We start from the raw sequence: 533,268 nt of genomic DNA, 5'->3' as shown, positions 1-533,268 counted from the left end.
GATCTGCCATACTGGGTCAGACCAAGGGTCCATCAAGCCCGGCATCCTGTCTCTAACAGTGGCCAATCCAGGCCATAAGAACCTGACAAATACCCAAACATTAAATAGATCCCATGCTACTTTTCAGATACAATCTGCTCTGACCTCATCACATAATATGCTATGTCATCAGTACCGTTATTATTTGACTTTAAATTCACTGCCTTTTGGGACCAACATTTACATCAACTCACACTGGAAGTTTGTGAACCTGTCACTGCTCCAGACAGGAGCCACTTTACAAAATTAAGTTTTCCTTATTGAATATTTTCCCTCTATGCAAGACTTCCAAACATTTAGCTAATGTTGGGGTTATTTTTCTTTTGTTTTATATGCATAAGAAAATAAATAAACAAGAAAATGTTTAGTGTATTTAAAAGCATTTATTACCCACCTCTCCAAGGATCGAGGCAAGTTCCAATAATATAAACATACATACAGGCTGATGCAGTAAAGTGCGCTCAGGCTGAACACACTGTTAGCCCCCATTTGGCCACGCGTTTGACGTGCTATTTTTACCCCTTATACAGTAAGGGGTAATAGCGCGTGGAAAGTACGCTGCCAACCCCCCCCCCCCCCCCCCCAAACTAATAGGCCCATCAACATGCAAATGCATGTTGATGGGCCTATTAGTTTTTCCCACACGATACAGAAAGTAAAATATGAAGCGAAGCCGCACATTTTAATTTCAGCCGGCACTAGGAAAGTACACCCTCCGACTTAATATCATAGCAATATTAAGTTGGAGGCCCCAAAAATAAAAAAAAATTAAATATCTGCCCGCAGCCCACAGCCCACAGGTTGGAAGACAGATGCTCAATTTTGCCGGCGTCCATTTTCTGAACCTGTGGCTGTCAGCGGGTTCGAGAACAGACGCCAGTAAAATTGAGCATCGTTTGGCAAACCCGCTGACAGCCGCTGCTTGCCTCCTTTTCCCGCGGGCCCTAATTTGCATATGTTTCTTTACTGAATCGTGCGCCCAGGAGAGTGGGTGCTTGCTGGCTCTCCTGCACGTCGTATCAGCCCGATAGTGAGTTGGGACATACATAAACATAAAATAAAATCACAATGATAACATAACAGGCAGTCGTTTCCTGCTTTCTATATACGCTGCATTTGCTACCAATATTTAAATCTTGGGCATCCTTCATTCATTTCAGAGGCCATAAATGAAAGAAAATTGTTCTCATTTGTTGCATTTTACACATTTGTTTCAAACTAATGCACATCCCTGTAGTCCCCTGCGAGATGGACCAATGTCCAGGGCAGGCACAATATGTGTGTGCAGCTGATGGCTTAGCAAGGATGTGTTAGGGATTAGACAGGCGAGGAGCAGGGAGATTTGATGAGATGAGGAGGGAATTTAGGGAAGGGGTAAAGAAAAAGGTGGGTGACATAGGGATATAGGGGAGTGGGGGTTAAGGGGAGAGCTGCTATTGGACAGCCCAAAGATTTAAAAAAAAAAAACACCAGAGCAAAGAAAATCCTCTCTTTGCAGCAGTGGGCAACCTTGCAGCAGTTAGCAGCAGTTTGGGCATTTTTGACTGGTAGGCAATTGTACTTACTTTTCTCTTCCCTGCTGGTGGCCCTTCCTTCCCGCTGTCCTCCTCATACTTTTGCCTGCATGATGTGCCTACTGGTGAGGCTCGCGTTTTACTTTCTTATGCTGGGCAGGACAATTTTTGTGGCCCCGGGGTTGGAGCGAGGTTCAACAGTGCTACCCACAGCCGGGTGGCAAGGATTGTCCTGTTTCGGCACATCCGGCCCAGGCACAGAGGTATGGCCCCGACAGTATTGGGGTCAGAAGGTGGTGATGCACCACAGGTAGGCCAAGGTGGTTGCAGGCATGCCTTTCCCCCCATGCAACGGTTCAGCTTTTCCAATCTCAAGATGGCCACCGTCATGTGCTCAGCCACCATTTTCTTGAAGGTTCAGCTTCTTCCATTGAGCCCCTCCGGCTGTGCATTCCAGCTGCCTTCACCGGCTCACTGTCCAAACTCACTACCAGACCAATAAAAGACTGCCAAGGCTGTACTGTGGAGCCATCTATCTCCCATCGAGCCGATCAATGCCTCGACCGCCCCACACTCTGGATCACCACTAAACTGATGGTCCAAGTGGATAAAATTACCAGAGGATTCACATCAGGTTATCCCATCCCATGCTCGAAAGACCCCCTGTTATCACACTACAACATTCGCAATGCCTCATCCTTAAAACAACATGAGGAGGTTGCCTGGGAAAAGATATAACAAGAACTAGCACTAGGCAGGATAGGCAGCCCATTTAGGGACCCCTCTTCAATAGCATTGCCTCAAGCCCAAAGCCCCCTCCCACATACCTCCTACCCTATACCTAATCTTTCTGCCACCTCCCTCCTGTCAAATTCAACTTACATTTCTCTTTGATCTCGCGGTCTTCCCCCCTCTCTTCACCCCACCCCCAGCCAATCTTATATTTCACGGTTCTAGTTTGTCCACACACAGTTGCCATGCATAGTCTAGCCGCACCCAGTTGTCATGTGTAATTCCCTTTTTCTTCCAAGTTGCCCTGCACCCTGTTAAACAACCCTCTGTAAACTGTCTTAAGCTTTGAATGTATTCTGTTCCTAAGTTATGTTTCCAATATGCAAGCTACCAACTTTCCTTGGCACACGTATTATAATTAGTTCCTCGTTAACTGTTCAAAGTTACACTGTAAAGATAAGCAGCCCATGTCTTATTTACTGTTCAGTTCTATGTGATCCGATGTGATATCTCGATTGAATGTCGGTATACAAAAACAAACAAATAAATAAATAAATACACTTAGTTATATCCCCCTTGTGTGTGATACCAAAAAATGAACCCTGAAAATTCAGCTTAATCTATGTGCAGTCAGATATGCCTCATTAGATCAGGCCATAAAGATCCTTCAAGGTCTCGACAGTCAGGCATTCCTTGCGAAGGCAGATATTGAATCCACCTTCAGATTGCTGCTGGTTCATCCTGCAGCATTTCACTTTCTTGGTTTCAAATTCAGGGGTGAATACTATTTTGACAAATGTATCCTGATGAGCTGTTTGGTATCCTATACCTACTTCAAAAATTTCAGCTCCTTCATGCCCTGGGTGGTAGAGCAGGCATCGGGATCCAAATGCCTAGTCCACTACCTAGACAATTTCCTGTTTATAGGCAGGGAACAGCAAGAATGCAGATCTCAATAATTATTTACATGAAATCCATGGTATGTTTTGTCATGTTTTATGTTCCTTAATCATTTTATATATGTGTTCATTGTACATTGCCTTGACCATTTGGGAAAGCTGATTAATACATTTTAATAAAATGAAAAATGAAATGAAATCTCTACTGGCAACTTTGCAAAGGATAGCCGAGGATTTCGGTATTGCCCTAGCCCAGGGCAAAACGGAAGGCCCAGCTCAGAAAATAGTTTTCCTAGGTATTGAACAGGATACTAAAGTGAGGGTAATCCAGGCTCCCAATGGAAAGAATAATCAGATTAAAAGGACTCACTGTTGCACATGGCACACGCAAAGAAAGCCTCGTTACAGCAATTCTAGTCCCTAGCTGGCCTCCTAAATTTCGCCTGCAGAGTTATACCCATGGGTAGAGCATTTTCACAGAGACTAGCATTGACAACTTCAGGAGTTACACAAAAATTCCACCAAATGAGAGTCACCCAAGCCATTAGACAAGACCTGAAGGTATGGTTAGAGCTTGTGCAAAATTACAATGGAGTGTGGATCTGGCCAGACCCCTCAAGGTTCAATAGTGACCTAGAATTTATTTTTAAGGATACTTCCGGTGTGGGGGGGGGGGGGGGGGAGGCTTCGGTATTTTCTTCAGGGGGGCCTGGTGTATAGAAAAATGGCCTCCTGAATGGCATGAGCATGGGGTTACCAGAGACATTACATTCCTAAAGCTCTTCCTCATTGTAGTTGCCTTACATATTTGGGGCACCCAGTTACCCAACTCAAGTGTGATATTCAGATGCGACAACATGTCAGTAGTGGAAGCCATTAACAGGTTTTCAGCTAGTTCATCTGGAGGAATAGCGCTGCTGAGGAACCTCGTGCCAAGATGCCTGTAATACAACACAACTTTTCACGCAGTGCAAATTCCAGGAACTGAAAATTGCATCGCTGACTCTCTTTCCCACCTGAAATGGGCATATTTCAGATCACTGCACCAGAGACAGAGCAGAGTGGCACCCCAGCACCTGCAGAAGTATGGAGACTTGGCTCCCCAAAGTTTGGAGGAAGATTCTGCACTCCTTGTCGGACAACACAAGAAAAAACATCACCACTGCCATGTCAGGTTTTCAAAACTTCCTGGCAAAGAAGAGGATATTGACTTGACCTATCAGGGTTAATACTCTTGTGCAGTACATTATGCAACGCAAGGGTGAAGGTCTAGCGTGGTAGACAGCAGCTTCTCGCTTAATCAGCATCACCTTCTTTTCAAAGGCCCTAGGCCATGGAAACCCGGCGGCCCAATTTGCAATACAGAGAATTATGCAAGGCTGGGCAAAGGCAATAGGTAGGTCATGAAAAAAAAAGAACTTTGAATGGGTGAAGAAGATCCTACAAGCAGTCCATCACATGTGCTACAACCACTATGAGGCAAATTTATTTAGCTGCACCTTTTCCTTGGCTTTCTTCTCTGCCCTAAAGATCAGCGAACTAGTTGATGGGTCAGATAAAAAAGCAGGCGGCAGGGTTCTTCAAATCAATGACATGTGGATGGCTAACAACAATGTGAGCCTCATTATCCATTGCTCAAAAACAGATCAAACCAGAAAAGGAGCCAAGGCTGAGTTGCGTCAGCTTAGAGACAGCATATGCCCAGTTGGGAACCTAAGATGGTTCTTGGTGTTCCGCCCAAATCTGGCAGGGCCACTACTGCTCCACAAAAATGGATTCCCTCTCATGCAGTTCCAATTTACATGCGTGCTACACCAGGCTCTGGCGGCAGCAGGTATTGAATTTGTGGGTTATACCTCCCACTCATTTAGAATTGGGCTGCAACCACAGCCTCATCTTGGGGTTTAACTAAGGATGCCATAATGGGGAATGGGAGACAGAAATCAAAATGATACCTGACTTACATAAGGCCAGATGAATACTGTTTGATTTGCCTTAAACTTACCATTGTCTCCATTTCAGGCACAAAGCATCAATTATAGCACATTTATCATCATCAGCCACTCTTTCGTCAGTTGGGCTCTGGGACGGGCGAAATCAAGGCCACCGGGTGTCCACTTGGGTATGGCAGTCCATAGGTTGGCTTTGATATGGAATGGATGCCCAGGAATGATGTGGGACCAACTGATGCCAGCAATCCTACAGATGAGGAATACTCAAACCCCCCCCAGCATTAATATTATACTTGAGAGGGAATGATCTTATGTCCACATGCAGCGTAGAGCTGATACAAAGGATATAAAGAGACTTCATAGCCATTTCCAAACTAATGCCTAAAACATACATCATATGGTCCTGCATCATCCCCAGGTGACCTGGAAGGGAGAAAGTTTACACCAAGCCATAGAAAAGACAAGAAGAAAGATAAACAAATGGATGACTCGCTTTATGCCGGTCATTGGAGGATTCAGCATACCACACGACATGATCGATGAACAATTCCCAGGATTCTTTAGGCCAGATAGGGTTCATTTTTGTGACATAGGCCTTGATATCTTTAACTCCGGTGTTTAGGACACACTCAAAGCTATACTAGACAGGGATGGCCGCAGCACCAAGCCTGCGGGGGGGGGGGGGGGGGGGGGGGGGGGCTTTCCAGCAATAAAAGCTTCATTGCCGAGAGAATATGGCGGGGTGACCAGATCATAAGAAGGGGTGAAGCAAGAGGAGCCCACAACATGAAAGGTGGAAAGAAGGCAAAACGATTACCAGCATGGTTAAAAGGGGTTAAAAGGGGAGGTGAAAGAAGCTATTTTAGCCAAAAGATCTTCATTCAAAAATTGGAAGAAGGATCCAACAGAAGAAAATAGGTTAATGCATAAACGTTGGAAAGTTAAATGTAAGACATTGATAAGACAGGCTAAGAGAGAATCTGAAAAGAAGTTTGCCATAGAGGCAAAAACTCATAGTAAAAACTTTTAAAAATATATCTGAAGCAGAAAGCCTGTGAGGGAGTCAGTTCGACCGTTAGATGAGCGAGGGGTTAAAGGGGCACTTAGAGAAGATAAGGCAATCGCGGAAAAATTAAATGATTTATTTTCTTCAGTGTTTACTGAAGAGGATGTTGGGGAGGTACCCGTACTGGAGAAGGTTTTCATGGGTAATGATTCAGATGGACTGAACCAAATCACGGTGAACCTAGAAGATGTGGTAGACCTGATTGACAAACTGAAGAGTAGTAAATCACCTCGACCAGATGGTATACACCCCAGAGTTCTGAAGGAACTAAAAAAATGAAATTTCAGACCTATTACTAAAAATTTGTAACCTGTCATTAAAATCATCCATTGTACCTGAAGACTGGAGGATAGCTAATGTAACCCCCATGTTTAAAAAGGGCTCCAGGGGCGATCCGGCAAACTACAGACCGGTTAGCCTGACTTCAGTGCCAGGAATAATAGTGGAAAGTATTCTAAACATCAAAATCACAGAACATATAGAAAGACATGGTTTAATGGAACAAAGTCAGCATGGCTTTACCCAAGGCAAGTCACCATTCCCTTTCTAATAATCCCTAACATTCTGTTTGCTTTTTTGAATGCCGCAGCACACTGAACCGATGATTTCAATGTGTTATCCACTATGACGCCTAGATCTCTTTCTTGGGTAGTAGGACCTAATATAGACCCTAACATTGTGTAACTATAGCATGGGTTATTTTTGCCTATATGCATCACCTTGCACTTGTCCACATTAAATTTCATCTGCCATTTAGATGCCCAATTTTCCAGCCTTACAAGGTCTTCCTGCAATTTATCACAATCTGCTTGTGATTTAACTACTCTGAACAATTTTGTATCATCTGCAAATTTGATTATCTCACTCGTCGTATTTCTTTCCAGATCATTTATAAATATATTGAAAAGTAAGGGTCCCAGTACAGATCCCTGAGGCACTCCACTGACCACTCCCTTCCACTGAGAAAATTTTCCAATTAATCCTACTCTCTGTTTCCTGTCTTTTAGCCAGTTTGTAATCCACGAAAGGACATCGCCACCTATCCCATGACTTTTTACTTTTCCTAGAAGCCTCTCATGAGGAACTTTGTCAAATGCCTTCTGAAAATCCAAGTACACTACATGTACCAGTTCGCCTTTATCCACATGTTTATTAACTCCTTCAAAAAAGTGAAGCAGATTTGTGAGGCAAGACTTGCCTTGGGTAAAGCCATGTTGACTTTGTTCCATTAAACCATGTCTTTCTATATGTTCTGTGATTTTGATGTTTAGAACACTTTCCACTATTTTTCCTGGCACCTAAGTCAGGCTAACCGGTCTGTAATTTCCCGGATCTCCCCTGGAGCCCTTTTTAAATATGGGGGTTACATTAGCTATCCTCCAGTCTTGAGGTACATTGGATGATTTTAATAATAGGTTACACATTTTTACTAATAGGTCTGAAATTTCACTTTTTAGTTCCTTCAGAACTCTGGTGTGTATACCATCCGGTCCAGGTGATTTACTACTCTTCAGTTTATCAATCAGGTCTACCAAATCTTCTAGGTTCACCGTGATTTGGTTCAGTCCATCTGAATCATTACCCATGAAAACCTTCTCCAGTACGGGTACCTCCCCAACATCCTCTTCAGTAAACATCGAAGAAAAGAAATAGTTTAATCTTTCTGCAATGGCCTTATCTTCTCTAAGTGCCCCTTTAACCCCTCGATCATCTAACGGTCCAACTGACTCCCTCACAGGCTTTCTGATTTGGATATATTTTAAAAAGTTTTTACTATGAGTTTTTGCCTCTACGGCCAACTTCTTTTCAAATTCTCTCTTAGCCTGTCTTATCAATGTCTTACATTTAACTTGCCAATGTTTATGCATTATCCTATTTTCTTCTGTTGGATCCTTCTTCCAAGTTTTGAATGAAGATCTTTTGGCTAAAATAGCTTCTTTCACCTCCCCTTTTAACCATGCTGGTAATCATTTTGCCTGCTTTCCACCTTTCTTAATGTGTGGAATACATCTGGATTGTGCTTCTAGGATGGTATTTTTTTTAACAATGACCACGCCTCTTGCACACATTTTACTTTTGTAGCTGCTTCTTTCAGTATTTTTCTAACAATTTTTCTCATTTTCTCAAAGTTTCCCTTTTGAAAGTTTAGCACGAGAGCCGTGGATTTGCTTACTGTCCCCCTTCCAGTCATTAATTCAAATTTGATCATATTGTGATCACTATTGCCAAGCGGCCCCACCACCGTTACCTCTCTCACCAAATCCTGTGGTCCACTGAGAATTAGGTGTAAAATTGCTCCCTCTCTTGTCGGTTCCTGAACCAACTGTTCCATAAAGCTATTGTTTATTCCATCCAGGAACTTTATCTCTGTAGCGTGTCCCGATGATACATTTACCCAGTCAATAATGGGGTAATTGAAGTATCCCATTATTACTGCACTACCAATTTGGTTAGCTTCCCTAATTTCTCTTAGCATTTCACTGTCAGTCTCACCATCTTGACCAGGTGGACAGTAGTATACTCCTATCACTATAGTCTTCCCCGACACACAAAGGATTTCTACCCATAAAGATTCAATTGTGCATTTAATCTCATGCAGGATGTTTATCCTGTTGGACTCTATGCCATCCCGGACATAAAGCGCCACACCGCCTCCCGGCTGCTCCTCTCTATCATTGCGATATAATTTGTACCCCGGTATAGCACTGTCCCATTGGTTGTCCTCCTTCCACCATGTCTCTGAGATGCCAATTAAGTCTATGTCATCATTCACTGCTATACATTCTAATTCTCCCATCTTACTTCTTAGACTTCTGGTATTAGCATACAAACATTTCAAAGTTTGATTTTTGTTTGTATTTTCATTCTGCTTTTTAATTGATAGGGATAAGTTGGAATTTTTTAGCTCAGGTGAGTTTTTAGTTACAGGCACTTGGACTACTTTTCTTATTATTGTAACCTCACTGTAGGGATGCCCTAATTCTAGTGCATCATTAGTATCCTTTGAAGATACCTCTCTCCGAACCATGCGCTGCTGAGTGACTGTCGGCTTTCCCCTTTGCTCTAGTTTAAAAGCTGCTCTATCTCCTTTTTAAAGTTAGCGCCAGCAGTCTGGTTCCACCCTGGTTAAGGTGGAGCCGATCCCTCCGGAAGAGACTCCCTCTTCCCCAAAAGGTTCCCCAGTTCCTAACAAAACTGAATCCCTCTTCCTTGCACCATTGTCTCATCCACGCATTGAGACTCCGGAGCTCTGCCTGCCTCTGGTGACCTGCGCGTGGAACAGGGAGCATTTCAGAGAATGCTACCCTGGAGGTTCTGGATTTAAGTTTTCTACCTAAGAGTCTAAATTTGGCTTCCAGAACCTTCCTCCCAGATTTTCCTATCTCGTTGGTGCCCACATGTACCACGACAGCCGGCTCCTCCCCAGCACTGTCTAAAATCCTATCTAGGTGACGCATGAGGTCCGCCACCTTTGCACCAGGTAGGCATGTTACCAGGCGATCCTCATGCCCACCAGCCACCCAGCTGTCTACACTCCTAATAATCGAATCATCAACTATGACGGCTGACCTAACCCTTCCCTCCTGGGCAGTAGACTTTGGGGAGATATCCTCGGTACAAAAGGATAGTGCATCACCTGGAGAGCAGGTCCTTGCTACAGGATCCTTTCCTGCTATACCAGGTTGATGCTCTCCAATCATGAGACCTTCTTCCTCCAAGGCAGCACCAGGGCTGCCAGTCTGAAGTTGGGACTTGGCTACTATGTCCCTGAAGGTCTCATCTATATACCTCTCTGTCTGCCTCAGCTCCTCCAGGTCTGCCATTCTAGCCTCCAGAGATCGGACTCATTCTCTGAGAGCCAGGAGCTCTTTGCATCGCATGCACATGTACAACTTCTCACCGGTGGGTAAAAATTCATACATGTGACACTCGATGCAAAAGACTGGGAAGCCCCCCTCTTGCTGCTGGACTGCTGCCTTCATCTTAATTTTAATCAGTTCCTAGTTAAGTTTTAGGTTGCTATGGGAGTAGGAATGTGTCTAATTAACGACCTTCAAATGTATTAGTGAATTCACTATATGTCTGGTAGTGGCCTTCAGCGGTCTGATCAAATTCTCAATAACGTTTTTGTTGTTGTTGTTGTTGGGTTTATTTTATGAAAGTGGCACCTGCCTATAAATTAAAGGATGAGCTTGGGGTGGGGTGGGCGAGGGGCGGGAGGGTTGGGAAATACAAACAATCTAACTTCAGTTAGTCAGCCAGAGTGACTCACTGCTCTCTTGATTAACAAATGTTAGTACCTATTCAAACCAAGTCACACTACCTCAACACCTTTCAAAGGTGAGTAACTGGACTGAACTTTTCAACCTTTTTACTTGGTACACACTGCTCCTGGCTACTTTTGTTTTTTTTTGTTTTAAATACAAACACTCAGTTCTACTTACTAGCTGCCTTACAGACTTTTAAAAATAAACACACTACCTACTGCTTTCTAGCTGCCTTATTGACTGACTATTTAAAAATACAAACAGTCTAACTTGTTGATTGTTGTGTTGTCTCACAAAGATGAAGATACCTGTTTGGAGAAAGATTTATCATATTGTTTCTTAGTCTCTTTGGCCCAGACACTTTGTGGCTAATTCTACAGTCCTGCTTAATTTTTTGAATTTTTTAAATAGCCTTTTAGCAATATGTATATTTGGTTTGGTATCTTTTCTTTTTTTTTTTCTCTTGCTGTTGATTTATTTATTCTGTTGCTCATATTTAATGTTTGATTATTGTATTTTTGTTAATTTATATTAAGTATTTAATAATTTACTGTTTTTTGTATATTTATTGATGTATTTTGTTATCCCTATATGTTAAAGCAGGTGCCGAGTGCTGTTTTACCAGCAGAATGGCATGATATATAAACAAACTGAAATTATGTTTTCTATCTTGGTCCCTAGTATTATCTGTGAAGCCCTAGAGAGACTAGAGGTATTAGTTTGGTTATTTGCTGCTATTCTTGCTTCTCTCTCATGTGATATATGCCTTGCTTGTAATATAGTAATGACAGCAGAAAAGGATGAGATGGCCCATCGAACCTGCCCAGCAAGCTCTCTACTCTCCCACTCTGTAAACCCCCTGTTCATTGTAACTTTATCTTCATAGTTAATTGGTTACCCCTTGTTTCAATGTAAACCGGTACGATAAGACACTAGTCTTGAGTATCGGTATATCAAAAGTATTTAAATAAATAAATAAATAAATATGGTAGTATCTGCTGCTCTGTGCAGGATACCCCCATGTTTCTCTCAAGGGTAGTAACTGCAGCTCTGTCAAGATAATTTATTATGCTTTATGAATGATTTTATAAAAACTGTAGTATTTCAGCAATTTTTGCAGGAACAACTCAATGCAGTCCTGAAAGAGAATATTTGCATGTGAAGCTTCCTGATAGTTAGGAGGAGTTGCTAATTATACATGAGGTGCTGATGCATAACAGTACTAGATAAAGTGTGAGTTTTAATTAAAAATGACAAGCACAACTGAACTATCATCTCTTTAAAAGAAAAATCTAATTTACATTTCTAGGTATAGTTGGAATTTACATGTCATCATGGATGATCCACAGTATCCTGTTTAATTAGTCAGTAGATCAGTGAGCTTAGCCTTGCTAGAAACCAGAGGATCTGATTCTGAGAAACTAGTTTTATGCCAAAAATATGACTGAGGCAAGTGTGCTAGAGTGTTACCGTACAATCCGTTACCTAACAACCTAAGAAGTACCATGCTGGGTCACACCAAAGGTTCATCGAGCCCAGCATGGCACTTCAATCAAGCATAGCCAATCAAAAAAGTAGATTCAATTTCTCATTTCTCCCTCCCAGGAATAAGTGGTGGGTTTTCAGGAGTCACATGGTTAATGAATGTTTATGGACTCTTCCTCCAGGAACATGTCCAAACTCTTTTTAAACCCAACTATGCTAGTTGCCACAATTACATTTTTAGGGATCTTCCTTTTCAGTTCTTATTATATTTCACCTGGGATTTCCAATGTTATAAACACAAAGGGGTAGATTTTCAAAGGGGTACGTGCGTACCCCCCGAAAACCTACCCCAAACCCCCCTGCGCGCGCCGAGCCTAATTTTACATAGGCTCGGCGGCGTGTGCAAGCCCCGGGGCTTGCAAAAAGGGGCAGTTGGGGGCGTGGCCAGGGGCACGGTTAGGGATCGGGGGCGTGTGGGCGGTCCGGGGGCGTGGCCGAGTGCCCCGACACAGCGGCCTGTGTTGGGGCCTGCCGCGCTGGCGCGCGTAAGTTACTACTGTCCGGAGGCAGTAGTAACTTTTCCGATAAAGGTAGGGGGGGTGGGTTAGGGAAGGGAAGGTGCAGGGGAGTAGAAAGAAAGTTCCCTCGGAGGGAACGGGCAGCGTGCGCAGGGCTCAGCGCACGCAAGTTGCACAAATGTGTACCCACTTGCGTGCGCCGACCCCGGATTTTATAAGATACGCGCGTATCTTATAAAATCCAGCGTACTTTTAAAATGTACCCCAAAGTCAGTGGAAAAATTACTTTGATATAACACACGAGAAAAAAAAAAAATCAGTGGAAAAGTTAATTTTCCCACTCATTTCTTTTTGTTCTAACATTAAAATTCCCAGGTAAAACAAAATAAAATCTGAAAACGAAAATCCCTGTACAGCTTCTGACAACAAATTCCACACTTGATTGTGCATTCGGTGCAAAAATATTTGTTCCAATTTATTTTAAATGTACTAACTGTAAGTTTCAAGAAGTATTCCTTAGTTCTAGTACTATTTGAAAGGGTAAATAACTTTCCTATTTACCTATTCTGCCCACTCATGATGCCTGGAATTGCTATGCAGACAACCATTTAAAAAAAAAGTGTTATTTCAAAAGTCCTTATGACAAAACACTAATTCTTAGTGCTTTTTTCCCTAGGGCTGTTACTGGGGGAAAAGGGAACCATTCTATAGGACCCTAGCCACTAAGGTAGCCTGCCCCCTGCAATGAGTTGTAGAGCCTAGGAAAAGGCAGCATTACAAATATTACACTGGACCCTAGAACACCAGCACTCTTCTTATTGGGAAAACGGAACAAGCCAGATTGCTATAGATCCTCTCACTGAAACTACTTACAGGAACGGTAACTCAAACTGATGCGAGGGCACCCATGCGTGTCAGCCTGCACCCAGGGACGCGGCCATTTTATAACATATGTGTGCATGTTATATAAATAGTCTGGCTGTACGCTCGTGTGCCAAATTTTAAGTGGACATGTGCATGTGCGTGCAAATCCCGCTTCTATTACATAAGCTGGGGGATTATAAAAGTGGCACGTGCTGATGCCATTGCCAGTTAAACCAATTGGTCCCCAGTTCACCAGTTAAGGGTGTAGGCCCTCCAACCCCCCCTAGTTTAATAGCCTTCACTCCCCCAGTTAGTCCCAACCCTTAAAACCCTGCAGCTCTGCCTATTATTCTTTATTTTATAACTTACACCTCCTTCATAGTAGAAGTAAATTTGCGCAGCAGGGGATCTGGGCATGTGCCCAGGCACATAAGTATTTACACGCACACAGGGGCGGGTTAGCCTATTGGGGATTAGGCATCTCCTGGTGGGCTGATGCAGGTGTCACATGATATTTGGCACCAGTATTTTCTCTGCTATGCAATGTCCCCACGCTCTGGTGTGCAGAAAGAAGAGCCCAAAGGAGATGGTACTGCAGGCTGCCGGTGGAGCCCAGGCTAGCGGCAGCGGCTGAAGCATGGAGAGATTGTACGAGCTACCACCACCAGAGCTCAGGCTAATGGTGGCTGGAGAGATGCTGTGGGCCATTGCTGGAGGCGGCTGAAGAATGAATAGATGCTGTGGGTGGCCGCCACCGGAGACCAGGCCTTCAGCAGATGAAGAATGCAGATATGCTGCGGGTTGCCGCCAAAGAGTGCTGAGAAGCTGCGGGCCACTGCTGGAGGCCAGGCCAGCAGTGGCTGAAGAGGGAGGAAACTGCAGAGTGCCACTGGGCCAATGAATGAAAAGAGTTTCCACATGAGAGAGACAGCTTCTGTGGGTGCGTGTGTGTGTGTGTGAGACAGAGAAGCGGGATATGGGTGTGAGGGAGAAGCTGGGTGTGTGTGAGAGAGAAGCTGGATGTGTGTGTGTGTGAGAGAGAAGCTGGATGTGGGTGTGTGTGAGAGAGAAGCTGGATGTGAGTGTGGGTGTGTGTGTGTGAGAGAGAGAGAAGTTGGATGTGCGTGTGTGTGTGTGTGTGAAAGAGAGAAGCTGGATGTGGCTGTGGGTGGGTGGGCGAAGCTGGATGTGGATGTGAGAAGCTGGATGTGGGGGTGGGTGTGTGAAGCTGGATGTGGGGGTGTGTGGGGGTGAGAAGCTGGTTGTGTGTGAGAAGCTGGATGTCAGTGTGTGTGAGAAGCTGAATGTGGGTGGGTGTGTAGCTGGATGTGTGTGGGTGTGTGTGAGAAGCTGGAAGTAGTTGTGGGTGTGTGTAGCTGGATGTGTGTGTGTGGGTGTGAGTGTGTGTAGCTGGATGTGTGTGTGTATGTGGGAGGCAAATTGTGCCTGTGTTTGTGTGAGGTAGGCAGCTTGTGCGTGGGTACGTGTGTATGTGAGAGGGAGCTTGTGCCTATGTGAGAGGCAGCTTATATGTATCTGTGTTTGCACTATTTTTCCCTTGCTAATCTCAGGATGACTGAAAATCAAAAGTTCCCAGGTATGAAAAGCAGGATCTTTTTTTTCTGATAAAAAAAAATTATTGGGTGTTAATTGATGTATCTACTCTTTTGAAATATTTTATTGGTGTTTGGGAATTTTTTTAAATTAATGTTTTGAAATATTTATTCTTTTTATTAGTGTTTATTGATTTGGTTTAACTATTATGTTTTATATTTCTTAGTTTTTATTTGATATTTTATAAGCAGTAGTAATGGAGAGATTACTTACCTGATAATCTCGTGCTTCATGCTAATTATCCATTCAGCTGTTGGATAAACTAGTAGAGAACACCTTCGTAACACCATTGTGAAAGATCCACAATTTCACTGGGTAAAGAAGGGTGAATTTTATCTCCTTGATGTGCAACACTGAACACGTTGGCACCATTTCCTTTCTCATCATCACCACATGTCAAAAAATCATTAAAAAGTAAGAGCTTTTGGCTATTATATTCCAGCACCTCTGATTTTTGGAATGCTTGAATAATTTTGACCTTATAATCCCAATTTAAAATGCAAGTAATGTCTGGTTGAGATCTGCTTTTTGCACCTTGTCACTGCCACACTTGATGTGCGCCCTTACAGATTATCGGCAGATCATTAACATCAAGGCCCAAATCACATGGGAGCCAGTTCTCAATTACACTATATTCTTCCACAGATTGTGGAAGCTCTACAATCCATAAATTGTTCCAACAATTACAGTTTTCTTGACCATCAAGTTGGTTCACTAACTGTGCAATAGAGGTTTGTAACTCACTTATTTTCTCAGCATGTATCACACTATCCTCCTGATCCGATATTCTCTGCTCCACAGCATCGATGCACCTATTATGGGATTATAAACTCCCCTTGATATCATCCATTGCTGACTGCAATTTTAAAAAGATGATCATCAAATGCATCAGAGACTGGCCTATGTGATCTGCTGGAGCATTTCCGCAGACATTACCATCACCGATTTTTCAATACTTGCACCTATCACTGATAGAGTCTCTCCCACTCTTACTTTCTCGTGAGTATTCCTGGATGGGTTAGCGCTCATAACACACTCCATAGAGCTTAAAGACTGACTTTTGTCACCACGGCATGACTCCACAAAGAATTAAGCCACTGCTGCTCTACTATCAATATTCAAGGCTATAGTCAGCCCGGGTCCATGTATTCATGAGGAACCTGTCAGGAGCTCCTTCCCCCTGTATCTGATTAGCAGGCAGCCATAACCAGCAGTCAAATATGAAATCTAACTTCATATTTTACACTGGCCTGAGTTTCTGCAAAAAATACCAAAGACAAACTTTGATCAGAATAACAATATGTACTGAAGTTATCTGATCTGCCTGTTTAACTTAAGGGCTATAGCTTCTCTCCACAAACAATGAGCTAAGTAGCCCAGGTGTATGTGTCAGGGACAGGTCTCAGACTGAAAAACAACCCAAATCTGCCTGGAGACGAAAAACACTTATCCAAAAAGTGAGTTTATCAGACAGACTCACAAAAGAGTACTGACACAGTAGGAGCAGTGATTCCCCCTCCAATGGAAAAGGGGGGGGGGGGGGGAGCAGCAATATAAATTGAAGAAGAAACTTTTTTTCATGCTCCTGTGTAACTATGCATGAGTTTTTTTAAAATATGCATGGCTTGCCTGTTAAAAAGGGGCAGGAAAGAGGGCTCAGGGAAGCATCCAGCAAAAGAAAAACCATTAAATTATGAAGATGACACTTGAGCCATCACTCCTGCCACTCCCTGCGATGAAGGAGATGAGCTCCTGTGTCCTGGAAGGCTGCATGTAAGAAAGCTCTTCTGTTACCTAGATGTTTGGGTCAAACCTGTCTTTTCTTCTCCAGGGCTCAGACAAGCCTCCTTAGCCCAAAAAGTGAGATGCCAAGAATGCATGCTCCCTACAGCAGAGACTGTCTCCAAGACCTCAAACTACAGAGATTGATCCAGAGTGAAACAGAAGGTAATCTCCTAAAGTTAAAGGGGTAGTTAGCTAGCTGCATTTATTAACATATCCTAAGCAAGAGATGGAGTGTGGTAGTTCCATCCTTGGTGTCTTCTGGTCAGACTGGTTTTATTAAGGGAGGGTATGACATCAATAATATTTGGAAGGTTTTGGCTACACTTTGCAGTAAGCAAATAAGAAGAGAAGAGTGCCTGATTTTAAGTTTAGATGCCAAGAAATCATTTAATAAGGTTATCTGGCAATATATGTTTTAGTTATGTGAAGCTATGGGCATAAGAGATCAAACAGCAGAATGGATAGGTTTGTTGTATAGGTCACCTAGAGCAAGGCTCTTTGTTAACAAAACAATTTCTGATACTTTTGCTTTGAATTGTGTTTTGAGACAAGGATGCCCTTTTCCCCTTTGTCATATTAACATTGGAGCCTTTAGCTATTAAGTTGAGGGCTATTAATTCCAGGGAATATGCATAGGTAAAAAGGAAATGAAGATTTGCATGTTTGCAGATTATATTCTACTATCGCTAGATGATGCTGAGCAGGCTATAGGGGATGATATTCATGTGTTCTTTCATTATGAATCTTTTGCAGGGTTAAAAATTATTTTTGGAAAGTCAGATGTCATGCCTGCTCACCCTCAAGGGGTAGATAGATTCCAAGCTGCTTATCCCAAGAATAAGCAGTGGATTTCTGCAACTCTCCCTTGTTAATGGACTTTTCCTCCAGGAACTTGTCCAAACCTTTTTTTTTTTTAAACGCAGCCTATACTTAATATCTTTCACCATATCCTCTGGCAACGAATCCAGAGCTTAAATTATGCGTTGGATAAAATATTTTCTCTTATTAGTTTTAAATATATTACCCAGTATCTTCTTTGTGTATCTCCTCGTCTTTGTACTTTTTGAAAGAGTAAACAGCTGTTTAATGTTTCCTCATGCCATTCCACTCATTTTATAGACCTCCATCATATCACCTCTCAGCCATCTTCTCCAAGCTGAAGAGTCTTAACTGCTTTAGCCTTTCTTCATAGGGGAATTTTTCCATCCCTTTATTATCTTGGCCACCCTTCTCTGTAATTTTTCTAACTTTGCTATATCTTTCTTGAGATGTGGTGACCAGCACTGAACACAACACTCAAGATGAGGTCGCACCATGGAGTGATACAGAAGCATTATGATATTCTCTGTTTTATTTTCCATTCCTTTCCTAATAATCCCTAGCATTCTATTTGCTTTCTTGGCTTCTGCTGCACACTTAGCAGAAAAGTTCAACATATTTTCAACAAGGACACCTATATCCTTTTCCTGACTGGTGACTCCTAATGAGGAACATGGCATTTTGTAGCTATAATTTGGGTTTCTCTTCTCTAAATGCATCACTTTGCACTTATCTACATTTGTGCCCAGTCTCCCAGTTTTGCAATGTCCTCTTGCAATTTCTCACAATCCTCTTGTGATTTGACAACTTAGAATAATTTTGTGTCATCAGCAAATTTGATCACCTCACTTGTTGTTCCCCTTTCCAGGTCATTTATAAATATATTGAAAAGCATCAGTCCCAGAACAGATCCCTGCGGCACTCCACTATTCACTTTTTTCATTGGGAAAATTTACCATTTAGCCCTGCTCTGTTTTCTATCTATTAACCAGTTCCCTGTCCACAATAGGACACTGCCTCTTATCCCATGACTTTTTAATTTCCTAAGAAGTCTCTCATGAGGGATTTTGTCAAATGCTTTCTGGAAATCCAGATATAATATATCAATTGGCTCACCTTTATCCATGTTTGTTTACGCCCTCAAAAAATGTAGCAAATTGGTGAGGCAAAACTTCCCTTGGCTAAATCCATGTTGGCTTTGTCCCATTAAACTATGCTTACCTATTTGTTCAGCAGTTTTGTTCTTTATGATAGTCTCTACCATTTTGCCTGGCACAGACGGCAGACTCACTGGTCTAATTTCCTGGATCACCCCTTGATCCCTTTTTAAAAATTGGCATTACACTGGCAATCTTCCAGTCTTTGGGTACCACAGGTGATGTTATCGATAGTTTACAAAATTTCCAATAGCAGGTTCACAATTTAATTTTTCAGTTCCTTCAGCACTCTAGGATGTATATCATCTGGCCCAGGTGATTTGCTACTCTATTTTGTCAATTTGCCCTAGTACATCTTCCAGATTCATTGAGAATTGTTTCAGTTCCTCTAAATAATCATCTTTGAATATCATTTCTGGCATGGGTATATCTCCTACAGCTTCCTTGGTGAATACTGAAACAAAGAATTCATTAGTCTCCTTGATATGGATTTGTCATCCCCTAAGTGCTCTTTTAGCCCCTTGATCATCTAATGGTCAAACCTTGAATGTACCTGAAAAAAAGTTTTATTATGAGTTTTTGCTTCCACAGCAAGTTTCATTTCAAAGCCTCTTTGCCTTCCTTATTTGCAACTGACATACTAGTGCTTATGCTGTTTCCTGTTTTCTTCATTCGGATCCATTTTCCATTTCTTGAAAGATGGTTTTTTTTTTTTTTTTTTTTTTTTAAATATTATAGCCTCTCTTGCCTCACCTTTCAATCATGCTGATAGTCATTTAGCCTTCTTTCCATCTTTTCTAATGCATGGAATACATCTGTTCTGGGCTTTGAAGATTCTATTTTTAAACATCCATGCCTGAGCAAAACTCTTAGGCCCGGATTTTAAATGCCATGCGCGCGTAAATCTGGCCAGATTTACGCGCGCAGGGCCCTCGCGCGCCGGGGCACCTATTTTGCATAGGCCGCTGGCACACGCAGAGCCCTGGGATGCGCGCAAGTCCTGGGACTTTGTAAAAGGGGCGTGTCGGGGGCGTGTCCTAAATGACGCGGCATTTTGGGGGCATGACGCGGCATTGCTGGGGTGGGCCTGGGGGCGTGGTCGAGGCCTCCGGACACTGTTACTTCTCACACCAAATCCTGTGTTCCACTAAGGACTACGTCTAAAATAGTTTCCCCTTTTGTTGGTTCTTGCACCAGCTGCTCCATGAAGCAGTCATATCTTTCATCCAGGAACTTTACTTCTCTAGAATGTGCTGACGTAACATTCACCCAGTCAATCCTGTGGAAACTGAAATCTCCCATTATTACTGTGCTGCTGATTTATTTTTTTAGCTTCCCTACTATCTTTTAGCATTTCATTGTCTTTTAGTTCATTCTGGCCAGGTGAATGGCAGTACACCCCCCATTACTATTTTTTCCCTTTTTCACCTGGAATTTCTATCCATAAAAATTCAACATTGCATTTTCTTGAAGTGCATCACCCATCAATCTAAAATCTAAAACAAATTCTACAGATATAATCTTCTTTTGCAGTCCTTTGGCCATGCTTCTCTCTTTCTAGTCACTAATACAATCATTCTTAGCATCTTTAAAATGAAGCACCAATGCTTCATAGTCCTGCCATATGGCAGAAACCAGTTGAAAACTAGATGCTACCCAAGAAGTGCTTAAAATTCAACCAATTTCCAAAAGTTGAATTTCCCGTGCATTTGCACAACTATTATTTTCTGGTAGATATATAGCTTATCAATGAGTGATCTGAACCTGCTGAGTCCTAAAATAGCTTTTACAGCATCATGAATTTATAATTCTGATTAGTGCAGTGCCATACAATAACTCATAGAAATTTGTCTTTTAGTAATTTAACTCCACCATGAGCCTCAACAGAGCTGCTCCAGCACAAGCAACAGAAACTAAGTAATCCTTCAAGTATTCTTCTGTCTTACTGTTAGAATCAAGTTAATGAGGCTAAGAGCTGAAAATCCCTTTCATCGATATATCTTCTAATTCAATCAAATCAATAAATAAGTTTATTGTTGAAGGCATTCCACAATTTTAAATAAATACTTGGACATGCAAAATCAATATAGATTTTTGACTGAGGGTTGTTGCTTCATCAATTATTGATATTTTACTTTTAGAATTTACAATTTTCTGAAACAAGCTATTTCTCATTTTCTTACTAATGTGATTAACAATGTTGATGCAAGTATTTGTAGAGTGAAGTATGCAACTCATGTCAACACCATCAAGTTCATATATGAGTGGCATGGGAGTGAGCCGTTTATGCTGTGGCATATTTGACACAGCTTCATAGGTGAACATACAAGGCCTTCAATGACAGCTGGCAAAAGCGCCCTGTAGTGAAACAGACTAGAGTTTCACCTATACCAGGTGCCTCCCCCGCAGACTGATCCCTTGGGTTCTGGTGGCCGGCAGGCGAGTCCCTAAGTCGGTGAAGTGAGCATGCCAGGTCAGGACAGGCAAGGAGGGGAGGGGTTAACGGAGCAGATGAGGGGTTGGGGCAGGTGGCGAGTCAGTGTAGTCCAGGGCAAGACAAGAGGTCAGGGCCAGGCAGCAGGCAATCGTGGTCAGGTCTAAGCAAGAGATCAGTAACAGGATATCAAGCCAAGGATGGATGAAGACATACACGGATGACTGGACGAGGTGGCTGGATGAGGCAGGCTGGGCACAGGAACAATCAGAAACGCAGGAGCAAAACGCTGCTTCGAGGCAGGAGACCCATTGCTGAGGCAGTGACAGGGAGCACAGGCCGTGCTTAAGTAGAAAAATCATGCTTATAATAATCGAATGCCACAGGACTTTTCCCGCCACTGGCTCTTTAAGAGTTGCTGTGAGACACGCATTCGCAGCTATAGGACCTTCTGGGAGGACCAGGATGATGGCAGTGTGCTGGTGGCATCACCACCGCACCAGAGGCTAGGTTCTGCAGGACACAGTGGTGTTCCGGCACTGGGGGTGAACTCAAGAAAGCATCTGGTTGTGGGCCTACCCCGCAGCTAGCCAAATGCAACACTGTACATCTTTTATAACTTCAAAATGCTTAAATATTGGTAGCTCTTCACCATTTTGTAAGCTGTGCAATGAGAATCTGATGTCATACATACATTCTCCAGAGTCTCTTTGCTCCCTCCTCCTTCTGTGGGGTGGAGCACCTCCAGCATACTCTCCTCGCTGTCCCTCGGTGCTGGTAGATATAGCCAGGTAGGTTGCTCTTTCTCCTCTATGTAGAGGAAAACTCCTGGAGGGCAGGGAGTCCTAATTATTGCAAAAAAACCCCAAAAAACAAAAAACAAACTACTACGCAAAACAGATTCATGGTGCAATATTTAATTCCAAATTACTCTTCAAAACAGTTAACTTAATTAAGGACCCATTTTCCTCCATCTCAAATAACTATGACTTTTCAAAGAACTCCTGCAATGAATATGCCACTTCTCTGTTAAATAAAATCAATATGTTAAAAACACAATTCTTCACCTGCTTACCAACAAAGAGCCTGAAGAAAAACGTGGGCAAGCAAAATGGAACACATTCGACTGAGTATCTAAACTTGAAATAAACCAAATTATTACAAAACCCAAGCCTGCTATCCACCCACTGGTCCCAATTCCTGCAAGTGCCCTGAAAACAGTACATAGCATAATCACTCCGACAATCACAACCATAATAAGCCACTCGCTAGCAAGGATGGGTCCCCGCTAGGGCAAAACAAGCTGTGATACAACCTATCCTAAAAAATGAAACTGGCACAATTGAGGATTGGGACAATTATTGACCAATATCCAACTTGCCTTTCATTGCTAAAGTCCTAGAAAAAGCAGTGTAATCACAATTAGAGAACCACCTAGAAGACAATAATATACTATATCCAAACCAATTCGGATTCAGCAAAAATCACTCAACAGAAACTCTACTCATTTCCTTAACCAACCCTATACTGCGGGGGTTTGACAACAGTGAATCCTATACCTTGGCTAATTGATCTAACAGCAGCCTTTGACACAGCTAAGAAAAATTGGAAAAGATGGAAATTTTAACAAATGGTTCTCTTCCTTCCTAGAAGACAGGACATTCCAAGTCAAACTGGGCAATCAAATTTCTGACACCTTCCCAATCGATACAGGTGTCCCTCGGGAGTTCAGCACTCTCGACTACATTATTCAACATTTATTTGCTGCCTCTATGCACATTACTAGCAAATCTAGGAATCAATTTCTGCCTATATGCAGACGACATACAATTCTACATATCTTTCGACATTTGAAAAAACTGCATCAACTCTGTCAACATACATGAAGGCAATATAATAAAAACTTTCTCAACTGAAACTAACATTAAACCCACAAAATCCTGAAATTGTGTGGTCACGGAGAAATCACACAATAATCAAACTGCCAACACTAGACCTTGGAAACTTTTTATTTTTTTATTTTTTTAACATTACTCCCTTAGATCAAGTACAGAACCTAGGAATACAGATCGATGAGAACTTCACAATGAAAAAGCATATAAGCAAATTAATTAAAACAGGATAATCCAAGCTGAGAATATTACATTGGCTGAAACCATTACTAACAATTCAGGACTTTCACACTGTTTTAAGAACACTAATATTTTCAAACTTAGATTACTGCAACTCCCTATTAGTAGGCCTACCCACAGGAATATTAAAACCACTACAGTTACTACAAAATGCCTCTGCTAGACCCTTTCTAGGGATAAGGAAATTTGACCACATCACCTCCTTGCTGATAGCACTGAAATGGCTTATTGTACAATCCAGAATTCATTATAAAGTATTAACTCTAATTTTTAATATCATCAATAACCCATGCTTAATAGGAGTGACACTTCAACCATGCACACCGAGAGAGCCCTAAGATCGCAAAACAAAGGACTTCTAAAGATACTTACAACACGAAACACACACCTAACACAAATAAGAGCTGAACATGTTCCATAGTGAGCCCCAATTTGTGGAACTCTCTTCCAGAGTCATTACATCTGATAACAGAAAGAAAGAGTTTCAAACATCAACTGAAAACATGGCTTTTTAGAAATGCATATGATTTAACGTAATACACCAATATGCCGATAACTTCACTATCAGTACAGGAGATAATAATAGAGTGAGCAATAAACACAGAACGATGTAAAGTATAATGATAGTAGAAATAGAATTTGTATTTACTGTTGTGTTGACCTATAAAATGTATGAGTATGACCTAGAATATGTATTTGCTGTTGTATTGACCTAAAATATGAATGCTGATTTTGTAAACCATTGTGATCTTCTTTTGGAATGATAGTATATAAAATGCCTAAAATAAATAAAGTCCGGGACTGCTGGACCAAAGAAGAGCTATGATGCAACTTCTACATCCCAACCTTTGAACTCAAATAAGCTGTTATATGCAATCAAAAAATTACTCCAAAAAAAGTTTCATATTTTGCCAAATGATTAAATATAACACAATGAAGGTCTGAAGACTGGTATTGTCTAGTATGATGGCATAATAGAATTTATGTAATGTGTAGGGTTCATGGGAAAGTTATTTTCTTGGATTATTTCTAGAATTTCCCTCTTTGATTCACAAAGTTTGATTATGAAACACATGTTTACACATCAGAGCATTTTCATATAATAGTATGGATAAGATACATAGATCTGTTTTTCATATGGGGGTGCTTCCATCTGAGAACTTCACAGGTTCCATGAATGGCTGAACTCATTGGATCCCTGGTTAAAATTTACTATTTCTTATGACCAACATAAACTGGCATTCTTGGACATTCTGATCACAAAAATTGATAAGATTCCTACTACAATTTGAAAGTCCACAGACAGGAATCACCTACTCTAATATCAGTTACCATCCAAGGAGTTTTAAGTGGGCCTTCCTGTTATCCAATTTTCAGGATACATTGAATATGTTCCACTATGACTGAATTTAAGGCCCAAGAGTACATCTTAGCCTTTTGTCTTTGGTGAAAAATGCTTACCAAAGTGCACTATATTCCAAACAAACAGGATTTTTACAATATTGCAAGAAACCACAGAAAACATCTACTGTTGTGTTGTGCCTTTTTCAAACAAAACATCTTGATTTGCAGATAGCATAAAATGGCATTGGCACATTTTATCATTGCATTGAATTTTTCAAGAACCATCGCTAATTTCATATACTCAATGTTTGATTAAAGATCATGCAGTCAGGGCAGCTGTCCCAGAGATTTCTAGCAATTCAATGAATTCCAATAAGGGGAAGGGGAGCAAAATATCTACAGAATAGCATTACATGCTATGTCCCTAACTGGAATTTACATTCCAAGATTGAAGCCTTATGCCAAACTCCTTCAAGGCAGGAGATATGAAGTTGTGTATTGGAAAAGGATATTTGCAGTAATAGGGCCAGAGTTATGGAATGCAGTTCCACATGAAATGAAATTAGAATCAAACTATTTGCATTTCAGAAAGAGTAAAAGCTTGGCTCTTTGCATTATAGTTGGTGAGGTTGTGTACATCTTTATAGGAGTGTCTGGGATTATGTTGTTGCTATTGGTTGTACTTGACTATGTTAACTGTTCTGCTGGGATTTTGTCCTATTTTATTTTTAGTTTTTTTAGTTTTTTTTGTTTAATGATGTACACAGCTTTAACCAGGTCTGGTACCTGATTTAGTGGCTTATAGGAATCCAGAAATAAATAATCTGAATCAGTGCCATTCCCCATGTGGTGATTGTGATCTTTGTGATTATCCTTTCAAGGAACCTCATGGACACATCTAATATCTCAAGTTAAAATTCAACTCAAAATTTTTTTTTTTTTTACCACGTGAGTCCAGTAATGTGATTTAAGTCATCAAATGCACTTGTCCTTTAGTCTGTATTGGTAACTTCTACTTTGAACTACAAAGAACAGCGCTGGATTTTCCAATTAAATAGTGTTATGTCATGGTATGAATGATGAGATACAATGGCGATCTTTGATATAATTCTCTCTTCTTTCACCAGTCAACTTCAGAGGATCGACTCTGGGATGATCCTTTTTATTCATACTTTGTTGACAAACTTTTTTATTCAGTTCTCCTTGAACAGGTATTGATGTTTCAGTTATGGAATTATTTTTTAATTAACAATGCTGACATTCTGGCATCACATGATCCGGGTGACTCAGATAACTATTTAAAAATGACATCAACATGTGGCATCTATCAAAGAAAGCGGGATAGTGATCGAGTTGAAAGTCACAGAAATCATAGGTAACACATTTGTGTTAGGATTGCTGGGACTTGCTATTGTCTTAGCTTTTGAGAACCACAAGCATTTAAGGTATGGACTTAGCCCCTGATGAAGATATCGAAATGCAAAAGAACAGTGTGGATCTCTGTGCAAGTTTCAGATAAGATAAGTTCCCCACATTCATATGCAATACATGGTTATGTATGCTCATTTTACTTGCAACTCTAAAACATATTTACCAAAAAATTATAGGAGACCAATGATTAGAGAAAATATATCATAGTATAAAAGCGGTGAGTGACCATTAAGCAAAATTACAATGCTTCAACGTTCCATTCTGCTATGTTCATATGAAGGCCTCTCTACCTAAGTCTTGTAACTGGTGGTTCTTTGTTATTGTCAATATTGAAATACCTCCATTTCTGGGTTCCCTTTTATTTAAGTGACCATTAGTTTCATAACATAGCCCATATTATAAATCTGACAAACCCTATGCTGAATGCTGTTTTTATGACTACTTCATTAGGCTACATAAGCAGATTCTTTAAACAATGACATAAGCACTTTTGAAAATACATTTTCAAAGTAAAATGAATAATAAAATTTTATGGCATATAGGCTAAACCACTACTCATACTTGGCACCACTCAAATATAAGAGAAGTCATGAAATCACACTTTAATTATATAGATCACATTGCATGTATGATACAGTAATACAGTAGTTTAGTATTATACAATATAAAGCATTAAAAACTTTACAATTCATTACAAGTCTCTTTGGATTTTTGCTCTCATTAAGTACAATAATCAACATACAATATCTTCATAAATACAAATCCTTGCATTTAGGCAGATACATACACACAGACCCACCACATTTACAAAAATCAACACATGAAACAAAACAAAAATCCAAATGAAGTTCCCAGAACATGTTAAATGTTAACCATTAGTGTTTACAAAATCCAAAAGAAGTTAGGGACATTTAACCAAAATTATCAACATTTATGTGGAAAATATACAAGATGATTTCTTATTTGTAGATTTAAATTAAGTACTGTCAGCTGGATAAAAGAACATTCCCAAAGCATAGTCACATGAAAGGAAACACTTAGGCCAATGTGTGCTCGGTGTACATGCTTATTAGCGCACGCTTGTGTGCATACAACTTTACTCCCCATTTAACAAGTTTAGTGCACCAAAACTGTGTGCAAATTAGGCTCCTCCATGCAAATTCCATGCTAATCATTAAAGGATTTGGCTATTACTCCTTAATGCTGAGAGATGCATAGGCTTAACTCAGGTTTTCTTAACGCTAGAAATTTAACTCAGAGGTGGACTAAAGTTTCATGCACACTAAGCTTATTTGTGCGTATTTTCAGGTTAGCATACTTTTATTTTTCACTTCCGATGCTTTAGTATACCATTAACTTAGTGCATCAGGCGTTAACTTTTATTTCTTGCAAGATTAAAGAAAATGTGAGCTGAAGTTCTGTGCAAATTTTTTTTTTTAATTCACGTCTCATTGCATCAGCCTCCACTATCTGCAACTATGCCACAAATGAAAATCTCAGCAGACAGCTTGTGGAAGCTGCCATTTCTTCTTCCTCCGCCAGGGCTTTTGTGAGCATCCTGTGCTGTTAATTCATTATTTTGCCCACCTATGCGGTAAAGGTGTAAATAGGTTGGCCCAGTGGTGGAACTACACGCTACCAAGGCGAGAAGCTTCTGCTCCTCAGGCTGGTCAGGGCCCAGTAGTGCTCGCCCCATATTTGGGGACAGTCTCTGCCATTGTACAGTGGCAACACCTTGTGCCAGATTTAGGATGCATGCAAGCTCGGTTTATGACAGAGCAGTGGTTTGTGGCCCCTGGGTCAGGGCAGTTGGTGGAATGAGTGGGCTGGATTTCAGGAGGTTACAAAAGATGAAATAAAAACCCAGGCTAGTTGCAAATGAAGTTGCTTGCGGCTGCAGCCCAACAGAGATTGGCTCCTTCTTAGCTGAAAGCCCAAAGCGGCAAATTAATATGACCAAACCAAACAAGAGAAACCGAGTCCAGCAGAAAGAGCGTTGGATCAACTACTCAATAGGTACAGCCATAAAATGAATTGGAGTTTCACCTTCTTGCCCTCAATAAGCTCCCAGCCAAGATTTTCAATGGCTGTGATTACAAATAGCATTTAAGTCCTGCGATATTTCTGATACTAGTAAGCCTTGTACTGAAGGTCAGATTTTACTTTATTTTTGTTTCAAAAATTCATAAACTCATTAAAGTCTGAAAATACCTGAGCATCTGTAGACATCGGATTATAGTTAAAAGGGGCAGTATCCACAAATTCATGAGGGCTTATGGGAAACCAAAATTTATATTTAAAAAAAAAAATAAATAAAACAAAGTAACCAAGATGTGCAAGAGAAATTAGGGAAATTAAGATTGCTACTTGTACAACTCCAATTCTTCTACAACTACTACATGCGTTGTGAATCTGCAACAGTTACTTAATTACTGTGCTGAACAGGAAAAGACCAGGACATTAAGGAGTATAAAATCATGTTTGTCTTCTGGACGCCTCCAAAGCATAGCCCAGGAAATAAGGCACTTTTGAAATTTTAGTGCAAAGCAATGACACAGTTCAGTGCCACTGTAAAAGCAAAGTAAGGTTCTCTTTCCCCTTGCCCCCAATAAAGGATCCTTCCATTCTGCTGCTGTGAAAAAAAAACCAAAAAACTACCAAAATGCAGGATGGCAGGAGAAATATGAAGCATGAAATTCCTTTACTTAACCAGGATACACAAAGAGGAATCTAGCAAACTTAAGCACCCGACTGCACCAGTGACTAAGCAGCAGCAGCAGCAGCTACAGGCATGGCACAGTACCTTGAGCTATGCAGAAAGTTTCATGGGACCCACATATTAAAAAAGAGTGATTTCTTCGTCAACACTGAATTTATTGCAAAGGAACAATCATAGGCGCTTTCTGAATTGCAAGAAGAAAATACATCAAATTTTGTTTTGTTTCAGAATTATTGGGCCTGTTTTCAGGTAGCATATGAAATATAAAAAAAAAAAAGGCATTTATTTTTCTTGGTTATTGCCCATGGCTTCTATACATTCATTATTTTGTTCTATGCTGATACTACTGCTTAGTTAAACCTACAATGGTTTCTTTCCCTAAGCAGTCCCTTTAGAATGTGGCCTATAAGTGATCTTACAGACACTTTTAAACACAATCCAGGAAGGAAGCTAAGTGGTGCAGACATCAAAACTAGCAGCATGAAATCATTCAGTGGTATAAGAGATATCATGTGGAACCCCACCATATATAGATTCTATGCGTGTGCGTGTAAACAGAATAAGTTACAAAATTAGGCTAGATTCATTAAAACCTTGGATGAATACCATTTTTTTCTCCCCCAGGTTTAATTGTGATGTTAGTTTCTTCTAGGCATAAAAGAGTCCAATATTCAGCTGCTATCCAGCTGTCTACATTAAGGCCCGGGTTTTAAAATGCCCAGCCACGCAAGTAAGTCCCGGGGGCTTTGGAAAAGGAGCGTGGAAGGGGCAGGGCGGAGTCAGAGGCCTCCGGCACAGCGACCATTTGCCGCTGTGCCGGGTGATCGTGTGCTGGCACTGGTGCGCACATATTATAAAATCGCGTGTAGGTCTGAAAATCTACCCCTAACTGAATAAAATTATCCAGCTAGCTTGGTTGAAATAATCAGTGGTGCAGTCACTCCAATGAATATACTTTGATATCTTAAAATTATCTGGATAGGTTTATCTGGCTAACTTTAGGTCAGTGAAATAGCAGTCCTAAACTAAGCTAGACAAGAGGATCCTACCCCTCATTTTGGGGGGAATGTTTTTAAGGATTCACATGCATAAATATTAACTACTATTGTAGAAATTTTCAAAAGCCATTTACCCACATAAATTGCACTTACGTGGATAAATCCTATGGACAATTCAATGGCAAATACCATAGCAATTTTCAAAAGCCCACTTACTCGGGTAAAGTGCATTTACACATGTAAAACCCAATTTTAAGCATGTAAATGCTTTTTCTGAAAATCAGGTCCTTAGCCAGCTAACTTTTCAGCTGATAAAAGTTAGGTGGCTGTGGCAGCCACTCACTGTGGTATGATTTTTAAATCCTGCCATTTAGCCGGCCAAGTCCAAATGGCACTGAATATCAGGCCCAAAATTCTCATGTGCAAGATGAAGATGATTCTCTCATTCACTAGTGCCATCCTTATGACCTATGCGACAGAAAAATAGGCCTTCCTTTTCCCCATTATACAGTAAGACCTGCTAGAGCTCTCACTTAAGAGGCAAAAGAACATCATGAAAATGAAGTTTCAAACGCCCCTCCAAATCCCTCAACATCTTCAAAAGAACATCTTCTACAAGAAATTACACACTAACATTCATTTAAGAGCAAGAGAAATCCAATTTTGAAAACAAAAATAATCTGTGCAGGTAATCAGTCCATGACAGGCAACAAAACATTGGTTCTCTAATTTTTGGACTCTGAGGTTTCCCCTTGTTCCTATGGGCCTCCAGCTCAATCAGAACAAGAGCTGAGATCCTGACACAATGAGCCTTCATTTGCAACCACATGAGAGATTATTCCTCCTGCTCCTCCAATTCACCTACTCTGGTCATTGCAGTGTCGGCCCTGGGCCAGGGTCAATGCACCAGGACTCTTCTCGAACCCTGCAATGATAGGCTCTGAATCTGGCCTCTACATGTCTCCCTTGACTGATGATCATGACTCCCTCCCCAGTTCAGGAGCCGACCTGGGTATCTTCCACACAGCTGTGAACTGCCAGATGGGTTAGCCAAATCAATGGTTGTCCAATAGAACCCATGATCTGGGGAAAGTATCGGAATATCATAACATTTTGCTTGTATTAAAATGTTTTGACATTTTCTTTTGAAAATTGCCTACAGTGTATGCAAGCATAAAAGTGCCAGCATACTTTCCACCTGCTGCATTTGTGAGCAGGGGAACTGGAGAAAACACTGTGCATGCATCTCAAAATCCAAATGTCCCTGCATTGTTCACTCCTCTGATCTAAACACATTCCTTAGAATACCTGCTTTTTAATCCACTTAAAAGTACATGTAAAAATCAGCATACAATTTTGTTTGCTATAAGAGGGAACATTTTTCAACCAGGATAATTAGCTACCCAGCTAGCTCCCCCTTTGAAACTTGTTCTCATAACATGCTCAAAAATGTCTAGCATCTATCATCCAAACAATTGGTCCAGTTCTCTTAAAGAAAAAAGTATTAAGGATACTGAATATATGTGTAGCTGGCAATTATTATTAAGAATAATACCCCTTTAAATAAAGTGCATCAAAACTCTGGAAAAACATTAATTGGAACTTTACCTACTAATTGGTCTCGTCCATTTTTTTTAGAAGACAGAGAGCGTGATTAGTGGCCTTGTCTCTTCAATTTCCATTTATAACTCTTCCCACTGGTATTTTCCAGTGCTTTTCCTCCCATGCTCCTAAAATATTTTCTATATGGAAACCCACGAGATCTATACTTGGTAATGCTACTAGTTGGAGAGTCCTTGCAATCAAGGCATAATACCAGTGTCCTAAAGCTGGGAATCTAAAAGACAAATGCACAAAAGAGGCTGGGAAAGCTTTGCTTAAAAAAATGGGATAAACAGTACAGAGAGGAACTGGAAAGTGCAGACCCTATGAAACAGCAGAATACTCCGAGGATACCAAATAACTGGCATCTTAACATTATAATAGATTTCGCAAATCATTTCTACCCTTTCTAGCTTAGTTTATTTCAATTTCTTGACCACATCCTCACTAAACAAAGTGCTCAAAATAGTTTACAGATATAGCGGAGCCATAGTGTCTTTTCAACCTTGTCCCACCCATGGCTTTAACTTTTTCTTATTTTTTTATGTACCACCTCTCTCTCTTTGGTCGAAATCCTGAAACTTGAATTGGGAATTTAAACGTCTGTTATTTGGAGAACTGGGGGACAAACTGAATTGCTATGCTGTTGTATAATATATGTTTGCTGATTTTTGTATCTGGTCAACCAACGGTTAAAACTAAAATTAAAACGCACGGATATTTCAGTGAAGTAAACAGATGAGATCATCCCTAATTGTATCTGACAAAAATACACATTTGTACATGTGCAATATGCCAGAAGAACCCTCTGAAGCATCTTTAAATAAGGCTTCCCATTTTTAGCATTGCCCTGTTGGCGTTTTAAGTAGTATATTCACAAATGTGAGTTAGTGCAGAATGGTTACGAATTTTTTAAGTTGTTCTTTGCTGCGTGCACACTGCTCCCACTTGTTGTCTTTTAAATGTGAGGAGATCAAGAAGCGAAGATGGATACTGCAACAAAACAGATTCTTCTTCAAGAGATGGAAACTGCTGCATTTTAAGCATAATATACTTATGAAAAATAAAGATTCTGCTTTAGGTTAGGAATGTATATATACATTACAATATACTAAATTGAAATGCCTCAGCCAAATTTTAGCTACTGTATAATTATACATAATTATAGGTCCCATGAATGTACAGTAGATAATTCCCTGGGCTGGTGTATACTTAAAACAGGACAATGGTCTCTATAAATGTAGAATACAATTCCTGCACTGCATGGTTAGCAGAACAATGGATTCAATAAATATACATCATACAAGCCTCTGGAACATCAGACCTATGCCACATTACTAATTTCTTCTCTTACTTCCCAGTTCATACAGTGAAACTAAGCATGTAGACCTTCAAACAGCTGCTTCCTGACTAGTTCATGGCTTGGCAGTAGCATTGCCAGAACAGGGGTTCTGAATTCCAGTCTCTTGAAATATAAATACATATAGATTGATTTATTTCACATACAGAATATCTTAAATTAAATATACGCAGGTGTTTTTCCCATCTGCTATAGTTTTCCAAGGATGTATATAGTTTAAAAAAAAAAATAAAATATATATATATATATATATATATATATATATATATATATATATATATACGCATACCCCTTCCATGACACCAGGAAAAATAAGTACATACTATAAGTCAGGCTCAATTCATTGTCCACCTGTCTACTCCACACCTCCCAAACATTTATATACACATTTTAATTACACACATTAGACTTTGAGATTCTGGCACTCCATGATGATATCTATTAGGGGCACTGCAGAAGGATTTGAAGGAAAAAGAGGTGTATGTGCAGATGATGCAAAAATCAGCAACAGGGAAGACAGAGTGGGGGTGGGGTGGGGAGGTAAACAAAGCAACATGAGAGAAAATGATCAAGGATTTGGAAGCTGTGTTTCAATTCCAAATTGTGAACTCGCAAAAAGCCGTGTGCTAGGTATCTACCAGAAGTATAGGAACTGGCAGCTGTGAAACTGAAAATCATCTCAGGTGACGTGAATGTTGCCAGTCCATGTAATAACGCAACGGGGAATGTTAATAATATGCAGGCTGATACAGAACGGTGCGCTTAGTTGAGCACACCGTTTAGCCCCAGTTTGGCTGCGCATTTTTGACGCGCTATTATTACCCCTTATACTGTAAGGGGTAATAGCGCGTGTACAGAAAAAACTGCTTTTCTGTACACCCTGCGACTTAATATCATAGCAATATTAAGTCGGAGGCCCCAAAAATTAAAAAAAAAAAAAAAAAAAATCTGCCCACGGCCCATGGGTTGGAAAACGGACGCTCAACTTTGCCGGCATCCATTTTCTGAACCTTTGGCTGTCAGCAGGTTTGACAACCAATGCCGGTAAAATTAAGCGTCGGCTGTCAGACCCGCTGACAGCCGCCGCTTCCGCCAATAAGGAGGTGCAAGGGACGCGCTAGTGTCCCTAGCGCCTCTTTATTAGCGCGGGCCCTAATTTAAATACAGATTCGTGTGCCCAGGAGAGGTGCCTGGGCGTGCGTCGGGAGAGCGGGCGCTCGCCTCGGAGCACCGGCTCTCCTGCGGACTTTACTGAATGGGCCTGATGGTTAGGTAGAGGCAATCATTAGCAGGAAAAAGAACATAGACTCTGTGTAATTACTAGTGAGACTCCACCTTCAGCACTATGTTCAATTCTGCTGGCTGTTTAAGAATTTTGAGAGAATGGAAGCAGTTCATAAGACTAGCAAAATTGAAATGGGGCCTGCACTTCAAACCATACAAAACTCTGAGGAATGAAGGCCAAGGAGGAATATAGTAGAAACATTCAAATATTTTGCAGTCGTCAAAGTACAGAAAGTTGCACTTTTCAATAGAAAAAGAAATTCAAGGACAAAGAATCATAATTTGAAGTTCAAGGGAGAAAGGCTCAAAGAAAATACTTCTTTATTGAGATGGTAGTAGATGCCTGGAATAATCTACTAGCAGAGGAAAAGGATTCCAAACAGTGATAGAATTTAAGCAATCCTTTGGACACATACAGAGGCAGTGTTAACATGTATGGGGATAGCTGGATGGAGGGCCTGGGTATTGTTTTGGTATGGAAACCTCTATGCTCATCCAGAACACCAAAGAGCCGAACAGGGAGACAAAACCGAATTGAATACGCAACAATATCTTACGAACATAAGATGTGTCACGCTGGGTCAGACTACAGGGCTATTAGGCCTGTCATCTTGCGACAGTGACCAATCCAGGTCATTAGGAAGTACTTGGCAGATATAAAACAATAAATTAATTTCTTACTGCTCACTACCAGGGACAAGCAGTTGCTGTCCCAAGTTTGCCTGGGATATATGTGCTTTTCCTCTAGCAACTTGACTAAACCCATTTTAAACCTGGCTATACTAGGTAGCTTGACCACATCTCTTGGCAACAAATTCTGCATCTTGCAGGTGGTCAAACATGTTAGCAGCTGTAACATATCCTTAGCATAGCAAGGAATGGTAAGGATAAGGAAAAGTACTGTCCAAAACTAGAGTAGTATAGGCAATCTAGCTTTTATTGCTAACATTCAGAAGATAATCTTAGGTAAAGCCATGTAGTCAAGGACAATCAATCTGACTGGATGGGACAATTAGTTCTTATCTGTCATGAAGTAAAACACCTCAGTGTATTGTATTCCACACATAGGTGTATATATATATCATTCTATACGCACATACTTTTGACTGTTTTGCACAGCCATCATTTTTGTTTAAATGAAAGTGTTTTTAAGTTGGTTTTTTTTTTTTTTTTTTAATGGTGGACAGGATTAGCTTTGTAAACAGAAAATTACTGTAAGTGGCTAATGTGGAAATGTCAATAAATAGCAGTATATTCCAATATGTTACCACAAGTTGCCTTTGGACACTGTGTTCCTTTCTATACATCACTGTCAAGCATCTGAAATGCAGAGCATACAAATCTAGTCACAGCTTCGCTCGCTTTAGCACTCCCCCCACCCATTTTACATAAAGCAGCAGTACTAGCAAATTAAAAAAAGAATTCAGTTGTCCGTTAAAACAAAGGGAAGTCATTAAGATTACCTCTTTTGGTCAGTTTTATTTCATGTCGGAGAAGGCATTAGTATTTAATGCACATCAAGGCTCCTATTTAGTAACTCCCACAATTATTTACTGAATTAGAGTTAGGGTGCTGCTTTGTGGACTAAGCAGAATCCCAGGCAGGTCTTACACTGATGCAAGAAACCTGAAGAGTAGACTAGACTGAGGAGGAGATTTTTTAAAAGTGTGGGGTGTAATCATAATAATAAAACTTGGTAAAAATGGAAGAAACAACACAATACAATGAAATCCAAAAGGTAACTAAGAATACAAGCCAAAAAGGTAGCAATAGAATCAAGAAACAGGTAAGTTGATATTTAGAAAAGTCTAGCAGGCACTGTTGCTTTAAACTGAATATGTTTGCCAGATCGGATGCCTATATTAAAGTAGGAAAAAACTTGCGTTCCTAAAAATCGCATAGTTTGAATACATTTATTGGACCGTGGCATGGATTTGTTGTGATATTACAGTATATTTTTTTATAAACTCAAGGACTGGAAGAAAAAAAGGCAGGTTTGAACAAAAAAATGCTAGTGATTTGAAGTGCAGGTTTGTGGCAGTATTGGTAAAGGAAGAATCACTCTGATGCCCTGACAAAGGGCACGCCGAGCAGTTGTATATTTGGTCCAATGACTAAGTTACCAAATGTCTTCAGAGTCAACTAGGAATCACCTGTAGCACTGTTAGGAGAGCAAAAAAATGTGTACATATTAAAAGCTCTATTATCCGGCATCCATGGGGAATACAGGCTTAATCAAATATACAGGTCACCCAAGAACCCTCCTGCTTCAGACCCTCCAGGCAGCAGGGAACAGGAGGGGAGACGGGCAAGGCTAGAGTGGATAGATCACAGAGCAGATTAGAGGAAAACTATTCTGCTTCCCAATCCAACCCCTCCTTCTCCTGTCATTCTCCCCCCCCACCCCCCAGGTGCTGCTTGGGTAAGATAACAGAAAACAGAGCATTCTGGAAAAGCTCTCAGAGTTCAGAAAAATCTTCTCAGATTCTCCGAGCATGCACAGGCCTTCCCTTGCAGCTGGCCGCACCACCAATCTCCTCAGCCCTTATAGCAAGCTAATCTTCAACTCTAAGGGCCTTATTTTCTAAGGCTATGGCAGGCTTGCGCTAACAGCACAAGCCTGCCATAGCTAGCGAAGGTAGCGCATGCCTGCGCTACCTACATCGGGGCGGAGTCGGCCCCGGAAGAGGAGGAGTCGGGGGCGTCACCGGGGCCGACCCTGCGAGGATAGCGCGGACAGCGAAAAGGTAAGGAGCCTTTTCGCTGCTTATTTCGCGCACCCCCCCCTGCCCCCCTGTGACCACCGGATTTTCTAAGTTCTGCAAACTTAGAAAATCCAGCCCTAAAAGGGGAAGTGGGAAGGACCTCTTACAGATGAGCAATTTAGCTGTCTCCATGGACAAGAAGGATAAAGTAAGCCACAAGAGTGGGAACTCGCAAACTGAGGGCTGCATATGATTAGTTTACTATTTGAGAATTTTAGTTACGTGCAACCCATGTTTACTGCATGAGGCTGGAGGGCAGAGTTGAAGGAATTAGTTAAACTTTGGAGAATTACCAAGGGCCTCATTTACTAAGCATTTTTCCCCATAGACACAGAATGGAAGAAAAGCCTTAGTAAATCAGGCCCCAAATTTGCTGTCTTGGTGGGAAGCATTTTCTAGGCGGTAATGACCAGTAAAGGTATGGATAGAAGACCAAGTAGCAGCTTTGCAGATATCTTTTATGGAAGTACACCAAAGATGTGCTAAGGAAGCTGCTTTAGCCCTAACTTGAGGGCTTTTACTTTGCAAATGCAGACCTGACTGTAGAAATAGGTAATGCAATCAGATATCCAAGTAGAAAGAGTCCTCTTTGTAACAAACTCCTTCCTTAACAGGCTTGAAATAAACAAAATATTTGTGAGAACAAAATCCTACAGAAATTCCTATCTAAATAGAACAGTAAAGCTCTTCTATAATCCAATGTATGAAGAGCCTGCTCGCTCTTATGGGAACATGGTCTTGGAAAAAATGTTGGCAATATAATGGACTGATTTACTGTAAGTGAATAAAGTTATTTCCATCTCTCATCACATAGAACAAGAATCTCCTGAGTACCAACCTTCAGCCTTTGGCTCTGACTGCTTAGATGAAAATAGTCAACTAGTATCCTCCATGTAATTGCCTATAGAGGTGAAGAGAGTTCTAGTTTCCACGAAATATTCTACCAGAAGATCGTTCAGCTTTAAAAGGAAAAGATTTACAACCTTGTACTCATGTTTTAGTCAGAACCTTTTTCAATGTCCTGTCTCTTTGTTACGTCAACATTTACTAAGCATTTCTAAATCTGGGCTGAAAATAACTTGGTTAGAGTTCACCTCAGTGTTTAAAGCAGCATATCATAACAACTGGGATAGTGCTTCCATTTCCCATCAACCTACAATCACCAAATTCATGAAAAGCCTCATAACTGAAGCCTCCAATAAAAGATCCTCCTTGTCCTTGGGAACTAAACATAGTTCTTGCTCAACTCATTTAAATCTCAATTAAAACCATTAGCAACTGGAGAGGAGTCAAAATGGCCGCAGCTTGAGGACGCTGAATCGTCCTGCTCCGCCAACCGCTTGTTTTTTTTGCCCGATTTCTTACGTGCCCAAATTAAAAATTTTCCTCAAAATGCCTCACAAGCGGAAGGGTAAGGTGAGGGTCTATCCTCCGGACCTACCCAGCCCGGCGGGACAGAGGTACATCACCGATTTTGCGACTGTCTCTCCAATTGTGGGAACTCTGAGCGCCGCTGCGGGGGAGCCGAGAGAAGCGGCTATCTCGCCTGGCGAAGTCACCTTGAGCCCACCAGAACCTCGAGGTCCGCTGAGTAGCTCTCCCCTCTGCTCTAACAATGGAGCTGGACTCACTGACGCTAAGCGAGTTGGGAGAGAACAGCGTGGAGGATCAGTTGTTCAGACTGGAGCAGGGCTTTCCCTTTCCCCCCGGTTGGAGGCTCAAGAATTTCCTGTGAGAAGTTTGGAGAATGCGGGAAATGAATCTCTGGAAACAACAAGAGAGAGGCCACATGGGGAGGTAAGGAGAAAACATCGTGGGTCCCCTGGAGTTTGAAAAACCAGCGGTAATAACTTTGGAAGCCATTTGGGATCTTATGGCTGCAATGGCCCGTACCCTGAAGATACAATCTCAACAGCTGGGTAAATATGAAAATAAATTGGACTCTGTGGACAAAGAATATTCGCAGAAAATTCTAGACCACTCTAACAGTATACAGGATTTGATTACAAAGGTAAACCAGACACAGTCACTTAATTCTTCTATTATGAAGGATTGTATTACATCCCAGAGAAGGCTGGAATCAGTTGAGAATTATCTCCGTTGTTTGAATGTTAGACTGGTCAATTTTCCTAAAGTATTGGGAGAGCCAGTTCTTGTGACTTTTAAACATTTTGCAATAGAATCCCTAAAGATTGAAGCTGAAAAAGTGCCGTCTGTGAAGAAACTTTCTTTCTTACATCAAGAAGAAATAGTTTACAGATTACCTCTGGAGGAGAGAGGGATGATTTAAATAACTTAACACAATATCTTGAAAACTCTGAAATGGAAGTCACAGAAAGGGCAACCCTCTTTGTTCAATTTTTCATTGAAGTAGAAAAAGGACAGCTGATGAAAGCGTTTTTTCAAAATATGAATAATGTGTTTATGGGAGATGTAGTGAGGGTCTATCCAGACCTCTCGCGTCCTACTCAACAGCGTAGAAAATTGTTTATAGCTATGCGCTCCGAGGTTTTGGCTAAGGGTGCTAGCTTCCTCCTCCGATTTCCTTGTAGATGTATTGTGAAATCAGCTGGTAATGTATATATCTTCTTTATGCCAGAACAGTTGAGACAGTTTCTGGACGGGAGGGCATAAGTTGATTTAATTGGGGGCAATAATGAAGGAGAGTCACAAGCTATTCTTTAGTAAACATATCTTATTGAGTACTTCTCTGTTTTTCCTTGTTCTCCTCCCCCTCTAATTTCCAATGATAAAACAGTTGATTATGTGATTGCAAGCCATTTTATATATATATATTTTGGGATTGTATTTAAATTTCCTGACATTTTTCTTTTCTGTAATTTCCGTCAAGGTATGTTCCTTGTATATATTTTGAAAAACTCACAAATAAAGAATAAAAAAAACCAACAAAAAAAAAAACCCCATTAGCAACTATGGATCTGAAGTACTTAGAAAGTTCTTAGTTTCTTGGAAAGTTTTATTTTTATAGCAATTACATCTGCTCAAAGTGTAAGCAAATTGCAAACTCTAGCTTCATGTTCTCCTTATACCCATCCTAAGTTTCTACCAAAAGTGTTATCTCAATATCTTTTTGGTTGTTGACAGGTAGGCATTGTTGCCATGAAAACCAAAATTGATGGGGATAGAAAGGGGCTATCAAAATCATTTAACCCTCTTCTCTTTATTTTTGGATTGTTCTGGATATCAGTGGCAGTGGAGGAAACACAAAGAAGTCTCAGACTCCTTGCCATGCTGCTCCTTGCTGGTCTCTTGGAGCAGTATCTGAGAATCTTGTTGAAGGATGTTGCAAAGGATTTGTGGAGTGTGCCACAACTGAAAAAGTTCCTGCACTATTTGATCATGTGGCAACCACTAGCACACTTGAAGGCAGTGGGTAATATGTCTGCTTGATTCTGGTCTCCAAGATGGAAAATATCTAGGAGAAACATACCCTGGGAAATTGTCCATTTCCAAAATTTGGCTGCCTCCAAATAAAGTTTGTAAGAATCTGTTCCTTCTTGTTTGTCTGGATTAACACCATCTTGTTCTTAAACCATAGACTGAACACTATCAGAGCATTGAAGGCTGCTCTGAATTCTAGGTGGTTTATATGAAGCAATTTCTCTTCTCATGACCAGGTTCCTGGAAATAGGTTTCTCACATGAGTTACCTAACCTTAAAAGGAAGCATCTATCAGAGTTCTCTGAAACTGTGGTTGGTAAAAAAATAAATAAATAAATAAAAATTTGCCCTTTTAATAGATTTTATTGGTCTAATCATGTCAGAGATTGGATGAGTGTTGGACATCTGTACTTTGTGTTTAATGGTTGAAGATGCAGAGTCCATTGAAATTTCAGTTGCCACTGAGCTTGTCTCATATGAGGATGTACAAAAGGGATGCCAAATTGCTATTGCCATGCAACCTAGCATTATCATAAAGTGGTGGGCAGAGATCTGACTTTGGTCTATGATCTTTAGTATTAACTTGTCTGTCCTCTGCTGAGGCAGAAACTTCCCCCTGCATTGTATCCAAGGTGAACCACTGTGAAATCTATTATATGAGAAGGATTCATATTGGATTTTGGAAAACTGTTGAGACCTCCTAGGGATCGAAGAATAATCATTGTATGTCGGGTGGAGAAATTGATTTTCTAAGGGAATGGCCTATTGAGAGCTACTTGTCCAAGTAAGAAAAAGCAAACACACTGTTTACTCTTAGGTGAGCAGCAATCACAGGAAGGCATTGTGTGAAGATTCTGGATGTTGCTGAAAAGTCAAATGGGAGAATATGATATTGGTATTGAGATTTTGCTATGACATGTAAACATTTTCTGGGGCATCATGAACTAAAATGTGCATGTAAGCATCTTTGAGTTCATCCTGAATTTTTCTTATTTTAAGAACTTGCTGAGATTCCTAAGGTTCAAGATGGGTAAGAGATCACATAGTTTTTTTTTTGGAATTAGAAAGAGTTGGAATATAATCCAGAGTTTCTTTCTGGTAGTGAGACTGGTTCTACTGTCTTGGTCATCAGAAGGGACAAAAGCTCTTGTCTGAGTAGTCAGAGTTGTTTGGCATCCAGAGACCACCTCACTAGAGATTGTTTAGGAGAGTAGATTTGAAGTTTAGATGGTATTCTTGATTTATGATCCTTAGTATCAACTGGTCTCTTACCGAAGACTATGCTGGTTTGAAATATTGCAAGCTTCCCCCTCATTGGAAGACTATGTTTAATAGGTAGGGAAAGATCCCTGCCATTGTAGTAAAAAAATTTAGATTAGCTTTGGCTTCTACTTATTGCAGAGACCTATGATGTTGTTCTCTCTCTGAGACAAGGATTGGTCTGCTGTTGTTGTTGCTGCTGAAGACAAAGGTGCTGTAAAGAATATTTACAATAAATTCTTCTGGAATTATATATTGTCTTCTGCAGGGCTAATACTGAGCTCTCTTGGAAGTAGAGGGCTGTTCAGCTGTAGTTGCTGGGTGGGTTAGAAGAGTAGCACAGTGGTTCTTGATGATATCTACTGCTTATTTTATTTTTAATTTGAAGAGACTGTCACCTGTGCAGGCAGCAATTGCAAGATTGCTGTGGACATTCTGCAGCTAAATTAGACAGTGGCTTGAAGGTGAGGGACCACATATATCCCCTTTAATGAGATCTCTACATTGGCTTCCTATTGAGTCACATGTGAAGTTCAAAATAATTTGTGCTTGTGTTTAAAGCACTGAATGAGCAGGAACCATCCTATTTGCAGGCCAAATTAATAAGCTACATACTCGTTTTGCAGCTACAATCAGGGCTGAGGGAGCTTTTGACAGTGCCAGAGATAAGCAAGGCAAGGTTAGAAAACACTCAGCGAAGGGCTCTCTCTGTAATTGCTCCCCAGTTGTGGAACTGCCTTCTTGATATACTTCAATTATAGAAAAACCTATCTGCAGTTCAAAAAGCATATAAAGCAAGGCTTTTCCAATAGGCCTACCCAGAAAGTGGCTGAGAGATGAGTGATTACAAAGAGGTCATGGGGGCATGGATAGTTTGGGAGGGGGGTCAATATATTAAGTGTACTTTGATAATAAAGTAGGTTCAACTAGTTTGGAGGGGAAGGGGGTAGAAGGTGATAGGGACTGATAGGGGGGAAAATCTAGCAGGGACTTAGAGATTAATAACATTAATTTTAACTGTGTTTATTGGTTGAATCAAGATTAACATCTGAATTTTTAAATCTATTTTATTATTCCTGTGTGTTTGATTTGTCCGTTTTTTAAAAATATTTTGATCTATAAATCTCAAGTTGATTATAGATACAATGATTCATAAATTTTCATATATAAGATTCTCACAGAAACCTGAAGTACAGCACTAAGCAAATCTTTTAGCTTCAATAGCTACTGCCAAAGTTCTTGAAGAGGCATCATAGGCTGACCAGAAGATGTTTACCTTCTTTTATTATTGAGATAAAATTGTTCACTTTGTTTACTAGAAGCTCTTTTGCTAAGGACTGCTGTCTCTAAAGGGAAGATGCACATATTGAACATATGAAGCTGGCTCTAGATTTTAACATGGCTGCTTGAAACACTTTCTCTCTACGTTGTCCAGCATTCTAACATCCGCACTAAGATGAGTGTTGGAATGTGCCTTACAGCATTTTGCCTTGAGTTTTTTGTTTTTTTTAAAATGCTGACTACTAACTATTACTGATCAATGTGGAAGCTGGACTTTGAGGTGTTCTGGAGCTAATTGCACTCTGTATCCAAAATCTAACTTCCTTGATACAGATAGTATAGATAGAGGCGCCTGCAACATCCTTGCTTGAAGCTCTTGAAGGATTCTGGGCACTAGACTGCTACTTGTTTTGGAGCTTGAATGTACTTTAGTAAGCCAAACATCTTCAATGGGTTCTGCCTCCTCTTGAAGACTGAAGGGGATTTCTTTTGCTATTCTTTGTACAAAGGATGGGTATATGTCCTCATAAGGGGGATGTATGTCTGGGGTGTTGAGGCAAAGAGTCTGAAGGAAGAACTATAGGTCCCTCCTCGCCAAATGGAATAAGTAAGTGGTACAAGATGATCTGAACCCTCCAAAAAATCAGATAATACCAGGATCCTCCTGTGTTATCCAATCTTGGAAGAAAATGACACATGAAAATACTCGTTTCTACAGCCAGCACAGAAGAGTCACTGTCCAGCCTAGAGGCCGAAGTATCCAAATAGGAGACATTTCTTTTAATTGAGGTGGCAAGTGTGGCATATTTAAAAAAATACTCTTTACAAATTCCAGCCACATTAGTTCAACACAGGGATATTGATCCTTTGTTGTTGGGAGGAATCACTGGAGAAGAACCACCAGATTCCAGGATAAGAAATGTCATAGCTAAATGAATGTTTTATTTTGCATGCAGAATCATATAAGTTTGCTTGCTTCAGCTTTTCTGCACCAAGAAATTCACCTCAGCATCGAGATGATTTCGGCATCGACAAGGCTCTAGCGTCTTTGTAGGTGGTTGGTGCCTACAAAATCTCTCTACTGAAGAGACTCAGCTGATGGCGTTGTTCTCTATGTTAAACTCTTTCCTGTATCCTGCACCATATAGGATTTAGTTTTCTCTGATGATGGTGCTTGGTGGCACAGCACATCATGAGTGTCACTTGGCATCAAAGAGTGCAGCTTACTTCTCTCTTTACTAAGGGGGAGTAGTGTCTGTGTCAAGAGTGCACCGAATCATGGTGTTGAGCATGAGAAGACTGCCATTTTTGATTTAGGCAAAGATCCCTTAGCTAATGATAATTTCTTATTTTTTTCCACTGTTTATATTTGAGGAGATTGCAGGAATTCCTAAAGTGTCTGGGGCTTGAATTTTCTGGTCCAGGGGGACATCCAAGTGCACGCAGCACAATTTGACATATCATGAGCCGGGCCTAGACATCTTAGGCATCTGACATGGTGATCTGTGAGGGACATCTTCACCTCACTGAGAGGACAACTCTTGAGGCCTGGCATGACAAAGATGATAGAGGGCAAGTCAAACAATTTTGTACTAAACATGGAAGACAGTCTATTTGAGGATATATTTTTGGTATGTAATACTTTTGTGAATATTTTATTTTTTTCTTGTGGATTCAGGCAGCAGCATATATCTTTTAAATAAATAAATAAAATAAGACAGCTAATCTTAAAGTTTTTGTTGAGACTTGCGAAACTGAGGAAAACAAAATATAAACAGAGAAGAATAAGGAAACTGCATATGAAAAAAAACATTTGATGAGTGGCTGTGAGAGAACACCACACATCCATTGGCACGAGTGGATGAAAAGAACTGAGACTCACGTGGCTGGCTGCTGAGCAGGCAGACCCGCCTTTGTGGTTTTCCTGAGCTCAGAAAGATTTTCCATCTTGGTGTTGGTTGGATGATGTCATCCACTTGTGTGGCTGACTTTATCCTGCTTTATCACAAAGAAAATGCTGGGTAATGGAGCTTTTACTATATATATATGGGGGTGGATTATAACAAAGGCACACAGGTAAATAAAAATGACATAATTAGGCAGTATATCTCGGTAAAGTACCACAAACTTGATTGATAAGAAATAGTATAAACTACTTTCTAAGATAAGAAATTTGTGACAAAAGAGTCATTGTTTTATAAAAGATTTTTCCAGGTTCAGTCTGCAGACTTGCCTTATAGGCACTTGCATTGCACATTACAGACAGAGAAAGGATATAAGGTGGCAGCTCCTGGTATTCACACTCATGAGACCATAAATATATCATGGATGTGTTGAAATGTATATTTTATTTAATATATTTGGTTGTGAGTTACGTAATTCAGTTTCACCTTGCAGCGTCCATTCATAAGTGGAGCAGCTAAGTCCATGTAACTGGGGTAACAAAAGCACTAAACGGACAGCAGATAAAAATGACCTTCAGTTGACCTCATGCATTAGAAGCTCAAAAGTTAAATTGTAACAACTGGATGCTGCAAGCCACAGTACAAAGGCCTTTGTGTATGGAACAGAAATAAATTAGAGTGATCAGGATCAAAATGTCTGCAATACTGAAAATGTCTACAAAGAACGGAAATGCGCATATATCAGGTATGCTGCATACAAGTGGAAATGACTGCATTAAAATAAATTAATACAACAACTAAATGGCATTCACCAAACCACTTTCAGATTATCAACATAAGCGTAGAATTAATGAGACCATCATAACACCCAGCAGCCAAGACCTATATTTGCCTAACAGCTTATGTGGGTCATGTATAATCATCCAGCTCAGGGCAAGGCAGTTCAGGAATTGTTTTATAATAATTTTTTATGCATATAAAATATGAGCCAAAGAGAAAGTGAATTACTTCCCTCAAATGGTAATTATCTTCCTCTTTCTCTTCATTATCCAAAGAAAAGGAGTAAACAAGTTTCAACGGCTGCGTGCTAACTGCTGTGCTGACATAACGCTATGTTTCGAATGACTTCTGCATCGGGGTAATTCACACGCTCGGTGGTTTCCAAACTACTCCGGCTCAATGAATGGCAACAGTTTCTTATTTAGCTGAAGCCGGGAAATAAATTAATAAATTAAGCCTGGATTTACCAGTTTAATGAACATTAAAATTTAATGTAATATTTTCAAGTACTTGGAAAAATGGAAAGCAAAATAAAGATGCAAATTTCAAAATCCAAAGATTACAACTAAGGATGATTATTTTTTTTTTTTTTTTTACTGTGTTGTACATCCAGAATACTGACTTCAAACATTAAAACGGATTCAATACGAACAAAAGATATGTCTGCCTGTTGGCACGTTATGTTTGATGTTTTATATTTATTAAGTTCTTCTTTGTAGTTTTTGTACAAGTGTTTCAATGATTTTTTTTTTTTTTAATGTTTTATTGTAACTCGCTGGAGCTAGCGCTGGAATAGCGAGAAAGAAATCCAAATAAATAAAAATAAAAATAATGCAATTTTCATTGAATCCCTTATAAAATTCAAATAGAACTATTCTGTATAAAATGTTGCACCAGGCATCATATACAGTAATCTCTACCCTTTTAAAAATCAGCCTTGCTCTGATGCTGGGACCTACAGTTTTAAGGCACCAGAATATATTATATTGTATTATCTGTGTGAAACTGATAAAGGCCATCACAGTACAACTTCGCTATCATCAACCAGTCCTACGCCGAGAATGTTTACAAGTTCTGCGGCATGAAAGAGCCCGAGAGGGTTAGTGTAAACTGGGCTTAAAAAGGCAAGAAGGTTTTAGCTGTTGTAACTGAGCATCTCAGTATCCTTTTATGCTCATACATAAGACACAGTTTTGAGACTTGCACCCCCTTATAGTTTTTAAAGAAGTACATAAAGGAACTCAGTACATGATAAACTTCATTAAAAAAAACTACCAAAGAAAACTAAGGTCCCTATATCCTAAACATTTTTGCAGAGACAAAATGGGAGAAAACCTTTAGAAAATAGACTTCTGAGTTAGGCCCCAGTGGAGGTGATCCACACCGTAAAACAAAGAGCTAAAAATATACTAGAATGTAATTTAACAAGTTTAAATGGATGAATGTATTAATGTATTATTAAATGAATGTCAAAAGCTGTGCTTATGGGCTGGAGAAGACCGTAGCCCGGCTGGAACATACACAGCACTGCAGGCAGTGGGATGATTGTAAATCGCACACATTACATATTTGAACGAATAAATTAAATAAATACAATGTAATTGTTCCACATACCGAAACAATACAAGAGAAAACTGCACCTCTCCCATCCAAATAAAAAAAAAAAAAATAGACAGAATTGGTTTCTAACTAAAAGCACAAGTAAGTGAGCACTTCCGGCTCTCAACTGCCGCACACACTGCTCGCAAATTAACAGCAAGATGCTGAAGTGATTGCTTGAAACAGGTGACTGAGGACTATAGGAGACCCCGGTGCAAAGATCTCGTGTTGAACTGTTTCTGTAAATAGCACCTTAAAGACGGGGGCATTTCTCCTCCCTCTCCCCAACACAAAGGTCCAAAATGGAGTCACAACCTATCAGGAAAGAATAATCTCCTCCCTAACATATTATTCTGCATTTCCCGACTAGAAAAGCTTGTCCATATAATGTAAAAATAGCAATCAAAAGCATCAGTAATAGCCAACAGTCCTGACAAGATCCACATGCCAGAACCTAAGACACTTAGGACATGGGTATTTTATTTGTGGGACATTATTCAGGGTAGAGTGAAATGGTTCTCAGCTCTAGGTTCAATTCTGGAGACATTTCTACTTGCGTTGCATGGCTTCTCCTTTATCAAAGGAATTTAACAACTTCTGTATTACCAATTCTCAGAACATGTTGGACCAAATCGTTCCTCTTCAGAGTCTGCCTCTTGTTTGTAGGATTGTGATTTTATATTAGCACAAAAAAAACCCCAAAAAGCATTAAGGAAAGGGGCAGTATTTGAAAAAGAAGGGCGTGAGGAGTGGGGGCTACAGCAGCTGGCCAGTCTGTGGTCAGCAGGAGTTCGACCCTTTAGACATGACTGTAAAGCAGCCCAATTTACCCACAAACCAAGATTTACTTTTAAGAGGAAAAACAACAAAATATCATGGTTTAGTTGCCATAAGCCCCAAGCAGAGATGGTAACACAGACAGAGAGAAGTATAATATGACAGCCATCCATGGAGAAATAGCAGCTGCTAACCTCAGAAGTAACATGGCCATCGGGCTTGGCTTCAGTTCAGAATCCATACTAACTCATGGCCACTTGGCTGTTTCAGCCACAGCACATAATCCAACATATTTGCTTTCTCTCAGTTAGCCCAGGATTTCCTGTTCTCTGGCTTCCGCTGGCTCTTCTCCTCAGGTTGGAAAGCTGATGCTCCCTCTGGTTTGCCAATGGCCGTCAGTGATGGCAAATTGGAAGCTGAACTTGACAAGTTGGTGCTCTTTCGGCTCTCGGCTGACGTCCCTGCTTGCAAGCGAATCCCTGCGCTACGTCTCCTAGCCGACCCTGTGGCTTTCTTCACACGGTTGGGCCTCACGAGAACACCATAGCCTGGGTTACACCGGAAGTACTGCCTGCCGCCAACGGAGCCATCATTCTTGCCTTTGAAAACAAACAAAAAGCAGATATAAGAAACAGAAAATGCTGCTGAGTCACTTGTGTTCATTTGCTGCCCCTCATTTCAAGAAGTAAATAGGATCATCTGTTTTTTGTAATTACAATAATCAGATGCAATTAGGTAAATTATCCTGCAGTGCAGAAGCATTGCAAACAAACTGCAGTGGCGCTGGCTCGCACACAAACCAATGCTACACAGAATAGGTAGACAGGAATGTCGCTTGGCAATTATCCTTGGTGGGACAGGTTTATTATTCCTTTGATATAGTGTCTATCATTAGGCTGAATGAGGCCAGAAGCATTTTGCTATTCAACACCTGCTGTGAAAACAGAATTCATTCAATTGCTCCAGCAGATTTTCCTTCTTCATGACAGACACAGGAATTTAACTGAATTCAACAAGTAGCCTCTCTGCAGACAGATTAAGAACTGAACGAATACCGCAGAAAGGAACCGGTGAAAACGTATTTGGCCATACTGATTTTATTTACTTCATCCCTTACTGAGAGCACATATTCCCCTCTTTGAACCTTTTCCTCTAGATTTGTCAGGATAAATAACGAGCGACTTCCAACATTCCTGGATGCCTCCACCTCCTCACACACACACATATATTTGATTTATACTCTCTATACAAAGCAATGCAGGACCAACTTGGGTGTCAGAGATATAGAGTCTAGCCTCTCAAGAGCACCTTGCAGTGCTTCTGTTTGGATTGCCATCATAACAGGATTTTACTGCCTAGCCCCCTTCAGATCAAAGAAACTGGAATCTGGTCAAAACCACCAGGTTGACTTTTTAGTTTCCCTTACTGTACAACTTCAAATGGAAGCTGTTAATTTTTTTTTTCAGTCAATACTTCCCCCAGAATATTAGCTTTAGAGACATCTAAGCTGTCTCCTATATATAGGTGTGCCAACACAGAGTTTTACCTGCGGGTAAATCCAGCTCCACGCCAATCCAAGTTCCCTCTTGAAAATCTGTAGCTCCAACGTATCTAACAGTGCCCGACTTATTTGCACCCACAGTGACATATTCACCCTCCTTCAGCCAGTCTGGAATTTCTTGTGCTTCCTCAGAATCAGAGGTCACATCCAATCTGTCCTCAATTCCCTCCAAATCCTCCTCAGGTCCTGGATTTTCAGTTCTCTGCTTGTCTCTTGCTCTTCTCACGGACTCTTCTGCACTTGAGGGGCATCCAGCATCTTCACCCAACATATTTGTGAAAGATTTCAGCTCAGACGTTCTCACTTTCTGAATTCTGAATGGAGAGACGCTGGCTTTGGGCTGTAACAAGAGCTCAGGTTTAAATTGTGGTTTGGATGTTCCAGATGCCTCAGCTAGTTTGGAGGAGTCCGTTTTACTTGTAACTGGTTCAGAAATGACCACATGTTCTGACCGCAGTTCTTTGTCTGGCGCGATGGCAGAACAATGGGATTTTGTGCCAGTTTGTCTGCAGGAGTCTTTCTGTACTCCATTTCGATCTGCAGGAGCTAGGGCGGCTATGTCAGTTTTCAAGATCGAGACAGGATTTGCTAAAGCTTTGTCACTATTTCCGGGTTGCACCCGGGCAATTTGTGCTTGAGCCTGAGGTTCCACAGGAGCTGGATTGTGCATTTTAATAGCTGGCAGGATGTCAGACGGTATCAGAACGTCAGGATCTGTTGCGGATAGTGTGGCATCATTGGTTGGAGGTGCTGGACTCCCTGTCGGGATCACAGGGATGTCACTCCCGGACATGAGAGCTTCAGAAAGTGTCGCTGTTGAAACGCTGTGGGAAAAGTAGCCACTGGACGCCTCACTCAGTGGGCTCGGGGGCCCATCCTGGGAGTCCTGCATTAAATTGTCTGCTGGTTGTTGCTGACAAGGCACTTTGTGGTTCTTTTCATTATTCTTCTTGACCTCAGGAGACAGCACAGTCATCTCAGATTGCTCGCTGCCCACTTCTTGGGTGACCTGAATCAGAAGAAGGAAGGATTAGTATTAGGTTTTAGAAGCCAGAAAGTTAAAGCTTATGCATTTATTGGACATGTTACATGCCACTTTCAAAGGTGGTACATTCTTTTTTTTTTTTTTATCATCATTTGGAAGCTGTAAATCTAGAGTCCTACAGAAGTAGCCTTAGGTGTCCTTCAGAGTCCCCACATGCCACAGATTTCTTACCAGTATCTTATTCCAAAACTAGATGGCAGAGGAAGAGAGATTTCAACTTAGGAATGTACTCAAGCTATCAAAGAATCATCATATCCACTGGAAAAACAATTGCTTCTAATCAACAGCCAACCTCGAAACTGCTTGTCATAACTTTACCACTGAGAAAAGGGTTTTAGAATGTTAAAATACTTTACATCTTCTCTTGCTTTGTAATTTTGATTTTCCTGTTTCAGTGATCATAATTAGACTGTACCGCACTACTTGGCCGCAAGTCTTCCAAGAGCCACTAATGGCATCCAAGACCCAAGGTGCTAGAGATTGCACTATTGCTTTCTCAGAAGCAAGGAAAAAACCTCCAAATAATATCAAGATTCAAAGTCTTTGTCCAGCTAACATATGAGTTGCGAAAATTTACCTGCATAAAAAGAAGTGGTGCTGGGGGTATTTCAAGAACACTAAACTTTAGCTAGTGAGCATACATATCGAGCACTGTCCAGGTAAAGTTATGTGCATAAATCTGGTTGGAAAAACATCTGTCCTAAAATTATCTGGGTAAAGTTATGCATGTAACTATCAGATATATGGCAGACTTAGCCAGGTAAGTCCTACTGAATATCACGATAAAGTTACATGCACAGCTTTACCAGCCGGATAACTTACCTGCTCGCCGGCTCTCTGAATACTGACCCTCAATGGTAACAAAGTACATAGGCTTGGCATTAAAGGACCAATAATACAAAATATATATATATATATATATATATATATATATTTTTTTTTTACAAAATCATGAACATTTTGTCTTATGATTTTAAATTTCATTCTATAAGAGAAATATACATATTTAAATATTTGGAAAATTCTTCCTTCTTGTCCACTTCCACTAATCGAGTTGTAAATAAATCTATGCTATTATCACAGTCAGAATCCATGCAGGTAGGTAGTGCTGTGCAGCAACTAGGAAAACAATACAAACAAATGCAGAGCAGCCTCAGGGACTTAAAAGGGTAAAAAGATGCAAATCTCTAGAAGCAATTGTTACCTGGTGAAATGGATGCAGTATGGAATATACCCCGCTGTTACTATTCCACACTGCTAGCATCTAATAGTGAAGGACCTTCATACTGGGCATGCCAAGTTGATTTGATTTTCAAAACCTGCAAATTAACCCTAAAGTACATATTATAATTGGTCCTGCATTTGCTTTTTAACAGTCTTAGCATTTTACCTTGCAAACAAAACAAATGTCCAAAATGAACTTACCTTCTGCATGGTCTCTCTATATCCCCCACACGGTCCCATGTTTTGAATAGGTATTTCTGTTTTGGGGGCTGCTGCAAAGTTTTCAGTTTCAACCCATTATATGAAAGTTCTTCATTGTTAGAAGGTAGCAGTATAGAGCATTAACAGTAGGGTATATTTTGAACTCTTATTTTATGAAGGTGTGGACATTTTATGGCAGTCATTCTGCATGAGTGGAAGGTTACCAAGAACATTTTTCTAAATTCCTGGGTCATCACCTTAAAACAGGCTTTCATTATGCATCAGTTCACCAAGCAAGCTAACAATATCTGAATTTTCTTGGGAAAGCAAAGTTGCTTAACTGTGACAGGCATCCTCTGAAAAAAGCAGTTCACCATTCACACAAGTGGATCATGTGACTGTATTCTATGCCAAACAGACATCTGTTCACTTTTTTTGAAGGAGTTAATAAACATATGGATAAAGGTGCACCAGCAGATGTAGTGTACTTGGATTTTCAGAAGGCGTTTGACAAAGTTCCTCATGAGAGGCTTCTAGGAAAAGTAAAAAGTCACGGTATAGGTGGCAATGTCCTTTCATGGATTACAAACTGGCTAAAAGACAGGAAACCTAGAGTAGGATTAAATGGACAATTTTCTCAGTGGAAGGGAGTGGGCAGTGGAGTGCCTCAGGGATCTGTATTGGCCCCTTACTTTTCAATATATTTATAAATGATCTGGAAAGAAATACGACGAGAGAGGTAATCAAATTTGCAGATGATACAAAATTGTTCAGAGTAGTTAAATCACAAGCAGATTGTGATAAATTGCAGGAAGACCTTGTGAGACTGGAAAGCTGGGCATCCAAATGGCAGATGAAATTTAATGTGGATAAGTGCAAGGTGATGCATATAGGGAAAAAATAACCCATGCTATAGTTACACAATGTTAGTTTCCATATTAGGTGCTACCACTCAAGAAAGAGATCTAGGCGTCATAGTGGATAACACATTTAAATCGTCGGTTCAGTGTGCTGCAGCAGCCAAAAAAGCAAACAGAATGTTGGGAAATATTAGGAAGGGAATGGTGAATAAAACGGAAAATGTCATAATGCCTCTGTATCGCTCCATGGTGAGACCCCACCTTGAATACTGTGTACAATTCTGGTCGCCGCATCTCAAAAAAGATATAATTGCGATGGAGAAGGTACAGAGAAGGGCAACCAAAATGATAAGGGGAATGGAACAGCTCCCCTATTTTTATTTATTTATTTATTTAACATTTTTTTTATATACCGAGGTTCTGGTAACAATGTTACCAATCACTTCGGTTTACATATAACTTTGGGATGACATAACACAGGTGTCTTACATAGAACAAGGAAATGAAGAACTGGGTGAATAAATAATATAAATTAAAATTAAATTCAATTAAAATTGCATAAAATATAAACATAGACAACATTTTAAATTACTGTAATCTAACATACTAATGATTCGGGTCCGTCAAAAACCAAGTAGTCCGTCTTTGGCAGGAGGAGATTGTATTAGTTTCTGGGATTGTTAGGTAGTGGGATTGATAAATATTGGGACACTTGTTGTATAGATCCAGATGGGGGAGTGTTAGTGAAGTCGAAATCAGGCGTATGCTTGGGTGAAGAGCCAAGTCTTGAGTCTTTTTTTGAAGTTTATTGGGCATTGTTCAAGCCTAAGGTCTGAAGGTAGAGCGTTCCATTGTTTAGGGCCCGCTGTAGAGAAGGCTCTATTGTTTGAGGATATTTTGATTGAAGGAGCTTTTAGCGAACCTTTTTGTGCCAATCTCAATGGACGGGATGAAGAATGTAACTGCAGTGGGATCCTGAGATCGAGGTGTGAGGTTGTGTAGATAGATGTGTGTATGGTTGCAAGAGATTTGTAGAGTATTCTCTGTTTTATAGGAAGCCAATGGAGATTCTTTAAGATTGGAGTGATGTGGTCCCTTTTTTTTTGCTTTAGTTAGGATCCTAGCAGTAGCATTTTGTAGCATTTATAGAGGTCTTAGTGAGATAGCTGGGAGACCAAGTAAAAGAGAATTGCAGTAATCAATTTTTGAGAATATGATTGCTTGCAAAACTGATCTGAAATCCTGGTGGTGGAGGAAGGGTCTCAGTCTTTTTAGGACTTGAAGCTTGAAGAAGCATTCTTTCACTGTGTTGCTAATAAAGCTTTTGAGGTTTAATTGTTTGTCCATGATAACTCCTAGATTTCTAACCAGGGGAGATAGAGAGGGGTTTGCCACTGAATGAGGGTTAGAGAGCTGGTAGTTGCCATCTTGGGTGATGAGGAGGTATTCGGTTTTGTTGGCATTGAGAATTAGGCAGAGGTCCGCAAGAAGATTGGATATAGAAAGGAAGCAAGAGTTCCAAAAATGGAGGGTTTCTTGTAGTGATCTGGTTATTGGAATAAGGATTTGGACATCGTCCGCATATATGTAGTGGGTTAGATTCAAATTAGATAGTAGGTGACAGAGAGGGAGCAAGTAAATGTTGAATAAGGTCGGGGATAAGGAGGAACCTTGAGGGACACCTAACGTTGAGCTGATAGGCTGGGACACTTTGTGGTTGATCTTGACTTTATAAAACCTGTCTCGAAGGAAGGATTTAAACCAGTTGAAAGCGGTGTTTTTGACTCCGATCTCTTCTAGTCGGTTAAGGAGGATCTCATGGTTTACAGTGTCGAATGCCGCTGATAGATCGAGGAGTATGAGAAGACACGGTTGTTTTTTCTCTAGGTTGAAAAGAATGTTGTCTGTCAGTGAAATTAAAAGGGATTCGGTGCTTCTAGCTTTACGGAAGCCAAATTGCGTTGTGGCTAGAATGTTGTTGTCGTCTAAGAATTCGGAGAGTTGATGATTTACAATTCTTTCAAGAATCTTAGCTATGAAAGGGAGATTTGCTATTGGTCGAAAGTTAGCTAGGTTATCCGGAGAGAGATTTGGCTTTTTTAGAAGTGGTTTCAGGATGGCGAGTTTGAGTGAGTTTGGTACTAGACCCTGGATAAGTGAGGCATTGATGATTTGGGCGATTGGCTTAGCAATAACTTTGGCACTTGCTATGAGAAGATTCGCAGGAATTGAATCAAGAGGGTTGGAAGCAGGTTTAAGTTTCTTTAGAATGTTTTCAATCGCTAAGGAGGATACTGGTTCGAAGGTTTCCAGGCTTGAAGCATGTGATGGCATTGTTATTGGTAGAAGGTGTTGGGGGGAAGGATTTTTATGATTCTGAAGGGGGGTCAGGAGGTTGGCTATTTTTTCTTTGAAGAAGATGGAAAGTTCCTCGGCTTTGTTTGCGGCTTTTTCATCCGGAATGACGATTGTGGGCGGTTTTGTGAGGGATGCGACCAGGGAGAAAAGGGCTTTTGGGTCATAAATGAAGTGGTGGATTTCCCCTATGAGGAAAGACTAAAGAGTTTAGGACTTTTCAGCTTGGAGAAAAGATGGCTGAGGGGGGATATGATAGAGGTGTTTAAAATCATGAGAGGTCTAGAACGGGTAGATGTAAATCAGTTATTTAGTCTTTCAGATAATAGAAAGACTAGGGGCACTCCATGAAGTTAGCATGTGGCGCATTTAAAACTAATCGGAGAAAGTTCTTCTTCACTCAACACACAATTAAACTCTGGAATTTGTTGCCAGAGGATGTGGATAAGTTCTTGGAGGAGAAGTCCATTACCTGCTATTAAGTTGATTTAGAAAATAGCCACTGCTATTACTAGCAACGGTAACATGAAATAGACTTAGTTTTTGGGTACTTGCCAGGTTCTTATGGCCTGGATTGGCCACTGTTGGGAACAGGATGCTGGGCTTGATGGACCCTTGGTCTGACCCAGTATGGCATTTTCTTAGAGTTTTCTGGAAAAGCCTAAAGGCTTTTCCAGAAAGATACCCTCACAACGTTTAACACAACTTTGACTGGAGGGAAACAACTCTAAGAAGAAAAGCAAGAGGATTCATATAATTGGTGACCTGCTATCTTCAAAGAACTACAAAGTAAGAAACTTTGCTTTCTCTAAAGACATGTAGGTTATAATCGCACAAGTGGGCTTCACTAATTGAGTTGTCTTCAACAAAAAAAAAAAAAGTAAAAAAGATTGCCCTGAGATTGTCATGGATTAGCTGGAAGGGGGGATGGGAGGAGGGATTGTGCACCTCATATATATACAGACACCCACATTCACATTCTCAAATATGCTCTCACACACATGCACACCCCTCCTCTCTCAATCACAAATACACTCACATTGACACCCATGCTCACACTCCCTCTCATTTCCTTCACATGCATGTGCTCTCTCTCATTCACAGACATGTTTCTCACACATACACACACGCTCTCTCTCACTCACTTACTCCCCCCTCTGGAAGCACAGGTGGCAACAGCAGCCCCCTTCTAGCTCCAGCAGCTGATGGGATTCATCCCTTTTCTTTGGGCCGTAGGGTCTCCATCTTCTACTTATTCTCCTTCCATCTTCTGTGCAGGCCGACGCTACTCCATTTCCTCCTCCTTTCGGCAGTGCGGCTAACGCTATTCCACTTCCTCTTCCTTTGGCCGCATGGCCCATTGCTGTGCCAGCCTCTGCTCCCTCCTGCTTGTGCAGGCCGATGCTGAAGCCTGCTCTTTCTGATCATGGCGACATGTCCTTTCTGCTCTCATGGGCCTAGGTAACACTACTTCCCTTTCTGGGCCCATGGAGATTGGAAGAATGGGATGCCATTGCCTTGCTACCCCCCAAAACTGGCTCTCTAAACGGCTTCCTAGTCCACCTAGTGCTCCCACCAGCCCTGTAGATAGCGGCCATTTTCTCTCTCTGGTTCTCATGACCCATACCTTACCTAAATTTTGGACTGTAAAGTAGCAGTTTTATGAAAATGTTAGATTATTCACCTAGCCCTCTCTTACCATGAGTAGAAAAAAAAAAGTTTCAGCCAGCTAAATAAATGCATTTCCTAATATTAACTGAAAGGTTATTTATGCCTCAGGAATGATCTTCTACTGTTAAGAATGGCAGGATTTATTTGCACTGGGATGCTGCTGTGATCTATACATCTCTTTCAGTTATTTGGCTTGATTTTCAATTTGATAAATTATACATTTCTAAGCCAGTTGCCATTTCTCTATCTTCTGTTTCCAAATTCCCTTCCCCCACTTCCTATGTCTACTTTCAGTATATGAAATTAACTGCACCTCCAGAGATTAATAGTCCATTTCAATGAGTTGTGTCTCTACTGCAAAGTTTACAAAATCTGAAAGATCAAAATCACTTCCCAGTCTACATAATCTAAAAGATTAGGGTGCATTTAAAACAATTTTATATTAGTTGCAAACATATGTGTAATATATATATGTTTTTTTTAATCAATCCATCAATGATATATAAAGATAACTTTAGATGTCTGATCATGAGACTTTGAAGGCAGGAAACACGTTTTCCAATAGAAAGATTTAGTTTTTAAATTTAGTATAGTAAAGCACCAGTCAATATCAGTGTTTCTCTACTGCTAAAAGGCACATTGTATAAAGAGATGCTCAGGCTCCATACATGCCTCTGTTCTGTAACTACAAATATATTATCTACATTTTCTACTTGGGATCATTTTTACCCTCATTTGATCCCCTAACGGCTGTTTAGTGCAGACTATGCGAAACGCAGACTGTGTTCAATGATCAGTCAATGGTCTGATATTGTCATGAGTAAAAGAATATTACGTGAGCTTCCTAATCCATTTTCATTGTGCAGTAACTGTGAGAGGGCAAACATTTTAAAATCTGGTTGGAAAGCTGAGCAGCTACTACAGACTTCAAACTGTTGGCATAATAATGATTGGTGCATTTGCATCTGTAGCCTGATTATAACAATGCCCTAAGGCAAACAATGCAATATCATGTACAGCAATAACAATATATCAGAAAAATGTGAAGAAATTGAACACACAGTATTCTACATTCTGGCCTGGAATGATAATGTAGAGACATGCATGGAATTCCAACCCCTCACTTCTACAAAGTGACCTGAAAAAATGCAGACACACTTTAAGACAAATGAATCACTCAGCTGGCTCAATATTTCAACAGTCAGACCTAGCAAGCTCAATTGGTTTCTTCAGATGTCTGGTATGCATAACACCTAACTGATAAATCAATCTATGATCTTATTAGCTTTTTGCTCTCCCCTTCCTGTCCCAAGGGCCAGGCATCACAAGAACGTCCTCTAGCTGACAGTAGATGATAGCTACCTTTGAAGCCTGCAGATATCTGTATGGGTGAAAGACTTTCATCTTTTAAAGCAGTTATCAGACAGGGCACTGCACACTGAATGCTCTGTCAATGTGCTTCACACCTGGGTGGGAGCCACCACCACAGGGAAAAGAAGCTACTCCTACTTCCTTGAACATTCAATCTTTTGCATCTCTGTTGAAACCATGTTTTCTTCTTCTCCTCGTCCTGTTTTTTTCCCTCTCTTCTCTTGCCCCTTCTCTCTTCCTATCTGCTCCCTCTTCTCCCCACCCTGGTTTTTTGTAATTTCCTCCTTCAGTTATTTTGCAAACCGGCATGATGTACCCACGAATTTCGATATATAAAAGCTAATAAATAACATAAAATAAAATAATGGTGTGGTTTGATATGGTTACATCAATTTTAAACTAAATTAAAAAAGACATTTATTCTGGTTTCACTTTCTGAAGGGCTTAGATGCTATAAGCAGTCAACATTAACCAAACACTCCACACTTCTACAGTATTTTCCAATTGCAGATCTCAGGTTCTAAGAATGCCACCTTCTGGTCCCAAACCAGGGACGCTAATATTTTTGGGACACTAATATTGATTAAAGGTATAATTCCCCTACTTGAGTTCAGAGAAGCTGGCAGATGGGAGTAATGTCTCTGGAATGTTGCCCCCGACACTCATAAGAAGTCGGTGGAGAAAATGTCAAAAGAAATCAACTCAAAAAACCCATGGCAAACACCAAAAGCCAAGAAGGAGCAGCTGAAAATCTATAATGACAAATGCTCCTAGTCTGGGCAATAAAGTTTCAAATCTGCAGGCCCTAATGGTGGAGACGGACTAGTATATTGTTGCTTTTACAGGACATGATTCAATAAGTCTTCTAAATGAAATATGGCCATACCAGGCAATAGTCTGGTGAGGAAGGATAGAGAGGACAAAAAAGAAGGCAGAGTAGTTCTTTATGTTAAAAATAAAATCCAAGCAACTGAAATGCAGGGGGCATGGGGAAAGAGGAAACACCATGAGCGGTCTTAAAAAGAGATGATGGCACTTTCATGCACACTGGTGTGGCCAACTCAGACAGAAGAACTGGGTAGTGAACTGGCTGAAGACATCCAAAAGATGGAGAAGAAGGGAGAGTTGCTGCTGGTTGGATATTTTAATCTGCTGGATGTGGTTTAGAGTACCCTTTCTGTAGAATCTGAAAAAAGTACAGCGATTGTGGATGTCCTTCAAGAGGCTCTGCTCAAACAAATGGTGATGGAATCCATAAGGTGAAAGGTGATATTAGATGAAGAAATTACAAATGGAGACAGTATCTTTGATGTCTGGGCAGGTGCCTCATCTAAGCACCAGTGATCATCAGATGGTACGGTCTGATATAACAGCCAAAGCAGAAACAAGTCACACAAAGCTTAAAGTCCTGGATTTCAAAAAATACCAATTTTAGTAAAAGGGGAAGTATCTTGAGGAGGAGCTGGCAAGTTGGGAGAAGACAGGTGAAGGGGATCAATAGTAGGCCAAACTAAGAGATTAGCAAAATATCTATGAAAGAAAAGTAAACAGAAATAAGAGGTAACTGAAAAGAAAGGCAAAAAGATCAGCAAAACATACAAAGGCTCTCAGAAAGAAGAACAGGAAAGAATATCTGATGAAGCTGAAAGAGACCAGGAGAGAAATCAGGAAGGCAAAAGCTCAAGTGGAAGAAAGGATTGTTCAAGAGTAAAACAAGGCCCTGGCATGGGATAAACACAGAGGATTATCAGTGAAGAGAGGAAGGTATTAAGAAACAAGGTAAATTGTGGTGATAAACCCTAGTGGCTATAGCATCCTGATGGTGCTCTGCATGAACTTGTACTTCTGTTATGCGATATGGAGTATGTGGTACTAGAGTTAGTTTCCCCACTAAAAACCTGATACACTTCCTGTGATTGAGCCATATCTCCATGTGGCTCTATGATTGGAGTCGGAGCAGCTGATGGCCTCATCGATATGGTTCAGACACCAGCAGTCTGTGCAGCTCCATGGGTCTGAGTCGAGTTTTTGATGCCCACATTGAGAATTTTGCATTTTACCAAGCAAGGAAAGCTTGACTTTGATCCTTTTGAGTCTAAACTCCTATGGCTTACATCTTGGCACAGATATCACAGATGGAATCATCATGGCCTTGTCCAAACATCTGTAGCAAACTTGGACTGTTTTGAACATCTTCTGTTTGTACTTGGGATAGAATTTGATGCTGCTGGCCCGCTTCTAGGATAGGGTGAGAAAAACCCAAGAGGCAAAATCAACAAAATACATTTTCTTTTTGATAGGAGATGGTCCAAAGAAAAATTAATCTGGGCAGCCTGCTCGTGCAGCCGTGCTGAAAACAAACTGGGGGCCTGCTCAGCAAAATCATTGAAGAAAATAAAACATAGTAAAACGTCAAAATGTTTTGACATTTTGTCAGAAAAGTCAGAGAAAAGACTATTGTATTCTCTAACTCTGTGGGGATAGAGGGAGAAGGGAACACGTCCAACAGTCTCAGTGAAGAAATGAGAGCTGAGAAGAGCCATGGGGTTGCTCCAGCATGGGAACTATTATGTATAACCAGTGAAAGACTTTTGTCTTTTACAGAAAGCTCTAGAAGAAACCATTTGTTTGGTACTGAGTGAAGTCACATGAACCACTTGGATGAAAGGGTGAAGCTGCTTGTCTTTAGAGAATAGTTATTGAAGGATACTGGGGATGATTATCCTGAGTTTAGCAAGGGATACTTTCATCTAAGAGAAACATGTAATTATACTTTCAGAAATGGCACATTTACAATGAACAGGATTTCATAATGAACAGAAGGTCTGCACAGCCAGTTGGTATGCAGCAAAATGTAATCACATTTTATCAGTGAGTTGGCTCCATTATGAAAGGAGTTTTCAAATTACTAGTATTAGTTATATAATTTTAAGCATCGTTGATGCTGGAAGCTATTCTGTGTGGAGCTTTATCCTGTTCTTTTGTCCACATGAGATAGAAACAGAAATGTATGATAGAACTTAAAACAAACCCTCTCAAAACGTCTATGGTTGCTTCAACTCCCCAACATTAACATCTTCGTCGATTTAAGTAGTACTTGTTTTGAGTCTTCAAAATACTACGTTGTCTATTTATTGGTGCAATTGCTTCCCATTTTGGTCTTATATTCTTTTTAAGCTCTAATAAGTTACTAGTTGCATTTTCACACTCATGGAATAAAAGGAGTGATGCTGTTTTAAAAACGCTCCTTCCCCCAGTGTACTTTTCATAGCTATTTGTGATATGTTTATATGAATCACTGTGATGACTATATGAGATTCTGAGAAGGATCAGCAATGCTGTTTCTCAATTTACTTTGACTTGTAATTATGAGAGTCAATAAATGACAAGAACATTCAAAAACTTTAAGCATCAGTATCTCAGGATGAAATAAAATTTGGAAATTGCATATAGCAAGCTTGAAGGGAGAGAAGGGCCAAGGGGAAAGAGACTAGAATTTTCTGCAAGATGATGTTTGGCTGCTATTCACAGCAATGACAATGTTAAGAAAGTTCTACTACTGTTGGAGATAAGCACATAGGAGTTACACCAAAGAATATGCTACCTTATTACATAACAGAACATGGCAAATAGGATGAATTCTTTGCAGATGATGGGTATTTTCCAGATCATTATATAGTTAACTCTACTGAAATTGCCAACAAAAATCTGAATCACAAAAAGAATTAAAGGAAAATTGAAAGGAAAAAGGGGGATGAATTGCTTTAAAAAATGCCAGTACTTAAACTTACAGGTTTTAGTGGCACCGGTAGAAGGTTCAGGCTTTAACCAGCTTATGCCTCTAGCAGAAACTAGTATGGAAACACTTTAGAGAATAATGTTCCAGATAAGCACTAGGGGAAGAGGGGGACCGGGGGGGGGGGGGGAATTTAGGGAGAAGTCCAACCCCAAGGCCCCCTGGTCCTAGCCTGCTCCACAGAGGGAGGAGTACAAGGCGTTCACCTCCAGAGCTTTATTTTTTTAAATCAATTATCCCAGGCTCCTGCTCAACCAAGGGGGTGAGCACTTGGCTTTCACCTCTGAAGCTATTCCGATCTTTCTTTTTCACTCTACCAGGCTACAATCCACAGCACAGGATGCATGTCCACCATCTTCTGGAAACAGAGAATACTGGCAGGCTGGTGTCAGCACGGATGCATATAAGGAGTGATGTCAGCAAGCCTGTTGATCTCTGTCTCCATCTGCTGGTTGGCATGCATAACTCACTGGTCTAGTCTGGTCTGATGAATGAAGATGAAGAAATTGTTTTCTATAATACTCTTGGCCTTGTGGTTATTTTTTCTATTTCTTTTTGTGAATATGACAGCACCATTCAGCCATGTGGGCTGAATGCCCAGAACCAGAACAGAAATACATGGCACAGAAGAAGAGACAGCCCCTGGGACAGGGGAAAAAGAGTGAAGAACTACAATTCTCATCACTTATGGTGAAGACCAGTACCAATGGGAGCCTGGGGTAGGGATCATTGGGAGCCAGAAGGGTAAAATCTCCCACAACCCTGATCACACAGGTACAAACACTCAGCAAGGTGTGGTAGCTAGGGTACAAAACCTAGAGCCAGGAGAGAGAGAGTGGCAGATATGGTAAGTCGAGGAGGACATGAAGGTTGTGATGGACTGGCCATTCCCTGGAGAAGACACCATCAAAGTGGATGCTGGGAAAGACTGAGAAGGGGTTCTTTAGCCAGCAGCCTAGCAATAGGGCTCTCTCTCCCTGGCAATCCTATGTAATATCTGTGATGTGGGATGCTTTTTTTTAATAATCTTCACCAGCTAGGCTCCATCAAATGAAAATCACTCATCTGTGCAGACTAGTACAGTCTGCTTGCCTTCAGAGAAAGAAATCTCAGGAAGAATGAGGAGGGGGGAGAGTGAGTGCAAGGAGGTGAGAATGTAGGAGGAAGACAGACTGAGAAAGCACAGGTTTAAAGGGAGAGGGTATAAGATTTATATTTTAGAATTTAATTACTTGCCTTTTCAAAAACTTGTGCTCAAGGCAAGAACAATTCAGGTATAGTAGGTCTTTGCCTGAGAGGGCTTACAATCTTAGTTGGTACCTGAGGCAATAGAGGGTGAAGTGACTTCCCCAAGGTTACATGGATCATAAGTGGCATTTGAACCTTTGCTTCCCGATTCTCAGACTGCTGCTCTAACCAGTAGGCCCTCTCCTATTACAAAGAGAGAATTGGGAAGAGGTAGAGAAGTAGACAGAGAAAAAGGAAGAGAATACAGTTGGAAGAGGAGAGAAAGTGTATAAGATAGAGATAGAGAGGAAAGAGGAGTGAGAAGAGCACAGGAATGTGGAGAAAGGATAGAAAAAAGGGAAGGGAGAAAAGTAATACATTGCTGAAGGGAAGAGAGACAATGCAACATATAACATATCCTGAGAATTGCCATACTGGGTCAGATCGAAGGTCCATCAAGCCCAGTGCCCTGTTTCCAACAGTGGACAATCCAGATCACATGCTGTTATCTCACAGGGATAGGTAGTGGATATTAAGTCTACTTAGTAACAGTTTATGGACTTCTCCTCCAGGAACTTGTCCAAACCTTTTTTAAACCCAACTACACTAATTGCCTCAACCACATCCTCAGGCAATGAATACCAGAATTTAACTGTAAAATTGTAAAAAAGTATTTTCTTCAATTTGTTTTGAATGGGATACTTAACTTTAAGGAGTATCCCCTAGTCTTTGTATTTTTTGAAAAAGTAAATAGCCGATATACATTTACCTATTCCTTTCCACTCATGATTTTGTAGACCTCTAGTCATATCTCCCTTGGCCATCTCTTTTCTAAGCTGAATAGCTCTAACCTCTTTAGCCTTTCGATCCCCTTTATCATTTAGGTCACCTTTCTCCGTACCTTTTCCAATGCAACTATATCTTTTCCAATACATTGAATAAAACATATGTATATACTTCCTTCTTTCAAAAGAGAATTCAGAGCAGGTCACAATATCAAAATACAATAAAACATATCAAAATATTACAAAATATCAACAAATTAAAAAATCCCAGATGCATACTTCAACTCTGATCCCCTCACACTCTAATGGCAGAGGTAAGCAACTATAATCAATTCCCTTCTCAAAGAAAACAAAAAAAGCTAGAAATCTGAAACAGAAAAGATAAAGGAAGGAGGACACTAAAGGGAGAAAGACGTGACCAGAGAATGAAAAAAAAAAAAGACATGCTGAGACAACAAAGGTCAGAAACTATTTTATTGCTTGAAAGAGAATATAAATGAACTAATCAAAGTAAAACATCCTGAGAACCAGGTCAAAGAATCATAACCTGCATGTATCTTCCACACAGAGAGAATTTACAAGTAGGAAACTGTGAATTTAATTGGTTGATTTGACTTTATCTGACATACAGTTAATTCCCTTATATTCTGTGGCAACAAAATATGCTTGTAGGTATCAAGAAACTGCCTTTTTTACTACAGATTTTTCCCTGGTCGACCTATAAACTGTTACCACTTTAAATTACTATTATTATATATTTTATTGCATTTACCTTTTCTTTGGAGGGAGGGGGTATGTGTCTGTAGGCCTAAGTCCCAAATCTTAAGAACTTAGCAATGCCTCTGATCTCAAGTAAAAATGTTAAATTCTGAGACAGGCTACAAACTGTTCCTTCTAGAGTCAGCATTTACTTTTGCTTGATTGAATACTATGCTACCCACTCTTTTTTTGTAGGCCTTATGCACACAGCTAAACTAGTTTTGAATTCTCAAGATCAGTCTGGTTAAACCACTTCAGTTATGCAGCAAATTGAAAAGACTAGTTATTCAAAGTCTTTTTAGTATTTTTTTTAATTGTTTTAACATCATCATATGAATTTAACTAAAATAACTCAGGGCAAAGTCACAGATCACATGACCACTGTGACAAAGACTAATATCTAATTATAGGAATCATCTATAAGTGACCTGGCAAAAGAACAGATTTGGTCTGAAATGAATTCTAATGCTTTGCTCCTCACATAGTGCTAAGCACATAGATATATCTCACAGGACAGACAGACAGTATTGAATTCAGCATACAGTACACAGTAATAGCTGTGGACTTACCTGCTTAATCTTTAAAGCACGCTCATCTATGATGCCAGGCTGCACCATGATTCGGGGAACAGGCTGCAAATATATACAGAAACAGCATGATTCCAGCACAGATATAATTTAAAAGTTAAACTTAAAAATACAGGGAATAACCAAATCTCTGGGCCACGTGTCAATAGCAAGTTTAACTGTTTTCATTAATTCTGCGGATATAATCAGTAACCTTTGTGTGAAAAGATGCATACAAGACAACATAGTCATCAATTTCCTCAGGCATCCTATTCTAGTATGCAGACTAGTTCTTCCAAGAGTACAAAGCATTCAGACAAACTGTTCTGCATTTTAGTACAAACATTTCATGTTATCCTGTAGGGTTTCTTTCTAATCAAAATTTTCACCCAAGCTCCTTGTCCCCAACATCTTTGGCCCAATGTCTGCAAGAAGTTACATGATGCATGTCTGAAATTTCTCAGCTGACAAAATGACTTGACAAGAAGGATGAATTCTCTTCATAAAATGGAGATATTATTGTATTTTGCCCAGAAGCGTGTTCTGCTCCATTGGGTTTCCAGTTCAAATTGGAAATAGTCCTGCACTAGGTCTGTTATGCTTTGATTAGCAACCACTGGGCTTTTCTCTCATTCTAAATTCTCTCCCATCTAGTCTAGTTAATGCAATTCTTACCCAGCAGTCACAGTCCACACCCAGTGCACATGCAGCTTGAGTCCGATCAATAGGTGTCGCAGCCGAGGGATTACTAGAACATTTTCTCCCCTGGTGCTGTGAACACTGCCTCCATAGTACACCCAGCCATGGCCAGTTTGAAGCAGAAGCCAAGCTCAGGATTGATTTTAATCAAAAACAGATTCTATATAACCTAAAAGTCAATGGAGCAGGGACATACATGGAATCCAAGTATTGCATTTTCATAAAGTGACTTCAAGTTTCTAGGGATACTCAAAAGTAAAACAGATCCCCTATGACACATAGATAAAAGGATAACCACAACACTCAAACTTGGCTGATTACAGAAAAGAAAAATGAACCTTGAGCTTTGGAGGATGTTACTGGACAGAAAGTATGCAGACCAAAAATCTAAAACAGAGAGCAAATCACAAACAAACCTATATACCAACTGTCAGAGCAGTGGTTTTTAAACATTTTTGGGTTAAAGAACCATATCATAACATATTATGAAATTCTGAGGAACCCCAAAACTTTTTCTCTGCTCTTCTCAAACTGTAAAACTGTGTGGAAGACTTTAGAGATGCTCAAGGCACCTTAGTTGAAAACACTTACAGTCATGTTGCTTTAAGCCATAATGAATTGTTGACATTTTGGTTTCAAACAAGAGGAAGATTCCTGCTCAGAATGCTAATATTAGCTTTCATTTATGGTTTAAGACATCTAAACAAGTCACACAGACTCAGGAGCCTCCACTGAGGCATAATGCTTGGACATTTCACATTTATAACCCTATGGTCCCAAATTTCATTGCCTTCTGTATTGATAAGTATGTTAATCCTAATGAGCTGTATTTTTATTTGTTTTTTATTGGGTGACATGTTATTTGATGTGCCTATGATCATTCACTATTGTAATTTGCACCGATCAACTGTAATTTGAGGTAGTGGACTATAAGTACATTAATTAAATAATAAACTCCCGGAATCCCATCTCCAATGTCGTACAAGTTGAAACATTTCCGGTTTCCAAACTCATGAGGAAGATGGGTCTCCTGTACAGTACAATGTCATCAGGCCATTCCCACTGATTTTTTTTTTGTAATGGAAAACCTGGGCCTTTTTTTCTAAGAATATTCCTGGTTATTGTACTAACCAACTGTATTCCTCCAAAAACGATGGGAGGAATGCTGATGGTACACTTTGAATGCATGAAAGCCCATGCAAACAAAGCAAACAAAAAAAAAGATTAAAACATCCCAAAGACCATGTCATGATCAACAGGACTATGGGACAGTTTTATTTTTTAGTTGTGTCTCTGGCAGCTCCCTAGAAGTGATCTAAGTAAAGGCAAAATGAAACATCAAAAAGTAGCAACCTCTTCAATAATCACCTAAATCTGAACACAAATGAGACAAAGACTTTCCCTTTCTTTTAAAGACCACTTGCATCGGTTTATATGCTACCATAAAGAATGTGGTAAAACACCATCCTGAGCTGCAAAAGATTCAAGGGATGCGCCCTAATCTGAATTAAGATTATTCTTCTTTGCATTACTAAAGTGAATGATGAAAGGCAGGTCTACATTTGGGAACAGTATTATTTGAGATTTATATAGTGCCTTTATCTAAAAAGGATGCCACTAATCTCTTTGAAATATTCTTTTTTTGTCCTATAGTTTCCTTCTGTTTCTTTAGGCTTCCAGCTGAAATCGTGACTGGTCTCTGAGCCTTTATTCACAATTATCCAGGGTTTCCCCCTTCCTACCCTGTTTTTACACTCTCTTCCCAACTCAGCCTCAGCCAGGGGTCACAAACTGCAGCTCGCGCAGGAGCCCAAGTCTGGCCACTGAGAAATGGCTGAGACTTCCTCCCTTCAGGGACTGTGAAAGACAATTTTCTTAGTTAAAATCATACGTGGCCACTTCAGAGATGGCTATCACAACAGATGTTTCTTTGCAAGAATACTGCGAGGACAGAGAGAACATTACTGTTAGGCAGTTACAGCTGAAGATATGGACGTTTCAGGAAGTAACAGGGAGGTGGCAGGGAAAAAGAAACCAGGAGACAATAAGTAGAAGAGATGAAAAGAACGTAAATGTGCTCAGAGGTAACCCATCACTTAACTGGGACTTTCTGGAAAACAAAACAGGAATTTGCGTGGCTGCTTAAACCATGACAAAAATGTTATGGCTACAATGAACTCCTGCTTTAACGAAATAATGTTGCAATACAGTCAGTAAATACTTCAATTTCTGACTTCATTTACTGAAGATAGACTTTAAAACAGGAAAGTCTTCAGATCTAGACAAGAGATTTTAGAAATGTAAACAAAGGAAGGACTATTCAAACCTGATTGCTCAGCTAAGGTCAAAACCTCTCTTTTCATTGTCAGAAAATGCTACAAGATAGACAAGCCAAGCATAGCCAAAATATTAGTGCAGAAATATGTCAACCCTACAGCATCCAATCTAACAATATGAATTTAATATGAAGAAATGAGCGTCTTGCTCTACTCTAAATGTATTGGTTTTGGAGGTGGTGTTAGGAATGAAGAATAGAAAATGGAAAACTACATACTGGGAGCCAGAAAAGAGATGATGTAAATATCAAAAGAAAGAAAAAGCAATTAAAAATATAAAAGTAGACACAAAGGGAAGCAATAACACACAAAGAGAAGTGAGAACATGGAATTTACTGCGTGTCTTTTCGTTTGAAAGGCGATTCACTGGGCATCTTTCGCTACCTTAATTATAGCAACTTGTAAATGATCATACTTATGTTAAACATTTTGTTACTGTAATAACTATTATAATGGTTTTAATGGATAGTTATCTTAATGCAGAATGGCTACTTTGTGAGGTTCCCAAGCAGCATGTAAATGATCTTATAATAGGTTTTTACCTATGCAAATAATTGATCCAGCCAGCTCCTCCATGGGATCACCTCCTACCTTCCTTCCACTGCAGCCAAGGCCCCCTTTAGGGACAGAAGAGACTATGGCCTGCCCAGAATCAGCAGCATCGTGACCCGGAGCACCAAGAGGTGAGGAGGGGAGACCCCACCAGTGCTCCCCTCCCCCTCTTCCCACCACAATCACTGAGAAGCAGGTCTGATCCAGCCAGCTTCTCCCTAGGACCGCCTCCTACTTTACCAGGACTGAGGACAAGGATCTAAGAGGCTGCCTTAGACGGGTAGTGCTAAAGGGTGTGCCCATTTGCACACCCCTTTGTGTGCAACTTTGGGAGCATCAGGAAAATCTATCTTCCTTCAGTCACCCTACAAATACTCTAACCAAACAGTGAGTAACCACTGATCCCTAAACTTGTTAGCCATTCTACTATGGGGATACTCTGGCCTGCTATACCTAATAAGAGACTCCTCAGCCAGAAGCTCCACCCACTTGCCTACCCTGCCTCCCCCATATGATTAGCTTAATCTTCACTCAATCCAAAGTGGAACACACCCCTTTACCTATTAAAGATAAGAAGAAATTGTATGTCCATACATATATTAAAAAAATAAATAAAAATTAAACATATACTTGTTCTCAGAATTCTTTCCTTTAATATCTCCACACACCACTAAAACAAGATCTCCCTACTGATTCAAGTGACTTGGGTAGCTGAACTCCCATGCCAGCTAAACAAACTCGCACAAGATTTCTCCGACCACTCAATTTACAACACTATAGCTACACCAAGGACACAAAGCTCTCATACTTCACTACGGCTAGGGCTCCTAAATGCCCACTCAACAAATAGCAAATCTCAGCACATCCCCAACTTCATTGAAGATTTTAATCTCCACATCCTCTGCCTGACACCTGGACCTGAAGAGGGTGACAATGACTCACTAGCTCAACTCTGCCTACCTGGCTATATTATATATATCACACACCCCATCCCATTGGCCATGGAGGTGGTGTCACTATTATATTCAGTCACTCCCTGACTCTTGATCTAATCACTTCCCAACAAATAAGCAAACTGGACTGCCTGGTCATAAAATTTCAAGGAAGCGAAAGAACCAAACTCGATTTGATCTACAACTCAAACACCTACCCAGACTTCTTTCTCAAGCTTTGTGTTCCTCTGTGCCATGGCATCAAATCCCCACAAGCTCATAATTCTAGGAGATTTCAACTACCAAGCAGAGAAGGCCCCCTAGTGGCATTGCTGCTACTTTTCGACTCAATATGGAGAGATCTTGGACTCACTCAACTAATCAAGGTTCCCACTCACAAACACAGTCATTCCCTTGATCTAATCTTTCATTCTAAAAACTTTAATCTGGACCTCAGTATGAAAACAATGGAACCGATTTCATGGTCACATCACTACCTGGTCTGAGCCACTATTCCTATCCAACAGCAAATCCACATTGTCCTCCCACCTAAACCACTATCTGGGAATCTATATTCCATTACAACTGAGAGTATAAAGCAGATTCTCAACATACCACAAATTCTAACATCCTCAAACCCACCAGAAGACCTCATTCAGCAATGGAACAATGAATTCATGTCTGTAATCAACTCTTAAGTCCTTTAAAAACCAGGCAGTCATGATGCTTGCCACTGCCATTAGCAATGGTTACATGGAATAGACTTAGTTTTTGGCTATTTGCCAGGTTCTTATGGCCTGGATTGGCCACTGTTGGAAACAGGATGCTGGGCTTGATGGACCCTTGGTCTGACCCAGTATGGCATTTTCTTATGTTCTTATGTTCTTATGCTCTAGAAATTCTCCTTGATTCCACGAGGGTCTTCTCTAACTGAAACAATCCTGTCAACTGGAACACACTTGGAAGAAATATAAAACTGACTCCAACCTTCATATCTGCAAGCAACATGCGACAATACAGAAACCACTTGTCAGGCTAAAAAGAATCACATTGCAAAACAAGTAGAATTCTCTATGAACCATCAAAAAAAATGTTCAACTTAGTATGAAAGCTCTCCAAAACCTGCCTCTCAAACCACTGTTCCCAATACAGGCGGCCACATAGTTGAGGACTCTACCACATTCTTCATGGCTAAGATCCTAGTGATATGTTCTTCCTTCGACAACTCTCCCTCCTGCTTGCCTCACACAATATCTTTATCCTCTCTTCCTACAGGAACACTTCCACTCTCCCCAGATGATTCCACAATGTCTGACTTCAGGAATCAACACACCTCTAGAGGTGGAAATATCCTACAGAGAATTAGCCAGTCCCTCATCAGCCCACTAGATTCAATTCTTCCAAGATCCATTAGCAACCTAAACAAGAGCTAGCCCCTTGACTTTCCAACATAATTAATAGCATCTTATTCCAGGGCTCCATACCAGACACTCTTAAAATGGTAATCAAATTTATCCCGAAGAAACCAGGCTCTGACCTCAAAATAAATAACTACTGCCAGTATCCAGTCTGTCCTGCCTAGCCAAACTAGTTGAAAAGGTGGTCTACCTCCAGCTCATCGAAGAGAGAAACATCTTGCACCCCTACCAGTTTGTCTTCAGGAAAACCCACAGTATCGAATCTGTCCTATTTAATATCACCAATGGTATTCATCTAAATGAAGATCAAGTGAGTGATCTCTCTTAATCTTACTAGATGTCTTTGCTGCCATTAAACACCATTAACCATATTCTCCTGATCCAGTGACTAGGGAATATTAGCATCAAAAGTAATACCCTTAGTTGGTTTGAATCTTTCCTAAATAATAGAAGTCAATGTCATGCGGACCAAATAATTCACTCTTAAAAACCTCATATGTGGAGTACCCCAGGCCCCTGTTCTTTCCCCAAATCTTATATAAGATCTATATCCATCTTATCTGCGACCTGATTCTATCTTTAAATATAGAATGCCATCTGTTTGTAGACGACATCCAACTTTGCTTCAAACCTGGATCTGACCAAGCAGCTCCCATTACCAATCTCAATAATTGTCTGACGGCAATAGCCCAGTGGCCTAGTAACCATAAACTCAACCTCAACTCCTCCAAATCAGAATTCTTCTGGTTAAGCTACCAAGGGCACCCCGTATGGTCCTTACCCTCTCTAGAAGGAACACCCCCTCCAGCCCAATTCATTATGAAGCGTAGGAGTTCAATTTAATCCTAATCTTATGATGGAATCCCACATCTGTAAGGTAGCAAGAGCCTTTTTTTATGTATCTCTGCCAGATTTGGCAATTACACAACTCCTCAATCAACATAACCTTGCATCAGTCATCCATACATTAATCACAAGTTGCTTAGATTTCAGTAACGCTCTATTGAATGGCATCTCCCAGACATGATTACGACTTGTGCAAAACACAACAGCCAGAATCCTGGTAGATGCTAAATCATCAGACCACATAAGCCCATCCTTTACAGATTGCATTGGCTACCAGCTGAAACCAGGATTAAATTTAAGACCTCCTCCTTCATCTTCAAATGTGTGAGCAAACATGCCACAGAGTATCTAACTCAACTCCTTGTCTCTTATACCTCAGATAGAGAATGCCGATCCTCACAAAAGGCCTTTCTCTCTATCCCCCCCGACCTCCTCTAGCCTTAACTATACAAGATCGGAGGCTTTCGGCTGCTATGCCCCCAAGATCTGGAACAAGGTTCCACTATCCATCTGCCTGAAACTCTATCATCTCACTTTCCAAAAAAAAGCAAAATCATGGTTGTTCAGCCAGGCCTTCTCACAATCAGCTCAGCAGAAGTTCAAATTTCCTATCCCTGGACTTCATGTAAATATAATGGCAAGACTGCCAACTAACATCTCTCAAAACACTTATTAACCTAAATATTGATTGTAGTCTACTTTGAGTCTACTTTGGCAAAAAAGCAAAATTTCAAATGTTTGTAATAAACAGGCAACTCAGAGAGGGAAAAAGAACAACCATTGGAACCCGGTGATACAAGGGTACACCTTGAAGAAAAAACATTTCACACTGTCAACAATACAGCTTTAGGAAAGGCTATGGAATGGAATTTGTTCTACTAGCCATCATAAATAGTTACTTGCATGCTGATCAAGGTGGCAATTCCCTCCTTGTCTTCCTAGATATCCCTGCCACCATATCTCTCTGTGAGTATATACACATACAGTATACAAGGAGAGAGAAAGAGATCTCTCTCTCTTTCTCTCTCTATATATATATCCTGGATTACTGGTATAGTGTTAACGTCTCTTGCCAACTAATCAGCTCTTGAACCAGTTACCAAATAATGAGACAACTACACTGACAGCCATTGTCTGAAAGACCCAAACGAACAAATACACTTTATGTCAGAGAGAACATGTGTGGGTATTTCTCTCTAACACAAAGACACACACGCTCTCTCGCTCTAAATGTGTGGGTGTGTCTTTGTATCAGAGTGTGAGACAGAGAGAGAGATAGTGTGTGTATCTCAGAGAAAGACACCCAGTGTGGGTATCTTTCTCTTTGACCAAAGACACACCCACTCTCTCAGACATATACATTTTGCTTTTGTGCTGCTCCTCAAGTGCTCACAGTGAGTGTTGCTGTTCTATCATAATGTAAAAGTTCTTGCTTGCTGCCGCCTTTTTCCAGCCTGCAGCAGCCCTCTCCCATTCCCACCCCTTTTTGACACCCCTACTCTCCAGGAGACTCATTGGCTTCACAGCCAGCTGCCCCTCTGAGGTTAGCCCAGCCATCTCAGACAGAGGCCTCATCAACACTGCACAGGCACTTCCTCCTGCCTTACTCCTTACCTTCCTATGACTTTGGCTTACTTCCACTTCTCCATGCCACCCACTCCCACCTCACACTATCCCACCACTCCAGCACATTCCCATTGACTATGTACTATATAGAGTCTGCTACTTTTATGGTTCCCCAAATTGTTCTACCTGTCTATTACAGGTGGACCAGAAGTGATCCATGCAGTTCTCGACAAAGCTTAAAAAAAGAAAAATTAAGCCATAGTCAAGACTGAGAACCACTTACCAAAAGTAACATAGCTCCAGATGAAATCTTGCTTTCACATGTGGAACTAGTGCAGGCAGGGCTGGTGCAAGAGTATAAGGTTCCTAGGTGAACCTTATAGCCTCGTACCTTCCCATTCCCTGCCTTCCCTACACAAAATAAAAAATATGCATTTAGAATAACATATTTACATTTAAAAAAAAATCTTCTGAGGTAAAAATATCACTTGCAACATGTATATTATTATTTACATGCATTGCTGTGGTGCCAACCACAAAACCCTTCAAAAAAATAGACATTTGGACCCAAGTGGTATTAGGTCTATTATAACATAGTGAATGACGGCAGATAAAGACCATGCATTGGATATAGGCTTTGCCCTCAGAAAACCTCGAGTAAACTGAACTACAATTGCAATATGGTAACTTTCCCTTACTAAAACAGCATTAACTGCCAGCACTCAAACAGTAACAACCCTAACCAATGAAAATGCAACACTGCAAATATTATACCAGGCCTGAAAACACCAATACACCTCCTATTTGGAAAACAAAACGAGCTAAGTGGCTATAGATCCCTAAACAGAAGCTATACATTAGCAGAATACCTCACCTCAATCATACATGCAATATACAGACTGACCCTCAAATACAAAATAAAAAAAATACAAAGTTTAAATAGAAACATGCAGACAAAAACTAAATTGGAAACCACAACAAGCCAGATTCCATGCAACAATGGAAAAACAATCACTACCATTCCTCAGAAAACATCAAATAAAATAAAGAAATATAAAACATAACAGTAAAACTACTCTAATAAAAATAGTATTTCAAAATAGCTGAGAAACAGAACACCCAATCATTAAAAATTCATATATATATTTTTTAAATTTCTGAACACCAACAAAATGTTAGAGTCTTGCAACTTATCCAACACTCTGCAGCTCATTTACTTATGGGTAGAGAGCACATAATCCTAGTAATGCGGGCTCTCCATTGATTACGGATTCAAAGAGGATACAGTTTAAGGTACTGGTCCTGGTGCATAAACTGTTGTATGGAAAACTCCCTTGTTCCTTAGCTGGGAAATTACAGAGATATAATCTGTAGCATTTGCTCCACTCCTCTGGAACACATATGTTAGCCCTACCCTCAATAAGAGATTGTAGATTCCAAGTAACTCGCGCACATGCCTTTTCTTACAGTGCTCCTGTGCTTTGGAACCCACTGCCTTTGACTTTGTGTAATGAGAGGGATATCACAGCTTCTAGAAAACAGGTTAAAGCACTATTTTATCTGGAAGTTTATGGGGCCAGTTAATTGGGCTATATTTGTTTATTATAAGATTGTCTGTATTTTGCTTTATAAGATTTAATTATGCATGTTTTTATTCCTTAATCTGCACTGAAAACGTATAGGAAGCTGTGGAATATAAAATCCTTTAAATAAAAGATTAAAAAAACCCCCAAAACCTAAATCACCATTCAATAATTAAAATAAGGATAAAATATATCCCCTGCTGTCCATACTGACTCACTGATACGCACACACTCAGGTTCCCTGACTCACATGCTGTCTTCTCACACACAGGCTCCCTGATTCGCATGCGCTCTCTTTTGCTCTACCACATGCTTCCTGACTAGAATGCTCTCGCTCATACTTACACACATGCTCCCTAACACACATACATTGTCTCACTCACACAGTTTTCCTGACTCCCATTCTCTCTCTCTCTCTCACTCTTTTCCCCTCCAAATAAGTAAAGAAAAACATGTTTTTCTTACAGTGATAGTCAGGGGTGATCCATAACATTAGGGTTGGCTGCTCACCCAAGCATGAGGGGATCAGCGGTTGAGAGCAGTGCTAGGGTCGAGCAGACTATAGCACAGTGGTGGAAGATCTACTGGCTGCCTCTTGCCAGCAGAGGCAGCAGCAGGGTGGTTGTGAATATTTCCCACTGCCACGGTGACAGCTGGTGAGGGGAGGGGATACCGCCTCAGGACAGTAGCAGGGGCAGGCTCATAGCGCCACTACTACTGCTGCAATAAAAATGAAGTGAGCAGGGAGGCTCCTGCTTTATAGAGAAGTGTTCCCGAGGGGCCTGGGGGTGATGGTTTTAGTGGCTCTGTAGGCATGGGGGCTGCTGTGACCAACATCATCCCACATGATTGGCCTGACCAGCCCACTGGGGCATGCCCAAAGCCCTGATAGGCCAATTTGCCACTGGTCTTAGGACCAGTGCTGTTCAACTTATTCATTAATGATCTAGATAGGGGTGCAATGAGTGAATGTAAACCGGCATGATGTCCGGACGAATGTCGGTAAAGAAAAGCCATAAATAAATAAATAAAGTGATCAAATTTGCAGATGACACAAAAAATATTCAGGATAGTTAAAACATATTTAGATTGTGAGAAGGATTGTGCGAGACCGCAGAACTGGGCATATAAATGGCAGAAGAAATTTAATGTGGACAAGTGCAAAATGATGCATATAGGGAAAAATAACCCTAATTTTAGATAGACAATACATTCTGCATTAAGAGTAACCACCCAGGAAAAAGAAATTGGGATCATTGTGGATAGTACATTGAAATCCTCAGCTCAGTATATGGCAACAGCCAAAAAAAAAAAAGAAGCAAATACTACTAGGAATTATTTGGAAAGGAATGGAGAATGAAAAGGAGATCATTCTAATGTCTTTGAACAGATCAATGGTGCGGCCACATCTTGAATACTGTGCAATTCTGGTCACCCCATCTCAAAAAGGATATAGCAGAATTAGAAAAGGTACAGAGAAAGGAAACAACAATGGTTAAGGGGTTAGAACAATTCCCTTATGAAGAAAGGCTATAGGGGATATGATAGAGGTATATGAAATCATGAGTGGGATGGAACAAGTAAACAGAGAATGGCTATTTACCCTTTCAGATAGCTTCAAGGAATGTCCTCTAGTTCTTGTGTTAACAGGCAGCAGATTTAAATAAAACTCCAAAAAGTAATTTTTCATTCAATGCATAATCAAGAGGTAAATTTGTCAGATGTGGTCAGGGCAACTAGTATAGCTGGGTTTTAAAAAGGTTTGGACAAATTCCTGGAAAAAAGTCCATAAATAGTTATTAACCAGGTAAATCAGGGAAACCCAGCATTTGTCATAGGGTGAGAGCAGCAAGAAACTGGATCTACTTTTTGGGATTTGCCACTATCTGAAACAGGATGTCAGGCTCCAAGGACCTTTACTGTGACCCAGCATGGCACTTCTTATGCTCTTATATTTAAAATGTATTCAGTAGGGTCTAAGTACTAAAAAATATATATATGCAATAAACTTTGTGCACATTTCTTAGCATACATATTAAAAAAAAAAAGGTTTACTACTGATGAATAACTTAATGATATGCGTAGTGTACATGTGTTATGAAAAGTGTCTTAACAAGGAACACCTGTATATGCTTTGAATATACAGGCCCAGGTGCCCCATGCTGAAAGACTCAAAGTCAAAGGGCAATTAAGTCCAGTAAAACACCCTTTCACCTCTTCAGATTTCTGCCATTGGCAATCCCCTTCTCTTCTCCATAGAGAGGCCCCAGCCCTCCAACTCAAAACACGAGCCTGCAGAAGGAGAGTTTATCTCCTACAGGCTTGGCTTCCAATGACAATGTGTACTACTCAGTGGTACCGTAAACTCTGACTGCAGCATTTTTTCAAGGGATTAAGGAGAACCAGGAGAACAAAGTCTTAGGGATCAGCATTCTCCCCCCAATTTATAAACTGCTGCTGTGCTGAAGGGGCATTCTAGCAGTTTACTACAGCATCAGACAAGAGCTAAATTTTATATACTACACATTAAAATTTTGCTTCTAATATTTGGACTTAATATGCTAAGTATTAATAAGGTCATGAGCATGCTATATAACTGCTTTGCATATACAGTTACAATAACATATAATACATTCATAAACATGCTAAACAGTGCATTTTGCCCCACACAATGGGATTAAAACATAATAGCAATTAACCTGCACATTGATTTTAATGCACTTTTAGTACACAGGTCCCAGTGTGCAGCACTACTGAATTTCCAATAATCAAGCCATCACACCTGATTAGTCATGGAGATTGACTGCCATTGGCCAATTTATAAATTTACGAGCACAGAAATAAAGAGATTTAGTAAGCCTAGCAGCCTCTGTTTAATGTTGTAATTACTTTCACAAAAACACATTTGATTGAAGTTCTTTTCAGTAGCATTTTCTGTTTCTATTCAACAGTACTTCTTTGCAAAGCAATTATCGGGGGAATTACGGAGGTGCAGCAAAATAAAGTCATCGAGCACTTACAGTGAAACTCTTTCGGATCAGCTAAAAAAAAAAAAGCCCATCTCTGTGTGCATGTGGTCTAGGTCTGAAAAATTCCCCTAGGACTTACTCAAGGAGGACAAAACGCACTCATTACGTATTCCTGCCGCCACTTCCTCCTCTCCTTCCAATTAATGTGCTTTGTAGGAGGGCGCACATGTTGACTGCATTTCATCTCTGATGAGTGCATAGGCCCCATTCCCCTCTCCTCCTCACCCAGATTCAGTCCTGTCTTTTCCTCCACTTCCTCTCAATCTGTCTCTGCTTCAAGTCCGTAGTACCTCTCCCCACCACCTACTTCAGCTTTCTCAGTCTTCCCAGGCCCTGATCCGTGTCAAAGACTCGGCCTGTTCCTCCTGGGCTCAAGATGCCTCCGATACCTTGCCTGCAGGAAAAACACAACTCGCCCGAGGTGAGTGGCTTTTTCAAACTCTGTGTATAGTGCTAGTAGGCAGCCCTATTCCATTTATTTACAAAAATATAAAACCTGACATTTCTGCTTCAGTTCTGCAGAGGGAAAACATATTTCTCGGAGATGCCAGTCCTGTGTATGATTACCAGGTTATTCTGCACAAGTTTCCTTTTATATTTTGAAAACTTTTTTTCTATTTAACATTTTCCTCCCCTCCCCTTTTATTCCTTACCAAATAAATACAAAATGTGTAATTTTTAATAATGATGCTTTACATTTTATCAAGCAAGCTAGCATGTAATTTCCCCCTCCCAAGTTATTTCTTATAGAAACACAGAAGCTATAGGCAGAAGAGGACTATCTGGTTCACCCAGTAAGCCCAGCTGTATAGTACCTTACCTTTAAATCTATGTAGTCATCATTTATTCAACCAACCAAGCATATATTCACTTGGTCATCTCCCTCGTTCCTTGCATCTTTTCAACCATTTCCCATGCATTAAGCACCTTCTACTCCTTAAGCACTCCATTTGTTGGAGTTCCCATCTCCATGCTGAGCCATATGCCTGGAGTAGACTCCCCGTGTTGGTGCCTCATGCTCCCTCTCGGGCCACATTCAAATCCAGTCTAAAAACTCACCTTTCTGAAGCTGCTTTTAACACCTAAGCACTTCTCTACAAGAAATACACTTCCTATTGACTCTGGTTTACCATGTATATGTTAGTCTTAACTAGACTGTAAGCTCTATGGACCAGGGACTATGTCTTGAATGTATATGTACAACATTATGTATGTCTAGTTGTGCTTTAAAATAACGTAGGAGGAGGAGGAGAAGGTACATTTTTGGTGTAATAAATGGAGAAATAGACCAGCAGTATGACAGATTCTCAAAGCATTGTGATGAGATTTTACCTCTCAGTACAAAACTGTTGGTGAAAGTTGTATGTTCTCCATTGACAACCTGCACATGTAACCTCTTTATCTAGTTGTCATTTTAAGCTTCTGATTCTATTCTGAAGACCTGCATCTATTGCAAATGTGTTAAGTTTAAAAATTATGTCCAGTAAAATCAGTCTGTAGCTGCGCAGAACATTTAAAACAATTTGCCTGTCTCAGATAACTAGAATTACTAACTTTTGTTAGCTGCTCTCATATTGCGGCGGATTTGTAAAGGAGCGCGCGCGGGGTACATTTGTGCACGCTACCCGGCGCGCACAAATGTACACCCGATTTTATAACATGGGCGCTGCTGCACGCATGTTATAAAATCCGGGGTCGGCGCGCACAAGGGGGTGCACACTTGTGCATGCCGAGCCCTAGCCATGTTATAAAATCAGGTGTACATTTGTGCGTGCCGGGTAGCGTGCACAAATGTACCCCGCAAGCGCTCCTTTAAAAATCTGCCCCAATATGAGAGCAACTAACAAAAGTTAGAAATTCTAGTTATCTGATACAGGCAAATTGTTTTAAATGTTCTGCGCAGCTACAGACTGATTTTACTGGACATAATTTTTAAACTTAACACATTTGCAATATATGCAGGTCTTCAGACTAGAATCAGAAGCGGTCTTGGAGGGAACTTTTCTTTCGCTCCCTCCGCACCTTCCCCTCCCCCCTTCCCCTATCTAACCCACCCCCCAGCCCTACCTAAATCCCCCCCCTATCTTATTTTATTTTTTACGCCGGCCTCTTGCAGATGTATCTTGCGCGCACCGGCCAGCTGCCGGCGCACCATCCTCCGGCACAGCCACTTCCGGAGGCCTCGGTCCCGTCCACGGATCGGCGCCATGCCCACGACCCCGCCCCCTTCCCACCCCTTTTTCAAAGCCCCGGGACATACGCGCGTCCCAGGGCTTGCGCGCACCGCCGAGCCTATGCAAAATAGGCTTGGCACGTGCAGGTTTTCAGGGTTACGTGCGTAACCCTTTGAAAATCTACCCCATTGTGTTCTTTCAATCTTGTCAAATTTTAGGGTGGAATTTCATGTTTTTATTTTTGTAATTTTAACATAGCACTGAAATGTATCATCTCCAATGCAGGAGGTAGCACCCTGTCTTCATAGGGTGCTTTTACTTCCTACCCTCACCTATCTATTCCAAGTGCTGCTTTTCTTTTATAGACAGGGACCTGATTTCTGAAGCATTAACAATTAGATAAGTAATCTATAAACCCACCCTTTGAGACTGCACACCTAACTACCTGTAGCCTACCTGATTTAGTTCTTCGTCCATAAAATAGTGAATGACCCCAACATCATGTTTGAGAATCCTCAATTTCATCTACTTTAATCCTTCTCAGTCATATCCTTGCTGCCTTAGATCAAAGCCTCTTATTTGTTTCTGGTTTTATGTCTTGTTTCTTGACTAGATTGTAAGCTTGAAGAAGTAGGAACTGTCTATTATGTATCTATACAACACCGCATATGTCTGGTATGTGCTAAACAAATTATACTACTGCTGCTACTACTACAACTACTACTACAACAACTACTACTACTACTATGCAAGGGTAGTCCTGGGGGATGGTTACTGGCTTCTCTACAGGTCTATATATAATATATATAATATATATACAGGTCTATATGTAATATATATATAATATATATACAGGTCTATATGTAATATATATATACATTAGACATTCTATAAGAAGAGAAACTAGGATTCTCATGAAGTTCTGTTCTCCATAACTTTGAATTTAGTTTTGTATACCTGGCTGAGCTTGGATGTTTGCTGGGCCCATCAAACAGCTATCCCAGAGCAGTGGAACTCCTGGGTGAGTTTTAATTTTTAACTTTTAAGTGGCGTATACTGAAGTGGGATTTGAAAGATATATATTTTTTAAATCTGACATACCTCCCCCCCCCCAAATCAGAGTCCCCTGAAGACAACTGAAGAGTAAACTCTGGGAAAGAGAGTTAAAGGAATGGGATGAGCTCATAAAATTAGGACATAAAAAGAGATTTTGCTATAAGACAAAAAGAAGCAGTGAAACGATGAAGAAGTTGCCATTGTGACATCTTAAGAATCTATTGCTGCTTTAGTCAGATTGATGCGAAATTTAGAGAAGTGGCATTCTGAATAGGGTGCCTTAGAGGGATATGTCATGCAAAAAATTGTGGTTTTATTAGAGTTAGCTGAAAAGCAAGAAAACTGCATACAGCACCATTGGTCTCTTTCATCCTTTGTTTCTTTTCAGTATTCCACTAGTTACCAGCTAGGTACTTCTGAAACAGTGCCCAATTAGTAGCAGAGGTACGACAGAGAGGAGAAGACAAGGTCCTTTATATGGTCAAAGTAATTAAATTAAAACTGGGCTGCTCCCTAAAGTACAATTTTTTGTCTTTGCTTTACTAAAGCTTGCACCACTCACAGCAAAAAGTTAAATTTTGTTAAAAGGTGGAGACTGCTTGAATGTCCCGAGGCATGAACTACATTTAACATACAATAAAAGAGCCAGGTTGTAAATAAAGATGGACACCATAAACATGTATTTATACAAAAGATTAGACATATGCCACCTATCCATTATTTAAGATTAAATTAATTGGCTGTAAACATTTTTTTTCATCAGAAAACAAAAAAAAAATAATTAAGTGAATAAAATGATAAAATTCTAAAAATGCAAAACAAATTAAGTCTGATTGGTGAAAAAAGCCTTTGACATCACTTTAGGTTTTGAATTGAGAAATCTTGTTTTTAAAGTGTTTATCAGTGTGGATTTCATTAATTGTGGTTCATTATTTAGCAGCTTTGTTACTGAACCTGCATCAGAAGGTCAAAGACAACAATTTTTTCAGTTGCCCTCTCCTGTGTAATATCTCTGCAGTTCTGGAACACAACCAGAGAGTAATAAATTATAAATGTTAGAATACAGAAAGTCACAGAAGACGAGATCTTTCTAAAAGGTGACATGAAGACAGCAAAATGTGTTTATCATTTAGGCAAGACACCCTGACATTTGCCTAGAATAAGTAATTAGTGTCTATTCAGAAGCAATTGTGCAGGCCTAAAAACAAATGCTCAACAGAAAATTCGGGCAGGTTTTCAGGTTGACATGATTATCCACTAGAGCTGCAGACCCTCCCTCTTTTTGCCTAAAAACTTTACCTGTTCTCTACTGTCTCTCTCCTTCAACTCTAGTACTCTAGTGCAGTGGTTCTCAACCTTTTCCCCCATCGTGACACACCTGACAGACCACACTCACATGTGTGACACACTGCTCATTACAATTCATGGCTGAAATAAAAAATAAAAGTTCCAGCAATATTTTTATCATTAAGAATAACACAAGGGAAATATAAGTACTCTGTCTGAACAGAAATTGCATAAATAGTAAACATCCCATATCAAAACAGCACCAATTTCCAGCACTCAAACAGTAACCACCTTATCTAGGAAAAGGCAATACTGAAAATATCGGCCCAGGCCTTAAGACACCAATACACCTCCTGTTAGGAAAACGGACCAAGCCAGGCTACTATAGAGCCCTACACGGAAACTATACGCCAGCAGAAAACCTCACCTAAAAGAGAATAGAGAGACCATAAAGCATAAATAGAAACATGCAGACAAAAACTGAACTGGAAAACACAACAAGCCAGAGACCATATACAGTATAACACAGGAAAGAGAGAAACTTCACCAGTTCTCATAAAACAAATCAAGAAATATAAAATCAACAACATTAAAACCACAATAATAAAAAGATCAGATTATTTTGAAACAGCTGATGAATGGAATATCCAATAATTTAAAACTCATATTAAAAATGTCTAGATACCAACAAAATATTTTGAAATAGCAGACACAAAGACCCAATAATGAAAAATAAGGATTAAAAAATGCTTTGCTCTGCATACCTGGGAATGTTTGATATCCAAGTTCCCTGAGATTGTATTGAATTTGCAGGAGGAGGGATGGTTTGCTTGCAACTTTCTCCTCTTTCTGTCACACACAAGCTCTCTCTCTCTCACACTGGCTCTCAATCACACACATATCCACATGCTCTCTCTCACTTACATAAGCTCTCAATCACGCATATATACACATGCTTTTCTCTCTCACTTATATAGGCTCTTAATCACACATTTACACTCATGCTGTCTTTTCACACTTACACACACACACAGGCTTTCAATCACATACTTATACACATGCTCTCTTTTTTTCTCACTTACACAGGTTCTCAATCACACAGACACACATGCGTTCTTACTTATATGCACAGGCTCTTAATCATACATACACATGATCTCTCTCACTTACATATAGAGGTTCTCAATCATACACTTACATTCATGCTCTCTCTCTCACACACTCAGGCTCACACACACACAAGCTCTCAATCACACACACATACTCTCACACAAAAGGTTTTCAATCACACACACATACAGGCTCTCAATCACTCACGTACATGCTGCCTGACATACAGGATCTCAAATACATATGCTTTCTCATTCACCCACTCTCTCTCTCTCCACTGAACTAGGGATAGCAGCAGCCTCCTCCACTTCCAGCCCTTGCGGCCTCGAGACAGGACTCCCATCTGTTGCGGGGGACCGACGTTGCTTCGCTTTTCCTCAACGCCACGCTTCACTTCTTCAGGCCGCACCTCTCTTCCTTGGGCTGATGCTGCACACACTAGCATGGTCTCTTCTTCCCGCTGCACATGACTCCTTCTTCCGGGCCACAGGAGGTGGGAAGAAGAGACCCTGCTGGTGCCGCTGACTCCAGCTCTCCTGCCGTGTTCCGCCCGGGCTATCAGCATTTTAAGCCTTGGCAGAGGATGAATTCCTATTTTGCTGGGGCAGGGGGAGCAGCTGGGTCAGCAGGGGGATGGGTGGGGCGGGGGGGGGGGGGGGGGGGGGAACAAGACGGGACTGGAAAGTGTGGCAACACACCAGTTGAGAACCACTGCTCTAGTGGACAAAGCAAATCACTTTAAGGAATACCAGATGCCCATTTTGTGAGTTGCGAATGTTCATTAAGTATATAAATTTGTAATAGAAACTAGGCTATAGGTCTTCCAGTTGTGTACAGTCTAATAATCTTCAGCTATGATGAGTAATTTGGCAATACTGAAAAATATATTGGATTTTTTTTAAATTTATTAATATTTCATTCGACATAGGGCGATTTACAGCAACAAAATAAAACATAGAAAATATAGGACAAACACAAAAATGACATTAGCAGCAGTTAAAAACCATGTACACCAACAAATATGTTTATAAATTAAAGGTTGTGACTGCTGGATTGCTCTGCTTTCCTACATGTATGTCTGGCTTTTTCATGACTCAAAGTTAATTACATTGCTTTCTACAAGAATATTCACAGTCTTTTCTAAAAATCAGAAGCAAATTTCAATCTTTGCTAAAAACTAAGGACACTTCAATTACTGTAATGGCAAAGAGAAAGCAAACTTGCTTACTTGTAACCGCTGTTCTCTGCAGACCGCAAGACAAATCAGCCACACAATCCAAGTGATTTCTATTTCTGTGCCACTGAATGACAAGTTCTCTGAGCTCAGAAATGCCAAGAAGATATTCAGACAAACATGGGTGTTCCTGTGCAGCCATAACCGTGCGAGTCTCCGTAGCAAGCTAACCTATCTTAGGGGAAGAAGATAGGACCGTGTGGCTGATTTGTCCTGCTAAGAACACCACCTGTTACAGGAAAGCAGCTTTCTCTTCTCCGTGGACAAGCAGTACAGTAATCAGCTACACAAGTTGCTTCTCCCAAGCTGAACGCTGCATGAAAATGTGTGCTATGCTGTTTTATCAGTAGAGAAAAACATGCAACCCAAATGATGAAGAGATTGAAGGCACAGCTGAAAGAGTTAAATAAGCTTTTGAGAACTGCTTGTCCAAAACTGCTGTTTTGATGTGAAGCATTATCTAGATAGTAAGGAGCAGCGAAGATGTGGAAAGAAGACCAGGTGGGTAGGTTTGCAAATATTTATTTATTTATTTTATTTATTTGGCATTTTTATATACCGACAACTGTTTGCACATCGTAAATATATATATTAATAAATATATTCTATGGAAACTATTTGTTTTTTAAATCTAGTTGCTTGTGAGAGATGTGTTTGAAAAGTAAGATGGGGGATTATCCAGCCTTTTGCACAAAGTGCCACACGTATGATTATTGAGAAATGACTGCTTACCTAATAGTTTCCTTTTCCTTAATCCAGACAGATGAATTCAGGACCAGTGGGTTATGCATCTCTACCAGCAGATGGAGCAAACTGACATCATAGTATACATACTCCTGCAGTGACATCAGCCTGCCAGTATTCTCTTCAAAAGCTAATTGTGGACAGACTAGCAAAAACTTGATTAATAACAGATAACCATTTCAAACTCAACCAACGGGAAACACTGAACTCGGGCAAAAAAATGTGTGTACAATAATCTATGGACTGGATGAACACTTACTAGTAACCCCTGGAACACGTAGCCACACAGGAGGACCATAACACAATCATTTGGCAGCCAAGGGCAGCAAACTGAATCCATCTGTCTGGATTAAGAAAAAGGAAATTATCAGGTAAATAGTAATTTCTCATTTCCTAGCACCCTGACAGATAGATGTACCCAAACGTCTCCCGAATAGGGTGGGAGGCTGCATGCAGTTCAGTCAAAACCACACATGCAAAGCCTTCGTCCTCCTGGGCCTTTACATCCAGACGATAATACCTGGAAAAGGTGTGTAAGGAGGATCACGTTGCAACTTGGCAAATGTTGATGGGAGACAACAAGCTAACCTCCGCCCATTACACTGCCTTGAGTCCTAGTGGAATGAGCTCTAACCTGAGTAGGCAACGGCTTCTCAGCAGCCACATAAGCAGCCATGACTACCTCCTTAATGCAGCAAGCTATTGTAGCCCGTGAAGCCGGCTTGCCCTGTTTACCTCCATCATGAAGGACAAACAGACGTTCTGTCTTATGGAAAAGTTTAGAAATCTCCAGATACCTCACAACACGTTTCTTGACAACCAAGGGACGCAATTGGCAATATTCCTCTGTATCTCTTTCCCTAAGCAGAGACACCAGGGAAATGGACTGATTCAAGTGAAAACCTGAGACTACTTTAGGTATAAAAGAAGGAACTGTACTCAGCTGTATTGCCCCTGGAGTCACCGGAAGGAACAGCTCCCAGCAAGACAGGCCTGCAGCTCGGAAATTCGAAATGCAGAACATATCGCCACCAGAAACACAGTTTTCAAGGTCAGTAAACACAATGAAAGGCTACATAATGGTTGAAACGAAGGGCCTGGCAAGAAATCCAAAACCAGATTAAGATACCACAAGAGTACTGGTAACCACAAGGGAGGATGAAGATATTTCACTCCCCTTAAGAAACAGGCCACATCTGGATGAGTCTATAAGGATTCACCCCTGAAACAGGAAAGAGCCGCTACCTGTACCTTTCAAGGAATTAAGGGCCAACCCTTTATTCAATCCATTCTGCAAAAATTCCAAAATGAGCAGGATCTTACTGAATGAGGAAGCACTCCTCGATCTTCACACCAAGCCTCAAACAATCACCAAATACACACATAGGCTAAGGAAGTGGAGAACTTTTGTGCTCATAGCAAGTTGGCAATCACCACAGTAGAATATACACGCTTCAGCAAGTGAGCCCTCTTAAGGGCTATACAGTAAGACAAAACAGAGTCGGATCTTGGTGAAGAACAGGTCCCTGCTGCAACAGATTCCTGTGTGCTCGAAGGCAGAGGGGGGAGTCTACCAGGAGCCTTCGCAGATACGCATATCATGGTCTCCTGGGCCAATCTGCTGCCACCAAAAGCACCAACCCCTGTGACCTTCGACCCTCCGAACTATTCTGCTCAACACAGGCCACGGGGGAAAGGCGTACAGCAGCTTGTCCTCCTGCCAGACCTGCACGACAGCATCAATATCCAAGGACTTTGGATCTCTCCTGCAACTGAAGAATCGAGGAATCTTCGCATTGCGAGAAGTCACCAGCAGGTCTAGAAACGGAAGGTCCCAGCAATACATTATAAGCTGAAATGTCTCTTCCAATAATACCCATTCTCCTGGGTCCAAACTCTTCCTGCTAAGAAAGTCTGCTCTTACATTGTCTTTTCCTATAACGTGCGAGGCTGAGATCTCCTGAAAATGCACTTCCGCCCAATCCATAAGTTGGTCTATCTCCTGCAACACTTGCTGGCTCTCGGTTCTTCCCTGCCAATTGATGTAAACCACTGTTGTTGCATTGTCCAACATTACCCAGACCACTGGACCCTGCAGCCTGCCAATGAACTGCAAGCATGCCAATTGGACCACCCAGGCTTCCAGCGATTCACGTTCCAGAAAGACTTCCATATTCCAGCGCTCTTGCGCTGTTAATTCCTGATAGTGAGCTTCCCAACCCTGGAGGCTCGCATCTGTCATGATTACTAACCAGTCCAGCGATGTCAGGGAAACTCCCTTCCTCAGATGATTTGCTTGCAAGCACCACTGGAGGTGAGAGCAGACTTTCATCAGCAGGTGGAGCCAAATTGAATAGTCCTGAGACTATGGGTTCCAACGAGATAGCAGGGAGCGCTGCAAAGGACGCATATGCGTTCTCGCCCATGGCACCACTATCAGGGTTGCTGCCATCAAACCATGTATCTACAGATAGGACCACACTGTTGGTCGTATAGTATTCATCAAGAGATGCACCTGTGTTATCTACTTCTGAATACGAGCTTCTGGCAGGAAAGCTTTGCTCTGCTTCATGTCAAACCGAATATCCAGATAATCCAACGACGGCTGAAGACTGCTCTTAGCTACATTCACCACCCAGCTAAGCTCCTGCAATAGAGAGATTACCTTGTGGATCACCAGGTGGCTCTCTTCCAGAGACTTGGCCTGTATTAGCCAGTCGTCCAAATACGGGTGTACCAGGATCCCATCCTCTCTCAACTCTGCTGCCACCCACCACCATAACCTTGAAAAATGTTCTGGGAGCAGTGGCCAGACCAAAAGGCAGCACCCAAAACTGATGATGATACCCCAACACCACGAAATGCAGAAAACATTGGTTCTCCAATCAGATGGGAATATGGAGGTATGCCTTGGACAGATCCAAGGAGGTCAAATTCCCCCTACTGCATGGCCATTATCACCAAGCGCAATGTTTCCATATGAAAATGAGTAACCCACAAATAACTGTTGACCCCTTTGAGATCCAGGATGGGATGAAAGGAGCCCTCCTTCTTGGCACAACGAAATAAATAGAATATCGACCCATATTTTCTTGAGACGTGGGTACTAGAACCATGGCCCTCAGACTGAGGAGCCTTGACAGTGTACACGCCACTGCCTGCTTCTTCTGTGGGGAGTGACAGGGAGATACCATGAACATGTCCCAAGGAACACTGCAAAACTCCAGCACATATCCCTCTCGTATCACCTCCAGGATCCACTGATCCGATGTGATTTCGACCCACCTCTGATAAAAGAGAGAGAGACGTCTCCCTGTCTCCTGTTCCTGAGGGTGGGTTGGCAAATCTTCATTGGGAAGCTTGGGAGGTTCCACTAGGTGAGCCTGCACCTTGCCTGGGCTGTCTGGGTCAAAAGGACTGAGACCTACCGAAAGGCCGAGTCCTTTGAAAGGTCGCCCCTCTGTAGGGACGAAAATGCTTGGAACCCCTGAGATGACCCCTCATATCATAGGGGCATGGCGACTGCTTCTTATCCTCTGGCAATCAAGGAATTGGGGATCTGCCCCACTTACTGACCAATTTTTCCAACCCACTCTCAAACAAAAGCGAGCCTTTAAAAGGCAATTTTCTAAGATTAGCTTTTGAGGTCGCATTGGCAGACCAATTTCTCAGCCATAACTCACGCCTGGCTGTTATTACCAAAGCCACTCCTCTAGCCGAAGTGCAGACCAAATCGCAGACCGCATCTGCTAAAAAGGTGGTGGAAGATTCCATAACTGCCCTGGAATTCACTCCAGAGTCATCAAACTCCTGAGAGAAGCAAACAAGAGCAAGCCACCAGGGAAAACAAGAAGCTATCTGCAAGGTCATTGCCACTACTTTAAGTGCTTGCTTAAGCACTTAAAGCAAGCATGGTTAAGGATGGTTTCAATCCTCCTATCATGCACATCCTTCAAGGCTGCTCCTCTCTCCACGGAGAGAGTCGTCTGTTTAGAGACGGCACAGACAAGGGCATCCACTTTCGGAAAACGCAGATGCTCTTTCACCACTGGATCCAGGGGGTACAAGGTCTGACCCCCCTTTAAAATCTGCCTTTGGGATATCCCACTCAAGATCAATCAATTCTTGAGTAGCCTCCATAACAGGGGAAAAACAAGAGTCTTCACACAAAGAAACCAAAATGGAGAAATTACTTACCTGATAATTTCGTTTTCCTTAGTGTAGACAGATGGACTCAGGACCAATGGGTATAGTGTACTCCTGATAGCAGTTGGAGACGGATCAGATTTCAATCTGATGTCAGCCCTAGTACATATATCCCAGCAGGAAGTGCAGCTCTTCAGTATTTTCTGTCTCCATAGCAGTTAGGGACTCTATGCACGCTCGCACAGCGTTAGAGTAATTTTACCAAAGAAAACCAAAATAAGAAGAAATCTTACCTCTACAGACGAGCCCCGCTCTCCTGCGGTGACACCCATTGGGTCCCTCTCCCAGTTGAGAATTCCCGAGGTGATTTCTGCGATCCCTCTGAGGTAAGCCTCGGTCCGTCGGCCGACCCTCGGTGGGGACCTAGCCCCCGACATCGGGTGAGGCTGAGAGGCAGCGGGTGCAACTTCGAGCACGGTGAAGGTATTTTCCTTCTCCCCCCGCAGCCAAAGACCGCCCGGAACGAGACCGGGAAGCGCCGAGACAAGGTAAGGTAGAAATCTATTTAAAAGTCTCTGGTCTCTGAAGCTCGAGGAGTTGCACAGGTCGCCAGCCAAGACCAGTGCCACCGGGTTGATCTGCCCTAGCAGGGCTAGACCCCGGTTAGATCTGAGGGTCCTCCCACTTGGAGACCATCCGAGGTGGTCGCCATATTGTCCGTGTGGTTGCCGTCACCATTTTGATCTGTTCGCCGCCCTGGCCGCCGTCCCAATCTGTGCGCACAGAGGTGAGCTATGTGCACAAATACCTTGTGCGCACAACGTCACGCGCCCAAGTACCGTGCACATAGGTGACACGCATAGCCACGCGCTTACTGTGCCGGGCGCAAAACTTCAATCTGGGCGCATAACAGCGCGCACATCTCCCTGAGCGTGCACCAAACCTACGCGCACAACTCCCATTTTTCTTTGGCTCAGACATGGAATCTGCCCCAGGTACTCCCAGCATCTTCAACATCTGGGAAATCAGGGCTGGCATGTCATCTCTATGAAAGAACCACAACGTAGTCCTATATAGTTCCAGCCCTTGAGGAAATTCCACATCATACAGAGTCAGGAGCCGCCTCATCATCAGTATTATCCGGATTCCTATCAGGAGTACCTGCAGTCAATTGAGGTGTACTTTGGCGCTTAATACTGGAAGAGGGAGAGGCCACCACCTGAGAATCTGACCTGATAGGATTGCAATCTTTGAAAAAATTCTACCCAAGAAAAAGCAGAAGGATCCATGTCAAAACCAGAAGGGACTTGTGCGGCTCCCACTGAGCTGCCATCCCCTGTTGAGGAACCAGTCAAGAGAGTTCCAAGGCCAGGCATCCCTCCTATGTCCTTAACAAGGCCATCATCAGGCTGGGAAGTACCAGGCTTAGTAAAAATCAGATGAAGATAATTATCTCTGAGCCTCCAAGCAGTGCAGGCACAAGTTAGAGGGCACTCCAGGCTGAGATGCCTGAATATACCAGGCAGCCAGAGGGAAAGGCGCTTAGATGTCTTTCAAAGTTGCTTAGATTTCTTAGCCATAGGTGCCATTATAGTCAGTCAGTACACTTAATCTGCGATTGAAGATGTGCATCCAGCCAAATTTGCGCTAAAAAATTTAGGTGTACAATATTTAGGGGTCCCAAGTTTATGTGTTGCAAAACTAAGTGCACTGTCACCACGCTAATCCTGGATTCCCAACCAGCTACCAGACCAAGGCACTCAATCTGAGGGACTACAGAAATCACCTTAGGAATTCTCAACTGGGGAAAGGACCATTAGGTATCACCGCAGGAGAGTGGGGCAACTCAAAACTCCTATTAATTCTCCTCTAAATTTTGAAGTAATCCCCAGTAGGGAAATGCAAGCCCACCATCTACTGGAGACGGAGAATACTGTCAGGCTGTCACTGCAGGAGTATATATATACTGTAACGTCAGTTTGCTCAGTCTCCATCTGCTGGTAGAGGTGCATAACCCACTGGTCCTGAATCCATCTGTCTGGGTGCTAGGAAATCAATGAAAAAGAGGCTCTGGTCATGGGACGAGGGTGAAAGGGGCAAACTGAGGAGTAATCTAGGAAGTATTTCTTTACAGAAATAGTGGTAGATGCCTGGAACAGCCTCTCACTAGAGATGAAGGTGACAATAACAGTATCTGAATTGAAGAAAGCTGGTACAAGCACAGGGGATCTCTGAGGGAATGGTAGACACTGTAGAGCTGAACAGTTGGTGAGGATGGGCAGACTAGACAGGTCATATGGTCTTTTTCTGCCATCACGTTTCTCTGTTAACTGCTGAGATTTGTATACCTGCAGTACATTAATTTGCAGTAACTGTATAGTATCCTTGCCTTCTAACCATTTTCTATTTCAGCAGAATCAATGACATACTTAGCCTTTGGAACCCCCCCCCCCTCAAGCATATGAATGCATAATTCAAACATATTGAAAATATATCAAGTATTTATTATTTATACAGTATATACTCATTTGAGTATATAAATTCTATAGCATAGGACTTTCAAACTGTTCAGACACTTTAGACATTCTAACTAATGTACACAAATAGCTTATCTGAAAATGGTTTTCTAGATACATTAAAGAACTATTATGCCAAATTAATCCAATCTAATTAAAAAAGGAAGAAGTTCTTTCATTTATTTTATGTGCTGTCTGAGAATCACACTTGAATACTAGTGTGGATCTCATCAATTGTTGCTCATTATTTTTCAGGCTGGTTCCTAAACTTGCATCAGAAGGTCAAAGACAACAATTTTGTCGGCTGCTGTCTCCTTCTGTGTAATCTCTCTGCATTTTTGAAATGTGCCAGACAGCTATAAATTATAACATTTGAATGTGGAAAACAGGAAAATTGATCTTTGCAGGTAGTACGAACATACTGAACCATGCCATTTCTTTTAGGTAATATTCTCTCTAACAGAAGGCATTTGCGTTAGACAGAACATTAGTGTTCAGCAAACAGCAATATAATAATTTGGATTTACATAGTGTCTTTCATGCTAATAAGATCCGACTGCCCTTCAGCATGCAGTCATCTCTAATACAGACACTGCGACAGCACATTTTTGGCACCAAGATTTCCAGACTTCTACTAAAGAAGAGGAGCAACCATGTCACTGTTACCTAAATAAACACGGGTAAACTGAAGCACAAGGAAATGTGACCTGGCCAAGGTCAGGCAAAGGGATAAGCCAACAACTATGTCTGCGATGGGCTTTTAAAAACAAATATCAGGTAAGTTAAATATGAATAATATTACAAATCATCTGAATGCATTTGCCTTGTCATATATTATAGTGCCACTTGGGATACACTCTACATTCAGACTTTTGTTACAATAAACTCAAGTACATATTTTGCTGCAAACTTATAGAAGACAACAGAAATAAAACATTGTTAGCTCCCTCTGATTATGCTTCTTGTGTTCCATTACAATGGATACATTTTTAACTGTTAATTTTCTTTCCATTAATCCTGCTATACCAGTCTAGGTCAGTCCCAACAAGTGGGTTTTGTCCCTTACCACAGATGGAGGCAGAGCACACTGATTTCTCCCATGACATCACCACCATACACAGAGGAGAATGCAGTATATTCCCTTGACAAAGCACTGACACAAACTACATAACTCATATTAAGAAAATTAAACTTTAATCAGTAAGAGAGAAAAACGTCTCAAAACATTCACCTGTCTCAAAAACTGAGAAGAAATAGAAGAATAACAAAGACAGGAGAGAACACTATAGAAGAAAAAAGATCTGTATCCTCGTAAATATATACATCTACCAGACAAACTTAGTGCAGAGAAATTTCTGCTAATGCAGAAGGTCCAACTTCCTGGTTGGTTGATTCTGGATTGATATAGCATGATTCATGGAAAGAAAATTAACAGGTAAAAATTTCTCCTTCCATTTCATCCTGCTATACCAGTCCAGGACAGTCCCAACAGGTACCTAAGCCCAACTACTTAGGGTGAGAGGACGTAAGGGCCGCCTTAAGAACTTCAGCTCCATAAGTTATGTCCCTCTAACAAAAACATCTGATCTGTAGTGCTTCACAAATGAATGTAAGGACGACCAAGTAGTCACTTTGTAAATGTCCTCTGACGCAATAGCATTAGCTTTTGCCCAGGAAGAAGACAGCACCTGGATAAAGTGAGCACGAATCAACTCAGGGGTCCACTGGCCCTTGAGTAAATAAAGAGGCTGTCTCCTTAATCCATCTAGCTATGGTAGCCTTGGTAGCTGCTTCACCATTATGGGGTCCTCCAAAAAACAAGAACCATTTGATCTACGGAAAGAGTTAGACACCTCTAAGTACCAGATAAGTACCCATACTCATGTCCAAAAATCTGTTTATCACCTTGACATTCCTCCTTTGAGAACGCTGGCAGAGTAATGGACTGATTAATATGGAACACCGATGTATAATTAGGTAAAAATAAATAAATAAATAAAGGCAGTGGGTGAAGAGTCCGGGAATAGGAGAATATTACCAAAAAAGGATTCCTGCAAGACAAATCCTGAATCTCCAAAATAACAGCTCGCTGAACAAATTGCTACCAGAAAAATTGCCTTTAGAGTAAGAACCTTCAACAAACATGTTACGAGGGCTTAAAAAGAGGCAAGGTCAGAACATTCAAAACTAGATTCAGGTTCCATTGAAGACCAGAGGCCTGAAGGGTGGACGCAACTCTTAACACCTCAAAGAAACTGAGACATCTGAATGAGAGGCAACTGACAGTCTGTGAATTCTACCCCTGTAACAGGTGATAGGGAATTCAAGGCCCAACATTTTTCCAAACCCCTTAGTAAAAAGGCTAAAGTACATGAAATCTCTGAAAGCCAAGGGGAAGGTGATCGGTCTTTGCAGAAGAGCCATCACACTCAAATACAGTATAAGCTAAGAAAGTGGAAGTCTTGCAAGCTTCCAGCAACATAAAAATTATGGAAGGAGAATATCCTTTCTTCCTGAATGTGACTTCTCAAAAGCCAGGCCATATGATAAAATGGAAAAGGATTTTCCATAATTATAGGACCCTGGATAAACAATCCTTGATTCCACTGCAGCAGCAGAGGAAGGCTGATCTGAAGCCTTGTGAGATCTGCATACCAAGACTTCCAAAGCCAATCTGGAGATGTCAGAATCACCAGACTCTTCTCAATCTCGATTAACGCAGAGTCCTGCCAATCAGTGGGTGTGGGTGGGGTGGGGGGAAACACAGCAGCTCTTCTTCCATCCAGGGCTGAACAGCAGCATCTATGCCTTTGGATTCAAACTACCTGTGATGACTGAACAACCAGGCCTTGGTGTTCTTGCAAGTTGCCATTAGATTCATGTGGGGCATTACATACTGGAGAATTATGCAACAAAAAATCCTCTTGGCTGAGATCCCCCTCACTCAGATCCAGAAGGTGGCTGCTCATAAAATCTGCTTGCATATTCTCTTGTCCCTCAATATGAGCCATCGACAATAGCCGCAGATTTTCTTCTGCCCAAAGAAAGAGATTTGTCTTCTCTGATAGTCCCAGACTCCTTGTGCCACTCTGTCTGTTTAGATAGGCCACTGCTCTAGCATTGTCAGATAGCACCCTGATCGACTTTCTCTTGTGTAGAAAGAGGAACAGAGTTAGCCTAACTGCCCTGGTTTCCAGTTAATTTATGATCCATGTGACCACCTTCTGTGACCAGTGACTCTGGGCCACCTGGTTCAGAGAATGAGCTCTCCAAACAGATAAGCTGGCATCTCTCATGACCAAAACCCAGGATGGAACTGACAGACTGACTCCCTGCAAGAGGTTCTGAGGAACTGTCCATCCCTGAAGGTTGTGTCTCATTGATACTGGCAAAGGGAGAAGGGAATCTTAATCCTGGAACTGAGGCAACCAATGAGATAGAAGAGAATGTTGATGAAGATATCCATGAGCCCTTGCCCATGGAATTAAGTCCAAAGTGGCTACCATGGGCCCAAACAGTTGGAGGTAATCCCAAGCCCTTGGGACCCTCAAAATGATAAGCATCCGAACCCAATGAATCAATTTGTTCATGCTCTCTGTGAAATACACTCTATTAATCTTCATATGAAAGTGCATCCCCAGATGCTTCATGACCTGAGAATGGATAAGTTTTGCTCTTTGCAAAATTGCAACTCAAGCTTTCTAAAACTCGGACATCTTCTTGATAAGACTTGGCTCTGATCAAGCAATTATCGAGGTAATGGTGAACCAACCGCTTTGAGCAGATGTATTCTGGTGGGGTGGAATATAAGAAATAAATGAAATAAAAAAATAATGCCTTCTTACCTCAAAAAGACTGCTCACTACTACCACAACCTTAACGAATGTTCATGAAGCTGTTGCTAAACCAAAGAGGAGTGCACTTGTAACTGCAAATGTTTTTTTGAGAACATAAATTTGGAGATATTTCTGATCTTCCTGCCTGATAGGAATATGAAAGTAAACTCCTGACAGGTCTAGAGGGGACAGAAACTTGCCCTGCCTAATCGCCATTAGCTTCAAGTGAATACTCTCCATTCTGAAATGAGAGATTTGGATACTGCTGTTCATATCTTTCAAGTCTAGAATTGGTCTGGAAGTCCTGTCCTTCTTGGGAACCACAAAATAAACAGAATACTGGTTGTAGCCTCTCTCTAAATGGGGAACTAGAACTACAGCCTGCAAAAGCTGAAGCCTCTCTAAAGTATTGAGAATCACTTTTTTTCTTAGTGGCTGCCAAACAAGAAGAAACCATAAAAGCATTACATTCCAAAGCATAACTGTGGGCCTATAACTTGTAAGGCAGATACCCATGCCAGAAGTGATATTTAAAGATGGTGATTCAGAGAAACTGAAGTAAATCTCAGTGAACCTGGAAGATTTACTAGGACAAATTGACAAACTAAATGTTAGCAAATCACCTGGACTAGATGGTATATATATATCCCAGAGTGCTGAAAGAACTGAAAAAATGAATTTGCAGACCTAAATAATTATAGATTTGATATGGTAGGTGAAAAGGGAACAGATTCCTGCGGCCTTATTTTCAATTGATGCAGAAAAGGCCTTCGATCTGGTCCACTGGCCTTTCCTGTTCCACACCTTAGAGCAAATTAATTTTGGCTACAATATCAACCAATGCCCTATAGTATTCTCCCGAGAAGCCATCTAGGCCTGGGGATTTACCATTCTTTAAGGATTTTATAACTGTCTGTACTTCCTCAATCATGATAGGCCTATCAAGAAACTGTTGTTGCTCTGCTGATAATTTGGTAAGTGCAACCTCATGGAGATATGAAATAATGGTGGCTTGTGGTATGTTCTTCTCAGAGTTATATAGTGAAGCATAAAACTCAGTAAAGGATTTCCTAATCTCCTTGGGATCTGTTACTAGATTTCCCTGCCCAGTTTTTATTTTAGAAATCACTCCTTGTGATATCCGTGCTTTAAAGTTGGTGAGCTAAAAGCTTGCCTGCCTTGTTGCTCCCTTCGAAGTAAGTTTGCTTTGTCAGCTCTAAGTGATGTACTATTGTACCATCATCTATATGCTTTAGTCTGTTTTTTAAATCAGTTAATTGTGCCCACAGCGGTGCTGTTGGAGTTCACATGTGGACTCTGGAAGGCTCTGCAATTTCTTTAATGATTTTAGATCTGAGTGCATCTCGCTCTTTCTTAATGGCTGTGGATTTCGCAATACAATGACCCCGAATTACCGCCTTAGAGCATTCCCATACTGCACTGACCATAGCGGCGGGTTTATTGTTAAAGTGAAAATATTCCTTTAGTTTCTCTCTGATAGTGGTAATGAAGTCCTCTTCCCTCAATAAGGTTGTATTTAATCTCTAATATCTGTGTCCTCCCTGACCCCCTCTTAACGCTATATCCACCCACACAGGTCCAACCACGTTATAGGTTTGATATCTGATTCTTGTATTCGGGACAAAAGGTGTTTATCCACTAGCACGTAATCAATAGGTGAATAGGTATTATGAGGTCTAGAGTAAAAGGAATAGACATAAGATGTGGGGTGTAAGAGTCTCCAGATGTCCACTAGCCCCCACTCACTCATTATAGATTGCATTATATTGTATGCCTTAGACCAGAGAGGCTGTTTAGCCATAGTACTAGTAGAGGATTTATCCAAGTCTGGGCACAAGGTCATATTTAAGTCTCCCCCTAAAATCAGAATACCTTCCCCATGTTTATCCAGCAAGTTTCCAATTTGCTGATAAAATGTGGGTTGATCCCCTAGCAAAGTTATGATATCATTTCCCAGTTTAATTTTGAATAGTATACATCTACCGTGTTCATGGGAATGAAGAGCAGTACATCAAATATTAAACTAGCAGATATTAATATCCCAGTTCCTGCATATCTAGCATTCTTCTCTGCAGCGGATAGAAAATCATTGGGAAATTCTTTAATGGTTAACCACCATTCATGGCGCTTTCTGATATGTGTTTTTTGCAGAAAAGCAATGGTAGTTTTCAAAGAGATTAATTCTTTTCTGAGCATTAATCTTTTCCTCTGAGAATTGAGCCCTTTCACATTAATTGTAACTACACGAATCATTTACAGTTCTAGGTGAAATATCTTACCAATTAAGAGAATACAGCCATGGATGTCTTAATTACCTCTCTCCCTTAGGAAATTCTGGCTTTTGGTAACCCCTAGACATGCATGCCATAGACTGTCAAAAATATTACCTCAACACTTCTGCAGCTTCCCACCCCCGAGTATAAATCTTTTCCCCTTCCTGATCCGTTGACAACCCCACACGGATCCTAACTTGGGGATTGTCTCCATGTCAGGCACGTGGACTGCCAGCTCCTCATTGTCCCCCCCCCCCCCTCCCAGTTTGTATATCCCAGCTAAAGTTGCCCTACAACATTATAACCTAACTGTACTAGGAAAAAATATGAATTATGAAACCAATTGAGACCCTAGTTAACTACAGCGAAAATGATTTCAGCCATGTTAAGTCTGACCAGCATCTGTCCTGTACTGTAACTTCAGCCTTTGGCTGCCATTTCGCATTTATCTTCTGCTGCTGGTGTCTGTGCACGACGTTTCGGCTTCCTGGCTCAGTGCCATTTTGTGCACTGCTCTGATTTTCCCGCTTCAGCAGTCTGGGCCGTCACTGGGAAATTCATTTCGATCCCCGCTTGGCGCAGTGCAGAAGTTGCCTCTTTTTTCGTTTTCACCCGGTAAGAGATACCTTTGATCTGAAATAGCGAAAAGAGGAATGTCCACTTGTAGCGAATCTCCTCCCGTTGCAAAGCCTGTGTGGCCACCCGAAGATCGTAACTTTTTTTTTTTTTTTTAAAGTACTGGGAACCAGATCCTGATACATTGAAAATTCCACATTGTTCCATTTCCAAACTGGTTGTTTCCAGGTTATCTTCAAAACTTCCTCCTTCTGTGAATAACTCAGAAAATTAATTATAATGTCCAGTGCTCGGCTCTCTCTACGCAAGCCTAAAGCCCTGTGTGCCCATTCAATCTGCACCATAAGATTTCTGCTTTCCTCACTCGGGGGGGTTTGCATCAGATGCCTGCTTCAATAAATGCTCACATATCGCCTTCGCAGTTACCATGCAGTCTTTAAATTCCTCGTTTTCCGGTATGCCTCTTATCCGCAGATTCTGATGGCAGGAACGGTTCTCCAGATCTTCTAGTTTTTCAGAGATGTCTGAAAGCTCTGTAGTTGTAGATTTTTGGTGAGTGAAATCTTATTGATGTTAATTTCTTGCTCATCCAGCCTGGTATCTATTTCATCCACTCTCCGCCCAAGAGACACAAGATCCTCTCTAAGATCCGCTTATGAGGCTAAAATCTCTTCTTTCTGCTGCTTAATTTCTGCTCTCAGTGCCATAAACCATTCCCACATTACAGCAGTTGTGGGAATGTCTGATAAAGAATGCTGGCTTGCGCCAGATTTGTGAGGTGACAATATCGGGGCTTCTGAGTCAGAGCCATCCGTGTCTCCCATTTCAGCAGCCATGCTTACTAGGTCCCACTTGCCTGATTGCCGCTGCTGTTTTAGTAAAGGAGAATTTTTGCAGATCTGGATTTCGCTTTCGTGTAGTCATTGGGTCAGCTTAGGAATGTTTGTTGCTGGTCCCAGATTGCAAACTAACACTCGCTGCTTGCACAAATAAAGCAATTATACTGGGGGTGGTCAGGAGCTTCAGGTACCAGCGTCCATCTCGCCTCATGGCGAACAGTGCCCCCCCAAATCACTGAACTTTTTAATAGGAGTTGAATTGAGAGGATCCTCTTCATGAACCAAACTCAAGGGTTCCTGAAAATCAAGTGCTGGGCCTGGCCATGGCTAACTGCAGACCCCTATGGGAATTTCTGACAAAATGGCAGCTAATTCCACCAAATCCGAAGAGCTGGAGGCCTCAGCCTGTTCTAGCTCTAAATGGCAGCCCACCAGAGGAGCAGATTCTGATGGCAAGGGAACAGCAATAGCTCTACAAGAAGCTGTAGAACACTCACCTAGGAACTCTAGAGACTGGACAGATGTGGAGCACATCTCTTACATTCGCAGGCTTCACAGCAACGACTGGGCATCTCCATAAATTTCCAGAGTGCCTCTCAGTGCAGCTCAGAAGCAAAAAAAAAATTCGCCAGAGACCCTAAACAGCCCCCCTCCCCCCATGAGCACAAGTCAGCTTTCAGACTGTAGTGTCTCCAGACTAAAACTAGGCCATCTGTGATAGCACAGCTTTTTTTTTTATTCTCAGATACAAGCTATCAAGCAGATGGCAATTGCTGGGGGTGGGGTTGGGGGGGGGGGGGGGAAGAGACGATGACAGGGGAAAATCGCTCCCCTGAGGTTAACTCTCCTGAAGCCAAGAGCAAAGGACTCATTTTTTTCAATCAAATCAAGGAAACAACCACACTACCCCCTCCCCGGTTCCATTAAGTCCACCTTTGGGATTCGGAAACCCTTCACACTGGACTTGCTCTTCTGGTAAAACCAGAGGCCTGGCCCAGCAACTTGAGTGCCAGTCAAAAGATCCTGCTGAAGGCAGAGTATACTGGGTTCTCCTCTGTACTGCACCACCTATGTATGGTTATGATGATGTCATGGGAGAAATTAGCATGCTCTGCTAATTTCTGGGGGGGGGGGGGGGGACAAAACCACCTATTGGGACTGACCTACAGACATGGACTGGTGTTGCAGGATGAAATGGAAGTCATTAATACTCAGTGCAATCTATTTTTAAATCAGTCATTTTCTATAAGACTTTTTTTTTCTCTCTCACATGAGGTCATTTTTCCATTTCCAGGTGGGAGGATATTAATGTAATGTCAGTGTCACAACATAGTAAGCACATGTAGCAAAAAAGAAGCTGAGGGTCTTGAGACAACAATAAGTCAGAAAGCAGCTATTGGTGTACCCTTTCCCATGTCTTGGTTTAGCAAGACTGGGCAAAAATACTAAAGTCTTTGTTGTAACCATATCTCCCAGTTTTCCATTGCTGCAGTTACTGACCCATAATTTGCATCTTGTGACAAAAGAAAAAAAGGTATGAAGCTAAGGGGAAAAAAAATGAATGAGAGAAAGGAAAGTAATAACAAAAGAACAAATGAAACTTTCCAGATATGAATAACACAGGTTAAAAAAATCTTATTCTATTGTACCAAAGGAAGATAAGGAAAATGGGACAGATTTTAATGGGCAGAAATACTCCATAATTGCTGCAGAATCTTGAAAAGAGCACTGCAGAAATGTGTAACCCTTGCTGGAAGGACCTACCCATGTGCTGCCACAGGAAACCGGGAGCTTTGATTTACAAGCCCAGGAGATAAGCTATGGTTTTGTAAAATGTTGAAGGACTACAATTACAGTAACTCTTAGACAGTGAGATCTAAATATATGTATTCAACACATACTTCTATAGAGTATTACAAAAGCACATACTATAGCACAAGCTGAAGATTTTAATTGCTTTATCATAAAGGGAACATTTTTCAAATCTTTCTTGTATTCAGGCTCATTCATTTTCATTCTACTTTCTCTCTCTGTATTGCTACATCTTCTTCATATGCCATTTTTTTTTTCAGTTTCATGTCTTATTGCTTTTCCATCCCACCTTCCAATTTTTTTAAAAACATTTATATAAGCAAACCTTGGACAGAGGTACAAACGGCCTTCCTCACTGATTCAGCCTCACACAAGCGGAGACCCCATCACATAACCTCACACATATGGACATAACCTCACGAGAAAGGCTCGCATCCCTGCTCTCCTCCCACTATGCACACCACCACTAGAACATGCCCCACAACTTAAATGAACAAAGATAAACATCTATTTACAGTTTCTCTCACAACTCCCCCCCCATCACTATCCACCCACAGGTGCAGCTTCTCTCCTTCACAGACAAGCCACCCTTTTTTTGCACATGCCTACACAAAGATGCAAACATCCTGTACCCAGGTTACTTACTGTTGTTCCTTCCTTCTCTCTTGTCCTTCACCTCCCACGTCCCCAACATTTTGGTTTTTTTGGCCTGGTACTTTCCTTCCTGTTCCTTTGGGCTTCCAGCTCAGCTGGAACCAGGCCTGGGATCTGATGCCTTGAGCCTTCATTCCCATCTACGTATGGATTTTGTTCCCCTTTTATAAATCCACCCAACGGACCTACCCCTGGTCATTGCAGCAACAGTCTTTGGCCAGGAACCATGCGCAAGGCCTCCTTCCAAACCCCTGCAATCATAGGCCCCAGATCAAGCCACTGGGTATCACCCTTAAAAGATGACCATGACTGCCTCGCCCTTCGTGCCCGCCTCCCCAGCCCTAGCAGACCTGGGGAATGAAGCCCTGATTCGGGAGATTGTGCCGGGGTCCTGGCATGCTTTGTAAAGCTTGGCACCAGTGGCTCCTGCAGGGGCAGCCAATGCTGCAGAACTCGCAAGAATGTTTTAACAGAGCGGTACAGCAGAGATCCACTGTGTCATTGCCTAAAGAATTTCTCTGCTTTTTGAAAAGCCACATTCTTGTACCTGTTGTGCAAGAGGAGACGGTTGTCGCTCTTTTTTCTCATCTCTGAGAGGGAAGAGAGCCTTAATCAGCTTTGGCATTTGAGGCACAAAAGATTTCACTGGATTCAGGTAGGTGGCTGCTAGGCTGCTAAGTCCTGCAATAATATTTAATTTAAAACAAAAGTGAGATAAAGGATTAATAAAACACTGGATTTTCATATGAAGTTTGCTTTATTATGTTTAGATGTGCACGTACATAACCAACAAAATGATGTTTAGGCAAGTGGCAACAGCATTGCTACTTTGGAGAGGGGTGTCTTCAGTGCCAAGAAATTGGGGGGAAAAAATGACCATTATAGTACGCTTTCGTACTGAGGGACACTGGAGTGTAGGAGGGCAATGACACCCTTCAGGGCCACCAAGTACTACTAACGGCAGAGAAGTCTGAAGGTGGAATGGCTTAGCAGTTAGTGCAATGCTCCTGGAACCAGGCAAACCGGGATTCAAATCCCATCTCTTCCTCTGACATTCCTTGGCCTTGGGGAAATCACTATCCCCCATGGCTTCAGGCACCCACTTAGATTGTAAGTTCCATGGGGCAGGGACTTCTTGTACTTGAATTTATTTTAGCAAATTTGCTACCTGCTAATCCGCAAAACAGCCCACAATGGGATAGAGAGTACCAGAAATACAACACACATAGCACAAAACAAACCAACAAACCAACAAACTTAAAACAGAGCGTATGAACGCTTGATAAACCTACCTATTTACAGACAAAAAAAGAAGCCAATACCACCCACTACTTATCAGCTATGATCAAAGGCCTGTTTAAAATAAGAGTTCCCACCTTTGATTGAAAGGCCAAAATATCAGACTGCTCGTGGGCTACTAAAGGTAACCCGCCTTGAGCTAAAATTGGAAAGGCAATCATTCAGCCTTGGCGCTCTGGCCACAATGGAGAAATTACTTACCTGATAATTTCGTTTTCCTTAGTGTAGACAGATGGACTCAGGACCAATGGGTATAGTGTACTCCTGATAGCAGTTGGAGACGGATCAGATTTCAATCTGATGTCAGCCCTAGTACATATACCCCTGCAGGAAGTGCAGCTCTTCGAAAAGCAATTGTGGATGTATGTATGACTGAATAATTTGAATAACTTGATTAACTTTATAACTTGGTTAACTTAATTAATTTGAACTGGTTGAATTGGTTATAGCTGGAGACCGCCAGTGCCCTCAACCAAGAAACGTTTACACCCGGTAGGATGGGTGTTCTAGTTGGAGAAAAGCATGCCTCTCAGCCTCACCCGATGTTGGGGGCTAGGTCCCCGTGAGGGTCGGCCGCCGGACCGAGGCTTACCTCCGAGGGATAGCGGAAATCACCTCCGGAATTCTCAACTGGGGGAGGGAACCATTGGGTGTCACCGCAGGAGAGTGGGGCTCGTCTGTAGAGGTAAGATTTCTTCTTGTTTTGGGTTTTTCTTTGTAAATTTACTCTAACGCTGTGCTAGTGTGCAAAGAGTCCCGAATTGCTATGGAGACGGAAAATACTGAAGAGCTGCACTTCCTGCAGGGGTATATGTACTAGGGCTGATGTCAGACTGAAATCTGATCCGTCTCCAACTGCTATTAGGAGTACACTATACCCATTGGTCCTGAGACCATCTGCTACACGTTAGGAAATGGTATGTTTATTGATATTTGAACCTGTGTTTTATTAAAGCACATGTAAACATGAAAAGCACTGTTTCCCCATTTACTCTCTTCTCTCATAGCCCATCTCACCCCCCTAGACTGTTCTCTCTCTCTTTCATATCCTTTCTATAACCACTGCAGTCTCTCTCTCTTGTTCCCATTCCTATCTCCCTGTAATGCCTTCTCTCTCTCTCTCTCTCTCATATAGCCCTTCAGGAAACAGCAGCAGCAAACAAGGAAGGCAAAACAGATACAAAGCCCTCCTTCCCCCAGTCACAAAATTGGAAGGGGGCAACCTTCTCCCCCAGTCCATCACCTACCCATGCCCTCCCCTCTCTCCTACCGGTCGGTTTGCATCAGGTACATTTTTTTCTAATGTGACTTGACACAGAAATGAATTTGACACCCTTGGGACAGAAAGACAAGCAGCTGACCATGCAGCAGCCGGGTTTGGATAATAAACATCTATTGGACTGTCCGGAACAACTGACATTTATAGAATAAGCACATTAAATTCTGACTTCAACCCAACAATCTGTTGCTGTTCCAGCAAGACTGGTACACCCCAGCGACTCAGGGGGTGCAATTTCATTTGTATGCACGTGCTACAAGAATCATGAAGGTCTAGGATGAGGCAGCAGACCCAGCTCCCTCTCTTGTACCCATCTGCAGGCGCTATCCAGTCCACAGCATGATTTTAACATTAAAGTATTTGAACTATTTATTTATAAAATATTTATTATCTGCCTATAACAGACAAACTGTGCTAGGCAAATAACAAATCTACCCATTTTCCTGTATTTGAATTTGCCCGTTACTAGGTTTTTGAAATTCTGCTTTTCAGAGTGCTCTGCGATTCTGAATGGGAGACTTGTTCTTTAAGAGGAGGGGAGCTGAAGGTCTTACTGGTACCAGTGGTTGCAAGCTGACCACAGGACATAGTACTTACCTGGCTCAGGAACTTGGTTCTGCGGGCTAAAGCCTGCCAGGGAGCTGCGAGTTGGGACCACCCCCTTGTTGGAATTGGCTGAACTTTGCGACACATCTTGTTGGCTTTCCCATCGGCCCTGGAGGGGGAAAGATCAAACATTAAATATTGTTGTGTGGGATGGAGAGACAATCCTTTAAAAAAAAAAAAAGAGCCCTGTTCCCTTGTACTCCCGGCTGGGAGTACAAGGGAACAGGGCTCTTTTTATCAGAGTCTGTGCTCTGTTCTTTAGTTCTTAATTGTGGAGGCCAGGAAGCAGGAGGTGGTGAGGGAGGGAAGAAGGAAACCTAGGCAGTAGCTAGGGATCCAGGGAGCAAAGACCCAGTAAGCCGGGAACAGCAGAGGGGCTTTCTGCTTTTCTTCATCATTTTTGCCCCCCTGGACGTTGTCTTATGTGTGCTTTCATTTAACCGTCTCCTTGCAACTAATTGATTATCTGGAGAGTGTTGAATGGGACTTCTGAACTTTGCGTGAGACAAACAGCAAACAGCACTATGAAACATTCTCTCTGTTGTAACCCACCGTGAGTGCTTTCTAGGCTGTGACTGTTTCCTGAGAATATTTTAACAAGGGACTCCCGAAAACCTTCTCCAGCACACCACTTCAAGAAACCTGAGAACAACTTACATACAGTCAGTTTTTTCCAAATCTTGTGAATTCATGCTTTTAGTTGCATGGGAGCAAACCAATAAAATTCTTTAACCAACAATGTAGCACCAAATGCCCACAAAAGTTTATAGATTGTAAGGCCGGACCAGGATACAAAAGCCTCAGAAATGGGGTATTCTAGGATAATGATGACTTGGGAGAGTCATGGGGCTATGCTTAACCACAACAGCTCAAGAGACTCCAGCTCAAGTTTCCTCTCCAACTGGAACAGCACTGGCTTGATCACATTGCGGTAGTGCCGCATTTGAGTGAGTGAGGGAGGGAAGGAAGACAGCTCCTCCTACTACTACAGCAACAACTTGCTCTCCAGTCCTGGGGCAATAAGGGATCTTGTATAATCTGGACATGGCTTAAGGCAGGATTTCGCAAACCTGTCCCTGGGACCCCACAGCCAGCTGGGTTTTCAGAATATCCACAATGAACATGCATGAGATAAATTTGCATACCAGCATATGCAAATTCCTCATGCATATTCATTGTGGATACCCTGAAAACACGATTGGCTGTGAGCTCCGCGGGACAGGTTTGGGAAGCCCTGGCTTAAGGGGAGGGAGGTTTAAAAGTGGGAAAAGATTGAAAAGGGGGATGCCCTGTTGACACATACACTATAAGTATAATTTTCAAACAAACGTGTGTGGTGGCATACATGCGTGTATATGGCCGTGAGCAGATCTATGCTAGTATTTTATAACTCCCACGTATAATATATGTGCGTTTTATAAAATATGTATACCTCTACTCCACAACATGTGCACATATGTAGGCTTATGCGGAATACATGCAATGCATTGACAGAATGTGTATCAATCCATTGAATGTTCGTACTTTTCCTTTTTAGATGTGAAAATAAAGTAGAATTTATGGGCTGGATTTTTGGAGGATTTATGTGCGTAACCGGTGACGCGTGTAAGTCCCAGAGCTTTACTAAAGGGGCGGTGTGTGGCGGTCCAGGGGCGGGGTCAGAGGCTCCAGGCACAGCGGCCATTTGCCACTGTGCCCGGGATCGCGCACCGGAAGTTGGCCGGTGCACGCAACTTACTTCAGCCCCAGGGCTGAAGTGCATAAGTATCTTTTAAAATAGCAACTTATGTGCATAAATATTAACCCCATCCTGGAATACCTCTAAACCTCCCTTTTTTTTACACGTGTATGTGTGAGTGTGTGAAAATGAAAAGGCGTGCATATTTTTTACTTTTATAAAATACGGAATACGCGAATAGAGGCTACTTAAATGCGTATATGCTCATTTTTATGCATGTAATGTTTTGAAAATTCACCCCACTGCATGGCATGACTACATTTCTCCCATGCTGACCACACAGTTCAAACCTGGCCATGGCAGAAATCATAAGGAACACATCCACTTTGTAATAAAAGAAGCTATAAAACGAGGATCCAGGAACTATGGTGCTTATTGATAGCTATATTCCTGCTTCTTGTAATAGATGGAAAAGCAATCTTACATGTATTAATTTACTTTAATAGTCTTCTTAACCTTGGAGAAAATTCAGTACTTTACATATTCTCAGCAAAGTCCCATCACATGCTGTACATAATAATCAGAGATCTGCTTCTCCTGAGGTGACACTACAATTTACTCTTCCAAAAAGTTAACAGTAGTTGAAACTCTACTTAAAAGATACTGGTTTTGCATCATTTTTGAAAGGTCTGCAAAGTCTCCTGCCCTAATAATACAGCATATTCTTTAAATAAGATTCTCACTGGGGGACAGATAAAAAATGTCTTATAAATAAATGAGGTCAATATTCAGTGGCAGACTGATACAGAAACGCAGGAGAGCGGGTGAGTGCCCGCTCTCCCTGCGCGCACAGGCCAGTGTTCTGTGATACAGTAAATAAAAATATGCTAATTAGGGCCCGCGGTAAAGGAGGCGCTAGGGACACTAGCACGTCCTTAGCGCCTCCTTTTTGACAGGAGCGGCGGCTGTCAGCGGGTTTGACAGCCAACGCTCAATTTTGCCGGCGTCGGTTCTCGGAACCGCTGACAGCCACGGGTTCATAAACCAGATGCTGGCAAAATTGAGTGTCCGGTTTTCAACCCGCGAGCCGCGGGCTGATTTTACATTTTTTTTTATTTTTAATTATTTTTTACTTTTGGGACCTCAGACTTAATATTGCCATGATATTACGTCGGAGGGTGTACAGAAAAGCAGTTTTTAGTGCTTTTCTGTACATTTTCCCATTGCCAAGAGAAATTAACGCCTACCTTTGGGTAGGCGCTAACTTCTGAAAGTAAAATGTGCGGCTTGGCGGCACATTTTACTTTCTGAATCGCGCAGGAATAACTAATAGGGCCATCAACATGCATTTGCATGTTGCGGGCGCTATTAGTTTCGGGGGGACTGGACGCGCGTTTGACGCGCTATTACCCCTTACTGAATAAGGGGTAAAGCTAGCGCGTCAAACGCGCGTCCAACCGCGGGTTAACAGTGCACTCCACCGGAGCGCACTGTACTGTATCGGTCTGTGGGAAAGTTATTCAGATAAAATTACCCAACTGCATTACCCACACATTCCACATGACATACCTGGATAACTGTAGGACGAGTATTTTTCCAACCAGACTTAGCTGGCTAACTTCAACTGGGTATCAGTGAATATCAGCACTAAACTTAGCAAGGGAACAGGGAAATGTTCTTATTTTGGGGGGGGGGGGGGGGGGTGTCTGGGTACCTAAAAAGTTACCCAGACAAAGCCTTTGGATATCAACCTCAATGTTCTCACAGGAATGACTTCAAGAAGAGAAGGCTTTGAAAACAAACTCTTGTAAGCAGAAGTCCTAGAAATATCATTACTGTAGATTTTTAATGGCCTTTTTTTTTTTTCACTTTCAGGGCCTATCCTGCACATAGAATAAACAATGGCACTCCCCTTGGAGTCTGGCCCTTTGGGTGATTTGAAATGCTGCAGAGGGTGGAAGCAGGGGTCAGAGTTCCCAGAGGAATGGCAGATCAGTGATAACATTTCTAGCTGGCAACCTTGCCACACTCCCAGGAACTCTACCACCTGCCGCCCACATTTCCCTAGCATTTGCCCCCTGAAGAAGTGGGAGAATGGTGAATGGTGAGGGTCTGTGTGTGGCAAACTTTCTCCAGGTTGGTGCAAGGGTATTAGACCCCTAGGCAAACTTTACCTTGCACAACCTCCCTCCCAGCCCTCCCCACACACAATTACAAGCTGTGCATTTATAATAACAGATTTTACATGAAAAAGGACATTTATAGTCTTCTGAGGTAAACATATCAAAACATGATCTATATTGTTTTTACATACACTACTGTGATGCCAACCAGATAACCCTGCAAATACAACACTTTGAACCCATATGATATTAAGCCTATTGTAAAGTGAATCAGATGTGTGCTTGGCCATGAGTAAACTACATTACAATATAATAAACCTCCCATACCAAAACAGAACTGAGTGCTAGCACTCGAACAGTAGCAATCCTACCTATGAAAAGGCAACACTAAAAAAGTTACATCAGGCCCTAAAACATCAATACACCTCCTATAAGAAAAACAGAACAAGCCAGGCTGCTATAGATCCCTACACAGAAACACAGAATCTCTTCTTTTATCACTGTCGGATAACATCCTCATGAACCTTGGAAAAAAAACAGCCCTGCCTGCTCATCCTTCTGGACTTAACTGCCGCATTCGATACAGTTAACCACGAAAGTCTCATTGACAGACCAGCTGAGATTGGCATCAAAAACACAGCCTTAAACTGGTTCAAGTCCTTCCTCCAGAACAGGTACTACAGAGTCAAGATCAACAGCAAAGAATCTTCTCCTTTCAGTTCCACCCTCGGAGTCCCTCAAGGCTCTTCGTTATCACCAACATTATTTAACATCTATCTACTCCCGCTTTGTAAACTCCTCTCTGAGCTTAAGTTAACACATTACGTATATGCAGACGACGTCCAAATCCTCATACCGGTAAACGACTCTCTGGACAACACAGTACGGCATTGGAATATCTGCCTACGCTCCATCAATAACCTCCTTTCTAATCTCAACCTGATACTCAACACAGACAAGACAGAGTTCCTACTAATCACTCAAGATGGTAATTTTCTTCTAAGCAGCTCGCTCCTTACAGCGCTCCCAACCATCTCTCCTAAAGTCAGAAACCTCGGGGTAGTCATGGACAATCAACTGAACTACTCAGGTTTCATCAATAATACGGTGAAGGAGTGCTACTTCAAACTCCAAGTTTTAAAAAGACTTCATTTTCAGGATTTCAGGTCAGTCTTGCAAGCGATTATCTTTTCAAAAATCGATTATTGCAATGCTCTTCTTCACGGCCTCCCAGACAACTCCATTAAGCCTCTCCAGCTGCTTCAAAATGCAACTGCAAGGATTCTTACCAAGACAAACAAAAGGGACCATATAACACCAATCCTAAAGAAGCTCCATTGGCTCCCAGTCAAACTCAGAATCCTCTACAAGCTTTTATCAATCACCTACAAAGCTATTCTTAACATCTCACCGCTGGACCTTTCTACCCCCCTGCAACTTCATACCTCAGCCCGTCCTCTTAGATTAGCGCAGAGAGACACTCTTCAAGTACCTACAATCAAGACCTCCCTAAGTAAAAGAGCTCTCTCCTCCGCAGGTCCCAAACAGTGGAATTTGCTCCCTCCCGACCTCAGGCTGGAACAATGCCCAATCACTTTCAAAAAGAGACTTAAGACTCTACTGTTTAGACAAGCTTTCCCATAACCACTCGCCGTTCACTACTACCTCCACGGAACTTCTCATCCCAAGCTTAGGTTCCTAAGTTCATTTTCTTCACCGCCTTAGCTTTCTATTTTTTGTATCTGATCCCCATTAAAACTGTAATAACTCTTCTTCCCTCCACCCCCCCTCCTCCTGCCAATCCTCTCTCTCCCTGTTTGCCTATTATCCCTAAAAATTTTCCAGTTCTTTCAGTTGACACTTTACATTTCCCCTTGCTTAAGTTGCACCCAAGTTATTTCCTCCCTTGTTCTATGTAAGACAACTTTTGTTACTGTCTGTTTTGGTTGTAATGTAAACCGGATTGATAATTAACTCTGTTATTTGAACTTCGGCATAGAAAAAGTTATAAATAAATAAATAAATAAATTATATGCCAGCAGAATACCTCACCTCAGTCACACATGCAGAACACAGATGGACCCTCACCAAATACAGAATAAAGACATCAAAGAATAAATAGAAACATACATACAAAAACTGAACTGGAAACTGCAAGAGGCCAGACTGTCTATGCAGTGCAACAAAGTAAAAACAAACATTACTCTTCATAAAATAATAACACATCATAATAGTTAAACTATACAAATATAAAGAATAAATATTTCTAAACAGCTGAGGAACAGATCATTCAATAAACTCAAAAATGTTTAAAAGTTCTCATAAACTAATAAAATATTTCAAAACAAACAAACACCTAACAATTGAAACTAATAATAATAATAAAAAAAATCTCCGCCCTTCATGCCTGGGATTTTTTTGATATCCAGTCACCTTGAAACTGTCATGGATTGGGTGAGGGAACTGCACAAACTTTCTCTATCATATACATATTTTACTCCCTCTCTTACACACACACCCATGCTCTCACACACGCACACACACTGGCTCTCACACTCACACAACAGGCTCTCATTCCATCTTACACACACACACTCACTAAGGGCCTCCCCTTTCTTTCTTGTGCTGTGGCAGGATGGGGTTCGCCATGGCCGGGCCTCTCTTTGGGCTGCAGCAGGATAGGTTCCACAGTGGCTCTGTAGCGGGATAGGGTCTGCCATTTCACCTAGGTGCAAACTTCTGAAGTCAGACTGGAATGATCTTGTACATCCATTTACAGATTCATGTATCATAACCAACAAAGTATCTATCAATTTTGACAAGCAGAAGATATGCAAGGATTACGATTAGCCAAAACCACAGACTTCATGAGAATGGGGTAAAGAGTGCCACACCTGACTTGAAACTGAGGAACAGAATTAACAGAAAAAAATGAATCATAAGAAATGTCATATTGGATCAGACAATCAAGCCCAACATCCTGTCTCTGACTGTAGCCAATGCAGTTTGCTTAAAAGACATTCAATAGATACCAATGGGGAGTGCCATTCTGTCACCCTCTCTCAACTCATGTTCAAGTAAATCATCAGAGCAATGGGACAGCCTGGATAGATTACTTTGAAAGATAAGTCTATCTTTTCTTTACCCTCTCTTCAATGGCTCTGGGAAGAGAGGATAGACCAATCAGGAACAGAGGTGGTATTCTCCTCCATCCTCCCAATCAAGGATAAAGGCGCAGGCAAGGAAGATCACATTCTGGAGATAAATGAATGGCTGCATAGATGGTGTCGACAAGAGCGTTTTGGCTTCCTAGATCATGGGATGATGTTTCAAGGATTGCTGAGCAGATATGGGGGGTCCACCTGTTGAAGAAGGGGTGCAGTGTCTTTCAATACAGAATGGCAAACTTAGTGAGGAGGGTTTTAAACTAGAATCATCAGGGACTGGTGAACAAAACCTTAAGGTAAGTAAAACAAATACTTGTATAGAAATGGGAATAAAGCGCAATATTTGGAAAGCCATGTATTCTAATCCTCATAGTATGGGAAAAAGTCCCAAATCTAGAAGCAGTCACGGAAGAAGTAGATTTAAATATAATAGCTGTTGCAGAGATCTGGTACATGTAAAACCAATTACTGGCTATAACCCCTCAACTCATGAGGTAAATACTTCACAAAAGTTTTATTTATTTATTTTTTATTTAGATTTAGGGAATTAGTATCAGATACTAAGGTGCTCTCTCTTATGCAATCTCCAGGCTCTTGCCCTCAATGGGCTTCAACCTGTATCATCAATGAGCACAATTTTTCACGTCATTTACTATTTCCCACTGAATTTTTTCACATAATAAATTGCAATTTCAACACCAATCTTTTCTCCATTGAATTATTTTACGTGATCAATTTCCAAAGCTAAAGTACCTATGCCACATTCAAAAAGGAAAGCAAGGATTAGAGAGCTTGGGGCTGGAACATATCCTTCAACCTACAATTGAGGGGTTCATGCTTCCAGTAGTGGGTACTATGACTCCGTGGCAGTCCTTGGCTTTTAATCCAGAAGAGCGGGTGGAACGATCGCCAGACATACAAGTCAGCTTAAGTCCCGGAGCTCCGTCTACACCCCCGTTTCCCTCAGAAGTTTTGTTAACTATTGAAGGTCAAATAGGTGACAGAGTGTTTTCTCTTGTCACAAATGAGTCTATCCCGGAACCCGGAGCAGTGGGGTTCACAGAGGGCTTAGCTCAGGGGGAAGAAGTATCAATTCCCTCAGTGGTAAAAGCCTCTACTCCTACAGGGAACAAAGAAATATCGGGGGAATTAAATCTTTTGTAAAACCAGGGATCTGAGTTTAATTTACTATGCCCAGCTATTCCTAAGCCTACTGAAGTCACTATGGACTCTATATGGACTGCAATAATGGTATTAGAAAAATCTGTATCCTCTCTGGTGGATGTTACTTCTAGTTTGGTGGGGAAAATTCAGCCTATGGAATCTAATATTTCTTTGAATAGGAAAAATATTGCTGATTTGGATTTAAAAGTTACTACTTTGCAAAAGAGAGCACATCATCCCCATACTAAAGGATCTGCACTGGCTACCCATCGCTTTCCGCATCCAGTATAAAACCCTCACCATCCTCCACAACGTGCTTCATAAAAACAACTCCTGGCTCAAGGAAATTCCTCATTTCTGCTCAACTAATCATCCAGCCAGATCCTCCCTTGCAGGCACCCTGCACACCCCATCCCTCAAAATCACTCACCTTACCACTACCAGAGAAAGGGCCTTCACAATCGCGGGCCCTACCCTCTGGAATTCACTTCCCACTCGTCTCAGTCTTGAACCGTGCTTGCACACCTTCAAAAAAGGCATCAAAACCTCGCTTTTCAGACGAGCCTACCCTGACGTTAACCAAACCTAGACACCCCCAATGCCACCCAGAAATATGCTGTAGAACTTGGAGCCTTATCTTCCCAACTATCCCCCTAAGCTGATGTAATTTAATGAAACGTTGTAAATAAGTGCCTTCTGTGGTTATGATTTTTTGTTTCAAATTTTCTCGTTCTTTCTGCCCTTTTTCTCCCTCTTCTCTTCTTTCTCTCCCGAGCCCTTTTCCCCTTCTCATCTGCTCCAGACTCCTATTCCCTGTTCATTGTAATTTCCTCCTTCACTGAGTTAATTGTAAACCGGCGTGATGTGTCCTACGAACGTTGGTATATTAAAAAGCTATTAAATAAATACATGAAATAAATGAAATAATCAAGTGCAATTGATTAAGTCAGATATGAGTCAACAAAGGAAATTAGAAAACATAGAAAATTCTATTAGATATTTAAATCTCCGTATACTTAATTTTCCTTTACTTGAAAAGGTATCTCCATTAGAAATGTTTAAAAAGTATTATTGGAAGTGTTAAAAATTCCTAAAGAGTTGACGCCTACTCTGGCTAAAGTGTATATGACTAAGATAGTTTCAACAGTAAGAAATCGACCTATACCCGAACCAGAGTTCGGCATAAGACAACTCTTGGAAACATCTATGGAAATAAAAATTAGTAAGAGAGGAACTTTGTTTATACAATGTGTATTTGCACAAGATAGAGAAATGATACTTAAAGCTTTTTCCTGTAATAGGAAATCACCTTTTCTAGGCCAATCTGTATGGGTCTTTCCAGATATTACACGTTCTACTCAGGAACGAAGGTAAAGGTTTCTAGTAATGCGAGATGAAGTAGTAGGTATGGGAGCTAAGTTTAGTCTTAGGTTCCCATGCCAATGTGTAGTGAATAAGAAGGGTGTTAAAAATGTTTATTTTGAACCTGATCAATTACGTAACTTTTTAGACTCAAGATCCCTGGTAAATCCAAGTTAAGAGTTATCTTGATTACGGTATAACTAAGTGATAAGTAACACTAAATCCTCTAGTTCTATTATTCTCTATTATGGATATGTTTCCTAATTTCTTTAAATCGCTCAAGTTAGGAGTTGTCTCATTTCATTAATATTACATGTGGAAGATGTTGCCATTTAGTTTAGTTTAATTTGCAAATAGAACCTGTTCCTTGTGCCAGTTAAGTATGGTATAATGTGAAAATGTAAAAAACTAATTTCCACTTGTATTTTTCTTTAAATGTACCTGTACTGATGGTTTAAAATCTTATAAATAAAAATTAAAAAAAAAAAATTGTATGTATCACAGTCTGTATTGGATGGATAGTCACAGTTTATTTTATTCCAAAACCCGGAGTGGAATTGAGTCAGTATTACTTTAGAACAGTGTGCACTTAGTTCAGCTCGCAGGGTGTGGCAGATTGCTTTAGGAGGTGTTTGTGAGTACTCTACCTGCAGCCTAATTAGCTAACACTTGTTTCTCTCCAGTGCAGCATGCAAACAGGAAACCCCCACTAAAAAATAAAATCCTAGTTTTGTCACAGCACTAATGAAAACGTAACTGAATGTTTTTTTTTAAACTAATCCAGACCAGGGCTAGCTCCCTTTAAGTCTGAAAACAAAACAAAAGATTGTAGTTTACAAAAAGGCAGAAAACGTCTAAATGCTTTTTTCTTTTCTGCTTTTGTCCTCTGACTAGTTTGCTGCAAAAATTGGAGCAGAGTAGTTGTTCCTAGCATGCTGTCAGGACTGACGGCCTCTGCAGCACACAGACACAGGATCTGGGTTCCAAGGGGTTTATTTAAAGATGGTCTTCTGATGTGTGCTTTTGTTCTGTCCAGTCCTGTATTTGGAATTCATTTGTGGCCTTTTGGTTTTATCTTGTCTGTGGCTGTCTTGTTTATGGGCACTCTTTAGTTCTTGTCTCAGCTCCAACTCACTCCTGTCTGCCTTAGGATTATCTTTTAGTTCTCAAGTGTGTCCACCTTCTAAGTTCTGCCGTCTATTAGAACCTGATGGCACAACCCAAGGGGGAGGTGGCCAGTCCAGGCAGAAGATTCTGGTACTAAGCCAGTCCAGTCCTGCAAAAGCCCACTCTATTAGGTTCCAGCCCTGCTCCTGTTCTGGGCGTTAGCAAACACCAGCACCACTGCCGTCACAGGAAGCTTTAAACTAGGCTTCCTGTCTCCTGGAACAGGGCAGTCCCATATTAACTGGACTATCTTATGATTCTTCTCACAAACATATGATGAGAGACATTGGGTTCATACAGAAGAAATGGCACTACAGCAACAAAATCAGGGAATGGGATCAACGATTAACTATGCAGCGTGGTTCTGCAAACAGATAAAAATCACTGTCTGGAATCAGCCTGCACAATGGCATAAATTTCATGTGGGGTTGATGGAAAATATCAAAGATGAGCTAGCAAGAGTAAATTCCATGAAAGAATTCCTGAGTTCATTGACCTGTGCATAAAAATCAGTGATGCTGAAAGAAAAAAGATCAACACAGTCATGCTAATTGTAAGGCAATGAGTAACCTCGCCTTGGGGCCAATGCAAGTGGATATCTTTTGGCCTTGATTCTCCATAGAAGAGAAAGAATGATGTAGGTGCTTGGATATGTGCCTTTATTGTGGAGGCAGGGTCCACAATGCTCAAACCTGGCCCCAGAACAACCAGGATGAAATTTGTTGGTTTGCGTTCCAAAGGGAAAGGTGGTAGGAAAGAGTCCCTAAGTGAGAAGACACTGAACTATAGCAGTGATCCTCCAACCATGATCATTAGGTGCTTATTCTGGCCAAAAATGACACTCCAATTATTGGTCCAAGGAGATGTTCATCTCCCAGCTGCCCAAAAGAGCTTACCTGGCCCAGTGGGAAACAACAGACTTGGGAAAGCACAAACTTCATGGACATCTCAGTGGCACAAACAGCAAGCATGCTTACAGTAAATGGGATTCTCTGTAGCTAGCAGGATGAATTAGCCATGACACAAAGGTGACATTATCAGATAGTGAAGGGACCCAAATCTCTAGCTTAGAAAAATTTTACTACTGAGCACTTATGAGAGTTGCTTTGCATGTGCTGGCTCATGAGCCCCTCAGTTCTCTGTAAAACTTAGCTTTATCTAGGTAGTTAACTCTCCAAAGAAGTGGCATGGCTAAATTCATCCTTCTGTTTAGAAGAGCCTCGTTGATGTTAAGCAAACTTTATCTCACCATTAACAAGCAGGGCTGATTTAGCCATGATGTGTAGGGAGTCAAAAGCTGAAGGTTGCGTAGCAGAGCCCTTGATAGGTAAAGCAAGTGGATAGGCTGTACAAAACTGTTGCTCGAAGCTAAAGTCAGTTTTTGAGAGATTGTCCAGACAGTATTAAAATGTAAAGATGTGCACAGAAGACCAAGTCATAGCTTTGCAGATGTCTTCAACAGAGACAGCTCTTAGATGAACTCAAGTCGCTATGGCTCTCACTTGATGAGCCTTGATAGAGTCTTTAATCTGAAAACAGGCCAAAGCTTAAAACAATGCACCATACAGTCCCTGGCTAGATGGACAAACTGTTTTGCGACTGTCATGCCCATTCTGTTGGGATCACAGGATACAACCAGTTGAAATGCCTAATGATGTTGCATTCTTTTCAGGTAATTGGATAAGGTTCATTTACAGTCCAGCGAATGAAGGTCTTTCTCCCTTTTACGCACATGCAGTTTTGGAAATAATATATTTATTTATTTATTTATAAGTTTTATAGATCATTCGGAATATACCATCATAACGGTTTACATAAATATTTAAAAAGTTAAATGAAATAAAACAAAATACAATCTTAACCAATAAAACAGAGAGCTCCCATGGCACCAAGAGGCAAAACATTCATTTAGCTTATTCTTAACCTCCTTGGATAGTGCCAGCAAGGAAACTACCAAGTACTCAATAACCATGCTGTCTAGTTGAGGGAGGGAAGGTTTGGGTGACACAGATGACCCTCCTTCTGCATTATCAAGACTGGATTAGTTCCTAGTAGAAACAGCAGGTAGACTGAATCTGATGAGATAGGAGAACCACACCTGTCTGTGCCAAGCCAAGGCAATGAGGATAAGATGTGTCCGGTCCTAGGGCATCTTCTGCACTGGCCTTGCCACCAGAAGAGTGGAAATGCATACAGATCTGCATCCTACCATAGCAGAAAAGTTTCTGGAGTGAAACTGGATTTGCTTTGAAGAATGTAACAAGTTTTCCACCTTCCTGTTGTTTTTTGATGTGAACAAGTCGATTGATGTTTGCCCCTAGAGATCGAACAACCTGTATGCCATTCCTTGATCCAGAGACCACTTGTGTAGATGGAAGACTCTGCTCAGATGAGCCGTCAATGTGTTGGAGACTACAGGAAGATAGGTTTACTGAAGGGAGGCCTGTGACTGAGAGCACATTCCCAAATTTTTTAAGATTCCTGACAGACGGCCAAAGATCCTGTGTCCTCTTATTGTCAGTTTGAATAAAAAGTATCTTCTGAGTTGACACTCTCAATAAATGTTGAATAGCTCACAGCTCTAAGAGGTTGATCTGAAACAGATGTTCCTTTGGCAACCATGTTTCCTGTGTTAAGAAGGAACCTGTATATGACCCACACCTTCTGATTGATGCATCCATTACTAGTGTCACTTTTGAGGTAAGACGAAGAGGAAACCATTTTCAAGATCACTGGGTCCAGCTACCAATGAACAGATGCTTTATCTCCAGGGTTACCATTATGAAGTATGACAGCTGAGGACGGAGGCTCACTGAAGACTTCTCATGCTCAGGCAAGTCATAGGGACCACATACACCACCACCACCATATGACAGAGGACAACCAGAATTGCTTGGGCCAGGGCTTGAACTAGTTGCAGCAAATTCTTTACTTGGCATTACTGGCACTTTAGTTCTGAATGGGGATTAGTTTTTTCACTGACAGTGAATGGACCAATCAGCAGTCTCTGAAGTGAATAAATGAATATTACGTGCTGGTAAAACTCTCAGCTGTATCGAAATTTGCTATTCAAACCACCTGGAGAAGAAAGAAGCCTTTCCTCTTCCCACTTGCTTAAGTAGAGGCTTTTGGAGGTTCAGGGGTTGTGGTTACAGGGGAAAAGGGCCAGCATGGCATGCTGCCTTTTTTCATATCTTGACATCAATTGAGGAGAGGGAAGGTGCTTTTGGCATGTTACCATATATTTTACATGTTTGTTTTTTTATAATTACATTTTTATTGAAGTTTAACTCGTTTACATAGAAACATGACAGAAAATGTCTGTATGTCCCATCTAGTCTGCTCACCTGTCCAATTAATTTAACATTAAAATTTGCATCATTTTCTTAGAGATCTCCTGTATTTATCCCATGCTTTCTTGAATTAAGATACTGTTTTTCTCTCCACTACTGGGAGCATGTTCCACACATCGACTAAAAAAATATTTCATAACATTACTCCCGAGTCTACCCCTTGCAACATCAGTTCATGACCCCTCGTTCTGGAGCCTCCTTTCTATTGAAAAAGGCTCACCTTCTGTACAAGGAAATCTTTGAGATATTTAAATGTCTCTATCATATCTCCACTATCTCGCCTTTCCTCTAGGGTATACATGTTTAGATCTATCCCCATATGCTTTAGTATGAAAACCACTGACCATTTTAATAGCCACTCTCTGGACCAACTCCGTCCTGTTTATATCCTTTTGAAGGTGTGTTCTCCAGAATTGTATACAGTATTCCAAGTGAGGTCTCACCACAGTCTTATACAGGGACAATATCACCTCCCTTTTTCTGCTGACCATTCCTTTTCCCTATGCAGTCAAGCATCTTTCTGGCTTTTACTGTCTCTTTATCCACTTGTTTGGCCACCTTTAGATCATTAGACACAATTGCCCCCGGATTCCACTCTTCCTCTGTACTTAGAAGAATTTCACTTACAATATTGTAGCTTTCCCTTGAGTTTTTGCATCCTAAATGCTTTACTCTGTATTTTTTTAGCATATCTTAGCTTCCAGATCTTAGAACATTCTTTGATCTTCGCTAGATCCCTCTCTATGTTTTCCACTCCTTCCTGGCTGTCCACCCTGTTACAGATATTGGTATCATCGGCAAAACAGACAAACCTTTCCCAACAATCCTTCCATTATGTCACTCACAAAAATGTTGAAAAGAACCAGTCTGAGGACTGATCCCTGAGGCCCACCACTAGTAACAACCCCCTCCTTCAGAGAAAACTCCACTTACCATTACCCTTTTTCGCCTCCCACTCAGCCAGTTTCTAACCTAGTCAGTCACTCTAGGATCCATACCAAGGGCACACAATTTATTTATAAGTCTTCTGTGCGGAACTTACATTGATCAAAAATATTTTTTTACATCTTGAGATTAGGAGGGAGGGATGCTCTCATCACACCAACATTTTCTCTTTATTTGGAGCAGGAAGAGGAAGTCAGCCCAATACTATTTTTATATATTGCGATCAAAGCTTTGGGGTGGACCTTTGCCCTCTACTATTTTTATCTATTGTGTTTGGGGCAGTGGGGAACTTGGCCAGCTATTCTGACTTTATTGGGTGTGATGGGATGGGCCATCAGCTCCTTACTTTTTTTGGTTGAAGATTTTTTTCCCCATTATTCAGTTCTTTTTAGTTTTGGTTTCCTCCTGACCATATGCCCTGCCCCTTTTTTTATCTGATTGAGTTATAGTTGTGTACTAACTTACATAGCTAAAACTTGGCCATTCAACAGGAATGGAAATTAAGAATGTGGAGTTTGTCTGGCTAAGTACTGAACTTAGACGGACAAAACCCTTCGAATATTTACCTATATGTATCAAGGGTTTAGCTTTTGTTAACTACCCTGAGGAGTACGGGAAAGTAAATAAACAGTCAAATTCTTACCTCCAGGGCATCCTGAGCATGTGGTCTGCCTCACCTTTTTCTTTAAGTGGAGATGTGGCCATTATTTATCCCCAGATTTTGCAGATACCGGTAAGTGTTAGACATAGTACACAGATCTTACATTGATGCCATGATTCTGAGGATAGGAGCCAAGCAGGCGTTAAATTTATTTATTTAAACATTTTTATATACCGGCATTAGTTGTAGACATCATGTCGGTTTACAGTAAACAGGTTAACTTTGGGAAATTACATTTTAACAGGGAAGTCAAAACTGGGAGAGGGGGTAACAAAAGGCAGCTGAGAAAAGACAGGATAACAAAATGAGGTTCCTCGAAGTGAGGAGAGGGAGTATAACAAAACATAGCTCCTCAATATGAGGAAAAGGAGTAGACGTAATGTGGTCTACTTTGGCAGGGATTGATGGATTTTTATTCTGGGTAAGCTTGGTTGAACAACCATGTTTTCAATTTCTTTTTGAAGTTGTTCATACATGGTTCGAGGCGTATGTCAGGCGGTAGTGTGTTCCAGTGAGTGGGACCGGCAATCGAGAGAGCACGGTTGCGTGTGGAGGAGAGATGGGCTGTTTTCAAATTTAATTCTGATTTACTTATCCTTCACTGTCAGAAGCTATTGGTCAATTAGGGAATACTCAGTAAGATCTGCTCACTCATCATTACTCCATTCATTTGATTTGTTTCGGCAGTACGCGCAGATCTGACGAATGGATAGTGTGCGCGCAGAAATAAATGGTCTGCATTTTTGTAATTGCCGAGTGTGTATGCGCACACCATTCGTTTCTGCGCACATGCTATCTATTTGTCAGATAAGCACGTACCACCTCAACAAATCAAATGAATGAAGCAACGAATGCACATGCCTACTAGACACTAGGGACTACTTTTACTGTTGGGGGGAAGGAGTTGGAACCTTGGCAGAGGGGCTATGTATTTAAAAAGGAAGGATTTCGGTAGGGGGGCAGAGCGCTGCCACACAGAATTAAAAGTATTTATTTTTATTTTGTTTTTAAATGTGGGCTGTCTCAACAGGCAGCAGGGGTGGACGAGAGAAAGACAGATTTGTATGTCTCCCTTTAAACTTTTGGAAATGCCATCATGATCTCAGACTATTCCATTAAACATGACAGACTACATGGATGTACACATCTCACTCACATGCACACACACATATAAATTTGAAAATTAGTGTAAAGATTATGGGTAAAAAGTACCCACAAACTGCCCCCATATCATCACAATCTGGCACAGCCTGATCAAGAAAGCAAACTAATTCGCATATTCCTTTTATGCATTTTTTTTTTTTTTTTAAATCTCAAAACCCTTTGTTATATGCTTCAATATCCAAGAGCCCCAGCTGAGGTAACTAACACATTAGAACCATCTAATCTATGCAATAAAATTACAAAGACCTTTGGGATATTGGATATCTTATGAGCATCTGCTTTTTTTTTTTTCCAATTTTTCTTCTTAGATGTTACCAATATATCTATAGCTAGCTATGTCTATATCTGTCTCTAACTAAAGATATATATAGATAGAATATAGATTGACTGATACATCTATAGCTTGCTACCTCTGTAATGCTAACTTTTAAGTACAAAAATTAAAGAAAAAAAGCAGATATCCCAAAGGTCTTTCTAATCTTATTGCATAGATTAGATGGGTCTAATGTGTTGGTTACCTCAGCTGGGGCTCTTGGACACTGAAGCATATAACAAAGGGTTTTGAGATTCAAAGAAGAACACCAAACAAACAGAATATGACAATGAGTTTGCTTTTTTGATCAGGCAGCCAGAGTGGGATGATATTGGCATAATCTGCAGCCAGAATAAAGTCAGGGGACTTTATACCCACAAACTTTACACTTATTTTCAAAGTGAAATTGGGTGCATACTTTCACTTTGGAAAATATCCTGGAAATACAACCTGCATAAATTTATACCTGCTAATGCATATGGGGTTATTTCCCTGGTGGAATTTACATGCATACTAAATACAATTAAAAAGTATGCACAGACATCCAATCCCACCCAGACTCCGCTCCTCTCCCCTCCCCCCCAAAAGCCTTTCATACAAGGTGTACACATGTATTTTTCTGTGTATATCAGGCAGGCAATTTTGCAAGACAGCACTGTATGCAGGTAAAGCACCATTTGTCCACATAAATGCCTTTTAAAATTGCCCTTCCTTTGTCCAATAACTGCTTCATCCTGTTGATATTAACTCTGTACTTATTACTTCATTTCAGTGATTATCTCAGAGCTATCTAAATTCTCAGCAGGTTATCTCACCTTTTAAAAGAAACAAACAAACAAACAAACAAAAAGGATGATGTAGTACTTGAATTCTTGAGACCACCACAGGTCCTTCAGATGTGGTCTCAAAAGCTCATGTATTAAAACTGTTTTTTATTGCTTCTTTAAAAGGTATCACAGCCTACTAAAACTCCAGTTTTCTCTAGGACCAAAATGGCAACTAGAACTGCACTACAGAGCTATCTACACAATGATATTACATAACCTTTGTTTTTAAATAAATAAATGGCTAAGATCAAATTGTAAGGTCTGAATCATGAATTGAGGACGGTTGCAAGAACTTGTATGATATATATAGGAGGGTGTTTAATAATGCCCTGCCCCCTGATCCTAATGGGAACACAAACATTTGAACCTGGCCAACCTGGGAAACTTAAACCTCCCACTAAAAAAAATAAATTAAAATTTCTCTCCGTTAAGTAATTCAATCTAGTTTTATATTATAAGAAGAAACTGATCAGATCGGTACCTCATTGTGTCAAGCCTCTAGTATTTCATATCATTGATAGTACCTTAATATTACAGAATCAGATCGTAGTGTTATTATCTATATACAATATTATCTCCACAAGTTTTGATCAGTCATCACATATATGTACAATTCTTTGTGCAATCGCCCACTGCAGCAGCACAGCATTTAGCTTCCTAAATCTTTTCATTCTGGGGGTTTGAGCGAGAGCTGCATGTGCATTTTGTAGCTCAGCAGTATATATCTTTCTGTACCTGGCATGCTTACACAACTGATACATGTGGGGTTTTTCCAATTACAGTTAAGAGACAAAACCGAGAAAAGGAGGAGAGTAAAAATGGATAAAAACTTCTTGGTGGATAGAAAATAGATTTTGATACAGAACCAAACCATATGTTACCATGCTTGATACTACAATATATTAAATTTAGTGAAAAGTTGGAGTATTTTCAAGGACATCTAATCCAATAGAGTAAAAGTCAGATTCCTGCAGTATCTGCTCTGTGCAACTGAGGGACTCTTGTGATAAACTTGCCCACCTGCTGACATCATGAGCCAGCTTCTTGATTTAAATTGTAGCCCAACTCCAGAGCTGGCTTCTTGAAAGGTTGAGTCAAAGGGGTATACCCCCCATCATGCCTACCCTTTGGACCTATTTTTTATTTCCTGGACTCTAGCTAGATTGTAACTGGTCTTGCTCAATTAATCCTTACTGGCATCTGGTTTTCATTCTTCATAGAGATGTGCTATAGACCACTATAATGTTTCTTAATTCTCCCTTGTCCTCCATCTCAGGAATTTCGGATCAGAGATGGCATAAAAGATGCAATCCTTGTCTTGCTCAAGATGCTCACAATTTTACCACAACCTGTGGCTACTGTGTAAAAGATGAGACTGAAGGGGTCTGTGCATGGATGCATAGCAGTAGGGCATGCTCAGTTTCTAGAAACTTTGAGGACAATATTCAGAGGTATTTAGCTGGATAGTTGGATTTACCCAAGGGAAGTCTTGCCTAACAAATCTGCTTCATTTTTTTGAAGGGGTTAATAAACATGTGGATAAAGGTGAACCGTAGATGTAGTGTATTTGGATTTTCAGAAGGCGTTTGACAAAGTCCCTCATGAGAGGCTTCTACGAAAACTAAAAAGTCATGGGATAGGAGGTGATGTCCTTTTGTGGATTACAAACTGGTTAAAAGACAGGAAACAGAGAGTAGGATTAAATGGTCAATTTTCTCAGTGGAAAAGGGTAAACAGTGGACTGCCTCAGGGATCTGTACTTGGACTGGTGCTTTTCAATATATACATAAATGATCTGGAAAGGAATATGATGAGTGAAGTTATCAACTTTGCGGATGATACAAAATTATTCAAAGTAGTTAAATCACAAGCGGACTGTGATACATTACAGGAGGACCTTGCAAGACTGGAAGATTGGGCATCCAAATGGCAGATGAAATTTAATGTGGACAAGTGCAAGGCATTGCATATAGGGAAAAATAACCCTTGCTGTAGTTACATGATGTTAGGTTCCATATTAGGAGCTCCCACCCAGGAAAAGGATCTAGGCATCATAGTGGATAATACTTTAAAACGTCAGCTCAGTGTGCTGCAGCAGTCAAAAAAGCAAACAGAATGTTAGGAATTATTAGGAAGGGAATGGTGAATAAAACAGAAAATGTCATAATGCCTCTATATTGCTCCATGGTGAGACCGCACCTTGAATACTGTGTACAATTCTGGTTCCCGCATCTCAAAAATGATATAGTTGCGATGGAGAAGGTACAGAGAAGGGCAACCAAATTGATAAAGGGGATGGGAACAGCTCCCCTATGAGGAAAGGCTGAAGAGGTTAGGGCTGTTCAGCTTGGAGAAGAGACGGCTGAGGGGGGGATATGATAGAGGTCTTTAAGATCATGAGAGGTCTTGAATGAGTAGATGTGACTTGGTTATTTAAACTTTGGAATAATAGAAGGACTAGGGGGCATTCCATGAAGTTAGCAAGTAGCACATTTAAGACTAATCGGAGAAAATTCTTTTTCACTCAACACACAATAAAGCTCTGGAATTTGTTGCCAGAGGATGTGGTTAGTGAAGTTAGTGTAGCTGGGTTCAAAAAATGTTTGGATAAGTTCTTGGAGGAGAAGTCCATTAATGGCTATTAATCAAATTTACTTAGGGAATAGCCACTGCTATTAATTGCATCAGTGGCATGGGATCTTCTTAGTGTTTAGGTAACTGCCAGGTTCTTGTGGCCTGGACTGGCCACTGTTGGAAACAGGATGCTGGGCTTGATGGACCCTTGGTCTGACCCAGCATGGCAATTTCTTATGTTCTTAACTCAAAGTAATCTGGCTAAACAACAACTTCTGAATATTTTGGGCACTAATCTAGTTAAATTAATATGGATAAATTGTTATCCATCTGAAATTTAGCCAGATAATATAGGGGCACTCCAGGGCAGAGTTAAATTACCAAGATAAGTTGTCTGGCTAACTCTGGTCATGCCAAAGAGTAGTCCTAAAGTTAGCCTGATCAAGTTATGCGGCTGTCTTTAATTCAATAGCACAGCTGCACCACTGTGTATCCCTCCAAAGTTAGCCAGGTAAGTATATCTGGCTAACTTTGCCTTCTGGCCAGTGACCTTTGATATCAAATTTCCATGTAGGGCTCCATCTGATGATGTCACTCATGTGTGAGGACTGCCATCCTACTTGTCCTCCATGGATCACTGTCTCCCTTTCACCATTTCCTTAAAATGCGGTCCCCTCACTGTACAACCTGTGAGAAATAAATGTTCATTAATCTATGGCCTAATTGTCAAATATATGCTGTGAATCCTTTGGATTATGGAGTCATGGTTAAGTTAGGCAGAATCTGTTTACAGCAGCCTGCCCTCTAGGTTTTTATTTATTTATTTATTTAAAATTAGTAAACTATTTTTTTTCTTTTTAAATAGGTGAAGTTGCAATTACCTATTGTATAGTTTTAAAAACCAGTGAGTAGGATATAAAACATTTATATTTTGCTGACTCTTTTGCTACAATTTGATGTAAACCCTAACTTGTGTGTTTTACTTATTTATCACCCTTCTGTCTCTGATCACTGTTCTCTGGATGAAATAACTAACTGCGGCATCCTCTGCACAGTATAAAAACATGTTGGTCCCTGGAGACTTCAATGTTCATACAGATGATCGAACAAAAGCTGGGGACAAGAAGTTTCTGTCATTAATGAATGATCTGGCTTCTTTTTACAACATGTAATGTTCCCACACAGATGGCAGATAATTCATCAAACCTAATATTTTCTCTAGGCTTTAACAGTCTTTTAGATAATATGACATCTATTACTCCTTTGTTCTGCTCATACCACTTAGTTACCTTTAACATAAATAATGCTTCAGGTTGTGTTATCAAGGTAAAGTGCTGTCTCCAGGAACCTCCTAAATATGAACATGGAGGCTTCAGCAACTGATCTACAGTGTTTCCCTTTAAATTTTAATAACTCCTAGACTTGCAAGCTGACACATAGAATGGTATCTTAATATGTGCACTAGATAAAGCCTCCCTTCTTAAGAGTTATCTTGTCAATTCATCTCATAACCACCTGTGGTGTCATCACGGGCTGCACCTTCTAAAAGGAGAAGTTCAACACACAAAGAAGCTGGTCAAAAAAATAAAACTATTCTAACGTTAAACTGTGCAGCAACTACATTTTTAGATACAAGGTTGCAAAAAAAAAAAAAAAAAAAGTACTACTCAGACTTACTGAGACTGTCAGAGAACTGTCTTAGCCAACTTTTAAAATTAAGTTCTAATCATGGAAAAAGGAAGATTATATTCCTATGCCAATCTCATGGTAAAAATGTTTGCTTCCCCATTTGATGATAAAATCTCAGAAATCCAAATAGAAATTGTTAGCCTCCCCACCCAATGATATGTTAGTCTCTGGTGGTCCTCATGACAGTACTTCCCCAATTTCAATGAGTACATTTTCTGTATTTAATAAAATATCAGTAGCAGGGCTTGACAGTCTTCTTCAATTGAGTTCATTTTTGTCTCCTATGGGATCCTTTGCTGTCTAAAAGGGAAAAATATCAAGAACTGCCATTAAAGACAAATGTTTATATTTGTAGTTCAGCAAGGGAGACATTCATAAAAAGGAAGACTTTTTCTTAAAGGAGATATGTATAAAATGTAAAAGAAACAAGGATAACTAGGACACATGCCATACAGTACACAAATTGGAAAACAAGTTCTATAACTATCTTATGGTGAATGTTACAGATCAGTATTTACCACTGATCTTGAGGAAACAGGGAGGAGGAATAGAGCAGTGGTTAGAGCAGTGGACTATGAACCAGGAGACCAGGGTTCAAGTCCTGCTGTCGCTCCTTGTGACCTTGGGCAAGTCACTTTACCCTCCATTGCCTCAGGTACAAAAATAGAGAAATACCTACAGTACCTGCATGTAAACCGGTGTGATATCTCAATTGAGATCGAATGTCGGTATATAAAAATAATAAATAAATAAATGGTTAAAGAAAGAGGGATTAGACTACAGACTGTCTTGAACTTGCAAAAGTAATAATAAGCATTTAATCTTTTCAAGGCATAACTACCTTGAAAAGATTAAATGCTTTCTAACCCCAACAGTCTGAATTTCAACTGGGACACAAGCACTGAGTTAGCCCTACTTGCTATGTTACATGGAATCTTGACTCATCTGTCCTTTAAAATATGTCCTTTAAAAAAACAAAACAAAACAAAAATTAGGTTCTACTGTGTACAATTCTCAAAAAAGATATAGTTGCGATGGAGAAGGGGCTGTTCAGCTGAGGGGGGATATGATAGAGGTCTTTAAAATAATGAGATGTCTCGAACGAGTAGATGTGAATTGGTTATTTACACTTTCAGATAATAGAAGGACTAATCGAAGAAAATTCTTTTTCACTCAATGCACAATTGAACTCTGGAATTTGTTGCCAGAGGATATGGTTAGTGCAGTTAGTGTAGCTGGGTTTAAAAAAGGTTTCGATAAGTTCTTGGAGGTTTTTGTGGCCTGGTTTGGCCTCTGTTGGAAACAGGATGCTGGGCTTGATGGACCCTTGGTCTGACCCAGCATGGCAATTTCTTATGTAGTTTTGGATCGGATTATTTCTTTTCTATTTGGCAGTACTTTTCATGCGGACTAAAATTCCACCTTCTCTACTGTTCATCCTCTTTAGTATGGTGTTTTCCAAGGCTCAATTCTGGCTCCTACCTTATTCAATCTTTACTTGGCACCACTGGCTTCTGAATAGGGATAAGTTTTTTCACTCACCGTTGACAGTGAATGGACCAATCAGCAGCCACTGAAATGAATAAATTAATTTTACACACTGGTAAAATTCTCAGCTGTACTGAAACTTGCTATTCATATCATCTGGAGAAGAAAGAAGCCCCTCTTCTTCCCGCTGGCTTACGTACAGGCTTTTGGAGACTGCAGTTTCAAGGGAAGGGGGGGGGGGGGGGGGAGTGCCAGATTGGCATGCTACCTGTTTTCATATCTTGACATCGATGGGGGAGGGAGGGTGCCCGTGGCATGCAACCATGTTTTTTATAATTAATTTTTTATTGAAGCTTAAGTCATTTATAAAGAAACATGATGGCAGAAAAAGACAGTATGGCCCTCCAGCCTGCCCATTCATCCAATTAATTTAGCAGCACTATCTTATAGATCCCCTGTATTTAACCCATGCTTTCTTGAATTCAGATATTGTTTTTGTCTCCACTTCCACTAGGAGGTTGTTCCACACATCTACCACCCTCTCTGTAAAGACATATTTCCTAAGATTAGTCCTGAGTTTACCTCCTTTCAACCTCAGTTCATGACCTCTTGTTCTAGATCCTCCTTTCCATTGAAAAAGGTTCACCTCCTGTGCATGGAAACCTTTCAGATATTTGAATGTCTCTATCATATCTCCCCTATTTCACCTTTCCTCTAGTGTATACGTGTTTAGATCTTTAAGACAATCCCCATATGTTTTAGAACGAATACCACTGGCCACTTTAGTATCCACCCTCTGGTTTGACTCCATCCTGTTTATATCCTTTTGAAGGTGGAGTCTCCAGAATTGTACACAGTATTCCAAGTGAGGTCTCACCAAGGACCTACTCAGGGACGATATTACCTCCCTTTTTCTGCTGACTATTCCTCTTCCTATACAGCCAAGCATCCTTCTGGCTTTTACCGTCAATGTATCCATCTGTTTGGCCATCTTTAAGATCATCAGATACAATTACCCTAGATCCCACTCTTACTTTGTACTTAGAAGAATTTCATTTCCAAAACTGTTTTGGTTTTTGCAGCCTAAATGCATGACTCTGCATTTTTTAATTTTTTTTTAGCATTAAATCTTAGCTGCCACAACTTGAGCTTTGCTAAATCTCCCCTCATGTTTTCCACCCCTTCCTGGCTGTCCACTCTGTTACAGGTTTTGGTATCATCGGCAAAAAGCCAGACCTTTCCCAACAACCCCTTCTGTTATGTCACTCACAACAATGTTGAAAAGAACCAGTATGAGGAATAAAACCCGAGGCACACTGCTAGTAACAACCCCCTCCTCATTTACCACTATCCTTTGCAGCCAGTTTCTAACCCAGTTAGTGCACAACATTTACTTATAAGTCTTCTGTGTGCAGAGCTTACATTAGAACATAAGAACATAAGAAATTGCCATACTGGGTCAGACCAAGGGTCCATCAAGCCCAGCATCCTGTTTCCAACAGAGGCCAAACCAGGCCACAAAAACCTGGCAATTACTCAAACACTAAGAAGATCCCATGCTACTGATGCAATTAATAGCAGTGGCTATTCCCTAAGTAAACGTGATTAGTAGCCGTTAATGATCAAATATAATATATATATTTCATCTTGAGATCAGGAGGGGGGGGGGTGTCAGCCCTTTACTATTTTTACTTATTGTGATTGTGGCGGTTTAGGCTTAGCCCTCTACTAGTTTTACCTATTGGGTTTGGAGGCAGTGGGCACTTGGCCAGCTACTACTTTGAATTTATTGGGGGATGGAGAGATGGGCCATCAGCTACTAGTCAGCAGCTTACTTCCCCCCCCCCCCCACCCCCTGTCCCGTCCTCCAGTTATCCAGCTAATTTTAGGATTGTTTTCCTCCTGCCCAGTTGCCCCGCCCCTTTTTTTAATCTATGAGTTTTAGTCACCTAATGACTTTCATACCTAAAACTTGGCTGTTCAGCAGGAATGGAAATTCAGAACTCAGGGTTTGTCTGGCTAAGTACTGAACTTAGTTGGACAAAATCCTTTGAATATTGACCTGTATGTATCAAGGGTTTTTTTTGTTAAGTATCCTGATGAGTAAGGGAAAGGGGCATATCGAGTAAATAAACAGTCAAATTCTTACCTCCAGAGCATCCTGAGCATGTGGTCTGCCTCACCTTTTACTTTAGGTGGAGATGTGAATGGGAGGCAGAATGTTGGGAATTATTAGGAAGGGAATGGTGAATAAAACAGAAAATGTCATAATGCCTCTATATTGCTCCATAAGAACATAAGAAATTGCCATGCTGGGTCAGACCAAGGGTCCTTCAAGCCCAACATCCTGTTTCCAACAGAGGCCAAACCAGGCCACAAGAACCTGGCAATTACCTATATCTATCAAGTGAAATTACCCATGGTCAGACCCCACCTTGAATACTGTGCACAATTCTAGTCGCAGCATCTCAAAAAAGATATAATTGCGATGGAGAAGGTACAGAGAAGGGTGACCAAAATGATAAGGGGAATGGAACAGCTCCCCTATGAGGAAAGACTAAAGAGGTTAGGACTTTTCAGCTTGGAGAAGAGATGGCTGAGGGGGAATATGATAGAGGTGTTTAAAATGATGAGAGGTCTAGAACGGGTAGATGTGAATCGGTTATTTAGTCTTTCCGATAATAGAAAGACTAGAGGGCACTCCATGAAGTTAGCATGTGGCACATTTAAAACTAATCGGAGAAAGTTCTTTTTCACTCAACGCACAATTAAACTCTGGAATTTGTTGCCAGAGGATGAGGTTAGTGCAGTTAGAATAGCTGTGTTTAAAAAAGGATTGGATAAGTTCTTGGAGGAGAAGTCCATTACCTGCTATTAATTAAGTTGACTTAGAAAATAGCCACTGCTATTACTAGCAATGGTAACATGAAATAGACTTAGTTTTTGGGTACTTGCCAGATTCTTATGGCCTGGATTGGCCACTGTTGGAAACAGGATGCTGGGCTTGATGGACCCTTGGTCTGACCCAGTATGGCATGTTCTTATGTTCTTCTTTATCTCCAGACTTTGCAGATAAAAGTATTAGACATAGTAAACAGAACTTACAGGACAGGAGTCAATCAGGCTTTAAATTTAATTTTGATTTATAACTTGCCTGATATTGCCTATCCTTCACTGTCAGAAGCTATCGAAGTTACTTAGGGAATACTCAGTAAGATCTGCTCACTATCAGGCCGATTCAGTAAAAACGCGGGAGAGTGGACGAGTGCCTGTTCTCCCGGCGCGAGCACCGGCCACTCGCTGGTGCGCGCAATACAGTATTCAAATGAGGTGGTGCGGTAGAATCGGGCAAAAGGAGGCGCTAGGGACACTAGCGCATCCATAGCGCCTCCTTTTAGCCCAGCACGGTGGCTGTCAGCGGGTTTGACAGCCGACGCTCAATTTTGCTGGCGTCGGTTCTCGAGCCCGCTGACAGCCACGGGCTCAGAAACCGGACGCCGGCAAAATTGAGCGTCCAGTTTTCGGCCCGACAGCTGCGGGCCAAATTCAATTTTTTTTTTTAAACTTTTTTTTTACTCTTTGGACCTCAGACTTAATATCGCCATGATATTAAGTTGGAGGGTGCACAGAAAAGCAGTTTTTACTGTTTTTCTGTGCACTTTCCTGGTGCCGGAAGAAATTAGCATCTACCTTTGGGTCGGCGCTAATTACTTAGAGTAAAATGTGCGGCTTGGCTGCACATTTTACTTTCTGTATCCTGCGCGCATATCTAATAGGGCCATCAACATGCATTTGCATGTTGAGGGCGCTATTAGGTGCTGCGGGTTGGACGCGCGTTTTCCTCCCCTTACTGAATAAGGGGTAAGGGAAAACGCGTGTCCAAGAGCAGGCTAACAGTGCGCTCCGGAGCGCATTGTACTGTATCGACCTGTATGTATTTACTTTTTATTTAGACATTTTATATACCATTGTTCCATGTACAGATCACAATGGTTTACAAAGTGACATTCATAGTTATAACTCAACAAACAAAGATTGGTTACAGAGGTGTTATTCATAGGAAGGCATTAATATCTATCAAGAGAAATTTTCTAGTACATATTAAAATTGATCTAGTACATAAGGCAAAGAGTATGGATAATTAAAAACGAGATTTAGACATTAGGCATATGCATTCATTGCTCCTTTTATTTGATTCGTTTTGGCAGTACGCCAAGCACATACACGCACACCATTTGCTTCTCTGCGCAAGCTATCCATTCCTCAGATGTGCGCAGACCACTGAAATGAATCAAACGAATGCACATGCCTACCAGACACCAGGGACTACTTCTAATGTTGGGAGGGAAGGGGTTGTAATCCTAGAGGGGGGGGCTAATTATTTAAAGGGGAAGGGTTTGAGTAGGGGGACAGAGTGCCACAGGGTTGGATGAAAGTCTTCCAAGATCCCCCGTGGCAGAAGGCCAGGTTAGTGCTGATGTTGGCCCTTTTAGAAGGGGGCCATCATCACACTTTTTCACACTTTCCCTGCGGAATTTTTTCTCACAGAATTTTTCCATGAGAAAAAAATATTGCGGGGATCCTACAGCAATATTTTCTCATGGGAGGGGCAAAATATTATAGGAACAGCCCCTTGCGATATTTTGCCCCTCCCATGATAAAATATCATGGTTTAGTAAATGACCCCCTAAATTTGTGAAAAATATGGAGTTGGGATTAACACTAGTTTATCTCAAAGTTATGTTTCTCGCTCTGTGAAAGTGGCTAGGGTATGACCATTATTAAAAAGGGAGTCCGTAGACTTGGCTGGTATCAATAACTGTCACCCAGTCTCAAATCCTCCTTTAATTTCAAAGAGTCTGGAAAAAGCTTTCACAGTTCAACTTCAAAATTTTTCAGATAAAACAAATGCTTTGAACCCCCAAAAACTCAGGTTTTAAGACAGACCACAATATTGAATCTGCATTAATGGCCTTTCTAAATGAAGTGAGATTAAAGCCTTTGATCAGGGCAAAGAAGTGCTTTTACAATGACATTTCCAAGGAGTTACATGTGTAAAATTAGCAAACATGCATGTAAGCAGCTTGTATTTGCGTACATGCTATTTTATAAACATCAGTTTCGGTTTTATGCGCATATTTAGCTACACAAAAAAGGGAAGTTTAGGAGCTTTCCGAGGTAGGGCCAAGAGAAACTTGAGTAAACTGCTATTTTATAAGATATTTAGATGAATATATTAGCCAACTTACTTGCGCAATTTTACACCTGCTAATTATCTAGCATAATTGATATATCAAACTCAGCCATTGTCTGTTACTGTTGGGTGGGAGGTCTGGGTGAACTGGGGGGAGTTCAAGGTGAAGAATTAGGAGGGTCTCGATTACCTGGAGAAGGCCTGGGTGACTGGTGGAGGTGTTGACAAATGGGCAATTTCAATTACTTGTGCACGTTTTAAAATATACCTACCTCCGTGTATAAATCTGGGTTTCATGCGAGAAAGCTATATTTTCTTCATGCATAAAATATACATGCATGTGTTTATAAAATAGGTAGAAAAAGCATGTTTTCAATGCATTATAGATATTCATGTGTAACCAGACGTACGTGTATTTTATAATCTACATGAACCAGAAAAGCAAAGGTTATAAATTGCTATAGTCGATCTCCGCACAGCCAAACATGTGCATTTATAGGGCTGCCTGAAATTGTTTGAAAGTTATCCTCTTAGTATGTAAGGACATGGGTGCAGCTTTTGACTCCAGAAATCATCATTTATTCTTACATTGTGGTACGGAGTTAGGACTGGATAGACTGGCATTTAAATAGTTCAAGTCTTTTTTGACTGACCGATTTTATCAGGTGATGTTGGATTCGGAAGTTTCTGAACCTACAGCTCTTATATGCAGGATCCCAAAAGTCTCCATGTTGGGTCCTTTACTTTTCAATATTTAGCAGCTCTCATACAGGAAGCAAGATTCAGTGAAGTTTGGTATGCAGCTAATATCTAAGTTGTTGCTTTTACTGATCATTCTAACCCTGATGAAATAATTCTGTGCTTAGAGAATATCGCCTTACGGTTGACCATGCATAAGTAGAGGGTAAACTCAAAGAAGTTAGAGGCCATATAGATAAGCCAAAGAAAGTCTACCCCAATTGTTACTCCTACAATGATAAGTTCTTCTGTTCCTCTTAAAGACGTGGTCTCTACATTGTATGTTATAGTTGATTTTAATCTCATTATGAATAATCAGTTTTAGTTTGAACATGTTTTACTATTTATTTATTTAATGCTTTTTTTATACCGACATTCATGACAAGGTCATATCATATCGGTTTACAGGAAACATAGTATCATAACATTAACAATAACATGAAGGAGCAAAAAAGTTACAAAAAACAGGGATGTGGAACTGGGAAGATGGAAATACAGAGGGGGAAAATTAACTCATAACTTAAATACAACTAAGATGTTTTTGAATAAATCTGATTTTATAAAGTTTGACATATGCTATTGTTCTTAGTTGATTTCCTACTTGTGTCTTCCTTAATTTTGCTTATAAATATTCAAATCTTACAGAATACTGTAAAAAACATTATTTATGGTCTAAAGAAATGTAATCATGTAACCTGAATTTTAATTTAACTCCACTAGCTTCCAATCCTCTGTAAGAGTAAATTTTGAATTCTTAGCTGGTATTCAAGGCTATTCACAAAGAAGAGCCACAGTATCTTTTTAATATGTTAATCCTTTATGGTACTGGAAGATCTTAAGAGTTCAGTCTCTGGAGAGTAGACTTGAAATTATGTAACATCTAGCTTTTATCTATCAGACTCCTAGTCTATGGAATCTGATCCCTGTTGAGTTATGGTCAAAGTTAAATTATGCTAAACTTACAAAGGGAGGAAAATGCTTTATTTTAAATTTATTTAAAGTGATGCAGTTGAAGTTGTTGGTCCATCGTAGAATTAACTGTTGATTGATTGTAGGCTTTTAGTTATTGATATTCTATGTGTTCAGCATATTAATATATGACAGAATGGCAGCTGATGTTATAGCTTTTCCTTATTTCCTCCACTATTCTACTCAAAACTGGTTAGGGCATCAGGATGGATATAATAAAAACACTATTCTACTCAAAACTGGTTATGGCATCAGGATGGATATAATAAAAACAGCATTCCAACACTGTTGGAATGCTGTTTTTATTATATTGTGGTTATGTGGTATACTTTATAGTTTTTGATATGTTGCTGAAGATATACTATGTATTATGTATTTTTATAGAAACATAGAAACATAGAAATGACGGCAGAAGAAGACCAAATGGCCCATCCAGTCTGCCCAGCAAGCTTCACACACTTTTTTCTCTCATACTTATCTGTTTCTCTTAGCTCTTGGTTCTATTTCCCTTCCACCCCCACCATTAATGTAGAAAGCAGTGATGGAGCTGCATCCAAGTGAATATCTAGCTGATAAGTTAGGGGTAGTAGGGGTAGTAACCGCCGCAATAAGCAAGCTACACCCATGCTTATTTGTTTTACTCAGACTATGTTATACAGCCCTTATTGGTTGTTTTTCTTCTCCCCTGCCGTTGAAGCAGGGAGCTATGCTGGATATGCATCGAAAGTGAAGTATCAGGCACATTTGGTTTGGGGTAGTAACCGCCGTAACAAGCCAGCTACTCCCCGCTTTGTGAGTGGGAACCCTTTTTTCTTCTCCCCTGCCGTTGAAGCAGAGAGCTCTGCTGTATTTGCATAGAAATTGAAGTAACAGGCTTATTTGGTTTGGGGTAGTAACCGCCGTAACAAGCCAGCTACTCCCCCTTTGTGAGTGCAGATCCTTTATTCCACATTTCCTCTTGCTGTTGAAGCTAGAATGATGTTGGAGTCACAGTAAGCATGTGTACGTTTATTGAATAAGGGTATTGTCTCCAGGCAGTAGCCATCATTCTGGCGAGTCACCCACTCTTCATTGGCGGCCTCTTGACATTCTGGCGAGTCACCCACTCTTCATTGGCGGCCTCTTGACTTTATGGATCCACAGTGTTTATCCCACGCCCCTTTGAAGTCCTTCACAGTTCTGGTCTTCACCACATCCTCCGGAAGGGCATTCCAGGCATCCACCACCCTCTCCGTGAAGAAATACTTCCTAACATTGGTTCTGAATCTTTCTCCCTGGAGCTTCAAATCGTGACCCCTGGTTCTACTGATATTTTTCCTACGGAAAAGGTTTGTCGTTGTCTTTGGATCATTAAAACCTTGCAAGTATCTGAAGGTCTGTATCATATCACCTCTGCTCCTCCTTTCCTTTCCTTTATGTTTTATGTATTCCTTTATTGTACATCACCTTCATTGTATATTGAAAGGCAGTATATCAAATTAACTAACTGACCAACCAGGCAACAATCCTGATGCCCTAACCAGTTTTGAGTAGAATAGTGGAGGAAATAAGGAAAAGCTATAATATCAGCTGCCATTCTGTCAGACTGAAGCATCAGCCTGCAAAACCCCATCAGCCAGCTATTCAGATAAATTCCTGCTAATATGATGGTGTGCTGTAATTTACATTCATTTTGTGGTTATTGATAGCAGAAGACTGAAGTTCATTTTTACCTAGCTACCAGTTGTAATTAACAATTGTTTTGCTGATTCTGTAATCTAAATGACTCCTGCCACTAACTCTCACATTGCAGGAAGGTGAGTCTTTGGGCTACTGTTGAGTTGACACAGCCTAGTTTGTGTTAAGTATGGACTAGGTTCCAGATAGGCAATTGTTGATGTCTACAGCATGCTACAGTCAGCACAGGAAGAGATGAGAGGCAGGCAAGCGTCAGGGCTGGCAGAGTTCACACAGATACAAGAGGCAGGCAGAGCTCAAGCTTAGCAGAGTTCATGCAGAGACAAGGAGACAAGCCAAGATCAGGGCAGGCAGCAAGTGAAGCAATGTCTAGGGCCAGACTGGGTCAGCAACAAGAGGTCAGTCCGAAGGACAGGAGATGCAGGTCCAAGCAGAAACCAGGACAGGTGAGGAGTCAGTGGCGAAGCAAGGTGGGAAACAGGCAAGGACTGGGGCAAAAGCAGGAGCTATACCTGCTTTTGCCCCACAGTCCTTGCCTGTTTCCCACAACTTGGCAGAGGTATCCCAAGAAGGACTTGGTGCTGAGGTGCTGGTTAGTTGCACTGAGCTTCCTTATATATTCAGGCAGTGAATCAGCCAGCACCACAGGAAGTCCTGGATGCAGGGCCTATATAAAGCTCAGGAGCTGCAGTCTCCTAGTTAGGATCACTGAATGTAGCATGGTGCTGGGTGTTATGTCGGAGGGGCCTGTGACCAGATGGTGCTGCTGAGAAGGTAAGGGTGTTACACTAGCATAGACTAACAAGTCTCCAATACCTGATGATAACTGTCTCTACAAGCCAAACATGAGTTAGAGCAGGCAATGTGTAGTATCTCCACAAACTACATGCCACCAAAGCTTAGCAGTTATACCTCAAAGGTATAGCTCCATGCTCATAATGTCTATGAATACTTGCCTTGTGACTGCTGAGGTTATACTGCTGATTTAAGTCCTGCCGGCTTCCAGACAACTGAAATAATATTTTTGAAGTTAATAAAACTCAATCTAGGAGACTCGGGCCATAACGCTGCATGAAAACAAGACTTCCCTGTACTGCACACATACATGCCATTCCAATGAAGAGACCATATAAAACAAAAATACTCCAAAACTTAATTGAAGACCTGGCGAGAAGGTAAAAGAACAGAATTAACTGGTTCAAAGTAAAGGGTTATACAAAGGGATCAGTAACAAAACAAATTCTTCCATTTTTCTTCTACATCCTCCCCCCAGATCTTCAAAAAGTATATGCACATACCTAAAAATGCAAACATTTAGAATTATATGATTTAAATTATAATGCTCATTTATCCCACCTTTCCTCTTGACAGCAATCATGCAGAGCACACTAAGGGAAAATGAATTTTTGCATGATAAACAATTAGGCTTTGAACTGATGATACAATACATGAGGGTAACAGCAGATTCATTTTGCCATTTAGCAGCAGTTATGTGGTATTAACAGGTCACTACTCCGATTCTGTGCTTTTAAAAAATACACGTGCATACAACTGAAATCAAATACTAACTGTACTGGGTTATATATGAAACAAAAATGTAAGCACGCAAAGATGGCTTGTTCAAAGCAGTGGTTTCTATAGATCAGGGGTGGGCAATTCCAGTCCTCGAAGGCCACAAACCAGTCTGGTTTTCAGGATATCCCTAATGAATATGCATGAGAGAGATTTGCATGCACTCTGCCTCAGTTGTATGCAAATCTATGTCATGCATATTCATTAGGATATCCTAAAACCTCGACAAGTTTGTGGCCCTTGAGGACTGGAATTGCCCACCCCTGCTATAGATAGTCCCATTCAAAATCATCCATCCCCGGTCTTTCTGAATATCCACAACTGCATGCAAAATGTACATAGAAGAGGAATTATTTCCCATATGCACACATTCTTGGCTGATATCAATAACTATGTCCCAATCTCAAATCTTCCATACTGAATTCTCCTGCCCTCCTCCTTTTTTCCATATGATACAATCAAAGTGGTGCACACTCACCCGATTTACATTGGGTGAGCTGAGGCTCCTTCTGTTCAGTTTTCCTTTCCCTGTTAACTGTTCTTTGACTGCTACCTCCTGCAAACCAGACAGCGCTATAAGTTAAAATCTTTGGGAATTGCCTGCCCCAGGATTACAGGATTGTTCAGAAGAGATGACCATTTTCATGCATCACTACAGCAATTCCAAGGTCAGAATGCTTAAGAAGCAACCTCATTTTCAGAAGCAAGGCATTCTTTGCAGGTCATGATACCTTTTACTGGCTCAGCATAACAATTATCCAAAGGCGGCACCTGCATGGTCTTGAAAACTTTGCACATCATTACCTCTAGCCAATTCTTATTTTGGGTCAATCAGAGGAAGCACACTGTGTAAACAATCCAGTTTTCTCCTAGGCAGATATAGCTACTGGAACACTGCATTTTTAGAGATGCTGAAATGGTACAGAAGTAATTCTGCAGGTAAATGTGACTCACACTCAACTGTCCATACTAGGGTCTTTAAATCTGCTTTAATCAAAGATTTTTTTCCTCTTTCTCAAAATATGTGGCAAATCTAATGATTATCTTGTTGGATTTCTGAATACTAACATCTAATTTGAGCTAAGGGAACTGGACAGGAAAGATGAGCTTGTGCTCCAACAATGCTGGTCATTTAGTTAGAAGAAGTGGTACCATACTTATCCAAATTTCAAATAAATGATCAATGTTAAGGTTTCTCAGGCTACTTTCTGAGTACATCTGCACCGCCCCAGGGATGCAAGCTAATATGAAAACAGTTTTTAAAAGTTGTAATCTGAGCAGGGTATAAAATGACATTGGAACCAATGCAAGAAAACTGGAAAAAGAGAGAGTGAAAGAACAAACCATGACAGCTCACCATAAACAGAATTTGTTAAATAATCCAGCAAAGCATCTGGATAGAAATGATCTCTTTAGAAGGCCAATGTATATTTAAAGATGCCTGCTCTTGGCTCTACTCTGGTAACATCCTCTGGCACCCTGGAGGGGGAACTGGAAGGCAGAAGCGACTCGGTACAGGTTTACAGAGCCTTTCATCTCCAGGTCACCAGTGCAAATGCAGATCAGATAGGCAGGATAAAACATTATTACTTTCTGAAAACTATTTGAGCACCTATGTGAAATTAATTGGTTTCAACCCAATCTAGTCTCTCCCACAGAAATCAACAGTGTTTGGCGCTCATTGACATCAATATTGGTAGTCTCAGTGGAGAAGTCAAAGATGGCACAGGAAGAGAGACTGAACCTGAGATGATCCCTGCAAAGCAGGGCTGAAACACATTGGGCAAAGGCAATGCAGGGGTTTGTATTGTTGCCGCCCAAGTTCTCAATAAATGAAGGGCTTTGGTGTCCCCCTGCTGTCAATCTGGCATCATTCAAGAACTCTAAATTCACCAGGACAATAAATAAAAAGAAAAGCATGTTCCCCGCCTGTATACTTTACTGCAGCATTTACTGCACTAACAAACCTGGCGCAGGCGGTCCAAAGTGAGAATATTCTCTACTGCCAGAACACTCCGCAGATACTTCTCAATATATGCTGCAGAGTCAGCCGATTCTGCATTCTCCACATTTGCTGCCATTCTTGCCAGTGCTTCTCTATCTTCTACTCCCTGAGCATCCTGCAAGCAAAAAAGAGAAACAGGTTTGTAATTATTTTATGGAAACTACAGAATTGGTTCATCTACGTGCCTCTTAACTTTGCCTGTTTCTTTAGGTAAGTCCTTAACTTGGCCCCAAATACTGTTCACTCAATCAAGCAGTTGAGCCACATACAGGGCAGTGATATTGAGTGAATGATGGATTCAGCACCTCCAGAAGACATCCCTGAATTATTCATTTCCTGTCTTTAGTCTTTTTCCATTCACCCCTTTCATACAGACTGAATGACATGAGAACTTTCCATGAATGAGGAAGAGAACAAACTGCTGCTGTTTCACAAACCGTGAACCCTTACAAGCTACTTAGCTAAGAGTCATTACTGGAACATCAAACTATCTCCAGCAGTCACAGATAATCTAAAGAGCATCAACTCAAGCCAATATTCAAACCTGGTTCTCCTTCCAATAGCACATAATTGTACTACTGGGCCAGTCTCTGGTTATAACATGCCAAATAAGAATCTCTGTTTATTTTATATGGTCAGAGCTATCTAATAATCTAGCTTTAATCATACTGGAAGGCAATAATACAACTTCTTGCAATTATTTTTCATGCTGTGTCTCTATAAAGTGTATTAAGTAAAACAGAGGGTTAAAGTTATTCTGTGTGTGTTAAGAGCTTGCAAGTGTCAATTTTTGGGGGCAGTCTCCCCAAATGGGTTTATTTTGCATTTACCTCGAAAAGAATATAGTTCAACCGTAGGCCAAGGTTACGTTGGGAATGATCTCATATTTACTGATAATGCCCTTCTTAATACTTGCATTGTGCCAAAGAGAGCCTCCTTTTGAGTAAATAGGGTATAACATATCAAGAAGTCCTTGGAAATTCTTCATAATCAGACCTGTGGCACCCAATACAATTGGAACTATTTCTGTATCTTTCAGCCACATTTTCTTGGTCTCTGATTGCATTTCTTGGTACTTAGATCCACAGAATAGTCATTGGGTACTGACACCTCCATCAGTAATGCCATTCTTGTGGTTTTTTCCTTTATCACAATGTACGGTTTTCTAACGTGAATCTTCCTATCTGTTGGAATAGGAATGTCCTGGATGATCACAACTTCTTTGTTCTTAATTCTGTTAGGGTTGTGATCTCACTATTTTTCTGGTACAGTGAGATCCAATGGATGATGCCTTTCTGTGTACAGGCCTTCTGACATCATTACATCACATCCAGCGAAGAGATAGGGAACTGAAAATGGTTACACTTTATAGAATCTGCATTTGCCCATTTTACCATTTCTTTTCTATCCTATGAACCATCTTGTCCATAGCCCATTATCCTGTGCTGCAATTATCAATCTCTCATTGTTAGGCTTGAGTTCACATCTTCTTAGTCACCTCTGTGTCAAACCTTGATCTACATGGGGTTTCTGACATAACTCTCTGTGCTTCCCACTGTATTTGTGTTTCTACCAGTTATCTTTTCTTGTTTGCTGGTCTGATTCTTTAAAACATTTTCTTCTAGTTTTGCTAAATTCAATAGCTTGCACTTTTCCATGCCCTGGATAGTGGATATTTTCCTGCCTGGTGCAAGTTACTCCTGTATAGATAGAGTGAAGAAAGACTGTAAAGCAAAACAAATGTTATGGTGCTGAAGATTAATCTGTTGTGCCATATCTCATCAGTATTTAACAGTATAACTATTTTTTGGACACTAAACAAATGGCTCGAGTGGTTTTTTGGCACTTACAGCACACACTGAGGACATGTACCTTTCTCCATGGGGACACAGAGACAGAGAATTGAAACCGCTCTCCCAGGTTCAATCAAAGGAAAGTCACCCTTATCACTCGGGGCCCTGAAAGTTAACTCTCCCCCCCACCCCCCACAAAATGAATCCACATCCTGGGGAGACTGTAGGAACAGCTAGCCAGGGTTCCAGCTCCCAAAGAGACTAATAAGTTTATGGCTCCCATCGGAGTATAGTCTGCTTCCCAGGATGGGGTTACATTCATAAGAAATATGGTCTGCCATATTTTCATAGTGAACTTGTACTCAGTCAGGGCGCAGTTTGTACATTTCAAGACAATTTATTATCCAAGACTATGCGATGCTATCAATGATTTTCTTATAGCCAATCCATGCTATACCAAAGTTTTGACTATTTATACAGCTTGTCATAATACCTTTGTTCAGCATAAAATAATCTTTGGTTCCAAATGCACTTCTTTGGTTATCCTTCTGTTCTGTTGCCAGAAATCTTGTTTAAATATTATTAGAGTCAATGTAATCATATGTTCTATCTGCATCTTTCCCAGTGAACAGTTTATAGATCGTAAATTAGCAAGTTTTTGATCAATAATAATTTTGGGGGCATTATTTGGATATCCATTTGGAGGAAGGATTGTTGTTCTTGTTATTTGCCATTGTGGAGAGAATTTTGGCAGCCTGATCAATTAGCCAGGCCTTGACAGAGAGAGGTTAAATATTTGAGCCAAAAGTTGAGCACTCAGAGACAGAGCACTTCCAATTTGGGGCTCTTTTTAACCTGGTTTCCAGCTTAATTGTTGCCACGTCAGACTATTCCGTAGATCTGAAGTTTGCCTTTTCTATATTCTCCTGCATGCTGGTATCCATTCTGCTTCAGTGTTAAGCTCTACAGCAGCGGTTCTCAACCGGTGTGTCACTACACACCAGTGTGTCACCACACTTCCCGGTTCCCCGCTGGCTCAGCTGCTCCCCCTGCCCCAACAAAATGCAAACTCTTCCTCCGTCCGGGACTGAAATGCTGGTAGCCCGGGCGAAATGCAGGAGGGCTGGAATCAGCAGCACTAGCAGCATGCTCTCTTCTTCCCGTCCCCGTGGCCTGGAAGAGAAAGTGGTGTGCAGCGGCCACACGCGCGAAGAAGATGAGACAATGCTAAGGTACAAGTGCGTGCAGCATGGGCCCAAAGGAGAAGAGCAGCGAGGCCCGGGACAACGTCAATGGGACTTTCTCAAGGTCGTGAGGGTTGTAAGAAAAGGAGGCTACTACTAGTTGCTCTTTGGTGGGGGGAAAGAGAGAGAGAAAGAGCATGAATGTTTGTGTGAGAGTCCACAGTAAGTGTGTGATTGAGAGCCTGTGTCTATGAGAGAGCGTGCATGTGTGTGAGTGATTGAGAGCCTATTTGTGTGAAAGAGCATGTGACAGAGCATTGTTTGATTGAGATCTTTTGTGTGAGAGAGGCAGTAAGTGTGTAATTGAGAACCTGTGTGTGTATGTGATTGAGAGCCTGTGTGTATAAGTGAGAGAGATTAGAGTGCATGTGTGTCTGTGAGAGTCTGTGTGTAAGTGAGAGAAAGCATCTGCATATGCATGTGACTGAGAGCCTATGTAAGTGATAGAGAGAGACCTTGTGTGTGACAGAGAGAGGAGAAAGTTGCAAGTATCCCCTCCCCCCCCTGCTAATTCACAACAACCCCAGGGCACCTGCAAATCCAATGTTCCCAGGTATGGAGAGTAGAACATTTTTTTATCCTTACTATTTTTAATTATTGGGTCTTTGTGTCTGTTATTTTGAAATATTTTATTGGTGTCTATAAATGTTTTATATATGTTTTTAATTATTGAGTATTCTGTTCATCAGCTGTTTTGAAATAATCTGTACTTTTATTATGGTTTATGAGGACTGGTGATGTTTCTTTTTTTCCTTTGTTGCACTGCATACAGAGTCTCTGGCTTGTTGTGTTTTCCAATTCAGTTTGTGTCTTCAAGTTTCTGTTTATGCTTTATGGTCTCTTTATTCTTTGTTACGTGAGGGTCTGCACATGTTACTGAGGTGAGGTATTTTGCTGGCATGTAGTTTCTGTATATGGCTTTATAGGAGCCTGGCTTGTTCCATTTTCCTAATAGGAGGTGTATTGGTGTTTTAAGGCCTGGTGTAATATTTTCAGTGTTGCTTTTTCTTAGGTAAGGTGGTTAATCTTTGAGTGCTGTTCTGGTATGGGAGGTTTACTATTTATGTAATTTCTGTTCAGAGATAGTATTCTTATCTTTCCCTTCTGTCATTCTTAACAATAAAAGTAGTATAGGGCCTTTTTCTTTTTTTTATTTCCACCATGGATTGTATCAAGCAGTGTGTCACACATGTGAGCATTGTCCGTCAAGTGTGTCACTATGGGAAAAAAGGTTAAAAACTACTTGCTCTACAGGATTTTCAAATGAATTTTTCCAAAAATGTTCTGATTCTTCTTTCATTGGTGGTGTTTTAAACAGCACTTATGTTTTTCCCCAGGTCCCTGTAGAACTGCTTTGGGTTCTTTCTAAATATTTTATTTTGCTGCCTCTTCTATTTTCGCTTCTACTGTTATTTTCAATTTATTATTAAAGGATATGAATTTAAAGTCTTCTTCTGTTAGTATACCATATCTTAGCTTTATACTTTGGATATTTTGATGTCCTTGATCCTTTGAGGTATGCATCTACCAAGGACACCGCTGCATGCAGTAATTTAATTTTCTCTTTTATATGTTTTCTTTAAGGAGGAATTATTTTTCTCCTCCTCTTCTGGTCTTGTTGGTAAAATTTTCTCAGTAATTATATTTGCTGAACAATATGATATCCACTTTATGCCTGTTGACTCCTTAATACTGATTATGGTCTTGTTCATCTCACTTATGTTTTTATCATCTTTCAATGTGAGAAGGTGTGAGAGCTGTCGCCTGGGAAAGTAAATCAGCAGTGTTTGATTTTCCCATCTATCCTTCCCATATTTTACAAGTAGCCTATTATGCAAACAAAAAAAATTAAGAAAATATTTTACCTAATAAGAGTCAATTAGAAATTTACATCAACAAGTGAGTAATTAACTCTGATTTTAGCAACTGATTAACTGTAGATCTACTGCAGATCATTGACAAACAGATTAAAATAGAACCCTTAAATATATTAGGGTATTTTATATTGGATTAAGCATCCTTACTCCTTACATAACTTTAAACAATAACTCAACAAAAGTAAGATGCAGCCAGCAGTCCTGCAGCAGGATGGGGGCTATCCACTCTGGTGCATAGAGTGCCACATGTATGATTATCAATTTGTTGGCAAGAGGTTGTACGTGTACACCCACTACAGAGAGCTCCTGGCTCTCAAAAAACCGAGTCTGATCTATGGAAATGAGAATGGCACACAGAGTGATATATAGAAGAGTCCTTCAGAGACCTAGTATAAGATAGCCCCTGTGCTGCTTTGGAGCAGCAAGGTCACCTGGAAGGGAAGCATCACCTTGGTATGGCAGGAATAATCCCTGTGGTTAGGACCTGCCCTCCAGGAAATGCATTATCCTTTCACACCAAAGGATGCCTCTCCAGTGGCGTGTGCCCAGGAGAGATTAGGACTGCCACTGCAGCTGGCCAGCTGGCAATTAGATCATTAGGAATGTAGATAGCTGGCTGGCTGGTGGGCATGAAGATTGCTTGGTAAGTTGCTTGGTGTGAAGGTAGTGGGCTTCCCAAGTCACCTAGATAGGATTTTAAAGAATAATTGGCTGTTGTGGTAAATGAGGGTACAAACAACGTAAGAAGGTGCAGGGGAGAGGTTCTGGAAGCCAGATTTAGGCATTTAGGTAGAAATTTTAAATCCAGAATGTTTTCAGAAATGCTCCTCAGTCCATGCACAGAACCTCAAAGGCAGGCTGAGCTCTGGAGTCTTAAGGTGTGAATGACATGATGGGGCAGGGAAGAGGGCTTTAGATTTGTTAGGAACTGGGGAAAATTGTGGAGAGAGGAGCCCATTCCAATTGGTTGAATCCGCATCCTAGCATCAACATTTAAAAAAGGAGAGAAAACAACTTGTAAACTAAATCATGGGGAAGAGCCAACGGGAACGCATGGTTCAGAGAGGGGTATCTAAGGATACTGGCATAACAGGGAAGTTGGAATAGGTTGTGGTAAAGGCAAAAAACTTTTTCAAGTACATTTGAAGCAGGAAGACTGAGGAAGTCAGTTGGACCGCAAAATAACCAAGGGGTAAAAAGAGCACTCAGAAACGACAAGGCTATAGCAGTAAAACCTAAAAAACTTGTTTGCTTCAGTATTTACTGAGCATGATTTACTTATTTAAAATATTTATATTCTGTCAAAGCAACATGTTCTAGGTGGAGCACAATAAAAAGTAACATTTTACAGATTAAACACTACAGAGAAGTTATAAAATGGATGACAACAAATTAAAACATCATACAAAATAATCATACTGTGCATTAAAAAAAATCTAAACTTCTGTTTACGTGAATAACCTTGTATGATCACATAGATGCCACATGGATTACTCAATTACATCATAACATAAGCTAAAGAAAACAAAACATTTTTACTTTTTTCTGGATGGCTTACAAATCATCCTTTATTTAATAGCCTGTGGAAGTGCATTCCACAACACTGAACCGATCACTGAGAATGCTCTGTTACGCTTGCTTTGAAGCCAACAGACTTTGTAAGAGGGGATCCGATCACAAGAAGCATGTTGGAGGATAAATCTGAAGAAGATCCTTCAAATAAGAAGGGCGATTATCTCTCTGATTTTGAAATTTCAATAAGACAAGACACTGGGAGCCTACATTGCTTCCTTAGCCACGGAGTAATATGTTCATCCCAGCGACAACCATCCAAGCGGCCAAATTCTAAAGCATTTCTAATGTTCATACGTGGCCAACTGGAAGTCCAATATAAAGAGAGTTACAATAGTCTAATGTGCCTAGGATTTGTGCTTGCACTATGGTGTGAAAGTCAGTGGCAGTAAGCAGGCAAACCTGCTACCACAAGCATGAGAGGGAACGGGAGAGACAGACTATTAAGAAACTAATGCACAGGGCAGCAGGCCCTACTGGAGACAGTGAAAGCACATTGCTTACAGCAAGATTGGGGAAATGGTGGGGTTGAAAGGCTGGATATGAGGACTAGACACTGGGGAAAATAAACAGGAGTGCTGGGGATGACGGGGGGGGGGGGGGAGGGGGAGAGGAGAAGAGCAGGGAGGAAGGGAATGGAAGGTTGGGAAATGGGGGAGCCAGAGGAAATACTGGGCTGTGTGTCTGAGTGGTGGGGGAGGTTGGGAGCTAGAGAAAAGGAGATGGGGGTACTAGGAGGTGGGGCGAGTCAGACGGGATCTGGAGAGTTGGAAGGTGTGGGCATAAGAATCAAAGAGAGCAAGAGATGGGAAGAGCTAAGAGCCAGCTAAAAAGAGGAGGGCTTAGATGGGTCAGTGGGAAAAGAGGCAGGGAAACAAAGATAAAGAGTGAGAGATGGAAAGCAGAGAAGAGAGACAAAGCATTGGTAAAAAAAAAAAAACAGTTGGAGAAAAAAAAGAGGACGAGAAATGATTAAAGAAATATCAGAAAAACACGAGGTAGAGAAGGATGAAGAAAGGAGGACAGAAGAAAAGAGAAAATGAAAAGGAGAAATGAAAAAGTTAGAAGAGAAATAAGATGAAAGCAGAGAAGAGATGGGGAGGACCTTAAACAGCCAAGATAGGAAAGAAAATCCATATTTTGGGGGCAATTTTCACCAGATTACGTAGCTGCAAGGTCTATGGGTACTTTTTGCCGTGGACCTTGTAACCAGGTATGTGAGTCAAATGTACCCACACAGACTGAATCTGTAATTTGTACTGGCAAAAATCACTGCAAATCCACATGCATTTTTTCCCTAATCTGCTCTCTCTGCACCTCTGGAAATGCTTCTCCTGGATTGGTTAAAACCACGTGGTGCTGCGGAAGCCTGTGTGTGATTTTGGTCGGTATTATCTAGGTAATTGGCTTTGAAAATTGTCTTTTTTATATGCAATTTAGAATTTGGAATATGACTGTGAAATACTACATTATTTTATATTCCCTATATAATTTCCTTCTATTCATTTTATTATGTGTGTAATGCATGGTTGTATTCATGGTTTCGCATGTTACACTGGTTCTCTGGGCTAGGGTTCAGCCTGCTGTTCAGTCTTTCATCCACCAGGAGTCATCGATGAACCTTGTTATAGCCTTGCCAAGGACCTCCTCACTGGTCACAGCATGCCCAAGCCCCATTTAACCCTGCATGGCCATTACCTAGTTGCTTCTTCATCGAGTCACCATGGCTCCTTGACCTGGACACCTTGCTCTTTCATTCCTATCTTACCTTGTGCCCTACCCAGGCCTCCTGACTTACCTTGCAGGTTACCCAAGCTTTCTACCTTGCTAGTGACCTCTCTGCCTCCTGCTTCACTCTCTGGTCTCCTCACCTTGCTCTCTGGCCCCCCAGGCCTCCTTGCCTTGCTCTCAGGACCCTGGGGCTTCTCTCCTTACCTTATGGCCTCCGGGCCTGTTAGGTTCTCATACCCAGCCTTGTGCACTGTTGAACTTCCCTGTTCATTGTTGCCTGTTTAGTCCAGTCTTTGCTCTGTCTTGTGCCACCCTGTCGAGTTCCTTGTTTGTTTCCCAGTCCTTGCTCTTGTCCCTGATTTAGCTTGTACACTATGTCCAATCCCCAGCCTGAGCCTGCTCCCAATCCCCAGCCTGTGTGTGCATTCAGTCGTAGTCCCTGCTCAGTCTCCTGCCCAGCCTGTGTCAGTAATCTAGTCACAATCCCTGCTCTGTCTCCTACTCAGCTGAGATCTGAATTCAGGTCCAATCCCCGCTCAGTATCCTGCCCAGCTTGCATCTGTATCCAGTACTAGCCCATGTCCAGTCTTCAGTTCTAGCCTGTGTCTGTTCAGCCTCATCCAGCCTGCTTCAGTATTCAGTCCTTAGCTTCCAGCCTGTCTCTGTCACAATGTCCAGCCTGTGCCTGCCCTACCTCATCCAGCCTGTCTTACCTTCAACCATGATGTTCTGCCAAAGAAGCCAACTCCTGCAGGCCCCCGGAACCCAAGGACTCAACCTGCAGGGGAGAAGGCCGTCTAGGCAGAAGATAAAGCCAAGCCTTGCCCTGTAGTACTCCTGCGGAGGTGCACCCTCGTGACACAGTACACTTGCTAGTTCTATATTCCGCATGAAATATAAATCCCTTAAATACATCGTAGAATATTTTTGACAATTTTTTTTTTATGTGGAAAGAAGTGAGGTGGATAGGGCACTTGGAATATTCGCTCTGCCAGCTCCCTTACATAGGCAATGTAAACTTGGGCCATCTAACATTCCCTCCCACTGCTGCAGCTCCCTCCCTGAGCTTTAACCTGGTGCCAATTTGTCAGAAAGACAAATTTTGGTTAGTGCAGTTAGTATAGCTGTGTTTAAAAAAGGATTGGATAAGTTCTTGGAGGAGAAGTCCATTACCTGCTATTAAGTTCACTTGGAGAATAGCCACTGCCATTAGCAATGGTTACATGGAATAGACTTAGTGTTTGGGTAATTGCCAGGTTCTTATGGCCTGGATTGGCCACTGTTGGAAACAGGATGCTGGGCTTGATGGACCCTTGCATTTTCTTATGTTCTTAAGTACTGTAAGAAATGTGCCGTCCAGTTACCTTAATACAGCCAGCATCACAGCACCAATGTTCCTGTTAAACTGCTTTGAATTCAGCAGTGGTGGGGCATAGTATGCTTGTGTTTATCATTTGTTAATAATCTCCACTCAAGGGGTTAGCCCACTTTACACTACAATGTTCCCTTTCAACCCCCCTCCACATTTATCATTGAATATATCTCTACGGGATACAAGTTTTTTATTTAGTCTTTTTTTTTAATTTTATTTACTTAACCAATATCTATTCTTATTTTTTTCAAAAACATTTTTAAAGATGGAAGTGGAAGTCTCATTCAACGACCCTTTCAATCACCTTCAAATCCATTGAGTTAATGTTGATCTACTATTTGTATGTTTAATCATTGACATTCCACCACACCATCCTTTTTTTTTTTTTTATTCAAAACCAAAAATGTATCCCACCCGTTTATTTTATTATTTATTTCAATATTGAAAACGCAATTTCCTAATTATTTAAAAAGTTTTCCGTCATTTACTTAACTTGTTGTTGTTGTCTTGAAACTCTGTTAACTGTCTCCCGTAGAGATATATTCAATGATAATTATGGAAGGGGGTTGAATGTGTTTATTATTTGGCAGTTAAATGCCAACTGAAAAACAGGCCCAAATATCATACTGAAATGTAAATATAGTATTTGATGTGAATTTTTGCTACTCTGGGGGTTAAAAAAAAAGCCAAAAAAAACCCCAGCTCAAACTCTTGAAAGGGGCACAATAAACATGAATGATTGCAAACTACTGAAATATGCCACCTCATATAATACTGATCAATTACTTAGGTATTTTAGTGCAGTTCTTCACCTCAGGGATATTGGAGACTATTTCAACTGTAACTCCACACCCAACAATAGTGCTCCGGTGGGACATTCGTCTAAGGATACTCTGAGCAAATCCCTAAAGGAAACAGAAAGAAAAAAAAAATCACAGCATGAAAATAATATTAAGCAATAGTTTTATTTACAGTACATAACCAACAAGGCAATAATCAAAGAACTCAAAAAATAAATAAATAAAATCCCTACCCATTTGTGCTATCCAAGCTCTTTTGAAGATCTCAATGAATTTTAAAATATTTATATTTATTTTGATTCAGCTCACACATTTTCATTGGTAGCTCAAGGCAAGTTACATTCAGGTACAGTAGGTATTTCCCTGTCCAGAGAGGGCTCATAATCTAAAGGGCTGATTTATTAAGGCTTTTCTCCCATTCTGTGTTTACAGGAAAAATGCTTGGTAAATAGGCCCCTCAGTTTGTACCTGAGACAGTGGGGGGTGAAGTGCCAGGCTCAAAGTCCCAAGGAGCGGCAGAGGGATCTGAACCCTAGATTCCCCAGTTCTTAGCCTGATGCTCTAACCACTAGAAGAGTATGGGACTGTGAGAGAACTTAAGAGGAGCACAGTGGCAGACTAAGGTTGACAGATGAGGAGGGACATAGCCATGGACACACCCGCAGGTACCAAATGAAAAAAACCCAACATACTGACACAGCAGCTAGCACTCAACTATGGCTTTAGCACTTGATTGGCAATGCAACCTTGTGGTTAAGCATGGAATAAGGAAAGTATGATTCCTACCGCCAACCATCACTGTTTGACACTTTTTTATGCTAGGACAGTACTACACATCACTGGGTAAAAAAAAAAGTGAGGTGTGTGTGTGTGTTGGTGGGGGGGAAGATTAATTGACTTGTTAAGGTCCCAGAGTTACAGTACATGGTACTAATAAGATTCAAACCAGTCTCCCAAAAGGTGCATGCAATGTAAGGCTTCTGTTACAGAAAAAAAATTAGAAGGGTTTTTCTTCTTGCAATAGAAAAATTTCAGGCAAGAAAGTCCCTCCTAGTGCCTTTACTAACCTAGTTCCCTTCTTTTCATAATTTACTTTTGCCAAATTAATAGATGTTCATATAGTTAAAATTAGTACAATTCTAGACAGTGGAATTTGCTGTTTACATTTCATATCAATTTCACAATCTTTTTTTGTTTTGATGGATCAAAAATACAACAAATCCTAATTATCCTTTCTTGTAGCCCTATTTTTTTTAAATGAGAAAACAGCATTACAAACCTAAGAAAGATTTAGAGACTGGAATGAGTATCCAGTGCCACACAAACACATCCTACTGAACCTAGCATCAGCTGGCCATCCTCCGTGACACCATCGCCTTTGGATCGAAGGCTGCATAATACCTGTCTGCCGTGGATGTTGACGCAGATGCGCTTGCGCAGAACAAGCTGCATTTCTGCTGGCTGGCTGAGCTGCACCGTCACTCTCACAATCAAGTAAACCCGCTCGTCGGCCGCTGAGCCCTTGCTAAGCTGAGTGCAGTTGTGGACAGTGGAGTCCCAAGAGGCTTCTGCTTTAACCTGCACAGAAAGAAAAGTGCCACGGTTTCATACATATTTTACATGTAATTCCCATTTCATCTCATTACTAGCAGGAAATGCGTAAAATGATCTCCTGCAGTAAAAAGAGAGCTGAAACTTCTCATTGGTTTGAACGCTGCCGCATCTCCCCTGCTCCCTATTGTGTGTGTAGGGGGTTGGCACCTCCTCCACTACTGCTGTCATTGCCACCACGTGCCAGTTGGGAGGAGTCAATCCATTGTCCAGAAGCCTGCTCTTCTGCCCCTCCTCTGAAGACCCTGTGGTATTATAAATTTTCAGGTGTAGCACTTTCTCCATGCACAGAGAAACTGCTGCCCTCATGGGCTTTTAATATCGCGAAGCCTACACGGATGACAAGACAGGCTTAGTTTTCCCAGCAGCGCAGATGTGCACCTTCTGCATTGCCTGGTAAACTGAAGAGACAGGTCTCCTCTTCTCTTTGCCGCCAGTGGGATGGGATTCACCAGCAGCCTCATGGATCTCTTCTCTTTGCCACTGGAGGGATGGGTTCACCAACCACCTCACAGGCCTCTTCTCTTTGCTACCAGTGGGATGGGGTCCACCAGCGGCCTTCATGGGCATCCTCTTCTCTTTGTTGGTGGTGGAAAAAGGTCCACCGGTGGCCACACAGGCATCTCTATGTCGGATGTCAGCACACAGCTGTTTCCAACTGGGCAATGCTCCTCTTCCTGCCCAGCTGCTCCTCTTTCAATAGGCGGATGCTGGTGCCATGCTACTTTCCCTATGCTGCCTCTGAAGGGGATGTCACTTCTGGCCACTAGTATCCATGCCGAAGTCATCAATGAAGGCCTGTGACGTCAGGCCACTGTTGATGACATAGTTGAGGAGAGTGGCAGCTGGAAAAATATGTCATTGGGCCAGGTTTGGCCCGCAGGCTGTAGTTTGCTGACCCCAGCTCTATTCAAAGGGTCTTACAATAAGCAGTGATAACATACCTAGAGTAGCAAAGTATCAAATGCAGAACAAGTTAAGGAAAACAGAGAGATTAAGATAAGCCATTTTAAAGAGAGAGATGTTTAGAATGTAGATCAAAAGATTGCCAGGGAAGTGGCCTCTAACATGTGATTCAACATTTGCAAGGAGACTGCACAAAAGAGAGACAATGCTGGTTTAGTACAGGGAGTTCAGAACAGAGTATGGGACTGTGAGAGAAAAGAGCTTAGAGAAGCAGAGTGGCCAAGAGTCATGGACACATTTGGAAGTGAGAATCAACAGTCTGATAGAATGGAATTTAAGAGGAAGCCAGAGAAATAACAAGGAGTGTCTGCTTCGTGGAGAGATTTATTTATTTATTTATTTAAGGTTTTTTTATACCGGCATTCATGAACTCGTTCACATCATGTCGGTTTACAGATAACAGGGGTGCGAATAATACAACCAAACATAAATAACGTGATGAAGAGAAGCAGTTACAATTAACAAGGGCTAATGAACTGGGAATGTAAGAAATAGAAAGAGATAGAGGAGGTTAATTATATACAAAAGTACAATATAAATATGGCGTCTCATATATACAGTCTCTGAGTAGAGAATTTATTTGTGGTGCATATTAGGTAGCGATCTAACAGAAGAGTCAGACGGAGCTACAATGAAGCTATTACAGCAGCCAAGAATGGAGAAGACAACATTAAGATGATAATGGCAAGAGTCAAAAGCGAGGAGAAAATTTTGCAGACACTGGGACTAGCAGTGAAGAAGAGAGCACATTTTGGAAATGTGAGACTGGGCTCAGATGTCATTTTATGGCAATGATAATAAAGAGGGTTGCTGAATAACACAATTTAGCAATGAATCAAGTCCCAAAAAGGTATATTCAGCTTTTTTTTTTTTTTTTTTTTTTTTTAAAGAAGGCTGTGCCACTCTGTGTCCTGTTCAAAGTACACAAGATTCATAGTATTAGAAAGTAGAGTTTTGGGGCCAGTCCAGCATAGGAATCCATGTTTAGACCTTGCCTTGATGGGACTGGTCAGCATGTGTGTGCACTTAGGCTTGAGGGAAGAAGGAAGAGCAATGCTGCTTCTGTGATGGACACTGTCAGCCAGCAAGCAGCCCTTCCAGCTGCATAGTGATGTAAAAAAATAGGAATAGTCATGGGCATATGACGCTGAGGAAAAATAGTGCCATACTACTCTACATTATTCTCATATTTCTATCATAGTTTAAGAAACATACATACTAGCGTTAGGAAATGAGCTCTCATTTTTAAAATAAAAATCTTTAGAAATACAAATAAGAGTCATTTCATTTAAGAGATTCCAGCAATCTCAATGAAGGCTTCCAAGTTGTAGAGCTGCGCAGATGACCAACTACTCGTTTCAGTGCACACGCTGACTTAAGCTCCACCTTACCTCACTGTCATAACGTTTTACTATTTGCAGTTCAAAGAATTCGTCTTCGTCCTCCCCAGGGAGAGTAGCATCCCATCCACCAGCTTCAGGCTCATCAAGGTTATCCTGGGAGCTAAAGTCATCAGCTAAACGCAAAAAAGAGAACCGTGCATCAGGAAAGAAAGCATTCTGTTGAGGGACTGCTCACCAAAAACTCTAACGCATCTGCCCCAGAGACACTGCCCAGCAATCAAACAGCTAGTGCTGAAAACACAAAACAAATCTTTTTTGGTTTTCTGGTAGGGATGGACTAAAACCACAACAAACAACATGCTGGAAGAATTTGCTTCTACAAGCTCTATGTCTCCCAAGAATGGGCAAGAAATCTACACAGGGATGTGCACTACAGGCTCTGGAGAGTTAATTTAGCCAAAACTTCTACTGAGTTGCTTTTGCAAGCCCAACCAGTAGCTCACATTAAATGGGGAACAAGGTAGAATCCTTGACTCAAAAAGCAGGCTTTTTCCGCAAACACTAACAAAACCCATTAAATCGGCTGACAGTTTTTAACCAGGAACCTGTGTGGCTTAAGAACTGCCTCTGAAATGGGCCATTAGTAAATTCTGGGGAGCAAGATAATTATACTGTTGGATGAGAGCTGTTGGTAAAATATGCCTTATTGATCCATGATTTTTTATGTTCTCTACATTCCTCTCCTCAGCATGCAATTATTTTGTTTGGAATTCTCAAATTTATCAACTTTTTTTGTATGCAGTGTCTTCTTATACCATTTTGTTTATTCCTTGCTGCCATTTTGTTTATTCTTCTCACAACAAATCAAGTTAAAAGCAATTTTTTCTAGGTGCATATACAGAAATTTGAGGCAGATTCTAAATGCTGTACATGTTAAAGGTATCTGATAAACACACACTAACATCAAAGCATTTAACTTTCTTGAACAGTTTATTAATACCAGAGGTAAAGACACAGAAGGCATATTATGCAGTCCAGACATGGCTAACTGGCTTCTTGAATACTAAGCTTTTCTATTCCTTTTGTTCATTTACTTTTGTAAAAGAAAAAAAGTTACTTTAAATTATTATGAGCTTCACTCTTTTTTTCTTTCCAACAAAATTGACTTTTGTTTCACAAAAATGTTTCTAAACGACAAAAGGTAGACACTGATGAACACTGCTTTGAGCAAGGACATATGTTGCCAATGTCCTGTCTTTTAAATGGAAAATCAACTGTGCAGGAGATTTCACTACATTCACGCAAAAATCACTCTTTTGTTATTCTAGGTTGGGCAAGGATTCAATCATACAGCATTACACATATCCACTGAGATACAAAACTTTAGACAATTTCAGCTCAGTGATTTTGAGGACACCCTCCTCTTTGTGCACTCCTAAGCTGGCCTTATCGGTGATTAGCCCATCCTGGGCAAACAGAGAAAGTTCAGGGAGTGGGTAAAAGTCTGATGTGCTGCTTTGAGAGTGAAAAGTATTGGATCTCAGGAGATGAAGAATGATGAACTTCATTATCTGTTTTTTTCCACAAAAACTGCCTGTCACCGGAACATCTCCATACATTAGCAAATGCACTGCTTCAGAGGGTTAAGTCTTACTTATACTGTTTCAGACTATGTACAAGTTCAAATGAAATCTTGGAGTTAACCTTGTTAAGCTATAAGTACTGTCAATATTGCCAGTGAGTACTTTCTGTTTTATGTTTGTATACTAGCAAAGAATGTACTGTGCTCACTACTTAAACCATGACAAAAACACAAACAATCACAGTAACGTGGGAAAATACAGAACAAAAATGTAGGTTGTGCAACCACATTGACACTTTGTGGAGTCCTATGGACACAAAGCTTACCATTGAGATCCAAGAATGTAACAGGGATGTGAGTTTCCATGCCAGGCATTGGAGTCCTACAAAACAAGAAATGCAATTCAGTCATATGCGCATAATTGTTGGAAACATTGAGTGCAACAGTCATAGCAACTCAACCAGCGAATGGGATTTCTACTAATGAACATTATTCTAATCAGAAAATGGTCTCACTAAATTGGTATTTGACTCAATGGCTTCACTTGAGTCTCTTCCATTAAAAAATAATCACTATATTTATAAAATATTTATCAGCAGTTTAATAATTTGGTTCCATTAACCATTATCCTGAGTTTTACTGTCATGTCCTCCCCTGTTTGCCTGAAACTGTACAGAATGTCTCCCTGTTTACCAGTACTGTGATCTCATTGTTAAATTCAATGCCCCACTAAGTGCTAAGCCCATCTGCAACACAGTACTGCTTTCATGGACTGATTAGCTAGAATAAGCAAATATATCCTGATTATCAGGCTCTGGCAAGTTCCAGGGTGGTGGCCTGGGGTGGAGGTATGGGCACATCCTTGTTGATTTATTTATTTATTTGTAGAGTTTTATATACCGTTATTCGGTAGAGCCATCATAACGGTTTACAAAATATGCAATTTGCAAATTGCATATGCATATGCAAATTGCAATATGCAATTTCAACCATGGTTGAAATGCATCACCCATGCAAGACAGAATGCATGTTGGCCCACTCTAGTCCAGTTGCTAATCTACCATGCCCGAGCATCAGTTTTTAAAAATGTGTGTTATTTGTTAGAACACTTAAATCCCCCAAAATGGTAGCTTTAGGTGATTTTAATGTGTACATGCTGCTGTGCCCTTCGGGAACAACAGATGACTTTTTAATTGCCATACAAGATTGGGGTTTCTTACAATTGGCACAGATACCAATGCATGCAGCAGGAAATATTTCAGTTTTGATTTTTGTGCTTCTGAGTTCTTCACAGATGATCACCTATACAAGCTACCCATACCCTCGTCAGGTCACTACATCTTGCTTTTGTTACAAGTTGCCCATTTTACCATAATGAGGGAGCCTCTGAAATTCCAACACATCAGTAAGTTTGATATGGAACAGTCTGCTGAGGGTCCAAAAAAGCCTAGTTAGTATTACTAGAGCTCTTTTCTTGGATGACTAAGTATCTAGGTAGAACATAGAAGTGGGTGTGCTCTTAAAAAAAAATAAATAAAAAATTAAGCAATAAGTTTTAGTCTGTATATCTATTTTACATACTTCATGCATATTCTCTTTTAGAAATTGTGAAAATGCAACAAATACACTTTTAGTGTAACAGAGGACTAACATCCAAATATTGGTGGCATCTCATATCATGATAGGACTGAGATGCTGGACTCCTCATCCCATGATATGAGATAAGTATGTATGTAAGATAGGTACAGAGACTCAAAAATATTTATTGCTTAAAAAAAACAACCCACTTCATTTTTTTTTTAAACTTTTTATTTATGCTATCAAGGATAACTAATTACAAAAAGAAGTAAACAGAGATCATAACTAATACAGAACAAATTCCTGTTAATTGAGATGATCATGGAGCTGTGGGAGCAACAGAACTATCAATATTATTTAAATTATTATTATTTGAAGTTTTTTCTAGACCGACATTTGTTGGGAACATCACATCGGTTTACAAGGAACATGAAAGCAGCGAAAAAGGCTTTACAAAGAACTGATTTCAAACAAAACAATAACATAAGGCGGGCAGATTAAGTGGCAGTCATGGAGCTATGCAAAAATATGCAAACTTTTATCACTAAGGAAATTAGTCAGTTGAGAAAGCTGAAAGAAAATATATGATACATCTTTATATTTTGTGTGACATTTACATGGATATTTTAGAAAAAAAGATGCTCCTAACTGCAAAACTCTGGGCCTCATAATAAGAAACTGCTTCCTTTTCCTTTGCATTTGTCTAGACACATCAGGAAAAACTTACACTGCAACCCAAGAAAAAAAAAAAATTCAGATTGATGTCGAAAAAACATCTTTAAAATTCAATCTGTCAGGTTCAAGAACAAAAGAAACCGCCAAAGTTGCAGAAGTTACGAGTTTGCTATCCAATATCTCAAGAAGAGTAGAAATATTCAAATTACTTGGGACAAAAAGGCAATGTTAGGAATTATTAGGAAAGGAATAACAAATAAAACTGTGGATGTCATAATGCCTCTATCGCTCCATGCTGTGACTGCACCTTGAACACTATGTGCAATTATGGTCGCCACATCTCAAAAAAGATATAGTTGAACTGGAGAAAGTGAAGAGAAGGGCAACCAAAATGATAAGGGGCATGGAATGGCTCCCCTATGAGGAAAGGATAAAGAGGTTAGGGCAGTTCAGTTTGGAGAAGAGACAACTGAGGGGGGATATGATAGAGGTCTACAAAATCATGAAAGGACTTGATCAGGTTAAGGTAAATCTGTTATTTACTTTCTTAGATAAGAGAAGGACTAGGGAGCACTCCATGAAGTTAGCAAGTATCTCAATTAAAACAAATCAAAGCTCTGGAATTCATTAACAGAGGATGTGGTTATGGCAGTGGATTTAAAAAAAGGTTTGGATAAGTTCCTAGAGGAAAAATCCATAAACTGCAATTAATCAACAAGGAATAGTAAGTTGAGATCTATTTAATGTTTGGGTACTTGCCAGGTACTTGTGACTTGGATTGGCCACTGTTGGAAACAGGATGCTGGGCTTGATGGACCCTAGTCTGACCCAGTATGGCATATATTATGTTCTGTTGATATCAAAACTTGTGGTCTGATATTCAAGGTATTTCCTCTCAAACTGAGGCAAGTCATAAACCCTAGAAACTGGAGGGACAGCTTGTTCAGGTATCTTCAGTACCTTTCTTCAGTATCTTTTAAATAGATCCTTAGGAAGTGTTAAAGGTAACTTAGAGAAATTAATAAACCTGAGATTATTCTCTCTCACAATATTCTCTAGGTTTTCAAGTTTATTAGACAAAAGCAAATTATCCATTATTAGAGAGTCTTGTAGAGGCTTGACATAAAGAATATCTGCATGTGTCTGTGTGGATCTTCGTCTGTCTGGGTAGGAGATCTCTGTTTCCATCTGTCTGTCTGTCTAGGTGTGGGTGTTGTCTGCTCTATGTCCATGTTTGAATGTGATGGTTTCTTTTGGCAACCTGAAGAGAAACAAAATAGGGCCTTTGAGCCAATAGTTAGCAGTTTGGCTCCCCAATGGCTTGCAACTGCTTCAAGAGCGGATTGGTTGGCAAGAGAATTTCACCCCAAGCCAGGAATCCAGGACACCTTTCATATGTGTGCGTACATGTAGGAAAAGGGAGAATTATTGCGCTAAAATGCCCACATATGCATGTATGCAGGCTGCGCTTGAGCAACGTGGATTTTAAAAGCCGTGATTTACATGAGTATATGCGCATGCAAAAAATAAGGGGGCAGAAAAGGGGCGTGGCATGGGTGTGCTGAGGCAGGGCCAAACGTTATGTGTGTAACTCTGGATTTTAAAACCAGAGGCTGCTGTGCATGGCGGCTTGTAAGCCATGTAAACTTTACTGCTGCCCCTGCTAAGGTGACCGGTGAGTCCATTTTGAACGTGAACAGTGTTAATTTCATTTTCAAGCTCCAATTAACTAACCCCCTAAGGAAGCGCTTGTTTGTGAAACCACAGTCGTTGTCAGGTTTGGGGTGTTTTACTAACTCCTTTTGTGATAAAATGAAAAACCAAGGTTTAGATAATTTGCTTCAAAAATGTATCAAAAATTTTTTCTTCCACTGTCCTAGCTTTTTCAGGGTGAATGATTGATAAGACTGGATGGCCCATATATTATTAGGGTACACTGCCAGGCTTGCTGACACCCTTTGTTATTCAATATTATTTGCAAAAACCTTTCATTTATTGTTCTAGTCATCCCTGTTTTTGTTTCAGCTAATTTAATCCCCAGGAATGTTAGTCCTTCAATTTTATCCTGCGGCAATGGGATGCCTAGGTTGTTGTTGCTGTCTAAAAGCTTCCACGCAGGCACTGGAATGCATCCTTGGTTTCAGAGGTGACAAAAAGAAAATGGTCTAAGATTTGGTCACGTCTGCTGAGACTCAATGCAGAAAAGAACAGAATTTTTCAAACAGTCCAACCCATAGGCACACACTTATTGAAATAAAATTGTCCTTTAAAATTAAAACCCCAAAATGGGAAGCTTTCAGGGTGCTTCACTTTTTTGAAGGAGTTAATAAACATGTGGATAAAGGTGAACCAGTAGATGTAGTATACTTGGATTTTCAGAAGGCGTTTGACAAAGTTCCTCATGAGAGGCTTCTAGGAAAAGTAAAAAGTCATGGGATAGGTGGCGATGTCCTTTCGTGGATTGCAAACTGGCTAAAAGACAGGAAACAGAGAGTAGGATTAATTGGACAATTTTCTCAGTGGACGGGAGTGGGTAGTGGAGTGCCTCAGGGATCTGTATTGGGACCCTTACTTTTCAATATTTATAAATGATCTGGAAAGAAATACGACGAGTGAGATAATCAAATTTGCAGATGACACAAAATTGTTCAGAGTAGTTAAATCACAAGCAGATTGTGATAAATTGCAGGAAGACCTTGTGAGACTGGAAAATTGGGCATCCAAATGGCAGATGAAATTTAATGTGGATAAGTGCAAGGTAATGCATATAGGGAAAAATAAGCCATGCTATAATTACAAAATGTTGGGTTCCATATTAGGTGCTACAACCCAAGAAAGAGATCTAGGCGTCATAGTGGATAACACATTGAAATTGTCGGTTCAGTGTGCTGCGGCAGTCAAAAAAGCAAACAGAATGTTGGGAATTATTAGAAAGGGAATGGTGAATAAAACGGAAAATGTCATAATGCCTCTGTATCGCTCCATGGTGAGACCGCACCTTGAATACTGTGTACAATTCTGGTCGCCGCTTCTCAAAAAAGATATAATTGCGATGGAGAAGGTACAGAGAAGGGCTACCAAAATGATAAAGGGAATGGAACAGCTCCCCTATGAGGAAAGACTAAAGAGGTTAGGGCTGTTCAGCTTAGAGAAGAGACAGCTGAGGGAGGGATATGATAGAGGTGTTTAAAATCATGAGAGGTCTAGAACGGGTAGATGTGAATCGGTTATTTACTCTTTCGGATAGTAGAAAGACTAGGGGCATCCATTTAAAACTAATCGGAGAAAGTTCTTTTTTACTCAACGCACAATTAAACTCTGGAATTTGTTGCCAGAGGATGTGGTTAGTGCAGTTAGTATAGCTGTGTTTAAAAAAGGATTGGATAAGTTCTTGGAGGAGAAGTCCATTACCTGCTATTAAGTTCACTTAGAGAATAGCCACTGCCATTAGCAATGGTAACATGGAATAGACTTAGTTTTTGGGTACTTGCCAGGTTCTTATGGCCTGGATTGGCCACTGTTGGAAACAGGATGCTGGGCTTGATGGACCCTTGGTCTGACCCAGTATGGCATTTTCTTATGTTCTTAAGTGAAATGCTGATTCAGTATCTGCTTTGACCATGAATGCACCACGCCCGCAGTCTCTTATTAAAGAAACTGCCTGATTGATGCAGATTGTACTGAGTGCTCCTCTGGGAGCAAAAAATCATTTACTAATGCATCCTCAGAATAGGGCAAGCTCTGGACAACTCAAGACTTGCCCAACTCCTTTTTGAGAATGACGACTAAGGAAGATTAAATCATTTTAAGGACGTGTGGGCCATATACCCTAACTGGAGGTCAGCTTCGAATTTAGTGACAGACGGTATTTTGGAAATGGGAAAAGTGTGCATTTTAAAAAATTTTTGCCTTACCTATCATACCTTGGTAGGGAATGTGAAAGATGTATGAAAAATTGTGAAAGAGAGTTTGGGCATCATGCTGGTTCAGATCCTGCTCAAGGCAGGCTTGCATGTTAGTTATATTATGAAGTCTGGGATGGAGAATAAAGGGACCTTACTTGTGGTTTTGCAGTGGCTCTGTCTGTAAATTTTTTGGGACATCTAGAGATTGGATGGCTTGTGATGCCACACACAAGTGTGACTGAAGTTTCTGAGGCACACTATGTGGCCCGGTTATAAATGCCAGCATATGCTCTCATCAAGGCTACTCTTTGCAGAGTTATTAGATGTAGAAGCTCTCTGAAAAAGCTTATTAAGCCTTCCCATGTCATCAGTTATATTTGTAATGTGTTCAACCACAAATATCATCCTATGTGCCCCCAGACAACAGGATTCTCCTCCATTTTGCCCCTAAAATGCTTATTGTAGTTGAACCAGTCCCACTCTTTGTATTCTCAGTAAGCTTCCAGTGTGGTATCTGCCTATATTACCATAGAGCTGAACTGGAATGGGTTCTCTCACTCAATACTTACATGTAAAAATGCCTTCATCAAATTATCAATATTACATGGTATAGCAGTATCTTTTCCCTGTGTTCTTTTTTAGTTTTCTTTCTTTCTATGCTTATCTTCCAAGAGTAAGAAAATATCTACATATCAACACTTGATAACATTTTACCTGCGAGACATGGGCACCCTTTCCCATAGTTGGATGACCCCTAATTGGTTCTGACCTGGGACCAGAAGGGTATTTAGGGACAACTGATTCAGAGGAGCTGATGGAGTTCGAGGATGAGCTGCAGAATTGGAGCCTGACTTTTTAAAACTCTTCCCCTTGCAATTAGCTTTAAAGAAAACTCCAGAATTGACAATCCTGCAATAGTCCAATCCCGCAATAGCCCAAACACTCATACTTTTATGTAATCCATCATGGACAGATAATAAAAGATCACCAGATAATATACTTGTGACAAGGCTCGACTCAACCTTCACCTCTGGAAGGACACCCAGAGTATATGTGACTGATTAGGGCGTAATGTCCTTGGGCACTGAAGTAATCAATAGCAACCATTACTGAAGCTCTACCATTATGGTCGAGCTGTGTCAGTGTCTGGTTGGTTAGCTTGTCCCAATCCAGATGGGGTCCACCAGGAGGCTACTGCTGTGGGGGGAGTGTATGGGTAAGGGAAGGGGTCTCCAAATTTGGTCCACAAGGGCTACAAAGCTCAATCTGGTTTTCAAGATTTCCATAATGAATATGCATGAGGGATATCTGTATACAGTAGAAGCAGTGCATGCAACAGATCTCATGCATATTCATTGTGGAAATCCTGAAAAACCAGACTCGTGTGAAGCCCTTGAGGACCGGTTTTGAAGACCCCTGGGATAGGGTATACCTCTCTGGTCCCATTGGCTACTGAATTGTAACAACTGAAACCTGGTATCAGGTATGGGAGAAAAGGACCATATCTTGACTTTACCTCCATGAGGCCTGCACTAGAAATACCTGCAGCACCTGGATGGATAGAAAGACATGGAAACGGTGGGCAGGTCTGCTAGCATCCATGCTCCCAAGACAATGCAAGAGGCGCCAGCAATGTGTAAATTCCTGGCCCATTTGGAGATCCAAATTACTAGGCTGCCTGCATTGCAACAAAACAAACCTCAGGGAGAGCTATTTCTGAAGCCATATTGATCATTGGCTCTGGATGGAATGAAGGGAGCTCAGTAGGCATGTAAAAGTCATCACCAGTGGCCTGAAGAGACAAAGGGTTGCAGCAGCCGGTACTATGAATGAAGGTATGCTTCAGCACTGCTTCTTTTTCCTTCCCTTTCTTACCAATCCAATCTTAGCCCTGCTTCGTATGGCGGACAAAACTGATCCACACTCCCTCTCATTGCCATCTGCCTGTGGAATCAGGCAATCTTACAAGGCTGAGAGTACTTGTTCCATTCTCTGGGGTTGTTAACTCTTCTGTGCAGACTTAAAAAGAATTGCTGCTCACCCGTCAGTTCTGTGGCAATTCAAGGACGATGGTTGGAGGCATATGGTTTGATCAGCTCAGACCACAGGGGGGATGAGGAAGAGGCAGTGCTTCTAAAGTATATGTATGCACGTGCACAGCAAGAAGCTGGAGCAAAAGCCCGTACTGCCTTTTATGGGGTTTTCCTGGCCCCAACCCTCACACTTCCCATAATCTTGTACGGCTCAGCAAATTTTAGTGGGAAATTTCCTGCTGCAAGGAAGGGGGGAGTCATCAGGCACAGACACCACATTATGGTTTTGCTCAAATATACGGAGGTCTGGGCCTGTCGAATTCTTGTGTTTACCCAAGAATTGCAAGTGTCTAATGTAATGGTTTATTACCTCTAAAATATGTGCATTACTCAACCTCCTCTTTCCCTTCATATATAATTAATACATAGATTTTAATCGTTTGATTTTCTTTCCTTTTTTAATGTTTAGAAAATTATATGAAACACTTACTGACTAAACAGACCTTGTGCTTAAAACCAGAAGTGTAACAGGAAAGCATCAGCAGAAGCAATTTTATGACTTTGCATCCTTTTAAGTAAATGAGTAGTCAGTTAACATATTGGTTATTTTTTTTTCCAATGCCTATGCTGCAGTCTTCTTTAATATTGATTTAGGCTCTGCAGAAGGTCAGGATTACTTTTGTCAATAATGACTTGAAGAGTGTGTTTTTATGTTAGACTCTCTTGAGCTCCGAATCTCACTTACATGCTTCTAAAGTATCTCATAACATGCAGATTAAATGCCTTCTGAGCTGGAACACTGGATGCTAATAATTCATAAAGTCTCTATATATTCTACACTGTGTATCATAACCAGAATTTCAGGAAGTCAAAAAAATTTCATCCAAATCTAAAACTATCCTAATATTTTGACAATCAATTTAACACTACTATCCCCCAATTTTAATCACCAAGAACATATTCTGGAAATCTGTAAACTTTTATATTACTTTGGCAGGTTTTTGGGAAGTAAAATATACTTCAAATTTAGATTAAATGAAACCTGTGTAAGGATTCTGATACTGGAGCTAATGAACCTTTTACCATCTTTACGTTAATTGGTTTTCCCCTTGTTCTAATGTAAACCGGTACGATAAGACCTGGTCTTGAGTGTCGGTATAGTAAAAGAAGTTAAATAAATAAATAAATAAATCTTCCATTGACTAGTCAAAAGTAACCAAAGTAACTAAGCTGAGTTATGTTGAAAGGAATGTCACCTTCTGAGATGAATAGATGCAGATTAAACAGAGTTGCTTAACTGTAACAGGTGTTCTCCGAGGACAGCTGGATATCAGTCCTCACACATGGGTGATATCAGATGAAGCCCAGCATGGAAAACATGACAAAGTTTCTAGAACTTTGACTGAGCCTCTCTGAGAATGCTCAGCATTCATTATACCACACATCCACGTGGGGTCTCCTCAGTCTTATATAACTGAGGAACAAAAAATGAAAATAAAACCCATGAAGTAGAAACCCAACTCCACAGGGTAGCGAACAGGTTTTATGAGAACATCCTGCTGTCCTCGGAGAACATTTGTCACAGGTAAGCATCTCTGCTTTCTCAGAGGACAAGCAGGATGACAGTCCTTCACATAGGTGAATCCCTAGCTACAGGTTGCTCCCCAACAAAAAAGGGGACCAACAAAACATCAAAACAAGTGCCAACAGTCACAACAACAAGTTTTGTTGGTAACAAGGAGAGGGTAGCCTGAACATAAAGAATGGACCTTAGGCGAGAACAGAGTTGAATTGTACACCTCAAATAAGTTCTGAAGTACAGACTAGTCAAACCTATCACCACATCAGCCATCCCTATCCAAACAGTAATTTGATGTGAATGAGTGGATTGAACTTCAAATCGCAGCCCTGCAAATCTCCTTGATGGGAACTGCTTGGAAGTGGGCCACCAACACTGCTGTGGCTGAATAGAGTGAGCCTTGACATGGCCCCCCAAGATGCAATACCGCCTGTGTATAATAGAAGCTTCAGTCTGCTAGCCAATTGGAAAGCGTCTGCTTGGCAATGGCAATCTCCATCTTGGTCTGATCAAAAGAAACAAAAAATTGGGTGGACTGTCTGTGGGCGTCTGTCCACTCCAGATGGAATAATAAGGCTCATTTGCAGTCCAAACTGCAGGGCTTGTTTGCCATTGTGCGAATGGGGCCTGGGAACAAATGTTGGCAGGACAATGGATTGGTTAAGATGGAAGTCCGACACTACTTTGGGCAGGAACTTAGAATGCATGTACAAAACTACCCCATCGTGAAAACACTTAGTGTAATAAGTCACTGACCCTGCAAGCTGACGTGACTACTACCAAAAATATGACCTTCGAGGTCAGGTACTTTAGATCACAGGAGCACAGAGGCTCAAAAAGAGCTTTCATCAGCTGAGCTAACATCACATTGCGGTCCCACACAGCTGGAGGCCTTAGGGGAGGCTTCAACTGAAGCAGACCTCACATGAACCATACAACTATAGGCTGTACAGAGATGGGCCCACCTTCTATACCATGGTGATACGCGCCAATCACACACATATGAACCCTAACAGAGTTAGTCTTCAGACCAGTCTCTAAAAAGTGTAGAAGATAGCCAAGCAGATTTTGTGTTCAGCAGAAGGGATTTAAGGCCTTTTGCTCACAGAAAACCTTCTCCACTTCAGTATATAGGATTTTCTAGTGGAAGGCTTTCTGGAAGCTACTAGGACCCGAGACACAACTTCCAAGAGGTTGAGTGATTGTAGGATCAGCCTCTCAACATCCTGGTTGTGAGCGACAGGGCATGGAGGTTGGGATGCCACAATTTGCCTCAATCTTGCGTGATAAGATCTGGGGAAGTCCCAAGCCTGGTCGGTTTCCTGATGGACATCTCCCGGAGGAGTAGAAACCAGACTTGTCTTGGCCAATGAGGGGCTATGAGGATCATAGTCCCTTTGTCCTCTCGAAACTTCAAAATCTTTGTCACCAGTGGAGTTGGAGGATATGCATACAGGTGGTCTTCACCTCAATGGTGAGTGAAGCTGTCTGAGGCTAGTTTGTTGCATGATCTACACAGGGATCAGAACTAAGGAATCTACCTGTTCCAATGTGCAGCAAACACATCCACCTCTGGGCTTCCCCACAGGTGGAAGATCTGATTCGCTACCCCTTGGTCCAGAGACCATTCATGGGGTTGAAAGGAACAACTCAGCCTGACCGCTACTGCATTCTCTGTTCCAGACAGATACATGGCTCTGAGCACCATCCCTTGTGAAAAGGGCCCTTGACCAAATCTGAACTGCTTCCTGACATAGGCGGTACGAGCTTGTACCACCCTGCTTGTTGACATACCATATTGCCACCTAGTTATCAGTTTGTATCAACACAATTTTGTGGACAGCCAATCTCTAAAAGCCCACAGAGTATGCCCGATTGCCCTGAGCTCTAGATGTTGATATGACAACTGTTCCTGGGCAGATCGGAGACCTTGGGAGCTGAGCCTATCTACAAGAGCTCCCCAGCCTAGGGTGTGAATGCATCTGTTAGTACAATTTGGACCCGTGGACTTTGGAAGGAGACACCTTCTGCCTCCCCCCCCGGTTCCAGATTGGAATCTTCCTGCTATTAGGATAAAGAGTACCAGAGGGACGGAGTAACTTGGATGTAGTCTCGAATACCTTGAGTGGTCTGATGCCAGTGGGACTGTATCATCTATTGTGCTCTCTGCATATGTAATCGTGCCCAGGGAGTGACAGATACTGTTGAGGCCATGTGGCCCAACAGCCTCAACATGTGCCATGCTGAGACCTGCTGGCTCACTTGAATCTCTGCTATGACTGTCAAAGAGATGGCCCTCTGGTACAGCAGGAAGGCCTTGGCCTGAGCCATGTCTAGCAGGGCTCCATTGAAATTCATTTGGGGTTACAGGCTGAGATGGAACTTGGACTAACTGATGACGAACACTAGTGACTCCAGCACCTGGATGGTAGAACACATGGTCTCTTCGGCTCCTACCCGAGAGGTGCTCTTGACTAGCCAATTGTCTAGATAAGGGAAAACATGGGCTCCCAGTTTGCGAAGATGTGTTGCCACCCATGACCTGGCATTTTGTGAAGACACATGGGACTGATGCTAGCCCAAATGGCAAAATGCAGTACCGGAAGTGATGATGTCCCATCACAAATCTGAGATACTTCCAATGACTGTGGAAGAACTCTATGTTCTTCAGATCTAGGGAGCATAGATAGACCCCTTTTTGCAACAAGGAGATCAAGGTACCCAGGGAAAACATCTTGAACTTTTCTCTTCTGAGAAATTTGTTAAAGGCCCTTAGGTATAAGATGGGAAGGAGTCCTTCTGTTTTCTTTAGAATCAGGAAATTCCAGGCGTAAAGCCCCCACTCTCTTTGCCCTGGTGGAATGGGCTCGACCATCCTGACCTTTAAGAGAGAGAAGAGCTCCACTAAGAGTATTTTCTGATGTGTTACCATTCTCAAGGTGGACCTAAAGGGCAATTTGGTGGGGTATTCAAAAGATTTAATTTGTATCCTTCGCAGAAGATGGACAAGATCCACTGGTCGAAGGTTAAATTGGGCCACCAACTCATGAAGAACTGCAGCCTCCCTCCAACCATGAGGATCCATCATCTCGGATATGGAAGACTTGGCTATGTTCCTAATGATCCAATCAAAACCCCAACCCGGGAGTTGACTGGGATGCCGGCTGGGGGCTTCTGGGCCCTCTGCTACCTAGGGCTGCGGTCAAGGAAGATGAGGATAGTATTTCCTTGAACGGAAGAAAGTCTTCCTCTGGCCAGACCTCAAAGATCTCCTGGCTGAGGAGGAAGGGTCCTGGATGCCAGTGGAGAGATATTGTAGTGTTGCTTGGTGCTCTCGCATTGAGCCACTGTGTTCTTCACCTTATCTCCAAAGACATTCTCTCTAGTACACAGTACATCAGCAAGTTGCTCCTGCACTTCCTGACAGAGATCAGATGCCTGCAGCCAGGCAAGTCTGCGAGCACCAGTGACCCTCTATGCTGTCTTGAGAATATCGTAGGTCGACCTGATACCACCCCCCCCCTCAAGGGTCCTTATGCACCAGTGACAGGAGAGTGTCCTGCTGCTGCTCGGCCACATCTTGCACCTGCTTCAGAATGTCTTGCATATATTGGCTCGTGTAGAGCTGTTAGGCCGATATGTGGGCAAAAAGCATAGTGCCCTGAAAAAAACTTCCTCCCAAGAGCATCCATGGCCTTCTCAGGAGTGCTGAGGAATGGGTCTGAGTGCACTTGGCCTTTTGGAGAGCGGAAGTGACCAAAGACTGGTGTGGCAGCTGAAGCTTGTCGAATCTGAGAGCCTTCTGGATGAAATAAATTGCATCCACCTTCCAGGGAGAAACAGAGGGGTTGTTCCCGCATTCTCATCAGTAATTCTACCAGGATCTCATGCACTGGGACTGCCATAATCTCCTTGGTAAGCTCCATGTACTGGAAGATATTCAGCATCTTGTGCGGGTATCCTCCTCAGTCTAACTGAAATGGAATGCCTTTCGCCATCTCCCAGACAAAACGTGCAAAGAGGTCTTCTGGAACAGACTTTCTTCTGTTGTCAGGAAGAGACAGTTCCAAGGGGAGACCATCCAACACATCTTCAGAAACATCGGAGGAGGCATCCCTCCAGGGTCATATGTGCTTTTGTTCTCATTACCCGAAGGAGGGGACAGGGCCCTAGGCATTTGGCCTCCGGCCTACATTATAGGCACAGATTCAACTGATGTGGGGGCTCGGGCCCTGTTGTCACTCCAGCCCTCAGCTGAGTTTCCTCCTCCAAGGAACTGTGGACCAGTATAGAATCGGCCGGTGACGCTGCTGATGCCCCACCGGCTGTCAATGCCACCCCAGAAACTGACACAGGCTGAGTCTGTAACACTCAAGTGAGCACGTGCAAGGATTCCAATAGCAGCTTGAGGAGGGATGGTGCTGGTCCTGGTGCTGTTGGTGCCCTGATGCTGAGGCTCTGCACCACTTTCTCCACAGTCAGCTGCACACGCCTCTTCAGCTCCTCCTCAAAGAGCGCCAATGCCAAGATCAAGTGAGGCACATGAGTTGTAATCACATTCTCTTCAGAACTGAGAAGTGGATCAGTGGCTTGCATCAAAACCGGTGGAGACTATCGCATATCCTGGGTACTGATGGAGAACTGGCTCTCCTCACCACACAGACGCTTTGGGGCCATCACAGCAGAAGCTGGTGCGTGCCTGGCACCATGCATCAATGGGGACTGATGCAGTTGTTTCTTTGGCTTCTCTCGATGCTGGGATCAGTCCTTCCCAAGTGCAGAGGCCAAAGACCATGAACCAGATGTCTTCAATCGGTAGGAGGCGGATGATGGCCTGTCTGCGGAGTCCCTAGCAGCCACTGATGCCGATGGAACAGACAGTCCTTCTGATGTCGATGGCTTAGTGCTCACTGCTGCTGCTCCATGGCTCCTTGATGCCAATGCTTCAGATGCTGATGGACTGGTGTTTTCCAGCTGGAAAAGTCACTCCATCTTGTCAAGCCGTATCTTAGCCCTTTAGAGATCATCTGGGTGCACTTGCCTCAACTATGGACATTGTGCGATGCCCCTAGGCAAAAGATACATTGATCATGGAGGGTCCGTGATTGACATAGTCCTCGAACACCAGGGGCACAACTTAAACCCAGACATGGACATGTTGCCTTGAAATAAATGGGACACATAATTGAACTCTATGGTGGCAATCTACAATGACCAGCAGGCACAAAGGTACCATCACCTGGGGGGAAAGACTGCAAAAGAAAACCTATTTGAAATGCAGAAAAACCTGGCTAAGATAAGGGGAGAGCTGGAAGGGACCCTGTTATCTTAATCACAAAAAAACCCCCCCAAAAAGATATTCCTAAGAAGTTATAAAAAGGAGAGAGAGAGAGAGAGAGAGAGAGAGACATACACACACACAATATTGATGCAACACAAGTGCTCTGCAGAAAAAATGTTTGAGGGGACCCCACATGGATGCGTGGTATAATGCATGCAGAGCATGTTCAGAGAGGCTCAGTAAAAGTTCTAGAAACTTTGACATAAGAACATAAGAAATTGCCATGCCTGGTCAGACCAAGGGTCCATCAAGCGCAGCATCCTGTTTCCAACAGAGGCCAAACCAGGCCACAAGAACCTGGCAATTACCCAAACACTAAGAAGATCCCATGCTACTGATGCAATTAATAGCAGTGGCTATTCTCTAAGTAAACTTGATTAATAGCCATTAATGGACTTCTCCTCCAAGAACTTATCCAAACCTTTTTTGAACCCAGCTACACTAACTGCACCAACCACATTCTCTGGCAACAAATTCCAGAGCTTTATTATGCGTTGAGTGAAAAAGAATTTTCTCCGATTACTCTTAAATGTGCTACTTGCTAACTTCATGGAATGCCCCCTAGTCCTTCTATTATTCGAAAGTGTAAATAATCGAGTCACATCTACTCGTTCAAGACCTCTCATGATCTTAAAGACATCTATCATATCCCTCCTCAGCCGTCTCTTCTCCAAGCTGAACAGCCCTAAGCTCTTCAGCCTTTCCTCATGGGGGAGCTGTTAGAACATAAGAAATTGCCATGCTGGGTCAGAGCAAGGGTCCATCAAGCCCAGCATCCTGTTTCCAACAGAGGCCAAACCAGGCCACAAGAACCTGGCAATTACCCAAACACTAAGAAGATCCCATGCTACTGATGCAATTAATAGCAGTGGCTATTCCCTAAGTAAACTTGGTTAATAGCCATTAATGGACTTCTCCAAGAACTTATCCAAACCTTTTTTGAACCCAGCCTGTTCCATCCCCTTTATCATTTTGGTTGCCCTTCTCTGTACCTTCTCCATCACAACTATATCTTTTTTCAGCTGGGCTGCATCTGATAATGTCACCCATGTGTGAGGACTGCCATCCTCAGAGAAGAAAGTGATTCACAAAGTGCAAGACAAAGGAAAATTTAGGAGCTGAACTGCATCCAAGCTGTACATCCTCCGAGATAGAGAAAATGATGACATCCTGTATTTCAATGTAAATGCTGTTTTTGTCCCTCAGCAAACCTACAGTATTTTAAGAAGCTTAGATATAATAATGAAGGATACAGCTCCGATTTCCTTTGGAAGTAGAGAAAAAAGTGACCCAAGGTTAGATGACCCTAGAAACCAAATTTAAACTTTCTGATGTACAGGTTTCCCAGAATGCTTTCCTACCATTCTGCTGGGGCTCCAGGAATGCCACTCCCAGCTGAGGGAACCATGACTGCATTTCGTTCCTCAGTCAGAGTCAACCTCATCTCCAACAGCTGTGCCTCTCGATCTGCATCATCTTCAGTTTTATCTGAAATAATTTTATTTATTTTAAAAAATGTTTATACCGGTATTTGGTGGAGACCGTCATATCAGTTTACATTACAGTGAAGTAAACAGAAAAAAAGTACAACTTTACATGTATCTTTACCATTTGTCCTCCATCCATGTGTCCCCGCTCCTTACTTTTTCCTCTAGCTGTTACCAGGGGGTCAATTTGCATGATTTTCTGCATCTTTCCTAGGTTTTCCCCAGAGTAAAGTACTGTAGAGACCGTGTGCGCCAAAACAGCAGGAACCAGTCCATTAGGTGATCACTAACAGATCGAAATTGAGTGACTTAGTACCATAGGCCATAGCTGAGAACACTCTCGAGTTAAGAAGCCTCGCTTGAGGCAGAAATGAAACCCAGGTTTCTTGCTTAGCAGCACAGAGCACGGACCACTAAATCAGAGACCCATCAGGCCAGGGGTCCCCAAACTTCTTAAACGAAGGGCCACATGCAACATTTCAAATTAACAGACGCGCACTATCAAGTGGTAGAATCTGTTGTCAGAGAATGGGATCAAGGCGACCAGCATAGCGGAGTTTAAAAAAAAAAAAAAAAGGTTTGGACAAGTTCCTGGAAGAAGAGTCCATAATACACTAGCCAGGCAGACTGGGAGTGAGTAACAGGAATTAGATCTACTTTATGGGATCTGCCAGGTACTTGCAACCTGAATTGGAGACAGAGATGCTGGGCTTGATGGACCTTGGTCTGACCCATAATGACATTTCTTATGTTCTTAAGAAGGCTGGGGTAGGGAGTGAGTACCTCCTCAGTTTTGATGAGCAGGGCAGGGCTCTCCAACACCCACCCCCCTTCCCCAGTAATTTGATATATTGTGAAAGGGTGGAGGCAGGGGGCAGGGGGCAGGATTCCCAGAGAGGTATGGCAGATAGTGTGTCAGTAAAAATATTCTTAGAAAGTTGGCAACTCTGCCACTACCCTGGAAACCCTATCATCTGCCGTCTCCCTTCCTCAGCATCTTCATCTGTTGCTTGGGGGGAGTGGAGGAGGGGATGAATGTGAGGGTGATATGTTTGTAGCACATTGTCCGCCACTCATATCCCTCCAAGCACTCTTCCTTCTCCTTTCTCATCCCTCTCCTCTCATGTTTCTCCTACCTTTCACACCCCCACCTCACTCACACTGAAACAGACTTGGGCAGGATTTTTCTGCTAGCAAGGGTTGGGGATCTCACCAGCACTGGTCATTTCTCACAATGCTCTCCCAAGATTTCATTTCCTGCTGGCAAGGCCGAGCACCCCACCAGCAAGGATCACTTCATAGTGCTGCACGAGATTCTCTCTTACTGGTATAGGATGGGAATCCCACCAGCTCTGGCTGCTGCTCCTGCCACCGTATGCAAGACTCTCTCTTGCTGGGAGACGGAAGCCAGCACTGGCCATGGCCCATGCTGTGCGCAAGACTATCTTGCTGGCAGGAGCTGGAGACCCTACCAGCACTGGCTATTGCTCCTACTGCCCCGTGAAACTCCCTCTGTCTTGTTGGTTGGAGTTAGGGACTTGGACAGCAATGGTCACTGCTCCTGCAAAACTTTCTCTCTTGCTAGAAGGGGTTTGGGCAGCCTTTCAGCATTTGCCATTTTTTTCCACCAATGAAGGAGGTTAAAAAATAAAGTAAACATTGCTCCAAGGGCAAGAAAGGGCTTGGCAGAACAGATGAAAAGGCTCCGGGGCCGGATGTGTCCCACAGGATGTAGAGTTTGGGGACCTCTGCATTAGGCCAATACTCCAGGGTTTCATATAAGACACCAAGTAACATGTCATGAAATCCTTGAACTATGGCAGTCATAAAACCATTTATGGTGCAATGCTGTCTCCAAATCATGCGACTAGACAAAAATGGACATTTATACATAAAATCCTGAAAACAAACACACAATGCAACTATCACCTACCTCTCTGCCAGTAAACACATAAGTGGTTACGTAATATTTCTCCACAAACCAGAAGAGTTTTAATTACATGTCTGGGTCATACTCCTTTTTAAGAGAAAACTCTTTGCTTCGTTCACAGTCCAATATTATAAAACAGTGGTTCTCAACCTTTTCCCATCGTGACACACCTGACAGACCTCACCCAATGTGTGACACACTGCTCATTACAAATCACGGCGGAAATGAAAAATAAAGGCCCAGTATTATTTTTATTGTTAAGAATGGCACAAAGGAAAGATATGTATTCTGTCTGAACAGAAACTGCATGTATAGTAAACATCCCACACCTAAATAGCACCAATTTCCAGTACTCAAACAGTAAACACCTTATCTAAGAAAAGGCAACACTGTAAATATTACACCAGGCCTTAAGACATCAGTATACCTCCTATTAGAAAAACAGTTCAAGCCGCTAAAATTGAGCTCTACACGGAAACTACACGCCAGCAGAAAACCTCACCTGAATCACATGTGCTGACCCTCACCTAACAAAGAATAAAGAGACCAAAATGCATAACTAGAAGCATGCAGACAAAAATTGGAAACTGCAAAAAGCCAGAGTCTCTGTATGCAGGGTAACACAGGAAAAAGAGAAACATCACCAGTCCTTAAAAATCAAATCAAGAAATATTAAATCAATAGCACCAAACCATACTAACGAAAAGAACAGATTATTTCAAAACCGCTGATGAATGGAATATCCAATAATTAAAAACTCATATCAAAAATTTCTAGATACCAATAAAATATTTCAAAATAGCAGACACAAAGGCCCAATAATGAAAAATAAAAAGGATACAAAAATGTTTTGCTCTGCATACCTGGGAACGTTTGATATCCAGGTGTCCTGAGATTGTTTTGAATTAGCAGGAGGAGGGATGGTTTGCTTGCAACTTTCTCCTCTCTCTCTCTCTCTCACACTGGTTCTCAATCGCTCACATATACACATGCTTTTTCTCTCTCACTTACATAGGCTCTTTTTTTTGTGTATATAATCTTTATTAATAGCAGTAATACATCGAACCGTGCCCACATTCAGGCAGAAAAGGGAAAAACAATATTCAGAAACCAATCCAATAGCATACATTGTATAGCATACACTGTATTCACCCCCCCAACAGAGGGTCCGTGGACAACTATAGACTCCAAACAGATGGAACTGAATTCTATGGATGCAAACTAGACATACAAAATGAGAGAACATAAACACATGTTTGCACCACCTTACGAGATAATGCCAGAATGGGTGTAACCACCAGTACATACTGCACATTTTTCCCCGGCAGGGAAACCCCATCAGGCGTATATTATATCTCTAGAATTCAAGCATGCAAGCAGGTTTTTCCGCCCGGCAAGGAGAATCCCCCCCCTAATTTTTGTCCCCTCCCCCCCCCATCCCCCCCCACCCCCCCCAACTGGTATTGCAAAATAATAGGAATAACAATGTTTAGCAGGTCTGACATCCCAATGAGTGTAAAACAAAAGACAGGACTGTTCTGGCCTGTACTCATAGGAGCATGACAATTCAATTAAACCAGGTAGGCTGCCTAATAACAGATCACAAGCAGAGGTCCCGTAAACCAGTAGTCAGGCATCCTTAGGCTTGCTGGGAAGAAGGTTGGTGGCGTCTGCTGGAAGTAGGGCAATATAGTCCATCCATAAAGTCCAAGTACCAGCATATTGCTTGACAGACTTTTGTTTTGCCGTCAATAATTCCATGTGCAAGAGCCCGAGGATTTTGGTTTTCCAAATGTGTACAAATTGCGGTGTCTGCTCTGTCCATTGAGCTAAGATAGTAGCTTTAGCCATAAGAGAGAATTTGTCGAGTAGATGAAGTTGACGAATGGTGAGATCAGCTCTTGCCGAGCCCATCACACCCAAAAGCCACAGTGCAGGGGCTAAGGGGATTGTCCGGCCCCACATCTTCTTCGCCAAACCCTGTAGAGACTTCCACAACCCCTGTACCACAGGACATGACCAGACCCCATGGTAGAAATCGGGGGTATGGTAGCTGCAACGCATGCATTGGCGGTCAGAAGTAATTCCCATATGGAAGACCTGAAGCTGGGAATAGTACGCCTGATGTAAAATCTTATACTGCTTCTCCCGCAAGGGTACGTTTTCGACTAGAGCAGGAATTTTCTGAAAGCAGCTTTTTATGTCCCTTGCCGTTACCTCCGTGGGAAGCAAGCGGTTCCACTTGCACGCTACACCTTGCAGGACTGAGAGACCAGCTGATTGCCGCAAAGCCAAATAATATTGGAAACACTTCTGCCTTTTGCCGTCCTCTCCCGAAAGGAAGACACCCAGTTTCTGACAGAGAGCAAAGGAGGGATTGGCCTGAAGTTCCTCCATTAGAAAATGTCTCAGTTGTAGGTAACCATAGAAACCAACCGTTGGGAGGTGATATCTATCTTGCAGTTCCTGAAAGCTAAGAAGCTGAGGTGGGCTAGTGTTCTCCTGAATAAGTTGGATCATATATTTCACACCTTTGTCAGCCCATACTTTAAACAGTGGTTGCGTCATTCCGGGGGAGAATTTTGAGTATCCTCGGATAGGCAGGTATGCGGTAGATGACATTTGCAAAGAGAATATGCGACAAAGGAGACGCCACATCTGGCGAAATGGACGAATGACCACACTACTAGCAATGTAAGTAGGCAGAGAGCAATCGTCAAGATGTAGTACTGCCCCTGGCGCAAACGGTGCCAACCAGTGATGGTATAAATCCATAGGAAAGTGAAACGCTGTACCCAGGGTCCAATCCCGTACGTGTTGAAGGAGGCTGGCTTGGTTATATCGTTCCAGATCAGGACAGTTAAGTCCGCCTTCCAGTTTAGACAGCATTAAAGTCTTTAAGGGGATTCGAGCTCGTTTGCCACTCCACAAGAATCGGCTAATCCCCTTGTTGATTTCCAAAATATCCGCTTTTTTGAGCCATACAGGAAGCATGTGAAACAAGTACAACCACCTAGAAATCTCCATCATTTGTAACAACAGGATTTTCCCAGAAACAGATAGCGGTAAAGCCTTCCACAAGTCCAGACGTTGGAGCATTTTCCGCTTGAGAGGAGTGATATTTAAGTCATAAAGGTGACAAGGCTTAGCCGGTACATAAACCCCTAAGTATTTAAGAGCTGATTGGACCCACCGCAACGGAAAGCCACCAGGCCAACTTAACTGCAGGGTACCAAGGACATCAAGAGCCTCAGACTTATCAACGTTGATTTTAAGCCCTGCAAACCGCCCAAACTCATTTTGGATTTTTAATACTAATGGCAAGGAGATCACAGGGTTTGTCAGAAAGACAAGCATGTCGTCTGCAAAAGCTGCAATCTTAAATTGGCCTTGCTTGTACATAAACCCTTGAATAGACGGAGATTCTACTAGCCTCCGCAACAGTGGGTCCAAAGCCAAAATATACAGAACTGGGGATAGGGGGCAGCCCTGACGGACTCCCCTCCGAATAGGAACTGCCTGGGAGAGCATATCATTGGCCCTGATATAGGAGACTGGATTTAAATACAATATAGAAATAGCCTGAATAAAGGTGGGGGGGAACCCAAAACGGTGCATAACGGAGAACATATATTCCCACGACACTCGGTCAAAGGCTTTTTCCGAGTCAAAGCCTACTACCAGAGATTCAGTATGGGAGCTATGAGCTGCTTCAATCGCAGAAATTAACCTAATAACATGAGCCCCAGCGTTCCTGCCGCTAACAAACCCTGCCTGATTGCTGGATATTATCTGGGGTAGGATGGTATTCATGCGCAGAGCAAGTATTCTTGCATAGAGCTTAAGGTCGCAGTTTAGTAAGGATATGGGGCGGAAGGAAGCAGCTTGTAAGGGGTCTTTCCCAGGTTTGGGTAACACCACTATGTGGGCATCAGTGAAATGAGGAGGAAATTGGCGCTGCTCCCAAGCACAGTTAAAGAAAGCAGTCAGAGGGCCTAAGAGACAGGGACCCAAAATCTTATAATATTCCGTCGTTAAACCATCGGGCCCTGGGGATTTACGAGTTTTACTGGTTTTTATAACGCCGTTAAGCTCCCCCGCCGTAATAGGGCGACTGAGAAGGGAACGTTGTTCTGCGGAAACCTGTGGTAAATGAAGGTTCTGAAAAAACTCCTCTTCCTCCGCCAGCCCTCCCAGTCTGTCTTCTTTATACAAAGTTTCGTAAAATTGGCGTAAGACTTCACAGATATCCGGACTTTTGGTAACCAACTGACCCCCTGATGTTTTAAGGCCACCAATAAAGGTTTTTTTCCTGCGGATAGCGACTAATCGAGCCAACAGTTTCCCAGATTTTCCCCCATATCTGAAAAAATGATGCTCAGAAAATTTTAGAGATCTCTGTGCTCTTAAATGCAAATGGCTATTCACGGCCGCCAAGCATGCCCTGTAAGATTCTCTGTGCTGAGGGGAGGGAGAGTCCGCCAACGCCTTCTTCGCCAGAGAAAGCCGAGCTTCAAGTCTGAGAATATCTGCATTTAATCGTTTCCTCTGAGCTATGGAATAGGCTATGATGTCCCCTCTGAGAACTACTTTACTGGTCTCCCAGAATAGTACTGGGTCCTCCCTATGGGGGTGATTATTTTCCACATACTCTTCCCACTTTTCCCGTAAATACTGATGGAAGAATTTATCTTCATTCAGATTCCCAGGAAACCGCCAAATTCTCGGCGGCCTACCAAGGTCCGAGAGCCAAAACTCCACCCATATGGGCGCGTGGTCTGCCACTACAATTTCCCCAATCTCTGCTCCTTCCACCCTGGCAAACAGGGATTCTGAAAGGAGAATGTAGTCAATCCGAGACAGAGTGCCGTGGGCCTTAGATACGTGAGTATACTCCCTCATATCAGGGTGCAGTACACGCCATATATCCAAAAGGCCTAATTGCTTGCAAAAGGTGGGTACCCTTACGTCAGAAGCAAAATTATAACTGGGGGGCAGACGTGATTTATCTAACTCAGGGTCAGAAATACCATTAAAATCCCCAGCAAGAAACAATTCCCCTTGTATATTAGTGAAAAGCAGATTAAGGATACAAGTAACAAAAGAAGGGTCTGGATGGTTTGGGGCATATATATTACAAATAGTAATAGGTTGCCCAGCCAAATAGCCAGTAAGAATGAGGTATCGACCCGCATCGTCCTTAAATTCGCTAGTAAAGGTGAAGGGTGTATTCTTATGTATTAAAACCGCTACGCCCCCCTTCTTCCCCTGGGCAGCAGAGTAGTAACAAGCTGAGGCCCATTCCCTACATAGCTTCGCGCTTTCTACTGCGTTCTGATGGGTTTCCTGAATGCAGGCTATATTGACTTTCAGGCGCTGTAAGTGTTGGAATACCTTTTTCCTCTTGATTGGGGACCCCAACCCATTTACATTCCAAGAAATTAGACGGTATTTATTCCCCATCTAGCTGTGAGGCAGTGAACATTGCCAAGTCAAGGGGTCACAGAAAAGAAAAGGGAGAGCAGGCCCCCAGCCTAGCCCACTCTCAAGCTTACACACCCGCACCCTGAGCAAAAAAAACATCCCAGCAATCTCACCCTCTAAGTACATACCAGACACATACATCAGACATATAAAGGCAGCAATACCAGCATTATCCCTCCCTCCCCCTCCCCCCCACCCCCCAAAACAGCAAACCAAACCCCAACAAACCCAGACTCAGCGAGTCATATAAGGAGATCATTCAAATGTGAACAGAGGGCTCAGAGCTCTCACCCACCACCATTATAATTGACATGAAAAGAAGGACTTCCAATCCTGCCTAAGATCTTATTTAAGAAGGAAGTCTAGGGCCCCCTTCGCCGCTTCTGCCGACTCATAAGTAGTCCATTTCCCTCCATGATTTATACGAAGTTTCGCTGGAAATTGTACGGTGAAGCGAATATCCTTTTCAATAAGCTGACTACAAATAGGGCTATAGGCTCTCCGCATGGCCGCCACCTTTACTGAATAATCTGGCGCCAAACGAATTTCCTTCCCTTGAAAAAGCAGTGCCCCCTGCTTCCGGGCTGCCTGCAGAATAAGGTGCTTGTGGTGAAAATTAAGAACCTTGGCAATCACGGTGCGCGGGCGGTTTTGGTCCTGTCCTTTAGCACCAATTCTATGAACTCTCTCAAATTCCAGTGTATCCGTTAGAACAGGGAGGCCTAGGACGTCCGGCAGCCATTTTAACAGTGTGGGCCGCAAAAGCTGATCTTCCACCGTTTCCGGGAGCCCTATAAACCGGATATTTGATCTTCTTGCCCGGTTTTCCAGATCTTCCATCTTCTCTTCGTGGTCCTGTAAGGCTTTTTCCATGCTAGACACCTTCCCCTGCAAAGCGGTTACCTCATCTTCGAGAGTCGAGGTCCGCTCCTCCACCTGGGAGAGTCGAGGTGCGTAATCTGTAAAGGCTTCCTGCAACGAAGTAAGTTGCGCCGAGATCCCAGCCAATTTTGCATCCAACACGGCACCGACGACCTCTTTTATTTCGGCCGTGGTCGGAGGGAGTGAAGGGGCAGCCTGCTGTCTTAAATGCGCCGTTGCCTCTGGGGACGCGGCCGCCATTTTGGGCTCCGGCCCTCTTGATTTTTCTTTGTCCCGTTTCGCCACTTTCGGAGGCATCACAGATGGCGATTTGGACATAAAATTTGTAATCGACATATGCTCCGCACTCATATAGGAGAAAACAGCGATTCAGCAGGATTTTTGCAGGCAAATGGAGGTGGGTAAGAGATGCGCCGCCCGGAGCGAGGGAGTCTGCGACCGACCTCACTCACCACATCACGTGATCCATCTACATAGGCTCTTAATTACACATTTACACACATGCTGTCTGTCTTTTCACGCTTACACACACAGGCTTTCAACCATACACATACATGCTGTCTTTTTCTCTCACACACAGACTCATTCACATGCTTACACACATGCGCTCTCTCACTTTCACACATGCTCTCAGTCACATAATCACATGCTCCCTCACCTAAACCAGCTCTCAAGCACACACAGAAACACACGCTCTCTCTCTTACTTATACACACGGGCTCTTAATCACACATACACATGATCTCTCTCACATACAAAGGATCTCAATCACACAAACAGGTTTTCAATCACAAACTTACACATACAGGTTCTCAATCATACACTTAAATTCATGCTCTCTCTCACACACAGGCTCTCAATCACACACATACTCTCTTTCACATATACAGGCTCTCAATCATTCACATACATGCTGTCTCACTCACACACACACACACACACACACACACACAGGATCTCAAACACATACACTTGCTCATTCACTCACTTTCTCCACCCCCCCCCTCCCCTACTAGCGGCAGCAGCAGCCTCCTCCACTTTCAGCCCTCGCGGAGAAAGGAGTCCCATCATCCTTGGGGTTTGATGTTGTTCCTTGCTTCACTCCGAGCTGCACTGCTCATTCTTCAGGCCGCGCCTCTCTTCTCTTCTTCGGGCCAATGCTGCCCGCACTAGCATGGTCTTTTCTTCCCGCGCACGGACCTGCTGCTCAACACGTCCCCTTCCGGGCCGCAGGCCGTTGGTGGGGGGGGGGGGGGGGGGAAGAAGAAGAGAGCATGCCGGTGCCACTGATTCCAGCTGTCCTGCCACGTTCCGCCTGGGCTATCAGCATTTTAAGCCCGGGCGGAGGACCTATTTCGCTTGGGTAGGGGGAGCAGCTGGGTCAGCGGGGGACCAGGAAGTGTGGCGACACACCGGTTGAGAACCGTTGCTATAAAAGTAAATGCAGCACATACTAATACCAAACATGCATTAGCTATATATTCATTTTTTTTGCTTTTGAATTCCTCAAGCAACACTCCTGCAATTCTCAACAACCATGTTCAGAACTGGGCCACAAGTTCTCTTAAATGAAATGGGATTAGATTGTTTATGTTGTCATTTCAGACAGCATAACCCTTACGAACCAATCAGATCCAGTGAACATGAAGCAATGTGTGATTCTTGTCAACATGGCTGTCTCTAGAACCTCATTGTTAGAAGAAAGAACAGTTTATAGAATGTAAACGAGACTCCGCAGTAAGGTTTTTGAGTAACTTGGGGTGATCATCATTGCTTGCTGTATTTCTGAAGACACTGCACAGGACTCACAGGGTAGGGCTTTCTTTTACCATTTTATGACATACAGAAATTTTCAGGATACAGTCTCTCAATTTTTACTTTCCCTCCCTCTCATTTCTAAATGACCAAAATGTCCCTTCTTATGACATTCGGATTCGGCAATAACAGTCTGCCTACCAGGTTTGCTGACGAGTTTTTGTAGCTGCTGATCTAGATATTCCTGACGTTTTGTCAATGCATTCAGCCATTTCCTTCTCAGTCTCTCTAAATCCCTGTCCTGCAAAGAAAGCAAAACATGAATTAGCATTTCCAGAGGCAGAGACAAGCCTCTGATGAGACAACAAACTTGGCAAGGATTCTGCCTACTATTTTAGTTCTGAAAATTTGACAACTATGAAAAACAGACTGAAAAACAAGGCTGATAATCTGACAGGCAGGGACAGGTAAAGGAAACTTCCCCATAAATGCCTTGCAAACAGGCCTCAACCTTGTTCTGGAGATAAATCGAAGAGCAGTTGACATTCCATGACCATCTATCAGGGCTAGTAAGTCTTGTGCCCAGTTCTAGCAGCCAATATTTATGCTAATGTACATACAACCTGAGCAGGGAATAAGGGGCCCATGACAGACCTGGAATTAAAAGAACTGAGGCAGACAGTCAAAATGACTGTCCAGTATATCTAGATGTGATGGTCAAATATCCAATTGTTAACAAAACTGACAGCGGATCCTGAAATTAGATGAAACAAATTGCCCTTCTGGACCCTAAACAAAAACCTCTGGGAGGACAGTGTTATGGATTACTTTGTTTGATCATGTATTGCATGCAGGCAGCAATATTTTCATTTTTGCTACAACTGCTTTATTTATGACCAGTGCAGCTCAGTGTAGAGAACCTGGTTTCCCGAGGCAGTTTTCAATTTGTACACAGAGCCATATTTCTCCGAACGATGGATGAGGAGTACTCTCTGTTGTATGACAGGATTTCATAATCTGAGATATTTTACCGCAACCAGACCCACTGTAAATCAAAGCATTAAATCTGGGTAGAGAGAAAACACAAGCCTGGCTCCAAAGAGCACAGCACACTGTGTTTATTTACTTATTTAAACCTTTAGAATCTAAACACTAATTAACCACACTCTCCACCCCATCCTCATTACCCATATGTACAACAATCTGCTGCCTTGTCTGTCACAACTGTTGAGACATCCTAAAACAAAAAAAAAAACCCTTTTCTTCTTGGAGAATATAATATCCACATATACAAAAGATGCTGCACAATCTACAAAGTTTCCCAGTTTTACCACTTTTAAACTATCACTTCCAATTTTCAGATGAGCTCCTATTAACAATGCCCACTAAATTCTGACACATCACATAATGCCACGTCATTGGGGCCAATGTAATAAGCTATGCAAAACCAGCCACGGGTTTTTGCGTAATTACTCCTTTTCCGTGCTAATCTTATGCACGTATGTAATCATGTGTTTAGCGTGGAAAAAGCATGCCCACATACCCGCGCAATAAACAGCGGCAGGTTTGTGCGAGTGCATGCAAATGGGAATGCAAAGGAGTAATTATCTATTCACAGGCTATGCAGGGAGCTGTGCTACAGGAGATTGGTTAGTGCGGGGTTTTCAGCGTCTGGGTCAGGACAGGAATTAAGTGAAAGCACTGCAGCTCCAGGCGATGTCGGCGCTTGTCTGTAGCCCTCACAGATCACCGGTCTGTCTGTCCTGGCTCCTGCTCTCTCCTGGCAGAACTGATCCATGCTGAGTGGCCCCAGGAGTCTGGCGAGAAAAAGGCTGCATGAACGCACAACCACACTAATGCTAGAGATAGAGTAAAAGGGCCAGTAGGAGCTGAAACAATTTATTTTTGAATAATGTAGAGCCTATGTATCTGCAACATTTTTTCAATTGCGCCTATTTTGGTACACGTTTTTCCTGTGACTATCTGCATCAGGGCTTTTATGCGGGTATTGGCAAGTGTATTTAGTCTTGCGTGCATTTTTTTGCATATATCTAATTTGCATGCTGTCCCCTTATTACGTCCCGCAGAGGTGCCTGCCTTTTGCCACGCGTGCTAAAAATACGTGCAGAAAATTTGTGCTGATTTCAGAGCAGGTCTTATTACGTCAGCCCCACTATCAGGCCGATTCAGTAAAAGTCGCGGGAGAGTGGGCAAGTGCCCGCTCTCCTGTGCACGAGATTCAGTATTTAAATGAGGGACCGCGGTAAAAAGTTTTTACTGCTTTTCTGTACACTTTCTCGGTGCCAGCAGAAATTAATGCCTACCTTTGGGTGGGGGCTAATTTCTGAAAGTAAAATATGCGGCTTCGCTGCACATTTTACTTAGTGAATTGCGCGGGAATAACTAATAGGGCCATCAACATACATTTGCATGTTGTGGGTGTTATTAGTTTCGGGGAGGTTGGACGTGCATTTTTGATGCGTTATTACCCCTTACTGAATAAGGGGTAAAGCTAGCGCGTCGAAAATGTGCGTCCAAACGCGGGTTAACAGTGCGCACCTGATCAGGAAGATGTTAGGGACACTGCATTGGCAAAAGGAAAATATTGTGAGGATAAAAATAAGTGACAAGAGAATCCTTACCTGATAGCTGTCCATATCATCATCGCCCTCCTAAATTACAAAAACTTTAATTATTAAAATTTTACTCAACACAGTTAAATATTAAAGGCAGTGCCAGTGATATAAAGGAGAACTCCAGTGCTAAATATCACATTTGAAAACATTAGATAACTCAGTAAAGTGAGATCAGTTTATGGGTTACAAGCTTTTTTTTTTTTAAACTACTCCACACCTGTCCTGTGAAAAAGCAGGTCATTTAAATCTTCATTGCCTCAGGTACAAACTTAGAGGCCTATTGACTAAAGGTTTTCTCCCATTTGGTCTCTATGGGAAAAATACTTGGCAAATATTGCCCTTAGATTATAAACCCTCAAGATCAGGGAATTATTCATTTATTTCAATACCATCATCCTGGTCTTTTCATACTATCAGAGAAACCCAGTGAAAGAAATAAGAATGTAAAAGCTTTCAGAGAGAGAAGAAAAATCCCTGAAACAGATGTTTGTACTCTAGTATCAAACTTCAAATTTATGCTCCGTTACAAGGTCACTCACTTTATGTAACATGACTGATATAGACATTACCTGTATTTGGAAGCATTACTATACAAAGTTTTTCTGTGTATATAATGTCCCTGGAAGTCAAACTATCAAGAATGGTAATAGTACAGAGTAATGACAAAAGGGGTAGCATAAGCATGTTTGCTTATCGTAAATTGTTTTCTTCGTAGACAGCAGGATGATTTAGCCATGCTATGTGGCTGATGTCAGACAGTGCCAAACGGACCCTTCTCTCTCGCTCAGTAGAGCTATTAGACTATACTGAGCATGTATGGGAGTTCCCACGTGAGCATGGTGTGATGAGCCTCCTCAGTTTGTTTGTAGATTAGCTTCAGGCAGGTGGGAACCCATTTACAGTAAGCAAATATGCTTTTCTCTTCTGACAAGCAGGTCTGAGTTAGTCAAAATAACATGTGTAGAGTCCCAAGCTGAGGGCTGCACTGCAGTGCACTTACTGAAATAAGCAATCCCCCGCCCATCTCCCTCCCTCCCCCCCCCCATGGAGAGTGGATTACTCTGTGAACAGGTTACTCAGAACTAATTGCCCAAAGTTACTGTCAACTCTTGAAAGATTGGAAGGTATGCACAGATGACCAGATCACAGCTTTTCGGAGGTCTTCAATAGAAAACACTCTCAGATGAGCAATGAAGTGGCCATGGCTAACTTGATGAGCCATGATGGAGTCTGTGATCTGAAGGCCAGCTAGTGCATAACAGTGTGCGATACAGTTCGCCAGCCAGTTGGAAATGGTAAGCTTAGCAACAGTTACACCCCATTGATTAGGATCTCGAGAGGCTTGACAGTGAAGCTGTATCTTCTTTGGGTAGTAGGCCAAGGCCCTTTTGCAGTCCAGGGTGTGAAGGGCCGTTTCCTCCCTATGTGTCTGAGGCCTTGGAAAGAATGTGAGCAAGATGATTGGTTGATATGAAAAGCAAACTATTTTAAGGAGAAAGTTAGGGTGGGTGTGGAGCACCATTCTGTTGTGGAAAAACTGAAGGTATGGAGGATAAGAAACCAAGGCCTGAAGTTTCCTCGACATGTCTAGCCGATGTAACACAGTAAATGACGGTAGATAAAGATAAAATGGTCCATTCAATCTAACCAGCAAGTTGCTACCAGAAACACTCCTTTCCATGTAAGGAACTTCAAAGACGATGACTTCACTGGCTCAAACAGAGGCTTCAAGAGTTGCATTAGGACTACATTAAGATCCCATGAAATGGTGGCTTAGTATGTAATAAGCCTTTCACAAAATTAGAAACCAATGAATGAACAGAGATGAGTTTGTGTTCTCTATATGTGGTAGGCTGCAATAGCACTGAGATGGACTCTCATGGATGAGATACTGAGACCTGAAGAAGACAAATGCATCAAGTATGTGAGCCAATCTTTGAGCTTGCAAGACAGCAGTACAGGGAACTAATTTTGCACCACAAGAGGAAACACATGCCCTTCTGGTGGAGAGCTTTCTGGCTGAGATTATCACATCATCTATCTTTGTGGAATGTGCCAGTAAGGATATTGTGGAGCACTTAACGTATATGCCATCAGGTTAAGGGCTATTAAGCCCTACTGCACCAATAGGTCTACTTCCAGGCAAATCAGTGGTTGAACTGATATCTTGATGAGATAAGAAAACTATAGATGTCTAAGCTAGGCTAGAGCAATAAGGATGAGAAGGGTTCTTCTGTACTGTTCTTGCCACCAATGGAAGGGATGGGAAGGTGTAAAGGAGCTCTGTGTCCCAAGGAATCAAGAAGATGTCCGAAGCAATTTAAAGGCTGCTTTGGTGGATGGAACAAAACCTTGTGACATTCCCATTTCTTTCCGGGATGAATTGGTCAACCACGGGATTGCCCCAGAGGTTGAAAAGACCATCCACCACTGACTGGTTCAGCGACTACTCAAGGGGTAGGAAGACCCACTGAAGCAATCTGCAAGTGTATTCATATTCCCGGGAGGTAAGCCACTTGTAATGTGGCTCCGTAGTTGATTGCCCATTCCCAAATAGATAGGATATCTTGCCAAAGGGATCAAGATCTCATGCCTCCTTGCTTGTTGATATAGAACATGACCACTTGATTGTCTGTTTTGGATCAGAATTCTCATCCTTTGAAAAGGTCTGGAGAAAACTCTTGAAAGCATTCTGAATGGCTCTCAATTTAATAAGCTGATATGAAGCCAATGCTCTGCATCACTCCCCGGCCTTCAGTCGACATGTCAGTGCTTACTGTCACCTGGTGTGACAAAGACCTTGGCAGGAATCCCACCTCCAGAACCTCTGGGTTCATCCACCATCGGAGGAATAACTTCATCACTCAGGTTATGATGATTGGCCCTGAGAAGGGCTGAGTCAACTGATTCCACTGCAGGTAGAGGCACCCTTGCAGAGACCTCATGTGGAGAATGCAAGATATATCACGTGAACTACTGCAGCCATGTGTCCCAGAATCACTAGGACAGCATGGGCCATGGCTTGCGAGTGTAGTGACAATTCAGAGGATGGGGTTTATAGTCAGAGCTCACTTGGCCGGCAGTCACGCTCTGTCCACCAAAGAATCTATCCAAGCTCCAATGAATTTGATCCATTAGGTTGGAACACAATTGAACTTGAGGTAGTTGACGAGAAATACCAAGGACTGGAGGAGTTTGATGTATCTGTCTTGGGTGTCAAGTACTATCTTTTGAGATGAGCCCTGTATAAGTCAATTGTCCAGGTATGAAAAGACGCAAATACCTTGGTGACTGAGAAATGCCATTGCCACCAACACTACTAAGTACTTGGAAGACTCTTGGGACTTCTGACAGGCTGAATGGGTGGACTTTGTACCGATAGTGGGACTCATCCACCACGAAATGAAGATATTTCCAGCGGGTCTGATGGATTGGGATGTCTGCGAAAGGGTCTTTTGCATCCAGGGTGCACATCCAATCCCCTTTTGGATGAAGGGGAGGATAGGTATTCATCTTGAATTTCTCCTGCAGAATGTTCTCATTCAGTTTTCGTAAATCCAGGATTGGTCTCAAACCTCCCAAATTCTTGGATATAAAAAAAAAATCAGGAGCAGAATCTCTGGCCACACTCCTGCAGTGGGACTGGTTCTATTGCTTGCTAGTGAAGTTTATTTAAAAATTTGTATTCCACACATATCTGTGTGTTCAAGGCAGATAAACAATACATTCATAAAAGGTTCATTAAATCAAAAAATAGACATCATACAATGAATGAAGTGGTGACTCCATTTCCAGACATAGCTAAGCTGCATGAAATGGATTTGGACTGAAGACTGGATGGCACAAGAAATGCAAGCAGTAACACACCCACCACAATTTTGAGGGCCCAGTGGTCCTTGGTGATGGTCTTCCATTTGGTCATGAACAGTTGGATCCTACCTCCTGGGCGATTTATGACTTATGATGCGGGATCATCAAAAACTAGGGCCTGGCTTCAGTGGGGCCTATGACTGTTGCTTCAGCTGTCACTGTTCTCTTTGATGTACTCTCACAGGACATTGTTATGGAAGCAAAGTGGGCAGGGCTTCATACATCTGAAAAGGGGTGTCGCTGATTGAAGAGTCATTTATAAGAGAAGTGACACCTCGCTTTCGATGATTATTCTGTCACCCCTGACAAAGATTGAATTGCCTCAAGCTATTCTTTAATTTGTGCAGCTATGTCTATGAACTTACTACGAAAAGGCTGTTACTAGCACATGGAACATCAGCAAGCTTTTCGTGGTTTCCTCTCAGAGGCTGCTAGCCCAAAGCCAAGCCATGCAACAGGTTGCGATAGCAACAGCTAATGATCAAGCTGCAATGCTGAAGGATTCATACAAAGAACGAATGAGATGATGTTGACATTCCTCCGAGTGCAGAAAAAACTGGTGGCAAGACTTATGCTCTCCTTCAAGAAAGCATATCAGAGGCATCAATTTTCTCCACACAGTCATGCAACAAGTATTGTGTGAGCCACAATTTGAGCACTGAGCATTGTTTTAGTTTAGTTTATATATTTTAAGTTGTTTTAAATTTGCACATCACTTTGGATGATTTCTTGAAATCTATAAAGTAATTAAATATTTTAAATAAAGAAATAAACTGAACAAGCTGTGGAATACCTTCTTTCTGAAGCTGTTCAACAATCTTGGGTCCTTATCCAGAGGGAAGTTAAAAAAAAGATGAGTTTTCTTAGCTCATTTCAAAACAGATTTGATCTCCACCGATTGGTGGGGAAGTTGCATTACCCCAAACCCCAAGGACTGTTGAACTCTGTGCAGCCAAAAGGCACAATAATGGGGTTTTCCCCACATCTTGACTTGTAGGTCCCACAGGATTTTATTAATGGGGATTGCTGCGAGCTCCACTGGAGCCTCCTGGATCTTCAGGATACCAAAGACCTCTGTGTTGTGTTGGCATCCTGCTGTATGTTGACTCCCAGGGCTTTTCCCATTCTGATTAGAAACTTGGTGTAAGTGAGATCCTCCAGCGGGGAGGAGTGTTCCGGGGGAGGGGGGTCAGGAGGTGGGTCAGACAAGATTCTAGTAGATTCCTCTGAGGGGGAGTGTATAATAAACTCCCTCAGAACAAATTAAAGGACCAACCATAGTCGGTCCTTCAATTAAGAACTCACCCAGCAAGGGATTCTGGGGCAAGGAGGTTCCCTTCAGCTGGGGATAAGACAGCAGGGCCCAGAAGGGTTACGGGAGCCCCAAGGAGAAGGCAGGAAGCCAGCCTATGCAAGAACTGCAAATACTTGATTGTTGTGAGACTGCTGAGGTAAGCAGTCTCTATGCTGTATTTTGGTTTTTGCTCATAAATAGATTGTTTGTGTAGACCCAGCTGGAGTTTGGCCTCATGTTTGTACTCCTGGCTGTTTTCCAACTTGTGGCCTGACCATAGGGACAGCATGGGACTGTTATATCAGGCCAAGGGGGCTAGCCCCACCTGAAGCAGCTAGTGAATTAATCAGTTAGAAAAGGCCAGACAGGCCAGAAAGGGTTTTTTTTGTTTTCTTGTATCTCTCCAGTTTCCCTGGAGACTCACTAGATTGCGACTTGTGCAAGTGACAGAGTAGAGAATATGGAGCAGCTGGTACATATCCTGACAGAGAGCCAGCAGCAGCTTCAGAAATTTGTCAAAGTTTACATGAACAGTTTACTCAGCAGCAGGGGTTGCTTGCCAGCAACAAGGGGTGCTGATGCAGATTGCTCAAGCCATATAAACTATCACAACCCAGGGAAATCCACTCCCTCCCAATCTGGTTTAAGATGAAGACAGGGGAGGACCCAGAGTTTTTCCTGAAAAACTTTCATAGGACCACCCAAATGACAGGTTGGCCAGAAGCCAATTGGAACACTTACCTGGCAAACTTGCTCACAGGCAAATACCAAGCAGACCTTCAAGTGCCAGTCCGGATGGAAGGGCCACCTATGCAAAAGTCAAGACCACCATCCTAGAAAGGGCTGGGTATACCTCAGAAACCTACCAGCAACAGTGCCGACAGGGCGTCCCACAGTTCAGGGAAAGCCGCCAAAAGGCGACTGAAAGAGGCCAGATGGAAGTGGCTACAGTCATCAGTAAAGATCGGCCTAGAGGTGTCCAGGGAGGTACTCCTGGAACAGATCCTAGATGAGCTTGACCAGCCCATGTGGAACTGGGTGCGCCATCACTCAGGGCTCACTTTGGAAAAAAACACTAGAAGTGGCAGATGTATTTCACCATGCACAATTAATGCCAGACATGGTACAGAGACTAGAAAGCCAGCCCACACAGTCACCATGGCGCAGTAATGAGCGTGGAGGACTCCAACAACGATCCTATGAGGCAGACAGCCCATCTTTTCTAACCTGACCACAGCCTCTCCCACTTGTTTCTCCTGTGGAAGGAGAGATCATTTAGCAAGGGACTGTTGTCATGCGGGAAGCAAAGTTTGGACATCACTTTTAGTGAGGCAGCCAACACTAGAGGGTAAAGTCCACTTAGATAAAGGCAAATCTCCAAAGCAGGGATGATCCTCAAATCAAAGGAAAAAGAGAACCTCGGAGATACTAGCACAACTCATGAACAAGGCTATGGATACATTTTCCTTCTGTGCTCTTTGTGCGGGGAAAGGATGTGAGGAAAATCACTGCCTGTATGGAAAGGCAGAAAATGAATAGCCCTTGGGAAAAGTGGGTAAAGCCAAAGGGGAACCTGCCCCACGGGCATGCTCTTTCTGTAAGACAGAAGACCATATGGACAAAGAGTGCCTTTGGCATGAAGACCTGGAGTGGGAATGCAAGCTGGAGGAACAATTCAAAAAAGAGCAGGGGATGGAAACAGAGCCCTACAATGAAAATGAAAAGTGGGAACACACATGGGTGAACATGGTTGCAAACTGTAACTTGGTGGATATTCCACATCAGGGACTTAAGTGCTCATGATCCAGGTGGAGCTGGATGAAGTCTAGCCCTGGTAGACTCAGGGTGCAGTAAGACTCTGGTTCACAAGGACCTGGTCCAAAAAGAGCACATCAACTATAAGAAGCAAGAGACACTTGCCTGTATACACGGTAATACACAGAAATATCCAACTAGTCGGGTAATGCTGATGACTCTGGTAGAACAAGCTATGATGGAAGCAGGAGTCCTTCTGAATTCCCATAACCAGTGGTTCTGGGGCGTGATTGTCCTCAGTTTGCCACCCTGTGGGGCCAACTCACGGACAGTAGGGGCAGCTCACCCGGTGGTGGGACATCCTTTAGGAAAGCTTGGCCACAATACTCCTAGGTTGGGGTGTGGCTGCCCTGCCCACCAGCACTTAGGCATGTTGCAGAAGTTATTTATGTGAGTTATTGAGGGGGGGGGGGGGGACACGACGACAAAGAAAGTAAGATAAGATCATGGTCTAAAAGCAACCCCTGTCAACAAAAAGGTATAATTAAAGCTTCAGCACACATCTCTTCTAGTCCTCAACCAGACATGGATAGGAGGATTGGAAAAAAAAAGAGGAAACAAAGAAACCCTTTTTTAAATTTAACAATGTTTTCCAGGAATTTGCATGCTAGAAAGTGACAATCTCACCTGATGAATCTCATGAGTCTTCTGTGATTTGGCGTACTTTATCTTTACACACCCTACTCCCACTGACATTATCGATTCTTCTATCAGAGGCAAGGTGCCCGAGTCTTGGACTGACCTCACCTCTACCTGGATACGCCTCGATTGTCCCTGCATAAAGTAAAAAATCAATTCCAGTGTTTAACAATCTGAATGTAAACTATATCTAAAGTGCACCTAAAAATCTGAAGCTTGGTTGGCTTGGCTATATAGAGACCACCTTATGGCAGTTAATTTATAGGAGTCTTTTGTTGGAGGAAATGACCATCATCTATTACAAAGCATATAAAGAAGTCACATCTTGATTCTCAATGTCATCAAATGAGTTTATTAAATTAGGAGAGGCTATGGTTATGGTTTTATTATTTTTATATACCGTCACATCGGCACAGCCTTCACAACAGTTTACAATCGAATAAAATAGAGAAATACAATAATACAGTCCATAAATAGTAATAACAGCTAAAATAATTTTAAAAGAAGAGTACAGAAATGTTATAGTTTAGCTGTTAAAACAGAAATTAAAAATCTAAGACATACGGCATTACTATTCCTAAAAGCAGTTGCTAAGAACACATAAAACATTAGGCTTCAATATTAGTATCAAAAATAAGAATTAAAAGATATGACAATAAAAAGAAAGCAAGGGTTATGCCTGTATGTGTGCCTGTTACTCGTTTTCTGTATAAGCGCATTTAAAAAGCCATGTTTTAAGCTCTGCCTTAAATTTCTTCTTATCTACTTGTAATCTTAATTGCATTGGTAGTGTATTCCAAACCTTCGGTCCTGCTATTGATATTACTCGTTCCCTTACTTGACGAAGTCTGGCGGACTTTATTGTTGGAATTGTCAAAAGTCCTTTGTTTGCAGATCTCAAATATTTTTGTGGGATGTGGAATCGTATAATTGAGTTTAACCATTCGGTTATTTCGCCATAGATTATATTATGCATTATGCATGCTGTTTTATATTGTATCTGGTAATTTATCGGAAGCCAGTGTAAAGAGATTAAGATTGGTGTGATATGATCACATTTTTTTTTTTGCAAGTCAGGATTCTGGCAGCGGAATTTTGTAAAATCTGGAGGGGTCTGATAGTATATTGCAGTAAGCTTAAAAGCAGAGTATTGCAATAATTGATATTTGCAAATATTAGAGCTTGGAGGACAGTTCTATAATCATATTGTTCTAAAAATGGTTTCAATCTTCTTAGAGTTAGTAATTTCAAGTATCCGTCTTAATTTAGTGGCGATATGTTTCTTCAGACTCAATTCTGTGTCTATGATGACCCCAAGATCTCGTGCAAAAAAGGATTGTGTTATTTTAACATTATTTTCAAAAATCAAATCTGGAATGCTATTATGACTGCATTTTCTTTCAAGTAAAATTATTTCTGTTTTTTCCATATTTAATATCAATTTCATGTGCTGTAATAATAGTTTTATAGTGGTTATGTAAACTTTGATAATTTTAAATATGTGTGTTCAATTGAATCTTCAATAGGGACCAAGAATTGTATGTCGTCTGCATATATGTCAAATTTTAAGCCTAGTCCGGTAAGAAGGTAACAGATTGGTAGAACATAAATATTAAAAAGGGTAGCTGACAAAGTTGAACAATGTATAATGTATATCAACAATTGTATAAATTAGGGATACCAACTTCACAGTTAGGTTCCAAACACTATTTATATGGATTTCTTTGCATAATCTGTGGATATTGTAAGTTTACAGTGGTCTCTTGGATGTAAGAAAGCTCCTTGTGGCAGAGACCCCTGCATGGTGCTATTGTGGAATTTCTTTGCAAAGACAGCAAAGGAATTCCAATCACTCCTGATATCAGAAACCCACTATAAAGTAACATATCAGTAACATACTATAAAGCAATATTACTTACCTGTAAACCAGTGCTCTCCGAGGACAGTAAGATAATCAGTTACACAAATGACGACATTATCTGATGGTGCAGACACTGAAGGTCTCCCATAATATTCTGGAAACTTCTGGAAAGGCTCCTCTTGGCAGGTATGGGAATTCCCATGCATATGCTGCTTTGTGGAACCCCATCAGTCTTATATAAAAGACTAGAAGACCAACTCCATAATGGAGGGAGGGGAGGAATATGTGGCCTTGTGTTCTCTAAGGAAAAGGAGGATAAATTAAGCCACACCTGTAAGAATGCCTTGCTAAGGGCAGTCATCCAATAAAAAAAGAGAAGAAAGTTTCAAGAACAGTGTTCCACAGTTTTGAAGCAGCTACAAAATAGCCTCCGCCCTAATGTTTTGGCAAGACATGCCTGTTTAGGGGAGGGAACACCTAACAGGTTTCGTTGAGAGGAACCGGAGGGTGCAGGTATGGTTATGCACCCATAACGGGGCGTTTGCTCATGAAAATAATCAAGTTTCAGCAGACTAGGAAAAAGCATTACAGTTCTCTACTGGACATAATACTGGCCTGACAACGAATAAAGTAATGTGATCTCTCACGGTCCTTCCTGAAATAAGACGAGCAGCTGAATTCTGTAGAAACTGCCTGGCTTTCAATGAAGAAGCAGGAAGACTGATGTAGATGGCATTACAACAGTTAATGAATGGAAGGATTAAGGCCTGTGCTACAGATCAAAGGTCAGCATGATTTATTTTATTTATTTATTTAAGTATTTATATCCCGCCTCTCCAAAATTTGTGGCGGATTACAATGTAACATACATAGCATCATTTAAAATACACATAAGTAAAATAAGACACAAAACATCTTAAATGAAATAAAATACAGGCATAGCTTGGAGACAAATCAATAAATAAGAGATGAACTAAAAGATAGGACTAATTCACTTGTAAGGTTTTGCATAGATCAGGAAAGGCCTGAATAAAGAGATAGTGTTTGATGGCTTTCTTGAACAGATTTTAATCTGAGATTAAATGGATTTCTGGCGGAAATGAGTTCCAAAGTATGGGTCCGGCAATTGAGAATGCATGCTCTCTGGTGGAATCTAGTCTTGTAGTTTTTGGCGATGGAACTTGAAGTAGGAGTTTGTTTTTTGAGCAGAGATTCCTGCATGGGGTGTATATGTGAAGAGAAGCAGAGAGCCAGGAGGTATTATTACTATAGATAATTGAGTGAAAAATCATTAGAGTTTTAAAGTGTATACGCCACTTAACAGGAAGCCAGTGGAGTTTGTGAAGGACCGGGGAAATGTGCTCACGGAGTTTGGTGTTGTGTATATAAGCCGTGCTGCTGAATTTTGTAGTAATTGTAATGGGCGGGTATTGATTTGCGGTAGGCCTAATAACAAAGAATTGCAATAATTGATGCCTGAGAGAATTCATGATTGTACAATTGTGCGAAAGTGAACCAGGTCAAACAGGGGTTTAACATGTCTCAATAGCTTGATTTTCAAGAGGGAATTTCTAAAGAAAGCCTTGGTGTGTGAGTTAAGGTTTAGCTTTGTGTCTAGAATGATTCCTAAGTTGCGTACTTGATTGACTATATTTATTGTGCAGTTGTGTTGAATGAAAGAGGGGATGCTTTTGAAACGAGGATTTCCTAAAATATTCTGTTTTAGTGAGGTTTAGACTTAATTTATTGTACGTTAACCAGCTTTTGATCATTGTGAGGCATAAGGAGAGGAATTTTAATATGTCTGACCAGGTATGTTTGGTGGGGAAGAAGAACTGTATGTCGTCTGCATAGATTCTGTAAGTTAGACTGAGTGTGGCTAGAAGTTGACAAATCGGGGTAAGATAAATGTTGAATAATGCAGCTGAGAGGGCAAAACCTTGAGGAACTCCAGTTTCTAGTGCAAATGATGTGGAATGATTACGACTGATGAAAATTTGTTGAGATCGGTTGGAGAGATACGATTTGAATCAGTTATGGACTGTTCCAGAGATGCCTATATGGGATAGGCGGGTCAGTAGAATTTGATGATTAATGGTGTCAAATGCTGCAGAGAGGTCAAGAAAGACGGCAATGTAGGATGTTCCAGAGTCGAATCCGTGGAGAATGATATCAGTGCTAGATATTAGTAACATTTCATTACTGTAGTGCGGTCTGAAACCAAATTGATATTGGTCAAGTAAAGATTGTTGATCAAGAAAAGATGTTAACTGTTTTAGAACCCAAAAAGCAACACCAGTGCTGCTATAAGCTTATTCACTTTTCTATAGTGCCCATGCACAGATGTCCATATGTCTCGTCCTGATTTGATAAATGTTAGATATTTTCTACACATTGTTATAATAAGCACACACAACTGAGTGGTTTTGACAAATTATTTTTAATTTTAATATTTTTATTATTTCCCTTAAGTTTGTGACATTTTATATGTATTGACATACATCTATGTCCATTCATTCCATGCATATGTGTGTTTATTTTTTGTGTGTAATTTTAATTAATATTGTTCTTGTAGCGGCCCCTGAGGCAGCTCCTGCGTGAGCGAAACTCGGCCAGAGTCGGTCAAATTCCAATAAAGAATCCCTTGATATACCGATCACTACCTTTTGTTCTGCTTTCCAACTGTTTTAGGACTACAGAATCCAGAATTTTGGCAAGGAATGGAAGTGAGGAAATAGGCTGAAAGTCAGCAAAATTTGGATTAGCATTTCGTTTCTTCGGAATGAGAATTATGGCTGCAGTTTTTAGGTTATCTGGTAGGTGGCGTTGATGAGAGAGGAGTTGACTATGTTGGCTATTGGGAGTGCAATGTTTTCCTTTGTTGTTTTGAAAAGATTGAAAGGGCAAGGTGAGAGAGAATGAGTGGATGGTTACATTTTGGAGATATTTATGATTTCAGTACTTGCGACAGTTTTGAAAGATTCCCAGGACTGGGTTATTACAGGAGATGTAGGTGTTGGGTGCATGATGGGAAATGTGGCAACAATGGTTTGGATTTTTTGTTCAAAGAATTTGACAAATGAATTGCAGAGTTCAGTTTGAGAGCTGGCATTAGGGTATTGGATTGAGTCGTTGTTGGGGTTGGTAATGGATTTCACTAAGTTAAATAGTGTTTTGGGATTGTTGTTTGATGCTTCTATATGTGATGTGTAATATTTTTTTAGCATCATTAACTGCTGTACGATATAGGTCAAGTTCTGTCTTATACAGATCTAGATGTTTTAATCCATGAAGCATCTGTAGTTTAAAAAAGCTGGATCTTATCACTGATTTCATATGCTGATGACAATTTAAATTTGAATTGACCCACCCCTAAGGCTTTTTACACAAGAAGCAACTGGTAACTTAACATTCTCAAAATCAACTGAGAATGGCACAGACCCAATATTAAGGCATTGGATCACAATGATCTCTGACTTAATGACACTGAAAGCAAGATTATTGTGAAGGTGCCATATTTTGATGGTTGATGAACAAAGAGCAACTAACTTGACAGTACTGTACCAAGTGGGTTGAATATGAATAAAAAATTGGATATCATCTGCAAACTGGTGCCATATAGATGTTAAACAGCAGTGCTGATAAGGCTGAACTTTGGAGGACTCTGGTGAATGCCAGCATGAGTGCTCATTACCAAACTTTATCTAATGAGAGCAGTCAGAAAGGTAGGACCTAAACCAATTTAAAACAATACCTGAGATACCACATTCTCTTAATCGCTATAGAATGTGATGATATAGGTTTGTAAAATGCGGCTGAAATGTCCAAAAGGACAAGCACAAACCTTTTGCTGCTGTTGAGATCTCTCTTGAAGGTATCCAATAAAACGACCACCAAGGTTTCTGCACTCAGTGATTTACGAAACCCAAATTGAAAAGGGTCTAGCATATGATGTTCATTCGGGAAATAATTTAATTGTTGCAAAACAAGATGTTCTAGGAACTTTGCAGTAAAGAGCAAAGATGATCTTGGCTGGCAGTTTGCCAGGTCCAAGGAATCAAGCCCGGGCTTCTTCAAGGGAGGTCTTACTGAGGCCTTCTTTACTGATGGCAGAACAGCACCCTCAGATAATGTTAAATTTATAATAGATACTAAAGAGGGTGCCAGAATATCCCTTGATATTTTTAGCAATGCAACATCACAGATGTTTAATAGACAAAAAGTTGAAATGGTTTTAGAGACCTTGGATGCTGATGTACTCTCAAAAGAGGTCCATAAAAGCTCAAAATGCGATGGCCAGAGAACAGACTTGACAGCTGAGCAGAGGAGTTTCCACCCAGGAAAAGGATCTGAGTGTCATCATGGACAATACTTTGGAATCTTCAGCTCAGTGTGAGGCAGCAGCCAAAAAAGCAAACATTAGGAATTATTAGGAAGGAATGGAGAATGTCAGAATACCTGTGTATTGCTCTATGGTGAGTCCACAACTAGAGTACTATGTGTATTTCTAGTCACTGCATCTCTAAAACAAAATATAGCTGAACTGGAAAAGGTACAGAGAAGGGCAACCAAAATAAAGGGGATTGCATGACTCCCCTGTGAGGAAAGGCTAAACAAGTTAGGGCTTTTCAGCTTGGAGAGGAGACAGTGAGGGGTGATTTGAAAGAGGCTGATAAAATCATGAATGGAATAGAACTGGTAAATTTGAATCCGTTATTTAGTTTTTCAAATTGGGGTAAATTCATTTTCACTCAATGCACAAGTAAGCTCTGGAATTCATTGCTGGAGGATGTGGTAAAGTCAGTTAGCGTAGCTGGATTTAAAAAAAGGTTTGGACAAGTTCCTGGAAGAGAAGTCCATAAACTATTAATCAAGTAGACTTGGGGAAAGCCACTACTTATCCCTGGGAGTTAGCAGCATAGGATTTACATTTATCTACAGTTTAGGATCTTGCCAGGTTTCTGGGTCCTGGATTGGCCACTATTGGAAATAGGGTTCTGGGCTTGATGGACCCTTGGTCTGACTCAGGATAACAATTTTTAATCTTATGTACCCAGTTTTCCACCTGCTTCAGCATACTGAAAAATAAAGCAAAATGTTTAAGAACTGGTAACTGCTTCTTAACTTACTTGTCTGAGCTGGAAGATGCCACCCGTTTGCACATCCTTGGCAGGGAATACCTCAACAGGACAATATTCTCCGTTTTCGTTCAGCTCAAGGATCTGAACCCAGAGCTCCACTTTCCGCGTGACCTCGCTCCATCTGCAAACAGTGAAAAATACAAACTGTTAAGACTTGCACATACACAATATAGTGGCATTGTGCTAAGCAATTCTATAGTACAAGGTCTGGCACTAGCTTTACTAGACTAAGTTTTTGGACACATTACTAATTTTCTATTGTAAAGCTGGTGTATCGATTTACTTATAATATGTAAGAAAAGTCAATACTGTTACACATTTTCTGCCACAATAACTTGTATAGATTTGTGTTAAGCTACTACATGAAATTCTGTAGGAAAAATCTCATACAAGGCCCCCTTACGTGAGAGATTTGTTTTCCCATTTATCTTGTCTTTATGCTCTTACTTAGGAGCTATCGAATACAGGCCTTATATCAGGAACAGCAGGGCACAGTTGCTTTGAGAACACATTCTGAGTGTTCTTTGGAGAACCACCAAATGTTATGCTACTGCTTTAGCAGCACTCATGGCCCTAACCAGCCCCAGGAGACTGACTGGAAACACATCTCATGCTTGGACAGTGCAGAATTATAGCCAGAGGTCCATCAGCAGGCTGACATTACCTCAGAGTATTTCCCATTCAGTTAGCGCTGGAACTAGGTTAAGGTGAGGAGAGACAGAGGGTCTGAGACGACACACCGGGTTCTCTATTCCTGGCCCCACCTTCAAAGTTACTAATGAAGAAATGACAGCTTTGGAAGTCAATGTTGCTAATGTAGTTTAATTAAAAACTACATTTTTGAAAAAGTGCTTTAAATGTTTTTGACAGCTTGGCATATTGCTAGCAACACGGGCTACAGTGAAAAGTCTCAAAGCAAACATTTCTGAGACCATTAATGCCTGCTAGAGTAGCCAAATTGGAGTTCTGTAGCTCCATGAACCTTTCATCTCATTTACAATTAAATTTAAAAAATTATCCACTGTGCACTTGCAAAGGAGAACATTAATAGGAAAGAAAATCTGTTTATTTTAGTACTTGGCAATTACTAAGCATGTACAGAAGAAAAAAAATATATAAACATAATCAAGGACCCAATAGAAGCCAAGGTCAACAGACAGAAAAGTGAGAAAGCACTGCCTTAGGTAAAACACTGCACCTGTTTCACGAGGTCTCCTCTGGATCTGTTCCCAAGGGGTGGTGCTTCAACTTTAATTAGAGAGACTATTATTGCAGGCATTTGGGCCACTGTGACAATGTTCTCCAAAATCCTCTGCACTTTCTGTACTGCCTCAGGGCCATTAGTCCCAGAAATGAACACAAGCTTGCTTCAGTTCTCTCTCATTAGGTTTAATAAATTTTGCTGTAACTGGCAACTGAGGTAATGATAATTTTTAATGTGCTTTTACAACGATTTATACACATCTTGTAGAGACTTTCATTTGAAGTAATGTGTAACCATTATCTGGACCAACTCTGCCAAATGATATTCCATCAGTAAGGATCTGATAACCTGGCAAGGAATTTGGACTTGGACACGTTTCTTAGTGAAATCATTTTTTGTAAGCAGAGTTCCATTTCATGTAATGAAAATAACCTAAAAACATTTTTTTTAATGTAACAAAAACAAAGCAAATTAGATATGAAATACTTCAAATAATCTTACACCTTTTTAGGATGCTTACACTGAGCTGCCTGTCACCAACTCAATATTGAACATTTGCAGCTCAGTCAGCTGACAAGGATGGAAACAAGTGGCTTGCTACAAGTGGAGGAACCTGCCTAACCATTCACTGCCAATGATTTTCCTAGTCTTTCCTTCCTCCAGCCAACTGGCACCACCCCCCCGCCCCCTTCCAATTCTTAGCCCCACACAAGCCCCTCTTAACACTCCACACAATGCTTCACCCCATTGCTTGTTCTCCATTCAGTCTTCCATTCGCCCCACTTACTCTCTTGCTAGCAAAAGACTGTCTGCTACCTCCCCCCCCCACCAAATACAAACCCCTTCCTATCTGACCCACTTCCCTCTTTGCCCCCAATACCTCCAACTCTGTTCCCTTCACTACTCCTTTCTCTTCCAAATAATCCCTCTCCCTGTAAATGCCAATATCACCTCCCTACTGCTTAATTCACAATTCTTATACTCACTAAACTCCCACCAACGTTACTGCCCTTCTCCACCCCTGCAAAGCTGATGGACCCTACCCCACAGCATGGACAACTTATCAGCTGATCCCTCTTTCCTTATGGCTTCCACCACTATTTCTCTTCTCTTGCTAATTCACTCTGATTCCATTTATCTTCCCTTTCAGACTGCTACTCCCTCCCTGCCATGAACCTACCAACTGCACCCTTCAGTGCACAACAAAATAAAATTACAACAAATCATCAATAATACAATAAACAGAAAAATACCAACAATAATAAAAAATTAAAATATACCAGCTTGATCATAACATCACCTTCTCAGAATGTACCCCACAGATGTAGTTAAAACTAATCTAGTCAAGGATGTTAGGATGAAGCATTGCTAAAAATGTGTTTGTATGTTTTAAAGATTATTTATGTAAGATTCCGCCTAGGATAAAAGAGAGGTGGGTTAGAAATATTTTAAATAAATAAATAAATCCACCCATTCACTCCCCACCCTCAACTGCATCCTTTACAACTCATCTAACACCCCATCATTAACACTCACTCAATCATCCCTATCTTCCTGCCCATAACTACCACGTCTATTCTGGCCCATAACTTTACCCATTTCTACCACATCCATCCTATACACATACACACACACACACTTCTACCCCCATTCATCCCCCATGTTTATTCCATGCATACCAACTTCCCCTCCACACATCAACCCCATAATCTTACCAGTATCCACACATCCACCACCATCAATGATCATAATCAAACCCATAAGTTCCTGAACTCTCCACACAACATTCACAATTAAAGCAGAGCCACATTGTCATCATCTCCTTACCCAATCAGGGTCTACCAAACAAGCTGAGAAAAAAAATAGGCTTTTAATTTCTCATGGTAGGTACAATAATGCAACTCCCATCTAATCTCTAAGGGCAATGAATTCCACAATGATATGGCCACAATCGAAAAAACCCTAGTTCGGAAACAGACTTGTCTCATCAGCTTGAAAGATGGCACAAGGAAAGCACTTTGTCCAGACTTCAACTGATGTTAGGGGAAATACCATAACAATTTGTTCTTAAGATAATCAGGACTATTCCCTCTGAAATCTCTCTGTCAAAGCTTAAAAGGTTAACATCAAGATCTTGAACAAACATTGAACACTCACACGAAATCAGTGTAGGACCTGCAAGACAGGAGTGACAGAATCCCATCGTGTGCAGCCTGACAGCTCTTAGCTGCTGCGTTCTGGACCACCTGTAGCCTCTGCATGAACCATCCAGAGAGATCCATGCATAAGGAATTGCAGTAGTCCAGATAAAATGTCACCATAGCATGGGTAATCATCTTGATTGATTTTAAATCAAGAAAAGATCTTGATCATCCTCAATTTCCAGAAAGCAGTACAAATTACCTTGGAACCATGAATTTCCAAGCCAAATTTAGAATCAAAGATCATACCTAACTCTTACTGATGAAACATCTTAATAAGGTAGAATGTATCCCCTTGAACATGCACATCATTGTTCCCAATCTTGAAGATCTTCATCTTCTCAGAGTTCAACCCTAGGTTGTTCTCCAGGAACTAATCAGAGATCTTATTTAAACCTTCAGGTAACTAAGAAACTGAGGCTGAATCATACGCATCAAAAGGGATGATGATCTGGATGTCATCAGCATAGAGATATCCCCAAGTCCAAATGTCTGAAGTAAACTTCCCAATTGCTGCATAAAAATGTTTAACAAAAGAGGGGATAGAGAAGAACCCTGAAGTAGCTTGCAAGAGTATTTCATGAAAACAGATAAATCGTCCCTTACTCTTTTTGCTGATCAATCACAAAAACATGAAATCCACTGCAATACTTTAGACTGTAGTCCTAGAACTTTACATTGTTCCAAAAAAAATGACAGGGCCACTAACTCAAAAGCTGATGATAAATCCAACAATATTAACAGAATCCGTTTCACTTCATCTTCGCAATACAAATTATCATTCACTGTGACCAGTGCAGAAACCTGCTTGGCAAGAATTAAGAACATCCGATTCCTCCAAAAATGCAGTCAGCTGTTGAGTCACAACTCTGAGTTTAGCCAAAAATTAAATGTTAGCTACAGTTCAATAATTTATACAGAGAGTAGCATCCAATGTTGGCTTTTTAAATAGTGGGGATATAAATTACACTAGGGAGCCAATCACCATTTTCACATAACCTATACATATGTACCCAACTCTTTCCTTCCATCTTGGTCCTCTCCCTTAACTCTAACACCTTTGCCCATTGATGCCATCTCTGGTCCTCCCACTCCCTGACATCTCTGCATTTCCCCCTCTTGCTCCCCCCTCTCTCTCTCCACTGACCAGTCTTTCTTTCTCTGCTCCCTATAAACCATCCCATCCTTGAAGTCTTCTCCCCTTCAAAACCACTAACTTTGCACCCCTCTCTCCACTGATGTTGGAAACTCTGGTCATCTCTCCATCTCACCTCGGGTGACATGCCTCAGCACCACCCATGTTTAAACATGATATATCTGCCATTGTCTCTCGATTCAAGCCTTCTAGCTCTACATTGACCCTTCTAATGCCTCCCAGCCCTGTTACTCCTTCCCTCACATTCCCAATGTAATCTTACATTGCCTCCTTTACACCTCCCACCCCAACTCCTCCCTTCTCCCTGCTGGTTCTCAGTCCCATACCTCCTCTCTCCTACTCACCTCTGTAACATCTCCTAGCTCTGGTGTTGTAAGTATATATAGATTCTTTATCATTGTCATTTCATACTCTTTCCTAGCAAACAGAAGTAAATGCCATGATTCATTTTTCAGGATTTTGATGTGGTTTTTTCTCAACTGAAAAGGGAAGCCTTCAATAGGCACTGATGAACAAGGCAGGGCGGAGAGGGGAGAAGTAGATGTGTGAAGTGTAAAGGTATGTCACCTGTCTCGGAGACTGCGTGTTTTGGCTTGAATAATTCCCAAATCCCACAGTGCTGTGTTCCTTCGAGGATCATTCTGTCTATGACCATATACTTCAATCGCCAAGGCTCCTTCAGCAAGATGGTCGAGAAAGTCCTCAGAAATATTAACAGAAAACTCCTACAGGAAAACAACATGTTAAGGCAAACAAAACTCTGCAAATTCCACTTGTATGAATTTTGTACAAGTATACACCAATTTAATTCACAAATGCTGTATCCAGATTTGGTTTTTTGTCATTATATGTGTCTTGTTTCTTATGTACATACCACATCTGAACAGTGGCTTGTAACTTTGTAACAGCTAGTAAAAAGCAAATGAATCTGTTCAACATGAGATTATCAAATTTTAAACCAAAACTCATCTCTGTGTATGCTCTTCCCAAGAAACATTAAATGACAAATTACTTTCAAAATCCTCACTTAGATATATATTTTTGTGCTCATATTGTTATTGAATTCACAAGAATCTTAAACACACTTTCCATTTAATGATATTACTGCCAGTAATGTACAACATAGTTTGGTACTTATATGGATTAATTCTGAGGTCATTTCCCCATGCTATCTTGTATTTTTTTCATTGTTGTTTGTTTGAATTATGTATGATTTTAATTTGTTACACTGCCTTGAACTGTGGATATCAGAAGCAATTAAACTATTCTATTTATGTATTTAAAAGATGTATCTAATGATACAACAAAAAAGATTTGTAATTACAACGCTGGGCTTCAAGATTCCTGAAATATTTTTAATTTATTATAGTTTTTTAAACTATATTTGTACCTCACACATACTAAACTCCATGAAGAATGTATCTCTAGGAAGGAATTATGCTACCAGTGATTGAGGATGAATTAAGATTAAGGATAGTAAAAATCTATTAATTTCATATTACAGTCAGAAATATCTTTCATAATTGCAACCAATTTCCAATTAATAATTTGTAATGAGCACTCACATTGGATATTCAGTATATTTGTGTTTTAAAATTTTTTGAATTTTTAAATGCAACAACTCAAGACACAAAATACCTCAAGCAAAAGAAAAGGTTCCAAGCAAAAAGAATCAATTTCAAAAGGAAAAACGAGAGCAAGAAGCTCTGGTATATCTTGCAAAGAATGCATATCAATTTTCTCTGCTAATATATAGTGCCTCAACTAAAGCCTTTTAAATCTTTGAGAATTTGCTAAGTTAAATTTCATTTTTCTTTCTTGGAAGGTCATAAGCTCTTTTTCTGTTAACACCTGACCTAAGGCCCATGGGCCCTGTCTTTGTCACTAGGCCAATTAATGCAAGAGTTGTTAATTGTAAACACTAGGTTATATAATAGAAGCATTCTGGTAGTGCATTTTCAGTTAATTTTCAATTAACTGCCCAATTTCTGAAATGCTGTAAGGCTGATATAAATATTACATTTGCCTTAACTTTTTTAGGAACCATCCTTGGAAACTGACATCAGGGAAGAGGAAAGGCTAGCTCTCTTTCCACCTTCAGTCTTCAAGGATTACTCTCTTCCCTCCCATTTTATAGCTATAATCAAACTGTTGCATATACATGGTGAGACAGAAGAAAGTTTAGGAAGTTGACCTTGCCTCTCTCTTTTTGCTCATTTTAAGTATCTGAAGGGCTACACACAGAGGTATCTTTTTCCAAAGGAATCAAAGCATACATTCCACTTTCTTACAAATGTTATCTGGAAAAAGTACTGCCAACGTGCTTAGTATATAATTTATCTCCAGCTAAATAGCATTTTAATAATTTCAAGTCTTCCTCAACTATGATATATATAATGCTTATCATTTTATAGTAACTTCTTAAAGAAAATCTTCCATTTTTTCTATCTTAATCAATATTGACTTTTTAAGTCATTGTGGTATATCATATACAAGTTAGAACATAAACAGCAGACTGAGTCAGATTAAGGGTCCACGAAGCCCAGCAATCTGTTTCAGACAGGGTTCAATCAAGGTTGCAAGTGCCCGGCAGAATCCCAAACAGATCAAATCCTTCTTGTTTCTAGCCAAGGATAAGCAGTGATTTTCTCAAGTCTACATGAGTAATGTTGAGATTACTTACCTGATAATCTCCTTTTCCTTAGTGTAGACAGATGGACTCAGAATGAATGGGTATAGTATGCTTGTGCTAGCAGTTGGAGACGGATCTGACGTCAGCACGGGTGTATATATACCCCCACAGGAAGCGTAGCAACTTAGTAATCTTCCTTGCAAAAGCTGTTATGGATGTGTGTACTGACGCTCAGTGAAAAGTGAAACAGGATTCCCCTGACCGATTGATAGTAGCTGGAGACCGCCAGCATTCCCAACCGGAAGGCATTGACACCTGGTAGAGTGTACGCTCTTATGGAAACAGATGACATGGCTTACCTTGAATCGGTGAAACCCATGTACACAGGCAGCTGGGCGGGATGCTGAGTCCATCTGTCTACACTAAGGAAAAGGAGATTATCAGGTAAGTAATCTCAACAGTTCCTGGCATGTAGCCAGATGGACTCAGAACGAATGGGATGTACAAAAGCTTTACTCCCAGCCTGGGCGGGAGGCTGCCTGAGGACCATGTAGTACCGCCCTTGCAAATGCTGTGTCCTCCCTGGCCTGGACATCCAGACGGTAGAACCTGGAGAAGGTATGGAGGGAGGACCACGTCGCCGCTTTACATATTTCTGCAGGCGACAGCATCCTGGATTCTGCGCAGGATGCCGCTTGTGCTCTAGTAGAATGAGCCTTGACCTGTAGAGGCGGAGATTTCCCAGCCTCTACATAAGCTGCTCTGATAACTTCTTTAATCCAGCGGGCGATGGTGGGCCGAGAGGCCGCTTCACCTTGTTTCTTTCCGTTGTGCAGGACGAACAGATGGTCCGTCTTTCGTACTTCTTGTGTCACTTCCAGATATCTGGGCAGCAATCTGCCAATGTCGATATGGCGTAATAAACGCCCTTCTTCAGATTTCTTCAAACCCGCCGTGGTAGGCAAGGATATGGTTTGGTTAAGATGAAACTGTGAAACCACTTTAGGTAGAAAGGAGGGGACCGTGCGAAGATGGATAGCCTCAGGAGTGATCCTGAGAAAGGGATCCCGGAAGGACAGTGCTTGTAGCTCTGAGATGAGGCGTGCTGAACATACAGCTAGCAAGAACACCATCTTCAAAGTTAGAGAACGGAGAGACAGGCCCCGAAGGGGTCTGAAGATGGATCCCGCGAGGAAATCCAAAACCATGTTGAGGTTCCACAGAGGCACTGGCCACTTCCGTGGTGGACGAATATGCTTGACTCCTTTCAGGAAGCGAAAAACATCTGGGTGCGTGGCAATGGTCTTGCCATCCCTCCTGGGACCGTAGGAAGACAGCGCAGCCACCTGAACCTTGATGGAGCTGAGGGAGAGACCCTTCTGAAGTCCCTCCTGCAGGAAATCCAAAACAATAGGGATTGTGGTCGCATGTGGATTGGTGCCATGAGTGTCGCACCATGCTTCAAATACTCTCCAGATCCTTATGTAGGTGAGGGATGTGGAAAACTTGCGAGCTCGGAGGAGTATATCTATCACCGGCTCCGAGTAACCTCTTTTCTTCAGTCTAGCCCTCTCAATGGCCAGACCGTAAGAGAGAATTGAGCTGGATCCTCGTGAAGGATGGGACCTGGACGTAGCAGGTCCCTGATCGGAGGCAGGGGAAGAGGCTCTCCTGCCAGTAGTCTTCTCATGTCCGCGTACCAGGGTCTTCTTGGCCAGTCTGGTGCCACTAGAAGAACTAGGCCCCGGTGCTTCTGAATCTTGTGGATAAGGGTGCCCAGCAGGGGCCACGGAGGAAAAGCATATAGCAGGGTCCCTGGAGGCCATGGCTGAACCAGGGCATCGATCCCGTGAGACAACGGATCTCGCTTGCGGCTGAAGTATCTGGGTACTTGAGCATTGGACCCGTCCGCTAGTAGGTCCATACCCGGAATCCCCCAGTGATCCACAATCATCTGGAAGGCTGTGGGTGACAGCTGCCACTCCCCCGGATTTAGGCTCTCTCTGCTGAGGAAATCTGCCGTGGTGCTGTCCTTCCCGGCAATGTGGACGGCAGAGATGTCCTGTAGATTTGCTTCTGCCCAAGACATCAGGGGGGCTATTTCTAGGGACACCTGGCGGCTTCTGGTTCCACCCTGACGGTTGATGTATGCCACCGTGGTGGCGTTGTCGGACATCACCCTGACTACCTGGTTCCGCAGTCTGTGAGCAAATCGCAGGCAGGCTAACCGGACTGCCCGTGCCTCTAGGCGGTTGATGTTCCACCCCGACTCTTCTCTGTTCCACCGCCCTTGTGCGGTGAGTTCTTCGCAGTGTGCTCCCCATCCGCTCAGGCTGGCATCTGTGGTGAGCAGAATCCATGTGGGGGAGGACATCTTCGACCCCCTGCTCGTGTGGTTGGACTGCAACCACCACCGTAACTGGGTCCGCACTCTGGCTGGCAGAGGTAGATGCACGGAATAATTCCGGAAGCGGGGGCTCCATCGAGAGAGCAGGGAGCGTTGTAGAGGTCTCATATGGGCCCTTGCCCAGGGTACCACTTCCAGGGTGGATGCCATGAGGCCGAGCACCTGCAGATAATCCCAAGCTATGGGCCGGCTGGCCCCCATCAAGGACCGGAGACGCGTCTGAAGTTTTAACCTTCTCTTGGTGGTGAGTGACTTTGTCTGCCTGGGTGTCGAACTGGACTCCCAGGTATTCCAGTGATTGGGAAGGCTGTAGGCAGCTCTTGTTTAGGTTGACTACCCATCCCAGGCTTTCCAGAAGGGCGATCACTCTGTTGGTTGCCCGATGGCTCTCCTCTCGTGATTTCGCCCTGATCAGCCAATCATCTAGGTAGGGATGGACCAGGATTCCTTCCCATCTGAGCGCCGCTGCTACCACTACGATCACCTTGGTGAAGGTCCGCGGCGCCGTGGCTAGCCCGAAGGGCAAAGCCCGGAATTGGAAGTGGCGTCCCAGAACCTTGAAGCGTAGGTAGTGCTGATGATCTGGATGGATCGGGATATGCAGGTAGGCTTTCGACAAGTCTAAGGTCGTGAGGAATTCTCCTGGCTGTACTGCGGTCTTGACTGAGCGCAGTTTCCATGCGAAACCTCGGGACCCTTAAGTATCGGTTGACTGACTTGAGGTCCAGTACAGACCGGAAAGTGCCCTCTTTCTTGGGTACCATGAAATAAATGGAATAATGTCCAGAATCCATTTCCCATGCAGGTACTGGGACTATGGCTTTCAAGGACAGGAGCCTCGCCAGGGTAGCTTCCAATGCTGCCTTCTTGTGGATTGGACACGGCGATTCCACAAACCTGTCCGGAGGGAGATGATGGCAGATAATACCCCTCTCGGATAATGGCGAGGACCCACTGGTCCAACGTAATCTCGACCCATCTGGGGTAGAAGAGGGTTAACCTGCCCCCTATGGCTCCATCCCCCGGATGGATCGGCTGATTCTCATTGGGAGGCGCGGCCGGGCCCTGAACCCGAGCTGGCTCCCCTCTTATGCTGCTTGGTCCGAAAGGACTGGTTCCTGGCCTGAGGACGGGGTGCCTGGTAGCGACTCCTATAGGGAGTGAAGCGTTGGGAGCTTCTGCCCCTGGAAGGCCTCGGAAAGGCGCGCTGGTTCCTCTTGAACCTATCTTCCGGCAGGCGAGGTATTGGAGAGGCACCCCATGTGCTGGCCAGTTTATCAAGGTCGCTGCCGAACAGGAGAGAACCCCTAAAGGGCATTCTGGTGAGGCGTGTCTTCGAAGGAGCATCGGCTGACCAATTCCGTATCCAGAGCTGCCTCCTGGCAGCTACAGAAGATGAGATCCCCTTGGCTGTTGTACGGACTAGGTCGGATGCAGCATCCATGAGGAACGAGAGAGCGGACTCCATGTCCGCTGCTGGAGCATTGTTCCTGACCTGTGACAAACAGGAACGCGTCACCACTGTGCAGCAGGTTGCGATTCGCAAAGACAGAGCTGCCACCTCAAATGTCTGTTTCAGGATGGCGTCCAGTCGCCGGTCATGAGGTTCCTTGAGGGCTGCCCCCCCCTCAACTGGAATGGTAGTGCGCTTGACCACCGCGCTAACCAAGGCGTCCACCTGAGGGCACGCCAGCATCTCCTTGATTGCCGGATCCAGGGGGTACATGCCCATCAGGGCCCGACCCCCTTTGAATGAGGCCGCAGTTGCTGTGCGGCTTGCAAGAAGGGGAAATGGCGGGCTGTAGGACGAAGACCCTCCAGCAGAGGGTTCTGTGTAGATGGCACCATAGTGCTGGGGCCTGTAATAGCCAATTCCGCCAGGCACTGAGATACCAGGTCGGAGAGATCTTCCTTGGGAAAGAACCGCCTCATGGCGATATGGCTCAATCCCCGAGGGAAGTTCCCCCTCCTCGGAGGGTTCGGACTCGTCCTCTGAAACATCAGGGTCCGCCTGAACCGGACTGCCCGGAGGCGGATGCCCACGATAAGGGTGTGAAGGTCCAGGGGCAGGATCCGCGGGAGTAGCAACAGCAGCAGGGCCTGGACGAGAAGCTGATTGCATCTGCACAAAGGCATGGATTCCCTTAAAGAGATCCAACCAGGAAAGTGGTCTCCAGTCGTCAGGGTACCAAGTCCCCCGGGATCCCAGGTTGTTCGAGACTGCCCGCTAGATCCGGGGTGGCCCCCGGGGAACTGTCAGCAAACCTTGGTTGAGACTGGTCTTGGCCCGAGGCTCCCACTGCCTCCTCACATTGGGCACAAAGGGAGTCTGGCTCCTCGCTGTGCGTGGCTCTAAGCTGGCATGCTGAGCAGAGGCCGAGAGCTTTCACGCCGGAATCAGGAGGCGCCGCCGCAGGAGACGCCGAGGCGTTTGAATGCTCCATCGCGTAAAATAATATGCGCTCAATAATATGCGCTCAATAATACGCGGCAGCAATATACGCTTAATACAATATACGCTCAATAAGATGCGGCAGCAATATACGCTCATTACAAAATGCGCTCAATAATATGCGGTCAGCAATATACGCTCACTACAATATGCGCTCAACAATATGCGGTCAGCAATATATGCTCAATACAATATGTGCTCAATAATATGCGGTCAGTAATATACACTAAATGATATACAATATACGCTCAATAAGAAGCAGTCAGCAAATATGCGCTCAATACGATACAGGCGCCCATCATGGGCGCTCAATACCTGAACAAGGCGACCTCCGCGGCGTGCCGCATACAGGCAACGCCGCCGATCCCCATACCTCGGAGACCAAAAGTAAGAAATGTACGCCTTACCTGATCCTCGGCGTTTCCCGGCTGGAACCCGGGCGGTCTCCGGCTGCGGGGGGAGAGGGGAAATACCTTCACCGCCGCGCTTGAGGAAATGCACCCGCTGCCTCTGGGTCCACGCCGGGACCGAGGCGCCTCTCAGCCCGACCCAAGCCCTTCTCGCTCGGGGGCTAGGTCCCTGCCGCGATTCGGCCACCGGACCGAGGCCTAAACCTCCGAGGGATCGCAGAAATCACCCCGGGAAACTCAACTGGGGGAGGGACCCGAGGGTATCACCACAGGAGTGCGGGGCTCGATGTTCTGTAGAAGTTTAGCAAGTAGAAAGTAGATTGGAAACACGCTCAGCGAGCGTGCAGGCTCTCCAAACTGCTTTGGAGACGGAAATTACTGAAGTGCTTCACTTCCTGTGGGGGTATATGTACCCGTGCTGACGTTAGATCCGTCTCCAACTGCTAGCACGAGCACACTATACCCACTTGTTCTGAGTCCATCTGGCTACACGCTAGGAAATAACCGATTCACATCTACTCGTTCAAGGCCTCTCATGATCTTAAAGACCTCTATCACATCCCCCCTCAGCCGTCTCTTCTCCAAGCTGAACAGCCCTAACCTCTTCAGCCTTTCCTCATAGGGGAGCTGTTCCATCCCCTTTATCATTTTTGTTGCCCTTCTCTGTACCTTCTCCATCGCAACTATATCTTTTTTGAGATTTGGCGACCAGAATTGTACACAGTATTCAAGGTGTGGTCTCACCATCGAGCGATATAGAGGCATTATGACATTTTCTGTTTTATTCTCCATTCCCTTCCTAAAAATTCCTAACATTGCTTGCATTTTTGATCCTGCTGCACACTAAAAGGTGAATTTTAAAAGCCTGGTGCATCCATTTATCAGGGGATGAGCGAATAAAATGGGCACGAGCACACCAACCATATTTTAAGGAGCGTCCAGATACATGCGTAAATGCCAAAGTGCACACATCTCAAAAATTTCCAAAAAGGGCTGGGGCATGGGTGTGGTCTGGTCAGGGCATGGGCTTTTTGGGGCCTGGCTAAGAGATGCATGTGTAAATACTTATGTGCCCTGCCAGTGGCAGAGGTCCCCTGCCCCTTAACTTTACTTCTGCTATGGATGATGTGCAAGTCAAAGTAAAAGGATCTAGCCATTTCTGAGGGGTTTAAAGGGTCTGGGGTAACTGGGGGATTATAAGCTATCAAACGGGGAGGGGTGTGGAGGACCTAGCTGTTAATTCTGCAAACTGGTGGATGAACTGGTAAACTGGGAATGGTGTGGGTGCGCGCCCCTTTTAAAATTCTCTAACTTATGCAACAGAAGCGGAATTTGCATGCCCACTTAAAATTGGGTGCACAAGTGCATGCAGCAAGGCTATTTTATAATATGCGTGCAAGTTATAAAATGGCAGCATCCCTGGGTGCGGGCCGATGCATGTGTGCCCGCGCACCGGTTTGAAAGTTACCGTCCTTGCCAAAGATTTCAAAGTATGCCCACTATGATGCGCAGATCCTTTTCCTGGGTGGTAACTCCTAATAGGGAACCTAACATCGCAGAACTACAGTGTGGGTTACTTTTCCCTCCGGGGCAGATTTACAAAGGGTTACGCACGTAACCCCCGAAAAGCTGCCCCAAGCTGCCCCTGTGCGTGCCGAGCCTATCTTGCATAGTCTCGGCGGCGCGCGCAAGCTCCAGGACGAGCGTATGTCCCGGGGCTTCGAAAAAGGAGCAGATCCGGGGGTGTGGTGGAGGTCCGGGGGTGGTCTCGAGTCCTCCGGCATAGTGGCCTGTACCAGGGGATGGCGCGCAACTTCTGAAATAAAGGTGGGGGGGACTAGTTAGGGCTGAGGGGTGGGTTAAATAGGCGAAGGGAGGGGAAGGTGGGGGGGAGCGGTAGAACAGTTCTGAAATTGGAGCGGCCTCTGAGGGAACAGAGGCAGCCTCCGCAGCTTGGCACGTGCAAGTTACACAATTGTGCACTCCCTTGCGCGCGCCGACCCTGGATTTTATAACATGCTCGCGGCAGCGAACAAATCTGAGCCCGCACGCAGATTTTAAAATCTGCCCCTATGTGTATCACTTTCCACTTGTCTACATTTAATTTCATCTGCCCTTTAGATGCTCATTCTCCCAGTCTCGCAAGGTCCTCCTCCAATTTCTTACAACTCACTACTGATTTAACAACTTGGAATGATTTTGTGTTGTCTGCAAATTTCATCACCTCAAGCCTTGTACCCTTTTCCAAATCACTTATAAATATATTAAAAAGCACCAGTCCCAATACAGATCCCTTGTGCACTCCACTGTTTAACTTTCTCCAGAGGTAGCCAACTCCAGTCCTTAAGACCCACAAACAGGTCTGGTTTTCAGGAAATATGTAATGAATATGCATGAGATGGATTTGTATGCAAATATGTTCTATGCACATTCATTACGGATATCCTGAAAATCAGGCCTTTTGGGCTCTTCAGGATCGGAGTTGGCCACCCCTGACTTAGTCCTACACAATAGGATATTGCTTCCTATCCCATGATGTTTTATTTTTCTCAAAAGTTTATCATGGGGGACTTTGGCAAATGCTTTCTGAAAATACACATACCCTATATCCACCGGTTCACCATTATTCACATTTTATTAACCCCTTCAAAAAATGTAGCAGATTGGTGAGGCAAGGCTTCCCTTCTGTAAATCTATACTGGCTGTGACCCATTAAACCAGGTAGCTCTATGTTCTGAGATTTTATTCTTTAGAAAAGTTTCAATGATTTTTCCTGGTACTGAAGTCAGGCTCATCAGTCTATAGTTTCTCGGATCAACCCTGCAGCCCATTTTAAAAACGGGCATCAGATTGGCTACCCTTCAATCTTCAGGTATAATAGATGATTTTAATGATGTTACAAATGATTAATAATAAATCTGTATTTTCATTTTTTAGTACTTTCAGAACTCGGGGGTGTAAATGTGGTCCAAGAGATTTGTTACTCTTTAATTTGTTAATCTACCCTATTACATCTACCAAATCATCACCATTAAATATAGTTTCCAGCACAGGTATCTCCCTAACATTTGCTTCAGTAAACACTGAAGCAAGGAATTCATTTAGTCTTCTCTCTATGGCCTTGTCTTCCCTAAGTGCCTCTTTAAGCCACTTGATGATATAATGGTTCAACCTACTCCCTCACAGACTTTTTGCTTCGGATATATTTTCAAAAGCTTTTAGTATGAGTTTCTGCCTCTATGGCCAGCTTCTTTTCAAATTCTCTATTGCCTTATCAATGTTTTACATCTAACTCACCAGCACTTATGCTTTTTTTTTTTAATTTTCTTCAGTTGGATCTTTTTTTCCACTTTTTGAAAGATGCTCTTTTGGATAAAATAGCTTCTTTTACCTCACCTTTTAACCATGCCGGCACTTCTTTGGCCTTCCTTCCACCTTTTCTAATGCATGTAATAAATCTGGTCTGGGCTACTAAGATGATATTTTTAAACAATATCCATACTTTATGTAAATGCTTAACCTTTGTAGCTGCACCTTTTAGCTTTTTTCTACTTTCCTCATTTTATCAAATTCTTCCTTTTAAAAGTTAAATTCTAGAGCGATAGATTTACTTAATGTTCTCCCTTCAGTTATTAAGTCAAATTTGATCATGTTAGGATTATTGTTGCAGAGTGGCCCCACTACCATTACTGCTTGTACCAAATCCTGCATTCCATTAAAAATTAGGTCTAAAATGGCTCCCCACCTCATTGGTTCTTGGACCAGCTGCTCCACAAAGCAGTTATTTATTTCATCTAGAAATTTTACCTCCGTAGCCTGTACTGATGTGACATTTACCCAGTCAATATTTGGGTAATTTAAATCTCCATTTCTGTACTGACAAACTTGTTAGCTTCCCTAATTTCTGTTGGCATTTCATCATCTGTCTGTTCATTTAGGCCCCAGTGGTCCCCAAACCTGTCCTGGAGGGCCACCAGCCAGTCAGGTTTTTGGGATATCCACAATGAATATGCATGAGAGAAAATTTGCATGTTATGGAGGCAGTGCATGCAAATTTTCTCTCATGCATATTCATTGAGGATATCCCAAAAACCCGACTGGCTGGTGGCCCTCCAGGACAGGTTTGGGGACCACTAGGCCAAGGGGATGGTAGTACCTACAATACCTGATTGTAATCCACTTTGAAGTGCCGAAAATCGGAATATAAAAATCTTAAAAAAAAAGAAAAAAGAAAAATAAAGTATACCCCCACCATGATACTCTTCCCCATCACATATGGAATTTCCACCCATAAAGATTCTACTGTGCATTTTATCTCCCTAAAAAAATAGTAACTTTTAAACTGGTGCAAGGGCACATATGTGCTCACATTCATCAGCCCACACCCAGGGACACAGCCATTTTATAAGATACGCTTGTATATGCGTGCATGTTATAAAATAGCCTGACCGCGCACACGTGTGTACAATTTTAAGTGGACGCGCGCCTATGCATGCAAATGCTGCTTCCACCGCGTAAGGGGGGGGATTTTAAAAGATACATGCACAGATGCCATTACCAGTTTTCCGAGTTAGTTCCTAGTTCACCCAGGTAAGGAACAGGACTTCCAAAATCTGCCTAGTTTAATAGCCTATCTTCTCCTCTTTTAGCCCCGACCCTTAAAATCCAGCCAATTTATTTATCTTTATTTTATAACTTGCACGTCCATCCATAGTAAATCTGCAAGGCAGGGAACCCCAGCAATGCACCTGTGTGCATATTTATATGCTAATTTCAAATTAAAATCCCTATCCCTATCCCTTTTTTTTTTTTTTTAACTTTTCATGTGTGTGTGTAGTGGCAAGTATGCATGTATCCAGGTGGCTTTTAAAATCCGCTTGGTGTGTGCATCTCCCGGTTTTAGCATGCACTGGGCTTTTAAAATTCACCTTATAAAGCACATATCCCCCTACAAGTTGATCCACCCTATCACTGCAATATAATTTATATCCAGGTATGGTTATCCTTTTTCCTCCAGGTCTCAGATGCCAATTATATCTGTCCCTTCATGCAGTGTTACACATTCTAATTATCCCATCTTAATGTTTAGACTTCCGGCATTAGCATAAAGACATTTCAAGGTATTTTTTTAATTTATATATACTACTTTCCTAGCAGTTAACAGTGAATTTGGAACCTTAATTCAATCTGTTCTTTACTTTTGCTTTTACTGGAACCTCTCTATCAGGATATTCTAACTCCCCTGTTATTTTAATAGCCTTTGAAGATACCTCCCTCCAAACTATGCGTGGGAAGTCCATCTTTTTCCTTCCTGTTTTTAAGTATTGTCCTATGTGAGCTGGTGGGTTGTTTTTTTTAATAAAGTAAATTGCTTTGATTGTTTGATGACTGCAAATATTGAGCAATAAAGAATGAGGTTTATAATCACTCCCTTAACAGTCAACTTAACTACTGAAGGCACAAGCATTTGGGATATCAAGATATAGCTGCAGTGATGTACAGTGCCATGCAGAAGGACCTGGGTTTGTTTCCTGACTCAGGTCTCCTTATGTCAGCCCGGAGCGGGAAGGAGTCAGTCACTGCACAATGCTGACATCTAGTGGATGGACTTAGAGCTCATGATTGCACGATTTAGGATGGAACCCTGATGCATATCACCAGCGAGGACAGTTACTGCAGTGATTGGACTAAGGGTCTTATTTATTAAGCATTTTTCCCATAGACACATAGAGGTCCATATTTAAAAGCCATTTTGACAGATAACTCAAAAGAAATCTAGGTGGCATAATAGGCATATTCAGCCACTTATCCGGCTAAATTAAAGCCAGATAATAAAGAGGTAATCTGGTGGCATTTTGAAGAGAGTTCCGATATCTGGCTAACATAGCTAAATATCTCGTTTATCTGGCTAAGTTAGCCGGATAACTTTATACGTGCTTCCAAACAGGTACAAAGTTATGTGATCTCGTGTGGCCAGATATCCGAATACCTTCATAAGATAGCTAGATAGGTAACGGTACTATTAAAAGCTCCAAAAAGTTCATATATAAAAAGGCTTTTGGCCTAATCTACAATATCTGTAATGAAATATCTTCTGGCCTTGTCGGGCCATTCCTCAACCCCTCCCCCCAACCCCACCAGAATATTAAAAAAAGGTGCCAGGCTTGCCGATCCTGCTCCCTCCCCCCTCCTTTTTCCCCATTTATTCGTTAAATAACTATTTGGCACCGCCGACCCATCCCACTTGAAGGATACTTATACAAAACTGCCCGATTCCCCTGGACTGCCCCCTCTGCCTCTCCGAAACCTCACCCGAGAGCGAGATATCTAGACTCTTGCTCCCGGTGCTTCAAACACAGCCTCTATGTCGCCGGATAACTAAGAACGCATATTCAGCCGGACATTTTTTCAGTGGAATAAATGAAGTATGTTACCTGGCTAACTGAAACCGGATAACTTGTCAACTAACCAGCTTGCTGAATATGGACCTCAAAATAGGAGAAAACCTTTAATAAACAGGTCCCTATATGAAATAGGGAGGGACAGTGCCCAATTAGTTGCAAAGAAAGGCTCATGGTGCTAGGTACCAGCCCTGTTTCAGATTGAGCTGGAAACCCAAAGAAGCAGGAATAAACTGTCAAGTGAAAAAGAAAAACACCCCAAGCCTACATGTTTGATGAAGGAAGGAGAAAAAGATATGATTTACACATGTAAACTTATGGCATTCATTCAAATATATAAAAAAAAGGGGGGGGGGGAGGCTGGATTAAGAAAGAGAGGGAAAATACTCATGGATATCATAGTGTGGGGGTACTTTTAACCACAGGAAAAAAGGGGCATATCTAGGTCAGGAGAGGGAAAGTACATGTGGGAACGGCATATTCAAATCCCGGTACATACTTAAAGCATATTCATTGTGCACCTGCTTCAAAGCAGGTGTAAATACATGCGTGGACAGAAAAGCAGAGCTTCCCGCAGCCACAGACTTTCAAAGGAAAGTTCCCTCGGGAATTTCCCTTTGAAAATTATCTGGCAGATTACAGGCACACGCTCTCATAATTGCCTCCACAAACTATGGAGCAATTTTCTAACAGGTGCAAAGTCTATCCACTGACCTTGTAGCTCATACGCAAAGGCAAAGTATGTGCATACTTTCCCATTGACAATCAACTGCAGGTTCAGAGGGCATGATGATTTTTGTACCTGCTTTTCTGTGGGCAGATTTTTGTTGGAAAAAACAGAGCAAAGATTTAAAATGGAGAAATTACAGTACTTACCTGATAATTTCGTTTTCCTTAGTGTAGACAGATGGACTCAGGACCAATGGGTTATGCTCCCCTGCCAGCAGATGGAGACGGTGTCATATTTCAAAGTTGACGTCACCCTAGATACACCCCTGCAGTGACCTCAGCCCTTCAGTATTCTCTTCAAAAGCCACTATGGACATACTACTGAAAAAACTTGATTTAAAATATAATTAAAAACAGATAACCATAACTGTACTCAACCAAATCATAAACACTGAACCCTAATAGGAATATAGATGCCCTGATCTAGGGACTGCATGACAGTTTACCCGTAATCTCTTGGAATCGATATCCACTCCAAGGGCGAATCCTTGGCACAGTTCTTAGGCAGCCATGGTGGGATGCTGAGTCCATCTGTCTACACTAAGGAAAACGAGATTATCAGGTAAGTAATTTTTCCATTTCCTAGCGCATAGCCAGATGGACTCAGGACCAATGGGATGTACAAAAGCTACTCCTGATCGGGGCGGGAGGCTGCCTGCACCAATTGGGATAACACCACCCTTGCAAAGGCTGAATCCTCTCAGGCCTGTACATCCAGGCGATAGAATCTGCAGAAGGTGTGCAAGGAGGACCACATCACCGCTTGGAAGATATCGATGAGAGACAGCAGTCTAGCTTCCGCCCATGAGACTGCCTGAGCCCTAGTGGAATGAGCTTTAACTTGAGAAGGTAATGGCTTTCCCGTCTCCACATAGGCTCCTATGACCACCTCCTTAATCCAACAAGCTATGGTAGCCCGTGAAGCTGGTTTGCCCCGCTTCCTTCCACTGTGAAGGACAAACAATCGATCCATCTTTCAGACCATCTGAAACATCCACATATCGCACCAAACATCTACTGACATTCAAATGACAGAGGAGGCAGTATTCTTCCACATTCTTGTACTTATCTAGGGATGGCAACGAAATGGATTTATTCAAATGAAACTTGAACCTACCTTGGGCAAGAAGGATGAAACGGTATGAAGCTGTAATGCTGCTGGAGTCATTGGAGGAACGGTTCCCGACACAATGCTTGTAGTTGAGAGACGCGACATGCCAAGCATATAGCCACCAGGAACACAGTTTTCAAGGTTAATAAATGCAAAGAAAGATTGCGCAGCAGCGGAAAGGAGGGCCCTGCCAAAAATTCTAGTACTAGATTAAGATTTCACAAGGGAATCGGCCACTATAGGGGTGGCCGGAGGTGCTTCACCCCTTTCAGAAAATGGGCCACGTCCGGATGAGCCGATAGGCGGGTTTCATTCACCTCACCCCTGAAACAGGAGAGGGCCACTACTTGGACCTTCAAGGAGTTACGGGTCAATCCTTTATTCAAGCTATCCTGCAAAAATTCCAGAATTAGTGGAATTTTGACCACCCAACGGGGGACACTGCGTTCCTTACACCAGGTCTCAAATACTCTCCAGACCTACACATACACTAGCGACATAGAAAACTTCCACTAATTACTGCTGTAGAATATCCTCGCTTCATCAGGCGAGCCCTCTCAAGGGCCAGACCGTAAGACAGAATTGAGTTGGATCCTCGTGAAGGGCCAGTCCCTGCTGTAGCAGGTCCCTGTGCAGTGGGAGGCACGGGGGGGGGGGGGGGTCTCCACCAGGAGTCTTTGCATGTCCACATACCATGGACGCCTGGGCCAATCTGGAGCTACTAGTAGGACTAATCCCCTGTGGTGCTCACTTCTGCGAATGACCCTGCCCAGCAGGGGCCATGGAGGGAAGGCGTATAGCAACTCTTCTTCCGGCCATGTCTGAACAAGAGCGGCGATCCCCAAGGACCACTGATCTCTTCAGTGACTGAAGAATCAAGTAACCTTCGAATTGTGAGATGCGGCCAGCAGGTCAATGGTCGGGAGACCCTGGCGATCTACTATCAGCTGAAAGACTTTGGTCGACAATGCCTGCTCTCCTGGATCCAGACTCTCCCTGCTTAGAAAGTCTACTCTGACGTTGTCTTTTCCTGCTATGTGGGAGGCTGAGATCATCTGTAGATGTATTCCGCCCATTCCATAAGGCGATCTATCATCTCCTGTGACACTTCCTGGCTCTTGGTTCCACCCTAGCAGTTGATGTAGGCTACAGTCATTGCACTGGCCGACATTACACAGATCACTTGACCCTGGAGTCTGTGGCTGAATTGTAGATATGCAAATCTGACTGCCCAGGCTTCCAGGTGGTTGATGTTCCAGAGAGCCTCTTCCTCAGTCCAAAGTCCCTGGGCTGTCAGTTCCTGACAGTGAGCTCCCCAGCCCCGGAGGCTCATGTCTGTTGTGAGGACCAGCCAGTTCAGAGAGGACAGGAATACACCGCTGTTCAGATGAGCTTCCTGCAGCCACCACTGGAGCTGAAAGTTTACTCCCATCGGTAAGTGGAGGCGAATCGAATAGTCTTGAGATTGTGGGTTCCAACGTGATAGTAATGAGTGTTGAAGTGGTTGCATGTGGCCCTTGTCCATGGCACTACCTCCAGTGTTGCTGCCATCAAACAGAGACCTGCTCCACACCGCTGGGCGCATCGTGCTCATCAATGACCCACTTGGGACATCAACTTCCTTATCCATGTGGTCGGAAGATAGACCTTGCCCTGCTTGGTGTAGAACTGGACACACCCAGATATTCCAAGGACTGGAAGGGCTTGAGACTGCTTTCATACATGTTTACAAACCAACCAAGTTCCTGAAGCAAGGAGGTTACCCTGTTGGTCACCTGGTCCATGGACTTGGCCTGGATCAACCAGTTGTTCAAGTATGGGTGCACCAGGATTCCCTCTTTTCTCAATGCTGCTGCTATGACCACCATAATCTTGGAAAATGTTCTGGGAGTGGTGGCTAGGCCAAAGGGCAGTGCCCGGAATTGATAATGGCGACCCAGTACCACAAAGTGTAGGAAATGTTGGTGTTCTTAACTGATTGAGGTAGGCCTCAGATAGGTCCAGGAAGGTTAAGAACTCTCCCAATTGAACAGCCATTATCACAGAGTGTAGGGTTTTCCATGCGGAAATGATTCACTCATAGATGTTAGTTGATACTCTTGAGGTCCAGGATGGGGCAAAAGGAACCTTCCTTCTTGGGTATGATGAAATAGATGGAACACCACCCTGTATTTTCCTGGGGTGCAGGTACTGGGATTATAGCCCTCATCCTGAGGAGCCATAAAAAAGTAGTCTCCACTGCCTGCTTCTTCTGCTGGGAGTGGTAAGGAGCAATCATGAATATGTCCTGAGGAGTGCTGTGAAATTCCAGCGCATATCTTTCTCGTATGACCTCCAGTACCCATTTTTCTGAAGATCTCGACCCACTTCTGGTAGAAGAGGGACAGTCAACCCCCTATCTCCACGTTCAAGAGTGGGTTGGCAAATTTTCATTGGGAGGTTCGGGACGAACCTGAACCCGAGCCTGCCCCCTCTTGGGCTGTTGACTACAAAAGGACTGAGACCTCCCAAAGGGCCAAGACCACTGAAATGTTGAGTTTCTGTAGGAGCAAAAGCATTGGGAGCCCCTGGTTCGACCCCTCATTGGCAAGGGGCACTGAACTGCTTTCTCTTATCTTCTGGTAGCTGGGGAACTGGAAATTTGCCCCAGCTTTTCCAATTCGCTTCCAAAAAGGAGTGATCCTTTAAAGGGCATCTTTGTAAGATTTGCATTGGAGGTTGCATCTACTGACCAATTCTGCAGCCATAGCTGTCTTCTGGCCGCAGTATGGACTAGATCTGAGCCCGCATCAGCTAAAAAGGCAGTGGCAAGTTCCATAACCGCTCTGTAATTCACCCCCGAGTCAACCACCTCCTGAAAGAGAAATAGGCATGAAAGAGCTACAAGGGCACAACAAGAAGCAATCTGTAAGGTCATTGCTACTGCGTCAAAGGCCTGTTTAAGGATGGATGCCATCCATCTATCGTGCGCATCCTTTAAGGCCGCTCCTCCCTCCACTGGGATAGTTGTTCACTTAGAGACAGCACAGACCAGAATATCCACTTTAGGGAAATGCAAACGCTCTTTCACTGCTGGATCCAGTGGGTATGGAGCTTCTAACACTCGTCCCCATTTAAACCTTGCTTCTGGGGCATCCTATTCCAGGTCAATCAACTCCTGGATGGCTTCCAGTACTGGAAAGTAGCAAGAAGCTTTCTGTAGGGAAATCAGAATGGGGTTCTTCTTTGGTTCCATCATAGAGTCTTGCCCCAGGAACTCCCAGCATCTTTAGGGTCTGGGAAACCAGGGCTGACAATTTGTCTCTATGGAAAAACCATAACATAGTCCGATACAACTCTAAACCAGGGGGAATTTCCCCAATCTTCCAAGGAATCTGTATTCTCCTCATCGTCCGTGCTGTCCGTGTTCCTGCCAGAAACACCCTTGGTGAGGCGAGGCATGCCTTGAGGTCTGCTGATAGGACTGGGAGTCTGAGGACTTACTGGCTGAGGTTCCATCCAGACAGGGGCAAGTGAGGTAGCAGACTGTGCCTGTACGAAGGCTTGAAGGCCCTTGAAAAATTTCACCCAAGAGAAGGCAGCTGGGTCCATGCCTAGCCCAGGAGGTACTGAGGTAGGAGCTGCTGAATTTCCCTCTCCCATGGATGACCCATGGATGACTCAGCCCTGGGGGTACTCAGATCTGGGTATTTCTAATTAAGGCTGGGGCTAACCCATCCTCTGAATGGGAGGAGCCAGGCTTAGCAAAGTCTGGGGAGGCCACAGTGCTAACATAAATTAGAATCCAGGTCAGACTGTGAAGCCCAGCTTTACCTGTATTCTGCGCTTAGTAGGTTATGCGCGTATGTACGCATGCGATGTGATGCGCACAGCATGCAAGATGTCGCCACCACGGCCTACCATGCAATGTGTTGACCATGCCAAAGGGGCCTAGATCACTTGGGGGGCCGCTCAACCCTCTTGGAAGCCCACTTCACCTTACCCCCAATGGGATCGGGAGCGATGTTGGCACGGTGCGCCGAGCAAAAGACCGGAGGAAGTCTTACTGAAAAGCCCTCCAAATGTCTCTGAATCAGGAGGCAAAAGTCTTTTTTTTTTTTTTTTTAAACTTACCTGGGCTCAGCACTTACTGGCTGAGTACAGAGACGATCTCTGGCTGCAAGGGGAGAGGGCTTTGGACGTCACCTCCACTCTTGGCTTCCTGTAACCATTGCCTTTCAGGAAATCACCTCAGGAATTCTCAACTGGGGGAGGGACCTTTAGGTATCACCGCAGGAGAGTGGGGCTCAATTTCTTTCTCCAATTTTAATGTAGAATTTCTCCTTCCAAAAAGTACAGCAATCCCCATAGGGAGAGGTATGTCCACCATCTGCTGGAGACAGAGAAATACTGAAGGGCTAAGGTCACTGCAGGGGTGTATCTAGGGTGACTTCAGCTTTGAAATCTGACTCAGTCTCCATCTGTTGGCAGGGGAGCATAACCCATTGGGCCCGAGTCTATCTGGCTACACGCTAGAAAAATGTAATCTAGGCATGTTGTTTTCCAAACCCTCCCTAAATCTGCCACTTGGAGCACTTCCCTTTAATCCAGCCAGAGGTACATGTGCCATGGAAACCCACATAAACTGTTAGCCAGAATGAGTGAAGCAACTTTCAGACAATTTACCCAGGTGAATGGATTTGAAACATGTTCTCTATATTTTCTAACATTGTGGAAACACAGAAAATCATATTCATTTTGGAAGATTTACATTTTTCTTGAACATACTGTCACAATACAAGAAAGGCAGATATAAAGGAGCTCTGTATGTTTGGTGTGAAAACAACTGCTTCTCCATTTTGCTCATCTGCTCATCTGCTCATTTCATGACCCCTCTGCCACAAGCCATTTGCCTTCCTGCCCTTTATCTTTGGGAAGCATGCTGTTATTACCCTGGTCCTCACCCTGTAAGCACCCCATCAAAACTCCATGAGACTTCTCTAGAACCACACACACACACGTGGACCAATCCAGATGGTCTCCTCCTGTCTGATGAACACCGTGTTAAAATGTTTTATCTCTAGTGATCCTCGCACCAATCCTGCAGCTACACTCCCTCCCAATACCAATTTACAAGTCCGCCTTTTCAACAAACTGAGATAGTAAGGTGCTTCATGATCGGGTACTCTTTCCAGCTACTGTATAGTGCCATGCAAAAGTCTTCACACCCTAGTACGTTGCTCACATTCTGCTGTCTACAAAGTATAAATCAAAATGCATTAAAGTAGGAGTCTGAGTCATTGATTTACACAACACACTGTATACTTTCATGATCAAAGAACAATTATAGAAATAATGCAGAGCTAAAAATAAACAAAAAAAATATATCAAAAAGTCTTGATTGTCTTTTGCAGCAAGAGCCATGAGTCATTTAGGTTAAGTGTCAACCAACTTTGCACAGCAGGATGGGGCAGGTTTTGCCCATTCTTCTTGGCAAAACAGCTCAAGTTTTTTCACGTTGGCTGAGCATCATCTGTGGACTGCAGCCTTCAAGTCTTGTCATGGATTTTCACTTGGATTCAGGTTTGGACTTTGAGACGCTCCAGTGTTGCTTTTGCTTTGGTTCATTAAATCTGCTGAAACATGAATCTCCCCAGCACCAGGTCTATGACAGACTGGAACAGGTTTTCCTTGAGGTTCTACTTGTACTTTGCATCATCCATCTTTCCCTCGATCTTCACAAACCTCCCTATCCCCTATGCCGCGAAGCATCCCCAAAAGCATCCCCTACTCTAGCCCCCAAGTTCAATGCCCCTGTTTTATGTAACTTTGCTTGATTCAGCCTTCTTGTTCTTGGTTACACTTGTTTTTCCCCCAAGTTCCATGTAAACCGGTCTGATGTGAATTTCTATTCGTGAAGTCCGGTATAGAAATATATATTAAATAAATAAATAAAACATAACGTGACTACCACCATGCTTCACTGTAAGGATATTACCATCATGGTGATATGCTGTGTTTGTTTTACATCACACATATTGCATAGCATTGAGACTAACAATTCCTCTCTGGTCTCTTCAGACCACACAATATTCATCCACATATGGGCAGTGTCCCCTAAGTGTTTCTTTGCAAATGCTGTGTGAAACATCAAATGGCTTTTCTTCAGCAGCGGCTTATTTCTTGCCACCTTCCCATACCAGCAATGTGACGTAATCTTGAAATCACTGAACAGCCCACATTTTCCCCAGTCTTAACCAGAGACCTCTGTAATTCTTTTCAATAATCTTGGGAACCACAGTGACCTTCTGCGGCAGTTTCCTTAACTCACAGCTACTGACTTTGGAGGGCAGACTATGTAGCAGTGTCTCGGTGGTGTCAAGCTGTTTCCACTTTACGATGACAGACCTGCCAGTGCCCCTGGGATGTTCAAACATTTTGAAATTTTCTTATAGCCCTCCTCTCCTCTGTACCTTTGAATGTTATCCCAGAGTTCTTTCAACAGCATCTTGTTCAACAAGTTTGGACCTTTGCTTCAAATTTACTTCATACAACAGAAACTGCTCAATTCTTTATCTAAGAATACTGGAATCAGCTCAGTTGCTGTGACTGGTCACAGAGGGGCTCTAACATTATGAGTCTCAAGATAACTTTTTTGAAGCAGAGCTAATTTGGGTTTGGTTTTTAATTCTTAATGGCTTTTGGAATATTTCTAGATGAAAGAGAAGAGTACATTGTGTAGATCAGTGAAACAAACTCTACTTTAATTCATTTTGATTTGTATTTTTAGACAGCAGAATGTGAAAAATGTAGGGTGTGAAGACTTTTGCAAGGTACTTATGCTAATCATTTAGTGATGCTTTCTAATGACTTATTTTTATTTATAAGATGGTGTTGCATATAATTACCATTCTACACACAAGTCAAATAAAATTAACCAAACTAAATTAAAAGCTGCCATTAGCAAATAAATACAAATAGTTAAAAATTAATCTTTACTTTGCAGTGATCAAAGACGACCATGCACTGTGGCTCCTTGCTGATGGGAGAGGATGACGATGGGTCCACCTCGGGAGCAACCATGACCGGCTCGGGTTGGTCCCAAAAAGTGTACATGCAGAAGACAAAGTTCGAGAGATGCTGCGGTAGTCCTGTAGCCTGCAGTATTTTAATCTGAGTGGGAGGAGAAAGAAAGCAAAGTCACGCCCAGGGAGGAGTAGATATTGTAACATGCACCTCAGGTTTACTCTGCTGGGAGAGTGGGTCCTCCTTGGATAAGCCAGACAAGATTTAAATGACCGCACATATGGTTCAGGGTTAAAGTTAAACTAATTCTCTAAACCTGTTGGGTCAGCATGGAGCAAAAAAGTATTCTGGGTCCATGAAAGTAAATAAAGACCAAATAAGGGAGCAATCTCTCACTTTTTAACCTCATTTTGAAAAATGTGGGCTACTAAAAATGGTGCTTGTTTAATATTTGTTCCTTTTTTAGTTTCTATATAGAATAGCAATTTCAGACAACCGCTGATGCACACCTGCCTGCCGTCTCTTATCTACAATTACTACAATTACTACAATTACTAAAACATATTACTCCAGTTCTTCAGTCACTACACTGGCTCCCCGTATCCTCCAGGATAATATATAAATCACTCACACTCATACACAAAGCCATTCACAACCAAAACATGCAATGGTTCCCAGAATATTTCTCACTCCACATTCCGACTAGACCAACAAGAATGCAACACCAGGCCAAACTCCAAACACCCTCTCCTAAACTCATGAAGCATGTCACGTTTAGAGAGCGCTCATTCATTATAGCAGGAACCTCCCACTGGAATAAAATGCCTCCCCAGCTACGCCAGGAACCCTGCCACAAAAAATTCAAACACAATCTCAAAACCTGGCTGTTCAAACTAGCGTACCCCGACTAACCAACGGACTCCCCGCCAAAGCTACGATATGACCACCCGACTGATTTACGCCCAATTATATCTATTCTCCCTCCTCCCCACTTCTTGGGGATCTCCCTCTCCTCCTCCCTCTTACTCCTAATACCCCACCCACCCCCCTTCAACTACCTAACTGCTTTGATTAACTCTATTGTTAAAAAAAAAAAAAAAAATGTACATATGTATATAATCCACGTATTATCTCCACCACCCCCTGTTTACCGACTCCTTGTTAAAAATTTATATTATTGTAAAGCTTGTTGCTAGGTTATGTTACATTGTGAACCGAGGTGATGTTTTGCAAACGTGCCTCGGTATATAAAAAAACCCTTAAATAAATAAAAATAAATAAAAATAAAACAGCAAATGCATTGTGCAACAGCGTCTACATGCTCCCAGAAACGTTTACAGCCAGGGTTGAAATTGGAAGTTCACACTCTGACCCCTTGTTTAAAAATGAATTTGCATGCTGCACAGTATCTCTGCCAGCATCTTTTGTTCCCTCACTAACATTTCCAGCTTGACCCCTAACACTTGCCTTTTTTTTTTTTTTGCATACATGTAACTGCTAAAGGAATTAAAATATGGATATCAGTGAAAGAGCCTTTTCAGTAGCTCTCTCGCTTGTGGAACTCTTTACCAGAACTGCTACGGTTGATTCCTTGTTCAAAAACATTCAGAGGTTTTATGGAAGATCTCTTGATATGAGAAGGACACACATCTGGATGAGTAGAACATACCATGCAGACCAATCTTCGCTCCTGGGTGTCGCTCTCAGCAATACCGTCCGCTGTGTCGTCACCTCCAGCAATCCTCTCTCCGATGTCCCCACTCACCCGCAGCACCTCCACGTGCAGACGCCCCGAGATCTAAAAACAATAAGAGGCATAAAACCATTACTCTTAAGCTTCAATTAAAAAAAAAATTCTTAAGACTTCAAGTTTTCCTGGGGAAAGCTGAGTGTTATTGAATCAGTAGCTGTGCTGTTGAGAATCATGCTACTGTTTATGGAAATAATAATGTATATTAAAGAAAAGGGATGAAATTGTGCATGTATTCCTTCAACTGACTTATTAAGATACATACCAATATGACTATTAGACCTGACCAATGATAAGGGAGCTTGCACACAGAGAAGATTACGGTGTTTATTACCCTAACTACACCATGCTCTGTCTCCATCACTGAGTCACAGTCTCAGAGCCATATTCTGCTGTCTTTATAGCCTTAGCATGCCTGACTATATGCCATTTAAGAATAATGAGGTATAAAAAAGCCACACTAATGACCCTGAAACGTTCCATACAATTCTCAAGCTACAGGTTATGTATCACATATTCATTACAGTCCCCAGCACATCCGAAGCCTGAAAGCAATATGGGAAACAAAGTGCTTGTAACTTATTTATGGAAATATAACCAACCTCTCCTTTCTGATTGATAATTGGGACGCCATACTGCAGTTTCACATCATAGCAAAGGGATTCCAGGAAAACATTGGCCACACCTATGAGACTGTGGTTCTCCTGCTCATCATAGAACGGATCCGCACGCTTGAAATATGACCTTGTTACCTTAAAAGAAAATATGGAAAAGTGAAATGCATGAGATGACATCTGCTTATAAAAGAACATCTCAATTCAGATAAAATTACCAAAACCTGGAAGTAACAATGGAGTAAAGCTAAACCACCTCAATAACATGTTCTGTTCTGATTATGTTATTTGTATTGCTGATATGTCCCTGTATAATTGTATTCCCATGCCATGAAGTTGATCGACATGGGGTTTGCAATGAGTTTGGTAGAGTGTAAAGTAAAGTGGCCTAAACAAACATCTTCTCCTGTTTTATCATGATTGTTTTTCCACAGTTTGGTTCTGCATGGGAGTACTGGGGTTTGATGTGTCCAGTGTTTTGGCTTTTTTTTTTTTTTTTTTAAATAAAAATATAATCAAAGGGTAAGCATGTTAACCCCCCCTCAAACCCCCCCCCTACAATATCAGTCTCTTTTCAAGATATGCAGAATAACAAACTCTTCCCTGTTATGTCAAAAGCCAGAACCTATACCGTCCTTTCACTGTGCCGGAGTGAATGAAAGCCGGAGTGTATGAAAGCTCCCGGAAGTCACTTTTCTTTCACTATCCCCCTTGGCGGAGAGGAACAGAATGAATACTGCTTAACAACTGACTGTACCTATCAGGAATTAAAATCCTGCACTAGCAAACAAACTGGAGTAGCCCAGGAGAAAGGAACAGAGAGGAGTTTCAGATTAATGGGCTGTTTTATTTTTTTTGGTTTTTTACACAAAGATCTGAAAAACCATCAAAAGGGAAAACTTCAGCAGCAAGAATATTGTAAGATGTTGTATCAGTATTGATGTTTGCATGGGAGTCTTAACTTGTAGCAGCATGTCTGATCTCTGGAACTGGCTACATTCCTGACAGACAAAAGTGGCAGCCACGGGCACACCCTTGTTCTCAGGAGCACTGCCCAGACATTTCTGCCATGATTCAGTAACTTGCAGAGGAGCTTAGAAAAACAACGAGCTCCGTCGCGTAAAAGATTATCTGTGTAGTTTTATCTTGTAAGAATAGATTTATTGGGAATCCATCAGTATAAAAAACTAAGTTGACAATGATCTGTTCAACAACCCGACTGTGTGGTTTGTGGAAACATTCCAGTCTCTCTTATCGTCTAAAGGAATTCCCCATGTTCAAGAGCCAAATACTATTCAGCTATGAAGCGAGGCAGGCTGGATAAAACTTTCACAAGTAAATTAAATCAAGTTGTTTCAATGTTGCCTTCTATTTAAACTTCGCTGCACATTTAAGATTTATAATAAGTTCATGCATCTCACCATATAAGAAAGTGCAGTTCGATTTTACCGTATATTCACTTCTGTGTTTAATGTTAAGATGCAGGAAACACATTGTTTGTGTCCTTGCCTGTGTGCCATTCCTGCTTCAGAGATGCTATGAACAGGTTTAGCAAGTGCAGTTTAGGCAACTGCAAATCCTCAGTTTCAAAGGCCTCAAAGCCTATACCGCCCTTTCACAGCACCAGCTAACGTAGATCCACGAATGAGCCAATCTGGGCCAATATGCTCTGTTGGGTTTTTTTCACCATTACGTACAGGACTGTCCTCCTCACAGCTTTTCCACTCCTGGTAAAGGTCCCTCATATCCACCAGTCGGTTCTCCAGCTTCTCCAGGGACCAGATCTGCTTTCCCTTTCCTTTCCTCCTCACCTGGATAGCAGGTTCACTCAGCACTGCCCCTCGCTGCAGAAAAGACAAAACAGATAAGCTCCCACATAATACACATTCTTGCAGGGGTGGGGGGGGCGTGAGGGGAGGGACAGGGGAGAATTAGAGTGAGTAACTAGTCAATCAACCTAAATTATTTTCGCTCCTTCTCTTTTATTCCCCTTCTCTCCTGAACCTCCCTAAAACAACTGTGCAGACAACACAGATCCCCCCTCACTGGCCAAAGGTTGAAAAGGCCTGAACACTTTCAGCCAGCATCACTCGAGGCACCCGGAGCATCCACTCAAGTGGCAGCCCAATATCCTCTTCTCCAAGGCCCCAAGAGATACATCTGCACCCCACCAGCCCGGAGATTCCAATAGGGGACTTCTGTACCACAGTCCACGGCACCTAAGCCAAGCACCTAGACTGGCTCTGTAAGACATTTGAAAAGCAGACGGAAACAATTTCAAAAAGGCAGGAGTGACATATGTACTGTCAGCTGAAACATGGGCTTAACTGATCAACTTCCTTGCAGATATTGAAAAACAGAGAACAAGCAACCAGTCAGAATGGAACCTCCAATACATACAGTATATAAAAACCTTAAAAGACATGAAATAAAATGAAAGACTGTACATATATCATCATTTGAAAAATGTCAACTAACATGTTTGGGATAAGGCAGATTTAATTTAAGGGGTTACCACCTCCCACAAATGGCTAATAATGAAGGACAAAGACCATATTACAACATTGCATGGCTTTGTCAAAACACACACATGTTCATTAATTGACAGATATAAAAGTCTGTGTTGGACTTTGCTGCTTAAAGTAGAATACAAGCGTTGAAAGGTATATGCAACACCAAGAGGGGAAAAAAAATCTAAAAAATACATGACCTCCACACCACAGGGATGCTCTGATCAAATTCTGTAAGCAGGTGCAACCTGAAACTGAGTAGAGAACAGCATGGCGATGACTGACTAGTACAGTAATTAATATCACCATGGTAGACACAGACTAATTAAAGAAAAGCACCAACCATCCTTAACACGTCATTAGAACATCTGAAAGGCTTCAAAAACGGAGTCTCTGTGGGGAACCTGCTCTGGAATGTTTACTTCAATCAAAACATTCGATATGAGCTAGTCACAATACTGAAAAAAAAATGTTCCTGCTACTGTAATTAATGCTAAAAATGCAGGTATCTAAAGACAGTTACTTTATCAAAGCATGTGAGGGGGTATTTGCTTTGCGATTTTGTCTTTTACTGTTGAGCACTGCCAGCTTCTGAGGCTCTCTCGTGCGAGTATCTCTTTTCTTTCCCTAGTCCAAGTTGTCAGGGACTGAATGGAGCAAATGCCAAAGCAGAATGCTGCACACAGCACAGCTGCCTTGTAACTTGTCTTTTACTGTGTACGGAGCAGCCAGGACAAGAGGAAGCAATATTCATGGGTCAGGAGAAAAGTAGTATTTCCTGGATCTTTACTTAGGAACACAAAAGAGCCTACAGTAAAAGGAAATATAGCTGGAATCTACACAGTGGCCACTAAGTGTCACTAGTGTTCCACAAATATTAGTAAAAAAATGTCTTATTTAAAAACACTAGGAATCAAGTTTGTTTCAGCCATTGTCTACCATAGTCAAACTGCATTTTCTACAACATGTAAAGAGAGGACCAATCTAAGCTGGCTTCACTCATTAAAAACACAACTTTTATTTTATCCTTGTTTGTTCTTAACTTCAGTATGTAGCCAACATTTCCAGCTGTATAGCATTGCAGTGCCAATTGCACTACAAAGTGCCATCTTCATTTTCAGTTTTTATTTTACCCAGGAGAAATCAGTGGAAAAAAATGACTGCATCTTTCCAGGTAAATATAATTTTCATTCTTGTTGCAACAAACACTGATAAATTCCTGGGAGAAATAAAATAAAAATGGAAAATGAAGATCCCTAATTAGAGCCCACAGGAAATGTCAAGGCAACCTGCCAAAGCTTCTTGGGAGCTTGTCAGTTGAACTTGCAAGTTGGTCACAAGAAACCAGGGATTGCTAATGGACAAGGAGTATAAATACTGGAACTAAACATACAGGGGCAGATTTTCAAAGGCTATGTGCATAACATAAGCGCGTAACCCGAGAAAATCTGCCCCTGCACGCGCGTTCCGGGGACGGGACAGAGGCCTCCAGCACAGCCGCCCTGCCGAGGGATGGCACGCCGGCAGCCGGCTAGCAGGCGTAACTTTCGAGATTAAAGTCAGGAGGGGGCGGAAGGAAAGTTCCCTCCGAGGCCGCTCCGATTTTGGAGCGGCCTCGGAGGGACCGGGGAAAGCCATCGGGGCTCCTCTAAGGCTCGGCGCGCGCAAGGTGCACAAGTATGCACCCCCTTGCGCGTGCCGACCCTGGATTTTATAACATGCGCTAGGCTCTGCGCACGTTATAAAATCGGGCGTAGATTTATTCGCACCGGGTTGCGCGAACAAATCTACGCCCTCACGTTTTTAAAATCTGGCCCACAGTGGCTTGCAAAAGTATTTGACCCCCTTAAAAGTCAGCAGATTTGTATGGATGACACACAAATTGTTCCAGACAGTATGTTGATTGCAAACCAGTATGATCTTAAAGTAAATTTTCAATGTCACAATTCATTATTTGTCTGCATTTTTTGTAAAATAAAATTAAAAATTGAAAAATGCTGCTTTCAAGATCACTCTATAGTGAGAAAACTTAGTGTAAGTTGGATAAGTCACTAAGGCCTGGAGCTCGCTAACCCTGCTTGCTGAAGGGACCAAAAACAAGACCTTCCAAGTCAGGTATTTCAGGTCATAGAATGTAACACCTCAAAAGGAGCTTTCATCAGCTGAACCAACACCTCGGTGAGGTTCCAGGACACAGCGAGATGCCACAGGGGAGACTCCAGTTGAAGCAGCCCCTGCATGAAACATACAACTATAGGCTGCACAGAGATGGGCTTACCTTCTACAACACTGTGGTGATATGTTCCAATTCCACTTAGATGAACCCTAACAGAGCTGGTCTTCAGACCAGCTTCAGAGAAGTGTAGAAGGTATTCAAGCAGCTTTTGTGTACAGCAGGAGAAATGATCTAGGGTCTTTTGCTCACATCACACAAAAAACCTCCTCCACTTCAGTCCATAAGACTTTCTAGTGAAAGATTTTCTGGAAGCCACAAGGGTATGAGACACATCACCCGAGAGATTGAGGAGTTATAGAATCAACCTCTCAACAGCCAAGCCATGAGCGACAGGGCCTGAAGATTGGGATGTCGCAACCTGCCTCGATCCTGAGAGATGAGATCTGGGGAAGTACCCTGTCTGATCAGTTTATGGATGGACAGCTCCTGAAGGAATGGAAACCATATCTGCCACAGCCAATGCGGGGGGGGGGGGGGGGGGGGCTATGAGTTGTCAGAGTGGCAAGAAATGTAAAACCTGCAGTTTGTCCAACTAAGTCCCAAATGTAGCCTGACAAACCATCTGAATATTAACCCACTGTTTTTAGTTTATGTTTTAAACATGTTCTTATTTTTATTTATCTGATTTACCATTTGTTCTCATGATGTTTTGTTGTGTTCTGCTACTGTTGTATCCTGCCTTCGGCAAATTTTGGAAAGGTGGTTTAAAAATATGGTAAATAAATATGAACTGGCTCCCGAAGCATTGGGACCAAGTGTTGCTGGACAGCTATTCAGCTTTGACTTGTCACCTACAAACCCACTTCTGCACCAACCTGCTTGGTGCCACAGTAAAGATCTCACAGACCACTTCCATCAGCAACACAGAATGTGCCAAAGTGTTTGGTGCCAACAACTCAACTTGCTTGAGGTGCCAATGCAATGCCTCAAGGATTCTTCTATTAAACTCCTTTTCAAAGATTGCCGAGGCAAAAACTGCAGAAGTCTCAGCAGAAGAGGAAAGGCTCTCCAGGGTGGCCAAAAGAGAAATAACGGTTTGGAATCCTAGATATGGATGCGGCTAAGTCTCAACATGGAGGGCATACAGCAAGTGCCGCAAATTTAGCTGCTCTTGAACCTAAGTTCTAATGATGCTGAAGCCTTGATGTCTTCACGAGACATTAAATGCCAATTCTCTTTGGGTCTATGCATGACCCAGAGCCAGAGGAATCCTTGAGATTGAGGAGAGCTCCCTCACCAGCAGTTGAGAAGGTTCCTGGTCTTTTGGAACAGATGCTTTCAGTGCCGGTGAGGAAATACTGGTCATCTCTGAAATGGGTGATATCTTTGAGCACATGCCACAAACTAGGGCCATCATGTTCTGGCCTCAAGCAATACGGTACCTGAAAACTTCATACCGGTCATCTTGTGGTTGCAGCAGAGGCAAAATTTGAAGCTGCCGGTCTTTTCAGCCATGTGAAGAAAAATCGATGAAGTAAAATCAAAGGCTGAAATGTTTGCAGGAAGCATTCATTCAAATCTGACGAAGCAGACTGCATGAAGGGAAAACATCTTGGTTGAGCAGCTGCCAAAAAACCCCCAAAACACTTTGAAGTGAGAAAGCTTGTCTAAGAAACTATGAGGCACAAGGGGATAAAAATGATTTAGGAGGTCTAATCATGAAAAAAGACAAGTTTAGAGGTGAAGAGAAGACTTGCATAGGGAGACTGCCTCTAAATACCACTGCAGACAAAAATAGATTGAGAGGGCTCCATGAAGTGGTGACTACGTAAGAAATCCAATGCATGCCTAGAAAAGCATTTCTCAAAAACTCTGGGAGATGCTCCTTGGCAGCTCCGTCAGATAACATTACACACATGTGCTTGCTCTCAGAAGAGAGGATGCCCTTTATAGGCCACATATTATTCTTCTACCATAGTCACAACTGGCATCAATTTTATCTCACTTGAAAGAATGAAAAACGGTACCCAACAGGCCAAAATTTAATCCTATGAACCTGAGGTTTACACAGACATAGATGTTGACATGTGTGAGACAAGACAGGCTCAGGCCTAGTGGTTTGGTCCTCATTAAAAGAAAAACAAAACAAAAAAAAACACACATCAAGAATGAGAATATCTACCAGCTGTTGAAAGGCTCTTCTACAGAAAATAAAAAGTGCTCAAAGACTGTGACCAGAAGTGTCAGTGCTTTTACTTCCTGTTACAAGAGTCTATTCTTAGGACTAGAAAACAGTTCACCTCCAAGACAAGTGGTAGGAAAATGTTTCCTCCTAGTCTTGTACATATAATCAGGGCTGCTGACAGCCCAAGAGTGGCCCATCGGAAGAGCAGCTGCTAGGGAAGGCTCCAGGATGAAAGAGATCAAGCAGGCACCGGGAGGAGGAGGAAGTCAGCCAGTGAGTGATCAAAAGAAAGCAAAGCCTCCTACAGAGAGAAAGTGCAGATGAGGGAGGTGGAGGCAGGCAGGGACTGGAGATATGAGTGTGTACAGGACTGGAGAGGGAGAGAGAAAGAGAGGGAAAGAGAAAAATAGTTGTGGCAGACCGAGGGAGAGAGAAATGCATAAAGAGAAAATTAATAAAGATTACTAGAATAAAGGCTGAAGAAAGACAAAAAATGAAATACTGGGTGGAAAATAAGATACTTCAAGAGATAAGAAAAACAACAAACATTAAGTGAAGAAAAGGAGATAAATATGATTTAAATTAAATGAAAACAGCAAAGCTATATAAGGCATATATAGTAAGAAAATAAAAGAGAAAATAGTTGAAAAAAGTCTATTTCAGTTTGACCGAAAACTGCAGTTGCAGTAATGCTGTGTTGATATTTTTAGGGTTTGGATCATATTTATGAAATCCTATGCATATGGAGAAAAAAACCCTTTTGATAAATCATAGCCTCCTTCTCTCACTGAAAGAAAGATCTGGATCAGAACTTAAAATTTAAACAGACTTATCAAAACCTTTGATCTTTTCAACATCATCATAATGTGAATTGAGAAATTTAGCATAAGGGGTAACCAACAGACCTTGACCCAACCGGTATAGAAAAAACATTTTCTCTGCTCCTTCCTTACCTTCCTGTTAGCATTGAGACTTGATGCTGGAATCTGTAAGGTGACCTTGTACTCTGTCCTCTTATCCATCTCTTCGGCAATGAATCTGGCTTCTTGAACATAAAGATTTGCTTTCACAATCTGCTCTCTCAGTTTCATCAGGCTGTGGTTCAACATGGCCTCCCTGGGACATGAGAGCAAACAAATCTTTTATTACCCAGGTACAGTAAACAATATAGGGGTCCATGTTCAATGGTATTTACACTGGTTAACTTGTGAGTTATACAGTTAAATGCAGACTTTTGAATATTTTCAACACTTACCAAGTTAAATTTTAGCTAGATAATGCAGGGGCATTCCAGGGCAGTGCTGGATAAGTTGCACAGCTAACTCCAATATTCAGATGTAGCTGGAAAACTTAGCCAGCTAACTCTGGTTGTGCCATAGGGTGCTTCTAAAGTTAGCTGGATAAAGCTATCTAGCAGTCTTTAAGACAGTCAGGTACATTCAATGGCACCACTGTGCTGCTGAATACCCTGACAAAGTAGGCTGGATACATTTTATCTGGCTAACTTTGCAAACCAACCAGCAGTTGAATATTGCCCCTAAAATGACCAATTCTGATAAAGTTTCATTAATCAAGCATTTGAGAAAAAGAGTATGCTCAAGGGTTAGATTTAAGTTTCAGGCAAAAAAGAGAGAATAAACATTGCAAATAGTCTGCAAGTTGGTTCTTTTGTAATATTTTGTACTAGTACATCTTTTCCCCAAGGATTTAGTTTCTTGCAGCTTCAAGAAGGGAAACCAATTCATAGAAAAAATTGTGCGAACAAAAACTTCTGTGGGGTATTTATCCTAAAGTGCTAGTCTTCTGTAGACTGTTACCTTTTTGGACCTTATGGATGCCTGACAGACATGAGAAGGTTTCTAACATATCCCTCCTTTCTTATAGAATATTTTTGTTTGACACAGACGTTTCCTCTTGCTTCTTTGGGTTTCCAGATGAATCAGAACTAGCCTCCACTGGGGGTTTATCTCAATTTGTAACCCTTCAACCTTCTCCTTTATTCTAGCCATGGCAGCCAAGGGCCACAGACCACAGCTTCCTCTAGGATCTGGTACATATGCACACCAAGACTAATGCTAGAAATGGCTCAGACTGTTTTCCCTCCCAAGGGCTATGAATGTTGCCTCCACAACATTCCCAACCCTGGCTGGCCCAAGAAGCATAACGTGCACCTTTGGAGTTCTAGAAGTCTCTTTGTGTAGGATTTGTGTTGAAGGTCACGCACCGTTTTGCTAGCTGTCTTCTGAACTGCTTCCATACTTTCAATTGTCCTTACATCGGTAAGTCCCCCAGGATTGAACACAATACTCAAAGTGGGGGTCTTATTAGCTGCTTAGACTGGGGCAGTACCTCTTTTTTCCTGCTGGTGATACCCCTAGTGCATCTGAGCATACTGCTAGCTTTTCCTGCTTCCTTACCATTTTGAATAGCAATGGCAATGGTAGTTTCTAGTTTTTATCCTACTAATTGATAAGTGACTAGTATGTTTTTTTTGCACCTCGAACGCATGAATGTTTAGTTTTCCTGCACTGATGCATAGCTTTCAAGCCTTTGAGCAGGTGGCCTTTGGATAGGAGAGCTGGGGAGTGGGCGTCTCATGCAACATTCTTTTTGCGGCAGCTGCAGACTGCTGGCCACTTACCTTTCCTCTGCCCAGTGGCGCAGGCGCTGTTGTGCGCTGGGCGAGGTGAAGGAGAACCTGTCCATGCCGCGGTAGTGCTGCTTCTCAGGGGACAGCCGCCTGCGCAGCTGTTCCAGCTCGTGCTCGTACATGAGCCTCTGCTGCTCCAGCGCCGACCGCTTCTCCTCTTCGTGCTGCTGCTCCAGGGTCTGCACAATGGACTGCAGTGGATCTAGCCATGGGAAGAATGCAAAACAACCAACATTAAAAGGGACTGCACAGCTCACTGGTGCACAAAAATCAAAAGTAGATACATTTCTTTGCAGGTTTTCATTTGTAAAGGACAAAAAAACCCAAAAAACTTGTGCCTTATTATTACTGGTCATGAACTGAATTTAAAAGAAAGGCATTGAGCCAGCCCGGTGGCCCAGTGGCAGAGCTACATGTTGCCATTCAGTGGACATGGATTTGATTTCCAGATCAGTTCTTCCATTCCCTGGGTTGCCTGAGGCTGAAGAAGCTGAAGTGGTAGGGTTCACAACCCCTCCCCCCACCACAGGAGACAGAGTGTCTTGGCTTGGCCATCACTCAATGGCAACATCTACCAGCCAGACTCAGGGTGCCCATGTACCAAGTTTTGAAGGCAGACATGGTCTGTGGTCCCTGGCTAAGGATGTTCACTGCAATGGCTGGGCTAGGTAGGGAGATGGATAACAGAGGAATACACATACTTTTGAATGGAGGCTCATAATACTGTAACTCAATATAAGACAGTTTCAACTGAACTGAAAGCCCAAAGGATCAGGAGGAAATTGCAAAGCTAAAAAAAAAAGAAAAAGAAAGGGATCTTGGTACACAGGAAGGAGGATATTTTTCCATTAAAAATATAGAATTAAGAGTCAAACAAGTTGCAAGTGATACCTTTTACTGGACTACCTTAATACCTCTGTGACTAGATGTCAAGCATTATCCTCCCCCCATCATCTTGAAAGCTAGTGAGAGTATTAAATTAGTCCAATAAGAAGTTATCACCTACAATTTATTTGTTGACCCTTAATTCTACATTGCCAAGTGGATTAATACAGTAACCACATTTCTTTGCTCCTTTAAAAATAGAAATACAGAGTTAAAACTGCATTAATTAGATGAGTCAACAAGCTAGCTAGATGTCACCATAATCTGAAGACGATAGATGACGCTTTTCTGAAGGAAATGATGTTCAATTTAAAAAGACAGAAAAGTCAGCCAATTGTGTCCATCCCTCTAGTAGTTCCAAGACATGTGACTGATGCACCTTCTGGTGGGAACAATAACAGTTATCTCAGCCGAGTACAAAAAGAACTGGCTCTTTTGCTTTATCTTGCATCTGCAAATTTGATCGCAAACCCTGCCTTGGTAACAAATACCAACACAACATACAGCACAATACCCATAGGCATTCACTTATTAATTACCTAGCTCATGGCATTTCTAGTGTGCCCAAGCACAGCCAGTTACCCAGACTCTGAATCCACCTCTTTCATAGTTTCTTTACCTAGTGTCTGTGTATCCTGTTTCTAATTGCAGAGGTGGGTTTCCGCCAACCCCACTTACCATTATGTCCCAGAGCCTTCATCATCACCTCCAGTTGTGCATGCTCGTAGCTGCAGTTGATCTCGCAGGACACTTCACTGGAGCTGTCCCCATCCACATCCAGTTGCTCGAAGCTGCTGCTAGCTCTCATACTACTCTCCTGCTCCTTGTCCTCCTGCTCACGTTTCTTTTTTGGCAAACTAATCCTTTATAAAAGGATAAAATAAAAGTAATGTTTAAAAATATAACTACTACTTATGAAAAAACAGTTATGACCTCATTTATTTATTTCTGAACTGAAGAGATAGCAAAGCCTCTTCTCATGACAAGAGGACTACAATAGTGTACTTAATCAGTATGGACTAATTAAAGTACCAAAAAAATATTTCCTTCCATCAAGAATAAAGAATATCCATGGATGACCTTCCATTGGTCAATACCTGCTGCAGCTCTTTGGTCGATTAGCGACATTTAACTGGTCAGAGAGCAGAGTTGTTTACCTGTAACAGGTGTTCTCTCAGGACATCAGGATGTAGACCTCACATGTGGGTATCGTCAGCGGACGAAGCCCCATCACGGAAAACTTTTCTGTCAAAGTTTCTAGAACCTTTGACTGGCACACAGAGCATGCCCAGCATGCCATAATCCCTGTAGCCACAGGGGTCTCCCTTCAGTCTTGTTTGTAGCAAAAGGTGCGAGCGAAAAAATAAAATAATAAAATGTTTCGGATCCAACTCCGCGGGGTGGCGGGTGGGTTTCGTGAGGACTACATCCTGCTGTCCTGGGAGAACACCTGTTACAGGTAAGCAACTCTGCTTTCTCCCAGGACAAGCAGGATGGTAGTCCTCACATGTGGGTGATTAGCAAGCTACAGGCTGACTCATATTTGTTTGGACCAACAGCGTACAACTTGTGCAACAGGCACAACAAACTGGTGTATTGTTGGGAAAAATGAGGCAGCCTGAAAATCACAGCAAATGGATGTGGAAGGAGTTGGGCATTATACTGGAATTAAGTTCTTTAAGATGGATTGGCCAAAGGCAGAATCTTGGCGTCCTTCCTTGTCCAGACAGTAATGTGCTGCAAATGTGTGGAGAGCACTCCATGTTGCAGCTTTACAAATCTCAGCAATCGGTACTGAATGATAGTGTGCTACTGAGGTTGCCATGGCTCTCATTGAGTGCGCCCTCACTTGTCCCTGGAGAGGAAGGCCTGCTTTGACATAGCAGAATTCAATACAGTCTGCTTGCCATTTGGAGAGAGTTTGTTTGCCCACTGCAACTCCTGGTTTGTTTTTATCAAAAGAAACAAAGAGTTGGATGGATTTCCTATGGACTGCAGTGCGGTCTAAGTAAAATGCAAGTGCACGTTTACAGCCCAAAGTGTGTAAAACCCTCTTGCCCTGGTGAGAGTGGGGCCGTGGGAAAAATGTGGGCAAGACTATTGACTGATTCAAGTGGAAGTCAGTAACTACATTGGGAAAGAATTTAGGGCGAGTACTGAGGACCACTCCGTCATGTAGGAAACTTGTATAGGGTGCGTATGTGACAAGTGCTTATAACTCACTAACCCTTCGAGCAGATATAATGGCTACTAGGAAGAGAACTTTCCATGTAAGAAATTTAACATCGCAGGAGTGCAAAAGCTCAAACGGGGAGCGCATGAGCCTTGTAAATACTACATTAAGGTCCCATTCAGTGACTGGTGGCCGTAGAGGGGGTTTGCGTTGTAGTAGGCCCCTCACAAACCTACTCACAAGGGATTGCGCTGTTACCGGAGCATCCCCAACTCCTTTGTGGTATGCCGAGATGGCACTCAGGTGTACCCTCACCGAAGAAGTCTGGAGACCAGAGTCTGAAAGGTGCCAGAGATAGTCTAACAGATGGAGTGGGGCAGGAAAAAGGGTCGATACCTTTTTGAATGCACCATATGGTAAATCTATTCCACTTAAAACGATAAGATTTTCATGTGGAAGGCTTTCGTGAGGCTACAAGCACTTGAGAGATATCAGCTGAAAGGTTGAGTGGTTGCAGAATCAAGCTTTCAACATCCAGGCTGTGAGGGATAGGGTCTGAAGGTTCGGATGGCGTAACATGCCTTGGTTCTGAGTTATGAGAGTAGGCGCTGTGCCCAGGCGAATGGGTTCTCAGATCAAGAGGTCAAGAAGCATGGGAAACCACACTTGTCGAGGCCAGTAGGGGGCTATGAATATCACTGACCCTTTGTCCTGTTGTAGCTTCACAAGAGTTTTGGCTATCAGCGATATTGGGGGATACGCGTATAGGAGGCCTGTGGTCCGGGGCGAGCGAAGGCGTCCATGGCTAACTTGTTTTGTTGCCTGTGCAGGGAGCAGAATCTGTCCACTTTGTGATTCAGTTCTGATGCAAAGAGGTCTATTGTTGGTTGACCCCAGCGTTGGAAGATTCTGGTCGTTACCACAGGATCCAGAGACCACTCGTGGGGATGGAACTGTCAACTGAGGTGATCTGCTACTATGTTCTGTATGCCTGCCAGATAAGTGGCCCAGAGATACATGGAGTGAGCAAGGGCCCAGGCCCAGATCTGTGCGGCTTCTTGGCAGAGGAGATAAGAGCCTGTGCCGCCCTGCTTGTTCAAGTACCACATTGCAACTGTGTTGTCTGTTTGTGTGAAAGGAAGTCCTTGAACGCATATAGAGCATAACGTATAGCTCGAAGCTCTAGGAAGTTGATCTGAAACATTGCTTTGAGCTGTATCTAAGTACCTTGAGTTTGGAGGTTGTTCACATGAGCTCTCCAACCCAAGTTGGATGCGCCTGTGGTTATCGTCACTTGTGGAATTGGTTGCTGGAAGGGTAGACCTATCAGCAAGTTGGCTTTGTTTGTCCACCAGAGAAGCGATAAACATAGCTGGTGGTTTACTTGAATCCAGGATGAAAGAGATTGAGTGGCTTGGAGCCACTGAGATTTCAAAGTCCATTGAGTGATTCTCATGGCCAGTCTGGCCATAGGAATGACGTGGACAGTGGAAGCCATGTGGCCCAGTAAGGTTAGAAATTGATGGGCTGAGACTGTTTATTTTGTGCGCAGAGATGAAGCTAGCTTGGAAAGTGTGACTGCGCAGTCTTTGGGCAGGAAGGCCTTTGCGACTGTGGTGTCCAAATCTGCCCCGATGAAAATAAGGAGGTGAGATGGAGTCAGGTGGGACTTTTTGGTAGTTGATAAGAAATCCCAACGAGTGCAGCAGATTGATAGTGAGCTTGAGAGCGTCGAGAGCTCCTTGTTTGGAATGGCTTTTGATCAGCCAGTCGTCCAGGTAAGGAAACACGTGTATGCTTTTCTTACGTAGATGGGCCACAGCCACTGCTAGGCACTTTGTAAATACACGGGGTGCCAAGGCAAGTCCGAAAGGCAGAACCCGGTACTGAAAATGCTGATGTCCCACTAGGAAACACAGGTATTTGCGATGATGTGGGAATATTGGAATGTGAGCGTAAGCATCCTGAAGATCTAGAGAACAGAGCCAATCTCCTTCCTGCAGAAAGGGAAGCATGGTACCCAGGGACACCATCCTGAATTTTTCTTTTTGTAGAAATGTGTTGAGATTGCTGATGTCTAGGATGAGGCGGAGACTGCTTGATTTCTTTGGAATGAGAAAATAGCAGGAGTAGAACCCTATGCCCTGCTGTGCCCGGAGAACAGCTTCTACAGCCCTGGCGCCCAGAAGGGTGGACAGTTCTGACTCTAGAAGGGTTGTGTGATCTTTTTGCATCCACAGTGGATTGGGTGGTGAATACGGGGGGTACCATGAGGAAATTTAGATGGTATCTCTGCGTTATGATGGAAATAACCCATTGGTCTGTGGTAATGCTGAAGCAGTTGGTTATGAAGTGGTGAATTCGACCTCCTACTGGCAAGTCTGGTTTTGGATTTGTGGAGTGGCTGCTGTTCTCTGGATAGCTTTCAAAATCCAGAGGCTTGGTCTGTTTGCAGTGGTGGCTGAGGCCTGGATGGCTTGGGCTGCAAGGATGCCCTCTCTGAGACGGTTTGGTTGGCCTCACGCAAGATGTAGGTGGGTAGTATCTGGGTGGGCAATAAAATGGTTTACTAGGGTCCCTTCTCATAGGTCTTCTTGCAGAGGAAGGGGCCTCGATAGCAATTGTGGACAATTGACACAGGGTCTCATTATGGTCTTTTAGTTGAGCCACTGCGTCCTGTATCTGGTCTCCGAATAGGTTGTCACGGGTACATGACAAATCAGCGAGTTTGTCTTGGACTTCAGATCTCAAGTCAGATGCTTTCAGCCAGGCCCACCTCCTGGAACTGATTCCCGTTGCCGACAAGCGAGAAGCAGTTTCAAAAGAGTCGTAAGCAGCCCGAACCTGTTTCCCAACTTCAAGGCCTTTCTGTAGTATGGCGTTGAGACTATCTTGATGTTGTTGGGGAAGAGAGTCAGCTATTCCCTGAACCTGCTTCCAGAGATTCCTTTGATATTGTGTCATGTAAAGTTGGTATGCAGCTATGCGTGACACTAGCATAGAGCCCTGAAACATCTTGTGCCCCAAAATATCCAAGAATATTTGGTCTTTGCCAGGAGGTGTTGAAGAGTGAGGGCGCAGATGCCTGGCCTTTTTCTGTGCGGATTCAATTACCACTGACTGATGGGGTAATTGTGGCTTTTGGAATCCAGGAATATGTTGGACCAGATAAGTTGCATCTGTCCTCCTATTCACTGGTTGGACAGTACAAGGATGCTCCCAGAGACGATATTGGAGATGCATCTTGTGGACAGGGATAGCCATAATTTCCTTTGGAGCATCAATAAATTGGAGAACTTCCATTGTTTTATAGCGTGTGTCTTCCTCTGTAATCAGGTCAAAGGGGATGGTCTCTGACATTTCTTTCACAAAATTTGCAAAGGAGAGGTCTTCTGGGGGAGATTTTCTCCTTTGTTCCGGAGGAGATGGTTCTGATAAGATGTCCTCCATAGATGTGTCGGTGTCAACATCTTCCAATGTGTCAGAAAAGTTCTCTAGCTGAAATCCTGAAGGAGGGAAGAAGGTTGGTACTGTAGGACGTGTCTGCACCGATGGATCCTTCGAAGGCCTCGATGGAAGATGCAGTGGTACAGTTGTGGATTTCAGTGGCATCGAAGGCATCAAGGGGAAACGTGGGCATCTCAGTCCCGAGAGCCCTGATGGACCAGGCAACGGTTCCGGCAGCTGTAGAAATCTGTGTTGAGAGAGGACTGGAGTCCGTGCCTTCATCTTCTAAGGATCCCGGAATGGGTATCTGGGCTTTCAGAGACTTTGTGGGTTGCTTTGGCATTGGTGGCCTAGGTTGTGTCAGAAGGGCACCGATGAGTGTATCCAGTCGGTTGAGCAGCGGTGTAAACATTGATGGCTCTGATGTCAGTGCCGGTATGGGGGCCGGCATCGATGACTAAGTCTCGGACAGCATCGAGCACTGCCTGGCGGATGAAACCGTCCAGTTCCTCCCTGAAAGCTGGTGTAGATATCGCAGGTACAGGGGGAGGCAGGCTAGGCGCTACTTGCACCTCCACAGGAATTTGTGGGGGCTCAGTACCCAGCACAGATATCGGTGGAGATCGCTTTGGCTTCTCGGGTGGAGAGGGGGATTGGAGGCTCCTCTACCCATATCCTCTTCGCAATTGGCTCGATAGCCATCGAGGCCGATGCAGTGTCGGTGCCGGAACCAGGAGTAAAATTGCATCGTGCCAGTGTCAGTGCTTCCCTCGGTGCTCGGTCCTGTCTTTCTCTGGCACAGAGGAAGATGATGCGGATGCCTTAGATGGAGTCAATGACGGATGGTCACCGCTGCCCTGGTGCTTCCGGCGAGGTTTGTTGACAATTTCTTCGATGTTCCTACCTGTGACGACTGGGAGGACGTCGATGGAGTTAACTTGATCTTAAAAAGGGACTCCATCTTGTTGAGGCGAGCCCGCCTACCCTTCGGGGTCATTTGGGCACAACTTGGGCATTGACAAACGTTGTGTGATGAGCCGAAGCACAGCAGTCATCATGCGGGTCGGTAATCAACATGGTACGGGGACACTCTTGGCATTTTCTAAAACCTGTTGCCATGATAGAAAAAGAAGAGGCCTAAAAACGATCGATGGCCTGCGGACATCGTAAAAAGGGGAGGCAGTAACCTACTGAAGACAATGAAATTCACTCACCGAGCGACGAATACCGATGTCGCGATGGGAGACCCGTGTGAGGGAAGTTTTTGGAGAAGTAAACTTCAAATATTCCGTGAGCAATAATTGTGAGAAAATTCTCACAGAGCTCCTAACTGCGAGGCAAACTGCAGCGCAGAAATAAAAAGAGACTGAAGGGAGACCCCTGTGGCTACAGGGATTATGGCATGCTGGGCATACTCAGTGTGCCACTCAAAAGTTCTAGAATCTTTGACAGAAAAGTTTTCTGTGATAGGGCTCCATCTGCTGATGTCACCCACATGTGAGGACTACCATCCTGCTTATCCTGGGAGAACTAGATGTGCACCCAGGAACCTTAGCCAACAAGAGGCACAAGTACAAAACTAATCCTGATTTAATAAGTACCTGGAATCTGAAACATGCCAGATGTTTGGCAAGGGCTGCCTACATTGGCTCAGTCTCCCTCTAGAGGCTAACATTGCTTCTAAGTCAGTACCTGCTGGTCAACTCTAGTCCTGAAAGAAATTTTATGTCAGTTGAGTTGACTAGAGGGAAATCATTTATGAAGGTTCAATAGATACTGTCTCCAGCATCCCTCTTATGCTCAAGATGATTACAACAGAGATAACAGAAATGAAAGATTCACAACTGGGCAAATGACAGTGTGGCTGAGAAACACCACAATAAACACTGGATACAGTTTGATGGCAGAATTGCATGCTCTGGCACAAGTTTATGTCACTTGTACCAGATGGTATGTTCAGTCTCCAGGTGTAGGCTGGAGACAGGATACAGCTTGACCCACATCTCAATTGGTGTACATATGGCACTGGAACATTCAGATTTAGAGTAATTTTACCTTACAAAGTCATCCTTCTGGGGAACTGGTGTGCCCAACACAATTTTAAAAAAGAATAAGGCAAGGACAAGGTAACAAAATTGTAATGACAGCAGAAACCACTTAAAGGCCTAAAGATCTTTCTGTACCTGAAGAAGTGGTTGTTTCCCCACAAGATTCGGTCTCCTTGGTTTAGTTGTATGGGACCCATCACTGAAGAACCATTCACAAACGTCCTGCAGGAAGAAACAAAACATTGAGGCAACTCCATTAAGCCAATGCACTGTCCTGAATTTTAAACCAAATATCCCACATTCTGAGGTTTTCTAGCAACAGTGAATGAAGCAACTCGGGATGCAGCAATATCCAAGAAGATGCACAAGTAGCCCTGAAGTATCTCTGATTTTGCTGTAGAAGCTGTTCCTGAACCTTACATATTATAGGGGCAACTGGTGTATAATCACCTTCAACATCCTATTCCAAATGAATTTTGAAGCAGCATGCCGGAGATAAAAGTCACTTTTAAAATGAAAATTAGGGGTTATTCAATGAAATTTTGAGTTTATATGAAACTGCTCTAATACTTGCATATCTGGTTAAAAATGACAACTTCCTCATACATACTGCCTGAACAATGAAACAGTAAGCTAAGCGGTTTTTTTTTTAAGGAGCAGACATCATTAGTTAAGGACCATGCTACTAACTGCTGACAACTCCAGAAATGGATGGAGGTCTGAACTCTAACATAGTAGTTTTTTTCTCATGGCAAAGGCTATCTTAAAGACTTAAAGCAATCAACTATGTGCATGTGTTATCCTATTATGAAACAACGCAAGGCCCTGGAAGTAGAGGCACAAAGAGCACTTCCATTCTGTAATTTCCTGGGGTGCTCAGATTTCATCAGTGCCCAAATGACAGAAGAAGACTGAAAAGCAAAGGTGGTATATATTTGTTACAGTTTAGGGAAGTACCGGTATGTTTTTATGTCCAACTTTCCCACAGGATAACCTACTTCTAAGTGACTTAATACAAGATTCCAAACTACTGTCAAAATGATTCTTCGAAACCAGCTGAATAAGCAGAGCCTTCATTTCCCATGGCAGGTTTAGCTCTGCATTATAATGGAAGCTCCTCTTTCTATCCAGATGAAGTGTATTTATGGGAGAATTTTTCAAATGCACCACACAGTTGTGCAGCCCTCGTTCCAGTCAGCTCTTGGGTATGGGGGCACACAGGGAATGCAATGGACCACGCAAGGCCCCATGATGTCCCGGGGTTCCCGCACAAGAGGAGTGAAGTTCAATCTTTTCAAGGCCCTTAAGGTTTCTTCCTCTCTGGGGTGCTTCTGCACACCAGCTCCAAATACTCAAAATAATCACTCTTCACACCTAGGCTGTTCAAAACAAAGTCTCTACTGAAGCCAATGGCAGGAAAATCAAAGTCCCTAAAGGAAATACTAATGGGTATTGCCCCACAGTGACACAATTCAAATGGTAGCAACAATCAAAATTCAGTCTCTCTCCACCTTCTTATACCTTTCCCCAAGCAGGTAAGCTCTCCTCCTACCCTGGGCCCTTCTGGTACCTTTTGTGTGATTCTCCCTCTTAAAGGTTCCTCTTTTTCTCTCTCTCTAGAATCTCTCTGATTTGAGGTAGATCAGCCTTTGACTAAGGGCTGTCCCAGGCAGGCTGCCATTCCCTCTGGCACCTCCCCGAACACTCATCCCTCAAACTCTAGGGAAGCCCTTTCTCCTCGGGGGCGCCTTGAAATCCAATGCACTTCAGGAACACTTCTTTTTTTGCTCTTTCTGGACTCTCAGGAACGTCACTCCTGGGAATACTTCTCAGTCTCCTCCAAACCGACCTTGTGAAGGAGCAGGCTCTGTGGTACCACTCTGTGATGGCCATAACACCAGGACCACAGATCTTGGAATTTATGTAGTCACTCTCAGCATCTCCCCTAATACCAGAGGGTGCAATGGTTTTATACTAAATGAATTAAACTCACAGCAAAAATGGGAACAGCATCCCAATCTGAGGGTGGCAATTGTCGGTCAGGCATTTTACTCAGGTGAATACTTTTGAAAATTGCCCTCTGAAAGACCTAAATTAGCGATGGCACTGTAATGTCTAGGAACCAGGAGAAATAAGAATTAAGGCAAGCAGTGGCACTAACAACTTGGAAATTTAAAATGTAGCAAAATGCACCTAGACATAGCATTTTATGTCAGTCGCTGTTCAGATTAACTTTTGTTCATAAGTGAATACGGTATCTAGCAGATGCCACTCTTTATAACGTTAACTTATAGTGATAACGAGCGAAGAAACAGGGGTGAAAGATGGAAGCCAAGTTTATACGGTAATAATAATAATCAGACATGTACAAATGGTCAAGACCTACCTCACTCATCAAATAAGATTTATTATGATATGATGGAACCGAACCTGGACACTCGTTAGAATGTACTACCAACTTTAATTTATGTGCCTGTATATGATGGTATATAACTTGACAGTATAGAAAAGATTTTAAATAAATAAAACTATAAAATAATAATACAGTGTTGTGTCCGGTCGCAGATGTCTGCGACCGCTCTGCCTCACCTCTTTTTTGCCTTTCTCTGCCTCCATGGGTAAGATGGCTGCCTCCGGTGCTGAGTGCCGAAACCATCGGGGTCTCCAACTCAGCATGGGTGTCCCTGTCTGCCATGCTCCTTCCCGTGGCCTCCTAGGGCGCGCGCACGCTGCCTACGATTATCTACATGTCATGGCGGATACCTCGGGGGCATCCCCACCGCATGACGTCAATACCTTCGGGTATTTAAGCCTCCGCTCTGCTCCTAAAGAACAAGTTAGCAAGGACTTCAGTTTAGCTACTCTAACCACTTCTAAGCTGCTCACTTAGACTCCTCGCTACCCTCTGGGATATCTTGCTCCTGAAGAAGCTGTGGGCACCTGCTCCTCGGGGGCCTCTCGCTTCCAACTACCCTTCAGGGTTTCTACCACTAATTAGACAACCGCTCCTCAGGGGTCTTTCTTCTCTTTTCAGGATCATCTGTGCTTCCAGGTACTCGCTCCGAAAGCCTATCCAGCTCAGAGTATCCTGCACCACGGACCTCGGGTCCCACCTTCACCATCCACCAGGAGGATTCCTGCACTACTCTTCAGTGAGTACCTCTATGATCCAGCTCTCCATTTTCACCCACCAGGTTCGGCTTATCTGCGGAACACTACCAGCCTTATACATCTGGGTGAGACTCAGTCATCTGAGGCTGTCTGAACGTATTGGCACCTTGCTGGACTTCAGTGCCATATCTTCCTGCACCATTACCATCTATCTACAGCAGTACAATAAAGCTTTCCATCTCCAGTGTCTGCTCTCTTAGTCTAGCGCCTATCGCTGTGGTTCCCCATGGGGCCCCTCCCCATGGGAGGAGTCATCACCACTGCAACTAAGAGTCCACACTATGCCTCAAACCCAACATACAGGAGGCAAATCCTATAAAGAATTCAGAAAGAATAGAATCATGGTGAAAGATTTTCCCAAGAAGGAAAATACCTATACTAACATTCAATCACAGTTACTTTGTGCCGACCTGACCGCCGTTCCCTTTATCAACAAGTAGCCCAGAAAACCAGTCTACAGTTTGCAAATTCTGCATGGCTTCTCCCCAGTCTCCATATGAAGCCATAATACAAAGATTGTTTACAGTACAATGCAATAAATGACTGAAAGGAACTCTGGCAATTTTATAGTAAATCAGTCACTGGCCTGTTATGTTATCAGATCCCACTGATATGAAGCTAAGCTTTGTTCATCTTGAGTATAGACTTCAATACAAAGGCTGGCAGCTATTAACCTTCTCCAAGTCCAAATGGACCCACAATGACTCCATACTTTTGGAATTCCCACTTGAACATTAAAATCCCTTGCAATAAATGTGTTCACACAGTTCTTATTCTCTTTTAAAACATCTGCAGTTCTCTAAGGAACTGTTCACCTTCAACTCTTTCTGCATTTTCTTTTGGTGCATAAACATATTTATTTAAACACTTTTATATACCGATGTTCGTATGGACATCACATCGGTTTACATAAAATGAAAGGGGAACTTGTATCATAAAGATGTCATGTAGTTTACCTTTAAGCTTTTCTGCTAGAATCCTGGCATTTTGCGTATGCTAATAGACTAAAGTCCCTGCTGATCTTTGGTTTAGAATAAATGCCTCTTCCTTTCAACTATTTTCACCTCATGAATAAATAAGTCTGTATGGTTTGTCAGTTGTGGGTATTGTGGTGAACTCTCCTGTCTCCGTTCAAAAGATTTCAGTGATTCCCAATCAACCTTCGTCTCTTTCATTTCCTGGATTACTTAAGCAAGTTTTCCCAGACGTCATAAGATTTCTGCTGTTCCAAGCAGCACGGTTTCAGATGAAGCTAAAGGACGGTATGAAGAAAGGCTATATTTTCCATTTTACCCATGAAAAGTACTATTAAATCACTCACTGGCTTGTGATGTTAACCACTGTTAAGCTCCACAAATTATTAAACAATTATCTGATCTGCAATTCAGGGATTAAATATGAACCATGATCACAGATTACTCTCTAGGATAGAATTAAATCCTTGCTGAGCCCATCAGCCATTCCTAGATAGGTCCCTGGCCATCTCTCTCCACTGCAATCTGTCCTAAATTCAGCTGCGCGACTTATCTTTCGCCAAAGTCACTATGCTCACAAAACTCTTCTTCTGAAGTCACTGCACAGGCTCCCTATCCACTCCTGCACACAGTTCAAGCTCCTCTTTCTCATCTACAAATGCCTTCACTCTGTAGCCCCTCACTACCTCTTCTCTCATCTCTCTCTACATCCTTCCCTCATGCACTCTGTTCATCGGATAAGTCACTCCTATCTGTGCCCTTCTCCTCTACTGCCAATTCCAGTCACTATGCTTTCTACCTGGCTGCGCCATATGTTTGGAATAGTCTTCCTGAACTGGTGAGTCATGCTCCCTTCTCTTGCCAAGTTTAAATCCCATCTAAAGTCCCACCTTTTTGAAGCTGCTTTTAAATCTTAGGCCTATTTGACTGCTTTTAGCCCTATTAACTCTTTTCTTTTTTTATTTTTTAACCATTGTCTTGCTTTATGAAATGCCTCAAGTCTTTTGTCCTGTATGTTTGTCTTATTAGATTGTAAGCTCTATTGTAAGCTCTTTTTTGTGTGTTTGTACTGCGTATGTTGTGCAGTGCTATAATAAATTTTAAGTAGTGTCACAGCAGCTCCCTCAAAATGTATTATGTATATGCTGGTGAAGAAAATAGCTATTTTTACTGTTCAATAACTATGAAAGAGCATTTCAAGTCAAAGCTCTAGATCATTTAGGATGAAATGCTGCTTTAAAGTAGAAATAGATTTTTCAAAACAGGCAAATCTTGATGTTTCTTAATTTTGTTTCTTCTTTAGATTTTCTTCCTGGGTCTTCTTTCTTTTCTGTCTTACAATATTTTTCTTTTTAAAATGTTCACATTTGTTTTCCAATGAAAGAGAAGGTCATTTTCAAAGGCATGCCTAAAGGTAAAACTGTGCCTTATCTATGGAAATGGCCGATTATAAAACTGCCCACCCAATATGCAGGTAAGTTCTGCAGGCATGTCCTGCCTGTGCACCAGTTTAGTCGGATTGGGTGGAGAAGTTCCCAGGGATGGAGCTGGAGAAGGCGTAGGGCTTGCATACAAACTCTTGTGTTTTCAAAAGCGTGCACCTGAAAATTTCCTGTGCATAAGCCAGCAAGTACAATTGCATCAGAGGAGTTTTGGTGGGATCATTTTCAAAGAGAAAGCATGTATGTAAAATCTGAAAACTGGTTGTAACTTTTTCCATATTTGTAACTTTCTTACGCGGGCTGTTACAAAATTATCCCCTACAAATGTTGGTCCTTTATTATGGGCATTCCTAGTTTCAACAAGGAGAGCACTTCTGGTCTCCCTGTTAAACCACAGGCACTAAACCAATGAAAGGCAGCTTTCAACATGCTCAATGCTCTCCGACATCCCCGAGTTTTTATCTGACCTGGTCAGTTTCTCCATAGGGAAAAAACCAGAGCAGTTAATATTCAAAAGGTTTTGTCTGAGTAACTTTTCAGGTTATCCAGAGAAAGGACAAGATTTGAAAATGTCTCCCTGCTCCGAGTAAATTTTGTCTGGGGAACTCAATACCCAAACATGATTTAGGCAGATAAAGAGAGCCCGAGGAGCTTCAGGGGGCATAGTTACACTTTAGCAAGTAAGCACTGATCCGAGGCATTATCTGGAATAATTCCTGTGCTCAAGTACCCAGATAACTTTATCTGGGTATCTTTAGCCAAGTATATTCAAAGGCAGACTTAGCCATCAAATACTCGGGTAACTTTCCTGCTCACCAGACTGCTGGATCATCTGCCTGAAGGCTTCTAAGAGAAGAGGGCACACGATACATGAGCCAGGGGCCATGGTTCCACCATGGCAGAAATCTGAATGAAACTGAATAAATGGTTCGGAAGGAATTATGGAAGGACCCAGCGGAGTACACATGATTTTAGGAGGCCAGTGCCCCTGTAGCAAACTAGGCTAAACAACTGTCCGAGGCCTAAGGGTGCCCAAGTACATTACTTAATGCAGCAGGCTGTGGGTTTCACTGGCATCATGCCAGTGAAACCCAGGGTTCTGATAAAGGTCAACAGATACCCTTAGGAGGCCCTTTTCACACTGTAAACTACACGGGCACTTTTAACAGTTGTACTTTACACAAATTCTCAAAGAGAAACGAATACATGTAGAGTACACATGCTAAGAGCTCACTCACCTTGCCCTGTTATCTGTACCATCGACAGTGGGAGAGCAAAACCGGTGCCGTGCGCTTTTGGAAATCGCATGCATACTTGCAGCTCCCCCCCCCCAACCTAAACAGACCCACAGTAACGCCTCCCCCCCCCCCCACGGCTAAACATGTACGCGCTATGGAAGCCTGCGTGCCCCTTTAGCTGCTCTGAGGGTCTTTGTCAGCCAAGCCATTTTACTTGGGTAAATCTCTAATTACTCATGTTTGCATGGCTTTGAAAAGTGCTCTAATGTTAAACAGGAGGAGTTTCAAAAACTGAACACTAATCACCTTAAAAATGAAATATTCCAAACAAAAATGGGGCTTCTTAATACAGTATTGGTCTGAACATAAGATTTTAAAATGTGCGTCTCCTAAAACATTAGCTTTGTCTTACAATCAAGGATTAGGGGATGCAGGGGGAGGTGGCAAGAGCAGGGCCAGAAGCCGAAGGAAAGAGGTACCGGCAGGGGGAGGGAAGGTAACAGAGAAGACAATGGCCTGTGGCTCGTGCTGGGCTAGGAAGGTAGAGACTGTGGCTATGACAGAGCGGGTGGTGATGGCATATCAGGATTGGCAGAGAAATAGCTTTGGCCTCTGTAGGGCCAAGATGGGGCAGGAGTGGCCAATAAGCAAGAGGGAAAGAAGAAAAGGGAGCACAGGAAGAGTCTGGAGGGTGAGAAAGACGAAGAGGAGGAAAAGGGGTGAGTAGAGATGAAAGAGAAGAAGGAAAGTGAAGAGGGGAAAGGACAAAAGGATTCACATTTTTTTTTTTAAAACATTTTCTCAAGAAGGGGTCATCTTAAATTTGAGGATGTCGTATAGTTGGGTAAATACAGTAATTGTTTAAAACTTGATAGCTGAATCTTATTACATCTTGTTTTGCTAGTAATACTGTTGCTTTAAGGGCACAAAAATAAAATTCTAAAAGCTAATTAATGAGAGCCATAAAATATTCAAAGTCTGCAGATCACTACTGCTTCAGTGCAGTATAATTCTCTAACACACAAGGACACTCACTGGCACAGGACCTACATATCATAGCCAATACTCCCATGATAGCCTGACCTGAAGCAGTTAAATCACTTATGGCATTTTTCTTTTTAAATTCAAAATGTCATGAAAGCATCAGCGAATGGCAGAAGTGCTTGTTCTTGGCTGTTCTGTGACAGGATATCTTACTGTGAAGCCCATTGTGTTCAGCCAGTTTTCTGGCAGGGTTATAAGCGTGCTGGATCCCACCATGCAGGGAGAGAATAATGAATGCCGCACTCGTGTATCATCTGATCATAGAGGGCTCTCCTCACTCAGGAAGGAAATGCCGAAGTCTATGGCACACATATTTCCATGGAGCTTGATTGTTTTGGGCCTGTTTGCTCCACTAGTCACGTTAGCCACATTATCTTCCAGCTTCGGACCTGGAAAATGTTGCTAAAAACTTTGAAAAAAAGCTTCAGACCAAACTCGCTGATGTTCTACCTCACAAACCGTGATCCTGCTGAGAGGCGAAGTGTTCTCACCATTTCTCTCCGATCTGTTCCCTGCTCTCTCCCTAAACAGGCTCTTTCCTCACTGCAAAGGTTCAGTGCTTTTCCTTACAGTTTGTTTATTGTAATTAAGTGGGCATATGCAGTCAAACACTATTTAAATGTCATTTCCATTATCAGAGGACTTTTTCAAAACTCTGACTAGCCCAAATACTACATTGTTTTAGCCAGAGTTTTAAGTTTCAACAGTGTTCATATGAGGAGAAGGATTCTCTCTCACCTTCGGGTCGATACAGTAAGGCCGCGGTAAAAACAGTGCGGCAGTGTCAGGCGCACCCTTCCTCCCCGCACGCACAGTTCTCTAGACCTAGCGCCTGATACTGTCTTCTAATCGCATGCAAATGCATGCCGAGGCTGTGAAGCGTTAGGGAAGGGTTATGCCCGCGCAACCCATTTTACTGTATAGGCGCTTAATACAGCGCCTATACAGTAACCTGGGTGCGCTGGTACCTGTCATTTCAAATGACATTTGAAATGACAGGCACCAGGAAGTGTAAAAAGTGTAAAAAAACAAAAAACCAAAAACCTGTGTGTTATATAAAAAATAAAAAATTTTTTTAAATACCTGTCGGAGGGCCATGGGTCCAGGCGGCCGGTGGGCGGGCGGGCAGGCGGCGGCGAGAAGCAAAAAAAGCGGCATCCGGGATCCGGGGGCAGCAGCGGCAGCGGGGGGGCAGCGGGATCCGGGGCAGCAGCAGGATCCGGGAGCGGCGGGTAGGTAGCAGCGGCAGCGGGATCCGGGGGGTCCGGCAGCGGCAGCAGGATCCAGGGGCGGCAGCAGCGAGAAGCAAAAAAAGCGGCATCCGGGATCCGGTGGCAGCAGCGGCAGCGGGGGGGCAGCGGGATCCGGGGGCGGCAGCGAGATCCGGCGTGTTCGATCGGGCGGGCGGGCGGGTAGGTGGCAAGAAAAGATGGCCGCCTGCACGGGGAAAGCGTGCAATTGGCCGCTGAAGACGTGACGTCACGACGTTTGCTGAAGACGTGACGTCACGACGTTTGGCGGCCAATTGCACGCTTTCCCCGTGCAGGCGGCCATCTTTTCTTGCCACCTACCCGCCCGCCCGATCGAACACGCCGGATCTCGCTGCCGCCCCCGGATCCCGCTGCCCCCCCTGCTGCTGCCCCCGGATCCCGCTGCCCCCCCCGCTGCTGCCCCTGGATCCCGGATGCCGCTTTTTTGCTTCTTTGCTGCCCCCCCCGCTGCCCCCCCCCCGCTGCCGCTGCTGCCCCCGGATGCCGCTTTTTTTTGCTTCTTTGCTGCCCCCCCCGCTGCCGCTGCTGCCCCCGGATCCCGGATGCCGCTTTTTTTGCTTCTTTGCTGCCCCCCCCGCTGCCGCTGCCCCCGGATCCCGCTGCCCCCCCCCCCCCCCGCTGCCGCTTACCCGCGAAATCGGGAGGAAGGGAGAAGGGACTACCGTAGCAGGCCCGAGCCTTGCTACTTTTTCGGGTTTTTTTTTTTTTGCTTCGGGAGGAGGGGACCGGACGGGGCTGCAGGAGACCGGACTGGGGCTACACCGGACGGCTGGACCGGGGACCAGGGCGGGTAAGCAATGTTTTTTTACACTACACTACACTAACACCTACTAGGGGGAGGCGGTAAACTAGCATGTTAAGGCCGCGGCAGAACAGCGGGTTACTGAGGAGATAATATCAGCGCCCGTTACAGTATCGGAGGGGAATAGCTAATTCCTTCATTATACAGCTTTTTCGTTCATTTACATGCTGGGTGCGGAAAGGGTTATGTGTTTATTTTAGGAAGCGCTAAGGACGCGTGAAACTGGAGACTGTATTGCTGGACCGCCTTACTCGTCTGTATTGTGCACTCCCAGCACGGTACAGACGGGGAATCTTTAACTGAACGTTACTGTATCGACCTGCTTGTCAGGCAGGCCTCCTACCATGCTGGATTATCAGGAGGCTCAAGACTGCCAAAAACAGAGATCGCCCATTGACCATATATACTTAAAAACCACTAAAATTTGTGTGGGGGAAAATAGCTTCAATTTTGCAGACCACTAGGATTTATTTAATGTTATGATTTTATTTGTATCTTTTCAATGTATTGCTATGTCTGTAACTGATGGCTATATTATGCTACTGATATTTAGAATATATATTGCATAATACCTGCAAAGTTTATTACAGATTTTTATTTGTGAAAATTTTGCTGTATATATTTTAAAGAAGTTTGAGACCTTGACTGGAAAGCAGAGTTGCTTATCAGTGACAGGAATTCTCCTAGGATTGCAGGATGTAAATCCTCGCACGTGGGTGACATCATCAGATGGAACCCCGATGCTGAAAACCTATGTCAAAATTTCTAGAACTTTGACTAGGCACACGGAGCATGTCCAGCATCGCATGCTCTATACTATGCGGCCACATGGGGTCCCCTCTCCAGTTTTGTAACATAAAATTATAATTAAAATAAAAATAGGAGAAACCCATCTCCGCGAGGTGGCAGGCAGGTTTTGTGATGACTAACATCCTGCTGCCTCATAGAACACATGTTAGAAGTAAGCAACGTTGCTTTCTCCGAGAACAAGCAGGGTAGCAGTCCTCACACTTGGCTGAATCCCTAGCTACAGGCTGCTTCCCAAAACAAAAGGGGATCAGACACCCAACCAGGTGCCAACGGTCACAACACCACTGGTGTGAGAGTTGGGTTTTACGCTTCCAACAGGTTCCGAAGGACAGACTGGCCCAATCTACTGTCTCATCAGCTATCCCTATCCAGACAATGAGATGTGAATATATGGAGAGAACTCCACATTGCAGCCTTGCAGATCTCCTCGACGGGAACTGCTCACAAGTGGGTCACCGACACTGCCATGGCTCTGACAGAATGAGCCTTGACATAACCTCCAAGATGCATTCCTATCTGGGTATAACAGAAGGAGATGCAGTCTGCTAGCCAATTGGATAGTGTCAGTTTGGCAATGCCCAACATATTCTTGTCAAAAGAAATAAAAATTTCGGTGGGTTATCTATGGGCTTCTGTTAACTCCAGAAAGAAGGCTAAGGCTCGCTTGCAGTCCAAACTGTGCAGGGCTCGGTCGCCTTGATGTGAATGGGGCCTGGGAAAGAATATTGGCATGATGACTGACCGATTAAGATGGAAATCCATCACCACCTTAGGTAGGAAATTAGGGTGCATACGCAAGACCACCCTGTCATGATCAACTTAGTATTTTTATTTATTTAAAATCTTTTCTATACAGTCGTTAAGTTATATGCCATCACAACGGTTTACATACAGGCACATAAATTAAAATTGGTAAATGTGGTATAAGGTGGATACGTCACTAAGGCCTGGAGCTCGCTGACCCTGCGTGTTGAAGTGACTGCCACCAAAACTATGAAATTCCAGATCAGGTATTTTAGGTCACAGGTTCGCAGCAGCTCAAAAGGAGCTTTCATCAGTTGAACTAACACAATTTTGAGGTCTCAAGACACAGAGGGAGGCCTTAGGGGAAGCTTCAATTAAAGCAGGCCCCGCATGAAATGTTGAACTATAGGCTGTACAGAGATGGGCATACCATCTACATCTTGGTGGTAATGTGCCAAAAAGCACGGAGATGAACTCTAACAGAGATGGTCTTTAAGCCAGTCTCTGATAGGCGTAGGAGGTAGTCAAGCAGTTTTTGTGTGGGGCAGAAGAACAGATCTAGGGCCTTCTGCTCACACCACATAGAAAACCTCCTCCACTTCAGTGCATAGGACTTTCTAGTTAAAGGCTTTCTAGAAGCCACCAAGACCCGAGTCACATCCTCTGAAAGATCAAGCGGCTGTATGATTAACCTCTCAACATCCAGGCTATGAGCAACAGGACCTGAAGGTTGGGATCCTGCAGCTAGCCTTGATGTTGCATGATGAGATCTGTGGAAGTCGCCAGATTGATTGGTCTACAGATGGACAACTCCTGTAGGAGTGGAAACCAGACCTGTCTCGCCTAATGAGGGGCTATGAGGATCATAGTTTCCCTGTCCTTGCGAAGCTTCAAGAGAGTCTTCACTATTAAGGGAATCGGAGGATAAGCATACAGAAGATCCTTGCCACAGTGATGGGCAAGGGCATCAGAGGCTGGTTTGCCATCTGACTTGCACAGGGAGCAGAACCGAGGCATCTTCCTGTTGCATGGGGATGTGAACAGATCTACATCCGGGCCCTCCCAGAGGCAGAATATCCAATTCACTACCCCCGGTCCAGGAATACCTCGTGAGGTCTGAAGGCTTGACTCAGACTGACCGCTACCATGTTCTTTGTCCCGGCCAGGTACATGGCCCTGAGCATCATCCCGTGAATCTGGGTCAAAGACCAGATCTGGACCGCTTCCTGACACAGAAGATATGATCCCGTGCCTCTCTGCTTGGTGAGGTACCACAAAACTACTTGGTTGTCGGTGTGGATCAGGAGAATGTTGTTGGACAGCCGATCTCTGAATGCCCATAGGGCCTGAAGCTCCAGGAAGTTGATTTGACAAGAGCATGCCTGGGCGGACCAGAGACCCTGATTGCTGAGTCCATCTACATGAGCTGCCCACCCCAGGGTGGATGCATCCATGTTTAGGACAATTTGGGTATGGGGACTTTGAAATGAGATCCCCGTTCCAGATGTGAAAGTACCTGCCACTAGGACAATGAGTCCCGGAGAGATGGGGTGACTCAGATGCAATCCTGGAGGCTCTAAGAGGCTTGCTACCACTGCAATCTCAGGGTCCATTGTCTGCGCATCTGTAAACATGCAAAGGGAGTGACAGACTGTTGGGGCCATATGGCCCAAAAACCTCAACATGTGCCAGGCTGACACCTGCTGGCTCTGTTGGATCTCTGCTGTGATAGTCATCAAGGTAAAAACCTCTGGCAAGGCAGGAAGGCCTTGGCCTGAGCCCTGTCTAGCAGGGTTCCTCTGAAGTCCAATTGAAGTGCCAGGCTGAGATGGGGCTTTGGGTAGTTGAGAATGAACCCTAGTGACTCCAACACCCGGATGGTCAAGCACATGGACCTGGAGGCCCCTGCTTCAGACATGCTCTTGACCAGCCAATCATCCAGAAACGGGAAGACATGCACTCCCAGCCTGCGAGGTACGCCACCAATGCCAAGCATTTTTGGAAAACCCATGGGGCTGACATAAGCACAAATGGCAATACCCGGCACTGGAAGTGCTGTTTTCCCATGACAAATCGGAGGTACTTCCTATGACAGGGGAAGATCTCAATATGAGTGCATGCATACTTTAGGTTGAGGGAGAATAGCCAATCCGCTTTTTGCAAAAGGGGATCATGGTGCCCAGGGAAACCATCTTGAACTTTTCTTTTCTTAGAAACATGTTCAAGGCCCTTAGGTCTAGGATGGGACAGAGTCCTCCTATTCCCTTTGGAATCAGGAAGTATCTGGAGTAGAATTTCCACCCTTTTTGCCCTGGTGGTACAAGCTCAACTACTCTGCCCATTAAGAGAAAGGAGAGCTCTGCTAGTAGTACCATCTGATGCGCTACCACCACCCCCAAATCAGGCATGGAGGGCAATTTGGTGGGACACCCAATAGGTTCAGTTGGTACCCCTGATGGACAATGGACAGAACCCACTGGTCCAAGGTTATATTGGGCCACTGGTTTGGAAAGAACAGCAGCCTTCCCCCAACCAGACAGTCCATTGTCCCGGGTATGGGCAACTGACATATGCTCTCTACGACCCAGTCAAAATCCCATCCCTGGAGTTAACTGAGGAGCTGGCTGGGGCTTGGGGGTGATCTGCTGCCTGGGACAGACATGGGAGCCCTGATGGTGTTGACAGAAGCGAGGAGGTGGAGGATAGCACTTCCTTTGGTGAAAGAAAGACTTCCTTGGCCCTGGTCTCACTGGCCTCCTAGAAGAGGAGGACGGGTTGGAGTACTGGAGGAGAATTGTTGGAGGGTTTCAATGGGGTCCCGAAGTTGGGCCACAGTATCTCTCACCCTTTCTCCGAAGAGATTCTCTCCAATACATGGCACATCAGCAAGTCATTCTTGTACCTCTGGTTGGAAATCAGAGGCCCTCAGCCATGCCATTCTGTGGGCACCAGTTACAGCTGTAGAGACTCTTGATGCCTTCTCAAAACCATCATAGGTCGCACTGACATTGTGTTTTCCGCACTCCAGGCCCTTATGCGCCAATGACATGAGGGTATCCTGCTGCTGTTGAGGCAGCTGCTCAGCCAACTCCTGCTTCCAGATGTCCTACGAGTACTGGCTCATGTACAGCTGATAGGCAGCAATGCGGGCAATGAGCATGGTGGCTTGAAACACCTTTCTCCCAAGAGCATCCATCATTCTAAGGCCTTTCCCTGGAGGTGCCAAGGAAAGAGTCCCAGAGCACTTAGCCCTTTTGAGGGCGATTTGACCATCACTGGCTGGCAGGGCAGCTGACACATCAAATTTTGCAGCTTTCTGGATGTGGTAGACCCCCCCCTCCCCCATCTTCTTTACGGCAGGCACTGTGAGGGGGGTGTTCCCATATCCTCAGCTGCAACTCTTTAAGGATCTTGTGTACTGGGACCACCACAATCTCCTTAGGAGGCTTCATGAACTGGAGGATCTCAAGCATTTTGTGCCTGGCATCCTCCTCCATCAGTAACTGAAATGGGATAGCTTCCACTTCACCCTCACAAAACCTGCGAAAGTCAAGTCCTCAGGCTGAGACTTCCTTCGCTCCTCTGGAGGAGAAGGTTCTGAAGGAAGACCTTCTGAGCCTTCAGAAGACTCAGAGGTATCATTCCCCCCAGAGGTCATAAGCTTCCTCATCCTCACTGTAAGCCACAGGGGATGGGTCCCTAGGTACTCGGCCTTCATCCAGGAGTGCAAGCACCAGCAGAACTGGATGGGGGCTGGCAGGCCTTGGTGTCTCTGCTGGTCTCAGTGGAGCTTCCGCCTCGTAGGAATCAGCAATGGCCACCATATCAGTAGGGGGAGGCAGGCGCCAGCTGGGTTGGTAATGCACCAATAAGCACATCGAGCATCTCCAGAAGCGGTACGAGGATGAGCTGGTGCCATCAGTGCCACAGGACTGAAGCCCTGCAGTACTTGGTTGACCGCAAGTTGGAATCTGTGCTCCAGCTCCTTCTCAAGCGTTGCCGATGCCAACTCCGACTGGGGGTAAGGGGGGGGGGTGGCCAGATCCTCTCTGGATCCACGAGGTGGATCAGTGACTGGCATCAGGACCTGTGGAGACCATCACGGAACCCCAGCATTGATGGAGGATTTGCACTCCTTGTTGTGGGGATTGCTTTGGGGGCATCACAGCAAAAGCACATTTAAAACTAATCAGAGAAAGTTCTTCTTCACGCAATGCACAATTAAACTCTGGAATTTGTTGCCAGAGGATGTGGTTAGTTCAGTTAGTATAGCTGTGTTTAAAAAAGGATTGGAAAGTTCTTGCAGGAGAAGTCCATTACCTGCTATTAAGTTGACTTAGAAAATAGTCACTATTACTAGCAACGGTAACATGAAATAGACTTAGTTTTTGGGTACTTGCCAGGTTCTTATGGCCTGGATTGGCCACCCTTGGAAACAGGATGCTGGGCTTGATGGACCCTTGGTCTGACCCAATATGGCATGTTCTTATGTTCTTATCCCCGAGCCTGGTACCGTGCATCCACGGGGACTGGTGCTGATGCTTCTTCGGCTTCTCTTGATGCTCGGCCCGGTCTTTCCCTGGTGCTGAGGAATCAGACGTCCTCGGCCTGGAGGAGGTAGATGCTGGTTGGTCTTCGACACCCCTGTCCACAGACAGCATTGATGGAACCGACACTCCCACCAATGTCGATGGCTCAGTGTCCATCGGTTTTCCTCGGATTTCTTTGATCCAAAAAGCTGTTCCATCTCGTCGAGTTGAAGCCGTTGCTCCTTTGGGGGTCATCTGGGTTCATAAGCAGCAACCCCAGATGTCATGCGATACCCCCAGGCAGAGGATACATAAGCATCACCGAAAACCAGATGTGGCCATGTCAGACAAAAGGAAAGGGGCATGAACCGAAAACAATGGCAGTGGAGCAGCGATGGCAAGTGGGCACTGATGCATCACCGCCACAGGGAATTGACTGCAAAAGGAAACTTACTCGAATCGCCGAAAACCTTGACTAGGAGCACTACAGGAATGGCACTTAGAGGGACCCGGCGACAGAATAGCACGGAAAAAAAACCCCCACGAAAACGCAAGAAAAAGAAACGCTTTCCACAAGGTCAAAAAAGCCAAAAGTGAGCTCACTAAAACCATGAGGCTTACAGCTCCACGGAAAAAGAGAGTCTGGAGAGGGACCCTGTATGGATGCATGGTATAGGGCAAGCTGGGTATGCTCAGTGTGCCTAGTCAAAGTTCTAGAAACTTTAACATAAGGTTTCTTCATCGGGGCTCCATCTGATGTCACCCATGTGTGAGGACAACCATCCTGCCTGTCCTCGAAGAATTAGCTTGCACCTACTGTTTATTATTATTTCTTTATTTCTTAGAAATGTCATTAAAAAATTTTTAGAATTAGAAATTTTTATTTTCTATTATTTGTATTTGCACCTGCATATTAGTTTTTGAAATAAGATTTACATGTATCCAGGAGAAGATAATGTGTATTCTTTGAACTAAAAATGCCCTTATTTAAGGAATTTGGTCACTTAGGTTAAATTCTTTATTATATAAACAAAAGAAATGCAAATTTATGAGCTAAATTATGGATAGCTGACTGATTCTTAAGAAATATTTTATATTCCCCAAATTTAAATTAACTTTAAGGAACTTGTAATAAACATTTGTCTTATAAAGTTTTTAGTTCCAAGATATAGAAATTTCTAGAGATCAAAAAAGTACCATTCCGATCACTTGTTTTACCAGAATTACAAAAACCCAGACAGGTATGACCTAGACCTACTGATGCTCTCGTCTCATTGTGTAGTTTACCTGCCCTGCATACGTGTAGTTGTAATATAGAAATGCTAAGCAGGAGCAATAGTATAGAGATAATGGTAAGTTATCAATAGAAATCTTTGGTTTCAGTTTTTATTGTATTTTTTTTCTGGCAATTTCAATGTTGTAACAAAAAAAAAAAAAAAAAATCAGTAGAAAAATGACCTTTCTATTGATTTTTCTCCTGTTATAATAGTTAGTTTTCCACTGATTTACTTTGTTAATAACATTGACATTTCCAGATAAAACAAAATAAAAACGAATGTCTCTAGTTATCAAGAGTTAGTGCCTATATGTCTCAGAAAGACAGCTAACACATGCTGTGCTACTCTCTGGCTGCTATTAAATTTTAATTAGATTAGCTGATTCTGAGAAAAAGTCTTATTCTGTAACTCTGAATTTTTAATTATATTTTTAAAGAGGATTTTTGCTTTTAGCCATGTAAGAATGAATTATTTCATATTGATTTATTTAAAAGGATTTCTAAACCCACTCCACAGTCCGAACTGGAGCATCTGAAGTGGTGCACAACAAAGTCTGTTACTGGCATACACACCACTCCTTTAGGAATAAAAAGGAAAGTGTTCTCCATCATAAAGGAGTCACTAGTGGAAACAGGAAAGGTCTGAGCACACTATCCCTTGCCTGAAACATCTGCATCTTTAAGTTCAAAGCCAAAGGTTCACTAAAAAAATGCAGAGGTTGGTTTTCCCATTACTCTGGTCAGAACACACACAGCATTAATAAGCTTATAAAAATAACAGTCAGAAGTGAAACCACACATATGAAACCTGGATTGTTACATAATATCCAGCTTTCACATGTATGGATGGACCTGCTAGGGCAGGGATAGCCAGCTCCAGTCCTCAAGAGTCACAAACAGGACTGGTTTTCCAGATATCCATAATGAATATGCATGAGAGAGATTTGCGTGCATTAGCTCAAGCATATTCATTGTGGATATCCTGAAAACCAGGACTATTTGTGGCTCTTAAAGACCAGAGTTTGCCACCCCTGTGCTAGGGCAAATAAGAAAGTCCAGATAATACTAGCAAGAGCCCAGTGATAAAGGCAGATGTCACGGCTTACCACCATCACTGGAAAGCACTGGAGGCAATTCCCATCACTCGCTATTCCACAATGACAACTTTGAAAGTTTTTAGTTAGGCAACTACAAAGTTACCTGGCTAGATTCCCCTGGATGCAGTTTGCACTCCTCAGAGTAACTAAAAATACACGCAGACTTTCACAACATGTGTATTTGTAGTTGGATTGAAAAAAAAAATTTTTTTTTTTTAAAGGGGGACATTCCTTGGGGGAGGAAATACCACACGCAGAACTGAATTTTCAAATCCATGTGTGTGTGGCTTTAATCTCCTTCCTCTGTCCACACAAACAGCGGGCACTTCTGAATGTATGTATCTTTCAGTGAATTTTCAGAGAGAAACTGCACAGGCAGTTTCCGTTTGAAAATTCATTCAAAGACACACATGTAGAAAAGTACTCCAGAACCTTGCACGTTTGCAGGCTGCTCAGAATTGCCCCAGTAAGACTGAATTAGTTTTGTAATACACAGCAGTTTGCAGCAGCTGCTACATTTCTGATTATCTCATCTTATTGGAATGCCCACATCTTTTTATTGCTTTGCTTAGTAATGCTTAATACTACCTGGCAGTGCCTGAATCTCCACTCAAACAACGGTTGCTATGCTTTAAATTTACTGAATTAAAAAAATAAAAACAGATTTTCAACAGCATTATTTATTTGGTCTCTTACACACAATACGAAGAGTAATTTTCAAAGCAGTGTTTTTAACTTGGAAATTTTTTTTTTTTTTTTTTTTTAATTGCCTTCCCTGTGTGCAAGTAGATTTTCATGTGTGGTGGTGTTACACGCATAACTTTACCCGGGACGAGAAGAGGCATTCCAGGGGGCAGGATTCGGGGAGGGGGAGAGGGGAACAGCCTGCACTCACAAGCAAAATTTTTGCATTTTCAAAAGCATGCATTCATTTTTTCCCTCTGGAAAACTACCCACAAATTAGCAGGTGCAAATGTGTACAGGAATAAATTTCCTAAGTAGTTTTCAAAGTGAAAGAATACGTGTAATTTCACTTTGGATTACCTCTACCCTACCCTCCCCTCCTAGGAAGGGTCATTTTCAAACCGCCCGCAGAGGCTAAAGTCTGTGGGACCTTTTTATCCACAGACTTTAGCGCAAAATTTTCAAAAGTGGCTTTACATGCATACATCTGCTTTGAAAATCTGCGGCTGTGCATGGAACCCATGCCTACTCGGGTGCAGGTGCAACTTTCTGCATGAATATATTTTTATTTGCATACTTCTGAAAATTAAACATGTGTGTGTAAATCATGTCCTCAACTCAACTTGATACTCCCCCCCAGCAAAAGAAAGCCTCTTTTTAGGGTATGTAAATTGATTTTTAAAAGGCCATTTAAGCACATAAAATTGGGTTAAGTAAATGGCTTTGAAAATTACCCCCATAATGCAATGCAGTGATCCCAGTGCCCTAATCTGAAGTTTTAGCCTTTAGTCGTGCTGTAGGTTTACAATGCTGGCACTCTTTACCTAGTGTTCTTCTTAGGCGTCAGTATAACTTGTCCTTCGGGCGAGATGTCTATGATGCAATGTTCAGGGAGGATTCCCATTCCACATAGCTGGATGTCCTGGGAGTCGTCTGACCCTATCAAAGTGTGATCCTGTGGAAAATTTAAATTCAATTGTCAGCCACAAACAGTAGAGGATCTCCTATCATTTTACTATATGCAATCATTCAAATAAAGAGCAATGGCTTTTCTGCAATTGTTGTTCTGATGTCAGCAGTACCATAAGCCACATTGATGGGCCATGTGACCTGTATTCTGTGCAGTCAGCAGGTTATTCAAAAGCTTTTAAGAATGCACAGTGGTTTCCTGTGCACCATCGGACCTACTGTTCTTCAGCTGGTTGTACAATTAGCTGAACTAAATGACAAAACCATATCAAAGAACAATTCCCCAAAAGGGAGGTGGACAATGGCGGTAGTGTGGCTCATTTTACCACTGTCATCAGAAAACAATTACAAGTATGCACTTACCCCTTCTCTGATGGCAATCGAATGTAATAAACCACACAGGTCATTTTCAAATGAAAAAGAAGACAAGATATGAACACCACCAACAGGCAGTACGGAATAACATGTTTTTGTTAGGGGGAAAACCTCGGCATTTTGTCCCGTTTTTTTTTAAAACCATAGATTATGAAAGATAAGGACAGGAAGACAACCCTGGAAACCAACAGAAATGGGCCTTCACAGGGTAGGCCTTTGGGCTCTCCTGCACAAACAGACCTCATAGGACACAGGGTCCAAACCTAGAACCCTGATGGAAGGCTTACAAAGTCTATAGTGATTGTGGACTGAACTTCATGCTGCAGCCTTGTGAAAATCTTCTAAGGAGACAGACCTCAGATTGGCTATCAATATCACCATGGCAATGATAGCATGTGCCTTGACATATCAGGTCAGAACCCAATTAACAATGGTTCTTTGTCATTAAGAGGCATTGTCTTTTGGAGTTAAAAGAAACCAGACCTTCTGTGGGCTTTAGACGCTCCAGATAGAAGGCAACAGTTCTCTAGTCCAGAGAATGAAGTGAAGCTTCTCCCTTCTGTGCATGTAGACAAGGTAAGATTAAGAAAAGACGGCTCACTGATTAAAGTAATTTGGGATGAGTGCAGTGCATCACCCTGGTCTGATGGAATTTAGCATCATGTGCAAAAGTTACCAAGGACTGGAGTTCAGACTCTGCAGGCAGAAATAATTTCCTCCAAGACTGCAAACACCTAGATCAAATACTTGAGCTCACAAGAGTCAAGTGGCTCAACAGAGGCTTTAATCAACGGGATTAAAACCACACTGATATCCCATGATACCGTGGAAGGTTTCAAGTGAGACAAACCTTGCATGAACATGACTGCTAGATGCTGAACAGAAACTGGGTTCCCTCCTACAAAGTAGTGTTATATGCCAACTCCATAAAGTTGGACCTGTCACCCTCCCCCTACCTGGGGTCAGTTTTGAGAAGGACTTGAGGGACCTTCTGGTGGGTGAAGGGATCTCGGGAGCAGGATAATAAGAGAATTATTTTTCTTAAATCTGGGACAGAAGGAGCCTGTCAGCCTTACTACATCTTTTTAATTGGGAAGGTTGCAGAGCTGTTGACCCCGCTACATTTTCTATGCAGGATGGTGCATAAGCAGAAGAGGAACAGATTTTTAACCCGCACTGTATTTGTATTTGGGCGGAGGACACAGACAGCTAGCGCTGAGGCCTCACCTAGAATACTGGAGGCTGCATCTGAAGAAGGATAGAGATGGGCTAGAGTCAATCCAGAGAAAGGCAACTAAAATGGTAGGGGGTCTACATCAGAAGCCATATGAGATGAGACTTGAGGATCTAAATATGTATACCCTAGAGAAGGAGAGAGACAGGAGGATATGATACAGATATGTAAATACCTGAAAGTTATTAACAATGCACAAGCAGCCTATCTTTTTCAATGGAAAGCAAGTTCTAGAACTTGGGAAAATGATATGAAGGATTCCTAGTGGCAAGAAAATGGCAATGAAGTGCTGGGGTAACCTGCACAGAATGGCAGTTACAAGCCTAAACGAAGGATAGGAGGGTAACCTGCAAAGAGTGGCAGTTTCAACCCAGAAAGGCACTGATACAATTTGAGAGGTTGGGTGAAGAACATGGGGGAAAGGGGGAGTGGATGTCCGGTTCCATGTGGCAATTTGTGTGCACATCTGTCTGGGGTAGACAGATCACTTACTATCAGGTCAATCCAGTAAAGTGCAGCTGCGTTTACCCCGCTCCTAACCCGCTTTCTACTCACTTTCCGGCCGCGTTAGCCCTTCCTGCAATCCACAATCCCCTTTAACCTACTCTTACCGCGTCCTTAAATCCCCGGGTAACCCCTTCCGCACGCGGCATGTATATTACATGTAAACGATCGAATTAGCTATTCCCTACCATCCAGTAACGCGCGCCCCGACTATCGCTTTTTTATCCTGCCGTTTTGCCGCGCGTTTAACCTGCTAACTTACCGCCTACCCTTACCCCTGTGTTAGAGGCAGGGGTAAGGGTAGGCGGCAAACTTTCCCACAGCCCCCGCTCACCTGCCCTGGCCGCGTCAATGGATGCTGGTCTCCGGGGCAGCCCCAGTCCTCTCCCCCCTCCTCCCGAAGCAACAAAAGCGGAAAAAATCTAAAAAGCGAAAAGCGAAAAAAAAAAAAAGTAGCAACGAAGGGGACAGTCGGGATTGCCAGTCCTCTCTCTCCTCCTCCCGAAGCAAGGCTGCTTTACTTTACTGGATTGACCTGACACGCTTTGAAGCTTTCCCGTATTTTTTCTTCCCCTCCCTCCACTTTCTTCCGGCACTTTGCCTGTTTTCTTTTGGGGGACTCTCGTTTTCACCTCTTCAATTCCCTGCTCCCCCCAGCAGCTAAGGCCTCCTCACAGTCCCATGTGTAAAGCAACAACTAACTTTTTTTTTCGCAGCCGCTCAAGATTGCCAGTCCTCTCTCCCCTCCTCCCGGAGCAAGGCGCGAAAAGCAGCCTTGCTCCGGAAGGAGGGGAGACAGGACTGGCAGTGTAAAGCAACAACTTACTTTTTCGCAGCCCTCCTCCGAAGACGGACATTGGCTCCCCTGCCTCCCGGAGGCGAAGATGGATGCCTGCACGGGCGAAAGCAGCCCCTGTGCGTGCAATTGGGCCGCTCAAGGCGTGACCTCACGACGTTTGGCGTCACGGCATGTGACGTCACGTCTTGAGCGGCCCAACTGCACGCACAGGGGCCGCTTTCGCCCGTGCAGGCATCCATCTTCGCCTCCGGGAGGCAGGGGAGCCGATGTCAGTCTCTGCCAATGTCCTATTGGCTGGCCCCACAGGTGCTTGCCCAGTTGGCCCGCCCCTTAATCACCTCTTGCACAGCTGAAACTGGTTTTGGGGTTTGTTCCAAGATGCTGGAGCACAGCTCTTTGGTTGTTTCAGAATGGAGAATGGGATTGAAGGACGATCTGCTTACTCTATTTCTTTGTATGCTAGTTTGCATAATGATGACTAAGCTAAAAGCAATCACATAAAGCGATTGCTACTTTCAGAAGGTATCTAAACTCTACCCTCATCAGCGTGCTACAGCCACCAGTTTAAAAAGAAGAGAAGTGATACGCTGTCTGCCCATGAAAAGATCTTAGTCCTTTAAATGTCACTGGTGCCACCCAAAGCACAATTTTGAAGTAATATGTTTTAAATGCTGCTGTACGTAGAATTATTTATCTCACTGCGTCTCCCAACTGAATATTATAGCCCACCCTGGGTAGTTACAAATAACAGCTTTCCAGTGGTGCATGGCATTTAGTGGTGGGACACACAGTCCCAGAGATAGGATTATCTAAGCAGTGTCAGAATTTTTCTCTAGACATTTCAAAGTTAAAAAGCTGAGGCAGCACATTAACATAAGGTTTAGCTTTGTTACAGTGGGAGAGGAATGCCTGCAAATACTAGGCTTGCAGAAGCGTCTGGATACTTGTGGTAGTAGGTTCATACATTTTAGTTGTATGGGCTGGGGATGCCACAAATTAGCAGATGGCACAAGAATACACTCTGGGGGATAAAATCATTGAAAATAGCAATGAAAGTTCAGAAACCAAATTCATCCCCAGTCTCATACACATATTTCACATAAGTACAATTTTACCTTTAAGTAGTAAACCAGAAGCTCATTGAGGGCAGGATCTGCATTCAGATTGACTAGGAAACACTTATCATCACCAACTTTGATTCCAGAAGATTGGAGTGATATCCCAAGACTTTCCAGCTGCTTTTGCCTCTCCTGCAGAGGAAGGAAGGGCAGGGGAGAGACAGTAATATTGAAAAAAAAAAAAGGAAAACCCAAAAACTTCAAATCATTCTATAGGATCTGTCACATTCAGAAACCTTTAAAATTAAATTTCTACTCAATCATTTGTTTAATATATAACAACTGTTTATGTGCAACTACTAAACTGGTTTTGTTTTTCTCCCAAATGTGATATTCAGATTTATTCTACAGACCTTTAATTTTATATTCGCTTGCAGTTTCAGCAGGATAAAAGTACATACTATTTTTGTATTTCTTGAGAATTTTTTTTATAAGCCTAACTGGCTTCTTTTTACTGGCGGATTTTCCAGGCAAGACTGAAAAGCTTCTGTTGAAATCCATAATGACACTATGGTAATTTACATATGGTGTATATATATGTATTTTCAGATATTTTATACACACACAGAGCAAATATTGATCCAGGTGTTTTAGTGTACATATGATATGTATTAACATATGAAGAGCAAGGAGGGGGGGGGGGGGAGTAGAATTAAATATATACAGGATGTAGAACGAATTGTGAGACACTTTCACAACCTCAGAGTAAATTAACCTTAAAAAAAAATTAAAGAAAGTACCCAGCTATAATCATGGAGTCCCAGCTATTAATGACAGGTTTAGAAAAGTCTCTTTTATAAGACTTTTTTTTTAAAACAGTTTTTAGCTTGCAGTGATCAAAGAACATGTATAAATTTGCTAATCAAATACACTGCAGGCTTCAGGGAGCCGTTATTCTTTTGCCCATCCCTCGATGACTCTGACAAAGAAAAACGTGGAAAAAGATTCATAGCACGAACTTTTATTTATTTTTATTTTATTTAAAAACTCTTCTATACCGTCGTTAATTCACCATCACACTGGTTTATAGAAAGGCACAATAAGAAAATATAATTGGTATAGATTACAAATTAAACATGTGCCAACATAGAACGGTAACATATTTTAATAAGAGAGACTATGGGGTAGATTTTATAAATTTACGCGCGCGCGAACAAAAGTACGCTGGATTTTATAAGATACGCGCGTAACCCTTTTAAAATCCAGCCCTATGTGTTGAATAAAGGTTAAATGTTGGTTAGGAAACTGTAAAGCAGTTCAATGAATTGCCAATTTAGTCCTATGGGGTTCCCTCCTTCAGAGGTAGACTAATCTAACAGTAACCCTGAGCCCGAGTGGGAATATCAGACTGGTCTGATTTTATGTTCACTTTGTTTGTCAGAGATGATATTCACTTGAGGATTCAATTAGAAAATTTATGCTTAGACCTTTTCACTGGAACTTGTTGATCAATTCTAAAAGCTTCTTAGAGACTTTTCTACTCCTGTGAGTAACAGGTGGGCCTCAATGCTCATAACTAGGTCTTTCATTCTTTAAAGATTAATCCACTCACTCTGAGGATATGAAAGACCCTTACTCTTCATGCTGCCTATTTTTCATTCTACTACACCACTGCACCTTCTGTTTATGGTGTTTCAAAGTACATAAACATGCACATCCATATCTGCAATGGCAACAGACACTGGGGGAAGACTTGTCTGCAATATTCATTAAGAATGAGATAAGCACAGATGATCTTTCCTTGCAAAGAAGTGAAGGCTTAGCCAGAAATCAACTAGAGTTTATAGCACTGCAACAAAAAGTGAATTGGGCAGACCACATGGGTCTAATGGTCCTTATCATCTGCATAGTTCATGTTTAATAAGACAGTACTTGTAGACACTATAGAGGAAAAAGAGAAGGGCATACTAGTTAATAAAACACAAAAACCGAAGAAGAATGCACAAAGACAAACAGCAATCGAAGCAAGGTGCTTGGCAATGTATAATAAACGAGAGCATAGGTGAAAGCAAGAAGGCTAAATTGTCCTCCTCCCACTAGATAAGTTCCCTTGAATAACTGCAGTGGCAGTGCAAGGTTCAGTTTGAGCACCTATTCTAAAACAGGTGTCCCGGCGCGCGCAAGTTACTTCAGATCGGGCCCCGAAGTAACTTGAAAAAAAAAAAAAAAGGTAAAAAGAAAAGAAAAAAAAAAAGAGGGGATTTAGAAGGTGGAGAGGAGAGCGGAAGGGGAAAGGAGGTTAAGGTAGGGGGTAGGAAAGTTCCCTCCCAGTCCGCTCCTAAATTGGAGCGGACTGGAGGAATCCCAATCTCGTCGCCACACAAATTTGCAAAATTTTAAACCCCCCTTTACGCATGCTGCCCGCACATACGCGCGTGGATTATAAAATCTGGCACGTATGTGTGCGCAGCCCATGTATTTTATAACATGTGCATGCATGTTATAAAATCGACATGTCCATGTGCGCGCATGTTATAAAATTGCTGCGTCCATGTGCGCGCGTGTACCTGTTAAAATCTACCCAAGTGCATAACCTTTGAACGTTAACACGTGGAAATGCACTGTTTTATCACATATACTTATATTAACAGCTGATATTAAAGAGATGTAGGTGAGGCATGCATTACCACAGATGCTAATGCAAAAAATTGAATCATGCCTCTCTGAGGCATGGCTAAGTGTTTTGCATTAATGTGTCTGTGATGCATTTTGCACATTTTCACAAACTGCATCTAATCTATAAATCAATATCACCACTCTTCTCACAGAAATGTGAGAAGGCAGGCTCCACGTGTCAGATTTGTTGGTCCTGCTCTCAAATACAACATTTTTGAGTGTCAGTACAAACTATCTATCAGATGTGTGGTACCAAAATTTTGCTTGACCCCTTAATATTAGTGTTGGTCTGCTGCTTTAGAAGAGCATATAATTTTGCAGCTTTTAGTTGAGACATGGTGCCCGATCGCAGCTAAGCGGAGGACTCATCTCACTCCAATTGTGGAGGAATGATTAAATTAAATGTTGGGTTACTTTAGCATTGGAAAAACTCAATTATGCTACACAAGATAAGAGATCAGACAATTTTGCCCATCTGGTGCTCTTTCCTAGATTGTCTGGAAGATAATCAGGTAATGGGCAAGAGATCAGCTAGCCTTCAAACACTTTCTTTCCATTAGGACCCTGTTGTTTTCTCCTCATTTTCTTCAGCTGTAGAGAGGGTCAGCATGCAGCCATATTGCTTCCTGGTCAAGCCCTTCTAATGTGTGTCAAAATCTGAAACTACATATTTGCTAATTCATACTGTCCAATGTTATCTTTTTTTGCTTAGACACACAATTGAGATACCACCACTACTGAAGTGGCTTTCCACCTGAAATTTTTCAATAAAACCTACATTTTAAGCCCTCCCAGAGTTTTGCCGAAAGAATCTTCTATGAGACATCAACATGATTGCTAACCTGTGGGTAGCAATATCAGTAAAAGCATTTGAACTCACTACAGGGTTGCTAACAGTTCAAATGTGATATGTATTTTGCTTTAGACAAAGTAATAAATTAAGCAACTTAATTCACAATTTTAAGAACTCTTTTCCATGAATGTCTTGTTTCTTCGGAAAGCAGCACCCTTCATGTAGACAGGACTATAACACACTGTAAAGGGTGGGCAGGAAGCTGGAAGCAGCCAGGGGTGACTCAGTAAAACTAAAGTACACAATGTAGTTCCACCCTCAGATACTGCTGAAGTCATCTGCTCTGACCAAATAGACAAAGAATGTCTGCTTGCTGAACCTCTTTTTTTCCCTTAAGACAAAGTCAATAAGGCTAAAAAGTGCATGCTCGCTCGCTCTCTGCGCGTATATTAATGGATCTGTTTAGATTTCTTCAGCAAGAGGCAAGTCTATGCAACACTAAGGGAGTTTCCTATGGAACATCCTTCTCAGAGATGATGATCAATAGGGAGTTCACCAGCAGATGGTGCTGTCCAAGCAGTGTTATTAACCACATATCTTAAAACTAAAGCAAAGCAATCAAATTCACATTCGAGACCTGGGAGCAGGTGCCCTTAAAGGAAGTGTCTCTCAAACAAGAAAAAAACAGAAAAAACCCCTTAGCCCCTGTTTTAAGCCTCTTCAACATTTTGATCATCTTATCCAAAACATTGTCCAGGGCCAAGCTTGCTGAGCTTCCAAAAAGTAGAAATAGCAATAAATGAGTTCCTTTGGCATAGAAGCAAAGAAATGGAATCTCAGAGGATCACAGACTATGCTGTAGGCTATTCATACAGTCATAGGAAACGTGAAATGAAGATGTTTTTATAATCCTGCTAGGCTGTCAACTGTGCTCACTCCATTTGTAAAACGTGAAATGTTAGGCACACAAACCTGTGCAATCTCTTCTGTTTTCCTCAGTTTCTCTTCCCAGGTTACAGTCATTTCCTGGATCAATTTTTCAGATTCTTCCAAACGGTCCTTTAGTTCTGGTGCTTTCATAGACTGCAAAGGGAAGGCACACACAATAACATTTACTGCCTGCTATCCACATTTCCTCCTGCTGCGGATCTGAGCCAGCAGCTTTAAACATCTCTCAGGAGAAAAGGGGAATGTCCAACATTTCTGAACTTAACGAGGTTTCCTACACACACTGCAGCCACCAGCACCAGCAGCTGCAACACGTTTATTATCAGTCGGCCAATTAAAGAGCATAAAGTTACCCAATGGCTCAGACCAGCCTGGAATCCGGATTCTGAACTGACAAAGTTCATTAGGGCTGAGGGCAGGAAATCAAAAACCCACAGACTCCCAAATGGTTAAAATGGTTAAAAGTGCACAAAACAAAAAACAAAACTGCTAAACAGTTTCTTACTCTTCTTAGTCTGAGTCCTAGCACTGACTTCCTAAACTGCTCTCCCTGACAAACTCACAGAGCGACATGAAAAAAGCCAAGAAAAAAAAAAGAAAAAAGTACTCATTACCCAAAGCTTAAAACATTTGCATCGAACAGGATGAGGGGTCTGCATTTCCACCACATTTTATTGCAAGCACACACAAGGTATTAAAAATAAAGCAATCCCTGCCCTCCCAATCACCAGCAAGGGAGATGAATATGAAAGTATGGAATGCCGCAAAACATACGCATTTATCTATTTTTTTCTGTAGTAAACTTGTGCAAGAAACTCTGCTACAGGCTGGCAGAAAAATAACTAGCCCCGAATGAATTCTCTTTTCGGTGAAAACCAGGGTGTGAAGGTGTCTTTACATGCTGGCATTTGCTGAATTCTGAATTAATGAGCTGCACAGCATAACAGTGCATTGCAGCAGCTCATTAATTAGGAACTGTAGTAAAAGTTTGCACAAGGCGGACTATATGTAAAAGTTTAGAATTTGTGAAGGAGGAACACTGCAATTTGTTTTGCAAATGGGTCCTATATGCGGGGGGAAAAACGTGCAAAGGCCAGAACACTGCATTTTTATGCAATATGCACATTTTTATGCACATAGGCCACTGTCCACACAAAACCATAAATAAATAAATAAATAAATAAATAATTAATCTGCAGTTTGGTACATCGCCCTCTTCAAATCCTAGATTGGATGACATTTCAAGGGAAAAAAAGGCTTAAATAGCTAAGGGACCAATTCAAATCTTTCATGCAGACATACATCAGATCTTTATTAATATTTGTTTTCCAGCTTAATTGGCCAGAACAGGCAAAAGATGGAGCTCTGAGGCACAGGCATGCTTATGCATAAAACAAAATGCTTAAATCCCATTCATTTTAACACACAAGCACGGAGGTAGCAGGCAACATTTCTAGCACACAATTCCATTGCATATTTTTCTTGTAAACATCCTCTACAGCCATTGTTGATTCAAGAGGTTTTTCCCTGTCACCATACGACCACTGCTTAGAGGAATTTTGATAGCACAGTCTGACATCCATTTTGGGTATGATCGGTATCAAGAACGTGAGATTCAGGCTGAACATTCTAACCACTGCCCTTCAGATTTATTATGATGTTGGATTATCATTTATAGTTTTAGACCCTGAAGTAAAATTATCTATCCAAGGGTCTCTAGATCCAATGACAGGATAAGAAACCTCAAGAGGGAGCTCCCTTGGACTCCAGCCCTGGCCCTCTTCACTAAACAAGTGGTTGTAAACCCAGTCTTCGAGAAACACTGTGCCAGTCAGGTTTTCAGAATTTCCACAGTGAATATTTAAGAGATAGATTTACAAACAATGGAGGCAGTGCATGTAAATCTATTTCATGAGTATTCACTGGGGATATCCTGAAAACCTAACTGGTTAGGTGTGTCCCAAGGACTGAGTTGAGAACCCCTGCACTAGACCCCTCTTCCTTACCTGTTTCTCCCAACTGATCTTAAATGCTAAACAAGTACCCACTCAAAACTTTTATAATATAGTTAAGTCTTCTCAGGCTTCTCGCCCGCCGATCGCACCGAAGCCCCACGTGGCCGACGTAGACCCGCCGGGGTCAGGGGCCCACCTGATCACTGCCGCTGCCGCTCGAGCACCCGACCAAGCCGGAAGTGACGCCGCTCGGCCGAGACAGCCCTCCCCGAGAAGACCGGGCCCTTTAAAAGGTTGGTCAGAGGCGTCCCACAGCCTTTCGCCCGCTGATCGCACCGAAGCCCCACGTGGCCGACGTAGACCCGCCTGGGTCAGGGGCCCACCTGATCGCTGCCGCTGCCGCTCGAGCACCCGACCAAGCCGGAAGTGACGCCGCTCGGCCGAGACCGCCCTCCCCGAGAAGACCGGGCCCTTTAAAAGGTCAGCCCTAGGCGCCCTGCGCCCGGCGTCGCGTGCACCAAGGAGCGCGACCTAAGGGGCCTGCCCCTTAGTGCGCCCCTTGGTGAGCTCCTCTCCGATCTCCAATCTCACCGAATCCAGCACCGACAGCCCAGAGGACTCGGCAACTAGACTACTCGCTTCACAAACTGTAACTATTATCAATGCTCTCTGCAACCTCTCTCTATTTGCTCTCTAATATTACGAACGTCCATTGCTTCTACTGCCCCCCCTATACTATTCATTTGTACCCTCCTGTACGTCCATTGCTACCATACTAGAATTTCTACTTTTACTGTATTGTATTGAATCCACAGCGGTGCCAGTGTATCCCTACCTTGTCACTATCCACCCTTGCCCTGAGACAACCTTCTCGGCCTACCCTCCCCATCACCACCATCTGCCCCCATGGCCTCTTACCCTATCCCTCGTATACATTTTCCCCTCTCCAGACTTTCCCCCTCTTACGCCCTCCATCCCCCCCCCCCCCCTCCGCAAATCCCTTATCCCTATCCTCACCTCTCCTCTGACACAACTCCTAGGCCTCACCACCCTCTCCATCATATTCTTTAACGCGCAATCACTATCCAAACCCCCCCCCCCCCCCATCCTCAATGACCTCCTTACAGACTGCAAGCCCGACATCTGTGCAGTTACAGAGACTTGGTTCAAAGACTCAGATACTGTCCTCATCAACTAACTCCCCTCTTCCTCCTATGACATCTTCCCTCTCCACAGACCCAAAAAAAGAGGAGGAGGCCTTTTGTTGGCATCTAAGAAATGTCTAAACCTCAAACCTATCCGCATAGCCACCCCGCCCAAGCTAGAGATAGGCCTCTTCAGGTCTGCTGCCCTGCAAATCTGCCTTGTATATGCTCCCCCCACCTACCTAGAGTCCAACCCCTCACTCCTAATCGAATTCATCGTTGATTGGATAAAACCCGACATCCCCTCCATTATCCTTGGAGACTTTAATCTCCACGTAGACTCCCTTCCACGATCCACATCATGTGAAACTCTCCTACAATCCCTCCACGCATTAGGATTCCGGCAAATCATAGCTTCTCCCACCCACAAAGCCGGACATACATTGGACCTGATGTTCATCAACTCTAACCTCGTCTCCACCAACCAACCTATATCCACCCCTGCTCCCTGGTCTGACCATCACCTTATAGAATGCCTACTTTCCACCAACATCTCTCCCCCAAGCAACAACACCAATAGCACTACTTTAATATTCAGAAAACCCTGCCCTAGCATCGAACTAGCAAATGCACTCTCCACTTCCTTATCTAATCTAATTTGCTCAGATCCCGACACAGCACTAGCAACCTGGAACAACCTTACAGGAGACATCGCCAATAGACTCTGTCCAGTCACCAAAATAGTCATAAGTGCCACCTTGAAACCCACCAAGCCATGGTACACACCTGAACTTAAAACCCTAAAAAACACTTTCAGGCAAAAGGAGAGACAATGGCGAGGACCCTACCTCGCAAAACTCCTCCATCTATAAAACAGCACTACACAACTACAGACTCTCTACCCTAAAACACAAACGTGACTTCTACGCTAAAAAAATCCATGACTACAGATACAACCCCAAAGCGCTCTTTTCCTACGTCTCAAGCCTCACAACCCCTATCTCACCAACCATACCAGACTCTGACGCATCCTCTAAATGTGAAGAACTAGCCAAATACTTCCACAGTAAAATCGCAACTCTCCTATTAAGATTCCCCTCCGCTACTAACAGTTCCCCCCACTCCATGCCCATCCTCCCTACACCCTCCCAACCCTCTATGACCACCCTCGACTCAACCTCCACCAAAGAAGTTGAGAACATCCTCAAAAAACTCAAACCTTCCTCCCATCCTGAAGACACTATTCCATCCAAAGCCCTACTAGCCATCCCTAACGCCATAGTCAGAGCTATAGCAGATATCATCAACTGCTCACTCGCTCATGGATCGGTCCCAGACTCGCTCAAACATGCAGTAGTCAAACCCCTCCTTAAGAAACCTTCTCTAGACCCAAAAGACCCTTCCAACTTCCGACCCATCTCTAACCTCCCGTTCATTGCCAAGCTACTCGAAAGAGTTGTTAACTCACAACTCATGGACTATCTCGAAAATCATATGATTCTCCATCCCTCTCAATTTGGTTTCCGAAAACATTTCAATACCGAATCTCTACTCCTCTCCCTATCCGACCACCTCCTCAGAGGAATGAGCCAAGGCCAGTGTTACCTCCTTGCCCTCCTCGATATATCAGCAGCTTTTGACACCATCAGCCACCAGCACCTACTGTCACGCCTCGAAAGTATTGGCATCTCAGGCCTTGCCCTTGCCTGGTTCACATCCTTCCTCTCAAACAGAAAATTCTCTGTTAAAATTGGTAACTCCACATCTGCCCCACAGCCCTTACAGCAAGGAGTCCCTCAAGGCTCATCACTTTCTCCCACCCTCTTCAACGTCTACATCACCCCACTCTGCCAACTCCTCTCTGATCTCAAACTCAAGTTCTTTCTCTACGCTGATGATGTTCAGATCATCATCCCTATTCACAATTCTATCTCCGACGCCCTAGAACACTGGGAAAACTGCCTTACAGCTATCAATTCCCTGCTCACTGACCTCCATCTTGCCCTTAACACAAACAAAACAGAACTCCTACTTATCTCCACCCAGTCCTCCCCTCCCCTCTCACTGACTAACAACCCTAAGCTCGAACTTCTATCAAAGCAACCTTCTGTAAAGGACCTCGGAGTACTCATCGACCACCAACTAAGCATGAAGAACTACGTCAACTCTATACTTAAAGCTGGCTTCTTCAAACTTAACGTACTCAAAATACTCAGACCCCTCCTTCCCACTAAAGATTTCCGTACAGTGATCCAGGCCACCATTTCGTCCAAATTGGACTACTGTAATGCTCTCCTCCTAGGGCTCCCACACTCCACTATTAAACCATTACAAATGTTGCAAAATGCCACAGCAAGACTCATTGCAAATTCCCGTAAACATCAACACGTTACTCCCATCCTCAGAGACCTCCACTGGCTCCCCATACCCCTCCCGCATACACTACAAAACTCTAACCATAATACATAAAACCATTCACACCCACAACTCCAAATGGTTAGACCTTCCCTTCACTACTCACTCCCCAGTCCACTCGACCTACCAGAACTACCAACAAAGGCACCCTCCTCTTGCCCTCACTAAAAATAGCCCATCTCTCCTCTGCACGTGACCGTGCCCTCTCGATCGAGGGTCCCTCTCTCTGGAATACCCTACCGCCCAACCTCCGCCTGGAACCATGTACGATCAAATTCAAAAAGAAATTAAAAACTTTCTTATTTAAACAAGCTTACCCAGAATAGACGGCCCACAAACATGTCAAATTATGCATCACCACATGGTGCTTCAGCGTTCCACACATTGAGGACCCAGTTGTTTAGTTAATCTCTTGTTAATCTCTTCTTCTTAGCTGCCTCTTGTTACCCCTCTCCCAGTTTGCCTTTCCCTGTTATAATGTAATTTCCAAACTTGATTCGTTCTATGTAAACCAGTATGATGTCCACAACTAATACCGGTATATAAAAATGTTTAAATAAATAAATATATCAAAGAAACTATGGGATAAAAATCTGTGTGCATCACAAACTATTTGGATCAAGGTACATTTAAATTTTATCTAGACTTCTACTTTATCCTTATGTAATCACAGGTGTGGTCAAACTCATTAACAATACATTATACCAGTTTCTAAGATGTTATGCCTTTTTTTCTCCATGTAATCCTTGTTTCCCTTTTTGTTATAGGATTGGAACCCTAAGTGTAAATGGCCTTCTCTTCCCATGCTGCACAGCAAATCTAGGAGGCTGCTCCAGGAACCTCCAGCTACAGGAAGCCAATCAGTAAGCCTAGCGTTTTTCTCTTTTGGTTGTAGTTCAGGAGTCCTCTATTTTATTTCTTGCATTTTATAATGTTTTAATTAAAAGGCTCTCCTGTCAATTCAAAATTTGGACCTGAGTTAAGTGGTTGAAATTATACACTGCTCTCAGTCCCTCCCGACGCAGCGCACAGTGAAACACGGTCCGTGTCGGGGGACCTGGTTGTAAACTTTTATGACTTTTGGAATAGCCGTTTTGAATGAGTATAAATTAAACAACGATATTGCACTTTATCTTGGAAGAGTGTGGACTGTTTCATATTCTCTGCTCTCTACCTTCATGTGTGGTTAATTAAAAGTTGGCCATCTTAAGGCCATCTTCACCATTTTTACAGAGCTTCTTCTCTGCCTACTGTTCCGCCATTTAGGCTTTACATGGGGCTCGGATGAGGTCAATGCGGCCATGCCCATTTAATTTATAACGTTGAAAATAGCAGAGTAGGATCCAAAACTAAGCATAAATACCTTCTTGGTAAAGCCGCCACTGGTCCCTGGGGGTGAGCAGCAAGGAATGGAGCCAGGTACGGATGCTGGGCTTGATGGAGTTTTGGTATGACTCGACAGGCATTTCTTTTGTTATGAATAAGGTAACAATTATAAAAAGGGAGATCCTAGCAATTTTACCTTTTAACTGTATTAATTTTAAAAATATATATTATTGGTATTGCTACTTTATTTATTTATCTATTACCTAGCAACTCTCTATGAACAGAGCAAGCCTTGCAGTGGCAGTGAGTTTAAACACTGAGAATTGAGTCGATCAACTAAGGACTGCTTCTAAAGGAGGGTAATGGCAGGCCATGCTATTTCCTAGTCAGCAGCTGCTGAGCAGTAGTTTCAGACCAGAGCCGAGGAGATTTGGTCAGCACAGATCTAAAACCAGTGCATGTAAACCCAGCTAGAAAAGTATTCTATTGCAAAGACAGATGTTAGCCAGAATGACCTTTTCAAACGAAACGGCATATATGCACATGGAAATGAAGAGTACTATGACATAAGCAAAAAGAAAAAATGCAGTGAACAGTGCTCTACACTAAAAGCAGCACTATTAGCTGAATTATTCAAAATATCACCTGTTTTCTGCCATGTTTTGTTTTATTATACTGGATTTAATTTCTTAATCCTCATTTTCCTTTATAGCGAAAGCATACTAGCTTTGGGACCATTCAAATGGTGCTGTACTGAGGGGATTATTAGGTAAAAGGAGGAGGAGTTGCTGCATGTGTAAAGGTAGAACCGCAGGACTGACACAGTTGTAAAAGGAAGAAAATCCTACAGGGAGTTGGCTTTTTTGAAATATACATCTCAAGGAGAGCCAATATACTTATTTATTGGTTTCTTGTATACCAGCATTCATGTGGACATATCACGTTGGTTTACACTAATGGGCAAATATCAATTAAAGCATTTGCAATTCAAAACAGTCGAAAATATAAATACTCAATTTCAGAAATGCTTGATTAAATAGCCATGTTTTAACTTTTTTTTTTTTTTTTTTAAAGGCTTTAGTGTTGGATTCCAACCTTAAATGCGGTGGCAGGGAGTTCCATAAGTTAGGCCCGGCAATTGATAATGCTCTTTCACGAACAGTATTCAAATGAGCAGATCTCAGTGACGGAATTGTAAGGAGTCCAGTGTTGGTTGATCTTGTCGTTCGTGATGGAGTATGAAAGTGTAAGGCTGCATTAAGCCATTCCATCTTCTCATTATAAAGTGACTTGTGAATTAATGAAAGTGCTTTGTGCTGAAGTCTATAATGGGCAGCCAATGAAGGTCTTTTAATATAGGCGTAATGTGTTCAAATTTGTTTGTGTTAGTTAAAAGTCTAGCTGCTTTATTTTGTTTTAAATCTAAACAGAAAATGAGAACATCAAGTTTTAGCTGTGTTAATAAGCAAGGTGCAACCTTTTTGCATTTTCTGGCACAATTCCGTTTTTATTGAGGTTTTAAAAAATGCCTTTATAATAAAAGCAACCCAAGGGTTATATGGAGCCATAGGTGCTTCTCAACCCAAAAAATGCATAACCACTGCTTCAAACGTAACTAATGAAGGGCTGTACCTCTGCTTTGCTGAGCTGGTCTCTGAGTTTCTCCACCTCCTCCCTAAGCTCCCTGATGATTCGCGCGTTGGGGTCCTCATTCACCACAGCATGGTTGACTATGTTCTTTGCTCTGTCTGCATACCTCAATGTGGAGAGTGTCTCATCATAGTTATCTGCTGCAGGGCTCACTGTGGCCACCATGGCAGTTTTACTGTTCCCACCCAGGCTGTCCTGTAATAAAATTAAACACACACACTTTATAACAGAAAAAACAATTCTGCATTAAACTGTATACATGTATTGGAGAATATTTCTCATCTTAGAGCACTACTAAATTTGAACATCACGGAGCAATGAATTGTGGCTGTCGTGTTAGTCCACTTGGAATTAAGGGCCAACAAATAAGTTGTAGGTGGTATCTTTTTATTGGACTAACTTAACCCATTTACGATGAGCTTTCGAGAGTTATCCTGACCAGATGGAGAGTGGATAACTCTCAAAAGCTAGAACATTAGAGGCAGAGGAATATGGGATGTATGCCACATTTCCAGCATTAGTGGCGGAACATATGGATGCTTTTCCTCCTTTCACCTTATGATTATTAACATTTATAGATGCAATAAGGCAACTTCATTTGCTTATAATATTGCAATGAACTAGAGAATGAAGGGACCAAGGAAAAGACCAAGAGGATCTAATTATTAATGATCATTCAGCAGGAATCAGACTGCCGGAAGTGAGCTTCCACAGAAGCAAAGTATGAAAGATGTACAGCACAGTAGCTCCACAATACAGATAGTTCTATTTTTGAAGCAGCCCTGAAGGCCATAAGGAGGACCGTGTGAAGCCTAATGAATGGATCTTGATGAGCTCAACCTTAGTGCAGGAGGCTGGTGGATCCTTCAGCTACAGATTCTTCAGAGATGTCCACCCATCTTGAGATCTCTGTGCCAATGACACATTGAAACCACCGCTCAACAGGTCAATCCTTTGTGATGATTCAGACTAGGGGAGACTTGTCCCTCATGCAGAGGCCCATCCTCTATCCAAGATATAACAGCACCCGAAAACTATGTTGATAATGTCTGGGCAATAATATAACCTTGGTTGATTCGCTTTGAGACCAGATTCAGGCTAGACTTATTTGATCTGGACAGGTAGGCTCAGAGCCTTTCCTGTTCAAGCCCAAAACACTATTGGCAACATCTTAGCACAGAAGTCATGCAAAGACATTGTGACCTTCACCTAGACACTTGTAGCACTTGGTGTGATGACCTATCAGGGCATCTTCTGTAGGCACTTCAAGTATCTGCTGAAACCACACTCTTACTTCTTGAACAGGATGACAAAAAACAACAAAGCAAAATAACATTTTGAAAACATTTTCCAAAGGAGAGATGCATCAGAGAGAAAATAAAATTGTGACTGGATTAATAGTGCCAAACATGGATCCATGGAGCGGGAACTGCAATTCATGCATCTGGCAATATTTAAAAAAAGGAATAAAAAGAAAACCAAACAAACAAAAAAACCCAAAACTTAAAAATGCTGATTTGACAGGAACAGAAAAGAAATCCGAAAAAGAAAAATGTTCCATAAAACTTTCAAAAAATCTGGCAACCCAAAATAGCTACAGGAATGATTTCCAACCACAGAAATGCTAGCAGATGCAATGGAACACTGGAAACCATCATGCGTTCCTACAAAGATTGTCTAGAAAACTCTAGAATGCTTCTCTGAAGTGGCACAAGATGGAGATAAGATACCCATCTGTATGGCTCTGTTATGTTTCTCCAATTAGAAGCAAGCACCGGTAGTTCTTTACAGAAATGATGGTGGATGTTGAGAATGCCCTTCTGGTTTGAAACATGAAAAAAATGTTATGTCTTAACAGGTCTATTGCTCTAACAAGTATTCATTTAAGTGGATTCTACAACACAACATGATAAATAACATTTGAATTACAAACACACCCACTCCCCTATTGCACTTGGACTTTGATTTGAAACCAAAAGTATTTTCCACCTGTTTCAGGTTCAATGTTTCCTCCATCCCACTTGATTTATACAGATTCAGACTTTTAATATAATAAAGCCATTTTGACTATGAAATAGCAATCATATAACTGAAACCTATTTTCAGATAAGAGAGATTTCAAAATATCTGGTTTCAAAGGCATTACTAGCTTGCCAGGAGCTGAAACCTATGACCTCCTCTAAACTTGTCCACTGCACCTTACTAAGAGGAAGCAGAAACCTAATTATTTTACATAGTGAATCTGAAGTCAGACAAAAACTTCTGTAAATTCAAGTTTAATAAATGCCAGTCCTAATTAAGAGCCTTATTTACTAAGGCTTTTCTCCTATTCTACATCTATGGGAGAAACGGCTTAGTAAATCTGGCCCTATATGGATTTTTTTTAAAAATAAAAATTCTTTCCAAAACCTACCTTGTCTTATATTTGCACCCTAGACTGCTCTGGTGTCTGCTCAGCCTGACAGGGAAGTAAGCGATGGCATCTAGCTGAGGCCCAGGGGTGGCGGAATCAGCGGCGTCTCACCGAGACCTGGATGGAAGAAGTGGTGGTATCCCTCCCAGATCTGCTAATTTAGCTTTGTGCTACCTGGGCAAGGAGTTGACAGTGTCTGATCAACCCAGTGGGGGAAAAGGCAGCAGCTGCTGGGCACATTGGCCTTTATACCATACTTGCCTGAATAGAAGAACATTGTCTTATATGGAGGTCAATATGATATCTCAGCCTCATTAATTATGTTTGGGTAAAGGTTCTTGTGGCCTGGTTTTGGCCTCTGTTGGAAACAGGATGCTGGGCTTGATGGACCCTTGGTCTGACCCAGCATGGCAATTTCTTATGTTCTTATATAAGTCACAATGCCTTCCCTAAGTTGCATTTGCTCTACAACTACCATACTGAAATTCAAAGGCTTTTATCAATGTCATAAAACCCGGACTTGTTCACAGTTATCCTGATTATTTTAAAAATAAGTCGAGAAATCTAATTACATGTCACAAAAAAACAGTGTTATTTAAAACTTCTCCTTGGTCAGAAAAGGCAGCTTTTACCTTATAGCCAAGGGAACAACTTCTCGCCTCACTAAGGAATTTGCATGTTTTTCCCTTCCCTAACAAGGCTGCTTTCTCCATCTCATTGTGGCAATGATCAGGTGGTTTCTTTATTGGGTCACTATAATTCTATACAGCGATGCCATGCTTGTGAATTATGAGCCATTGTTGACATCATGCCTATGAAACATGGAATTTCTTTTTTACCTAAGTTGTAGACCTGTCTGCATAACAAAATGTACAATGGTCTTACCACGCATGTTGAAGAAATAGCTCTTCACCTACTAATTGGTTCATGGCAATGTTTCCCAAAATTTTCAAACCCAAGGCACACCTAAATTAACAAAAATGTTTTGTGGCACACCATCCTTCACGGAGCAGACAGTGCAGACACGGAGACAGCTCATATGGCCACAAAAAGAGCTAGGGAAACACTGAATGCCCTATCAGCCTCTTTCAAATTTTAAAACAAAGGGAGAGCAGAGGGGGCGGGGGGCGCACACACACACGAACCCATCACAATGGATTATCTCCTTATATATACAAATGCAGGCGAAGGGAGAAGATATAACATGCAAAGTTGGCTCAGTTATCCCTATTGCCAGATCTCCTCCACTGTGCTGCTCGCAACACTCCAGTGCTTAGTGCACACTCTTGTGCTTAGTGCACACTCTCCCTGTTTCACTCAGAGTTTGGAAGGGCTCAAAGAAGGAGCTCAGGAAGGGGAAGAAGAGAAGCTGCTGTGTGCACTGTGTGTGTTACACAAAGGACCCAACTATTCATGCCCTGCATGGTTCCCATTAATTACCACACTCTGAAGCTCATGCTGTAGCTAGGAAGAGCTATGCTTGATTACATATTTTCTCAGGAAGAAGGTTTTGCATGTTTAAGAGTCACTACTGGTATCTCTTGTTGCTGCAAGGTGCTGGTCTGTATGAAAGCATCAGATAGTGGTGATTTTTCTGTGGCACACCCTGATCAGGTCTTATAGCAAAAGTGTTGGCCACATTCTCTAAAATTGAATTCCATGTACAGTGTCATTTATCTCAAAAGAATTGATATTATCAACTAGAGGAACTAACTGGTCCCATAAAAGAACAGCATTCATGTGACCACACTTCAAACAGGGGGAAGGAGCACAGATGACACCACCTTTAGTCTTTAATAGTAAAGTAAATGAAATTAAAGTGATGAAATCAGGATTTCTTATGGGTAGTAATCCCAGACGGACTAAGCTAAAAATAGGGCTGATTCAGAAAGACTAAGTCCAGGATATGTCCGATCTTGCAAGTAGGAAAATGAACTTGATGTTCGCCTTGAGGAAGGAGCAACAAGACAGGGAAATTCTCACAGGCTGAAGAGAGAGGGGTTTTACACTAAGGTAGAATAAAAATTTAAACTATGATTAGAAAACAACTCAATCAATGGAGAATAATTGTGTGTCAGTAAACCTGGAGGATAGTTAACTAAACAGATATTAATACAGGATGATGTAATTACCAGTCCCCCATAAGGTAAGTCAATTTTAACTTTTATAGGAGAAAACAACAAAGTCTTCCTGAAAATAATTAGCAATGCACTGGGGAGCATTTTTTTATTGTAATTCCTCTTAGATAAAGAACCATAATTTACATAACCCATAATGGCAGGAATTGGTGCTAAGTTGAACAGGATAGTGCTTCATGCAAGGACTCAAAAAGATGACATAATTCAGTAGCAGAATACAGCAAATGAACAAATATAAATAGAAGGAATCAGGTACCCAAAACATGCATGAAGCAGCGCACAACTTTCCTGTTACTTTCTGATATGAACAGCTCAATTGACAGTTGACCCCAAAGGTCAAATAGCCTGTTTGCCATAGCCAAGTCCAGAGATCACTCAGGGGGGGTTGAAAAACTCTGCTGAAGTGATCCGTAAATATATTGTTAACTCCGGGAAGGTCAGTTGCTTGAAGAAAAGCCCCGTGACTGACAGCACACTCCCAAATTCTCTGATATTCTTGGCACAGGGGCCAGGACCCTATGTCCGCTTATTTGTTCACATACAACATTGCCATTTAGTTGTTGTTTTGGAGCAGAATTCTTTTTCCCTGAAGAAGATGGGAGAATATTCTCAACGCATGCTGGATAACTCGTAGCTCTAAGAGGTTGATTTGGAACGGATGTTTCATTGTTGACCAAGTCCCTTGAGTTCAGAAGGCACCTGTATGCGTGTTCTACTCTTTGGAGGAAACATCTGTTGCTATCATTACCTGGTGAAGTAAAACTCAAAGAAGGGCACCTGTTTCCAGCCACCAAAGAAGGGATGTACTCATCTCTGTGGTTACCCTTGTAGGATGTGATACAACTGTGGACTGGTTTGGCCTCTGTTGGAAACAGGATGCTGGGCTTGATGGACCCTTGGTCTGACCCAGCATGGCAATTTATGCTCTTATGTTCTTATGATCCCACTGAGAGAAAAGGTCCCACTGGAGAACTGCATATTTCGATGGATCATGGGGACCACATACACTGCTGCTATCATGTGCTCGAGAACAAGGAGAAATTACTACTTAGTGTAGACAGATGGACTCAGGACCAGTGGGTTATGCACCTCTGCCAGCAGATGGAGACTGAGCAAGCTGATGTCACAGTATTATTATTTTTTTTTTTTAATATATGGTCCCTAGATAAGGAACGTATCAGATATTAAACTGATTAGAACAGATATACTCCTGTAGCGACATCAGCCCGCCATCATTCTCTTCAAAAGCAAATGTTAACTGACTCACAAAAAACTTGATTAAAAACAGTCAACCATTACTGTACTCAACCAACAGGAAACACTGAACTCAGGTAATGAATGTATGTACCCTGATTTAGGGATTCTGTGCACACTTACAAGTAAACCCCTGGAACACATAGTCCCACAGGAGGACTATTAAACCAACCATGTGGCTTCCAAGAGCAGGAAGCTGAGTCCATCTGTCTACACTAAGGAAAACCAAATTATCTCCTTTCCTAGCATGTAGACAGATGAACTCAGGATGTACCCAAGCTACTCCCGACTAGGGTGGGAGGCTGCCTGCGGTCAGTCAACACCATAGGTGCAAAGGCTGTGTCCTCTTGGGCCTGCACATCCAGACGATAATACCTCGAAAAAGTGTGTAAGGAGGACCACGTCACAACTCAGCAAATGTCGATTGGAGACAACAATCTAACCTCCACCCATGACTGCCTGAGTCCTAGTGGATTGAGTCCTAACTTGACTAGGCAATGGCTTTTCAGCCTCCATATAAGTGGCCATGACTACCTCCTTAATCCAGCGAGCTATTGTAGCCCGCGAAGCTGGTTGGCCTTGCTTCCTTCCACCATGAAGGACAAACAGGCTATCCATCTTTCGGAAAGGTTTAGAAACCTCCAGATATTGCACGGCATGTCTCTTCACATCCAAAGGATGCAACAGGTGAAACTATTCCACATCTTTTCCCTTATCCAATGATGGCAAGGAAATGGACTGATTCAAGTGAAAATCCAAGACCACTTTGGGCAAGAAAAAGGGAAAAGTATGCAGCTGGATCGCTTCTGGAGTCACCCGAAGAAACAGCTCCCAGCAAGACAAGGCCTGCAGCTCACAAATTCAGCATGCAGAACATATGACTACCAGAAACACTGTTTTCAGGATCAATAGCTGCAAGGAAAGGCTACACAGTGGTCAAAACATAGGACCCACTACGAAATCCAGCATCCAGGTTAAGACTCCACAAAGGAACCGGTAACCGCAAGGGAGGACGAAGTTTATTTACTCCCTTCAAGAAATGAGTCACAGCAGGATGAGACGATAAGGATTCACCATTGACCTGGCCTCTGAAACAGGCAAGAGCCACAACCTGTACCATCAAGGAATTAAGGGATAACCCCTTATTTAACCCATCCTGCAAAAATTCCAAAATGAGCGAGATCTTCACTGAATGAGGAAAATCACCTTGATCCTCACACCCAAGCCTCACTAGCCAAACCTGCACATAGGTTAAGGAAGTGAAGAACTTCCAAGCTTGTAGCAAGGTGGCAACCACCACAGAAGAATAACCATGTTTCAACAAGCAAGCCCTTTCAAGAGTCATACCATAAGAGAAAATTGAGTTGGATCTTTGTGAAGGACAGGCCCCTGCTGCAACAGATTCTTTTGCAACGAAAGACTAAGGGAAGTCTCTATCACGAGTCTTCGCAAATCCGCATACCATGGTCTTCTGGTCCAATCTAGTGCCATCAGGAGCACCAGCCCCCTGTGGCCTTCGATCCTGCAAACTTTTCTGACCAACAGGGGCCACGGGGAAAGGAATACAGCAGCTTGTCTTCTGGACAGATTGTATGAGAGCATCAATACCCAAGAACTTCGAATCTCTCCTGCAACTGAAGAAGCAAGGAACCTTTGCATTACGAGAAGTTGCCAACAGGTCTAGAAACAGAAGACCCTAGTGATCCACTATCGGCTGAAATGCCTCATCCAACACCCATTCTCCTGGATCCAGACTCTCCCGGCTGAGGAAGCCTGCTCTTACATTGTCTTTTCCTGCAATGTGAGAGGCAGAGATCACCTGGAGATGCCCTTCCACCCATTCCATAAGTTGGTTTATTTCCTGTGACACTTGCTGACTCCCTGCCGATTGTTGTAAGCCACTGTCATTGCATTGTCCAATATTACCTGGACCACTCGAACCTGCAGTCTGTCACTGAACTGTAAGCACACCAACCAGACCACCCGGGCTTCAAGATGATTGATGTTCCAGAGAGACTCTTCTATGTTCCAGCGCCCTGTGCTGTTAGTTCCTGACAGTGTGCTCCCCAACCCTGGAGACACACATTTGTCGTGAGTATCAACCAGTCTAGTGATGTCAGCGAAACTCCCTTTCTCAGATGAATCTCCTGCAACTACCACTGCAGGTGAAAGCAGATTTCCATCAGCTAGTGGAGCTGAACCGAATAGTCCTGCAACTGTGGGTTCCAACGAGATAGCAGGGAGTGCTGAAGAGGATGCATATTCGCTCTTGCCCACAGCACCACTTCTAGGGTTGCCACCATCAGAGTACCTGAAAATAGGTCCACACTGTCTGGCGTATAGTGTTTACCAAAAGATGCACCTGCGTCATCAACTTCTGAATCTCAGCTTCTAGAAGGAAAACTTTGCCCTGCCTTGTGTTGAGCCAAACACCCAAGCTGTTCACGCAGGCCTTTCCTAACTCCAACCCCATCTAATCTCCCTTCACACAACAAGCTCCGCTAGTATTAGCGTTAATAGCCACCTTTCAAAATGTTATTTATACTTATATTATATTATATTATACCGGGGTGATATGTATATTATACAGGAACCTCCGGTATATAAATCATTTAAATAAATAAATAAATAAATAAATATTTTACTATCTAATCTTCATTTCCCTTCTCATTCCAAGTTATTGTTTTCCCTTGTTTTATGTAACTGCTTTTCTGCACTTTTGTTATATGGTAAAGTTTCACCCCTGTCTCTTGTGAACCAGCATGATGGGACCACCGTCTTGAATGTTGGTATATAAAAAACTTAAATAAATAAATAAATAAATAAAATAAATAAATAAGTACTCCAATGACTGAGAAGGTTGAAGACTGCTCTTAGCTAAGTTCACTACTCAACCAAGCTCCTGCAACAAGCAGATCACCTTGCGGGTCACTAGGCAGCTCTCTTCCAGAGACTTAGCTAGAATCAACCAGTCGTCATAATACAGGTGTTCTAAGATCCCATCCTCTCTCAACTCTGCTACCACCATCATCATAACCTTGGAAAAAGTTCTGGGAGTGGGGGCTAGACCATTGCCTGAAACTGATAATGGTGCCAAAGGATTGCGAAATGCAGAAAACGTTGGTGCTCCAACCAGATGGGAATATGGAGGTAGGCATTGGACAGATCCAAGAGAGGTCAGATATTCCCCTGACTGCACGGCCATTATCACCGAGCGCAAGGTTTCCATGCGAAAATGAGTTACCTGCAAATGATGACTGACTCCTTTGAGAACCAAGATGGGATGAAAGGAGCCCTCTTCCTTGGGCCCAACAAAATTAATGGAACATCGCAGCATACTTTCCTGAGACTTAGGCACTTGAACCACAGCCCTCAGACCTAGGAGCCTTGACAGGGTAGATTCCACTGCCTACTTCTTCAGGAGGAGTGGCAAGGAGACACCATGAACATGTCCCAAGGAACACTGCAAAATTCCAACACATATCCTTCTTGTATCACCTCCAGGACCCACTAATCCGATGTGATTTTGATCCACTTCTAATAAAAGAGATAGACGTCCCCCTATCTCGTCTCCAGCAGTGGGTTGGCAGAACTTTCATTGTGAGGCTCGGGAGGATCCGCCACCCAAGCCCGTGCCTCTTAGGTTGTCTAGGGCGAAAGGACTGAGACCTGCTGAAAGGCTCAGTCCTCTGAAAGGTCGATCCTCTATAGGGATGAAACCACTTGGAACCCCTAAGACGACCCCCTCATACCAAAGGGGCGCTGCAACTGCTTCTTATCCTCCGGCAACCAAGGAACTCGGGATTCACCCCACTAACTGGCCAGTTTCCCCTACTTGCTCTTGGACAAGAGGAAATTTTTAAAGGGCAACATCGTAAGATTAACTTTGGAGGTCGGTAATAGCGGCAATAATTGACATCTGGCCGCTATTACCAAAGCCACTCCCCTAGCTGAGGTACAGACCAAATCGCAGCCTGCATCTGCTAAAAAGGCAGCAGTGGGTTCCATAACTGTTCTGGTGTTCACCTCAGAATCATAAACCTCCTGAGAGAGAAGCAGACAAGAGAGCCACCAAGGCACAACAGGAAGCTATCTGCAATGTTATTGCCACTGCTTCAAATGCTTGTTTGAGAATGGCCTCAATTCTCCTATCATGCACATTCTTCAAGGTCACTTCTCCCTCCACGGGAAGAGTCACCCTGCTTAGAGATGGCAGACCAGCACATCCACTTTCGGAAAAAGCAAACACGCTCTCACTGCTGGATCTTTCCAATGTCCAACCCCTTTGAAATTTGGGTCCAGAGCATCCCATTCAAGATCAATCAATTCTTGAATGGCTTCCATTACAGGGGAAAAAAACAAGAGGTTTTACGCAAAGAAACCAAAACAGGATTTCTTATGGTTCCCGACATCTTCAAGGTCTTGGAAATCAGGGCCGGCAGTTCATCTCTATAAAAGAACTGCAACATGGTCTGATACTGTTCCAGTCCCGGAAGAATTTCCCCATCTTCCAGGGAGTCAGGATCTGCCTCATCATCAGTGCCATTCAGGTTCCTGTCAGGAATCCCACAGCTAACAGAGGTGTGCATCGGTGCTTAAACATAGGACTGGAAGAGAAAGGGGCCAGTGGCTGAGGATCCAACCTGACATGTTTGTTTGAGGCTGAGGACAGTGCATGAAGAAAGGATTGCAATCCTTGAAAAAAAATCCACCCAAGAAAAGGCAAAAGGATCCAGGCCAAAACCAGAAGGTACTGGAGTAGGGTCCACTGAGCTGCCATCTCCTACAGAGGAACCAGACAAAGGAGTTCCAAGGTCCAGTGTACTCCAGACAAATCCTTAGCCAGACCATCATCAGGCTGCGAAGAACCAGGCATAGCAAAATCAGAGGAAGACAATTCTCCCTGAGCTTCTAAGTAGCGCTGACATGTTAGAAGACACTTCAGGCTGAGGTGCCCAAATATGACAGGCAACACAGAGAAAGGCACTTAGGTTTCTTGTTCACCTGTGCCATTAGTTCGTCAGACTACAGAGTGTGCATCCAGTCAGTTCGTGCTGAAAAATTTCAAGCGCACAAATTTTATGCACTCAAAAATTAGGCTCTCCAAGATTAAGTGCTGCAAAAAACAAACGCACAAACAGTGCGCCAAAATCTGGTCACACCACAGACATGCTTAAAAAACGTGCACACAGGAAGTGCGCTCAAAACTGAGTACACAATTCATATGCAGAGCCAGATGCACTCCGCACACCAACGTTTCAGTAGAGGGCAGTCAAACATGCTCGTAAAAATGCTCGTAAAAATGCTGTCGAAGCCTATCATGTGGTGCGCAGGAAAAAGCTAACAGCGGGGCCTAGCCTACCTGGGCTGCTTAACTCGCCAGGCTGCCCAGTTCCCTAACCCACACGGGAGCGGGAAAGAATGTCGGAACGGCGCACCAAGCTCAGACACCAGAGTAAGTTCTACAAAACCCCTCTACACTGTCTAAAATTTTTTTTTTAACTTACCTGAGCTCAGCCCTTCCCGGCTGAGTATAGAGATGGTCTCTGGCTGCGGGGGAAGAGGGCATCTGCCATCACCCTCCATGCTCTGCTTCCTGCACCCGCTGCCTTTAAGCTATACAATCAGCTAAGTCCACGCAGATGTAAAACCAGCTACTGGACCAAGGCACACATCTGAGGGACCATGGAAATCACCTCAGGGATTCTCAACTGGGGGAGGGACCATCTGGTATCATCGCAGGAGAGTGGGGTTTGTTTTTTTTGTTTTTTGGTTTTTTTTAATTCTTCTTCTAAAATCTGAAGCAATCCCCATAGGGTGATGAAAACCCACCATCTGCTGGAGTACCACTAGTGTAGCATGATAATACTGAAATTGGCAGAAGGTGTGCCTTTGAAAGAAGGCGTGCTTAAAAGTGAAGTAAGGATGTCTAGAGGAAGGAAGCTGGTTGGTTCCTACTAACAAGGACTAAACTTCTGCATGCTACACCTTAATCTGGGCAATGGTTTCTCTGATCTTGTCACTAAAGAGACAGTACCCAGAACATGGGACAACAACCAACTTGTCATGAACATCTTCACGTAGGCTACTGGCTTTCAACCAGGCCATCTGGAGTGCCCCAATGGCTGCTGCAGAAAATATTGCCATGGTGTCAAAGAACTCATAAATCAACTGGATACGATAGAGTTCATACTCTTCTGCATCCAGAAGAGCCTGCCGATAACCCTCAGGTTCCTTTTCTAGGATCTCTACCAGAGGCTTCAATATGTCAGTACAGTGATGTAAATATTATACCATATACAGCTGACAAATCACAATGCAGGCATTTAGTATCAAGCTCTGAAAGACTTTCTTCCCAAAGATGCCCAGCAACTCAGGGTTCTTACTCGGGGGGGGGCGGTTACAATACAATCCTGGTCTTTTTAGCCCATTTCCATGCTATCTCTAACATCACAGATTAGTGTAGTAGCTGGACTACACCAAAACTAGGATTTTGTTGTATTCTGTATTCAATATCCAATTTTCTGGCCACCAAGGGAGGGAAGCCGGATTATCCCATATTCTCTTTTGCAGATTCCACAGGATTAGGTGAACTGGGACCGCTGCTGGTTCAGAATGGGTTTCCAGAATCTGAAACAGGCCAAAGTGCAGGGACCCTCATCTCTCTGGACATTTATCAAGGTCGTCTCTGTGAGAGCCAAAAAATGAGTATACAACCCCATAAGACAGCAGCATGCAGCCACAGTGACTTTAGCCTGAGCAAGACCGGGGGCGTGCAACTGCAATCACCTTAGCCTGAATGAGACAAAGAGCTATTCCAGAGAAATAAAATTGCTGTAACGCTGTAGAAAGCAACACAGATGAGTACTGCTGATTACACAGGCTGCCCTATCCTGTCCACTAAAAGCCTATTTCTTAAGTGGTAGAGAGTTAATCTGCATTAATTACTATACCCTTTTATTTTTTAGCTTCTTCAAGTGAGATAAATGAAGGGCAATTTAAAATATTTTTACCATATTACCTTTGTTATCCATACACAGATAAACAAGATTTGTACTTACTTTGAGTAACCAGGTGAGTACAGAATCACGATATGGGACAAATTTGTTTTTGTTTTTGCCAGCAGCTTGATCTGCCAGTGCAGAGATAACCAGTCCAAGTGTTGTGAGGGACCTGTATGGAAAAGAGAGACATTAGCAGCCCATATCAACATGATGTGAAGGTGTGCAAGAAAATATTCCCCTTTTTGCAGTGTATCCTTTTAAATTATTTTATGTTCAAATACACTGACTTTCCTTGATGAATATGTAAGAACAATTCGCTAGCTCAGCAACTTGGTAGCAGCTATTGCCATATGAAAGACCTGGGTTCACTTGCTCCAGGGACCTAGGATCATTACGGTGCACCATGGTGGTAGATAAACTGGGGAAAATGAGGATCATCAGAACCTGCTGTCTGGCCAAAATTCAGGCTCAGACAAAGCAGGCAAAAACAGTCAAGAAGGATGTGGAGAGAAAGGGGTGGGGGAGGAGGAAGAGAAAGAAGGCCAAGTCAAAATCCACTCGTTTCTAATGAGATACTCTGAAACCTGTTAACAGATTATTTATTTTAGTCCCTGATTTATAAACTGCTCTTCCATCCATAAAAGACTGCTCACGGCAGAGATCATGAGCCCTGTGCTGAAAGGGTAACTGAAGAAAATCACCGTAACAAAGCCACTGCCAAAAATATTAACCTATGAATTCTCTTCAGCAATACATTAGCAGCAGAATAATGCTAGCCATTTTTTCTATATTTATATTTACTTAAAATACTTTTTACCCACACCCTCCAAAAGTTTGGGACAGAGTACATAATAACGTAAATAAAAGTATACACAACTATTTACCCCTCCTCTGAGTATAAGCTCTAAGAGATTAAAAGCATACTAAAGAAATAAAACAGACACTTGTTCAATACCATCTGTTTTCAGCATCCTCTTAAAACATGAGAGGAACCTAATCTAATCAAATCTTTCCACAGTTCCCATTTTTATAAAATTATGCAGTCAAAGCAGCAGCCTTCAGTGATAAATGCAGAGAGCTGCTAACAGCTCAATCCTCATTTTAATGCTGATCCTGTTTATCCCCCAGTCCATGGCTCAAATTGACAGCTGTTAATCTGATCTGCAAGTAATTCCCCTTGAACCTTTTTACAATGTGTTATGATGACTTATGGCCTCCAAAGCCATAAATCCAGATTATTTCCAGACAGGGAATACTTCCATGTTAGAATAAGGCCACACCAGTAAAAAGTCATACATCGCTATCACCTCAGTGGTCAATGTTATAGCTGAATTAGTTTAACAAAGGATGCAGACTGCTATTTTTAAAAAGCAGCAGATTTCTGAAGGCAATCTGCAGGCACCCACAGGAAACTCTACTGCTTTATTCATTTAACAGCCTTTAGCAATTGTGCTATAGATAAAAATCGCTCAAAATAAATATATTCTATTCTGTGAATTTTATCAATAAAGCCATATACAATATCCAACACTTTCTCCTCAACAATCGCAGAACTCATTCACTCCACTTCTGCCCATCTCTTAGATATATGTGAACCTGCTGAAAACATCCACAAAAATCTTGTTTTTATGTGGCGAGTGTTGAAAGCCACCCCTCCCCCCCTTAGTCACCAGGCCTATCCATCAAAGCTCAACGCTACCCAAATTAATTTCACTGTGCTTGGCCTCTTAGTTTTAGGATCCCTGGTTCATAGATTTGTTTCTGAGGCTCGTTTTATAGCATTTATTTTGAAGGCTTCTATCAAAGGATATATATCAAAATAGATTGCAGAAGACACCTTCACTCATCCTAGTAATGTTCAGAATTTGCACCACATGTTGCTTCTCTTTCGGTCTAGTGTATTTGTGGCATCCCTATGCCCTTCCACTCCCATGTTACAGAAATCAGGGATTACTAAAGCTGCTTCTCATGATTACTCGCATCTCTAGAGAAATTCCAGGAGTTTAATGTATTTTTCCACCTAAATAAGAGAAAACTGGACGATAAAATGCCATTTTATGTTAGGAAGAACAGCACATGTCATGACAGACATGACAAGCAATTAGTTTTCATAGACTAGCCAGGAAGTTTCATTATCAATGTTATCAAATGTTTGATGTTCCAATTGCTACCAAAGACATTCGCGTAAAACCTGGAGCTGCATTTTCCTGTCAGGGGGAAGAGGAGTTCTAGAGGACTTACTTGTTGATGTTGCTTCCTTCCTTCAGCCTCTCGCCTGCAGCTCCGGTTTTTGTTGCTCTCTCGCTACCTGCCAAGTCCACCAGGCTTAGCTTGCTCACCTTCTCACCTGACGTCTGCAGAGAGGGAAAGAGACATGAAGGGAAATGCTTCAGCATTCACAACAAAGAGCTGCTGATCATCATTTCAAAATGGCATGCACTGCCACTTGTGGATGGACATGAAGACACGGACTAAAGCTTTCTTAAATAGTGTCATTGTAGTGTGGTTTCAAGAGCATTTAAGTCTAAGTTTCGGCGCTGGGAGGTTATGCGACTTGCTCAGCTTCACACAGTGAGTGATGGAAGTTTGATTGGAACCTAGTTCTCCAGGTTTCATGTTTCTTGCAGATAACCTTGGTAGCCCATTCACCCGAGCAGACTGAATAAGAAATGATCCATATACATTCTAGTTGAGACTAGGCTAGTAGCAGTAGTTGTAAAGTTAAATGTGATTGTGCTTCTTTGATAAAAGGCCAGTATACGGAAAGGAGAGTGGCTAAATATCTACAGAGTTAAATATAAAAATAAAAAATGTAGTGCAAAACCATAATTCAAATAAATACTTAACCTGTTATTTTCTGCACAACCTTTTTTTTTTTCCCCTCAGTAAAGGTTTTCCAGCCCATGTGTGAGACGCAACAGACATATGAGGGAAACAGGGAAAATGTCAGAAGCCTCTTTGGTTTCCCCATTGAGCTACTAGAGCTCTATTGCTGGCTGTCTAGGGCTCTGACACTTTTATGGGTTTTTCAGAAGCCCTAAACCCCCATCTTAAAGGCATTGGGGAATTTTTGTCTATACAGAGTCACTTGAGTGTCATTTTTAGAGATAGAGGGGAGTGGAAGTGGGAAGAAATATGTCCCTTCTTCTCTTAACCCTTTAACCCCAAAACAATACACTAAAACTTGAATGAGGGATGCCCATCTAGACCAGATGCCTATGCTGAACTGAGCAGCCTCCATAAATTCATGCTGATCAATGGTTCTGAATGTGCAGCTGGCAGTGCAGGGTTTATTTTATAAAGATGCTTCCACAAAAGAAATCAAAAGACAGAGAAGAGCGTTCATATCCAGAGACGGCCATCATCAGAGGGCGGCTCATAAAAAAAAAAAAGGAGAGTTGCTTGGGGGAATCTAAGGTAACAGAAGAGGCACATGCACAGACAGCGATCCAGCCAGATTTATAGAAAAGTGTAGGTGCCATTGTCTTTGGGCAGACATTTGCTGCAAACTGCATTTTTAATGATTTTACTGGCTGCTAGAGTCTGGTGCTAAAAAGCCCTCAAAAGATTAAAAGGGGAGCCCCCCCCCCCCCCACACACACATGCACCTCTGACCCTTGAAGACCACAGCATGGGGTCTTCCTGGAGCTCCTAGTGAATGAGATCTTCCAAGGGTTTGGGTTTTTTTTCCTGGCTCTTGTTTTCTCATACAGTGGAAGCCCATGATAGTGATTTTCCTAATACCAGTTATATTACCCTTCTCGTCCTTAAACTCCAGTTCCTTCCACTACCTCCAAAATTTCATTGCAGTGACCAATTACAAGGTGGCACTGGCTATTTTAACCAGTTATTTTAAACTTTCATGACTGCTCCAAAGTTCAATGCTAAATAGTCATGGCTATATTACATTGATTAGGAGAGCAATTCTCTCCTAATATTTCAACAGGTAGCCACTTAATCAGCACAGGCTCATTAATTTCAGCTGCCAAAAACTGCTAATCAGTTCTGTAAATCCACATTGCTTCATATGCAAGAAACATTTTATCATAAATCCCAGGCAGTATATACCATTCGTGATTTTCTAATATATCTAAAACAATGAGAAGAAAATGCCCTGGCCTAAACATACACTTTGATGCCATGAAAAAAAAAGGAATTAAATGGTAAAGTCCTTACCTGGTTCAACTTCCTTCTGTCAGACAGTCAACAAAACGTACATTTCACTGTCTACATGTCAGCACCCTGGATATTAGACTGTGGGGGTCCCCCAAAGCTCCATACTATCACTAAAATTATTCAACATACAGTTCAAGCCACTGGCACAACTGATGCATACCTTTGACATAAGAAGCCTACATGTGGATGATGTCCAGCTCATATTATCAATGGACCCTGACCCACAAACAGCTATTAAAGAAGCTTAGCACGTCTTACAGTCATCCAAAAATGGACAAAAAAACCCCCTATCTAAATCCAAACAAAACATATTCTTTGGCTCCAAAAACAAAACAACTTCTGGACCTTAAAATCCCATTTGGAACCTACAAGGTCCCAAGCTTTGATGTCATATTGGATTCAGAATGCACCATCCTCCAGCAAATCCAGGCAATAGCAAAGGCTGCCATTTTCAACTAAAATGTTTATGACGGTTACATCCACTTATCGAGAAGACAAAACTACTCACAATGGTCCATGCCACAGTAACCACACAACTGGACTACTGCAATGCACTGTACAGAGGTCTAACAGATACGATCTTCCATACACTGCAGTTAATTCAAAACTCGATTGCATGACTGATAAGAAAGTATGACATCACACCTGCCCTACAAAAACTATCAGGTCGATCCTGTAAGGCCGCGGTAATAACAGGGCGGCAGTGTCAGGCGCACCCTTCCTCCCCGCACGCACAGTTCTCTTCACTAACTCCCCGATACTCTCCTCTAATCGCATGCAAATGCATGCCGCGGCTTTAAAGCGGTAGGGAAGGGTTATGCCCGCGTAACCCATTTTATTGTATAGGTGCTTAATACAGCGCCTATACAGTAACCAGGGTGCGCTGGTACCTGTCATTTCAAATGACATTTGAAATGACAGGCACCATGAAGTGAAAAAAAAATACCAAAATATGTAAAAACCTGAGTGTTCAAAAAAAAAAAAATTTTTAAATACCTGTCGGAGGGCCGCGTGGGTCCAGGCGGCTGGCGGCGGGAGCCGGGTGGTCGTGTGTTTAATCTAGGCCGCGGGCGGGTGGGCGCCTGTTCCAGGCGGCAGGGGCGGGAGCCGGGTGGTCGCGTGTTTAATCTAGGCCGCGGGCGGGTAGGCGCCTGTTCCAGGCGGGGGCGGGTGGACACGCGTTAGTTCGAGACGGCCGGCGGGCGGGCGGTCGCGTGTTAAATCTAGGCCGGGTCGCACAGGCGCGCATTCATTCATCCAGGCGGAGGAGCCGGCGGCGAAAGCAGCCGGCTCCGCCTGAATGAATGCGCGCTTGTGCGACCCCTGCGATTCGGCGCTCAAGGCAGTCACAGCATTCATTCACTGCCGGTGGGGGCTGCCGGGGCAGCCCCCACCGGCAGTGAATGAATGCGACCCCTGCGATTCGGCGCTCAAGGCAGTCACATGCCGTGACGTCACGGCATGTGACTGCCTTGAGCGCCGAATCGCAGGGGTCGCACAGGCGCGCATTCATTCAGGCGGAGCCGGCAGCTTTCGCCGCCGGCTCCTCCGCCTGGATGAATGAATGCGCGCCTGTGCGGACCCGGCCTAGATTTAACACGCGACCACCCGCCGCCCACCGACCGTCTCGAACTAACGCGTGTCCCCCCGCCGCCGCTGCCCGCCTGGAACAGGCGCCCACCCGCCCGCGGCCAAGATTAAACACGCGACCACCCGGCTCCCGCCGCCAGCCGCCTGGACCCACGCGGCCCTCCGACAGGTATTTAAAAAAATTTATTTTTTTTTCTGACAGGTTTTGTGTGTCCCACATCATTACATTTTCTCGATCATCTCTGTATCGCTTTTTTTTTTTTATTGTTTTATTGTTTTTGAGTGTCTTAAGCGGTGTCGATGGATTTGTTACTAGACTCACAGTCCTAACTCCTACTAGGGGGAGGCGGTAAACTAACACGTTACGGCCGCAGCAAAACAGTGCGTTACTAATGAGATAACCTGAGCGCGCGTTACGGTATCGGAGGGGAATAGCTAATTCCTTCATTATACAGCTAATTCGTTCATTTACATGCCGGGTGGGGAAGGGTTACGCGTCTGTTTTAAGAAGCGCTACGGACGCGCGAAACTGGAGACTGTATCGCTGGTTTGCCTTACGCATCCGAATTGTGCGCAGCGAGCTCGTTACAGACGAGAAATCTTCAAATGAATGTTACTGTATCAAGCTGTATATCGGTTTCTAATACCTTACACAACAAAATAAAAAATGTCACTGATTTTCAAAGCTCTTAAAGGAGATGGCCCTATGGCAAAAGGCTATCTGCATACTTGTTTTCTAATCCACTAAAAGGTTCACTCGGATCCCCGATGTCAATTCCATTCTCAAAAACAATTAAAAGAACCTGAAACGGATCCTTCTCAAGAGCACCATCTGCCCTCTGGAATTCCCTACCAGTAGAGCTCCGAGAAATACCAGATTACTGTCATTTCAGGAAACAGATACAAGCCTGGCTTTTCAGTTAGGCCTTTAATGCCAAACCCAAAGCAGAAAGACACTGACTGACTATGGGACACTACCTAGCATCACCTCAAATGTCTTAGGCTGCTTAAACATGCTGCTATGAACAACATTCTGCTACATGTAATCTATTGCCAGAATTCATTCACTAGTAATTCCACTATATTTACAGAGCTCAGTCAACAGAACTTCAATCAGTATCTGTTGAGCACATTTTTTATTTCCATTTTGAGTGTTTAATTGCTATTTAAATTGGTACCACTATATTTATCTATTGTAAAGCTGAAAATGGCATTTTGCTCATCTGCTGCTATTTTAAGTTATTGGAAAGTACTGTGGGTAAATTTCATATTCAAAATGGCAGGTAATAAATCCAAATAAATAAAAATCTAAATAGCTGTCATTACTGGTGAGCTGCCGATGTCCCCTGCGTAGCCTGCCAGACAGAGAGGGCTGTGTGAGCACCTGTAACTCTGCTAGGATTTCCCGTAGCTGCAGCCTGCCAGATGGGGCGGCTCAAAGCGACCCACTGCCTGAGGTGATGGATGGGTTGGCATTCTCCCCTTCCCCCTGCAAAGTCATACGCTCAAACAAGATTTATTCTTGGATTTATTAAACCAACTTTCACTTTATACAAGAGCTCAAAGGCAATACATAACATGAAACAACAAATGGCAAACATAATAAATAACATTAACTAAATACATAATAAAATACAGTGCTTTGCAAGTCTGTTCACCCACTTGCACATTTTTCATATTCTGCCATCAAAAACAAACATATGTACATACACATATTCAAGCAAAGTGCCTTTCAATGATCTACACAACATACTTACACTTTCATCGTGAAAAACCAATTACAGAAATCATACAAAAATAATTTAGCATAAAAAATTAGGGTGAGGTGCTCTGTTTTATACTACATGAATCACTTAGCACCGAGACCAAGAAGATTTGATTCAGCTCAATTCCTGTGACTGGACACAGCTGGGAACTATTTAAATTATGAGCCTTGTTAAGGCAATTTTTTTGAAAGGAGCTAATCTGGGTTTGCATTGTCTTCACACCCTCTCTCACAGCGATCAAGATTTTTTGTTATATTTAATTACTTTTTTAATATTTCTATAACATTTTTTTTGTTTTATGGTGAAAATGCCAACACACAAAAGCTCTCTTTCCAGTTTTTGACTGGATAGGCAATGACATCCTCATTAATCAGATGAATGCTTTCCATGCCTTCTGGGCTGCAAAGATCCAAAGAGTTTCTTTAAGATCTAATGTTTGAGTTAGTTCATGTTCCACTGATATATTGCAAGCCCAACTAGCTGTTCCTGGGACATAGTAAAATGCAGATATGGTTTTTATCAGCTTTAATTTAGAAAAGCTGCATGTTCCACTTGCAACTGTTACTAGAAGAGTCAAAATTAAGCACAGAGCATTGGAAGTATCTGGAAAGATGGAAAATCATATCCTTTTTGGTATATGTACTCCAAAAAGTCCTTATATGTCTGGAAAGTCTATCTCAACCGTCTGGAGGGAGTTGCTTATCAGATTTATTTTCAATAGGATCTCATGCCACCTCACTAAGCTACACAGAAATTTGAATTTGCTTATATTGCTTGCAATTCCTGCTCCTTCTCCACATATTTTTTGATGCAAGTGACTTTTGTCAAAGTATCTTCCATAGCTATAGTTAAGAGGCATCATCTACCTCCCCACTATGGTTGCAAATAGACTTTCCCATCGTGTGGTGCTCAGTGGTTTCAAATGGAAGATTTGATATTCCCAAATGTTTGAAAATTTGCCATTGATTAGTGGATGCAGAACTATTCATACTCTGAATAGTTCTGAAGAATGTGAAAGCTTCATCAGAAACAGAGGCAGCAATACTCACTACCTAGTTCAATGAATGGGAACTGCAAAAGATAAAACTTTTTTTTTAAAAAGTAGCGGATTTAACTCCTTCACACCACTCTTTTTTTTCCTTTCATTTTCCTTTCATTTCCCCCTTTCCTTTCATTTTCCTTTTCATTTCCTTTCCTTTCATTTTCATTTCCCTTTCATTTTCCTTTCCATTATCATAGCCCTGTCCTCTCATATCTGCAATGTTAATGTCCATTTTCTTTAACTATTGAAGCAGTCATCTGTCATCTATGTTCATAAATTGCAAAAAATGTTCTCTGACAGTTGCTACAGCAGTTTCATTTTTTTTAAAGGTTCTTTTGCTGTTAGACAAAACGCACTAAGTCATTTATTCAATATGGCTGATATCAGTCCAGAATGATGGCATAATATTTTGCAGACTTCAGGTACTCCAAAATCATCTTTTTGATTTGCATGGCCAGCACAAGCATCAGACCGGGGGGTGGAGATACAAGGACATGGGCCCCCCTCCCATATTTGGCCAACTTGACTCCTCCCTCCCAAATGCTGTGGGAGAGGGATCTTCTTTAAAAAATGCATTGGTGGTAGTGGGACAGCACCTACTGCATTGTGCCTCACCTGCCTGCCTGCCCTGGATCCCCATACTTACCTCTGATGAAATTAAACAGGAGGAGGAGGAGACAGGAGCTTCACAGTGCCTCGGGCGCCTCCTTTTCCTCCTCTCCTGCCAGGTCCTAGCATCACGCTTCAAATGATGTCATTCAAAGCACGACACTGGGTCCCAGTAGAGGAGGAGGAGGAAGTAGCACATGAAGCTCTGCAAAGCTCCCGTTTCATCCTCATCCTGTTTAATTTTAGTAGCGGTGAGTGAGGGGATCGGGGCAGTGGCACAGAGGGAGTAACTCAGCAATAGAGGAAGGGGGAAGGTGCGGAGGGAGTGAACCTACCAGGATTGGGAAGGAGGGAAGGACAGAGTGAACTACAGATTGGGAGTAAGGAAGGAAGTGTAGGGTGTCCTGATCATGGGGAGGGGGAAGAGGGTTAATTGGGAATGGGAGGGAGAAAGAAAACTGGATTTTGAAGGGAAGGAGAAACGGAGTGAACTTGGGATGGGAGAAAGAGGGAGGGACAGAGAATAAAGCAGAAAATATCATATTGCTTCTGTATCGATCCATGGTGAGACTGCAGAGTCCTGTTTAGGGATGATATGCAAAGAAATTCCCACATGTAGACGTCTATCATATCACAGCAGAAATGAGCCAAGAAGTCACCAACACAAATGTCTAATTTTATCTAATTAACCAAGAAGTAGAGCACATCCCTAAACTATGGCTATCCTGACCAGATATTAACCGTATCTGGCAACTTGGCTACATGACATTACAAGAAAAACTCCTAAGAGCCCTATATGCAATAAAGAAAGCCCTGGCCAGTTCTAGCCACCCTGCAAAACTATTTTTTAAAATGCTTGACAGCATTGCAACAACAATTTTAGTAGATGGATACAAGATCTTATTCAGGATTTTAAAAGGGTTACGCACATAAGTTATGCACGTAACCCTTAAAAAAGCCCCTTGCGCGCGCCGAGCCTATTTTGCATAGGCTCGGCGGCGCGTGCAAGCCCCGGGACGCGCGTAAGTCCCGGAGCTTCGCAAAGGGGGCATGTCGGGGGCGTGTCGGGTGGGTGGTGCGAATTTTGGGGCGGGGCGGGAGGCGTGTCGGGGGCGTGGTCGAGGCCTCCAGACCAGCCCCCGGGTCGGGTGATGGCGCACCAGCAGCCCACTGGCGCACGCAAAGTTACATCTGCCTCCGGCCGGCATAACTTTGCCAACAAAGGTAGGGGGAAGGGTTAGATAGGGCCAGGGGGGTGGGTTAGGTAGGGGAAGGTGCGGGGGGGGGGGGTAGAAGGAAAGTTCCCTCTGAGGCCGCTCCAATTTCGGAGCGGCCTCAGAGGGAACGGGCAGCGCGCGCAGGGCTCGGCGCACGCAAGTTGCACAAATGTGCACCCCCTTGCGCGCGCCGACCCCGGATTTTATAGGCTACACACGATTCTTATGAAAACCGGCTTATTTTTGTTCGCGCCTGGTGCGCGAACAAAAGTACGCACGCGCGTAGATTTAGGAAATCTACCCCATGATATTTATCACGTCATAGATTTCACAAAATATACCCACAGATGTCAGTTAACTGTTGGAGACAATACACAATAAAGAACAAAGCATAAACATAAATGTGCAGACAAACTGAACTGGAAACCCCAACAAGTCAATTGATGTATGCAATACCATATTACCATTCCTCATAAGACATCAAACATTAAAATCAAGAAATATAAATCATGAATCAGTTTAACCATACTAATAAAAAGAATAAATATTTCACAACATCTGATGAACATATAATAATTTAAAAATGTTTTAGAATTCCCAAAAACAGAAATCAAATATTTTAAAACAGAAACTTAATGCCACCCAATAATTAAAACTAATAAAGATTAAAAAATATCTCCATACTTGAGATCTTTTAATTTCCAGTCACCCTGAGAGTGCACAGATTGGTGGAGGAGGAGGGGGACACACAAACTTTACCCTCTCTGCCACACACATTTATACATGTTCCTTTTTTCACACACTCTCTCACTCTCTCTCATACACAGGCTCTCTCCCCCCCCCCCCCCCACCCCCGACACAATTTATTTAGGTTTATATTCTGCCTTTCAGCTACTTCAAAGCAGATTACTTACAGGTACTATAAGTATTTATGTGTGTGTGTGAGCCTGTGTGTGACACTTAGGCTCTCACACAAATACACACACATTTTCATTCTTTTACACACACACACACATGCAGGGGCTCTTTATTTCATATAAGCAAGAAACTGCATGTAAAATGTACATTTCATTTAAAATTATTTATAAAAAGTAAATCAAAATATATATGGAAATCTGGTTGAAACTCACATTCTCTAGTACTTAAAACTAAAATTTGTTAGCTTCCTATTTAATTTTATTTTCAATTTAATAATTTTAAAAAGTATAATCAAGTAAATACGTTATACAATCAGAAAGGAAAAAATACATTTACAATAACAAAAAAAAATCTACAATTCTGATTTCAGAAAATAGGAACAGATTTTTCCTTGGGGCAAGGAGGTAAAGACGAGGCTGGAACCAGCCGTGAGCTATGCCATTCTTCCAAGAGTGAGCTGGGTTGGACTAGATTGGCCTAAGAGTCTTTGTCTGATGTCATATTCTAAGATACTGGTAGGATCAGATTTGGGATGTTGAAGTATTAAAACACTCCCTCCATTCCTTGTAGGGCACAGGCAGGGGAAGAAGTGATAAAGACAAAACAAAGGATGGATAAAGGAAGCACAACCTGACACTGAGGCCGATGCAAAACAGTGCGCTCAGCTGAGCGCCCTGTAACCTGTGGTTAGATGTGCATTTTGGACTCCTGTCCACAGCCTCTTATGCTATAAGGGGATTTATTTATTTATTTTATTTATTTACTTACTTTTATATACCGGTGTTCGATTTTACAAATCACATCGGTTTACATTTAAACAAAATTTGCAGGAACTTATGCGTTACCTTTGTCAAATACATTAAACATTTAAATATGGGGATTGTTAACAAGGGATATAAAAGAACATGGGGAATGGCTAACACTACGGGATGCACAAAGGGGAGTGCCCCTTTGTCGCGCCCCTTCAGTGCGCGACGCCTGGTGTTCTGGATTACCACCTCCACAATGCGCATCCAATGCACCATGAAACTAATAGTGCTCATCACAAGCAAATGCATGTCCATGAGGCTATCAGTCACCCCACATGCAAAAAAAAAAAAAAGTGCGCTCAATCCACACATTTTTATATGCAGAAATTAATGCCTGCCCAGAGCAGGAGTTAATTTCTGAGCACCCTTAATATCGTGGCAATATTAAGTCAGAGGACGGAAAAGTTTAAAAGATTAAAAAAAAAAATAAATGTTTTTTTAAAATGTGCTGGTGCTCAGGTTAGGGAAACGGACGCTCAGTTAACCAGTGTCCATTTCCCTACCCCACGGCTGTGCGCCGGTTAGGAAAACAGATGCCGATAAATTCAGCATCTGTTTTCTTAACCCGTGGACAGCCGACATCTCCTGGGCACCCGCTGCCAAAGAGGCGCTAGGAGCGCGTAATCAACCCTAGCACCTCCTTGGCAGCATGACCCCTAATTTAAATATTGCATGGTGCCCCCAGGAGAGGTGCCTGGGCGTGTTAGGAAAGCGGGCACTGAACACTCGGCGCCCACTTTCGGTGCATTTTTTTTTTTTTTTTGGCATGGGCCCCATTATAAGGCCATCGGGTAGCTGGGTTGGTACCAGCAGGCTAAAATTTCCCAGAAACCACCTGTGATGGTAAAAGCAGAGTACTGACCAGGAAGGCCACAAGGACCCAGAAGACTAGATTATTACAAAGCTTGGAGATAAGATATAAAGGGGCAGGCTTCCCAATATGTAAAACAGGCAACTGTCTAGGGACAGCTGCCCCACCACCAGAAATATAAATAAAGACTGTTGAATGTATGATGTAATCTATAACAATTACTCAAAACAACATCATATTATACCATCAGTATTTGCCGTAGCCTGTTAATTAGCTAGATAATGAGACCTCATATATACTATGGCAGGGTACCGGTGAATTAGTCCCTGGGTGCCAATAGTTCAGTAATGCGGTGATAGACTCTGCGTACACCGTCACAAAGTTATAATCATAGGTCTCACTAGATGATCAGAGTACCGACAAAGTGTAGTCGGTTACTAGGTATTAAAGGCAGTAGAAAGGATAAACACTTATCGTAGCATGTTTGGCTGTTATTGCAGTCAGGGACTCAGTACTGGCGTGTTGGCCCGACACGGCTCGTGTTTCTGGGGAACCTTCTTCAGGGGCCGCAGTATGCCAGTGCTGCAATATAATGAAGCAAAGTTAACATATCCCATGTTCAAGACAGACGCAATGCAAGCTATTAGTTGCCATAAACTTACTATTTTCCAGACTGCCCGCTTCTTCTGCTACTTGGCTGCAGCGATATTTTGGCAGCAGGATCCGCCATTTTAAATTGTTAATTATATACCTACCGCTGTGGGCGGGAACAGGTGAAAATGACGTCAAACCAATTTAGCTAGACCAGGAAACTAAATGAGCGAAGCCCATTCAACTGAGTCATTTAGACCAAGAGGTGTTACGGACATCAAAGTGAAAATCCACCACTGTTCACGAAGGTTGAGTATTTGTTTAATGTCTCCTCCACGTGGGCTAGGTAAAATCTGTTCAAGAATGGTCCATCGTAATTGATCAAACGTATGGCCAGTTGCAATACAGTGATCCACCATCGGTGCTTCCAATTTCTCCGTGTTTAAGCGGCTGCGGTGTTCGAAAAGCCGCGTTTTGATTTTTCTACTCGTGCGTCCAACATATGTTAAATGACAAGGACATTCTATTAGGTATACCACAGATGTGGAATTACACGATGTCTCCGAATTTTTGTAATAGATGCGACCTGTACGAGGATGTTTCCATGAAGATCCCTCTATGGTGATAGAACACATTTCGCAGTTTCCACAGCCGCGATGGCTGCCTTGCTGTTTTGTAGAGTTCCGTAAAGTGACAGCTGCATGTACAACCGAGTCCTTTAGATTCTTACTGCGTTGGTATGCAAAGAGTGGATGTTCTGAGAAGATAGGATGCAATTGTAAGATATGCCAATGTTTTTTTATACTTTGCATAATTAAATACGATTTGTCCGTGTGTGTAAGTACACAGATATCAGTTGTGACTGGAGTCCTTGTTTTGTACTGCAGAAGGGCTGTCCTCGGTGAGTGCCATGCTCTTTTGAATGCTGTATATACTGCACTATAAGGATAACCTCTCGAGAAAAATCTTTCCGCAAGTCTCCCTGCTTGTAGTTTAAAGTCTCTGTCCAATGAACATAAACGTCTAAGTCTGAAAAATTGACTGACCGGAAGACCTTGTTTAAATGCTGTCGGATGGAAGCTATGGTATCTAAGTAAATTGTTTCTTTCAGATTCCTTACGGTGAATCGAAGTGTGTAATTGCTGATTCTGAACAGTAATTGCTATATCCAAAAATGATATATGGGTGTCACTGTACTGTGTAGTAAATTTAAGGTCCTGATCCACTGTATTGATCCAAGCGATGAATTCCTGAAGCAATGCTAAATCTTGGTCCCAGAAAATAAGGAGATCATCTATATAACGGATCCAAAGTGCAACAGCATTAAACCAGCCTGAATTGTAAATATGTAATCTTTCAAGTCTATCCATGACTAAATTAGCAATGGAGGGGGCTGCCGACGACCCCATTGCTATGCCATGGATTTGAAGGTAAAATTGGGTATTGAACGAAAAATAGTTATTTTGAATCACTATTTTAGCTATTTCAAATATAAACCAGAATGGAATTCTAGAGCCTTCCATATTATTTTTCAAAGTTTCTTCAATAGTCAGCAAGGCTGTGGAATGGGATACATTGGTGTATAATGAAACGACATCCATCGTGACCAAAGTTGTAGTATCTGGTAAAGTTGAATAATCTGCCAATTTGTTCAGAACGGCCGTTGAATCTTGAACATATGCCTTCATTTTTTGAACATGAGGTTTAAGAAATTTATCAAGAAAGATGGCTAGTGGTTCCAGAAGGGATCCGTTACTCGATACGATGGGTCTCAATGGAGGGTCTGTTATTGATTTGTGGACTTTCGGTACCCCGTACAGCCGCTTAAACACGGAGAAATTGGAAGCACCGATGGTGGATCACTGTATTGCAACTGGCCATACGTTTGATCAATTACGATGGACCATTCTTGAACAGATTTTACCTAGCCCACGTGGAGGAGACATTAAACAAATACTCAACCTTCGTGAACAGTGGTGGATTTTCACTTTGATGTCCGTAACACCTCTTGGTCTAAATGACTCAGTTGAATGGGCTTCGCTCATTTAGTTTCCTGGTCTAGCTAAATTGGTTTGACGTCATTTTCACCTGTTCCCGCCCACAGCGGTAGGTATATAATTAACAATTTAAAATGGCGGATCCTGCTGCCAAAATATCGCTGCAGCCAAGTAGCAGAAGAAGCGGGCAGTCTGGAAAATAGTAAGTTTATGGCAACTAATAGCTTGCATTGCGTCTGTCTTGAACATGGGATATGTTAACTTTGCTTCATTATATTGCAGCACTGGCATACTGCGGCCCCTGAAGAAGGTTCCCCAGAAACACGAGCCGTGTCGGGCCAACACGCCAGTACTGAGTCCCTGACTGCAATAACAGCCAAACATGCTACGATAAGTGTTTATCCTTTCTACTGCCTTTAATACCTAGTAACCGACTACACTTTGTCGGTACTCTGATCATCTAGTGAGACCTATGATTATAACTTTGTGACGGTGTACGCAGAGTCTATCACCGCATTACTGAACTATTGGCACCCAGGGACTAATTCACCGGTACCCTGCCATAGTATATATGAGGTCTCATTATCTAGCTAATTAACAGGCCACCACCAGAAATGGCTCTCCTGAGCAGCTGCATCCTTAATTAAGGCTGACAACATTAAAGGGGAACCCCTCCGGACCTGCTGCAATTCATGATTTTAGAGTGGGACGCCTCCTCCTGGGTGGAGCTGGCAACTGGTGTAGCATTTCCCAATCTTCTCACACCCAAGGCACACTTATAATCAACAAAACTATTTTGTGGCATACCAACCTCCACAGAGTGGCCACGTATGGCCAATGAAAGAGCTAGGGAAGTACTAAGAGCCCCATCAGTCTCTCTTCCACATTTTAAAACAAAGGGAGAGAGGAGGTAAAGACACAAATGAAGTCATCACAATGGACTAGCTCCTTCTTTATTCAAGTACAGGATAAGGGAGAAGTAAGTGTAGTGTGGGCAGCCAGCTCAGTTAGATAGCTTGCACAAGACTTCAAGCATTCAGTTGCTCTGCTCCTAAAATATGGAACAGTTTAGCCAGGCCTTCCCCTAGACTCCACAGCACTGATTCCACCTCTAATATATGCCCTTCAGTAGTCTTCCTGACCGTGAATCCCACAAGGTTCACCCAACTTGCAAGCTCTACCCAAATGGGTTTTACCTTACTGAACTATACATATGCAATTTAAACCCAATGCACCCACTTCCTTTCCCACTTAACGTACCCCACTTCTTGTCTATTTACCTGCAATCTACCTCATAACTGTATCCTGTCTCAGGTTTAACCTTTTAACCTAACAAGAATTAATAAAGTTTAAAAATACAATGTTAAATAAGAGTTCATTACAATGTTAATAGGAGCTAGTTGCAATGTTAAATAAGATCTACTGAATGTTATAATGTAAAACTAGAAGAAGTTATAATGTAAAACAAAAAGTCCCTCCTTCTTGAACACAGTTACAATGTAAACCGATGTGATATTATAAATTGAACACCAGTATATAAAAACTAATAAATAAATAAATAGATATCCATTATTTGGGTACTTAATGCCTTTTACTCCACCTTAGGCCTACCTTTCGGAAAAGGCAAAATATCAATTTTTTTTTAATTGATTTGTTTCTTTGCCATTTGGAAAAGAATGGAAACAAAACTGAGAACAACTTAATGCCTCTGCATCAATCGATGGACCAACTGCACTTTGAATTGTGTGTGCAGCTGAAAAGTTAGAAAAGGTGCCGAGAAGGAGAACAAAAAGGAAAGAAGAAAGAACGGCTCCGTTTCTGAAGATGGGCTAAACAAGTTAGGGCTCTTCAACCTGGAGAAGAGATGACGAAGAGAATATGACAGAGATTTATTTAATCATGAGTGGTGTGGTAGAGAAAAATAGGGAACAATTATTTACCCTTTCAAATAATACTAAGACTATAGGATAACCCATGAAACTAACTGGTAGCAGATTTGAAACTAGTCAGAGATTAGTTTTTCAGTCAAAACACAATTAAGCTGTGGAATTTGCTGTCAGAGGGCCTGTCCTCCATAAAACCCAGCCTAGCTGGGTTTTATGGAGGACAGGTCCAATAAAACATTAGCTAGGCAGGCAAGGGGATCGCCAGGTCCTACATCTATGACCTTGGTTCATCGGGTTGTGTATGGGAAGAGTCCGATTTATATGCAACAGCTGATTGTGGATTATTGTCCTTCTCGTCCTCTGCGATGGGCTACTCAGCAGTTATCATCTATTTCTGGAGCAAAAGCTAAACGCTTAAGAGAGACAAATCAGGCCTTTTTTACAGGTGGCTCCTCTGCTCTGGAATGACTTACCTTGGTTTTATGCAAGATGTCAGATTATAAATCATTTTGAAAATAGACATTATGATTGTATTATTTATTTTGATATTTAGCTGCTGATTTACTTGTTATATATTGTTTAAATTTTTTTTTATTACCTTGTTTTATGTTTGATATTCTGATGACTAATTTGTTTTTTAGATGAAACTTTAAGATATTGTAATGTTTTTCTCTGCCCAGAACAAAAGTTTAATAATTAGGCATATTAGAAATTACTATAAATACATACATACATAAATATGAATGAGCAACAGGGAGGTGATCTGGGTACTTCCAAGTGACCTACACTGGAGACAGGATTTCTGGACTCTATGGACTATTGGTATGACCCAGCATGGCATGTCTTGTGTTCTCTTAGAGAGGTTTTGAAGCACAGTCCCAGTTTGTGGTTCATTCTGTGATTACACTTCAAAATCCAAAATGAATCTTTGGTAGAAAGAATTTTTAAACTTAATCCAGACAAAATTTTAGTTGTATAGAATGGTTTTACACATCTGTTAATCAGAAATTGATCGGTATGATTTTATGAACAGGACCGAAAGTTGCTGCTGGTTTGAACACGGGGCACCTTCTCCACACCTCCATACAGGCTCCATACAGGTTTGGCAGCTCTGAGTAATAACCGCATGTTCAGCCATCACAGGACATGAGTCATTGCTTTCCCTACCTCTCTATCTCCAGTTACAGGAGACACAAGCAACGCATGCCAAGGCTGACCAGGTTGGCAGCCTTCTAGCAAAGCCAGTTTCTAACTTACAGCCACAAGAATCTGCTGCACTTACCCCTGACTGGACATCATACAGGGTGTGTGTGAGGATGATGTTGAAGACTGCATGAGACCGACTGCTCTCCTCATTCATGTTGGTGGCTGCCACAGTTCGAGATTTGTTCCCTTCTGACATCAGTGATTCAATGTCCTAAACAAAACAATAAGAGCTATTCACGACAAGTGATGCTGCAGAACACAGCTGTAGTAGGAGTCAGATAATAGGGTTGTGGCCATGCTCCTTTGTCTTATGGTGGTCTGAGGAGACGGAAAGAAGCAGGGCTAGCAGCAGTGCTCCCTACAGAGCCACCATCTCTCATTTCCTCTCCTCTCCCCAGCCCTTGTGCATCTCCCAGTCAGGTATGCAGGTGTTCATAATTTGGCACACACTAAGTTGTTTTTTTTTTTTATAACCATGTGCCCTTTATTTACAGGCAATCTCAAATGGATGTTTAATGTCACTGCAAATACTGACACTGTCTCCATACTCTGACTGAAAAATGTACTTCTTTTTTTTTTTTTTAATTTAATCTCCCAGTTCCACCTTGCTCCGATTCAACAAATGTGTATAGCATTTCCATGAGATGCTTCTCTTCTCTTAGCCACTTTCATGCGTTAAAGGAAAGGCCCTCTCTCAAATCAATAAACTAAATCAAATCATAAATATTTTCTCCTTTACACTGCAGGATTTTAAAACATCACTATCATTCTTGGCTAAATATTACAAGCCTCCCTACAGGTATATGTAGAGGGAAGAATACTCTAAGGGAAAAACTAGAATGCAAATTAAAACATCTGTTAATCTTTGCTTAAGAAGAAAAGTTTTAATAAAGTTTGAAATAATACAAATATTGTTGAATATTTGTAGTCTTGAACAGGTCTGTGAAATTATTATTAAGTTTTTACACTTAACCTCTGCAAGGGTCAACCATGCTGCAGGGTTGTGAGAATTACGTGTGGCTGCATGTTTAAGTCATGAAAACTATATTTTAGTCTCCATGGTCAACAGCCAAGCAAGTCTAAAATGCAACCTACTCACTCCTTACCTTGTAGCTTGCAACTGCCATTTTAGAAAGACCATCTACATAAGGGCCCAAGACTTTGTGTTCTCTCACTTTTAAGGACTGGCGGCTTCTGATGAAGAGAAGAAAACAGGAGAAAATTAAGTTACTTTCAATCATTACTTTGAGATCACAAGTTCCACACCTCATCACCAAACATGACCTAGAAGCAACCTTGCCTTGAAAGTGACTGTAACCTCTGACAGCAATGAAGTGCTACCCAAGAAAGGGACCAAGGTGCAATGGAACTGAAAGTTCAGAAAAAACAATAAAATGTCCACAGGAAGTGTGTCATACATTCCAAGGGCTTAACGCCGCTACTGCATGGAGGCAATGGCAGAAGTAGCACAGAGCACTGAAACGCCTTAACTAAATTCCCCTGCATGGAAGGCACCATCTCAAATGCAGAGGGAAAATGACAAAATAAATTAAAATTTAAGGTTATCGCTCCTTTCTTTTTAGGCAGGCCACAGAATATGGACAATTACACTTATTTATTTTGAAACATTTATAACCTTTACTAATCCAACATTCAGGGGGGGGGGGGGGGCCACGTTCGCTAAAACCAACAGTCAACAAATGAACTATCTCCAGTTAATCCCTCCAATGTACATCAGAACAATCATAAATTCATGTCGGCTGACATTAATTATCAGAAGAATCTGCTGTCTGTTAGACAGACACATCAAATGCTGGTCTGAACAAACACGGTTTCAGTTCTTTCTTAAAGGTCTGGGCACAGACAGACTTAGAAATGGACAAACAGACTTCGAGCTTCGGTGTGTGCACTCCTGTTCCTAGAGGGCAGCACTGGGCCATGTGCATCACACGCACAACAAAGCCCCACCACTGCAGCGCTGCCATTCCCAGCAAGAAGAGAAGGAGCAGATCATATGCACTGAAGCTCCCAACATGCATAGCAGAGCTCTAGCTCAGTCATTGCGCAGTACATAACCTGAAACAAACTAGCAAAGAGGCAGAATACAATTCTACAATTCAAAGACAATAAATGGGTAGACCGGAGATTTCTCTCTTTTGTTGGCTGGAGATAGGTGATGCCCTTTAAATGTAAGGTCCCTGGGTCTCCTGTGGTAGTTCACAGTCAAATTTTGCAGAAAGGGCTAGAATAATCTGCAATATAGTTTTCTAAAATCTGTGGCATATTTGCATATAGCAGAGGCTCTGAACCCAGTCCTCCGAACACGTCTAAGCCTGTCAGATTTTCAGGAATGAATATGCATGAGGTAGATTTGCATGGAGGCAGTGAATGCAACTCACTTTCATGCATATTCACAGTGGATATTCTGAAAACCTGATGGGCTAAGGTGTGTCTGAAGGCCTGGGTTGAGAACCAGTGGCATATAGTTTACATTGATTTTAAGGAAAAATGTTTTCCTTAAAACATTTTCTTAGACTGGCCTGATGGCTCTGTGGCATCGCTACCCACTGCTTACGCAGGGGTTCAATTCCCGGATAAGGATTCTGCTTCCCAGGATGCCCTGGGCTGGGCATGCTGTGGAGGCAGTGTTCACAGCCCCCCAGCAAAAGGAGAATCACAGCCACCAAACTCAGTGACACATCTGGAGCCTAGATTGCAAGTTCTAAGGAAACATGTTTGCCTGATCCCCCAACTGAGGACATCTCCACCGTGGTCTGCTTAAACGAGATAGAGGGATATAAAATAGGGTAAAAATAACCCAGGTAGCTGTGAATGAAGGCTCATGGATTTGGCCAGCCCTGGTTCTGACTAAACTGGAAGCATAAGGGGGTACAAGAAGAAACAAACCAGGCAAAATTAAATATATAAAATTTGTATACTTTGAGTCATTTTTTAAAATGTTTTCATTTTTTCTTTTCAGGTTTGTTTCTCTCTTATTTCCTTTTTCTTCCTTTCCATACTTTCTTGCTACAGCCTGTCTCTCTTCTCCCGAAGATTGCCTCTTATCAGACTCTGGCCAAGATACCTTTTTCTTTAGTCCTTGTTGCTATGGGAAACTGGTGCGAGAGGAGGCGGACCTCCTTAATGCTATACTTTGATATCCAGGCTACCTGCTAAGATTTTCCTTCCAGGGAAGGCTCTGATCTATTGACTATGGAATGTTAACCGTCAGAGCCTTTATGGGCCCCTGATACCTTTCACTGAACCAACAAAAATGTAGTACACGAGCCTGCAAGTCCACACAGGTCCCTTGCTCAGATGTGAAGACACCTGTATGACCTCAAATGCTCAGCACTTGTTTTTTGTTGGTAGAATAAAAAGGTATTACTGCCCATGGATTCCAGTTTTCCCAAAGACCAATAGGGCTACTAGAACTCTGCACTGCACAATGTTAACGAAAGGTCCATTTCTAATGTGTCTCTCTCAAATTCTGCCCTTTTTTCTCTTTCACAATTCAGGAAAGCATGTAGAGGCATGACTTTGGGAACGCCTTCCAACTGAGATTTGTAGAAGAGATATGTTATCGGTATGGCTGGGGGGAGGTGTAAAAATTGAATGAGAATATAGCAATCTATCTTTGAGAAGGAATCTGAAGATCTAAAATGAAAAAAAAAAAAGGTAAACTCAGCCGTGGTCTTAGGTGGATGCTAAGCCAGCTTCCTGCCTGCTTCTCCCATATTCACGCTGTTGGGCTGTACAGCCTCCAGAAGAGACTGGAGCAAAGCATTATGTTAGAGCTGACGTGATGGTACAGCATGGAGTAAGGTAGTTTTGACATCAGTACTAGCAGGAGTCAGCAAAAAGGAATTACAGAACACACATCTAAATGAATACATTATGCTCGTAATTATTGAAAAGTTAAATAAATGCATTAATATTTTTATCAGACATTTAAAAGCCCCACATCTCTCATTCCCTGCAGTCTATACTTGATATATGATTACAGTACCATCAGATCTCCAGCATGGAGGGATGATCCTAATACAAAGCTATTGACTTTTCTTCATGTCATTTTTCCCTTACCCTTTAGGGTCAAGGAGATCTCTAACTTTTTCATTATAAATCTCCATGTACGACACTTCCACTTTGAAACTCAGTTCTTCATTCTCCTCTTTTTGTGTTCTTTCAAAAAGGGTACTGCAGAGTCTAGGAATTAATCCAGGCTGGTCAGCTGTGCCCATCATTGTGTAGGACTTTCCAGAACCTGGATAAATGAAATCATAAATAATGTTTTGTACAAGTTACTACTTCTGCTAATCACTTCTATGGCGCTTCTTGACATACAAGCACTGCACAAAAACACAACAGAGCTTACAATCTAATCTAGACAAACATACAGGGCAAAATTGGGAATGTCATTTATTAAGAAGATAGCTAAAATCAATAAGGTTGTGCATGAACTAAATGGGGGCAAAATTTAAAAGCAGCCTCAAACAAGTGAGTATTTAGACTGGATTTGAATAAGGCCAGAGAAGGAGCAGGAAATGCGTTCCAAGCATACAGCCCAGCAAAGTGGGAAGCACAGAGTGGGAAGTTGATAGCAGAAGATAAAGGCATACATAAGACTTGGCGGATGAGCAGAGTTCAAGGAGGGGAGTAGGAGAGGCAGCAAAGAGCTGCCATGTGAAGGCTTTTGTAAGTGAGCAAGAGGAGCTTTAACCGCATACAATAAAAAGACAGGGCGTCAATATAGTGACTTCAGAAGAGGCGTTACATGGGTGTAGTGAATTTTGGATAGACTGCAGTGGAGAGAGATGTTCACTGAGAGACCTGTTAGGGAACAGACTGCAGTAATCTAAGCAGGCAGTGACGAGAGCGAGGATAAAGGCCCTGGTATGTGTTCAGAAAGAAAGGAAAACATATTCATGCTGTTACAGAGAGAGAAAAGGCAGATTTTAAGCAGTGTTTAAGATGCATGTAGAGAAAAAGAGAGATGGCCAAGTTTATGGGCTGAGGGGACTGGGAGGATGACCATGTTATTCACAGAAACAGAAAAAGGAGGGGGAAGTGGGCTGGAGGGGAAGATGAAGAATTTTGTCTTGGCTATGTTGAGCTTAAGGTGCTGATTTAACATCCGGGCAACAATGCCAGACAAGCAGGCTGAGATCTGGGATTGGATTCCTGATGAAATATCTGGTGTAACGAGGTGGATCTGGAACGCATAAGCAAAAAGATGGTATTAAAAGCATTGGGAGATCAGACCACCAATGAAATTAGAATATAGAGAGAAGAGGGCCTTGACAGTTTTTAATGCTGTAAAAGAATCTAAAAGTGAGTTGGTTTCCGCATCCTTGATAGATAGATAGATAGATAGATAAATAAATAAATAAATAAATAAATAGAAGAGCTTGCGTAGACCAGGTAGTTCAGGTGGCAAGTGCGGTGCACTGCGAGGCAGAACGGAGGAACAGTGGCCTAGTGGTTAGAGCAATGGCATAAGCACGAGAAAAGCAAGTGTTCAAATCCCAGCTCTCCTACTGATATTCACCCTTGTGACCTTTGGCAAATCACTTTAGCTTCCATTGCCTCAATACTTATCACCTGAATTCTTATCACCAATGTATAGCACCAAGTACATCCAGCAGAGTTACAAAAATAAGCATTATAAAGTTTCCAATTCAATGCAAGGATCAAGTCTTCTACTCCCCAGGCTGGCTGGAGATACTGTGTTCACAGTCTCCAGAGGAAGGGACTAAGGGTCATTAGTTAAGGGTGACACCTGGTGGCCAGATTCAGGCCTATGATTGCAGAGTTCCAGAAGGAGCCCTGATGGGTAGCCCATGGCCTATGGGTTGTCACTGCAATGAGCACACTAGCAGCTGATGCAATATCATGCGCATAAAAAATGTGCATCCAAAGTGGACGCATGTTTTTGAACGCGCGCATATCCACTTCTCCTGGGCACTCCTGCAATACGCAAATGAGCTGCCGCGCAAAAAGGGATGTGCAAAGGTTAACTAGTACTTCCCTAGTGCTCTACATCGGGCGCCCAGGAGAAGTGGCTGTGCATCCATAACTCCACAACAGCCTGGCCAGAGATCCCTCCCCATTCCCTGGCAGGGCTGTCCCCGATTGCTCCTTTTCACTGACATGTGACAGTGAATGGACCAATTGGTAGTAAGTGAAGCAGTGAATAAATTAATATTAAGTGCCCTATATGTGCAGGTTACCAAAATGGACGCTCAGTTTATGAATGTCCGTTTTATCCTGCAGCAGCTAATTTACTGGCACAATATACACAGCCCAGAGCATGTATACTGTGTGTCACGAAATTTTATTTATTTATTTTTTTACATCAAGACTTTTTTTTTGCATGTGCTTAGCATCTCAACTAAACAAAGTAGAAGGAATCACAGAAAAGCAGTTTTTGTTTTTAAGTTGAGCCCTTGAAGAGTGGGAAGACTTTACGCCTGCTTTAGAACGAGTTTGGACGCTCGTTTTGGATGCACTGATCCACTTATTGTATCAGGGGTTATGGACACACGTCCAAATGCTCGTTAATCTATGCGTTAGGCTCAGTGTACGATATTGCATCAGCCTGGCTGTATGCTGGGATTGGAGGAGATTATATATATATATATATATCAAATAGGGGAAAAATCTGAGCTCAAGTTCTGATAGAACTGGAAGTACAAAGGAGCAGGAGGAAACTGCGGGGTCAAGAAATGCACACGTGGTAGGTGGAGACCATGCTTATCTCTCCAAGCAGTGGTCTGATTAAATATTTGTATGTGATTCACTTGACATCTCAGGAATCCTTACCAAAATGCTATCTGAACATGAAAACAGTACCAGGGTTGGTTAGTGCCTCTTCTGTTGTGGTGGCAGCATTTTAGGGGATTCTGTTTTCAAAAATGCTTTTGCTTTTATACCTGCCTGGATAATCAATGATGGCATCTTTGTCACGAGGAGGCAGCACTCAAGTCAGCTAAGTAAAATGAACTACAAATTATTGGGGGAAAAAAAAATCTGCATTTAAACAACTTCCTCTCCACACTCCAAAAACCATGGGAAAAAGGGCATAAGGGATAGAAGTCTTGCTCTATTTTTAGGGACCCCTATTTGCTCTCTGTCTTAGATGCTGTTTCAGATCTGACAGATCACTTTACCTACCTGTTTTGATTTTCACAGAATTACAACCTCAGCAATAGAGATTTTTTTTTTCAAAGTCTGGGCACCATGTGGGTGCTGCCAGGCCATTTACCACAGAGGTGGTTACATGGATGTTTTGTTAAAATTTTAGACTTCAGCCACCTAAATTGTACATATTTACTTACTCATTTCTTTTTTTTTAATTTAAAGAATACACTGCACTCATGTTTATTTTACACTTTGTCTTTTTAACTCCGGTTAGTATTTTGAAAGTTGTTTGGCTTGTTAAGCTGGTTACTTATCTAATCCTAAGGAAACCAGCGAGACAAGAATTAATCTACAGCTCTATAGGTCTTTATTTAAAGTTAAAACATAGGTGAGATAAAACATTAATAAGAGTATGACCTGGAGTTCAGGCACACAGTTTCCTGCACCAGCTCACGGGATAGACTCTGCAGGAACCATCAGAAAAATTCAGCCGCACATTTGCATTAGTTTGCACACATTTTTACACTGTTAAAAATACAAAAATATGTTCCTTTTAAAACTAAAATAGTCCTCCAAATGTTCTTGTTGGTATCTGGATCTTTTTGTTTCTTCCTTTCTCTATTTCAGTCCCCCACCCTTCTTTTAATTTTACTATTTCTTTTGTTCTGCCTTCTTTCATGCCATACTCTCTTATCTTATCCACTCAATCCCTCCCCCCAGCTCTCCCCTGCCCTCCAAACTGCTCTGACCTCTCTTCCTTCTCTCTTCTCTCTCTCCCAGTCTCACCACCCCCAGTATGTCATCCAACTACAGTGCCCCCCTCCCCCCCCCCCCATCTGTCCATAGTTCCCTTCCCCCCTCCACTGCTGCCTCCCTTCTGCCTTAGTTGCTGTGAGGTTCTGCAATGTGATGGCAGGAAGACCAGAAAGAACCTCAAGGGCCTGGCTCCTTGGCAGCAGCGGGGGTGGCCACAGGAGCTAGCAGTGGATCAATGGAGCCAAGACAAGTTCCTCAGTGGCAGAAACAAATATGCATAAGCAAAAGGAAAGGAGTTGAGCAAAATCGGCTGTTGGACTGGCACTGAAGGACAGAGGAAGCAATGGTGCTGGTAAAAAGGCAGGGAGATAGTTTGTCATATCTATGCAATGACCCCGTTAGGGTTCATTATGAATATGGCCCTAATCTGAAGTCTTTTTCAGCTAGGAGAGCAGAAAGAGGAGGGCTGCACCAATGGGAACAGCCCCTCCACTGAGGTTGCTGGAATGGTTAAGCCCTCTGCAGTTTATAAAAGCAGCTTACAACATTGCAAAGTGTGGCATTTGAGTAAGAGAGTGGGAAAGCAGAAATGTTTACTGGAGTTTGTTCCCTGCTCTGGGTTCTACGCCTTCCGGTTCAGAATAATACCTAGAGTGGGAAAGGGGGCTGTTCCCTGGTTCCAGAAGTTTGGTTACTGATTTCTGGACTGACCCTTTGGAGATTTCCTTCCTGGGAGCGCCTTGGTACCCCCTTGGCTCAAGGATTTTGGGGAGTTCAACAGCTAGGTTAGATCAGAGATAGGGAAGATTCCCCTGCTCGCCATCACGCAAACTGTGGGTTGGATCAAGGATGAGTCACTGCAGGAGGACTCCAGATTTTCTGATTTCTGTTAACAGTTTTGTCTTGACTTCCTGAGGAAGAAGTTGGTTGCCACCTTTCCTACCCTGAAGAGGGGACATCTGAGAGCGCTGTTGTGTTCCCTGCTATTTGGACCTTTCCTAAGATCGCTCCTAATTTTGTCATCTGAAAAAGAGAACTGTTAGTAAAACCCTTTTTATACATCTGAGGATCCCTTCCAGAGTCTTCACCCTGGGAGACAGGCACCTTTGGGAGGCTGTGCAAAGACTAAAATCTTTATTTTGTCTGCCAGTATTTTTGGAAAGGGATTTTTTTCCCACCCATCTAGGATACCCCCTTGTCCACCTACTTTACCAAGTCCTGGAGGTGACCCACCAGTGAGAGACACTTAGACAGAGAAAAGAATGGAGACCCGTAATTTCCATCAGTTATGCTAAGAACTGATGTGAACAGTGCCACTTTGCCAATTAAGACATTTTTATAGTAACAAATTATTTTGGACATGTAAAATGAGCCTCCAGAGTATTTTGTTGGCGCTTTCATCCCTTACTGGTGAACGTGGATGGATATTTCCCCAGATTAATAAACTTGGAAGTTTGAGTCAAACCAGCCACTTTAGGCCTTGGAGAATTTATCCCCCCCCCCCCCCGGTAAAGAACCTTGGACAGCGTTGGAGTGGGAGAGAAGTTGAGAACTGGCCTTAGGGATCCATGCATGCCTCTTCCCTCTTGGCTCATAAACTGGACCAAGGGCCTCATCTATGATCAGAGGCATATTCTGTGGCAACTGCCTCAGCATTGCAGTAAACCGGGGGGGGGGGGCGCCAAGCCTAACGAACTCTCTGGAGGAAAGAAATTTGAAGGCAGCCAATAGAAGCTAACAAAATGTTATTCCAAACTTTCCCATGTTTCATACATAAAACCTTTTAGCTACATAGCTCAAGTTTAACGGAGCTTGGTTAGATACATGGAAATCTTCAAGTCCAGTCAGGCAGCAGTTATCCCACTTGAAAAACAGTCCAATATGTCTCTACATCACCACTTACCTGTCTGCCCGTAGGCAAAAATGCATGCATTGTAGCCTTCAAAGGCATTCTGAAGAATGTTCTCTCCAAGGCACTGAAAAACTACATCTTGGCCTAAATAAAACAGAAGAAATAATTTACAAAGTGGTACAAAATGGCAGCTAAGATTAAACGTTGACATACCAAAACCCGCTAAAATTAATAGTCATAATAACAGCGTATCACTTCCCTAAATACTAGTGGGGGTGGGGGGAGGCAGGAAACAGCATTAATCAATGGAGGCAAATTTTACAAGACTTTGCGCATGTAAATGGGCTTTTGAAATTTGATACAATATGTGCTACTCTTACACATGTAACACCTTAGAAAATTAAACTTCCATATGTTTCTACTTTGTGCTCGCAAGCATGTGTGTGTTCAGTACAATAAGACAATGCATACTGGAGCCCAATGGAGGAAAAGGCAAACGATTCTACATTCACCAAATGTGTAATTCCACTCTTCCAGTACCAAATGCTTGTCAGAAACTGGGCTTATCAAAATGCATGCAAATTAACTCCAGATCCACCCTGCATATATTTTTCTCACATAGCTTTGTTTTAGAAAGGGAATTTAAAACTTTCCTGAACAGTACAACAGAATATGTTGTCAATTACATCTTATATTCCAGTGGTTCTCAATCCAGTCCTTTGGATATATCCTGAAAACCAGACTGTCATGGTATCTACAATGAACATGCATGAGATAGATTTGCACATATTGCTTCCATTAAATGCAGTCCCCTCGTGCATATTTGATTGCAGATATCCGGAAAACGACTGGCTGGCTGTGTTCTGTGCCTTAGGCTTCCATCCCATGTTCGAAACCTCGCCTGTGGCAGATCCATGAGCTTTCCCTAACAGACCTGTGGGAAGATGGGGGAAGCCAGCTCTCGATGCCATTTCCAAATTTGGAGTGGCTATACTGCCCACCACTGCGTCAGAGCTTCAAGGTCTTACCCGACTCCACGCCCTGTGGTTCCTCCATCTTCCAGGCACAGAACTGAATCAGTCTACATTCTATCACAGCTCAGACAGTTCAAGACATCATGTTCGAGGCCCAGGCAGCAACAGATGGCGTGGATGTCCACGGTGGATCTGTGCCGCCCACATACGCAAGTCTTAAACCCGCTGACATGTGTCACCATCTGTGCCCCTCATGACTTACTGCCTGGAACATATAGCTCATAGCCATTCACTTACAGTTAAAAGCCACTTTATTCCATGCATAGGGACCTTCAGTTTTAGCTTTTATTTTTCCCAGGAATTCAAAAGTGTTTGTTATAATGAAAAAAATAAGAGAAAGTCAGTGGGGAAAAAAGTGTCATTTTTCCACTGATTTTCTCCCATTTGTGTTAGTTATAACAAACATTGATAAAATTCTGGAAAAAATAAAATAAAAACTGAAAACAAAGGCCCCTATCCATGCATCAATATTCATTTCATACTTACAGCTTTCAACTCTTGTCCTGGGTAGAGAACCAATCAGGATGAAGCTGATAGCTGCAGAAGGGTGTGGTAATAATTGAATGTCCAAACTACATTTATCAGCAGCCCTAAATTTCCTGATCCTTCCGGCTTTATAATCCCCTAGCCATCTCCTGTTATCCCTGGAACTTCGTTTAGAGCTCCCTCTGTTTTCTAGACAATTAACTGCCCTGTCTTTTCAGGCTGCTTCTGCATGCATAAAATCCCTGTTTCATCACACCCGCTGAAAGAGATCTTAGACTTAAAACTCTCCATGATGAAAAATCTTCTGCCCTTTTTTCTTATAAACGTAAGATTGGACTTAAAAGTAATTTTTGAGGGGCTGTACAGGCAGTGGTATGAAAAAAAAAATTAAATACTAGAAAAATTAATAAAAATTCCAAAAATATAGAGAGAGATACAGAGATCCATCCCTGAGGTAGCTCAGATGAAGAAAGACTTGAGAGGCTCATGAAGTAGAGGTCGCACAAGGGAATTCCTGCGCATGCTCAGAAATATTTTTGAACTCTAGGTTGGGTCAGTTTTGGTGTCATTGGATGACATCATCCATTGGTTAGGGCCAACCGAATCCTGCTTATCAACGGAGAAACTATGTTAATTAATGATTACCTCTTTCCAGAGTTTACCATTTTTCTCAAGGAAGTTGAAAGCATTAGAGATTAAGCGTTTATAAAATTAGTGATTTACCTAAGGGGTGTGTTTTTGCAGTACCTGTTTACATCTATTTAATCCACTCTAGTGCTCATCCTCCAGCTTCTCTATTCTGAATGTAGCTCCCGGGCTGCCGGGGAGAGCCGGGATTGCTAGACCTGATCAGCTTTTTGCAACTAAGCAAAAGAACTGCTAATATATCCTTTTCCCCAGCGAGTGTGATAGGTTGTGGTAAAACCATTGAGCTTTAATACCTATAAAAGTACCTGAATGCAATCCGCTTTGAAGTGCCCAAAACAGCAGAATATAAAATCAAAAAAATAAATAGCCGTTAAATGGTTAGGGCAAGAAGCTGTGTAACACAAAAACTTCAGTTCTAGACCCTTCTCTGCTAAACCAGGTGTACGAGTTTCAAGAAACATGTACATTAATCACCTCTCTTGTCCCTTATGTCTATTTAACAGACGTTTATGAGCTCAGTTGTTAAATGAAGATATATAACACAGGGTACTCAAACATTTCAAATTTCCCCAGTTCAAAAAGTCAAGAAAGTTGAAATGCTCTTCAAGACATAGCAACAATCTCAGATGCTATAAATTATTGGTTAGCAGCACTCAAGGCTCATCTGAATCTAAATACATAGATAGCTCAGTGCAGAAGTCAAGCTTAATCTCACAGTATTTTGCACATTAGGGTTTCTTAAATAGTTAATTGACAAGATTGCAAGGAAAGTAGTCATAAAAAGTAAAAAAAATTCAATCAGGGTACTAAACTGGGAAGCTGGACAGGAAAGGTTAAGGGTCCAGGGTTAGGACATATTTCTATCCTCTCTCCATCTCAACTACCACTATGTAGGCACACATTGTTATCTACTATGAGGAAAAGAAAAGCAGAAGATAATATTTTAAGTAGGTAACTAAATCCCCCAAGCACATCACCATCTTTGGTCTGCACCAAACTCGCAAAATGCAAGAACAGCAATCCACTGCAAATGAATAGTGAGAAATCCAGCACAAATTTCAACTATAAACGTGCAAGAGGCAAAAATCTTATCACTTCTAGACAAGCTAATATGAATAATCTCTCTCTCTTTATCCCTCTTTGATATTTTTTCAATTTACTATGACTCAGGAGAGAAATGTGAGCTTTGGCAGCATGCTGGGGAGTCATATCCTCCCATTGATAAATCGACTACAGCACGTGTCCAGATAAAAGATTGGAGTTAATGAATACAATTTAAAATACTCTTCTACTGATTTACCAAGGCAAAGATTTCATAGCAATAACAACAATAATAATATTGATTCTGAAACACTTTGCAAACAGATGACATTTCACAGCCAGGGAAATGTTCAGCTAATGTCCCTCCACTGTCCACTATAAAACTACAATCAAAGGGCAAAGACAACTGCTGCCAGGGGAATCTCATGGCAGAATACACCACAAAAGAAATATTCTCATTGGTGTTAATACACATTTGATGGAAACATATCTATGAATGCCTGTGATGCAGGGGCTTCACATGTGCTGAAACAGCCTGGAGACACAGGACAGTTTAGTTTTAGTTTATTAAAAATTTCTTGATCACTTTGTGCCTAAGCTCTAAGCGATTTTACAAAATATAACATACATAATGGTCCACAAACAAAACATAATTTAACAAACACAAATTAAAACAGTACAACAGCCCCATGCTCAGCTCCAGAAAGCAGATGGAGCTCTGAAGGAAGGTTATGGGGAAAGACTGCTTCAAGAGGAAAAGAAAAAATAAAGTAGAGTTGGTTAGAGGATTTGGAAAGCCAGAAGAAACAAGAAAGCCAGGGCTGCAGGGAATGTGCACTTGGGAACCTTGGTAGAGAATTAATTAGGATGAAGCCAGCAGCTAGGGAAAGGAGTATTGCTAATTGGAGGACACCGAAGAGGCTAATTAGAAACCGCAGAAGAGTCAGCAAGGCTCTTGAGTCAAAGAAAAAAAGAGAGAGAGAGAGAACCAGGCAGAGAATCAAGAGGGAAGGATTACCTGGACTCAGGAGCAGAGATGTCTGCAACCTTTGGTTTCAGATTTAAAAGTTGGGGATTAGGTTCTATATTGCCCTGGGAAATAAGACTGGCCTTCAGCTGACCACAAAGTATCTTGCTAGGATGATTCTGGTGTCTCAGAAAAGGAACAGAGTTACAACTGTGAAGTGAACACTGATGGCTGAAATACAAGTTTTGTTTTGTTTTTTTACTGCAAGTAGCTGGATCTGAGCTACTTGCAGTAAAATTGTCAGCAGGTTGTCCAGGGCAACAACCTGTGACAGATGACCTGTGGCTGAAAAACCAAAATTCATGGTTTGGTCACAATTCTCTCTTTAGAGTATGGAAGATAAGTCTTTTGAGATATCATCATACTTTTTCCAAATTGGGTTTCTCCCATAGCAAAAAAAAAAAACAAAACAAAAAAACAATCATGAAAGCAGAATGCAAGATATTTCATACTAATGAATTTGTCCAGTCTTTACAAAAATGGACCAAAATGCTCATATTACAGTGTTTCTGCAAAGTCTTTTGTAATAAGCTAAATAAATACTGTTACTTGTTAGAATTATTAAAACACAGTGCTTTCCCCTTAGTAGAAAAAAAAAAAAGACTACATGAATAAAAGAAAATGTTTTATGAACGGAGAAAAGTAATATAGTCAGAAATCAAAAATATATTTATGACTGAAATCAGTCTGACATTGTTTAGTAAATAACAGCAATCTTTTAACTTTGACTACTTGACAATTTTCCTTCTCATGGTATTCAATAAAAGGTCAGTGTATATGTGGAATCATCTTGGTTGAGATAGGTAAGATGTTCCATCATCAGGCCATTCCCAATGAAGCCACCAAAATTAAGCTGCACCTTGAGATGCAAATGGTGAAATTAATTACCTGGTAACTTCCTTTCCTTGGGTCCTGCTAGACCAGTCCTTAATTCTAGGGATTTCCCCACTCCTCAACTGCCAGAGACAGAAACCATACCTCTGATTTCATCACTTGCTATAAAAGTGTGACAAATCCAGATCTTCACCTGTAATCTTCTGCCAGAGCAATCGGACAAGAACCTATTAAAGGCCTTCGCCCTTCCCCCCCCCCCCCCCATCTACATGCTCCCCCTCCCAATTTAATCATATTTGAACCCTTTGAGGCTGTATCCCTTCTCAGGTACAGAGAGAGAAAGGGAGAGAATGAAAGAAAGTCTAGGTCACCTGAGAACATGTTCATTAGTAGCCCTTGTGTTCCCAGGTGGGGCCTAGACTGGTCTAACAGGACTCAAGAAAAGGACATTTTCAGGTAATAATTAAATTTCATCTTCCTTTTCTTTCTGCTAGACCAGTCCTTACTTTTGGGAATTTTCAAAGCTGATGCTAGACTGGGCAGGAGGAAGACAGGGCTGCCTTAAACTCCCACCCCAAAGGCTGCATCTTCCTTGGCTTGCACATCCAAGCCTGTAACATTTAGTTAAGGTGTGTAGAGATACCATAGTGGTGGCCTTGCACATTTCATCTGAGGAGACCGAAGATACCTTTGCCCATGATGATACCTATGCCTTTGTGGAGTGGGCACAGACTGCCAGGGAAGCTTATGTACCAATAAAGTGAAGAAATTGCTTCTTTAATCCACTTTCCTAAAGTGGCCTCAGAGGCCACGTTTCCTTTTCAAGGTTTGCTGAAGAGAACAAAATACTTGTCCGTCTTTCTAAAGGGATTGGTCACTTTCAAGTAACTTAAGCGGAAGTACCACATGGTGAGGAGATGCAGCCTCTCTTCCTTATCCTTGTATTCATTCCTTTTGAAGGATGGAAAAGATACTGCCTGGTCAGATGAGAGAGATGATCTTGGGAAGGAATGATGGAACCGGTCAAAAAGTGACCAAGTGTGGTGAAAGTAAGAAGGAGCTTCTACCTGAGCAGGCCTATTGCAGCCCCTATAGTAGGATATGGCCACTATTTGTACCTGCAGGGAATTGAGGGCTAAGCCTTTATTGCAATAAATCTAGAATGTGAGAGAGATCCAATTTCCACAGGGAGATTTTATGCTCTCTGCAGAATCTTTAAATATATGGCAAACACATACATAGGATAATGACATTGAGCTCTTCTGTGCTTTCAGCATAGTTGTCACTACTGTTGGGGAGAAACCTCTCCCTCTGAGGCGTGCCCTCTCAAGGGCCAGGCTGTAAGAGAAAACTGAGCTAGATCTTCTACTGATATGGGGCCATGTCACAACAGACTGTGAACTCTGAGAAGTTGTAGGGGGGCTCCAGCTAGGACTCTTATTAGGTCTGTGTACCACAGTCTCCTTCTGGAGCTATCAGGATCACCGCTGAGGAGTAATCCTTTGTCTTTATTACCCTACCTATGCGTGGACAGGGTGGTTAGACGTAAGGTATGCCTTTCGGCCAAGGTCTGATTAAGGCATCTATTCTGCTGGACCCTGCTTCCATCCAGTAGCTGAAGAACATGCCAGCTTTGGTATTTGATTGGGTTGCAATCAGGTCTAAGCCCCAGCATTCTACTAGCACCTGGAAGGCTTCCTGGTTGGGCTCCCATTCTCTTTGGCCGAGCCTGTTTCTGCCAAGACAATATGTGATGCTGATACGAGGAAGTTTCTATCCAGTAACCTGAAGAGCATCTCTATTTCCTCTGCAAGCTTGGGGCTGCAAGCATCCCCTTGCCTATTCATATATGTCACCATTATGACAGTCTCTGAGAGGACTCTGACTGCCTTCCCTTTTATCATTGGAAGTAGTACTGCAGTGCATCCTGAAGGCCCATTTCTCTAATCTGTTTATTGACCATGATGCCCCCTCCTTTATCCTGCTTACTTGAACCAACTTGTCCCCGACAGTGTGTTCCCTATCCAAAAGTGCTGTCATCAGTGGTTAGAAAGATCCAATTGGGAGGATCTAAATCCATCCCTTTCAGTAGGCTGGCAAGGTTTTTCCGCCATCTCAGGCTCATTTTCACCACCTGAGAAATCTGTAGTCTATGATCATAATCCCAGGAGGCAGGGAACCGGCGTTTCAGAAGAGATTGCTGCAATGGGCGCATACCTGCCCAGGCCAACGGGACTAATTCTAGCATGGCTGCCATCAACCCTAGGAGCTGAAAGTAGTCCAAAACTTTGGGCACCTTCTGAGAGCAGAATCTCTAGAGGGGCAGAGATACTTGCCTTTTTGCCATATCAAATAGGGTGGTTCTAAGTTGCTTTTGGCATAATTTATCACCCAACCTAGGCTTTCTAGGAGCTGAATAACTGCGGATGATGCCTGCTGGCTCTGCTGAGTGGATTTGGCCCTGATGAGCCAATCATCTAGACAGGGATATATCATTATTCTCTCTTTGTGAAGCGCCACTACTACTACCAACATGACCTTGGTAAAGGTCCTTCGAGTGGTTGCCATACTGGAAGTTTTTGCCTAAGATACAAAAGTGGAAGAGGCTTTGGTGAGAACTCCTGATGGGTATGTGAAGATAAGCTTCTGCCAAATCTGGTGATGCCAGAAATTCTCCTCTCTCACCACAATTATGATGGCGTAGAGAGTCTACATTCTGAAGTAGGATATTTCCAAATACTTATTGACTCCCTTCAGATATAGTATGAGCTGAAACATGCGGTCCTTCTTTGGTATCATGAAATAAATAGAGTACGTTTCCTGACCCTGTTCCAAAGGTAACACTGGAACTATAAGTCTTGTAGTCTCAGGAGGGCTGCTCTTAGCACCTCCTTTTTGACTTGAGAAGTACTGAGGGAGATTATAAAGGTGTTTGGGACTGGTGCAATATATTCTGGTACATGCCTCCTTTGTATTACATCTAGGACCCACCAATTCATGGTAATCTGGGTCCATTCTATATTCTACCTCGAGAAGCAACCACCTACCAGAACTACTGCTGGAGGGACCTACAGAATATCATAGAGGACAGTGACCAACTCTTGCAGCTGTAGGGAGATCGCCCTTTGGTTTTTTGACCCCTTAAAAGGAATGGCCCTTACTGTGCGATGTATGTAGGGGAGTGGAGGGGGATGTCTTCCCACCTTCCCCCTGCATGTATCCCTGAGATGCTGCTGCCTAAGGACCCTGTGTGGGTTCTATCCTCCAAGGGCTTTTGAGGCTTGTGCTAGATCCCTGATCTTCTCCAGGTTTTCTCCAAACAACAACCCCTCTCTAAAGGGGAGTTTGTACAGTTACAACTTGGATACTGAATCCGCTGCCCAGTTCTGCAGCCAAAGGAGTTTCCTGAATGCCACACCAGAGGCTACTGAACTGGTGAATATCCTGAAGAGATCATACATTACATTAGTCAGAAAAGCCACCTTAGATTCTAAGCATGCTGTCTCTGTACTCTTGGGTAAATTGCTATATCGAACATATCACTGCACATGCTATGTAGCTTCAGCACAGCAAGGCTTGCATTGCAATGGCTCCTGTTCTAAAACATTCCTTTAGGATGGATTCAATTTTCCTATCCTGTGGGTCTTTTAATGCCATTTCTCCTCCTACTGGTACAGTAGTTTTATGGGTCATAGTTGACACTATCTCTTCCACCTCTGGGATTCACAATAGATTATTTTTTTCTTCCACAAGAAGGGAGTATAATTTCCCCATTACTCTGTCCACTTTGAGATCCCCCTTGCAGGGTATCCCATTCCATAAGAACCATAAGTTTTAATGATTTGCATAAGAGGATCGATCTTGAAGGTTTTCTTATTCCCTGTAGAATGGGGTCATATTCTACCAAGCTCTTCCCTCTTTGTGGCCGGTAACTTCAGTGCCACCCACACACTGGTAACGAAGGCTGATAGCTCCTTTTTGCGGAACAGCTTTACTATAGTTGACTCTTCTTCCTCTAAGGTACACTGTTCTTCCTCTTGGAAGCTCAGGAATCAATTTTGTTGAGAGTCATACCTGACCAAACTCCTTTAAAAGGATTCAAGGGTAGGCAACATGCCTAGGGAAGTCACAGCTCTAAGGGTGCCTTTTAGGTGTTTTAGGGCAGAGCCCTTTCTCTATGCCCAGCCTGAGTCCAGGTTTATGATGTCGGGTATAGCTCCCTGCTTCTACACATTGCCCAAGGCTTAGTGCATCAGCACCACAAATTCTGGTGAAAAAACATTCCCCGTAGGCTCCAGATGGCTCCTCTAGGGGCTCCCGTACTAATTCGCCTTCCAGGTGCCCCAACTTTCCTACCTGGCTGCCCCAACATAGAGTCTTCAATTTCCAATGGCTGAGAGGCCAGGTCTATTCTTAGCCAGCCCCTTCCAGAGGACCTTCCCTGCTGTCAGCAGACCCTCTGGGGAGGTTGGGTCTGGTCCTCTATTGCACATCAGGCAAAAGGAGCCCATGACACTGGGAACTCCTTGCTCCATTAGGAGTGTGCCCCTGTGACCTTGAGGCATTATTTTTCTTTTTCAATTAGGCAGGCTGTACAGGCCTGAAGATGACTATGAGAAGAGAAGCTTCTGAATGTCAGAGTGTGCTAAAATGACAGCCAAACAGTACCATGGTTACTGCTCAGTTTTCCCTGTTCCCCTCCTCCACTTGCATTCCCTTCCTCCTCTCAGCCAAAAACTCCATGAACTCTTTTTATTTATTTATTTTGCTTTATTGCTCAAGCACAGCCCCCAAAGGAACAGAGGAAAGACCCAAGTAGTCCAAACTCACTAAGAACCTAACCTCTTGGTTGCCTATTCCTCAGAATAGTGAATCCCTGCTTGGATTACTTCCCAGTCACCTAGGGAGCACTCTACCAGTACCACTCCTGGAAGGATTGCTCTAGTGGGGAAAGTAACTCCGCAGGACTGTTGCCCCAGGAATGAAGGGACTCAACTAGGTAGAGGCCGCATCCTAGCTTTGGAAGTTGGCAGAATCCATTCACTCTTGTCTGCAACTGCAGCAGACTGACTATTGGTGTGGACTTGGAGCCGTCACTCTTATGGCAAGTGATGAACTCATGGAGGTGGTGTGGCCTCTGTCTCTGCGAGCTGAGGAGCATGGAAATTTCTGACAGTAAGGAATGGTTTAGCAGGAACAAAAGGAACATGTCATTAAAGACAAACCTCAGTAATTTTCAAATTCAGAGTTATGAATAATGTAAATAGGGGAATACTCATGGCAAAGCTGGGTCACTCATCAATGCTGAAAAATATTTTAACACATATTGTGGAAAGAAACTGAGGAAGTTACAAAGCTTGTAAAAACAAAATTGAAATTTAAAATAAAAACACAACAAAAAAATATAAAAACAGATCTACCCCAAGAAATCCCTGGAGTCTATTTATTGACCCACAATGCCTGGTAACATGCAATAATTATCACAAACCCCATTAGCTGCGATTGGGACTATTTATTGTTAATTCATGGGGCAGGTTGACAAATAGACAACCCTCTTCTTCCCACCCATCCCGATTTTTGGATACAAGTAAACAATGCTGTGGACACAAGCAAACCGTGCGCATTGCCTAGTTAACATAGATGAGAGACAGTATTCACACTAATATTCTGCTAGGCTATATCATTATTATGATATGAGAAAGTTAATAAAATGAAGAAGGAACTGAATGACCAACTTGATATTTTGAAAGCCAAGTTGGAACCAAATAATTTTTCTCAGAAATGAAAACTAATTCAGACAGAGCTGGATGACTTCCAAGGCAATTTAAAAATGCTTAAAACTTAAAAATGTAAACGAGATGAATTAGACTATATGGGTTTGTTTACCCATGGATGTCTGGTAGTAGACTGTGAAAGTCATTTAAATCTTTAGATACATCATCAAGCGAGTCCTCTGACAAAGAACTGTCAGGAGATAAACATAAAAGTAATAACAAAAGTGTACGGTTTAGTGCGCAACATTCTCTTCTTAGTAAAGCATAGATGCCATTATGCCACTAGCTGAAAGAAACATCTTCTTGGAGCCCTCATGTTCCTATAGACTGACCTACTCTTCAGCTCCCTTGTGGAGCAGCTGGGTGGGTTTTTATGGGACTCTCTCAGACACAATCACTGTGAATATTTTAAAGTTTTGATACAGGTTCTAGTTGTATTGTTGCACAAGTGTCGGTTTGTATTTGTACTTCTATTAAAAATCTGTTTGCAATTATAATATTTACATTTGCTTATATAATATAAATGTGATGTAGGATACATTAGTATTCCATGTTTCCTTATTATAGTGCACGTTATATATACATACACACTATTAGTCCTCCTATTACTACTACTACTAAACATTTATATAGCACTACACGACTTATGTAGCGCTGTACAAATACACAAACACACAGAGAAACATATATACATACACACACATCACATTTAGTCTTTATAAGATTTCTCAAGGTAGTGTACAATATTAAAAACTGAACTGGTGTAGCAGTAATGCAACATTAAATCAAGTGAAACAAAACAAAATCATCTGTTCCTCTCTACATGTTAATATCACCAATCTGCCTATTCATCTCATGATTACAGGAAGAAGTTTGCCTTAAAGTTTTTTCTTAAAAGGCCACAAAGTTCCAGGCAGCTTATTCATAGAGATGGGCCAATCACTGAACAACAGCGGCCTTAAGCTTGATTTTTCTAATACAAAACCTAAAAGTTATACAAACATTACCTGCAAACTTTTCTGTAACCGATTCATCCATAGACCAGAAACAATGATCATATGCAAACACCTGTTTTAAAATAAAATTGGGATAACGATCAACTATAAGTAACACAAGTACAAAATAAAAGTAGTTTTATGACAAATGTAAGATTTCGCACTTTGAAACTGAATAGGAGATCCCATAGACCTTTTATTCCATTTTACAGAATTTGGATGGTATTTACCATGGATTCTTTACTTGGCATTTTCCACATTTTTGATTGACTTTAAGGCACGTTCCTAACCTTCAAGGTACATTTGGTAATGGGAATCTTGATAAGGTGAAAGTATTTGAGAAAACTAGAGTACTATTAATTCCAGGTCATCATAATATTACAATCCAGTTTTCCAATACCAAATCCAATGCATTCTTCAGGGGAAAAAAGCACCTGACCGCAATGGAATTGGAGTTTAAAAATAAAAAAAAGAGAGGGCCAGAGCACCATTTCATGATGACAATGATAGAGAAATCCTGTACAGTGCTTCAGTATTTTTATGCTTTGTAGACCAATGCTAGGGAGCAACAGTCACCATCACCCATTTGCAAGACTGCATCTTTTTCTCTCTCATTACTGTTCTAAAACAATTAGGTTTATGTGGAATTAAGGAAATAAGCCAGAATAGGAATGAAAACTCTTCACACCCTACTCTCTCATCACTTTGTTTTCTAAAGCATAAAAAGTCCTGCTTAAGATACCAAAAGGCAGTGCCTTTATGCATATGCAGATTTGAGCCTTGGTGTAATTTCCATAAAACACATGCCAAATACATGTAAATGAATGGAAATGTAATTAAATGCCATTTTCACATAATTAGATATTTAAATGCTGGATTAAAAGCTTCTCATGTTTTGTTTTGTATTGTTTTTTTTTTAATTTTCATTAAAAAAAATATATATAAGTTGCTAGTTTAAGGAGTAGGGAGGGAGTCTGACAGGCCCCATCCTTCAGCAAGGAGAAAGGGGGAGGAGCAAGATGCCTGACAAGGAGGAACAAGGAACAAAAAGGTCCCCATGGCTCCCATCCACTTAGCAGGGAAGAGGCTCTCAGACCTGGCCTCTCTCTTCCTCTAAAAGAAGGAGCAAAGAGAGGCTAAATAGGGCACTGCACCATTTCTCTTTCCTCTTTTAAAAGGAGACAGTGGGAGATGAGGCAGTGGGCCTGCATGTGTGCCACCAGCAAGAGAGTTGAGGGTGCTGCATGTCACTGATCAACTCGCCAGTACTGCAGGTCCCTTGAATGGCCTTGCCAGGAGTCTGAAAGATTAGAGGAGCCACAGATACCCTGGTCAGCTTATCATGAATTCAGGAGGAGAATGGAGGGTGCCACGGAGGTGAAAAGAGGGGATACAGACAGCTCCTGCTGCCCTCCTACAACTTCTCCTGGCATTCCACAGCAAAACAGAATGTCAAGACATCAGAAAAATATCAACACACCTGAGAGATCTAAAGCAGAAGGAAAAAGATATTTATTTGTATACTCTTCAGATGTGGGATATTTCTGCGGTTACAATAAATTCCATAAGTAAACCCTGATCTCATCTCTGAAAGTGTCATCCTCTTCTGTCTAAATACAATGCTTATACTGGGACTCTGCGCAAAAAAAACCCCCACATTTTGTGCCAAATTCAACTATCTTTCTGCTCCGAGTTAATATGCAGTAATGGTTTCAAAATGTCCCGCAATTATTAATACTTCAAAACAGCTGCTAGACTCAAAGCAAAATAGGTTTAATAACGTAATGCATAAGGGTTAATTTGTACTAATTGAGTAGCCTTCTCAGACTGAAAATAATTGGCAAAATCAGCTGCTTCTGAGGAACACTGCCAAACTGAACAGACTGGCCACATAATCTCAAAACAGAAAACAGCTGGCTGTATGCAAACTGGAATCCGACTTTAAAGGGATTCAGTGAGGGTTGATAAACTGAAAACAGCTATTTGACTGAAACAAGATGCAACAGCAGGGAGATGCAAATGGAAGCGCCTGCTCCTCAGGACCTGGTTTTGCAGGAAGGCCTGCCAATCCTGCTGCATCTGTTTATACCTGTGCTGCTCTGCCAGACAGGAAAATGAAAATCTAACCTAAGCCAGCAAGGAAACTATTTTTTTTTTGGGTTTCTTAGTTTGCCACAGATTCCTCTCAATTGTATGCATGCACTGAGCATGCAACATAATCAAGGCCTAAAAGATGCTCAAATTTTTTTAATTCAATCTATCCCTTATTTATTTTTCTAAACAGCCCCTACCCCAGTCAGCATGCCCTTCTGACACACGTATCCTCACTGTCCAGTAGAGAAGTCTTCTCCAAGACTTACACTTAGCCTCATTTCTTTGGCTGGCAAAGATCACCGCGGTACCCGCAGCCATCTTTACTCTCTAGGATCAAGTGTTGCCTCAGCACTGTGTCTGAAGCATCTGGAGATTCAAACCTAAGTCACACTGCAACACTGCAGCTGAGTCACAGGACTTTTCCACAAGGCGTTATTTTTATGCCTAACACTGACGTAGCGGGTCAATGACTACATCATTATGATGCAAAATGACTCTTTCCTGCGGTTAATAGTATTCTGATGCCGATAACATTTCTTCTTGTGAATTAGGGGATATATTCCGCCTTTTGTAGACAGTTTATATGCTACATATATTTTGTATCATTGAAAAATGGAGTCACGCTGCTGGATGTCATTTCATTTCATTTATAAAACACTCCTATAAATTATGAAATCCAAACAAAGCTGCATGTACAAAATCTAAAACAAAGCATCATCATAAACACACCAATGAGACAGCACATGGATTATATAAAATCAAATCCTTTACACATCTCCAGTCTCCACCACCGGGCCCTTTAACAATGGTTTCCAAAATTTTGTGTTGTCGACACAGCTGGTACTGGGTTCATTACATCAAGGCACACCATCTCCTGGCATAACCACTTTCCCTCTCATCTAACCCCCCACCCTTTGGCATATAATCTTTCCACTCATTAGAGCCAAAGTTAAACAGGATTTTTTCCCCCCATCCATTTTCATCCATTTGTAAATCAGGTTTGTGGTGAACAAATTACTAGAGAATTTGGAAAATTGTATCCCTCTAAATGAAAGCTTCTTTAAATGGTTAAAGAAAAAAGTAAAGACATTAAATCTACCTGAAATGCAAACTTAGAATATCTGAGTGGCATGCAGCAGCCAGCAACATGCATGCAGAAAAAGGCCAGGCACAGCATGCATTACTGCTGTTGCAGGGAGCCCCAAGAGCAGGCAGAAACATGCAGCTCTGGGGAGGAGTTTTACAAAGGAGTTATCACTGAAACAACACCAACACTAATACACCTGGGAGGAGGAGGAGAAGGAGGAGTAGACACTAGCAGGACTATCATCAGCTAAGCAGAGCCCTGGCTGGTTGAGGTGGGAGGCGGTCCCTTAATGATGCAAAGAAGCCATCACACAGGGACTTCTTTCCACCATTTCTCCCCTTGGTCTGGTGCACCAGGTGGCCGGCCATCTTGCTCATCCCTTCCCTCCTCCCTGGATGCTAACTTCTTGTCAGTATTGAAGTGGTGGGGGAAGAAGAGATTGAGCGACAAGGAGGGAGAGCAAGAGATGTGGGAGAGATTGTTAGAAAAGGAGAAGAGCATGTGTCTGTTACTGTCATTTCTGTTCTCTATTATTTATTTTTATTTTTTTACTGTTAATAACTTACATATTTATTTCCTCCTTTTAACTGCTTTATACATTATTTTGGCAACACTTGTACAGATAAGGTTTCCAGAATCTGACTCCGTGTGGCATGAGAGAAAAAGGTAGAACTGCAAACATGCCAAATTGCATCCAGTATTTCTGAATTTCCAGGTCTCTGACAGGGTCCTAAACTGGCTCTGTGAAGTGGTGCAGAAGGTACAGCCTGAACTGCTAACTGCAGAGAAAATGGAGAGAGGATCAGGCAGTGCTGAGGAAGCACTCAGAAGCAGCTGCGGCTGAGGAGGAAATGGGGTTGTACTAAGTATGCCCCAGTGACCAGGGCTGCATCCAGGTCTGGAGCCGGCAGGAAAAAAAAAAAAAAAGGACCAGATAACTGTTTTTTAATCTATTCAAATTTTCAGTTACAGTGCTGCTAGAGTGATAAAGGAAGGATAAAGGAAGCTGGGACCTCTCATAATGCAGAGGATTGAATCACATACTTATACGGCCAGAGCTCCCAGTTTCCTGTGACAGATTTTTCAAAGTTCTGCAGCAATTATGTCACAAATTAAAATAATTTTGCAGAAAGACTCACACATTTGACTATGCAAAAAAAGCAAGTTTGCTTACCGTAAACGGTGTTTCCGTAGATAGCAGGATGAATTAGCCATGCTGTCATGGGAGTCCCAAGCTCCCTTGTCATGCCAAGAAATTGATGTACTTTTTTTATTTTTTTTGCGCGACTTGTCCTGAGTGGACAGCCGATGTAGAGTTCTTATATCAAAATTTGTCCAATACCGCTCGTCCCAGCTTAGCATCTTGAGACGTCTGCTGGTCTAAGCAGTAATGAGATATAAAAGTATGTAGAGATGACCAGGTCGCTGCCTTACAAATGTCAATAGGTGCAATGTGACTTAGGTGGGCTATGGACGTAGTGATTGCCCGAAGTTGATGAGCATTCGGTTTCACAGGTAGTGTTACCTGTCTTTTGTTGTAAAAGAACTGAAAGCATTGAGCTATCCAGCTAGAGATTGTTTTGCAACTGGTAGGCCAGGTGCATTCGGATTAAAGGAAAGGAACAGTTGAGATGGCCTTGAGTCTATGTGTGTTCTAGTCTTATAGTAGGCTAGCGCTCTTTTGCAGTCCAGGGTATGGAGTAATTTCTCTTGGTCATTACAATGTGGCTTTGGAAAGAAAGTAGGGAGTTCAATAGACTGGTTGATGTGAAATGCTGAAACCATCTTCGGAAGGAAGGAAAGGTGAGTCCGTAGGACTGCCTTGTGGTGGAAGAACTGAAGGTAAGGTTCGTAATGCACCAGCGCTTGAAGTTCACTTACTAGTCGTGTGGAAGTCACTGCAATAAGGAATACTACCTTCCATGTGAGGTATTTTATATGTGCCAAATCTAGAGGCTCAAACGGGGAAAGCATTAGTTGTTCAAGAACTAGGTTGAGGTTCCAGGCTACTGGCAGCTTAGAAATCGGGGGTTGGAGATGGTAGAGACCTCTGATGAATCTAGAAACCATTGGGTGCTTTGAGATTGGTTGTCCTTGGAGTGGTCTATGATAGGCTGCAATGGTGCTAAGATGTACCCTGACTGTAGCAGTTGCTAATCCTGATGAATATAAGGAAAACAGGTAATCCAAGAGATTTGTAGGAGCACAATGAAAGGGATCATGGTGATTGTTTGAACACCATGATTCGTAACGCTTCCATTTATATTGATATGCTCGCCTGGTAGAAGGCTTCCTGGCCGCTAAAAGAATTGTTTGGCTATCCTCCAATATTCCTTGCTCCCTGAATAGTGACCATTCAATCTCCACGCTGTTAAGTGGAAGGAGTCTTGCATTGGGTGGAAGAGAGCTCCCTGGTCCTGGGACAGGAGTCCTTCCTTGTTGCCCCAAGGGGATGGAGGTGTCGATCAAGAGATGAAGAAGGTAAGAGTACCATGGTTGTCTCGGCCACGCTGAGGCGATGAGGATGAGGCCCGCCGCCTCGACCATGCATTTTTGTACCGTGCGAGTTATCAGTAGAATTGGAGGCGTCTTGAGCCATCCTGAGATGACTGGGAAACAAGGAGCAGTAATGAGGTACTTTCCTGTTGCTTTCCATGGCAAAGAGGTCTATGGATGGCGTTCCCCATTGTGAAAAGATGTAGTCGGCAACCCCTTGGTCTAGAGCCCATTCATGAAGGTGAAAAATTCAACTCAACCAGTCTGCTTTCGTGTTGGCTATGCCGGGAAGATAGGTTGCTTGTAAGTGAATGGAGTGTTGAGATGCCCAATCATAGCGATATTAAGTTGGAGGTCCCGAAAAGTAAAAAAAATAAAAATAAATAAATTTTGAATTTGGCTCGCCTGTCAGGCCGAAAACCGGATGCTCAATTTTGCCAGCGTCCGGTTTCCGAGCCCGTGGCTGTCAGCGGGCTCGAGAACCGACGCCGGCAAAATTGGGCATCGGCTGTCAAACCCGCTGACAGCCGCCACTCCTGTCAAAAAGGAGGCGCTAGGGACGCGCTAGTGTCCCTAGCGCCTCCTTTTACCCGGATCTACCGCGTCACCTAATTTAAATAGAGAATCGCGCGCACTGGCAAAGGGCCGTTGCATGCGCCGGGAGAGCAGGCGTTCGTCCGCTCTCCCGCGGACTTTACTGTATCGGCCCGTAAGCAAGTAAATAACAAAAAACTGAACAAAATAGATTTGTACTACAGAAATTGCAGTTACTTATATAATATCCAATTATATATGATTATGTGCCATTCTCATCCCTTGAGGACCTACGCTCTTCCAAGAATTTCTCCAATTGACTTGGGTCATAATATACATACTTTACACCCTCTAACCGCATTACACATTTGCAAGGAAATCTAATTAAAATCTGAATTCCAAATGTTCTTGCTATCTTGGCTAAATCTATAAATTTTCTCCATCTTACTTATGTTTCCTTAGACACATCTGGATACATCCAGATTTTTTGCCCTAAATAAAGGGAGGTATGTTTTAACATAAAACATACCTGTTTTATGTTTTATGTTATATACCTGTTTTATGTTTTATGTTTTACCTGTTTTATGTTATACCTGTTTTATGTTTTATGTTTTACCTGTTTTATGTTATATACCTGTTATATGGATGTTAGTTTATTTAATACCTATTAAGAATGTCAATGTAAAGCCTGTTGCTAAGTTATTGTTTAATGTAAACCGCGGTGATGTATTTCCTTACGTACTGCGGTATATAAAAACCCTTAAATAAATAAATAAATAAATAAAAGCTTTTAGAACTCTGTCTCTGTCAGAAGGCAGAGCAAATTTAACTATAAGCGTGCCTTTCCCCTCTATTTGGGCACTTAAGGAAGTTTCTATTAATTCAGTGACATTTAAAGATAATGCATGTGCTACCTGCACATCATTTTCACTTTGTTTTATATCACTTACAAAATAAACTTTTGCGATTATAGGAAGATTATCAGGCTTCCACTATTGTAATGCTCTACTTCTAGGACTCCCTTACTCTTCCATCAAGCCACTACAAATGTTACAACATGCCACAGCGAGACTTATTGCAAACTCTCGTAAACACGACCACATCACCCCTACCCTTAGAGACCTACACTGGCTCCCCATAGCCTCTCGTATTATCTACAAAACACTCACCATAATGCATAAAGCAATTTACACCCACAATTCCAACTGGCTAGACCTCCCTTTCACAACCACTCAGTCCAATTGACCGACCAAAACGACTAATAAAGGCACCCTAGTTGTGCCCTCCCTGAAAACAGCCCATCTCTCCTCTACACGTGACCGTGCTCTTTCCATAGCAGGTCCCACTCATTGGAACACAATGCCACCTGATCTACGCCTTGAACCATGTATGAACAATTTCAAAAAGAAATTGAAAACATGGTTGTACAAACAAGCTTACCCAGAATAAAAAACCTACACCGCCTCCAATAAAAAAAAATAGACCACATTGCGTCTACTCCATCTTCCTCTTACTGAGGAACCATAGGCTGTTATCCTCCCTCCTACCGAGGAACCATGTTAATGTTAATGTTATTTCTCTTCTTTCCTATTTTATTGTTACCCTCCTCCCAGTTTTAATTCCCTGTTAAAATGTAATTTCCAAACTTTACCAGTTCTGCTGTAAACCGGCATGATGTCCACAACTAATGCCGGTATATAAAAATGTTTAAATAAATAAATAAACAAATAATTTTTCAGTTGTTCCTTGGCAGACACCATTTTACACTTAGAAAAACTGACAATTCTTAAATTTGTATACCTAACAGTATTCTCTAGATTCTCAACTTTTTTAGAAAGGGATAGTTCTCCTTATATTATTGAAGTATGAACATTTTTAATAGAAGTTATTTCATCTTGCACCTTTAATAATGCCATACCAGAATTTAGTACCATTGGGTTCAAATTTAACAATACATTTTGCATTTCTTTTATATTAATATTCAATTTCGCTATATTGTTTTGCAACATAATTAGTACCTGCCAAATCATTTCCATTGTTACATTACTTGGATTACCTAACAAAATTTCAGGGGATAACGATTCAAATTTCAATTGTGATTGTTCTTGTATAGTGCTATATCCTCTTGGGGGGGGGATGGGACCAATCCTGATGATAAAGTAGGTCTTCCAACGGTCGAACTACTTAAAGTCGCCATCTGGGGCTCGGGGCAAAGTTGACCCCCCTTCCCCCTTGGCAGCACAATTTCATCACGATCCTCCTCACTCGGACTCGAGTGTAACAACGGTATACGTCTTACAGTAGAATCAGGATCAGAAATAAATGCACTGCTCTTAGGTGGTGCTGGCATAATTGGAGCCCCAGGACTTAGACTGATTTCTCCCAACGATGGTGAAGCTTGCTCCCCTTCAACCAAAGTAACAGGAACCTCTGGGGTTAAACAATCTGCAGGTGAGCAGAAATTCGTTAACATTGTTTGCACTGGGTTCGGTTTGGCAGGGGTCGAGGCTTCCTGTCTCACTTTGCCCTTCCGCTTTGTATGCGGCATTGAGGAAAAATATATACTCAAAGTATCCAAACAAATCAAACAAGGTCAAGACTCTACTCTCTTTTCTGAAGCAAACTTAATAGGTAAAGAGAAAACCGGCTGGAGATCCAAGCTCACATTCAAAGGAGAGGGCAGCCTTCCAGCCTTTGCCGGCCTAAGCCGGACCAAGCCGCGCACCCCTTACGGAGTGCGCGGCTAAGGCAGCACACCGACGGCGACATGCGCCATCAGCGCTGTGTTTTTATGCGCCGACGCTCTCCTGTGACGTCGTCCGGCCCTCCTCCTTACAGGCCCGAAGAGGTCGGCGTAATCCGCCAGCTGTTCCTCGGGTTCCAAGTTGTTCCGGGGGGGGGGGGGGGGATGAGCAACGACCAGGGACTTGGTGCCCCAACCTCTCCTTCTCCCGAGCTCCCCAGCCCACCTTATTTATAAACTTAGGGTACGCCAAGTCTTCAGGTGGCGAGTATGGTTCCTGAGGGCCTTCCGGAGGGTCTGAAGAATACCCAGTGAATAATCCTGGTGATGATGGAACTGAGTCAGGTTGATTGGTCAATAGAGATGAGCCAACTGGTCTAGGTGTTAAAGGTTGAGGTGAGAACTGTGGTATCACTGATGGGTCCTTCTGTGGTGCTGGTTCTGGAATGTTTGGAGGGATATTCAGTGGTGGTAAAATTTGAATTTTCCTCCGTTGGAGTAATGGGAGTTGGTGCAGGGATTCCAAATCCTGTCTGGATGGAGGATAGGAAGTCCAAGAAAGCTAGTGATAACTGAGTTATCGCTCTTTGTGTGCCCTTTGGAATCTGAGGCTGTGGAGGTAACGGAGAGGGTTGACTGGCTAGAATTGCAGCTTGCAAAATATCCACGTCCTCAGTATGTGGTTGATGTTCTTGTTGTATGAATTTTTGCTCTAGTTTGGTGCACTTCTGTAAAGGTTCTTGCAACTGAGGTAAAGCCAGTTTTCTCTTCGATACGGACGAAAGATCTGGAAAAACGTTCTCTGAAGAAGATGAAGATGAGGAGAAAGAGGATATTCTAATCAACTCATCCTCTGAGTCAATAGGTGATTCCGTCTCAGGAGTGCCTTGTCCCTGAAGAGAGTGAACAGAAGGTGGATTATTCTGTTCTGGGTTCAGATGAGACAAGTTATCTCTTGAAGTAGGAGGCCTCGGGGAATTTCCTAAGGTCTTCTGTCGATGAAACGAAGGATGAGTTGGTGGTGCGTGAGACAACTGCTCTAGGGTATAACTAGAGTGCTTCGAGTGATGTAACTGCAGTTGTTTAACTGGATGCTTCGATAGCGTCGATGTCTTTTGCCTGTGGTGCTGAAATATGCGAAGGTTGATTTTCCTTTTGCTTCGATTCACGCATCGGAGTATGTGTTGAGGCTTGCTTCGAGAACTGCATCGACCAGTGTTCCGGCGCTCGCTTCGATTCTTCATCAGTAAGTGAGTCGAGCGATCTTCCGCTCCGTGCGTCGATCGACGCTTTGGAGTTTTAGACGGGTGCTTCGGGAGACTCGACGCATGTTGTTCTCGAGCGTGCTTCAAGGATTTTGACTCTGAGCACTCGACACTTGCAACTGATATCGGTAATGTCTTCGACACAGATGAGGACTCTGCCGATCCTCCCTTGTGATGAGTCGATGCTTTTAATTTTTCTGTGTCTGTGAAGTGCCTGGCTCCAGCAACGCAGCCCTCTGAACGGTCGGTGCATGCTTCAACCTCGGACCCGGGGAGGAGTGGGCCTCCAACGGGGGGGGGGGGGCATAGGAACCAGAAAGAGAAATATTTTTTAATCTCTCAATTTTGGCCGCTCTCTGGTGTCTCGCTCGCGGCGACATTCGACCACAGTGGTTACAGACTGTTTGGTCGTGATTCGGGCCTAAACACAGGTAACAGGCCTCATTGTCCATCAGTTATGGACATTATCTTCCCACAAGCACATGGCTTGAAACCGGATGGTCACGGCATACCTGCTGTCGACATCTGTAGGACAAAGTGGAGAATCTCTTTATTTATTTTCTATTTTTTAACCAAGTCTGAGGAGAGTCGTGGCTCTGCGTGTGTTCCCGCTCACGGAAAAGACAGACTGAGGAGAAGCTGTTTTCTGCGCGGGAACACTTGCGCAGCCACACAGAGCAAAGCTCTGTATCAGCTTTGTGAAGCTCCGCCTCTGACGCCAGACTGACAGTCCCATGACAACATGGCTAATTCAGCCCTATCTACGGGAAAAGTCAATTTTTTTTTTTTTACACTAAAAACCATTCACAAGGTTTTTAAATCATTTAAAATTATACAGACACAAAATTTATCAAGTACAAAAATCAATTTATGAAGAGAAGTTAAACTGTGAAATGCCACTTGTTTTGAACTGAAATAGCATAATCATTCTTTTTATATTTTCTCAAGAAAGTCCTTGTTGTCTCAGTATATGAGCTTATGCATGTTAAAAATGTCTTCAACATCGGCAGTTTGTTACGCTGTTAATTACACAGAAACAGGAGGCAGTTTTACCATTAAGCAGGGTGATGTGGCCACCCCAGGTGGCAAAATTCTGGGTCAGCAAAAAGCAGCCCCCCCCCAAAAAAAAAAATATTCCTGCTGTGGCTGCTTCACCCCGCACGCAGAACCAACCTAAGACACCGGGTGCCATGGTTTTTATGATGTGGCCACGGAGTTCCCATCTCCTGAAGGCAGAAGATCAGGCCCACAGCATTGGTGCGCCTCTGATGAATTACCTGTGGGATTTCCCCCACAGGCAGAAGAAAAGGCCTGCTTTTAGGATGTGCCCATGGGGTTCCCACTCCCTGCGAGCAAGAAGAGAAGCTTTCCTGAGGAGGGTGAAGGAATCATGGCAACAAAGGGAAGGGAAGGCGAGGGGTGCATGAATGAGAACTCACTCTCCTTCTCTTACCTCTCACTGAGAAGTGATGGAAAGAAATGAAAGGGGTGAGAAGGAAAAGCAAGGGAGGAAGAGGGAAGAGGATGAGAAGGGAAGGAAGGAAAGCGAAGGAAGGAACGAACAAGTGAGTGAATGGGAAGGAGGTGAGTGAGAGGGAAGAGAAGGAAAGGGAAGGATTTAGGTTGTGGGGAGGAGAGGGGAAGAGGGAGGGAGTTCAGGTAGGGGGGTAGGGATGTTCCCTCCCAGTCCGCTCCAATTAAAGGGAAGGCCCGATTGCATCACTACGCTTGTTATAAAATCTGTGCGACCATGTGTGCGCCGGGAACCGCGCGCACACCTTTTAAAATCTACCCCTTTATGACCAAAAAAAATGTGAATCCTTAAGATGAAAACAAAAGCTGTAAAGTCAGTTGTTTATCTGACTTAACATCCTCCACAAGAAGAGTGGCTCTATCTTTAATGAGAAAATGAGAATCTTCTATGAAAAGAATGAGATCAAATGCTCATCTTTAGAGAGACTCTCCAAGGATTGAAAAAGGCATGTACAAATGGCAAGTAATATGTTTTTGCAACAGCTGGGATGGTTTCTTTACAGATCCCCAGGAGATTCAGATATAATTAACTTAAGCATCTCCACAGGAGATAAGATAAACATCTGGGGACGTTTAAAAATCTCAAATTACATCTCTTAGCATAATTATTCAAATTTTCCAATCTCCTGTGCAAAACTGAGTTCTCTCATAATGGCATTATTACCAAGGGCTACGTTCTGTTCAGCTTGCTCCTGAATCTTTTGAGAATGCTCATTCATCTGAATAGGCATATTCTCTACAGATCCTAGCATAGAATCCATCCTAGAAGACAGGACAGTCTCCAAATTGGAAGCATGTGGTCCATAAGGAATCCAACGCTATTATAGCATGTTTCTCCAAATGACTTAAAGGTGTACAAAAACTACAGATTGGGATACCCTGCCTTGGATTGGGGAGGAGGAGACTCCAGCTCCATAATCCCCATCTTTGCTCAGTGAATAAAAATCTCCTTCAGGCTTGATCTCACTAGAAGGTGTGCCTTCTCTGTCGCTGGTCCCAACTTTTGGAATGCCCTCCCTGATTCACTCTGGGTAACATCGAATACTGAGGAATTTAAACAAATTTTTTGAAAACTTACCTTTTCTCCTTAGCTTTAAGAAATGCAGTATAGCATTAGATTTATGATCATCTGCCTCACATATATGAGGTGTGATTTGTACTTGTTTTTCTTTTTATGGTATGATAATGTTCTTGTTTCATGATCTGTATTTTATTTATTTATTTATTTGTGGCTTTTTTTATACCGATGTTCGAGAGACATCACATCGGTTTACATGTAACAGGTGAAGAAGCAACACATGAAAATAGAACTGTGCAGTACATAAAATGGAACATAAGGCAAATTAACAAGGTAGAACTGGATAAGGAGAAAATAGATGTATAACATTATACCATTACAACATTATAAACTAGAAATTTACCGAGTCAATATATACAGCTTTGTGGTTGGAAGGGCAGAGAACTGAGGGGGGATGGGTTATGTGTAAGCTTGTTTGAACAGCCAGGTTTTTAGTTTGGTTTTTTATTTTTTTAATTTGTGGGAACAGGATTCCAGCCACAGGTCTGGAGGCATGTCATTCCAGTTCGAGGGTCCTGCTATAGATAGTGCTCTTTCTTTTGTGACGGTGAGGCGGGGGGGGGGGGGGGGGGGGGGGTTAGTGAGGGGGATGTGTAGTGAGCCATTGTATGTGGATCTGGTGGGTCTAATGGAAGTGTGGAAGTGAAGGGAGTCGTTGAGCCAGTGAACATCATTGGTTATGTAGTGTCTTATGTATGATGGTGAGATTCTTATAGCGGATTCTGAATGAGATAGGGAGCCAGTGGAGGTCTCTAAGAACAGGGGTGATGTGGTCCTTTCTGCGAGTGTTAGTTTGATGGTGGCTGATGGGAGACCTTGCAGGATGGAGTTGCAATAGTCTAATTTGGAGAATATTATGGCCTGGAGGACAGTGCTGAAGTCATTAAAATAAAGGAGGGGTTTAAGTTTTTTTGAGGACATGAAGCTTGTGGTAGCATTCTTTCATGGTAGAATTTATGAACGTTTTGAGGTTCAGTTGGTTATCTAGAATTACGCCAAGGTCTCGTACGTGATGGGAGATAGGAATTGAGGTGGGGGGGGGGGGGGGGGGAGTTGTTATCAATGGATGTCAAGGGGTTGGGATTGCGTGATATGATAATGAGTTCAGTTTTGGAGGCATTGAGGGAGAGGTTAAGATTAGAGAGGAGGTGGGTGATTGAAGCTAGTCAGGTTTCCCAGGTTTTAAGGGATTTAGAGATGGATTTAGTAATGGGGATAAGAATTTAGACGTCGTCTGCGTAAATGAAATTAATGAGTCCTAGATCCGATAGGAGATGGCAGAGGGGTAGCATGTATATATTAAAAAGGGTGGAGGATAGGGAGGAGCCTTGGGGTACACCATGAGTTAGGTTGATGGGTTCAGATTCGCTGTTACCAATATTGACTATGTAGAGTCTATTATCGAGGTAGGATTTAAGCCAGAGAAGGGCGGTGCCAGCAATGCCAATTTCAGATAGGCGGTTTAGGAGAATCTTGTGGCTGATAGTGTCAAAGGCAGAGGAGATGTCTAGCATGGCAAGGATGTAGGAGTGGCCATTATCCATACCTTTAAAGAGGGAGTCAGTGAGGGAGATTAGGAGAGTCTCGGTATTGTGGAATTTGCGGAAGCCAAATTGAGAGGGGTATAATATATTGTATTTTTCAAGGTCAGAGAGTTGGATGTTGATAATTTTTTCCATTAGTTTGGCTAGGAAGGGGAGGATTGAAATAGGTCGATAGTTGGACGGTTCGGAGGGGTTGAGATTAGGTGTCTTAAGGATAGGTTTGACGATGGCTTGTTTAAAGAGGAGGGGACGTAACCAGAAGAGATGAAACAATTGATGATATTGGCTAATGGCTTGGATATCAGGTTGGGGGTTGTCAGGAGGTATTTAGAGGGGATGGTATCAGTGGGATGTGATGCGGGTTTAATTTTCTTAAGGAGGGTTTCTATTTCGGTGGAAGAGGTGAGCTTTAAGGAGTCTAAGGTTGCATGATGGATTTTAGCAGGTGTGTTTGGGAGGGAGGTAACCTGGAAATAAGCTTAGATATTTTGTCCTGAAAAAAGTGGACAAGGTCATCACATATGGATTGGAGGGGGAGCAGTCTTGGTGAGGTCGGAAACATAGGAGAAGAGGGCTTTGGCATTGTATTGAAAGTTGTGAATTCTGACAGCGTAGAAGTCGCGCTTGGTGTTAAGGATAGAGGTTCTGTATAGGGCAAGGGCTGTTTTGTATGAGGCCTGAAGGGTGGGGATGGATTAGAGTGCCATTTCTTTTCGGTGTTTCTTAGATCACATTTAAGTTTTTTTAGTTCAGAGGTGTACCATGGGTTTCTAGAGCTGTGAGAGGGGTTTAGTTCTTTGGTTATTAGGGGGCAGATTTTGTTGGCAATGTCATTGGTGATGTTGTTCCAGTTGGAAAGGGCAACTTCAAGGTTGGATAAGTTGAGATCGTTAAGGGTGTCAGTGAGGGATAGAATTAAGTCGTCTTTGGAGCAGGGTTTTCTGAATTGGATGATAGTGGTGAGTGAGTGTTGGGAGATGGATGTTTTCAATAAGGAGAGGTTGGTTTTGATGAGGAAGAGGTCAGACCAGGGGACAGGGGTGCAGATAGGTGTATCGGTGGAGAGGATGTGAGAGTTGGTGAAGATTAGGTCTAAGGAGTGACCTGCTTTGTATGTCGGGCCGGTTATAATTTGTTTGAAGCCCAGGAAGGCTTCGCAGGAGGGGGATGAGGGAATGGCATCTACATGGAGGTTGAACTCTCCAAGGAGGACGGAGGGTATGTCCAAATTGAGATTGTCAGCAATGAATTCAATAAATGGAGAGGCATTGTTTTCAAGGAGGCCGGGGTGGGGGAGTAAACAAGGCATATTTGGAGTTGTTTGGATTTGAAAAAAACAATTTCAAATTTGGGGGAAGTGTGGACAGTTTGGGATAATAGTCTAAGCTCTTTTTTGGCAGCTAATAGGATACCTCCTCCTCTTTTTTGGGGCCTGGGTAAGGAGTATATGTCATAAATGTGAGTAGGGAGATGGTTTAGAGCAGAGCTTTCCAAAGTGTGTGTTGCGACACTTTACTGTGTCGCCTGAGGTGTGCCGGTGTGTCGCGCAAGCCCGGTGCACGTGACACACTGGCAAGTGCAGGGACCGGGAACCCATGGCTCCGAGCCAGATATGCTGCATCTGGCTCGCAGACAAGTATCGCCACACTTTCCCGCTGACCCAGCTGCTCCCCGGTCCTCCTCCGCCTGGGCGGAACGCGGCAGGACAGCTGGAGTCAGCGGCACCGGCGTGCTCTCTTCTTCCCACCCCCCTCCCCCGGAAGAGGAAGTGGAGAGTATCGGGTGAGTGCGCGGCAAGAAGAGGCCACGCTAGTGCGCTCGGCATCGACCCGAAGAAAAGAAGACTGCAGCGCGGCTCGGAGGAAAATGTTCAACCGCGGCCGATGGGACTCCGCCTCCGCGAGGGCTGAAAATGAAGAGGTTAGCATTGGGAGGAGGCTGCTGCTGCTGCCGCGAGGCGCGAGTTCCCCCGGGAGTTCCCCCGGGAACTCGCGCCTCGCGGCAGCAGCCTCCTCCCAACACTAACCTCTTCATTTTCAGCCCTCGCGGAGGCAGAGTCCCATCCGCCGCGGTTGAACATTTTCCTCCGAGCCGCGCTGCAGTCTTCTTTTCTTCGGGCCGATGCCGAGCGCACTAGCGTGGACTCTTCTTGCCGCGCACTCACCCGATACACTCCACTTCCTCTTCCGGGCCGCGGGGCCCTGTGTGTGTGTATGAGAGAGTGAGAGATTGCATGTATGTGAATGATTGAGAGCCTGTACATGTGAAAGAGAGTATGTCTGTGATTGAGAGCCTGCCTGTGAGAGAGAGAGCATGAATGTAAGTTTACCATTGGGAACCTGTATGTGTAAGTTTGTGATTGAAAACCTGTTTGTGTGAAAGAGTATGTGTGTATGATTGAGATCCTTTGTGTGTGAGAGAAATCATGTGTATGTATGATTAAGAGCCTGTGTGTATAAGTAAGAGAGAGATCATGTGTGTCTGTGTGTGATTGAGAGCTGGTTTAGGTGATGGAGCATGTGAGTATGTGATTGAGAGCCTGTGTTTAAATGAGAGAAAGAGACCATGTGTGTCTGTGTGTGATTGAGAGCTGATTTAGGTGAGGGAGCATGTGAGTATGTGATTGAGAGCCTGTGTGTAAATGAGAGAAAGAGAGGACATGTTTGTAAGCATGTGAATGAGAGTCTGTGTGTGAGAGAAAAAGACAGCATGTATGTGTGTGATTGAAAGCCTGTGTGTCTGTAAGCGTGAAAAGATAGATAGCATGTGTGTAAATGTGTAATTAAGAGCCTATATAAGTGAGAGAGAAAAAACATGTGTATATGTGAGTACTGAGAGCATGTGTGTATAGGTGTGTCATTGAGAGCCAGTGTGAGAGAGAGCGCTGGTATGTGACTGAGAGAGGAGAAAGTTTCAAGCAAACCACCCCTCCTCCTGCTAATTCAGAACAATCTCAGGACACCTGGATATCAAACGTTCCCAGGTATGCAGAGCAAAAAAATGTTTGTATCCTTATTATTTTTCATTACTGGGTCTTTGTGTCTGCTATTTTGAAATATTTTGTTGGTATCTGGAAATGTTTTATATGAGTTTTTAATTATTGGATATTCCACTCATCAGCTGTTTCGAAATATGTTCTTTTTGTTAGTACAGTTTTACTGCTGATGATTTTATATTTCTTGATTTGTTTTATAAGGATGGGTGATGTTTCTTTTTTCCTTTGTTACACTGCATACAACCTCTGGTTTGCTAGTAGACTGAATTACTGTGTCCCGAAATTATGTTTGTCTAAAAAGTGTGTCACCAACATGAAAAGTTTGGAAAGCTCTGGTTTAGAGGGACAAGGACAGAGGGTTTAAGCCAGGTTTCAGTTATTGCACAGATGTCTGGATTGCCATCAAGGAGGAGGTCATTCAGTATGGGTGTTTTCTTAGAGACGGGCATTGAAGAGGATCAAGGAGATGGCTGCGAGGCCAAGAAGCTGTGTTAGCGGGGATAACATGATAGGGATTAGGGATCTTGAATGAGAGGTAGGATTGTATGGGAGGGGGTTTTTAAAGTTGCGTGGGGAGTGTTGGAGAATGGGGATCGGGAGGATTGACATGATTGGAGATAGTGGTATAAGGATATAGGGGTATAAGGATTTAGGTGGGTGGAGGTGCAGGGGGTTGATGAGTGAGGATTGGGTGGAGTGGTAAGTGGGGGGAAGTAAGGGTGGAGGGGGTTCTGGGAGAGTGAGAGAAGGGGTAGTAGGGTTGGAGGGAGAGGAGGAGGAGGGGGAAATGAGGGATAGAGAGAGGTTAGCGTGAGTAGTAGAGAGAATCAGCTTCAGTGGCAGCGCAAAGGGGCGTGCTAAGGGGCAGGCTCCTTAGTCGCGCTCCTTTGGCACGCGACGCCCGGTGAGCAACGCCTGCAGGCTGCAGCAGCTTTAAAGTCCTGATACTGCTCTCCGCCACCCCCCCCGGTGACGTCAGAGGAAGTCAGTAGGCCGGGTCAGGATCGTCGATGGAAGCGGTGGGAGGGCCTAGAGAGGCAGATGGGCTTTTACCTCGGTGAGTGCGCACCAGTCCCACAAGCCGTCCCGTCGAGGGTCGTAAAACCGGATTGCAGTCGAGGTGCCGGGACGAAGCGTTGGGTCGTGGGTATAAGCGCCGGATATCCCATGTTTCATTTTATGCATATAATTTTGTAAACTGCCTCAATTGAGACCTCTTGTATAGAGCGGTATATAAAATCTTTTAAATAAATAGCCTGAGAACCCAACTGGGTTGAGCCTCTTTCCTGTGGAGGAATCTGTGCATCAGGGCTCACAGAGGTCTAAGGCATCCTGCTGAATGAAGCACATAGCTCCTGGTTCACCAGAGCCCGATGCTCCTTGGCTCATAAGACAGTAAGCCTCTAAACATAGGTTGGGAAGGAAAATGGGCTGCAGGGGATCTAGTTGGGAAGGTCCTGATGTTTCTTTTTCTCTTCTTCTCCATAAGAAGGGACTTTTGCAATAATCGAGTCGAGGTCTAGCTGCAAAACTGTTCCTAGGGACGTGCCCCTTAGATGCGTGGCTTCGCTGCACCACAGTTAGTCAAGATCTTGTAGTCTCCTCCCTCTGACATCAGGAAGGAGGCTGGCACAGAGCAGTCCCAGATACAAGCCAGCTAATGAAAGGAACCCGCAACAGGCCAAGATGATAATGGCAAGCAGCTGAGACCTCAAGACATGCTTTCTAATATTTGTTCTTTATGGGCTCTTTATTCTGTATTTGGTGAGGGTCTGTCTGTGTTCTGCATATGTGACAGAGTTGAAATATTCTACTAGTGTGAAGTGTTTTTTTGGGTTGGTTTTTTTTTTGTTTTGTTTTGTTTTTTTTACAGAGATTTATAGCAGTCTGGCTTGTTTTGTCTTCCTAATAAGAGGTATATTGGTGTGTTAGTACCTGGTGTAATATTTGCAGTGTTGCTTTTTCAAAGGTAGAGTTGTTACTGTTTGAGTGCTGCCAGTTAGTGTTGTTTTGGTATGGGAGACATTATAATTGTGGTTTGTTTTTTTTTGTTTGTTGTTTTTTTGGAGGGTTTTCTGGTTGGCACCAAGTGATATTCTTACCTCAGAAGACTGTACTTTAAATGTCCTTTTTCATGAAAAATCTAATAGAAATATATCATTGTTTAATTGTGTGTGGAAAAGGCTGGGGGGTGAGGCTGCATAAGGCAGTACGGCTTGCCTAGGGCACCCAATACCCTTAACACCAGTGTGCAGAGTGCATACTACACAAAGACCCACATCATTCACTCATCTTCCACTTCCCCAGGGGGGCAACTTCTGGGGAAGAGTGGGAGGCAGGTGTTAGAATTCCTGGGAGTGCAACAGGATTACCAGCTTCCTAAAAATATTATCACAAACACTATCACTCTTCTGGGAACCTTAAAAAAGGGTCCCACCTTTCCTCATCAATTTAAATAGCCAAAAGGCCTAGACTCCATCACTCTGTCTTTGCCCTCACGCTGATTTGGTCTGTATTGTGGATTTCAAAGTTCACCAGTACGTCATAGTCCCATCATTATGAAACAAACATATATGACCATCATATAAAAGACAGTATTGTCTACTTATTAATAGAGAAAGTGGTCTTTTCCAGACCTCGTCAAGTTATAATCATTGGTCATACAAATGTGATTTTTTTGAAGAATTTTTCTGTATGCAATTTTTAAGAAGAACAAAGTCTGAGAACTTAACTTAAAACTCCTCTTGTTCTTAAAGGAGAGCTGCCCAATACTGCCAGCACTGTTTCAGTGGTTCGGTTCCTTAGAGTAGTAGAACGACTACCTTGTGTGTCCTTTCACAGAGACATTTCACTCGTGAAGATGTCAGCTACATAAAACCGACTAGATCCTTATAAGTCCCAGTGATAAAGTTAGCTTTTAACTTGCTGGTTGTGCTGTCCTGAGCTGTGTCACTCCTAGAAATGAAAGCGTTGCAGACTGGATGATTATAACTTAAGACAAGGTCTGCAAAAGACCACTTTCTCTATTAATAAGTAGACAATACTGTCTTTTATATGATGGCTATATATGTTTGTTTGTTTCACAATGATGGGTCTATGAAGTACTGGTGAATTTTGAATTCCACTATTGTTTGATTGACTATTCACCCTTCACTTTCATTTCCACTAGTGTTGACCTGTATTGTGCCTTGGGGAAAGGGAGCACATTGCCTTGTGCCACCCCCTTTACAGAAATATATATGCATATTTTATTCGGTATTTATTTATTTATTTATTTAAAGACTTTTATATACCGAAGATCATGTACTAGTACATATCGCTTCGGTTTACATATAACCAGATTGTGAATTACCATAGAAATGGTGTACATAGAACAAAGATTAATAATAATCAGACATCAATAAATGGTAACCAATTTGGTAACCAATTTGGTAACCAATGCTAAAACGGATTGAATTAAACACAAGTCTGAAACTTTTCAGCAGTAATACCAGTCATCAAGGCTTCTAGGAATTGAAATTAATGCCCTCTCTGTCAGCCACAGGATAGTAGCAACTGCAGATTTCAAATAGCCATGTGGCATATATATGGTTGGCCACATACAGAGGTGCAAAAACCTTTGTAGAAAGATGAAATTCTTGTAAAGGGATAGCACTCTAGCCAGGAAGTATATCAAAATTATCTTTGGTTTGATTTAAAAGACCTTTGAGATCTCAAACATTCTGACTGTTTTCCCTATCAACTCCAACTTCACCCCTCCCTTCCCTACTCCCTTAAGGACAGGAGGAGAGGGAGGGGGGCTGGATTAGAAGCAGAGGGCCTCTTCTTCCCTCTGCTCCAGCCTCAGCCTCTCCCCACTTCCTGTTTCTTGCAGGCTGTTGCTCCTCCTCCAGCCCTTCCCTTCCCAAAGAGATAGTGATTGAAGGCAAGCACCCCTGTAGCTTTCTTCAAATGAATGAATTAAGAAGTGAAGAAGCTTCAAGAATGTTCATGGCATGGCAGGTTGTAAATTATGCGGCCAACAGGCTAGTTATGCAATTTCTCCCACAGTCACTCAAGCGTGGCCAGCCTGGGGGTCACCGCTTATAGCCTTAAGTGGTATTTAATCATTGATCACAAATGATTTTTTATAAATATTTATGTTGTGTGAATTATTAAATCTTGAAAAAGAGCTGTCCGTTCATCAGCTTGCCTGCTCCTCCCCCTTATCTTCAACTGGCAAGAGATAGGGAATCTCTGCCAGCCGCACTGCTCTAGCTCTTCGTTTGCTTTGGCTGCCAGCCCTGCCTGTTACTGCTCCCGGCATCTCCTGCCTAACCTCTGTAACATTCTTTTTATGACCCTGAAGTTCCTTCTCTCGCCTTTTTCTTCCAGTTCAGTCAGAACCAGGGCTGAAACTCTGACACCAGGAGCCTTCAATCATAATCACCCAGGGGATTTTTTTTCCCCTATTTTAATAGCCTCTTCCTCCCACTGTTTCCAGTCTCATCATTGCAGCAAGGGGTCCCGAGGCAAGGAGCCATGCACTAGGGCTGCTTCCAAAACCCTGTATCGTGGGCTCTAAATGTACCCCCCCCAGCTTTCACCTTTAACAATGGTCACCACTAAAAATGCTGGAGACGAGGCATCCACAGCATCTCCAGACCTAGCTGATCTGATCCAGCAATCAAACCAGGACTTCATGCAGCACTGCCACCAATCTGGCGTCACCCACTTATCATACTCTTGTCAGGTACATTTTCTGTGCAAATTCCTGCACATGCGCAGATGAAAACTTACATAGATGGACAAAATGTCGGGTTTGTAAGATATTTACAATAAAGAATGTCTAAAAAAAAAAAGAAAAAAGAGGGCTGGGAGTGAGAAGGCGACAAGGGAGTGCTGGACACAGGTCCTGACAGAGTGGGGAGGTAAGAAGTGAAGAGTGATAGAAACTGGAAAGCAAGTTGGTAAAGACTGATGAAAAACATGAGCGTGCAAATAGTTCAGCGTGAGGATGAGAGGTGGATTTTCCAGCTGTCATGAAACTAGAGACTGAGTGAAAAACTGAAATCATGATGGTCAACCACCTTCTCAATCCAGGTATTTTCCCCACAGGCAATGTTTACCAGATTGCAATCATATACAAAGTATCCATCAAATCAGGGGGAAACATGTCAAAGCCCCTGAAAGGATAAAGGACTTGGGACAGTTTTTATTACTGCATAGCACAACAGGACAGTCTTGTTTCATTACAATTTATGGTTATTCATAAAGAGTCCCTTGCTAAAACAACTGGCAGCGCGCCATGACGTCAGTGAGAATTTAGGATGGAAACTTAATCCAAATTTTTCCAATTCAGTTATTAATAAGGACCTTCCATATTTTTGAAAGGAGTAAATAATCAGTAGTCCCAATGATTTATTATAGCGAGTTACTTTGCTGCAGTTTTCCATTCTGTGATTATATAATGCTACTGCTTTAAAAAACTTCCTGATGAATACAAGGCAATACCTTTAGTGTAAATAAGAAATTGTCAATTTTATGCAACAATTTTATGTTTTTTGTTATAAGCAACAGTCTTTGATGACTCAAGTTGAAGGCCTTGGATGAAAGAAACCAGGCAAAATATCAAATGACAGCAGAAATCCTTGTCATAAGGAATATTTCTATTTTAATCTAAAACAGTCTGATGTTCAGCCGTTGGGAGTCTGTCAAAGTTAGCCAGATAAACTTATCTAGCATAGTTATACTAGATATTCAGCAGCATGGCTGCACCAGCTAAATATATCCAGCTACCTTAAAGTTAGCCAGGTAAGTGTTATCCAGTTAACTTTAGGACTGCCCTGTGGCACAACCAAACTTATCTGGATATCAGTGTTATCTGGCTATGTTATTCAAAGAAGTCCGGCCTGCCCAGAACATAAAGTTATTCATATAATCTGAGCCAGATAACTTGGGGTGCTCAGATCAGAAAACTTCAAAACCCCCGGTATATCTGGCTAAATCCCAAACTTAACCAGAAAAGCCGTTTCAATATGGAGCTCAAAAGGTGCTAAATTCAACATTTGATTATGTGTGCAGCAGCAGCACATTTTTGGTGAATCAGTGTACTACTACAAAAGTTAGATCACTGTAAATAGCATCTCAACATAGCTGTGTCCAAAGTCATGCTGCAACACAGCACCACACATCCAAGGATATCATGGTATGAGATATGCGGCCACAAGCCTAATACTGTCAACCACCCAATAAATGTCACCATCCCACCCAGCGTGCATCCTGGAGGATGAGGGTAAAAGGAGGTACCCAGGGGAGTAATATAAAGAAATATTTCTTTAGAGAGGATGGTGGAGGAACAGCCTTCCAGTGGAGGTGGTGGAGACAAAGACCGTATCTGAATTAAGGAATCCATGGGATATGCACAGGGGATCTCAGAGAGTGGTAGTGACTTTAAACCTGACCAGTTGTTGTGGATGGGGAGACTACATAAGCCATATGAACTTTTTCTGCCGTTATGTTTTTATGTTCCCATGTTGTAATTATTATTTTTATAGTTATTTCATAGTATTTGGAGCCAACCAATACGAAAAATCAGGTGTGGGGGGTGGTGCTTTCAGCAGCCAATTAGAGTAAAAATTCTTCCTGCATTTTAGAATCCTTAAAGCATCATCTGACCTACTGCTAAAAGAGAAAACACATTCCAACAATACTCTGGACAATAAACTTGTTGCAAATGACATTTCACATTGCTGATTTATGATGCATGCAAAAAAAATTTCCCTTACTTTTGGCTGGCTCCTGGAATTCCAGAGGACAAGAGAACAGAAGAATCGACAGAACAGAGATGGGGAGAGAAGAAAAAAACATTAGGAAAAAAGTGCATCAACTGAGTAAAAGAAAACTGTAATGAACATGAATGTATAACAGCATTAAAAGATATAAAAACCATATAATGAACACTGAAACAGACATGCAAACTAGAATTCTCCAAGCAAAACCTTGCAGAGTTCTTGGCTATATTGCTTTCTCCTTTAACCTCACTTTATGTCTTATATTTATGCACATTTTTTTTTAACAAAAAAGCATCTACCATTTTCTCTGGCTATGCTCTCCTACCATGTTTTATTCATACTGCTTTAAATTTAGACAAGCTACTTCAAATAATCAAGTATGGCTTTCACTGAGTTTCAATCTCTTTGCTACCATTTCTCCGTTAAAGTTCATAGATTTCCTAACTAAGCAAGTCAATACCATTTTAACTTCTCAGAAAGCCTCCTTCGTGGCTGTGATGTCACATGCCTCTTGGGATTCCTTGCAACTGATGGCGCTCAGTAAGTACATCAGTACCAGGACAACCTGGAATGCAGTATTTTAAAAGGCAGCTTTTCAGAATTTGGTCTTCCAAAAAGCCAACTAGGTTGAAATCCTCTGCAACAGCATAACTGGGTAAATGGAACCAGAAGCAAATCTCGAGTTCACAAGAAAAAAAAAATAAAAATTTTTTTTTAACTTGTGCCATTCTCTCTTTTAAGGTTATATACACCTGTTATTTTTACCATGCCAGCCTGTAAAAAGGTTCCAACTATCACTCTTCACTCTTGTGTTATTTATACTCTGATACAGAAAGGGAGTACTAGAACAAATCTTTAATAATGAACATAGAGGCAAAGTCACTTTAACACGTGAGCTGCAGTCACTGATCTATTATCTAACCAGAATGAGATCTGAGCTCAGATACCTGGTTGTTCATCCCCAAATATTATAATAGACCGGATGGTATGTTGATGAACACAGATTGTAGTATTGCTTAAAGGGGACTAAATTGTAAAGACGAGCTGGCATTAAGAAAGAAGCGCTACTACACTTTGTGCTCTGGAAATTGTAAAAGTATTAAAAATGGGAAAAAAATGCAAGCAAGAATTATATGAATAACTAATGAACATCCTGTGCCCAAGCTGTACCCCTTTTACAGGACTGTTTACCTGAACTTTTACAAATGTCATCCAACCTTGGGATACCTTGGTGAGAAACAGTTACTTAACCTACTAGGAGTCTCTCTCTCTCTCTCTCTCTGTATCACCAAAATCTACCTCCCCCCCCCCCACCCGAATACACTACTTAAATTCCTACCCACTCGTCACCTCCTGCTTGGATTACCACAACCTCCTCTTCACAGGCCTGCAGCTGAAGGGTCTTTTTCGCTACAGTTTACCTTTTGCCAGCATTGTTACAACCATGGTAAACCTCTTCTCACAGCTCTATATTGGCTCTCTAGCTGCTTCCATACTCAATTCAAACTACTTTTCACCTACAAGTGCATTCTCTCTGGAGCTCCATGCTACCTGTATGTCCTTCCTTATGACCTCTGTTCACTGCTCTTATCTTTGCCTTTTTCCTCCATCACTAATGCCAGACTGCAGCATTCAGTCTTGCAGCACCATATGCCTGAAACGGCCTTCTTGTGTTGCTGCTTCTTATTCCATCTCTGGCTGTTTTCAAGACCCACTTTTAAATTAAAATAAACAAAACCTGCCTCCACCTGATCTTGACCTGCTCACATTAAACATGCTTTGGTGCAGGCCTGGTCCTGGGGAATGATTTACCAGTTGATCTGAGAGCTGATTTGTTTTAAAATCTTTTAGAAAAATGCTGAAGGCTCTTTTCTTTGCACAGGCGTTTGGAAGTTCAGATGATGCTGCGAGCTAGGCTATAGATCTTTTCTTATCAAGTTATCAATGACCTGGTCTAGGAGGTTCAGTTCGTTATGTTTTACATAGGTTGTGTTATTTGATTATTGCTTGGGTTTGTTACTTATTAAATTATTATTATTCTGCTTTTCAGTGCTTCAAAGCAGATTACATTCAAGTACATAGGTATTTCCTGTTCCCAGAGGGCTTACAATCTAAGTTTATTTATTAAATGGAAATGTTATGAGTGCATTATTTTGTAACCCACTTAGAATGGATGATAGGCAGGCTAGAAATATTTTAAATAAGTAAAAATATATTAATACTTAAGTGATTACTAGAAATTCTGTGTTTTGTCTGTGCCTTAACTGAATTATAAGCTACTTGGAGCAGGATCTATCCCAATTTTATGAATTTACACAGTGCTGCATATGTCTAGTTGCACTAAAAAACGCTAAGTAGTAGTAATAGGATATTTGATATTTGGATAATGTGTCAATTAGTTGGAGTGACAAAGCAGGAAAAGCTTTTTTAAAAACTTCTAACTCCTTTCTTCCCTGATATAAAACAAACCAGAAGTACAACAATTAAGACACCATTTTGATGCGTTCTAACTACTGGTTCAATTATTGGAATACAGTTTGGAGATACAACTGCTTTAAACGCCAATTACTGCATTGCTGTATCCTTCCTCAGAGACTAAATGTAAGCTTGCTTAAATTATTTGGAGCCTGCAAGTTCTGGGTTCTTACACCATTAGTTCCAACGCACAATTAAGCTCTGGAATTTGCTGCCAGAGGATGTGGTTAGTGCAGTTAGTGTAGCTGGGTTCAAAAAAGGTTTGGATAAGTTCTTGGAGGAGAAGTCCATTAACTGCTATTAATCAAGTTTACTTAGGGAATAGCCACTGCTATTAATTGCATCAGTAGCATGGGATCTTCTTGGTGTTTGGGTAATTGCCAGGTTCTTGTGGCCTGGTTTGGCCTCTGTTGGAAACAGGATGCTGGGCTTGATGGACCCTTGGTCTGACCCAGCATGGCAATTGCTTATGTTCAAACAGGTACTTTATATTAATCGTGACTTGCTCTTTCAATCACAAGTACAAGCACTATCGGACCATTTTAATTGCATTCTACCATACTCCGCACACACGAAAGATATCAGTGCATTATTAGCCGTCATTGGTCTATGTTGTCAATGCATGATGTCTAACAGTCTGCTACATTTCACTTTCCATCATGGAAAGAATTTGCAGGACCACCTTATATATTCTAAGTTACATCCTTTAATTGTGACCATTTCTCCACCTCTGGGTCATCACCCATGTGGACATTGTTCAGTATGTGCACACTCACTGTCACTGGTGTGCTTCCAGCACCCAATTACTAATGTAGAATATACCCTTCATTTCACAACTACGTGCCATTCTGTAGGCATGATCTACTTTATCATTTGTCCTTATCAGAAATTATATGTGGGTAAAATCACATGCTCAATAAAAACATGCATAATTGAGCATCGCTCATGCATTTGGGCACCGAGAAGAAGCACCTTTGGTATCATACTAGATATCCACTTCACATTTTGTTACAGACTTAAAATTCTTTGTCATCAATGTCTTGACTTCCCCCGTAAGAGGTGGTAATTTTTCTGAACTGTTGCTTCGAAGAGAGCAAAAAATGGATTTTCACCCTCCATACGTTATCCCCTCATGGACTCTATCTAGAAATAGAATGGGTACATTTTATGTAATTCTAACAATATTTTTTGTAATATATATAAACAAGCCGTAAAGCCCGTTAAAACGGGCTACATCCCTCTGTCTCTCACCTCCCCCTCATTCTCTCTCCCCTCACTCTTCACCACCCCCCTCCCCCACCCACTCCTCTCCACCCTCCCTCTCCTCTCACTCAGTCCCCCCTCTCCCTCACTCCCACTCACTCAGTCCCCCTCTCCCTCCCTCCCACTCACTCAGTCCCCCTCTCCCTCTCTCCCACTCACTCAGTCCCCCTCTCCCTCCCTCCCTCCCACTCACTCAGTCCCCCTCTCCCTCCCTCCCTCCCTTCACCCACCTCCATTTCCTCCCGGCGCCGTAAGCGCGACTTCCCGCAACCCTCACTCGGCTCCATTAACTCCTCCCGCTCCTGCCGGCAGATCTCGGGGGGGGTCACTCCCGCGCCCCCCCCCCCCCGAGATCTGCCGGCAGGAGCGGGAGGAGAAGTAGCGGCACCGCGCGCGCGCGGTGCCGCTACTTCTCCTCCCCAGATCTGCCGGCAGATCTCGGGGGGGGGGGGGGGGCGCGGGAGTGACCCCCCCCCCAAGATCTGCCGGCAGATGTCGGTGGGGGGGCGCGGGAGTGACACCCCCCCCCCCCCCCCCCCCCCCGAGATCTGCCGGCAGATCTGGGGAGGAGAAGCAGCGGCACCGCGCGCGCGCGCGGCGCCGCTACTTCTCCTCCCGCTCCTGCGGCCCCACCGCCATTTTTTTTTCTGATCGACATCCTTGCCCGCACATGCGCAGTAGAGCTGCGCTCTACTGCGCATTTGCGGGCCGTCTGTCACAGGCCATTTATAAGGTAGATGAGAAATATTGAACACGACTGGAGGGTTTTAGATGTAATTGTGTCATTGCATTTTGATGTGAACTCAAACTGGTGCTTCATCTCCATGGTTTTCCATGCAGATTACATATAAGTTTCTTATGCCTGATTCGGCTTCCTTTACTTAGATACTTTTTTCAAATTCATTTTATTTTTGTAGGAATTTATGAATGAATGTAACTTATGTAAAATATAGGGGTTTCATCATTTACTTATTTATTCCTTACAAGCGTTAATAGGAATTCTCATGCTAGTGTTACACTTGCATCTCCTTCCCTCCTGTTGTGGTTGTCCCTGCTAGTGCCTTTAACTAGAACACTGTGCAATGTTTAGGTTGTTTTCTTTCTCTAAGTGCTTTAAATAATGATGTCACCATTTGTTCTGGTCTGCTTACCTGTATGTCACATGATTCCAGGTGATTGGTTGTTTTTTGGCGCCAATCTCTGGCGTCTTGTTTAAAATCTTACCAACAGGTCTATGACTTGGGTGAACTCTTGTAAGTAACAGAATGCTTCTATGAAAGGTATATGGCTGTCATGATTTGCTAAGTGTACCCTTTATGTCATTACTTTGTAATAATTTTGTTTTCTATTTACTTTTTAGTGTATGAATTACTGTTCTTCTGTCCCTCCCGACACAGCCTTTGTGGTGAAACACAGTGTCTGTATCGGGGGACATTTTTTACTTATATTATGTGACTTTTCCAAGATTCAGGAGTTTCCTTTTGAATAAAGATATTAAACATTATGAACCTGTAAGGACGTTTTACTCTTTCCACATGCCTCTTCATTTGCAACTATATATTCAGTGGGGATTTGTGCTCCTATTTTTCATAATAGTGGTATAGCCCAACAGAGGCTGGTTCCAAATGAGCTGAAAGCCCAAAAGGGGTGCAAGAGGAAATTGCCAGCCAAAGAGAAGTATTTTTAGGTCTTTAAGATGCAAGCTTTTTACTGTTTGTTTTCTAAACAGGAGAAAGAAATTAGAACATTTGGTTTTATTTGGAATTTATATTCATGCATTCTTAAGTAGGCCTTTTGATATTAGGTTAAATGTAATAAAATGAACCTAGATGCCTTCAAGATACAACTTATTTACAATTCTTACACTCTTGATCACCTGAATAATCCAGGCAGGAAACATGTTAAAAAACTAAACATAGAAACGGCACAAAAGTACATCATTATGCATACACTTAATTGTCCAACTTTAAAAGAGGAGTACACAAAAAAACAATCAGGAGAAAATGAAGGTGTGCACTAGCTATGGTTTCAAATGTATAATCAAGAGTGTGTGAGCAAGCCTTGATTGCAGGTGAAGATATTACATGGTATTAATGATAGAGGTGTTTCCTAACAAAGTGTAGAAATGAGTGCTTTCCTTTCAAATAATTCAGGATAATTACACCCAATAACTCGCGAGTACTAGCGCGTAAACAGTTTCCCAAATAAAAGCCTTTGAGACCAAAAATAATGTAAATGATAGCATGTAATTGGCTTGAGCAAGTTTGCCCATTTCACTGCATTATCTTGTGTTATATTTCCCCACAGCGTTTACAATACTATATTTACAATTTTACACAAAAGCCTTTTTTCAGCCTTGGAAACACAAAAGCAAACTCTCCATTTACATCTTGCTAGGAAATGCCAAGTCAACAGTAACTTTAACAGATGCGATAAAAATGGAGGGATTAAAATTGTAACTGATAGTCTTGGTGTAAAGTTTCATGGATGTCTTTTACCCATTGACTTTACACTGATTTTCAAAAGAAAATTATATGCACACTTTCACTTTCAAAATTACCTAGATAATCCGTACCTGCACATAATCACACCTGCAAATCTGTGCAGTTTTTTCCACCCCAAGTAAAACTATACACATGGTTTTATAAATTCTAGAAGTATGCATATAGGTGTGAGCTCATCCACCAGTCTTGTCCTTGGGAACCCCTATTCACACTAAGGTTAAAGTTACTCGTGTACCAGCACTAACAGCATAATTTTACCAGCACATATGGCGGAAATGTCCCAAAACACCTCATGTCTAAGGGTAAAGCACGGTTAACCCACACAGATATGGCTTTGAAAATTATCCTCAAGCTATTAGCTGGCAAGTCTCTTTCCATCCAAATTAGTTACTTTAGTATGGCCAGAAGTGTTACTGTACTGTATGTGCTTGTGTAAATAATCCCCTTGCCAATTATAATGCATTCGTTATTGCATGGCAGGGCTCCCAGCCAGGATTATGCTGAAATCACACCACACACTACAGCTTTGTTACAGACAAACGTCTAGGCCTTGATGGCTTCAGGAAAGGTCACTTGCTTTGTTCTTTTATGTATTTTGAATGTCACATCCTTTCACTGAACCTCACACTCATGTCATCCATTATTAGACAAATTAAGGATCACTATTCACAGAAAAGTAACTCCCCAGAGTGCGCAAGGATAGCGCTGCACTTAATTGTTTCCGATACTTGAAATAGAAGTGTTACAGGAAACCTATATACAAAAAGAAAAGTTTATACTAGCCTAAGAAGGGAAACTTACTATTTTCAAGTTATAGGAGCCAATGTAAAGATATGAAACATGTAACTGTGTGCTAGATGCACTAGAGATCAGATCAAGACTCCCAAAGCAACATGTTAAGGTACAATCCACCTGCATTTTTATAGATTATAGCAATGCCGACCACTGTTATCCAGCAGCTAAGTCCACAGCAGAAGAGGCCTCTGTAAAATGTGTAAGAGTGGCAAAGACACATTATAGTAAGACAGATGATTCCACCAGCGACCCTACCTTATTATTTATTTATTCATTTTTTTTTTAGTTAAAGGGACACAAATGTTTCACAGGTTGGGCCAGCTGGAATACTACAGAGAAGGGACATTTGTCAGTGTTTACATTCTGGAGGACAGTAGAACATTTCTTGGAGACAAGCATGAGTGCAGAACTGGAATGCAAAAATGACTTGTGTGACCCTTGAACTTTAGCTATGACAAGGTGCAGCGAGTAAGCTTTGTAAAGCAATGCTCCCAGCAACAGGCTGGGAGCCAACAAATTTGTTGACTTTAAACAGTTTGTTATGGCAGAATGCTACTGTCTTCAAATGCTAACACAGTAACATACAATAGATGATGGCAAATAAAGATTGATTAGCCCATTGAGTCTTCCCGGTTATTCTGGGCTATGCTGCTTAGGATATATATACCAAGCTGCCAAACACAGAAGCTTGAATGTTTGTAGGATATCACACTTTGTCCAAGTCAGTTTTTGTTGTCTTCCTCTTTGGTTCTCTACCTCAGGGGTGCTCAAATCAGTCTTTGCCCCCCCCCCCCTGTCAGTCAGGTTATCAGGATCTCTAATGTGTGGAGGTGGGGTCTCCATGTCACAGACTTGTAAATCTTCTCCATGGAGGTTGATCTCAGATAGGTCACCAACACCATTATGGGCCCTTCCAGAGTCAAGCCTGCCTGGGCATAACAGAAAGAGATGCAGTCTGCTATACAAATAGAGTACATTTTTCTATGGAAATCCCAGGTCTATTTGGGTCAAAAGAAACAAAAAGCTGGATGGATTTTAAGGGGCTTCACTGCACTCCAGGTAGAAGGCTAAAGCTTTTTTTGCAATCCAAACTGTGCAAGACTTACTCACCTTTGGGGATATGTGGCCTGGGGAAGAATGTTGTAAGAATGATTCACTGGTTAAGGTGAAAGTTAGATACTACCTTAGGCAGGAACTTAGGATGCATACACAGAACTGCTCTATCGTTGAAAAACTGCCATAACAAACTGCAAAAGTACTTTCCAGGTACACCTGGCCAGAACCTACATCAATAAAACATTTATGCGTATTTTGATGATTTAATGTAACCGAAACTTAATGAACCTGTTAGAATGTACTATAATACGCGTACTCCAACATTACTTTTATGCCTACATGTAAACCTTTGCGATGGTATAGACAATAAATAAATAAATAAATAAATAAATAGTATAAGGTAAAAAAGTGACTAAGACCTGGAACTTACTGGGAAGTGACTGCCAACAAAAATTTGACCTACCAGGTCAGATATGTCAGCTCAAGGAGTCCAATGACTCAAAGGGAGCATTCATCAACTTGCTCAATATCATATTGAAGTCCCAAGACACAGCAGGAAGCTCAATAGGAGGCTTCAGTAGAAGCAAGCCCTGCATGAACCTGATAAACCCATCTCTTAACAGCCTTTAGTTATCTTCTACATGGTGATAAGTGGCAATGGCACGGAGATGAGTCCTAACAGAATTAGTCTTTAGACCAGACTCAGATGTAGAAGGTAGTCAAGCAGTTTTGTGTGGCACAGGTGAAAAAATCTAGGGTCATTCCCTCACATCAAAAAGCAAACCACCTCCACTTGAAGCTATAAGACGTTCTACTGGAATCTTCCTAGAAGCTAGAAGAACATGAGATGACATTAGGCAGATTCAGGGAATCAAATACTACTCTCCCAACATCAAGGCTGTAAGGACTAGGGATTGATGTTGGTATGGTACAATGTTTCTTGGTTCTGGGTGATGAGTATGGGAGAATTTCCCAATGAGATTGGTTCCCTGATGGATAACTCCAAAAGGAGTAGAAACCAAATAGGGAGCTATAAGAACCATGATCCACTGGACTCTGAGGGGTAGATATTAAAAAATCACCACCTAAGTAAGTTAGCTGGATACCTTACAAGGGATATTCAGCAGCAGGGCTATGCAGCTAAATATCCCTGAAGAAAATCGCTAGTTAGCCAAATAAGTCTTATCCAACTAACTTTATTCCTGCTACTGAGCAGGTCTAACTTAGATAGATAGCTTATATAGGCACTTATCCAGCTATGTTAACCAGATAAGTAATTTCTCAACAAAATGCCCATTTCTCAGCCACCACTTAACCAGATAAGTACTTATTCAGTTAAATACTTATACGGCTAAGTGCCAACCGATGAATGGATCCAGATAGTCTGCCACCGCTTATCCAGTTAAATGGCACTGAATATCAGCCTCTGAATTTTAGGAGAGATTTTCTTACTAAAGAAATTGGAAGATAAAGGTACAGAAGACCCTCTCCCCAATCCAGGAAGAAGGTAGCAGAGCCTAGCTTATCTTTCATTCCTCTCCTTGAACAAAACTAAGGAATCTTTTTGTTCACAGGAAATGCAAAGATTCACCACAGATGCAGTCCATTCATGAAATATCTGTTTGCAACGCTTTTGCCTAAGGAGCACTCAGGTGTTTCTAAACATTAATTCAGTTCATCTGCCAAGATATTCTTCTCTGGCAGATACATGGATCTTAGAGAGGATCCTGCAAGATGGCCCAGTTCCATACAGCTTCCCAACACTAGAGGTATGAACCTGTTCCACCCTGCTTGTTTCATGAAGAACATGGCTACTCAACAAACTATAGACCGGTGAGTGTCGTTGGTGCTGGTCAAAATGGTAGAAACTATTCTTAAAAACAAAATCAATGGCCATATAGAAAGACATGGCTTAACAGAAAAAAGTCAACAAGGGGAAGTCTTTTAGAATGTTTGGAAGGTGTAAATGAACATGTAGATAAAGATGGAGCCTATTGATAAGCATATTTGGACTCTTCAGGAAATTACAGTGTAGGGATAGTAGGCAGTGTTTTATTGTGGATTGGTAACTAGTTAAAAGCTGGAAATAGAGGGTAAGACTGGTCAGTTTTCCAAATGGGGAAAGGTCATTAGTGGAGTACCACAGGGATCAGTATGGGTTCCTGTGCTTTCTAACATATTCATAAATGATCTGGAAAAGGGAATAATGAGCAAGGTCATTAAATTTGCAAATGACTTAAAATTATTCAAATTTGTTAAAACGGCAGCAAATTGCGAGGAACTGCAGATGGACCTTGTGAGACTAGGAGACCAGGCAACTGAACAGCACATGGAATTTAATGCAAAAAAATGCAAAGTGATGCACATAAGAAAAAATACTCCCAACTATAAATACACGATGTTGGGTTCTGTATTGGGAGTTACTACCTAGGAAAAGGACCTTGGATAATACATTGAAATCCTTGGCTCAATGTAAAGCAGCAGTCAAAAAAGCAAATAGAATGTTAGGAATGATCTGAAAAGGAACAGGGACTATAAAATAAGTTATACTGTCTCTGTATTGAGCCATGGTGCAACTTCACCTTGAGTACTGTGTGCTGTTCCCATTGCCCCATATCAAGAAAGACACAAGGAAACTAGAAAAGTTGCAGAGGGCGGTGATAAAAATGATAAAGGGGATGGAACATCTCTCCTATGATGAGAGACTATGCAGGCTAGGGCTCTTCAGCTTAGAAAAGAGACTGCTGAGAGGGGACATTATAGAAATTTATAAAATCATGAGTGGAGTGTAACAGGTTTAATAAAGGATAGCTATTTACCCTTTTAAAAATACCAAAAGAAAGTCACACTTCATGAAACTAACAACCAGCAAATTCAAAACAAGTCATAGAAAATACTTTTCCCACCCAGTATACTATCAAGCTGTGTAATCTGTTGCCAGAGGACATGATCAATGTGACTAGCAGAGTGGGGTTTAAAAGAGGTTTGGACAAGTTCCTGGAGGAAAAGTCCATAACATTTTATTAGCCAGGTAGACTAAAGAAAGCTATTGCTATCCCTGGGAGTAGCAGGAATTAGACTTAAGTCATGGGATCTGCCAGGTACTTATGACCTGGATTGGCCACTATCGGAGACAGGATGTTGGGCTCGATGGAGTCTGGCCCGGACCAGCATGGCAATTATGTTCCTATGTCTATCTGGATCAGGGCTATTATGTTGGCCAACTGACCTCCAGGAAATGTATTTTGTAAGAATTTCCTGAGCAGACCAAAGGACCTGGATGTGCAGACCTTAAAAAAAAACTAAAAATATTTTTGTTGAAAAAACTAAAAATTCCTTACACTGAAAACTTCTGCCATTCAACACCAAGTATACAAATATAGAATTTTTAAGACGCCGACTTTTAAATCAAATTTTTATTTTATTTAATGTTTTCTATTTAAAACAAATGATATGCTGAAATAACTTAATGTAGAATTATTTTCATTAAAATAATACTTGCTCAGGCACACTTAACTCATAGCATCAAATTTTGAACTCAGCTTATAAAATGTTGCATATTTTGCAAACATAGCCTGTCAAAAATTTGAGTAATAGTATTACAGGAATCAGTATCAGCCAGATTTTAAAAGGCCTGCGTGCATAAATCCCGGGTTTTCTCCCTTTGAAAATTTGCTCGGCGCTAACAAGGCCCGGCCACGCACATAAATCCCGGTGCGTGCACAAGTGCCAGGCCTCGTCAAAGGGGCGGGCCGGGACAGAGGCCGGCCAGGACAGCAGCCATTAGCCGCTGTCCCGGGGAAGCGCAAACCGGAAGCCAGATGGGTGCATGTAAATTACTTCTGCTCTCGAGGAGTAGCAAGTAATAAAATAAAAAATTCAGGGCAGGTAGGTAAGCTTTAGGGGGTGGGGAGGAGATGAGAAGGGGAAGGAAGGTTAGGCAGAAGGTTAGGGAAGTTCCCTCCCAGTCCGGAGGGATCTGGGGGAAGGTCTGAATGTGTCGCCTTGTGAAGTTTGCATAAATTCACCCCTCTTGCGCACGCCACCCACACAAACACGCGCAGATTATAATATCCAACGCCCAAGTGCACACGGCCATCGGATTTTATAACATGTTCACGCCAGTGCATGCATATTATAAAATCGGTGCATCCATGTGTGCGTGCCGGGAACCATGCGCACGTTATAAAGTCTACCCTTATATGCATTACTTTATATAATCAAAACATAAGCCATCAATAATCATTTGCGATATATTTTCTGAATATGGTCTGTCTTATTTTGGCTTCACATTTTCTTCTCACTTTATCTACAAAATGAACGGTGCAAATCTCATAAAGCAGAGTTTCCAATAGGTGGATAAAATGTAACAAATTTAATAGGCACTTACATAATGAATGAAACATCTAAAAAAGGTAGATATCTAAGTGTCACCTTGCAAGCAACACCAGGACCAGTCTAAATGGGACAACCCATCAGTAGCAGTGTCCACATGACATCTGTGACTATGAAAGTAGATATGGCATGCACACAGAACTACAGAGAAAAATCACTTTCTAAATTCTAGAAGGTCTCTTTTCAAGGGTGAATGGCACAATACTTCACTTTCGATGCACATCCAGCATGGCTCTCTGCTTCAACAGCATGGGAGAAGACTGATACTTCACGCATATCCAGCATAGCTCCCTGCTTCATCGGCAGGGGAGAAGAAAAACAACCAATAAGGGCTGTATAACATAGTCTGGGTAAAACAAATAAGCATGGGTGTAGCTTGCTTATTGCGGCGGCTACTACCCCCTAACGAATCAAGCTAGATATTTCACTTGGATGCAGCTCCATCACTGCTCTCTACATTAAAGGTGGGGGTGGAAGGGAAATAGAACCAAGAGCTAAGAGAAACAGATAAGTATGTGTGAAGCTTGCTGGGCAGACTGGATGGGCCCTTTGGTCTTCTTCTGCTGTCATTTCTATGTTTCTATCCATTCTCAGGATTCATTTCATTTTAGTCAATGTGTGTTGAGGGTCTTGGCTAATTTCTCACTGAACAGAGTCCAGAACAAACAGTTCATGAGGGTATCGGAAGCACACCCACACACACTAAATAAGTTAAGGGAATGACTAAAACAAATATAGGCATACCCTGCAGCCAGCTAGCTTCAACCTAAGAGACAAGCCAGTTATTTTTTTTCTTAATCTCTCTTCATTAAACTGTTGAACTGACAAAGATAAATGCCAAAATACTCTTAAAAAATATATTTTTTTAAATAGATAAGAAATGGCAATACATCACTCATGGGCTAGATAGAGTTAGCTAGTAGTGTTATCTCTGGGAACAGAGTAGCATAAAAAAAATGTAACATCTGCATGAACATCTCACTCAGTGCCACCAATAAAGGTCTATTGTTCAATAGGAGGGGAGGAGGTAAAATAAAAAATAAAGATATATCAACCGAGACTAGTTTATGTTCAAAAACAGCAATTAGCACATCAGGGAGTGTTTTCGATTATTGGTCCAAAATTATAGAAACATAGAAATGATGGCAGAAGAAGACCAAACGGCCCATCCAGTCTGCCCAGCAAGCTTTCACTTTTTTTTTTTTGTCATACTCGTCTGTTACTCTTGGCCCTTATTAGTAACTGTTTGGTTCTACTTACTTCCACCCCCGCCATTGATTTAGAGAGCAGTGCTGGAGCTGCATCTAAGTGAAGTATCTAGCTTAATTGGTTAGGGGTAGTAACCTCCGCAAAGAGCAAGCTACTCCCACGCTTATTTGTTCACCCAGACTGTGCAATTCAGTCCTTGTTGGTTGTTGTCTGAATATAAATCCTCTTTTCTTCATTCCCCCTGCTGATGAAGCAGTGAGCCGCCCTGGCTATGTATTCCAAGTGAAGTATCAGGCTTAATTGATTCGGGGTAGTAGCCACCGTAACAAGCAAGGTACACCCATGCTTATTTGTTTGCCCAGACTATGTAATTCAGTCCATAGATACAATTTCCAAGTATCTAAGACTGATTCCAGATATCAAGTGTTTCTATTAGCAACTGAAAGCATTTTTATTTAATGAAGCTTTAACAACCAAATAATTTTCTGTGTTTTATGTTTGCTTGACTATTTGATATAACTATAATTATTCATGTTTTATTTATTTATTTAGTGATTTTTATATACCGCGGCACGTAAAAAAATACATCACCTCGGTTTACATTAAACAATAAATTAGCAACAGGCTTTACAGACAAAAGAAATTAAGGTGTACATAAAATAAATCGTTTAAGAACTATTAAGAACAAATACATAATATAAATCAATAGCGAATTAGTTAAGAACAAAAGGCAATTAAACTGTTGAAAGTCCTATTCCATTCGTTGATGCCAAGTCAAAAATCATAAACATAAGGTGGTCGGGAGTATAGGGAAAAAGGAGAATTTCGCAGAGAGCAAAATTAATTGGGGAGAGGAATAGGGGTAGGGAGATAGGGAAGAAGAATACAAGTAAACAGCATTTCAGATTAATCGGTGTTCATTGCGTGTAAGCTTGTTCGAACAACCAGGTTTTGAGGTTTTGTTTGAATTTCTTAAGGCAGGGTTCGAGACGCAGGTCCGTGGGCATTTTGTTCCAGATGTTGATTCCGGCTATGGAGAAAGCGCGGTCTCTTGTGGCAACGTGTCTGATGTGTTTAAGAGGAGAATAGGCCAGTTTAGCTTGGTGGATATTTCTTATTGGTCTCTTCGATGTACGGAAAATAAAATGTTCGGAGAACCATTGCATCTCTTGGTTATGGATCGACTTATGAATGAGGGATAGTACTTTGAATATAATTCTGGATGCTACAGGAAGCCAGTGCAGGAACATGAGCGCTGGTGTGATGTGTTCATGACGGCGAGTATTGGTGAGTAAGCGTGCTGCAGCGTTTTGTAGCATCTGTAATGGTTGAATTGTGTTTTTAGGGAGACCTAGTAGTAAGGCATTACAGTAGTCTAGTTTTGGCAGTATTGTGGCTTGTAACACTGTCCGGAAGACATGTGAATGTAGAAGCAGTTTAATTCTTTTTAGTGTATGTAGCTTGAAGAAATCATTCTTGATTGTGGCCAAGATGAATTTCTTTAAGGAAAAATGATTGTCAATCATAACGCCAAGGCTGCGGACTTGCTGCAAATGGGGAGGGTCTGATGTTGAAAGTAGTGTGGTGTTAGAGGAGATGTTATTGTGTGGAGTGATGATGAGGAGCTCTGTCTTGGTAGTGTTTATTGCTAGGAAGTTTTCTGTGAGAAGATTTTTTATTTCAACCAGTGCCGTATCCCAAGTTTTCAGAGCATTAGCGAGGGAATCGTTGATGGGGATGAGGATCTGTACATCGTCGGCGTATATGAAATGACGAAGGTCCAGTTTCACCAGGAGTCGACAGAGAGGAGAAAGGTATATGTTGAACAGTGTTGAAGAAAGACGATCCTTGTGAGACACCTTGAGATAGATTTCTGGGTTTCAAAACTTGGCGTACCATCTTGACACTGTGGGGCAGATTTTAAAAAGTTGCGCGAGCGCGTACTTTTGTTCGCGCAGCAGGCGCAAACAAAAGTACGCCTGATTTTATAAGATACGCGCGTAGCCGCGCGTATCTTATAAAATCTGGGGTCGGCGCGCAAGGCTGCGCAAAATCGGCAGCCTGCGCGCGCCGAGCCGCGCAGCCTGCCTCCGTTCCCTCCAAGGCCGCTCCAATTTCGGACCAGCCTCGGAGGGAACTTTCCTTCGACCTCCCCGCACCTTCCCCTCCCTTCCCCTACCTAACCCACCCCCCCCGACCCTATCTAACCCCCCCTTACCTTTGTCGGCAAAGTTACGCCTGCTTCCAGCAGGCGTAACTTTGCATGCGTCGGCCGGCAGCCCCGCTCCGTCCTCCGGTCCCGGGGGCTGGTCCGGAGGCCTCGACCATGCCCCCGGGCCGGCGCCACGCCCCCGAAACGCCACGGCCCGCCCCCGAAACGCCGCGTCAGTAGGCCCCGCCCCCGACACACCCCCTTACAAAAGCCCCGGGACTTACGCGTGCGGGCCTTTGAAAATCCGCCGCTGTATGTCCTGTCTTTCAGGAAAGAACGGATCCAGCATAAGGCAGTGCCGGCGATGCCAATTTGTGAGAGGAGGGAAAGAAGGGTATTGTGGTTGACAGTGTCAAAAGCAGAAGAAATATCAAGTAGAGCCAGTAAGTAAGAATGACCAGTATCTAGGGTTTTTAGTATTGAATCTGAGAGGGACACTAGCAGTGCTATGGTTCTTACGGAAACCATATTGTGAAGGGAATAGTAGTCGATTTTCGTCTAGAAAGACTGAGTTGCTTGTTGATGACTTTCTCTATGATTTTTTTACAAGAAAGGGAGGTTCAAAACTGGACGATAGTTGGCGTGTTCAGAGGGATCCAGGTCTGATTTTTTGAGTGTAGGCTTTATTATTGTGTGCTTGAGTTGCGTAGGAAAAACACCAGCCGTTATGGATTTGTTGATGTAAGAAATGGGAGGGGCAATCCTTGTAGGAATGGAAAGGAGTGTTTTTGTTGGCATGATATCAATGGGGTGCATGGCAGGTTTGATTTTTTTAAGAATTGATTCAATTTCTGATGCAGTTGTAGTTTCGAAATTTGAGAGTGTGGGTGAGGGGATCATGGTGCTTGTGGACAATAGGGATACCGGAGGAGCATGAAAATAGGTAGCTAGTTTCTCACATTTATTTTTATCTTCGTTTTCTGGGTTGATGTTTATTGGGGGGGAAATTATGTTAGAAACATATTGGAAGAGGGCACGCGGGTTAAACTGGTATTGATGAATTTTTGCTGTGTAGAAGTTTTTCTTGGCTTCATCTGTTGTTTTATGATACTCGTGGAGTAGAAATTTGAATTTTTGTAGATGTGTTGGATCTTGGTTTCTACGCCATCTCTTTTCCAGTTTACAGAGTTCGCGTTTCATATTTCTAAGGTCCGTGGTGTACCATGGTTTTTTATCTTTCTTTTCAGAGCTGATCTCTTTCATTAGTATAGGACAGAGTCGATTTGCAATGCAGCTGGTGAGTTGGTGCCAAGAGAGGCAGGCAGAATTGGCATCAGAGAGATCTAATTTATGGAGATCTTCTGTAAGCGCTTCAATGATGTCTTCCGTTTGGCATTTTTTTCTAAATTCTATGGTTCTTTTCTTAGGGGGTGTCGCATGGGGGTTACAGTTGAGAGTACAGCGAGTGTCTACTCGGTAGTGGTATGACCAAGGTATGGGGGTGCATTGGGGGTGGTCAGTGTGTAAGAGAGAGTTCGTGAATATGACATCCAGGGTATGGCCTGCCTTGTGAGTTGGGCCTGAGACCATTTGTTTAAATCCGATTGCATTTAGTTTTAGTTGTACTCTGCTTAGATCATTATTTTGTAGTTCGTGGTTATTAAAATGTTTAAATACATAAATTAGCTAAGAAGCATCTCTCTTTGCCAGAGTTTAGAACCTCAGCAATTAGTAGCTAATTCTGGTCATACTGCAGAACCATCTCAGCATGAGCTTACATACTATAGCTACAGAAGTCACTGGTGATTAGTATCAGCCCTTGTGCCCTGGAATAAGATTGCTAGGGAGATATCATGAGATCAGGCAGGCCAGGAGGGAATAATATACCCAAAATTAAAAATAAAAAATAAAAAAAAACTGAAAACTTGGCTTTTCAAGCAGGCCTTCGCATAACCCTACCCACACATTTACTCCTCCTCTACATTATATGAAATAATGCTACTTCTACAATCTTTCTACACAATTGTTGCATCCAGATTAACTATGCACCTTTCCACTTTAACTTATTCCCTTCCAATTAACAACTGCATTTTAAACTGTTGCAACCTGCCTTCATGGTCTTGAAATATTACCTCCCCCTACCCACATGCCTTATTTATATCCTCACCATTGTTATACTAGTTCTATGACTTGCCTCAATTATGTTCTTGTTACTGTTACACTAGTTCAATGCAAATTTCATATGTTGCTGTTAAAACGGATCCATGTATATCTCTTATGTTGCTGTTAAAATTGTAGCACAAACAAAGAGCACTCTTGCGATCCTGTATTTCAACAATGAACACAAAGAAGGCACCGCTACCAATGAATTTCAAAGGTGAATGATATCCCATCAAAGAATGAGAAATATGTTTAAGAAGAATATTTAAATATTGATGTATGCCGCATCAGAAAGCCAGGCGACATGTTCTATGCACTGAAGAACTGTCCGGTCTACTAATCATTTGCGGCATATACAGCTGGAATGCTTGATAATAATTTTTGACAAAATAAGTTTTAAACCAATGTCCCGACTTGGAGTAATTGAACCCAAAGAAAAACAACTTTCAAAATCCGACAGCGGCCAGTGTTTCGCTATGGAACATAGCTTCCAGACCCAATGATCTTTGAGGACACGTCTCATCGAACATCGCTCATGTTTAAACAAAAGTCATTTGACAGCTCTTCTAGTTGCTCATTGCCTGGAATTCGCACATTCCTTTGACACTTTAAAAGCTTGCGTTCTAGAGCAACTTCATCCTAAATGGTGAGGCAGCAATTTTAATGCATTACTTCTGCAAGCTGAACAGCGTTGGATTTACCGGTTGAATACATTACACCCTGCTGGACTCAATACATCGTTAGATCTTCATGTTTTCTTATGAATCTGCCACCTTTTGTTTACTGTTACTTAGGCAACAGACCTTGATACGTCATGATGTCATCCCGCGGTTCAGACGCGGGCTATTTAAACTCTTGAACTGATTTGATGTGACCTCTGTCCCGCTTTCTGGATATCTTCTGTGAGACTCAGCGTCCATTTACAAGAGGTTTTCTTCCCATCGAATAAGCTAAGTTGTGATTTCTTTATAAACATTTCTTGACATCTGATTTTACGTTTTGTTTACCGTTTACAGATACATTAGAACCCTGTGAGAAATCTTGATTTACCCCTGAGGAAGCTATGTTCCATAGTGAAACACCAGCCGCTGTCGGGTTTTGAATGTTGTTTTTCTTTGGGTTCAATTACTCCAAGTCGGGACATTGGTTTAAAACTTATTTTGTCAAAAATTATTATCAAGCGTTCCAGCTGTATATGCCGCAAATGATTCAGTGCATAGAACACGTCGTCTGGCTTTCTGATGCGGCATGTATCAATATTTTTATATTCTTCTTAAATATATTTCTCATTCTTTGATGGGATATCATTCGCTTTTGAAATTCATTAGTAGCAGTGCCTCCTTTGTTTTTATTCTTCGCTGTTAAAATCGTTCCATGTAAACCGATATGATATACAAATGAATGTCGGTATAAAAAAACTTTAAAATAAATAAATTCATGCATCACTTCATTTGGTCCTAAACCTAAACAATAAAACAATTAACCCCTTCATCTCAATAAATAGTTCAATTTACATTAGATACCTAAATTCAGGACCTCAAAGAGGAAACCACTATTTACTTTTTTGTACAACACAATTACTAAATAAGAAAATAGCAGAAATACAAAAGTAACAGACAAGCTGTGTTGCAGGACAGCACCAGATTCAGGTCTCCTATGCTGCACTACATGAGGGCGCTAAAGTGATAAGACAGCAGGGACCTGCTACGTTTTATCTTCCATTTATGACCGCTGCATTTTAATGGAAATAAAGCTTAACAAAAAATATAATACCTTTTTAATAGACTAAATGAATACATTTTGTATTAATCCAACAAAGTTATCACCTTCTTTTTTTATTTTGTACTTCCTTTATTTCTGAGCATTCAAGCAGACTAACATCACCCACACTACTTTAAACACTTTTTTTAAAATCAATTTTAACAATCTAGTCCAAGAAAACTTTTGTACAGAAACGAGCACTGAAAGAAACAATCTATCACAGACTAAGTAATAACAATAAATGTAAAGTTGCAATACCAAACCAATGCTAAATCAGAGCACAATATTAAAGGTGGGGGAACACTATATACTATTCCTAGAAAACATCAATATTAAGAAGAAAATACCACAGAGCTACAAGAGGTCACCTTCCAATTCGGAACTTTAGGGATGGTGGGAGGGGCAGCAAAAAGGGGGAACAGAGGAATCCAATCCCATTTACCTCTAAGAAAAGCGATAAAATATGAAGGGTCACAGAATATGTATCTAGATTTTTTTCTTGACTGTATGTTGATGTAAATTGTAGATTTTTATCATAAGAATTCAACCATACTAGAAAGTTATCTAATTCCTCCATATTGCCCGACCATAAAATTAAAATGTCATCAATGAACCATTTCCAGAGTTCAATGTTATTCTTGTAAGGACAGTTAGATAACCATTTATCTTCAAAGTCCCCAACATATAAATTGGCTAAATCAGGGGCCATTGAAGCCCCCACTGCTGTTTCTTTTATTTGTTGGTAATAAATCCCATTGAAACTTAAAAAATTCTCTTGTAGGACTATCAAGGCTAATTCCATGAGAAATGTATTTGGAATCCTTTGCTGTGTTCCTCTTGTACCACTTCTAATACTTCCTTCTGGGGGATATTTATGTAAAGGATACTGATGTCAATTGTGACCAAATATAAGTCCTTCAATGGACCCATAAATAAATAGCTCTAAAACCGTGATAATGTATGCTGAATTTTGGATATATGCTGTGAGCTGTGGCATATACTGTCTTAGAAATTTATCGACAAACTGAGATAAGGGCTCTAGAAGAGAGCCTTTCGAGGAAACTATCGGTTGTCCAGGTGGTCGTTGAAGAGGTTTATGAACTTTGGTTACTGTATAGAAGACTAGACAAACTGGGTAGGGTACCTTCAAAAATATACTCTGTCTGTAATCCATCCTTCTTCTATCACTGCCTCTATCAAATTATGAGTTGTTTGATGTACTGTGTAGGATTCTGTGATAATTTCCGACAGGAGGAAGTGTCCCCTAGCTGGTGTTCTACCTCTCTTACATAGCCACCCACATCTTGGACCGTCACTGAACCTCTCTTAACTGCTCAATCCTCAGTTCCTGCAGGGCTTGATGTTCCTCTTTTGTTAAATTTCCATGAACTCTCCATGATTGGTCTTCATACTGTCCTTACGAACTAATTCAGCACCTATTGTACCCAGCAGACCTATCTTGATAGGTAAGTGACCACTAAATTATCTGGAAGAGATGGGTGTGTGAAAAAAATGTAACTTTAATATCAATTGTCTTATGAATTTCTGAAAATATTTTTCTTCCTCAAATGGTGATTCACCAGTACAAAGGATAATCCCTTATTTAATAGAGAGATATGAGCTGCTGGCAAAGTTTTATTTGTTAAATTAATTACTGCTACCTCCTGAATTTGTTCCAATTACTTTGCTGATACTCTTGATTCTTGGATTGTTGCAGCCTTAATTGTGGTCGTTGTTTGGGCACTGAAGGTGCTGATGCCTCTTGAGTATTCTCTTTGTTGTGGATCTGCCCCGGAAAAAAAAAATACTGGTTACATCCTGAAGCTTGAGCTGGATATGCTTGTTCTTCTCCTACTGCTCTTATGTTACGACTCAATCTCGGCAGTTCTTCTCCCGAAGAATCATCCAAGGATCCTTCGAATGTAACCTGCTTTCCATGACACTTATGTGCACTTGCCAATGACCAAGCGTAAACATTACCTCTTTTGTAATCAGCTTCATCATGTGTGAATTTTCTCCATTTCAATTGCTGTATAAGCATGGTTCCTTTTGCATTCAAAGTCCCCGATGGATCCTTTGAATTCAACAGTATTCTATGAGCGTACCTGCATGTAATTCAGTCCTAATCAACCTCTTCTGGATTGCTATAACTGTGTTCTACCGACTGTGTACTTAATCTCCTGAATGGTCAAAAACAGATGGACTGGCAAGCAAAGCTTGTAAATGTTGAAACATTACCAGTGTCTGTCAGATCACATTAAGCAGGATCAAGCAGAATGACAGAGCTTAAGAAGTAGATTAACATAGTAGACAATACAAAGATAAGTGTTAAATTCTTCCTGCTATATGTGAAATGAGCATTGAGAGAGTCAATAAGTGGAGGATGAATTCTAATACCATTTCCCCGAAAATAAGACAGTGTCTTATATTAATTTTTGCTACCAAAGATGCACTAGGCCTTATTTTCAGGGGATGTCTAATAGAGCTGCTGGCTGCCCCTGCGTCAGCCATGTCCCACCAATGTGCTGTCAGAGAGAGGTAAGAGTGTGCAGCATTCATGGTAGTCAGCTTGGGCTGACTCTGCTGCTTTTGAACCTCTGCACACTGCTTGGAAGGGGTCCCCCGACTGGTACTGCCACCATCCCCAGATGTCAGTAATCTTGCTGCCACTGTCACTGCTGCCACATGGCTATTGGGGAGGCGCCGATTGCTGCTACTGACACTGAAGCCCATTCTGCTGCCTCCTCTGTGTAGGCCCCGTGGGCTTCCACTTTCTCCATGCTGATCTCGTACATTGTGAGATCCGCATAGAGAAAGTGCTATTCTTGCACATTCCCAAAGATTACATGTGTCAATCACTAAAAAGTAATTTATTTATTTTTTTTACCTTTGCTGGCTGATGTTAGTTTTCTAATCGGTTGGTCACAGGCTTTTTTTTTTTCCCACCTTACCTTTCTTATTTTTTTACCAATTCCTTTTATATTGTCCTTTTTTCTTCCGTATTTCTTTTCTCTCCATCTTCTTCCCTCAAACACAGTCAGGTTCTCATTCTCACATGCATTTCTCTCTCACACTCACAGGCTCTCTCTCACTCCCACATGCTGTCTTGCTCAAGCACAGGCTCTCGCTGTCACATGTTGTCTCTCTCACACACACACAGGCTCTCACATGCTGCCTCTGCAAACATTCAGATCCTCACTCCCACACACAATCTCTCAACTCAACTCATACACGCACGCACACACCCTCTACAGACCCTCAGCCTCTCTCTCACCTCTGGGCCTCCTCTTCGCGGGTCGCCGCAGGATGGGCTCTGCAGCAGCCCTGAACTTCTCGGGCCGCGGCAACCCTGCTACCGCGCCTGTTCCTCTTCCTCGGCCCTGCTACCGGGCCTCTTCCTCTTCTTGGGCCGGTGCGACTTGGGATTCGCAGCAGCCTGCGGCGGCTCCTCCTCTTCTGCATGCGCTGATGCTCTTCCTCCTTCCTGCCCACGCGGCTCCGGCAATGTTTACTTCCGGGGCCGCACAGGCAGGAAGGAGGAAGAGCAACAGCGTGTTTGAACTCTATCTTTTTCTTCAGGCAAGGAGGCTCAACAGCCTCATGAGCCTCCTTGCGCCCGGGGGCATTGGCTCCCCTCGGGATACCACTGCTCGCGTCTGCCCCTAATACCTTGGAAACTTTATTAAAAAAAAAAAAAAAAAAATTGACGTCACAGGATTGACCGGCCCACCGGAGGAAGCCTGATCCCCCGATAGGTCAATCCACCCCTGTTTACAAGGGATGGCTTACTTTTGGGGGAGGTCTTATATTTAGGAATTCGGCAAAATCTTTACTAGGTCTTATTTTTGGGGGGGATGTCTTATTTTCGGGGAAACACGGTAGGGCATTATAATTAGCCACTTTGTACTTGCAAAAAAAAAAAACCAACTTTAAAAAATGTTTCTAAATATCACCTTTTGAAGACAGATTAAAACGGTATATTTACATTAACTCGGGTATGGCCAGAGGATGGCTTGTACCTTACTTTAAGATACCGGACAACAGAGATTAGTTAACAGGCTTTAAAATCCCCCTTTTTGGTTTTGTATACATGATTTATAGGGGAGTTTCATAGAGGCACAGAGGATATTTTGTAGTACACAATAAGCTCTCATGAATAAAAAAGTAACTGCAAGTAGACTAGTCTTCTGAATTCTGTTGGTTCTCAAAATCCAAGTAAGTAGGTTAATGGCAGAATTAAGCCCCTCACGCCCCACACGCATATGACAATAACAACCATAGACATAAAAAAAGTAGCCAACACTGTATCCCCGACATTGGCAAAGATTGTTAATCTATCCTTAGAGGAAGGATCATTGCCAGACGCACTAAAAGGAGCAATCGTAAAACCGATTTTAAAGAAGAAAAACAGCGACCCACTTAACCTGAGCAACTACAGACCAGTATCAAACCTACCTTTAATTGCAAAATTAATAGAAAAAAAACTATACAAAAGCAACTAGCAGAACACCTAGATAGCAATAACATCCTGTATCCTTTACAACATGGCTTTCAAAAACACTATAACACAGAGACACTACTGCTTGCACTAACAGATAACATCATGAGGGGGTTCGATAGTGGTAAACATTACATTCTAGTGATGCAAGACCTGTCAGCGGCCTTTGATACTGTAAATCACGACATGCTTTTAAATAGACTAGAAGAAATAGGATTAAGTAACAAAACTATCAAATGGTTTAGATCATATCTAAGTAACAGATATTTCCAAGTACAAATCAAAGATGCAATGTCAGAAAAAATAAACCTTCAAACAGGAGTACCACAGGGATCCGCCCTATCTGTTACACTTTTCAACATATACCTGTTACCATTATGCCACTTGCTAGCTGATCTGGGCATCACACACTATATATATGCTGACTATATTCAATTAATATTACCCATTGACGACACAATTGAGAAAACATTAACATAGCTAACATGTATCTAGATATCATCAAACAACTACTAAACCAAATGGAGTTAGTAATTAATATAGAGACGACAGAATTCCTACATTTAGAATGAAAAAATATGGAGATCACACAGAGCCCAATCACACTCAATAACAACCAACAAATAATTTTAGCAGCGAAAGTACGGAACCTAGGAGTAATAATTGTCACAGAACTAAGCTTAAAACAACATATATCTTTAAAAGTAAAGGAAGGATACGCCAAACTCATGGTTCTCAGAAGACTTAAACCACTTCTAACAACCGCCAACTTTCGATCAGTACTACAAGCATTGATATTTGCAAGCACTGATTATTGTAACGCCCTTCTACTGGGTCTACCATACACCTCACTAAGACCACTACAAATTTTGCAAAACACAGCTGCAAGAATTTTGACCGGCAAAAGTAAAAGAGACCACATCACCGAAACACTGGCTGAATTACACTGGCTTCCCATTGAACAAAGAATACAGTACAAAACACTATGCACCATACATAAATTAATACATAACAAAAAAGCAGACTGGCTGAACACAGCCCTTCGCGTACACATCCCTAACAGAAACCTAAGATCAGCCAACAAAGCACTCCTAACTATTCCATCAGTCAAAACAGCAAGACTAATACAAGTAAGAGAAAGGGCGCTATTCTTGGCAGAACCCATACTATGGAACTCCATGACCTTGGAGTTAAGATTACAAAGAGACAGCAAAACCTTTAGAAAAAAAATTTAAAAACCTGTCTCTTTAAACAAGCTTTTCAAAAAGAGAAGGGAGAATAGAACCCAGGGAAGTGCAAGGTACGAAAAATTGAACACCCACACACACTGCAGTAATCAATAAGTGTGTAGTTTTTAATTGATAGTTCAACACTAAAGGATAAGTTATAATTATAAAGCTAGTGTTGTACTCAGACTGTTATAGAGAGACCTGGCCATGATTTATCACATTTAACGATTAATACTGATTACAAACTATGTTACCGAACCTTATGGCACCTATGTAAACTGACAGATTTTAGTATCACTACTTTTATGTGCCTTACTGTAAACCGTTGTGACGGTACACAAAAGATTTAAAATAAATAAATAAATAAAGCTCCAGGATCTTCCACTGTCCTATTTTGATATTGCGCTACAAACCAGTTGTTTTTTTGGTAGTATAAATTAAAAAAAAAAAATAGTGGTTCATTTTGCTTTTATTTTATTTTTTTACAGATTCACTGTGACTTTTGTCTCTCACAATCATAATTAGGCAAAATGTGATTCCTTGTGAGTTATTTTGCATTCTCTTCCGTCCAGGTTTTTACCAAAGAGAAAAATATTTTGTATAGGCTTTTGAAAATGTATTTTGTTTTATTTAAGAAAAATGAGATATTTCGATCTGATAGAGTAATAGGCTGGAAACAGTTTTATACATGGGGGAGATAATGCCAAATTGGTGGAAACCTCAAACATATTACCCAATCAACTTATCTTCTTTAAATAATAAAGTTGATTGGGTAGAATGTTAAGAGGTTTCCACCAAGCTGCAAAGTAGGCTAGTCTTTTTATATGTAAAATGGCTATCATTTGTATCACTGGTGCAGGAAAGCACAGACATGAGACCTGGGTTGGGAACTGGACAAGAATAATATTGGATAAGTACTATAGAACTTTTAATTGCATTGAAAATTTAGAAAAATAAAAGGGAACCATAATTATAATAGTGCAATGCTGCAGGACTGTCAAGTCGCTGTAAGAAAGCCTGAACACAATGACACTACATAGAGCTATTTCTAGGCATATCTGTATAGTGTTGTGTAGATCTAGTAGTGCTACAGAAAAGTAATAGTAGGCATATCTGTAACCTAGTTGCCTAGTCATGGCATATCACAATATAATCTTGTCTCATTGCCCTGCTTTTAAAGTAAATTACTCATCTATATGCACACACACATCTTTCCTCACATGTGGAACATCACTCATTGAGCAGCTATTCATAAAATCTCTGATTTCTGTTTAAGAAGAATAGAAGGAAAGTCTCGTCAGAGAGACGGCTGTAGCTCTGAAGAAATATCTGATAACCACTGCATCAATTGATCTGTTCACACGACATTAAACAGACCAGCAACTCCTTACATAAAAACTCACAGGCTGACTCAAGTGCTCCGCAATGGGCTAGCTCATCACTGTCATTTTGTAAGCGTACCGAAATCCTTCTAAAATTAGGAAACACATTTCAGGGGTTCTTTGAGTAAATACTAATGGCTCTTGATTAAATCTTCCCTCCCAATCCCGGCAGGAGACTGTTACTTTACACTAACAGCTGTGCCTCCAATGTATTCTCCCATGGTCCATATAACACACACAGCCTGCACTCTCAGTCTCGTGAGATTACTCCCAGTTCATTGGGTACCACAAGGCTGTGATCTGCAGCCTGTTTGGCCAGCAGCACGAGTGCAGGGATCAGAAAATACTTTGCTTCTGCTGCCCCTGGGAAGAACAGCTCAAAGCCATCAGAGCCTTTCCATTTGAGGCCAGATTTGGTGGGGTAGTGGAGAGGAGAGAGAGAAGGGGAAAGGGCACTGCAGACTGTACCTGGGAGGGACTGAAAGAAGAGTGCTAGAGTGGAGACTGGGATTGTTTTGATAGAATAAAGAAAAAACAGGCTGAAAGAAACTTGTGAGATGCTTTTTATTCTGCCCCTTCCCCCTTAAATATTTTCCTTCTCTTATGCCAGTCGCAATTAGTTTGTGGTATGCTATAAATCTATTAGCTCAGGTGTACGCACATTCTATTTATGCATGTATCATGTGTGTATGTGTGGGCGAAGTGCATTAATATTCATGCATATGTTGCAGTTCTTGAGATATTTTGATCAGAGAAAACAAACAAAAAAAATACTTTTTTTTTTTTTTTTTTTTTTTAAAGGTTGCAGAGCCCTGCTGCACATTATTCTATAGACCTGGTCTCATTAAGGTGTTATAATCCCTGCCTGAGCCTTTTAATATGTAGTCAAACATGTAGCCATGGCATCAATAGTCACAGATTCTTTTCAGCACTAATGCTTATCATTGCCTTAACGTTAAGCTTATTCACTCATTCTCAAGTGCCATCTCCAATGCAAAGGCTTGGCAGCTATAATGCTCCAGCTCTTCCAGTGCTCAGATTTCCTTTGTTTTTTGCCTGTTTCCAGATCTTGACCATCTTTTGCAGGTCAGTGCCCTGGATTGCTTTCTTTTTTTCTCTTTTGCCCTTTCATACCCTCCAGTTTGGAGAAAAAAAAAAGAGCATATGATTAAAAAACAGCTCTGTAAAACAGATTATGAAAGATCCACCATTGTCATTTTTATTCTCTCTTCTTGTGTTTTAAGGGATCGTGGAGTATGTCTCAAGTTATTTGTGTTGATTTTTTATTATTATTTATTTATGCAATTCAAATATACAATCAAGAATAACCTTGACGTAATGACTACCTGTGTTTTTCCTAACATTAAAAATTAAAGGGGAAAAAAAAGAATACATTCTGACTCCTACTCTATAAACCACACATGGGGAGGTCAGTTTCAAGTAATAGTACAAAATAGAAAAGCTGCAACTAATATAGTCCCACTATTGGTTATTTTAAGACAATAGAATCTCCCTACCAACAAGAACATTTTCCAATTGAACTAGATCACAGAACAAATACTTGACCCCCTTGCAACTTAATACATTTACAGGGAAATATTAATTGGAAGGAAGCCCCAAAGCTAAGACACACTCAGACAAAAAATTGTTTCTGTGTTTTGGGGTCTCTTTTGCTACATCAGGAAAAGACTATAGTCTGTATCCCAAGAAATGAGTATCTTTCACCTGGAAAAACAACCTCAAAGTCCACCGTTTGTCCATTTCACGAGAAAACTCCACCACCACCCACAGTTGATCTCAAAACTAGATTGTTCCAAGAAACCTGTTAAATCAAAAGAAGCAGAAGCAGCTTCCTTAGAAGAGGAAACATGAAATTCAAGCAGATAGTATATCTTATTAACACATGGGACAACCTCTCTGGAAACGTTTAGAAAATCTATACAAAATATCTTAACCATCTCAACTGGTGTAGTCATAGGGCAACAAGGAAAACTTAAAAAACCTCAAATTTAATCTGAAAGTTTGGAGAATTACAACAAGAATCTTACAATGCAATGAAGCATTGCCTCTAATTAAAGAAGCATTCCAATTATGGAATGTGGCACATTTCTCGTTGACTTGAGATCTGATCAGCCCTGGACCTTAATCATGAGAGAATTTGTCTGACCCTGATTGCTACCCTCTCCAAATTAACCAAAACAGAGTCAATCTTCTGAGTAAGAGAGCCTTCCAACCTGGTAATAGCAGACCATAAGATGGCCAGAGTAATATTCCCAGGTTTCTGCAGTTAGCCATGGACAGGAACATCTGTCCTGGGCAACAACAGATGATACATTTTTGTTAATGAATTCTCCATCTGGGCTGGGAGAAACAGAAACAACATCAGTTCCCAAAATCCTATCCCCAAATCCTAACAATGATATATTCACCACATGTGGAACCCTGGAACATTCAGGGCTCGAAGATAGTCATAGTATCATGTATGAAGGAATAACCTTGAAGTGCTACTTGTTTGGTGGCTATAAAATTAAAGGATTCAAGTGTAGGTGGGGTTAAGAGAGGAGTAGCAGTAGGTTCAGATGGAAAAACTCTTACCACTCCCTTCCTTTTCTTGCCCATGTCTTCCCCAGAATTCCGCAGAAAATTTAGAGGGGATTCAAAAACATGCAAAGCTGCACGTCACGGCTTCAGTGCTCCGCTTCTCCCCGAAACTTATTCCCTCAGTTAAGTCCTTCAGCATCAGGAGGGTGTCCACAGCAGTGCCTGCATGGGTATCCTCTCACACGGACCTTCCAACTCAATGCCACTGCTCCCAGCCTTATTTCCTCAGCCGGGTCCTTCAGCATCAGGAGGAGTGTGTCCACAGCGGTGCCCGCACAAGTATCCTCTCACACGGACCTCCCCAGTTATTTGAGTTTAGTCTGTTTACCTCATTGGTCATATTCTGCTGGGCTCATGCATATTTGTACTTTTTATACTTTTGACTTTTTGTTTTTGTATATTTTCTATGATTTTTTTTTTTTTTTAATTACGTATACTTGTTTTGTTACCTACCTTCAATGGGTTTATTTTCCAGAATGGTGGAATACAAATGGAACTTGTATGGTAACTAAATAAATATTCTGATGTTCTTGAAATGGACTTTAAGTTAATAGGCACAGGGAGGGTATTTTATAACAAGCCAATCAACTTATGCATTTCAAAAATACACAAGTTACGCCAATATTCAAAGCGAACTTATGTGCATAAGCTCACTTTGAAAATTATCCAAAATAATGCACACAAACTCACCCACACAAAAATGTTACACCTACTCTTTGCAGCACATAATTTGTGTGGGTTAATTTGCATGAATATTTTTTTAAAAACAAAGTATGCACGTAAATCCCAACTGTGCATCAGCTCTGCCCCCTGGAATGCCTCGTGTTACATAAAATGTATGTGTAAAATCAGGATATGCACATGAATTTATGCAAATAAACTCCAGGCAATTTTATAACAAGTCATTTACATACATAAACCTGTGTTTTATGAGCATAAATAGATTGGAAAATATCTCCTTAAGCATTCACAAAATTGACACGCATTATTTAAAAAAAAAACAAACAACCTTCAGGGTCACTTGTGAACAAATGGGATCATCACACCGGACTGCACCTTGAAATTATGCTTCACACTAATGATACAGCGTCCTGGTTGGTGTAGAGTCCAGATTAAACAAATAGTTTGGTGTGATGGAGGTCTTCCATACTATGAAGGATAATAGCACCTGTGTTGATGAGGCTATCTCCCACCTCAGTGTTGAGAACAGGCTCGCTCCAGCGATGCCTTGCATCAATGGCACAGAGTTGTTCTTTGGCGCTGATGAGCATAACCCCCAGAGGAGATCCCTCGTCATGTCATTTAGGCACTCTTCGCGGTGCCTCCACTAGGACTATGAGATTCTGTGTCATGCTCAACCTCTGACCTGTACAGATCTGAGAACCGGCACCATGGGGGATGGAGAGGGGAAAGTAAGGCAAGACGCAACTGTGATGGAAGCAAAATATTCCAGGTAGCTTATGCTTCCAGCACTTCTGTTAGAACAGTGCTGGAAGCAGATACATTGCTCCCAGCTTGGGATTTCTGGGTCAGGTGGTTGGGGGTTCCAGAAGAGGGGGGAAGCTTCCCCAAGTTTAAGAAGTTGTGGATAGGTTGAGGGGAGGGGGTGGAGGAGGAGAAAGCTTATATTAAAATTTAAAAAAATCAACAGGGAAGGGGGGTTAACAATTACCACAGTTACCCGCTGAATCACCTAATTATTATAACAATGCTGCAGTTTTGTAAACTCGCCTCCCATTTTTAATTTTTCACTATTTACTGGTTCCTTTCTGTTAAGTTTGCTTCCTCCCTATTTTCTACTTACTATTCTATCAGTTATCCTGTTGTCCCCTACCCTGTTTATTGTAATTTCCTCCTTTTTGTTAAAATGTAAACCGATATGATGTGTATTTTAATGTCGGTATAAAAAGCTGTTAAATAAATTAAAATAAATAACAAAGAGATGGACTAGCAGATGCATATATTTGTAAACAAAGGAAGGGTTTGGGTGTTGGGTGGCCGGAATCAGGTTGCAGGCCCGCAAAGCAATTTTTTAATATGTTTTCCAAATTTAACATGCCACTTAATCAGATATCTTTTAAGACATCCGATTAAGTGGCAGGTTATGCTGCCAGACAAGGCTGGATAACTTCAGACCTGCATTTAAAAGTCTAAAATTATCTTGCTAACTTAGGGCCTCATTTTCTAAAGTATCGCAGGCTTGCAATACTTTAGGTAATGAGGGGCGGGGGGGGGAGGTCGAGCCGGGGGGGGCGGTCTTGCGCTAGCCGGAAGCGATCGCACCGCCGCGATGCGATTGCTGGCGGTTTCGCACCCAATAGCGCCACCATAGAAGGTGTAACTATTGGGCGCAAACTCGGACGCGAAAAGGGCCTTACCTTTTCGTCATCTGCGGCATCTTCACGGAGTCGGCCCAGGTGACGCCCCGACTCCTCCTCTTCCGGGGCCGACTCTGCCCCATCCTGGTATCTCACGCGATAAGGGACTTTTCGCGTGCGCCACGTCCCTTATCGCGTGCGAGCCACTTGGAAAATGAGGCCCTTAGCTGGTTATAACCGATAATTAGCTAAGCTAGCCGGATAACTTTGATCCACCCTGGAGACCCCTGAATACATTTTACCTGGCTAAATTATAGCCAGATGACAACTTATCCAACTACAAATTAACAAAATAAGTGGCCCAATAATTGAAAAAGTTGCCATTTAGCTGGATAACTTGTGCGTTATCCGGCTAAATGGCTTTGAATATTGATCTCATAATGTACAACAGTTGTTAGGTATATTGGAAATCTAAAATACCACCTTCCTTGAAAGAAGAGTGGGTAACAGAAGTTAGAGCTATTATGTTGCTAGAAAATATTGTATACAATCGGCTCAGGGAAAGAAGGAGTAGGGGATGTAGAAAATTCTGTAAAATATGCTGGTAGCCTTTTAGCATGATATACATACATAGATATGTATGTATGTTCATTATATTTCTACATGTTAACCTTGAATATTACATTTTCCATTGATAAGCAGGCTGAATTAGCCATGATCTGTAGTTTATATCATCCGGCGGCAAGGAATGGACTTGTTTCTCCAAGCAAGTAGAGCTTTGATCTCTACTGAGCATGTGCTGGACTTCCTGCAAGAGCATTGCCTCCGTGGAAAGTCAACAATCTATATATATTTCCTCCAGCCAGTAAACAACTGGATATATTGGCCATTAACTGACAGTAGTAGGCTGTTAAACTATGCTGCTGATGTGGTGGTCTAAAAAATATAACTACTCAGACAAATGTTTCTTTAATATCAATTTCTGCGTTAATTTTTCAGTAGCTATTAGCCAGCAGGCTTTATGTGTTTCATACCTCTACCTCTGAGTGCAGACAATTATCTGATAATAGCATGCCCAGAAGCAGGCCTAATCACTTAAGTACTGTCCTTTTTAATCTAAGATATGCAAGACTGTGCAAACTGCAATGTTTTACAAGCTCACCTAGGAAAAGTGGTAACTCCTGTAGCTTAGACAAATGTGATGTTTTTTTTATAAGCATAAGGTATAATGTGTATATGACATGCTTATTTCTGTGAATAAACCAGATAGAGTTGGGTGTGGTTTCCAATTCTGGAGCACTTGTGACTTCTGAGTTGTGAATAATTTGCAGGTAGAAGTTCAGATACATTACTGTGCCTCCTCTGGTAGTCAATTAAACTTCAATTTTTGAACAATAAACTTAGGGGCGGATTTTAAGAGCCCTGCTCGCCTAAATCCGCCCAAATCCGGGCGGATTTAGGCGAGCAGGGCCCTGCGTGCCGGTAGGCCTATGTTCAATAGGCCTACCGGCGCGCGCAGACCCCGGGACTCGCTTAAGTCCCGGGGTTTGGCGAGGGGGGGCGTGTCGGGGGCGGGCCCGAGCCGCGCGGCGTTTAGGGGGCGTGTCGGCAGCGTTTTGGGGGCGGGCCCGGGGCGTGGCCGCGCCCTCCGGACCCGCCCCCAGGTCGCGTCCCAGCACGCTAGCGGCCCGCTGGCGCGCGGGGATTTACGCCTCCCTCCGGGAGGCGTAAATCCCCTGACAAAGGTAAGGAGGGGGTTTAGACAGGGCCGGGCGGGTGGGTTAGGTAGAGGAAGGGAGGGGAAGGTGAGGGGAGGGCGTTAGAGGATTCCCTCCGAGGCCGCTCCGATTTCGGAGCGGCCTCGGAGGGAACGGGGGTAGGCTGCGCGGCTCTGCGCGCGCCGGCTATACAGAATTGATAGCCTTGCGCGCGCCGATCCAGGATTTTAGCGGCTACGCGCGTATCTACTAAAATCCCGCGTACTTTTGCTTGCGCCTGATGCGCCAGCAAAAGTACGCCTATTCGCGCGGTCTGAAAATCTACCCCATAGTTTGGAAGTCAAATATTTCACCCTCTTATAGTTGTTCGAATTTATGTTTTTGTGAAGAGTTCTACCTCATGCATTGAAAGATTTCTCTTTAAAAAAAATCTTTATTGCTTTTGAAATAAAGAACAAACTAAACACAAACAAATCATAAAGTCCAAATACATGCTTTTCACCAAACTGGACTGCATTAGCACTTTGCTGTTGAGTTATATCTGTTAAAATGGTGGTTCCCAAACCAGTCCTGGGGGGGGGGGGGGGGGGGATCCCCAAGTCGGTCTGTTTTCAATGTTTATGAGATAAATTTACATATAATGGAGATAGATTTGCATGTACTATCATACATATTCATTGTTCATATCCTGAAAACTCGACTGGCTGTGGGTTCCCCCAAAACGGGTTTTGGAACCACTTTAGTAAAACAAAACATTCATAACAAGTAATTATATAATTAAAATAATTACATTATTCTGCTCAATCACAGCCCTCAGTTTCCTGCAGCAGGCCAGGAGTAAATTTGGCAGTATGAGATGGAAAATTCTATGGCAAACTTACATATAATTTGTACATTAAGAAATGCTAAATGTTTTACTTTATGAAAATAAAATGACTAATTGATCTCTCCTATGTGTCTGGCTAACATTTTATTTTTTAGGTTTTTGGGGGGTCAAGGGAAATGGATCTTAGTAATCAGTGTAGGGAAGGAAGAAAGGAAGGGGATCGGCATAGGGATCAGATCTCAGGAATGAGGGAAGAAGAGGGGATTTCAGGACTGGGGAAAGAAGGAACATGGGAAGACTGAGGATGAAGGAAGAATGAGGGGAATGAAGATCTTGGACCAGAAGAGGGAGGGAGGTTCCCCTTTCTCACTCCCTCTCCACACCTTGTACAGATTCTCACACACATACCTGGCACAGAGGAGCTCTCTCATACACATACAGTGCCCATATTCCCCCCCTCTCTCTCTCCCATACACACACAGCCTATCCCCTTCCGTCTCTTTCAATTGATCCCATGGGCCAATTCCCTTTCACTCTCCCTTCAGCCAATCCTGACACACACATCTCCCCCAGCCCCTGTCACCATCCACCTCCTCTTGCATTCCCTTGTTCCCCCTGCTGAGTCTCACCCTTTCCCTGGTGACCCCTACAACACCCATCTGGATGGACAAGAGGGGGAGAATGGTAGTATCTTGGAACCAAAACAAAATTAGATCGGTGTCAGGAAATACTTTAATTAAAGGTAAAAACCAGTGCCCGACTTGGCCAGAGTTTCACCCATACAATGTGGGCTACTTCAGGGGCTATATATATAAGAGCAATGTGAAAAAGAAGATGACTATTCAAATAATGTTAATTCCTTCAAAGTAACTAGCAGTGCAGCTACAGACATTAGCTTAGGCACAATAGGTCAGCACAGTCTGTAAACCGACTGACATCTTAGCAAACAGGAAGTCTACTATATTTGTCTACCACAAGAATCTTGTTTAAATTTACAGTACAGAACAGCAAAAATGCAAAAGTCAGCATCTCAGCATACCGGAAGTGTATAAAGCCGGTATGCTGCTACATTGGGTCGGCTTCTGTATTGTTTTCTGGTAGTACCTTGAGACACATCCTCTTTTGTCACCCACAGTCCAACTGCTGCTTTGAACTGTGAGGGACAGTGGCAGCTGGGTCCAATGCAGCAGAGAAGGACATGGTCCAAAGTACCACTACTTTTCTTCTGCAGGCAGGTGATGGGGGATTTGTGTATACCTAAACCCAACTGGCCTGACCAGTCAATACTTCCTTGCTTCACACCTGGTCTCTCAATTCTATGTAGGGGAGTGGCGAGTCATGCAATTCTATGGCAAGGGCTGGATTTTCCAGCCTCTGCTGCAGCATCACAGGAGATCAAGGACCCTGCTTATAACTGCCCTTGTTATCCCCTTACCTTAATTGTGTGCATTCATGAGAAAATTAAAAATGTCACAGTATTTCTTTTCGAAATGTGTATGCTCTCTGCCATAGCCACTATTAAATTGATGCTAACTGTAAGCCAAACAATATTCACAAATTAAAAATGAACTCACTCTGAATAAGCTCTTTTAGAGCACTTTCCAGTAAAGTGCAAAACAACAAACACATTTTGTCAAATACATGGTTTTGAGGATAGCGAGTTTGCTTGCTATACATAGGGTTCTGTGTAGACAGCAGGATGAATTAGTCATCGGTGACATCATCTGATGGCACCAAACAAATCCCCTCTCTTTAGGTCAGTAAAGTTTGACTACTGAGCATAAATAGGGTTTCCACGTGTGCTCTCTCGCAAGTCCCTCAGTCCATTGCAGAGTTTTAGCTAGGTAGTCAACTTTCCAGGGAAATGGAAGGATATGTATGGCTAACTCATCCTGCTGTCAATAGAGAACCCTGTTTACAGTATGCAAACTTGTTTTCTCCATTACCAAGCAGGGCTGAATTAGCCATATCACATGAGAAGCTTCAAGCTAAGGGTTGTGTAAATGAAGTAACCCTGCCCTGCCATGAAGAATGGTCTACTGGGTAAACAGGCTGTGCAACACTGCTTGCCCCAAAATACTGGCAAGTATACTTGATAGATTGTCCAGATAGTAGTGGAATTTGAAAGTGTGAACAGATGACCAATTTGCAACTTTGCAGATGTCTTCAATAGAGACAGCTCTTAGGTGAGTAAGTGAAGTAGCCATGGCTCTTGATGAGCTTTGACAGTCTCTAATCTGAAGGCCAATTAGCACATAATATGCAATGCAGTTCACTAGTCAGTTGGTCAAAGTAAGTTTGGCTACTACTACACCCCGTTGGGATCATAGGATTCAAACTGTTGAAGCCAGACGATGTGGTTGAGTCCTCTTCAGGTAAAAGGCTAAGGCCCTTTTGCAGTCCAGCAAATGAAGGATCTTTTCTCCTTTATGTGCATGTGATCTTGGAAAGAACGCAGGAAAAACAATAGCTTGATTCAAGTGAAAAGCTGAAACCACTTTCGGTAGAAATTAGAATGGGTGCAGAGAATCACTCTGGAGATAAGAAAAATCCAAGACTAATGCCTGAAATTAGTCAACTCTTCTAGCTGAAGTAATAGCGCCTAACGCCACCACCTTCTTTGCAAGAATCTTCAATGAGGCTGACTCCAGCGACTCATAGGGAGGCATCATCCATTTTGCTAAGACAACATTAAGATCCCAAGGTAGAGGTGGTCTCAAAATTGGAGGCTTTGTATACCACAAACCCATCATGAATTTTGACATCAAAGGATGAAGTGAGATTGGTTTACCCACGCTTATTTGTATACCCAGACTGTGTAGTTCAGTCCTTGTTGGTTGTTGTCTGAATGCAAATCTCCTTTTCCACATTTCCCCTTGCCGTTGAAGCAGAGAGCAATGTTGGAGTTGCATTAACCGTGTGAAGCCTTATTGATTAAGGGTAGTAATCACCAGGTAGTAGCCACCATTCCAGAAAGCCACCCCAACACACTCAATGCATGTCAGATGGCTTACAGCTCTAAGAGGTTGATCTGAAAGAGACATTGTTGCCATGTTCCCCAAGTTTGGGAGGAACCTGTATGTGCACCCCACCCTCTGGTGAATATATCCATTGCCAATATCACATCATGAGGTAAAACTCAGGGTGAACCTACTTCAAGGACCAGCAGGTCCAGCCACCAGTGAAGGGATGTTTTCATCTCTGGAGTTACAGATACGGGATGTGACAGGAGTTAACACAGCTGATCCCACTGAGAATGGAGGCATAACTGAAGAGCCCTCATGTTCAGGTGAATCATGAAACCCATATACACTGCCCACCATCATACTTGACTCAGAAGGGAAGGAGACTGAAGAGGCTCTGCTCTGGGATGAAGACTGGCTCAATCTCTCCACTGACCTGTGGAGCTATGCCATTTTCCACGCCCAATTCCGCTGGGTTCTAGGGACATCCGACCACAATTGTAGTAATTAACTGCTGTGGTCCAGTTCCAGGTCCCTTGCATCCTGTCTCTGTCCCTTCGGAGATATGGTCTCCACAACTGAACACAGTACTCCAGGTGAGGCCTCCTCACCAAGGACCTGTATAAGGGAATAATCACTTCCCTTTTCTTACTCGATATTCCTCTCTCTATGCAGCCCAGCATTCTTCTGGCTTTTATGGAGCTAAAAGGATAGGTCCGTTCAGCACTATCAGATGACATTACCCACATTTCATGACTAATTTAACCCTGCTTGTCAACTGAGAATTACAATCTCCTTGATGTTAAAATTATATAGACTTTCTATAATGCATGTTCAATCTTGGGAACAATCCTATCTAAATAGATTTGATACTATTTAGAAAACAATTATTCTTAACTTGTAACAACCAACCAGAACATATTAGATTCTCTGTCCTGTGGTTCCTTGTCTCCCCCCTAAATTTGATGACTTTCAGTTTTCAACTGAGTGCTCTGCCACAAATGTTAAAGGGAAGCCACCACACTAGTACATAAATAAACTGGGTACTTTTCCTTGATTGTTTAAGTTTTTCCATGGGGAAAGCATGCCACAGAAAATGAAAACATTCTATAATTGAAGGCTTTAACGATCTCCAAAATTTTGCAAGGGTGCCTCTTGTCATCAGTAATAAAGTTGTTGGGTGTTTTTGGAGTTTATTTTTTAACTAAATGATTCAGTCTTAAAAAAAAAAAAAGCCAAATAAGACTGAGCAACAGCTGTAAAAATGACTGCTGCATAATGTATGCAATTTTTTTTTCTCAAGACTAACAGGGGACCAGGATCACTTTCCCCAAGTCCTGGAGTCAGAGAGAGAAAGCAAGTGTGGGGCCAGTGATCTCCTTCACAGAATGTGGGAGCAAAATGAAAGTGCGCAGGAGAAAATTTTACAAAAAAAAAAAATCACTTTTGCAAATTTTTGCTGGTTTCCATACTAATAAGCAGGGATTCTAAAATTTTTGAAGGACTCGCTCACCAGTGATGAAATTCACTTGCCATGTACTTTTCTCAATAATGTGTCTGATACCAATACATGCCGAGTACATTTCTTTTCTACTGAATGTACACCTCTCCCACCCCACAGTAGTTCCCTCTCTCTTCTACTCACCTAAGTATACTATGGTCTCTCTCCTCTCCTTTCCAACACCCACTGCACTCCCCCCCCCCCCCGACTCTTACTGCTGATCCCCTCTCCTCCCTGCAATCCTGTTGTTGCCGCCTCCCAAGATCTGATCGGACTGAAGACGGTGACGACTCTAGATTTATTACAGCTGCTATCTCCTGAACCCCAATTGGGGACAAACATGGCACCTACCTTCTAGGCTGCCAATCAGAGTCTAGGATACTCCTCCTCTCCTGAGCCCCTAAACTGGAGCTGAAGACAGGCCTTCTGTTCCCTATACTCTCTCACCAGGCAAGGGATTTTTAAAAACCCTGCTAAAAGGAACTCACGGTTCCTGTGCAGGTGTGATCTTCAGGTGATCTCCAGGAGGACATACATTTCATAAATAGGGTGAGCCCAGCACCCTATTTTCCTCTGCCCTCTCTCTCCTTCTTGCTCTTCCACTTCCCCCATTCCTCTTTTTGCCCTTGTCCCCACACATCCGTATTTCCCTCACCACCACCATCACTATTTAAACCAGCACATCTGAGAGCAATGACCATGGACATTTGAGCCCTGGGTTCCATACCTTCTCCAAATCAGATGGAATATCCTTAGCCATTTCCCTTATAAAATTAGAGCAGAGGTTCTCCTGTGAAGAAAAAGAGTCAGAGGGTCGAGACCTGTGGACTCTTCTGTTTAGAAGAATCTGCAGATCCATAACTGCAGCCTCAGGAATGTTCATACTCCAAATCCGATGGCTGGATCGGTGATATGGCCCGAATGTGCACCTCTCTCTGTAAAACACCTATAAAAGGACCTGAGTTGGCAGGAGAGAGGGGTGGGTCGCATGACTGCCGATGCATCACCTTCAGTGCACAGAGAGCATCCAGGATAGGTTGGATATCAGACTGTATAAATATAGACACCAATGCACTGAAGCGAGCTTCCTGGACCTTCTTGTTCAGCTCCTCTCTTGAAATTACCAATACCAACACAGGGCATTGAGAGACATTCTCTAAGGTAAGCATTTTTTTTCTGCATGGATGCTTGGGAAAACGTATGGCTGCTGCCAAGAATTCCATGCTCGTCACCATGCATCAAGCAAGACAGATGTCAGTGATACTTTGCTTTTGCTCAATTCTCCGCATCAGTGTCCCTTAATGAGGGGCAGCTGGTCTTCTGCAGTTTGGTGGACACTGGATGAAAAATAGCCAATAAGAAATCAAATAAATATGTCCTCCCCTCCTTTACCTGCCCTGCCTTTCTACCAGACTCCCCCTGTCTATATACCATCTCTAACTTCTCCTATTTCTGCTCCTATTCTAATGATCCTACCATATTGCTCCTAATTTAAGATTAGCACTTTCGCTCTCCTCTTACCACTTATTATTTAGAACTCCATCACCCTCTAACCCTCTCCCTTAGCTTTTACCTTTTTCCCCTTGAACCCTCTTTACCCTATAGTGTTGTTTTAATTCAGCTCAGTTAAGTTACAACTAAATGATAGTTCTGTTTTTGTAAAAGATTCTACTTGTTTTATGTTCAAATATTTATATACTTGCCTTTTTTAATTGTATAACGCTTATATAACTCTGTTAAATGTAAAACGCTCCCGCGAAAGTTCCTGTTCACTGTACACCGACGTGATATCTTTGATGAGCAGCGGTATATAAAAATTTATAAATAAATAAATAAATAATGACTTTTCTTTTTATTTATAACAATTTTACAACATCATGGCAAGAGCATCTTCTGGAAAATAAGAACATGCCATACTGGGTCAGACCAAGGGTCCATCAAGCCCAGCATCCTGTTTCCAACAGTGGCCAATCCAGATCATAAGAACCTGGCAAGTACCCAAAAACTAAGTCTATTCCATGTTACCGTTGCTAGTAATAGCAGTGACTATTTTCTAAGTCAACTTAATTAATAGCAGGTAATGGACTTCTCCTCCAAGAACTTATCCAATCCTTTTTTAAACACAGCTATACTAACTGCACTAACCACATCCTCTGGCAACAAATTCCAGAGTTTAATTTTGCATTGAGTAAAAAAGAACTTTCTCCAATTAGTTTTAAATATGCCACATGCTAACTTCATGGAGTGCCCCCTAGTCTTTCTATTATCCAAAAGAGTAAATAACCGATTCACATCTACCCGTTCTAGACCTCTCATGATTTTAAACACCTCTATCATATCCCCCCTCAGCCGTCTCTTCTCCAAGCTGAAAAGTCCTAACCTCTTTAGTCTTTCCTCATAGGGGAGCTGTTCCATTCCCCTTATTTTGGTAGCCCTTCTCTGTACCTTCTCCATCGCAATTATATCTTTTTTGATATGCGGCGACCAGAATTGTACACAGTATTGAGACTTCAAAGATACACAAGCTCAATTGCCTAATCTGATTTTCCAATTGTTTCAAATGCCTATAAATTCATATAGTATCTTGACTTGAAACTAGGAAACATTAACAGCTTTAACTTCCTCAATCTCATCATTTATTTCCATGATTTTCTTACAAAATTCCTTGGAGACATCATCTTGTTTCTTAGCCAATGATTTAACTGACTCTGCAAGAGTAGAAATATCCTTAGGAGATGGCATTAAATGAAGAATATTGAGTCCAAAGCTACTACTGCCACCACTACTTAACATTTCTATAGCGCTACAGGACATATGCAGTACTGTACAAAACATACAAAAAGACAGTCCCCTGCTCAACAGAGCTTACAATCTAATACTGAGTCAAAAGTTACAACTGGGGGCTTGACAAAGGGAGACAGGAGCAACTGTTCTGGCAGCAACGGGAAAGACAGAGCCAGAAACAGTACCTTTTATTGTAATGTGTAATCCACCCCCATGACGTCACTGCTGACAGCGCAGGACCGTTAAACGGCGCCAGAACACCAGGCGTTGCGCGACAAAGGGGCACTTCCGTAGTGTTAACCTTCTCCATGTTCTTTTTATATCCCTTGTTAACAATTTCCATATTATAAATGTTCAATGTATTAGACAAAGGAAACGCCTGATTTCCTGCATTTTTGTTTGAATGTAAACCGATGTGATATGTAAAATCGAACATCGGTATATAAAAATAAATAAATAAATGTCACTACCCTGCATAGAATCCAAAACAGGCAGCCATCCTCCAGCCTCCAAAGCATTCGTTGGCGCTCCTGCAACTGTCTCGTATCCCAGGGCTCATCCCTATCATCGTGTCTCTATGAGCCTGTTCCATAACCTGGATATTAGGGACAAGAAACCGGTGGTAGAGAATCAGGGAGAGTTAGAGAAATCTCCTCTCCAGCCAGATTGAGGCCTCTCCCATCAGATGCTGCAATGGAGTTCCTACCCCCCACACAACCTGGACCCCTCTTCAGAAATGCTTCCACACTCTGCCAAATCAAAGGAGTTGAAACCATAACAGATAAAGTTTGAACCTTGCCTTTTCTCTTAAAAAAGCATCTCAAGCAAATCAAAAGGAAAAAGCTTAAGGAAAATATTTTGAGAGCAAGGAAAATTCTGCCTGGAGTCGCGCTGCTTTCTTGACGCCTTCCAAATGATTACTTTGGAAAAAAAAACACAAATAACCCGACCAATGCAAAGATACTGGTACCGATGTGGCTGCAGAAAAATAATGAAAATTTAGAAAAGGTCTTAAAAACCTAACTAGGGAGATAAAAATAATTTGAACAGAGGGTCCCACATAGAAAAAACATGGAAGGGAGGTTTTTAGGTGGGGAGAAAACTATTTCAGAAAAGCTGAACCAACCGGCTCAGTAGAAAAAAATGAAACCAAGAGGGTCCCAGTGCAATGTCTAAAATACAGGACAATCCTGCACATGCTCAGTAGAGCTCCTGAAAGCTCTAGCAGCTATGAAGTTAAAGATTGTACCTGGGCTCTATCTGATAACATCACCTATTTGCCCTCATAGAAATGAGAAATTCTCAAAATGTAGGTCATGAACAAAAAACAGGATAGAAAAGTCAGTGGATGGGGCCACAAGAAACAGGGCTGCTCCCCCATATCCCATGGACCTCCACTTCAACACACAACCAACAGCGATGAGCAGCGCAGGACCTAGGAGCTTGTGAGTGTTTACAAGTCCCCACCTCTTCCTTGTACATTGACTTATTAGATTGGAAACCCATGCAGGGGGCCAGGGCGTAAGAGCAAGTACTAATTCAAGAGGCCCTATGCAGACTTCTGCTACTTTCCTGCTACGGATGAGTAGGGGACGAGGAAATGAGGGAGTCTGCACTCTCCTGTGCAGCCAACACAACTCCTCACAGAATTTTGGATAGGAAGACCCACTTTTCTGAGTTCTGAACAAGGCAACAATAAAGTTAAGTAGTACAGTCTCCAATGCAATAATCAGAGTAATAGAGAGACCACGACAAAATCCAAAATATACTAAAAGAACATACTCAAATGTGCACTCACACACATATATGAAGTGTGCCAGCCAGGTGTTTAACAAGACCATAAACTAAGAGCTTGGCATTTCATTCTCCTCACACAAAAATATTTCCACAAATTTTTTTTTTTTTTTTAAATAAAGATCATTCTAGACTTTTAATTACAAAAAATATATATATATTGTGTTTGAAACATTTTCTTATGTGGAAGTGGGCCCACAAGAGGAGGCCATGAGTTTTAGACTATACACAGGCTGCTCATTAGCAGTGCACCAATTCAGGAATGCCTTCTAATCTGCCAAAGTAAAACTTCACCTGCCACTCTCCAGCTGGCCCAAAGAGCCAATACCCAAGCATGTCTGCCCTATGCAACACCTACTCAGTTAAAGGATCCCCTTCACAGGGCTAAAATGGTCTTAGAAAAACATCATTTGCCCTTAATACCTCTGTTTATCAGCTGTCCTGTGGTGAAGACAGAGGGAGAGCTATTGATGTGTTCCTAGTCACTGTGGTTTATAATAGCTTGAGAGAGAAAACCTCAAGTTCTGGCCGTTTTACAAGCTATAATATTACAGAAGGATATCAAGTAGTCCCTCTTTATCCAGCTGTTAGGGTCCTTACCCCTTTCCAGTGAGAACCAGGTTGGAACTCTACACATACAAAAGTCTCCTGCAGGGCCACTTTAACTAGTTAAGGAACCCGGGCAAAGTTTTGGGAACATGTCCCATTTTATTTTTTCCATAATTGCAATTTAGATTTCTAAATGTAAGCTCAAGGCAAGTTATAATTATTAGTTACAGCATATAGACTGTAATCCATCTGGGGTAAGGAACTAAGGTCTAGCTTTACTAAGCAGTGATAAGGCTATAACATGCTTTAAACAGCAATTATCGTGCTATATAGCCATATCGCGGTGATATGGTACAACATTTAGAAAACACACCCCTATTATAATTAACTGCTTTGCATATGATTTGCATGTATGAATTTTGCAAATTCATGCAAAGCAGCTAATGCATACTTAACTATATTCTAATAAAACACAGCTGACAGGAAATAAATCAACCTCGTTATTTTATCATGTTTGAAAGAGATATAGATATTGTACCAGAAGAGCATCAGGATGCTAGCATAGGTTCTGACATTCGCACGGTGAAATTTAAAGGGCCCTGAGGCCCAAAACTACATTCCTCCCCAAAGTTAACCCCCCCCCCCCCCGGGAGAACTCCCAAGACCCCTATCATATGATAAGCACGATGCCATTTTGGAAAATGGCATCAACCGGGCCCAGAACTAGGGGGCGCTCCAATCCTCTCCTATCCCAACAATGTTTATTTGTGGTAAGAGGGGCTTCCGTGGGTCAGGGGACCCCCTAACCACCAGGTCCTTTATTGATCTAAGGGGGCCCCACTATGCACAAGTGATTCTGGCTTAATTTGGGGACAGGGGAGGGAGCCAAGGGGTGTTAACTGGTGAAGGTAGATCTGAAAGGGGGTGGGTTATCAAAAGGGGAGGAATTTGGTTGGGGGCAGGGTATTGCTACATGATTTACATTTTTCTTGTTACTTTTTGACTCTGCACCACCTTGATAGAAGGCAGTGGGGTGAGCAGGGCTTTTCAGGAGACCCACAGGGGAAGGGGGGAGTTTGACACTTTTGGAAAAGGTGTGGGAGGGAGCAAGAGCCTAACCAGCGGCAACCTCAATTTTGGCTGCCAGTGCCTTGGGGCTAGCTGTGGGAGGGGAACTTGCCAGGCCTTCCCCGCTGCACTCTGCTGCGCCGCTTGCTGCTGCACCATCATAGTTGCAGCAGTACGAGTCTGTGACCTTCGGGATGCGCCGTGCACTGTATCCCAGGCATTTCCTGCCCCTTTCCATCTTATCTGCCGGTGCAGGGGTTTGGGGGACTTAGGGATAGGTGTTAGGCTATAGGCCTACTTATCACCACTGCTGCTCTTTCTTAATTTTGCTGCTCGGGAAATTTAAGGACGTAGGCCTGATCACCCAGTGGGGGGGGGGGGAGCGACCCTAGGAGGGCCGTTGCCCGTGGAGTCTTTCCCTGACCCAGCCCAGGTGTTTCCCTGGGGAAAGTGACTTCAGAGAGGCCATCGCCCCTACCACTTCCTCCTGCTGAACCAGTTCCACCTTCCATCTGCTGGAGGCAGAGAACCACTGACTCCTTTCTCTGCTGAACCAGCCTATATAGGAGAGTGCCTCAGAGAAGAGGTCTGGAACTCTACTTCCATCTGCTGGTAAGGGGACAAAACCTACTGTGAAGACTGGTCTGGCAGGATGAAGAGGAATGACCATTTTAGTAGCCACACTCTGGAACAACTCCAACCAGTTTATATCCTTTTGCACTGTACATAGTATTCCAAATGAGGCCTCACCAGGGACCTATACAGGGCCTAAATACTCCAAAATTTGCCATTTAGACGGATACTTTACAAGTTATCCATCTAAATGGCTTTTGAATATTGACCTCTCGGTTTAGAAATGTATTTTGTGACCAAAAACTAGAAGAAAATGTAGAATACAGATTTTTCCCCAGAGAAGCTATGAAAATGTTTCAAAATACAGAAAGTTTGGTATTATCAGGATATTCTTGATTGCTAAAAACTCAAAAAGGAATATTCATTACATCCAAGTTCTGCAGAACACTGCCAAATGAAAAGGCTTCACCAATTGCCATTATTCTTTCCTGTTTATTTTAAACATTGGTAAAAAAAAAAAAAAAAAAAATTTGAAAGCTATCAGGGACATAGCAAATAGATTGAACAGACTTTTACATTGGTCACAATAGCTAATTGTTTGCTATTCAACCTTCTAGTTCCATGGACAGGATGACACCGGAGGGATTAATGCAAGTTTACAGTACGTATAACTGATCTACATCCAGGACTTCCGAAGCAGGGAGAGGCGAGAAGGCATTATACGATTATTATTGCAAACAGAAGAATCATTTTTATTTTGTGCAAGTTTGCCCAAGGACACAAAAAGTCAGTGGAAGAGCTAAAGCTGAAGCTCCAAAGTTCCAGCTCCCAGTCTCTCGTTCAAACGACAAGGCAGAACCTTGGATGAAATCCCACACCTCTACATAAAGTAACTCTTTAAAAACATTTTGCACCAAGAGAGACTGTTTATTCAAGGTTATGTAATAGTTTGTAAATGAAGGATGTGAAAAAAATACATCTTTTTCATTTTGCAAAGAAATTTTCATATAATTCATAAGAGAATTTCTTGTTTAAAATGGGATAAATTCTGCCTGAACTGTGGCCAAATCTGCCACTTTCTGTAAAGGCGCTTGCAACAGATTTTGTCCTACCACATCCGCCAACAAAATCTGTCCCTTTAAATTCTGTGGAACTGGCCGATTTCATACAGAAATGTTGTGGCACTAAAACAAAACAAAATCCACCGGGCTCACTTTTGCCACAGAAAAAAAAAAAACTCACAAATTGCTATGGCCAGCTCAGTCACTCCGAATAAAACGAGAGGCAATAAAGCTGAGCAAAGTTTCTGTAAAAATTCAAAGACAGAGAATGGACATCTGCTCTGCTAACCAGGCTATTGTAAGCCAGCAGACATCCCCACACATGCCTCGCGTCTACATGCCAAGTCTGTCCCATCTGGCAGGAGTCTGTCTTCCATTCTGCTGGCACAGCTCTCCTGCATACCTACCAGAGGGAGCTCGCACGCTGGCATGAGAGGCAAGGGGAGAGAGAGGAAGGGAAATGGCTGGGAGATGGCAGATAAATCTTTTCCCTGTGGCTTCCCCGCTCTAAGGCAAAATACAAGAGAAGGTGCCAGAAGTGAACCAGGTGTAGAAGAGGCAACGGGACTCTTCTTTTTCAAGCCACAAAGGAGTACCTGGGAAAACCCAGAGGCAGCAGCCACCTGCATGTGAGAGATAGGAAGAGGGGTCCAGGGTAAAAAGTGTGAGAGAGAAAATAGAGGGCAATACTGAAAGATAGTCAAGTGTGCAGCAATACACTGCATCCCTGACAATGTTTGCACCAGAACATATAAGATGTCCGTATCACTAAACTTGTTAGGCTTGTGTTTATTTTTTAAACACAAAAACCAGAAGCATGTAAAAAAAATAAATAAATAAAACAAACATTTATATGAAACTGGTCTCAAGGTGGGATATCCTCACCTCTAGCAGAGGTCACTGTTTGGCACTAATCCATATCAAAGAAAGGAGAAATAGAAGGAAGAAAGATTTAGTGATGAAACCAGCATTCAGAGAAAAAAAAAAAAGTATTGCCTTCACATCCAGGTGAAGAGCTAAGTGGTTTACCTCAATCAGCTCTTTTGGCATTTTGTTTTTTATTTAATTTCTCTCTTTGGCAGTCTGAAGATTAAGTGCTCCCAGAGGAAAAATCAGCTTTCACAAATCGAGCCACACGGGTTTCCATTTATTGTTTCTTGGGAACAAACAAACCTCTCTTTCCCAAACACAGCCGACCCCCATCTTCCCTTCATAGGGTTCACACCACAAGACAGAGAGCTGGCTGAGTGCGAGAAAATGGAGCAGTACCAGCAGTGCAGGTCTCTCCTTTTACCTAGGGGCTCCGTCTTGTCTTGAAAAGGGCGCTCAGGAGTGCTAAAACGGGCCAGGTTTTCAAAAGCTGTTTCAACTTTCATCACTCCCTGTTTCTTACTTCATTTTTTGCAGACAGGAAGCAACATTTATTTATTTATTTAACATTTTTTATATACCGAAGTTCTAGCAACAATATTGCTAATCACTTCGGTTTACATATAACATTGGAGTGACTTAACAAGTGTGTCTTACATGGAACGGGAAAATGAACTTGGAGAAAATTGAATAAATACTAATAACAATGAACAATAAAACAACAACAGTAGTAATAGAAAAGTTATATACAGGCAAATTAAAATAAATCAATTATGAATTAGGTATCTGCAAAATGGACATGTGGAACAGAACATTCCCAATGACATTCCGAGGGTCATTTTCTCTAACCAGTCCCATCTCGGATGCCTCTGCCCTCAATATCGCTACAAAGATGGTCTGCTGCATGCATCATTCCTGCCCATCAAAAATGTAAAAACAGGAACTCGTTTCTGACGAGAATCTGTAAACAGCCGTAAGCTGAGGGGAGGAGGAATCAGAGCGGGGCACTGCAAGCCCACAGGAAGAGGAGGAGCCACAGCTGGTGCTGTCTTCTTCCTGTAATGTGCAGCTCATGATGTGTGAAACAGGCGAGGCCTGTACCCCACACCGTTCTCATGAGACTTTCAGAAAAGCACCGCACAGTGCAAGGAAGAAGACAACTTCTCCAGCAGCGATGAGCAGGAGTAAGAGGAACAGAGGAACCAGCTGGTGGAGGGTGTCCTCTGGGATAGATGGAGGGGGAGTGAGAGACTGGGGAAGGAGGGGGGACAAGCTTGAGGAGGAGAGAGGGAGCCTGTTAGAAGGGATGAGTTAGGAGGGGGATATAGGTAATCTGCTTCATGGTTCAGGCTTCTGGGTTTTCAGGGAGTTTCATTTGGCAATCCACAAGTTACTGCAGACAGCACAGAAGTCTTTCAGCTGCCGACATTTGTAGGAATGACCACAGACACCACTGTGTTGCCGCAAGTATTGGCACATGGAAGAAGTCCGCACTGCCTGCAGCTCGGAGCTCCCCTTAGAATCCGCAGATTGCTAAAGTAAAATCCCCAAATAATCAGACACCCAGTCATGGTGCACTATTACTGTACTCGCAGGAGACTTCTGTACCAAAAACTTTAAAAATTTGCATCTGAGTAAAAACACTTTCTGTTTTAAAGTTTAAATTAATTGTTACTCAGAGAAGGATTATATTATATTATTTTGATATAGTTTGCAGAATTTTTAATTCTGTGCTGAATTCCCCCAGGAGTAAGTGAAGAAAACACAAGCATTTGCAAAACAAGGAGTTGCACTAGCAAACAAGGAAAAACAAGCAGCAAAAACACGAGTTACAGTGGGAAATGCAAAAAGTTACTTCAACAATCATATGTAGATCAAAACCTGGCCACAGGAATGGCAAAAGAGAAATGAAGTTAAACCTAAAGATGGAGGTTGACGGTGAGATTGTTTCCTGAACGCTGCAAAAAGCTCCACTTACCTTCTTTCAATTTGCCCCGGCGACGCTGGCCCTGACGTCAGAGGGAGGCGCCAACAAACATCTGAAAAAGCGCACTCCTGCGGCGTACTGACTGAGGTTGACGGTGAGATTGTTTCCTGAACGCTGCAAAAAGCTCCGCTTACCTTCTTTCAATTTGCCCCGGCGACGCTGGCCCTGACGTCAGAGGGAGGCGCCAACAAACATCTGAAAAAGCGCACTCCTGCGGCGCGTCGCTGCCGCCGGCGTGTCGCCAAGCCGCGCGCGCCCCTTGTTTGACTTTGTTCGACTTAGTTCGAACAGTTTGAATAGTTTGAATTGCCTTTCCTTATTTCAAATTACTCACCGAAGTTTAAGGATATTGGAAAAATTCAAATCAAAATCAAGATCTGTGTTATGCCGGCTAAGAGAAAGGGCAAGATTCGGGTCTTTCCCTCGATACCCCCATCATCTGCCCAAACCCAGCTGGAAATTAACAAATTTTTGATCCAACTGGAGAATCGAGGAGCTGAGGACTCAGTTGGAGATACAAGAAATGGAGATTCATGTATCCCCCAGGAAGAAGCTTCCCTCAGCCCAGACAGCCGCCCACCTCCAGCCCAACGCAATGTGGACAATGGAGAAGTTCTGCAAACCCCTAGGGAAGGGGAAACAGAACAAGAGGGGCCATTTGTCCCAAACGTGGAAAATCTATTGCAGACAACATCAGGGACTGGTCAGGTAACACTTGAAAGGATTCTTGAAGCAGTTAACGGTCTGAGTAATGCTATGGCCAGGATGGAAAAAAAAATGGATAATGTAACAACAGATTTTCAAGGGAAATTACTATCTGTCCAGACGCAAAGTAATGAGACAATTTGTAAAGTAAACGAGAATGAGAAATGTATAAAATCATTGCAACAAGTCAATGTTTGTTTAATTAAGGACCAGATGGCTAGTGCTAGGCGGCTGGAAGCGTTGGAGAATAGGTTACGGCACCTAAATATAAGAATAACAAATTTCCCGCAGGTACTAGGGGAAATACCGTATATATCTCTAAAAAGATTTTTTAGAGAGAAATTATCCTATGCGGAAGAAGCAATTCCTCCAATTAGTACATGTTATTTTCTTACACAAAAGCCCCAAGTTCCTGCAGATTTGACAAATTTCTTAGAAGATTCCACATTAGATGTCGTACATAGAAGTACACTAATCGTATCTTTTGTTACTACTCAAGATGTGAGCAGTGTTATGAAAACATACTTTAGAAAATTTCCAACTAGTTTTCACGGCCAGGTGGTCAAATTTTATCCTGATTTAGCACCAATTACCAGAACAAGACGAAGGGAATTTTTAGCCCTACGTCAACAAATTGTCTCATTGGGATTTGTTTTCCTATTACGTTTCCCATGTAGATGTGAGTTAAAGAAAGGAGAACAAATATTTGTATTTTATCAAATTGATCAATTACAAAAATTTGTGGATGCACAGCAATCTAATATAGGTGCGATTGAAGCGCCTATAGCAGAATCATCTCCTACAAGTGTTATTTAGATAAGTGAGTAGCTATGATGGGCATAGAAATAAAAACAGTTTGGTTGTGAATTTAAAGTGTATAAACATCAACAATAATCTCCTTAATATCTATTCCTTAACTCAACCTCCAATTGTTCCTTTATGTTTTATTGCAAATATGCATATTTTTCCAAATAATTCCATTGTTTTATGGAAATTGACATATATGGAACAAATTGAAGATTTAATAACTTTTGTTATATTTTTTCAAATGGTCTGCATTACTAATTTGTTTTCTATATATGCATGGTATTTTTGTTGATATGTGGTTTGATTAAATAATTTCTTTGTAAAATTGAAATGAAAATGACAAATAAAGAATTAAAAAAAAAAAAAAAAAAAAAAAAACCTAAAGATGAGAGATGGATAATTGCAGCACAAGACAGATGGCTCACAGCCTGCACAGAAGAAAACTGGGGGGGAAAAAAAAAAACAGACAAAGGAAGAATCTGTTGCACTGAACTGAAGACTGTTTCCCATTGCAATGTGCTGATTCAGAAGATCTGGATACAGAAAGGCATAAGAAGGGGAAATGGCTCATCCACTGGATACCGTGTAAACATTAGACAAGGTACCAGAAAAATACTGGGACCATGACCATCAGAATTTTAGAGAAGAAGTTGTGATCACTTGGGACATCCCCAGCTTGATGTTAGAAAATCAGATAGTGGTAAGAGAGGACATAAAAATGAAATTACCTATAGAAGTATCGGTATTAAGAGACTAATCTGTAGTACGTCTGGAAAGACAGAAGATCATCAAGTACCAAATGATGCAATCTGAGACCAGGGAAATGTGGCAAAAAGATAGAGAAATAATCCCAACTGTTTTAGGCCGCACTGGCCTGCTTTCAAAAACTTCCAAACGTTCTAGGCTTTATATTACCTGTACATATCGCTTATTACAAAGATTTACTCCTCACTCTCCTACTATAGTACTCAAGTGCAGGGTTACAGCCGTACGATAGAAGAGAAAAAAACAATATCAAAGAAAGGCGCGACTTGTAGGGCAAAAAGAGATAATGCAGTAGATAATCATAGGAAGGGATGGGGTGAAGGACTTATAAAGTAAAAAAAAGAGGTAATGCTGTGTATATATATATATATATATATATATATATATATATACACACACACATACACACTACAGGTTATATATATATATATATATACACATACATACATACACACACACACACACTACAGGTTATACAGAATAAATTACATATTACAGGCTGAAAATGATGTAGTGTGCTGGCAATATATGCACATGCGGTGTACTGGATCAAAGCTGGCGACAGTGGGGGTTGGCAGGGTAAGCTCTGCAAAGTAGCTCCCTGAGGCACAATGCAAGTATTAAGGAAAGCACTAGCAGTAAATCAGAAGGCTTTATTGATTTGATTTATAGTCCACTGGAGATCCTACCCATCATACCCTGGCTTACAAGTTAACATCACTCCTGTCATGGTATGCCCAAAAACAAACTCAATGAGGATGCTAACCTAAGAGAACCTTAAAACGTCCCTTGCAACAGAGTTCTCGAGAATGGAATCAGAACTAGCTAAATCCAAAAACAACCAGCTTGCAAACTAATCTTACCAATCAAAAGATGATTAGGTTTAAGGCCTTGTACAATCTGAAAGCCTAAAAACAGAGACTCACCCATGATAAATTAGTCCCTCAAGCAATCTCTTCCACCATGCCCTATGCCCCATATTTTGCAGCAGTCAAGCTACTGTACATCAGAGTCTGGATATTTTATTAATTGGCTCTTCTGTTCCAAAAAAAAGTATGCAACTGTTCAGTACAAAGTGAAAAGAACCAATCGTTAGAGCAGCTGGAGACTAAGCTAAACTAAAAAACTTGATCTAATCTTCAAGTACATTCTACCAAATCTAAATCCTTACATAATATTGACATATACATAGTAATATAGAAATGATAGCAGAAAAGGTCCAAATGGTCCATCCAGTCTGCCCATTAAGATACTTATGGTAGTATCTGCCACGCCGTGCAAGTTGCCCCTATGTTTCTCTTAAGGGCAGCAATTACTGCTCCATGCAGTTATCCCCAAGTCTTATGATAACCTACAAAATTGTACTGCTAGCAACATTTTTACTAGGTGATGAGCCTTTATGAAAATTCAGACAGAGCTGCTTGATGTGCTTTGCTTATGGACTTGGCCGTAGAAGCAGTCCTGTGTTTTTTCCCCTTATGTCTGTGCCTCCAAACTGTAAAAAAGTCAGGGCTCGTGTTGGTTGTCCCTGAACCCAATTCCTTTTTCCCCATCACACCCCCCACCCCTGTCGAAGCAGAGAGCAATGCTGCAGGTGCATCAAAAACATCAAAGTTTATTGGTTAGGGGTAGTAATCCCATGCCTTCTGTTATGGGTATTAACTGCTGCTCTCTGCATGTTACCCCCATGCTTATCAGTTCCTCAGATCACAAAGATCAGGTCCCTTGCTGGTTGCTGTTTTAATCCAATTCCCCTTTTCCATTGCCGTTGAAGCAGAGGGCAATGTTAGAGTTGCAACAAAAGTATCGATGTTTATTGGTTAAGAGAAGTAACCACCACATCAGCAAGTTACCTCCATGCACTCTTTTCTTCATTTCCATCCTCTAGCCTTTAGGGATCCACAGTGTTTATCCCATGCCCCTTTGAAATCTTTCACCGTTTTGGTTTTCATCAGCTCCTCCGGAAGGGCATTCCAGGCATCCACCACCCTCTTCCTGACGTTGGTTCTGAGTCATCCTCCCTGGAGTTTCATTTTGTGACTCTTAGTTCTATTGATTTCTTTCCAACAGAAAAGATTTGACGTTTATGCATCATTAAAATTTTTCAGGTATCTGAATGACTAATCACATCTCCTCTCTTCCAGAACCAAGGTCGCAAATCCATTGGCGACGCTTGCTACGATATATCCCCAAATAAAATCTCCATTCTTCTTAAGAAGTGTTATTAGTGGTGCCAATATTAAAAGGAGGCAAGGGGCTGGTTATTTGGGACTCCCTGCCCATTGATAATCATGCTATTGGAGATGCATTTGAATCAATAGTTTTTGTTGTTTACATTATGTTTACATTCATTTTTGCTTTAATTTTATGTTTTTGGCTTTGTATTCTGTTAAGTATGGTATAATTATATGTGTATTATATTGCATTTTTCTGTTGAATGTTCTAGCAAGAACTCTAGGCAGGTAACAGAAGAATGGTCTACAAATCAAAGAAAAACTAAAAATAAATACATCCTATTAGGAAAGGAATGGATAATAAAACAAAGAATATAATATTGCCTCTGTATCACTCCATGGTGTGACTGCATCTTAAGTACTGTGTGCAGTTCTGGTCACCCCATCTCAAGAAAGATATAGCAGAACTAGAAAAGGTACAGAGAAGGGCAACCAAAATAAAGGGAATAAATTCCCCTATCAGGAAAGGCTAAAAAGAGGTAGGGCTCTTCAGCTTGGAGATGACAACTGTTGGGAGATATGATAGAGGTCTATAAAATGAATAGATTAGAGCGGGTAAACGTGAATCAGTTTTCATTTTCACAAAATACAAAGACTAGGGGACATGCAATGAAGTTGCTAGGTGATACAACTAAGACAAATAGGAGAAAATAACTTTTTTACTCAGCACAAAATTAAACTCTGAAATTCGTTGCCAGAGGATGTGGTAAAAGCTGCTTGTGTAGTTGCATTTAAAAAAGGTTTGAACAAGTTCCTGGAATAAAAGTCCATAAACCATTAAGTTGGACTTGGGGAAATCCACTGCTTGTCCCAGGGATAAGCAATATGGGATCTATTTATTTTTTGGGATCCTACCAGATACTTGTGACCTAGATTAGCCACTGTTGGAAACAGGATGCTGGGCTTGATGGACCTTTGCCCAGAATGGCAAAATTTATGTTCTTATGAGAGCATTACTGGTGAAGTAATTCAGGTGGTACTTAAAACAAGTAGAAAGATTTCCCCTTTTTTGTTCTTATTATTTAATTTCGAAAGAGCAGCTGGTGGTAAAGCTTCCAAGAGTGGGCCTGGCAAAGGAAATAGGTCTGCTGCTGTAACGATCATCATCAGGACCCTACACAAACCTTATGCCCACACATGTAAACTGTAAATTCTAAAAACAGAAAAAAGACATTTTGGAAATACAGGCTTTATTTCATAATGAATATTCAGAAAAAAAAATACTAAAATAAACTTTTAGTACAAAAACAAGAACCAGGAAGAAGAAATCCAAAGAAAGCAAACACTGACCAGAAACAGACATGTTTATTTGATAACTTGCTTATCCTACTGCTTTTAATAAAGGTCAACACACACTACCTACTGCTTTAAGAAAGAGAGGAATTCTTGGCCAGTACTGAGCCAGCTTCTTGAATTAGTTTCTGTTTAATCCATTGTCAGCCGGTAATTTATTCAATGAAAGATTTTTATTGATTTGTACAGACGAATGTGCAAATCTGCATAGTTACTGCCTGCTCAGACTGCAGTTGCAGAGATCCAGTAGAAGTGTGTGCGAGAATCAGATGACCAAACAACTATTGGGAAGTAAGAGGGAGATCACATGCCTGCTCTTCAGAGGAAGCAACTGTCAAGAATCAATGGAAGAAAACCTGACTTGTACTTCAAACTGCTTCCTTCTGGCTGCGCCAACACCCCTCAACTGCCCCCCCCCCCCCTGACTACCATCACTCTTCCCCTCCCCCTCCCCCCAGCTAGCATCATGGCTCTCAGTTTTCCTTGGCCACTGTCATTATTTCTTCCCCATTTTCACTCCTTCTCTTCCACTGACCATCTCCACTAATCCCCTTCCTGCCCCAGCTGACTGGCACCCTAGCAGAGGGTATGCAAGGTGCTGCCCTGCTGAACAAAACTAGCAGAAAGGACTACGAGTCCACTCACGTTCACAATCCCCATAGCAGGCCCATCCTTCCTTTTGCAGGTTTCCTGTTTGTAAAGGGACTGAGCTGCTGCGGGGACCGGGACCATGCTAACAGTCCCCAAGAGCCCCAACATCAGTGCAACCTTCCTACAGATTCAGATCAGCACAGCAGCAACCAGCACACCTTGCTTTTCCAGAATGCCATTCCCAATTACATAAAAGTTGAGAGGAAGCGTAATCCCATTTTCCCACTACCCAGCTGACAAGACTGCAGTACCTACATTTTCAAAGAAAAAGGGATGCATCATGAAACGAAGAGAAAAACCAAACACAAACCCTGAAACACTAAAAACAGCAAAGGCTGGCTCCATGGGATACCTTGAGATCAGACTGTCCAACAGAATTGCTAAGGGGCTTGGCGTGCCACGGAAACGATGTGCTCTTACCCAAGGAGAGAAGGCAACCCCTGCCAGTCAAAAGAGCAGCGCGGAGGGTAAGTCTCAGACGAGTCTAGTGGGGATGGTGTACAAAAATGGTGTGGGGAGACAATAAAAGTCCTCCTCATCTCCTTAACTGACTCAGCATAGGGGACTGCAGATTAGAAAGGAAAGGATTTTCGCCCTGGACACAAAGAAGCAGCAGTTGTTTAGTAAACTGGGCCTCTTGGCCATTGGGAGAGAGTGGGAAGGGAAACAGGCAGTCAGGTTAAAACAGTTATGGTTCTCTTTCTAGCTCGGTCCTGGTCTGGGCCCAGACGGCTGCAGGTTCCTGGATGGAAGATGTAAACTGGGCAAACAAAATCCAAGCTAAAAGTACTAAGAGCAAGAACAGTCGACACACTCACAAGGTTCCTCTTCTTTTTAAGATAAACTGTCACTAAAAAGGATAATTTGAAACAGACCTAAAAATTACAGGCAACAAATATTTTCAATATAGTCCATATAAAGTAAATGAGAGATACAAGCAATTAAACCCACTGAACCGGGATAATTTCCACTATAAAAAGTCAACTATCCATACAAAACAGACCGTTTAGAGTACAACCCTCAAATTATTATGCCACAAACCATAAATCCTGGTAAATTCTCAACTGAAACATAATTCAGAGCAACACATGAGCAAAGCCCTCTGTCATCTGATCAATTAGCAGTTACCACGCCCGCCGCTCGTAGAACTGGCTGTACTGTCTCTTGTGCAAACAGCACTTGGCTAGCTAATTTTAGCTGAAATCTTTTACTTCATGTGAGCTTAACCAGCAAAAATTCCCTTCTTTATTACACAACCTCATCATCAAGGGGGGGAAAAAAAAACCAACTCACCACAAACATTATTCCACCCTTTAGTTATGATTTCTTTTTATCTGCACAGCAACACAATCTGGGAAGTTGTTTTTAATTTAATCCCCACCTTCCAATTAGTCTGTCCTATCATGGTTTCAAGTAAATCAGGGTGTTGGTGTTCTGCTGATCGACAGGAAACCGCACATCACTGTGGCACTCTCAAAGTGTGAACAGCTCGTGCAGCGCAGGGGCAAGAGAGCTTGGTAGACATGGCAGGCAGCCATAAAATAAAGTGTGCAAATTCCACTCCAGATACTATAAAACGGCAGGAAATAAACCTCTGTGGGCAGAAAAGAAAAAAACAGGACAACAAAGGGAATATAGCCAAGTAATTGGAGAAGCCTAGGTAGTATTGGGACATTTTCACCAAACAAATACTTTGTAAGGAAGTGATTACTGTTTACACATATTTGGGATAGGTCATTAGCAGTGGGTTGGGCCAACAACGTTAGGTGCCATGACTAACACTCCTGCTGAAGGCAGGGCTTCAGTACCACTGCTAACTAGGCGCAGTAACACACACAGAAACAAGCAAATCCAATTCTAAAGAAAACTCACTTTTCCTAGCACAAAGTCACAGGCATTAATAGAGGACAATTTAGAAAGCCAGTCATGTGGTTAAATAGAGACTTACACAACCCGCTTAACCTGGCCCTCCGTCATGCTGCAGGGACTGTTCTCATTGTAATCAAACCATCGAATGTACACAATGGACACCACCTAACAGGGATCTTAACATTCAATTGTTTTGCAACCAGCTGTGTATCTAAGAGGATGGTATATGTGTTGATCTGTCGATGGGTATTATTGTATGTGGGTCTAACAAAATTGGTTAAAATCCATCTTAAGGAACACTGTAATTGCTCATCACTAAAAGTTTCCGCACCTATAGTAGAACATTGCATTGATCATACCCATGTTTTTTTCATAGTTTCATTGACTAGTCATTGATCATGTACCTTTCCTGACCTGGGTGAATAATAGGGAATTGTTGTTCAATCAACTCGACCAGTTTTGGATACAAAATCTGAAAACTGTATTTCCTAATGGTCTCAGCTTGGCAAAAGATTGCTACTTTCTGATCTAATCTGCTTGAGAATGTTATTCTTTTTTTTTTTTTTTTCCATTTATTCTTTATTAAATTTTCAAATATATATATCAAGATAACATTCTTGACAATAAATCAAATGTATATATCATAATTACCATAAGTATAAGAATACAAAAAGAAAATAATCTTTCAAATATACATTTTTCAAGTCCACAAAGAGTGATCCAAGTGGTCATTTTACTATTAACATATACTACTAAATTCACAGCACACGGCAGGAGGTATATATATATATATTGAGGTTGGACTATCTCAGACATTATTAGGGCAACAGAAACAAGTATCAATGGACCAACGGATTACTACTCAGATTTATCAGAAAGAAATTGTATTAACTGAGAAGGGAGAAAAAACAAAAAGGATTTATCTTTAAACTTAATCAAACATCTGCAAGGGAATCTTAATGTAAAGGTCCCTCCCATCTGTATTACTCTCGGTCTCAGCAACAAAAATTGTTTTCGCTTTTTCTGGGTGGTTTTAGAGATATCCGGGAATATCCTCCCTTGCATGCCCATAAATGATTCCAAACGATGTTTAAAATATAATTTCAAAATCCATTCTTTGTCCATTTCCAGAGCAAAGTTAACTATTAATGTAGCAGGCTCAGCTTGCACCAGATCTGAAGATTCCAACAACTCTGTAACATTTAAACCAGTAGCACCACTTTTAACCTCCCCTGCCTTTCTCAGGGGGTCAGTAATATTATCAGAAGATTCATCTTTTCTTATTATTGCCCCTAGTTGGTATATAAAATACTCGAGTAAGGGGGGGTATTTGATCCGATGGCACCTTCAAAATTTCCTGAAAATATTTACCCACTATTTCTCTTGGCAACATGTATGGAACCTTTGGAAAATTGATTATACGAAGATTCTTAGTTTTTAATAGATTCTCCATATTTTCAATCTTATTTAGCATTGCTAAATTATCCTTAACCAGGAAGTCCTGTTGGTTTTTCACTGATTCTAATAATATCTTCTTATCCACTTCTTGAGTATGGATAACCTTTACTGTATTTTCCAGAGATTTTATTCGTGTCTCATGGTCATCTAATTTATGTGTGAGTGGCTCCGTTTGTTTAATCATCAGATTTCCTAGCCCCACCATTGCCTGCCACAAGGTTTCCAACGTTATATTGTCCGGCTTTTGTAAATAGAAAGAAGAAGATTTCAAACTTATCTGCAATGGGGTGGAGGCAGCCGTTAGGCCATATGTGCTTGAGTCCATTCTGCCCCTGTCTGGACTGCCGAGGAACAGTTCACCCTCTTCGGGCAGTTCTTCCTTGCCGCTCTCCCCCGAAAGGGGATTCCCTGGCCGGCATTCTCCACTCGCGTCTTCGGCTCTTGGAGCTTCCGGATCTCCATCCGGGGATCGCTGCATTGCTAGGTTCCTCGGCGCCTCCCTCACCACCGGGGACAACGTTGTTTCTGAGTCCAGCAGGGAACATAGCTCTTCAACTCCTGTTCCCTGCCCCCGCGACTCTTCTCCCGGTGTCTCATCTCCTCGGAGAACGTGGGCATCCATCGGGCCAGTCTTTGGAGTTTCGGGAATGGCTCCAGGGAGAGAATGTTATTCTACATAGTTTAGTGCACTAGTAAAGTTGCATTGACCTCAAATATGATCTGTGCTGTGATTGGTTCACAGATTTGTTGGAAACAGTGACGCAAGAAGATACGTTAACATAAGTATCTCTGTATCAATAGCTATCACCCCGATAGCCACGCTGGAAGATGTCTCAAGGAGCTATGGTAAATTTATAGTATCATCATTTTGCTCCAGCTTGGGACAAATTTGTCTGAAGCAGGAAGTTTTATCTTCTGAAACACAAACCATGTTGAGTCTTTTGAACAAACAATGGGTCTGGGAAAATTTCGTCAATATGCATACAGCGTTCCCCAATGTACTAGACACAAGACATCAATGCTAAAATATCTTAATGAGCTAAATTACCAAAAGTATAAAAATATGTTGCAAAATACTAAAAAAAAAAAAAAAAGACCAATGATTAAACAGAGGCATGTGCAACAGTTTAGTTGCTTGTTAAGCTATTTACGATGTGATGAGTCTGTAATATGAAGGTTCTATATATTTTGACTTATATGTTAGTGTAACTGGGTTTAAAAAAGGTTTGGATAGAAGAAAAACCCATAAACTGCTATTAATTAATAAGAAATAGTAGCTTGAGATTGATTTAATGTTAGGGTACTTGACAGATACTTATGACTTGGATTGGCTACTGTTGGAAACAGGATGCTGGGCTTGATAGACCCTTGGTCTGACCCGGTATGGCATTTCTTATGTTAATATGTTGTGCCTTTGGTGAGGAATGACAAAGTATTTAACATCAGTTAATCAGGTTGAAGTTTTTTGTTTTGTAAACTTGTCACAAAACCATACTATAGGCTGGGCAGAAGGAGCTACTCTCTTCCAGTATTGTACACAGGAGGGCAGCACACATGTAATGGAAACCTTGGGGGTGACCCTCACAAAAATGAGCAGTGCCCAGGTTCACCCCTGCTTCAGTAAAAGGAAAAAAAAAATGTACTAGTATGGTGGCTTCTCTTTATACAAACCAAGGTAAAACTACTTCCTACCTAGAATAATGAAGCTTGGTAAAAATGGAAGCACAACTCTATCTTCATGGAAATAAGATAATTAAATGGATTGTAGGTCACCGATCTGGATAGTATAACTGCTCTAAAGGGCTTTCTGCCATGGACAGGCCTCTCTTAGAATCCTGTGTTTTTTCAATTAATATTACTGACAGGTTTTTGATAGCTAAGCAAATGAGAAGCTGACTGTTCAGGCAGCAGTGTGGCCGGATGCAAGTATTTCCAAACAGTTCTCAAATGCATCCCAGGCCTGCTGGCCTACATCACCTCGCCACCCTTCTCCAGAAAAAGCCCAGAATTGGAAACAGCCAGCTCTAACTGGCCTGTATGATGGGTTTTCAACACTGACAAATATTCAGCTCAGAACCCAGATGAAAGCACAAGGTTATTTTACTTCTGATTTGAACTAAATATGAACCTTAGGCAGGCAAATGCTCCTATCTCAAATCTCAACCAGTTTCTGAAACTTTCAAATGTAAACTTAAGATATAGTAACAGGTTTAAAATGGATTACTTATTATACATCAAGATAATAGCTATAGAGTTTCCTATTAAAAAATTAGAACGATATAGCAAGAGTACTGTTGTTACACATGCCGTCCGCGGAAGACCCGTGGCGCGGCCCCCTTACCTTCTACACAGACTCCAGATCCTGGTTCCTTCTCGCTAGCGGCAGTGGGCCGCCCCCGGTGCCTCTGGCTCTGCCATGGTCCCCAGTATTGCCAGTCAAGATGCCATTGCTCATCGTGCCTCTCCGCATGGCCTGCGGAGAGACGCTGCCACCTGCACCATGCCCCTCCCTAGGCGCGTGCGCATCACTAATCTTTTTGAAGGGCCTGCGGCGGGAACCTGGCTAAGGCCCTGGATGATGACGTCAGACTCTCCAGTGTATTTAAGCTCAGGCCTCGTTCCATGGCGATGCCTTTGCAATAGGTCTCCTAGTACTCCGAGTACTCGTTGCTGATAGAGAATCCTCTCTACTCCTTGTTCATGACCTTCGTCTTTCCCGGTTCCTGTCTTCATCGTTCCTGCCCTGTCTATGTGTTGGACTGACTCTACGGATATCAACTTTGCTTTGTTTGACTATGCTTCAGCCTATCTCCAGACCCAGACCTCTGCTACGCCTGACTTCTCCCTGATCAGGCCATCGGCTTGACTACACCTGACTTCTCCGTGATCAGACCATCGCCTTGATTGACTACGCTATAGACTTCTCTGTGTTCAGAACCTGTAGGTCCTCACCTACGGGTTGCGTCAACCCTACCTTGGCCCAAGGGTCCACCTCAGTCGCAACAGCTGTACTATATTATATTCTCATTTCCACAGATGCCATAGGAGAACCTATTTCAGCAATACTGGTTATAAGGACTGCTAATGATAAACCAGATAGTTTCTAGATTAACCTAATTGGCCTGCTGCACTTGAAAAAAAATCCCTAGGCAGTCACTTAAAGCATGTGAAAATGATATCCTGAGATCATCCAGAGATAAATTAGGAGGGGGGCATTGATTATCCAGCTTACTGTCATTAACATGGTGACAGGTGGGGCTTTCCACCCTTTCATGCTGCAACCTGCTGCTCCATCCACCAGGTGAGATTAGAGAGTCCGTCCGTCCCCCACTTCGTTTTTCACCGTTAATTTTGCCCATGGGAATTTCGAATCAAGCAGGAGCAACTTCTGATTGATTCATTCCCACAGGCGGTGTTCTTGTTCCACCTTCACTACCTTTTCTATATGGCATCTTTCTCCATTTTGCTCTTCTTTTTCCCTGGTCTCCGTTTGCCATTTCCCTCCCACCCTCCCCTTTTTTCTTTTTATTGTTTTGATATCGTATTATACCACTTTGCCGTAGTGGTAAGGTAACCGATTCTGTTAATATTGATGATCAAACTTTTTAGTTCACGTCAAATGTTGCACTTTTCATTTGTACTTGAAAAAGGTGAGCGGGGGGATTAATCCATAGGCCTATAGACTGAAACTATTATCGGATGCGCTATAGTTGCTTTCTGTTGGGTCATGGCAAGAAGATCTTAGAGCATGTTGGAGGTGTGTTTTAAGTGGTGGTGGCAAACCGCCCCGAGGATGCTATGAGGGCAGGAGTTTGTGTTTTAATGATTCATAGTAAGATAGTTTGAGGCTATAGTTGAGTTTAAATAAACTGCAGCCTTGTTAAATCAATATTATGGTTTGTGTGCTATTTTGTACAGGGATAGACAGAGGGTGGAAAACCAAGATTGTCCTGTCTGCCCTGTTAGAAAGTATCCAGATCAGAGATCTAACTCCCATTTGTTAGGCTTATGCAAGATCTTTAACATAAGTTTAAATACAAAAGCTGTTAAAGTTAAGTCATCAGCATTCAGTTCTGAAGGTCAACTAGGATGAAATTAACAAAATACTAAAGTAGGGAGGTCCCACCTGTGACGTTTTAGATTAATCCTTAAACAAACATGGAAACTTTCTTTTCTGTTCCTAGTGATAAAGACTAGTGATTAGTAGACCTTTTCACTATAAGGATAGACAATTCAAGCAGCATATGTGGTTTAACTGATGACACACCGTGAACTGTATACACCTTTCCAAAGAATACCTTCTCTTTCCTCAGAAAGCAGAGACCCTACAGATCTGTAAAACTGCCAAGACATCTATCTGTTTTCCTACAGCATGAAATTCACAAGACTTCTTATTCTTAAAGCTTCTGAAAAAGAACCACTACAATGTCACAATTTCCCTAAACACTCTTATCTGCACAGTTATCTGGTCTCCTATATATGACTTAGAGGGTATTAAGTCATATCGTTGAGGAATGAGCAGCAAGAATAAACCCTTCATCCAACAGTGACAGCCAGTTATTATCCACTCTGTAAATGCTATGTGTCAGGTGTTCCCAGCCTTCTGGGGAGTGTGGACCCCTTTGTCAACCTCCAAAAATGTTGCCGACCCCCAAAGGCCTATAATGTTTATATGCAGTTAAAAACCATACAGAAGACTGATTAATGTAATAAATAATATGCAATCCAGAATCTTTGGTATAAAGAACTTATTAAATAAAGAATGGTTTCTGATACAAACTGTGCTCTCCTTCCTGCCCTTTCACTATGGCCCCATCATGTGTACTACTTCTCCCTCTACCATGGCCTCTTCCCAAGTGCCTTCTGTATAATTCTGACTGCCGAGCTAGGCCCTACTAAGTTTGTGCCAGCACATGTCAAATACATGCTGTGCTGTTTGCTGTAAGGAAAGCAGCTAATTACAACTACAGGATATGGGCCTAAGTCAGTGAGGCATGAAGGACATAGGAATGGCTCACATACAAAATATGTGTGGTCTGTGTGGAAACAGAGTACAAAGGAAAGTGCAGATAGTGATAAGAGATTATCAATGTCCTTCTACAAGCTGTGGGAAGATAGTACAGAAGGAGAACAAACATTTGGACATGAAAGAAAGAGAATGAATGTTTGGGTGTGGGTGGCCTAGGGAAAGAAAGCCAGGCCAGAATGATGTATTTAGAAATGATCAATACTTGGCAAAGGTAACTAGGAAAAAAAAATGTATATAAACCTTGTAAGATTGTGACATAGGCAAGGATGAGCTTAAGGGCTTCTCATAATTTGCAGAGTCTACGCTTATCCATCCCAGAAACTTCAATTTTAATTGGCTAACACTTATTTACCATAATAATTTTTTTTACTAAATTTCTAAATTTTCTCTGAGTCTCATGTCTGGTATATGGGGGCTAAAATCATACATTTTGGTGAGCCCCGATGTGATTCCCAGGCATGGCCTGCAGGGCTGCAGAAGTTTTTTTTCTCTGCAGGATGGAAGGACCTTGGAATACCCTGATTGAGACAGATGGGAAGTGCAGCGGTACCTCAGCAGAGACGTCCAAAAGGTATTGTGATAATTGACGATAACCATACGATGAGAACTCCATAGGAGATTGCAGGTAAAATTTTCTTTGGCCACCTATAAATAAAAGTGCACCATTTATTTTGATTTGCAGTGGGCACGCCCACTCATGTTTAGGTTCTTTCTAGCATGTAGATTTGGTTTGCGCAGCATTTCCACTTAATAAGCTTGCACTGGAACACAGTACAAAGAGGTTCAAGGCAGCAAAATATAGCCCTTATTTGTGTTGGCTACAGACAGCAGTCTTGCTTACAGGGCTCTGAGATTACTTACAGGAGCAAAAGAAAGGAAAAGTCTCTTGAGAAGCATTTGCAGGTTTTGGGCTTCAGAGAACTATTGTCAGACTACGGAGGGAGAAAAGGATAATTTTGCACAAAATTGTTTGGAATCAAGTCTTATGGTTATGTCTGATTGTTGCCACCGTGTAAATGTATTAATGCATCGCAGTGAAGAATTGCTGTCTGCCCAAATCCTGGAGTTGGGATCCACTCCAAGAATCACAGCTGTCTCAATTTATGCTTGCCATGGAAGTTTTAGAACTTGAAAGGACACGGGAGCTGGAGAGTTAACAGAGTTGGCAGATAAGAGGAACCGGGGAAACAAAGTAATTCTCATACACAAATACAAATGGAGGAGAAAACTCATTTAAATTTAATTGATTTTTCTGTTTAAAAGTTATAAACAGGCTGATGGGGAATTAAAGTTGTGGAGAAATGAGTTGATATTTGCAGAAAATGAATTTAATTTAGTAAATTGTTTAAGAAAGTCTGGTTTCATTGGCAGTGAAGTATGATCTATAGCTTGTCAAGGTGACAGCAAAGAATGGATACCTCTCCTGATGATTAGCATTAAATTTGTACAGAAACAAATAAGGTATGGTTTCTTTAAACGATGGGTAACTAAATACTTGTATGTGAGTTAGATAAGGAAGGTGAATGGCTCTGATCAAGAAATAGGGAGAGAGCAGCTGTCTTGTCCATTTTCTCTGCATATAATGTATGTTTTGGTCCCAAATCAGACTGGAAACCTGTTACATGACTGTGTTCATAAGTTTTTTATTTTTCATCCCTATTATATGTAATGAAATATTATAGATTCTGTTTTTTAGTGAAGGACTCTGTATGTTACAACATGTATTGCAGAATGAGTTGAAAAACAATTTTCAGAGTGCTGTGATCTTTGAATAAAGCAGATATTTATAGCTGCTTATACAGAGATCTGATATAAGAGATGAGATAAGCTTCCTTTTTACTTTCTGCTTTTTGCTTTCTTTGCTTAATAAATCAAAAATCATGTAGTTAGAACAGAATACGATTTCATTTTTTTTTTAAGTTGTGTAAAATAATCACAGTATTTTCCTAATTTAGTTAGAAATGAAAAGGTATCCTGTAACTGTTTTTGTCTTGCCATGTGATTAGATTTAAAAGATGAATCAAATTTTTCTATGTGAGACTATTTCCACAGTTAACAAGATGATGTCTGCTGTGCCAGATGCAGAATCTAAAGAATTTTCCCCAGTATTTTGAACAGATCTGTTCTTTTTTTTTTTTAATTCTGACTTTTGCTTTACTTTGGATCAATCCAAATTATTTTTTAGCTCAATGTTTTGTTAATTGTTGTCTGTCTTTATGTGTTTGTGTGTCATTACAAATAAAAACAGAGTTTGATGAAAAGAATGCAATGAATGAATTTATGTAGTCAGTTCAGTGAAATATTTGTCTCTATGTAATGTCTGAGCACCTAGGTTGTTTGTGGTTTTGAATATTGATTGTTATCTCATAGTACATGCACTGACATTATGGAATTTTCTTATTGGTTAATTTAGTTTGAATTGCTATTATATTAGGCCTTAATCTATAACACATACATCTAACTTAATGATGAGAGCAAAGAGGCTGTGCTTCGATGTCAGAGAAGTGCCGTACTGTGAGAACTGTATACACCATTTGTCATTGATCTTAGAAATCATTCCATCCTTTGCACAGAAGACATCTTGCACCCTTCATTTTATGGACTGAAATGCTCAAAACTTTATGCCCAATGTTCTGTCTTCATGTTTTTCTTGTTCTATGGGGCATGGCCTTACTTAGACAACATGAGGCAGAATATCTTTATTTGACAATATGAGGCAGAATATCTTTGACAATATGAGGCAATATCTTTGACATTAATAACTGATCATCAATGAAATATTGTTATGATATATCTAGTTAATATCTAGTTATATATCTACTAGAAGATGCCATTATTTAGATTTTCAAGTTAATGATACAGTCTGAATTAATGCGGTTTTTATTAGTCCTTACATCTCTGTGTTCATGGTCAGCATATTCTATCTATATATCTATCCGATATTCAGATAGTAATTTTTCTTTTTAGAGAGAACTACAATAGATATTTTGACACAGGGGTTGTGTTTTCATTTTTTGCATTTCACCACTGGTGGGTGGGAGAATATATTTAATGCACTTGAGTTTAACCATTCCAGCTACCTAAAATATAATAAGTAGCAAGCTGTGCACAGTGGGAGCTGCTAAAAAAACAAAGGTTCTAAGCCAATACTTCATTGCAGGGTGGAGAGACACTCAAATAGCTACACATGTGGAGCTGTTCCTACACAGGCTACACTGAGCATAGCAGGCCTGCTAAACACAATGAAAGGTGGATATATTTTCTCCGCAGTTGCACTTTGACTGCCTCCCTTCTGGTGGACCCTCTGTGATGGGCTTATGGACCCAAAGAGGTCCACGTACCCCAGGTTAGGAACAATTGCTATATATGAATGGCATTCTGTTTAGAAGTATGAATAAAGTTATGTGGTTGACATGTTAGTCCACCTGGATATAAAGAAATAAAAAGGACATCATCATCATTTAATGTTGACATAATGAAGGGCGTGTAACTCCTGAAAGCTAGTTACAAAGATATTAAGTAAGTCCAATAAAAAAGGTCTCACCTATAACTTGTTCACTGATGTGAATCGGTTATTTACTCTTTCGGATAACAGAAAGACTAGGGGGCACTCCATGAAGTTAGCATGAGGCACATTTAAAACTAATCGGAGAAAGTTCTTTTTTACTCAACGCACAATTAAACTCTGGAATTTGTTGCCAGAGGATGTGGTTAGTGCAGTTAGTATAGCTGTGTTTAAAAAAGGATTGGATAAGTTCTTGGAGGAGAAGTCCATTACCTGCTATTAAGTTCACTTAGAGAATAGCCACTGCCATTAGCAATGGTAACATGGAATAGACAGGATGCTGGGCTTGATGGACCCTTGGTCTGACCCAGTATGGCATTTTCTTATGTTCTTATCTTTATTTCCATACCTGTTGCAGTCTTGATTTCATTATAAACTGTCACACTGCATCTGCGGAATCAAAATCCACCTGGAAAGCTGCTCACTGAGCTGATTTGTTATATGTCAGAGCAGGGGCTCTCAAACTAAAGGGTACAAAAAGCCTCCTTGGGAAAATTACAACCATGGAAGCAGCAGCTAATCCTGGGGTGACAGAGCCTATCTTGCCAGTCACCAAAGACAACCCTTTCCTTTCTTTCTCTCTTTATATCTATAAATATAGATTTATATATAAAGAAAGAAATATGCACACACAAAACCTTATTCCATAAATTGTTTCCACGGGTATACAATGAGAAACACTCCTTCTTAAATAAGACCCATAAAATAATGAGAGAGAGAATATACATTCGTGTTAGAAATATACAGAAGCATAGAGGTTGGAAGATAAAGACCACTTGGTCTAACCCAGTCTGTCCATCTGTGTCGGCCTACTAGGTTGTCACAGATGGATCTTAATCCATCTGTGATTTTCTCCATTCCTTCTCCCATCATTAAGGCTTCTTTGTGTCTATCCCACGCATGCTAGAATTCTGTCACTGTTTTGGCTCCTTTCACCTCTATTGGAAGCTTGTTTCAGATGTGCGCCACCTTCTTAGTGAAAAAGCATTTTCTCACATTCCTTTTGAGCCTCCCTCCTTTCAGCTTCACATAATGACCCCTTGTCTTTAGACTTGTCATTATATTTTATTTCTTCAATCTGTAAGCTGCCCTTCCTACAGAGGGCTCTGAATAGGTGATACAACAGAATAATACAAATATAATAAGACATACAAATATAGTAGTAACAATCATAAAAATACATACTTAAGATAAAATAAATAATAAAATCAACATAAAAGCATTTGTTTTTTGTTTTATCTGGTATCTTATTGAAGCCTGCTAGAAATGTAAATGTTTGTATCTTATCTCCCCTCTCTCTTCTTTCTTCTATAACTCCTTCAGTCTCTGTGCATAGCTTTTCATTCTACATTGCTTAGTGCATAATGTGAAAGCGATTAACAAATTTTAAATAAAAACAAAGATAAGAGGCTATGCACCAGTTTGGTGGCCCTCCTTTGAGTAGTCTTTACCTTGTTGTAGAGGGCTTCGAAAATGAATACATGTAGCTAGATTTTCAAAGTGTCCATATAATATCTGACATGTAATTCCCTATCAAAAATGAAAAAGAATGGCAAACTATCTCAACTAGGAGCAACCAAATACTGGAGATCGTGTAATACTTCAAAAGAAACCTACTAATGTAATATATTTGTAAGAAAGAAGGATGTCAGCAAGCCAGGAACTTACAAAATCTATTACATTATGGCAGGCTTCTTTTGAAGTTATGTAATTCTCTTACATAAAACTCATTATTAAATACATTATACAGATTCATTCTGATAATGCAGTTATCCTCTGGGTCTGAGAAAAACCATTAGTGTTTTGCATTTATGACCCATAGGGCATAATGAAAACTAAGACTTACTCTTACTGACAGCATGTTTCGATTTTATTTTTGGTGTCTATTTAGTTCTCATAAGTGCTCATAAGCACATACAATATTACACTAGCCCTTAAAATCTACTAGACAGCAGTTTACAATATACTGCAATTAAACATGTCAAACAAAATAGCTTGTTTCCCACTCTCCGGATCTATCCTGCACTACACCCCGCCCCAACCCAATTTAAGAACTGCTGTTCTAAGCAACTTACCATGGGATCATTTTCACATAATTCAGCCTCACTGTGGTTAATTTATCTTTCTGGGAGCTCTTCTTAGGTCCTCCTTTACCTACTGTGCTGCAGATGCATGCTGCCTTGTAAACTGCAGCCTCCACTGTATTCTTTAAGTTTGGATTTGTAAAATACTATTTTAGGACAGAAGTATTATAAATACATATTCTATATTTACAAATTGCTCAAATTCTGTCTCTCAAAGATGAATGACATTGGACTATTGATTAGTTCAGCATAACAAGGTTGAGAACCTGGATGGCCACTGCTGTAGTAATTTAAGTTTAGTTCAGTTTTTACAATATCACCTTTACTTTTCCTTGTTCCTCACAAAATATCAATAAGATAAAGATTTAGGGATTTCTATTACATGAGCTCTTTTCTGAATCACATTTCTGGTCTTTATCCTCTGTTAAACTTCAAAACATAATGTAAACAACTGGGCACAAAGTAGATTAGAAAGCACCCAAGCTTTATTTGCAGAGTTTTCTTGACAATAACAGAATATAAAGTTGTATTTTTAACCATTTTCCAGTGTAATTACTACAGCACAAGTAGAAAGCTAGCAGTGTCACTGAACAAAGACACAATATAAATGTTATTCTGTGAGGTTAATAATTTGAATATTTTCTCTCTTTTCAGGTATAAAAACTGTAATCTTCTTCAACTGTTTGTTGGAAGGGGCCTTTTATCATTAGTTTCTCCAGTTGTTGACCATTAATCTTTCCTTCTTTTCTAGACATCTAAAAAGAGGCCAATCTAAATAAAGTTGACTATATATACGGAATGCAAATTATAAACCTAATCTCAAAATCTTGGACTCCTATTGCCCCAAATTAATTTCCAGGCCAATTATTTATATCTGTAATATACAAATAGCTAACCCTTAGTGGACCCCCATCTCCTAGGCTCCTAAATGGTATATAGCTTAATCCTTAGTGGGCCCCCCTTAGTGGATCCCTCTTCCCAGGCTCTGTAACCATCAATTATAGGCTATATGATGCCACCCATTCCAATAACTATCAGCTCCAGGCTATCCCTTAAACATAAGAATTCACCCAAACTTTAACACAGTTTATTGCTTAAACTAAAATAGCTATTGCCATCTAAGATTTATATCACCTGAAGTTTAGATGCTTCAGAAGTCTGGCCAAATTGAAATCTTTAGCAGGGCATGCTGCTGTGCTGCCAGGTCTTTCTGCAATGTTGTGTGGTCCCAGCACTTCCTGCTGTCCATTGTGATCTTCTTGGTTTAGACTTCTGTGCAGATTTTGCATGCAGTCATCATAGGTGATGCTTAGCTTATCACCACTGGCATTTGGATCATAAGTGGCTGATTGGTGCTAGGTCTCATTCATTGGTTAGCCAATTCATAGATATCAGATTTTTGGCCTTCCGGATATCTCATGAGCCTTATGACAATCAGAGGGACACTCTGCAATGTCAGCAAGTTGTTACCAATTGGCTAAAGTTCAATTCAAATCTGATTGGATGGCAAGGCTGTCAATGTCAGATCTTAATTACAATCATGGCATATTTAGCAAAATGTTCACAGTACTTTCCTGAGTTTTATATCTGCAGTTACTTATTTAGACATCTTCTCATGCTGTGCTGAAATATTGTATAAGTCTCAGTTTCTTGTTTGCTCCATGCTGGCAAATCATGCCCTGCTATAATTTGTGTGTGATACCTGGAACAGTTAAACTCAGATTCATTTACTGACTGATTCTATTGCTCCCTTTCAGTTTCCTGCTTTTGTTTCTAATTTCTAAGCTAGGAAATGTATTCCTATCTCACACGATATATCTGTAGGAGAAGTTAATTGCCTGTCTCTATGACACAGGCTCTGTCTTTTAATCATAGAAAGGCAAAATAAAATATATAGTAATAAAAGTATAATACTTGCAAAGGGTCTTTACAGGTATACTTTACAGCAACATAAAATATAACAGCACATAAGGACTGTATGGCCCGTGCATTCTTCCTAATGCACTTCCTGTTACTGTGCCATGGATAACTGTTGATCTTTGGCTATGGCCTTATTTCTTCACAACTAGAGATCCTCTATGCTTATCGAAGACTTTCTTGAATTCTGATACTATTTTTTCCTTCATATCCTACCACCAAAATGCCAGTCTATGCATCCCCTACCTCTTCAGGAAAGAAATATATTCTGATATTACACTTGAGTCTACCTCCTTTAATGGCCTCCTATCATGGCACTTTTGATTAAAAAATATTTGCTTCTTATGCCTTATTTGAGGTACCTAAATGTCTCTATCATATCCCATATTGCTATTCTCCTGTCTTTTAGGGGTATATATATTTAGGTCCTTAAATCTCATTTTATATGATTTTTATTGCAGACCCTGCACCTTTTTTGTAGTCTGTTTCTGAGATTACTCTGTTAATTCATGTGAGATCTCACCAACAACTTATTTAGCAGCAAATCACTTCTTTAACTAGTTACATCTCTCCCTTTGCATCCTAGCATCCTTCTGGCTCTGACCACCACTTTTTCACATTGTTTTGCTATCTTGAGATCATAAGGTATGATGCTAAGGTTTCTTTCCTCTTTAATGAGCAGCAATATCTCACCCATGATAATGTACTGCTCTCTCGGATTTCTGCACCCCCAAATACATAACTTTGTACATTTTCACTCAAACTTAGCTGCCAACCCTTTAACCATGCCTGAAGCCTCCTCAGATTGCTTCTCATTTTGTCTATCCCCTAATGGGTGTCCACTCTGTTGCAGATATTAGTTTAATCTGAAAACTTTTTCCAAGTAACCCCTTGCAAACATCTTTGCAACAATGCAATTCCAGAATTCCCATTTCTGAAAGCAGTTTGGGCTCTATCAATAGATTTACAGCTGTCAGACTACCTAAGCAAAAGGTATTGAGAATGAAATATCTGTTTTGCAAAGCTACGATGATACTTTGAAGAATCTAGCTACTGCAGTCAGCAACTTGTCTCAAACCAAAGAAAGGAATATTGTCAAACAGACCCATGTTTTGACAGTGCAAATGAATGCTCACTGGCAATGAATACACCTATCACATCAGGACAAGCTGCACCTAACCAAACTGCTTTCTGTTGATCCTCAAAACTATTGGCTCCTAGAATCTGATAGACTTATAAAAGAGTCTATTGGTTTTATCATCAGTAACTGTCAAAGTACATTTCCCAAACTCCATTAAATTGAATGTAACACTAATGCCAATCGTAAATGGATCCTTGGGTACTTAACGGCAATCAAACCAATTCACTTGTGTTAAAGGGAGATTGTAGTTAGAGAGGCCATTTGTATTTACTGCTGCTGTAAATAAAGAACACCGTACTTTCTGCAATCACAGCCACTGAGTCTTTAAACACAAGATAAAGTAATTTTGACAGGTACAAAATGCCTCCCACAGAAACTCTCCCTCCTTCAAATATCAGCACCATCTACTATTGAATATCTGGGTGTTGATGGCATAAGACTTAGAAGATAGGATGGGAGGAGAATTCAAATTTATGATAGATGTCATGCTAAGAAAGAAACATGCTCTGATCAAGCAGCTTGTTACATGATGTTTGAGTAGCACTATACCTCAAATCAAAGAAGGAAGGTAGGAGGGAAAAACCAGAGGCAGTCTCCAACAAGTCAGCTTCAGAATATAGACAGAACACACACACAAAAAAAAAAAAAAAAAAAAACACCCTTTACCAGAAAAGCCACCACCAGTCTCTACTTCACAACTGCTACAGACACGTTGGCTTTTTGTTCAGTAGAATCGTTAAGCAAAAAGGTAATCAGCTCCCTACAATTTTGCTTTGTATTTAAGAGTATGGCCTAGTGACCAGGGTTTTCTTGGTCAAAGGCAACACCATGGCAACAGTGTAGGGGGTCACCCCAGGGTGAGTTTTAAAGCCCCCGGCAGGCTCCCCCTTCACAGCTGCCAGTCGTAAACATTTCAAGCAACAGGAGGAGCTTGGAGAGAACCCTGCTCGAGAAAAAGCATTAGAAACAATGTTGCGATAATTTTCCCACAATATTTAATGTGCAACAGCAGCTTGCCCGCAAAACCTTCAGATGCTCGCCTTACACTAGAATAGAACTGCAGCTGCTCAGAACTGGGACGCAGTGAAAAAAAACAAAAACCTCCAGCACAAAGACGTGCATGTAAAGCCATCGCTATCTGTACAGCAAGTCATTTTTAGTCCAGTATGATCTCTCAATGAGATATCTATGAACAAGGATGAAAATTATTTTGAAAAACTTGGGCAATAGCTTATATTTTCAAGAGACATGTTTTGGGTTTTTTTTGTTTGGCTTATTTTGCTCCTCACCCCTTCCAGCCTCTCTCCCCCTTTCTTTCATCTACTCCAGCCTCTCCCCTTCAGTGGGCAGATGCAGGGGAGAGTCTCAGTACCAGTTGCTATCCCACTTGGGTCACGCTCCACTCCCACCTGTTGGAAGCTGTTCTGCCTGGCTCTTCTCACTCCTGGGCCCCTATGGCAGTTCCTCCAGCCCAGTCCATCCCTGCCCCTTCTAACAGGGACAGCTGCTGTTCCATCTGGGACAACTCCTCCTGCCTGGGCCCAGCCTCTTTTCTGACCCAGGTCTGGCTCCTCTCCATCTCAGGCCCCAATAGCAGTTTTCCCACCATGGGCCCAGCTCCTCTACCTCATCCTGGTGGTGCTGGGCCTGCACCCAGGTGGCAGGTTTTAGGGGATCGTGATGTTTATCTGAAGAAGAAAACTATACAGACACAGAAGCGCATGTACATCGTTAAACAAGTCTTATGATGGTTTAATAAAAGGTCTCAACTTGCAAAGAATCCAGTTTACTCCAAGATTAATATAAATACTAGAAAAGAGCTCTACCAACCAAATAAATTCAAGAAAAGGAGCAGTAACATGATTCCAGAGAAGCTCTGAAACCGGAGTACTCCTGGGGGAACCAGTGAGCTCTCACTCTCCGAGTAACCTCAGTCAAGTCCGTCACTTTACTATCCTTTGTTACCCCAACTGTAAATTGGACAATTAATATGGTTATACCCTTCCCTAATCATAAAACTGTCATGCAGTGTCAATAGTCATCAATTCCAGAGGAGACTTGCACAGAGATCCTGAGGAGATGAGACTCCAAAGCACATTAGAAAAGCTTTTGAGGGAAGGACAAACAGTATATATATAAAAGCTGCCTGATATAATGGTATCCGTTCAGCCTCTCCAAGACTTAACAACCTCAGACTTCTACTGTAAACACCACAAAGCTCTTTCATTCAACTGGAATCAAGTCCAGGAGCCACCAGTACAATCCATGTTAAAAATAGCATTCCCTCCTTTATCCTGCTGCCTATTCCTACTTCCTGTCTGGAAGGAAAAAAAAAGTTTAATTAAATTTTTAAAAAACTACAGCAGTGGCTGCCCTACAGGCAGCGCTGCATACTGCCATGCAGAGAGACCTGCGATGTATTCCCGGGCCAGGTCGTTTGCTCCATGAGCCAGCCAGGACTCGGAAGGCTGCCGAGGAGGGTGACACGGTCATCGCATGACTATCTCCAGATTTGGGACCCACGATTACAATTATTGGGCCAAGTAACCTGGGAGGGTTTTAAAACATGGAATCCCAAAGTAGTTGCAAATGAAAGCTCACGACACCAAAACCAAAATAAGACCAGTTTGTACAGAGCTGGAAGCCGAAAACAGAAAACCGCAGGGAAAAACAAACCACTAGGGCAGTATAACCAACAAGTACCAAGCATGATTTAATTTCTTTCATTTCCTTTGTAAAACCAGTACCTATTCCAGTGTCCTTGTGAACAAACCTGCTCTTATCAGGGCATATAGCAGCAAACAAGAATGACAAGGTTACAATGTTCCTTCCCTTAAAAAAAAAAATTTACAATGCATTTAAAAAGATAACCAAAAGAATAGGCAACACAGGACAACAATTACAACAACAATTACCCAGCCTGGCCTGTTCATTTCACCATTTCTGGGTTCACAGCAGAGAAGCAATCAATTGGCCTCTCTGAAGATGCTTTCCAAAACCTGTTTTGCACCTGATCTCTAGTTAATGTTTAGTGTAAACAGCAGGCACTAGATTGCCAGATGCTGAATCAGAAACTGTGAAAGCACTTTCTCCAACAGGGTGGTACACTTTGGGGGAAATCCTCACTTATAATACCCAGCAGTAGTAGGAAAATACATTATTGTTCCAATTATGTACCTCAGAATAGTGTGCAAACAAGAAACAAATCTGTTTTAGAGACCAACTGCCTCAGTTAAACCCTCCCTCCCCACCTGACAAAAACATTTAAGGTAGTTGACCTCCTTAGCAGCACAGAACCATAAAAAAAAAAAGTATGTATTCATGAATACCAGGTGGCACAGAAAAGGCCTCATAACGCAACAAGGAAAACTCTGTAAATGCACCGCTAATAGAGCTGTGACCATAAAAAATATGGAGACAATTTCCAAAGAAATGTTCAAGTTTCAACTAGGCTCCTACTAAGCTCTAGGCACCGAACTTTAGGTATATTTCAACTGAAAATTCTACTAACTTTGGACCCTAAAACGTAAGATCCTAAATTTAGGCCTGCAATTAATTTGCCTAGATGTAGATGCCTAAGTGCTGAAAAACAGTGCTAAGTGCCTCCACTCCAACTCCACTCTCGCAGCACCCCACTTTTTAGGAACCTAAATTTTGGTGCCTAGTGTAAAATCAGCTCTGAAATTTAGGGACTCAGCCCGTGTCAAATTTTTAAAGGAACTGATTTAGGTGCTTAACTCTCAAAATTAGACACCTAAACCCTCTGAAAATTGACCATTATATTTTAAGTTTTTTTATACATAGTTCTGATATCTACGCACCCTCAACATCCCATTTTGATGAATTTTCTAACACCAGAAAGAAGATGCCACCTACAGTGGGGGAAGCTGTACAATAAAGTAAGAATTAGGTTAATGAGGCTTTTAGGAAAGAATAACTTCTTACAGTCTGCTAATTATAAAGTAGACAGAGTCCTTTGCAGTGATCGACTATTAGTAGATACATACCCCAAAGCTCACCTAATCTGCTCATTTCTCCTTTCTCCTGCATCGCTGCAGACACTGCTTGATCTTTGGTTTAACTATTTCCACTACTAAGGATCCTCTTTTCTTATCCTATGCCTTCTTCAATGTTATTTTGCCCTCCTGTTCCCCTTCACCACCACTGTAACTAAGATTGTTTCAAGCATCCACCCAGAGGTGGAAAAATATTTTTTAAAATTAGATGCCAGCCAAAATTTGTTTAGATGCCAGGAGAATTATAAAGAAAAATCATTTTTAGGCACAATTCACTAGTAATAGAGCTCCTATTGCCGAGGGTCCTTCTGTCCATATGTATGTTGCTCTCGCCACACTTCCTGCAGGCCAGCATTCTGCTCCCAGGCCAGGCTGTGGGTAAGCATCCCACCCTTCCCCTACTCTCCCCCCTCCGCCCAGATACTGGCCTCCACGTTTGGGGTCTTCTTGGCCAGTCTCACCACCTCTCGTGGTCCTGCAGTACCAGCTCTGGCCCTGCCAAGGCCCACACATGACATTGTAAATGCAGGCTCTGTACCATGAGCAAGTGCTGGTCCATAGCCTCTGCTCACCAGTACAGCATTTCTCTGCGTGGACTCACACCATCCTAAACCAGTCCATTCCTGTAACCATCTCAGGTGGAATGGGCAGTAGCTGGTTGGCACAGGACTTTTGTGGGCAGCTGCAGCCCAGAGACACCAGCTCCATGCTGGTGAACAGCAAACTCACCACCTTTGCCTGGCTCTGATTGAGCCTCTCTAAGCTGGGCCTGCCAGTGGCTTTCTTCAGAGTAAACGTACGGTGCACAACCCTACTGCACTGCTTCTGGAGTTGTGCCACCCAGGGTGGGTGGAGGCTGCTGGTAGGGGCAGACGAGCAAAGAGATATTTTGTCACTGGTTACTCAAAATGTAACCAAACTAAAAGAAAAACACATTAAATATCAAACGTCCCACTCATTCTTTGTTTCTCTCAAGATCATAAGTCAAAGCAGAAAGGTGGAAGGAAAAGAAAAATATGGAATGATCTGAGCTTTTTTTTTTCTTTTTTTTAAAGGGTGTTGTCCATCTTGCCCCAAAATCCTTCATTCTTAACCTTTCCTATCACAGACCCATTAAATTTGTCTACAGTGGTATTTTTTGTTATTTCCTACATACACAGCATGTGACTAGTTATTCCTGAAAAAGGAGGTAGGAAGTTCCCTTCAGGAGCAACTTTCAATGCTGTTCTTTGGCACATTATTAGATGTTGCTATTAAGTATTGGTGAACAAACCTGGTCTTACACAGCCACAGACCAATTGAGTTATTCAGCGTAACCAAGCTATGGATATTAACCAAGTTTTCAGGTAAAATGCATGTAAATATACCTGGTAAATATGCCTGATGGATATATTGAAAACTAAATCCATCTTCTGCTTTCAAGTACCAAGGTTGTGCACATTGCTTTTAATAGCAGTTGTTTGCTCATCACAGAATCTGAACCATAACCATAACCATAAGAACAGAAGAATTGCCATACTGGATCAAGCCCAGTATTCTGTTTCCTATAGTGTCCAATCCAGGTCACAAGTACCTGGCAGGATCCTAAGGGGTAGATATATTCCAAGCTGCTTATCCCAAGAATAAGCAGTGGATTTCTGCAACTCTACTTTAATAGTCGTTAATGGACTTTTCCTCCAGGAACTTGTCCAAAACCTTTTTTAAACATAGCTACACTAATAGCTTTCACCACATCCTCTGCCAACAAATTCCAAAGCTTAATCATGCATTGAGTAAAAAATATTTTCTCTTATTAATTTTAAATGCATCACCTAGTAACTTCATTTTGTGTCCCTTAGTCTTTGTACTCTCTGAAAGAGTAAACTGATTAATGTTTAATCGTTCCAACCCACTCATTATTTCATAGACCTCTAACATATCTCCCCTCACGCCATCTCTTCTCCAAGCTGAAGAGACATAACCTCTTTAGTTTTTCCTCAAAGGGGAATCATTCCAAACCCTTTATCATTTTGGTTATCCTTCTCTGTACCTTTTCTAATTCTGCTATATCTTTTTTGAGTTGTGGTGATCGGAACGGCATACAATACGCAAGATGAGGTCACATCATAGAACGATACAGATGCATTATGATATTCTCTGCTTTAGTCTCCCTTCCTTTCTTAATAATCCCTAGCATTCTATTTGCTTTATTGGCTGCTGCTACACTCTGAGCAGATTATTTCAACATATTACCAATGAGGTCACCTAGATCCTTCTCCTGAATAGAGACTCCTAATGTGGAACCTTACATTGTGTGGCTATAATTTGGGTTACTCTTCCCTCCAAGGGGCAGATTTTCAAAGGGGTATGCACGTACCCCCCCCGAAAACCTGCCCCAAGCTTCCCCTGCGCACGCCGAGCCTATGTTGAATAGGCTTAGCGGCGCGCACAAGCCCCAGGACGTGCGTAAGTCCCAGGGCTTTCCTGGGGGCGTGTCGAAGGCATGTCGCGGCGGCACGTCATCCAGGGGCGGGGCCGAGGCCTCCGAAACTGTTCCCGGGCCGGGGAATCGTGCACCGGTGGCCGAGCTGGCAGGCGTAACTTTTCAAACAAAGGTGGGGGGAGGGGGGGTTAGGTAGGGGAAGGTGCGGAGGGGTGGAAGGAAAGTTCCCTCGGAGGCAGGATTTTTGGCTCGGCGCGCATAGGCTGCCGATTTTGCACAGCCTTGTGCGCGCCGACCCTGGATTTTAAAATATGCGCGCGGCTACGCGCGTATCTTAAAATCCAGCGTAGTTTTTTAAAATCTGCCCCCAAGTGTATAACTTTGTACTTTTTGATATTACATTTCATTTGCATGCCCAGTCTCCCAATTTTGCATGTCCTCTTGCAATTTCTCACAATCCTCTTGTGACTTAATAACTTTAAATAATTTTGTGTTAGCAAATTTGATCACCTCACTCATTCCCATTTCCAGGTTGATTATAAATAAATTAAAAAGCTGTGGTCCCAGAACAGATCCCTGAGGTACAACACTGTTCACTTTTCTACATTGAGAAAAATTTACCATTTAGCCCTACTCTCTGTTTCTATCTGTTAACCAGTTCCCAATCTACAATAGGATACTGCCCCCTAACCCGTGACTTTTTAATTTCTAAGAAGACTCTCATGAGGGACTTTGTCAAATGCTTTCTGGAAATCCAAATAAAGAATAATCAACTGGCTCACCTTTATCTACATTTATTTATGCCCTCAAATAAATGTAGCAGATTGGTGAGGTAAGACTTCCCTTGGCTAAATCCATGTTGGCACTGTCCCATTAAACTATGCCTATCTATATGTTCAGCAATTTTGCTCTTTATGATCATTTCTACCATTTTGCCTAGCACATATATTTCAGACTCACTGGTCTGTACTTTCTTAGATCACCCTTGATTCTTTTTTAAAAATTGGCATTACATTGGCAACTGTCCTGGCACAATACACAATTTAAATAATAGTTGACAAATTACTAATAGCAGGTCTGCAATTTAATTTTTTCTTAGTTCTTTCATTTTCAGCACTCTGGGATATATACCATCTGGTCTAGATGATTTCCTACTCTTTAATTTGTCAATTTTCCCTATTACATCTTCCAAATACAATGAGATTTGTTTCAGTTCTTCTGAATCACCTTTATCATTTCTGGCATGGATATCTCTCTGCAAATAATGGAGATGAAGACCAGTATACCGAATGGTAACAAACCATATAGTGATAAGTATAGCATGAGCAGTTCTAGGATCCTTGCGAAAGTGATCAAATCAAATAATCATTGGAGATATCACTTGAAGCATTCCAAAATTTTATTCCAGCATCTCCAAATGGTAACAGCATACAGGAAATTTTGGTCCTCCAACGTGGACCATGTTTCACCACAAGGGCTGTGTCGGGACAGGCAAGATCCCAAAGAGCTTAATTAGGTACACTGTGTCTTGGAATCTTCAGTACGAATGTTCCATATGCACTCAGAGGAAATGCTGAACAAGGCTGAATAATACAACAGCGGCACCCTTGCAGTTGTCCCTCAGAACAGCTAGAAAGAATCAGGCGGCAAACTACCGTCTATTACGCTGGAACCATCCACAAGAACGGAGGAAGCTCAAGAAAAGAGATTAGAAACATTTACACTGTAGACACAGGAATATCGGCACAGCAATTAAAGGCTGTACGTGTTTCTAATCTCTTTTCTTGAGCGCTTCTGCCTGGTCACCAGATGCTAGTATTTAAAAAAAATAAAATAAAAAGGAAGTGGGAGCAGGGCTGTGGGGGAGGGGACAATACATTGCAAGGACTCAAGACAATGATATTTTTTTTAAATCTTAAAAACGAAGTGTTTTGACAAGGGGGTGGCAAGTTCAGCCCTGCAGGGTTTTTGGAGTGGGGATGGGAGGAAGGCAGGTAAAGATTTGGGACTGTTTTTTTTTTGCACTGAAGATCTACTTAATTGGCTATATTCTTTCAAATATAGCTGGTTAAGTTAAAGTTATCCTGTATACAAGGCCAGATAACTTTATACATAACCAGTGATATTCAAAAGAATACCTAGTAATGTTTAAAGTTGACCAGCTAAGTTGTAGTCAGATAACTTTAATTGGGGATATTCAGTGGGTCATTTATCTCACTAATAATCAGGACAAGTTTTTTGGCTAATTTTAGCTAAATAGCCATGCTTATGGCCCCTCAATGAACTAGGCTAGTACAGCTGGATGGGATTCGTTAGCCAATTCATTAAACTGTTTTACAGCTAATGTCCGCAAAGTTTTCTTTTAGAGGATAGTTGATAGAATCAGGGTAGAGATTTGTGATCTTTTCATTCCAATTTTTGGTAGGTGCAGAATATTTTTATTTTAGTTGGGTATTTAGGTGATGTGTCTGTGGGAGTGGGTCGGGTATTATTGAAATTTATTTGTAATGCTATTTGATTTAATTTGTTTCGGATTGCACTATATTGTTTTAATGTATTTTTAATCCTGTATAAATTTGATTGTATTTTTTTTTTTATAAAATGCTTTATTTCATCTCATCCAGGGCATATTTTTAAATCTTAAATAAACTTTTACAGAGAATGGGTAGTCCTCATTTACAGAAGAGAACATCTTTTTCTTCATTAGGGAACATCATATTTTAATAGAAAAATATTTCAATAGAGAAGCTTTTTGGGTTGGCAATCTCTTGAGCATAAAGTGCTAACTGAAGGCATCCATACACCTTGTTAGTTAATCCAGTTCCTCGTTACTTTATTCTCACCAGGTTGTGCTTTCAATCTATTTATAGTATTAAATTGCATTCCTATTGGGGGGGGGGGGAGGGGGGCATGTCCCTTATTTGGCTGGGGATTTAGGAGATAGCAAGGAATTAGAGCAACACAGCAAAAAAAACCCTAATATTTGCACAGAATAGAGCAATTGTGTAAAGCAGAGTAACCAACATATTCATCAAAGTATCAGCTTGCACATCTCTTGGCTGTGTTACTTCCCTGTTAGTCTTATTACTCATCTCTTTTTCTCTCCTCCTTTTGGTCTTTTATGTCACACTGTTATACTGTAACTCATTCTGGGCATTTTTCAATAGGCAGGTAAAGTATATGAAATATGTGGTCAGACCGAACATTCAGGCTTACTCTAGCTGCCCAAACGGAAGACTGCTGCCCTGTTCTGAACCACAAACACCAGATGCTGCATTCCTGAGCAAACACTTCTTTGTGATAAACGATCTCTTCCCAGATTATCGAATTAGATGCATTTATTTTCATATCCAAATGCAAGTTGAAGACATCAGCAAACAAGAAGACCATGAAAAGCAAACAGAGGGGAAGACCGCTAGTACTTGAGAAGTGATTAGAAAGCAGCAAGGTGACGTGATGCATTCACAGAAGTGTGACAGCCCTGTAGATCTTAACACATTTAGGTAGTAATCTGGCAAGGAATGTACCTTCCATAAAAAGGGGCAGCTGTCCTGTTTTTGTCTGAATGCTCCTCCTTTGATTAGAAAGAGAATAGAAAGACCACATTATCTGGGATACTAAGGATTGGAAAGAAAGAGCCTGAAGAGGCAAAGTGTGGCATATTGCCTCTTCCCTGTATAATCAAGCTACATGTAGGATGAAAAATTTAGACTCAGTTGAGTGGGCCAGTGCTAAACCATTCCACACTTCATTACCAGGTTGGTACAGGCACACATATGGTCCATTCAGAGCCCTTATGCACTAAGCAGCAGGAAGGCCAGCCCGATGCAAAGACAAGTAGCCAAGCTCTGAGCATATCATTCTATGAGCTGCAAAGCTGACTGAACCAGATTTGTGGTTGGCTTTACTTTCAGTTACTGCAAATAATTAGTCAGTCTGTCTTGCAATTTAATGCAGCAACTTGTACTAAAAGTGTTTTGAAATGTTTACTTTTTTAGTCTAACACTGCATATTCAACAAAGAAAAAAAAAGCGAAATTTGCTTACCTGTAAACAGTGTTCTCTGTAGAAAGCAGGATGAATCAGCCATAATACATGGGTGATGTCATCCAATGGCGCAGACACAGACCCAACTCTCACAGCTTAGTACAGCCTTTACCGAGCATGTGCAGCAGTTACCACACATGTGCACAGTGCCTTGTGAACCTCAGCTTAAGCTGTAGTGAAGTTGTTAACTCTCCAGGGAGGTAGGTGGGTACTGAGAATGGCTACTTCATCCTGCTGTCTATGGAGAACCCCAATTATATTTATTTATTTACAATCACTTATAATACTGCAATATCATAGTACATCAATGGGGCTTACAAGTTTAAAACACAATAAAAAACAAAAACGAGAAGACAAAATTCGAAATGCCATTCTGAAATCAAGTGTAGAATCGTGCCTAAGAGTCACATCTATTCACTACCTGTGCCTAAAATACTATTGTCTCAAAATGTCCCTGGAATAGCCAGGTCTAAGTTTTTATTAGACTTAGGAGTTGATAGTTCGCCTCTAAATGATTCTGGCATATTATTCCATAGAATAGGACCACCTTTGGAGAACATTCGATCTCTGTCCTCACCTATACGCAAACTTGCTTTCTCTGTTGACACAAGACATGAATTAGCCAAAATGCATGGGAAGTCCTTAGCTGAGGGCTGTATAGAAGAAGCACTGACTTAAAGACAACTGGCTCCAACAGGTGCAAAATGGACTACTGGGTGAACAGGCTGCACAGAACTGATTGTCCTAAGTTACTGTCTCTTTGCCAGCTTATCTGAAATCTTGGCATAGCAGAGATCCTCTTGGGTGGGGGTGGGGAGTAGGTTGTGACAAATCCGGCAGGGGATTTGAGGGAATCTTCTTCTCTCTCCTCCCTGATCGAGGCAGGAAAATTAAGCCACAATCTTGACGATAATGATGGTGACAGAGGAAGAGATCTCCACTGGGCTGAGGAGGAAACATCCTGACCAAGGACTAATCACTGCATCAACTAGGCTAGAAGGGGGATATAAAATGGAGGACTGGGGATGTGAGGTGGGAGGGAGACCCAAGTAGTTGTGAATGAAGGATCATGGCCTAGTAGAGGATAGGTCCAATTCAGCAGGAAGTACAATGGAGTAGGAAGAAACTGCTGAGCCAGCGGGGGTCACTGAGGATAAAAGACTGCCAGAGACTCGGAGGATGCCATGCTCCCCTGCCTCTGGAACCAGCTGAGGCAATCTCTGACTAATTTTCACTTTTCTCCCAGGCTTTTTGGTTTTACTCTCTCCCTTGCAGGTCTCTCGTCGTGCTGCAGAGCCCTCCGGGACTTCCGGGCTGTGCTCCTCCCCCCGGTGACGTGGCCAACGTCAGCAGGGGTCACTGAGGGTAAAAGACCGCCAGGCACCCGGGTAGGCGCCCCTTTGTACGCCCCTTCGTACAGCCCCTAGTACACCCAGAGAGATAAAAGAAAAAAAAATGGATACAGACCAACAGCTACCTGACAACAGGACCTTATCAACGACCACAAGCACCACTTCCACTTTCACCATCCAAGTATGCACAGGAAATGGTAAGTATGCAAACACAAAGAAGCATCAACACAAACAGCATCACAGTACTAAAGAAAAAAGTGATACGACTACAAATAACCTAATTCCAGTAACATGTACCATCAATACCAAATTAAAGAGCATACTAATGATCTCTTTTCTTCTAGATGAAGGAGTAATTCCAGATACCCTGAAAGGAGCCATAATCAAACCAATTATTAACAAAAAGAACCTTGATCCCTTAAATCTTTTCAACTAGTCTCCAACTTACCCCTAATAACCAAACTAATTGAAAAATCAGTTCAAAAACAACTATCAAACCACCTTGAAAATAACATACTATACCCAACACAACATGGATTCCGCAAACACTACAGTACAGAAACGTTGCTATTAGCTCTATCAGACAATATCTTAAGAGGATTCAATACAGAAACACAGTACATTCTGGTTCTATTAGATCTCTCTGCAGCATTTGACACTGTAAACCACAGAATACTAATCAATAGACTGAAAGAAATAGGACTCACTAATAAAACAATAAAATGGTTCAAATCATACTTAAACAATAGATGTTTCCAGGTACAAATCAAAAATGTACTTTCAGACAAAGTCACACTGCTAACTGGTGTCCCACAGGGATCAGCCCTATCTGCAACACTCTTTAACATTTACCTCCTCCCAGTATGTCATTTACTAGCAGGACTGGGAATCATACACTACATTTACGCAGATGATATACAATTAACGTTACCCATTCCAAACACCATCGAAGAAACAATGAAACTAGCCAATATGTATCTAGAAATAATCAAAACAGCTCCTAAACCAGATGGAACTGGTAATAAACATTGACAAAACTGAATTCTTACACCTTGAACGTAAAAACACACACCACACACAACCAACATTCACAATCAAAAATATTCAAACCACCGAGTTAGCAATAAAAGTAAGGAATCTAGGAGTAATAAATGACCCTGAGCTAAACATGAAACAACACATCTCACAGAAAATAAAAGAAGGTTTCGCAAAACTAATGATCCTGAGAAGACTAAAACCTCTACTAACGATTAACAATTTTCACACAGTTCTACAAGCAATGATATTCGCAAACACAGATTATTGTAACTCCCTGCTTTTAGGACTACCTCAATCTACAATTCGGCCTCTGCAAATATAGCAAAATTCCGCTGCCAGAGTTTTGACAGGCAAAAAAAAAGTGTGAGAGAGAGGAGGGGGGAGGTGAAGTGAGAGCAGGGAGAGGGGATGCTTGAGTGTGGGTTTCAGAGAGGGGAAGCCTTTATGAGGAGATTGTGAAGGAGTGTGTATGTGTGTGAGAGAGATTGGGAGCTTGTGTGTGTGAAAAAGGGATTGTGTGTGTATGTGAGGGTGCTAGCCTGTGTGAAGGGATTGTGTATGTGTGAGACAGGGCCTGTGTGAAAGGGTGCGTGAGAGAGAGACATAGGTAGCCTGTGTGAGGATGTATGTGTGAGAGAGAGAAAGGGAGCTTGTGTGGGTGTGTATGCAAGAGAGAGGGCCCTGTATGAGGGGATGTGTGTGTGTGCGAGAGAGTGAGGGAACTGTATGAGAGTGTGTGTATGTATATTAGAGAGAGGGAGCATGTGTGTGAGAGAGGGAGGGACAGAGGGAGCCTGTGTGAGGGGCAGTACTGAGAATGGGATCAAACTCTGGGACTGGCAATAGAGTGGAAGGGGTTGAGCCTAGAGGTGGAGGGGAGATAATGGCAGGTGGAGGAGTTGGGGCCTGAGAGGGCAAAATGGTCAGGGGAGTAGGGAGAGCGAGTGGAAGGGACACTCTCACAGTGAATTTCCAGGGAAATTCTACTCAAAATATTTAAAATTCTGCATCTTTAAGCAATAACTTTTTCTGTATTAATTTAAAATGTAATTACTTAAAGACTGTCATGTAAATTGTGTTATTTTGACCAATATAAAATTTGCAGAATTTTAAGTTTTTGTGCGCAGAATTCCCCCAGGAGTAATATATTATACCCTACAAACTCCAGGAGGCTCTCTTTGGCACAATGCAACTATTAAGATGAGCATTAGCAGTGAATTTAAGAAATTGAGATCATTCCTAACATACCCCGGCTTACAAATTAGATTCATTCCTGTCACGGTATGTGCAAAACAAACTAATTTTAGAGACACAACAATGAGGGAAGCAGCTGAGGAAAAGGAGTCGTCAAATCTGTTCCTTTTAGGTCATTCCAGAAGACAGAGCAATCGGAAGGAAAGCGCCTTATAACTTTCTGCTTTAACCGCCAAATGAACTACCTAAGAAATCAATGAAACGTTGAAAGTACACGTGCTGCTGTACAAAATGGATTTTTAGTCCCTGGGGAATAAATGCAAATTACATTTATAGTCTGCCTTTTGTGTCTGGTCACCCATGGTAAAGTGGATCACATTCAGATACTGTAGGCATTTCCCCTGTGCTCTGAAGCCTTACAAATTAAGTTTGTATATTTCTATTTTTTTCTTTTTTTGTTATGACAAACACCAAAGCCAGATTTCAGAAGGAACAGAATGAAGCCAAGCTTGACAAACCACCAAGTGGAAAAGGATTATGAGGGCCATGAAACCTAGGAGAGTCAGTAACAGCAGGGCTTTCAGGCTGGAGGTAGCAGACAGGCACATCGGCAGCCACACCCAGTTTGGAGGTAGTTAGGGTCAGAGCTTGTTGGTCTTGAGGAAAGGGGGGGGGGGGGGGGCGTTCCTCAGAGTCCCAATGCTCCTTCCCAAGGCACAGGCAATGAGAAGCCCTCAGTGACGGATCACAAGTGATGTGAATAAAGATGCTGTCTGTCTGGGCAGCTCAAGTTAACCAGTGGAAGTAAATAGTAACCAGAATCAAGTACAGCACAACCTATGAAGGAAAAGGAACATCAGAGGAGCAGGGAGGAATGCCACTAAACAACTGGAAGCCGTTGTACGAGTGTTGAGCCAGACAAGTCACACGCTGTCAATAAGAGCCTTGTCCATCCTGTAGGGCAGAAGGCAAAGGCTAAAGCTGAAATGTGAAGTACAGTAATGCTGGCTAATAAAATAAATGGTTATTAGTGCTTAAATTTATTATTAAAAATGTAACATTTGCTTAATGACAAAGCCATTCTAAACAAAGTACAAGAAAAAAAAAACAACTCCACACCACCATCACCTAGAAATATAGGCCTGAATTAAGAATAATCTAGTACTGAATCTTCACAATACAGCAGGCATCTATTTGGTCTCTAACTAGACTAGCAGACTGAGCACTCTTGCATTTTATTATCCTGGTTCTCAGTCTCCACATTCAGAGGCAATGTGTGGGCATGTTTTTGTATCAGGAGTTCATTCACCGAAATCATGCTGTCCAATTCAGATATTTCTTTTTTAAAAACTTATTAATCATCAATTTAAAGACATCATGACATCAAATCCGGAGCCTAACTTAAAAAAAAAAATCTTAAAACCTAGACCACCAGCTGAGTAAAAAGGACTTTAAAATCATTGAGGGCACCCATCTGTAGTCGTCATACCCTGGGGAGAGAGAGAATTTAGCTCTCTGTGCAGAGAGAGACAGCAATTTTATAGTTTTCACCAGTTTGGAAAGGGTTTCCTGCCCATCTAAGGGATACCCTGCCCACCTGTGCATTCTGTTTCCCCAAGCCCCGGAGGGTAGAAGTTTCCCTGGTTCTGGTGCCAGAGATTCCTGCACAGACTGAGGACGAGATCGTCAACGTAAAAGATTCTGTGGTGCTGTGGATGAAGTTGTTCTGCCATACTTCACCAAATTTCAAACAGTAAAGACTTTGTTTTTGGACACTAACTTAGTGGGCTTCAGTGGGTTTTATCTGGCACACTCAGCACACATTGTGACATACAGATACCCCTCTCCCAGGGACGAGAGGCAAGGTACAAAGGGTCACCCCCTAGCACTCGTGGCCTTGGAAGCAATCTTGCCGCCCCATTTGACAAAGAATCCAGGCCCTGAAAGTAAGAGACTGTGGTCCAACCATCCAAAGGTTCCAGCCCCAAAGAGTCAAACAAATTCTTTTATGGTCCACCCGTGCAGGGCAGGCACACACAGAGGTGGGGGTTACATATAGACTGTGATTTATATATAAGTATGATGAAAGCTAAGTGGTGTCTTTGATAATAAACAGTAAAAACCTTAGCCACTTGTTTTCTTTGGAGTCTGGGAGAAATTTCTTAAAGCACAGTGCCTCCTAGGGATACAACCATAGGAAAAAAAAATAAATCTTTCCATACCCTCCAAACTCTCAATGAGAAATAATTCTGTCACTTTCTTTTCACTCTAACCCCTTCAACTTTACCCTTTTAATGCATTTTACAAGTTTTCTTGCATTTTCTGGCATTCTGTTTGTACCCGGGGAAGGAATTATCAAGCAAAAGGTAGTCAGGAAATGGATTCAGTTAAGTCCATCTTTATTTCCTCTCATCCTCAAGACATTTTCTGTATTTCTCTAGGTGAATGCCTGTCCTTTCTTATTTTAAAGCATTTTTCTTTCTGCAGTCCACCCCTGAAGGATATGGGCCTGTACTTTTTCCTCTCCCTATCCAGTGCACCTGTAAATAGCCTTTCCGCCACCCCAGATTTTTCATTCTGTGTGAGACTGCTCACCTACAAATTTTGTAAGTGGTTTATGCGCCGTTTGCTCTTGAATAAACAAACATCCTAAATTGGCTGGCATGCTGCACTGGGGGAGTCCCGGCAGGGACCAGGGATGCTGCATTCACAGCCCCTCTGTGAAGGGACGGAGAGGAGAAAGGAATCCCTACCAATGCACAACAGGAACATCAGGGTGCAGGATTTAGGGTGCGGTCATACTGGGTTTCAAAGGGAGCTGCAGACTCTTGCATCCTATCAAGGAATATCGTCCAATAACTGGGCGACCGAGGGAGGAAGCAGAGAATGAAGGCTCGGTTTCATAACCCCAGATGGGGAAGGTTCGGATTAAGCTGAAAGCCCAAAGGGCACAAGGTAAGCTGCTAGGCCAAGAAGAATGGAGAAGAGAAATGGGGTTTTTTTGGTCCAGCAGAGCAACACTAATCTTCCGTGTTTGTGGAAACTTTGAAGCTTTTGTGAAAGCAATGGCAAAACCTCAACAGCTAAGTCTAAAGTAAAGTGATTTGTTTCTTTTAGTCATTTACTGCTGAATGTGTTCAGTGAGGCAACAGGTACATACAGTTCTAGACAAACATTTCTCCATCAGGTCAACAGCAAGTTCCAGTCAATAAGCTAAGGTCCGGGAGCTGGCACTGTAATACAGCCACTTGGGAACCGAGCACCGAAACACAACATGACGGTGCAAAGTTCAGAGCAGACTGCAAACTCTAGCAACACAACTGGGAAGCACCCAAAGCATGTCCCGATCTCTCCACAGGAAAGAGGGCGAGGAGGAAAACCTGGCACAGAAGGGAGTGAGAGGCTGCATGCACACGGCTGCAGCTCAGAAGTCAGCTTACCCTGCTGCACTCAGGAGAAAGCATTCATCGAGGAATTAATGAATTAGAAAACAAAAATTGCAAAGATAAGAAAAAAAGCATGCATGTTGTCTGAATACAAGAATCAGCATACATAAGTACTGTGCACAAAGTCAGTCATTAGAAAAATAAGCAACTACAACAGCAGGAAAAAAAGTAAAAAAAAATTTTTAAACCACTAGCAGATGTTGAAAACCTTATCAGACAAGATAAATTAACAAGACCTCTAGAACTAACGGAAATACACATCTTAAAGCACCTCATAATGTAGAAGGGCAGACTCCCTCGCACTATTCCAATAATATCCAATAAGCAAAAAAACAAAAAAAGGTCTCACTTCAGCTCAGGTCTCCTGCTCCTTGGGCTAGGAATGCTTTAAGAGCAGCCCCCGGGTGAAGGACAGCCAAGCCATCATCTAGTGGCTGGATTCCGGAAGCAACCCTGGTGCGTGGCCCATGGTTGAGAACGGACATTTTGAAGGCTGGGCTACATGAGTTGTGACAGGATATAAAATGGGGGGGGGGGGGGGGGGGGAGGTAGTTATTATGAACGAAGGTTCCCAGCCCTGTGGTTCCACTAAACCTGCAAGCCAAAAGGAACAGGAAGAAACAAAACACTCAAATAGTAATTAAAGAAAAAAAAAAAAAAAGCTTCATTATTCAAAATTATTTTGATTCAAACTCCCACTGTGAGTGCATATTTTTATTTATTTATTTATTAAAGGCTTTTATATACCGAATTTCTTGATACAAATCAAATCAGCTCGGTTTACATCGAACAAGTAGAAAATTATAACCAACCAAACAGTAGAGACGATTTGAAGGAGTATAAAGTTACATTATAACAAGGATGTGTAAACTCGGAGTAGGAAATAAGAAGGGGGACGAAAGATTATAATATACATTGGAGAATGCGAGGGAGGCAAGAGCAGTCCTCATGATAATTTGTAAACGTTTTCTTAATAATTTATATACATGGTTTAGCGCTTGTTTGTATGCATAGTTGCTAGAACAGTTATAAGTCAGGCTGTTGGGCTGGGCTGGTGACGGTGAAGGTGAAGGTGCATATCCCCAGCAAGAGAAGCTACATGTGCTACGAAAAGTCAAATTAAACTGCTTGTCTGATCAACCTATTTAAAAAAAACAAAAAACTCGCCAATGAAATCCGAAACTTCCCTAATGTAAAAGATAAAAGCTGCTGGGTGCTGCCATGGTCAAAGAGGCCAAGACCTCCATTTGTAACTTCAATGACACCTGCAGGAAAGCCCTTCCACTTCAAAGTCAGCATGAAGCTCATTTCTTTATCAGCTAGTCAAGAGTTAGGCTTCCTCAATACTAAAACTGTACCACTCCGACAATGCATTTTAGTACAGAAGGTTGCCAGTCAAATTATGTTGCAATGTTGCTTTCAGACATCTCTGAAAAGTAAACACCAGTATCTTTAAATGATATGGATAAAGCCGTGTGGTTTCTTGTTAAATCTCTTAGAATACGTAGAAGTAAAAAAGAGCAATGAGACTAGTTGGTGATACTTTTTTGCTGGACTAAACCTAATAAAAAAATTCTGACTAGTTTTCAAGAGCTGTGCTCTTTTCATTCATGCAAACAGCGATGTCAGAATAAGCGAGTAATTCACAGGCTACATTACAATGGGGCTGTAAAGGAGAGAGCTGTTCACGGATTGATGGGAAGAACGACAGAGACAGAAGGCTTAATCTGGCAGTGGGTGAAGAATTCCATGGCCCTGCTGTGTTTTTCCCCCCCGAGTTCTCCAGATCATTTTAATTTCTAAGCTTGAACACTGGGAAGTGATGGCCACTGCTGTTTCATTCCTTTCCTCCACCCTGGTTCCTAACCCCCTTTATTCTCCCTTTCTGCTTCGAGATGATGACAGTCTACATGTCTTGTTTAGCTTCACGTGTGCCTGGGACTGAGATCCTTGCAAACGCACACAACTGCAGAAGGTGAGTGCAAGACAGAGGGGGCAAGTTACAAAAAAAAAATTCAAGAATATTTTAGAAATCTTGAAAGCCATAGTATTTAGCAGAAGAATGTGCCTGTGTTCCTACCTACGTCTTATTTCTTACAAAGAGCAAATTAAACCACAGAACCTATCACAAATGGAAGAGTTTTAATTCCCAAATTTTTCTTTTTAAATGTATTTTGGAGCCTATGCACTATGACGGTAACTTTTAAACAGCCACACGGGTGCACATGTACACCGGCTCGCGCAAATGGGCGTAGCCGCCGCAATTACCAGTTTCTCTACTTTATTCCCAGTTTGCCCCAGTAAAAGATAGAACTTCCTAATCCCCCCTAGCTAGATAGCCTCCCTTTTACCCTATTAGCCCTGCTGACTAGCCCTGATTTTTTTTTTATTTTAAAACTTACACATCATCCAAAGCAGAAGAAAAGTTGAGGTAGGGGGACCCCAGCGCGCATGTTTCAGGTTATAGACCCAGAACGCCCATGTTCCACCCATGCCAGACTCCGCCCACACCCTGCCTCCCCCCTCTTTTTTTTTTACTTCCTGATTTGCGCATGTACTGGGAGATACGCGCGCACTCGCGTGCCTTTTAAAATCTGTGCGGCATTAGTAGTCGTGACTTCTGCACATATCTCCCAGCTTTGGCACACATAGGGCTTTTAAAATCTACCTGTAAGCAATTTTCTCAGACACAAAATGGGAGAAAAAAAACAAAACCCTCTAGTACATCAGGCCCCTTTTGTGGTAAGGTTTGTTCTTACCTGAAAATTGTTTTTCCTCGAGTCCTACAGCCCCTTCCCTGCACGCGGCAGCTCACAGCTGGGCCTATCTGGGGAGTCAGGATCAAAGCCCCCATTGAATGCCAGACAAAAGGAAATGACAATGCTGGGAGTCCTCTGAGCCCCATAGGCTATGGAGCATTTCTCTCTTCTCTATTCATTTTTCCCCCACCCCCTCTGCCACCAACCGAGCTAGCACACTGAAGTGCTTCCTGGGCTGTATCCTGGCTGCTCTGTGACGCATCTGTCTCACCAACTCTCTCCCCCTCCAATCCCCCAGCACTCACTGCAGTTTTACTCACCACTTCCGGGCCTTGAAGCAGCATACCACGCTGCTTGGGCTCCCCCCCAGGAAGAGTAACAAGCCTGGGAGAGGTGAGAGAGAAAGGAAGAATCTCAGATCCCACCTACCCCACCCCATTTTTTTTTTAAGGAATAGTTTCTCCTGGAGCCCCTGCTCCTTGGAGACTGGGATCCTCAGTTCCCAAGGGAGACAGGGATCAGCACCTAGAGAGCCTAACAGGATACTTCCTGGGAGGTAGCTCGACTAGGGGAAATAGCCCCTAGGGACGGTTGCCCCAGGAGCCAGGAAACTCCATCAGGCCAGGAATGCACCCTGGCTCTGGGAGCCCCTGAGAAGTCAGACTGCACTTGTCTGCAGATGCAGGACGCAGATTACTGGCAAGGGTCTGTGGCCACTCCCCATTCAGGGCTGAGAATAAGATCATGAAGGGGGATGTGCCCTCTATCTACAGCCGCTGAGGAACAGAGAAATCCCAAGTGTAAGAAGGAAAAAGAATATTTCATTTTTGCTAGTATTTGATCAGAATAATATATTTCCCATCCACATTAACTTCCAACCTGAGCATTTAAAGTTTGGTACTGCAAGATTTATTTACTTATATTCGTGAGTTGCTATCCTAAGGCGGCTCTAGGCTGTGTACAACATAATGGGGCGGATTTTCAGAGCCCTGCTCGCCTAAATCCGCCCGGATTTGGGCGGATTTAGGCGAGCAGGGCCCTGCGCGCTGGTGAGCCTATTTTACATAGGCTCACCGGCGCGCGCAGAGCCCCGGGACTCGCGTAAGTCCCGGGGTTTTCGGAGGGGGGAGTGTCGGGGGCGGGACCGAGCGCAGCGGCGTTTTCAGGGCGTGTCGGCAGCGTTTTGGGGGCGGGTACGGGGGCGTGGCTACGGCCCGGGGCGGTCCGGGGGCGTGGCCGCGCCCTCCGTACCCGCCCCCAGGTCGCGTCCCAGCGCGCAAGAGGCCCGCTGGCGCGCGGGGATTTACGCCTCCCTCCGGGAGGCGTAAATCCCCCGACAAAGGTAAGGGGGGGGGCTTAGACAGGGCCGGGTGGGTGGGTTAGGTAGGGGAAGGGAGGGGAAGGTGAGGGGAGGGCAAAAGGAAGTTCCCTCCGAGGCCGCTCCGATTTCGGAGCGGCCTCGGAGGAAATGGGGGTAGGCTGCGCGGCTCGGCGCGCGCCGGCTATACAAAATCAATAGCCTTGCGCGCGCCGATCCAGGTTTTTAGCAGATACGCGCGGCTCCGCGCGTATCTACTAAAATCCAGCTTACGTTTGCTTGCGCCTGATGCGCCAGCAAAAGTAGGCCAATTCGCGCTATTTGAAAATCTACCCCAATGACATCAACATGTCAAGCATCATATCATATAAAACACAATCACTACAGAACAGAAATAAAAATTAAAATGAATAGGCCAATAAGAGTGTGGGCAGCAAACCAGCATTAAGGCTGCACAAACAAAACCAAGCAGGTATAAATACAATTTTTTTCCATCAAAAGATAAACATAGTAAGAACCCAGAAAGCAGTATACAGTCAACCAGAATTGGATTATTTAAAGGCTAAAATACAGACAAGCCAATGCAATAGTAACATGCGAAAAATGGGCATGCGTGATTGGGTGCCCGTTTTCCTAATATGCGTCCATCCGCCTCTACTGGGCACGCGTTGCAGTAGGCTAATGAGCTGCAGCGTTAAAAAGGAGGTGTAGGGGAAATGGTACGTCCCTAGCGCCTCCTCAGCTTCGGGTGCCCAGGAGAAGTGGCTGTGCACAGGTTAGGGAAGTGGACGCTCATAAACTGAGCGGCCATTTTCCTAACCTGACCACCATCAAGACTTTTTTTTCGTGTTGTAGCTTTCTGTGGTTTCTCAGACTTAATATCACGACAATATTAAGTTGGAGCAGTATTTTCTGCTTTTCTGTTCAGGTTTTGGGGTGCCACAAGACTTAATGACAGCTCCGGGACTGGCGTTAATTTTTGATGGTTAAACTGTATGCGTTGGGTGCATGGTTTTATGGGGTGTTTTGTTTTTTTAACACATCGGGGGAGTACAAGCTAATAGCCTCATCAACATTTACATGTGATGAGTGCTATTAGCTACGCACTGGTTTGGATGCACATTTTGAACACGCTGATCCCCTTTTTGCATCTGGGGTTTTGGACGCGCTTCCAAAACACACATTCAACCGCAGGTTAACCTGTACGCTAGCCTGAGCACACGATATTGCATCGGCCTGAGAGTTTGCCCAAAAACCAAATATTTTAACACAGATTTGTCAAAAGGACAATTTAAATAAGAATATATTTTAAACTTTATTTTGAAAGATAGAAATGGACCTAAGGAAAGATCTCAAAAATGAGCCAACACAACTTAGTCACATTTAAAATGTTCCTATTTCACAGCTTGGGCAGAAACGTTGAGCACAGCCAGCGACTATCAGACGATGCTGATAAATGAATAAAACTCCATTACCCAAGCCGCTCACCTAAAGCAGAGTTCTGTCTTGCATTCAGCAACAACCATTCAAGCGACTTGGTTTAACCACTGAAATTTCATCAGAATGCCTTTCAGCTTCTAGCCACCTTCCTTTTTTAAACCTAATTTACGGAGAACAGGAGTGCATAGCAACATAATTTTTCAATGCTACAATCAACTATAGACTTGAAACAGATGGCATTAAGTTGCTCTGAACTCTTACCTGGCATCTCCTTTTGAAAGATTGGTGTTGGCGGGGTATAGGACAACCTGGTTGCTTTCTACATCCACCACACATTTTGTATGCAGGTCATGTTCTACAAGAAAAATCCAAACCAGGGAGTTAGTGCCCCACTCTTCATTACAAAATGTACCAGTGAGCTCCAACAAGATACATATATAAATTATTATCCACACAATCTAAAATACTTTGTTCTTCAGCCGCTTTACAACTCTTACAAAATTAAGTTACATTAATCCAAATAAGAGTGAGAGGTCATGGCATTAAAAGAAAAGAAATGCTCACAGTGCACGTCCTCCCCCTCTGCCCCCCCCCCCACCCTGAGTAGGGAAGTCTCACTTTAAAAAAAATAAAAAATATATCAGAGAAAGCCCTGGATAGCAGTGGAGGAGAAAGAGGTTATGTCCCTGGGAGCTCTAACTGGAGGGCAAGAGAATAGAAACCTCCCTGAAAACAGCATGGTAGGGTTCGAAGAGCAGACGATTTCATTCTGGGAATTCATCGGCGGGAATGCTGGACTGCAGTATAGTTTTCAGGTTTTGTTTTTTTTTCCTGGGAATTTCAAGGTTATAACAAAAAAAAAAAATGTTTTTCAGTAGAAAAATGACTTTGCTTTAACAAACAGAAAAATCAATGGAAGGGGGCGCAGTGATGTCACTGACCAAGATTTCAGCTTGAATCGGAGCTCCAGCGATCCATAAAATATCTATTAAGTAAATCGACATCCATCACCCCCCCAGCCGAAGCAATTTGTAACGCAGTCGGTCCCTTGATCCAGAGCAGTCATGGCAGCAAAAAGAAAAGGTACTGATCTCAGCCAATACTCATATACCAAGGGCGCAGGAGATCGAGCTGGCCTAAAGGAATCAGGTGAGCCTGAGACGGCAGATCCCCCCCAATACCGATGGGGAAAAATCCTCAGAAGAAGAGCTAAACTCACAGCCTCCTTTGCCCACGAGAGATGAATTTCGACAGTGGTTTAGCGACATTCGGCAGGATCTCAAGGCCAATAAAAGAGAAATGCTAGGAAAAAGAAAAAAAAAAATAAAAAAAAATCGCAGAACTCAGAGGAAATGGTGGAGATAGGCCGGAGAGTGGACAAATGCGACCTTCGGTTAGATGCTCACTCCGACAAAATAGATAAGCTACACTCACAATGTGAAAAATTAGACAAAACAGACATGGATATGCTCCTTAAACTTGAAGACCTCGAAAACTGGAATCGAAGGTGTAACTTGCGAGTCCGGGGCGTCCCCGAAACTGAGGCCTACAGAGATTGCCATGCGGTAATCCAAAAAATATGCAATTTTTTCTTGCGCCAGACCTCTGAAGGGGATGCAGCAATAGAGACACCGCCGACAGAAATCGAACGGGCGCACCGAATTCAGGGGCCTCGGCAGACAAATCAGCCGCGAGACGTTATTGTCCGTTTTCTTGATTCATCCCTGGCTATTCTGGCCTCCAGGAGGTAAATATTTGGTTCCTCGCCCCCCTCCACACCTTCCTATCCACAGTAGGTAAAGGGGAAACTCAGTCACTATTGAGTGTGCTTTCAAACTCCCAAAAAGTTAGACACGTTCCACTGTCAGGTTCCTCTCCGCCTCCACATGGCTATTCAGCCACCTATATATGTGCCTTTTATTTGCTTACCGTGGAGTTGAGCACTACAGATTGTGAGGTGAATTTTAAAAGAATTGCTCGTTTTACAAGGCCCATATACGCGGGTATATGGGCCGAGCGCAAGCAGCTAATTTTAAAAGTGGCAAATTACATGCCAAGGGGGCAGATTTAGGGTGGGAGCCAATATTTACGCGCGTAAATCCAGATTTTAAAGCTGCACATATTTACTTCTGCTCTTTTTCAAGTGTAAGACAGAATGAAAGTCATTATAGCCAAGAGCTGAGTGGGTGATGGGTCTTGATGACCTAGAGATAGCTCACTAGCTTTCCCAGTCTAAGTTTATATCCCTGCCATTGCCAGCATACTTTGTAATATGTTTTGGGGCAGTTTAGCATGTAAATTAGACCTTCTGCTTTAGCAAAGACCATAATACAACCATGCCCTGAATAAGTTCATGTGACAGGGCAGTAACACCCCTCCCCCCCAATATTATATTGCACCCGTTCTCAATCGCAACCGAAAGGCCAAGAAGGAACCATCCACCGCTCATAGCTCGGAATAAGCAGCTGTGAGACACATGGCGGACTCCTCTGGTCTCTCGCTGCACACACACACACACACACACAGAGACAGAAAGGTTCCTGCAGCAGGAGAAGAGAGTCAGGACTGTCATATGCCTCCATGCTGGCCCCGGGAAGGGACATTACTTTATCCGGAGATAAAGACTGGAAGAGAGTGTGCACCTTTCTAATCTCACAAAAAACTGAACGGATTAGAAGATTGGGGGGAGGAGGGAGAGTTAAATTAGAATTCAAGGCAAAGCTGGGTTGTGCACAAGTAAAACAGCTTCACTGCTCTTTTCTAAATGCTTTCCAAGTAACATACAGGTATTACACCATAACTATAGAGTAAAGCACACATCACAGGTTGCTCAAGGTGTGTGCAGATCTTACACTCACCCAGGGAGTTGGGTCAGATTCATCCTGCCGTACAGACAGCATGTGTTTGAGCTTGGATAGAGAAGCAGATGAAGGGATAGGGGGGTCCAAAGTGACAAATGCATTCTTTTGAAAGAGAGATCGGTGCCAACAGTGTCACAAATACGGCAACCTTTCAAACTCCATCACAGCCTTCTGTATCCAAGAGTCATTTCAATATTGTTCATTTCAGATGGACCTCCCCGACCTCTTCTGAAAAATACTGGTGGAGAAAAATGCTAAAGCTAGGTCGGGACTGCCTGCCTGCTTATCTGTCCTTAAACCGCTCGCAGCCAGTTCATGAAGGACAAGCATTAGGACTGCAAGGCTGAGGAGGCGAGAGAGAGAGCGAGAGCCAAGCAGTGCCAGTCTGAGGACTAATCTGTTCCTGGAATGCAAGGGGCTCTATACTCTTGTGTGAAAACACATTCAGTGTTCGGATCTGGCACAATTTCATCAGTGACTCATATATTTGGCCTCTGCTGGCTGTGCAGTGCTCTGGTCCAACCTCACTAGTGATGAAGCAGCAGCAGCAGCAGCAAGAGAACGAGCGTTCGGCTGACTGACTGTTGCCTGCGCGGTTCAGGAGCGGTGCCCGGGAGCACCAGCAGCTGTTCATTAAACTGCCGCACGGCAAGACTTGCCCAGAAACACAGAAGCTGCCGGCAGATGAGGGCCGGTTGGGTCCAGCCTGCCTTCTCAGTGGTTCCTCCTTATTGTACTGTCACCCGTCTTGCTTGATCTGTGGCCTTCTCCCTCCCTTTTTCTTTCACTTAAAGGTCCCTTTGTGTGGGTCCCTGTCATACTTACCATTCTGTCACTATTTTGACTCCTACCAGGAATAGGACCCACTGAACAGTGCACGCTACTATCCAACGTCTGCTAAAGGAAATCATTACCACATCGCCCGCATCTTATTAACATCACTGATTAGTGTAAGTAACCATTAGGGTCGTGTTTCATGTACTTGAAAAGAAATAGAAGAGAACTATTGTACAATTCTACAGTATTTTGGCAGAACCTTGAGTGCAATCGATTTTTGTTTTGTAAAATTCCAGTTAGAGGCATAGCTGGGTGTGCTGCTGGGTGTGATTTTATATCATCATGATCAATTTAATGTAGAATCTTGTAAGAATTCCCATGACGATTGAATAACTGTTAGGATACTGACCTCACAGTAAATAACATTAAGTTACATAATGCTGAGTTCCTACTATATAAAATCATTATTTCTAACTATTCTGACTCATCCTTATTGGACACAGATCTGGGACTTTGGTTACTTTTGCTCATGTAACAGTAGACTGGGTCCTCCCTTATAATATGGAGACAAGCGAAAGGCGTGAAAAGCTCTGAAAACAGCACCCACTTCACCACCCTGCTATGGAGGGATGGATCATGTTTCCAGTAACAGGCCGTTGTTTACTCTAGAACTGCAAAGCCAGCAACAAAAGTGCACTGGGATTTTCTTTTTTTCAATTAAGTCAGCAGACTGGCACATCCTCTTTAAGACGAAAGCTTTTCATTCTTATTATAGTAACGTGTTTATGGATATCACATTGATCAGTGGAAAAACATGGGTTATACATTTTTTAAATATAGAAATACATACATTCCTATGCAAAATTAAATGTCTGAATGGTTTTGAAAGCGCCTTGTACTTGACCACTTCCATCATGCGGCTGCTATACTGTCCCTCGGTCAAAAGCTGGACTGACTACCATCCTAATGCATCATCTTAAGAAAACGTACCACATAAGCAACTAAAGAAAAACCCCGAGGAGACATTAAAAAGTCCAGGAGTAGGACACTATAATATAAAGTTAAAGAAAAATAATACTGTATAAGGAATATAAGAAAATCCTGCATAAAGATGTGAAGAAGCTCAATAAATGCTATCAGCCAAAGGGAGAGAAGAAGCCTAGAAACACACAAGTCGAAGTAATCTCTTTAATAATTAGAATAAATGTAAAGTTTACCAGTAAAAACAAGACGTCCCATGCAGAATTAATGAAGCCTGCTTTCTGGGACATACACACACACGGTCCCCCAAAAATGCCCCATCTGAATCCTCTCACTCTCCCTGACATGCCTTGAAAATTTGGTGTCCTATTAGAACTCACACTCATACCTTCTCAACCCTCTGTCCTTTGAGTAGGTTAAAAATCAGCAAAAAAAGCATGAAAACAAGATCAGGCTCGTAAATCTTTACAGATTCAAGTTTTCTAAACTTTTGCCACTCTACTTGAAGTTTTTCTGAAAAATAATACATTCTAAGCCCTACATCTTCAGACAGACAGAGACACAGAGAGAGAGAGACAGACAGACACAGAGACAGAGAGAGAGAGAGATAAATCTTAATCCATTTAATGGAGTGGTGGTGTAGCTTAGTGGTTACAGCAGTGGATTATGAACCAGTGAAACCAGGGTTCAAATCCCACTGCGCTCCTTGTGACTCGCAAATTACAACATGGCTCAGTGGTACTGAAAATATTTGTGTAATTGATACTCAAACTATCTGCCCCTTAAAACCTCCACCTCTCCCAAAAAGAGAAGTGGGTTCATAAAACATTGAAGATTTCCCTGATGAGCACAGAAAAAAAGTTCTCTCTAATCTCCAAAAGTTTAAATGACAAAAATGATTTCCATGTGGACTTAGCCATATCGGGCACACCCAAATCTTTTGATTAAGAAACAAAATTGTCTTATTTATGAGAGAGACCTATCAGGTGGCCCTCCTATAGAGATAGAAATAGGTGCACGCTGAGGTACATCTTCAAAAAATACGCGCGCGCGAACAAAAGTACCCCGGATTTTATAAGATACGCGCGTAGCTGCGCGTATCTTATAAAATCCGGGGTCGGCACGCGCAAGGCTGCGCAAAATTGGCAGCCTGCGCGCGCCGAGCCGCGCAGCCTGCCTCTGTTCCCTGCACGCCCCCCCCACCTTCCCCTCCCTTCCCCTATCTACCCCACCCCCCAGCTCTACCTAAATCCCCCCCCTACCTTTGTTGGGCAAGTTACGCCTGCTTGAAGCAGGCGTAATTTGCGCACGCCGCCCCGGCATCCCCCGGCACAGGCCGCAGTGCCGGGGGACTCGGGACCACCCTCCAGCCTGCCCCCGAACTGTCGCCATGCCCCCAAACCCACCCTGGACCGCCCCCTGCCCCCAGACACGCCCCCTCCCGCCCCTTTTAGGAAGCCCCGGGAATTACGCGCGTCCCGGCGGCCTATGCAAAATAGGCGCACCAGCGCGCGAGTGCCCTGCGCGCGTAAATCCAGGAGGTTTTAAGCGCAGGGGTTTTAAAATCTACCCCATAGTGAGGCCCTCAATAGGGGCACTCTCTCGACTCCATTTCCCCACCTCCATCCTCCCCTCTCCCCAAGCCCAGAAATGGCCAAAATGCAATTCCAAAAATTTATCACGAATTGTGTTATGGCCATTTCAGACATATCGCCAGGGGAAAAGCTATAGTTATTTCCAGCATTAAAATCATGTGATACTATACTTTTTGCAGGGGCTATGGCGTTAAAGCCATAATGCATTCTGATGCATGATCCTGTTAGTTTGTACCTGAGGCAATGGAGGGTAAAGTGACTTGGCCAAGGTCACAAGGAGCACCAGTGGAACTTGAACTCTGGTCTCCTGGTTCATAGCCCACTCCTTTAACAATTAGACTACTCCTCCACTCCATAGCCCGCTGCTATATAGACAACTACTCCTTATCACTTCAAATCATTTTCACATGAGACTGAATAATTCAGATCCTGTGTCTGAAAGTGGGATACAAACTCTGCAAGTTGACTGGTTAAAAAAAATGTATATATATTTGGAAAAAGATGGATTTGCAACCCACAATGCACTCCACATTTCCTCTATATTATTTTAGGCTTAATCAGAACGGACCTGTAGATATCCATCCTAGCAGGAACAAGCTGTAGAGATTCTTCTGGTAGTCCCACTGCAGAAACAATGATCATGGTAAGCACAGGACTTTAAGCTTATCAGCTGCTCCTCTGAAAATGTGCCGGACACCGTTCCAGAGTTTTCCACAAGTCTCCGATCTTCCTCTGCAGCCACCATGTCCTCCACCTTGGAAGGAGGAATAGCCTAGTGGTTAGAGCAGTGGACTATGAACCAGGAGACCAGGGTTCGAGTCCTGCTGTTGCTCCTTGAGACCTTGGGCAAGTCACTTTACCCTCCATTGCCTCAGGTACAAAAACTTAGATTGTAAGCCCTCTGGGGATAGAGAAATACCTACAGTACCTGAATGTACCTGAATGTAAACCGGTGTGATATCTCAATTGAGATCAAATGTTGGTATATAAAAAAAAATAATAATAATAATAATAATGTCAGCCTCACATGTACTCCAATTCATGGGCCAGCCAAGTCCAGGATGAGCAAGAGAAGACACCCACAATTGACAGCTGTAGAATTAATGGGCACAGAGGGAAGCACACGAGCCCCAGAGCTCAGTGTAAGCACAAGGCCCAGGGAAGGCTGCCTGTGTCTCACCACAGGTAGGCCCCTCTGAGGGCACACTGGGGCTAGAATTGAATACAGCAGCAGCAGACTCAAAATGGTCCATCAGGCCAGTGATATACCTGGATACTGCCCACTTGTAACCATTAGAATAGGTAAAGCAAACAAGTCAGAAGGAAAAAAAGTGGCCGAGAATAAAGGCCCCTCTCACGTGCTGCCACTGATTCACAGCCACCTTGAATCTTGGCTTCTTTTATTACATAGCATTTTTCCTCTTTAGACTCTCTGCTCTCCATTTCTTGCAGCTTTTACCTCTTTCCTACCTCCCACTGCTCTCTTCTCTTAACCCCCAGTCTTCTTCCCCTCCTTCACTGCTCCTTTTCACCCTCCTGCTGCTCTCCCCCCTCACCCAGCTATCTCCTCTTCCCTTCCACCTGTACACACCTATCCTGCTCTCTCCCCCCCCCCCCCCCTCCCTCAGATCCCCTTCTGCCTGTGCCCGGGTACCTTCTTCCCCACAAAAGCACAGCTACAGCAGCAGCAACCCTCCCACCGGAGCAGGCACCAGGAGCCAAATTTTAGGCACAGGGCAACCTGGCCCTCAGGGATTTTCCAGCTCTGACGTCAAGTTATTAATGTTAGCTTGCTTTATACTATATATTTCGGCTTCCCTAGACCCTATCTACTCTTCAGTTTATTTCATTTACAACATGGCTAAGACACAGAGGACCTGATTTTAGAAAGCATTTACAACTGGGTTTCACGCATGTAAATGCACTTTACCCGTGTAAGTGGGCTTTTGAAAATTGCTGCAATATATGCCATTGAATTATCCATAGGATATTCATGTGGAAGTGCAGCTTACGTGCATAAATGGCTTTTTTAAATTGTTATGATAGTATGTTACGTTTACATGTGGTACTCCTTTTAAAATTACCTCCAGAATGAAACAAGTGGACACTGATTTATCTGTGCCACCAGCAAGAGCTGTTCCAAGATAAGGCAGCTTTTCATAGAGCCCTAGAAATATGTGCTATTGGACAGTGTCACACATTAAGGTTTTCTGAATTTTCATTTATAAAAATAAAGCTTAATTCTCTCTCTCTACTGACACACAATCTAGCATTAAAAAAAAATGCAACAAGAACTAATGCGTGGCAAACAAAGACCTGATTGATATATCTCAAAAGGACACACTTTTATTGAAAATGCAGTCACACCAGTGGTGCACATTGGTTAATAAATTACAGTTCACGGTTTTGGAACAGGGGCCCCCGACACGGCCGTGTTTCGCATCGGGCTGCGTCAGGGGGACCAAGCACGGAAATAATCTTCTATCAGGACTTTCAAATGAAAAATAACCCAAAATGAATGGCTAAATAACATAAGGGAGCCTTAATTCACTAAATTTAGTGAGAGCCGTGACTGCATGGGAAAAACGCGTCAGAGCCGCTTGTGCATGAGAGGCAAATTTTTATGACGAATAAATTCCGATGGGTACTAGCAAGTTCTAGAGAAGGAGTCAAATGGCATCATGTACGCGCGCAGGAAATTCCCACCGCTTTAAATCATGGGACTCAATGAGGAAACAGAAAACCTTGTGAATTGAAAAAAAAGAACTGCCGACCCCGGGCTTTTAGAAGCTTAGTAATCTTCAAAGAGAGTTTAGACACCCAATCATACAAAGAAGAATATTTCATTCATAATGCCATTCATTTTAGGTTATTTTTCACTTAAAACTCCTGATAGAAGATTATTTCTGTGCTTGGTCCCCCGGACGCAGCCCGATGCGAAACACGGCCGTGTCGGGGGCCCCTGTTTCAAAACTGTGAACTGTAATTTGTTAACCAATGTGCACCACTGGTGTGACTGCATTTTCAATAAAAGTGTGTCCTTTTGAGATATATTGATCAGGTCTTTATGTTTGCCACGCATTAGTTCTTGTTGCATTTGCTATTGTACGTGTGCGCTATTTACTCCGCCCTTTCCGTGTGCCTTTGCCCATTTAAAAAAAAAACAAACCACATCTTCTCTGAATTCCCATTGAAAGTCTGTCAAGCCTGGAACTGAGTATTTATTATCTACAATACAAACAAAAAAATGTCATCTAAAATGCATCTAGCAAAAGTCAGTCTAATTTGTTTTGTTCTTTATTTTATGCACTGTATTTGAAAATCATCCTGTACACTGTGTGAAGGCAACCTCTGTAAGGCCAGGAATGTGGTTTAGAAATACAGAAATAATGTGTTTTTATTTAATGTAGTTATGTGAAATCCTTCTCCAACGTTGTGCTGTTGAAAGCAAACAGCATAACCATGTTAGGCAGTAAAAGTATTTTTGTGATCCATCTAAATGCATGACAAATGTTTAGATAAGCAAGAGGCTAAGGTCAAGATATCCTGAGGATCAGGGGAAAGCTGGTTCCAGATTGTGAGCAGAGAGACAGCCTGGAAACGGGGAAAGTCTGCCTGGTATATGATGAAGTGAGATTTGTGGAATGCAGCAGTAAGAGGAGACGACGATACAGAGCAGAAACCGAGCAGAAAATTCTTCAGCTGGCAAAGGCGTCTGAGGTAGAGCCAATGGAGAACACGAAGCAGCAGGGGCAGCAAGGGAAGCCTGGGTAAGAGAGAAGTCTAGCGGTAACATTTTGTAAGACCTGAAAGGGGTTCAGATACGGACGCCAAGCAGGATAGGATTAGGGTAATCCAGATGCAGCAGAAAAAAATGGTACAAATTAAAAGCTGACAAGAGTTGAAAGGAATTAATGGACTTTTATAATGTTGCATAGCTGGAAACAGATATGAGCAGAAGGTAGATGGGTGCAAAGCGAGAGATAATGAAGAGTAAAAAGAGGACTGATTTTTGGCAGATGAGGAAAAGGAAAGGTTCATAAAACTAGTAAACATGACAGGCAGCATCTATAGAGAGAGAAAGCAAAATTGCTTACCTTGTAATAGGTGTTATCCCAGGACAGCAGGATGTAGTCCTCACATATGGGTGACGTCACTGACGGAGCCCTGAAGCGGGAAGCTTTCTGTCAAAGTTTCTAGAAACGTTTGACTGGCCCTGTGAGGCCACTGAGCATGCCCAGCATGCTATGATATTCTCTGCCACAGGTGTCTCTCTTCAGTCTCGTATATAGCAAATGCATTAGCAAAAATAAGATAATAAAAGGCATGAGGCCCAACTCCTCGGGGTGGCGGGTAGGTTCTGTGAGGACTACTCCTGCTGTCCTGGGATAACACCTATTACAAGGTAAGCAATTTTGCTTTATCCCAGGACAAGCAGGATGCTAGTCCTCACATATGGGTGATTAGCAAGCTAGAGGCTGACTCATTTTGTATGGAGTCAACAGAGTAATATTGTTGTTGAAACTGAGGCAGCCGAAGACCACAGCAGGTTGGATGTAGAAGGAGTTGGGATTAAACTGGAAACAAGTTCTTTAAGACAGATTGTCCATAGTTTGAATCTGGTCTTCCTTGCTTGTCCAAGCAGTAATGAGCTGCAAATGTATGAAGAGAGCTCCATGTTGCTGCTTTGCATATGTCAAGTATGGGCACTGAACGATAGTGTGCTACTGAAGTGGACATTGCCCTTACTGAGTGTGCTTTTACTCGCCCTTGGAGAGGAAGGCCTGCTTGTTCATAACAAAATTGTATGCAATCTGCTAGCCAATTAGATAGAGTATGTTTACCCACTGCTTTACCTGGTTTGTTTGGGTCATAGGAAACAAAAAGCTGATTGGATTTCCTGTGGACTGCAGTGCGGTTTAAGTAGAAAGACAGAGTACGCTTACAATCCAAGGTGTGCAAGGCCCTTTCTCCCTGATGAGAGTGAGGCCGTGGAAAGAATGTGGGTAAAACTATTGATTGGTTTAAGTGGAATTCCGTGACTACCTTAGGGAGAAATTTAGGATGAGTACGGAGAACCACCCTGTCATGTAAGAACTTAGTGTAAGGTTCATATGTGACAACTGCTTATAACTCACTAACCCTTCTAGCTGACGTAATGGCTATGAGGAAGATTGTTTTCCATGTAAGGAATTTTAGATCACAGGAATCTATGGGTTCAAAAGGAGAACGCATGAGTCTTGTTAAAACCAAATTTAGATCCCATTGTGTGACTGGGTGTCTAATTGGTGGTTTGAGGTGAGTTAAACCTCTCATAAATCTGCTAACGAGAGGTTGTGTAGAGATAGGTGCATCTGCTACCTGATTATGGTAAGCTGAAATTGCACATAAGTGCACTCTTACAGATGAAGTCTGAAGACCAGATTCTGAAAGATGGTACAAGTAGTCTAGTAAGGAATTTGTAGGGCAAGTGAAAGGATTAATGTCATTTTGCTGGCACCACAAAGTGAACCTCTTCCATTTGGAAGCATAGTTTTTCCATGTGGAAGGTTTACGTGAAGCTATAAGCACTTGGGATATATTGGATGAAAGATTGAGTGGTTGTAAGATCAAGCTTTCAACATCCAAGCTGTCAGTGATAGGGATTGGAGGTTGGGATGGCGCAACCGACCCTGATCCTGAGTTATGAGAGTGGGAGCTACTCCCAGGCGAATGGGATCCCTGACTGAGAGGTCTAGAAGTGTGGGAAACCATACTTGTCGAGGCCAATATGGGGCTATGAGTATCATGGTTCCCTTGTCCTGTTGTAGCTTCACTAGAGTTTTGGTAATGAGCGGTATTGGAGGATACGTGTAGAGTAGGCCTGAGTTCCAAGGGCGAGCAAATGCGTCCTTGGCTGGCCTGTTGATCAGGTTGTATAGGAAACAGTAGTTGTCCACTTTGTGATTCAGATGTGATGCAAAGAGGTCTACTGTTGGTTGTCCCCAACGTTGAAATATCCTGGTCACTACTGTGGGATCCAGGGACCATTCGTGTGGTTGGAAATGACGACCGAGTCTGTCCGCCACTACATTGTGAATGCCTGCCAGATAAGTGGCCTTGAGAAACATGGAGTTGTTCAAGGCCCAACCCCATATCTGAGCTGCTTCTTGACACAAAGGAGGTACGAGCCTGTCCCTCCTTGTTTGTTGATGTACCACATGGCTACTGTGTTGTCTGTTTGGATCAGCACAGTCTTGTTTGTAAAACAGTCCTTGAAGGCATGCAGAGCATAACGTATAGCTCGAAGTTCCAGGAAATTGATTTGAAAGGTTGCTTCGAGCTTTGTCCAAGTACCTTGTGTTTGGAGATTGCCTATGTGAGCTCCCCACCCCAAGGTGGATGCATCTGTAGTCACAGTTATCTGTGGGACTGGTTGTTGAAAGGGTAGGCCCTTGCGCAAATTTTCCTTGTTCACCCACCATAGCAGAGAAGAATGTAGTTGGTGGGTTACTTGAATTTGAGTATTTAATGGTTGAATGGCTTGGATCCATTGTGATCTTAAAGTCCATTGCGTTATTCTCATGGCTAGTCGTGCCATGGGTGTGACGTGAACTGTAGAGGCCATGTGGCCTAGCAAAGTTAGAAACTGGTGGGTTGTTACATGTGTTTGTGATGTGAACCACCTTGCTAGTACTGAGATTGTTTCTGCCCGGTCCTCTGGTAGAAAAGCTCTTGCCAGGTTGGTGTTCAATTCTGCTCCTATGAATTGAAGCAGTTGTCCTGGCGTGAGATGAGATTTTTGATAATTGATCAGGAATCCCACTGAATGTAGTGTTGTAATTGTTTGATTGAGAGAATCGAGAGCTCCTTGTAGAGACTGACTTCTGATGAGCCAGTCGTCTAGGTATGGCAATACATGAGCACCTTGTTTGCATAGATGTGCTGCAATGACTGCTAGACACTTTGTGAACACTCTGGGAGCAGAGGCGAGTCCGAAAGGAAGGACTCTGTATTGGAAGTGTTGATGACCTACTATGAAGTGTAGGTACTTGCGATGAGGAGGGTATATTGGGATGTGAGTATAAGCATCCTGAAGATCCAGAGAACAAAGCCAATCTCCTTTTTGAAGAAGTGGAAGCATAGTGCCTAGAGAAACCATTCTGAACCTTTCCTTTTTTAGAAATTTGTTGAGATTTCTTAGGTCTAGGATGGGGCGTAGGCCTCCTGTTTTCTTTGGAATGAGGAAATAACGGGAGTAGAATCCTCTTCCCTTCTGAGACTGGGGCACTGATTGTATTGCCCTGAGCTTCAGAAGGGAGGATAATTCTGCTTGAAGAGGAATTAGTTGAGATTCCTGTTGTGGGAAGGCTCTCGGTGGAAATTCTGGTGGAATTGATAGGAAATTAAGTTTGTAACCTTGTGCTATTATAGAGAGCACCCATTGGTCTGTTATTGTCTGCCATTGTGTGTAAAAATGGGACACTCTTCCACCCACTGGGAGTTGTGTGTGAGGGTTTAAAGGAGTGATTTGTTCTCTGGCCTGTATCTCAAAACCCAGTAGCAGGGCCTGTCTGAGGTGGGGGTTGCGCACGGGGTGCCCTTGGTTGTCTAGCTTGGGTGCGTTGCTGTTGAGGTCTTGTAGATCTACCCAGAGATGTTTGGGGGTAGTATCTGCGTGGCCTGTAATAAGGCCTCCTTGTTTCCCTGCGAGGAAGTCGGCGAGGAGGCTGTGTGGAAGGATCTTGAGGCATTTGGGATAATTGGCGTAAAGTCTCTGTGTGATCCTTCAGTTGTTGGACTGCCTCCTGGACTTTTTCTCCAAATAGATTGTCTCCTTTGCATGGAAGATCAACAAGTTTTTCTTGTACCTCAGGCCTGAGGTCAGAAGCCTTGAGCCATGCATATCTACGTGCAGCAATGCCCACAGCTGCAGTTCTGGAGGCAGTATCAAAACTGTCATAGGCCGCTCTTACCTCGTGTTTACCTGCTTCCAGGCCTTTATGGATTATGGCCTGTGCAGGTTCTTGAAGCTGTGCAGGCAGTGAATTGGTGAGTTCCTCCATCTGCTTCCATAAATTTCTCTGATACTGTGTCATGTACAGCTGGTATGCAGAGATTCTGGAGTTTAGCATTGAAGATTGGTAGATCTTCCTTCCCAAAGAATCCAGGAAGCGATGATCCTTGCCAGGTGGGTTGGAGGAATGGGGCCTGATTCTTTTTGATTTTTTCTGTGCAGATTCAACTACCACAGATTGATGTGGTAGTTGAGCCTTTTGGTACCCTGGAGTTGATTGTACCAAATAGGATGAATCCACTCTCTTGTTTACAGCTGACACTGTGGATGGGTGCTCCCAGATACGATGTTGAAGGTCTAAAAGCACCTCGTGTATTGGTATAGCCAAGACCTGTTTGGGGGGGTCCACAAACTGCAGCACTTCTAAGGTGTGTTGCCTTGAGTCTTGCTCAGTTTCCAATTTAAATGGAATGGTGTCTGCCATATCTTGAATGAAGTTGTAGAAAGAGAGGTCTTCAGGTGGGGACTTCTTTCTTGGTTCTGGAGGGGAGGGGTCAGATAAAGTCCTCAGAGGAGGATTCTGTATCCTGACTGTCCCCGGAATCTTCTTCTTCCTGTCCATAAACATGCCTTGGTGTGGTTTAATGAGGCAGATGGAGCCCTGATGGACCTGGTAGTGGATCATCAGTGGGTTGAGTTGAAAACACCTGTTCTGTATGTTGTTTAGGCATTGTGTGAAGTACATCTTGGTATTTTTGGAGGAGATGATGTAAGGAAGGTAAATCCTGAACATCTTCGACATCTATGGTTGATGTCCTCGATGGTGCTGATGGTTGTCTCGACATCGAGGTCAAGAGTGGTCTCGTACTCGATGGAGGTAACATGGGCATCGATATCGAAGTCGTGGACGGTATCTGCGCATATATGGATGTCGACGTCGAAGTTAGAATTCTTGGTGTCGACGTCGATTCCTTCAGTGTCCTCGGCGTCATGGTAGACACCGGCATCGGTGGTCCCACTAGCATCGGCAATGTTGCCGGCATCGATGCTTGTAGCATCGGCATCGACGAAGTTGTCGGGATTAATTGTTCCCTCAAAGCCTCTGAAATCGCTTGTCTTATGTCAGATAATTCCGGCGTTACAACTGCTGTTGTGAGAGTAGTTGTAAGCGGTGGCGAAGGCTGAGGCATTGGAACCGCTGCAGGGCCCTGTAGGGGTTCCGGTGTGGAGATCGGAGGAGGCCCAGACACCGAGGTGTCGTCTGAGCGTGGCCGCTTTGCCGTCGACGGATCCTGGGATGTGGATTCGGATGTCGACGACCTTCGATGTTTATGTTTTTCTTTTTGAGATTCGCCGGATTTCGCAGAGGTAGACGAAGACGATGAATGATCCCCCGACGGTCCCCCGATCGATTTTTTAAGTAGTATTCGCTTCTTCACTCCAGCCGGAGACTTCGAAGAAGTGGAAGGTGACGGCATTAACTGGAGGTGGAATAAATGTTCCATTTTTTCCAGTCTACATTTTCTTGTCTTCGGCGTCATTTCGGCACACTGCGGACAGTTTTTAACGTCGTGATTTTCGCCAAGACACAAGACGCACTCGAGATGCGGATCCGTAAGGGACATTTTTCGTGCGCATACCGGACACTTTTTAAAACCGGTAGCCATAGTGCGATCGACGGCCGTCGAGGCAGATAACGAAAATTATGCAAAAAATTTTTCGAAAGAAAATGAAATTTGAGACTTAGGTACTCACCAACCGGTGTAAAAGTAACCTTTTTGAGAAAAATGTGAGAGAGAATATCTGGTTAATTGACTTTTCAGTCAGAATTGTTGAGAAATTTCTCAACGGCTCCTATACCCGCGATGCTAACTGCAGCGTGGAAAGACGAAGACTGAAGAGAGACACCTGTGGCAGAGAATATCATAGCATGCTGGGCATGCTCAGTGGCCTCACAGGGCCAGTCAAAAGTTTCTAGAAACTTTGACAGAAAGCTTCCCACTTCAGGGCTCAGTCAGTGACGTCACCCATATGTGAGGACTAGCATCCTGCTTGTCCTGGGATAAAGGAAGAAACATTAGAAAAAGGGAAAGAGAAACTAAATGAGATCCTCCTACATCAGCTGGCATCAGCATAACAGTAATAGAGAAATAAGACATAGCCTCAGGGAGAGAAGACTGGTTACTTCAGTCATGTGCAAAAGATATATATTGTGACTCTTACATTTCAGATTTTCTTACAAGATATGGAATTTTTGGTATATGATGTTGGAGGTGGTCAGATTGCGTTATTATACTTAGGTTTGTTTTGTTTTATTTTTTCCATTCAGGTTTTGGTTTTTTTTTGTTTTTTTTAGAGAGTTGGTGTTATTTTAGACACTCAAGCAACAGGGAATTTTCCATCCCTTTATGCATCAGTGCAGCGTCTTCCTTTGTCTCTAATAAAGCTCATATTTGCTAAGTCTGGATTTATCCTATATTTTTATTTATATTTTTATATTCTGTTTTTCGGCACTTCAAAGTGTTCATTAAAGCAGATTACATTCAAGCATTTCCGTATCCCTGCAGGGCTTACAATCTAAAATTTTGTGCCTGAGATAACAGAGGGTAAAGTGACTTGCCCGAGGTCATAAGGAGCAACAGTGGGATTTGAACACTGGTTTCCCTGGGGCGTAGCCTACTGTTCTAACCATTAGGCTACTTCTATAATAAAAGCCCATGACTTCCTGCCTGTAATGCAGTAGGAGGCTTCCAAAAGGAATAGGTCAAAATGAATTCCAGAAAATGCCCTCATCACAGCAATGGGTGCATGGTAAATGTTTTAATGTGGCAGCAGGCAGCACAGAAACACAGAAAACATGACAGCAGCCCATCCAGATTTCCTGTGAAGCTTTCCAGTCCCTATCTCTCCTTTACTTGTCCCATGCTTTTCTGAATTCCCAAACTACTCTTATCTCCATCACCTCTACTGGGAGGCTATTCCATGCTGTAAAGAACTATTTCCTTCAATTATTTAAGTCTATCCCCTTTCACCCTCTTCCCATGGCCTCACTTCTGTCAAAAGATGCCTGCCTCCTATGCATTTATTCCTTGGAGGTACTTAGCTTATTCATTCATGTAATACCCTATCTTGAGAACACCCAAGACAGCTCACAACATAAATACAATCATTAATATAACATTTTTCCCACTTACCGTAAGTAAAAGGGAAACAGCATATAACAGTTACATGAAATATACAAACCCAAAAAAAAATCAGAACTCCGTCACTCGTATCTCTCGTTCTCCCCAGAGTATACATGTTTTGATCCCATATGCTTTATAAATGAAGACTGTTGACCATTTTGGTAGCTGCCTTCTCAACCAACTATTTGATTTATATCTTTTTGAAGATGGGGTCTCCAGAATTGTACACAGTACTCCAAACGAGGTTTCAAAGACTTATAGAGAGGCAATATGACCTCCCCTTTCATACTGACTAATCTTCTCCCTATGCACCCTAGCATTTTTCCGGTTTTTACCATCACATTATCTACCTGTTTGGCCACCTTAAGATCATCGGATATAATCAGCCCCAGACTCTGTTCTTTTGTGAACAGAATGTCAGCTGCTACATTGTTGCTCCCTTGGGTTTTTGCAACACAAATGCATGACCCTTGCATTTTGTTTTTTTATCATTAAATTTAGAAGCCAGAATATAGATCATTCCTCAAGTTTCACTAGAGCTTTCCTCATGTTTTCCACACCTTCCAGAGTATTCACAATATTTCAGGTTTTGGTATGGTACATCAATTTTTTTCAGAAATGTTTTTATTCCTTTCTAATGCCTTGCTGAAATCCAAGCACACTATGTCTACTGCCGTCCCCCAAACTCTCTAGTCATCTAGTAAAACTGATTAGATTGGTCTTGACAAGACCCACCTCTGGTGAAAAACCATGCTGCTTCGGATCCTGTAATTCGTTAGATTCCACATACTACTGCTTTATCCTCTGTTTTTGCAGTGATTCCATTAATTTACTCACCACAGAGATAAGACTAGCCGGCCTACAGTTAGGGCACCTAATACCCCTGCACCGACCCTGAGGGAGTACGCCCTCACCTCACTGACCCTCACCATTCCTACTTCCCCAGAGTGTAAAGGCTGGGATGCAGGTGGTAGGGGTTCCCGGGAGTGTGAGAGGAGTACCAGCTTCCTAGAAATATTAGAACAGACACTCCTCTAGGAATCCTGATCCTACCTCCCCCCTTCCCCAGCATTTCAAATCGCCAAAAAGGCAAAACTCTACGAGGGAGCCCCTTCTCTTTTGCCGATTTGACCTGTGCCACACCTTGAGGGGGGAGGGGCGCCAACTCATCCCTCGCCTCAGGCAGCAGATTGCCCTGAGCCGCCCCGGTTTCACAGTAAGGTGTTTAGGGCTTTAACCGCTCTGTTTTGGGTTGTAGTTGCTGCTCCTTGCATGTTACAACCCTAAACAAAAGGCATGGGGTAATTATGTGGCTAAAGCAAATCTAAAAATACTTTATAATAACCGCCTCAAAAAAAAACAAAAAACCAGAATAAAATGAGGCTCTTATTCATAATGGTGGGACTGATTAAGTATGAAGTGTTTTTAAAAAATGTTTAAACTTGTCTCAGAAATGAAATTAAAATAAAGAGAAAAGGGCAACCTTGATGGGTGTTGTCTATTCTAATTGGCAACTGTACTACCTAACAAAATGCTTGCATACTGCTGCTTCAAAAATGTATTTTTCTGAAACAATTTACCAGACAAAAAAAAAAAAAAAGCAGCACCTCACTGGGAGAAAGAAAGTATAACTGCACATTAACCTTTTAGGTATCAACTCATGTGCCGTTTTTTGTTTGTTTTTTTTAAACCTACTACAAATAACAATTTTGATTCTCCAAGCTTTGTCTTAGTAAAAAGTCAAAATATGGAAAAAGTCTCCCTATGGAAATAAGAACGCTCTCAGATTCAAATTTTTTTTAAGGCGGCTCTAAAACCCTCTTTTAAAAGAGGCTCATTGCTCACTCTGCTGATCTGTGTATTACAATGTTCAGGCCCCTTCAGTATTTTCGTTGCAACTGCTTATGATTTGAAGCTATACACTTTCAATGTAATATTTTTAATGTCGGTCTTGTTTTAGACTCATTATGCATGTCACTTTGTAGCCTGTCCTGAACTTTGGAAGGGCGAGTAATAAATATTTTAAATAAAAATATGAAATCAAAAGTCTAATTCATGCCACAGCAGCCTGGAAAAAAAAAAGTGTGGAAACTTTGAAAGTGTGGCTGGAGCAGAAATAACTTTGTAAAAAATGTATCCCAGAAGATCTCTTTCTAACGCTGCCCTTCGCCTTCAGCACAGTCTGGTATGTTTGCTGATGCTGAAAGGGTAATATTCCAGTCACGGGACAGAAAAGTGGCAGCCTAACTTACAAGTTAAGAGGTTGGCAGATGTCATGGAACATCCTAGTCAGTAATGACTGCAGCCTGGCGAACAGCGGTCAGGCTGACCAAGGAGACCTTTAGGAGCTCTCATGTCCCAAGACAAAGGGTTGGATTTTTTTGGGGTTTTTTTTTTTTTTTTTTACAGCTTTACCAGCAACAACTATCACACACTGCACAGGCCAACCGCCCTCTGCCTTTTGCTTTATAAGCCCAGAATGCAGTATAGTACAACACACTCCACATCTTTCATAAATGAGGGGAAAAAAAGTAGCTGATAGACCATTAGGTAAATCTTATAGACCACATGACTTTTCCAACTCTTTCAACACTAATCAGAAAACGCAGAAGCAATTTAACATTAATGTAGTTCTACCTCTGTATCTTTTTAAAGCCTTTTGCACCAATTAAACAAAGGAAAAACAAACATACTAGACTGGCATGTATTGTGTATTGCATGTACAATCCCCGTCTCTTAAATTACCATTGTTCTCATTTGCTTGCCATATGCACTGTGCTTTCTTTTTCTTTAAAGCACTTAAAGCTGCATCTTTTTAAATAGGGTTTCAAAACAGTCAATTGTAAGAGAAACAGGGAAGAGAATAAATAATATGTGCCTGGAACTGAACGCATGGCCTACAATATACACTGCGGCCACAAACTCCACGTGCAAGGATCAGATGACTACAGAGTAAACGTACAAGCTTAAAAAGAAAATAGATAGGCTTTCATCCAATCCTGGAAGCAACACAGTATCAGAGGCCCATCCAGTCATAAATATTGACTTTGGTCAAGAGAACATAGCTATGACCTAAAAGAAATTGTTCAATAAACCAAGAAAACCAGCAAATGTAAAAAAAAAATATATATATATCAAGATCCCCTTAATATGCACAGAAATACAAGATAGCAGTAATGAGTTGTATAAGCAAGGATGTATATACAGAATGCCCCAAGCCACATCCAATTATTTGGATAAATAAACCTCATACATAGAAAGAGTAACTGATGAGAAGAGCATTATAGATACACTGAAATAGTTCACTGGATAATTATGCATGGGAATAAGAGCAACAGCCAATAAGATGCTTAATCAACCTGTGTGCAACTCTTTTTTTTTTTTTTTTAAATTAAAACAGGTTGCTGTAATCACTGTTAACTATTAAAGGGGAAAAAAATGCAGATTTTTGGCAGCTTTTTTCAACCTTTTTTTTCCTTGTTTAATTACAGAGAGTTAACAGTGCCTAAGGAAATGGACTTAGTGATAGAAATCTGTCCTTTTTTCTTCTTTTGGTATCGCAGCAGAATGTGCAGAAAAAAAAATTGCTCTCCTGGAGGTTTGTCGGGGCTCCTCCACAGCCTGAGCAGTGTACCACATGATGCCAAAGAAGCCAGGCGCTGCCAACCATCTGAACCCACCAGCTTTCCCTCCAACACAAACATGACACCACCTCACATGCTGGGAAAAGCACAAACAAGGTCAAGGTGATAAGCAAAGCAACACTTTGTGTACCAAAGGCAACAAGGGAGAAAAAAAAATTCAATAAAATTTTACTTCAGCAGGCAAAAATATAAACTAGTAAGCCTCAACTCCACACAGTCCAACCTAGTTACCATTTGTAAACATATGCATACACACAGAGAGGCAATCAAGAATTATGAGGACCAGGGAAAAAAAGAAATAGTTCCTAAACTTTTTTGTGCTTATTTTGCTTCTTTCCCCCTTCTTCCGGCTCTCTCCAGCTGCTACTTTTTCCCACCCAGATTCTTCCTTCCCTCAGCCTGTCTACCTGCAGCAGTACGAACAAGTTTGCAAGGATGAATTAGCCATGACTTTGGCGTTAGACATGACTTTGGGAACGTCCTCCGCTTCTCTAGCTGGCAGAGGTTTCTCAAAGCACACAGAGATGTGCTCTATGTGCCCGCGTGGGACTATCTCCCATGTGACTCCCCATCCTGCCTCAGTCTGTTTCCAAGCTCTGGACGGAGTCCAATAGGAGACCGTCCGGGGAGGCAGGTGGGCAGGAATTACATGGCTATCCATGGAAAAACACCGTTTACGAAAGGCAAACTTGCTCTTTTCCGCAGATAAGCAGGCTGAATTAGCCATAACTTTGGGGAGTCCCAAGCTGGAAGGCTGGAGTGTCCGCGCCCCCAGGGGCAGCGAACTGCCTCTTCCAGTTTCCAATAATACGATCAACCTGAACCGTGGTCACGGACAGTCTCTCAATTTTCCTTGACAGAGAATGGGTCGATCCTCTCTACCCTCTGCGGCCACCTGCTGACTAGCAGCGGTGAAATGCGTAAGGCACGCAACAAAGGTCGCATGGCGGCTCGCAAATGTGCATGACGAGCGCATCCCTCGTAGTGTGACGGATGCCACAATTGCTCTGTCTTGATGGCCTCAGTGCAACATCAGAATGCTTTATGTTTGCTGGAGCAAGACAGGATGAACTAGGACCAGGAGCCTGGGCACTTCATCATGAAGGACACCTTAGTTGGGAGTGCTAGACTCCGAGTGTACGCAGCGGTTTCAGTAGGTTGGTCAGATTTGGGATCCAACATGTGAAATAGTCTTCTGCCTCTACCTTAAGCGGCTCCAGGAGACAGTTGGCCCAGTTATCGCCTGAGTAAGATGGAGAGCAGAGTTAACCTTAGGAAGGGCGAGGACTTGTTCACAGCACTGCCCTGTCACAGCGAGATTCGAGGTACGATGAAGCAGTGGATAAGCGCCCGTCGTTCACTGAACCTCTTTCCTGAACCGAGGGCGACCCGGGTGGACTTACCCCCGGCACGATGTCCCTGGCGACAGCTGTCTGACGATGCATAGAGCAAAACCTGGGTTGGGTCAGTCTCAGGCTAGAGTTTCATGGGACCACTCTCCTTGACTGCTGGCGTAGCCAGAGGATCCTTCAGAAATCTGGAGTTCAACACTAGGTGTGACACCAGGGAGTCATCCTGAGATGATAGGCTGCGTTGGCACTGACGTGCCCTGTCCGATGCCGTTGCCCTTCTTGCTCGGCATAGAGGAGAAAAAAACTTCTACATCCTTCCTGGGTAGCAGAGAAGGTTCGATCCGTATTCTCCACTCCACCTTACGTGCTTGGCGCAATTACCATGGTAGTCCTTCCAGTCAGGGTACTTACTGGAAGACCCCCCTATGCTATGCTTCCGGATCGGTAGGTTCAGGTATGTTAATGTGTCCTTCAACCTCCCCAATGTTAGATGCTAGCAGTAGCACACAGAGTGGAGGAAGGATCACCCTTCCCGACAGCAGGTCTCGTGTATGTCCATGGGCATTGGCTTCCGAATAGGTGGACAAACCAGGCAAGCGTCCCATGGTCTCCGTGGACCATCGAGGTCCTGAGTACGATACAGATACCATTCAAGCTCTGTCTCCAAGTGGTCTTCATTGTATGTGGATACAAAGAAATTATACAGTAGTCTCTTCGTCTCTGGGAAGAGGGAAGCATCTTGTAATAGGCGAAGCCTGTGTGGGCAGACAAGGTAGCCTGAACTCCCTATTGCTTTTGGTGACTAAGGTGTACTAGGGCGGTCCCCCGCCTGATGAGGTAATCTGCCACTGCGTGGCTAGATTCCCATTCTCAGGAGTAAGGTGTGACTGCATCCATCTACTGTGGAGTCCCTGCACAGGCTGTAGCTATTCAGAGTGTGAAAGCCCGGGCTCCTGTCTACTGCCAGATGAGTCCCACTTCTCGGTGGCCTTCTGCAGAGTCGATCCTCTTCATTCTTCTGTATAGGGGATTGTCCTCTGGCCACCCGTGTGGGCGATGATTACCGCCCTCACTGGACTTGCTTGGATTTGAGACTGATGTGTATGGGTGCTCCCATCTTCATTGGAAGCATGATACATCCATTGGCGGATGGCCTTCCTTTGGGCCGCCGTGGAGGTTGACTAGCACTATAATTGCCACCTCTTACACTAGTCATATGTTGATCTGGCCTGGTGAGGAAGGCAGGTATTGCATCCCCGTGTTGCCCGCCTTGTTATTAGCGGGTTACATATAATCACATGGCTGACGCCGCTATCATTTTCCAACTGGTTGACACTTGCTGGCTGGCTTCTACGTGCATCGATGAAGGATATAGAAGCCTCGGCTTCAATGAGGCACACTGATGTCTCAGGTTCAGCGAAGCACTTCAATGCATGGAGTGGATGGAGATATCACATGGATGGATATTCCACGATGTTCCACTCTGAACCGGCATGGGGTGCTTAATAGAGTCCCCAGCTCACCAGAGGACCTTGCCGAAGAGGCCTTTTCTGTCCTCGGCTCTCAGGGAAGTCCCATCTGAGCCCCAGAGCGGACTCAATGACACCTAGTCTGACACAAGCAGCCAGACCCAGCTTCCACCATCCTTTGTGAATCTTCCTCCAAACAGCGAACGAATTAATAACAAAATTAAAGAGAGAAAGAGCTCCGCATGCACCCAGCAGCACGGAAAGAACAAGATTGAGCAGGATGGGAGTCCCATGGGAGATACTCCTACACGGGCACATACAGCACAGCTTTGTGTGCTTTGAGAAAGCTCCGCCACCTAGAGGACCGGAGGACGTTCCCAAAGTCATGGCTAATTCAGCCTGCTTACCTACAGAAAACAGTTCTCCTCCAGCTGGGCCCAGCCACAAAGGTAGAACTTCCTCCCAAGCAGGCATCACAGTTTAGAGACTTAGGCAACCTGGCACCTGGGAATTTTCTAGCCCAGTATGTACATATACACACCACACAAACCTACTGCATATGTGCAGTATTGGGAGTCCTGTTATTAGCTGGTTTATCTACATATCTATAACCTAAGCAAGGAGTGACGAACATGTTTTTACACAGCACATCAAGCGTTAGATGGTTTTTTAAAATATTTTTTAACCAAGCGGCAACCTTTGGGCTTCTAGCTCAACCAGAACCAGCTTCTGTTGGGCTACTATGCCATGAGCCTTTCCTTTTCCTCCTATTTTATAACCCCCTCTCAACTCAGTCCCACCAATGCAACAACCATCCTCGACAAGGGGACCACAAACCACAGCACCCTCCGGAACCCAGCTAATTTGGACAGTAAGTCTGGCCACTAGATGTCACCATTCAGAGTTTTCAGACTCCTTCCTCTGCTCACACACCCCCCCTGGGGCTGTGACTGCTAGCTCTGTGATATGCCCCAGCCCCTATTGCTCCCTGGGAACAGAAGCCTAGTCCACAATTGAACCCGGGTTCCCTGCACAGCAGTACACAATACTTGCCACTGAGCTACCGGGCTGACAAGTCTTGTACTTTATATGGAATATGGTTTATTTGTCAAGAGTCTGTACCTCATGAGGATTTTGGAAGATTTAGATGGGCAAGGCGAAGCTGACCAACTCCATGCTTTAAGCTCCATTGGAGGTTCCATTCTGATCAAAATGCTATTAACTGAACATTTATTAAGGAGTGGAAATCCAAACATAAAAATAATAAAAACTGGCAAATGAAAGCACATTTTTAAAAAGTATTTTTTGTTAATTCTCTTACTTGATAACCTGATTAGAAGATATCTACCATAACCATGAATGTAACTGCAGTAATAAGACATCAACAGTGGCAAAACTGCCTGAAGCAATCTTGGTGCAACAAAGAGCAGGATCAGCCATTTTGGTGAGGGATCAGAGAGGCTATCAACACCAAGCTTACGTAACTCTACAACATGGATGGCAGCATGATAGACATGGGGTGCCACACTGGTGTTGGCACCAACATGCTTGGCGCTGAAGGAGAGGTGGCCCAAGAGTGGATTTCTCAACACATCTAATAGAACCAAAGTCCTTGATGCTGGGTACATTGCTCTATTGATATAGTATCCAGCTCCACCTCAAGAGCTGATGACTATACCAGGGTCAGCCTCGTAGGATCCCATCTGGACAGCATGGTCTTAGGCAAAGTTTTCATATGAACCCTTGCCCAAGAAACCAGATCCAGGGCTGTTGCCATGGAACCTAATACTTGAAGATAACAACACAGTGGGCCTCCTGGTGTCCATTAAGGAGCAGACCTGCACCTGCAATTTCCTAATCCTTTGTACTGTTAACCTCATTCAGCTTCCATTCATGTTAAAATATGCCCCAGATATTCCATTGGTTACAACTTGCTCTTTGTGAAGTTTGGTACAATATTATGAGGAATATATTATAGATCCCCCTCATTAATACATCATCACCACACATTAGGAATCAATAACAATAAATGAAATACACTTACAATTTGCTACAATACCAAGCATTTCACATCGAATATATAATTCCATACAACAAATAACATAATATTCTTCAAAATTTTTTATTCATATTGCACTTAACCCATATATACAATCTGCATGAGATAAACATTTTAATCAATCAAGATGGAAAACCTCAACCATCTTGTGACTGTGGACATGTCGTGTTTACATCACATACAATGATACTGAAAACTTCTACACATATATCACATCCTTATACCTTAAATATCCCTATTTCTTTAATATCCCAAAACCACATTCACACTCATTCATGCACCTAAAATCCAAACCCACCCATAAAATCCAATTAACAATTCAATATTCGTTCATTTTATACATCTCATATATTGCTACATTGCATCCCCAAAATTACAATGCTGTTAACTTATATCTGAATCTATAATGCACAGTCTTTACATTGCATTATATACGTTTTACCTCACTAGTATTTCCTTACATATATGTAATATACCACTCCAAGAAATGTTAACTATATGTTGGTTCCACTTCCATGATATTTTATCACCCTATTCGAACGAAGTTCACCCCCAGCAGTATTCACCCCAACAAGGTGCCTTGTTTCGCCCTAACAGAGCTTCTTCAGGGGAAGTGCTTAACATAATTTGATCTCCTCGGGGATAAATTCTTGTTCACACTCAAATTCTAATCTCAAGATGCTTTTTACATCCACCATCCCCCATCAGATCAGTCTCTCAAGATTCCACTATTAAAGGCAGATTAACCCGACTTACTTCCACTTACGGAGGACTTCAAATCATCTCCCCTTACTATGATTTGAAGTCCTCTGTCCGGTAAGAGAAATTTATCATAAGCGGCTGCCCCTGCAGTAGTTGGTGATATCGGGTTGCATCCTCATGTGTTTATTGTAACTAATTTAGAAGACCGGCGGTAATTGGAAGTAAATCGGGTTAATCTGCCTTTAATAGTGGAATCTTGAGAGACTAATCTGATGGGGGATTGTGGATGTAAAACGCATCTTGAGATTAGAATTTGAGTGTGAACAAGAATTTATCCCTGAGGAGATCAAATTGTGTTAAGCACTTCCCCTGAAGTAGCCCTGTTAGGGCGAAACAAGGCACCTTGTTGGGGTGAATACTGCTGGGGGTGAACTTCGTTGGAATAGGATGATAAAATATCATGGAAGTGGAACCAACATATAGTTAACATTTCTTGGAGTGGTATATTACATATATGTATGGAAATACTAGTGAAGTAAAACGTATATAATGCAATGTAAAGACTGTGCATTATAGATTCAGATATAAGTTAACAGCATTGTAATTTTGGGGATGCAATGTAGCAATATATGAGATGTATAAAATAATGAACGAATATTGAATTGTTAATTGGATTTTATGGGTGGGTTTGGATTTTAGGTGTATGAATGAGTGTGAATGAGGTTTTGGGATATTAAAGAAATAGGGATATTTAAGGTACATGGATGTGATATATGTGTAGAAGTTTTCAGTATCATTGTATGTGATGTAAACACGACATGTCCACAGTCACAAGATGGTTGAGGTTTTCCATCTTGATTGATTAAAATGTTTATCTCATGCAGATTGTATATATGGGTTAAATGCAATATGAATAAAACATTTTGAAGAATATTATGTTATTTGTTGTATGGAATTATATATTTGATGTGAAATGCTTGGTATTGTAGCAATTTGTAAGTGTATTTCATTTATTGTTATTGATTCCACCCAATCTAGCTTCTGCATCACATGGACTACCCTGGTCATGGCTGCCTTGCTCTCTTTGGCTGACTTCACTCTGATCCACCAATCATCCAGTTAAGGATGAACCAAAATTCCTTCTCGGTGCAAAAAGGCCACTACTACCACCATGACTTTGAAAAAGGTTCTTGGAGCTGTTGTCAAAATTTGGCAAAAAGTTCCCTCCCTTTTTGGAAACGAGCTGGGTTCAAAAAAGGTTTGGATAAGTTCTTGGAGGAGAAGTCCATTAACGGCTATTAATCAAGTTTACTTAGGGAATAGCCACTGCTATTAATTGCATCAGTAGCATGGGATCTTCCTAGTGTTTGGGTAATTGCCAGGTTCTTGTGGCCTGGTTTGGCCTCTGTTGGAAACAGGATGCTGGACTTGATGGACCCTTGGTCTGACCCAGCATGGCAATTTCTCATGTTATGTTTTTACAGCTCCCCTGCCAGAAGTAACATATATTGACCACACAGTATATATTCAACAATTATTACTTGCATTAATGCAAGATGTACTTTGAGTAATGTGAAAGAGAAAATATTCTATTGCAGATATTACACAAACAAAATGTACAAATTAAGGTTACAAAATAATTAGTAATAGTCAGCTCAGGGTTCTCCTGAGCTAAACCCTCAAGTAATGTGAGCCTACCATAGCCAAATGATGATTAAGCTTTTCCTTAAAAGAAAATCCCGATTGGTCTGACAGTGGAACTGAAGAGACAAATTCAAATCGGACACCAAGCACAAACATACCAAATACTAGAGAGAATCTGTGTTGGTGAAAGGTGGAACTACACCTGTAAAGCCCCTACCTGTGTCAAATTCTGCAAACACGGACCTCCTGTGGGCGTCCTGACACTTAAAACCACTCTGGCAGGGTGCAGGAAATGGTAAAGCACATGCAGTGCAATATCAAATGACAGCACGCTGCAAACAGCAGCACTTTGAAATTAAAGGCTGGTGTGGGACTCGCTCACTTTATTTCAAATGCTCCACATAACCGCTCATTTCTACCTAAAACCCCTGCAAGTGACAATGGAAAATCCACTAAAGGAACTACAGCAAGTCAAACCTCTTTCAAAGCAAAAGTCATGACAACTGCTATGTGTGGAAGGTTCTGTACATTATTTGGTGTACACAATTATTTACACTCATGCACGAGAATATAAAATAATCTGGCATTTGTTGTTCAATGGGATCACAACAGATCCCAAGGTGAAACAGCACTCAATGCCCTTCCCGAGAGCTTGATTTTTACTAAAAACAGAAGGCAGTAGTGGGCCAGAATGATGCACTGAATTCTTACAAAAAGAGTTATAGAGCCATTCACCTCTAGGTCACCAGTTCAAATCCAGCTCATCCAGGGGGGGTGGTGGGAGGCTCTGTGAAATAAGTCTGCAGTTTCTGGTCCAGTTGCTAGTAAACAGATGCCCAGTGACAATTGGGCATTGGTGTCAGTCTCAGCATAAGAACATAAGTTTTGCCATACTGGGTCAGACCAAAAGACTCATCAAGCTTAGTTTGTTTCCAACAGTGGCCAAGCTTAGTTTGTTTCCAACAGTGGCCAATCCAACAGTGGCCAAGCTTAGTTTGTTTCCAACAGTGGCCAATCCAAGTCACAAGTAGCTGGCAGGATTCCTAAGTTTAATAGATTCCATGCTGCTTATCCAAGGGACAAGCAGTGGATTTCCCCAAATCCACCTTAATAAAACTGCACAGGCAAAAAGACTGACTTGCCCTTAGACACGGACCCTAATAAGAAGGGAGGGGCAGCGTGGGGAAGTTTGCACTGCCATTGCCCCCCTCCCTCCATATCTGTTCTGCAGCTAAACAGAGGACATCTGTGTCCAGTGCTGTCCCTTTCATACAAAAAAATTAATTAAAATTAAACAGGAGAAAGGAGATAGGAGAAGAATCCTTTATATTGCTTTTAGAAACTGGCTAAATTTTAAAATTGTCTCATTCTATTCTGACCTGAGGGAGGCAGTAATAGCTTCCGAAAGCTAGTCAAAAATATTAAGTAAATCCAATAAAAATGTATCATTTCTTTATCTTTACACAAAATGAAAAGAATTTCCCAAGTCCACACCTTTATTATCTCTCTACCCTCTTTGTGCCCCTCTCTATACAAGTACAGGAGAAGGTATGGTGCAGGCAGCCAGCTCGGTTAGTTACCATGGCTGCTGCTGCACGTGGCTGCTAGAGCTCCTTCAGTGCCACTGCTCCCAACATTCATTGTGAGCGACATCCAGGGCTCCCTCTCCCTTCTCACTCAGCCCGGGGACAAGACAGAGGCTGGAAGGACTCAAAAGCAGGCAGCTCGGGAGGGGAAGATGAGGAGGTGCTGTGTGAAATCTTTGTGCTGGATAAAGTGGGGCCCAGCTAGCTCATTCTGCCCATTAATTACCACACTCTGGGGTTCATGCTATAGCTAGGAAAAAGAGGTATGCATGATTACGTGTCTTTTCAGAAGAGCCACCACTGGTGTCCCTCACTGCTGTGAGGCACTGAGAGCAGAACACAGGCTGATGTGGATCTTATCAGGCAGCGTGGCACACCTGATCAGGTTTGAAGCCACACTGGTTGGGAAATACAGCTCTAAAACATCAACCCGCCCTTTATGAATCACTTGTATTTTCTGGCAAAATGTCATATTTTGCGCATTCTGGTTCTTCCTAAAGCTAACCAAGAAACTGAGCTGTTCCACCAATGAAAAAGGTATCACCTTACATTATTATTTTGTGTATTTGTTAATCTTTATGTCCAAACAAAGAAATGAAAAACATGCCTCTGTGTTGTCATTTATATGTTTGTAGTAAAATTTCCTGGCAGTTAAACTAAATGATGAAAGATTCCCCCTTGTATGTATGTCATGCTAAGGAGATGTCAGTGCATACAAGCTTGGAAAGCTGGGGCTGATCTTTAAAGAATGCCATGCAGGCAGCAGACTGAAAAACCCAAAGGATGCACTCAGCTGAAGACAGAAGCCGAATACAATAAAATTGCACTCTTTTTATTCTAAAAACGTGAAAGTATATTAAAATAAAAGATACTACTGAAAAGGAAAATGACCTGGGTAAAAAAAAAATCAAGAGGGAGCACTAGAATGAATAAACAGGCAAGATGATAAGCCAAAGACTCAATGCTTTTAAATGTTCCCTAAATCTATTCAGATATCTCAAAGGTTGGTGTGGGGGGGGGGGGGGGGGGGAGGGCATTAGCAGGAGATCTAATCCTACTGCTTTAGTGATGGCCATTACAATACTGTGTCCCCCACGGGGTTGGATGTCAGGGTATTAAGCCCCATAATGTCAACATTCTCAATCAAGCAAAAGGCCAGGCATTGACTGTCCTCAGCTCGTAGCTTTGAGCCTAACCTTGCATCTTAACCAAAAAGAGGCCAAAAAGCAAAAAGAGGTCTATAGAAATGGTAAGGGGGTGGCATTCAGACTTCAAGCTGTGTGCCCAAATTAAACACATGCAGAAACAATTGTGTCCCTTCCAAAGAGATGCAGCCACCCTTCGAGTAAGACTTATTTTTGTTCTGTTCCTTCAACCCATTGATCTATCATCACGCATTTCCCTAGGCATGGACCTCATTTTTCCAATATCTAGCCCAGGCTTTTAGTAGCTTTCTTATGTTGGTAAGTGTAACATGGAAGCACTAAGGAGCTAGCTGGTGCAACATTCAATTCCATAAACACAAAAAAGCCAGTCGAACTGCCAAGATGTGCCAGGCAAGGTAAATCTGCTCTAATCCAAATAGTTCTGAACAAGACTGGCTAACAAGAGGAATGCCAGTCCAGGGAGAAACCAGTCTTATGCAAAGCCAGGAGTCATCTCCTTGTAAAGATAAAGACAAGAGAATTGCAAAGGGAGGGAAAGGCAGTAGCCATAGACTTCAAAGCCTGAACGAGCTGTCATAGTTGCTCAGACTGCTGAACTAGGCGCAGAGGGCTCACTTTATCCCAAATCTTTTGGGCCTTTGGAGAGTAAACTCCAATAGCAATTACCATAATAGCAGATATTCAGGAGACATTTGTTAAATAAAAAAAAAATGTTAAAATGTCACCACAGTCTGAAAACCAATATTCATCATGCACACAAGTTGTCATCATAGACACTCCGTTAATACCCACCACACTACCCACAGACATGCACATAGATAATGTCCAAGTATTTTATATTTCACCTTTTCTACCCCCAAGAATGGTCTCAAAAATGGACTACAATCTGGTTTGGGGGTATTGGGGATGGGGCAGTTTTCTCCAGCTACTCTCTCAGTTGATACAGACCCCTTACTGCAGCACTTTGAGCCTTCATTCACAGCTATCTTCCCCATCTCAACCAACCTTGCAAGGGTGGGACTCCCATAAGCCAAGGCTGAAGTTCTGCCACACAACTGCCACTACTTCCAATAGAAGTGATTCTGGCATCTTTATAACTTTTCTACACTTGGGGAAAAATAAGATGGCTGCAACATATTGTCATATTTTACTCTATCACACAACACTATAAGAAAAGACTTTAGCAAACAAAGGCTGGACAAATTGTAATCACCAGGTGGCCATGGCACCTTGAAGGCACCTTGTGGCACCCAGTAATTGCAGCCCCTCCTCTCCAATCAACTGTTCAAAGCTTTGCGGTCTGAGAAACCTGTGGCCTGCATACAGAGTCAGACTACATCGGCCATGCACTGTTTTCGTACAAGAAACTTGCAGGCGGGGAAATGACTGCGACTTCACCGTCCAGGGTGCAGAATAAAAGTTCCTCCCAGCTCTCTTCAGCAGTGCCTGCACACCTCTTCTGGGGGAGGGCGAAGGGGGGTGTAGGGAGAGAGGAAGGAGCAGACATGGGGCACCAGTGGAAGTGCAGAATTGGGAATCGGAGATTCGAATCATTCACAATGAGCAAAAACAAACATTTCTCCTCTTGCCCTGTTTAATTCCATTCCTATACCCATCTCAGGTTCAGAAGAGCACTACAATAGTGTCCTCTGGTTCACTATATCGTTTAGAGAGCACAAGTGTGCAGCCTTCTGAAATTCATGTCCACTTTGGAGTGAATTTTCAAAGAAGTTATGGCAGTAAAGTAGTATATACTGTAGTAATTTTCAAAAGTCCCTTTATGCACCTAAGCCTTTTAAAAACTTCAGCCTTGTGGAGTAAATGTTCAAAAGGAATTGCACACATGAAAGTAGCAATTTCCTAAAGTCCATTTATATACACCTAAAACCCAGTTTTACCCACAAAAAGTATTTAGGAAATTACCTCGTGTGAAGCAAAGTGTAAGATAGCCTTTTCATTTTTCTAAAAACAACGCAGTTCCCTAGCTCCTATAAAACACAGCATCTCTCACACACGCACACTTTTATGCATGTGTAAAAATGGGGCTCTGCACAATAAATGAAAGATTTATGGTTGTCCTTTGTTTATCCACGTCTATCCAGGAACTCCTGTAGAGGCTGGACTTGTAAGTACCTTTGAGCATATTTAAACCAGACAGCGTAGTGACTGATGTGCAAGCAAGTGCTTTTAAGCTTCTGTCCTTAAATATTTGCATTTGCCAAACCCGACAAATATCCGGCTGCTGGGCAATGCTTCTAGGTTCTGACACTGTGAATGGAGAGAGCGCGTGGGGAGAGAGGGCAGAACTGGGGCTGGGCTTCGGAGCGCAATCATCATCGCAGCCAAACTCGTTTCCTGGTATTGAAATAGCAAGATCCTCCCGGGGATAGACGGGAGGGAAGGGACTTTTTGCCACAGTGCGGGTGATCACAGCTCACCGCCCTCGCTTCTTCCTGACTTTTGGAACCAAGGACAAGAATCAACTTTCCAAGATGTGAACGGAACTGTGCCAGACGAGCGAGACGGCAACGAGAAAACCCAAACCCTATAGCATCGGGCTCGTGTGACCCCCCCCCCGGGACACCTGCAAGCGAGGCAGCGGCCCAAAGCTCCCAAACCCTGACCAAGGGGGAAGGGCAGCTCATCCTGCCGAGCGACCGATCACAGCCCTCCGGCGACCCGGATCTCACCTCTCCTGTTCATGGGCCGAAGCCGCACAGCCACCTTCACCTTGGAGTCGCCCATCGCCGCCGCTCAGCGTCCGCGGGACAGGCACAGCCAGCGAACACTGGCCAAGGAGAGGAAAAAAAAAAAAAAAAAAAGTGAAAGCCAAAGAAAAGGGGGCAGGGCGACGCACGGCGTCATGACGTCATACGCCCCCAGCGCAGCGGGTCACATCTGGGCAGACTAGGGAGAACCGAAGGTTCGGAAGTCTGCTGGTTCCGCCCCCAGCTCCCACCACGCGTCTCCATGGAAACAAGGTCCGGAAGCTTCCTAATAGCAACATCTGCATGAAGAATGGACCTATAAAGAGTCCCTGGAATCTAACGTACAAAAAATATCTGTGGCCTTGAGGTCCAAATAGTGTGGTTGGCATGTTAGACCACTGAAATGCACGGAAATAAAGGTTAACAAATAAAAAAAAAAAAAAAGTGATACCTTTTTATTGCACTTAATGCATTTCTAATGTCACCCAAAGAAAATTAGTCAAGAAATGTATAATCCAATAATAGTATATATATATAGTATATGTATATATATATATATGTATATATAGTATATATATATAGTATATGTATATATATATTGTTGTATATATATATATATATATATTGTTGTCTTCTTGTTATGACCTCTTGTTGATTTCTTGTTGTTTAATCTATTTTCCCTACTGCTCTAGGTTAACCCCCTGCCCAATTCGCCTCCCCTGTTGAAATGTACTTCTAAATCTTTTGTTAATATGTGAACCGGTATGATGTCCCCACTAATACCGGTATATAAAAGTTTCTAAATAAATAAATAAATAAATAATAGTATATGTATATGAACATATACTATTATATATGTATATGTATAGTATATATATATATATATATATATATATATATTATCCTACGTTTTCTGGGACAAGTAGGACAACAAAAATTTCAATCCAGTAAAATGAAAATTAAATGGGTCTCTCTGCACAGGGCTTTATCCTTGGTTGTTATTAGACCCTACCATGTCACCTCTAGGTGTCAAAATTTTAGAACTAGGAATAGATAGTGCTCCCATTCATAACAGCTATATATGCACTCTCCAGGGACCAAAAATAATTTGGAGTAAATGAAGCCTTAGGAGAAGGATTTATCCAATTGGAATAAAGGACACACAATATAGACTTTACCATTTATCTTGTTTGGCTTTTTTATATACAAATAAACCATTTAAAATTTGCAGCATTTTCTAGAGATATACCTCCATTTTAAAATGACAGGGGAAATACAACAAAATGTGTTTTCTTTTGTTTCCTTACCCATCCAAAATGACACACGCAAAAATTTCAATCTGTTTAATTTTTGCCATTTTAACACTCCCTAAATGTTTTTTTTTTACTATACATTAAATTTATTTAGCAAGTGCTAAAAGGATGAAAGAAGAAGAAATAAAGAAAAGACAAATTGAAAAATTTCTCCATGTACGTCCTTAGTATTTCCTTCTTCATCTTCATAGTTTCTCATCCCCCTTTCTGGTTTCTATCCTCATTTCAGTCGATTATGTGTCCTGCTTCTTGCCATTAATTATGTTCTTAAAATAATATAGCCATAGAACCAGTGCTCAAGTAGTCAGCTCAGAGAATGGCAAATAACAAAAATGCTATTTTTCTTTTAATGCAAAATGTTTTACCACTGTTAAATTATGGTAGTTCTAGTGCATTTTGACATAATCAAAAATTCTCATTCCAGGCAAAGGACTGAGTGGCAAAAACGCAAGTCCCATTAGTACATCTCACTGAAATAGTTAAAATGGATTTGCAGATCTATCTAGCTGTATTTATGTATAAAACTTTGGTGTCTATTAGCCTGATTTTCAAATAATTAGAAGAGCATATTGGCATAAACAATATCTTTCCACGTGCATGTTTCACTGCATGCAGGGACACTGAGCTAGTACATGATGAGGGGTGGGGTGAAGCGTGAAAGTTTACAACTGGCCAGAAAATATGGAAAGGGGCAGAAGCACTCCTCAGCAGGGAAGTCGTTATGTACATAAAACCCACTGTTAGGGGCAAAAAATAGTCTCCCTGCTGATCTAGTTGAAATTCCACTTTGTCAGCATATCAACCAATCAGACAACAGATCTTGTTGGCAACTACTACTCATTCTTTCACATCCCAATTTCAGCAGATTTCATTTACAGATTTCATTTACAGCATTTTTGCAGGAATCCTTTGCAAACATTGTACTAGAACATTTGTATTTAATTGTTTTATGACATTGTGTGTCAGACGTTTCATCATTTTTGGGACAGTGAGTTGATTTTCTCCAATGTAGCACATGAAGGCTCAGGGTGTGCTTTATCCCCACAGGACAAGAGTATACAATGACATTAACATCATTTATGGGCATCAATGTATAACTCCCAGACTGATGTCCTATGAAGCAGTCCAAGGTCACACACACACACACACACACACATACACAAATGGCTAAGTGGCCTTCCTATGTCAATCAAACTTCAGCCCTGGTCCTACGTGATTCTCCATAGGATCAAAAGGATAACCTCCTGAGCCCTGGGCATGAACAAGCTGGTATTCCAACACTACCAATAAGTTGGTATAGACATAAAACATGGCACTCTATTCTCAGCTGATATTTGCAGCACAAATCAGCTGTGTAAATAAGTGAATCTGTGGTTCTTTTACTCCTCAAAAACAGTCCACAGGGTCCCTTCCCTATTCCAGGTTAGAAATGTGAAGCCTCTCTGGGTACAATATATGAAAGGGTTGTCTTCTCAATTTAGAATCCCAAGTCAAATACCTCAGATATGTTTGCTGGATATCATATTCTCCACTTCTCTTCTCCTTTTCTCACTCTGTTGCACTAGATCAGCACATATGGTGGGTAACACCTGATGGGTGCCACAGTTCTATTTTCTCCTGATTTTGCCACTTCACATTGGACACTTGATAAGCATCTTTCCCCCTCAAATATCTCCAGGATAGGCACTGACTCTCTTGGGTGAAGGGGACCAGATGGGGAAGTAAAACATGTTTCCAAACAAAAGAGATAGGAAAGGTGGGAAACTTCCTTTCAATGAAATTCAACTGAAATTCAGGGACTACTTCTTCTTTAACCTGAAAAAGGTTAAATTATATTTTGTTATATCTGGATACCACCTTCCTTAGGGCCTCATTTTCCAATATCGCATTGGTAACACATTAGGGGGCGTTACGAGAGAGAGAGAGAGAGAGAGAGAGCTGTGGGAGGGCCACCTACTAACTCGGGGTGGGGATTAGGCATGAGTGTTGGGGGTTGGGGGCCACTTTCGCATTCCACATGAGACGTACGGACAGAACAGTGGTCTCTAGTGCAGATTTGTTGGCCGTCGGAGTGAGGACGCTCACTCCAAGAAGTGGTTTGGGCAACGTTCTCTCCACCTAGCTTGATGGACACTCTACCTGGGCAACAACAAGCTAGGTGGAGAGAATGTTGCCCAAATCTCTTCTTGGAGTGAGTTTCCTCACTCCGATGGCCAGCAAATCTGCACTAGAGACCACTGTTCTGTCCGTACGGCTCATGTGGAATGCGAAAGTGGCCCCCAACCCCCGACGCTGATACCTAGCGCAATCCATAACGCAAACAGGTTCCCGCTTTACATATGCTCCGCCCCAACTCCGCCCCCTGAATACCAAATTACTAATTTGCATTCGCAAATCGCGTTAACAGCTGTTAATGCGATTTGCGAATTTATCGCACGCGGTAAAGTGCTTGGAAAATGAGGCCCTTAGTCTTAGTCCAACTCAAAGTGATTCACAAACATGAAAATAATAATAGCAATTAGGTGACTGGGAAAATTTCTCACATCTCAGTAATATTGGGGCAGATATATAAAAAAAAAATGGAGCCCCTAAATTAGGCACCTATTTTCAGCTGAATTTAGGTACCTAAGTATTCAGCTGAAAATTCACATAAATTTTGGCCTGCTATTTATTTGCCTAGATTTAGGCCCCTAAATTAGATGGCTAGTTCTGAAAATCAGTGCTAATCGCCTAGTTTTGTTTCCTTGCACTAACTCCGCCCTGTAACCACCCTCTTTTTATGCCCCTAAATTTATGCTCCTAATGAAACTAGAAGCCTAAATTTAGGGACTCAGCCCTAGCAAATTTTCAAAAGATCTAATTTAAGAGCTTAACTCTAAAAGTTAGGAGCCTAAACTCTCTGAAAATCGGCTCCATTTTGTCCCATTGACTGGGCCTAAGAATTTCCAGAGAAAAAAAAGAACTGATAAGAAACCCTCTTCTCCCTCTGACTTTCAACCAAAAAATCTATAACTCTAGGGGGTTCTGCTTATATAGGCACAGGAAACAACCATTGCTGCAGCCTTACCTGGGGTTGTTCTGGTATAGATTCTATGTTCCTCTCTCCTTTTATTAATGCATAGCTTTTTACAAGGTCACACCTTTATAGGGATCCCAGTGGAACCCTACATACAGTTTAAGCAGGTGTGTTACTATGATTTATGCACTGTACTTGTTCATCTTGCTAACAACTGAGTGAAGCCTGTGGTCAGTGCTACAGCTTCTCTGATATCCGTACAGGATAAAGTGCATCAAATGTGTGCTGCCCATATCGGAAAGCTACTGTCAGTAACACTGTAGGCCCAATCCCAGGCTCCTTTTGCAGGAGCGTTCCTTGCATGTCTCTTTGGTTCTGTTTCTTCAGTGTTTTTGAGGCCTCTTGCTCTGCCTTCAGCCTCATTAAATAATTTTATCAATTATCTGTTGACCTGCATGTTTGTCTTGATTAGATTGTAAGCTTTATTAAGCAAGGAATGTATTTTAAGATTTGCTGTTTGTACAGTGCTGCGTATGTCGAGTAGTGCTATAGAAATGCAAAGTAGTAGTAGTGATAGTAGATAACTGAACAGTGGATTCACTGCTGAAGCTGCCATTGAAGTCTTCTCTGGCTCTTCTGCAGCTTCGGATGCCACCTGCAGGCTGTGTGGGTGCATTGGAACTGGCTTCACAAGGCAGCACCTGCCATCTCTCCTTGCCTATTGAGAAGCCCTAAATTATTCAACGGGGGAGCTTCAAAGCAGTATTGCCAACCGAGCTCCAAGTCAGCATGAGATGTGCTCTACTCCAGTTTTTCTGACTCCCATCTAATGCAGTTTGTTCCTTGTTTTACAAATTGATTGAACTAAAAAAAGAAAAACTACTGGATTAAAATCTCATGATGACAGATCTGACCTACCTTAGTTGATAATACTGCTGAGGATTTGCAAGTACCATTGTGTTTACTCAACCAGAAAAGAAATAATTCAGTTTGTAAATTATTTCGGATCTACAGTATCACGTCAAAACATACATGACCTGACAACTTTGCAATCAGATTAGTCTCAAAGGTCTTGAACAACTCTCTTACTTTGTTGATTGCACCTGCTGCTGATAAACTGCACCACCTACACTCTGTTTTCTGTCACTGTCATGCATACCTGAAAGCACAGCTGGGAACTTGGTAGGTTTAGGTAAAGAGGGATAAGATAGTAACATACAGGCCGATACAGTACAGTGCGCACTGTTAGCCTGTTCTTGGACGCGCGTTTTCCCTTACCCCTTATTCAGTAAGGGGAGGAAAACGTGCATCCAACCCGCGTAGGTAATTAAAAGCCCGCTATAGAGGGGGTCACTAAATAGGGGGCAAATTGTTTATAAAGCCTAGGTGACAGCCCATCTGGGCCCGGGGCCTTTCCTGGTATAAGGGACTTAATAGCCATTAAGAGTTCTGGTGTAGTGATTTCACCATCCAGAGCCTCATGCATCTCTAAGGTCAGACAAGGCAGAGGAATAGTTTGCATTGGAGCAAATGGAGGAGTTTGAGCTGTATAAGCCTTTTTAGAAGTCCAAAAACCACTGTCTAATCTCGCTATTAGTTGATAATATCTGGCCTTTCTCATCTTTAACTTTTAATATATGATTTTGAAAGGATACCTTCTTCAATTTATTTGCTAATAGTTTACCCGCCTTGTCACTGCTTTCAAATAATTCCTGTTTAGTAATTTCTAATTGGTGGGCTATCTGGCTCGAATCCAGTCACTGTAAATCCTCTCTAGCTTTAAATATAATCGATTGAATCTTCTTGGGGATATTCGGGAGGTATTTCTGCGTAAGAGTCTGGATTGTGCTACGAGTCGGATGCCTTCCTTCTCCCACTGTTTCTTTAAAAAGGAAGCTCTGGCAATAAACATCTCCCTAATGTAGGCCTTAAAGCAATCCCATACTATAACTGGGGAAGAAACCAATCTCTCGTTATTAAGAAAAAAATATTTAATGAGGGTATTAAGAGTATTATTATTATAATCTAGATCTTGCAATAATGATTCATTGAGGCGCCAAAACTTTTTTCCCCAGTCATAGCAGTCGAAGGTAATGTCCATCGAGATAGGGGCATGGTCTGACCATGTAATTATGCCTATTTCTACACCAAACACATTGGATAATAAGGATTTATCATCTAAAAAGTCATCAATTCTTGAATAAAAGTTGTGGGCTGCTGAATAGAATGTATACATACAAGAGGCTGGGAAGCGGTGACGTCATAAATCTAATAATTGAAAGTCCTCCATAAGGGCCCTCAACTTAGTTACGTAGGATTTAGCTAAAGAGGAAGTACCTTTTGATGTGTCAAGGTTAGGAGATAAAAGTTGTGTTGAAATTGCTACCTATCATTAAGTGCCCTTTATGATGTAATATTATCAATTGGTGAAGTTTCTGAAAAAAATCGGCTTGCTCTTTATTGGGGGCATAAATGTTAACCATAGTATAGGTTACACCGTTCACTAAAATATGAAGTAGTAAGAATCTACCTTGGGGATCCTCTATCCTGTGAGTGCACTCACAAATAAAGTTCTTGGAAAATAAGATACACACTTCGGTATATTTTATCTGTTTACAGCATGGGGCAAAAAACCATTGTGAAAAGTTTGGAGAATGGAGTAGATATTCATACCTGTGAGTCAAATGTGTCTCCTGAATGAATAGAATATCAGCTCGAGTATTGTCCATCTCTTGGAGCAAACGTTTTCGTTTGTATGGGGAGTTTAAGCGCTTAACATTAATAGATGTAATATGAAAAGGTGGCATTATACCAGCTGGGTGTTAAAAAAAAAATTGGCAAAGTAATTCTTCTGTTTTGCTCAGATGGGATTCCTCTTAAATCTCAAAATATCCCCAGCGGGTATGGAGCACATACTCGAACTTAGTTGACACGCAATATTTAGGAGGCACATGCTAACATGATAAATCACCTGATATACCCATAAACAAAGAGAACAAAGAAAAAGTGCAGTAAAAAAGAAAAAAAAAAGACCACATTGAAGGCAGCAAATCCCCCCCCCCCCCCCCAAACAACAAATCCCCCAACACAATTAAATTGGCCTGCATAATCCCTTTGCAGGCTCGCACTATGACCAAAATGGGGGGGGGGGGGTTGGTCATCAACATCAGGATGGAGCCTGACCACACCCAGACATCCAAGTAACATGATATGCAACATAGAAAGAAAATGGAGATAAGCTATTTTGTCGGCCAATTAAAGGTTAAAGTGCTTAGATCAATAAAGGCAGCGATCTGAAAATTCGGTCTACTGAAACTAGACTGACCTTGCTGGAAATATTATCCAAAATAACTCACTTAACAGGCCGATAGAAACAGACATTCATGTCTGTTTCTATTGGCCTGTTTAGTTTAGTTGTTCCAGTTCTATGTTTAATGCACAAACTGTTCAATGTAAACCGGTTTGATGTGACCCCTGGTCGTGAAAGCCGGTATAGAAAATAGTCAAATAAATAATAAAATAAATAAATGTTGGTTTGTTTTTTTTCAAAAAAATTTTTCAAAAAATTGAAACCCTTGCTTCACGCATCTGATTTCCGGACAGTTTTACAAGCCATGTTGTTTTCCAAAACAGATTATTGCAATTCACTCCTCCTAGGCCTACATAAAAATGCCATCCGCCCCTTACAAATCCTGCAAAATACTGCAGCCCGCATCCTTTCTAATACAAACTCAAAGGAACATATTACACCAGTTTTGAAGGATTTACACTGGCTCCCCATTCAATCTCGCATACACTATAAGACACTAACACTTATCCATAAAGCCCTCCACAATCCCGAAATGAAATGGTTTAATAATACACTACAATTTCAAAATTCTATCAAACCCACCAGAAATCAATACCTTGCCACATTACAGACCCCTTCGCCCAAACTAACTATGCCTCCACCAAAGCGCGAGCGCTTTCCTTTGCTGGCCCTTTTTTATGGAATACCATGCCCACCGAACTGCGCCTTGAGCCATCTCCCAAAACATTCAAGCAAAAACTCAAGACATGGTTATTTACACATGCCTATACTTGAAATATATATGTCCTTCCTCTCCTCTACCTGCCCTGCCTTATCTATCCGACACCCACTGTCTATATACCAACTCTAACTTCCCCTATCTCTGCTATTACTATAAATATCCTACCATATAATTGCTCTTAATCGCATTCGAAGCGCTATCTCTCCCTTCTTACCACCTCTAATTTAGAACCCCATCCCCTCCTAACCCTTTCCCTTAGCTTTTACTTATTCCCCTTGAACCATTTTCTCTCTAGTACTGTTTAATTCAGCTCAGTTAAGTTACAACTAAATGATAGTTCTGTTTAAAAAAAAAAAAAAAGATTCTAATTGTTTGATGTTTAAATATTTATATACTTACCGTTGTTAATTGTATAACGCTTATATAACTCTGTTAAATGTATAACGCTTTGGCGTAAGTTCCTGTTTACTGTACACCGACGTGATATCTTTGATGAGCGGCGGTATATAAAAATTTATAAATAAATAAATAAATAAATAAATAAATGTTGTGCCCTTAACAGCCATTGAGCCTCCAGAATGGCGATAAAGACGACTGATGTGCTTACCCACGCACTGCCATGTTGGCAACACAGCTCTGGATGTAGTAGGTTTAGCAAGTTTGGTAGTCACCAATGAGGTCGAGAAACCACAGGAGGACAAAATAGAAAAGGCATCAGCTAGAATATGTATTTTGGGGCAGATTTTAAAAGCCCTACGAGCGTAAATCCAAGAGGATTTATGTGCATAGAGGGGTTACGCGCGCCCAGCCTATTTTCAAAAGGCCCAGTGGCGCGCGTAAAGCCTCGGTACGCGTGTAAGTCCCGGGGCTTGAAAAAAATGGGTGGGGTGAGGGTGGGGCGGGGCTTGGCCAGAGGCCTCTGCAAGGCTGCTGGGCTGGGGGATTGCGCGCCGGCAGTCGGCTGCGCGCGCAAGTTACGCCTGTCTCTGGCAGACGTAACTTGTGAAATAAAGGTACAGGGTGGCTGGGGGGCGGGACAGATAGGGAAAAGGAGGGGAAGGTGGGAAGGAAACGGGGAAAGCCAGCTGGTCTCCCCGAGGGCTCGGCGAATGCAAGGTGCACTAGTGTGCACCCTCTTGTGCGCACCGACCCCTGATTTTATAACATGCGGGTGGCTGAATGTTATAAAATCGGGCATACATTTGTACGCGCCAGGTAATGCGCACAAATGTAGACCACGCGTGTACATTTTAAAATCTGCCCCTTTATGCGTAGCCCCATCCAGGGTGAAAGACAATCCAAATGGATGCAGCTAGCTGTATCTGATGTTATCTTTCCTCAAAAAGGATGTAACTTCTTTTAGCTCCTGGCGATTTTGTAAGGTTGCTTGAGATAGGTCGGAGAAAACAGCAATCTCCTGATCTTCCCTTTGCCATGTAGCCTGTTTTTTGGCTGCCTGTGCTACTTTCTCTTTGGCTGTAAAGCTGTGGAAGCATGCAATAATATCACGGCTTCGAATCACCATGGGGGCGCAGATATCTCTATGTGCTTTGTCTAGCACAATAACTGGTAATTCATGTTCTCTTCAGTTTGGGAGGAGAGGAGATGTTTACAAAAGTGAGTTATTAGGGCAGTACAATCCTCTTTATCTGATGATTCTTTAAACCCCCTACAGCACAGGCATTAAGGAATAGCCTAGTGGTTAGAGCAGTGGGCTATGAACCAGAGGACCAGGGTTTGAGTCCCACTGCTGCTCCTTGTGACCTTGGGCAAGTCACTTTACCCTCCATTGCGTCAGGTACAAACTTAGAGCCTCATTTTCTGAGCAGCTGGGATGCAGATAGATAGTCTGAGCGGGGTCGGGAGCTCTTAGTTTAAGCTGCCATCCCGGTTGATGATGTCACTTCCCCCCCAGTCAATTATTTCTAATCCATTCCACCACCTTACAACCCACTCCCAGGTTGCTCATTTATTCATGAGCCTCCTACTTGGGGCTGTAACAAAAGCTTTGTTGCAATCCAAATAAACTGCATACAGCTCCCACCCTTGATCTAATTCTCTAGTCATCCAATCAAAAAAAAAATTTAATCAGATTCGTTTGACAGGATATTCCCCTGGTAAAACCATGTTGCCTCGGATTGTGCAGCTCACGGGATTGTAGATAGGTCACTTTTCTTTCCTTCAGTAGATTCTCCATCAGTTTTCCCACAATCAAAGTAAGGCTAACCAGCCTGTAATTTCCAACCTCCTCTCTGCTATCACTTTTTGAAGCATGATCAAAATCGCCCTTCTCCATTAAAATTTTGATTTGATTTGATTTCCTGATTTAGAAAAGCAATTAAATAAACCAAATAAAATATACTGCATGTTCTGTTTACTTAAACAAATATTGTTAAACTCATAATTCACCTTCTTTTCCTATTTTTAATGTCCTGATTAATAATCATTGTCTTTTTTAATTGCAGAAGCTTTTGAGATTATTAACGCTGTAGGAAGCACTTTCTCCGCATCCTGTACTGCCTATGGTGAGCACTCACTTTTTTTTTTCTCAACAAAATACAGTTTTATCAGTGCTAACTGGCAAATCTAATTTCAGGTATTTCTTTCACCTCTGGATCTTTCCAAAGGCTAGTGTTTAGGCGCCATCTACTGTTTTTAAGAGGCGTTGTCTACAAATTAATCATCAGGGATGATCATACCCAGAGATAGAATTTGCACCTTCCCCACTTTTTGGACTAAGGAATCAGATATTAGGAAGAGATCAATTCTTGAAAAGAAGGAACAGTCCCTGTCTGAGGGGTGAAACAATCTGCATATCTCTTGTAATTTCAAATCATGTATCATGTTATAAATAAAAGATCTAGTTTTTGAGCTTCTGTTGTCTAACTTCCCTGATCTATCCTGCAATTCGGGAAAAATTCATTTTTGGGTTAGCGTGGGGGGGAGGGGCACATTTATTTAAAAAAAAAACCCAAGCCCAACCCAACCCTTCAAATTTACTTAATTACACCCACCACCACCACCACCACCACCACCATTCCGATCCCCCCCCAAGACTTACTGAAAGCCCTGGTAGTCCAGCAGGGGTCCCGGGAGCGATCTTCTGCTCTCAGGCCGTCGGGCTTGCCAGGAATCAAAATGGCACTGGTGGCCCTTTGCCCTTACCATATGACAGGGGCTACCGGTGCCATAGGTCAGCCCCTGTCACATGGTAGGAGCAATGGATGGCTGGCACCATCTTAGAAAATGGCATGGGTCAGCCATAGCTGACCCATGCCATTGTCCACCCCGAACCTGAAAATGAAAACAAACCGAAAAAAAAAATTGTGCACATCCCTATTTGCCTTTCAGGTCACTGTATGTCTTCTGCACTGGCATTGGATCTCCTTCCATATCAGAATAGCTAGCTATGAGCTACTCCCTTCTACTTCTAGGAGAAGCAACTGAAAAAAGCCATTGCCCACCCATCTCTGTGAAACCTTTGCTTGGTAGATGGTTCTCATACCCTTTTCTGGTTACTGAGTTCTTTGAAATAGATGTGAGCAGCTCTGGAACTAGACTGGGTCTGAGGTGTTTTCTTTCACTGTACAGGGAGACTTTCCCCTTCTGTAGTAAGACTATAGGTTCCCCACTAAAAGACTGGTTTCCTCCTACAAGAGCAAAGCTACAGGCAATCTTCACCTCATTCAAATCTAAATAAAAATGAATCAGTTCATGCATGGAATAGTGGTTCCACTTTGCCAATGTATTCAAACACAAAACCTAGATAAGTCAATATTGAGCAAGCTGGGGGAAGCTGCCGATATTCAACACTAGCCAGATACATTTTAGCCACACCCCTGAACATTTCCCTGAACATCCTGCCTCTTTTTTTAAAATTTTTTTTAATTTAACCAAAGAGCATAATAATTGGATTGAGAGTGAGCCCTTTGTGCTGCGGCATAGTTGATGCAGCCTCGTACATGAGCTGACAAATGTTCCCTGTAGCAGGACAGTCTGGAGCTTCACCTATACCAGCTGCTTCTCCTGCAGGTTGAGCCCTTGGGTTTTGGCAGCCAGCAGGATTTAGATGGGTCCCTAGGGTGGTGGAGAGAGCAAGAGTCCAAGGGCATATTGGGGTCAGTACAGGCAGCAAGCTGGAGGTATGGAGACAGGCCAAGGGTTGGGGCAGGCAGCGAGCAAATGTGGTCAGGTCCAAGCAAGAGGCAGATCCAGGTGGTAGGCAAACATGATCAGGTCCAAGCAAAAGGTCAGGTCCAGGTGGCAGGCAAGAATGGTCAGGTTCAAAGCAAGAGGTCAATACCAGGAGGTCAGGTCGGAATAGATAAAGACACATGAAGGCTCTGGATGAGACAAGGAGATGGGGATGAGGCTTGATGAGATGGGCTAGATGGATGAGACAACAGGAGAAGGCAAGGCTGGATGAGGCAAGGCTGGAGAAGATGAGGCAGGAACCAGGAACACGCAGGAACAACAGGAACGCAGAGGAACCAAGAACGCAGGAGCAACATATATTGTAAATGCTGATGCATCTGATGCTCCTCTGGAGGATCCTTTTAAGGAGTGGAGCCAATGAAGTCATCAGAGGGTGCAGCGGCTGTCTTCCCACTGCAGGCCCCAGGGGAGACGCAAGGCAATCTGCTGCCTGAGGCAAGAGATGAGAAGGCGCCCCCTACCCCTTCTGCACCCAATAGGCTCCCTTTCTCAGGCACCCACACGAAAACACCTTCACACATACTCTCTTTCAAACCCCCCAATCACCCTCACACATGATCTCTCTAACATATCCCCACACACCTCTCACACACACCCCACACAAACTTTCTCACCCACCCCACTCACACATGCTTTTTCACCCCTTCCAGGCTCACAATCTCTCACACACACATACACACACACACACACTCACACACACACACACACACACATAAGCTGCCATTTGCACACACACAAGCAAGCTTCCTCACACAAGCACACATACACACAAGCTGCCTCTCACATAAGTGCATACATACATACAAGCAAGCTGCCTCTCTTTCACATGGGGCATCTTCTCTTTCTTCAGCCGCCACCAGCCTGGGCTCCGGCGGCAGCCTCCAACCTCTCTCCAGTCCTCAGCCGCCACTGGCCTGAGCGTTGGCGGCAGCCTCCAGCCTCTCTCCGTTCTTCGGATGCCACTGGCCTGAGCTCCGGCATTCTGAGAAAGGCATTTTTTTGCCGCCTCAAAATTCTGCCACCTGAAGCAGTTGCCTTACCCTGCCTCATTATAGAACTGCCCCTGGCCAACTCCCAAAACGAGTTTAAAATTCCCCACTCTTACAGTGGTATAAATAGAGAGTGACATATAGTGACATATTGAGGTTTACTCAGAGTCTCTCTTTCTCTCATAAAAATCTTTTCCCCAGGAATGCACAGCTAACGAAGGTACAATGCACAGAAAAAAAGGTGTAGTTTTTGTGTTATTTAGTGCGGGTATTATTGCGAGCGTTAAGGCCTGTAAGCTGGGTAAGTGACAATTTTCAGACTTATCCAGCTCAGTTAGCTAGATAAGTCTAGGACAGCTATCGGGTGCTCCAGCCGATGAAAGCACATGGACGGGCGGGTGTGACATCGTGATGTCACACCCGCCCGTCCACAGCCGATGAAAGCATCGTGATGCTTTCATCGGCTGGAGCGCTCGAAATGACGGGCGCTCAAGCCAATGAAAGCACATGGACCGGTGGGCGTGATGTCACAGCGTGCGTCATGCACACCCGGCTGTCCTAGACTTATCTAGCTATTTAGCTGTCCTATAGTTAGCCTGAGAAAACTTATCCAGCTAACTATGATATAGCCAAGTATATTTAGTTGACCTCTAAAACTTTAAGGGAACAATTTTCTAAGGGATGTCTGTGGATAAACATCTGTTTACTTGTGGAAAAGGTCTCTATGAAAATTCCCCCCACACACACCCCCCATGGTATGTTGATATGAATATGTGCACTGTCCACAGCTCACGTGCTCTACCCTATGGGGAAAAGGGGAGGCACCAGGGTGGGATTAGGGGGGACCCCCTAAATTATGCATGGAGATTTCATTTTGGAATCCTCAAGCCCACTTTACCCTTCGTACTTTGTACCTGCAAAGAATTCCTGGGACACAGGTCCACCTATGGAATTTAAAAAGAAAACATCATGGAAAGAATCCATGGGCAACACGCAATACCAGGACTCTGAAAACTGTCCCCGAAGTGTTACAGGAAAATGTATGTCAAACACCTCCTACTTCCCCCTGTAGACTCTGAACCCAACCTGGTAAAGCAAGGCTACAAAGACAAAGGAGGATGTTTGTATATTTACAGTCAGGAAGATGATGTTCAGATTAGAGCTAGTCTGAGTCTGTGCTCATTCTGAGTATCGTTAGGCAGAGAATCTTAATATCTTCACCTTGTAGGTCTCCAGGCTTTATCGTATATAACTTTCTAGAGGTTTCCTCTATCGCCATTTCCTTTCCCCCAAATCTCATATACAAACCCTGCAATTGTTAACAGTGATAGTATGGATTTTAAGAACATAAGAACATAAGAAAATGCCATACTGGGTCAGACCAAGGGTCCATCAAGCCCAGCATCCTGTTTCCAATAGTGGCCAATGCAGGCCATAAGAACCTGACAAGTACCCAAAAACTAAGTCTATTCCATGTTTCCATTGCTAATGGCAGTCGCTATTCTCTAAGTGAACTTACTAGCAGGTAATGGACTTCTCCTCCAAGAACTTATCCAATCCTTTTTTAAGCACAGCTATACTAACTGCACTAACCACATCCTCTGGCAACAAATTCCAGAGTTTAATTGTGCGCTGAGTAAAAAAGAACTTTCTCCGATTAGTTTTAAATGTGCCCCATGCTAACTTCATGGAGTGCCCCCTAGTCTTTCTACTATCCGAAAGAGTAAATAACCGATTCACATCTACCCGTTCTAGACCTCTCATGATTTTAAACACCTCTATCATATCCCCCCTCAGCCGTCTCTTCTCCAAGCTGAAAAGTCCTAACCTCTTTAGTCTTTCCTCATAGGGGAGCTGTTCCATTCCCCTTATCATTTTGGTAGCCCTTCTCTGTACCTTCTCCCCGCTCAGCCCTGAACATTTATACATTTGGTATGCAATTACTTTTAGAATCTCTTCCCCCAAAAACAAAATTATATACATACAAATGAAAAGTTTCTCTTCCCCAGAGACTCACATTTTAACAATCTCCTAACATCCTCCCTTTGAGTAGTCAAACTACCCTTCTCTTATCCTGTGCATTTCTTATAGGGAATACATTAAAAAGTCCATTGGTGCTCCCTATTATGAGTATTTTGGCATTTCTTTCTTCAGATTCCAGTGGCTTAGCAATCCTTGGAATTCCACCAGCTCCAAGCTCTTATGCGTGGCTTAGGCTGAAATGTCTTTTTGAAAGATTTCTGACAGCTCTTCACAGGTGTCATTTCTTTTCCCTCTCAGATCTTACCCAAAAATTATTAATAGAAAGAATAAATGATATATTCTTTCATTTATTCTTTCTATTAATTATTTTTAATAGGCCTTTATAAAAAAAAACATCTCATCCGTTATTGAAATATGAGTCTATGGTAGTTGCTTTTAATATTTTTTATCATTGTTTAATAGAAAATGCTGTATATTAAAAGCACAAATGTAGCTATATTTATTTCTGATAATGATTTTAGAGCCTCATTTACTAAAACTGTTTCTCCATTCTGTATCTTTGGAAAAAATGCTTAGTAAATGAGGACCTAAGTTTACTAACATTGTTACATTTTATTTGTTTATTGTAACATTGTAACAATGTAATAACAAAGAAATAATTATATGCATTATAGACTCATTCATAATATATTAAATAATGCCAGGTTCTTATGGCCTGGATTGGCCACTGTTGGAAACAGGATGCTGGGCTTGATGGACCCTTGGTCTGACCCAGTATGGCATTTTCTTATGTTCTTATGTTCTTAGACTGAATACATATAATTGCAAAGCACAGTCATAAATGTACTCGTACTTAGTGTTATGCGCCCTGCCCTCGGCCGTCCTGCACATGGGCCTGCTCACCTTCATGGTTCCACAGCGGGTTCCGGGACGACCTCCCTCGCGGTAGTTGCCAGCCCTTCCAGGCCCCGGCGTCCCACAGCGGCGGTTGCTGGGCCTTCCACTGCATGCCAGGCCTCACACCGAGGCTCAGCGTCCTGTGCCATGTTAGCCATGCCCCTATGCGCGCGCACGCGTGCGGACCGCCCGGACTCATGTAGGGCCAAGGGTGGGTCTTAGCTCCACGGCACGCCCTGATTGATCCCTCGATATAAGGAAGTTCCTGTCTATGCTTCCTTGCCTTGGCAATCGGGTTGATTTGTTCTAAGATTGTCTCTGCGTTTGTTCCTGCTCTTGCCTGTTCCTAGTCTCGTTCCAGGAGCCTTCTGTTCCAGTTCTGTTCCTGATTTGTTCCTGCATCTTAGTTCCTGTGTTCGTCTGTCTGTCTACCCAGGTAGTACCCTCGGACTGTCTTACTGGTACTGACCTCAGCTTGCTCTTGACCTACCTGCCTGCCGCCTGCCTCTAAGACCTCAGCTTGTTCCTGACCTGCCTGCCTGCCGCCTACCTCAAAGACCTCAGCTTGTTCCTAACCTGCCTGCCTGCCTGCCGCCTGCCTCAAAGACCTCAGCCTGCCTTTGACATCATCTGACCTCTGGTACCTGACCCCTGCTTTGCTGACCATTCCTCGGATTGACCTCTGAATCTTTGCCTGCCTGACCTCATCTCCAGATTCTGGCTCTGTTTCTCACCTTGTCATCACCAATTCTGTTCTGGTTCTCCTTGTTCCAACCAGTCTCCAACTTTGAACCCGATCGCGCTCCCCCTGTGTCCATGGGCACGCTGGACTTTCATTCTCTTAGGAGACCCTGCGAGACCCACCTAAGTCCAAGCGGCCTGGGTCTCTAAGGGCTCCTCCTGGGGGACCTCGGGCTTCCAGTGGTGAAGTTCTTCACAGCCTCTGTCTCCTCCAGTGCCCCGCCCCCTGGGGGCAGTTACCACCTGTTCCCTTTCAGGAGACATTCCTTCACTGTCCCAGGACAAGTGTCCACCCCCGAGCGCAACAGGTTACCAAGGCCATGGTCTCGGCGGAGTCTCCCACCTTCAGGGCCCTACCAGGACTGGCCACCACAGTGAAACAACATTATCAAGCTTTAGAGACGCTGGCCTCTTCGGTAGAAGAACTGCGCTCTCAATTACAAGATGCAGCAATGGCCAACCCGGTGGGCTTCTCGGCCACTATGCTTCCCAAAGCAACTCTTGCACTTCCTGCACCCCCAGGAATAATGGGGATCCACGCTCCTGTTGTGGCTTCCTTAATCAGTGCTTTATGCAGTTTGTGCTACAACCCTCGTTGTTTTTGAAGGAGATCACTAAAGTCACCTTCATTCTGTCCCGTTTGGAAGGGAGGGCTCTGACATGGGCCTCTCCCTTATGGGAACGTTCTGATCCCATCCTCTCCAAGCTATCTGACTTCATTGCTCTCTTCAAGCAGACCTTCGGAGACCCAGGTTGCATGGCTATCGCTAGTCATAGCTTTCTCCACCTCCGTCAAGGGTCAAGGACCCTCTCCAAATACACAGTGGAGTTTCGGACCTTGGCCACAGAACTTGGGTGGCAAGAAGATTGTCTGCAAGCCATCTTCCTAGATGGACTCGCCTGTGCTCTGAAAGATGAGCTCTCTGTCCGTGAGACTCCCACATCTCTAGAAGACTTGATCTCCCTTGCCGGGAGGATTGATCATCGCCACTGGCAAAAACGCCTAAAAGTAAAGGCTCCACGCCCTCCTCCAGTAGGCCCCACAAGTGCCCCCCTGCACTCCAGTGAAAACTCCTGCACCACCACCTTCCTCCATGGTAGAACCTATGGAAGTGAATCGTAGGAGATTGTCTCTGACCGAAAATTTCCATCGGCGAAAGGAGGGGCTCTGCCTTTACTGTGGCACTTCTGGACATCGTCTGCAGTTTTGCCCCGTCCGTCCAGGAAACTGCAACGCCTGAGCCTGGCGGGGGTCCCAAGCTTGGGCGCAACTGTTTCTGGCCCTCAACTCTTGCTTCCTGTATCTCTGGGCATCAAGGCCCACATCTTTGCGACCACTGCTCTCATCGATACCAGAGCAAGCGGTAGCTTCAATACCGATGACATCGTCAAACTCTTGAAAATACCTCTCCAACCAGTAGAGGTGAGTCTTCGTATTGCCTCCATCCAGGGGGGAACATCTTCCAGGTCTCATTACTCATCAGACAGTGACTATCCTTCTCACTGTGGGTACCCTCCATGAGGAAGAGACATCTTTCTATGTCCTAAAACACTCAACTCATCTGGTAATCCTGGTGCTACCCTGGCTCCAGGTCCACGAACCCCAGTTTGATTGGCAATCCCTGCAGTTGGTACAGTGGGGTCCAAAATGCCAAAAGACTTGTCTGCACCTGGTATACCCCATGATACCTGTCTTGAAATCAGTTACCCTTCCAGGTTTACCTCTGCAGTATTCTGACTTCAGCGATGTGTTCTCTAAGCAGAAAGTGGATACCTTGCCCCCATTACGCAAGTTCAACTGTCTTATTGAATTTCTGCTGGGCACTACGCCTCCCAAAGGCAGAACCTATCCATTGTCCCAGCCTGAGACTCAGGCTATGTCGGAATATATTAAAGAGAATCTAGAGAAAGACTTTATCCGTCCATCTGATTCTCCTGCAGGAGCGGGGTTCTTCTTCGTGAAGAAAAAGGATGGTGGACTACGTCCCTGTATTGATTACAGGGGTCTCAATGTGATAACTCGTAAGGATCGATACCCGCTACCCCTCATTAGCGAACTGTTCGATCGCCTCGAAGGGGCACAAATGTTTCACAAACTGGACCTGAGAGGTGCGTACAATTTGGTACGCATCCAACCTGATGACATTTGAAAGATGGCGTTTAATACCAGAGACGGCCACAACAAATACGTGGTAATGCCTTTTGGGCTATGTAATGCTCCAGCCGTCTTTCTACGCCTCATGAATGAAATCTTCTGAGATCTCCTGTACAATTTCGTAGTCGTATACCTCGACGACATTCTGATCTTCCCTAAGGACATAGAATCCCACCGTGAACACGTCCGCATCATCCTCCAACATCTGAGAGAGAATCATTTGTACACAAAACTGGAAAAATGTCTGAGCGAAATCGCTTACCCTTTCTGGGATACATCATCTCTGATCATGGATTCTCAATGGACCTGGAAAACTTAAGGGAATCTGCGACTGGCCTCAGCCAGTAGGCCTTCGGTATTGCAACACTTTCTAGGCTTCACCAATTATTACCGAAGCTTCATTGTGAATTACTCTTCCATAGTTGCCCCACTCACTGCTATGACTAGCAAAGGGATCAACACCCGAGTTTGGACACCTAAAGCAATTGCTGCCTTCCAGAGGATTAAAGAAGCCTTCAGCTCCGGTCCCTGTCTCGTTCATCCGGATCCCAAACATCCATTTGTTGTGGAGGTTGATGCCTCAGTGATCGGTGCTGGAGCCGTTCTGAGTCAACACTCTCCCACGGGCAAGCTATACCCCTGCTCGTTTTTATCTCATAAGTTTTCCCCCATGGAACAAAGTTACACCATTGGTGACCGCGAATTCCTTGCAGTCAAACTAGCACTTCAAGAGAGGCGCCCCTGATTAGAATGGGCGCAACATAGGTTTACCATCTTCACTGACCACAAGAACCTCGAAGATCTCAAAGAAGCTCAACTTTTGAACCCCCGTCAGGCCCGGGGGGCCTTATTCTTTGAGAGGTTTGACTTTAACCTTTGCTTTCGTCCTGGTTCCAAGAACTTGCGCGCTGATGCGCTGTCCAGATCATTCGAGCCTGAAGATGTCCCGGAAGTTCCTAGCTTCATTATCGACCCTGCTTGTATTTCCCTTGCTGCAAATACCACAGTTCCTGTTGGAAAGACCATCGTTCCTCGCCGGCTACATGAGCGTGTCTTAAAGTGGGCCCACGACTCCAAACTGGCAGGCCACCCTGGCCGTGCCAGGACCCTGGAAATGCTGCGATGGCACTATCGGTGGCCTACTATGCTGCAAGATTCACGAAACTACGTGGACTCATGTCCCACTTGCACCCAGCAAAAACCACCAACAGGGAAGCCTTGGGGCTTGCTTCAGCCTCTCCCAGCACCTACCAAGCCATGGTCTAGCATTTGGACGAACTTTATTACTGATCTACCATCTTCCCAGAATAACACGGTGATTTGGGTCATCATCAACCGTTTCTCAAAAATGGGTCACTTCCTTCAGCCCTGGAACTGGCAAAGCTCTTCCTGAAGAACATTTTTCGCCTTCACGGACTCCCCAAGGAGATTGTGTCCGATCAGGAACCACAGTTTGCTGCCAAGTATTGGCGTTCCTTGTGTCAAAAGTTCAACATTTCTCTGAGTTATATGTCGGCCTACCATCCCCAGGCCAATGGGCAGACCGAAAGGACCAATCAGACCTTGAAGACATTCCTACGCTCCTATGTAAATGATCAGCCCAGGGATCTTTTTCCCTGGGCTGAGCTGTCGCACAATACTCATGTTGCGGCAGCCACCGACATATCCCCGTTTGCAGTAGTCTTCGGACAGCAGCCCTGACTGCCTCTTCCTATTACTCTGATGGTTCCGTCTCCAGCGGCTCAATCCATGGCTCAAACTGTTCGCCAAGTGTGGACCCGGGTAAAGGGGTGACTTGCACATGCTGCTGAATGCGCCAAGTGCACTTCTGATCTTCATAGACGACCCGCTCCACTCTTTCGACCTGGCCAGAAAGTGTGGCTGAGTGCTCGACACATTCGACTGAGACTTCCCTCTCACCGTCTGGCTCCGAAATACATAGGACCATTTCCTGTGATCCGAAGAGTGGGAGCTGTCTCATATCAACTCCAGCTATCTCGTTCATTGGGTATCCACAACACATTTCACGTGTCCCTGTTGAAGCCGTTGGTCCTCTCCTGGCCCTCATGCAAAGACCCTCCTGCTCTGAGTATCTCTGCAGAATCTGACACTTCTCTCCAGGTAAGAGAGGTCCTCAAAGTCCGGCGACGCCGAGGCAAGTGGGAATACCTCTTAGCCAGGGAGGGCTATGGGGCTGAGGAGAATTCATGGGAACCCTCCCAAAACATCCTTGATAAGGATCTCCTGAGGACCTTCCATAGAATATACCCTGAGAAACCACAGCCACATACGGGTAGGCCTAGAAGGAGGGGGGGGGGGTACTGTTACACGCCCCGCCCACTGCCATCCTGCGCACGGGCCTGCTTACCTTCATGGTTCCACAGCGGGTTCCGGGATGACCTCCCTCGCGGTAGTTGCCAGCCATGCCAGGCACTGGTGTCTGGCCAGACTAGCAAACTAGTAGAATCTAATTTAGCTCAATAGGAAAGTAACACAAAGAGACAGATGATGCTGAAAGTTAACAGCGAACACAAAAGACAAAAAGAGGATTCTTACCATAAGAGGAACGCTTGATTTTTAGAAGAGCCTGGAAAAGAGAAAAAGTACCCACAAAGACTTAGTTTCTTATGATACAGATTTGAAGGTTAAAGACAGAATAAAGAAAAGACTAACACACAAAAGAATAAAAGTAATACTTATCTGACTTGGAGTTGAATCCAGCATAAGGGTCCTGTAAACAAGAGAATAGAATTGTTAATTTTGTTTTAGCACTGCTGCTGTAAAGAAAATCTGGAATGTGTTTACAATTTCTAATTATTTAATTATCTATGTTTAACAAAGGTTTTTGAAGTATTATTCCAAAGGTACATAAGAACAAGAACATGCCATACTGGGTCAGACCAAGGGTCCATCAAGCCCAGCATCCTGTTTCCAACAGTGGCCAATCCAGGCCATAAGAACCTGGCAAGTACCCAAAAACTAAGTCTATTCCATGTTACCGTTGCTAGTAATAGCAGTGGCTATTTTCTAAGTCAACTTAATTCATAGCAGGTAATGGACTTCTCCTCCAAGAACTTATCCAATCCTTTTTTAAACACAGCTATACTAACTAGGGATGTGACTCGGGCTTCGGACGATTGAAAATATCGTCAATATTTTCAATCGAGGAAAACCCCTCGATATTGATCGTGGGGGTTCTCTTATCGTTTTGGGGGAGGGCAGGAAAAACGACACACAAAAATAACCCCTAAACCCACCCTCCTGACGCCCCCAAAAACGTTTTACAGGTAACTGGTGGTCCAGTGGGGGTCCCTGGAGCGATCTCCCGCTCCCGGGAGTGATCTCCTGCGCCGGGCCATCCTCCTGCTCCCGGGCCGTCGGTTGCCACTAATCAAAATGGCGCCAATGGCCCTTTGCCCTTACCATGTGACAGGGTATCCGTGCCATTGGCCGGACCCTGTCACATGGTAAGGGCAAAGGCGCCATCTTGTGCTCCTACCATGTGACAGGGGCTGACCAATGGCACCGGTAGCCCCTGTGACATAGTAAGGGCAAAGGCTATCGGCGCCATTTTGAATACTGGCAGCCGATGGCCCAAGTGCAGGAGATCGCTCCCGGACTTGGTAGGAGCACAAGATGGTGCCGATGGCCATGTGACAGGGGCTGACCAATGGCACCGGTAGCCCCTGTGACATAGTAGGTCAAAGGCTATCCGGCGCCATTTTGAAGTGGTATCAAGGGTGTGAGAGTGCAGGGAATGGGTCCCGGACCCCCCGCTGGACCACCAGGGAGTTTTGGTAAGTCTTGGGGGGGTCAGGAGGGTGGGGGGTTGTAGTAAATTTTAGCCGGGTAACGAATAGGATTAGACGTATAACTGTATCTGGGCGCCATACGGACGTATGCAACGTATCTGCCCCCCGACGAATACGTATCCCGAATGCAACGTATGGTGTCCCTCTGCTCATCCCTAGACTGGAACAAGGTTCAGACACAGTGACAATCTAGCAAGGAACAAACCCGATTGCCAAAGCAAGGAAGTACAGGCAGGGACTTCCTTATATCAGGGAATCAATCAGGGCGCACCACGGAGCTAGTACCCACCCCTGGCCCTACAAGAGGCCGGGCGGTCTGCGCACACGCATGTAGGGGCGTGGCCCACGCCACTGAGGATGACGAGCTCTGGCGTGAGGCCTGGTGCGTAGTGGAAGGCCCGGCGACCCCCACCGCGGGACACTGAGGCCTGGAAGAGCTCGCAGCTGCCGCTAGGGAGGCCGACCCGAGACTTGCCGTGGAACCAGAGAGGTGAGCAGGCCAGGTGCGGACGGGGTGCGTAACAATTTTTACTTGCCAAAATTAACGTTTGCCCCAAGCAGGCAGGTGTTAATTTTGGAGGAGCCCAAAAAGTGTACAGTAAAGAAGAAAATAGTGCTTTTCTGTACTTCCTCTGACTTAATATCATAGCGATATTAAGTCGGAGGAACTAAAATATTAGAATGTCCCGAAAAAATTAAAAAAAAAAAAGGGTGCTGGCGGTTAGGTTAGGGAAAGGGATGCTCAAGTAACGAGTGTCCATTTTCCTAACCTGTGGTTGTGCACAGGTTAGGAAAAGGGACTCTCTAAAACTGAACGTCCATTTTCCTAACTGGCTGACAGCCATCTCTCCCAGGTGCCCGCTGCCGAGGAGGTACTAGAGGCACGCAATTTCCCCTTGCGCCTCCTGTTTACCGTGGCAGCCCATTTGCATTTTGCATTGGGAGCCCCGGAGAGGTGGATTGGTGTGCGTTAAGGGAGCAGGCGCTCAGTTATAAGTGCCCATTTAACATGCACCAATATTGCATCGGCCTGTCAAGCAGCTCTCGCTACTGTGGTTCTGACGCTTGTCTCCTTTTGGGTTCAGTAAGGTTTGTGGGGGAGGAAGACCCCATTTAATATAAAAGCTGTTCAGAGCAGGAAAGCTGCCACGCTATATGTTATATATATGTCAGCAGGCAACCCCCATCAGAAATCTCCTCTAACAGAAGTTCTGAAGGTAGAGGCAACAGAGCCATCTGGTGGTCAGCAACTAAAAGGCATCGAGACATACAGTAACTTCAAGATTTGTGTTATAAATTGGAGAGAAACAAGCAGTCACATATATTGGACACATGAACTCCTTTCCCTGGACACTCACATCTGTCTACCACCAAACCTGTTTATATTTAAATTTCCAAAGGAAATATCTTTAGAGCCTGAATGCCTAGCCATTTCTGATCCAATCATGGTGTTACTAAATATGAGATATATGCTTCATTTTTTAATAGGATTGAATTATGAATGTATATGAAAGACGTGTAAATAGATGGTAGCCAGGGCTGAATGACTGCTGATTGACGCTACTGTTCACAAGTTTCGAACTTGTATTAATTTAACCCCTTTTTGTGTTTATTTTAAAGTGAGAGAACATTTTTGGTGTTTAAGGTGGCTGTTGCTGGCAAAGGGTCCAAAATCTGCTGGGATGTGAATGTTTAGCAATTAGGAATTTTACTGTTGCCCTTTACATACAATCTACATCCCATGCTTTATTTAGGACTATCAAATTGAACTCATTTTACTTCCCTACCTGCTTCATGTGACTGACACTGTTTTGTTTATGTCCTTAGATACTAATCTTGAGAGCTTTCTTAGACTGGCACACATGCAGCAAGATGGACTGGAGGCCTTCTGTGTGAGTTTAGCTGAATCCATCAGAGTCAAGGACATGGTGTATGCTAAGTTTGAATCCTTGATGTACCAGTTCACCCAATTGTAACAATATTTATTATCATGTTTTCTTTTCTTCACTTTTTATAAGTTGTTGTGCAGCATGCAAAGAGTAGACCTGAGACATTATACAAAATTGCAAACAATATTTGTTCCATCAGTATTGCTGAAGCTCAGCACTTGGGTCACCATTTCAAAGCTGCCTCTACTCTGTGTCTGGACACAGTTATCTTTAGGAACAACAGTGGAGATTAACATGCAAACTTGGGCTGCCCACATGACAGTGCACACTGCTACTAGAGTAAGGAGATCATCATCATATTAAAATGAGAAGCTTAGGAGTGCGTGCTAAGGTGGTGGCCTGGATTGCAACTGGTTGACAGACAGAAGTCAATGTGTGATGGTAAATGGAACTTTCTCTGAAGAGAGAGCGGTGTTAAGCAGAGTGCCGCAAGGATTGGTGTTGGGTCCGGTACTGTTCAATATCTTTGTGAGCGACATTGCAAACGGGATAGAAGGTAAGGTTTATCTTTTTGCGGATGATACTAAGATCTGCAACAGAGTGGACATGCCGGAAGGAGTGGAGAGAATGAGATGGGATTTAAGGAAGCTGGAAGAGTGGTTGAAGATATGGCAGCTGAGATTCAATGCCAAGAAGTGCAGAGTTATGCATATGGGGTGTGGAAATCCGAAAGAACTGTCTTTGATGGGGGGTGAAGGGCTGATGTGCACGAAGCAGGAGAGAGACCTTGGGGTGATAGTGTCTAACAGTCTGAAGTTGGCGAAACAATGTGACAAGGTGATAGCTAAAGCCAGAAGAATGCTGGGCTGCATAGAGAGAAGAATATCTAGTAAGAGAAGGGAAGTGATGATCCCCTTGTACAGGGCCTTGGTGAGGCCTCATCTGGAGTACTGTGTTCAGTTCTGGAGACCGTATTTCCAAAGGGACAGAGACAGGATGGAGGTGGTCCAGAGAAGGGCGACCAAAAAGGTGGATGGTCTTCATAAAATGGCTTTTGAGGAGAGATTGAAGAACCTAAATATGTATACCCTGGAGGAGAGGAGGAGCAGGGGTGATATGATACAGACTTTTAGATACTTGAAAGGTTTTAATGATCCATGGTCAACAACAAAACTTCTCCATTGTTAAAAAATCAGTAGAACTATGGGTCATGATTTGAAACTTCAGGGAGGAAGACTCAGAACCAATGACAGGAAGTATTTCTTCACGGAGAGGGTGGTGGATGCCTGGAATGCCCTTCCGGAGGAAGTGGTGAAGACTAAAACTGTGAAGGATTTCAAAGGGGCATGGGATAAACACTAGATCCATAAAGGCTAGAGGATAGGAATGAAGAGTACCGCCATGGGGGTGGCTTGCTGGAATGGTGGCTACTACCTGGTGATTACTACCTTTACTCAATAAGCCTTCACACGGTTAATGCAACTCCAACATTGCTCTCTGCTTCAACTACAAGGAGAAATGTGTAAAAGAGGGTTTGAATTCAGACAACAACCAACAAGGACTGAACTACACAGTCTGGGTAAATAAATAAGCATGGGGGTAGCTTGCTTATTGCGGCAGTTACTACCCTAAACCAATTAAGCCTGATACTTCACTTTGAATGCATATACAGCGTTGCTCTCTGCTTCAACGGCAGGGGGAAATGTGGAAAAGAGGATTTACATTCAGACAACATCCAACAAGGCATTATTCTGTGCAGTCGGTGTAAACAAGCATCGGGGTAACTTGCTTGATGTGGCGGCTACTACCCTTAACCATTAAACCTTACGATTCACCTTTGATGTAACTCCAACATTACTCTCTGCATCAACGGCAGGAGATGGCAGGAAATTTGAATGAAACAATTACCAACAAGGACTCTGAACTTGGTGTTGTGTTTGTGGCATTGTGGACCCTTGGTCGCAATGGAGATGACTCCGCCCACGGGGAGGGGCTCTGTGGGGAACCATTGGATAAGCTGAACTCAGATAGCAGACACAGTATGGATAGAGGCTTTATTGTACTGCTGTAGATAGATGGTAAAGCAGGAAGGTAAGGCACTGATCCAAGAAGTGCCAGTATGTTCAACAGGCTCAGATAGGCGGAAGCCCATGATAGGCGGAAGCCCACAGTGTGGGCAATGTCACAGCTGGTGGGTGGAGCTGGAGTACTGGATCATAGAGGTACACACAGGAATGATGGCATCTTCCTGATGGTGGAGAGTTGGGACTGAAGGTCCGTGGTGCAGGATATAATGGCTGGTAGGCCCTCGAGGAGCGAGTACCCGATGGTTCGATATCCTGAAATGTAGAAGAGAGAGAAAGACCTCCGAGGAGTGGTTGTCTAGTTAGAGAGGACCCTGAAGGGTAGTTGGAAGTGAGAGACCCCCGAGGAGAGGGTATCTTGAGCTTCTACTGGAACAAGGCCCTTGGAGTGAAGCAGTGTCTAAGCGTGCAGCTTAGAGCAGTCAGAGTAGCTTAAACCAAAGTCCTTGCTAACTCAAGGTGGTAGCGGAAGCAGAGGCTAGATATACCCTGAGGTACTGATGTCATGCAGTGGGGCCGCCCCCGAGGTTCTCGCCATGACGTGTATTAGAATGTAGGAGATGTGCGTGCTTGCACCCTAGGAGGCCACGGGAGTAAGCATGGCGGATGGGGATGCCCCTGCTGGTTTGGAAACGCTGAGACCCTCGGCACTTGGCACCGGAGGCAGCCATCTTGCCCAAAGAGAGAGAAAGGGGAGAAAAAGAGGTAAGGCAGAGCAGTCGCAGCCATCTGCGACCGACAGACACAACACTTTGTGGTCAGTGAAACAGATAAGTATGGGAAAATAAGTGTGTTAGCTTGCTGGGCAGACTAGATGGGCCATTTGGTCTTTTTCTGCTGTCATTTCTATGTATCTATGTATATGTATCAATCACAGTAGTTCCTAATCCTGTCCTGGAGCCACATCTGACAAGTCTGGCTTTCAGGATATCCATAATGAATATGCATGAAGGAGGTTTACATGTTTTGGAGACCCAGTGTATCCAAATCTATCTCATGAATATTCTTTATCAGGACAATTCTGTAAAGTGCGCTCGGCCGTGCGCACTTTTTAACATGAATTTGGCCACATATTTTCGAGGGGCGTCTATTACCCCTTATACTGTAAGGGGTTTAGTGCCTTGAAAATGCGTGGCCAAACCCCCTGAAAACTAATAGCGCTCATCATATGCAAATGAATGTTGATGAGGCTATTAGTCAGTCAACCTGGATTCAGAAAGTAAAATGTGCGGCCAATCCGCACATTTTACACTCATAAATTATTATCCTAGTGATATTAAGTTGGAGGAACCAAAAATGTAAAAAAATAAATAAATTTTTTAAAATGTGCCAGCTGGTCTGGTTAGGGGAATGGGCGCTCAATTTTATGAGCATCAGTTTTCTGAACCTGCTGACAGAGCCACCTCTCCTGGGCCATGGAGGCGCTAGGGGTATGTAATCATCCTAGCACCTCCTTTTAGAGCAACTCATCATTTAAATATAAGATTGTGTGCCTAGGAGAGGTGACTGGGCATGTGTTGGGAGAGTGGGCACTCAACTCGGAGCACCCGTTCTCCCGCGATCATTTCTGTATCGGGCTGTTAGCCTATCCAGAAAACCTGACTGGCTAGGTGTGGCTCCAGTACTGGTTTGGGAAACACTAATCTATCCATTTTTTTCTCGGATAGTTCTGTATTTCAGAGAATTTAAAGTTTAAGACATCAAACATATCTCATAGAATGTCCTGTAATTTATATTAAATAGGACATGTTGGGAAAAAAATTGCCTTTCATAAGTAGGCAAAATTTCCCAGAAACTCCTCCTTTCCCCAGCAAGAGCTTCCAAGATGAACAGGAAGTACAGGTGGAGAAAATGCTGCAACCCTGTCTCTCCCTTCCCTTCTGATCTTGGTGACATGCCCCACTCCGCTGGGGAGCAGGCCATGAAGTACAATGTCTAGTCTGAGGCGTAGCTTGAAGAGGTCCATGTGGTCTGGAGCATCTGTCTTCTACCTGAGGCAGCTGCTTTTCCCTGTGTGTTGAGCCCTTGGGTGCAGGTGGCCACCAGGACTTCCCAGATGGAAGCAGGGACCAAGAAGGATTTGAAGACCAGGACTGGAGCAGGAACGAGATCACAGCAGGAACCAACAAATGCAGGAAAAACAGCCAGACAAGAAGAGATCACGGAGTGAACTCTGTGTGGACTGTTGGACCAGTAAAAGTGTGTCAGGCTGCAGCTCCTTATATAAAGCCCTCTATTTGGGCAAACCTAATTCTGGTCCAATTAGGAAGCCTCCAGAGACAGGGTTCCCTAACTTTAATTTGCTTAGTGTTTTCTGCAAGTTTCTTGGTGATTCAGAATCCTTGTATCTCCAGTGCAGGATCTCTTGGCTTTGAACACCTAGGACCTAAGGTTCAGTCCCTGCAGCCCCTGACACTTGGTTGTTGTCTTCTCCATGAAGTCTCACACCTCCTCCTGCAAACCAACAGGCATCCCTCTCCCCCTCCTTCCTGATTTGTTCGGCATCTGCTCTTCCTTCCCCCACCCTCATCATCCCTGAACTAATTTGACTCAACTGATGTAAAGTCAAACATGCTTTGGCCAGCCCGAAAAGCTGTGTGGTGGGGCAGAAGGCTGGAGCTTTGCCCTTGAGCCACTCAGTGGCATTGAGAAATTGAGCAAACTAGAAGGGGTTTGCATAGGGCCTGAGAAGACCTGCAGTTTTGCCCATGAGGAACCAGATTGGTTTTCAGGGATTACAAAAGGGATAGCTGGGAACAAGACTTTCAGGCTCTCCCAAGGCGCGCCCAGGCCACTCTCCTGGGCGCGCGATTCAGTATGCAAATGAGGGCCCGCAGTAAAAAGGAGGCGCTAGGGACACTAGCGCGCCCCTAGCGCCTCCTTATTTGCAGAAGCGGCGGCTGTCAGCGGGTTTGACAGCCGACGCTTAATTTTACTGGCGTCGGTTGTCGAACCCGCTGACAGCCACGGGTTTGGAACACAGACGCCGGCAAAATTGAGCGTTCATCTTCCAACCAGTGGGCAGATTTTTTTTTTGGGGGGGGGGCCTCTGACTTAATATCACTATGATATTAAGTCGGAGGGTGTACAGAAAAGCATTTTTTTTCTACTTTTCTGTACACTTTCCCGGTGCTGGCCGAAATTAACTCCTGCCTTTGGGCAGGCGTTAATTTCTGAGAGTAAAATGTGCAGCTTGGCTGCACATTTTACCTTCTGTATCGAGTGGCTAACTTAACCGAGATACTCAGCAGGGCTGAATATACTTGGCCATCTTAAAAGGTAGCCTATTGAGATAAAGCTCTCTGATGGTCCTGAGTTAAATTATTAAATTTAGAGGAAAGAGTATCAACTCAGTGATGGCAATCTGAAAAGGAGACTGAAAGGCTGGCAACTAAGTCCCATAACATGTCAAGTGTCACTTCAACCGGTTTGGGTGGAAGAAAGAAGCACGCCTCTGCAGAGGACTCACCCATGGCTGAGGAACCAGCAGCATACCACTCCAAATCACCCAGTTGCTGCTCCACTGGTGAACAAGGGGTAAAAAAAACTCTCCCTCTTGCAGACCTGGAATGCTGAGCTTGGACCTGCGGCTGTCTTCTAACCCTGCTGGTCGCACCTTCCATCGAGGTGCTATGGATGACGTCATCTCTCAGTGTCCCGTCCACATCAGTGCGGCCTTGTTCGTATTCAGCTGGAGGAAGGTGGCTGTCGAGTGGACTTAAAGATGCCTTGTCCCCGGTCACGGCAGATTCTCCTCCAATGAGGTGGCAATGGGGCTCAGGTCTGACTTCACCAATGGATAGGAAGTCACACACTCCATGGTTGTAAGCTGTCTTGTGGAGGAGGAGGGTTCGGAAGGGTAAGCCAGGACTCTTCCTCTTTCCTCTTGGGAGCCAGGGAGGAAAATCAAAAAGAAACCGAGAGTAGCAACTGAGAGTGTGTTCATGTGGCCATCTTTACTCCTCCCCCACAGCATGTTTCTTATGTAAAAAGGAAGAGTCATGTAGGAAGAGGAGCCAGGGGAGCCATCTCCTTCTAGAAGCTACAGAGGCTGCATGATCCTTTACATAACTTTCATCTTTATAAATTTATACGCTATTTAAAGAAGATAAAACCACGGGCTTTAGAAAATAATTTACACTCGGCAGAAGGGACAGTTTAACCCATAGTCGTAAGCACATTTTTGTGCCCAAACTTTACTGCCAAAGCCACAAGGAATTTTGTGCACAAAATATGTGAGCACAGGTTATCAGCCTCTCATGCAAATCCCATGCTAATGATTGCATTAGCTATTCCCTCCAGTACAGAGTAATGCACTGGCTTATCTCATGTTGTCTTAGCTCTAGAAATATAACTCTTAGTCCGAGGTGGAGTAAAGTTTCCAAGTCTATGGGGAGAAGCTGGGGTTCTGGTGCCAGGGCCTGTAGTTGGGATTTTATATGCAGAAAACAAGCTTTGTGCGCATATGCCATGTTTTTTCTGCACATGAAATGTTTTCTGTGCTGAAAACATCTTTTATACACATAAATCATATTTAATGTCCATAAAACATGGTTTATATGCACAAATCATGCTTTCTGTGCATAAAATATGATTGCATATAATGTTTTTATGCAAGAAAGCCTTTTTCTTTCTGTACATTTCTGGGTTGGTGCACATTTTTTAACTCCTGATGCATTAGCATACCATTAGCTTACTTCAATGGAAGCTATAAAAAAACTCTTTAGTTTGTGCATTAAGGGGCGGATTTTAAAAGGCGCGCGAATAGCCTACTTTTGTTTGCGCTCCAGGCGCAAACAAAAGTACGCTGGATTTTAGTAGATACGCGCGGAGCTGCGCGTATCCACTAAGGGGCGGATTTTCAGAGCCCTGCTCGCGTAAATCCGCCCAAAACCGGGCGGATTTACGCGAGCAGGGCCCTGCGCGCCGGTGAGCCTATTTTACATAGGCTCACCGGCGCGCGCAGAACCCCGGGACTCGCATAAGTCCCGGGGTTTTCGGAGTGGGCGTGTCGGGAGGCGTGTCGGGGGGCGGGGCCGGAGCGTGCGGCGTTGCGGGGGTGTGTCGGCAGCGTTTTGGGGGCGGGTACGGGGGCGTGGCTACAGCCCGGGGGCGTGGCCGCGCCCTCCGTACCCGCCCCCAGGTCGTGGCCCGGCGCGCAGGAGGCCCGCTGGCGCGCGGGGATTTACGCCTCCCGGAGGGAGGCGTAAATCCCCCGACAAAGGTAGGATGGGGGTTTAGACAGGGCCGGGCGGGTGGGTTAGGTAGGGGAAGGGAGGGGAAGGTGAGGGGAGGGCAAAGGAAAGTTCCCTTCTGGGCCGCTCCGATTTCGGAGCGGCCTAGGAGGGAACGGGGGTAGGCTGCGCGGCTCGGCGCGCACAGGCTATACGAAATCGATAGCCTTGCGCGCGCCGATCCAGGATTTTAGCCGATACGCGCGACTACGCGCGAATCTACTAAAATCCAGCGTACTTTTGTTTGCGCCTGGAGCGCAGACAAAAGTAGGCTGTTCGCGCTCGTCTGAAAATCTACCCCTAAAATCCTGGATCGGCGCGCGCAAGGCTATGAATTTTGTATAGCCGGCGCGCGCCGAGCCGCGCAGCCTACCCCGTTCCCTCCAAGGCCGCTCCGAAATCGGAGCGGCCTCGGAGGGAACTTTCCTTTGCCCTCCCCTCACCTTCCCCTCCCTTCCCCTACCTAACCCACCCGCCCGGCCCTGTCTAAACCCCCCCCTTACCTTTGTCGGGGGATTTACGCCTCCCGGAGGGAGGCGTAAATCCCTGCGCGCCAGCGGGCCTCCTGCGCACCGGGCCGCGACCTGGGGGCGGTTACGGAGGGCGCGGCCACGCCCCCGGGCCGTAGCCACGCCCCCGTACCCGCCCCCAAAACGCTGCCGACACGCCCCCAAAACGCCGCGACGACCAGGCCCGCCCCCCGACACGCCCCCGACACGCCCCCCTCCGAGAACCCCGGGACTTACGCGAGTCCCGGGGCTCTGTGCGCGCCGGGAGGCCTATGTAAAATAGGCTTCCCGGCGCGCAGGGCCCTGCTCGCGTAAATCCGCCCGGTTTTGGGCTTATTTACGCGAGCAGGGCTCCGAAAATCCGCCCCTAAGAAACTAAGCACTGAATTTCAGTGCACAGTTCTATTACTCAGCTTATTACATTGGCCCCTGAAATAGTTAAATAAACTTGACAGCCTTTATGCAGAAAGTTAAAAATTAGCGTGGTCTCATTTCTGTTGAAGTGCACCTGGCATTAAAACTGCAAGAAATATTGAGTAGCACTGATGAATTGCATTGTGTGGACACCAGTGGCATAGCCAGAATTGACTCTTTGATTGGGCCCAAGGTTACCATGGATGGCATTAGGCATACAGCTCTGAGCCAGGGTCATTATACTCTTATTGATAAATAATGCTTAGCAGTGCATCTGACAACAGATTTCTAAATAGTCTGCTACAGATGTCATGCTTTTAATATTTTCAACACAATGACTTCAAGCACTTACCAATGAACATAAGAACATAAGACATGCCATACTGGGTCAGCTCAAGGGTCCATCAAGCCCAGCATCCTGTTTCCAACAGCGGCCAATCCAAGTCGCAAGTACTTGGCAAATACCCAAGAATTAAATAGATCCCAAGCTACTATTCCTTATTGAGATTAATAGCAGTTTATGGACTTCTTCTCTAGGAACTTATCCAAACCTTTCTTAAACCCAGTTACACTAACTGCCATAACTACATCCTCTGGCAATGAATTCCAGAGCTTAATTATGCATTGAGGGGTAGATTTTCAGACGCGCGCGAATAGCCTACTTTTGTTTGCGCTCCAGGCGCAAACAAAAGTACGCTGGATTTTAGTAGATACGCGCGTAGTCGCGCGTATCGGCTAAAATCCTGGATCGGCGCGCGCAAGGCTATCGATTTCGTATAGCCTGCGCGCGCCGAGCCGCGCAGCCTACCCCCGTTCCCTCCTAGGCCGCTCCGAAATCGGAGCGGCCTAGAAGGGAACTTTCCTTTGCCCTCCCCTCACCTTCCCCTCCCTTCCCCTACCTAACCCACCCGCCCGGCCCTGTCTAAACCCCCATCCTACCTTTGTCGGGGGATTTACGCCTCCCTCCGGGAGGCGTAAATCCCCGCGCGCGAGCGGGACTCCTGCGCGCCGGGCCGCGACCTGGGGGCGGGTACGGAGGGCGCGGCCACGCCCCCGGGCCGTAGCCACGCCCCCGTACCCGCCCCCAAACCGCTGCCGACACGCCCCCGAAACGCCGCGACGACCGGGCCCGCCCCCCGACACGCCCCCCTCCGAGAACCCCGGGACTTACGCGAGTCCCGGGGCTCTGCGCGCGCCGGGAGGCCTATGTAAAATAGGCTTCCCGGCGCGCAGGGCCCTGCTCACGTAAATCCGCCCGGTTTTGGGCGGATTTACGCGAGCAGGGCTCTGAAAATCCGCCCCACAGTGAAAAAGAATTTTCTCCAATTTGTTTTGAATGATTACTTCTTAACTTCAAACCACATGCGGCCAGTATGTACTCTATGCTGATCTCTTGCATCGCAAGATCAGCATAGAAGTGCTAGCCCCATGAATTTTGAATAGTGCGGGTCAGGCACATGAGGAACAGTGAGAGAACGGGTTCTTTCCTCTTCTTGGCCTCTGGTGGGCCTCTCAGACCTTCTCTTCTTCTCAGCCGTTGGAGGCCTTCTGGACCCAATGGGGAGCCTGCCTGTGTTTTGTCTTTGTGTATGTGAGTGAAAGGAAACCTGCCTGGTTTGAGTGTGTGTGTGTGTGTATGAATGGTAGCCTTCCTGGGTGTGTGGTAAGCTATCTGGGTGTGTGTGAATGGTAACCTTCCTGGGTGTGGGTGTGTATGTGTGTGTGTAGTGTGAATGGTAATCTACTTGGGTGGGTGGGGGTGTGTGTGAGAGAGAGAGAGATAAAGAGAGGGAGAGAGAGAGAGCGCATGTGGGTATAAGAACCTGTATGTGTGTGTGAGAGAGAATAAGTGGGAGTGAGAGCCTGTGGGTGGGAGTGAGGGAGTGTATGGGTATGTGGGAGTGGGAACCTGCGTGTGAGAACCTATGTATCTGTGTATGAGACAGCATATAAGAGTGAGAGCCTGTGTGTGACTGAGGGGGAATGGGAGCCTGTGTGCGAGACAGTATATGAGAATGAGAGCCTGTGTGTTTGTGAGAATGGGAACATGCATGTAAGAGCATGTGAGTGTGACAGCCAGCATGTGTGTGTGTGTGTGTGTGCGTGTGTAGGTGGGAGCCTTGTATAAATGATAGCATGCAAGAGTGAAAGCTTGCATGTGTGTGTATGGGAATGGGAGCTTGAGTGTGAGAGAGAGTATGTGAGAGTGAGAGCCTTCATGTGAGAAAGAGCATAAGAGAGTGGGAACCTGTGTGTATGTGAGAATGAGTATGCAAGAGTGGGATCCTGTGTAAGAGACAGCTTGTGTGTGAGAGTACGCATGTGAGAGAGAGCCTGTGTGTGTGCGAGTGTGTGTGTGTGTATGGAGGTAGGAAAAAAGTCAGGAGGAGAGAGAAGAAACAGAATAAAAGAGACCCTGAAAAAAGAATAAGAAAAAGACAGACAAGGGGAAAAAAGAGACTGGGACAATTGATTAGAAAAATCAGATCAGACAACAAAGGTAAAAAAAAAAAATTACCTTTCAGCAATTGGAATATGCAATCTTTGGGAATGTGCATTTCTTATATAGTTGTATTTTGCTTTTTCTTCAGTATTCCAGAGTTCACAGAGTCTGTTTTTGCCTACATATTCTGTATTAGGTAAGGGTCTGTCTGTGATATGCATATGTGACATAGGTGCAGTATTTTGACTAGAATGTATTTTCTCTATAGGGATTTGTAGCAGTCTGGCTTGTTTTGTTTGCCCAGTAGGTGGTGTATTTGTCTTCTAGGGCCTGGTGTGTCATATACAGGCTCTCACAGGCAGGTGCTATGGAGAGAGAGCCTGTGTGTGTGAGAGAGAAGGAGTGTGTGTGAGAGCATTGGCATGTATATGACAGAGGGAATATGTGAAAGAATTGGTTTTTTTTGGGGGGGGATATTAGAACATTTTAAAACTATTGGATGTTTTAATCATCAGATGTTTTGAAATATTTTATTGATGTTTTGGAAATATTAAAACAAATTTATGTAAGTTTTTTTAAATTATTGGATGTTCGTCGGCTATGTTGACATTTATTCTTTTTATTATCATGATTTTAATATTATGAATGATGTTTTATATCTCTTGATTTTATTGCTTGATGTTTTGCAAGGAATAATAATACACTCAGGCTTCTAGTTTCCAGTACAGTTTTTGGTGGCACATTTCTATTTTGTATTTGGTGAGGATTTGTCTGTATTTTAAAGGTTCAGTTCTTGTGTAACTTGAATTTTTGCTGTGAAAATTATGGTACTTATCATCACTGGCTTTTATGGCATTATGGTCCTCTTTTTCTCAATTTTATTTTAAACAGAAGTTTGATCTTTATTAATTTCATTTGCACGCAGAAAAATGGTTTTGAATGTTCTTGCAGAAAATATTTTTTTCTTCCACATATTTTATTGTAACTGTTGTTAGTAGATTAGGCAATTATTTTAAGGGATGGCGTTAGCTAATTTTCCCTCTAAGGATTGGGTTGCTATGAGCATAAAATTGATAAGCTTTTTGCATCAAAGAAAGTAGTGCTTACAAGGTTATGCAGGAGGGTGGACTGTGTTCTATGGCACCTGACAACAGCAAATTTTCTGGTGCACCACCAACTTCAGCAGTCACCCTACACCCCTCAATATATTAAAAAGTGGTGGTCCACATACAGATCTCTGGGGCACTCCACTTATTACCTTTCTCCACTGAAACAACTGAATATTTAATTCTACTCTCTGTTTCCCATCTTTTAACCAGTTTGCAATCTACAAAAGGGCATTGCCTTCTATCCCATTGCTTTTTAATTTGCTTATGAGTCTCTCATGAGGGACTTTGTCAAATGGCTTCTGAAAATCCAAATACACTACATCTACTGGCTCACCTTTATCCACATGTTTATTAACCCCTTCAAAAAAATGTAGCAGATTTGTGAGGCAAGACTTCCCTTGGGTAAATTCATGCTGGCTCTATCCCATTAAACCATGTCTATCTATATGTTCTGTGATTTTGTTCTTTAGAATAGTTTTCACAATTTTTCCCGGCATTGATATCAGGCTCACCAGTTTCTAGTTTTCTGGAGACCTTTATAAATGTCAGGGTTGCATTGGCCCCAGTCTTCAGGTACAATGGATGATTTTAATGATAGGTTACAAATTATTAGTAATAGATCTGAAATTTCATTTTTGAGCTCTTTCAGGACCCTGGAGTGTATACCATCTGGTCTGGGCAATATGCTACTCTTCAGTTTGTCAATCTGGCATACTACATCTTCCAGGTTCACTGTGATTTGGTTCACAGTCTTCTGAAGAATGCTATGGAGAAATCAGTGTTAAGAGTACTGAAGAGAAAGTGTTTGCACGAGACAAGGGAGAGAAGGAAAATGCCTGGCTCCTGGTGAAGCTGTAGCTCTCAAGTAGAGTGTTTCTATCCCATTAAAGCAAAATCCAAGATTTGGAAATGTATGACAGGAAAACCTATCTGCTGGTAAATATGGAACAGAATGGTTTTGCATAGTTATATCCTATGAGAAGAGAGAGCAATTCCATACAAATTGAGTAAGAAGATCAATTTTTGGCGGGAGAATCAGCACAATTTAAAATCCATGATTTTTTTCTACATAGTTTGTCTGAAGCTGGCATAAGATAATTAATGAGTTTTCTATTGAATTGAGAACCTTGATCTGTAAGCTCCAAGGGAATCCATGCAAGATAAAGGATTAGTGAGATAGGTAGCCTTCTGAATGCTGGGATAAGAAAACACTTGTAATTCCTTAAGTTTTATTATCTGGAATTGTGAAAGAAGTGAAATCTGAACTTTGCTTCTTGAACCTGTGAACCTGAGCCTTAAAGCTCAGCACAGCTTTCTGTGAACTATGTACACTCAATTGTTTCTTTAAATATTTTCCCTGTGTTTTGTTCCAGCTTTGGAATTACATTTTTGGAGAGACTGAAGTTATTCTATGACTATACTATGACATCCAGAGTCTTGACATACTGTCACAGGGAGGACTTTGTCATACTTTCCATTTGAGTGCTCATTTGTCTGTCTGACCACTTTTAAAAGAATCACCACCCTGTTAGGGATGACATCCCTCTCCCCCACCCCTCCACCCCAAAGAAAGGGTTACATAAAGATGTAGAAGCCTTTAACAAACTTTGGTACCTCAATCTCATACATACAAACACGAAAGCCGAATTTGAACTGAATTTCAATACTCTATACATCTAAAAATGCAAGATAGCTGAAATTTTGTAGAATAAAAAGTCTAATTATAATATTTTACAAAATATGATGTCAATTCTATATTCATACTTTGAGGCTAAAGATCCCAAAAGGATCTAATCTGGTAAATCTCCTTCTCTAATGATCTTTTCTGTCTGTTTCCTCCCTATTTTCAATGTCTAACCTTTCCTTTCCCACAGAATATAAATCTTAGGAAGATCACGCAGGAAGGAGGAAAGGAGCCACTGTGGAACTGGGAACTGATACTGGCTCCAGGTCCTAGTGCTCAGGGCCTGACTACTACTGCCAGTACTGCTGCTGATAGCAGTTGGCTCTTGAAGCCCCAAGGCAGAGAAACCATTTTGAAAAAGGAATGGGGATGAAAAGCAGGGGAAGCAGGAGCTAGAAAATCTGAGTAGCAATAGTAGTAGGGTAGTGGCATTAGCGCAGTAGTGGTAGTAGCAGGAGGGGGGAGGGAGGAGGATCAGGAAACTGGAAGCTGGGGGGGGGGGGGGGAACATTGATAAAAATGCACAGGGAAGAGGGGTGGAAAAAATTTGTCACCCCAGGTGATCTGTTACCCCAAACCATGGTCTCTGCTACCTGTATGGTAGTGCTGGATCTGAGTATATTTAAATTATAAATACAGGATAAACAGCAAAAAAGTAGCTTTTTGTAAAGAACATAAGAAAATGCCATAGTGGGTCAGACCAAGGGTGCATCAAGCCCAGAATCCTGTTTCCAACAGTGGCCAATCCAGGCCATAAGAACCTGGCAAGTACCCAAAAAAAGTCTATTCCATGTTACCATTGCTAATGGCAGTGGCTATTCTCTAAGTGAACTTAATAGCAGGTAATGGACTTCTCCTCCAAGAACTTATCCAATCCTTTTTTAAACACAGCTATACTAACTGCACTAACCACATCCTCTGGCAACAAATTCCAGAGTTTAATTGTGCGTTGAGTAAAAAAGAACTTTCTCCGATTAGTTTTAAATGTGCCCCATTCTAACTTCATGGAGTGCCCCCTAGTCTTTCTGTTATCCGAAAGAGTAAATAACCGATTCACATCTACCCGTTCTAGACCTCTCTTGATTTTAAACACATCTATCATATCCCCCCTCAGTCGTCTCTTCTCCAAGCTGAAAAGTCCTAACCTCTTTAGTCTTTTCTCATAGGGGAGTTGTTCCATTCCCCTTATCATTTTGGTAGCCCTTCTCTGTACCTTCTCCATCGCAATTATATCTTTTTTGAGATGTGGCGACCAGAATTGTACACAGTATTCAAGGTGCGGTCTCACCATGGAGCGATACAGAGGCATTATGACATTTTCCGTTTTATTCACCATTCCCTTTCTAATAATTCCCAACATTCTGTTTGCTTTTTTGACTGCTGCAGCACACTGTACCGACGATTTCAATGTGTTATCCACTATGACACCTAGATCTCTTTCTTGGGTTGTAGCACCTAATATGGAACCCAACATTGTGTAATTATAAGGGTAGATTTTA

The 533,268-nt window shown here is 42.5% G+C and overlaps 1 protein-coding gene across 1 annotated transcript; it reads right to left on the bottom strand.

Annotated features, from left to right (window-relative positions):
* Window positions 1–46,030: 46,030 nt before the first annotated feature.
* On the bottom strand, window positions 46,031–474,538 carry KIF13B (kinesin family member 13B). Its single transcript, XM_029596896.1, has 41 exons — window positions 474,003–474,538; window positions 460,708–460,828; window positions 459,788–459,945; window positions 363,480–363,492; window positions 339,356–339,416; window positions 327,556–327,648; window positions 321,840–322,020; window positions 318,863–318,950; window positions 317,833–317,967; window positions 301,380–301,492; window positions 299,196–299,307; window positions 286,312–286,524; window positions 277,863–277,973; window positions 273,479–273,613; window positions 269,307–269,437; window positions 249,536–249,622; window positions 242,411–242,595; window positions 240,839–241,049; window positions 239,151–239,313; window positions 233,024–233,170; window positions 231,315–231,464; window positions 230,632–230,760; window positions 228,936–229,109; window positions 206,383–206,540; window positions 201,243–201,375; window positions 194,241–194,387; window positions 186,641–186,670; window positions 184,200–184,299; window positions 173,822–173,948; window positions 157,676–157,731; window positions 155,816–155,940; window positions 153,249–153,425; window positions 151,860–151,952; window positions 141,421–141,573; window positions 139,932–140,009; window positions 138,838–138,891; window positions 105,620–105,737; window positions 102,992–103,125; window positions 65,209–65,271; window positions 49,331–50,354; window positions 46,031–48,383 (listed from the first exon to the last, which is right to left on the bottom strand). The coding sequence occupies exons 1-41, from the start codon at window positions 474,536–474,538 to the stop codon at window positions 48,088–48,090; spliced, it is 6,513 nt and encodes a 2,170-aa protein (XP_029452756.1). The 3' UTR covers window positions 46,031–48,087.
* Between the last annotated feature and the right edge of the window lie 58,730 nt (window positions 474,539–533,268).

Source organism: Rhinatrema bivittatum, chromosome 3, assembly GCF_901001135.1.
Source record: "Rhinatrema bivittatum chromosome 3, aRhiBiv1.1, whole genome shotgun sequence".
NCBI classification, from domain to species: Eukaryota; Metazoa; Chordata; class Amphibia; order Gymnophiona; family Rhinatrematidae; genus Rhinatrema; species Rhinatrema bivittatum.
Note: the sequence above shows the minus strand (reverse complement) of the source record. Positions and strands in the feature narration are given on the sequence as shown.

Excerpts from the sequence above, each read along its gene's own strand:
- KIF13B (XM_029596896.1), bottom strand. The coding sequence starts at position 474,538 with ATGTCGAAGATGTTCAGGATTTACCTTCCTTACATCATCTCCTCCAAA. Across the intron at positions 286,525-299,195 it reads TACTCACCTGGTTACTCAAA|GACAGCCTGGGTGGGAACAG; the intron begins GTAAGTACAAAT and ends ATTTTATTACAG. Across the intron at positions 50,355-65,208 it reads GTGCTTTAAAGATTAAGCAG|GTCACCCAAGAAGTGGGCAG; the intron begins GTAAGTCCACAG and ends CTTCTGATTCAG.